The sequence below is a fragment of the Scyliorhinus torazame genome, chromosome 28 (genome assembly GCF_047496885.1).
Source record: "Scyliorhinus torazame isolate Kashiwa2021f chromosome 28, sScyTor2.1, whole genome shotgun sequence".
Lineage (NCBI taxonomy): Eukaryota > Metazoa > Chordata > Chondrichthyes > Carcharhiniformes > Scyliorhinidae > Scyliorhinus > Scyliorhinus torazame.
The window spans coordinates 8,981,762-9,524,602 of NC_092734.1; the positions used below are offsets into that span (position 1 = coordinate 8,981,762).

A 542,841-nucleotide genomic window follows, 5' to 3' on the forward strand; every position below is an offset into this window, starting at 1 on the left:
TATGTAACTATCCTCTGCTGAAAGGCGACAAGGTGGCGCAGTGGTTAGCACTGCTGCCTCACAGTGCCGAGAACCCGGGTTCGATCCCAGCCTCGGGTCACTGTCCCTGTGGAATCATAGAATCATAGAATTTACAGTGCAGAAGGAGGCCATTTGGCCCATCAAGTCTGCACTGGCCCTTGGAAAGAGCACCCCATTTAAGCCCACAGTGCCAACCTAACCCCGTAACGTTTTGGACACGAAGAACAATTTATCATGCCCTATCCACCTAACCTGCACATCTTTAGACTGTGGGAGGAAACCGGAGCACCCGGAAGAAACCCACGCAGACACGGGGAGAACGTGCAGACTCCGCACGGGCAGTAACCCAGCGGGGAATCGAACCTGGGTCCCTGGAGCTGTGAAGCAACAGTGCTAGCCACTGTGCTACCGTGCTGCCCAAACGTGGCATTTGCACATTCTCCCCGTGTCTGCGTGGGTCTGATCCCCACAACCCAAAGATGTGCAGGGTAGGTGGATTGGCCACGCTAAATTGCCTCTTAATTGGGAAAAAATAATTGGGTACCTTAAGTTAATATTCAAAAAAATTAAAAACTATCCTCCGCTGACAACAATTTTGCTCCGATAACCCTGCTGAGAAGGGCAGAATTTTAGCCTCATGCGGAATCAAGGTATGTGGGGGAAAGGGGAGTTGAGGCTGAGGATTGGCAGTGAAGGTGGAGCAGTGGAGCAGGTTCGATGTATGGCCTATTGCTGCTGTCACTTCCTGCACTCCAGACAGCATCCATTCTGACCCCACGCCTCTCAAAGACATTCCAAGCTTTGCAATTTATTCCCGAGCGCTCATCATTCGGTACACTGGCAAATTTGGTAAGCACGCAGTTCCTGCAGGAGACTTCTCAATACCTCAGGGTATCCCTTTGATTGTCAGCTGATGATTTAGGGAAACACATTTGACAGACTCTGATTTGAAACTGGTGAACTAGCAGGTGATGGGTGACACCGTCCTGTGCGACCTCGGGGGCATTTTGGAGTGAATCCTGTGCTTCGCTTTGTGAAGAAAATCAAAATGGGCTGTGATCTCACTTTATTCCATCACAGGAAGGGGACCAATTATCACCCCCCAAGTTCAGACAGAGGAGAAATAGAGGTGTCTATGTGAGCAAAAGGAAACTGACAAGGCACCCTATTCCAGTAAATCTGGAGGCGACTGATGCAAAAGGTTACAGGAGGTGATTGCTGCTTTAACATTCATTAATTTCCCTCTGTGAAGAATTCCTGCAGCCGACATGACATGTGGATGTCAACAGATCAAGTATCAAATGAATTGGCCCAGAATCCAAGACAAATGCTAAATCCTGCTGGGTTCATCATCAGCAAATCCACCTGCAAAATAACTCCAGCCTTTATCTGTGAAAGTATCGATGAGAGTGGCCCTCCGATGTCTCAGGGCCTGGACTGGCAGTGACAAACAATACTCTCTTTCCCTGGTGAATCTACCCCATCATAGACAAAATATGTGTTTCTTTAGAGTCGTGGGCATGTATTGTCAGTAATCCCATTAGCAACGTATGTAAGGTTAATTTTAAATGGATGGGGCGGTGGTGAGTGGTTGGTCACGGAGGTGGGGTTGCAGCGGGACCAGTAGAGTGACGAGCAGGGGGGACGAGCAGGGAGGTTGAGCAGGGCGATGAACAGAGCGAGGAGCAGGGGGACGAGCAGAGTGACGGGCAGAATGACGTGCATGATGGGATGATGCTTGTGGGTTCAAGAGTAACGTTCCTGTTTCCTCGTGGGCCAACAAAACGCAATGGGCGCGATGTAACAGAATTGCAACAGTGACCCGTGTCGAGCACGTTTCGCTGGGTGCTTCCCCGCCGTTTTTAAATGGCGCCCCGATCTCTTGGCCCCGACCGACGAGGCCCCTGGACGCCCGAAAGCCCCTACACACCTATAAGAGGGTTAGAGGGTCCTCAGCAGCACCCCCCCCCCCCCCGCACCACACCTCACACAGATAGGGCACCCCCGGGCCTAATGCAGGGTGCAGGCATGATGACGACCTGGCACTGCCAGTGCAGCAATCCCATGCCAGTGCCACCTGGGCACCTTGGCAATGCCAGGCCCTTGCCCAGGTGGCACTGCCAGGGTGCCAAGACAATCCCATTTGTTTTCACTAACTCAATGCGTCTTGTTCGCCCCCACTCTTAGCTTTGCTGGGACCGTCCGATCCGAAAGATCAAATTGTTGAACAGTTCCATTCAGTCCTTATGGAGGAAATAGAGCAGTTAGTGCTGCTAAAAAGAGCTCCTGATTCTGATTCTTTGTGACGTTCGCAATTATTAAGACAGACCAGCAACGAGACGAGACAAATGTGCCCGGAGCTTCGAAGCAGCCTCTCTGTTTTCACTTTCCTTCCTTGTCACAATGTGACTTGTAATCAAAAGTTTCCATCCTGCCTCGCTCTCGGCCACCTGTAGTAATGTAGAGAGTAATTTATATTTGTAATAGTTACAGCTGATGATGTCAAATTGTTCCTGAACTGGGTAAACTGGAGCACGCATTCCCCCAGAGAGTTCTACAACTCAGACATTACAGAAGAAACTGGTCACAGTGAGGGCAAATCCAACTGCTGAACTTGTCTGCTAATCTGACACGCTCCTGACCATCTCCAAAAGCCCACCCACATCCCCTCCCCCCACACAGCGTATCCTAATCATTTAAAGTGCTGTTTACCCCTCACCCTCTGTGCCTGCTGGCCTTAGAGAGGCTTTTTGTCTAATTTATGGGATGTTGGCTTCAGTTGGCTGAGCCATTCCTAGCTATGTGGAGAGGCTGAATAGACGCAGACTGCTGTCATTAGATTGACGGAGGTTGAGGGGTGGCCTGATAGAGGTCTACAAGATAGAGTGGATGGGCACGCACTCTCTCCCAGGGTGGACGGGTCAGTCACCAGGGGGCATAGGTTTAGGTCCGAGGGGCAAAGTTTAGAGGAGATGAGCGAGGCAGGTTTTTTTACTCAGAGGGTGGTGAGTGTCTGGAACGCGCTGCCTGGGGAGGTTGTGGATAAACCAGGGGCAGACGTACAATGAAACACTCTGGGTGGGGATCTCCTGTCCGCCAGCCGTGTGCGCCTCGGCAGCACGCCCTACCATCAGCGGGATTCTCTATTCCCACCGCGTGCCAATGGGTTTTCCCATTGTGGCCACCCCACGCGGTCGGGAAACCCGCGGAGAATCCCGTCCCGCAGTGTCTGTGGACACCAGTCAGAGCCTGATAACTTTGCATTTGCTGAGCCTATCATTTGAGCCTATCAGCAGGCAATGCACTGCAACATCAGCCTCTGATTGGTCGAGTCCCCTCGGAGCGGGAATACACTGGTGAACGTTTGAGGTGACTGGGAGCGAGAGAGGCAGCAGTCAAGGTGAAGATCTCCTGGCTTCACTCAAATAACCTTTTTGTGGCTGGCAAAAAAATGCCACAAGGGGGTTGGAGGGAGGGAGGGAGGGTGGTGAGTGAGCCAGCCAGCTGGTCGGGACTTGGAGTAGCCCTCGTGAACAGCGAGGGGCGACTCGACCCCCAGGAGGGCAAAAAAAAAGCCACTCTTTCAGAAAATTTCTATTAATTTAAATTCAAGGAAGATCAGTTAATATGAAGCAACACTATCAACCTGGGCACTCCACTCAAGTGGCAATAATTGCTTTGAGTTAAGAGAGGAAATAAGGAAATTAGCTTTTGAAACTGAATGAGACCCTGACATATACTGAATGGTGGAGTATGACCATAATCCCATAAGACATAGGAACAGAATTAGGCCACTCGGCCCATTGAGTCTGCTCCTCCATTCAATCATGGCTGATATTTTTCTCATCCCCATTCTCCTGCCTTCTCCCCATAACCCCTGATCCCCATTTTTTTTTCTTCAATTAATTTTTTCTAATTAAGGGGCAATTTAGCGTGGCCAATCCACCTAACCAGCACATCTTTGGGTTGTGGGAGTGAAACCCACACAGACACGGGGGGGGGGGGGGGGGGGGGGGACCGTGCAAACTCCACACGGACAGTGACCCAGGGCCGGGATTCGAACCAGGGTCCACAGCGTCGCAGTCCCAGTACTAACCACTGCGCTACATGCGCCCCTGATTGATTGATATTTATTGTCACATGTACCGAAATGCAGTGAAAAGTATTTTTCTGCGGGCAAGGGAACGTACACAGTACGTACATTGTAGACAATAGAATAATCAACAGAGCACTTTGACAATGGTACATCAACAAATAGTGATTGGTTACAGTGCGGAACAAGGGCCAAACAAGAGCAGCATAGGGTGCCATGAATAGTGTTCTTATAGGCTATTGTAATTGGCTGATAAGCTGATAAGCGAATGTATGAATCTTTATCAGCGCCGAACCTTTAATATTGACTGTGAACTGTTTTCTGTCATCCCCTTTCCCTCTTCCCCTCTCATTCTCTGTCTGGATAGATCTCCCTAAAAGTTTTATAAGGGGAAAGTAATTTGCAAATTAATTTTGATTAGGGCCTGGTCAAGTTCATTCTAAAATAAAACTGCAATGATTGCAAGCCCCTGTCCCTGTGCATTGCGCTGGTGTTTGGGTACAGCATGTGCTGAGGCACACGATCGTTCGTCACCCCGGGCCTGACACGAACTCTTGGCTCCTATGACTTTGGGGTTGGTTTCGGATTACATCGGAACAAATTAACCCTCAGTGGCCGCCCTCCCCGAAAACACCAGCCTCTTATTAACAGCTTTTTAAACAGCTTGTTGTCATGGTTACCATGTTGCAAAGCATCCTGTGTTCTCTCTGCTTCTTGCCGATACCCCCGTCGCCGAGGCTGGCAGAGCGTGGGGGAGGGGCACATTAAGAGCTTGTTGGCCTTGGGGCACGGGGGTGTCAGATCAACCAGCTGTTCAAGAACTTGGCTTGGAAAAGCTGTCATGTCACACAGTGCGTGGCATCTGGGCGCAATTTCCTGAGCGCTCTTTGTTGAAATAAATGATTTAAATCTGGAACTAAAGCTGTTAGCATGAGCTGTTGTTTGGGCTCACGAAACATATATTTGAAGCTCGTCTGTGTTGCGTCTCTTATCCGAGTCAGGGAGCAAATATCTGCGGCCTGCCACGTCCCGGAAGTCTGTCGCGTAGAATAAACAAGACGAGTGCCTCATTCTCCTCACTTTATTGAATGATGTGGGTGCACCAACGCTGAGGAAGCTCAACACCACTGTTGCCTTTTTTTACCTGCTATAAATATGGCAATCAATAAGGTTGCCCTTCTTTCTTTGGATATCGATATTATAATGCTCAGAGTCGCCAGGTATCAAATGATATCGATCAAAGAGCCAAACACCAGTTAGTTAGTTCAAGGTCAAGGGTACTTTATTTACACACACAATTAATCATGCAACATAAACACTACTAGTTAACTACACCTATCGACTATGACAACCTGTACTTAACTTCAGACACCTGGCTTCAGTCAGAGGAACAGGGGCCGTTGTTCGGATCTGTATCGATTGGGTCTGGAGAAGTAACTGCTGCTCAGCTGGGCTCATCCGCCTGGTAGCGGGCGTTGGACTTGAACTTGCTTCTGGTGGTGCTGCGATTGGAGACGGACGTTGCCGGAGCGCCAGGTCCGAGAGAGGCTGAACACATGGTGGACTCTCTCTTTATCCTTGGGGAGTTTCGCGCTCTTTTGGGCGGTCCTTCAGCTTGGACCCCACTAATTGGGTAGTTCTTGATCATTGGATTTGATTTGAGCCAATAAAGGGGCGGGTGCCTTGATGGCTGGACGTGTTCTAAGCGGTCATTGGCCCTGTTGTTGATGCTTCCTGAGTACAGGGAGTGGCACCGAAATGTCTGGGATTGTATCGGTTGCTCAAGTACCAGTCTTTTGTCTTACGGTTGGGGGTTTCGATGCTGTCTGGATTCTTCGCTCACAAATATACATTCAGGCTCTGAGCCTGTCTGAACCTTACATTGGCCATTTTTCCCATTATGCTTTGCGACCGTCCATGTTTCTCATTGAAAGTGGCCATCCCAGATTCTACACCACCCAGGAGCCTCCCTGACACCCCATTCACCATCTTAAACATTCACTCCCTCCACCAGCGACGCACAATGATAGCCACGTGTGCCATCTACAAGATGGACTGCAGAAACTCACCGAGGTTCCTTCCCCAGCAACTCCCAAACCTACGACCTCTGCTGCCTAGAAGGATAAGGGCAGCAGGCACTTGGGCACACTATCACCTGCTGCCAAGCCATTCACTATCCTCACTATCCTCATTTGGACATATATTGCCATTCCTGCAACGCTGCCGAGCCAAAATGCTGGAAATGCAGACCCAACACCACTATGGCCATACTTTATAATAATAATAATAATCTTTATTGTCACAAGTAGGCTTACATTAACACTGCAATGAAGTTACTGTGAAAATCTTCTAGTTGCCACATTCCGGCGTCTGTTCGGGTACACAGAGGGAGAATTCAGAACGTCCAATTCACCTAACAAACACATCTTTTGGGACTTGTGGGAGGAAACTGGCCTTTCCCGCCGGAGTGTTTGGCACGCCGCCAACCGGCGGGAAAGGCCTTTGGCACCACGCCAGCCGGGGCCGAAAGGACTCCGCCGGTCTACGGAAGTCCACGCATGCGCGGGAGCATCAGCGGCTGCTGACGTCAACCCCGCGCATGCGCATCGGCCATGGTGAAGGCTGTGGCCGAGGCGGAGGGAAAAGAGTGCCCCCACGGCACAGGCCCGCCCGCGGATCGGTGGGCCCCGATCACGGGCCAGGCCACTGTGGGGGCACCCCCCGGGGCCAGATCGCCCCCCCAGAACCCCGGAGCCCGCCCGTGCCGCCTTGTCCCGCCAGTAAGAGAGGAGGTTTGATTCTCGCCGGCGGGATAGGCTTTCCAGCAGCGGGACTTCGGCCCATCGCTGGCCGGAGAATCGCCGGGGAGGGGTGCCCGCCGACTGGCGCGGCGCGATTCCCGCCCCCGCCGAATATCCGGTGCCGGAGAATTCGGCAACCTGCAGGGGCGGGATTCACGCCAGCCCCCGGCGATTCTCCGACCCGGCGGGGGGTCGGAGAATCCCGCCCCACATCTTTCAGGAGTTGCGTCACAAGCTCAGTTCACCCAGTACTCCTGTGTTCACCTATCTTGGCTCCCAGTTCAAAAATGCCTCTAGTTTAAAATAAAATCTCAGCCTTGTTTTCAAATCCCACCATGGCCCTCCTGTTTTCCTATCTCTGCAATATCCACCAAAAATCGCAACTCTCCGAGAAATCTGTGTCCCCCCAGTTCCAGCCTCTTCCATGCCTCTCAATATCAATCGCTCCAGCATTGGTGACTGTGCCTTCAATTGCCAAGACCCTCAGCTCGGAAATTCCCTCCCTAAAGCTTTCCTGCTTCTCTACGTCTCACTCTTCCACAAGAATACCAGAAATAGGGGCAGGAGCCTGCTCCAACTTTCAATGTGATCTTGGCTGACCTTAGCTTTCACCTCCACTTTCCCGCTTACGCCCCATCTCCCTTAATTCCTTAAATGACTAAAATTCTGACTGACTCAGTCCGATGGAGCATCCACAAGTCTCTGCGGTCGAGAATTCCATAGATTCACATCGAGTGAAGTAAATTTTCCTCATCTCAGTCCTAAATGTCAGCCCCTTATCCTGAGTCTGGGCCCCGTGTATTAGATTCCCCGACCAGCGGGAATAGTCTCTGTGTCCCCTCCTCAAGACCCTTCAGAGTTATGTGACATCAATGAGATCGCTGCTCATTTTTCTATTTATGTACCATCTGCAAGATGCCCAAGGCTCGTCGGACAACACCTTCCCAACCCAGGACCTCTACCACCTAGAAGGACAAGGGCTGCAGATACCTGGGACCGCCCCCACCTGCAAGTTCCCCTCCAAGCCACACACCACCCTGACTTGGAAATATATCTCCGCTCCTTCACTGTGGCTGGGTCAAATTTCCGGAGCTCCCTTCCTAACAGCACTTTGGATGTACCTGCACCAGGTGGACGGCAGCGGTTGAAGAAGGCAGCTCACCATCACCTTCTCAAGGGTAATTAGGAAGGGAGAATGATTACTGGCCTAGCCAGTAATGCCCATATCTTGTGGAGAAATCAATCAATTAAACATTTTGTTCAACTTCTCACTTAAACAATGCAATGTCCTGAGGTTTCCTGGAAAGTTTCAGCCTCACTAAGACCTCACCCATCCCTCCTCAATCTGGATTTGATCCAGGCTTTGTTACTGAAGGGGAAAGGGCAGAGGCATATCCGCCACATCTGGTTCCTCTGCATTCTATTCTTCAGGGCACTGATTTTTCTGCCTGCGCATGGACTTATACCTCGTACATACTGCCCAAATCTTAATCAAATGCACCAGTTGTCAGGCTAATTCAAAGCAGCATCAGATTCACTGAATGATGCGAGCTAAGATTAAACATTAACTAAATGATTATGTTCAAGACTGCAATGAGACTTAAATCGGAGAGGAATTTTAACTGCATGGGAATAGGCCATTGCTCCATGACAGTATATATACTCTACATGCATCTCCTCCCACCTTCCCTCACCTCACACGATCACCAGGTCCTTCTAATCTTTTCTCCCTCCGGCGTTCCAGCAGCAGCCCCAGCTCGGCTGGAAATGCATCAACGCCATTCGCCTCAACTACTCCGTAAAAGATGTAAATTCTCACCACTCTCTGGGTGCAAAGCCTTTTCCCTTGTTGGAATTATAGGTGACTGTCTTATCTTTGAGGCCCCTGATTTTGGACACCCTGTCAAAGTGGTAGCAGTAAATACACTGTCAGCGGGAGTCAGTTAGCTCAATTGGCTGGAGAGTGACGTAGATTGATGCCAGTGCCATGGGTTCAATCCCCACACCAGCTTCATGGAGGTCTGTCTTGGCTCATGCCTTGGCTCATGCGTAATGCGGTCTAATGCCCCTCAATGTATTTGGGCGGCACGGTAGCACAGTGGTTAGCACTGTTGCTTCACAGCACCAGGGTCCCAGGTTCGATCCCTGCTTGGGTCACTGTCTGTGTGGAGTCTGCACGTTCTCCCCGTGTCTGCGTGAGTTTCCTCCGGGTGCTCCGGTTTTCTCCCACAAGTCCCGAAAGACGTGATGTTAGGTGAATTGGACATTCTTAATTCTCCCTCTGTGTAACCGTACAGGTGCCGGAATGTGGCGACTAGGGGCTTTTCACAGTAACTTCATTGCAGTGTTAATGTAAGCCTACTTGTGACAATAAAGATTATTATTATGATAGCCACTTAAATAGAAACAGAAAATTCTGGAAAATATCAGCAGGTCCGGCAGCACCCGTGGAGAAACAAACAGAGCCCCTCAGTGTCCAAAAGATTAGGTGGTATTACGAGGATAGGGTGTGGGTGTGGGCTTAAGTAGGTTGCTCTTTCCAAGAGCCGGTGCAGGCTTGATGGGCCAAATGGCCTCCTACTGCACTGTAAATGTTATGATTCTACTCAGACGATATCTTCAAAATCTACGTGCTACACTCCAGAGACAAGAAGATTACGGACTATGAGTACGGAAGGATAAATGTGAACTCTTCAAATCTTCTATTGAATACCTGGGGCAAAGGGACTGCACAAACCATAGAAAGCATTCTTTCTGGTTGTATCACAGCTTGGTATGGATCCTGCTCTGCCCAAGACAGCAGGAATCTACAAAAGGTTGTAAATGTAGCCCAGTCCATCATGCAAACCAGCCTCCCATCCATTGACTCTGTCTATAATTCCCGCTGCCTCGGAAAGGCAACCAGCATAATTAAGGACCCCACGCACCCCGGACATACTCTCTTCCACCTTCTTCCGTCAGGAAAAAGATACCAAAGTTTGAGGTTACGCACCAACCGACTCAAGAATAGCTTCTTCCCTGCTGCCATCAGACTTTTGAATGGACCTACCTCGTATTAAGTTGATCTTTTCTCAACACCTTGCTATAACTGTAACATTATATTCTGCAGTCTCTCCTTCCTTCCCTATGTACGGTGCATTGTTTGTACAGCATGCAAGAAACAATACTTTTCACTGTATACTAATACATGTGACAATAATAAATCAATTCAAAAATCAAATCACCTTCAAAAGTAAAAGACATAACTGAGGCACCTGCCCATTAAAACGTAAACCAACCTTGAGCGTTTTGGTCTTGTTAAACTACTTTGGAAGGTTTGTCACTAATCAAGAAACTATCCTCCAGCATTTACACAACTTATTGTGTCAAAACAGGAAATAGAAATGGGTGGATCAGTGCGAGAAGGCCTTCGTACAAGCTAAGGAGGCATTACTAATGTCAAATGTCCTGGCACAGGACATTTAAACCGGACTGGCGACGCATCACCTTATGGGGTTTCTCACATAATGCCCAATTGTAAAGAGAAGCCAATAGAGTTTACATCAAGACCCTTGAACTAAGCAGAAATAAATTATGCTCAGATAGAGAAGGAAGCCAAAGGCACATTCCATCGTATGAAACTTTAAAACGAGGTTCCATTCTCTCTCTGGTGGATGTAAGAGATCCCATGGCGCTATTCAAAGTAAAGTAAGATCAGGAGGATTCGCTTCTGTGCCCAGGACAATATGTACCCCTCACTCAACCAAAGTTGCAATATAGATTACCTGATCATTTATCTCACTGTTAGACGTGCAAACTTGCTGTGTAAACATTAACTGCTGCAGTTCTGACATTTCAACAATGACTAAATTTCAAAAAGTTTTTTTTCAGCTGTAGAATGCTTTGGGACACTTTGGGATCACGAAAGGCACTCTGTAAACTTTCAGCCTCTGAGGCAAAGTTGGTACGTCTCTGAGCCACGTTGGCATTGAGGGGAAAAGACACAAAGAACAGGAAATGCTGGAAAAACCCAGCAGGTCTGGCGGCATCAGTGTAGAGAGAGAGAGACAGAGCTAACATTTCGAGCCCAGTATGATTATTCTACAGAGCAAGCTGTGAGTCAGAGAGTGAACTCTGAAGTGTCATAAGGACTCTAAATGTTAACTCTCTTTCTCTCTCTCCACTGCTGCCCCCCACCCCCCTGACCTGCTGAGTGTTTCCCAGCGTTTTCCGTTTTTATTTCAGATTTCCAGCATCTGCAGTATTTTGCTTTGACAAATATTGTTGTTCTTTTCTTGTCAGCTCTGAATGATTTACTCAGGGTACATCGAGAAATTCATGGCATCTATTTATAATCAGTGGCCACACACTCCCGTGAAAAGATTGCTCACTCCCCATCGGATCTTTAATACCTTTGGGCAAATGACTTTCCCAGCAAAGGTTGGTTACAAAGCTATGTGCTGATTTGGGATCACCAATGTTGATATCTACACGTGTGATCTATACTTGACTGAATCGTTGAATCTTTGCCAATCTGGGAATCTCAATGCCAGGGGACTCTCTTATCTTCAAGTTCAGGGGAAGGGAAGCACTTAATAAACCTTGCAATATTTTTTTTAACTGAATGTTTCAGGCAGGTGGAACTTAAGAGTGAGGTTGATTTTTAAACCATGGCCTGCTTTATTTAATCTGATGTGATAATGGCAAAAAGTGCAATCCCTGACATTTCCAGTACCAGCCTCCCCGAACAGGCTCCCCGAATGTGGCGACTAGGGGCTTTTCACAGTAACTTCATTTTAAGCCGACTTGTGACAATAAAAGATTTTCATTTTCATTTTCATTTCATTTTCATTTCAGACTGCATTAAATCAGGTGGTCCCAACGAACCGTTTCCCTCAATGAGTCGCACTCAGAGCTCAGGAGGCCGGTGAGACTATATATGATTTCACCTGCCACTGTGCTAAATAGCTTCAGCTTGAATGATTAATTATACAGGGACAGGAGGAGGCCATTCAGCTCCTTGAACCTACGCCATCATTCAATTAATTATGGGTGATCTGCTATTTGCCAGCCTTGATTCCGTAGGCCTTATTACCCTTACACAGGTTGCTCCTGTACTAGAATGATAGAATCCCTACAGTTCAGAAGGTGGCCATTCGGCCCATCGGGTCTGCACTGACCCTCTGAAAGAGCACCGACCCAAGCCCACTCCACCGCAAACCCGCAATCCCAACTAACCCTTGGACACCAAGGGGCAGTTTAGCACGGCCAATCTACCTAACCTGCATATCTTTGGACTGTGGGAGGAAACCGGAGCACCCGGAGGAAACCCACGCAGACACGGGGAGAACGTGCAGACTCCGCACAGACAGTGACCCAAGCTGGGAATCGAACCCGGGACCCTGTCACTGTGAGGCAGCAGTGCTAACCACTGTGCCATCCTGCCCCTCAGAATGGGTTAATGGAATAGGTAAGCTAATAATTGATGTAGACGATGATGCATCATTAACATTCAGTTAGTCGTGTGCTAGGCCCTCTTTCTCTCTCTCTCCAGAGAGGGAGAGAGAGAGTCAACGATTGGAAAACACTATGCCCGAGCATCATACGTGCTCTATAATGACAGCAGGAAATGCTGGAATAACACAGCTCCTCTGGCACCATCTGTGGAGAGACTTAACGTTTCAAATCCATTCCTGTATTTCCAGCATTTCCTGTTTTATTTCAGATTTCCAGCATCTGCAGGACTTTACCTTTATACATAGTAGTGATAACAAACTAGGTTAAAGCAAACATGGCCACAGCCTATCTCGGGGAGGATAGGTCAAGCAGACCAGTCACCAAGAAGCAGGCCAGGGATCCGCAGGTCAAGGGGACTATCCAAAACATTTCCAAGCATGGGGGATTCTACTATTACACAGTCTGCCTTTTAAGTAGCAGAGCAATTGTGATTTTAGACCCATGTAGATTTGGTGCAAACTTGATCTGCCTGCTGTACATATAAAACGGAGGTGAGTGGGGGAGGGACGGGGGCGTGAAAGGTGAATTATCGCACTTCATTGAGAGGCCTAAACAGGCTCGATTGAACGATTGTTGGAACAACTTTGTGTGGAGGGTAGATGAAGATTAATATAAATATGATCGGCATCGTCCCTGACCCTTCCCAGAAACTGACGACCGAGTGCGTTAGTATTTTCTAAAAAAAAAGTTGGACAGCAGAGAGAGTGCACCGACCCAGGGTTGACACCCGTCCAAAAAGCAGTTTGGTGAGCTTCCACACAATGTTTTTCAAAAGAATGAACTATCACTCACTGCCGCGTAATTACAGAACACTTATCGTGGGGAATAAATTAATTTTGCAGTTGTAATGACTTTTTAAAAAACTGCTGAACTCATCAGACTCAGGGAAATGTGGATCCAGCCAAGATTTGTGCGTCTGTTTTTCTTTTCGCAATATAAACTTGCAATGAGTTCAACCCGCAGAAAAAACGTTCAGAATTAAAACCTTTCTCCCCTCTCCGTCTCTGACAGTCAAATTGATCGTGGGTAGCTGAAGAAGATTGAGACCAGAAGCAAGAAGGCTGGGTGCCCTCGGTGTGATGGGAGGACCCGCTCCAGTGCCAATTCTCTCATACACGATCGCCAATCTAAACTGGGCCATCGGCAGAGGAATTGAGCCACAAAACCAACTGGAAAACAGTGGGAAACTTTGACTTTTCGTCAGTAAAGTGTAACTCAATATTGCTAAACACAGGAAGAAAAGAAGAAAGAAGAAAAATGAAAATCACTTATTGTCACAAGTTGGCTTCAAATGAAGTTACTGTGAAAAGCCCCTAGTCGCCACATTCCGGCGCCTGTTCGGGGAGGCTGTTACTGGAATTGAACCGTGCTGCTGGCCTGCCTTGGTCTGCTTTCAAAGCCAGCGAGTTAGCCCTGTGCTAAACAGCCCCTTGTGAAGAGGGTAGAGTGTGCTTTTCTTTGGGAAATTGGGAAATTGAACTGTATTAATAACGTTAAGAAGGGCAGCACGGTGGCACAGTGGTTAGCACTGAGGTCCCAGGTTCGATTCTGGCTCTGTCTCTGTCCGCATGGTGTTTGCATGTTCTCCCCGTGTTTGCGTGGGTCTCGCCCCCACAACCCAAACATGTGCAGGTTAGGTGGATTGGCCACGCTAAAATTGCCCGTTAATTGGAAAAAATTAATTGGGTGCTCTAAATTTTTTTAAAAGTAACGTTAAGAACGTAAGAACGAGGGGGTAGGCAATCCAACCCCTCAAATCTGCCCTACCATTCAATGAGGTCATGACTGATCTGGTTGCGACCTTCACTCCACTTTCCCGCCTGTTCCTCATAACCTTTGACTCCCGTGTCAATCTGTCTAACTCAGCCTCGAATATATTCAAGGAGCAAGCCTCCACTGTTCCCTGGGATAGAGGTTTCCAAAGATAATTGAGGCTTTGAGAGAGGATATTCCTTCTCACCTTCGCCTTAAATGGGAGACCCCTTATTCAGAGACTGTGCTCCCCAGTTCTAGACTTCCCCAGGCAAGGTAACGTCCTCTCAACGTCTGTCAAACCCCCTCAGAATGAAGATGGGTCAGTGTTATAACACTCGGGCAGGTGACTACATCAGGACTATCAGATTCCCTGGGACGTCCACAGAATACAAGCTCCCCACTAATGAGTACGGGGCTTTCCCTTAACGGGGGATTAGATCACTAGTGTAAAAAACCCCAATTGGGTGCAGATCGGGGAGGGAGACTTTTGTGAAGTGGGGATCTTGCATATCGTAAATAAACCTGATCTTTGTTTTCCATTTCGCGGATTCTACAGTCAGCCATACCAGTAACTAACAACCATGTCTAGAGTGCACAGGTCATGGGCAGTATCCAAAGCAGTTCCAGGCAAGAGAGAATCTTCTATTATGCAGTTTTTCTTTATTGTAGTAGGGCAATTGTGATTTTAAACCCATATACGTCTGGGCGGCACGGAGACTCAGTGGTTAGCACTGCTGCCTCACAGCACCAGGGACCCAGGTTCGATTCCGTCATCGGGTGACTATCTGTGTGGAGTTTGCACGTTCTCCCCGTGTCTGCGTGGGTTTCCTCCGGGTGCTCCGGTTTCCTCCCACAGCCCAAAGATGTGCAGGTTAGGTGGACTGGCCGTGATCAATGCGTGGGGCTACAGGGATATTCCGGTTTCTGTGGCTATGACTCATCTTTCATTCTCACTCCATAGTATAAATATTTCCCACTTTCTCTGTCTGTTAGTGCTCTTTCGGAGGGTGGGTGCAGACCCGACGGGCAGGATGGTCTCCTTCTGCACCGTAGGGATTCCACTTTTATATATTTCAGAAAGATTGAAATAATAATGTTGCTTGTGTGTTCCTATTAACGGTGTAAATTGGCAGTGCAAAACATATTTGTCCCATGAAGGGATAAATATTGAGATGTGGCACTGTGGACTGAGAATGAAAAATGAGTCATAGCCACAGAAACCCAGGGAAACCCAGGTCTCCTCTATATCGGAGAGACCGAACTCAGACAGGGTGATCGCTTTGCTGAGCATCTTCGGTCTGTGCGCATTCAAGACCCTGACCTTTCCGTTGCTTGCCATTTTAACAAAAGACCCTACTCCCATGTCCACATGTCTGTTCTTGCCCTGCTGCAGTGTTCCAGTGAAGCTTATAGGTTTCATAGAATTTACAGTGCAGAAGGAGGCCATTCGGCCCATCGAGTCTGCACCGGCTCTTGGAAAGAGCACCCTACCCAAGGTCAACACCTCCACCCTATCTCCATAACCCAGCAACCCCACCCAACACTAAGGGCAATTTTGGACACTAAGGGCAATTTATCATGGCCAATCCACCTAACCTGCACATCTTTGGACTGATGTGGAGATGCCGGCGTTGGACTGGGGTGAGCACAGTACGAAGTCTTACAACACCAGGTTAAAGTCCAACAGGTTTGTTTCGATGACCACTAGCTTTCGGAGCGCTGCTCCTTCCTCAGGTGAATGAAGAAGTCTGTTCTTTGGACCATCTTTGGACTGTGGGAGGAAACCGGAGCACCCGGAGGAAACCCACGCACACACGGGGAGGATGTGCAGACTCCGCACAGACAGTGACCCAAGCTGGAATCGAACCTGGGACCCTGGAGCTGTGAAGCAATTGTGCTATCCACAAGGCTACCGGGCTGCCCAAACTGGAGGAACAACACCTCATCTTCCGGTTAGGCACGCTACAGCCTTCCGGCCTGAACATCGAATTGAACAACTTCAGATCATCAGCTCTACCCCACCTCGACCCATTTGTTTTCATACCATTTCATTTTAAATGTCTTTTACCATTTATTTATTTCTTAATATATATTTACCCCCCCCCCCCCCAACCTTATCCACCTTTCCTTCACCTTTCTCCTCTTTGCTTCCCCCTTCCCCTCCCCCCACATCTACAGTTCATCCTCTGATATTAGTTTCTCTGCTGTTTGACCTTTCACATCTTTTGTCCTCTCTGGGGACTGCCATTAGCACTATTTCCCCTTGGTTTCTGTGGCTATTAGCACCCGGTTTCCCTGGGTTTCTGTGGCTATGACTCATCTTTCATTCTCACTCCACAGTATAAATATTTCCCACTTTCTCTGTCTTTGACAAAGAGTCATCGGACTCGAAATGTTCGCTCTTTTCTCTCCCTATAGATGCTGCCAAACCTGCTGAGATTTTCCAGCATTTTCTCTTTCGTATCAGATTCTACAGTGACTACATTTCACTGTTTGAAAAAGGGATGTCCTGAAGCACTTTGGAATTTGCAAGTCTCCCTCCTCTTGTTTCTCTTGGTCTTTTTATTTTCTCTCTTTTGTTATAAACCATGAGGAATATGAAGCCAACAAATGGAAAACCTGGGGCTATGCCAGCCCATTTTAACCTGGGGCTATACCAGCCCATTTTAATCTGGGGCTATACTAGCCCATTTTAACCTAGGAATATACCACCAGCCCATTTTAACCCGGGGCTATACCAGCTAATTTTAACCTGGGGTTATACCAGTCCATTTTAACCTGGGGTTATACTAGCCCATTTTAACCTGGGGTTATACTAGCCCATTTTAACCTAGGATTATACCAGCCCATTTTAACCTAGGATTATACCAGCCCATTTTAACCTGGGGTTATACTAGCCCATTTAATTGACTCAAAAATTCCAACGTTTCATCACAGCCGAAAGGAGCAGCTTTCCCACGTCTGGGATGATGTCATTTGTTATTTCACACAGCAACAACTTGTACTGACGTGGCCCCTTGAACGTAATGAATTTTCCTTAGGTGCTTCACAGGGGTATAATAAAACTGAACATGACAAGAGGAGTTATATCTAACTTTGCTGCTGTTCCCACAATGAAACACATGTTAAATAGTGAGGATCAATGCAGGGGAATATAGGAGGGGGCAGACAGGCGGCAGATACAGGTTAATAGTGGAAACATTGAGGCATGCGTTCTGGGGGAAAGGAAGTATACTTGTACAGTATGAACCTGAAAGTGGAAAAATAGAGTGTTCTGGTTTGGGGGGCGGAGGGGGGGGGGGGGCGGTATTTATTCTCACTGCCAGTTCATCTGAGCAAAGTGCTAACCACTGTGCTACCTATACTCTCCAAAATGTACTCTCCTAAATGGGGTCAGGAGGGAATCCACCATTGGGTCCAACTGCTCTATACAAACATCAGTAGTGTAGTCTCAATTAATGGGTGAGAATTGGAAAGCACTCTGACCAACAGTGGAGTTGGGGAAAGCTGCCCTCTATCCCCTGTCCTGAATGTGTGTTGTATCAAGCCTTTTGCCGAGTCTGTCAGGGTGGGCTCTGGCGTAAGACACATGATGACAGCAGGCAGCGGAGACACTCAGGCGAAAACCTCTCTGTATACGGACGATGACACCGCCTTCTGCTCAAATCCACAGTCGGTGCATCGACTGACGAGCATCTGTGACCAGTTCCAACTGGTCTCAAATGGTGACAAGATCGAGGTCCTGTTGTTTGGGAATTGGGCCAATTGATTGTTTGTCACCTTGGCCATCAGATCAGACTGCCCGGCGTTGTTGGGGACATGGTTCAGAGGGGCCGAAACTTGTGCCTTAAAAACTGGAAGGAGCTCAGAGCTGTGGTAAAACAAAACCTGGGCATGTGAGAGCGGCGCTCCCTCTCCGCCATGGGTAAGAACTTTGTAATGAACTGTGAGGCACCTTTGGTGTTGCTGTACCTGGTCAATTCCTCACTCCATGGTAATAATGCGAACAATCTTCCATTTTATCGACAGGTGAAAGATGGACTGTCATAATATAACCAGTATATCATGGTGCAGACACACACTGATGGACACACAGTGGGACCAATCAACACACACAACACCGCAGCCAATCACCAGTGAGAGCACAAGCACGATAAAGACAGGGGGCATCAGAGTTCCCGCTCATTCGAGTTGCAGCTAGCTAGGAGGACAGAGCTCACAGCCTGTAACACAGACATTCACCATGTGCTGAGTGCATTACAAGGCAAAGGTCTTTAGTTAAAGCTAGTATCGTATTCACCCACAGTCTGAGTATGTTTAAACAGTTAATGATTCAATAAAACAGTGTTGCACTATTTCAAGTGTTGGTGACCTGTATGTGATCCAGAACACCCAACACATCATGGTACCAGGAGTTGAGGGATATTAGCACTTCCGCCAGCATTCCGTCATCCTGCAACATGGCCAACATCAGCCCGCCGCCGCCGTTCCGCATCGCCGGCAAACTCGGGGTCAACTGGAAGATTTTCAAACAGCGCTTCCAGCTCTTCCTCAAAGCCACAGACAGGGAGAGCGCCTCAGATACCAGAAAGATTGCTCTTCTCCTCTCCACGGCCAGGGACCATGCCATCCACATTTTCAACTCTCTCACCTTTGCGGATGATGAAGATAAGACGAAGTTCTAGACGGTCCTCCTCAAGTTTGACACTCACTGCAGCGTAGAGGTGAATGAAAGTTTCGAGCGCTACGTGTTCCAGCAGCGTTTGCAGGGTAATGATGAACCTTTCCAATCCTTTCTCATGCACCTCCGCATCCTTGCGCAGTCTTGCAGCTACGGGCCCACCTCCGACTCCATGATACGCGACCAGATCGTTTACGGTGTTCAGTCGGACCCCCTACGACAGCAGCTCCTCAAAGTAAAGCAACGCACCCCAGCGACTGCCATCGAGACCTGTGTCCGACATGAAAACGCCACGAGTCGGTAATCCCATATAAAAGCGGCTGAAACGGCGCAGCAAGGTCCCCACGAGGCGCAACGTGTCCAAGTGACTGAGAACCTCCAGGGCCTCAGCCTGGGTGAGGGCGGCCATTTTGCGCACTTTTCGCAGACTCCCGCGCTTGTACGCACCAAACGAGGGGACGGCGACGTGGAGGAACGTAATGCGCAGTTGCGCACCACGCATGCCCGCACCACGCATGCGCGGTGGCGCAGCGAACGTGTTGACGTCACGACGTGCGGCAACTGTGGCTCCGCCCATTTAAAGCGGCAATGCCCTGCAAAATCTCGACAATGCCTACAATGTGGCAGACTTGGCCACTATGCTGCCTTCTGCCGAGCAGCTCAGCCTGCCACTTCATATCGCTGCAGCCAGCCTTGCAGGAATGTTCGGGCAATTCAACCCACGGTCACCAAGTCCGATGCGGACCTCCCACACAGCAGTGACACCGAGGACCCGAAGGCACCTTTTCGAGTCGGTGTCGTAACGAAAAACAGGCTGTCCCCGAAGCAAAGACACCAGCCGCTGTCGGTATACAGCATCGATCCAGACGATGAGTGGTGTGCCACCCTGACGGTCAACCGGTCCCAAATACGATTCCGCCTGGACACTGGTGCCTCCGCCAATCTCATGGCGTGGTCTGACTTCCAAAGACTTCGTCTCAAACCAGCCATCCTTCCATCAGCCTGCCAGCTATTGGATTATAATGGCAACGTCATTCCTGCTAGCGGTTCGTGCCAACTTGAAGTGACGCACAGGTCACGCAAAGCCATCCTTCCTTTCGAGATCGTGGGCTTCTCGAAAGACTCCCTGCTTGGCGGACAGGCATGCAAGCTGTTGAACCTCGTTCAGAGAGTGCACTCTCTCTCTCCTGATGACATGTCTGCCTTCCGGGACGCTGACTTCAGGGCGCAACTCGACGCCATCATCGACCAGCACCGCGACGTCTTCGAAGGCATGGGTACGCTCCCATATACGTACAAGATCCTACTCAAACAGAATGCCACACCTGTGGTGCATGCACCTCGCAGAGTCCCAGCACCCCTTAAGGACCGCCTCAAGCAGCAGCTGCAGGACCTCCAGGACCAAGGAGTGATCTCCAGAGTTATGGAACCAACCGACTGGGTCAGTTCCATGGTGTGTGTAAAAAAGCCTTCTGGCGAGCTCAGAATTTGCATTGGTCCCAAGGATCTGAATCGCAATATCATGATGGAGTATTATCCAATTCCCAAGTGCGAAGAGCTTGCATGTGAGATGGCTCGCGCCAAGCTCTTCACCAAACTCGGCGCCTCGAAAGGATTCTGGCAAATCCAGCTCGACAAATCCAGCAGGAAACTGTGTACATATAACATCCCCTTTGGCAGATATTGTTACAACAGGATGCCGTTTGGGATCATATCTGCTTCAGAAGTGTTCCACAGGATCATGGAACAAATGATGGAAGGCACTGAAGGTGTTCGCGTCTATGTCGACGACATAATCATTTGGTCCACCACCCCGCAGGAGCATGTCAGTCGCCTCCAGTGCGTGTTCAAACGCATACGTGAGCAGAGCCTACGCCTCAACAGAGCCAAATGCTTATTTGGTCAGACGGAACTCAAGTTCCTAGGGGACCACATCTCCCAGTTGGGTGTGCGGCCGGATGCGGACAAGGTGGCTGCCAGTTTGACGCCCATGTGGCCTCCGATCTACCTGCCACGGATAATGCCTCGTCCAAATTCACCGCGAGACTGCGGCTGACCCCCTGCTACAGCGTGTCATGCGCCATCTAACAGACGGGTGGCTCAAGGGCCAATGCCCTCAGTTCTATAACGTCAGAAATGATCTGGCAGTAGTAGATAGTGTTCCTCTGAAACTGGGCCGCATTGCCATCCCGCATAGCATGCGCCAGCTTGTCCTGGAACAACTACACGAGGGCCATCTTGGCATGGAAAAGTGCCGCCGACGGGCCCGAGAGGCAGTGTACTGGCCCGGCATTAATGACGACATCGCCAACACAGTGCTCAACTGCCCCACTTGTCAGCGCTTCCAGCCAGCCCAACTACGTGAGACCCTACAGCCCATGAGTTGGTCACGTCCCCTTGGACCAGGGTGGGCATCGACCTGTTCCACGCGCTGGGCAGGGACTATGTCCTGATTGTAGACTACTTTTCAAACTACCCGGAGGTGGTACGAATACACAGCATCACATCGCCTGCAGTCATCCGTGCCTACAAGGACACCTTTGCTCGACACGGCATCCCACTCACTGTGATGTCGAACAATGGCCCCTGCTTCGCAAGCCAGGAATGGTCCAACTTTGCCAGGAGGTACAACTTTGTGCATGTGACATCCAGTCCCCTGTACCCCCAATCCAATGGCAAAGCGGAGAAGGGCGTCCACATAGTCAAACGGCTCCTCTGCAAGGCTGCCGATGCTGGGTCCGATTTCTACCTCGCCCTGCTGGCCTATCGCTCGGCCCCACTGTCCACTGGCCTGTCGCCAGCCCAGCTGCTCATGGGTCGCACCCTGAGGACGACGGTGCCGTCCATTCATATCCCAGACCTCGACCACGTTCCGGTCCTTCGGCGGATGCAGCTGTCTCGTGCACAGCACAAGGCGGCTCATGACTCCCATGCAGCTGATCTCCCTGCTCTGGCTCCAGATGACAATGTCCGCATCCATTTTCCGGATGGTGGCTGGTCTGCAACAGCTGTGATTCTTCGGCAGGTGGCTCCCCGCTCGTTCCTGGTTTGTCTACCGGATGGCTCCATTCTGCACCACAATCGACGTGCCCTTTGTCTCGTTCCGCGCTCGCTACGTGAACCTCCACCATTGCCACGCCCTCCCGTTGACCCTGACCTGGACTATGCAGAGATGAAATGAAAAATGAAATGAAAATCTCTTATTGTCACAAGTAGGCTTCAAATGAAGTTACTGTGAAAAGCCCCTAGTCGCCACATTCCGGCACCTGTTCGGGGAGGCTGTTACGGGAATTGAACCGTGCTGCTGGCCTGCCTTGATCCTCCCACTCTGATGCATTCCAGCCCGCTCCTCAGCCGGCGGCTCCCGACCCACCCTTGAGGCGGTCAACCAGAATTCGTCGCCCACCTCAAGAGACTTAATTTGTGAACTTTGTGGACTTTCTGATTTGTTCTGTTCTTCCGTTTAATCGTTCAAGTGGTTTCTATATAGTGTTCATCTCGTTATTCTTGTGACACACTGTTTTCTTCATCAGGCACCTTCCCATGTAAATAGCTTAGTTTTCAGGTACATAGTCCTGTAAATATTTCGCACACACGTAGCCAGGAACATTCACTATACACTATTTATTGCCACGCAGGTACATTTTTTATAAAAGGGGGGATGTCATAATATACACCAGTATATCATGGTGCAGACACACACTGATGGACCAATCAACACACACAACACTGCAGCCAATCACCAGTGAGAGCACACGCACTATAAAGACAGGGGGCGTCAGAGTTCCCGCTCATTCGAGTTGCAGCTAGCTAGGAGGACAGAGCTCACAGCCTATAACACAGACATTCACCATGTGCTGAGTGCATCGACTGGTTAGGACAAGGCAAAGGTCTTTAGTTAAAGCTAGTATCATATTCACCCACAGTCTGAGTATATTTAAACAGTTAATGATTCAATAAAATAGTGTTGCACTATTTCAAGTGTTGGTAACCTGTATGTGATCGAGAACACCCAACACATCACGGACTGTGTTCAAAGGGATGCAAACCTCTAGTTAAAGGGGGAAAAAAATATGCCTGACATCACCATAATCCTGATGGGCATTTATGTGCACAGCTGCATCAAGTTGTGTGTAGCTCCTCGGTACACAAACACCAAGTGTCACTCTGTGCTGAGGTTCTATTTGTCCCCGGTGTTGTGGAGGCTGCGTCTGGCCATGTTGTTGCCGAACACTGCAAGTAGTTAGACCTGCCGTATCCAATCCCCGCCCCCGGTAATGTTGATGCAGAAAAAACACCTTTGACCTCAGGCAGTGGTCTGCACATAATGTCCTCGAGGCCCTGCAGAAAGGGAGATTGTAAATCCCGCCAGATGATTCCCTGAGCAAAGTCATTTGGCAGAACTTTCAAACCACTCCCGCAAACAGACCTCGCCAGGGTGTCATTTACTGCTGGTTTCCACAAACGTGGACCAGTCGTAATGGCACTTGGGGGGGGGGGGGGTGGAGAGATCGGGCAGCCAGACTAAAATGCCGCGCCGATCTGCAAGGAAGATTAACTCAAGTGCGGCCTCGGCAGAGAAAAACTCTCTGAGGCCACAGTGAAGTGCTGCTGAATCAGGGGGGTATTTTCCGGTGCTCCAGGTGCCAAGGAACACCACGCTAAATGCACCCGAAACCAGACAGAGATTTTGTTTCCCCCATTTAATCGCGCATTTATTCAGAGATTCAAAACAACCCCTGTACCTTTGTGGGTGATAGTCTTCAGCGTGAACTGTACAATGTTCTTCACAGCTTACTGTCATTGGGGAATCAATTTGAAACGTGCCGAATGTAGGGAGGGGAATCAACCCAGTTCACAGGTGTGGGTGTAAGAGCAGAGACTATTAAGGCAGGGTAAAGTTTCCCCATTTCTTGCCAGTGAGCGTTCGGTTTAAATGCAGTCCCTCCTGCTCAAGAACGATTTGATTGCAGAATAGCCCAATTCAAGCTCTGAATTTGTTGCAGAACTGTTTTTTTGCCGCATTCCCCTGATTATTTCTTCAGCCAGGGTGAGGATAGTTTCCGTCAGAACCCATTGGGACCATCCCCAAACACCAGCATTTTTCACAGAGTGCAGTGGGCCAGAGGGCTTTTAGACCGATGAATGCATTTAAAAAAAAACTAATTGGAAAATCTAATGTGTTTTTAATGTAAATTCCACTCCCCCACTTCCTTTTTGATTTCTTCCCTTTTCCAACTGCTGTTTCTGCTTTTTTGCGAAACAGTATTTGACAATTAAACAATTGTCATTGATCTACTCTGATCACATAATCTCCCCCCCCCACCCCACCCCTCCCCTCAAACATTCATGAATTCAGAAAGTGCAGACTGTGCCCGAAATGACTTCATCTATTAGACTGCAGCTTTGTCAGAGCCCAGTGGACTGAGGGCTGCCTGACACTGAATAAATAACAGGAAAAGGATGCTGATCTGGAGTACAGCACTGGTCGGAGGCACTGCACAGGAAATTTCCAACAGCACCCTGGTGTTTCTGTCTACCACTTAATCACTGCAGAGGCTGACGTCGCGTGCAGAATCGAGAAATAGAAGGAACAAAACTGACTCTGGTATCAATTTTATTTCCAATGCAGTTTCTGCAGTTGAAGGTCAATTCAAGAGGGATGTTTAAGGCACTTCTCTGTTTCATCTGTGGAGCTGCCTTCCGTGCTGATCTCTTCACTCGATCCGAATGCCCAAGAGTTACAAAAATAAGAGTGTTGATTGGCCATAGATGAGCAACTGGACCATCATAATCCAGCCCCACAATCCTGATGGCTGGACCATCATACTTCCAAAGCCCCACCACCACCCCCCCACCCCCCTCCCCCCATCCCACATCTGCATTCCCTCCATCCCCCCAACCCCTATAAGATGCAATTAGACAGAGAAATCAAGGCCAGGAAGTGAAAATATGCTCTGGAATATTACTCTCCACCACCGCTCGCCCTCCCCGAGACAATGCCCCCGTTCAGGCAGTGGTATTCTCCGTTCCGGCAGCCGGCCAATGGGGTACCCTATTGTGACCACCTCACGCCATCGGGAAACCCGCTGCCGGCGAAGCGGAGTATCCCGACAACGGAGAATCCCGCAACTGATCTCTACCCCCGTCAAGAACCAGTGCAGCTCCATCTTGAAGGCAATGCAGCATCAGCGCACATCACACCAGCCAGCAACACATTGCAGAGGTCCATTACCCTCTGCGAAGAAGCGCCCAACGCCCCAGTCTCTTTCACAGTTGTCAGTGTTTAATTCCAGCCTTGAGCTTCATGGTCCACCTGTTCACACAGATTTGTCTCCGTAACACCGGGTCTTTCCTAGTTATCTTGATGTATTTTGAACCTAAATCGTCCCTAGTGAAACCATCAAAGGCTTTTGAGCTATTTGTTTCCCGTTACTTCTTGCCCAGCTCTCCTAGTCAATCCTGCAACCTGGCAAAGGGGAATGCAGAATTCTCCACCCAGACCTTGGTCACCCTTGCTGCAGAGGTCATTGCCTGCTCGGTACAATCCCTTTACTAACCCGAACCCTAACCCGAGTCAAGGGCTCTGGAAGTTACATTGTGTACTCACCGCTGGCATCTCACATAGCTGAGGAATAAATTTGAATGAATGACGTAAGCAAAAGTTAATGAAATAAAGGCTTCCGGTTTTTGCACGGAAACATCAAAGGTGCATCTTGAAGGCCCAAACGTGCTGCTCCAGGCAGAAACTGAAACCGCGCCCCAGTGTGAAACAGATGCCTCTTGATCGAGACCAGATAGAAAGTTGACAGAATTTGTCACGGAGCAGTCTCATGCCCTCAGACACACAGCAACCATCTCAGCGTCTCTGCAGGAGGCCCTTACACTCAACAATACTGAGAAACCTGCATTTCCTGAATGTGTCCAATGATCCAAGTAATGTTAGAAACACAGAAAATAGGAGGAGACCATTCGGCCCTTCCAGCCTGCTCCGCCATTCATTGTGATCATGGCTGACCATCCAACTCAGTAGCCTAATCCCGCCTCCCCCTATATCCTTCGATCCCCTTTGCCCCATGAGCTATATCTAACTGCTTCTTGAAAACAGACAATATTTTCGCCATCAACTACTTTCTGTGGTGACGGATTCCACAGGCCGACCACTCTCTGGATGAAGACATTTCTCCTCATCTCTGTCCTAAATGGTCTACCCCGTATCCTCAGACTGTGACCCCTGGTTCTGGACGCACCCACCATCGGGAACATCCTTCCTGCATCTACCCTGTCCAGTCCTGTTAGAATCTTACAGGTTTCTATGAGATCCCCCCTCATTCTTCAGCACTCCAACAAATATAATCCTAACCTCTTTATACATCAGTCCTGTCATTCCAGGAATCAGTCAGGTAAACCTTTGTTGCACTCTCTATTGCAAGAACATCCTTCCTCAGATAATTCCAGCAAGACATCCCTGCTCCTGTACTCGAATCCTCTCACTACCAAGGCCAGCACACCATTTGCCTCCTTTACTGCCTGCACGCTTACCTTCAGTGACAGGTATATGAGGTCTCGTTGCACATTCCCCTCTCCTAATTTATGGTCATTCAGATAATAATCTGCCTTCCCGTTTTGCTACCAATGTGGATAACCTCACATTTATCCAAATCCAAGTTATACTGTTCCTTTCACGGGTGTCTGCCGCTCATGTCAGTATGGCTCTTAACCCTCCCACCTCAAACACTAAATAAAATCCAGTACAGCTTGTTCTGTGAATGGTACAAGTGCCTGTATAGCGTGGGGAGGTTTGCTTTACAAAGAATTGGTTGAAGTCATTGTGAGCGGGGTAAAAGCTCGGATAGCTGTGTGCGTTTGGCTTGTTGTCAGGAGCTACCACTTTAGATTTCGCGATTCTTGTTTAAAACCTAAAAACTGCAAAACTCAAGGCATTATAAAAAAACCTTTCTCTCATTCTCTCTCTTTCTCTCATTCTCTCGCCTCCTTTATTCTCCTTGTCCCCTTCTCTCTCCGTCCTCCTTTGCTCACTTTCCTCCCGCTCCCTTTTTCGCAATCTCTCTTTGCCCTCTCTTTCTCTCTCAAGACACTCGCCGCCTTGCTCTCCTCTCGTCACCTTTCCTCTGGTGGTCTGCGCGTGTACACCGAGATTTTCACAACGAATGTTGCCTTTCGGTGTCAGGGTGTTGACCAATCAGTGTCGTTCATTTCAAACTAAAGAACAACTGAATCTAATGACATGGCAATCCCTTTTCCTGAGAAATCTCTTGACCTCGCTGATGCATTGGAATCAGAGCTGTCAGCTGCCTCTACTCCAATGCAGAGACAGTCACGCAATGGGAGCCCATTGCCAAGGTCTACGTGAAGAGTTATGAGATGGGAGAAGTGGGTGAATTTCATTGCTCCAGGCGCTGGATGGTATTCTCCTCGTACACAATGATGCTCTCATGGTTAAGGTGCTAACACCGATGTGCATTTTCATAGACAAGGACTGAAATTTATCAGAGCCTTACACCCTGCTGAATGCTCCAGGAATACATTGTGAGCCTTGTTGCAGTACGCAGTTTTATTTGTCTTGGATGCAGCACACCATTGGATACAAATTCGGGAAAAGTGGCCAAAGAACCAAAAGGGAGAGGAGGAGAATCTTGTTTCACTGAGCGAGTTGTTATGATCAGGAAACTGCTGCCTAACAGCTGGATGAAGATTCTTTTTTTTTAATAAACATTTTATTGAGGTATTTTTGGTTTTACAACAACAAAATAAACAATGTACATGAAACTATAAACATCGTGCAAAAGCCGTCTCCCTCCCTTACAGGTCCCACCTTTATTAACCCCCTACTCTAAGCTAAACTAACCCCCACCCCCCTCCCCTTCTGCTGATGATTAATTTTCCGTGAAGAAGTCGACGAACGGTTGCCTCCTCCGGGTGTACCCGAACAGTGACCCTCTTCAGGCAAACTTGATTTTCTCCAAAACGGGAAAGCTAGCCATGTCCGATAGCCAGGTCTCCCTGACTTCAGGGGCTTTGAGTCCCTCCAAGCTAGTAGTATCCGTCTCCGGGCTACCAGGGAAACAAAGGCCAGAACGTCTGCCTCTTTCTCCTCCTGGATTCCCGGATTTTCTGACACCCCGAAAATCGCCACCTCTGGACTCAGCGCCACCCTTGCTTTTAACACCGTGGACATGACATCTGCAAACCCCTGCCAAAATCCCCTAAGCTTTGGACATGCCCAGAACATGTGGACATGGTTCGCTGGCCCGCCCGCACACCTTGCACACCTATCTTCCAAAGAACCTGCTCATCTGGGCCACCGTCATGTGAGCCCGTGAACAACCTTAAACTGTACTAGGCTGAGCCTGGCACATGTTGCGGACACGTTGACTCTACTCAACGTGTCTGCCCAGAGACCATCCTCTATCTCTCCGCCCAACTCCTCTTCCCACTTGCGCTTCAGCTCCTCAGTCTGCGTCTCCTCTGACCCCATGAGTTCCCTGTAGATGTCGGAGACCTTCCCTTCTCCCACCCACACTCTGGAAACTACCCTATCCTGTATCCCCCTTGGTGGTAGGAGCGGGAAGGTTGGAACCTGCCTGCGTAGGAAGTCCCGCACCTACAGGTACCTAAACTCGTTTCCCCTCGCCAATCCAAATTTCTCCAACAGCTCCCTCAGGCTAGGAAAGCTCCCCTCTATAAACATATCCCCCATCCTCTCAATCCCTGCTCTCTGCCATCTCCGAACCCCCCCATCCATCTTTCCCGGGGCAAACCGGTGATTATTACAGATTGGAGACCACACCGATGCTCCCTCCGCTCCCACATGTTTCCTCCATTACCCCCAGACTCTCAGGGCCGCCACCACCACGGGGCTGGTGGAGTACCGTGCCAGCGGGAACGGCAGAGACACAGTTACCAACGACCCCAGACTGGTGCCCTTGCATTAAGCCGCCTCCATACGCTCCCATGCCGACCCTCCCCCCCCCACCCACTTCCTGATCATGGCTATATTCGCTGCCCAGTAGTAATTACTGAAGTTTGGCAGCGCCAGCCCGCCCTCTCCCCGACTCCCCTCAAGCATCCCCTTTTTTACTCGCGGGGTCTTGCCCGCCCATACAAAGCCCGTGATAACTTTGTTAACCCGTTTAAAAAAGGACCGCGGAATAAAGATGGGGAGACACTGGAACACAAACAGAAATCTCGGGAGGACCGTCATCTTCACCGTCTGGACCCTCCCAGCTAATGGCAACGGGAGCGCGTCCAACCTCCGAAAATCATCCTTCATTTGGTCTACTAGCCGGGCCAGATTTAATTTATGCAGCCGGTCCCATTCCCGCGCCACTTGAATGCCTAGGTACCTAAAGCTTCCCCCTACCACTCTAAACGGCAGTTCCCCCAATCGCCTCTCCTGCCCCCTCACCTGGACGGCAAACATCTCACTTTTCCCCATATTTAGTTTATACCCCAAAAACTGGCCAAATTCCACCCAAATCCTCATGATTTCTTCCGCCCCTCTGGTGGGTACGATACATCCAGGAGCAGGTTGTCTGCGTAGAACGAGACTCTGTGTTCCACTCTTCCCCCCCCAACCCCCGGACCAGCCCCTTGAAGCCCTCAGTGCCCCCCCTCCATCAGCTCCATGAACTCTTAGTTCCTTTGCCATTGCTGGCACCCTGCCCGTTTTCGAGCTTGACCGGTCCAAGCCGGGGTCCATAACTGTGTTGAAGTCCCCTCCCATGACCAACCTGTGCGAGTCCAGGTCCGGTATCTTCCCCAGCATCCTCTTTATAAACTCCACGCCATCCCAATTTGGCGCATACACATTTACTAATACCACCTGCACCCCCTCCAAATTCCCATTGACCATAATGTACCGACCTCCCACATACGAAACTTCCCGCCTCAAACACCACTCGCTTGTTGATCAGGATCGCGACCTCTTTAGTCTTCGAGTCCAGTCCCAAGTGAAAAACCTGTCTGACCCATCCCTTCCTTAATCTAATCTGGTCAGCTACTCTAAGGTGCGTCTCCTGTAGCATTACCACGTCCACCTTCAGTCCTCTCAAATGCACGAACACACGGGCCCTTTTGACTGGCCCATTTAGCCCTCTCACATTGCATGTGATCAGCCTAGTTTGGGGGCTCAGCGCCCCCCCACTTTGCTGATCAGCCATCCCCTTTCTTGGACCAGCCTCCAGCCTGCGCCCCATGCCTCCACCGGCCTGCACCACGCAGTCTCCGCCCCCCGATCTCCTCTCTGTCCCTTAGCAAAAGTCCCTCCCTCGTTAGCAGAACATTTTCTCCCACTCCCCCTCCCCCCCCCCCAGTAACAGCACAAAGTAAATTGACCCCTTTGATAAGCCTAATATCTGCTTACCCCCCACTGCGCTTCCGTGAGCTAGCACGCCCAGCTAGCTTGGTGGCCCTCGCCCCTGGCACCAGACATTCTCCCACCTATTGTTTCCTCCCCACCCTCCCCCCTCCGCTCATACACACATATTCAAATGAAAGACAATCCCAACACAATTGCCCGACAAAAAAAAAACGCTAAACAAAGAAAAGATCAAGCAAAAGATCCAGCATCTAACAAACGCACCTCTATCCCCCAACAGTGCACATGCAAACTTTAACTCACTCAGCTCTGCAGAAGGCATTACAAATAACATCCGCAGAATGAAAAACGAGAAACATTTTTAAATATGAACGTTGCAGCAAAGTTCAAAGTTCTCAGTCCGCCACCAGCCCTTTCCTTTTCGCGAAGCCCAGCGCTTCCTCAGGCGACTCGAAATAGAAATGTTGCTCCTCGTACGTGACCCAGAGACGGGCCGGATACAGCAGTCCGAACTTCACCTTTTTCTTAAAAAGGGTCGACCTTATCTGGTTGAACCCCGCTCATCTCCTGGCCACCTCCACACTCAGGACCTGATAAATCCGCAGGATACTGTTGCCCCATTTGCAGCTCCATGTCTGCTTGGCCCACTGCAAAATACATTCCTTATCCAAATACCTGTGGAATCTCACCACCATTGCTCTCGGGGGGGTCTCTCATCCGCGGCTTCCTCATGAGCGCTCTGTGAGCCCTGTCCACCTCCAAGGGTCGGGAGAATGTCCACTCCCCCAGCAGCTTCTCAAACATACCCGCTATGTATGCCCCAGCGTCCGCTCCTTCGGACCCCTCCGGGAGCCCAACGATTCTCAGGTTCTGCCGGCGGGACCTATTCTCTAGGTCCTCCACCTTCTCCGGTCTCTCAACATCCCCACCTCCAACTCCACCGCACTTTAATGTTCCTCCTGCTCAGCCAGCGCCTTCTCTACTTTCTGAATCGCCCAATCTTGGGCGTCTAATCTAAGCTCCAGCCACTCAATTGACTCTTTTATCGGGTCCAAGCAGTCCCGTTTCTGCTTAGCAAAGCCTTCCTGAATAATTTGCATCAGCTGCTCCGTTGACCACTGGGTCGACAAACCAGAGGTCCGGTCCCCCACCATGCTGTCTCCCGCTGCAGCTTCAGCCCAAGCCTTCTCTGTCTTTCTGTTTCTGCGTTTGCGAGCACTTCTAGTCCTCCTCTCCATGCAGTGATGTGGTAATTCAGTACAGAATTGCCTCTGTCATTGATTTTCCAAATCAAGTCCGGTAAAAAATTGGGGGGGAAAGGTCCTAAAGTCCGACCCGAGCGGGAGTCACCAAATGTGCGACTTACTCCTTCAGCCGCCACCGGAAGTCCGCTGGATGAAGATTCAATTGGAACTTTCAAAAGGAAATTAGATAAATAATTTAAAAGGACACATGTGGCTATAGAGAAAGTAGAGCCGAGTGTAGCCTAATCGGACAGCTCTTTCAAAGGGGTAGTATTGACATCATGGGCCAAATGGCTCACTTCAGAGCTGTATTATTCTATAATCTAATTGGTTGCTTGCAGCTGTTACCCAACTTCAATCTGATGGGGTGGATAATGTGGAGGCTGATTCGCTGTCACAGTAAAATGTGCGTTGAACACTTGGCTTGCGTGGGAGTGAGATTTCATCATTGGGAACTCACTATAAACATTTAGCTTTTAGATCATCCAACCTGTGGAATATTTTGTGAAGCTGGGAACTCGGGTGATTGACAGAGGTGCCACTAAAACTGACTGACATTCCAGAGATGATTCAGGATCCTGAAAGTTCTCAGACTTTCTGGACAAGCCTCCAGTTCAGCCTCAGGCATTTGCAGACTGTTGCTGTCTCATTTCAGCCTCTCCCCAAATTCAGTGGGCTGCGGCGGAGAATCCAGTATCGGGCAAAAAAACGGGCGCTGATCTCATTCCAATGTTCCGGTCAATTTGACCCATTTGCATCCTATCAATGGGCTGGGGACCATATTCTCCAATCTGCTGTGAATCTCTGGTCCTCTGGGCTGTGATTCATATGGGTGAGAATGGTTGCAGTTACTTCCCAGCATTGCCCTGAAGCGGTCAACCTCACGGTGGGCCAAGGGGGTAACTTTTTAAGTGAGTTACCCCCAAAGTCCATCGGAGGGCCACCCTTCCCCCAATGCAAATCGAGCCTATCCCACCCCCAAGAGATCCCTGGCAGAAACTGCCCCATTACAGAGTTAAGTGCTCTCACTTCCTCTTTTTTTCTCTGCAGAAAGCACTTAACTGTCTTTGATGTGATCCAAGAGCTGTTAATCATAGGTAGATATTTAGAAACATTGCGGTTAGTTTTACAGCAAACTACATAAAATTAATTCAGGAGTGAAGGGAGATGAGATTAAATAATCACAGCTGGGTGCATGAGGCAGATGTCAATCAGTAAAATCAATTCCACATTGGTATGAATGAGAGCCTTTCAGATCAGAGATCTGAGGGGAGTTAACCCCAGCTGATGTGGGCTTCTCTTTCCAGGAAATTACAGGTGCTGCTGCCTCTGCCTGAGCCAGCAGGTGTATTACACAGGGGAGTTTTAAAGCAGTTAATATTTTTCACTGTTTCTATGTGGACTGCTCTCTAGCTTCCAGGCAGGAGTCTCTCTTATGGGGAGGATCTCTGGTGGGGTTCACTGTAATGGGGTATCACTGGTGAGGTTCTTATGAGGGAGTCCAAAGATGTGCAGGTTAGGTGGATTGGCCATGATAAATTGCCCTTAGTGGCCAAAAAACGTTAGGAAGGGTTATTGGGTTATGGGATAGGGTGGAGGTGAGGGCTTAAGTGGATCAGTGCAGACTCGATGGGCCAAATGGCCTCCTTCTGCATTGTATGTTCTATGTTCTATGAGTCTCTCTTATGGGGGTCACTGGTGGTAATTGGGGGGTGGGAGTCTCTCTTAAATTCCGTGGTGGTGGGTGGGGGGGGGGGGGTGGAATTGCATTGCAGGAGGGGAGAGGAGCTCACTATCGGGTCGCCCACTCAAATTGGTGACCTGATAGCGGGATTCGCGAGGGAAACACTCACAATTCCCCGCAATCCCCCTCGGGAATCCCTCGCAATCCCCGCCATGCATAAACTTGCATAGCAAGGGATAGGGAATTGCCTCTGGATTCCTGCTCCCAGCAGGAGTGCAATCGGTGACGATGCAGCTACGGATGAAGAACATCGCCCCCCCCCCCCCCCCCCCAGTAAAAAAACCTGGTACGAGCAGAAAGCAGTTGGATTGTTGTTCAACCTTCCTCACTTGCCCAGGGTTTGTATGTGACTCCAGTCCCACACCAGTGCCATTGACTCTCGATCACCCTCTGCAGTGGCTTACCAAGCCACTCAGTTCAACAGCCACCTGCACCAGCTCAGGGCATCTAGGGGTGAGCAGCAAATGCTGGATTTTCACTGGAGTTTCCCACAGACACGCACGACCTATCAATCGCTGTCTCTTGTTGCTTTAAATGGTGGGTCGGACAGTAAACAGTGATGCGCCGGTCGTTCCTTGGCACGAGAGGAAGTGAAATGTTGCCGAGAATTTCGCGCAGGCCTTGGGAAGTGCAGATAGCAGACAAGCATCTGTAACTGTAGCAGATTTTTAATCCCCAGTCTCAGGGTCTGTCATCTTGCCTGTAACCCCCGACATTTTCCCAATGAAAAACGCTGCAACATTTAAATGAGTTCAACATTCTTGTGTTAACCATATAAGGTTGCTGTTTATTCCATATCCTTTGAGAGGAGAAATTAGGATTAATTTCCTTTTTAAAGAGATTTTCTTCCAACTCTTGCTGCAATTTCCATTTTTATCAGTCCCTTACACCACTGTGAGTACATTTGAAATATCCCCCTGATAACTTTCTTTGCTGTAACACACAATAACCTATAGTTCCTTCAATCTATCTTTTTTAGCTTTTGGAACGGAGCCCAGCTTCACGCTATATTTCCTCCTACACTAAAGCTTCTCATTCCTGATGTGAACACAGAGTCAAAACCTTGATACGTTTGAGCTGTAACAGAGGTTTTGTACGATTTCAGGGAAAATTCATTGGGGGGTGAAATTGCTCTTGTGGGTTTGAACAAACGGGGTGATAGTGAATTCTTATTTTACACCCGGACTGATTTTTCTTTCCTGTTAAAGTTAGTTTCCTGACTTCCCAAGACCAAATTCACCCCCAGTGACTTTAAATGAACATTCTTTTGGGAGAAGATTCATTAATTACATGGAAAATCTCAACCCGAAGATCTACATTAGTTGGAATAAGAGAAAGGCTCAGTCATTTAACCTCGCATGACGTGCTTCAAAACATTTGGCCATCACCGAGTTATTTTTGTAAATAAATTTAGAGTATCCAATTTTTTTTTCCTATAAAGGGGCAATTTAGCGTGGCCAATCCACCTACCCAGCACATCTTTTTGGGTTGTGGGGGTGAGACCCACGCAGACACGGGGAGAATGTGCAAACTCCACACGGACAGTGACCCAGAGCCGGGATCGAACCCTCAAATACTTTTTTAATGCTTCGATTGGACCTGCCTCCCCCACACTTCCAGGCATTCTTTCATGTTTATGAATTAGACTGTTCATAGCGAGGGAGCAATGTTGTCCAGAGAACCAGGGGAGCTCAATGATCTTCAAATAGTGTCATGGGCTATTTATTGTCCCACATCCCATCCTGTGGGATTGCACATCAAGTCGTGCATCATCTGCTGGAGTGTTGGCTTCAATATATCGTCTCATGTTTTGGGAATAGGAAAGAGGCCAGAATTGGAGGAGTGCCGTGATCTCAGAAGATTGTGCATCGCAGCAGTGGCTAGACATCAAAAAATACTTCATTTTAAAATTGAACCATTGCATGATCAGGAGCTGATGTAGACCAGTGAGTGTGGAGTGAGCGGTACGAGCTAGGACATGAGCAGCAGTGTTGTGAGTTTCATCCAACAGCTGCTTGTGAAGGGTTCAATAACGATACACCAGGCATGTCCATAGAACCGTAGAGTTCCTACGGTGCAGAAGGAGGCCATTCGACCTATCGGGCCTGCACATCCCTCTTAAAGGGCACCCTACCTAGGCCCACACCCCCACCCTATACCTGTATCTGCAGAACCCCACTTAACCTGCACATCTTTGGACACTAAGACGCAATTTAGCATGGCCGATCCACCTCTCCTACACATCTTTGGGGGAACCCGGAGCACCCGGAGGAAACCCACGCAGACACAGGGAGAACATGGAGACTCCGCACAGACAGTGACCCAAGCCAGAATTGAACCCGAGTCCCTGTGAGGCAACAGTGCTAACCACAGTGCCCTCTGCTGTCTCCTTAAGTATCTCAACAGTTGGATATCTTTAAGTTCCCTTCTAGTTCTAACTTTGTGTTTAAGTTATTCTTTACTTTTTGTTTTTGTTCCATACGGGAGCAACTGTTGCTTCCAAAAGCTCAAGACTGGTAACATTGTGCTAACTGTGTGACAGTGGGAACTAACAGGGAGTAAACCATCTGTCCGTAATCAATCACACTGGCTGGATTACATTAATCAATTGATAAATGAATGTTTCGTGTGATGCAATTGGTTGAACAATAATAATAACTTGCTCATACTTAGAAAAGACCAATTCTGGAAGGGTGCACAAACCATGAGTAACTACGCAAAGGTGATTCATGGCTGTAACTTGAGCTGATATGTATTGTAATGGTTACATCGAACAGTACAGGCAGGAAATGGGAGGAACCAAGATTTCTGGAGGGAACAAGTCTGGGATTTTGACATGAGAAATAGAGATGACATGTTTAAACATGTTCACCCAACTGATTCTGCTAACTAGGGACCATAGGGGTGGTCACTTGTTGCAATTCCCACTCTCCTATGCATTCCACAATGACATAGCACATATTCAAATGAGTTAAAGCCATCAATTGCCTTTCACTCGGATCAAGCGTTTGTTTTGGTGTTGTGTTTCAATGAGGTGTACGTGTGGTTTTCCAGTTCTAAATACAATTCAGTAGATACAAACGTAAGTAAAGTCGCCATAGTCCCAGATGACCACAGGCTGATTTCCCCTTTGAGGGGGAGAGATGTCTGGTGGTGGTTTAACCTGAGGGTCACCACACCTCAGGCGAGGGGCAAGGTTGAGAAGGCGGGACCTTCATGAATAGCCTCAGCCAGTACGGGAATCAAACCCACCACTGCTGGCCTCGCTCACAAACCAGCATAACCCATATCGCAAACCTGCAGAGGTCCACAGAACAAAACCTCTTTCAGATATTCACTCTGAACCCGAGTGTCTATTGTTAAGTGCCATCAATAATTAGTGTTAAGTACTGCGTCCCGCCACAATGGGAAGTTTTCATCTCTGGTAGTATCTAGCACACAATCATTTGAATTGAAATATTCATTGCTTCACGAGTTGAGTACTGTTTCCAAAATGGAAAGTCATCTCGATGACCTTGAAACATAACACTCCACTTCAATAGCCCAACAACAGCTGGTTAGTCAAATGTGACTCTCTGTCTGGTATGAGATAGTTCTTGAATCTCTGACATGAAAGGAAAAGCCTTTTTTTTGGCAAATTATTCTTTTTAAATCCTATTATGCGGCGCTGTTGTGAATTCCCAATCCCCGGCACGCAAAACAATTGAGAAATCTTGCCTGATCAAATCAAAGACTGATGATTATGGAGCAAACTAAGCAATGTGTTGCTTCCCTTTTCTAAAACGAAAACAAGGAAAAACTTTCTCCGTCAGTTTACTGCCAATTCCTGATTAACAGAGGTTTATCATTGCAAAGTGAAATCAATGGAAGTGAACTATTTGGGATTTTATATCCATTGCAATTTCAAAAATAAAGTACAAGACTGGCTTAGCCGCATGTTAAAGAAATTGCTTTCCTTGTTTGCCAGTCAGAGAAGCCATCACTGCCTCAAACACATTTTCCCCAAGATTTATTCTGATTCATTTCACTTTGACTGGTGCGACTTTTGCCCGTTGCCGGCTATGCGGAGAGAGCAGGCTGGGTTTAACTGGGTGAATGCCAACCAGCTATTGGTACCTTGCTTAAGCCAGAGATCCACCTGCACCTTTTACACAATTGAAATGAAAATGAAAATCGCTTATTGTCACAAGTAGGCTTCAAATGAAGTTACTGTGAAAAGCCCCTAGTCGCCACATTCCGGCGCCTGTTCGGGGAGGCTGGTACGGGAATTGACCCGTGCTGCTGACCTGCCTTGGTCTGCTTACAAAGCCAGCGATTTAGCCCTGTGCTAAACCAGCCCCTGGTATATTATTTTTTTTAAATAAATTTAGAGTACCCAATTATCTTTTCCATTTAAGGGGCAATTTAGCATGGCCAATCTGCCTATCCTGCACATCTTTGAGTTGTGGGGGTGAAATGAAATGAAAATCGCTTATTGTCACAAGTAGGCTTCAAATGAAGTTACTGTGAAAAGCCCCTAGTCGCCACATTCCGGCGCCTGTTCGGGGAGGCTGGTACGGGAATTGACCCGTGCTGCTGACCTGCCTTGGTCTGCTTACAAAGCCAGCGATTTAGCCCTGTGCTAAACCAGCCCCTGGTATATTATTTTTTTTAAATAAATTTAGAGTACCCAATTATCTTTTCCATTTAAGGGGCAATTTAGCATGGCCAATCTGCCTATCCTGCACATCTTTGAGTTGTGGGGGTGAAATGAAATGAAAATCGCTTATTGTCACAAGTAGGCTTCAAATGAAGTTACTGTGAAAAGCCCCTAGTCGCCACATTTCGGTGCCTGTTCGGGAAGGCTGGTACGGGAATTGAACCATGCTGCTGGCCTGCCTTGGTCTGCTTTCAAAGCCAGAAGATAAACACAATCGATGATAACGTGGAGGAAGACCGACACTCACATCCCACCACCCAGTGCTCCAGAGGGGACACATTTAACCCTTGCAAAATAAGGGCACTTTAAGCAATGTGTAAAGGGGAAAGTTCAGCAATAAACCGGCCAACTTTCCGAAGCTCTTTGCAATAATTCATGCCTGATTCTGTTCCCATCCCCCTGCCAACATCATGAGGTCCAACCTTCTTAAAGAAAATTAGTATTTTGAGCGTAGCATCATTATCATTTGTACCACGTGAGTCTGTTTTATAATCCTTCCATTCAATAATTGGCTGGTTTAGAAATTACTGACCGGCAATGTTTCTAAAATGGTTCTGTGAAAAAATAATGAGAAAGGTTTTATTTGGCAAATGGCTATGAAATGATGTAGCAATGTTTCATTGGGTCACGCTATTTAATGTGTATAATCGGGCTTATTTGGCACAGCTTTGTGATCACAGTGTTCATTTGAAAGCAGATCCTGGAAAGAATTTTGGTTTTATGGGATTCCCTCTCCAAGGGGACAGTGGAGGAAAATTCAGGGTGTCCTCGAAGCGTTCTCCCAAGAGGTGAAATATCCCCCTCCACTCATGGGAGACCCTAGTCTGCGACCATCCCGGATGGAGAAGTTCATCCGGGAAGGCAGCAAATCCAAAGAAAATGAGGACGGGGGTGACGGCAGGAAGCACAGAGGAGGGTGTGGGTGGGAACGGGAATTCCAAGAAGAGTGAAAGTTAAATCCAGGCAGTTTTTTGTTCCCCAATTAAGTGGCAATTTTGCGTGGCCAATCCACCTACCCTGCACATCTTTTTGGGTTGTGGGGGTGAGACCCGCGCAGACACGGGGAAAATGTGCAAACCAGGCAGTTTTTACAAGTTGACATTTTGGTAAAGCTAATGAATGTAGAAATCTAATTTTCATGGCGAGAAAAAATTGGAAGGGGATATTCAAGCATGAAGGGGGTAACAGAATAGGCCGAGACACAGACGGTAAGGGGGGATTGAGCCTCAGAAGGTGAAGTCTAATTGAAACTGGATAGAAGGTCAGAATTTTCGCTGAGTGCTGATCACAAAGCTGAAATGGTGAACTATGTTGGCACATTCTCAGCAAATCTGTCCCTTTTTCAAATAAAAAAGCCGGCTAAAAATTAAATTTGGCTTTAGATGTACACCAGCCATAATACAACAGGAAGGAATGAAATTGCTTGTGTTTGATCAAATGCCTTTGGGTTACAACCATTTTTGGCAGGGTGCCAAGTTTGCTTTGTCTTGAGTCTGACTGGCGACCATCTTTAACACTGCTCAAGACAGTGCTTCACACAGGGCTGGAGGCACTCAATACCGATAAGCTACGCTCACTCAGCAAGTCAAAAGAAAGACCAGGGGCGAAATTCTCCCCCAACGGCGGGATGTCCGTCGACTGGCGCCAAAGCCGGCGCCAATCAGACGGGCATCGCGCCGGCCCAAAGGTGCGGAAGGCTCCGCATCTTTGGGGGCCGAGCCCCAACATTGAGGGGCTAGGCCGACGCCGGAGGGATTTCCGCCCCGCCAGCTGGTGCGGAAATGGCGTTTGTTTCCCCGCCAGCTGGCACGGAAATGCGGTGCATGCGCGGGAGCGTCAGCGGCCGCTGTCAGTTTCCCAGCGCATGCGCGGGAGCGTCAGCGGCCGCTGTCAGTTTCCCAGCGCATGCGCGGGAGCGTCAGCGGCCGCCGACAGTTTCCCGCGCATGCGCAGTGGGGAGAGTCTCTTCTGCCTCCGCCATGGTGGAGGCCGTAGCGGAGGCGGAAGGGAAACAGTGCCCCCACGGCACAGGCCCACCCGCGGATCGGTGGGCCCCGATCGCGGGCCAGGCCACCGTGGGGGCACCCCCCCGGGGTCAGATCGCCCCGCGCCCCCCCCCAGGACCCCGGAGCCCGCCCACGCCGCCTGGTCCCGCCGGTAAATACCAGGTTTGATTTACGTCGGCGGGACAGGCAATTTCTGGGCGGGACTTCGGCCCATCCGGGCCGGAGAATCCAGCGGGGGGTCCCGCCAACCGGCGCAGCTGGATTCCCGCCCCCGCCCAATCTCCGGGAGCGGAGACTTCGGCGGGGGCGGGATTCACGGCGGCCAACGGCCATTCTCCGACCCGGCGGGGGGTCGGAGAATGACGCCCCAGAAGTCCACAGAGGAGATTTGGCCGGAAATATTTTATTGGTTGTTAAGACCGAGGAGTATACTCAAGGTGAAAGACATGCCGATTTAGTCACAGCTTGATGTCTATGAACACAAACACAATGAGGAGTAGCGAGGATTAGTGCTTCACTGGAGAATATAGCAGAAAATTAATTTAGGGTCACTTTTTACAAGGAGCTTGGGCCATGGATCAGGGGCATAATAGGTCCATTTGTAACTGAGATCCTCAAGGGTGACAAATTACGTACCAAATCGTGGAATCATAGAATTTGCAGTGCAGAAGGAGGCCATTCGGCCCATCGAATCTGCACCGGCCCTTGGAAAGAGCACCATACCCACGCCTCCACCCTATCCACGTAACCCCATCTAACCTTTTTGGACGCAAAGGGTAATTTAGCGAGGCCATTCCACCTAACCTGCATATCCTTGGACTGCGGGAGGAAACCGGAGCACCCGGAGGAATCCCACGCAGACACGGGGAGAAAGTGCACACTCCGCACAGACAGTCACCCGAGGCCGGAAATGAACCCGGGTCCCTAGAGTTGCAGTGCTAACTACTGTGCCACCGTGCCACCCATAATGTAATTGATAGAAGCATGGGTGGGACACAGAATAATATACGGCCAAGCTAAGTAAATAGTAACAATTCATGGAAATGTACATTCTGCAAATGCAGTGAATCAACTGATACTAACAGAACTTGTATAACCTGCGAGAGGATTTTGGAACAAATTCAACGGCAACGTGCAAACTGGGATTTTAATCTGGATAACTGTGATGCAGTGGGAGTGATCCTTTAGCTTGAGGTCAGAAGGCTTGGGTTTGATACCAATTTAGGCAGGCTTTGTACATGGAGTCTGGCGTGTGAGTTCTGAATATTGGATTGGTGGATTGGCCACGCTAAATTGCCCCTTAAAAAATGATTTAGGTACTCTCAATTAAAAAAAGAAAGATATGAAGGACAGGATTTTGGGGCTCCCGCAGCGAGGGGCAAAGATGCTCGCTGCATTTAGACTGGAGATGTCCCACCATTGGAATAAATATTGATGTGTCTTGCATTGTTTTTGAGCAGACATTCATATTTATTGAGTTGTTCGCACCCTCCACTGCCAGGGAACCTGTGGCGGGGGTGGAGGGGTCTCGGTCAGCGAGACTGGAAGATCACACTGGCAGGAACGGTCCGAAAACCGGCCAAAGTAAAAACTGGACTTTGCGCAAGAAGCAGCAGAACCTGGAACAGGAGCCGACCATTCATCCCATTGAGGCTCTGTCATTAATATAATCACAGCTGATCTTGGATTCAACTCCATTTTCCCGTCCACTCCCCGTATGGTTCACGGAGAGACCAATTAGCTGTCTGCAAGAAATCTGGCACTTACTTCCAAAAACGGAAAAGCACCCAACTCACTAGGACAGGCATGGTGGCGCAGCGGTTAGCACTGCTGCCTCACAGCGCCAGGGACTCAGATTCAATTCTGGCCTCGGGTGACTGTCTGTGTGGAGTTTGTACTTTCTCCCCGTGTCTGCGTGGGTTTCCTCCGGGTGCTCCGGTTTCCTCCCACAGTCCAAAGATGTGGATTGGCTATGCTCCAATTGCCCCTTTGTGTCCAAAGATGTGGAGGTCAGGTGGGGTTACAGGGATAGGGCAGGGGAGTGGGTCTAGTCAGGCTACCCTTTCAGAGAATGGGCGGCACCGGAGTACAGTGGTCTATCTTCTTTTGTTATGCTCTTGACGTAGCGTAAGCTGCTTCCTTGATGTGCACTCTGACAAAGGAAGGTTCAGACTTGGAGATAGCTTTAACACATTTATTGAACTATTAACAATTCTCCTACTTGGATTCGACGCTACTGTTAATCCTGCTATAGCTACTCAGACAGGCTAACCAGTCTGCTGCAATCCACGTGGTGGGAGTGATGTGTTTCAATCAACCCTGTGTACACACTGAGTGTCTCCATTGGAAAGAGGAAGATCATGTGTGATGTGTCCTTTTATATGGGTTGGTGTAATGCCCCCCTGTGGTAGTGTCACCTCTGTGTGTATCGTGACTGCCCATTGGTTGTGTCCTGTCTTACTGACCTATTGGTTGACTGTCTGTGTGTCATGTCTCTGGTGTTCCCGCTAGTGTCTAGCTAGGTGTAGTGTATGTACATTAACCCTTTGTGTACGAACAGTGATGTATATCACCACATATCTGTTGTTTGAAAAGCGAATAATGGTGAAGCAAAGTGGGTGCCAAGGTTTCATCTCTGGGGTTTGAATTCAGATCCAAGAACACAATTCTAGAGAGATGACAGTCTCCTTTGTCTGTTAGCTCTCAGGGTCTGGTAAGATTAGAGGATTCACCATTCAGTTTCCTGCGGGAATGAAGCCAAAGCAGTGGATGGCCTGTAGTTCAATTCCGCTCAAAGTTTCTCAAGAGAATTCATAGAATCCGTACAGCGCAGGAGGCCATTGAGCCCATCGGGTCTGCACTGACACTCAAAGAGCACCCTACCTAGGCCCAGTCCCTCGCCCTATACCTGTTATCCCACCTAACCTGCACATCTTTGGACTATGAGAGGAACCCGGAGCACCCGGAGGAAACCCACGCAGACACGGGGAGAAGATGCAAACTTCACACAGACAGTGACCCGAGGCTAGAATCGAACCCGGTAAATCCGTGTATGACGTGTTTTGGCTCATTGATTTATGGAATGACATTAATGTGGACTGGAAAACTCTTAAGTGTTTTTGCGCTCGGCGCCAAGGTCCCAGGTTCGATCCCGGCCCCGGGTCACTGTCCGTGTGGAGTTTGCACATTCTCCCTGTGTTAGCGTGGGGTTCGCCCCCACAACCCAAAGATGTGCACTGTAGGTGGATTCAGCACTCTAAATTGCCCCTTAATTGGCAAAAAAGAATTAGGTACTCTACATTTATTTTTAAAAATGTTTTTCTGTACTCTGCATCAAGCGCACCTCCTAATCCCTGAAAGCGACACAAACGTGTATAGAGTCAGAGGACGGTAGCAGGGCAGAGCACGGAAGCAACCAAGCGGGATTTGTCCCATCACCTTTCCTCACTACCACCGCACACCCACTCCAAACCCTTTCAGTGACTGTGACTGTGCGTCAATGGCATTTCTATTTCCCAAACCAGGCAGTGTGCAGCCTTCCTGAGTGAGATTGTCAATTGGTACCAAATTGTGGACAATTCTCTTCTGGCAATCTGAGCCCCGTAGGAACCCAGGCGAGGCTACCAACCCCAGTTGCAGCTTCCACAACCACGAGAGAGGGGGCTGCATTTGATCTCTGATCCCTGAGGTGCGAGGATTACACTTTAATACACCGCGCTGCTCAAATCCATCTCCTTCTGCCATCTTTATTCCTACTTTGAATAATGAGAATTTGCAATTAAATTGGTTCGCGAGCATCCCTGCTGTATCAGAAGCCAGTGTTTGTCGATTAAGGAACTCGCAATGGAGAATGAGAAAGGGAGAGTGCAGCAAATAAAAAGGCAGCCCCGGGGGTTTGGAGCTGTGATAATTATTGTCACTAGAAAAAGAACTTTTGCTCATGTGTCTGTTTCACGTGAATATTCTTCTGCCTCGATTCCACAGTCAAACATTAACAGGCCAAAGGTTGCTCTGTAAGTCATGTTACTCTAGGTTTTGTTTCAAAGGAACATTGGTTCAGAAAAGGGGGAAGACTGAAGAGATGATCCCGGATTTGATCCCTCAGCCTGATGATCAAACTAATACCAGACACATGGGGGCTGGATTCTCTGCAGCCCCGTGCCGAAATCGTGTTTGGCGCGAGGGCGCAGAATCGGCTTTAACGCGAGAATCAGGCCCGGCGCCGCTCCCGCGATTCTCCTGTCCTCGGAGAATCGCTCGCCCGCGAATCACGCCGCACGGCAAGGGGGCCATTGCCAGAGGCCCTACCAGCAATACTCCGGTCACGACCGGCCGAGTTCCCGACGGCGTGGCTCTAACGACGTCTGGCTGGTCGGGACTCACGTGCTGCGGACTCAGTCCGTGGCCGCCCTGATGGGGGAGGCAGGGGAATCCATCACCGGGGGAGGCCTTATGGGCGGCCGGAGCAGCGATCAAGCGGGTCGTATGAGGCGGTTCGGGGACGATCAGGGGGACCTTTTTTCTGAGTGCTGGTCCGGGGGCCGAGTCTGCCATGGCACTCAGCGCGGCCACTGGAGGCCATCGCTGTGCGCCTGCGCGGACTCGGAACCGGACGTGCAGGGCCCGTATCCGTAGCCAAAGCTGTGTGAAGCTCCCCGGGTCCCTGCCAGCCCTCTGCAGGTCAGTGAATTGTTCCATATTTCTTTCAGGAAAGTCTGGAGTAAAACACCAACAAGCCCACCTTCGCGACCCACGCCAGCCGACCTTCGCGACCCACGCCAGCCGACCTTCGTGACCCATGCCAGCCGACCTTCGCAACCCACGCCAGCCGACCTTCGCGACCCACGCCAGCCGACCTTCGCGACCCACGCCAGCCGACCTTCGCGACCCACGCCAGCCGACCTTCGCGACCCACGCCAGCCGACCTTCGCGACCCACGCCAGCCGACCTTCGCGACCCACGCCAGCCGACCTTCACGACCCACGCCGGCCGACCTTCGTGACCCACGCCAGCCGACCTTCACGACCCACGCCGGCCGACCTTCGTGACCCACGCCAGCCGACCTTCACGACCCATGCCGGCCGACCTTCGTGACCCACGCCAGCCGACCTTCGCGACCCACGCCAGCCGACCTTCGCAACCCACGCCGGCCGACCTTCGTGACCCACGCCAGCCGACCTTCACGACCCACACCGGCCGACCTTCGCGACCCATGCCAGCCGACCTTCGCGACCCACGCCGGCCGACCTTCGCAACCCACGCCGGCCGACCTTCGTGACCCACGCCAGCCGACCTTCACGACCCACGCCGGCCGACCTTCGTGACCCACGCCAGCCGACCTTCGCGACCCACGCCAGCCGACCTTCGCAACCCACACCGGCCGACCTTCGCGACCCACGCCAGCCGACCTTCACGACCCACGCCGGCCGACCTTCGTGACCCACGCCAGCCGACCTTCGCGACCCACGCCGGCCGACCTTCGCAACCCACGCCGGCCGACCTTCGCGACCCACGCCAGCCGACCTTCTCGACCCACGCCGGCCGACCTTCGCGACCCACGCCAGCCGACCTTCACGACCCACGCCGGCCGACCTTCGCGACCCATGCCAGCTGACCTTCACGACCCACGCCGGCCGACCTTCGCGAACCATGCCGGCTGATCTTCATGACCCGCCATTTTCACTTACCTTCATTGTGACAGATGAACCCGCTTGGTCCTCACGATCTCACTTGCTTTGTTATTCAATGTGACATTTTTGATAATGGCTTCAGCTGTTGATTTAAGATCTCACTACCTCCATTGAAAAAAATCAAGAGGTTTGTCCTCGAAATCGCCATGCTTAGACTTAAATGCCTTTGAACTTTTGAGGGTTTTAAACTGTCATTTGCCAGTACGTTCCTGCATATAACACACATGAACTTTGCATCCTGATTTCCATTGGCACAATTAATAAACCCATACCTGACTTCCGGTTGCGGTGATGCCTTGCCAGCCGCACGTTTCGGCGGCTCCAGCTCCGACGGACCTTCGGGCTCTTTTAAGAGCCCCAACGGGAATTTTTTTGGCAACGCAACCCGGTGTGGGGTGTGTGAGAAGGGAGTCCCCCCCCCCCAACGAAGGAGGAAAAAACCAGCAGCGGCGGCTGCAGCGCGAGGAATCGTCGACCAAAGGGTCAGAAAGGGAGAAGCACAAGATGGCGGCGGAGAAAGCGCAGGCGACATGGGGGCCCGAGCAGGATGAATTTTTGAGACGGTGCGTGGAGCTGCTGAAGAGGGAGGTGCTGACCCCGATGCTACAGGCAATTGAGGGGCTCAAGGAGACTTTAAAGACCCAGGAGACAGAGCTCCGCGTGGTGGAGCAGAAGGTGTCAGGTATTGAGGACGAGATCTTGGGCCTGGCGGTTAAGACACAGACGCACGAGGCACTTCATAAAAAGTGTACTGAAAGGATCGAGGCCCTAGAAAACGGAGCGCGAAGGAAGAACCTTCGGATACTGGGTCTCCCTGAGGGTGTGGAAGGAGCGGACTGTGGAGCTTATGCAAGTACGATGCTGAGCTCACTGATGGGTGCTGAGGCCTCTACGGGCCCCTTGAGGTGGAGTGGGCACATCGGATCCCGGCGAGAAGACCAAAAGCGGGAGAACCACCCAGGGCGATAATCGTGCGATTTCACCGCCTTAAGGATAGAGAAGAGGGCCTGAGATGGGCTAAAAAGGTGCGGAGTAGCAGATGGGAGAATGCAGTGGTACGGGTGTACCAGGATTGGAGTGCGGAGGTGGCGAGAAGGAGGGCGAGCTTTAACCGAGCCAAGGAGGTGTTGCATAAAAGGAAGGTGAAGTTCGGGATGCTGCAGCCGGCAAGACTATGGGTCACGTATCAGGAGAGACACCATTATTTTGAGACGGCGGAGGAAGCATGGACCTTTATCAAAGAGGAGAAATTGGATCGGAACTGAGGGACTGACGCTGCAGGAAATGTTATTGTTAATGTTATGGTTGAAGTTAATTGAGAAGTAAATTGGGAAGGGGGGAGACATTGGGAAATGTGGGCGCCGGTGAGGGGGGAAAGACGGGACATAGATGGAGAATGAGGAAGGGGAGGGGGAGGGGAAAGGGAGCTGCGCCACAAGAGGCGGGTCAGGTAAAGGGATGTTCCCGCGCCAGAAAGAATATGGCGGGAAGACAGGCGCAAGGCGGATGGGAGTTCCCCACACGGGGGGGGTCGAGGAGTGAGCAGGAGTAGCCGGGGTCAGTTGAAGTCAGCTGACTTACGGAAGTAATATGGGGGGAGCAATCACGCTAGAAAGAGATCTGGAGGGGGGGGACAACTGGGTTGCTGCTGCGGAAATCCAAAAGGAAATGGCTAAAGAGTGGGTGGACGGGGATGATATGCGACACTGGGGGAGCGAGTGGGAGCGCGGAGGCGGGATATGGGACTGGCCTAGAGAAGGTAATGGCTAGTCGACACGGGAGGAGGGCAGGTAGCCCCCTAGTGAGGCTGATCACGTGGAACGTGAGAGGCCTGAACGGACCGATAAAAAGGGCCCGAGTGCTCGCGCATTTGAAAGGACTAAGGGCAGACGTGGTTATGCTTCAAGAGACGCACCTAAAGGTGGCGGACCAAGTTAGGTTAAGGAAAGGATGGGTGGGACAGGTGTTCCACTCAGGACTAGACGCAAAGAACAGAGGGGTGGCCATTTTGGTGGGGAAACGGGTAGCATTTGAAGCAAAGAACATCGTAGCAGATAGCGGAGGTAGATATGTAATGGTGAGTGGCAGGCTGGAGGGAATGGAGGTCATGTTGGTTAATGTGTATGCCCCGAACTGGGACGATGCGGGATTTATGAGACGGATGCTGGGGCGTATACCGGACCTGGAGGTAGGAAACTTGATTTTAGGAGGGGACTTTAATACTGTGCTGGACCCGGGGCTAGATAGATCCAGCTCAAGGACCGGAAGAAGGCCGGCAGCGGCCAAGGTACTTAAGGGGTTTATGGACCAAATGGGGGGAGTGGATCCATGGTGGTTTCTTAGACCTAGGGCTAGGGAGTTCTCCTTCTTCTCCCATGTCCATAAAGTGTACTCCCAGATAGATTTTATTGTTTTGGGAAGGCCGTTGATCTCTAGGGTGGAAGAAGCTGAGTATTCTGCCATAGCGGTTTCGGACCATGCCCCACATTGGGTGGACCTGGAATTAGGAGAGGAAAGGGAGCAGAGAGCACTCTGGCGATTAGATGTGGGATTGATGGCGGATGAGGGAGTGTGTGCAAGAGTGCGGGGGTGTATTGAGAGATACCTGGAGGTCAATGACGACGGCGAGGTCCCTGTGGGAGTGGTATGGGAAGCACTAAAAGCGGTGGTCAGAGGAGAGCTGATCTCCATTGGGGCCCACAAAAGGAAAACAGAGGCCAAGGAAAGGGAAAGATTACTGGGGGACATTTTAAGGGTGGATAGGGAATTTGCAGAGACCCCGGAGGAGGGACTGTACAGGGAGAGGAGACGACTCCAGACGGAGTTTGACCTTCTGACCACCAGAAAGGCGGAGGTGCTGTGGAGGAAGGCACAGGGGAGGAGGTATGAATATGGGGAAAAGGCTAGTCGCCTGTTGGCCATTTCTCGACTACCTAGGGGAACGTTAGAGGGAAGACAGATGACCAGCAGCAGCAACCCAGGGGGGAGGGGGGGGGGAGGGGGGAGGGGGGGGGTTTAGTTTAGTTTTTGTCAAAAAATTATGGGGTTTAGTTATTTGTGTATTGTTAAAAATTTCTTTACTGTTACGTTTGCTTTGTAAGAGGGAAAAAATTGTTGTTTGGAAAAAATTTTCAATAAAATATATATTTTTTAAAATAAACCCATACCTCAAGTAATCATCTTTATGCTGCTTTGTTCCTGTTTTCAGCTTCTTCATGAGTTGTTCATCAGAGGACCTGGAGTTCACACCAACACTGCTGGCAGCTACAAAATGGAGGAATCTCTCTCAGGCCCAGAACACATTGACGTCAGTGTACAGAGCGCGTGACCTGCTGTCTGCTGCCCCTGCAGGCAGGATGACTCCAGCGATTTAAGAAACGGAATCTGCCCCTGGGTCAGCGCGCTGAAGTCAGGAGGAGGCGTTCTGCCCCACTGGCCTCCGGGCCTGCGCATTGCTGAGAGGGCACGCACACGTGGAATAGCCGGCATTCTGAAAGCCGGTCGCAGCCGGTATTTAAAAAAACCAGCTGCGCTGTTAGGCACTATTCCTGCGATCGGGGAAGCTGCGACACATGACCCTGCGACCCTCCCAACACCCGCCTGTGACTCACCCACGGTTCGCGACCCTGAGTTTGAAAAATGACAGTAGAATAATAATGCCCAGATGAATTGGTCACTCTTGAGTTCCTAATCACTTCTCTCTGCCTAATAAGGGTTCAAGCACACCCGGATCAGTTGTCTAATGTTTCCAGTTGCACTTCTTGCACTTCCCCCATCACTCCACCACTGGCAGCCGTGCCCTCAGCAACTGGGCCCTAAACTCTGGAATTCCCTCCTCAAACTGCTCCACCTCTCTCTCCTCATTTTGGCACACTCCTTCACGCCTTCCCCTTTGACCAAACCTTTGGTCACCTGACCTATTGGCTTTCACATCTAATTTTATTTGATAGTCGTCGGTTCTGGGAGTTTGTTTTACCACATTAAAGGTGCTTTGTAGTTGCAAGCTGTTGTTGTAGGGACAGCCTTTCCTGTGTTCTGGGGGGACATGGCCCATGACAGAGATGCAGAAGGTGAAAGGTTGTTCTCAGGCCAACCCCCTGCGGCAGAAATGCTTCTTGACAAGACTCCCTCAGGGCAGCACGGTGGCACGGTGGGTTAGTGCTGCTGTCTCACGGCGCCGAGGTCCCAGGTTCGATCCCAGCTCTGGGTCACTGTCTGTGTGGAGTTTGCACATTCTCCCCGTGTCTGCGTGGGTATCGCCCCCACAACCCAAAGATGTGCAGGGTAGGTGGATTGAACACGCTAAACTGCCCCTTAATTGGAAAAAATTATTTGGGTACTCTTAAATTATTTTTTTTTAAACTCCCAAGACAAGATTCCCTCAACAACCTCGCTCTAACATTAACACTGTGCCCCCTTTCCTGTGGACTTTCCCTACCTGAGGAAATAGCCTCTTTCTATTGACGCAGTCAACTCATTTCATCCTCTGTAAACACCTCAATAAGATTGCCCTTTAAGTCTTAAACTCAAGGCCTATTCTGACCTCACATTTTAACCCTTTTAATCACAGATCCTTCTGATCAGTCGGCGTTGGACACCCCCCCCCCCCCCCCCACTTCCCCCCACCCCAAGGCTAATACATCCTTCCTGAGGTGCGGTACTTAGAACTGTTATTCGAGGTGGATTCTAACCAGAGTTTTATCCGACAACTCGCACTGCCTGGTATTCCAGCTCCCTTGTGACTGAGCAATCCAAAGAATAAAGTAGTCAATTCAAGTTGCAAAGAAAATGCCATCAATACAACAGATCGCTTCCACCATGTTCTGACCCCGATGGTGTCCTCAAAGAAGTACCATGTTCTGAGGTTTATTGCGCTGCACACACAGATCACGCACAGGGCCGTTATTCCGAACTGGAATGAGGCAAGCAATTCATCCCAGTTCCCCATTTCCAGTTCCTGGCAGGCATCGAGCAGGATGGAGGCGACATTAAATCAGTCAAATAAACGAACACTTGTCCTCTGTTACCTTGACCTCTTCCCAGGCTGCAGGTTAAGTAGTTAAGGTAGGTGCCACAGCTGATCAAAGGGAAATAGAATGGGTGAGGCCAGGGGTTGATGGGGGTGGAGGGGGTGCATGGATGGGTGGGGAGGGGACAGTGATGAGGGGACTATTATGAGAATGTTTAAACAGAACGAGTTGCTGCTCCTCTTTTTCGAGTGGTTAAGATGACTTTTGTTTCCTGACAAGCTATTTTTTAATGACTTCATTACACCGTACAAAATCAGTTTGGAATTTAGACATTGCCCCAAGATACATGAAGTAAGTAGCTTCGCAACAATTTGCAGGCAAGAGCTACACAACTCTACATCCCATTTACCTTCATAATCTCTGTTTTTTACGTGCAAAGATTGCCTCTGTCACTTTGCTACCAATGAACCTGTGCTTTGCAAACACATCAATGATTTTGCTGCATCCAGATCACAGGGGAAATCTACCAGGTTAGGTCTATAACTATTAGATTTTTACTTCCTAAATGAATTGAGGGAAAGATTCACCACCTCGTGAGCTGTGACTGGATTTTCTATTCCGCTGTTTTTGTTGTCGGGGGGAGGGGGAAGTTGCTGATTTGCTGGCAACCAGTGGAAGAGTTTCAATAATGGGGCAGCCTATCACCTTAAAAGGGATTTGAATTGAAGGCGGCAATTTCCAGCTAACCCATCCGTGCACCCGTTTCCTTCAATTTTGTGAAATGAGGCATTTGGCGAGGACATCTACATGAAATAATGAAGTTCTAAAACACTGTGGAGGTGCTCAGGATCCTTCAAAAACAAGAGAACGAGATGATGATGTTGCAAACAAAGCATACAGGATGGGGGCCGGGGGGCCAGCGGGAAGATGCAAATGAATCAAAATGACCTTTTGCACTCGACTAACGGGCTGGGCACCGGATTCTCCACGCTTCCATGATTTTCCGTCCCTCTGGGCCGGGATTTACCCAGGTGTGGGTTAGTACAAGTATTTGCCAACATGGCCCTGACACGGTTGACCACGCGGTGGGCCAAGGGGGTAAGTATTTAAGGTAGGTGCCCCCAAAGTCTATCAGAGGGCCTGCCTCCCCCCAACATTGCAAATTCTGATTGGATTTGATTTATTGTCCCGTGTACCGGGATACAGTGAACGGTACTGTTCTGCTTACAGCCCAGGTAGATCGCTCCATACAAGAAAACATAGAACGTGCTATAAATAACGATTATAAAAGATGTAGGAGGAGGATCGGTAGGGGGATCTCGCAGAGAGTCACCACTCCTCCGCAGCCAACTTGGATATTTTTTATTAATTTTAAAATCCAGTTGCAGCCTATTGTTTCTTTTCCCTCTTTCCTCTTAGTCCTGCATCACGACCTTTAGCTTCTCCTTTCGCTTGTTTCTCCTCCTCCGCTCCTCCAGCCACTATTGTTGGACACCTCCGGAGCTTTTCTCCCTCTTCCTGGCTCCTCCGTTGCCCCTTCTCCAGCCCCCAGGCCCGGCCTGCTGCTGCTGGGGGAAACTGGGCCGCCTGTGTGGTGAGTGAAGATGTTGCAGGCGGCCTCACTGCCCACCCCAAACCAACTCCCCCACCCCCAGTCCCCCCCCGCCAGACTCCCACCATAGGCCCCCAGCAGACCCCTCTCCATCAGAGACCCTCCATCCATTACAGGGTGATATAGACGGTGTCGTGTTGGGTGTTCCGATGCACAAATGATCCAACACGGCTGTAGATGGTACAACTCTGTTTTATTGTCTAAACAACGGTAACAACTAACTGCTGGCTTGGGTACGTGCTTCACCAGCTAACCTGTGGACCCAGCCCTATCACTATCTTAGTGAGGCACTCAGCACATGGTGTATATCTGAGTGGCACGCTGTGAGCTCTGTGCTCTGAGCTATCTCCTGGTAGAATGAGCGGGAAGTGTGGTGTTCCCTGTTTTATAGTGCGTGTGCTCTCACTGGTGATTGGCTGCGATGTTATGTGTGTGCTGGTTGGTCCAACTGCCTGTCCATCTGTGTGTGTGTGATTGCACCATGATATGCCGATGTGGATATCATGACAACCCCCCTTTTCACAAGGATATGTGCCTACATGCTAGTAAATAGAAATGTGTACTGAGTGCGTCTGAGTATGTGTGTGCAATATTTACAACATGTACATGAGGCTAAACTACATACAGAGGAAGGTGTCAGGTGCAACAGAGCAACGAGGTTGTACCAATAACAGAACAAATGCAATCAACAAACGACGAGAGAAAACTTCTGGAACAATGAACAACAAGAAAAGAAACTCATTAACAGTACTGTAAAACAATTCAGTGAGTCCAATGTGCTAACAGGCTCATAAGTCAAGTCTATCAGGTGGGCGACGAATTTGGGTTGACCGCCTCAAGGGTGGGTCAGGATCCACCGGCTGAGGAATAGGCCTGGCCACGGGCAAGAGAGGAAGAGGCAGAGTGGCAGGAAGCTCAACGAAGTCGACATCAGGGACAACAGGAGGGCGTGGCATCGGTGCACGATCTCGTAGCGAGCGCGGAACCAGACGAAGGGCCCACCGATTACAGCGGCGAATAGAGCCATCAGGCATGCGAACCAGGAACGAGCGGGGAGCCACGCGGCGGAGAACCTCGGCAGTTGCCGACCAGTCACCCTCTGGTAGGAGTATGCGGACATTGTCTCCAGGCGCCAGGGCAGGAAGATCAGTCGCCCGAGCGTCATGTGCCACCTTCTGCTGAGCACGCTGTTGTTGCATCCTTCGCAATACTGGAGCATGGTCGAGGTCAGGAACATGAATGGATGGCACAGTGGTCCTGAGGGTGCGACCCATCAACAGCTGGGCTGGCGAGAGGCCCGTGGACAGTGGGGCCGAGCGATAGGCCAGCAGGGCTAAACAGAAGTCAGATCCGGCATCAGCAGCCTTGCAGAGGAGCCACTTCACAATGTGGACGCCCTTTTCCACCTTGCCATTCAACTGGGGATGCAAGGGACTGGACGTCACATGTGTGAAGTTGTATGAAGTGGCAAAGGAAGACCATTCTTGACTCGCAAAGCAAGGCCCGTTGTCAGACACGACGGTGAGCGGAATTCCATGGCGAGCGAAGGTTTCTTTGCATGCCCGGATGACAGCTGATGACGTCGTGTCGTGCAGGCGTATGACCTCCAGATAACTTGAGAAGTAGTCAATCAGAATGATGTAGTCCCTGCCGAGCGCATGAAAGAGGTCCACACCCACCTTCGCCCAGGGGGACGTGACCAACTCATGGGGCTGAAGGGTCTCAGGGGGTTGCACCGGCTGAAACCTCTGGCAGGTGGGGCAGTTGAGCACCATGTTGGCGATGTCGTTGCTGATGCCCGGCCAGTACACAGCCTCTCGGGCCCTCCGCCTGCACTTTTCAACCCCGAGCTGGCCTTCGTGCAATTGTTTGAGGACAAGCCGGTGCATGCTGTGTGGGATCACGATCCGGTCCAACTTCAAGAGGACATCATCAATGACGGCCAAGTCGTCCTGGACATTGTAAAATTGTGGGCACTGCCCCTTGAGCCACCCTTCCGTCATGTGGCACATCACACGTTGTAGAAGGGGGTCAGCCGCAGTCTCATGGCGTATGTGGGCCAGACGTGCCTCAGTGGCCGGCAGAGTGGCCTATGTGAAGGCTACTTGTGCGTCAAACGAACCCCTCCGAGTCGGGCAGTGTGTTAACTGCTCTGGACAGAGCATCTGCGATGATGAGACCCTTCCCCGGGGTGTAGACAAGCTGAAAGTCGTACCTCCGGAGCTTGAGCAAAATGCGCTGGAGGCAAGAGGTCATGTCGTTGAGGTCCTTCTGAATGATGCCGACCAGGGGGCGATGGTCGGTCTCCACAGTGAACTGCGGAAGACCATACACATAATCGTGAAACTTGTCGATGCCAGTCAACAGGCCCAGGCACTCCTCGATCTGAGCATAGCGCGGTTCTGTGGGGGTCATGGCCCGTGACACATAGGCGACCGGGGCCCATGATGCCGTGTCGTCCTGTTGCAGGAGTACCGCCCCAATGCCGGACTGGCTGGCGTCAGTTGAGATCTTTGTTTCCCGTGTGGTATCGAAAAACGCCAGTACCGGGGCGGTGGTGAGCTTGACCTTGAGCTCCTCCCATTCACTCTGGTGTGCGGGCAGCCACTGGAATTCCGTTGCCTTTTTAACCAGGTGGCGAAGAGCAGTCGTGTGCGAAGCAAGGTTAAGAATGAACTTCCCCAGGAAGTTGACCATCCCGAGAAAGCGCAGCACTGCCTTCTTGTCTGACGGCCGCTGCATGGCTGCGATGGCTGCCACTTTGTCGGCATCTGGCCGCACACCCGACCGGGAGATGTGGTCCCCCAAAAACTTTAGCTCAGTCTGGCCAAAAGAGCACTTGGCTCGGTTAAGGCGCAGGCCGTGATCCCGTATCCGTGCAAAGACACGCTGGAGACGACTGATGTGCTCCTGTGGTGTGGTGGACCAGATGATAACGTCGTCTACGTAGACGCGTACCCCTTCGATGCCCTCCATCATCTGTTCCATAATGCGATGGAACACTTTGGAGGCTGAAATGATGCCGAATGCCATCCTATTGTAGCAGTATCTGCCAAATGGAGTGTTGAAAGTGCACAGCTTCCTGCTGGACTGATCCAATTGAATCTGCCAAAAGCCCTTTGAGGCATCAAGCTTGGTGAATATTTTTGCCCGAGCCATTTCGCTCGTGATTTCTTCTTGTTTGGGTATGGGGTAGTGTTCCATCATAATGCTGTGATTCAAATCTTTTGGGTCGATACAGATCCGGAGCTCGCCGGAGGGCTTCTTGACGCACACCCTGGAGCTGACCCATGGCGTTGGCTCCGTGACCCGGGAAAGCACTCCTTGGTCCTGCAGGTCCTGCAGCTGCTGCTTGAGGTGGTCCTTGAGTGGTGCTGGGACCCTACGAGGTGCGTGAATGACCGGGGTGGCGTCCGGTTTGAGCCGTATTTTGTACGTGTAGGGCAGTGTGCCCATGCCCTCGAAATCCTCCTGGTTGTGCGCGAGGAGTGAGTGGAGCTGCGCCCTAAAGTCTGCATCTGAGAAATCGGATGTGCCTTCTGGAGACAGAGTGTGTACCCGCAGAACGAGGTGGAGGATCTTGCACGCCTGTGCGCCTAACAGAGAGTCCTTCGAGGATCCTATGATTTCAAATGATAATGTGGCTTTGTGTGAGTTGTGTGTAACTTCGAGCTGGCAGGACCCGTGGCCGGGATGACGTTTCCATTGTAGTCAACCAGCTGACAGTGGGATGGCAGAATCGGTGGTTTAACCTTCAAGGTCTGGAAGGCTGACCATGCGAGGAGATTGGCGGAGGCACCAGTGTCCAGGCGAAATGTGATCTGGGACCTGTTGACCATTAGGGTGGCACACCACTCATCGCCCGGATCAATGCTGTGCACTGACAGCGGCTGGTGGTTCCGACTTGGGACATCTGGTTCTTGTGGATTACCGCAACGCGGAAGGGCTCCCTGTCTTCGGTATCTCTGGTCTGCATACTGTCTGGATATGACTCAGTGTAGGGGGGCTGAATCGCCTGCACGTCCCTGCGAGGCTGGCGGAATTATTGGGAGTTGGCAGGTTGAGCTGCTCGACAGCACGCAGCATAGTGGCCCATCCTGCACAGCGAAGACATTGTCGTGCTTTGGCCGGACATTGCCGCTTTAAGTGGGCGGAGCCACAGTTGTCGCACGTTGTGACGTCATGGCGTTCGGTGCGCCACCGCGCATGCGCGGTGCGGTCCTGCATAGAGCACGCCTGCGCATCACGTCCCTCTGCGTCAACGTCCCCTCTTTTGGCATGTACAAGCGCGGGAGGACTCGGAAAGCGCGCAAAATGGCCGCCCTCGCCCGGGCCGCGGGCCGGGAAATCGATCGACTGGACCCACTCCGCCTCGTAGGACCCGTGCCGTGCCGTTTCGGCCACTTGGATTTGGGAGTACCGGCTGGTCGCGTTCTCGTGGAGGACGCAGGTCTCGATGGCAGTCGCTAGGGTGAGGCGCTTTATTTTAAGGAGCTGCTGGTGTAGGGTGTCCGAGATGACCCCAAAAACTATCTGATCCCGTATCATGTAGTCGGAGGTGGCCTCATAGCCGCAGGACTGTGCGAGGATACGGAGGTGTGTCAAATAAGATTGGAAAGGCTCATCCTTACCCTGCAGGCGCTGCTGGAAGAGGTACCTCTCGAAGCTCTCATTAACTTCCACGCTGAAGTGTTCGTCAAACTTCAGAAGCACCGTTTTATATTTTATTTTGTCCTCGCCTTCCGCGAATGCCAGGGAGTTATAGATGTGGATGGCGTATTGCCCCGCTGTGGAGAGGAGGAGGGCGATCTTCCTGGTGTCCGATGCATTCTCCCTGTCTGTGGCTTCTAGGAAGAGCTGGAAGTGCTGTTTAAACAGCTTCCAGTTTACGCCGAGATTACCAGCGATTCGGAGCGGCTGCGGCGGGCTGATGGTTTCCATGGAGCAGGATGGTGGATTTCTGAAAGGGTGCAGGTAGGTCTCACAGTCGCTGGTTAGCGTCCACTACTGGTATCATGTCGTGTTGGGTGTTCCGATGCACAAATGATCCAACACGGCTGTAGATGGTACAATTCTGTTTTATTGTCTAAACAATGGTAACAACTAACTGCTGGCTTGAGTACGTGCTTCACCAGCTAACCTGTGGACCCAGCCCTATCACTATCTTAGTGAGGCACTCAGCACATGGTGTATATCTGAGTGGCACGCTGTGAGCTCTGTGCTCTGAGCTATCTCCTGGAAGAATGAGCGGGAACTGTGGTGTTCCCTGTTTTATAGTGCGTGTGCTCTCACTGGTGATTGGCTGCGATGTTATGTGTGTGCTGGTTGGTCCAACTGCCTGTCCATCAGTGTGTGTGTGATTGCACCATGATATGCTGATGTGGATATCATGACAGACGGGATGGTCAAATGGGCAGAAAAGTGGCAAATGGAATTTAACCCTGAAAAGTGTGAGGTGTTACACTTTGGAAGGAGCAATTTGACAAGGAAGTATTCAATGAACGGCATCACACTGGGAAATTCCGAGGAACAATGAGACCTTGGCGTGTTTGTGCAGAGAACTCTGAAGGCAGAGTATAATTGAGTGGTGAAAGAGGCATATGGTCGACACCTTTATCAATCGTGGCATAGATTACAAAAGCAGGGAGATCATGTATGGAACCTGGGTGAGTTGGAGTACTGTGCGCAATTCTCGTCGCCACATTATAGGAAGGATGTGATTACACTGGAGGGGGTGCAGAGGACACTCACCAGGATGTTGCCTGGATGGAACGTTTAAGTTATAAAGGGAGGCTGGATAGGCTTGGGTTGTTTTCGCTGCAGCAGAGAAGACTGAGGGATGACCTGATCGAGGTGGACAAGGTTCTGAGAGGCATGGACAGGGTGGATAGGGAACAGCTGTTCCCCTCAGTTTAAGGATTGGTTACAAGGGGACACACATTCAAGGTGAGGGGCAAGAGGTGTTGTAGAATCCCTCAGGCCACTCGACCTCGAGTCTGCACCGACCCACATTAAGCCCTCACTTCCTCCCTATCCGACCCTCCGAAAGAGCATCCCGCCGAGGCCCATCTCCCTGCCCCATCCCTGTTACCTGGACGCTCAGGGGTAATCCACCGAACCTGCACAGCTTTAGACGCGGTGAGGAAACCGGAGCACCCGGAGGAAACCCATGCAGTCACTGGGAGAATGTGCAAACTCCACACAGTCACCCAAGGCTAGAACTGAACCCAGGTCCCTGGCTCTGTGAGGCAGCAGTGCTAACCACTGTGCCATTGTGCCGCCCCATGCTGTTTTGGAGGAATTTGAGGAAAATCATTTTTCCCCAGAGGGTGGTGACGGTCTGGAACGCACTGCCTGGGAGGATGCTAGAGGCGGGATGCCTCACATCCTTTAAAAAGTACCTGGATGAGCACTTGGCGCGTCACAACATTCAAGGCTATGGGCCAAGTGCTGGCAAATGGGGTCAGGTAGGCAGATCAGGTGTTTTACATGCTTCGGTGCAGAATCGAGGGGCCGAAGGGCCTCTTCTAGAACATAGAACACACAATACAGAAGGAGGCCATTCAGCCCATCAAGTCTGCACCGACCCACATTAAGCCCTCACTTCCTCCCTATCCCGGTAACCCAATAACCCCTCCTAATCTTTTTGGACACTAAAGGCAATTTATCATGGCCAATCCACCTAACCTGCACGTCTTTGGACTGTGGGAGGAAACCGGAGCACCCGGAGGAAACCCAAGCAGACACGGGGAGAACGTGCAGACTCTGCAAAGACAGTGACCCAGCAGGGAATTGAACCTGGGACCCTGGTGCTGTGAAGCCACAGTGCTATCCACTGTGCTACCGTTCTGCACTGTATTATCCACTGATTAATACAGCTTGATGTGTTGGATGCTCGGGATCCGTGGAACGCATACAGGTCACCAATGCTTAAAATAGTGCAACACTATTTTATTAAGTCAGAAACTGTTGAACATACTTTCACTGTGGGTTAACACGATATTAGATTGAACTAAAGACCTATGCCTTGTCCTAACCAGTCTATGCACTCAGCACATGGTGAAGATCTGTGCTGTAAGCTGTAAGCTCTGTCCTTCTAGGAGGCTGCATCCCGAATGAGCGGGAACTCTGATGCCCCCTGTCTTTATAGTGCGTGTGCTCTAACTGGTGATTGGCTGCGGTGTTGTGTGTGTTGATTGGTCTTGCTGTGTGTCCATCAGTGTGTGTGTCTGCACCATGATATAGTGGTGTATATTATGACACAGCTGTTGGGTAAAATGGCCAGTGAAAACGGTCGGGACCATAAATTAAAACATAGCTGAAGCCCTTACTGACCTGGAAGTGCTCACATGGACCAAACAGCATTTTGTTTTTCAGTTCTGTACATTCCGATGTTCCTCCGCCAGGGTTACAGAGGGTGGGGTGCATACAAAATAACTAACCATCCTTCCAGTAATCATTCCGCGCAGATTGCGAATAACAGGCACGTGGATTTGACACATTCTGTTGCAGTCATTAGCAAACAGAGCTTACAGAATAATTGTTACCTCGGCACTTAATGGAGGGATCTGGCGAAATTGCAAACAGTGTAATCAAAGCATTTGTATGTTATAACTCCCACCTGAGCCCTTGCTCTCAGGTATCAATCATGTGGGGGGGGCGCGGGGGGGAGCTGTTCTCCACGTCCAGTTTTGTGCTGGTGCTGTGGGTTTAAAATTTGACCCTGTCTGGTAATGTTGGGGCCAGCATTCTCTCCGAAGATGGGGCATTCGTGAAGTATGTTGCCCTGTCTCTCAGAGGCGTCCCTGACACTTCACATGGCACGTGTTCCTTTGGAAGTGAGTGTCTTGTCATTCTGTGCTCCAATCGGAGCATCTAACGACTGAATCACCATTGCTGCGAGGGTTTTTGAGAACCAGAGGAATTTGGCAGCCCCAGTAAAATAATCAAGGTGACAGGTCATAAGAGGTTTACAGCAGAAAGCGTGTTTTTTTTCTCCCCTCCCTTTGTTCTCTTGCGAGAGGGAAAATATTCAATCGCTTTCCATTTTGCTTCCAATCAAGAATGAAAACAAAGGAAGAATTCAGTTCAGTGCGTAAAAAAGAAAAGAAGTACCAAGGGCAGCATTTATAAATGAAATGCAATATGCTGCTCAGGCTTAGCTGCTGAAAAACACTTTGGGTATGTTTGAATGCTCTATTGAGTTTTATTTCTCCACTCTAAAAAAAAATCGTTGAATTCTGTACAATCAGTTCTCCAGCTGCATTGAAAGGTTTCCTTTGCATTCAAACCTCAGAGAAAACAGGCTCGAGGTTTAATCAACGGTATTTCGCGGTCAGCTGTGAAGCTGTGAAAATCGCCGCCAATCTCAAAGAAAGCTGTCCGCAAAGGTCCAGCCGCCTTGGCGTCGTGGATTTCCTCTTTCTTGAGAGCGCTTTGAATCCGGTGCCAGTTCGAGGGGATCCCCACCAGCGGTGATCTCGGCAAGCAAAGGTCAGCAGCCAACCCCATTCAAGGACTCCCACAGACAGCAAAACAGGAAGTTACAAGAATTTCCATTTTTAATTTAAATGTTCAGCGATCGAGAGAAATGATGATTGGGTTCAGACGGAAGATAAAATAAAGACGGATAAACCTTTTTTCACGTTTAATTTTAAAATATGGCGATTTTTAAAATTATAGTGGGGACATTCCACAAATATAAAAATAGCTTCACAGGATCAGTGAGGGTGTTTAGCAGTGGAATGATGTTAAAAACCTAGTTGCACCTCGCTCAATAACGTGCAACCATTTCAAACAGTTTTTACATCAAAGCAAATGGCATAAAATTCAAAGCTTTTATAAATTCACTGATTGCTTATGGATTGTACGCCAGGGCCCTCAACAGCGAAAGATCTGAAGAAACAGAATCACTGACGATGACTTCAGTATTTCCAAGTTATTCCGTGTGTGTGCAGTCTCGCAAAGTTGTTGATTCTTCTAAATACTCCACTGTTGGTGGTCCAGCCAATAAGGCCTGGAATTCCCTCCATAAATGTCTCCACCTCTATACCTCTCCAAATTGTGTAGGATCAGGACTTCAACTATATATAAAACCTCAACAATTTCATGGACATGAACACTGCAAGGGAGGCAAGGCGACGCAGTGGTTAGCACTGCTGCCTCACGGCACCGAAGACCCGGGTTTGATCCTAGCCCCGGGTTGCTGTCCGTGTAGAGTTTGCACATTCACCCCGTGTCTGCGTGGGTCTCACCCCCATAACCCAAAGATGCGCAGGGTAGGGGAATTGGCCACGCTAACTTGCCCCTTAATTGGAAAAAAAAGAATTGGGCACTTTAAATATTGAGGAAAATGCTGAAATATGTCAATATGTGCCACGGCTCCGGGCCATTAGCGCCTCAAGCCAGTACAGACAATCCAATTGAAAAAACTGGAACACTATCAGAGCTGATGGCTCCAGACAACAGGCGTTATACAAACAAACATCGACAACAGCAGAGGAGAAATGGACTTTATCACAGGGAGCCTGAATTGCACCTGAATGGAGTCCACTGTTCCGGATGTGGAACAACCTCGGGGTAAATGGTTTGCCTGGACCAAGACAGGGAGCAGGCTAAAAGAGGTTCTAAAGGTTCTAAGCGAATACCATCCGAGCAGGATGTCTCCAGGACACATGCTTTGATATTTTTGAGAAACTTTTGCAATTAAAAAGGCCAAGACAGTTTAGTCTGACACTGCAGTCACCAAGGAGAGTCATGAAGGGCCACCCTGGTTCACGGGCCTACAGCTTCAACCAGAAGTACCAGCCATGTGGGGAGATGTAAGAATCTGACGGATGTGAGGGGTGTTGGGGCTGAGGTTTAAAGATAGATTAAGGGTAGCAACTAAACCCTGAGAGGGTTTGAGCTGAGGTTTTGGACCGAAACGTTGGGTTTTGTCTGCGGTTTTTCAGTGGACGTGTGTATTAATCAGTCACGGCTTCGAGTGCTGTGCGGTGTCTTTACACAAGTTGAGAACTCTTGTATTAGGACATCGGGAGTGTTTTTCTGCGAAAGAAATGTGGGTGAGTCTGAAAGCCTACGTCCGTGTAATCTTGTCCTTTAATAAAATCCTAAAGTCCAGAAGCAGCACGGTAGCATTGTGGATAGCACAACTGCTTCACAGCTCTAGGGTCCCAGGTTCGATTCCGGCTTGGGTCACTGTCTGTGCGGAGTCTGCACATCCTCCCCGTGTCTGCGTGGGTTTCCTCCGGGTGCTCCGGTTTCCTCCCACAGTCCAAAGATGTGCAGGTTAGGTGGATTGGCCATGATAAATTGCCCTTAGTGTCCAAAATTGCCCTTAGTGTTGGGTGGGGTTACTGGGTTATGGGGATAGGGGGGGAAGTGTTGACCTTGGGTAGGGTGCTCTTTCCAAGAGCTGGTGCAGACTCGATGGGCCGAATGGCCTCCTTCTGCACTGTAAATTCTATGAAGTGACAGTGTGGGTAAATGGGCGTGTTACTTTTTACAATTCCTTAAAACCAACCTCTTCAACCAAGCTTCAGGTTAATATCTCTTTACGTAACTCCATGTGACATTTATTGTTATAATGCTCCTGTGTTATGTTATGTTATGTTGAAGGTAGTCGATAAGAGTGAAGTTAAAACAGCTGTTACTGTCATTACCACTGCAAATCCCAGGCCATTGGAATTATAATTTTATGGAGATGGTACTGAGTCTCAGGAACTCTCTTCCTCAAAGGGCAGTGGAAGCAGAGTCTTTGAATATTTTTAAGGCCGAGCTCGATTAGAGTCTTGACCAGCAAGAGGGTGAAAGGTTATCGGAGTAAGTGGGAATATGGAGTTGAGGTGACGATGGTTTAATTCCAGGGGAGAACAGGCTCAAAGGGCTAAATGACGATCTGCTCCTGCTCCTAGTTTATATGTTCACATTCTGGCTGACATTGCTGTTGGTGACGTGGCAAACTTCATAAAGACACAAACTAAATCTTGAAAATGATAACGAATGTCGAGCAGCAGCCAGTTCCTCACTTCATTAAAGCTGCTGTTACCAAATGAAAGCCACCTTCTCTCTATTCTCCTGAAACCAGCAATTGAATAAAGGAGGTGGTGAAAAAGGATGCTGCCTTTAATTATGGTTTGAATTGAAAGAGACTGCACAGATCTTCGTTTCATTGGGAAGCTGGTTTGTTACCAGTATTAGGGGACCCTTCAGCATGTGTATGTGTATATCTGTGTGTGCATGTGTGTGTGTGTGTGTGCATGTGTGTGTGCATGTATGTGTGTGTGTGTGTGTGTGCATGTATATGTGTGTGCATGTGTGTGTGTGTATGTATATGTGGTTGTGTGTGCATGTATATGTGTGTGTGTGTGCATGTATGTGTGTGTATGTATATGTGAGTGTTTGTGTGCATGTGTATACATGCATGCATGTGTGTGCCGTGTATGTGTTTGCAAGCCTGTGTGTGAGAGAGCGCGTGTATGTGTGCGCGTTTGTGTGTGTTTTTTCTTTATTCATTCATGGGACATGGGCATCGCTGGCCGTGCCAGCATTTATTGCCCATCCCTAATTGCCCTTGAGGGGGCAGCTAAGAGTCACCACATTGCTGTGGGTCTGGAGCCACATGTAGTCCAGGCCAGGTAAGGACGGCAGATTTCCTTCCCTAAAGGACATTAGTGAACCAGATGGGTTTTTACAACAATCAACAAGGGTTTCATGGTCATCGTTAGACCTTTAATTCCAGATTTTTATCGAATTCAAATTTCGCCATCTGCCTTGGGACCCGGGATTTGAACCCGGGTCCCGAGAGCTAGGGGCTTTTCACAGTAACTTCATTGCAGTGTTAATGTAAGCCTACTTGTGACAATAATAAAGATTACTATTATCATTATTATTATATCCATGCCCTGTATCTGCTTGTTGTGTGTTTGCCTGTCCTGTGCCTGCCTGAGCTGTATCTGCTTGTCCTGTATCTGCTTGTCCTGAATTTGCTTGTCCTGTACCTGTCTGTCCTGTGTTTGCCTGTCTTGTGTTTGCCTGTCCTGTATTTTCTAGTCCTGTATGTGCCTGTCCTGTGTCTGTCTGTCCTGTGTTTTCCTCTCCTGTATCTGCCTGTCCTGTATCTGCCTGTCCTGTGTCTGCCTGTCCTTTTTCATAGAATTTACAGAGCAGAAGGAGGCCATTCGGCCCATCGAGTCTGCACCGGCTCTTGGAAAGAGCACCTTACCCAAAATCAACACCTCCACCCTATCCCCACAACCCAGTAACCCCACCCAACACTAAGGGCCTGTCCTGTGCCTGTCCTGTGCCTACCTGTCCTGTGGTTGGCTGCCCTGTATCTGCCTGTCCTGTGCCTACCTGTCCTGTGCCTACCTGTCCTGTGCCTACCTGTCCTGTGGTTGGCTGCCCTGTATCTGTCTGTCCTGTGCCTACCTGTCCTGTGGTTGGCTGCCCTGTAACTGTGCTGAACTTTCCAATCCATGTTTCACTTTAACTTTTCACATTAAACAGGTGATGATAATTGGTAATTATTGGATTTTCTAAACATTTTAAGATGTTATTACTTAACAACCATACCACATCCCCGCCTAACGCAAGACTGAAAACCTGTTTTAAAAATTGTCTTATTGGACTTTAGCTTCACTGACTACGTCCTTGAGAAGGTGGTGGTGAGCTGCCTTCTTGAGCCACTGTAGTTCATGTGGTGTAGGCACACCCACTGCGCTGTTAGGGAGGGAGTTCCAGGATGTTACCAAGTCAGGATGGTGAGTGGCAAATCAATCTGATTAACTTTTCCCTTGCAGAGTGACCTTTTGAAATCTGTTGTCTTACTTAAGAATGCCACTGTATGTAGTGGATATTGGATATATTTAATATCAGAACATTTACCATTAAGCAGATCGATAGGATACCATTTAGGTCACTCTGTCTATACTAGCTCTCTGGAAGAATTACCCAATTACTTTCATCTGTACACACTTTGCTTCATACGCAATTGTTTGCCTGTACTGTATGTTTAAAAGGAGATTCACTTTCAAACAACTTCTCTTTTAGATCCAAACTCTGCAAACAATTCACAAGTAAAATACTGTGGATGCTGGAAAACTGAGATAAGAATAAAAAATGTTGGAAATACCCAGGATAGCTGGAAACATCCGTGAGAGAGAAAAACAGAGCTAGCATTTCATGTCGATGAACTTTCGGCAGAGCTCTGCAGATAATTGATGTTCCAAATGAAGATGGACGAATCTAAATATTGTACTGCAAGCTTCTCCAGTAACCATTGAGTCCTGTAACTTTTGTTAGTATGAGCGATTCTTGGGTGAAATCATTTCAGTTGAAGCCCTTGTGAACCAAAGCAGTGCTCCTCCCCAATTTGGACCTTGCAAATGATGAACTTAGAGCTACCAGAGACACTGAAACGGGAGGAGAAAGACACAACTGGAAGTGAATGTTGTCTGAGCTCACACACGTACCCTCACATACACCCACATACACACCCACATACAGGCATTCACACAGATATAGGGTGGAATTCTCAGACCCCCCGCTGGGTCGGAGAATCGCCGGCGGGCCAGGCGAATCGCGCCATGCCGCCCCGATGTCACGACGCGACTCCACGCCACTGGGGCGTGGTTGGCGTGGTGCCGGTCGGGGTTTGCGGCGACTCTCCGGCACGGGCCAGCGCGCTGATTCTCTGGCCCGGATGGGGCGAGCGGCCGTCAACAAGAAGCCGAGTCCCGCCAGCGCCAGTCTAATATTCTCTGAGCCGGCGGGACCTCGGGATTGATGGGTCCGGGGGCAGCCTGTGTGTGTGTGTGTGTGTGGGGGGGGGGGTTCAGACCCTGGGGGGGGGGGGGGGGTCTCCCTAGTGGCCTGGCCCGCGATCGGGGCCCACCGATCGGCAGGCTGGCCTCTCTGCTCCCCAGCATCCTTTCCTCCGCGCTGGCCCCTGTAGCCCTGCGCCATTTGGCATCGGGGCCGGCGCAAGGAAGAAGGCCCCTGCGCATGCGCTGGTCGGCACCGGGCCAGCTGCACATGCGCAGACCCCGCAGCGCCGGGTTCACGCAGGGATCGGCAGCTGGAGCAGCTTGGGCCGCTCCAGCGCTGTGCTACCCCACTGTGGCCTGGAGAATCGGGTCTCAGAAAGGGCGCCGCGCCAGAGTAAAACACTCCTGTTTTTACGCCGCCGTCGGCACGTAGCCGCCCGATGGGAGAATCCCGCCCATACTCACTCATATACAGACACAGACACTCAAATGCACATTCCCTCACACTCAGACACAGACACTCAAATGCACATATACACACTCACAGACACAGGCGTTCACACACATACTCACACACGCCTTTGTGCGCACACGCTTCACCCCCTTGCACACCCACACACACACACTCATATACACCCGCACACTGAGACACACACAAACAGACACACAAACACACAATGGGGAGGTGGGGGTGGGGCGGCACGGTGGCGCAGTGGTTAGCACTGCTGCCTCACGGCACCGAGGACCCATGTTCGATCCCGGCTCAGGGTCACTGTCCGTGTGCAGTTTGCACATTCTCCCCGTGTCTGTGTGGGTCTCACCCCCACAACTCAAAGAGGAACAAGAGGAAGTGTGAATAACAGGTCTCTCTGAGCTGTCCCTCTGTTGTACCTGCAGCCTATCCCTCTGCTTGGACATGATAAACAAATCAAAGAGCTTAACACTGGTACCAGAAGACAGCTGGATAAGTTTCACTGGATGTTAGTCAACATGACCAAATATTAGTGACCGAGATGGGTTTGTCAGTGGTCAAGATAACAACATAATTCCTCAGCCCCGGTGCAGTGTGTCTATTTGTACTGAATCAGATAGTACTTATCTCTGAGATACAGAATTATCCACTCAGTTGGGGGGCAGGGTTGCCAATTAATGTACATTAATGTAGAGATGAAGAACAAAGCCAAGGATTGCGTTTCTAGCAGCCGCAGTGAGGAGCATGGATCTGTTTTTTGCGTCTGCCTTATCGGAAAAACCAATGCACATTTTATTGAGTTCTCCTTTTATGCTTGTTTGTTTGTTGCCTTTGTGACTGCCAGAGTTGATTGTTCCAACTCTGATTAGTTCCAACCAGTTAAACCCCCGATCAGCTCCAGCTCAGTAACTACCCCTGGGCTCAGTGACTGGGTCAGAGCTTTATGGACACGAGTCATTATTAGCCACTTTGAAAGGGGATGGTCAGTTGTACATTTAACTGACCAAATGGTAAAACGATCCAATGCACAAATTGGCCATTCAGCCCATTGTCTCTGTTCCTATCCAGTCCCTCTCACTTCCCTGCTCTTTCCCCATCATCCTGCGAGTGCTTCCTGGACAAGTAAATATCCAATCCCTTCATCCATTACCCAGCCAGGCAGTGCATTCCCGATCAGGCGATCTCAGTCTGTTTCCAAAATTCTCTGGCCATTTGGATTTTCTTTTCCCGCTGGCAGCAGCCTCCCACCCCCCCCCCCCCCCCCCCCCCCCCCCCCCCCGCCACACACACACACCCCTGCCCATGGGTTTCCTGGCTGTGTGTGGTGGCTTCAATGGGAAACCCCATTGACAAGTGTGGGATTCCCTCTTCCGCCACTTGTCAGTGGGATTTCCCGTTGAAGCCATACCCACGCGCCTGTTCCGGTACACCGAGGGAGATTTCAGAATGACCAATTCACCTAAAAAGCACATCTTTCGGGACTTGTGGGAGGAAACCGGAGTACCCGGAGGAAACCCACACAGACACGGGGAGAACGTGCAGACTCCGCACAGACAGTGACCCAAGCCAGGAATCGACCCTGGGACCCTGGCATTGTGAAGCAACAGTGCTAACCACTGTGCTCCGTGCCACCCTCACTCAACACCCCCCCCCCCTTGGGGGTAGCACAATTATCTGTAACCTACTCACTTGTAAGTGAAACAGTTTAATATTTGAAGTGCTCAGATATTTCACCTTTGTAACAAGCCACTCCCTAAATTCGAATTGCTTATATATTCAATAATTTAATAATTGTTAAATTTTATAATTCATATTGTTTATACATGTTTCTGATATTTTATGAGAATTCAGCTGTCATAAGAGTAAAACCATTAACAAAATCAAATATCCCAAGGCACTTTGATCCGAATGATCAAAACTTGGGTGATGTTGGGTGACGATAGTGCACCATTAAACACATCTAATAAAGTTGTTGCAATCGGAGGTTTTGCTTCTGAAAATCGCTTATTGTCACAAGTCGGCTTCAAATGAAGTTACTGTGAAAAGCCCCTAGTCGCCACATTCCAGTGCCTGTTCAGGGATCGAACCGTGCTGCTGGCTTGCCTTAGTCTGCTTTCAAAGCCAGCAATTTAGCCCTGTGCTAAATAGCCCCAGCAATTCTATGTTTCCACGTGTTATAAGTAGAATCCATTCAGAGAACTGTAGATGTGATTTACATGCCACTATACAGTGACAATAAATTATGTGTTATTTTGATGCTTGCGAGTTATGATGCCTGCGAGAAGAGGCAGTGCTGTATGGCCAGTAAGAGATTGGGGGAGGGTTGGATGGAGGCGTCTGTTGATATCAAGTGAGATTGACACAAAAGCAGATAGCAGCCATTGAAGAGGCTGTCTCCTTATAAATCAATCTGAAATGTTCTGTCGTGAAAAGCTGCCTTAAAATGCATCACTTTATTAGTTGAGGTGCGCTGTTAAGAGGGAGAAAATGCTATTGGTGCTTCTGTGAAAGAAAACGCTTCATCTAAAATCATCCCATCAAAATCTCCTGTCTGCTGAGAAAGAAATGAAGACCAGCATTTCTATAACACCGTCCATAACCCCAGGAGGTCCCAAAGTACTTTACAGCCACCAATCTGCGTACTGCAAGCTCCCCCAAAAACCAGATCATCTGCTTTAAAGGTGTCAATTGAAGGATGAATATTGACCAAGTCGCCAGGTAGGGCTTCCTTGTTCTCACGTGCTCTCCTTCCAAATAGTGACCCAAGATCTTTGCGATGAAATGAAAGATGGGCCTCAGTTTAACAGCTCACCTGGGAAGCAGTACCTCTGACAGTGCAGCACTCCCCCTGCCACCGTATTGGATTATGAGCTTGGATTACCTGCTGAAGCACAGGCGTGGAACTTGGACATACAACTATCTGACTCAGGCAAGAGAGTTATTCACTGGGCCATGGCTAACAACGCTGCAAGGTTGCATCGGAAGCCTCCAAGGAACGAAAAAAGTCGAGGGGAGCAATCTCATCGAATTGCAACAGAGCTCCACGAGAAAGACCACGGAAATGGCGATAACAACCTCAGCGGCAGCCATTGAAACTCTGTCACATCTTCGCCGTCCTTGGCTTTCCCGAGGTATTGGTGTCCACCACATCTGAACAGCCTCTAACCACCCCAGCCTCGAATGTATTAGCAGAAAGAGCGGCACAAACATTGAAATCTGCATTGAAGATACAACCCGTTAGACCGTGACACCTCAGGTTGGTTAACGTCCTTCTCTTGTACGATATTACCCCCTACATCACCACTGGAATCAGGCTGCCAGGGCGACTGATGGGTCATCATCGCCAAGACCTCAGTTTACCGGATTTGGCAGGGAGGGAGGCTGGAGGCTCACCAATCCTCCCAAAATAAGCAGCAGGAAGCAGATTGTTTAAAACTGGCAGCATGGTCTTTGCAAGTTTGCATCTGGCCCACTGTGGATACCTGGCAAAAGGGTGTCAAAGTCTGATCCGGTCTCTTACTTGGTGGACTTGCAGAGGAGGCACGTAGACCATGTAAGGAGCAGAGAGATTATAACCCCAACTGCTGAGCAGGTGGAGCTGGCAGAACCTGAACAAAGGGAACTGGGGGGTTGCGAAGGGACTCTGCCTGCGACCCCTGAGGCAGCTGGAGGGGGGGTGCCCCCCCCTCCACCCCCCCCCCCCCCCCCCCCCCCCCCCCGCCCCTCCCTCTGGCCAAGTCCTCGAAGCAACCTCCTGCTGTTGACAATGACACCACCTCATTGGTGGAGGAACCAGTCAGGGGACCGAAGCATTCCACTCGGCCTCAGCAGTTCCCGACAGGCAAACCCAATGAAGGGTTGGTTTGGACTTCCCTTTTTTCATCTCTCAGCCTTTATTGTGCGTAGTTAACCAGAAATGGCCAATGATGTATATGTGTTACTGAGTGACTTAAAGAGAGGGTGCTCCCTTGCAGGTCACATGGCAGGCTCAGAGCCTATCATGTGTGAGCACTCAAACCTCGACCAACGGGGAAAAGGCCCAGGGCTTTGGGAGCAAGGGCCCAGGGATTGTGGACCCAGGAGCTGTAGAGTGAGGATCTGTTTACCTCTGTGCCTATATATAGTTAACCTTTCTATTGTTCTCTGTAAACCCCTTTCTTTGTACAAGGAGCCTCCACAGGGTTGTCTCAACCCACCTGCCTCTGAATGAGAAGCTCTAGATTGCATTCCTCTCCAGGACTTAATGCCAATGAAGGTGGTAAGAGTGGGAGAGACTCCTGGTCACCCATGTGATGGATAGAACGTTAGAGCCTGTACCCTCGCTACCCACAGCTGCAGGCTACAACATGCATGTAAAAGCGTAGGTTGGCACAGCAACCCAGACTCCCTGAGGGAACACGCCTTATATTTATAAAGCCTAGTTTTTAATTCTCATGCAAATGGCAGCATCTCGACACCCACCTTATCAAATCCTTTCATCGTCTTAATGATAAAGATGATCAGGGGAATAGATAGAGTAGACAGTCAGAGACTTTTTCCCCGGGTAGAACAAACCATTACAAGGGGACATAAATTTAAGGTGCATGGTGGAAAATATAGGGGGGGATGTCAGGGGTAGGTTCTTTACCCAGAGAGTAGTGGGGGTTGTCATGATGTTCAGGTAAACATCATGGTGCAAACACACACACACACTGATGGACAGATCAACGGACCAATCAACACACACGCAACATCACAGCCAATCACAAGCAAGAGCACACACACTATAAAACGGGGAACACCACAGTTCCCGCTCATTCCAGCAGGAGACAGCTCAGGGCACAGAGCTCACAGCGTGCCACTCAGACATACACCATGTGCTGAGTGCCTCTCTAAGATAGTGTCAGGGCTGGGTCCACAGGTTAAAGGGTAATGAACGAACCACAGTAACAAGTTTACAGATGTTGTTATTGATAGTAATGAAACAGAGTTGTACCATCTGCAACCGTGTTGGTTTGTGTGTGTAGCAGAGCACCCAACACGACAGGGGTATGGAATGCACTTCCTGTGGAAGTAGTTGAGTCGGAAACATTAGGGATCTTCAAACGGCTATTGGCTAGGACATGGATTCCGGTAGAATGATGGGATGTAGATTAATTTGTTCTTAAACTAGGACAAAGGTTCGGCACAACATTGTGGGCCGAAGGGCCTGTTCTGTGCTATATTTTTCTCTGTTCTATGTTCTATGATACCTCTATTAGGTACAGGGTAAGTAGATACCGACACAGAACAGTCTAGCTATAATATCACATTGGGAATGGATGTCATTTTTTCTAATTTTTTAACATATAAATTTAGAGTACCCAATTATTTTTTTTTCCAATTAAGGGGCAATTTAGTGAGGCCAATCCACCTACCCTGCACATCTTTGGGTTGTGGAGGCTAAACCCATGCAGACATGGGGATAATGTGCAAACTCCACACGGACAGTGACCCAGGGGCGGGATTCGATCCCGGGTCCTCAGTGCCATAGTCCCAGTGCTAACCACTGCGCCACATGCCACCCCAAAAGATGTCATTTTGGGATACACCTGCTGATCTTATTTTGCCAATTTGGTCATCTGTTAAGCCTCCCCGATCCAACAACCATAATAGCTTCAATACAAGCTCCTAGATCTCTCTCCATGTGCCTGAATATGCTTGCATCCTATAACGTCCTTATGTATAATGAGATTAGCAATACCTTCTTCAACAAGGTTATATGTTTTCCCACCCAGTAGTAAGAAGTGCAGAGGGGCCGATGGAAGAATAGGAAATTTAGGATAACATTCTGGTTTTATTGCTTTTTGCTCTTTATTTTTCAACTTTTCATTCAGCAGACTCGAACCCTCAGTGAAATAAGAGACCGCTCCTCCCGCATCTCCATCAGTTACGTTGCCCGATAGGCTAGCCGTCGCTTCAAGGCATCAAACAGTGCAAAAGGCCAGCATTTGATGAATCTCCTTAGATATGTGGCTGGCAAGACTTCACGGCACACATTCTAACCAGCCATCCGAGAGGTCTTAAGGAGATGTGCAATTCTTTTCGGCTGCAGCAGGACTCCAAGAGGCACTTTACACCTGATTAACAATGATTAATTGACTCTTGTAATTTTCCAATCATTACCCAATAATATGCAGCCTTCGCATAACCATGTGTAACCATTGACGGCTGCTGCAATCCCAGCGTCACAATACTTCTGAAAATGATTCAACGTAGAGACAACAGAACAATGTCGTTCATCTCTCCATCTCATTCTGACAGCATATTCATTCAGGAATTACAGGCGTCAGAAGTGATTTGTATCTATTGGTTAAACGCAAAGGTTGAAAATTACGACACAAATCACAGTCAGAATCTTGATTTACGCTGCAGCTTTCTAAGGCTGACATTCAATAGACTGGCATGAATCACCAGCGTAGCATTACTGCTTAAATATAGCACGGATACAGTGGCACAATATAACCGGCAAATTAATTTCATTCATCTCACTCTTTTAGTCACGCTGTTCAGTTTTACTACATCGAGATGTAACTGTTTCCGCTGGGAGATTGTCTGCGGGCCTGTATGGTAAAATTAGTCTTCACTACCGGCGCTCGCTCCGAGATGACACTGTAATTGAGGTCTCAATAAGAAGATAAATATCCCATTATAATTGAAGTGTACAGTGGTTCCCAACTTGAATAATGTGGGAGCGCTGGGCTATTACTAAGTGTAAGAGATGAAGGTTAGGGCACAGTTTGAGAGCAGCATTTTTCAGGTCGAGCGAGGGATTCAAGCCTCAGAAACCTTTTCCGCTCAAGAAAGCTCAGTTCAGTTGCGACAGAATGAAATTAAAGGAGAGGAGGACTGCATTCGGGCAGCACTTTTTATGACTGCTCGACACCTTCTTGTTACAGACAATGGGGCACTTTTGAAGTCCAGTCACTTTTATTTAGGAATCGAGACAGCCAATATTGTGCACAGCAAGCTCCCGCAAACAGCAATATGACAATGACCAGATGGTATGTCTTTGTGATGTTGACTGAGGGACAAGTATTGGTCAGCAGACTGGGGATAATTCCCAGGGTCTGCTTCAAAATATTGCCATGGGATCTTTTACATCCACCAGAGTGGGCAGATACAAAGCAGACATCTGTAAAACAAAAAGTAATCTCAGAAAAGCGTCACATCTTTCAAGGATTCTTTTGTCCTCATTTGGCCACAGTCCATCTGCCCAAGTTCTTTGGTGTCAATTGTATTGATCTTTCCCCCTCCGACATGTACATATTCCCCATCGATTAGGTAATCTGGTATACGAGCACAGCAGGGCTGCATTCGTTTTGACGAGCTGCGGGGCTTTGAGGCCAACATTTATTGCTAATCCCTAATTGGCACTCGAACAAGGCGGCGTGGTAGCACAGTGGCTAGCACTGTTGCTTCACACCTCCAGGGTCCCAGGTTCGATTCCCGGCTCGGGTCACTGTCTGTGCGGAGTCTGCACGTTCTCCCCGTGTCTGCGTGGGTTTCCTCCGGGTGCTCCGGTTTCCTCCCACAAGTCCTGAAAGACGTGCTGTTAGGTGAATTGGACATTCTGAATTCTCCCTCAGCGTACTCGAACAGGTGCCGGAATGTGGCGACTGGGGGCTTTTCACAGTAACTTCATTGCAGTGTTAATGTAAGCCTACTTGCGACAATAAAGATTATTAAAGATTATTATTAAATTGAAACCGGCATCAAGGAAGGCGCAACCCACATCACAAAGAGATAGTGCTGGGCGTCTTGCTCCGAGGCCAGTGTCGAGTGCCAGCTCTGCTCACCAGTGCCGGAAGCTGACGGGTCGATCGGGCCGCCAGTTTGCAAGGCAGCCCTGATCTTTCGACCCCCTCAGCCACCTCACCGGATCCCCCTACTGCACCAGCTTCCCTCTCATGGGGTCCTCAACCCCCCTCCTCACCCCACCTCTTATGGGCATGGCACCCCGGACCCGACCCCTGGCATAGCCAACCTGACACCCAGGCATCTTGGCACTATTGATCTGGTATCCTGGAAGTTCCCATGCCAGCCTGGCAGTGCCACCCAGGCACCCTGGGAGTGCCAGTGTACCAGGCTGGCAGTGTCAAGGTGCCTGGGTGCCAATGTACCCTGACCAGAGCCTGACCATCCAGGGGTCCCTATGGCCCCCACTTCAGGTGCCATTCAGTGTGGTCCACGTTTGTGTGCACCAGGGCTAAATGGCGTCATAAGAACATAAGAACTAGGAGCAGGAGTAGGCCATCTGGCCCCTCGAGCCTGCTCCGCCATTCAATGAGATCATGGCTGATCTTTTGTGGACTCAGCTCCACTTTCCGGCCCGAACACCATAACCCTTAATCCCTTTATTCTTCAAAAAACTATCTATCTTTATCTTAAAAACATTTAATGAAGGAGCCTCTACTGCTTCACTGGGCAAGAAATTCCATAGATTCACAACCCTTTGGGTGAAGAAGTTCCTCCTAAACTCAGTCCTAAATCTACTTCCCCTTATTTTGAGGCTATGCCCCCTAGTTCTGCTTTCACCCGCCAGTGGAAACAACCTGCCCGCATCTACCCTCTCGATTCCTTTCATAATCTTATATGTTTCTATAAGATCCCCCCTCATCCTTCTAAATTCCAACGAGTACAGTCCCAGTCTACTCAACCTCTCCTCGTAATCCAACCCCTTCAGCTCTGGGATTAACCTAGTGAATCTCCTCTGCACACCCTCCAGTGCCAGTACGTCATGACCAACTCTCACAGGCGAGGCTGTGAGAATACGGCGCAAGTTTAAATGAGCCTGATGGCTGACTTAAATATGCTAATCTGGATCTTTCCTCGCTGGGCGAGATCCAGATCACGGCGCCATGTGAGATTCAACGGCCTCGTCGCGTCCCCAAGTCGGGCACAACGGGACTGGTTAATTGCGCCCAAGGAATTTTTTTATTTTCTTGAGTATTGGTGCGCAGGAGGTGGAGAGTGTCTCCTCGCAGTAACTCAATGCACCGGACAAGAGGTCATTGGGAGTGAAGGCCATCGGGTAGGGGATGTGAGGTTCGAGTCTCCGTACCTGAGACTTCTGAAAACAGGGATTATGGAGAAATAACGTGCACAATCTGCTTTGAGAATTCTTCAGTGTAACATTTTCAGAAAATGCAGGGAAGTGTGCACACTGATAAAAACAGTTGGACATTGTTGGATCACCCAGTTCAAACTAAACAATGCAACTTCAGACACTCTGTACAACACCCAGCGCAGAGCCTGAAGGACACCATCGCCATGCGCGGTATTGGCGGCGTGGGGAGTAAATCAATCGAGAAGCGCGGTACTGGCCAGAGAGATTGTGTCGCGCGCCCCCCCCCCCCAACCCCCCACCAGCGACATTGCATGGACCTTATTTCCATGAATTTCCATTCATTTTAATATTATTAGCGCGCCCCCTCCGCCGAATGATTCTCTCCCCCCCCCCCCCCCTCACATAATCGCACAAATCACGTCGGCGAGGTTTACAACAGGTTGCGCCTGACGTGAGACAGTCGAGGAGACACCTCCGGGGGCGCAAAGGTAAGTATAGCCCCCCGGGGGGACGTAGAGGGACATAGCCGGGCACTTTAATGATGGTGCCCTGATCTCTTTGGAGCCGATGCTGGTTCGAAGGGGCCCCACCCTGCTAGAGTGACGGCATAAACCACGCCCTCTCACTTTCCTTTGCAAAAGTGCCTCAAGGTTCTGTGAGTGGCCCTGGAGAGATCCACGGACAATTTTATGTGAGATTCAGGACAGGGTTCGCCGACAGCCAACGCCAAAATCGCGCTCGGCGATTGGCCGGAGAATCCGTTTTTACACTGGAATCGGGGCAGCCCTGTTGTTTGGATGCTCCGCCCCCTCAAAAGCGGCGTCATCGCTGATAACACCGCGCGTCGTTGCGACGGCCTCAGGACGTCACCAGAGGCCCTCGCTCGAATGCTCCGCCCCCGATGGACCAACTTCCCGACAGCGTCGGACCCGTGTCCTCTCAGTTTTGGGGGACTTGGCGTGGCGGCTGTGAACTGTGTCCAGCGGTGCCACAGTCGGGGGTGGAGCCGTTCTGCTGGTCGTGGGGGCTTCGGGGGGGGTGGGGGGGATGGGCTGGTGGTCCGGGGGTGGCGAGGGGGTTTACAGGGCGGCACTATCTGGCAGGCCTGGTCCGCGCGCGGACGGCGCCATGTTGAACGGCGCGGTTGCCACTGTGTGTATATTCGGCCACGGACCCGGCAATTCTCCATTCCTACAGCGCAGGTCACGTGACACGGCTGCTCGCCCCCCCACCGGGCTGAGCATCAGTGTGGAGGTGGCCCCGACTTTTTCATTGTAAAACTAGACACTTCCTCCGGACACAGCCTCAAAATCGGAGAATCCAGCCCGCTGACTCTCCCCAAAGTATATTTCACACATATGAGCAAATCAATGAAAAACTGATGCCATTATAGCTTGATGCATCTCTCTGCTTCCTCTTCAAGTTTCCCTTCATATACATCACAGCGACAGAGAAATTCCCAGGTTGTTGATATTACCAGAAAATGCAAGCAGTTATTATACTCTCATGTAGTACTTAATGGTCAGCTGGATGATCTTGCGTCTGAGAATTTGATTTCATTTTCTTTGATGTTGTCTTTTGCCAGCCCGTGCTCATTAATTCAGTTTAGTCGTTGAGAGCTGCTTGTGCATTGTGACTACTCCCTCTCCTCCGGGGACATGCATGCCTCTCCTAATAGTGTTCACAGTAACCATGAATTGACTGAATATGGAATGAAAATGTCGTGGCTGATATGCATTGATTGGGCAAAAATGGAACTGGAAAATGTCGAGGATAGTATGATCGAAATTGTTCAGTGCAAGCAGCAAATTTCCAATGAGTAGGATGGTGAATAATTCTATCATAAGTTCTGGGCATCGTTTGGCTGGGCCAGCATTTATTGCCCATCCTCAGTTGCCCTTGAATAGAGTGCCTTGTTCGGCTATTTCAGACGGGCAGTTACGGGTCACCCACGTTGGATCTGGAGCCACATGTAGGCCAGACCAGATAAGGACGGCAGATTTCCTTCCCCTGAAGGACTTCGGATGGGTTTTTATAACAATTGGCAATGATTTCATGGTCAGCATTCCTGAGACTAGTTTTCAATCTCAGATCTTATGAATTGAATCTAAATCCCACCAATTGGTGTGGTGGGATTTGTCCCCCATTAGTCTGGGCTTTGGGATTATTGTCCAGTGACATTACCCTTCCTGCCACCGTTTCCCCGCTCAAAGAATAACCATCCTGGGTGGGATTCTCCGTCCCGCCAGCCAATGGGGGTTCCCATTGTGACCACCTCACGCCGTCGGGGAACCAGCGGTGGTGGGTGCATTGCCAGCGGTGTGGGGGATCCCGCTGGCGGAGAATCCCGCAGCCTTACTTTATTTTTAAATTTAGAGTGCCCAATTCATTTTATCCAATTAAGGGGCAATTTAGTGCGGCCAATTCACCTACCCTGCACATCTTTGTGTTGTGGGGGCGAAACCCACGCAAACACGGGGAGAATGTGCAAACTCCACACGGACAGTGACCCAGAGCCGGGATGGAACCTGGGACCTCGGCACCGTGAGGCAACAGGGCTAACCCACTGCGCCACCGTGCTGCCCTAGCCATACTTTTTAATGTAGGAAACTAAACTATAATTTACTTTGAGAAACTTGACTTGAAAAGGTGATCAGACACAATGGAACGTGAACCTTTGCGGCCTTGTTTTGGGGTGTGTCTGAAGCCAGGGAGGGGGATTCCCCAACATGAAAATTAATAATGATTTGGGTTCTGCCAAACTTTTTAGCTTTAAGGGGCTGAATTAACCTCTGTAATTCTTTCTATTTGTGGTGCAGGGAGCTCGCGGTAGTTATTAAATAATTCACAGCATTTAAGTGTTTATTAATGGTTGCTTCAGGCTTTGTTGTGTTTCTGACAAATTAAACAGTTTGCCTGCTGCACCAGGGTGAACATTAATGGTTGGGAAGGACTATTTTTGCGGAGCAGCGCAGAGAATTTCACTGCTGCCTGGGTCAGCTGCTGAAGCTTGATCATGGAGGTCGGTGCTATGGGGCATGGGAAAGGAGGAGAGAGAGAGGTGGAGAGTCTGAGTGGTTCTGAAAAGGTCATCTGGAGGTTAGGGGTCAGGCTGCCAGTGGTAGGGCGGAGGGAATGGGCAAGTAGAAGTGGCCAAGGTGGATGATGGGTACGGGGGTGGGGGGGGAGGGGGTGGAAGGGTATCTCAGAGGGTTGTGGGGCTGAAGGTGGCTGCAGAGACAGGGAGGTGATGAGATCATGGAGGAATGGGAAGACAAGGGTGGGAATTTTAGGTTTTCCTGGAGTGAGAGCAAATGAGTGGTCAGGGAGATCGCAGGTGAACAACATCCAGTGCAAGTTAGGACACAGGCTGCCGAGTTTAATTTAATCTTTATTAGTGTCATAAGTAGACTTACATGAACGCTGCAATGAAGTTACCGTGAAAATCCCCTAGCCGCCACACTCCGGCGCCTGTTCGGGTAGGGAAAATTCACCTAACAAGCACGTCTTTCGGGACTTGTAGGAGGAAACCGGAGCACCCGGAGGAAACCCACGCAGACACGGGGAGAACGTGCAGAGTCCGCACAGACAGTGACCCGAGCCGGGAATCGAACCCGGGACCCTGGCGCTGTGAAGCAACAGTGCTAACCACTGGGCTGCCGTGCCGCCCATAGGGATACGTTCAAGTTGAAGGTTGATGAGGCGGCACGGTGGAGCAGTGGTTAGCACTGCTCTCTCACGGCGCTGAGGTCCCAGGTTCGATCCCGGCCCCGAGTCACTGTCTCGCGTGGAGTTTCGCCCCCTCAACCCAAAGGTGTGCAGGCTAGGTGGATTGGCCACGCTAAATTGCCCCTTAATTGGAAAAAAATCTTGTGTACTCAAAATTTTTTTTTAAAAGTTTGAGTGGATGGGAAACGGGAAGCTGACCATGGGCGTAATCAAATTAATTAAACTGCATGAACCCCCTCGAAGTTTGGACATGATACAGCTGTTAATGTCGCTCCTTAAGATAGGCACTGAGAGTTACTGTCTCACATTAAACCTGCTCCAGGTGGTTGCAAAGGTCAACAGGGCACCTACTAGAGGCACCTTGGTGAAAATATTCTTCTTTTAGTCCTGACACCTGTTGTAATGAAATGCACACTGTCATTTGGTGCTGAATTGTCATATTTGGAGGATCCAAGAAAATTCTGGGCACCATTCTCGAGCGCCGCGCTGCGCCGAAGATTCGACGCAACCGTGCCACGCCACCCCGACGTCGGCGCGCGATTCTCCAAGGTGTGGAGAATCGGTGCCGGCGCGTTTGGCACGTCGCGGGCCGCTGTCCGTGGCCGGGCCGCCGATTCTCCGGCCCGGATGGGCCGAGCGGCCGCGCGGAATCGGCAGAGTCCAACCGGCGCCATTCACCCCTGGTCACTGCCGGCGGGAACTCTGTGCGAAGGATCGGGGGGCGGCCTGTGGGGCACGGAGAAGCTCTCCTTCACCGGAGGGGGGGGCCTCCAATGGGGTCTGGCCTGCAATTGGGGCTCACCGACCGGCGGGCATGCCTCTCCCCCCCCACCCCCGGGCCTTCTTTGTTCCACTTCCGGCCCCAGAACCACCACGCCATGTTGCGTCGGGGCTGTGGCGTTGAAGAAGTCCCCCGCGCATGCGTGGGTTGGCGCGGCACCCATTTGGCGCCGGGAAGGAGGCTGGAGCGGTGTGACCCGCTCCAGCGCCGTGCTGGCCCCCCAGAATTGGTTGTCCCCACGCCCGTTTCGCGCCGTGGTGAAACGCGACAGATTTTGCGACGCCGCAAACGCTTAGTCTCCATTTTGGAGAATCGCGCCCATGCATTCTGTCCTGAAGTATATATAATGAACAACTGTCCTTATCCTGTGTCAATCAGGAGCTGATTATACCTGCCCAGCCTGGGACACTCTCTCCAATGTCAAGAATCTGCATCCAGTTCTCAACTCAGATTAACGACCTGTTACTGGCTGCCTGGAAGATACTAAGTCGTCGGTTGTTTTTTGTTCGCTGATATTCTTCCACCCACCATATAAGGAGACAACTTCTGTCACGAGTAGAATGGACAAAGCTGATCTGTGACCCCCGTCATCCTCACTTCTAGAAAGAGCCATCAGCTGAGAGGATCTGTGGAGGAGTGGCTTCTCCTGCACTGTCCAGTCACCTAGGCATTAACACCACAGCTACCACCTTGCTGATTGGTTCACATATCTACAGATGAAAGTACATGAGTTGTTTCATGACCCAGTGGAAGCCCTATCACCCGGAGCCACTGAAACATGGTTGATTTGTCTGTGTCTCAATCAGCTCAGAACTGGTGTTGGCTGTTGAAAGATGCCTTATGGAGAGGAGGGGATACAGCCAGTGGAATTCTGTCGACTGTGACCGCAAAGAGGTATGCCAAAGGATGAAACATCCCTTATTACCAGAGCCATACAGCCCTGAAGATCCGAAGGTCTTCAACCCTCAAGCCTTCATGGAACAGTGGCGGGCAGGAGGCGTAACGACGTGACAAGATGAGGGCGGAGTGTAGAAAACTGAGTTTATACTATGGCCCATAATTTTCAGTCAGCAGAGAAAGTGATGGAGGGGGAAAAACGATACTATGGTAGAGATGTAAAAAGCCTGATTTTTACACAGAAGATACCATTAGAAATACATTGAAACATATAAACCAAAGGCAGAGGAAGACTATTGGTTATGTCAAGCATACACCATCCAAACATGGTTTAACCTATTACACCATCCACACAGCCTTTTCAAGCAGCCAAAGTCCAGAGGGAAACATTGTGATTTCTTTGCTGATGCACGCCCTTTAACAGCCATCAACAGGACAGCACCCTGTAGGTCCTCATCCAAAATATTCGCAAAAATGGTGAACAACAATGGTCCCAACGCAACACAATAGTCCGTACCTGCTCAGCGCGAAAGAAGTCAAATCCCTGCACATTTTATCAGAATTTCACACTACACCGGCCATGAAATGTTGGTTGTATTTTTTCTGTGAATCCTTTCTCTGAATGCGAGCGGCGCCAGCAAGGCCAGCATTTATTGCCCATCGCAGTCGCCCTTGCAAAGATGCCACCTTTTTGAGCTCATGCAATACGTGTGGGGTGAATGTGCCGGAATGTTCCGGGTCAGGGTGGCGTGTGGCTTGGAGGGGAAGGTGCGGGTGCCGGTGTTCCTGTAACATTTGCTGTCCTCGTTTTCCAAAGCGGGGGAGTTTGCAGGTTTGGAATATCCTTGTGAAGAAGCAGGTTAGACAATGACATGCCCTTCTGCACTTACCACGTGGTTGCCTGACGCAAACCTGTACTTAGCTCACTATTTTAGAATCAGTGAGCCAATGTTTGCTCTGTCTCCACGTCGACGTGCGTCAACAAACCACTTTGCCTTATTCCACTGAGTTCTTCAAGTGGTTCCCCAAAGGCAGTTTTCACATCCTCACCCCTCTCAATCCCTGTAAACTCCTCCAGCCCTATGATTGTTTGATATACCTGCGATCCTCCAATTCTGTCCATTGTGAGTCCCCAATTTTAATCGCTTCCTCATTGGCAACTGTGTCCGGAGATGCCTAGATCGTCTGGAATTCCTTCCCTAAACCTCTCCAATCCTCTCTCCTCTTCTTTGAAGACTTTGTAAAACCATCACTTTGACCCAGCATTTGGCTGCCTGTTCTGATTTGACCTCATGAAGCTCAGTGTTGAATCTTTCTTGATAACAGACCGATGAAGCACCTTCGGACATTTTGCAATGTTAAAGGCGCTTTATAGATGCAAATGTTTGTTGTTGCCATCATGTTCTTGGGAGAGTACAACAAAATCAGAGGATCTGGGGAGTTAACCATCTGTGCCCAGCCTGAACGAGGTGCTCCATGTGCAATGCTTTTCTAAGTCTTGTTCAGAGCTAGCCGTTCATTGCTGTGGAATCCCAATCCTTTAGTAAAAGAAACAAGATCTTAAACAAATATTTGTCCATCTTATGGGTCTTTGGTAACATCTGCGAGGAATAATGTTATTAAATCTTAATCATTCAGATACTAACCTCTGTATATTATTGAAAAAATACCACCAGATTTATCAAATCATAAAAAAACTATTAATGCTGAAATTGAAGTCAGGGGATTGGAGACTTTGAAATAATTGCTGAATGTATTTTTTTAAATATGTACGCCTGCAGTTTGTACTTTGCCTCTGGCTGAACCAGAGAAGACTCCAGAGAGTTTCGGGCATGCCAGTCCCATTAGCAAAGACATATAGCAATAGTCTGTCTTTGACATCGAGGTTAATTAAATATATTTTTCCATCAGTTCTTATTCAAGATTATTGATGGTGATTAGAAGTGTGACAATGTGGCAACGAAAATGTCCGAGCGGAACAGGAATATGCTCTTAAATGTTTATCTTTTGTACATGATGATTTTTAATGCAGTATTTTTCCCATGAAATAACTGTGATTAATGTGGAGAGGCTGAATTAATTGCAATTGCTTATTTTCTAACTTGGCGTTATATTGTTCAAATCTGTTTCATTCACATTATCTGATGATTTATTTATTGTAGGGCTGAATTACTGCTTTGCTGCGCTATTTACATTGCTTAATTCCAAATTACTGCCTAATTCAATTTTCAAAGCACAATAAACGCCTTTGAATTATCAGGAGTACATTGTATTCAGGGAATAATACAGTTGATTGCATTAATCATTTTAAGATGTTGCTTACATTGTTATGTTTTGCTAACTATAGCCTGGAAATAACTGCTACTGATGTTGGTAATAAATGTTACGGCAGAATTATCGAGTCTACAATTCCAGGAACAAGCCATTTAACTCAACTGGTTAATATTTTTATTCTCCCAGCAAGGCTCCTCCTTCATCTCACCCGCTCAGCATATCCTTTTAGTCCTTTTTCCTAAAGTGTTTATCTAGTTTCACTTTAAAGTGCATTTCTACTATTACTCGTGATAGCGGATTCCACGTCCTTATGAGTCTTTGGGTTCATTTAACACATTTGCGTCACTGCCTCTCTCTGCTACTCGTGGAATGTGCCTTGGTCTGGAGAGAGATGAGGTGAATTTTTTTGTCGAGGTTCATCCCGAGCAGCTCCGCGACTGTTGACAATCAACAGCTGTTGCTGGAGGAAGGTCAATTCAGCGAAAGTCACTCCTTGGTCTGCCCAAAACTTATTGGCCTTCCAGCGCAAAGGACTGTCCCCGACCGAGTGTTGCAGACTGGCACATTCCAAAGCCCAGGACTACGTGCTGAGGGACGCACTAAATCTTGGGGCACCCACCACAGAGGCACAATGGGGGAAGGTCGCCGTCTAAGACCCTTCAGCCACAGTGCACCGAGGAGAGGGGAATGCTATCAAACACCTTAGGATGTATGGTTCACAGTGAATGTATACAGTGAATATTACAAGGAACACAATGGTATAGAATCACCTCAGAGAGCACCTTGATCTATGTCGTCAACTTAAATACCTTTACACCCTTCGTGATGACCATTTTGAAATATCTGTAATGTTTCTTTGACTGTATAGAAGCACCTCAAGAGCACAACATGATGGATGTAGAGAACCTGAATATTATTGCACACTGTGTCCTGGCCATTTTGAAATGTCTGTAATGTTCGCTCAGATATTTTACGACCAAAGTATATTTTTGCTACAAAAATAAAAGCCTCTCTCTGCATCTTGCCATTTTAACACTGGTAGCCGGCATTTTTTTTTTACAGAGGTTAACATGGCAGGCAGAGGAGGCACTGAGCTTTCTCTGCTTGCTCTGGCGCCACTCGTTCCTAAGCTTGCGCGAAGTCATGAGTCAGTCAGCAGAGGAAAGGGTCATGCTGACATTTCTTCCAATGCAGTTCTCTGTGCAGCACCAGAAAATTAATGGTGAAAATTATATCGTGTCACATTCTCTTTTGGCATTTCTTCATTTTTGGCCCTATCTTATAGGTCAATTGTCCTGAGGCTGATTTTCCACCTCGTCTGTATCTGTCGCGCAGTCCACAACCGGCACCTTTTAATAGGGCTGCAAATTACTTAATGGGTATGGAAGTTTGGAGACATCGGGGGGGGGGGGGGGGGGGGGCACAAGGTTTTAATCTAATTTGGTGCTGCAGGAAAAAGGCTTTCTGCATGTTCTGCATGAGTGCTGGCTGACACTGTAAACGCTGCAGTTTGTCAACATAACCTTTCTTTAACAAAATGGTGCGTATCAGTCCCTTGATGCAGCATTGTAGCATAACCTGCCTCAACCGCTTTCATTAACGAAGCAGCAACAGAGGAGTCTCTCTCCGTAATATTTCCTTCCCCTCAACGCGCTGGGAGAACCTGCATTATTCACAAATCACTGTTCTCTAACAAGGCCCACTCCTATCGACATTGATTCACTCCCATCCTCGAGAGCAACATCTGCTTAAAGCTGCGTCTTCACCAGGTTGTAAAGCGTTGTACAGAATTTACAGGGCTGGGGGAGGCCATTCATCCCAATGGATCAATGCTGGTGTTTTTCCTTCAGGTGAGCCCCCTCCCTCTTCCTCTCATGCCATGAACATATCCTTCTATCTGTCTCAGCTGTTTATCAAGTTTCCCTTTGAATACAGCAATGCTATTCACCTCAACCCATTCCCCGCAGTTACGAGTTCCACATTCTAATGACTCTCTGGATGAAGAACTTTCTATGAATTCCCTGTTGGATTTATTAGTTGCCATCGTTTATTTATGGGATCTTGTTCTGGTCTCGCCTGCATCCCCCTAATAGTGAGCCATGTAAGACATTGTCTAAATAATATATCACTCGCCCCAGCACTCTGATGTGTCACAGCCTCTGATACTGTGCATTGCAGACATCTCACTCTATTAGTTTAACTCCTTGGGGTAGATTTTGTATCTTGAGGGCCTGGGGGACGATCGTTCACTCATTTTTCCTCCCATTGTTAGCCACTCAGTCAAGTCAGGCAAGTTCTCTGATAGACAGAAAAATGAAAATACCATCTCTTTCCTGGACACCAGTCGCCCAGCAGGCACCTAGCCTAAATCTCCATTATTCAGACATTATGCGGCACAGCACAAAACTATGAGCAGGCCCAAGAGTAAATGACTTGTCAATCTGTTTTTAGTGGTGTTGGTGAAGAGGTTGGTTTAAAGTTCAAACTACGAGAGCAGTTAGAAACGGCTTGGATCAACACCTCGACCAATTGTTAACAAATGCATTGTGCATGAAATCCCTTTGAGACTTCGCAGAGAGATGGAGTATTGGCGCAAAAAATAAACAAAAGGCTTGATTCTGGGGCAGTGCAGAACAGCATTAATGCAGGTGAATCCAACACGTCGCGCTGAAATTAATTTGTCCACTGTTAATAACCCAAATGTGTCAGAATCTCCCCGAAAATAGCCAAAGCCATTTCAGAGGAATGCGTTCCGCTATTGAGCACAACTTCATTCATAAGGCCGCTGTTTTCTCAGCAAATAGGAAGGAACTTCTTTTTAAGTAAATTTAGAGTACCCACGTAAACACGGGGGGAATGTGCAAACTCCACACGGACAGCGATCCGGAGCATGGGCCTCACCCACACAACACAAAGATGTGCAGGCCAGGTGGATTGGACACACTAAATTGCCCATTAAGTGGAAAAAATGATTGGCTACTCTAAATTTATTAAAAGAATAATGGGGGCGATCCTCCAATATGGAGCCCAAGTGTTCGCGCAGTCGTGAACGCGGTTGCGTCTCACGATGGCACGAACTGGGCCCGGATACGACCCCAGCACGGCGCTGGAGCGGTTCACACCGCTCTAGCCTCCCGCCGTGCCAACCTGCGCATGCACGGGGGACCGCTTTAGCGCGCCGGCCCCGACTCAACATGGCGCCGGTGTTCAGGGGCCGGCTGCGCCCGGGGGGGGGGGGGGGGGAGTGGGGGGGGAGACGCCTGGGGAGGGAGAGGCCGGCCCGCCGATTGGTGGGCCCCGATCGTGGGCCAGACCCCATCGGAGGCCCCCCCCCACGGTGGAGGAGCCCCCCTCCCCCCCCCCCCAAGGCCCCCTCCCCCACCCCCCCCGAGCGTTCGCGCAGAGTTCCCGCCGGCAGCGACCAGGGGTGAACGGCGCCGGCGGAACTGTCATATTGGAGCGGTCGCTTGGCCCATCCGGGCTGGAGAATTGGCGGCCCCGCCGATTCCAGTGGCGGGCGCCGCGCCAAACGCGCCGCCGCAAATGGTGCCGATTCTCCGCCCAGCGTGGGGCTCGGAGAATCGGCACCAATGTTGGTTAGTCACAGGTGTCATACAAGACAGAATACCTGCTGATGGTCATGATTATAATAGCAAGTTACTATTGGTTCATAGTTTTATTTAGTTAAAGATTTATTATCACATAGTTTTTTGTTCTAGTGGTTAGGGAGTGTGATGGTTGTCTGGGGATGGAGTGGGGTGGGGGGATTTTCCAGCGTTGACTTTAATCAAAGACCTTTTTACATTTGGCCATTTTTATTCTGCAATGGATCCTCTTGGCTTTTTTTTCTTTTCTATTCAATTTACTGACCCTTTTATATAGTCTCGCTCTGTGTCTGACCAGCTCAAACGGTCAGGACTCTTCACCAGGGGCGGCACGATAGCACAGTGGTTAGCACTGTTGCTTCACAGCGGCAGGAACCCGGACACAATTCCCAGCTTGGGTCACTGTCTGTGTGGACTCTGCACGTTCTCCCCGTGTCTGCGTGGGTTTCCTCCGGGAGCTCCGGTTTCCTCCCACAAGTCCCGAAAGATGTGCGGGTTAGGTGGATTGGTCACGCTGAATTGCCCCGTAGTGTCCAAAAGTTAGGTGGAATTGCTGGGTTATGGGGATCGGATGGAGGTGTGGGATTAGGTAGGGTGTTGTTTCAGGGGCCGGTGTAGACCCGATGCGCCGAATGGCCTCCTTCTGCACTGTAAATTCTATGATTTCTATGATCAGATTAACCATATGGAACGTTCAGGGGTTAAATGGCCCAGTAAAACATTCCAAAGTGTTTTCACATCTCAAGACCTTTAACACTAATGTTGTATTCTTTCAAGAAACACATCTTTGTGTTGACGATCAGACCAGATTACGTGAAGCATGGGTTGGCCGCGTATTTCACAACAGCTTTAACAGCAGAGCGAGGGAGACGGCAATTTTGATGAACAAAACAATACAGTTCTCCCCCTTAAATGTAATCTCGGAGACGAGGACATTATACAATAGTTCCTGGCCCGCATTTTCAAACCTTGGTGGAACGTCTGTGACCCTAACTGGGACAATAGGAAATTTATCACATCGCTTCTACCTTCCCTTCCTAATCTAGACACCCACCATCTTATTTCAGAGGGGATCTGCACTGTGTTACAGATCCAAAACTCGATCACATAAGTCCAAAGGCTTTCATCCCTCTCTGGCGTTTCCAAGGCTCCCTCGATCTCTATGACTCAAATGGATTGTGTGGACCTTGGAGTTTCCTCCAGGCAGTAGCAAGGGACTTTTCCTACTTCTCTCATGCTCACCATGCTTCCTCATGCAATGACTATTTTTTGGGGGGACTGAGCTCTTCTCACCACAGTTGAAACTGCCGCGTATTCTGCCAGTTATATCAGACTAGGCGCCCCATTCCCTTGACCTGACGCCTACATTCAAAGCTAATGGTCGGCATCCGTGGTGATGTGACACAACCCGACTATCTGAGAAGGATTTCTGTAAATCTATATCTCGCAGTATAGGTGTTTTCAACAAAACAAACAACTGATTCCACCACGCCGGCAGTATAATGGGAAACTCTCACGGCGGTTCTCCAGGGAAAGGTAATTTCCGAAAATGCATATATTATCAAACAAAGAAAAGTAAAACAACAAGAATTAATAGATTCAATTTTAGAAATAGACCGTCAATATTCCATTATCTCCACTCCTGAGTTATATGTAAACAGGCTAAAATCTTCAGACTCAATTTGACTTGTTTTCCACAAATACAGCTGTACACATGCTCCAAAATTCAAGCGGGACTTTTTCTGAATTTGGGGTCAAAGCTGGCCGCCTATTAGCGCACCAGCTCAGGCAGCAGTCTGATTAGAGTCACTGGCTCATAGAGGGTTACAGCATGGAAACAGGCCCTTCGGCCCAACTTGTCCATGCCGCCCAGTTTTTACCACTAAGCTAGTCCCAATTGCCCGCATTTGGCCCACATCCCTCTATACCCATCTTACCCATATAACTGTCTAAATGCTTTTTCAAAAGACAAAATTGTACCCGCCTCTACCACTGCCTCTGGCAGCTCGTTCCAGACACTCACCACCCTCTCTGTGAAAAAATTGCCCCTCTGAACCCTTTTGTATCTTCTCCCCCCCCCCCCCTTCCCTTCCCCCTCACCTTAAACCTATGCCCTCTAATTTTAGACTCCCCTATCTTTGGGAAAAGATGTTGACCATCAACCTTATCGATGCCCCTCATTATTTTACAGACCTCTATAAGATCACCCCTAAGCCTCTTACGCACCAGGGAAAAAGGTCCCAGTCTATCCAGCCTCTCCTTATAACTGAAATCATCAAGTCCCGGTAGCATCCTCGTAAATCTTTTCTGCACTCTTTCTAGTATTCTAATAATATCCTTTATATAATAAGGAGATTTAATAATGAGAGATGAGGAAATGGCTGAGGAACTGAACAGATTTTTTGGGTCGGTCTTCACAGTGGAAGACACAAATAACATGCCAGTGACTGATGGAAATGAGGCTATGACAGGTGAGGACCTTAAGAAGTTTGTTATCACCAAGGAGGTAGTGATGGGCAAGCTAATGGGGCTAAAGGTAGACAAGTCTCCTGGACCTGATGGAATGCATCCCAGAGTGCTAAAAGAGATGGCTAGGAAAATTGCAAATGCACTAGTGATAATTTACCAAAATTCACTAGACTCTGGGGTGGTCCCGGTGGATTGGAAATTAGCAAACGTGACACCACTGTTTAAAAAAGGAGGTAGGCAGAAAGCGGGTAATTATAGGCCAGTGAGCTTAACTTCGGTAGTAGGGAAGATGCTGGAATCTATCATCAAGGAAGAAATAGCAAGGCATCTGGATGGAAATTGTACCATAGGACAGACGCAGCATGGGTTCATAAAGGGCAGGTCGTGCCTAACTAATTTAGTGGAATTTTTTGAGGACATTAACAGTGCGGTAGATAACGGGGAGCCAATGGATGTGGTATATCTGGATTTCCAGAAAGCCTTTGACAAGATGCCACACAAAAGATTGTTGCATAAGATAAAGATGCATGGCATTAAGGGGAAAGTAGTAGCATGGAGAGAGGATTGGTTAATTAATAGAAAGCAAAGAGTGGGGATTAATGGGTGTTTCTCTGGTTGGCAATCAGTAGCTAGTGGTGTCCCTCAGGGATCAGTGTTGGGCCCACAACTGTTCACAATTTACATTGATGATTTGGAGTTGGGGACCAAGGGCAATGTGTCCAAGTTTGCAGACGACACTAAGATAAGTGGTAAAGCAAAAAGTGCAGAGGATACTGGAAGTCTGCAGAGGATACTGGAAGTCTGCAGAGGGATTTGGATAGGCTAAGTGAATGGGCTAGGGTCTGGCAGATGGAATACAATGTTGACAAATGTGAGGTTATCCATTTTGGTAGGAATAACAGCAAAAGGGATTATTATTTAAATGATAAAATATTAAAACATGCTGCTGTGCAGAGAGACCTGGGTGTGCTAGTGCATGAGTCGCAAAAAGTTGGTTTACAGGTGCAACAGGTGATTAAGAAGGCAAATTGAATTTTGTCCTTCATTGCTAGAGGGATGGAGTTTAAGACTAGGGAGGTTATGCTGCAATTGTATAAGGTGTTAGTGAGGCCACACCTGGAGTATTGTGTTCAGTTTTGGTCTCCTTACTTGAGAAAGGACGTACTGGCACTGGAGGGTGTGCAGAGGAGATTCACTAGGTTAATCCCAGAGCTGAAGGGGTTGGATTATGAGGAGAGGTTGAGTAGACTGGGACTGTACTCATTGGAATTTAGAAGGATGAGGGGGGATCTTATAGAAACATATAAGATTATGAAGGGAATAGATAGGATAGATGCGGGCAGGTTGTTTCCACTGGCGGGTGAAAACAGAACTAGGGGGCATAGCCTCAAAATAAGGGGAAGTAGATTTAGGACTGAGTTTAGGAGGAACTTCTTCACCCAAAGGGTTGTGAATCTATGGAATTCCTTGCCCAGTGAAGCAGTAGAGGCTCCTTCATTAAATGTTTTTAAGATAAAGATAGATAGTTTTTTGAAGAAAAAAGGGGTTAAGGGTTATGGTGTTCGGGCCGGAAATTGGAGCTGAGTCCACAAAAGATCAGCCATGATCTCATTGAATGGTGGAGCAGGCTCGAGGGGCCAGATGGCCTACTCCTGCTCCTAGTTCTTATGTTCTTATGTGACCAGAACTGTACCCTGTATCCCAAGTGTGGCCTTACTAGTGCCTTGCACAACTTCAGCAAGACTGCCCAACCCCAGTATTCAATGTTCTGACCATTGCTTCTCGGATTATCTCTGACTCCTCCGATAATCTTACCACTGAAAGCTCTGATATTGGGGCGTACGGCACAGTGGCGCAGTGGTTAGCACTGCTGCCTACGGCGCTGAGAACCCGGGTTCAATCCCGGCCCGGGTCACTGTCTGTGGAGTTTGCACATTGTCTGCGTGGGTTTCGCCCCCACAACCCAAAGGTGTGCAGGTTAGGTGAACTGGCCATGCTAAATTGCCCCTTAATTGGAGAAATATATAATTGGGTACTCTAAATTTATTTATTTTTTTAAAAAGAAAAAAAATCCTCTGATATTAATTTGACCGTCGCTTCCTTTTATCGTAACCTGGCAATGGTTGACTTCCTAAATAATTTGTACATCCCACCTGTAGCTGTGGACAAGAGCAGAGTCTTAGGGTGTGATTTAATGGAGAAAAAAACAGAGTACCGTTTTGGGTGTGTTTAGCGGGATATTTCTTATCTCCTGCAGCCCCTATTACAGGGTTACTGGGTGGGGGTTTCCCTATTACAGGGTCTCCGGTTGGAGGTCTCCCTATTACAGGGTCTCTGAGTGGAGGTCTCCCTATTACAGTGTTCCTGGATGGGGGTTTCCCTATTACAGGGTCTCCGGTTGGAGGTCTCCCTATTACAGGGTCTCTGAGTGGAGGTCTCCCTATTACAGTGTTCCTGGATGGGGGTTTCCCTATTACAGTGTTCCTGAGTGGGGGTTTCCCTATTGCAGGGTCTCTGGGTGGAGGTCTCCCTATTATAGGGTCCCTGGGTGGGGGGTTCCCTATTACAGTGTTCCTGGGTGGGGGTTTCCCTATTACAGGGTCTCCGGGTAGAGATCTCCCTATTACAGTGTTCCTGGGTGGGGGTTTCCCTATTACAGGGTCTCCGGGTGGAGGTCTCCCTATTACAGTGTTTCTGGGTGGGGGGGTTCCCTATTACAGTGTTCCTGGGTGGGGGTCTCCCTATTACAGGGTCTCCGGGTGGAGATCTCCCTATTACAGGGTCTCCGGGTGGAGGTCTCCCTATTATAGGGGTATCTGTGTGATGGGGTGTCTTCTAAAGGAGACGTGGGCAGACAGTGCATTGATGGGGAGGGCGTGAATTTCGGGTGGCCTTGGGCGATCTCTACCAGCATGGCCCCCTGGTGTGATGGATCTTGCGGTGGCCCCTTTGGCTCACTGCGAGGTCCACCACGTCAGGTTCACGATTGCTGTGACCCAAGTGATCAGCGCCCACCTGATTCCCTGTCCCGGGGACCGGAGATTCCCGGGTGGCCGGAGCACAGGGCCCTGGGGCCGCTGCAAATGGGTCATTAAGATCCATCTCGGCACCCAGCGCCGAACCTGATTTTCCCACAATGCCCCATCGGGGAACACCCTCCGGGTGTCCCTGAACGAAGAATGCCGCCCAATGGCTTTTCTATATTTGGAGAGGATGAAGTAGGCTATGAGAGGATACACTGAGAACTCTTTTGTAGATGGCAAACATTTGTCTCTTTCGTTAATTGCTGGTGATTGCTAATTTTACTGCTTTTGTGGTATGGTTTCTGATTGTGTGTCTGATAATGGGGGTGGGGAGGGGGGGGAGTTGCATTCTGGCACTGCATCTTTCCCTCTGTTGGAAAATCAATTAGAAGAATTCACAAAAAAAGAATAGTGGCGTAATTCGAATTGGGGATTCTCAAGAGGCCAGAATTAGAAGTTGGCACAGAAAAGGGTTTGCCGAGCTAGAGGAAGTTTATAGACATAAAGCGGAGTGAAGGTCATGCAGAGATTTGAAACCAACAACGAGAATTTTACTCTCCAGCCATTGCTCAACTGGGAGCCAGCGTAGGTCAGTGAACACTGGGGTGCTGGGTGAACGGGGCTGGCTGTGAGTTGGGACATGGCCAACATGCCTCATTTACAACTATGGAGGTCTGACAAATGAAAGAGAGCGACAGATTTTAGGGCTGCCAGCCCTGATGTTGAAACAAGTTCCTGGAGGTGTGTGAGGGGAGCCAGGGAAAGGGGTGGGGGGGGGGGGGGCAACAGGCTTGTAAATTTGAAGGGATGAGGGGGAGGGGGTGGTGGTAAGGAGCAGTTACGAGGGAGCACTCTATTGGAACCAGCGCCTACCCAGATTGGGTACCGTTTGTGTCGCCGCTAATTTGTTTTGCGTCACATTATTTTTTAATGTTCGTTCATGAGATGTGGCCAACGACTTCTTTCTCATCCCTCACTGCCCCTGTGAAGGTGGTGCTGTGCTGCCTCCTCGCACAGCTGCAGTCCGTGTAGGTACAACCACAGTGCTGTTAGGGAGTGAGTTCCTGAGGTTTTACTGTAACGGAATGGCGATATAATTATAAATCAGGATGTTGTGTGGTTTGATAGAATCATAGAATTTACAGTGCAGAATGAGGCCATTCGGCCCATCGAGTCTGCACCAGTCCTTACAAAGAGCACCCTACTGAAGCCCACGTATCTACACTATCCCCGGAACCCAGTAACCCCCACTTAAACATTTTTTGGACACTCATGGCCAATCCACCTAACCTGCACATCTTTGGACTGTGGGAGGAAACCGGAGCACCCGGAGGAAACCCACGCAGACACGGGGAGAACGTGCAGACTCCGCACAGACAGTCACCCAAGCTGGGAATCGAACCTGGGACCCTGGAGCTCTGAAGCAACTGTGCTAACCACTGTGCTACCGTGCTGCCGTTTGGAAGGGAACTTGCTGGTGGTGGAGTTCCCGTGGGTCTGCTGCCCTTGTCCTTCTAGGTGTCAGAGGGCATAGGGTTGCCCTATCAGCCTTGGTGTATCACTGCAGGGCACCATGTATAGTTTATGCCTCAGGAATGGGAAATATCGAGCCCATAACCTCCCATTCAGTTAACAGAAAGTGCAGGAGGAAACCTATCATCATGGGGGCCTGTTTGTTTGAATGCAGAACCTGCCTTTGTGCCATGCAACATGATTAAATGTTTCTATTTTTATTCAAGCGTGTATGCAGAGATGCATTTGGTTTATTTTTGAAAAAACATTTTTTTAACTAATGTTTTGATGAATGGGCTTTCGCCTAAGTAACAGAATGAAAGATAGACCAAGAAATGGCCACATGGGCAATTTCTGTTGCTGAGATTGCGTTGGTAACAGATCGCTCAACTAAAATTAACATTTTCCACATGTACTTAATGTGAATCATTCTAGGGAGTCTGAATAGATTTAATTTGTTTCTGGTAATGTAATTTTAAATCTGGTAGATATCATTTCAATCAGATTTCATTACACCGTGCCGATCGTCTATTTCTTGGTCTGCTCAAAATTTCATTGATTTTTTTCTAGTTTAAAAAGTAACTATAAATCAGAAAGACAATTGAAAAGATGAAAGTGTATTACAGCGTGAAACAAGCATACCATTTCACTCCACAAGTCATCGGCTTCAATCGGCTGTGTACAATTTACACTACTTTAGACTTTCCTCCTCTACCTGAGCACCGGAGGTAGCTGAATAACTAACTACAGGTTGAAGAATTTCAGTGACAGGGCAGCACGATGGCGCAGTGGTTAGCACTGCTGCCTCACAGTGACGAAGTCCCAGGTTCGATCCCGGCTCTGGGTCACTGTCCGTGTGGAGTTTGTGCATTCTCCCCGTGTCTGCGTGGGTTTCGCCCCCACAACCCAAAGATGTGTGGGGTAGGTGGTTATGCCATACTAAATTGCCCCTTAATTGGAAAAAATGAACTCTAAATTTTAAAAAGAAAAGAATTTCAGTAAAATGTGTGAACTTTGAATAGTTTATACTTTACTTGGTGTATACAAATTCTGGCCACTGTACGACTTTTAAAAATCGATCGGGTACTAGGAGAGGGCACAAGAAATATTCACGGGACTGATAGCAGAACCTCAAGCTCATACCTTTCAGGAAAGGACAAACAGGCTGGGATTCTTTGTTTGGGAAGAGGAGGCTGAGGGATGACCTATTTAAAAATTATCAAAGGTTTTGACAGAGTTGTTACAGTATTTCCACTTGCGGGCAAGAGAATAATAATCTTTGTTATTGTCACAAGTTGGCTTACATTAACACTGCAATGAAGTTACTGTGAAAAGCCCCTAGTCGCCACATTCCGGCGCCTGTTTGGGTACACGGAGGGAGAATTCAGAATGTCCAATTCGCCTAACAGCACGTCTTTCGGGACTTGTGGGAGGAAGCCGGAGCACCCGGAGGAAACCCACGCAGCCACGGGGAGAACGTGCAGACTCGGCACAGATGTGACCCAAGCCAGGAATCGGACCTGGGACCCTGGTGCTGTGAAGCAACAGTGCTAACCACTGTGCTACTGTGCCGCCCGATAACAGGAGGCCGTCAATTCCAAATTGCAAAAAAAACACAAATCTGGAATTCCAAAGAAACTTTTATTCAACAGGGGAATCTGAGAACGTGAACCTCGGAGAGGTGGTTCAGGAAGATCCATATGGGGGGAGTTGATAGGGAGACGAGGGAAAAAGGAACGGAATGTACTGATAGTCTTGGCTGAGGAAGGATGGGAGGAAGAGCGATTGGGTCGAATTACCTGATTCTGTGCTGTATATTCGATGGCCGGGATGCCCCCCATGGCAGAATGCACCCCACGGGATACAGCCCGCCAGCCAAAATTCCATTGACCTCCCGCAGGACCTGAAGACCCTAGCAGTGGACGGAGCTGGAGAATCACAGCCTATGTAACAGGACGTACCAACTGTAGCCATCTCAGATGATCACCTGCAAAGGACCATGGGAATGATGGCCAACCTAGGATTCAGACAGACTCAGAGTTTGTGTGTGTATTTGCAACCCAGATCGCTAGATGCGATCGAAACCCCCGCTCGTTTACATTCTAATGGCCCATTTCCCCAGAACAAAAGAACTGTACTCAGGTAACAGATACAGATACAGACTAACGGCGTCACTCCCTTTACTCAGGGAGCCCAAACAGCCAAGGTCAATGGCCGCTAAGGACATGCCCAGCCATCAAGGCACCCGCCCCTTTATTGGCCAAAATCGAAGGCAGTGATCGAAGCCTGTCGAATTACTGGGTCCAAGTTAAGGACCGCCCCAAAGAGAGCGAAATCCCAGAGGGATAAGAAGAGACACAGCCATGTGCTCGGTCTCTCTTGGATCCGGCCTGTGCCAACCCAAGTGCAGCATAACAACCAGACAGACAAGTTCAAGACCAACGATCGCTACCAGACGGATGAGCCCAGCAGAAACAGAGCCACTTCTTCCACCCAGCCACGCAAGATCCGGACAAAGGCCTTGTCCATCTGCACAGAGCCGGTTGCCCTGAAGTTAAGTATAGGTTATTTCAGTTGTTAGGTGTAGTTTAACTTGTAGTGTTTTGTCGAAGTAATCCTTGTGTGTGAATAAACTATCTTTGAACTTGAACTGACTAACTGGTTGAGTGGTCCTTTGATCGATATGCGGTAAAGCCTTGTGGTGGTATCATTTGATACCTGGCGACTCTAAAGAGCGTCATTATTAATTGGCAACATTATTGGTGACTCTGGTGCCGATTGGCAACACAACGCTTCTCCCGCCAGAAAGCAGAGGCTCAATAAGACATCAAACATCCATTTCCCCCAGTATTTATCACTGTAACCTGCTATTCCATCCATGTATATTCAGGAAGCAATCTGAAGTTGTGGGATGAAAATTTTAGTTTTAAGATATTGGTTGAAGGAAGTAAGGGTGCTTGTAGACACCAAGACCTCCAGTCAGGACATGCGTATCCAGTAGGATTTAAAGACCAGTCTTTGTGTGATTGAATTCAACTCATAGGAATTGAAAATGTTCTGTTTCACCAAGACAGAACCTTGGTAACCACCAGGATGTTCATTATGGGGATTAAATAGATAAATAAATAATCTTTATTGTCACAAGTAGGCTTACATTAACACTGCAATGAAGTTACTGTGAAAAGCCCCTAGTCGCCACATTCCAGCGCCTGTTCGGGTACACTGAGGGCGAATTCAGAATTCTCAGCTGGTACGGGAATTGAACCCGCGCTGCTGGCCTCGTGCTGCATCACAAACCAGCTGTCTAGCCCACTGAGCTAAACCATCCCCCATTGAATGTCAAGGGACAATGGTTAGATTCTTTCTCGTAGGAGATTGTCACTGCCTGGCTCCTATTTCCAGTGAAAAAGGAGGTTTTAAGTTCGGGTGCATTTGAACCAAATATTAGAGCAGCATTGAAATTCAGTGCACCACTCTGAAACCCGTGTGTGTTGCTTGCTTATCCTCCTCTCTCACTCGCCCCCTTCCAGCTTTACCTGATATTTCTTTCCTTTATGCTTGTCTTTGATATTCACCTCATCATGTCGCTCTCTTCCTCTCGCACCTTCCTTGTCTGTCTGTCTGTCTGCTGCCACCTGCTTCAATACCTTGGTCCTTTTCCTCCCCTTTTGATCTTTGGCTTTTTTTGCCAAACTCTTAAGATTCTTGCTCCTGAATTCCACCCTGTTTCCCGATAACCTGCCTGCCTGCGTTTCACGTTGTTCTCTCTCGCCGTTTGCTGCCAGTTCTCATCAACACCTCACGGTTGAGGCATCAGGATTGTGTCAGCACTGCATCCGATCAATCCTTCAGCAATTTGTGAACTCATGTAGGACAAAAATAAATCACTCTTAGGCAGTAAAAAGCTGATAAATCAGACAACCTGTGCAATTGTTTTATTAATGCCTCTCCTCTCTCTAAACCCTTGTCCAGCTCTTTGGCTACATTTGTTGTAATTATGGTAACTGTAGACCTACTCAGGGAGTGAAACAAATGGGGGAAGATTCCACACAAATGGTTCTTGATTTCCTTGTAATGAGATTTAACCCCATTATCTTTTAAAAAAATAAATTTAGAGCACCCAATTACTTTCTTTCCAATTAAGGGGCAATTTAGTGTGGCCAATCCACCTAGCTCTTCTTTGGGGTGTGGGGGTGAGACCCACGCAGACACGGGGAGAATGTGCAAACTCCACACGGGCAGCGACCCAGAGTCGGGATCGAACCCGGGTCCTCGGCGCCGTGAGGCAGCAGTGCTAACCACTGCTCCACCCTACCACCCCTAAATCCCAATATCCAATAGAAGCAAACCATCTGCAAAGTAGATATTCTGTAATCTCTCCAAGAATAATCTTTATTATTGTCACAAGTGGGCTTACATTAACACTGCAATGAAGTTACTGTGAAAATCCCCGAGGCGCCACATTCCGGCACCTGTTCGGGTACACGGAGGGAGAATTCAGAATGTCCAATTCACCTAACAGCACATCTTTCAGGACTTGTGGGAGGAAACTCGGAGCATTCTTGATTTCTCGAGGAATTAAGGGCTATGGAGAGAGAGCGGGTAAATGGAGTTGAAATCAGCCATGATTGAATGGTGGAGTGGACTCGATGGGCCGAATGGCCTTACTTCCGCTCCTATGTCTTATGGTCTTATCCGGAGGAAACCCACGCCGATACAGGGAGCACGTGCAGATTCCGCACAGTGACCAAAGCCGGGAATCAAACCTGGGAATCAGTGAAGCAACAGTGCTGACCACTGTTAACCACAATCAAACTGAGTTGGAAGATTTGTTGTGATGCCTAATGTCTAACCATTCAGCGTGCAGTGGGTTATTATTCCATGTAACCTAGTTCACTGAAGAGCATGTCGTACTGGTAGCTGGGCATCTTCCTCAGTCAAAGGCTCTGGGTTCAGGTCCCACTACAGATTTGAACATTGAAGATAGACAGACAACGCTATACAACCATGACTCGGGGGGTAGCGCTGTTAACTTTCAGTCCAAAGGTTGTTGTTTCGACTCCCACTCCACCAAAACCCAGACTGACGTTGGCTGCCTGTCCAAAATGGAAACCAGTGACACCTCCAGTGCAGTACTGTGGAAGGGCTGACTTTTGAATGAGATATGACCCCCTTTGCTCTCTCAGGTAAATCCCATGACACATTTACCGAAGACACTGACAGCAAGATGCCTCCGGATCTGAAAAAAGGTTAGAAAATTTGTTCATGTTAAAACTTGCCTTCGGCAAAAAAGCGCCTTTTCATTTTCATTTATTGAATTCAGAAATTATCCATGGAAAGGTGCTTTAAAGAAAGCCCATTCAGTCACGCGACACCTTCTCAGTTGCTTTACAAGTTTTGAGAGCGGTAACTCCTCTCCAGCAGGAACAGGCAGACCCTCAAGCAGTAATGAAAGTATTGAGCAAATGGTATCTTTCTGAGGTTATTGGGTGAGGGATGAAAATTGGCCAGGACGCTAAGGGAACTATTTGTCCTTCTTCCTATAGTGCTAAGAAATCATCAACATTCATCTGAACAGGTACACAGGACCTCAGGGGAGGTGGTGGCGCAGTGGTATTGCCACTGAGAGCTGGAGTCAATGTTCTGGGGACCCAGGTTCAAATCCCACCACGGCAGACGGTGAAATCTGAATTCAATAAAGAAAATCTGGAATTTAAAGTCTAATGATGACCATGAAACGATTATCTTAAAAATCCATCTGGTTCACTAATGTCCTTTAGGGAAGGAAATCTGCCATCCTTACCTGGTTTATTGCAAAGCGGGGTCTGCTGTATCGGTTCCATACCAGGCCAACTTTATCTGGATCTCAATCATGAATGTCCTCAGGGGGATCTCGCATTCGACGAGACTCACGGAGAGCTCCAATCCCGTAGGTGTCGTGCGGTTTATAACAGGGAGGGAGTTCCAGGATTTTGCCCCAGTGACAGTGAAGGAACTCCGATATATTTCCAAGTCAGGATGGTGAGTGACCTTTAGGGGAACCTCCAGGTGGTGGGGTTCCCAGGTATCTGCTGCCCTGGTCCTTCTAGATGGTTGCACTCACGGTTTGGGGAGGTGCAGTCTGAGAAGCCTTGGTGTATAATGTAGGAAAGGCTTATTGCACACAGCAAGACGCGCAAACAGCAATGTGGTAAATGAGCTTATTTCTAATGTTGTTGAAGGATAAATATTTGCCGGGATACTGGGGAGAACTGGCTGCTCTTCGAAATAGTGATATGGGATCTTTTATATCCACATAAGAGAGCATTCAGTTTAACAGCTCATCTGAAAGATAGCTCTCTGACAGCACAACACTCTCTCAAGGTCATGATTCTGCTCCTGGTGCAGGATATGAACCGGTAACCTTCTGGCTCAAAGGCGAGAGCGTTACCCATAGAGCCAGAACTGCTATGTGACTACATCGTTAAGACAAAAGGAAGCACGACCAGCAGGGAGACATAGTGACCTGATTAAAGACGTAAAACAACAGAATGATCTTGCCAGTCAACAAACTTTCCTTTGTTTTGTTTCTCGTGTTACTGGGGGGTGGAATGGGGGATGTGTTCAGAGAACTCTATCCGACTGTCAAGAGCTACACCCCCTCTAAACCAATTGGCTGACACATAGGGGGCACTCCTCCAGCTGTTCAAGCTGGTGGGACCTTCCCCGCATTTTCTGGCAGCGTGGAGTGGATGCAATGGGAGATTCCATTGACAGCAGCAGGACCAGAGTGTCCACCTCTGGCCAGTTCTGGGCCACCGAGAAACATGAGGCCAGAGAATCTCGCCCTTCCAGCCTACTTTGTGCAAGTGAGTTTTCACATGATATTCAACTTGCCAGGGCAAAAGAATTTGAGATTAAATCTGCGATCCAGCCAACCTAACTCCCTGAATTAAATAGCTGCATTATCTTTGTTAATTTATTTTCTTTGTCACAAAACATCTTCCAACCTGCCTTGTGCCGAATCTATTCTCACTTGACTTTCATTAGTGGTCCCCTCTGTTCCCTGTTTTGTGAATACTTCACCTCCGCTATCTATCGTTGCCACCTCATCTGTTCCATATCCTTTTCAGTTCCTCATTATTCACCCTAATTCACACTTTGCCTTCCGTGCATCCTAACCTTCCTTCCCACTCTGCATCCCACTGGCTGCGCTCCATTCCCGGGAAAACTATTCACTTTCATCAACAGTGCTGCAGCCGAAACCTGAATTGTCAAAATACATCACCTGGCCCTTTTATATCAGCTGGGCCATTCTTGGTTACCTTAGAAATGTCTCACATCTACAGGATAGCTAGACCAGTTCACCCTCCATTGTTAAATAAGGTGAATATCTGGAATATAATAGGAGAATGCTAATGACAAGTAATTGTATCTGAGGCCAGGAATACTGAGGATACGCCGATGAAAATCTATGAAATTGCAAAGGGAGAATTTCATTTCTATAGGGCCTGTCACAACCTGCTGACATCCCACTAAGCTTTACACCTAAAAAGGACCTTTGGTTTTTGCTTATTCTTTGTTATTCTTCATTAATTCAGGGAGAGGGACAAACAGGGTGGATGACCGCCAATGGGTCAGTCCATAGTCTAGTCAAAGTCCTGACATATGTCAAGTCAAGGAAGTGAATGGAGCTGTTGGGTCTCCGTTGCTGCTGCCTGTTGGGCACTGCAGTGACTGAGTAGATTATGAACCTGAATTTCGCCACTCTTATTTTAAACACTTGGACCGCATCCCCTACCCCAGTGTTCTTCAAACCTTTTTTCCGGGCACCCATTTTTACCAACTGGCCAACCTTCGGGACCCAACCCGGCCGACCTGAGCGACCCACGCCGGCCGACCTTCGCGACCCACGTCGGCCGACCTGAGCGACCCACGTCGGCCGACCTGCGCGACCCACGCCGGCCGACCTTCGCGACCCACGTCGGCCGACCTTCGCGACCCACGTCGGCCGACCTGAGCGACCCACGCCGGCCGACCCGCGCGACCCACGCCGGCCGACCCGCACGACCCACCGTTTTCTCTTACCTTGTTTGCTGCTGACAAAAATGGAGGAAATGGGTTTGGGTCCCTTTGGCCCTCGTACTCGCTCCTCCAATGGAACCTGTTGGATGAAGGTGAAGCCTTCCGGTGTCGGAAAGTGTGGAGACTCCAACTGTTCAAAGTTCTGCATTTCTTTCCTGTAAAATGTTATCAAATAAAACCCCCCCGAACTTGTAAAACAAAAGCTGCGACCGTTTAAAAAAAAAGCGGTGGATTTTACCTGTTAAAAATTGTATCCGGGCTCAACACATGGCAGATTGTTTGAAATAATTATTTCCCTGTTAGTGCAAACATGTGTGGAAGTGGACCTCGATCCTGCTTTGGGTCAAGGACGCTCTTTGGAGGAGAACACACTACAATTGTCAATCTTTTTGAATTTGTCAAGCAGCAGGATGAAATATCCGCGGAACAGCGACTAACTGGAAGATCCAGGGGACTGTAATTTCATTCAGCAGTTCAAGTGACATCATGAAACCGCACAGGTCCAGCTCTTATGGTTCGGAAATGTCAACTGCGTCCTGAGATTAGATTATAGCCTTGAAATTGAAGCCAGCTATTTCTCTCTTGCGCTCTTTTGTTTGCTTGCTGAGGGTTTTGTGTTGAGTCGAGTTCTTTTTGCTGGCATTATCAATGTGACCTGACAAATTATGCCTTGCGACATCAACAGGAGGCTGGTATTGGATTACATGTGACAGTGGGCATTGTAATAAGTGGAAAATGCACAACAGGAGGGAGTGATCACCAGCTGGTTATTTAATGGAGAGGTTTGGAACTCAATTTAACGTGAAAGTATTGATGAGTAATCATCCGTGCTCTTCAGTTGTTTGGTCAATGTGTGTTGTAGAGTTGATCATCCAGCTTTACTTTAGGGCGGCACGGTGCTTAGCACTGCTGCCTCATGGCGTTGAGGACCCAGGTTTGATCCTGGCCCCGGGTCACTGTCCGTGTGGAGTTTGCATCTTCTCCCCGTGTCTGCGTGGGTTTCCTCCAGGTGCCCCGGTTTTCTCCCCCAGTCCAAAGATGTGAGGGTTAGGTGGATTGGCCGTGATAAATGACCTCTTGAGGTCCAAAGATGTGCAGCTTTTTTAAATTTAGAGTACCCAATTTTTTTTTCCCAATTAAGGGGCAATTTCGCGTGGCCAATCCACCTACCCTGCCACATCTTTTGGTTTGTGCAGGTGAGACCCACGCAGACACGGGGAGAATGTGCAAACTCCACATGGACAGTGACCCGGGGCCAGGATCGAACTCGGGTCCTTGGCATCGTAAGGCAGCAGTGCTAACACTGTGCCACCGTGCTGCCCCAGAAATAGGTGCAGTTTCGGAGGGGTGGCAGGGATATGGCGGGGGAGTGGGTCAAGGTGGGGTGCTCTTTCAGAGGGTTGGTGCAGACTCAATGGGCAAATTGGCCTCCTTCTGCACTGTAGGGATTCTATGCTGGAGGCAGCTTCATTTGGGAATTAAATAAATATGTTAAGGGGAAAGGTTTGTAGCGGAGAAAGTATTGCGGAACAGGACGCATTGGCCAGTTTCACCAGACAGCCAGCACAGAGGCGATGGGCCATACAGTCTCCCTCTGTGCTATATGATTCCCTGGTGGGCAATTCCACACTGCAACCTCCCAGCTTTCTTCCCCGTATCGTTGCACTCTTAGCTCCCAGCCTGCTCACATCACATGGTGCTGAAGATGATAATAGATTCTGGCCCATTCCTGCAGATAACATCAGCTTCAGAATGTCAAATTCCGACATGGCATAATAATCGTAAGTTACCCAGATCAGACATAGTGCTATGAAACAGATGGACTGTCTTTGATTGCAATGACTGCCTCAGGCTGCTCTCCTTATCTCGCGGTGTATCTGTTCTTTATCTGCTTTCTTTTAGGGAGTGTATGATGTAAGTATTGTGCATTCTACAGTTTCAGAAATGTGTTTTAAATGGACAGGAATGTAACTCAGGATGCTATGACAAATCACTACTTTACTTATGGTATTATTCTGGCCTCTCTCCACATCCCTAATTTTCACTATTCTGCTATTGCAGTTACTCTTTAAAAGCTACCTCGTGGACCAATCTCTCCGTGTGGCTCAGTGTCCAATTTTGCGTGAGAACAGTCCTCTGAAGAGCCTCGAGGCATATCGCAACATAAAGGTCACAAAAGCAGAAAATGCTAAAAATAGGAAGGTCATTGAGCTGGAACATTAGCTCTGTGTTCCTCTGTTTCTCTCTCCACAGACGCTGCCAGACTTGCTGAACATTTACAGCATTTTCTGGTTTTATTTCAGAGATACAGCAACTGCAGTATTTTGCTTTTGCGAAAGTGTGGGGCATAACATGAATGGGGGTTGTTGTTAGTACTGCAGATAGCTGGGTCACTGTCTGTGTGGAGTTTGCACATTCTCCCCGTGTTTGCGTGGGTTTCGCCCCCACAACCCAAAGATGTGCAGGCTAGGTGGATTGGCCACGCTAAATTGCCCCTTAATTGGAAAAATGAATTGGTTACTCTAAATTTATATTTTAAAAAAGTCCTGCAGATAGTACTGTGGAGTTAGCACTATGGAGTTAGTGCTCCACAGCTAATACTGAACAGTTAGTACTGCACGGTTAGTACTGCACGGTTAGTACTGCAGAGTTGGTACTGCACAGTTAGTCCTGCACAGTTTTTAAAAAATAAATATAGAGGATCCAATTCATTTTTTCCAATTAAGGCACAATTTAGTGTGGCCAATCCACCTACCATGCACATCTTTTTTGGGTTGTGGAGGCGAAATCCACGCAACCACGAGGAGAATGTCCAAACTCCGCATGGACAGTGACCCAGAGCCGGGACCAAACCTGGGACCTCAGCACCGTGAGGCAACCGTGCTAACCACATGCGCCACCGTGCTGCCCTGAGCCCAGCCCAGTTAGTACAGTGGAGCCAGCACTGCACAGTTAGTCCTGCACAGTTAGTGCTGCACAGTTAGTCCTGCATAGTTAGTCCTGCACAGTTAGTACCGCAGAGTTAGTCCTGCACAGTTAGTACTGCACAGTTAGTACCGCAGAGTTAGTCATGCACGGTTAGTACTGAACAGTTAGTACTGCAGAGTTAGTCCTGCACAGTTAGTACTGCACAGTTAGTACTGCAGAGTTAGTCCTGCACAGTTAGTACTGCACAGTTAGTACTGCAGAGTTAGTCCTGCACAGTTAGTACCGCAGAGTTAGTCCTGCACAGTTAGTGCTGCACAGTTAGTACCGCAGAGTTAGTCCTGCACAGTTAGTACAGCACAGTTAGTACTGTGGAGTTAGCACTGCACAGTTAGTACTGCACAGTTAGTACTGCAGAGTTCGTCCTGCACAGTTAGTACTACAGAGTTAATCCTGCACAGTTAGTCCTGCACAGTCAGTACTGTACAGTTAGTACCGCAGAGTTAGTCCTGCACAGTTAGTACTGTACAGTTAGTACCGCAGAGTTAGTCCTGCACAGTTAGTGCAGCACAGTTAGTACTGTGGAGTTAGCACTGCACAGTTAGTACTGCACAGTTAGTACCGCAGAGTTAGTCCTGCACAGTTAGTACTGCACAGTTAGTACCGCAGAGTTAGTCCTGCACAGTTAGTGCCGCAGAGTTAGTGCTGCACAGTTAGTACCGCAGAGTTAGTCCTGCACAGTTTGTACTGCACAGTTAGTACTGCAGAGTTAGTGCTGCACAGTTAGTACTGCACAGTTAGTACCGCAGAGTTAGTCCTGCACAGTTTGTACTGCACAGTTAGTACTGCAGAGTTAGTCCTGCACAGTTAGTGCTGCAAAGTTAGTACCGCAGAGTTAGTCCTGCACAGTTAGTACTGCAGAGTTAGTCCTGCACAGTTAGTGCTGCACAGTTAGTACCGCAGAGTTAGTCCTGCACAGTTAGTACTGCAGAGTTAGTCCTGCACAGTTAGTGCTGCACAGTTAGTACCGCAGAGTTAGTCCTGCACAGTTAGTACTGCAGAGTTAGTCCTGCATAGTTAGTCCTGCACAGTTAGTACTGCAGAGTTAGTCCTGCACAGTTAGTCCTGCACAGTTAGTACTGTACAGTTAGTACTGCAGAGTTAGTCCTGCATAGTTAGTCCTGCACAGTTAGTACTGCAGAGTTAGTCCTGCACAGTTAGTCCTGCACAGTTAGTCCTGCACAGTTAGTACTGCAGAGTTAGTCCTGCATAGTTAGTCCTGCACAGTTAGTACTGCAGAGTTAGTCCTGCACAGTTAGCACTGCACAGTTAATACAGCACAGTTAGTACTGTGGGGTTAGCAGTGCACAGTTAGTCCTGCACAGTTAGTACCGCAGAGTTAGTCCTGCACAGTTGGTACTGCACAGTTAGTACCGCAGAGTTAGTCCTGCACAGTTCGTCCTGCACAGTTAGTACTGCACAGTTAGTACTGCAGAGTTAGTCCTGCACAGTTAGCACTGCACAGTTAGTACAGCACAGTTAGTACTGTGGAGTTAGCACTGCACAGTTAGCACCTCACAGTTAGTACTGCAGAGTTAGTACTGCACAGTTAGCAGTGCACAGTCAGTACTGCACGGTTAGTACTGCACAGTCAGTACTGCACGGTTAGCACTGCACGGTTAGTACTGTGGAGTTAGCCCCTCACAGTTAGTACTGCACAGTCAGTACTGCACGGTTAGCACTGCACAGTCAGTACTGCACAGTTAGCACTGCACAGTTAGCACTGCACGGTTAGTACTGCACAGTCAGCACTGCACGGTTAGTACTGCGCAGTTAGCACTGCACAGTCAGTACTGCACGGTTAGCACAGCACGGTTAGTACTGCACGGTTAGTACTGCACAGTCAGCACTGCACGGTTAGTACTGCACAGTCAGCACTGCACAGTCAGTACTGCACAGTCAGTACTGCACGGTTAGTACTGCGCAGTTAGCACTGCAAAGTCAGTACTGCACGGTTAGCACTGCACAGTCAGTACTGCACAGTTAGCACTGCACAGTCAGTACTGCACAGTCAGTACTGCACGGTTAGCACTGCACGGTTAGCACTGCACAGTTAGTACTGCACAGTCAGTACTGCACGGTTAGCACTGCACGGTTAGCACTGCACAGTTAGCACTGCACGGTTAGCACTGCACAGTTAGCACTGCACAGTTAGTACTGCACAGTCAGTACTGCACGGTTAGCACTGCACAGTCAGTACTGCACAGTTAGCACTGCACAGTCAGTACTGCACAGTTAGCACTGCACAGTCAGTACTGCACAGTCAGTACTGCACAGTTAGCACTGCACAGTCAGTACTGCACGGTTAGCACTGCACAGTCAGTACTGCACAGTCAGTACTGCACGGTTAGCACTGCACAGTCAGTACTGCACGGTTAGCACTGCACAGTTAGCACTGCACAGTCAGTACTGCACGGTTAGCACCTCACAGTTAGCACTGCACGGTTAGTACTGCACAGTTAGCACTGCACAGTCAGTACTGCATGGTTAGCACTGCACAGTCAGTACTGCACAGTCAGTACTGCACAGTTAGCACTGCACAGTTAGCACTGCACAGTCAGTACTGCACGGTTAGCACTGCACAGTCAGTACTGCACAGTCAGTACTGCACAGTCAGTACTGCACAGTTAGTACTGCACAGTTAGCACTGCACAGTCAGTACTGCACGGTTAGCACTGCACAGTCAGTACTGCACAGTCAGTACTGCACGGTTAGCACTGCACAGTCAGTACTGCACGGTTAGCACTGCACAGTCAGTACTGCACGGTTAGCACTGCACAGTCAGTACTGCACGGTTAGCACTGCACAGTCAGTACTGCACGGTTAGTACTGCACAGTCAGTACTGCATGGTTAGCACTGCACAGTCAGTACTGCACAGTCAGTACTGCACAGTTAGCACTGCACAGTCAGTACTGCACAGTCAGTACTGCACGGTTAGCACTGCACAGTCAGTACTGCACAGTTAGCACTGCACAGTCAGTACTGCACGGTTAGTACTGCACAGTTAGCACTGCACAGTCAGTACTGCACGGTTAGTACTGCACAGTTAGCACTGCACAGTCAGTACTGCACAGTTAGCACTGCACAGTCAGTACTGCACGGTTAGTACTGCACAGTTAGCACTGCACAGTCAGTACTGCACAGTTAGCACTGCACAGTCAGTACTGCACGGTTAGTACTGCACAGTCAGTACTGCACGGTTAGTACTGCACAGTCAGTACTGCACGGTTAGTACTGCACAGTCAGTACTGCACGGTTAGCACTGCACGGTTAGTACTGTGGAGTTAGCACCTCACAGTTAGCACTGCACAGTCAGTACTGCACAGTTAGCACTGCACGGTTAGCACTGCACAGTTAGCACTGCACAGTCAGTACTGCACGGTTAGCACTGCACAGTCAGTACTGCACAGTCAGTACTGCACGGTTAGTACTGCACAGTCAGTACTGCACGGTTAGTACTGCACAGTCAGTACTGCACGGTTAGCACTGCACGGTTAGTACTGTGGAGTTAGCACCTCACAGTTAGCACTGCACAGTCAGTACTGCACAGTTAGCACTGCACAGTTAGTACTGCACAGTTAGCACTGCACAGTCAGTACTGCACGGTTAGTACTGTGGAGTTAGCACCTCACAGTTAGCACTGCACAGTTAGTACTGCACAGTTTGCACTGCACAGTCAGTACTGCACAGTTAGCACTGCACGGTTAGCACTGCACAGTCAGTACTGCACAGTCGGTACTGCACAGTCAGTACTGCACGGTTAGCACTGCACAGTCAGTACTGCACAGTCAGTACTGCACGGTTAGTACTGCACAGTCAGTACTGCACGGTTAGCACTGCACGGTTAGTACTGTGGAGTTAGCACCTCACAGTTAGCACTGCACAGTCAGTACTGCACAGTTAGCACTGCACGGTTAGCACTGCACGGTTAGCACTGCACAGTTAGCACTGCACAGTCAGCACTGCACGGTTAGCACTGCACAGTCAGTACTGCACAGTCAGTACTGCACGGTTAGTACTGCACAGTCAGTACTGCACGGTTAGCACTGCACGGTTAGTACTGCACAGTTAGCACTGCACGGTTAGCACTGCACAGTTAGCACAGCACAGTCAGTACTGCACGGTTAGCACTGCACGGTTAGTACTGTGGAGTTAGCACCTCACAGTTAGCACTGCACAGTTAGTACTGCACAGTTAGCACTGCACGGTTAGCACTGCACAGTCAGTACTGCACAGTCAGTACTGCACGGTTAGTACTGCACAGTCAGTACTGCACGGTTAGCACTGCACGGTTAGTACTGTGGAGTTAGCACCTCACAGTTAGCACTGCACAGTCAGTACTGCACAGTTAGCACTGCACAGTTAGCACTGCACAGTCAGTACTGCACAGTTAGCACTGCACAGTCAGTACTGCACAGTTAGCACTGCACAGTCAGTACTGCACAGTCAGTACTGCACGGTTAGTACTGCACAGTTAGCACTGCACAGTCAGTACTGCACAGTTAGCACTGCACGGTTAGTACTGCACAGTCAGTACTGCACAGTCAGTACTGCACGGTTAGCACTGCACAGTTAGCACAGCACAGTCAGTACTGCACAGTTAGCACTGCACAGTTAGCACTGCACAGTCAGTACTGCACAGTCAGTACTGCACGGTTAGTACTGCACAGTTAGCACTGCACAGTCAGTACTGCACGGTTAGCACTGCACGGTTAGTACTGCACAGTCAGTACTGCACAGTCAGCACTGCACAGTCAGTACTGCACAGTCAGTACTGCACGGTTAGTACTGCACAGTTAGCACTGCACAGTCAGTACTGCACAGTCAGTACTGCACAGTCAGCACTGCACAGTCAGTACTGCACGGTTAGTACTGCACAGTTAGCACTGCACAGCCAGTACTGCACAGTTAGCACTGCACAGTCAGTACTGCACAGTCAGTACTGCACGGTTAGCACTGCACAGTCAGTACTGCACAGTCAGTACTGCACAGTCAGCACTGCACAGTCAGTACTGCACGGTTAGTACTGCACAGTTAGCACTGCACAGTCAGTACTGCACAGTTAGCACTGCACAGTTAGCACTGCACAGTCAGTACTGCACGGTTAGCACTGCACAGTCAGTACTGCACAGTTAGCACTGCACAGTTAGCACTGCACAGTTAGCACTGCACAGTCAGTACTGCACGGTTAGCACTGCACGGTTAGCACTGCACAGTTAGCACTGCACAGTCAGTACTGCACAGTCAGCACTGCACAGTCAGTACTGCACAGTCAGCACTGCACAGTCAGTACTGCACAGTTAGTACTGCACAGTCAGTACTGCACGGTTAGCACTGCACGGTTAGTACTGCACAGTCAGTACTGCACAGTTAGCACTGCACAGTCAGTACTGCACAGTCAGTACTGCACGGTTAGTACTGCACAGTTAGCACTGCACAGTCAGTACTGCACAGTTAGCACTGCACAGTCAGTACTGCACAGTTAGCACTGCACAGTCAGTACTGCACAGTCAGTACTGCACAGTCAGCACTGCACAGTCAGTACTGCACGGTTAGTACTGCACAGTCAGTACTGCACGGTTAGCACTGCACAGTCAGTACTGCACGGTTAGCACTGCACAGTCAGTACTGCACAGTCAGTACTGCACGGTTAGCACTGCACAGTCAGTACTGCACGGTTAGTACTGCACAGTTAGTACTGCACGGTTAGCACTGCACAGTCAGTACTGCACAGTTAGCACTGCACGGTCAGTACTGCACGGTTAGCACTGCACAGTCAGTACTGCACAGTCAGTACTGCACGGTTAGCACTGCACAGTCAGTACTGCACGGTTAGTACTGCACAGTTAGTACTGCACGGTTAGCACTGCACAGTCAGTACTGCACAGTTAGCACTGCACGGTTAGTACTGCACAGTTAGCACTGCACAGTCAGTACTGCACAGTCAGTACTGCACGGATAGCACTGCACAGTCAGTACTGCACAGTTAGCACTGCACAGTCAGTACTGCACAGTCAGTACTGCACGGTTAGCACTGCACAGTCAGTACTGCACGGTTAGTACTGCACAGTCAGTACTGCACAGTTAGCACTGCACAGTCAGTACTGCACAGTCAGTACTGCACGGTTAGTACTGCACAGTTAGCACTGCACAGTCAGTACTGCACAGTCAGTACTGCACAGTTAGCACTGCACAGTCAGTACTGCACAGTCAGTACTGCACAGTCAGTACTGCACGGTTAGTACTGCACAGTTAGCACTGCACAGTCAGTACTGCACAGTCAGTACTGCACGGTTAGCACTGCACAGTCAGTACTGCACAGTCAGTACTGCACGGTTAGCACTGCACGGTTAGTACTGCACAGTTAGCACTGCACAGTCAGTACTGCACAGTCAGTACTGCACGGTTAGCACTGCACGGTTAGTACTGCACAGTTAGCACTGCACAGTTAGCACTGCACAGTCAGTACTGCATGGTTAGCACTGCACAGTCAGTACTGCATGGTTAGCACTGCACAGTCAGTACTGCACGGTTAGCACTGCACAGTCAGTACTGCACAGTCAGTACTGCACAGTTAGCACTGCACAGTCAGCACTGCACGGTTAGCACTGCACAGTCAGTACTGCACGGTTAGCACTGCACAGTCAGTACTGCACAGTCAGTACTGCACGGTTAGTACTGCACAGTTAGCACTGCACAGTCAGTACTGCACAGTCAGTACTGCACGGTTAGTACTGCACAGTTAGCACTGCACAGTCAGTACTGCATGGTTAGCACTGCACAGTCAGTACTGCATGGTTAGCACTGCACAGTCAGTACTGCACGGTTAGCACTGCACAGTCAGTACTGCACAGTCAGTACTGCACAGTCAGTACTGCACAGTCAGTACTGCACGGTTAGCACTGCACAGTCAGTACTGCACGGTTAGCACTGCACGGTTAGCACTGCACAGTTAGCACTGCACAGTCAGTACTGCATGGTTAGCACTGCACAGTCAGTACTGCACGGTTAGCACTGCACGGTTAGCACTGCACAGTCAGTACTGCACAGTCAGTACTGCACGGTTAGCACTGCACAGTCAGTACTGCATGGTTAGCACTGCACAGTCAGTACTGCACGGTTAGCACTGCACGGTTAGCACTGCACGGTTAGCACTGCACAGTCAGTACTGCACAGTCAGTACTGCACAGTCAGTACTGCACGGTTAGCACTGCACAGTCAGTACTGCATGGTTAGCACTGCACAGTCAGTACTGCATGGTTAGCACTGCACAGTCAGTACTGCACGGTTAGCACTGCACAGTCAGTACTGCACAGTCAGCACTGCACAGTCAGTACTGCACAGTCAGTACTGCACAGTCAGTACTGCACAGTTAGCACTGCACAGTCAGTACTGCACGGTTAGCACTGCACAGTCAGTACTGCACGGTTAGCACTGCACAGTTAGCACTGCACGGTCAGTACTGCACGGTTAGCACTGCACAGTCAGTACTGCACAGTCAGTACTGCACAGTCAGTACTGCACGGTTAGCACTGCACAGTTAGCACTGCACGGTTAGCACTGCACAGTCAGTACTGCACGGTTAGCACTGCACAGTTAGCACTGCACAGTCAGTACTGCACGGTTAGCACTGCACAGTTAGCACTGCACAGTTAGCACTGCACAGTCAGTACTGCATGGTTAGCACTGCACAGTCAGTACTGCACAGTCAGTACTGCACAGTTAGCACTTCACAGTCAGTACTGCATGGTTAGCACTGCACAGTCAGTACTGCACAGTTAGCACTGCACAGTTAGCACTGCACAGTCAGTACTGCATGGTTAGCACTGCACAGTCAGTACTGCACAGTTAGCACTTCACAGTCAGTACTGCACAGTTAGTACTGCACAGTCAGCACTGCACAGTCAGTACTGCACAGTCAGTACTGCACAGTTAGCACTTCACAGTCAGTACTGCACAGTTAGCACTGCACGGTTAGCACTGCACAGTCAGTACTGCACAGTCAGCACTGCACAGTCAGTACTGCACAGTTAGCACTGCACGGTTAGTACTGCACAGTTAGCACTGCACGGTTAGCACTGCACAGTCAGTACTGCACAGTTAGTACTGCACAGTCAGTACTGCACGGTTAGCACTGCACAGTCAGTACTGCACAGTTAGCACTGCACAGTTAGCACTGCACAGTCAGTACTGCATGGTTAGCACTGCACGGTTAGCACTGCACAGTCAGTACTGCACAGTCAGTACTGCACAGTTAGCACTGCACGGTTAGCACTGCACAGTCAGTACTGCACAGTCAGTACTGCACGGTTAGCACTGCACAGTCAGTACTGCACAGTCAGTACTGCACAGTCAGTACTGCACAGTCAGCACTGCACGGTTAGCACTGCACAGTCAGTACTGCACAGTCAGTACTGCACAGTTAGCACTGCACGGTTAGCACTGCACAGTCAGTACTGCACAGTCAGTACTGCACAGTCAGTACTGCACAGTTAGCACTGCACGGTTAGCACTGCACAGTCAGTACTGCACGGTTAGCACTGCACAGTTAGCACTGCACAGTCAGTACTGCACGGTTAGCACTGCACAGTTAGCACTGCACAGTCAGTACTGCATGGTTAGCACTGCACAGTCAGTACTGCACAGTCAGTACTGCACGGTTAGCACTGCACGGTTAGCACTGCACAGTTAGCACTGCACAGTCAGTACTGCACGGTTAGCACTGCACAGTTAGCACTGCACAGTCAGTACTGCACAGTCAGTACTGCACAGTCAGTACTGCACGGTTAGCACTGCACGGTTAGCACTGCACAGTCAGTACTGCACAGTCAGTACTGCACGGTTAGCACTGCACGGTTAGCACTGCACAGTCAGTACTGCACAGTCAGTACTGCACGGTTAGCACTGCACAGTCAGTACTGCACAGTCAGTACTGCACGGTTAGCACTGCACGGTTAGCACTGCACAGTTAGCACTGCACAGTCAGTACTGCACGGTTAGCACTGCACGGTTAGCACTGCACAGTCAGTACTGCACAGTCAGTACTGCACGGTTAGCACTGCACAGTTAGCACTGCACAGTCAGTACTGCACAGTCAGTACTGCACGGTTAGCACTGCACAGTCAGTACTGCACAGTCAGCACTGCACAGTCAGTACTGCACGGTTAGCACTGCACAGTCAGTACTGCACAGTTAGCACTTCACAGTCAGTACTGCACGGTTAGCACTGCACAGTTAGCACTGCACAGTCAGTACTGCACGGTTAGTACTGCACAGTTAGCACTGCACAGTCAGTACTGCACGGTTGGCACTGCACAGTCAGTACTGCACAGTCAGTACTGCACAGTTAGCACTGCACAGTTAGCACTGCACAGTCAGTACTGCACGGTTAGCACTGCACAGTTAGCACTGCACAGTCAGTACTGCACGGTTAGCACTGCACAGTCAGTACTGCACGGTTAGCACTGCACAGTTAGCACTGCACAGTTAGCACTGCACAGTCAGTACTGCACAGTCAGTACTGCACAGTTAGCACTGCACAGTCAGTACTGCACAGTTAGCACTGCACAGTTAGCACTGCACAGTCAGTACTGCACAGTCAGTACTGCACAGTCAGTACTGCACAGTTAGCACTGCACAGTCAGTACTGCACAGTCAGTACTGCACAGTTAGCACTGCACAGTCAGTACTGCACGGTTAGCACTGCACAGTTAGCACTGCACAGTTAGCACTGCACAGTCAGTACTGCACAGTCAGCACTGCACAGTCAGCACTGCACGGTTAGTACTGCACAGTTAGCACTGCACAGTCAGTACTGCACGGTTAGCACTGCACAGTTAGCACTGCACAGTCAGTACTGCACAGTTAGCACTGCACAGTCAGTACTGCACAGTCAGTACTGCACAGTCAGCACTGCACAGTCAGCACTGCACAGTCAGCACTGCACAGTTAGCACTGCACGGTTAGCACTGCACAGTCAGTACTGCACAGTCAGCACTGCACAGTCAGCACTGCACGGTTAGTACTGCACAGTTAGCACTGCACAGTCAGTACTGCACGGTTAGCACTGCACAGTTAGCACTGCACAGTCAGTACTGCACAGTTAGCACTGCACAGTCAGTACTGCACAGTCAGTACTGCACAGTCAGCACTGCACAGTCAGCACTGCACAGTTAGCACTGCACGGTTAGCACTGCACAGTCAGTACTGCACAGTCAGTACTGCACGGTTAGCACTGCACAGTCAGCACTGCACAGTCAGTACTGCACAGTTAGCACTGCACAGTCAGTACTGCACAGTCAGTACTGCACAATCAGCACTGCACGGTTAGCACTGCACAGTCAGTACTGCACGGTTAGCACTGCACAGTCAGTACTGCACGGTTAGCACTGCACAGTCAGTACTGCACGGTTAGCACTGCACAGTCAGTACTGCACAGTTAGCACTGCACGGTTAGCACTGCACAGTCAGCACTGCACAGTCAGTACTGCACGGTTAGCACTGCACAGTTCGCACTGCACAGTCAGTACTGCACAGTCAGTACTGCACGGTTAGCACTGCACAGTCAGCACTGCACAGTCAGTACTGCACAGTTAGCACTGCACAGTCAGTACTGCACAGTCAGCACTGCACAGTTAGCACTGCACAGTCAGTACTGCACAGTCAGCACTGCACAGTTAGCACTGCACAGTCAGTACTGCACAGTCAGTACTGCACAGTCAGCACTGCACAGTTAGCACTGCACGGTTAGCACTGCACAGTCAGTACTGCACAGTCAGTACTGCACGGTTAGCACTGCACAGTCAGCACTGCACAGTCAGTACTGCACAGTTAGCACTGCACAGTCAGTACTGCACAGTCAGTACTGCACAATCAGCACTGCACGGTTAGCACTGCACAGTCAGTACTGCACGGTTAGCACTGCACAGTCAGTACTGCACAGTTAGCACTGCACAGTCAGTACTGCACAGTCAGTACTGCACAGTCAGTACTGCACAATCAGCACTGCACGGTTAGCACTGCACAGTCAGTACTGCACGGTTAGCACTGCACAGTCAGTACTGCACGGTTAGCACTGCACAGTCAGTACTGCACAGTTAGCACTGCACGGTTAGCACTGCACAGTCAGCACTGCACAGTCAGTACTGCACGGTTAGCACTGCACAGTTCGCACTGCACAGTCAGTACTGCACGGTTAGCACTGCACAGTCAGCACTGCACAGTCAGTACTGCACAGTTAGCACTGCACAGTCAGTACTGCACAGTCAGCACTGCACAGTCAGTACTGCACAGTCAGCACTGCACAGTCAGCACTGCACAGTTAGCACTGCACAGTCAGTACTGCACAGTCAGCACTGCACAGTCAGTACTGCACAGTCAGCACTGCACAGTTAGCACTGCACAGTTAGCACTGCACAGTCAGTACTGCACAGTTAGCACTGCACAGTCAGCACTGCACAGTCAGTACTGCACGGTTAGCACTGCACAGTCAGCACTGCACAGTCAGTACTGCACGGTTAGTACTGCACAGTCAGTACTGCACGGTTAGCACTGCACGGTTAGCACTGCACAGTTAGCACTGCACAGTTAGCACTGCACAGTCAGCACTGCACAGTCAGCACTGCACGGTCAGTACTGCACAGTTAGCACTGCACAGTCAGCACTGCACAGTCAGCACTGCACAGTTAGCACTGCACAGTCAGCACTGCACAGTCAGTACTGCACGGTCAGTACTGCACAGTTAGCACTGCACAGTCAGCACTGCACAGTCAGTACTGCACGGTTAGCACTGCACGGTTAGCACTGCACAGTTAGCACTGCACAGTCAGCACTGCACAGTCAGCACTGCACAGTTAGCACTGCACAGTCAGCACTGCACAGTCAGTACTGCACGGTCAGTACTGCACAGTTAGCACTGCACAGTCAGCACTGCACAGTCAGTACTGCACGGTTAGCACTGCACGGTTAGCACTGCACAGTTAGCACTGCACAGTTAGCACTGCACAGTCAGCACTGCACAGTCAGTACTGCACAGTCAGCACTGCACAGTCAGTACTGCACGGTCAGTACTGCACAGTCAGTACTGCACGGTTAGCACTGCACAGTCAGTACTGCACAGTCAGTACTGCACAGTCAGTACTGCACGGTTAGCACTGCACAGTCAGTACTGCACAGTCAGTACTGCACGGTTAGCACTGCACAGTCAGTACTGCACGGTTAGCACTGCACAGTCAGTACTGCACGGTTAGCACTGCACAGTCAGTACTGCACAGTTAGTACTGCACAGTCAGTACTGCACGGTTAGCACTGCACAGTCAGTACTGCACGGTTAGCACTGCACAGTCAGTACTGCACAGTTAGCACTGCACAGTCAGTACTGCACAGTCAGCACTGCACAGTCAGTACTGCACAGTCAGCACTGCACAGTCAGTACTGCACAGTCAGTACTGCACAGTTAGCACTGCACAGTCAGTACTGCACGGTTAGCACTGCACAGTCAGTACTGCACGGTTAGCACTGCACAGTCAGTACTGCACGGTTAGCACTGCACAGTCAGTACTGCACAGTTAGCACTGCACAGTCAGTACTGCACAGTCAGCACTGCACGGTTAGTACTGCACAGTTAGCACTGCACAGTCAGTACTGCACAGTCAGCACTGCACGGTTAGTACTGCACGGTTAGCACTGCACAGTCAGTACTGCACAGTCAGCACTGCACGGTTAGCACTGCACAGTTAGCACTGCACAGTCAGTACTGCACAGTTAGCACTGCACAGTCAGTACTGCACAGTTAGCACTGCACAGTCAGTACTGCACAGTCAGTACTGCACAGTCAGTACTGCACGGTTAGCACTGCACAGTCAGTACTGCACAGTCAGTACTGCACGGTTAGCACTGCACGGTTAGCACTGCACAGTCAGCACTGCACAGTCAGCACTGCACAGTTAGCACTGCACAGTCAGTACTGCACAGTCAGTACTGCACAGTCAGTACTGCACGGTTAGCACTGCACGGTTAGCACTGCACGGTTAGCACTGCACAGTTAGCACTGCACAGTCAGTACTGCACAGTCAGCACTGCACAGTTAGCACTGCACAGTCAGTACTGCACGGTTAGCACTGCACAGTTAGTACTGCACAGTCAGTACTGCACAGTCAGCACTGCACAGTCAGTACTGCACAGTCAGCACTGCACAGTTAGCACTGCACAGTCAGTACTGCACGGTTAGCACTGCACAGTCAGTACTGCACAGTCAGTACTGCACGGTTAGCACTGCACAGTCAGTACTGCACGGTTAGCACTGCACAGTCAGTACTGCACAGTTAGCACTGCACAGTCAGTACTGCACGGTTAGCACTGCACAGTCAGTACTGCACGGTTAGCACTGCACAGTCAGTACTGCACAGTTAGCACTGCACAGTTAGCACTGCACAGTCAGTACTGCACGGTTAGCACTGCACAGTCAGTACTGCACAGTTAGCACTGCACAGTCAGTACTGCACAGTTAGCACTGCACAGTTAGCACTGCACAGTCAGTACTGCACAGTTAGCACTGCACGGTTAGCACTGCACAGTCAGTACTGCACGGTTAGCACTGCACAGTCAGTACTGCACAGTTAGCACTGCACAGTCAGTACTGCACGGTTAGCACTGCACAGTCAGTACTGCACAGTTAGCACTGCACAGTCAGCACTGCACAGTCAGTACTGCACAGTCAGCACTGCACGGTTAGCACTGCACAGTTAGCACTGCACAGTCAGTACTGCACAGTTAGCACTGCACAGTCAGTACTGCACGGTTAGCACTGCACAGTCAGTACTGCACAGTTAGCACTGCACGGTTAGCACTGCACAGTTAGCACTGCACAGTCAGTACTGCACAGTCAGCACTGCACGGTTAGCACTGCACAGTTAGCACTGCACAGTCAGTACTGCACAGTTAGCACTGCACAGTTAGCACTGCACGGTTAGCACTGCACAGTCAGTACTGCACAGTTAGCACTGCACAGTCAGCACTGCACAGTCAGTACTGCACAGTTAGCACTGCACAGTCAGCACTGCACGGTTAGCACTGCACAGTCAGTACTGCACAGTCAGCACTGCACAGTCAGTACTGCACAGTTAGCACTGCACAGTCAGTACTGCACAGTTAGCACTGCACAGTCAGCACTGCACAGTCAGTACTGCACGGTTAGCACTGCACAGTCAGTACTGCACAGTTAGCACTGCACAGTCAGCACTGCACGGTTAGCACTGCACAGTCAGTACTGCACAGTCAGCACTGCACAGTCAGTACTGCACAGTTAGCACTGCACGGTTAGCACTGCACAGTTAGCACTGCACAGTCAGTACTGCACAGTTAGCACTGCACAGTCAGCACTGCACAGTCAGTACTGCACGGTTAGCACTGCACAGTCAGTACTGCACAGTTAGCACTGCACAGTCAGCACTGCACGGTTAGCACTGCACGGTTAGCACTGCACAGTTAGCACTGCACAGTCAGTACTGCACAGTTAGCACTGCACGGTTAGCACTGCACAGTCAGCACTGCACGGTTAGCACTGCACAGTTAGCACTGCACAGTCAGCACTGCACAGTCAGTACTGCACAGTCAGTACTGCACGGTTAGCACTGCACAGTTAGCACTGCACAGTCAGTACTGCACGGTTAGCACTGCACAGTTAGCACTGCACAGTCAGTACTGCACAGTCAGTACTGCACGGTTAGCACTGCACAGTTAGCACTGCACAGTCAGTACTGCACAGTCAGTACTGCACGGTTAGCACTGCACAGTTAGCACTGCACAGTCAGTACTGCACAGTCAGTACTGCACGGTTAGCACTGCACAGTTAGCACTGCACAGTCAGTACTGCACGGTTAGCACTGCACAGTTAGCACTGCACAGTCAGCACTGCACAGTCAGTACTGCACAGTCAGTACTGCACGGTTAGCACTGCACAGTTAGCACTGCACAGTCAGTACTGCACAGTCAGTACTGCACAGTTAGCACTGCACAGTTAGCACTGCACGGTTAGCACTGCACAGTCAGTACTGCACAGTTAGCACTGCACAGTCAGCACTGCACAGTCAGTACTGCACGGTTAGCACTGCACAGTCAGTACTGCACAGTCAGCACTGCACAGTCAGCACTGCACGGTTAGCACTGCACAGTCAGTACTGCACAGTCAGTACTGCACAGTTAGCACTGCACGGTTAGTACTGCACAGTTAGCACTGCACAGTCAGTACTGCACGGTTAGTACTGCACAGTCAGTACTGCACAGTTAGCACTGCACGGTTAGCACTGCACAGTCAGTACTGCACGGTTAGTACTGCACAGTCAGTACTGCACAGTCAGTACTGCACAGTTAGCACTGCACGGTTAGCACTGCACAGTCAGTACTGCACGGTTAGCACTGCACAGTCAGTACTGCACGGTTAGTACTGCACAGTCAGTACTGCACAGTCAGTACTGCACAGTCAGTACTGCACGGTTAGCACTGCACAGTTAGCACTGCACGGTTAGCACTGCACAGTTAGCACTGCACGGTTAGTACTGCACAGTTAGCACTGCACAGTCAGTACTGCACGGTTAGTACTGCACAGTCAGTACTGCACAGTCAGTACTGCACAGTTAGCACTGCACGGTTAGCACTGCACAGTCAGTACTGCACGGTTAGCACTGCACAGTCAGTACTGCACAGTCAGCACTGCACAGTTAGCACTGCACAGTCAGTACTGCACGGTTAGCACTGCACAGTCAGTACTGCACAGTTAGCACTGCACAGTCAGTACTGCACAGTTAGCACTGCACAGTCAGTACTGCACAGTTAGCACTGCACAGTCAGCACTGCACAGTCAGTACTGCACAGTCAGCACTGCACAGTCAGTACTGCACAGTTAGCACTGCACAGTCAGCACTGCACAGTCAGTACTGCACAGTTAGCACTGCACAGTTAGCACTGCACAGTCAGCACTGCACAGTCAGTACTGCACAGTTAGCACTGCACAGTCAGCACTGCACAGTCAGTACTGCACAGTTAGCACTGCACAGTTAGCACTGCACAGTCAGCACTGCACAGTCAGTACTGCACAGTTAGCACTGCACAGTTAGCACTGCACAGTTAGCACTGCACAGTCAGTACTGCACGGTTAGCACTGCACAGTCAGTACTGCACGGTTAGCACTGCACAGTCAGTACTGCACGGTTAGCACTGCACAGTCAGTACTGCACAGTTAGCACTGCACAGTCAGCACTGCACAGTCAGTACTGCACAGTTAGCACTGCACAGTCAGCACTGCACAGTCAGTACTGCACGGTTAGCACTGCACAGTCAGTACTGCACAGTTAGCACTGCACAGTCAGCACTGCACAGTCAGTACTGCACGGTTAGCACTGCACAGTCAGTACTGCACAGTTAGCACTGCACAGTCAGCACTGCACAGTCAGTACTGCACGGTTAGCACTGCACAGTCAGTACTGCACGGTTAGCACTGCACAGTCAGCACTGCACAGTCAGTACTGCACGGTTAGCACTGCACAGTCAGTACTGCACAGTTAGCACTGCACAGTCAGCACTGCACAGTCAGTACTGCACGGTTAGCACTGCACAGTTAGCACTGCACAGTCAGCACTGCACAGTCAGTACTGCACGGTTAGCACTGCACAGTCAGCACTGCACAGTCAGTACTGCACGGTTAGCACTGCACAGTCAGTACTGCACGGTTAGCACTGCACAGTCAGTACTGCACAGTTAGCACTGCACAGTCAGTACTGCACGGTTAGCACTGCACAGTTAGCACTGCACAGTCAGTACTGCACGGTTAGCACTGCACAGTCAGTACTGCACAGTCAGTACTGCACGGTTAGCACTGCACAGTCAGTACTGCACAGTTAGCACTGCACAGTCAGTACTGCACGGTTAGCACTGCACAGTCAGTACTGCACAGTTAGCACTGCACAGTCAGTACTGCACGGTTAGCACTGCACAGTTAGCACTGCACAGTCAGTACTGCACGGTTAGCACTGCACAGTCAGTACTGCACAGTTAGCACTGCACAGTCAGTACTGCACGGTTAGCACTGCACAGTCAGTACTGCACAGTCAGTACTGCACAGTTAGCACTGCACGGTTAGCACTGCACGGTTAGCACTGCACAGTCAGTACTGCACGGTTAGCACTGCACAGTCAGCACTGCACGGTTAGCACTGCACAGTCAGTACTGCACAGTCAGTACTGCACGGTTAGCACTGCACAGTCAGCACTGCACGGTTAGTACTGCACAGTCAGCACTGCACGGTTAGTACTGCACAGTCAGTACTGCACAGTCAGTACTGCACGGTTAGCACTGCACAGTCAGCACTGCACGGTTAGCACTGCACAGTCAGCACTGCACAGTCAGCACTGCACAGTCAGTACTGCACAGTCAGTACTGCACAGTCAGTACTGCACAGTTAGTACTGCACAGTCAGCACTGCACAGTCAGTACTGCACAGTTAGCACTGCACAGTCAGCACTGCACGGTTAGCACTGCACAGTCAGCACTGCACAGTTAGCACTGCACAGTCAGCACTGCACGGTTAGCACTGCACAGTCAGTACTGCACAGTCAGCACTGCACGGTTAGCACTGCACGGTTAGTACTGCACGGTTAGCACTGCACGGTTAGCACTGCACGGTTAGCACTGCACAGTCAGTACTGCACAGTCAGTACTGCACAGTTAGTACTGCACAGTCAGCACTGCACGGTTAGCACTGCACAGTTAGTACTGCACAGTCAGCACTGCACGGTTAGTACTGCACAGTCAGTACTGCACAGTCAGTACTGCACGGTTAGTACTGCACAGTCAGTACTGCACAGTCAGTACTGCACAGTTAGTACTGCACAGTCAGCACTGCACGGTTAGCACTGCACAGTCAGTACTGCACAGTCAGCACTGCACAGTTAGCACTGCACAGTCAGCACTGCACAGTCAGTACTGCACAGTTAGCACTGCACAGTCAGCACTGCACAGTTAGCACTGCACAGTCAGTACTGCACGGTTAGCACTGCACGGTTAGTACTGCACAGTCAGCACTGCACAGTCAGTACTGCACAGTTAGCACTGCACAGTTAGTACTGCACAGTCAGTACTGCACAGTTAGCACTGCACAGTCAGTACTGCACGGTTAGTACTGCACAGTTAGTACTGCACAGTCAGTACTGCACAGTCAGTACTGCACAGTTAGCACTGCACAGTTAGTACTGCACAGTCAGTACTGCACGGTTAGCACTGCACAGTCAGTACTGCACGGTTAGCACTGCACAGTCAGTACTGCACAGTTAGCACTGCACAGTTAGTACTGCACAGTCAGTACTGCACGGTTAGCACTGCACAGTCAGTACTGCACGGTTAGTACTGCACGGTTAGCACTGCACAGTCAGTACTGCACGGTTAGCACTGCACAGTTAGCACTGCACAGTTAGCACTGCACAGTCAGTACTGCACGGTTAGCACTGCACGGTTAGCACTGCACAGTCAGTACTGCACGGTTAGTACTGCACGGTTAGCACTGCACAGTCAGTACTGCACAGTTAGCACTGCACAGTTAGCACTGCACAGTCAGTACTGCACGGTTAGCACTGCACAGTTAGCACTGCACGGTTAGCACTGCACAGTTAGCACTGCACGGTTAGCACTGCACGGTTAGCACTGCACAGTCAGTACTGCACAGTCAGCACTGCACGGTTAGCACTGCACAGTTAGCACTGCACAGTTAGTACTGCACAGTCAGTACTGCACAGTCAGTACTGCACGGTTAGCACTGCACGGTTAGCACTGCACAGTCAGTACTGCACAGTCAGCACTGCACGGTTAGCACTGCACAGTTAGCACTGCACAGTTAGCACTGCACGGTTAGCACTGCACAGTTAGCACTGCACAGTTAGCACTGCACGGTTAGCACTGCACAGTTAGCACTGCACAGTCAGTACTGCACAGTCAGTACTGCACGGTTAGCACTGCACGGTTAGCACTGCACAGTCAGTACTGCACAGTCAGCACTGCACGGTTAGCACTGCACAGTTAGCACTGCACAGTTAGCACTGCACGGTTAGCACTGCACAGTTAGCACTGCACAGTTAGCACTGCACGGTTAGCACTGCACAGTTAGCACTGCACGGTTAGCACTGCACGGTTAGCACTGCACAGTCAGTACTGCACAGTCAGCACTGCACGGTTAGCACTGCACAGTTAGCACTGCACAGTCAGTACTGCACGGTCAGTACTGCACAGTCAGCACTGCACGGTTAGCACTGCACAGTTAGCACTGCACGGTTAGCACTGCACGGTTAGCACTGCACAGTCAGTACTGCACAGTCAGTACTGCACGGTTAGCACTGCACAGTTAGCACTGCACGGTTAGCACTGCACAGTCAGCACTGCACAGTCAGTACTGCACAGTCAGCACTGCACGGTTAGCACTGCACAGTTAGCACTGCACGGTTAGCACTGCACGGTTAGCACTGCACAGTCAGTACTGCACAGTCAGTACTGCACGGTTAGCACTGCACAGTTAGCACTGCACAGTTAGCACTGCACAGTCAGCACTGCACGGTTAGCACTGCACGGTTAGCACTGCACAGTCAGTACTGCACGGTTAGTACTGCACGGTTAGCACTGCACAGTCAGTACTGCACAGTTAGCACTGCACAGTTAGCACTGCACAGTCAGTACTGCACGGTTAGCACTGCACAGTTAGCACTGCACGGTTAGCACTGCACAGTCAGTACTGCACGGTTAGCACTGCACAGTTAGCACTGCACGGTTAGCACTGCACGGTTAGCACTGCACGGTTAGTACTGCACGGTTAGCACTGCACAGTTAGCACTGCACGGTTAGCACTGCACAGTTAGCACTGCACGGTTAGCACTGCACAGTTAGCACTGCATGGTTAGCACTGCACGGTTAGCACTGCACAGTCAGTACTGCACGGTTAGCACTGCACAGTTAGCACTGCACAGTTAGCACTGCACGGTTAGCACTGCACAGTTAGCACTGCACAGTCAGTACTGCACAGTCAGTACTGCACAGTTAGCACTGCACAGTCAGTACTGCACAGTTAGCACTGCACAGTTAGCACTGCACAGTCAGCACTGCACAGTCAGTACTGCACAGTCAGTACTGCACAGTTAGCACTGCACAGTCAGCACTGCACAGTTAGCACTGCACAGTCAGCACTGCACAGTCAGTACTGCACAGTTAGCACTGCACAGTCAGTACTGCACAGTCAGCACTGCACGGTTAGCACTGCACAGTCAGTACTGCACGGTTAGCACTGCACAGTCAGTACTGCACAGTTAGCACTGCACAGTCAGTACTGCACAGTCAGCACTGCACGGTTAGCACTGCACGGTTAGCACTGCACAGTTAGCACTGCACGGTCAGTACTGCACAGTCAGCACTGCACAGTCAGCACTGCACAGTCAGCACTGCACAGTCAGTACTGCACAGTCAGCACTGCACGGTTAGCACTGCACGGTTAGCACTGCACAGTTAGCACTGCACGGTCAGTACTGCACAGTCAGCACTGCACAGTCAGTACTGCACAGTCAGCACTGCACAGTCAGTACTGCACAGTTAGCACTGCACAGTCAGTACTGCACAGTCAGCACTGCACGGTTAGCACTGCACAGTCAGTACTGCACAGTCAGTACTGCACAGTTAGCACTGCACAGTCAGTACTGCACAGTCAGCACTGCACGGTTAGCACTGCACGGTTAGCACTGCACAGTTAGCACTGCACGGTCAGTACTGCACAGTCAGCACTGCACGGTTAGCACTGCACGGTTAGCACTGCACAGTCAGTACTGCACAGTCAGCACTGCACGGTTAGCACTGCACGGTTAGCACTGCACAGTTAGCACTGCACGGTCAGTACTGCACAGTCAGTACTGCACAGTCAGCACTGCACGGTTAGCACTGCACGGTTAGCACTGCACGGTTAGCACTGCACAGTCAGTACTGCACAGTCAGTACTGCACGGTTAGCACTGCACGGTTAGCACTGCACAGTCAGTACTGCACAGTCAGTACTGCACGGTTAGCACTGCACGGTTAGCACTGCACGGTTAGCACTGCACGGTCAGTACTGCACAGTCAGCACTGCACGGTTAGCACTGCACAGTCAGTACTGCACGGTTAGTACTGCACGGTTAGCACTGCACGGTTAGCACTGCACAGTCAGCACTGCACGGTTAGCACTGCACAGTCAGTACTGCACGGTTAGTACTGCACAGTCAGTACTGCACGGTTAGTACTGCACGGTCAGTACTGCACGGTTAGCACTGCACAGTCAGTACTGCACAGTCAGCACTGCACGGTTAGCACTGCACAGTCAGTACTGCACAGTCAGTACTGCACGGTTAGCACTGCACGGTTAGCACTGCACAGTCAGCACTGCACGGTTAGCACTGCACAGTCAGTACTGCACGGTTAGTACTGCACAGTCAGTACTGCACGGTTAGTACTGCACGGTCAGTACTGCACGGTTAGCACTGCACAGTCAGTACTGCACGGTTAGTACTGCACAGTCAGTACTGCACGGTTAGTACTGCACGGTCAGTACTGCACGGTTAGCACTGCACAGTCAGTACTGCACGGTTAGTACTGCACGGTCAGTACTGCACGGTTAGCACTGCACAGTCAGTACTGCACGGTTAGTACTGCACAGTCAGTACTGCACAGTCAGTACTGCACGGTTAGCACTGCACAGTCAGTACTGCACGGTTAGCACTGCACAGTTAGTACTGCACAGTCAGTACTGCACAGTTAGTACTGCACAGTTAGTACTGCACAGTCAGTACTGCACAGTTAGTACTGCACAGTCAGTACTGCACGGTTAGCACTGCACAGTTAGTACTGCACAGTCAGTACTGCACAGTTAGTACTGCACAGTTAGTACTGCACAGTCAGTACTGCACAGTTAGTACTGCACAGTCAGTACTGCACGGTTAGCACTGCACAGTTAGTACTGCACAGTCAGTACTGCACAGTTAGTACTGCACAGTTAGTACTGCACAGTCAGTACTGCACGGTTAGCACTGCACAGTCAGTACTGCACGGTTAGTACTGCACAGTTAGTACTGCACGGTTAGCACTGCACGGTTAGCACTGCACAGTCAGCACTGCACGGTTAGCACTGCACAGTTAGCACTGCACAGTCAGTACTGCACGGTTAGTACTGCACAGTCAGTACTGCACAGTTAGCACTGCACGGTTAGCACTGCACAGTCAGCACTGCACGGTTAGCACTGCACAGTTAGTACTGCACGGTTAGCACTGCACGGTTAGTACTGCACAGTCAGTACTGCACAGTTAGCACTGCACAGTCAGTACTGCACGGTTAGCACTGCACAGTTAGCACTGCACAGTCAGCACTGCACAGTTAGCACTGCACAGTCAGTACTGCACGGTTAGCACTGCACGGTTAGTACTGCACAGTCAGTACTGCACGGTTAGTACTGCACAGTCAGTACTGCACGGTTAGCACTGCACAGTCAGTACTGCACGGTTAGTACTGCACAGTCAGTACTGCACAGTCAGTACTGCACAGTTAGCACTGCACAGTCAGTACTGCACAGTCAGCACTGCACAGTTAGCACTGCACAGTCAGTACTGCACGGTTAGCACTGCACGGTTAGTACTGCACAGTCAGTACTGCACAGTCAGTACTGCACGGTTAGCACTGCACAGTCAGTACTGCACGGTTAGCACTGCACGGTTAGCACTGCACAGTCAGTACTGCACGGTTAGCACTGCACGGTTAGCACTGCACAGTTAGCACTGCACAGTCAGTACTGCACGGTTAGCACTGCACAGTCAGTACTGCACGGTTAGCACTGCACGGTTAGCACTGCACAGTCAGTACTGCACGGTTAGCACTGCACGGTTAGTACTGCACAGTTAGCACTGCACAGTCAGCACTGCACAGTCAGTACTGCACAGTCAGTACTGCACGGTTAGCACTGCACGGTTAGCACTGCACAGTCAGTACTGCACGGTTAGCACTGCACAGTTAGCACTGCACAGTCAGTACTGCACGGTTAGCACTGCACGGTTAGCACTGCACAGTCAGTACTGCACAGTTAGCACTGCACAGTCAGTACTGCACGGTTAGCACTGCACAGTCAGTACTGCACGGTTAGTACTGCACAGTTAGCACTGCACGGTTAGTACTGCACAGTTAGCACTGCACGGTTAGTACTGCACAGTTAGCACTGCACGGTTAGTACTGCACAGTCAGTACTGCACGGTTAGTACTGCACAGTTAGCACTGCACGGTTAGTACTGCACAGTCAGTACTGCACAGTTAGCACTGCACGGTTAGTACTGCACAGTTAGCACTGCACGGTTAGTACTGCACAGTCAGTACTGCACAGTCAGTACTGCACAGTTAGCACTGCACAGTTAGCACTGCACAGTCAGTACTGCACAGTCGGTACTGCACAGTTAGCACCTCACAGTTAGCACTGCACAGTCAGTACTGCACGGTTAGCACTGCACGGTTTGCACTGCACAGTCAGTACTGCACGGTTAGCACTGCAGTCAGTACTGCACAGTTAGCACTGCACGGTTAGCACTGCACGGTTAGCACTGCAGTCAGTACTGCACGGTTAGCACTGCACAGTCAGTACTGCACAGTTAGCACTGCACGGTTAGCACTGCACAGTCAGTACTGCACAGTTAGTACTATGGAGTTAGTACTGCTCACTTAGTACTGCACAGTCAGTACTGCACAGTTAGCACTGCACGGTTAGCACTGCACGGTTAGTACCGCACAGTTAGCACTGCACGGTTAGTACTGCACAGTTAGCTCTGCATCATTAGTACTGCATAGTTAATACTGCACAGTTAGTACTGCATAGTTATTACTGAGTTAGCCAACTTTGAAATAGCCAATAGCACTTTGCGATCCTGTCCGTCGGTGCGGTGTAACAGTGTCGCCAAAGTCAACGGGATTTTCACTGGCTCGCCGCAATGAGTCCAAAATATTCCGGAGAATGTGTTTCAAACTCTCCCAATGGTCACTGTAGAAAGTGAAGGGGCTTTTACATTCCAGGCGTGCAGGCAATGATGGAAATTCATGTCTCCCTCCCTCTGCAATAGAATTATTGTCTAATATCCAGAGAAGCTGGGGGGGGGGGGGTGAAACACTGCTCGTTCCACTGGGTTACAGGGCTGGTCCTGCTGCACAAGAACATCACAGAAGATGCTTTTCCTCCTGGGCAGCAGCAATGACAACACAAAAACCTACACTAATTAGCACCTGTAATGCAGAAAGACATCCCAATGTGCTTCACAGGAGGATGATCTGTGACACAACCATGACACCAAGCTAGGCAAGGGAATATCAAGACAGGTGATCAACAACTTGATCAATGATGTACGGCTTAAGGAGCAGCTTAAAGGGGCAGAGAGAGGCAGGGAGGACGGAGAGGATTAGGGTGTGGAACTGCAGAGTTCAGAGTCTCGGCATGGCTACCGATGGTGGAGCGATGAGAATCGGGGATTGTTTCAGAGGCCAGGATTGAAGGACCTCAGAGACCCTGGTCGAGTAGGAGGGTTGGAGGCTAGAAGACCTCATTCTTAGCAATAACTGAGGCTGAAACATGATGATTTCCCTTTAAGAGGTGATTGTACTGCTTGGTTGCGAATCTGGGGGGTTCAGAAAAAATGCAAGTTCACCTTAATTCACTGAGCAAGAAAGAATATCACTGCAATTAAAGTTCACAGCTGTTTAAAAAAAAATAATTGTTATAATTATATTGCAAATAAATATATTGTACTGAGAGCATTAATTATTTTGGAGGATTGTTTTCTTTGAATAAATCGAACCTGGGATGAAAGACCTATAATTTCAGAATAATAAATAGGAAGACTGAATGTAAGATTTTCAGGGACATTCTGAAGATGATTATAGTAATTATCCATACAGCCTGTGAAACAATGAAGCCAGGTCTATGTTGACCATTGGGTTACCTATCTCCTGTCGGTTTCTATATACGGTGTCAGGAAGCAAGGTGGGTGCCCTGTCGCTCATATCACCTTCAGATCTTTGCTGTTCCTCACATCATCATCCTCCTCTGTCAGACAGACCTTGGCTGCCTTGATGCTGTCTCCTCTCATCGTTCTTTTGCCTGAATGTCTTGTTCCCTGCACCTTGATGTGAACCTTCTTGAAAGACTGTTCGCAACAGGTCCATGTCAAATTTTGCTAATGGCTTTCCTGACTCTGAATGTGAACAGCTGGTTCACTAATACCCCAATATGGAAGAAAATCTGCCGCCCTTACCTGGTCTGGCCTATATGTGACTCCACGACCACAACAATGTGATTACTCTTAACTTATAGAATCCCAGCAGTGCAGAAGAAGGCCATTAGGCCCTTCGAGTCTGCACCAACGCTCTGAAAGAGGACCCTACTAAGATCCATACTCTCACCCTATCCCCTAACTCAATCTAACTTTTTGGGAACTGAAGGACAGTTTAGCACGGCCAACCAACCTGCACATCTTTGGACTGTGGGAGGAAACCGGAGCACCCGGAGGAAATCCACGCAGACACGAGAAAGTGTAAACTCTATACAGACAGTGAGTGACCCAAGGCTGGAATTGAACCCGGGTCCCTGGCGATGTGAGGCAGCAGTGCTAGCCACTGTGTCACCGTGCTGCCCCAAACTCCCCTCTGAATTGGCCCTTGCAACCCGCTCGACTCAAGGGAAATTCGGAATGGGCAACAAATACAAGCCTTGCCAACGATGCCCACATCCCATGAATGAATAAAGAAAGAAAAAGGTCACTCATGGTGAGACAGAATACGCAAGATAACAAAGAAATTACAATTTTCAATAGTTGGATTGGATTTATTTATTGTAACGTGTACCGAGGTACAGTGAAAAGTATTTTTCTGCGAGCCGCTCAACAGATCATTAACTACATGAAAAGAAAAGGAAATAAAAGAAAATACATAATAGGGCAACACAGGGTATACCATGTAACGACTTAACCCCGGCATTGGGTGAAGCATACAGGGGTGTAGTATTAATCAGGTCAGTCCATCAGAGGGTCATTTAGGAGTCTGGTATCAGCGGGGAAGAAGCTGTTTTTGAGTCTGTTTGTGCGTGTTCTCAGACTTTTGTATCTCCTGCCCGATGGAAGAAGTTGGAAGAGTGAGTAAGCCGGGTGGGAGGGGTCTTTGATTATGCTGCCCGCTTTCCCCAGGCAGCGGGAGGTGTAGATGGAGTCAATGGATGGGAGGCGGGTTCCCGTGATGGATTGAACTGTGTTCACAACTCTCTGAAGTTTCTTGCGGTCCTGGGCCGAGCAGTTGCCATACCAGGCTGTGATGCAGCCAGATAGGATGCTTGTGGTAGTCTGTGTAGAGGTATTACGGTACCTGGTAATGCTGGAACACCATTGGTAGATATTGTATGTTTTCTATTGGTCAAGCTGTATGGTAGCTCCGCCCTGCTAGGCGGGGTATAAGAGCCCGTGCCGCCCCAGCAGCCTTCTTTCTGTACTTGAGCTGCTGGGGGAAACACCTAGCTTATTAAAGCCTTCAGTTGGACTACAACCTCGCTTTAGTGGTCATTGATCGTGCATCAATTTAATAAGCTAGATTTAAAAGGATGGACCTACGAATGAAGGCGGAGTGTCTGCAACTCAGCCCCCATGCGGCGAACTCAGCGGTAATCTTCAACCACTGGCTGGCGTGTTTTAACGGATATCTCGGAATGACCGAAAACACACCCACGGGAGAACAGAAATTGCAAGTCCTGCACTCGAGGGTGAGCCCGGAAATTTACACCCTCATCGAGGACACGGACGACTTTGATGCAGCAATGGAGCTGCTAAAAGGACATTATATTTGCCCGGTAAACCAGGTCTACCTTCAACATCTGCTAGCAACGAGGTGGCAAATCCCTGGGGAATCGCTGGAAGAATTCTACCGTGCGCTCCTGGTGTTGGGGAGAAACTGCAGCTGCCCGCAAGTTTCGGCGAGCGACCACACAGAACCTAGCATTTTTCTCTTACTATGCCCAGTGGGTCCCCAACTATGCGGACAAGGCCCGTCCCCTGATCCAATCCACAGCTTTTCCCCTGTCGATAGAGACCCGCCAGGCCTTCAGCCGCATCAAAGCAGACATTGCAAAGGCCACGATGCACGCCATCGACAAGTCCCTCCCCTTCCAGGTTGAGAGCGGCGCGTCTGACGTAGCTCTGGCGGCCACCCTCAGCCAAGGGGGCAGACCCGTGGCCTTCTTCTCATGTACCCTCCATGCTTCCGAAATCCGGCACTCCTCAGTCGAAAAGGAGGCCCAGGCCATAGTAGAAGCTGTGCGACATTGGAGGCATTACCTGGCCGACAGGAGATTCACTCTCCTCACTGACCAACGGTCGGTTGCTTTCATGTTCGATAATGCACAGCGGGGAGGATCGAACTCTCCACCTATAACTACGAGATCTTGTATCGTCCCGGGAAGCTAAACAAGCCTCCTGATGCCCTGTCCCGCGGCACATGTGCCAATGCACAAGTGGACCGCCTCCGAGGCCTCCACGAGGACCTCTGCCACCCGGGGGTAACTCGTTTCTTCCACTTCATCAAGACCCGCAACCTGCCCTATTCCAACGAGGATTTGTGGATTGGATCAGGACAGCCACCAGGAATTGCTAAATCTGCGCGGAGTGCAAACCACACTTCTACAGGCCAGAGAAAGCGCACCTGATAAAGGCTTCCTGTCCCTTTGAACGCCTTAGCATGGACTTCAAAGGCCCCCTCCCCTCCACCGACTGCAACACGTACTTCCTGACCGTGATTGACGAGTACTCCCGGTTCCCATTCGCCATCCCCTGCCCCAACATGACCGCAACCACCGTCATCAAGGCCCTCCATAGCATCTTTACGCTGTTCGGGTTCCCTGCTTACATACTGATGAAATGAAGGAAAAATGAAATGAAAATCGCTTATTGTCACAAGTAGGCTTCAAATGAAGTTACTGTGAAAAGCCCCTAGTTGCCACATTCCGGCACCTGTTTAGGGAGGCTGTTACGGGAATTGAACCGTGCTGCTGGCCTGCTGAGGTCTGCTTTCAAAGCCTGCGATTTAGCCCTGTGCTAAACAGCCCCCTGCACAATCAATTACTATTAAAACGAGGTAGTAACATAACTGAAGGCTTTAATAGACTAGAACTGTTCCCCAGCAGCTTCGGTACAGAATGAGGGCTGCTGGGACGGCACCGGTTCTTATACCCCGTCTGTCAGGGCGGAGCTACATACAAAACAGCCAATGGTAAACTCCTAGGTTTAACCAATGGTCTTCAGCCTCTCGGGTACTGCAGTACCTGATAATACCACACATACATATGATAGGGGGGTCCTCCTTTATGAGCGACGAACTGCCTCAATCCCTGCTCAGCAAGGGCATCGCCTCAAGCAGGACGACGAGTTGCAACCTCCGGGGTAACGGACAGGTAGAGAGGGAGAACGGAACGGTCTGGAAAACCGTCCTACTTGCCCTACGGTCCAGGTATCTCCCAGTCTCCAACTGGCAGGAAGTCCTCCCGGATGCCCTCCACTCCATCCGGTTACTGCTTTGTACCACAACCAACCAAACACCTCACGAACGTCTCCTTGGCTTCCCCAGGAAGTCCTCCTCTGGGACCTCACTCCCGACCTGGCTGGCAGCTCCCGGACCCATCCTGCTCCGAAAACACGTGCGGTCGCACAAGTCGGACCCGTTGGTCGAGAGGATCCATCTTCTCCACGCTAACCCCCAGTACGCCTGCGTGGCGTACCCCGACGGCCGGCAAGATACGGTCTCCCTACGACACCTGCCGCCCGCCGGATCCCCACGCACACCCCAGCCTGAGCTGCTGGGGGAAACACTAGCTTATTAAAGCCTTCAGTTGGACTACAACCTCGCTTTAGTGGTCATTGATCGTTCAGCAATGCTTTCTATGGTGCATCTGTAAAGGTTGGTAAGGGTTAATGTGGACATGCCGAATTTCCTTAGTTTCCTGAGGAAGTTTCGGCGCTGTTGTGCTTTCTTGGTGGTAGCATCGACGTGGGTGGACCAGGACAGATTTTTGGTGATGTGCACCCCTAGGAATTTGAAACTGCTAACCATCTCCACCTCGGCCTCGCTGATGCTGACAGGGGTGTGTACAGTACTTTGCTTCCTGAAGTCAATGACCAGCTCTTTAGGTTTGCTGGCATTGAGGGAGCGATTGTTGCCACTCCACCAGGTTCTCTATCTCCCTCCTGTATTCGGACTCGTCGTTATGGGTTGCATGGTGCTGCCCACCTCCAGTGTTCCATCTGATTGGCTTTGCCTTTGCTACCTCCAGGCTCAACTATTCCGATACTCTCCTGGCCAACCTCCGACCATCCATCCTCCGGGAACGTCAGCTCACCCAAAACCTGCGCTGCCATCTCCTTAACACATACCAAGTCATCCCCATAATCCCGAAGAATCTACAGGTTCTAGATCCAGCAACACCCCAAATTATCATCCCCATCCCCACATGGCCTCACTCCTCCTTCTCCCCTACTATCTCCGCAACCTTCCCAAACGTATAACCCTCTGTGATCTCTGCATTTTAACTCTTTTTCTTTGTCCAATTAAGGGCCAATTTAGCGTGGCCAATCCAGTTACCCTGCACATCTTTGAGTTGTGGAGGTGAGACCCACGCAGTCACGGGGAGAATGTGCGAGCTCCACACAGACAGTGACCCGGAGCCGGGATCGATCCCGGGTCCTCGGCGCCTTGAGGCAGCAGTGCTAAACACACCACCATGTCGACCCCCTGCATTCTAACTCTGACCTCTTGTGCATGAGTTTTTTTTGCTTCCACTGCCTTTCCTCAGGAGACTTTACGAAATGTTAATCACTTTCTACAACAATGAGCACTTCTCACGTTAATCTTTTCTGAGCTTGTATCTAAATTCTTGTCCTTGACCCATGTATTAACTAAAATGAATGTCTTGAAGTAGCTGTTCTGTTTTGCTCGGGGAAGGAGGTGTGTGGGGTTGAATTTGCCTGTAACCTTGACAAAAGATCGATTGAAATTGCCTTTTTCCCCCAGATATTTTGGCAATTTTCCAGCAAAGTTTCAGGAGACAATGGGAGGCACCACAGAACCCCAAAGGGTCCATTCTGAAGAACGAACCTTTCAAACAGAACTCAAACCCATAAACACCTGGCCCCCTTGTCAGTTCAGAGATCATACAAGTTTTAATGAACTACTCTGACTGCTTAATATATTAAGCATTCAGTGAAATAAAGTCGCCACAGTTCCAGATGACCATAGGCTGCTTTCCCCTTTGAAGGGGAGGGCTGACTGGTGGCGATTTAACCTGAGGGTCACCACACCTCAGGCGAGGGGCAGGGTTGAGAAGGCGGGGCCTTCATGAATAATCTCAGCCGGTACGGGGATTGAGCCCACGCTGCTGGCCTCGCTCCGCATCAGTAACCATACGTCCAGCGAATTGAACTAAACCAGCCCCCATACTATTTAATATATCAGTTGGGTTGCTGTGGTCATGCATACTTTAAGCCATGTGTTACTCTCCTGGTCATATAGACAGGAAGGAACCATTCAGCTTCTTGAGTCTGTTCCACTATTCAATCAAATCACGGCTGGTCCGCACTGTAACTTTTCCCCCAGTCCAGGTCACCAGCGACCCAATCTGCAGTAGACTTTCCTTTCAAGGTTTACGTATGTCATAACCTGATTCATTAACGCCATGGTCTTGATCTGACTTGCTCTTGCGAACTGTCAAAGGGTTTGGAAATGTCGAGTAATTCACCAACATGCCCCTGAGCCGAATTCCAGAGTTACGTAACGTTACCACTACCTCCTAAAGACATCTACCACCTTCAATGGCCTTGACAAAGAAAAAAACACCAATGCATGGAAGGGGGGTCAGTTTGCAAGTGAAGTAGCATTTCCCATAATGTGCTTCAGAACAAAGCACAGTAATGGAAAACATACTGAACACTGAATTAACGTCTCCTATGACAGTACTGCCAAATACTAATAGAGATACTGTTTGCTTGTGTGCGGGTGATTGAGAACAATGGGCTGTTCCTAGACCAGTATGGCTGGGAATCCCTCATTACCTGCCTCCATATGGACATATCAAGCTGTCATTTACATTCAATATGGAACAGTTAACACCTTAGTTGCTACCATAAGCCAGAGTACAAACAGCACACTTCCTGCTCGCAGGCTGTACAGATGCTCAGCTGCAGGGAATAGAAGTCGGCAAATCCAATTAATAACCCTTCAGTTGGGAATTAAAGCCTAAACAGGACTTTCAGAGGATTTTCCCGGCATAAATATGTTGTACATTCCGATAGGTGAATGGAATACAGCAAAAGTTCCCTTTGTTCAAGATCATCTGCCTCTGCGACCCTCCTCCTCGCCATCGTTAACTCTAGACTCGTCAACCCCAGTACTCGCCTTGCCATCCGCTCACTCTCCAACCACTGTGTCCCTGAGCTCATCCAAAGCTTCGCTTCCCATAACGCAACAGGCACTATGTCCTGTTAACCCATCAAATCCCCGTGCTCGTTGACGGACATCGGTTCCTTTTTTAAGAAGTTTTATCCCCACCTGAAAATTATGAAGCCAATGGGCAGAGTGGACGGGTCAAACCCTTAATCGACCCCATTGCTCGCCCCAAAAACCAATTCTAATTCATATTGACGGCAGTTCATGGTCTCCACAAGAGAGGCACACAAGACCCAAGCTGACAAGAAAAGTATTCGCTCCTCCTCTTGGGCTCGATCTGACGCTTGATCTTAGCCAAAAGGCCGAGACGCGATTCGACATTGGTTCCTGATCTGGCAATGCCTCAAATTTAAAATTTTCCACTACAATGCTGCCATACAAAGGGCAGAAACACCATGCCGGGCCTCGTCTCCTGTTTTCCCTCTTCCATGGGTGCGCTGCCCGGTGGGTACCCGTGGCGTCAGACTACAGAGGGGCAATGCGGATTAAACCTTCACCACACTGGTTACTACTTAAACCACTTGTCTCCTTTTGCTTTCTCTTTTTTAACACAAGTTTAAATTTCAGCCACATCTCAGTTTTGTATCGTAAAATGTATTTTTAACTTCTGTTGCGACTGACACAGCTGTGTAATCGAATAATATGTTTATTAGATCTGCCTGTCATGAACTAAACCTTCAATAAAAACATTTTTAAAATATTTACAATTCTCACCCTTGTGTTCGAATCCCTCCGTGGCCTCTTCCCTCCTATCTCTATAACCTCCTGGATCCGCCAACTCTGCAAAACCCTCTGCAACCTTCCAACTCAGGTCTCTCCTTCATCCCGGCTTTTAAATGCTCCCCCATCGGCAGCTGTACCTTCAGCGGCCGAGGATTATAAACTCTGGAATTTCCTCCTCAAACATCTCCGCGTCCTCCCAAATTATTACTCTCTCTCCTCCTTCAAGATGCTCCTTAAAATCTGCCTCGTGGGCGGCACAATGGCACAGTGGTTAGCACTGCTGCCTCATGGCGCCGAGGTCCCGGGTTCGATCCCGGCTCTTGGTCACTGTCTGTGTGGAGTTTGCACATTCTCCCCGTGTCTGCGTGGGTTTCACCCCCACAACCCAAAGATGAGCGGGGTAGGTGCTAAATTACCCCTTAATTGGAATTGTTGTTTTAAAAACCTGCTTCATTGTTCATCTGGCCTAATATCTCCTTGTGTAGCTTAAGTAACAAGGGGGTCAAAGGTTATCGAGGGTAGGTGGAATGTGGAGTTGAAGCCACAATCAGATCAGCCGGGATCTTATTGAATGGCGGTGAAGGCTCGAAGGGCCGAATGGCCTACCTCCTGCTCCAAAGGTGTATGCTTGTATAAAGTTTAGTCTGTGTCATGTGAGATTTCCTTTAAGAGCTGGGTGTTTATCAAATAGCTGCAGTGATGTCAGAGTGTGGGTGGAGCTGGGCTGCCTGTCTTTCACTTTCGCTTTTGAGAAGGCAGTGTGTTTTAGTTTCGTTTTCAGAGCTGGATAGCTGCAGGCAAAGCAAACCGTTGTATAAGGATCTCTCTCTATAAGCTACAGACTGTCTTCAGCTCATTTGAGGATTTCAAAGTAATACCTGTTTCTGTAGAGAATTTAAACCTGCTGTCTTTCTGTAAAAAGGGTCTTTGAACTTATGGATGTTGTTATCATAGAATCATAGAATCATAGAAGTTTACAGCATGGAAACAGGCCTTTCGGCCCAACCAGTCCATGCCGCCCAGTTTTTACCATTAAGCTAGTCCCAGTTGCCCGCACTTGGCCCATAACCCTCTATACCCATCTTACCCATGTAACTATCTAAATGCTTTTTAAAAGACACAATTGTACCCGCCTCTACTACTACCTCTGGCAGCACATTCCAGACACTCACTACCATCTGAGTGAAGAAATTGCCCTTCTGGGCCCTTCTGAATCTCTCCCCTCTCACCTTAAACCTATGTCCTCTAGTTTTAGACTCCCCTACCTTTGGGAAAAGATGTTGACTATCTACCTTATCTCTGCCCCTCATTATTTTATAGACTTCTATAAGATCACCCCTAAGCCTCCTACGCTCCAGGGAAAAAAGTCCCAGTCTATCCAGCCTCTCCTTATAACTCAAACCATCAAGTCCCGGTAACATCCTAGTAAATCTTTTCTGCACTCTTTCTAGTTTAATAATATCCTTTCTATAATAGGGTGACCAGAACTGCACACAGTATTCCAAGTGTGGCCGTACCAATGTCTTGTACAACTTCAACAAGACGTCCCAACTCCTGTATTCAATGTTCTGACGAATGAAACCAAGCATGCCGAATGCCTTCTTCACCACCCTGTCCACCTGCGACTCCACCTTCAAGGAGCTATGAACCTGTACTCCTAGATCTCTTTGTTCTATAACTCTCCCCAACGCCATACCATTAACTGAGTAGGTCCTGGCCTGATTCGATCTGCCAAAATGCATCACCTCACATTTATCTAAATTAAACTCCATCTGCCATTCGTCGGCCCACTGGCCTAATTGATCAAGATCCCATTGCAATCCTAGATAGCCTTCTTCACTATCCACTGTGCCACCAAGCTTGGTGTCATCTGCAAACTTACTAACCATGCCTCCTAAATTCTCATCCAAATCATTAATATAAATCACAAATAACAGTGGACCCAGCACCGATCCCTGAGGCACACCACTGGTCACAGGCCTCCAGTTTGAAAAACAACCCTCTACAACCACCCTCTGTCTTCTGTCGTCCAGCCAATTTTGAATCCAATTGGCAACCTCACCCTGGATCCCGTGAGCTTTAACCTTCTGCAACAACCTACCATGCGGTACCTTGTCAAAGGCTTTGCTAAAGTCCATGTAGACAACGTCTACTGCACTACCCTCTACTACCTTCTTGGTCACCCCCTCAAAAAACTCAATCAAATTTGTGAGACACGGGGCGTCATTCTCCGACCCCCCAGAGGGTCGGAGAATGGCCGTTGGCCGCCGTGAATCCCGCCCCCGCCGGTTGCCGAAGTCTCCGAAGGGAGAAAAGTCGGCGGGGCGTTAATGCCGCCGCTGCCGCGGAGAATGTCACGGGTCTGCGCAAGGCAGCCAATTTTCGGCCTGCCGATATTCTCCCTTCCGGATGGGCCGAAGTCCCGTCGACGTGATGACCGTTCACGTCGACGTAAATTATACCTCCTTTTCATCGGCGTGACCCTGTACTCCAGGCTCATGCCGACCAGCGTGGAGGTGAGTGACGGCCTGGGGGGTTGGCCCTGGACAGGCAATGGCGTGGCCGCAGTCTGAATGCGTGAGGAGAGGTGTGTCTCGGGTTGTGTGTGTGTGTGTGCGGCGGGGGGGGGGGGGGGGGTGGTTAGAGTAGGCTGGGCTCCGGGGGAGTGCCCGTGCTGGGGAGGTGGATGGGGGGTCCGTGCCGGGGTGAGGTTGAGGGGGGTCCGTGCTGGGGTGGAGGTTGGGGGGGGGTGGTCCGTGTCGGGGTGGAGGTTGGGGGGGCGTCCGTGCTGGGGTGGAGGTTGGGGGGGGTCCGTGCCAGGGTGGAGGTTGGGGGGGGGTCCGTGCCGGGGTGGAGTTTGGGGGGGGGGGTCCGTGCCATGCCGGGGTGGAGGTTGGGGGGGTTCCGTGCCGGGGTGGAGGTTGGGGGGGGTCCGTGCCGTGCCGGTGTGGAGGTTGGGGGGGTCCGTGCCGTGCCGGGGTGGAGGTTGGGGGTTGGGGGGGGGGTCCGTGCCGGGGTGGAAGTTGGGGGGGGTCCGTGCCGTGCCGGGGTGGAGGTTGGGGGGGGGTCCGTGCCGTGCCGGGGTGGAGGTTGGGGGGGGGTCCGTGCCGGGGAGGAGGTTGGGGGGGGGGGTTCCGTGCTGGGGTGGAGGTTGGGGGGGGGTGGTCCGTGCCGGGCTGGAGGTTGGGGGGGGGGTCCGTGCCGGGGTGGCGTTTCGGGGGGGGTCCGTGCTGGGGTGGAGGTTGGTGGGGGGTGTCCGTGTCGGGGTGGAAGTTGGGGGGGGGTCCATGCCATGCCGGGGTGGAGGTTGGGGGTTGGGGGGGGATCCATGCCGGCGTGGAGGTTGGGGGGGGGTCCGTGCCGTGCCGGGGTGGAGGTTGGGGGGGGGGTCCGTGCCGTGCCGGGGTGGAGGTTGGGGGGGGGTCCGTGCCGGGGTGGAGGTTGGGGGGGTCCGTGCCGTGCCGGGGTGGAGGTTGGGGGTTGGGGGGGGTCCGTGCTGGGGTGGAGGTTGGGGGGGAGTCCGTGCTGGGGTGGAGGTTGGGGGTTGGGGGGGGGGTCCATGTCGGGGTGGAGATTGGGGAGGGGGTCCGTGCTGGGGTGGAGGTCGGGGGGGGGGTCCGTGCCAGGGTGGAGGTTGGGGGGGGGTCCGTGCTGGGGTGGAGGTTTGGGGGGGTCCGTGCCGGGGTGGAGGTTGGGGGGGGTCCGTGCCGGGGTGGAGGTTGGGGGGGGTCCGTGCCATGCCGGGGTGGAGGTTGGGGGGGGGTCCGTGCCGTGCCGGGGTGGAGGTTGGGGGTTGGGGGGTGTCCGTGCCGGGGTGGAGGTTGGGGGGGGTCCGTGCCGGGGTGGAGGTTGGGGGGGGGGGGTCCGTGCAGGGGTGGAGGTTGGGGGGGGGGGTCCGTGCCGTGCCGGTGTGAAGGTTGGGGGTTGGGGAGGGGTCCGTGCCGTGCCGGGGTGGAGGTTGGGGGGGGGGTCCGTGCCGTGCCGGGGTGGAGGTTGGGGGGGGTCCGTGCCGGGGTGGAGGTTTGGGGGGGTCCGTGCTGGGGTGGAGGTTGGGGGGGGGGGGGTCCGTGCCGGGGTGGAGGTTGGGGGGGGTCCGTGCTGGGGTGGAGGTTGGGGCGGGGGGTCCGTGCCGAGGAGGGGGATGGGAGGGCAAGTGAGTTGGTCCACCTGGCCAGGTGCCAGCCTCCAACAGTTGGACCCATGCGGTCCCTGCCACCTGGCTGGGGGTAGGAGGGGATATGGGCAATGATGACATGTCGTCGTTCCCCTCCCCCTCACCAGGCCGTCATGTTTTCAGATCATCCAGCGATGTTGGCCGCCGTGGTGGCAGCCGCTCATGTCTATGTTGCCCTGGATGAGGAGGAGGAGGAGGAGGAGCGTGCCAGAGAGGCGGCGCAGGCTTCCGCAGAGGGGCAGGCGGCAGCCGTCCAGGCTGGAGGGACACCTGACCGACAGGACGAGGAGGGGGAGGAGGACGTCGCGGCCCCACGGCAACGGAGGCACCCGAGGGCGCCCCGTGTGTACCGGCCCCGGCAGTCATACCAGGACCTCACGGACCGGGAATGCAGGAGGAGACTCCGGATGAGCCGGGAAACCGTGGCACACATCTGCCACCTGCTGGCACACCTGTCACCGCGTGGCACTGGCAGGGGACACCCTCTCCCCGTGTCCGTCAAGGTTACGGTGGCCCTGAACTTTTATGCAACGGGGTCATTCCAGGCACCGAGTGGGGACCTGTCCGGCATATCGCAGACATCGGTGCACCGGTGCATCCGGGCAGTGACAGATGCCCTATATGCCATGGCGCACCGCTACATCCGCTTCCCCGTGGACCGGGCCAGCCAAGATGCCCGGGCCATGGGCTTCTCTGCCGTGGCCGGGTTCCCCATGGTCCAGGGCACGATCGATGGGATGCACGTCGCCGTGCGGCCACCTGCAGATAACAGGGCCGTGTTCACTAATAGGAAGGGGACCTATTCGATGAACATACAGGTGGTCTGCGACCACCGCATGATGATCCTGCACGTCTGCGCCCGTCACCCAGGCAGTGTACACGACTCATTCATGTTGTCGCGGTCATCCATCCCCGGCATGTACGAGGGACGGCATCCCCGGCTGAGGGGCTGGTTGCTGGGCGACAGGGGCTACCCATTGCGATCGTGGCTGATGACGCCTATACGGAGGCCACGCAATGATGCCCATGTAGCGACAAGGGGAGTGATCGAGAGGTGCTTTGGCATGCTGAAGATGCGTTTCAGGTGCCTGGACCTCTCTGGGGGCGCCCTCCAGTATCGGTCAGATAGGGTCGGCCGCATCATTGTGGTGTGCTGCGTCCTGCACAACATAGCCCAGCAGAGGGGCGATGTGCCGCAGGCAGAGGAGGGCGGAGTGCAGGAGCAGCAGGAAGAGGCCCAGTCCTCCCCAGATGAGGGGGATGGGGGCAATGGTCAGGGCAGACGGGGTAGACACAGGCGGGTGGCTGTCCACCGTTACCGGCTGGCCCAGCGGGCACGGGACAGACTGATAGACGCCCGCTTCACTGACTAGATGGGCGTGGGAATCGGGTAGTATGGCCACAGACCGCACACCATGGCAACAGCCGACCACCCACACCCCCCACCCATCCACACACCCAGCACCCTCACCCCCCTCCCCAACCCCACCCACCCCACCCGCATGCACACCACCATCACCCATTGCCGATCCACCGGCGGCACAACGGGCCGGGCTCACACAGTTGTGGGTGGACGCGTATCTATTGCAGGCCATGGAGGATGATGACAACCCGCCCTGCGATGAGCTCCTGGCTCTACATCGTTGGACTATGTCTGACCCATGGCCACAGTACCACCATCCACCCGGACCATCCCTGCATGCGGCTGTGACACTGCAGCGCACGGTCCCGTCCTCTGCCCGGGCGGGATGTTGATGGCGGCCCAGGGGGAAGGGGGCGGACTCACCTGGGGCTGAGGTAGGACCATCCCTCACACACACACTTGCGCTCAACATACATGACACCCCCGCACACTTTGGACAGAGCACAAAGGCAGCTTCGGTAGGTGTAACATTGACTTTAATAACCAAAGGAGTTCATGCACGTGCCCTAGCCCCTAAAACTCATCTGTGCCCTGCACCCGTGCCAACTTACTCGGTGTCTAATTGTTTGGCCTTACGGGCCCTTTGACTACGTCTACGTGGTTCCCCAGACGGTACAGCAGAACTGGAGGTGGACTCCTGTGATTCCTGCCCTCTGACACTGGATCCCTTTGGCGGCCGTTTCCTGGGGCGTCCTGGCCTAGATGGGCCAGGCTGCGGCCCGGGTGACTGGGATGGCGAGCTGCCAGCCTGTCCTGCCCGTTGCCCACCCGATGCACCTGGGACGGAAGGGGGGGAGTCCGAGGTGTCGCGGTGTACCGGGACCTCCCCTACAGAGGGAGCCGGGACGGACCACACCACCTCCTCCTCCCTCGGGGTGCCCGATGGCCCCCAGGCCTCTACATGGGTGGAGGATGCGAACGGACTGGCCATCCGACGCCCCCCCCGACATCTGGCGCTGCCAGTCCTGGAGGCCCGTGCTGGTATCGACAGGGGTCTGCAGGTTTGCAGCCATGGAGCCCAGGGGGTTGGCAAACCCTGTCTGTGACAGTGCGACGCCGGCTCGCACATGGCCACTGGCGCCGATGCCCTCAGCGATGGCCTGCAGAGACTGGGCCATGGCCTGCTGAGACTGGGCCATGGCCTGCAGAGACTGTGCCATGGCCTGCTGAGACTGGGCTATGGCGTTGAGCGCCTCTGCCATCTGGCGCTGGCACTGGCTCATGGCCTCCTGTGAGAGGGCAGCCATTTCCTGGGCCACAGACGCCGCCTGCACGGAAGGCCCCAGGCCTCGCAAACCGTTCCCCATGTCTGACACCGTCGCACCCATTGCCTCCACCGCGGACGCCACCCGTGCGGTGTCGGCCTGGGTGGCACGCATGACCGGCACCACTCCCAGCTCTTGGACGCGGGTGGACTCCTCCACCTGCGACCGCAGCCGCCGCAAGCCGCCCGTCACCCTCTTCGCTCGTCTCCGGGTCGGTGGTTGCATCGGATCTATGTGTGGGTGTGGTAACTGCAGGAACCCGGGATCCATCTGGCGGCAGATGTTCGCTTGGGCTGGGCTGCCCTCCGACCGTCCGGTCCCTCTGCTGCTCCTACCTCCACCTGCTGTACCGGGACGGCTGTGTTGTGCGCACCAGTGAGTGTACCAGACGCCTCATCACTAAAGTGCCCAACCGTGGTGAGTGTTTCTGCGATGGTGGAGGGTGTTGGTGACAGCAGTGGCGTTGTGTCGTGCTCTTCGTCCCACTCTGAGTCCATGGCACTTTGGGGTGGGGGTTCGTCTCCACCCATCCACTCTGAGTCACTGTCCGGTATTTCGTCTTCCTGGGTAGTGGTGTCCTGGGTAGTGGTGTCCTGGGTAGTGGTGTCCTGGCTCGGATGTGACGGGGGCCTGTGGCTGCCCCCCTCGTCGCTGGGTGGTCGCTCCCGCACGTGACGGGGGTGTCGTCTCCCTGTTGCACCACCGTCTCCCGTGGTGTGCGAGGGGCATCCTGCGGGCGTCGCATGCTGGAGGGTCCGGGTCTCTCCGTCTCCCGTGGTCTCCGAGGGGCATCCTGCGGGCGTCGCATGCTGGAGGGTCCGGGTCTCTCCATCTCCCATGGTCTCCGAGGGGCATCCTGCGGGCGTTGCATGCTGGAGGGTGCAGGTCTCTCCGTCTCCTGTGGTCTCCGAGGGGCATCCTGCGGGCGTCGCATGCTGGAGGGTGCGGGTCTCTCCGTCTCCTGTGGTCTCCGAGGGGCATCCTGCGGGCGTCGCATGCTGGAGGGTGCGGGTCTCTCCGTCTCCTGTGGTCTCCGAGGGGCATCCTGCGGGCGTCGCATGCTGGAGGGTGCGGGTCTCTCCGTCTCCCGTGGTCTCCGATGGGCATCCTGCGGGCGGTCTGCATCTGCGGGGATGGGTGCCTGGACGTTTGGTCCTGCGATACACAATGAAGCATGCATGGTTAGACATCAGGCAGTGATCAGGTGATACGGGGGAGGGGGATATAGGGGAGGGGGGATATGGGGACGGGCTGTCGGTGGCTCACTCGCTAGTACACCCCCGACCTCTGCATCAGCAACCTCCCGGTCCTCAGGTCCGCCAGCCAGTTCCAGGGCCCTTTCCTCGTGTACGGTCAGTGGCCTCTCATCAGCGGGCCCTCCTCCAGTCCTCACATGCTCCCTATTGTTGTGTGCGCGCTTCTTCTGTGGGGGGGGGGGGGCAGGGGTAAAAGGCAACAGTGTTAGGCAGGTATATGAATGCACGCCATCGGTTGCGCGTGCATTGCAGAGGTTAAGGTTAGGGCTGGATTCACTTGGGGATATGAGGGATATGGGGGAGGGGGGATATGGGGAGGGGGATATGGGGAGGGGGGATATGGGGGAGGGGGGATATGGGGAGGGGGGATATGGGGGATATGGGGGATATGGGGGAGGGGGGGATATGGGGGATATGGGGGAGGGGGGGATATGGGGGAGCGGGGATATGGGGGATATGGGGGAGGGGGGATATGGGGAGGGGGGATATGGGGGAGGGGGGATATGGGGGAGGGGGGATATGGGGGAGGGGGGATATGGGGGAGGGGGGATATGGGGGATATGGGGGAGGGGGGATATGGGGGATATGGGGAGGGTGGATATGGGGGAGGGGGGATATGGGGGAGGGGGGATATGGGGATATGGGGGAGGGGGGATATGGGGGATATGGGGGATATGGGGAGGGGGGATATGGGGGATATGGGGAGGGGGGATATGGGGGAGGAGGGGATATGGGGGAGGGGGATATGGGGGATATGGGGGAGGGGGGATATGGGGGAGGGGGGATTTGGGGAGGGGGATATGGGGGAGGGGGGATATGGGGAGGGGGGGATATGGGGAGGGGGGGATATGGGGGAGGCTCACCCTGCCTGCTCTGATGAGGTTGTTCACCTTCTTGTGGCACTGGGTGCCTGTCCGTGGTGTCAGGGCCACAGCGGTGACGGCCTCTGCCACTTCCCTCCACAGACGCCGGCTGTGGCGTGGGGCAACTCTGCGGCCGTGCCCGGGATACAGGGCGTCCCTCCTCTGCTCCACCGCGTCCAGGAGCGCCTCCACATCGCGTGACTCGAACCTCGGGGCTGAGCGACGGCCAGCCATCCAGTCGGGTGTTGCGGTCGGGTGTACTGGTCGGGTGGGGGGGAGCAGCGCGGCCTTATGAGCTGTCACGCCGTGCAGCACGTATGACGCTGCACGGCGTGAACCACTGCGCAAGCGCGGATCCCGTTACGTCGCTGCTAGCCCATTTCGGGCCGGAGACTATCGACCCATTTTTCCGACGTGACGCAAGTTGGATTTGCGCCGTTTTTTGCGCCGATCGGCGGACTTTCCGCCGATAACGGAGAATTTCGCCCATGATTTTCCACGCACAAAGCCATGCTGACTGCCCCGAATCAGTCCTTGCCTCTCTAAATGCTTGTAGATCCTGTCTCTCAGAATACCTTCTAGCAACTTACCTACTACAGACATTAGGCTCACCGGACTATAGTTCCCAGGCTGTTCCCTGCTGCCCTTCTTAAACAAGGGCACAACATTCGCTACTCTCCAATCTTCAGGCACCTCACCTGTGGCTGCCGATGATTCAAATATCTCTGTTAGGGGACCCGCAATTTCCTCCCTAGCCTCCCACAACATCCTGGGATACATTTCATCAGGTCCCGGGGATTTATCTACCTTGATGCGCTTGAAGACTTCAAGCACCTCCTCCTCTGTAATATGCACACTTCTCAAGACATCACTATTTATTTCCCTTAGTTTCGTAACATCCATGCCTTTCTCCACCGTGAATACCGATGAGAAATATTCATTCAGGATCTCCCCCAACTCTTGTGGCTCTGCACATAGATGTCCTTGTTGATCCTTAAGAGGCCCTACTCTGTCCCTAGTTACTCTTTTTCCCTTTATGTATCTGTAGAAGCTCTTTGGATTCTCCTTTGCATTATTTGCCAAAGCAATTTCATGTCCCCTTTTTGCCCTCCTGATTTCCCTCTTAACTCTATTTCGACAATCTCTATACTCTTCAAGGGATCCACTTGATCCCAGTTGTTTATGTACGTCATATGCCTCCTTCTTCTTTTTGACCAGAGTCTCAATATCTCGAGTCATCCAGGGTTCCCTACTTCTACTAGCCTTGCCCTTCACTCTAAAGGGAATGTGCTTACCCTGAACCCTGGTTAACACATTTTTAAAAGCCTCCCATTTACCAGCCGTCCCTTTGCCTGCCAACAGTCTCCCCCAATCTACCTCTGAAAGTTCCTGTCTGATACCATCAAAATTGGCCTTGCCCCAATTAAGAATTTTAACTCTTGGGCCAGACCTATCATTCTCCATAGCTATCTTAAAACTAATGGAGTTATGGTCACTTGTCCCAAAGTGATCCCTCACTAACACCGTTGTTAGGAAAGTTATGAAGGGTTATTTATAGAATATTGTATCTGTGGGGATTTTGGTGTTGATAGTTGTTAAGATGTTTACTGTGGGTTTATAAAGTGTTAACTGGATTCAAAAATAAACATGGTTTTGTTTTAAAAGTACTTTAGATCTCCTGTTGCATCTGTAAAGTAGGCCCTTGTGCTCCCCATAACCTCAATCTATTAAAAGTTGTGGGTCAGGTGAACTCCATGATACACTTGTAAAATCTCTAAACCCTGTTACATAACATCTGACAATATTCTTGTGAAAGGTCTTTGGATGATTCACTATGGTAAAGATGCGAGATAAATGGAAATGGTCGTCGAGTGTGAAATCAGCCAGCATTGAGGCTTTTGAACACAGGGAGATGTATTTCCTGACTGCAAACGCCAACAAGTCAGACGGACTTTACTATCTGAGGTAAAAGGCTCCATGTATACCGATGGTTGAGGAGGGGAGTTACAGAGTGACTCCAGAAATGTCACCAGTGGTAACGTTAAGATATAATTTCAACATCCTATATCAACATCCTATATCAACATCCTATATATACAACATATACATCAGTGATGGCTACCACATACAGGTCCTGATGTATCAGTACAGGCTAGCCACTGAACAACAGATGTATCAGTACAGGCTAACCACTGAACACCAGATGTATCAGTACAGGCTAACCACTGAACAACAGATGTATCAGTACAGGCTAACCACTGAACAACAGATGTATCAGTACAGGCTAACCACTGAACAACAGATGTATCAGTACAGGCTAACCACTGAACAACAGATGTATCAGTACAGGCTAACCACTGAACAACAGATGTATCAGTACAGGCTAACCACTGAACAACAGATGTATCAGTACAGGCTAGCCACTGAACAACAGATGTATCAGTACAGGCTAACCACTGAACAACAGATGTATCAGTACAGGCTAACCACTGAACAACAGATGTATCAGTACAGGCTAACCACTGAACAACAGATGTATCAGTACAGGCTAACCACTGAACAACAGATGTATCAGTACAGGCACCTTGTTGGAACCACAAGTGGACTTGCGAGGAAAACCCAAAGCTGTGTGGATGTGAAGGGGTTAAGTCCAGGGGGAGGGCAAGATTGCTGGCACTATCTTTAACAAACATTAGCTTTCTAAATTATTTTCAACGTAAGTCAAATAACCATTTGGTAATGAAATGAATTGAAAGCACACAGCCTCTGTTTGCATTAACCTTACAGCCATTTTCCACTAAACTCGCTTTCTGTGAGCTGAGGGCTTAACGTAAATGTAGGTGAAATTAATATTTTGTGTCAACAAATATGTTTCCTTAGGATTGTGTTTGCTGCAGAATAAAATTCCGATCTTCCATAATTACAAACACTGCTCCTTTGTTTGGAATGAATGTCCCAATGTCCCGGAGAGGCCAATCTTTCTTACCCGACATTACTTGACTATTTCAAAGCAGAATTACACCCAATGAGCTGTGTACCAAGTGGCAAATTCAGCAAGAAAGTGGTTCAATGATTTGAACTGGTTGCTGAATGAAAGAAGAAGCCTCGAATAATCTCCATGTTTATTATGCATCTCTTCAACAAATAGTTCTTCCTGCCAGTTCATTCACGGGGCAGCAGCCAACGTCGACATGGAGAAATGTGATCCTTCAAAATGCCAGATCACGCACGGTGTTGTCCCGGTGTGGTGTCTCCTCCTTCGTGTCTGGGCTTGTGTCCTTTAGAATTTGAAGTTGTTCAGCCCCTGTTTCGCATCAGCCGACGGCATTTGGTCATTAGGACAAAATTAATAAGCGTCTGCGGATCAAAGCTTCCATTGTGCCCACATGAATTGGATAGACTTCTTGGTGCCAATGTGCTCAGTGGCTAACTCCCCTGCCTCTGAGTTAGACGGCTGTGGGGTCAAGTCCCGCACCAGAGATTGAAGCAGAAAGTCCAGGGCGACACCCCCCCCCCCCCCTCCCACCCCTGCCCGCCAGTGCTGTACTGGGGGAATGCTACACTCCAGTTCAGACACTAAGCCCCAGGCGCCCTCTGCCATATAGTTTAGGAAAAGATCATAGGAGTTCTCCCAGGCGTCCTGGCCAATTTCTGCCCCTCAATATCATCCGTAAAGCAGATTATCTGGTCATTATCACGTTGTGGTTTATGGGGGCTTGCTGAACGCAAGCTCGCTGCTGCGTATCCTACATTTCAACAGTGACTACACTGCAAAAATACTTAAATAGCTGTACACCTCATTGTAAAACCTGTTCCAGAAAGGTGGTGAAGGATAGACCTGGAACCAATCTTCACCCACTTTTAGAAGCATTTATTTGGAAAGATACACATCACAGATATGCACCTCCTCAGCCAACAGCTACACTTCCCAGTTATATTATTTTGGGTTAACCTAATAAACTAAATTAGCAAAGTAAGGGAGTAAATAAAAGATAGCTCCTTAAAGGGAAACTGCATCAAAATAAACAAAGTCACAAAGGAAACCGAAAACATCAAAACGAGTCCATCGAGTCCAAAGATGTGCAGGTTAGGTTGATTGACTGTGCCAAATTGCCCCTTGGTGGGCTGAATGGCCTCCTTCTGCACTGTAGGGATTCTATGATTCTGTAAAATGTGATTAAGGGAGTCTATAAAACACCCAGTCCTTGCGGGGACCACCGTGTAGCATGAAAGGTTCCTATTTATAGGAGCCCAAGTGAATCCCCGGTTAATACTAACTAGCTGCACATAATTCAACACAATTAATGTACAATTAACAGTGAAGTTGTGGAAGGTGCTGTATAAATTCATGTTCTTTATTCCTTTCTCTGAACGTTGATCTTTTGCTTTATTGGATTTTTCAGCCTTCTAAACTCCACACCACTGCACCATCGGACATTGATTAGAGCTCATCATGTGCTCCCTTATGCTCAATCAGGAAGGAGAGAAACTTCTGTACAGTCCACCGGGACCGGGCACATTGACACATATTTGTATTGTAGGCAATGGAAAGGTTGTGCTGGTGGCATTCTGAGTGTGAGGGGAGGAAGCAGGACTTTGTTTGTAATCTGAAATTACAGTCATGATTGAGCTGACAAGGGGGCTAGCACGGTGGGTTAGCACTGCTGCCTCACGGCGCCGAGGTCCCAGGTTCGATCCCAGCTCTGGGTCACTGTCCGTGCGGAGTTTGCACATTCTCCCAGTGTTTGCGTGGGTTTCGCCCTCGCAACCCAAAGATATGCAGGGTAGGTGGATTGGCCGTGCTAAATTGCCCCTTAATTGGAAAAAAATGAATCGGGGACACTAAATTTTTTTAAAAAATGATTGCGCTGAAATGTGGTAGTTCCAGGCGCGGTTGCTGATGACAGTGGCATTGTGTGATAGCTTGCTGCTTCTTCACCATTCTGGCTGCCTTCTCGATTACAAGACATGTGCAGCAGTAATCGTGCTACGCACGTTCTCAGCATGTCGTCAGACCTGGCGGGTCATTCACTGGCTGAAATTTAAGCTGAAGGACACAGGCGCAGCACAGCCAAAGCCAATGATGCCCACAGGTATATTGTACCTGTAACTGCACCCCCTAATCAAGAGAAATCCTTGAGTCTTTCGGGGCTGGCTGATGTTTGTGATTGTACCTGCTGTTCAGGGTTCCCATTCTAGTCCCCCCAGTCCACGACACGTCTGACTGTGACTCTTTGTCCCAGAGCCTGCAGACGTTACACCAGTTCCATTTACAATATGTCTTTAAAGTGTTCAATATCTGCTTTGATTGAGTGTACTTACAGATCTGCCCTATAAACTATGGGAAATTGTATTCCGTGGCTTAATGTCTATTCCTTTTATTTTTTTTTCTTGTTTTATGAGGTTTTAAAGTGGTGACATTTTATGACAAGAATGTAGAAGATTAGTTGGCTCCATAAGAGTTTAAAAACATTGACAAGTACTTCTTATTATGTTCTCATCCTTGTGTCATTCTGTAAAGAACGGGAGAGTGAGTGCTGGGTTATTCACAGTCAGCAGAATCTCCCCGAAGGCAGTAAATACACACACAGTAGAAGTTCTGCTGGGACAACCCACATGCCGGTCCCTGTGCGGGCCGGCCTTTACACTAGATTATTAGGAACTCCAGCTGGGCGGGCCTCCGGCCACTAGCGGAAAGCTCATTGGCTGAACTTTCCGTTCCAGCGGCTAAGAGCTGGCTGAATCGGAGAATTCGCAGGCGTTTTACGACGCCAAAATTGGTGCCGAACACTCACCAATTCGGGGACTGGTGAGGGGCTAGCAGCAGCGCGGGGTGAAACTCCCAGGTCCCGCGCCAAAAGGAGCCGGAGAATGGCCGGGTCCCTGGCCGCGCATGCACGTGGCGATGACCTGCAACGGTCGGGCCGTACAACATGGCGCCAGCCATGCGCGGGCCAGACCTGCCAAATGCGACAAAAAGGCCAACCCCTGGCCATTCCCCCACCAGCTTCCCCAGCCCTCGCGGGAAGCACCCCCGGCCAGCGGCACGGATCCCGGCCGAGTGTAGCGGTGTTGGACACAGTTCGCAGCCGCCACGTTGGGTTCCCGACCACTCAGACTGCCTTGTACCTCAGGAGGATATATTGGCCCTAGGGAGGGGGGGGGGACGACGCAGAACTGGATCAGCATTGATTCTGGGGCTAAATCGGCTTAATTATGAGGTCAGGATGTACAGAGGAGGCTTGTATTCATTTGAGAAGAAAAGTTTAAGGGGTGATCTAGTCAATGATTTTTAGGATGATTAATGATTTGATTGAACAGATGGAGACAAGCTGCTTCCTCTGGCGGAGGGAGTCTAGAACAAGGGTGCATAACCTTAAAATTAGAGCCCAGCTGTTCAAGAGTGATATCAGAAAGCACTTCCTCACACAAAAGATAGAGAGAACCTGGGGCTCTCTCCCCCAATAAGCTGTGGATACTGGCAGTCAGTTGTAAATTTCAAAACTGAAATTCATAGATTTTTGTTGAGCAAAAGCATTAATGTTTATGGAGCCAATGGAATTAAGAAGTCAGCCGCAATTCTTCGGAATGGCAGAATTCGCCAGAGGGGCTGAATGGCCTTGTTCTGTTCGCATGGCAATTCAAGGATGTGGAGCACCAATCGCGCACTGTCACTTCATGTGCCATGACAAAGGCAGATCCCCGAGCTGGCCTATTCCAGACAAACCATCTTGAATCGTTTTGGGACTGCCAATACATTACGTACGGCCGCAACGCAGGGTCAAGCCAATTTTTATGAAATGCTTGGATGTCCTCTAAGCCTCGAACCTTCAGTGCAAGTAACTCTGAGCCTTAAATTACATCGCCTCTGATCTGCTGGCCCACTGTGAAAGCAATTTACCTGGTCCCATTCACTAGCCTTCTCCCAGTGGAACCCGCTCTTCCGATAATGGCCCAAACCTTTTTCAAAAGTGATAAATCTGCCTCCACCACACTCCCAGGCAGTGCTTTCCAGATCCTATCCACTGCCTGAAAAACATGATGGGTGCGAGATTCAACAACCTCTTTCCAACACCAAGTCAGGCACACCAAGGCCACTGATTCGGACCCCATGTCATGGTAATTTGCATATTAGTAATTTATCGGGGAAACCTCAAAAGGTCAGCATATAGACCATAAGCAACCTGCTCCACCATTCTATAAGATAATGACTGATCTAGGGCGGGATTCTCCGACCCCCCTGGCGTGAATCCTGCCCCCGCCAGTTGCCGAATTCTCCGGCACCGGATATTCGGCGGGGGTAGGAATTGTGCCGCGTCGGTTGGCGGGCCCCCCCCCCGGCGATTCTCCGGCACGCGATGGGCCGAAGTCCCGCTGCTGGAATGCCTGTCCCGCCGGCGAGAATCAAACCACCTCTCTTACCGGCGGGACAAGGCGGCGCGGGCGGGCTCCGGGGTCCTGGGGGGGCGCGGGGCGATCTGGCCCCGGGAGGTGCCCCCACGGTGGCCTGGCCCGCGATCGGGCCCCAACGATCCGCGGGCGGGCCTGTGCCGTGGGGGCACTCTTTTCCTTCCGCCTTCGCCATGGTCTACACCATGGCGGAGGCGGAAGAGACCCCCTCCACTGCGCATGCGCAGGGATGCCGTGAGCGGCCGCTGACGCTCCCACGCATGCGCCGCACAGCAAAGTCATTTCCGCGCCAGCTGGCAGGGCACCAAAGGTCTTTCCCGCCAGCTGGCGGAGCGGAAATAAGTCCGGCGCGGGCCTAGCCCCTCAAGGTGAGGGCTCGGCCCCTCAAGATGCGGAGAATTCCGCCCCTTTGGGGCGGCGCGATGCCGGACGTATTCGCGCCATTTTTGGCGCTGGTCGGCGGACATCGCGCCGATTGCGGAGAATGCCGCCCCTGATATGATAATCCATTTTCCCACCTTATCCCCATTACCCTTGATTCCCTAACTGACTAAAAATCTGCCCAATCAGACAGAACATCAGTAGAAGTACACAAATAGGGAAGAATCAAAACGTATGAACAAGCTACAAGCGTTTTAAAATATATTTTTGTTCAAATAAGGAGTATGCATAATAACATCAAAATCAATCAGTAATAAAATAAAGAAAATACAATCCTCCTAATTTGAGACTTTTGCTTATTTTTGTTAAAACATTCCCTTTTTTCTCCCCACTTATCCCATCTCCCCCACTCCCCGCTCTTTGCCCATTGGTAACAAATAGATCTGTAAATCGAGACACGAATAGCTTCCATTTCGTCCAGAATTCCACATATGAGCCACGAAGAGCAAACTTAATCTTCTCAAGTTTAAGGAATTCCACAAGATCCCCCAACCATGACGATATTTTTGGCGGATCTTCGGATTTCCATTCCAATGAAATTTGTCTTCGGGCAAAGGCCACCACACCGACTCTTTCACTTCTATTATTCCTGGCAATACCGACACTCCAAAGATTTCCTCTAGAGGTCCAGGAAATATTTCCACAATTTTTGATAATGTTTTAAACACCAAGGTCCAAAACCCTACTAATCGTGGACATGAGCAGAACATGTGGACGTGGTTAGCTGGTCCTCCTTTACACTCTCACATTTATCTTCTACTTCTGTGAAGAATCTGCTCATTCTTTCCTGTGTCACATGGACCCTGTGAACTATCCTGAATTGTACGAAGCTTATTCTAGCACATGTACTGTCGACCCTGTGCATAATTTCACTCCATAGTCCCCATTCCAATTCCACATCCAACTCTTCCTCCCACCTTTGTTTTATTGCTTCAATCGGTGTTTTCTTTGTGTCCATCGGCCATCTATAAATGTTAGTAATGTTCCAAATCATCTGGCAAGAGCAATTTATCAAGGAGGTTGTTATCTGGTAGTCGAGGGAAAGAGGACAACTCCTTTTTCACCAAATACAGAAGGAGGGCAGCACGGTGGCATTGTGGATAGCACAATTGTTTCACATCTCCAGGGTCCCAGGTTCGATTCCCAGCTTGGGTCACTGTCTGTGTGGAGTTTGCATGTTCTCCCCGTGTGTGCGTGGGTTTCCTCCGGGTGCTCCGGTTTCCTCCCACAGTCCAAAGATGTGCAGGTTAGGTGGATTGGCCATGATAAATTGCCCTTAGTGTCCAAAATTGCCCTTAGTGTTGGGTGGGGTTACTGGGTTATGGAGATAGGGTGGAAGTGTGGGCTTGGGTAGGGTGCTCTTTCCAAGAGCCGTTGCAGACTCAATGGGCCGAATGGCCTCCTTCTGCACTGAAACGTCTATGATTCTGTTTGCCCAGCTCCCCCTCCATCGGTGCCATTCACCTCACCGACCTGCTGTCGGAGTGAGTTCCACATTCTCGCCACTCTCTTAAAGGAGTTTCTCCCGAGGTCCTTCACTGAATTATTTATTATTTACAAGCAATGATTTGCTTTTGAAATGGAGTCACTGCTGGTCTGACAGCAAACATGGCAGCTAATTATGTCTGCAAGAAGATCATGGCAACAGCAAAGGAATAATAAATGTTATCGAGATGCTGAGTGTCACACACCAAGATGATAAAAGATATAGAGAGAGAGAGAAAGAGAGGGTGCGTTCTGAGCTTAGACTGGGAGCAGTGGTTATACCTCCAAGGCAGGAAGGCAGCAGTTAACCATCATCCTGCTATTTTTTACGGTATCCTCGTAGCAAAATTCCCTCTCACTGCTGTGGCCATTGCCGTGTGTTTTGTTGGTCTGATATGAAATCGGTCATAAATTAAGGTTGCGTTGAATTTGAAAATACCTATTTGTGTGCGGCCATGACTTATTCAACTAAACTCAAATTATATTTAAAGTGACAGTGTGTGCTGGGTAGACCTTGATTCTGTGCGACAATAGGCTAAGTGAGCCTGCATCTGAATAATTAAACCAAAGGTCGGGTAGAGATGTGAAACCAGCTGATGATCAGTTTTAAAAGTGTCGCACTGAGTCATGATCCACAATCGGGGGTCGAGGGGGGGGGGGGGACTGCTGGTATTAAGAACCTTTTCCTTGGCATCGGTTCTCAAGTTGTGGCGTCATTGCGGAGTCACAGCGCAGCATGACTCCCGAGCTTCATTCTGAGAGCAAATCGGACTCGGATTCTGGGGCTGGATTCCCCGATTCCCAGGCTTTGTCCGGAGGGTACGTGGAAAGAATCGGCGGCGCCCCAGCACCGATCCTGCGGCCGGTGAGGGACTAGCAGCCGCGCCACGTAAAACGCACGGCCTCCACGACAAAAACGGCCGGAGAATTGCCAGTGTTAAGTAATGGGTTAAGAGACATTCCAATTAGTTGTCTCATTTATGTTATGTATCCAATAATTGACACTGATATGTAAAGGGGCTTCAGGTGGCCTTTGGGTCAGGTGATGTGAAGATAGAATTTTGTGCAGAGTCTGTTAAAGTGAAATAAAGGTCTTGGTGAAAAGGAGCAGAACCTTTGACTCTTTATACAACAGCAGCTAAACGTCTAACAGCAGGTCTGTGACCGCGAATGTGCACGGCGATGATCTGCAGCGGTCGCACCGTACAATATGGTGCTAGCCACGCGTGGACCCGACCTGCCGGAGCATGCCCCCCTGGACAACCCCTCGCCAACCGCTGGCCTCCCCCCACCAGTCCCCCCCAGCCCTCGCCGCCCCCCCCCCCCCCGCCCCCAGCCATCAGCACGGCTCCCCCCCCCCACCCCCCCCGATTGTGACGGTGCTGGACACAGTCCACAGCCGCCACGCCGGGTTCCCTCACGGCGGAGACCATGAGTCAACCGCGCGGTCGGGAACTTGGCCCATTTGGGGCGGAGCATCAGGGGAGGGCCTTCAGGTGACGTCCTGAGGTCGTCCCAGCGGCGTGCGCAGCGCGCTCCTCGATGATGCCGTTTTGAAAACAGGCAGAGCCCCCGCTTCGATTGTAAAAAGGGATTCCCCGCCCGATCGCCGATTACGAAATCAGCGTCGGGGTACAGAGAATGCCGCCATGGTTTTTACACCAGTGTGTCGATGGGTCCCAAGCCCCTTCACGTCAAGTGACAATGTAGGATGTGATGGGCTTTTATTTTTTCTCTTCTGTAATCACTTTCAGATTTTGTTTTAAGTGTTGAAAGGAGATAGCTGGGTGTGACAGACGTGAGCTATCTGACTTGAAAATCTATTGTTTTCCATGCTTGCTGCATTTTGTGCTTGTCGATTTATTTTCATTCTGTTACAGTGGACCACATTATCAAGCTGCCTTACAGCCTGGATCAGATTCTCAGTTAGGTTTTAGTGCCTTCTGATATCAATAAAACTGCACTAAAACCTGAGATTTGTGTCAGACATAGAATTTTCTCGCAATCAATTGCAGATGATATATCAATAAACCTCCATTAACAGCCACACCATCAGGAATTCATTTTCCAGAATGTCATCAGGCAGCATGGAACTCGCTGAGAGTTAATGACAGTCACTGGCAGAACACAATCTGAGGCATTCGACAAGGAACTACTCTTCTGAGTAACTCAAATAGCGGGAGTCCAGGAAAAAGGGGGAACAATCCTTAAAATGCAAGCTCAGCCAGTCAGGGGTAAACTTCTTTACACGGAGGGTGGGGGAAATCTGGCATTCTCCTGCTTTCTCTCCTGTCAAACAACACCTCCTTGACTGGCTCTTGGGCTCTGCCCGCGACAAGGGAGCAAACTGAGACGTGATGTGGTACATGTACTTAAAATCAAGTCGAGAGGGCGGGACGGTGGTGTAGTGGTTAGCACTGCTGCTTCACGGCGCCGAGGACCCGGGTTCGATCCTGGCCCCGGGTCACTGCCCGTATGGAGTTTGCACATTCTCCCTCGTGTCTGCGTGGGTCTCACTCCCACAACCCAAATATGTGCATGATAGGTGGATTGCCTACACGAAATTGCCTCTTAATTGGAAAAAAAGAATTGGGAACTTTAAATTTTTTTAAAAAATCAAGTGGAGAGAATATAGGTTGACATAGAAAAGGTGCTTTGCATTTGTGGGTGGATTCCAAACAAATAAGAGGTGAAAAAGACAGTCACTAATAAAACCAATAGGGAATTCAGGAGAAACGTGTTTATTCAGAGCTTGGTGAGAATGTGGATATAACAGGGAGTAGTTAAGGTGAATAGTTTAAATGTATTCATGGAATCCCTACAGTGCAGAAGGAAGATATTTGACCCATCGAGTCTGTACCGGCCCTCCGAAAGAGCATCCTACCCAGGCCCAGGGTGAGATGGAGCTGGGCGTAAGCTCATGTAAAACAGAAACACTGACACTCTTTCTGTGGGTATAATTCCCTGTAAACTATCACATGGTTATGTCCCAGTTTGTTATAAATTTAGAGTACCCAATTATTTTTTCCAATTAAGGGGCAATTTAGCGCGGCCAATCCACCTAACCTGCACATCTTTATGGATTGCGGGGGCGAAACCCACGCAGACACGGGGAGAACGTGCAAACTCCACACGGACAGTGACCCAGAGCTGGGAGCGAACCTGGGACCGCGGCGCCGTGAGGCAGCAGGGCTAACCCACTGCGCCACCGTGCTGCCCTTTTATGTCCCAGTTTAACGGTCTGGTTCTTCTTCACATTTACCTGTGCTGCAGAAAGGTGATGAATAATATCCTCAGACACATTGCCAGGAAAGGCCAATCGCAAAATGAGCTAAGGTTAGAACAATGCCTTGCTGTTTAAAAGTATCAGGAGACAAAATAAGTTTTCGTAATCCACGATGTCAGTGCCACACTAGCTGCTTTAGATTTGACATCTTTCTGCTCCTCGAACATGGTGGATGAATCCATGTCTTTAATTTTGTTGGGAAATGTGGCAGTTTGTTTCAACCCACTTTCACTGAACTGCAGTATCTGAATCTCTGGACAAGGAAAGTAAAGGGACCACATCCCTATCGTGTTGTGTTCTCTGCTACACAGACGAACCAACACGGTTGCGGATGGTCCAACTCAGTTTTATTACTAACAATATTTACAATGATAAACTGGTTACTGTGGTTCACTGTGGTTCATTGAACCTGTGGACCCAGCCCGAACACTATCTTGGAGAAGCACTCAGCACATGGTGGATGTCTGAGTGGCTTGCTGTGAGCTCTGTGCCCTGAGCTGTCTCCTGCTGGAATGCACGGGAAGTGTCGTGTTCCCTGTTTTGTAGTGTGTATGCTCTTGCCTGTGATTGGCTGTGGTGTTGTGTGTGTGTTGATTGGTCCGTTGATCTGTCCATCAGTATGCATGTCTGTTTGCACCATGATGTTTACCTGAATATCATGACATCCCCCATTTTGACAAGAACATGTGCCTATGTGGTTATAAATAGAGATGTGTACTGAGTGCAGCTGAATGTGTGTGTGCAATATCTACAACATGTACATGAGGCTAAACTATATACAAAGGGCGATGTCAGGTGCGACATAGCAACGAGGTTGTACCATAAACAAAAGACAGGGAAATGTTGAACGTCAAAATGAACTCCTGTAACGACAAGGAAAAATAGAAACATATTAACACAGTGGTATTATGCATCAGTGAGTTCAATGTTCAAACAGGCTCAGAAGTCCAGTCTAGTAGGTGGGCGACGAATTCGGGTTGACCGCCTGAAGGGTGGGTCAGGATCCAGCGGCTGAGGAATGGGCCTGGCCACGGGCGACGATGGAATGGGCATGGTAGCAGGCAGCTCCACAAAGTCGAAATCAGGAACAACATGAGGGCATGGTACCGGTGTAAGTTCCCGTAGCGAGCGTGGAAGTAGGCGAAGAGCCCGGCGATTGCGCCGACGAATGGATCCATCAGGCATGCGAACCAGGAACGAGCGGGGAGCCACGCGGCGGAGAACTTCGGCAGGTGCTGACCAGCCACCTTCTGGTAGGTGGATGCGGACGTCGTCTTCAGGCGCCAGGGCGGGAAGATCAGTTGCCCGTGTGTCATGTGCCATCTTCTGGCGAACGCGCTGCTGATGCATCCTGTGCAGTACCGGAGCATGGTTGGTTGTGGGGACCAGAATGGATGGCACAGTGGTCCTGAGGGCGCGACCCATCAACAGCTGGGCTGGTGAGAGGCCAGTGGCTAGTGGGGCCGAGCGATAGGCCAGCAAGGCTAGGCATAAATCCAATCCGGCAGCAGCAGCCTTGCAGAGGAGCCACTTGACGATGTGAACGCCCTTCTCGCCTTTCCATTGGACTGGGGATGCAGAGGGCTGGACGTCACGTGTGTGAAGCCATACGAAGCAGCAAAGGATGACCATTCCTGGCTGGCAAAACAGGGCCCATTGTCCGACATGACAGTAATCGGAATGCCGTGGCGAGCGAAGGTGTCTTTGCAGGCCCTTATGACAGCGGACGATGTCAAATCGTGCAGGTGTATGACCTCTGGATAGTTTGAAAAGTAATCAATGACGATTACATAGTCCCTGCCGAGCGCGTGAAAAAGGTCCACACCCACCTTCGCCCAGGGGGATGTCACCAGCTCATGGGGCTGAAGTGTCTCAGAGGGTTGCGCCGGCTGAAACCTTTGGCAGGTGGGGCAGTTGAGAACCATATTGGCAATGTCATCACTGATACCCGGCCAGTATACAGCCTCTCAGGCCCTCCGTCTGCACTTCTCGACCCCCAGATGGCCTTCGTGTAGTTGGTCGAGGACCAGCTTGTGCATGCTGTGCGGAATCACAATCCGGTCCAGCTTTAGGAGGACACCATCAATGACGGCCAAGTCGTCTCGGACATTGTAGAACTGCGGGCACTGTCCTTTGAGCCACCTCCCATCATGTGGCGCATCACACGTTGTAGAAGGGGGTCAGCCGCAGTCTCCCGGCGAATACGGGCCAGACTGGAGTCGTCGGCCGGCAGGTTTGCCGATGTGAAGGCCACCTGCACTTCAACCTGATAGACGAACCCCTCTGAGTCGGGCGGTGAGCTCACTGCTCTAGACAGGGCATCCGCAATGATAAGGTCCTTTCCCGGGGTGTAGGCCAGTTGGAAATCGTACCTCCTGAGTTTGAGTAGGATGCGCTGGAGGCGAGGGGTCATTTTGTTCAGGTCCTTATGGTTGATGCTGACCAGTGGGCGATGGTCAGTCTCAACGGTAAACTGGGGGAGACCATACACGTAGTCATGGAAAACCCAGGCTTTCCTTTTCGATCTGCACGTAGCGCTGTTCTGTAGGGGTCATGACCCGCGAGGCATAGGCGACCGGGGCCCATAACGCAGTGTCATCCCGCTGTAGGAGTACCGCCCCAATGCCGGACTGGCTGGCATCAGTCGAAATTTTAGTGTCACGAGATGTGTCGAAAAACGCCAATACCGGGGCTGTGGTGAGCTTAATTTTGAGCTCCTCCCATTCCTTCTGGTGTGCGGGAAGCCACTGGAACTCCGTGGACTTCTTGACTAGGTGGCGAAGAGCCGTCGTGTGGGAGGCAAGGTTGGGAATGAACTTCCCCAGGAAGTTGACCATGCCTAGGAAGCGTAGCACTGCTTTCTTGTCTACCAGCTGCGGCATGGCTGTAATGGCGCTCACCTTGTCTGCATCCGGACGGACCCCTGACCGGGAAATGTGGTCCCCAGAAACTTCAGCTCGGTTTGGCCGAAAGAACACTTGGCTCGGTTGAGGCGCAGGCCGTGTTCTCGTATCCGCGCAAAGACGCGCTGGAGACGATTGATGTGCTCCTGTGGTGTGGTGGACCAGATGATGACGTCGTCAACGTAGACGCGCACCCCTTCGATGCCCTCCATCATCTGTTCCATGATTCTGTGAAAGACCTCGGATGCCGAGATGATGCCAAATGGCATTCTGTTATAGCAGAACCTGCCAAAGGGAGTGTTGAAGGTGCACAGCTTCCTGCTGGACTGGTCCAGTTGGATCTGCCAAAAACCCTTTGAGGCATCCAGTTTTGTAAAGATTTTAGCCCGGGCCATTTCGCTTGTGACCTCCTCCCGTTTGGGTATGGGGTTGTGTTCCCTCATTATGTTGTTGTTGAGGTCTTTTGGATCAATGCAGATCCGGAGCTCGCCAGAGGGCTTCTTAACACACACCATGGAGCTGACCCATGGCGTGGGCTCCGTGACCCGGGATAGCACCCCTTGGTCCTGGAGATCCTGCAGCTGCTACTTGAGGCATTCTTTGAGTGGCGCTGGGACCCTGCGAGGTGCGTGAATGACCGGGGTGGCGTCCGGTTTGAGTCTTATTCTGTAGGTATAGGGCAGTGTGCCCATGCCCTCGAATGCCTCCTGGTTGTGGGCGAGGAGCGATTGAAGCTGTGCCATAAATTCTGCATCCGGGAAGTCAGATGTGCCTTCCGGAGACAGAGCGTGGACCCGCTGCACGAGGTGGAGAATCTTGCATGCACGTGCGCCTAGCAGGGAGTCCTTTGATGATCCGACTATTTTGAATGACAGTGTGGCCGTGTATGTGTTGTGTGTCACCTGGAGCTGGCAGGATCCCATGGCAGGGATAACATTGCCATTGTAGTCGACCATCTTGCAATGGGATGGCTGAATTCGTGGTCTGATCTTCATGGCGTAGAAGGCTGACCATGCTTTGAGGTCCAGATGGAATGTTATCGGTGATCGGTTGACCGTCAGGGTGGCACACCATTCATCACCCGGATTGACACTGTTCACTGGCATCGGCTGGTGGGTCCTGCCTGGAGACATCCGGTTCCTGTCAATGACCGCAAAACGGAAGGCGTCCCGGTCGTCTGTGTCACTGGTCTGGATATCCTCTGGGCACGACTCGTAGTAAGGAGGCTGAATGGTCCGCACGTCCCTGCAAGGTTGTCGGAATTGGGGAGCGATGGCAGGTTGAGCTGCTCGACAGCAGGCAGTGTAGTGGCCCATCTTGCCACAGCGGAGGCATTGTTGGTTTTTTGCCGGACATTGCCGCTTTAAATGTGCAGCTCCGCAGTTGCCGCACGTCGTGACGTCATGGCGTTCGTTGCGCCACCGCGCATACGCAGTTCGGTCTTGCGTCGGGCGCGCCTGCGCATCACGTCCCCCTGCGTCGACGTCTTTTTTGGCGCGCACAAACGCGGGAGGCCGCGGAAAGCGCGCGAAATGGCCGCCCTCGTCCGGGCCGCGGGCCGGGAGGAACTCGATCGCCTGGACCCGTTCGGCCTCGTAGGACGCCTGCCTCGCCGATCCGGCCGCGTAGGACCCCTGCCGCGCCGATTCGGCCGCTTGAAACTGGGAGTAGCGGCTGGTCGCGTTTTCGTGAAGGACGCAAGCTTCGATTGCGGAGGCTAGGGTGAGGCCTTTCATTTTGAGGAGCTGTTGGCGTAGGGTGTCCCAGGCGACCCCAAAAATGATCTGGTCCCGAATCATTGAATCAGAGGTGGTGTCGCAACCACAGGACTGCGCGAGGACACGGAGGTGTGCAAGGAAAGACCGAAAAGGCTCAACCCTACCCCGCAGTCGTGTAAACAGCTTCCAGTGGACGCCGAGGTTGCCAGCGATCTGCAACGGCTGCGGCGTGCTGACGGTGTCCATGGCGCAGGATGGCGGATTCCCGAGGACGTGTAGGTCGGTCTCACAGATACTGGGTTCCACTCGTGGTACTATGTCGTGTTGTGTTCTCTGCTACACAGACGAACCAACACGGTTGTGGATGGTACAACTCAGTTTTATTACTGACAATATTTACAATGATAAACTGGTTACTGTGGTTCGTTCATTACCCTTGAATCTGTGGACCTATCCCTAACACTATCTTGGAGTGGCACTCAGCACATGGTGAATGTCTGAGTCGCTTGCTGTGAGCTCTGTGCCCTGAGCTGTCTCCTGCTGGAATGCTCCGGAAGTGTCGTGTTCCCCGTTTTATAGTGTGTATGCTCTTGCCTGTGATTGGCTGTGGTGTTGTGCGTGTATTGATTGGTCCGTTGATCTGTCCATCAGTATGTATGTATGTTTGCACCATGATGTTTACCTGAATATCATGACAATCCCCACCCCCTGTCATGATATGCTGACATGCAGATAATGATATACAGACAGGCACAGACAGGCAGCTAATGAACACAGAGAACAGGACATGACCAATGAGCAGGCAGGACACTCAGGGGTGGTATCTCACTATGAAAGGCACGAGGCACTCAAACTCCGTCTCTTTCCACAGACAGACATCTAGAGAGTACATCAGGGTTGATAAGCAGCATCACACCCAGAACTAAACCACTGGTTTAGTTAGACTGAGTTACTACAGTTAGATTAGCAGGAGCCGAACTCATTTAAGAACTGTGTTAATAGTTCAATAAACATATTGAACCCATTACAAAGTCTGATCCTTCCTTTGTCAGAGCGCACATCAAAGAAGCAGAACACAACACCCCCTACTCTTCCTGGGCCCAGCCCTCAGAGATTCCATCCATAAACCTATGACAGCTGCAGTCAACTAGAGGCGCTGAGTTGTTGATTGTTAAAAGGCCGTTTCAGATTGTTTAACCTGGATCACTGGAGCAGGGGGTGGGGGGTAAACTCAACTTAACATCTGAACGCCTTTGACAACCATCCTCATCGTGTTCCCTGCTCTGTCTCCCCACCTGCAGCATCGCTCCCAACCATCCGACCCCCCCCCTCAACATCCACCTGACTCTCTCCCGTCAACCCCCCCTCCCCCATCCCCCCCAACCAGCCCTGCGAACAGTCAAGATTGCAGCTTGCTGATCTGCCACCACCTGCCTTATGAGATTTCATTCTCTGGGTGTGTGCCTTTAAGGGGTTCAAGTGCGACGGGGTCTGATCAGAAATTCTCCTTTTCCTTTTATTTCTAGAAACATAGATACATAGAAAATAGAAGCAGGAGGAGGCCATTCGGCCCTTCGAGCCTGCTCCACCATTGATCATGGCTGATCATCAATTTAAATACCCTGATCCTGCCTTCCCCCCATATCGCTTGACCCCTTTAACCCCAAGAGCTGTATCTAATTCTTTCTTGAAATTACACAGCATTTTAGCCGCAACTATCTGTGGTAGCGAATTCCACAGATTCACCGCTCTCTGGGTGAAGAAATTTCTCCTCACCTCAGTCCAAAAAGGTTTACCCCTTATCCTCAAACTATGACCCCTAGTTCTGGACTCACCCACCATCGGGAACGTTCTGCCTGAATCTGTCTAATCCTGTCAGAATTTTATAAGTTTCTATGAGATCCCCACTCACTCTTCCAAACTCCAACGCTGACAGCTGTCAGACGACTTGTCATAAGGAGAAGCTTCAGGCAGGCGTGCATCGCTACCAAGTTCACTGCTAGTTTAAGCAACTTCTTCTTTAGCTTGGAGAGCAGGTGGAATGAGACATGCTGTGTTGTCACATTGCGAGATAGAGTCGGCCTTACTAATCACAACCTTTCTCCGGGTATCCTTCTGGGAAGCAGAGGTGATGGTTTCATTTCTGGCTGTTAATGTGAAAGACTTTGGGGAAAACGGGTGCCAGGTTGAGGTAACAAGAGTGCGAAATCGGTCAGTTTGCACTCAGAGACAACCTGCTTCACCCCCCCATTTACAACCACTAATTCACATTTTTCAAAGTCTAAAAATCCCAGCCCCCGGAAAGCTGACATTGAGCAGGATTTTGGGGGGGAGGGGTGGAAAGTGTGGGGAAGAGATAGGAAGCAAGGCATGGCTGAAGTGGTCTTTCATAAAATCATACAATGGCACAGCAACAAAGGGGGCTAGTACGCTCATTGTGTCTATGCTGGCTGTTTGAAAGAGCTATCTAATTAATCCCACTCCCCATCCTTTCCCCACAGCCCTCAAATATAAATATTTATCCACTTCCCTTTGAAAGTTCCCAGCGAATCTGCATCCAGCTTTTAGTTAGTAAGTACCACGTCACAATGTACATTCTCCCCGTGTTTGTGTGGGTCTCACCCCCACAATCCTAAAGATGTGCAGGGTAGATGGATTGGCCACGCTAAATCGCCCTTTAATTGGGGAAAAAATTGAATTGGGCAGGTTAAATTTTTTTAAATGTACCAGAGGGCAGCACGGTGAAGCAGTGGTTAGCACTGCTGCCTCACGGCGTCGAGGTCCCAGGTTCGATCCCGTCTCTGGGTCACTGTCCGTGTGGAGTTTGCACATTCTCCCCGTGTTTGCGTGAGTTTCGTCCCCACAACACAAAGATGTGCAGGCTAGGTGGATTGGCCACGCTAAATTGCCCCTTAATTGGAAAAAATTAATTGGATAAATGAATTTTAAAAAAAAGAATTTTTAATAAAGTACCATGCCACAACAGCGCACCGTGACAATGCTGTTGAAATGGTAAAGGGTCAGTGGGAGGGCCATGTTAGTGATGTAAACTTTGAACACCCCATATGGTCTTGTCTTCAGATTGGAACTTAATGCATTGGGGATTCAGGGGCATTTATTTGATACTAGTACAGGGTAAAGTCACCTTAGTCCCAGATGACCACAGGCTGCTTTCCCCTTTGAGGGGGCAGAGCTGAATGGTGGTGGTTTAACCTGAGGGTCACCACACCTCAGGCATGGGGCAAGGTTGAGACGGCGGGACCTTCATGAATAACCTCAGCGGGAATTGAACCCACGCTGCTGTTGGCCTCGCTTTGCATCACAAACCAGCCGTCCAGCCCACTGAGCTAAACCAGCCCCCAAGTCGGAGCGTCTCACCAATTGGTCAGCAGCAGTATCTTCCAATCCCGCCGAGGTCTGCGGCATTTTGTGTGTCTCCCGCCCTGCCGCAAGGGGCTCGCCGTCGGTGAATCCGGGAGATTCTGCGAGCAGCAAGAGCTTTCCAATCCCACCCCAAAGATTTAAAAAAGAACAGCGAACAATCAGAATAAGATTGACATCATCGTGGAAGCATCTCTGTCACATCATTGAAAGCACTGTATCTAAAAATGATTATATCACTGATAATCATCACAACTACTAGATCTTTCACAGGAGAAAAGGAACTTGATAAAACCAGTTTGGAATTTTAATTGTAATGAAATGAAAATCACTTATTGTCACAAGTAGGCTTCAAAGGAAGCTACTGTGAAAAGCCCCTAGTCGCCACATTCCAGCACCTGTTCGGGGAGGCTGGTACGGGAATTGAACCGTGCTGCTGACCTGCCTTGGTCTGCTTTCAAAGCCAGCGATTTAGCCCTATGCTAAACAGCCCCTGGGCGCGATTCTCTGTTCCCGCGCCGTTTCAGAGACTCGCCTGGGTCGCCAAATTTTCCCGCGATGCCGGTCCAACGCCCTCCCGCGATTCACGGAGGCGGCCAGATCAGCACAATCGTGCTTTGCGCGGCGCGGTGCAGTGAATCGCCCGAGACAGCCAAAATGGCGATTCACCGGTAACCCCCGATTCTCAGTGCCGGATGGGCCGAAGCGGCCTGCCCAAAACGGTGGATTCTCCGGCACCGTCCACACCTGGTCGCTGCCGGCGGGAACAGCGCGCGAACGCTGGGGGAGGGGGGGGGCGGCGGCCTGCGGGGGGGGGAGGGGGGATCCTGCACCGGGGGGGCCTCAAATGGGGTCTGGCCCGCGATCGGTGCCCAACGATCGTCGGGCCGACCTCTCTGAAGGAGGACCTCCTTTCTTCCGCAGCCCCGCAAGATCCATCAGACATCTTCTTGCGGGGCGGACTCGGGGAGGACGGCAACCACGCATGCGCGGGTGACGCCAGTTATGCGGCGCCAAGGCCTGGTGCGCGTAAATGACGCGGCGCCGCTCCTAGCCCATTTTCGGGCCCTGAATCGGTCGGGATAGGGCCGTTTCAAGCAGTCGGGAACCTCGACGGCGTTCACGACGGCACGAACACTCTGTCTCCATTTCAGAGAATCGCGCCCCCTGTCTCCCAGTCACCAGTTAGGTAAATAACAACTGTAAGGTTAATTGACATATAACTACAGCAGCATCGTGACTGCAAGTCCGCCTCCAGGATTAAAATGATACAGAAATCCAAGCTTGTTCATGTGATCACCCACCCTGGTCCCTGATTAGTTACCCAGGTTACCCACTCGGCAGTTTACCCCATGAAGGGGAAAAACATCACATCTCTCCCTGTCTAAGTTCTTTTATATATTGACAATAATTAAGTTACTTAGTCCTCGATAATTAAACACATGCAATCAGTCCACATAAATGGAGTCTTTTAGGGTGGCACGGTGGCGCAGTGGTTAGCACTGCTGCCACACGGCGCTGAGGACCCGGGTTCGAGCCCAGCCCCGGGTAACTGTCCATGTGGAGTTTGCAAATTCTCCCCCTGTCTGCGTGGGTGCCATCCCCACAACCCAAAGATGTGCAGGGTAGATGGATTGTCCACGCTAAATTGCCCCTTAATTGGAAATTAAATAAATGAATAAATAAATAGATTGAGTCTTTCAGGTGGTTTCTGATTCCAAGTGGGGCAGTGTCACTCCCCTGTCGGGGGAGCTTCCACTGGGGTGCTCTGAAACCACTACACCCGGCACCCCCTCAGGTACATAGTTAAATAAACCTTGGTTCTTTTACCGCTGAAGTTACTAAAAGTAGCATTTGCAAAGGGTCAATAATGTCACCAAATTTGGTTGAAACCACTCATGGTAATTCACTGTTCTTAAGAATGACATTATTCAGATGTGGGGCGAAATTCTCCCCAAACGGCGCGATGTCCGCCGACTGGCGCCCAAAACGGTGCCAATCAGACGGGCATCGCGCTGCCCCAAAGGTGCGGAATGCTCCGCATCTTTGGGGGCCGAGCCCCAACATTGAGGGGCTAGGCCGGCGCCGGAGGGATTTCCGCCCCACCAGCTGGTGGAAACGGCCTTTGTTGCCCCGCCAGCTGGCGCGGAAATGACATGTCGGGGCGGCGCATGCGCGGGAGCGTCAGCGGCCGCTGACAGTTTCCCGCGCATACGCAGTGGGGAGAGTCTCTTCCGCCTCCGCCATGGTGGAGACCGTTGCGGAGGCGGAAGGGAAAGAGTGCCCCCACGGCACAGGCCCGCCCGCGGATCTATTTTCTAAGGATCTGTATCCCTCTGCTCCCTGCCCATTCATGTATCTGTCCAGATACATCTTAAATGACGCTATCGTGCCCGCCTCTACCACCTCCGCCGGCAATACGTTCCAGGCACCCACCACCCTCTGCGTAAAGAACTTTCCACGCATATCTCCCTTAAACTTTTCCCCTCTCACCTTGAACTCGTGACCCCTAGTAATTGAGTCCTTGTGCATCTATGCGATACCCCAGATCGGTGACCTCAGTGGCTTGAAAAGTACATCTTTCCACCTTCAGGCATACTCCAGCCTCTTGAACTCTCTCTAACACCTCCTTTAAATTAATTAGGTCCTCAGCTTCTGATGATCCAGTTATCAAAACATCATCCGGTAGACTACAACTCATGGCCAACCTTGCAATAGACTTTCCATCGTTCTCTGGAAAATAGCACATGCTGACAACACTCCAAAACGTAGGTGAAATGAAAAAATGAAAAATAAAAATCACTTATTGTCTTCAAATGAAGTTACTGTGAAAAGCCCCTAGTCGCCACATTCCGGCGCCTGTTCGGGGAGGCTGTTACGGGGAGGTGCACATCCTAAAACAAAGCTTCTCTCCGGAATTTCTTCCAAACCTCAGTTATATTTATCATAACATTATCTCGGGAAGCCTTACCCATCTCAAGTTACTGATATAATAATAATCTTTATTAGTGTCGCAAGTAGGCTTACATTAACACTGCAATGAAGTTACTGTGAAAATTCCCTAGTCGCCACACTCCGCGTCTGTTCGGGTACACAGACGGAGAATTCAGAATGTCCAATTCACCTAACAAGCACGTCTTTGGGGACTTGTGGGAGGAAACCAGAGCACCCGGAGGAAACCCACGCCGACACGGGGATAACATGCAGACTCCGCACAGACAGTCACCCAAGCCGGGAATCGAACTCGGGTCCCTGCTGCTGTGAAGCAGCAGTGCTAACTATTGTGCTACCCTGCCAGCTTTGCATAAGACTGACCTCCAGCCAACTTTGCGTACAAGTCTTCAATCTTGGGGATGAAGCACCAATCTAATTTGTTAAACTGATCAACTGTTAATTTGTCGCCTCAACAGATATGGACAGTCTTGTCAGGCTTTATCACAGGGACTATGAGTGCTGCCCGCTTCATAAATAATCCAGACAAGATTTAATATTTCCCTTTTTGCTTCCTTTATGACTAAAACCATCTGAATTGGTGTAAAAAAAAAAGCACCAAGCTCAGCTCTCAATGTATTTAAACCACCAGAAAAGATTGATGCCAAGTAAAGAATGTTGACCAGGACAATGTGAGAACTCCTTTCTCATTATCAAATTGTTCTACAAGATTGGTTAATATCTGCCCAAGTTACGGGAACAGGGAGCTGAGGCCTCAACTTAACATCTGAGCCCAAGAGTAGCATCTCTGACAACCAAATGTTTCCAAAGTATTGCACTGCCATAATTGTACACATAACCCAAAGTGGAGCTTATACCGACAACCCCACTTCTGTATGAGGCCTATAAAAAACTAAGGGTAGGCATTGATAAATGGATCCAGTCCCCTCGGTGCTCACCTGCCCTGGAAATCTCTCTAAGATCTTAATTAAGCCCCAAGTGCCCTACACCTGTGTTTCTTAACAATATAATTAACATATCATTGACATATATGTCAGCCAAGGAATGTTCACTATGTTCGCTAAAATCAAACCATAGTTAAACAAAATGGTTAAATTCCTGTTACGACCAGCAGTTTATTCAGCGACGTTCCTTCACCCTCTTCTATTGCGCCAAGGTCTCGGACCTAATCTTGCATTTCACTGCAAAAGCTTCTATTTTCAATAATGCAGACACAAAACTTAATAAAACTTCACACTTGATAATGTCAAGCTTGACACATTCAAAATAAAACTGTATTTGGAGAAAACAGCTTGCTTGTGTAAGTCCTGAAATACATATCTCTCACGTAATCTTTCATTGTGAGGCAGCTTCACTCTTGTTCTTGTTGTTCATGTTTGGAAATAATAATGGGAAGTTGCGAGGACTATTTCCCCAGGAAATGATTCCAAAGTCACCGGCTGTGAGTTACAATGAGCTGTGTGAATTGGCCACACTAAATTGCCCCTGAGTGTCCAGAGATGTGTAGGTTAGGTTGGGGGTTCTTCGGATAGGGCAGGGGATTGAGTGGAGAGTCCTTCGGGGGGTTGGCGCAGACTCGATGGGTCGAGTGGCCGCCTTCTGCGCTGTAGGGATTGTATGATTCAATGAGTGTACCTTTTATATTCGGAACCACTGCCCAGAGTCTCCAACCTTCTGTTGTGAAAGAAATTACACCGGTAACAATCACACAAAACCGGCCGCACTCCAGTCTCACACTTAGTTCAACTTCATTAACCTTTCAATGACCTAATTTACCCATTCGCCTGCTGAAGAATAAGCCTAACAAAAGCAAGGGTTGTGTGGGCAATTGGTGTTAACTGTGGCTCAGTCAGTGACACTCCTGTCTCGGAGTCAACAGGTTGTGTGTTCAAGATCCACTCCAGGCTGAAACTGCAGGGCCGTACCAAGGGGTGCTACACCAGCTGCTCTGTGTTGGGTGGAGCAGTAAACTGAGGCCCCAACTGCCCTCTCAGGTGGTTGCAAAAGGGGCTGGTTTAGCACATTGGGCTAAATCGCTGGCTTTTAAAGCAGACCAAGGCATGCCAGCAGCGCGGGTTCAATTCCCGTACCAGCCTCCCCGAACAGGTGCCGGAATGTGGTGACTAGGGGCTTTTCACAGTAACTTCATTTGAAGCCTACTTGTGACAATAAGCGATTTTCATTACATTTCATTTCAAGGGCACAATTTGAAAGGGAGTTACTCATCTATTAACCATCAGATACAAAATATGTTCTGGCCGCCGCTGTTTGTGGGAGCTCGCTCCGTGCAGATTAGCTGTGGCGTTTCCCACATCACAACAGTGTCCACAGTTCAAAACTCATCAAGAGCAAAGTACTGCGGATGTTGGAAATCCAAAATGAGAACAGAAAGATGTTGGATATACTCAGCCTGTCTGGCAGCAGCTGTAATCAGAGTTAAATGGCCGGGATTCTCCCTTCCGGGAACTAAGTCCCCACGCCGGCGGTAAAACCGGCGCCAACGACTCCGGCATCAACGGGGCCCCAAGGTGAGGAATTCTCACCTGTCTCGGGGGTTAGGTGGACGCCGGAGGGGTTGGCGCCGCTGCGGCCGGCGGCGAAGGGACTGTGCGAGTTCGCGCATGCGCGGAACCGCCGGCGTGATTCCGCGCATGCGCGGGGGGTTCTCTTCTCCGTGCCGGCCATGGCGGAGCCTTACAGGGGTCCAGCACGGAAGGAGGAAGTGCCCCCATGGAACAGGCGGCGGGCCCCGATCACGAACCAGGCCACCGTGCCCCCCCCCCCCCCCCCCCCCCCCCCCCCACTGGCAGTGTCTGGAAGTTTAATCTTCAGTGCCTGGAGATTCCAGGGCAATCCTGGAGTCATGTCCTCCTAACACTCTCTCCCTCATATGTTTTCCCAGCTTCCCTTCATTGCGCCTGTATTATTCACCTCAACTGGGAATAAACAACTGTAGCTATGAGGATAGATTGGAGAAGGCCAAGGGGAGACTTGATTGAGGTATTCAAGATCCTGAGGGGCATGGGCAGGATAGGCAGTGAGAAATTGTTCCCTATCAAGAGAGCATCAAGAACTAGTGGACAGAGATTTTAAGAAGTGGGCAACAGGGGCGGCACGGTGGCGCAGTGGTTAGCACTGCTGCCTCACGGCACCGAGGTCCCAGGTTTGATCCCGGCTCTGGGTCACTGTCCGTGTGGAGTTTGCACATTCTCCCCGTGTTTGCGTGGGTTTCACCCCACAACCCAAAGATGTGCAGAGTAGGTGGATTGGCCACGCTAAATTGCCCCGCAATTGGAAAAAATGAATTGGACACTCTAAATTTTTTTTAAAAGGTAAAAGAAAGAAGTGGGAAACAGGAGTAGAAGTGATTTGAGGAGAAATGTTTTCATCCAGACGGTGATTGGAATCTGGAACAAACGTTTTGGAAGTTGTGGTGAGAAGTTTTGGAAGTTGTGGTGGAGATAGGTTCGAACGTGGTATCCGAAACTGAACCGATTGTCATCTGAAAAGAAAGAATGTGTACGGTTATGGGGATAAGGCAATGCAGTGGGACTGGGTGGAATGCTCTTTCGGGGAACCAGTGCAGACTCGATGGGCCGAATGGCCTCCTTCTGCACTGTAAAGATTTGTGAATCAACCACGCAATGTGGTCGTGAGTTCCACATTCTCACCACCCTCTGGCTCAAGAGGTTTCTTCTCCTATTGGATTTCATTAGTGACTGCTGACATTGGGGATAATGTCATTGAATGACATGTCCCTGCTGTTTTAGAATCATAGAATTTACAGTGCAGAAGGAGGCCATTTGGCCCATCGAGTCTGCACCGACGCTTGGAAAGAGCACCCCACCCAAGCCCACACCTCCACCCCATGCCCGCAACCCAGTAACCCCACCTAACCTTTTTGGACACCAATGGGCAATTTAGCACGGCCAATCCACCTAACCTGTACATCTTTGGACTGTGGGAGGAAACCGGAGCACCCGGAGGAAACCCGCGCAGACACGGGGAGAACGTGCAAACTCCACACAGACAATGACCCGAGGCACGAATTCAACCCAGATCCCTGGCGCTGTGAATCAGCGGTGCTAACCACTACAGTGCCGCCCTGTAGTGGACAGATTAACACACTTAAAATAAACGGGTTAGCCTGTTGAGTAAACTGATGGACAGTGAGACGTATTCAGTGTTTGTGTTGTAAAAGCACCAACAGTAATTGTTAAAGCTTGAGGAGGACCTCTCCACGCCTCTGTGTGAGAGTCAAGGCATTTACTTTTCCTCATATTTGCAAAGAAATAGATGTGCCTCAGTCAGGAGAAGGCTCCGGAAGTGAGTGAGTGGTATTTCTGGCTGAGGGGACACGGGCTGGGTGTTAGATTCTTGATGATGAAGGGATTAAGTCGAACCTTTGCCTGACATTTCTCTCTGAAGATCATTACCCAGGTGAGTGCACAACAGGAGCCATTGCCAGCACTCATTCAAAAGGTCAACTGCTTGGCAAGTTGAGAATCTCATTTAGATCCTATTTGGCAGTTTAGCGAATTAATTGCCCAAACAAACTCCAAATGTGCCACCTGATAGTTCAGTAAAGCTGTTTGGAACCGGGGTGGACTGGATTTAATTCAACAACAACTAATGTTTATATAGCACCTTTAACATACCAAAATGTCTTAAGGTGCCGCACGAGATCACTATAAAAATTAAAATGCTACTGGGGAGATCTGAGACATTTGAGATATTAGGGCCGAGATCATCAAGAGCTCAGGCAAAAAGGTTGCTTCCGGAACATCTTAAACAAGGGGAGAGAGAGGTAGCAAGGTGTGGGGCGACAATTCAAGAACTCAGGACCCATGAAACTGAAGATGAGGTGGCGAAATCGAAGATACTCAAGAGGCCTTAATTGGAGGAGTGCGGAGCCTTTGGATGGTTGTGGGGGCTGGGAAAGTCGACAGATAGGGAGGGATGAGGTTACAGAAACATAGGCGAGGATTTCAAAAATCAGGACGTTGCTTTACTGGGACCCAATATCGGTCAAGACGTTTCACTGGTTAGTGAAGGCAATGTCAGGCCGCTGTCAGTATTTCCTCAGAGATCATGGGCGGACTTACTTTGAAAGCTTTGCATGTCACCGTGCCAACACAGAGAGTTTATGCCACAGCCCGCAAACAGCAGTGTAGCAGAATCCTCCCCAATGTATCATTTTTATTTATTTTGACCCCAAATGTTGGGTTTTACCCCAAAACAGACTATTAATAAGGAAATGAAAAACAATGAGATTAACTGCCCAGGAATTTCTGATTCGATGAGCGCATGGCATTAAAAGATTAAATTAATAAACCAGGCTGCACAAACGTGACTTGTCTTCCCTCCAGGTTAGAGTATTGAGGGGACGATTCAGGTAAAGTGTTTGGATGATACACGTGTAGGATCTCTCTGCTGTTCTTCAGTAGGCAGTTGCTTTAGAACCAGAAGGTCATGTGAGCTCAAGTCCGGCTCCCAAGGCTTGAGCACAGAACCTCGGCTGAATTGGTGCAGTAGGGAGTACCACCTTTGGGAGGAGATGTTAAAAGAGGGCCTGTGACCACGGCACAATTTCAAAGAAAAAAAAAATATTTTTTTCAAAACGTCTATCACAGTGGCGTCTCGGCCATTCCCGAAAGAGGTAAGAGTTTTCTCATCACGAGAACACAACTACTAAACTGCGACCCTTCCATCACACAAGGTGCTTATCTCTCCAGCCGCCAGCTATTGTCTTGTTTATCTGACCCATTGTTTTTAACCCATTGTGCCCTTCCTCAGCAGGCATACCCTGGCTTACAAAACTCAACTTCTTTTTTAAATTTAGAGTACCCAATTCATTTTTTCCAATTAAGGGGCAATTTAGCGTGTTCAATCCACCTACCCTGCACATGTTTGGGTTGTGGGGGTGAAACCCACGCAAACACGGGGAGAATGTGCAAACTCCACACAGACAGTGACCCAGAGCCGGGATGGAACCTGGGACCTCGGCGCCGTGAGACTGCAGTGCTAACCACTGCGCCACCGTGCTGCCCACAAAACTCACAACTTTTAACAGCACAAGGAAAAAAACATCAGCTGTCCTGAGCGACAGTTTTCACACATGGGGATGCAGTAAATGCCTAACAGTCAAGCTACTGACTTGTATGGCTGCCAATGTGTGGCCCAGCCCCATGTGTGCAATAGTAGATTCATCCAGCAGTATCTCTGGCTGGGTTTAATTGCTGCTTTAAAAATCCCGACAGCTGGAATCATAATGCAATTGAATATCCAATAAAAAATAACCCCAAATGCCATCCATTAATCTCTAACTGGGGTTGATCAGAATTGCCTGAGGATTATTTTCGCCTCTCGCTACTGACTCCCCATAACATCACCGAGAGAGACTTTTACAGAGGTTGTCAGCTTATGACAATTTGTTGGGTTCCGGGCAGACTGGTGAGCTGCAGTTAAAGGATGGAGTTCACCTCAACAACCGGCAGGTAAAAGATTTGCTGAAACTTTCGCTGGCTTCACAGTGTGCTGGGTCCTCACTGGGAGGATAGGCTGATGGCAATCAGTTACACCCTGCGGTCTGTAAACGTGAATGATCAAAGAGCTAACAAAGTTGAAAAAAAATAAAACATGATGCGACAGCCGCTCGTCACAAAGGCTTCATTCATTTTGAACAAGAGCGATTGAGTTGAAATTTCCTTTGAACTCGGCGTACACTCCTGTCTCTGATTTACTTATCTGGTTAAGTCATGGCCCAGTTAGTCAGAGCTACTTTTTTTAGCTGAAAACAAGGCACTAATGGTGAGCGAGTGTCCGATTTCGAGAGAGCATGCTATTTCGGATTCTTGGCAAGACTCTGAGATGAAGCAGAGGCAGAGAATGCAGCATTGGTCACTGGCTCGACAGATTTCCTCCTCGTGGCCTGGGAGCAGTTTGGGGTGGAACCAGTTACACTTACACATTATAAAAAGGCCTCTCTCTCTGCCTCTCTCTCTCTCACTCTCTCTCTCTCTCTCTCTCTGAATGACCAGTGTGATCTGACTTTGCAAGATGCTTTGCTAAGGACAATGCATCACCATCAGCTACTTACTGATAGGTATAACCTGCAAAATAACAATCCCACCTTTGATTTATTGGACTGTTGATGCCACACATGTAGAAGTGCTCAGTTACAATTTTGGCCCTATTTTGCAGCGTTCTGTTTTGCACAACATGCACAGTGTACGCTGTTAATGACCTGCTGGAAGAAGCTGTACGATTTTATTTATAGACATTAGGGGATCGGCGTTGCTTTATTGGAGGCCTTCCCAGGAATCTCAAACTCTGACATAGCTATAAGGCAGAAAACACTGAAAGTTCTGCTCTATAAAATAGGGCAGAGACACAATTGTCATGTCCTAGACAACGCAAACTGTTGTGATGTAGAGTTAAGCTATCGTCGTAACTCTGTTTTACGTGTATTTATCAGTGTTACAAAATGGAATATTTTTAAAAATAAATTTAGAGTACCAATTCATTTTTTTTTCCAATTAGGGGAAATTTAGCGTGGCCAATCCACCTACCCTGCACATCTTTTGGGTTGTGGGGGTGAGACCCACGCAGACGCGGGGAGAATGTGCAAACTTCACACGGACAGTGACCCAGGGCCGGGTTTGAACCCGGATCCTTGGCGGCGTGAGGCTGCGGTGCTAGCCACTGTGCCGCCATGCTACCCACAGAATGAAACTGTTGTCCATTACTCATACCCAATTGTAGCATAAATATTTCCCACGTGGTGGACTGGCCTCAGAATAAACTTCCCCCGCGACTATAATAAAATGATTACAATTCAGGCAGCACGGTGGCGCAGTGGTTAGCACTGCTGCCTCACGGCGTCGAGGACCCGAGTTCGATTCCGGCCCCAGGTCACTGTCCGTGCGGAGTTTGCACATTCTCAAAGAATTGGGTACTCTAAATTATTTATTTGATTAAATGATTACAATTCAACTACTATCAGTGGAGATGGATGAGGAAAAAAGGGGACTGAACATTATGGAGAAATCGACAATTTGTCTGTTTCACATGAGGAACAGGAACGATGAAGGAGATGCTAATTCCGGACATCCGGAGCAGTCAGGAAAGAACTCCATCAGCAGTGCTATAGGGTGCCTATGAATAAGGGGGCTCTGGATTAACCAATGCTAGGTTCTTTGTGCCAGTTACTGAAGGAGGAATCTCCATCCTCTCCCGTGCTGGTTACTGATGTTGGAGTGGCAGGGCTGAGGGAAGGATTCCCCACAACCTGAGTTACATTTCATGGCTGGTCTGCCAAGCACACAGAGATGTATTGGGTTTTAAATTCATCCTGTGTTGCAGTGTAAAGCAGGCTAGAACTCAACCAGATAGCACCATAGCTCTGATGAAGACATTGGGCAGGATTCTCTGACCCCCACCCCCCTCCGGCCCGGTCTGAGAATCCCCGGGAAATCCCGCCCCGCCGCCCCGCCGCTGGTTGCCCATTCTCCGACGCCATTTTTCGGGTGGGGGCTGGATTCCCGCCATGCCAGTCGGGGGCCGTTGGAAGCGCCCCCCCCCCCCCCCCCCCGGCGATTCTCCGGGCCCCGATGGGCCGAGCGGCCCCGGGGGGGCGGGGGGGCATGGTGGCCTGGTTCGTGAATGGTGACGGGAGAGCCACGTGACAAAAACCTTCAAGAATACATCCAACCAGAGTTGGCAACTCAATCCTCAAAGTGACACCACATCAATTTGCCTTGGGCACTGGTCTCTAGAGGGTTACTAAGTGCTGAGGGAAGCACAGTATAGCAAGCTCGAGGGACTGAAAAGGGTTAATCTGAGGTGATTTTTAAGGAAGAAATTAAACTCTGTTCAACAATGGAACAAGATCAAGTCACTGAAGGTAAGCGTGCAGGTGCAGCAGGCGGTAAAGAAGGCAAATGGTATGTTGGCCTTCGTAGCAAGAGGATTCGAGTACAGGAGCAGGGATGTCTTGCTGCAATTGTACAGGGCCTTGGTGAGGCCACACCTGGAGTATTGTGAGAAGTTTTGGTCTCCTTACCTGAGGAAGGATGTTCTTGCTCTAGAGGGAGTGCAGAGAAGGTTGACCAGATGGCCAACGCACAAGGCTGACACTGCCAGGGTGCCCAGCAGTGCCAGGACACCATCCTGCCCAAAGGGCATGTAACTGGGGGCCTCCAAACTCCTGTGGAGACCAGTAACAAATGGCACTCGCCAGAGGTCTACAAGGCCAGGGAGATAGATCCCACGCCTCAAGTACCTCGGGAAAATGCACATTAAAGTGAGATTATTTGTCTCGCTCTGATATGCAGATTTGCCAAAAAGTCATCCCGCCCCCAATGGGCGGGATTCACATTGCAACGTCTCACGCAGATCGTAACGTCTCACGCAATTGCGTTAGATCACACGAGGTGTTGCGAGCCGGGTAGATCCCAGAAGTGGGGAATCCCGGCTTCTTTTAGCCACACTGCACCGCGATGACTGATTTTTGCGCCTATATGTTTTCAAGAAGCAGTTGGACATCGCACTTGAGAGAATCAAAGGATACGGGGGGGAAAAGCGGGATTAGGCTATTGAGTTGGGTGACCAGCCATGATCGTAATGAATGGCGGAGCAGGCTCGAAGGGCCGAATGGCCTCCTCCTGCTCCAATTTGCTATGTTACTGCATTTATGTCCTCCACGATTTAAAACAAAATAAAAGTACTCTTTGCTGCGCAGAGTTGTGTCAGCCCGTGAATCTCAAGGAGCTAAAAGAACTAAAAATGCGGTCAAAATTGCAGAAATACTGCTGTGCGGATCTCCCAGAGCAATCTGGGAGTGGGCATAAATCAGTCACACAGAGAGGCTGCAGTCGACGCTTTGATTCTGTAAAATGTACCCAGTCACCAGTTACACAAAGCCTGGAATGTCAGCCGCCCCGGCTGCATGTGCCCCTGTGGCAGAGGACAGCAATAGGTTACCAAAGCTCTTAGGGTCTAATTTGCCAGTTGATTTATTGCCTGGCATTTTTTCAGCATGTTTTCTGCTGTTGTTATTTTTATCCACCGCACATCATGCTGTGTTGGGCTGTTTGCATCAGTTAAGGGCCTTTCGAAAGCTTATTGTGCGGGAGAGATTTCTCCCCCCCCCCCCCCCCCCCCCTCCCCCCTCCCCCCCCCATTTGAACATTTGCTCTAAACCTGCATGTTTCTGCTGTCCTTGCTGATACATCACTGTTGAAAGGAATGCTGCCATCTGTGCACCATTCCTCACAAGATCACAACCCCTGGGGCAGGTAGAGATCCTGCATCCTTAGGATGAAAATGACGAGGTTGTGGCGAGAGTGTGCCACCAGGGACTGGTTTGGGGCCAAGGCAGATTGCAAATGCAGCCTTCCTCCCCTGACTGCTGACACTCGCGCCGCTCCTGAGGCAGGCTGTCTCCGGAAGAGGGAGGAGTCTTTTAACAGGCGCCAGGGGGAATGAGGTAGGACAGGGGGTGGGGGGCGTGGTTGGGGTGGGGGTGGGGGGTGTGGTGGGGGTGGGGGTGGGGGGTGTGGTGGGGGGGGGGGCAGTGGAGGGGGGGGGAGGGGGAGATTTTCCTCTCTCGGGTCCAGGTTGCGATGTGAACCCAGGTCGCAGCGCTGACCTGCCCCAAGAATCCTCTCATCAGTGAAAATGTTCCTTCACCTTCAGGTGGAGGGTTTGGTTTTTAACCACAGGTAAGCTGTCTTTCAAAAAAGCAGTTCTTTGAAAGATTTGATTGATGTATAGGTACCATGGCACATTAAGATATGGGGCGTCATTCTCCGACCCCCCAGAGGGTCGGAGAATGGCCGTTGGCCGCCGTGAATCCCGCCCCCGCCCCTGCAGAAGTCTCCGAAGGGAGAAAAGTCGGCGGGGCGTTAATGTCGCCGCTGCCGCGGAGAATGTCACGGGTCCGCGCAAGGCAGCCGATTTTCGGCCTGCCGATATTCTCCCTTCCGGATGGGCCGAAGTCCCGTCGACGTGATGACCGTTCACGTCGACGTGAATCAAACCTCCTTTTCATCGGCGTGACCCTGTGCTCCAGGGTCACGCCGACCAGCGTGGAGGTGAGTGACGGCCTGGGGGGTTGGCTCTGGGCAGGCGATGGCGTGGCCGCAGTCTGAATGCGTGAGGAGAGGTGTTTCTCGGCTTGTGTGTGTGTGTGTGCGGCGGGGGATGGTTAGAGTAGGCTGGGCTCTGGGGGAGTGCCGGGAGGGGGTCCGTGCCGGGGAAGGGGATGGGGGGGGTCCGTGCCGGGGTGGAGGTTGGGGGGGGGGTCCGTGCCGGGGAGGGGGATGGGGTGGTCCGTGCCGGGGTGGAGGTTGGGGGGGGGTCCATGCCGGGGAGGGGGATGGGGGTGTCCGTGCTGGGGTGGAGGTTGGGGGGGAGGGGTCCGTGCCGGGGTGGAGGTTGGGGGGGGGGGGGTCCGTGCCGGGGTGGTGGTTGGGGGGGGTGTCCGTGCCGGGGAGGGGGTGTCCGTGCCGGGGTGGAGGTTGGGGGGGGGGTCCGTGCCGGGGAGGGGGATGGGGGTGTCCGTGCCGGGGTGGAGGTTGGGGGGGTGTCCGTGCCGGGGAGGGGGATGGGGGTGTCCATGCCGGGGTGGAGGTTGGGGGGGGGTCCGTGCCGGGGTGGAGGTTGGGGGGGGGTCCGTGCCGGGGTGGAGGTTGGGGGGGGGTCCGTGCCGGGGTGGAGGTTGGGGTGGGGTCCGTGCCGGGGTGGAGGTTTGGGGGGGGGTCCGTGCCGGGGAGGGGGATGGGGGGGTCCGTACCGTGGTGGAGGTTGGGGGGGGGTCCGTGCCGGGGTGGAGGTTGGGGGGCGGTCCTTGCCGGGGAGGGGGGATGGGGGTGTCCGTGCCGGGGTGGAGGTTGTGGGGGTGGTCCGTGCCGGGGAGGGGGATGGGGGGGTCCGTGCCGGGGTAGAGGTTGGGGGGGGGGGTCCGTGCCGGGGTGGATGTTGGGGGGGGGTCCGTGCCGGGGAGGGGGATGGGGGTGTCCATGCCGGGGTTGAGGTTGGGGGGGGGGTCCGTGCCGGGGTGGAGGTTGGGGGGGGGGTCCTTGCCGGGGAGGGGGATGGGGGTGTCCGTGCCGGGGTGGAGGTTGTGGGGGTGGTCCGTGCCGGGGAGGGGGATGGGGGGGTCCGTGCCGGGGTAGAGGTTGGGGGGGGGGGGTCCGTGCCGGGGTGGATGTTGGGGGGGGGTCCGTGCCGGGGAGGGGGGATGGGGGTGGTCCCGTGCCGGGGTGGAGGTTGGGGGGTGTTCCGTGCCCGGGGAGGGGGATGGGGGTGTCGTCCGTGCCGGGGTGGAGGTTGGGGGGGGGGGGTCCGTGCCAGGGTGGAGGTTGGGGGGGGGGGGGTCCCCTGCTGGGGAGGGGGATGGGGAGGGCAAGTGAGTTGGTCCACCTGGCCAGGTGCCAGCCTCCAACAGTTGGGACCCATGCGGTCCATGCCACCTGGCTGGGGGGAGGAGGGGGATATGGGCAATGATGACATGTCGTCGTTCCCCTCCCCCCACCAGGCCATCATGTTTTCAGATCATCCAGCGATGTTGGCCGCCGTGGCGGCAGCCCGCTCATGTCTATGTTGCCCTGGATGAGGGAGGAGGAGGAGGAGCGTGCCAGAGAGGCGGCGCAGGGCTGCTGCAGAGGGGCAGGCGGCAGCCTCCCAGGCTGGAGGGGACACCCGACCGACAGGACGAGGAGGGGGAGGAGGACGTCGCGGCCCCACGGGCAACGGAGGCACCCTAGGGCGCCCCGTGTGTACCGGCCCCAGGCAGTCATACCAGGACCTCACGGACCGGGAATGCAGGAGGAGACTCCGGATGAGCCGGGAAAAACCGTGGCACACATCTGCCACCTGCTGGCACACCTGTCACCGCGTGGCACTGGCGGGGGAACACCTTCTCCCCGTGTCCGTCAAGGTTACGGTGGCCCTGAACCTTTATTGCAACGGGGTCATTCCAGGCACCGAGTGGGGGACCTGTCCGGCATATCGCAGACATCGGTGCACCCGGTGCATCCGGGGCAGTGACAGATGCCCCCTATATGCCATGGCGCACAGCTACATCCGCTTCCCCGTGGACCGGGCCAGCCAAGATGCCCGGGCCGTGGGGCTTCTCTGCCGTGGCCAGGTTCCCCATGGTCCAGGGTGCGATCGATGGGATGCACGTCGCCGTGCGGCCCACCTGCAGATAACAGGGCCGTGTTCACTAATAGGAAGGAGACCGATTCGATGAAACTTACAGGTGGTCTGCGACCACCGCATGATGATCCTGCACGTCTGCGCCCGTCACCCAGGCAGTGTACTCGACTCATTCGTGTGTTGTCGCGGTCATCCATCCCCGGCATGTACGAGGGGACGCCATCCCCGGCTGAGGGGCTGGTTGCTGGGCGACAGGGGCTACCCATTGCGATCGTGGCTGATGACGCCTATACGGAGGCCACGCAATGAGGCGGAGAACCGCTACAATGATGCCCATGTAGCGACAAGGGGAGTGATAGAGAGGTGCTTTGGCGGGGGGGAAAAAGAGGGGGGGAAAGATGAGTTTTATGTTATTAAACCCTGCGATGCGGTAACTTTTCTCTCTTCCACAGGTGGTGGTGGAGGGAGGAAGGGGAGGTGGAGGAGATGGGGCGTTGGCCATTGGGGGCGGGGCCAAAAGGGAAGCGCGGGCTTTGTTCCCGCGCTATGATAATCATGGCGGGAATAGGGAAGCAGGAAGGAGGGGGGCGTTGCACGGTGCGAGCCGAGGTCACGGAGGGAAGCCGAGGTCGGCCAGAGTTTGCTGACTTCTGGGAGCAACTACGCTAGTGGGGGATCTAGCAGGGGGGGGGGGGGGGGGAGTTACTGGGTTGCTGCTGCTGGGGAGAAGGGGGGATCCGGAATGCGGTGGGGTGGGGCGGGGGGGGCACCGCCTGGGGGGGGACACAGCTGCGTGGGGAACCGGATGAGGAGCTGGAAAAAGGGGATGGCTAATCGACAAGGGGGGGGGGGGGTAAAAAGCCCCCCAACCCGGTTGATCACGTGGAATGTGAGAGGGCTGAATGGGCCGATAAAGAGGGCATGAGTACTCGCACACCTTAAGAAACTTAAGGCAGATGTGGTTATGTTACAAGAGACGCACTTGAAACTTATAGACCAGGTTAGACTACGCAAAGGATGGGTGGGGCAGGCGTTTCATTCGGGGCTAGATGCGAAAAACAGGGGGGTGGCTATACTAGTGGGGAAGCGGGTTATGTTTGAGGCAAAGACCATAGTGGCGGATAGCGGGGGCAGATACGTGATGGTGAGTGGCAAATTACAGGGGGAGGCGGTGGTCTTGGTAAACGTATATGCCCCGAACTGGGATGATGCCAATTTTATGAGGTGCATGCTAGGACGCATCCCGGACCTAGAGGTGGGAAAGTTGGTAATGGGGGGAGATTTTAATACAGTGCTGGAGCCAGGGCTGGACAGGTTGAGATCCAGGACTGGAAGGAGGCCGGCTGCAGCCAAGGTGCTTAAAGATTTTATGGAGCAGATGGGAGGAGTAGACCCGTGGAGATTTAGTAGACCTAGGAGTAAGGAGTTTTCGTTTTTCTCCCACGTCCACAAAGTTTATTCGCGAATAGACTTTTTTGTTTTGGGAAGGGCGTTGATCCCGAAGGTGAGGGGGACGGAGTATACGGCTATAGCCATTTCGGATCATGCTCCACATTGGGTAGACTTGGAGATAGGGGAGGAAACAGAAGGGCGTCCACCCTGGAGAATGGACATGGGACTAATGGCAGATGAAGGGGTGTGTCTAAGGGTGAGGGGGTGCATTGAAAAATACTTGGAACTCAATGATAATGGGGAGGTCCAGGTTGGAGTGGTCTGGGAGGCGCTGAAGGCAGTGGTTAGAGGGGAGCTGATATCAATAAGGGCACATAAAGGAAAGCAGGAGAGTAGGGAATGGGAGCGGTTGCTGCAAGAACTTCTGAGGGTGGACAGGCAATATGCAGAGGCACCGGAGGAGGGACTGTACAGGGAAAGGCAAAGGTTACACGTAGAATTTGACTTGCTGACAACGGGTACTGCAGAAGCACAGTGGAGGAAGGCACAGGGTGTACAGTATGAGTATGGGGAGAAGGCGAGCAGGTTGCTGGCCCATCAATTGAGGAAAAGGGGAGCAGCGAGGGAAATAGGGGGAGTGAGGGATGAGGAAGGAGAGATAGAGCGGGGAGCGGAGAGAGTGAATGGAGTGTTCAAGGCATTCTATAAAAGATTATACGAAGCTTGGCCCCCGGGTGGGAAGCAGAGAATGATGTACTTCCTGGACCGGCTGGAATTTCCTAAGGTGGAGGGGCAGGAGAGGGTGGGACTGGGAGCACAGATCGAGATAGAGGAAGTAGTGAAAGGAATTAGGAGTATGCAGGCGGGGAAGGCTCCGGGACCGGATGGATTTCCAGTCGAATTTTATAGGAAATATGTGGACTTACTGGCCCCGATACTGATGAGAACCTTTAATGAGGCGAAGGAAAGGGGACAGTTGCCCCCGACTATGTCGGAGGCAACGATATCGCTTCTCCTAAAGAAGGAAAAAGACCCGCTGCAATGCGGGTCCTATAGACCTATTTCCCTCCTAAATGTAGACGCTAAGATTCTGGCCAAGGTAATGGCAATGAGGATAGAGGATTGTGTCCCGGGGGTAGTCCATGAGGACCAAACTGGGTTTGTGAAGGGGAGACAGCTGAATACGAATATACGGAGGCTGCTAGGGGTAATGATGATGCCCCCACCAGAGGGGGAAGCGGAGATAGTGGTGGCGATGGATGCCGAGAAAGCATTTGATAGAGTGGAGTGGGATTATTTGTGGGAGGTGTTGAGGAGATTTGGCTTTGGAGATGAGTATATTAGATGGGTACAGCTGCTGTATAGGGCCCCGATGGCGAGCGTGGTCACGAATGGACGGGGGGTCTGCGTATTTTCGGCTCCATAGAGGGACGAGGCAGGGATGTCCTCTGTCTCCATTATTGTTTGCACTGGCGATGGAGCCCCTGGCAATAGCATTGAGGGGTTCCAGGAAGTGGAGGGGAGTACTCGGGAGGAGAGGAACACCGCGTATCTCTTTACGCGGACGATTTATTGGTGTATGTGGCGGACCCGGCGGAGGGGATGTCAGAGATAATGCGGATACTTGGGGAGTTTGGAGAATTTTCAGGATATAAGCTGAACATGGGGAAAAGTGAGCTGTTTGTGGTGCATCCAGGGGAGCAGAGCAGAGAAATAGAGGACTTACCGCTGAGGAAGGTAACAAGGGACTTTCGCTACGTGGGGATCCAGATAGCCAAGAATTGGGGTACATTGCATAGGTTAAACTTAACGCGGTTGGTGGAACAGATGGAGGAGGACTTCAAGAGATGGGACATGGTATCCCTGTCACTGGCAGGGAGGGTACAAGCGGTTAAAATGGTGGTCCTCCCGAGATTCCTCTTTGTGTTTCAGTGCCTCCCGGTGGTGATCACGAAGGCTTTTTTCAAAAGGATTGAGAAGAGTATCATGAGTTTTGTGTGGGCCGGGAAGACCCCGAGAGTGAGGAAGGGATTTTTGCAGCGTAGTAGGGATAGGGGGGGGCTGGCGCTACCGAGCCTGAGTGAGTACTACTGGGCCGCCAACATCTCAATGGTATGTAAGTGGATGGGAGAAGAGGAGGGAGCGGCGTGGAAGAGATTGGAGAGGGCGTCCTGCAGGGGGACTAGCCTATAAGCTATGGTGACGGCCCCATTGCCGTTCTCACCGAAGAAATACACCACAAGCCCGGTGGTGGTGGCTACTCTGAAAATTTGGGGGCAATGGAGACGGCATAGGGGAAAGACGGGAGCCTCGGTGCGGTCCCCGATAAGAAATAACCATAGGTTTGCTCCGGGGAGAATGGATGGGGGATTTGGAACATGGCAAAGAGCAGGAGTAACACAATTGAGAGATCTGTTTGTAGATGGGACGTTTGCAAGTCTGGGAGCGCTGACCAAAAAATATGGGTTGCCCCAAGGGAATGCATTCCGGCATATGCAACTGAGGGCTTTTACGAGGCAACAGGTGAGGGAATTCCCGCAGCTCCCGACGCAGGAGGTGCAGGACAGAGTGATCTCAAAGACATGGGTGGGGGACGGTAAGGTGTCAGACATATATAGGGAGATGAGAGACGAGGGGGAGATTATGGTAGACGAGCTGAAAGGGAAATGGGAAGAAGAGCTGGGGGAGGAGATTGAGGAGGGGCTGTGGGCTGATGCCCTAAGTAGGGTAAACTCATCGTCCTCGTGTGCCAGGCTAAGCCTGATACAATTTAAGGTGTTACACAGGGCGCATATGACTGGAACATGGCTTAGCAAATTTTTTGGAGTAGAGGATAGGTGTGCGAGGTGCTTGAAAAGCCCAGCGAATCACACCCACATGTTCTGGTCATGTCCGGCACTACAGGGGTTTTGGGTGGGGGTGACAAAGGTGCTTTCGAAGGTAGTGGGTGTCCAGGTCGAACCAAGCTGGGGTTTGGCTATATTTGGGGTTGCAGAAGAGCCGGGAGTGCAGGAGGCGAGAGAGGCTGATGTTTTGGCCTTTGCGTCCATAGTAGCCCGGCGCAGGATACTGTTGATGTGGAAGGAAGCCAAGCCCCCGGGTGTGGAGACCTGGATAAATGACATGGCAGGGGGGGGGGGGGGGGGGGGAGGAACCAGAGGGATTCTCAGGGATGTTAATATATATGTATGATATGTATAGGTTGTTGTTTTTTATAAAATATTTTATTGAACATTTTTGGTCAACCATCACAGTACATTGTGTATCCTTTACACAATAATATAACAGTATAAATAACAATGACCTGTTTTATAAACAAAGAATAAATAATATATAACAAAAACGAAAACTAAAAGGCAACTGCCTTGTCTCAGATAAACACTCTCCAAAAATATGATTTAACAGTCCAATATACAATTATTTATAGCAACGACCTATACATATTATACATATATATTAACAACCCTGAGAGTCCTTCTGGTTCCCCCCCCCCCCCCTCCCCCCCCCCCCCCCCCAGGGCTGCTGCTGCTGCCTTCTTCTTTTCCATTCCCTCTATCTTTCTGTGAGGTATTCGACGAACGGTTGCCACCGCCTGGTGAACCCTTGAGCCGATCGATCCCCTTAGGGCGAACTTAATCCGTTCCAGCTTTATAAACCCTGCCATGTCATTTATCCAGGTCTCCACCCCCGGGGGCTTGGCTTCCTTCCACATCAACAGTATCCTGCACCGGGCTACTAGGGACGCAAAGGCCAAAACATCGGCCTCTCTCGCCTCCTGCACTCCCGGCTCTTGTGCAACCCCAAATATAGCCAACCCCCAGCTTGGTTCGACCTGGACCCCCACTACTTTCGAAAGCACCTTTGTCACCCCCACCCAGAACCCCTGTAGTGCCGGACATGACCAAAACATGTGGGTGTGATTCGCTGGGCTTCTCGAGCATCTCGCACACCTATCCTCTACCCCCAAAAATTTACTGAGCCGTGCTCCAGTCATATGCGCCCTGTGTAACACCTTAAATTGAATCAGGCTTAGCCTGGCACACGAGGACGATGAGTTTACCCTACTCAGGGCATCCGCCCACAGCCCCTCCTCAATCTCCTCCCCCAGCTCTTCTTCCCATTTCCCTTTCAGCTCATCTACCATAATCTCCCCCTCGTCCCTCATTTCCCTATATATATCTGACACCTTACCGTCCCCCACCCATGTCTTTGAGATCACTCTGTCCTGCACCTCATGCGCGGGAGCTGCGGGAATTCCCTCACCTGTTGCCTCGCAAAAGCCCTCAGTTGCATATACCGGAATGCATTCCCTTGGGGCAACCCATATTTCTCGGTCAGCGCTCCCAGACTTGCGAACTTCCCATCCACAAACAGATCTTTCAGTTGCGTTACTCCTGCTCTTTGCCATATTCCAAATCCCCCATCCATTCTCCCCGGGGCAAACCTATGGTTATTTCTTATCGGGGACCCTACCAAGGCTCCCGTCTTTCCCCTATGCCGTCTCCACTGTCCCCAAATTTTCAAAGTCGCCACCACCACCGGGCTTGTGGTGTATTTCTTCGGTGAGAACGGCAATGGGGCCGTCACCATAGCTTGTAGGCTAGTCCCCCTACAGGACGCCCTCTCCAATCTCTTCCACGCCGCTCCCTCCTCTTCTCCCATCCACTTACTCACCATTGAGATATTGGCGGCCCAGTAGTACTCACTTAGGCTCGGTAGTGCCAGCCCCCCCCCTATCCCTACTACGCTGTAAGAATCCCTTCCTCACTCTCGGGGTCTTCCCGGCCCACACAAAACTCATGATACTCTTTTCGATCCTTTTGAAAAAAGCCTTCGTGATCACCACTGGAAGGCACTGAAACACAAAGAGGAATCTCGGGAGGACTACCATTTTAACCGCCTGCACCCTCCCTGCCAGTGACAGGGATACCATGTCCCATCTCTTGAAGTCCTCCTCCATTTGTTCCACCAATCGCGTTAAATTTAACCTATGCAATGTACCCCAATTCTTGGCTATCTGGATCCCCAAGTAACAAAAGTCCCTTGTTACCTTCCTCAGCGGAAAGTCCTCTATTTCTCTGCTCTGCTCCCCTGGATGCACCACAAACAACTCACTTTTCTCCATGTTCAGTTTATATCCTGAGAATTCTCCAAACTCCCGAAGTGTCCGCATTATCTCTGGCATCCCCTCCGCCGGGTCCGCTACATATAACAACAAATCATCCGCATACAGAGATACCCGGTGTTCTTCTCCTCCTCTAAGTACTCCCCTCCACTTCTTAGAACCCCTCAATGCTATTGCCAGGGGCTCAATCGCCAGTGCAAACAATAATGGGGATAGAGGGCATCCCTGCCTTGTCCCTCTATGGAGCCGAAAGTATGCAGATCCCCGTCCATTCGTGACCACACTCGCCACTGGGGCCCTATACAACAGCTGCACCCATCCAACATACTCATCTCCAAAACCAAATCTCCTCAGCACCTCCCACAAATAATCCCACTCCACTCTATCAAATGCTTTCTCGGCATCCATCGCCACCACTATCTCCGATTCCCCCTCTGGTGGGGGCATCATCATTACCCCTAGCAGCCTCCGTATATTCGTATTCAGCTGTCTCCCCTTCACAAACCCAGTTTGGTCCTCATGGACCACCCTCGGGACACAATCCTCTATCCTCATTGCCATTACCTTGGCCAGAATCTTAGCGTCTACATTTAGGAGGGAAATAGGTCTATAGGACCCGCATTGCAGCGGGTCCTTTTCCTTCTTTAGGAGAAGCGATATCGTTGCCTCAGACATAGTCGGGGGCAGCTGTCCCCTTTCCTTTGCCTCATTAAAGGTCCTCATCAGTAGCGGGGCGAGCAAGTCCACATATTTCCTGTAAAATTCAACTGGGAATCCATCCGGTCCCGGAGCCTTCCCCGCCTGCATGCTCCTAATTCCTTTCACTACTTCCTCTATTTCAATCTGTGCTCCCAGTCCCACCCTTTCCTGCTCCTCCACCTTGGGAAATTCCAGCCGGTCCAGAAAGCCCATCATTCTCTCCCTCCCATCTGGGGGTTGAGCTTCGTATAATTTTTTATAAAATGCCTTGAACACTCCATTCACTCTCTCTGCTCCCCGCTCCATCTCTCCTTCCTCATCCCTCACTCCCCCTATTTCCCTCGCTGCTCCCCTTTTCCTCAATTGGTGGGCCAGCAACCTGCTCGCCTTCTCCCCATATTCGTACTGTACACCCTGTGCCTTCCTCCACTGTGCCTCTGCAGTACTCGTTGTCAGCAAGTCAAATTCTACGTGTAGCCTTTGCCTTTCCCTGTACAGTCCCTCCTCCGGTGCTTCCGCATATTGCCTGTCCACCCTCAAAAGTTCTTGCAGCAACCGCTCCCGTTCCCTACTCTCCTGCATTCCTTTATGTGCCCTTATTGATATCAGCTCCCCTCTAACCACTGCCTTCAGCCCCTCCCAGACCACTCCCACCTGGACCTCCCCATTATCAATGAGTTCCAAGTACTTTTCAATGCACCCCCTCACCCTTAGACACACCCCCTCATCTGCCATTAGTCCCATGTCCATTCTCCAGGGTGGGCGCCCTTCTGTTTCCTTCCCTATCTCCAAGTCCACCCAATGTGGAGCGTGATCCGAAATGGCTATTGCCGTATACTCCGTTCCCCTCACCTTCGGGATCAACGCCCTTCCCAAAACAAAAAAGTCTATTCGCGAATAGACTTTGTGGACATAGGAGAAAAACGAAAACTCCTTACTCCTAGGTCTGCTAAATCTCCACGGGTCTACTCCTCCCATCTGCTCCATAAAATCTTTAAGCACCTTGGCTGCTGCCGGCCTCCTTCCAGTCCTGGACCTCGACCTATCCAGCCCTGGTTCCAACACCGTATTGAAATCTCCCCCCATTACCAACTTTCCCACCTCTAGGTCCGGGATGTGTCCTAGCATACGCCTCATAAAATTGGCATCATCCCAGTTCGGGGCATATACGTTTACCAAAACCACCGTCTCCCCCTGTAGTTTGCCACTCACCATCACGTATCTGCCCCCGCTATCCGCCACTATAGTCTTTGCCTCAAACATTACCCGCTTCCCCACTAATATAGCCACCCCCCTGTTTTTCGCATCTAGCCCCGAATGGAACACCTGCCCCACCCAACCTTTGCGTAGTCTCACCTGGTCTATTAGTTTCAAGTGCGTTTCCTGTAACATAACCACGTCTGCCTTAAGTTTCTTAAGGTGTGTGAGTACCCGTGCCCTCTTTATCGGCCCGTTCAGCCCTCTCACGTTCCACGTGATCAGCCGGGTTGGGGGGCTTTTTACCCCCCGCCCTTATCGATTAGCCATCCCCTTTTTCCAGCTCCTCACCCGGTTCCCACGCAGCTGTGTCCCCCCCAGGCGGTGTTCCTCCGCCCATCCCACCCCATGCCAGCCCCCCCCTCTCCCCAGCAGCAGCAGCCCAATAATTCCCCCCTCCCACCCCCCCCGCTAGATCCCCCACTAGCGTAGTTACACCCCCCATGTTGCTCCCAGAAGTCAGCAAACTCTGGCCGACCTCGGCTTCCCCCCGTGACCTCGGCTCGCACCGTGCGACGCCCCCTCCTTCCTGCTTCCCTATTCCCGCCATGATTATCATAGCGCGGGAACCGAGCCCACTCTTCCTCCTTGGCCCCGCCCCCAATGGCCAACGCCCCATCTCCTCCACCTCCTTTCCTCCCCACACCACCTCCTGTGGAAGAGAGAAAAGTTACCACATCGCAGGATTAATAACATAAAACTCCTCCTTCCCCCCTTTTTACCCCCCTCTTCGCCCCCCATACTCGCCCCACCACTTTGTTTCAAACGTTCTTTTTTTTAAAAAAAATAACCCGCTCATTCCAATTTTTCTTCCACGATAAAAGTCCACGCCTCATCCGCAGTCTCAAAGTAGTGGTACCTCCATTGATATGTGACCCACAGTCTTGCCGGTGGCAGCATTCCGAATTTTATCTTCTTTTTGTGAAGCACCGCCTTGGCCCGATTAAAGCTCGTCCTCCTTCTCGCCACCTCCGCACTCCAGTCTTGGTAAACGCGGATCACCGCGTTCTCCCACTTACTGCTCCGAGTTTTCTTTGCCCTTCTAAGGACCATCTCTTTGTCCTTAAAACGGAGGAATCTCACCACTATGGCTCTAGGAATTTCTCCTGCTCACGGTCCTCGCACCATCACTCGGTATGCTCCCTCCACCTCCAGCGGACCCGCCGGGGCCTCCGCTCCCATTAACGAGTGCAGCATCGTGCTCACATATGCCCCGACGTCCGCTCCCTCCGCACCTTCAGGAAGACCAAGAATCCTTAGGTTGTTCCTCCTCGCGTTGTTCTCCAGTACCTCCAGCCTTTCCACACACCGTTTATGGTGTGCCTCGTGCATCTCCGTCTTCACCACCAGGCCCTGTATGTCGTCCTCATTCTCGGCAGCCTTTGCCTTCACGACCCGAAGCTCCCGCTCCTGGGTCTTTTGCTCCTCCTTTAGCCCTTCGATCGCCTGTAATATCGGGGCCAACAGCTCCTTCTTCATTTCCTTTTTGAGTTCTTCCACGCAGCGTTTCAAAAACTCGTGTTGTTCAGGGCCCCATATTAAACTGCAACCTTCCGACGCCATCTTGGTTTTTGCTTGCCTTCCTTGCCGCTGCTCTAAAGGATCCACCGCAATCCGGCCACCTTCCTCTCCTTTTTTCATCCGTATCCAGGGGGGATTCCCTTCTGGTTCACCGCACAGTACTTTTAGCCGTTAAAATTGCCGTTGGGGCTCTTATTAAGAGCCCAAAAGTCCGTTTCACCGGGAGCTGCCGAAACGTGCGACTCAGCTGGTCATCGCCGCACCCGGAAGTCGTATAGGTTGTTGTTATAGATACTTGTATATTGGACTGTTAAAACATATTTTTGGAGAATATTTATCTGGGACAAGGCAGTTGCCATTTAGTTTTGTTTTTGTTTTTGTTTATATATTATTTATTTCTTGTTTATAAAACTGGCCATTGTTATTTATATTGTGATATTACTGTGTAAAGGATACACAATGTACTGTGATGGTTGGCCAAAACTTTTCAATAAAATATTTTTTTAAAAAAAACAGTTGTGCTGTCAGTAAGGAAATGTGGCATATTTCAGCGGTGTGCAACAGGTTGGGTTTTTATGCCGATAAAATGAAACAAAGCTTGTTTTTGAAGCCAAAACGCAGAACTCACCTGATGAGCAGAGTTCCGAGCCCCGAACCCCGTGCTGCTGTGCTCCACTGCATTCAGCAAACCCAAGGTCTGTGTATTCCCCATGGGGCTGGTTTTGCACTGGGCTAAATCGCTGGCTTTGAAAGCAGACCAAGGCAGGCCAGCAGCACGGTTCAATTCCTGTACCAGCCTTCCTGAACAGGTGCTGGAATGTGGCGACTAGGGACTTTTCACAGTAACTTCATTTGAAGCCTACTTGTGACAATAAGCGAGTTTCTTTTTTTTTCATTTCCCAACCTACCCTTTGACGTCCCTCGTGGGGTATGCAAGTTCTACTTCTAGCAGGAGCATTGATCATCCATTGCCAGGAACTAACTCTGCTTCTGTGTATTTCTGTTTGAAAGAAAATCAAATTCAGTATTTGCATTGATTTCAGTGGGGTTCAAGTTAGTTTAGTGGAAGTGTCTGCATTGACAATTCCTCCGCGTGTCAGGAGGAAATGTATGTGGCGCTGCCTGTTCTTTTTGTACAATTCAATTATCTGTGAGTGTAAGTGTCTGCCTGGGAATATAATCGACCCACAACAAACTGATGAAATCCCCAACAGATTTTAAAGGTATGTTATAAAAAATTAATGGCTTCAAAATTATTGTCTGCAATATATTTTTTAAACTCAGTGGTCCACATTTACATCTTCTGATAGCGAGGAAAAGCACCACTGAGCGTTTCATCGAAGATGAATGTATTATGAATCAAAAACTGGAAATATTGCAAGTGCACAAGTCAGTCAGCAGCTGCGGAGGGAATAGGATTACTTAATATCTGCCGTTTCTCCGTCTGAAAACGTTCGGATATTCCCTGGGTTTTACAAAGGCATGTTCCGCAAGCACGGGGCAACTATTTACGGGAAAGAGGTTATCAAAGCTTGTGCTGTAAATCAATGTCTAAATTCAAGTTCTCCCCTGCATAACAATATGGGCAGATTCAGTGTGAATCTTTAGTATCAGTTTGGACATCACAGATTCTTAATGGGCACGCTCCGTTTTCTTTGCCCAGATGAATCATTTCAGTTTAATGATTAATCTGCTTGCCTGAGTGAGGCGGCCAATAGGATTTATCCAAGAGAGTGACAACGTCAAATGTTGTTTTGTAGATGAAGCCATTAAAAAAAGGCTTTTGTTAATCTTTGGGTTGTTGCGGCAGCACGGTGGGTTAGCACTGCTGCCTCACGGCGCCGAGGTCCCAGGTTCGATCCCGGCCCCGGTTCACTCTCCGTGTGGAGTTTGCACATTCTCCCCGTGTCTGCGTGGGTTTCGCCCCCACAACCCAAAGATGCGCAGGGGAGGTGGATTGGCCACGCTAAATTGCCCCTTAATCGGAAAAAATGAATTGGGTACTCTAAATTTCAACAACAACAAAATCTTTGGGTTGTTAATTGTCATTGCCCGAGTAATGCCGTGACAGTGGGCAGGGTTGGGGGGGGGGAATATGGGGAGGGAATGGGGGAAGGGAAGGGGGAAGGGAATGGGGGAAGGGGGGAGAGAAGACGGGGAATGGGGGCGAGGGGGGAATGGTGGCCCTCTGTCTGACTCCAGATCCCTATCAATGTCGTTGATTCTACACTGTCTCTCTGAAATGGCCGAGTCAGCCATTCAGTTCAAAGGCAATTGGGGATGGGCGCCAAATGTTCGCCCTTGTCAGCGAAGCCTACACCCCATGAATGAATAAATAAACAAAAAACTGCAAGGAATGAGGATCTGTGGGAAACTGTTGTGAACATTGAGGAGGGGCAAGAACCCCCTGTATGGGCAGTGAATGTGTTGGTGACGACTCAGTCTGCGTTTTCTGCTCGATAAAGGGAGTGAGTCAATGCACCTTTCCTTATTTTGTCCAACTTTCCCAATCCACCTACCCTGCCCATCTTTGCGTTGTGGAGTTGAGACTCGCGCAGTCACGGGGGGAATGTGCAAACTCCACACGGCCAGTGACCCGGGGCCGAGGTCGAAGCCGGATCATCGGCGGCGTCAGGCAGCAGTGCTAACCACTGCGCCGCCGAGCCGCCCTCAACGCGCCTTGTCTTGAATGCCAATGTAGATTTTGGCTTTGCCTGTTAATGTACAACAGGTGTCATCATGTCAGTTTTAAATCTTTCACCAATTTGAGAGTGACTCAAAATAAAATCAGAGAAAGGTGTAAAGCAGGTCGCCAATTCGTGAGTGCCCATTTTACACTTACACACACTATCACCTGGTGTGAAAAACTGGCTTCCATCAGCGTTAACAGGTAGGCGGCCACCTTCGCTGATTGTTGGACATTGGTATGTGCTCTCAGCACATGGCATGGGGCTGTATCTACTGCAGCAATAAACCTTCTGGCCTGAATTAAATTCTCTGTCCAATCATACACAAATTCAAACATCAGCCGAATCGCTCCGGTTATTGAGGTAAACAGGGAACATTGGCCGGAATTCTCCGGCCGTTCTCTGGCGGCAGGACTCTCTGGTCCCAACTAACACACGGCTGGGAGGCCGGAAAATCCTGCCCCTTAGGGCTGAGGGAATGGTGTTGTTGCTCACAGTGTGTCTTTAACCCATACGCGGTGGACAAATGACTGTGAGGCGACTTTGTTTTAAATCAATAATAATCTTTATTCACACTTGCACAAAATGTTAGCATCAACCACACTATCAGTCTATGTTATACTACAGACTGCTAGAGTGCAATACCAAACCTTGACTTACCTTTGAGTGACTGACAAGCAGTTATTGGCCTTTATCCGTGAGTTTGTTTCTGCCGTCCTCGATGCTTGGTCCTCGGTCTGCTCCGATACTCTGGCTCTGCTCTTCCTCCTCGTGGAGGTGTGATGGTCCTCCTTGTGGAGGTGTGATGGTCCTCCTCGTGGAGGTTTGATGGTCCACCTCGTGGAGGTATGATGGTCCATCTCGTGGAGGTGTGATGGTCCTCCTCGTGGAGATGTGATGGTCCACCTCATGGAGATGAGATGGTCCATCTCATGGAGGTGTGATGGTCCTCCTCGTGGAGGTGCAATGGTCCACCTCGTGGAGGTGTGATAGTCCTCCTCGTGGAGGTGTGATGGTCCTCCTCGTGGAGGTGTGATGGTCCACCTCGTGGAGGTGTGATGGTCCATCTCATGGAGGTGTGATGGTCCTCCTTGTGGAGGTGTGATGGTCCTCCACGTGGAGGTGCGATGGTCCATCTCGTGGAGGTGTGATGGTCCATCTCGTGGAGGTGTGATGGTCCTCCTCGTGGAGGTGCGATGGTCCACCTCGTGGAGGTGTGACAGTCCTCCTCGTGGAGGTATGATGGTCCTCCTCGTGGAGGTGTGATGGTCCACCTCATGGAGGTGTAATGGTCCACCTCGTGGAGGTGTGATGATCCATCTTGTGGTGGTGTGATGGTCCTCCTTGTGGAGGTGTGATGGTCCTCCTCGTGGAGGTGCGATGGTCCATCTCGTGGAGGTGTGATGGTCCATCTCGTGGAGGTGTGATGGTCCTCCTCGTGGAGGTGTGATGGTCCACCTTCTGGAGGTGTGATGGTCCATCTCGTGGAGGTGTGATGGTCCTCCTCGTGGAGGTGTGATGGTCCTCCTCGTGGAGGTGTGATGGTCCACCTCGTGGAGGTGTGATGGTCCATCTCGTGGAAGTGTGATGGTCCTCCTCGTGGCGGTGTGATGGTCCACCTCGTGGAGGTGTGATGGTCCACCTCATGGAGGTGTGATAGTCCTCCTCGTGGAGGTGTGATGGTCCACCTCATGGAGGTGTGATGGTCCTCCTCGTGGAGGTGTGATGGTCCTCCTCGTGGAGGTGTGATAGTCCTCCTCGTGGAGGTGTGATGGTCTACCTCGTGGAGGTGTGATGGTCCACCTCGTGGAGGTGTGATAGTCCACCTCGTGGAGGTGTGATGGTCCTCCTCGTGGAGGTGTGATAGTCCTCCTCGTGGCGGTGTGATGGTCCACCTCGTGGAGGTGTGATGGTCCTCCTCGTGGAGGTGTGATAGTCCTCCTCGTGGAGGTGCGATGGTCCACTTCGTGAAGGTGTGATGGTCTTCCTCATGGAGGTGTGATGGTCCTCCTTGTGGAGGTGTGATGGTCCTCCTCGTGGAGGTGTGATGGTCCACCTCGTGGAGGTGTGATGGTCCTCCTTGTGGAGGTGTGATGGTCCACCTCGTGGAGGTGTGATGGTCCTCCTCGTGGAGGTGTGATGGTCCTCCTCGTGGAGGTGTGATGGTCCACCTCCTGGAGATGTGATGGTCCTCCTCGTGGAGGTGTGATGGTCCTCCTCGTGGAGGTGCGATGGTCCTCCTCGTGGTGGCCAGTGAAGATCACCGTTGTTGCGTTCCTGTTGCGCGCTGCTGCAGACCGAGATTCTGAGGTGGTGCAGCACTTTTTAACCTTCCTGGATTTCGCACCCATTCGAGCAGTCCCTGGGTCATTACCAATCAATTGATCAGGGCTCGATCACCCTTATTGATCATGTCCAATCAGTGGCCGCCACACCGATTTTGGGGTGTGCACGTACCGGCCATGCCTGCAGATGTTAGGGGCATGTAGACTTTCGAAGCAAGGAGTTCAGGTGCCGCTATGCCTGGTAAACAAGCGTGATTGACAGTGTATTTCTGTTGTCCCTGGGATGGCCTGGAGATGGCCTTTTCCCAGTGTGTTGCGATGTCTGCGCTGCAGCTTGCTCATCAATGTTTATTCAAACTGCAGCCTGCTTGTCCTTTACTTGGCTAAATTTCCCAGCATGCTCAGGTGACCATTTGGCCACAGTGTAGAGGAACTTTAATTACGGGCCTGGCTCTTTCGCATTCCTAGCCAACATCCTCACATTTCACTGCTGATAAAAGGCTTGACTGATGGAAATCATAGAAACAGGAGAGGCCCATAGAGCCCCTTGTACCTGCTCCACCATTCAATTTAATCCTGTTGCTCTGACCCTCAAATCCATTTTCTCACTTTGCTGCATTAGCCCTGACATCGCTACCATTACCGATACTCCATCGGCCTGCTGGGGGCGGATGTAAATGATCCCCATGACACTATTTTGCAGAAGCACAGGGTTATTGCCCCCAGGTGTCCTGGCCAATCTTTACCTCTCAACTAACATCACAAATATAGATAAACTGATCCTTTCACATTGTTGATTATGGGAGCTTGCTGTGCGCAGGCGGGTTGCCACATTTCTCTCATTACAACATTACTACACTGAAGAAGCAGTGACTGCGCTAAAGTGCTTCATTAACTTGAGGAACTTTGTTAGCCAATGGCCATAAACAGTGCCGTATAAATGTGAGCCTTTATTTCCGAACAGAAATCTATCCATCTAACTTCTGAGACTGGTTCAACAACGCCACGGCCAATTGAGAGGGAAGAAAAGTCCAAACATTTGGGAGAAATGTTTGCAAGTTGTTTCAAAACCTGATTTCAAACTCTCACAGCGCCAGGGTTCGATTCCGACTTCAGGTCACTGTCTGTGTGGAGTCTGCACGTCCTCCCCGTGTCTGCGTGGGTTTCCTCCGGGTGCTCCGGTTTCCTCCCACAGTCCAAAGGTGTGCAGGTTAGGTGGATTAACCATGCTGAATTGCCCCTGAGGGTCCCAAGGTTAAGTGGGGCTACGGGGGTAGGGCGAGGAATTGGGCCCAAGTAGAGTGGTCTTTCGGAGGGTCGGTGCTGACCCGATGGGCCGATTGGTCTCCTTCTGCACTGTAGCTGTTCTATGATTCTATGATTAATGCCCACCGTACTTCAAAAGTAATGCACCCTGTGAAACACTTTGGAATCAGTTCGGCGATACAACAAGGCAGAGTCGGTTTCATAAATTTGAGGGCTTCTGGCAGGAGGATGCATTATCCAATCAACCATGGAGGCCTTCATAATCACGCACAAGTCCCATTCTCTCCTCAGTAGGAAACCATGCACTATGCTTTTCATTCGGTGTGGGAATTCCCAATTGCCATGGTCACACTGGCAACCGCAACTGCCCCGATGTCAAGAGGGCTAGAATACAAGACCAGGGATGTACTTCTGAGGCTGTATAAGGCTCTGGTCAGACCCCATTTGGAGGTATTGTGAGCAGTTTTGGGCCCCGTATCTAAGGAAGGATGTGTTGGGGCCTTGGAAAGGTCCAGAGGAGGTTCCCTGGAATGATCCCTGGAATGAAGAACTTGGCGCATGAGGAACGGTTGAGGACTCTGGGTCTGTACTCGTTGGAGTTTAGAAGGATGCGAGGGAATCTTATTGAAACTTACAGGATACTGCGAGGCCTGGCCAGAGTGGACGTGGAGAGGATGTTTCCACTTGTAGGAAAAACTAGAACCAGAGGACACCATCTCAGACTAAAGGGACGATCCTTTAAAACAGAGATGAGGAGGAATTTCTTCAGCCAGAGGGTGGTGAATCTGTGGAACTCTTTGCCGCAGAAGGCTGTGGAGGCCAATTCACTGAGTGTCTTTAAAACAGAGTTAGATAATGAGGGGATTATGGGGAAAAGGCAGGAGAATGGGGATGAGAAAATATCAGCCATGGTTGAATGGCGGAGCAGAATGGCGGGCCAAGTGGTCTAATTTTGCTCCAATGTCTTATGGTCTCATGTGAAGGCAAGTCTTTCAGTCTTGACCAGGGGCAACAACTTAGTGTCGGAATTTTGGATTGTTTCACCCTAACGTGTGAACATTTATGCTGCTTACCATCTGTATTAGCAGTGAGCACTTTTCTTTAATTTCATTTACAGGTAACTAGCACCACAGAGAGTGAATGTACATCAAGTTGGAATTTCCTGATTTACCCATATCAAATCATATAGTTATGCTAATCTTGGCCCTTATTATTTGATGAACTGGTGGTTTTTTAAATTAGGGCTCATGCCAGCATTTCAGACCTTTGTTCGATGAAAGCTCTGCGGATCAATTCTTGAGATCAAGGAAAGTTATGATAAAAATGTCGTGTTGGGTGTTCTGGTCTACAAACAGGTCAACACGGCTGGAGAAGGTGTAACTCTATTTTATTAACAACTCAACTGTAATAACATACTGTAAGCTTGGGTACGTGCATTACCAGCTAATCTGTGGACCCTGTCCTATCACTATCTAGGTGAGGCACTCAGCACATGGTGAATGTCTGTGTTGCAGGCTGTGAGCTCTGTGCTCTGAGCTGGCTGCTGCTAGAATGAGCGAGAACTCTGGTGTCCCCTGTCTTTATAGTGCATGTGCTATCACTGGTGATTGGCTGCGATGTTGTGTATGCTGGTTGGCCCTCCTGTATGTCCATCAGTGTGTCAGTGTGTGTGTGATTGCACCATGCTGATGTATATCATGACATCCCCCCTTTTCGCAAAGAATATGTGCCTACATGAGAATAAATAAAGTGTAGTGAGTGTGTCTGATCATGTGTGTGCATTATTTACATCAATATGTACATGTGGCTATGCTATAGACACGGGAAGGTGCCAGGTGCAGAGGAAAACTATGTTACACCAAGAACTAAACAAATGCTATTAACAAACGATGAAAAAACTCTTAAACAGTACGGCAGAACAAGTCAATGAGTCCAATAGTGCAAGGTTTATAAATCAAGTCTTTGGGGTGGGCGACGAATTTAGGTTGACCGCCTCAAGGGTGGTTCAGGATCCACTGGCTGAGGAAATGTGTGCGGACATGATCTCCAGGCGCCAGGGCAGGAAGATCAGTCGTCTGAGCATCATGAGCTGCTTGTGTTGCTCACACTCTTGTTGCATTCGCGGAAGTACCGGAGCATGGTCGAGGTCTGGGACGTGAATGGACAGCACAGTGGTCCTGAGGGTGCGACTCATAAGCAGTTGGGCCGGCGATAGGCCCGTGGACAGTGGGGCCGAGCGATAGGCCAGCAAGGCAAGGCAGAAGTCAGATCCTGCATCAGCAGCCTTGCAGAGGAGCCTTTTTAGAATGTGGACGCCCTTCTCTGCTTTGCCATTTGACTGAGGATGCAGGGGACTGGACGTCACGTGTGCAACGTTGTATGCACTAGCGAAGGAAGACCATTCCTGACTCGCGAAGCAGCGGCCATTGTCTGACATCATGGTGAGCGGAATGCCGTGGCGAGCAAAGGTCCGGATGACAGCCGATGACGTGGTGTCGTGCAGGCGGATGACCTCAGGATAGCTGGAAAAGTAGTCAATCAGAATGATGTAGTCCCTGCCGAGCGCATGGAACAGGTCCAGGCCCACCTTCGACCAGGGGGACGTGACCAACTCATGGGGCTGAAGGGTCTCACGGGGTTGTGCTGGCTGGAACCGCTGACAGGTGGGGCAATTGAGCACAGTGTTGGCAATGTCCTCATTTATTCCCGGCCAGTATACAGCCTCTCGGGCCCTCCATCGGCACTTCTCAACGCCGAGATGGCGTTCGTGCAGCTGGTTTAAAACAAGCCGATGCATGCTGTGTGGAATCACAATGCGGTCCAGCTTCAGGAGGACACCATCCACGACTGCCAAGTCGTCCCGAATGTTGTAAAACTGTGGGCATTGTCCCTTGAGCCACTCGTCTGTCATGTGGTGCATCACACGTTGCAGAAGGGGGTCAGCCGCAGTCTTACAGCGAATGTGGGCAAGGCGTTCGTCAGTGGCCGGCAGATTGGCAGAAGTGAAGGCTACATGTGCGTCGACTTGGTCAACGAACTCCTCTGGGTCGGACGGAGTGTCGACTGCCCTGGAGAGAGCGTCTGCTATGATCAGGTCCTTACCCGGGGCGTATACAAGTTGGAAGTCGTACCTCCGGAGTTTGAGCAGAATGCGCTGGGGGCGAGGGGTCATGTCATTAAGGTCCTTTTGGATGATGCCAACCAACGGGCGATGGTCGGTCTCCACAGTGAACTGGGGAAGGCCATACACATAGTCGTGGAACTTGTCAACGCAGTCAACAGGCCTAGGCACTCCTTCTCAATTTGCGCATAGCGCTGCTCTGTGGGGGTCATGGCCCGTGACGCATAGGCGACAGGGGCCCATGATGAGGCGTCATCCCGTTGCAGGAGGACCGCCCCAATGCCGGATTGGCTGGCGTCAGTCGAGATCTTCGTCTCCCGTGCAGGATCGTAGAACGCCAGTACCGGGGCGGTGGTGAACTTGACCTTGAGCTCCTCCCATTCACGCTGGTGGGTGGGAAGCCGCTGGAATTCAGTTGTCCCTCTGACAAGGTGCCGGAGAGCTGTGGTGTGGGAAGCGAGGTTAGGGATGAATTTTCCCAGGAAGTTGACCATTCCTAGGAAGCGTAGCACCGCCTTCTTGTCTGTCGGCTTCTGCATGGCCGTGATGGCTGCCACCTTGTCGTCATCCGGCCGCACCCCCAACCGGGAGATGTGGTCCCCCAGGAACTTCAGCTCAGTTTGGCCAAAAGAACATTTGGCTCTGTTAAGGCGCAGGCCCTGGTCCCGTATCCGCTGAAAGACGCGTTGGAGGCGACTGATATGCTCCTGCGGTGTGGTAGACCAAATAATGATATCGTCCACATGGACGCGCACGCCATCGATGCCCTCCATCATCTGTTCCATGATGCGATGGAAAACTTCAGAGGCCAATATGATTCCAAATGGCATCCTGTTGTAGCAGTATCTGCCAAATGGAGTGTTGAAGGTACACAGCTTCCTGCTGGACTGGTCCAATTGAATCTGCCAGAAGCCCTTTGAGGCATCCAGCTTGGTGAATATTTTTGCCCGAGCCATCTCGCACGTGATCTCCTCATGTTTGGGTATGGGGTAGTGTTCCCTCATTATGTTGCGATTTAAGTCTTTCGGGTCTATACAGATCCAGAGCTCGCCGGGAAGGCTTCTTGACGCACACCATGGAGCTGACCTATGGAGTTGGCTCCGTCACCCGGGAAAGCACTCCTTGGCCCTAAAGGTCCTGCAGCTGCTGCTTGAGGCGGTCCTTGAGGGGTGCTGGGACCCTGCGAGGTGCATGAACTACCGGGGTGGCATCCTGTTTGAGCAGGATTTTGTATGTGTCGGGCAGTGTACCCATGCCCTCGAAAGCATCCTGGTTGTGAGAGAGGATTGAGTTTAGTTGCGCCCTGAAGTCCGCATCTTGGAAGTCAGACGTGCCTTCTGGAGAGAGAGAGTGTACTCGCTGAACAAGATGGAGGAGTTTGCACGCCTGTGCGCCTAGCAGAGAGTCCTTTGAAGAGCCCACGATCTAGGGGTAGGATGGCTTTACGCGAGTTGTGCGTCACTTCGAGTTGGCACGACCCCGTGGCGGGGATGACGTTGCCATTATAGTCGACCAGTTGACAGATGGATGGAAGAATTGTTGGTTTGACCCTCAGGGTTTGAAATGCTGACCATGTGAGGAGATTTGCGGAAGCACCAGTGTCCAGGCGGAATGTGATCTGGGATCGGTTGACCTTCAGGGTGGCACACCACTCGTTCGACTCGGGGACAACTTGTTCTTGTTGATGACAGCAACGCGGAAGGGCTCCCTGTCCTCAGTGTCACTGGTCTGTGTGATGTCGGGATCGGACTCGGTGAATGTGGGTAGAATTGCCCGAACATTTCTGCGAGGCTGGTTAAACTGTTGCGAGTTGGCAGGCTGAGGTGCTCGACAACAGGCAGCATAGTGGCCAAGCCTGCCACAGCGTAGGCATTGTCGCGCTTTGGCCGGACATTGCCGCTTTAAATGGGCGGAGCCACAGTTGCCACACGTCATGACGTCAGTGCGTTCGTTGCGCCACCGCGCATGCGTGGTGCGGTCTTGCGTAGTGCGCGCCTGCGCATCGCGTTCCTCCACGTCAACGTCCCCTCTTTTGGCGTGTACAAGCGCGCGAGGCCTCGGAAAGCGCGTGAAACGGCCGCCCTCCTCCGGGCCGCGGGCCGGGAGGTACTCGATCGTCTGGACCCGCACCGCCTCGTGGGGCCCCTGCCGCGCCGTTTCAGCCGCCTGGATGTGTGAGTACCGGCTGGTGGCGTTCTCATGCAGGACGCAGGTCTCGATGGCCGTCGCCAGGGTGAGTTGCTTGATTTTAAGGAGCTGCTGGCGCAGGGTGTCCGACATGACCACGAAAACTATCTGGTCGCGTATCATGGAGCCAGAGGTGGGGCCATAGCCACAGGACTGCGCGAGGATGCGGAGGTGCGTTAAATAAGACTGTAAAGGCTCGTCCTTACCCTGCAGGCGCTGCTGGAACAGGTACCTTTCGAAGCTTTCATTAACTTCAACGCTGAAGTGTTCATCAAATTTTAGGAGCACCGTCTTGTATTTGGATTTGGCCTCGCCGTCCGCGAATGTGAGGGAGTTAAAGATGTGGATGGCGTGTTGCCCTGCCGTGGAGAGAAGAAGGGCAATCTTCCTGGTGTCCGATGCATTCTCCCTGTCTGTGTCCTCTAGGAAGAACTGGAAGCGCTGTTTAAAAAGCTTCCAATTCACCCCGAGATTGCCAGCGATGCGTAGCGGCGGCGGCGGGTTGATGTTCTCCATGCTGCAGGATGGCGGATTGCTGATAAGTTGCAGGTAGGTCTCACATGGGCTAGTATGCGTCCACTCCTGGAACCATGTCGTGTTGGGTGTTCTGGTCTACAAACAGGTCAACACGGCTGGAGAAGGTGTAACTCTATTTTATTAACAACTCAACTGTAATAACATACTGTAAGCTTGGGTACGTGCATTACCAGCTTATCTGTGGACCCTGTCCTATCACTATCTAGGTGATGCACTCAGCACATGGTGAATGTCTGAGAGGCAGGCTGTGAGCTCTGTGCTCTGAGCTGGCTGCTGCTAGAATGAGCAGGAACTCTGGTGTCCCCTGTCTTTATAGTGCATGTGCTCTCACTGGTGATTGGCTGCGATGTTGTGTATGGTGGTTGGTCCTACTGTATGTCCATCAGTGTGTCAGTGTGTGTGTGATTGCACCATGATATGCTGATGTGTATCATGACAAAAAACAAACTAAACAACAATAACATGTTTAAGGGACATTTAACAGCATCGGGAACAAATTGGATTTAGATTGGAACTTTTGCATGGTCAAGTGTCTCAAGGTGCTTCTTCGCAAGAGTGCTAGCAAACAAAGTCTGACTGCGAGCCTCGTAAGGAGAGTGACCAAAAACTTGGTCAAACGGGCAGGTTTTAAGTGGCACCTTAAAGGATTAGAGGTAGAGAGGCAATTTGGTAGAGAGGGTAATGGAGGGAGTCCCACTACTTAAGGCCCAAGCAGCTGAAGGCATGGCCATTAATTCCTGAGCAACGAAGAGCAGGGATGAGCAAGAGACCAGAATGAGAGATCAATATTCCAACTCCCGATTGCTAGTGTTGGAAAATATGTCTGTTTTTTGTTTAATTTAGAATACCCAATTCATTTTTTCTAATTAAGGGACAATTTAGCGTGGCCAATCCACCTACCCTGCACATCTTTGGGTTGTGGGGGTGAAACCCACGCAAACACAGGGAGAATGTGCAAACCCCACACGGACAGTGACCCAGAGCCGGGATCGAACCTGGGACCTCGGCGCCGTGAGGCAGCAGTGCTAACCACTGCGCCAACGTGCTGCCTGGGGAAAATATGTGTGTTTGGGTTGTAACGGTATTTCCTGTGTATTTCCTCTTTCTTTTTTTTTAAATCTAGAGTATCCAATTAAGAGGTAATTTAGCGTGACCAATCCACCTACCCTGCACATCTTTGGGTTGTGGGGGTGAGGCCCACGCAGACACGGGGAGAATGTGCAAACTCCACACGGACAGTGACCCAGTGCTGGGAATTGAACCCGGGTCGTCAGCGCCGTAGGCAGCAGTGCTAACCACTGCGCCACCGTGCTGCCCCTTATTGCCTCTTTCATTTGTTTTGCTGTTATTTTTAAACCATGGATGATTAATGGACGTGCATCTTCAAGTCAAGCAGCAGAGGAATGAGGAATTGAACAGTTTAGGAGAGAACACTCTGATAGTCTCTACTAGTTTGAGTAGAGGGCCTCAGACCTGTCGGCACCAGAGACAGAGATGGGGTGGAATTTGGTTTGATTGGAATTGGCCAAAAGACTGTGCCCTGCCTGATAACAGATGGTGATTGGATCTTATCCCAGTGGAACTTTCCAGCCGTTTATGCCAGCAGGATCGTCCAGTCCAGTGACTGCGCTCCCACACCCTGGGTTTCCTGGCAGTGAAGGGGGCATTCAACAGGAAACCCCATTGACAATGGCTGGACCAGAGGACCCCGCTGCCGGCCAATGACTGGCCACCTCCCGCAGGCGGATTGCTTGGTAAATTCCGCCCAATACCTTTGCCAAAGTAACGAGAGTAAACATTTCAACATGATATTCTATACACTGCGACGGAAGACAGGATGTAGGTTGATAAATCATTCATGCCATGGTCACCACAGTTCCTGAAACCATCAGCAGTGCTATATCAAGTGATGTTCGATATTGAAACCAATGTCTTATAACCCATGCATCACTCAAGTTGAAAGGTTCAGCATAATTCACATTGAATGATGAATTGCAGCCATTGTATCATTTTCAACCTGTCCTTCCCAAACCGTTAAAAAAAACATGTTCCCAAATCTTGGTGCTATGCCCTTTATTATTTTGAACCCAACCTCACTCCTCGGCCGAAACAACACCGGGCTCGAGACAGGGGCAGCATCATGAAGCCATGACGTTTCTGTGGATTAAGCTCCTTGTTCTGGCAATGCAAACGCAGTTGCCAAGAATGTAAAATCCCTTAAGCCATCAAATTTCTGATTGAACTGTGGGATCTGATGGAACTATAGACACGGGCATCCTGATAGAAATGCTAAGAGGGACCAGTGACGGAGCAACCTCTCCTGAGATAAGTACCTGTGAAAGTGCCTTCTAATTAAGGAGCACTCAAAGTTACAGATGGCACCATTTTAACAGAGAGTTCACCAGTTGTGTCATCTCATTCCTCACCTCCCTGGCATAATGACGTTTGAAGTTGCTTTTATTTTAAGATGAATAAAACATCAGTATGGCAGCGTGATCAGTCAAACCCACATGTGACTGCAGATAGCTGCTTGTGATACTGTTGTGAGGCATTCTTCCCCCCTCTAATATCAGCCTGGGGTGGAATCTATTGTACGAGTATTTCAAGCAGCCACAAACGCGAAAATACATTTTTGCATGCATGTAGCACCCAGGTGATCCCAAAGCACTTTAAGTCCTACTCACATTCCACACCAGGGCTGGAGCACGAACATCAAGGTTGGCGCCCTGGTGCAGTACTGAGGGAATGCTGCAGTCACCCAGGTCTTACCCGCCTACACAGGTGGGTAGAGAAGATCCCACGGCGCTGTTTCGAAGGAGAGCAGGAGCGTTAACACTGGCGCCTTGGTCGACATTTACCCCTCAATCAGCATCACAACGCGAGCAAGATTATTTGGTCGTTATGGCGTTGCTGCTTGCTGGAGCCACTGTCTGCAAGATGGCTGCCGCGCTACAGCGGTGACATTTCACTGGCTGTAAAGAGCTTTGAGATATCCGGTGGTCGTTGAAAGTATTATATAAATACAAGAGCAGGATTTTCCAGCCCTTCCCGCTTGCAGGATGTACAGTCCCTCCGAAGACGATCCCCCCCCCCCCTCCCCCCCCCCCCTCCCCCTCAACACCACCCCAGCAGGTTCCCTGGGGGCGGGACGGCCGAGTCACACCAAACGGCGTAGACATCAGCGGGACGAGAAGATTCCACCTGTCATAATATACACCAGTATATCATAGTGCAGACACACACACACACACTGATGGACATGCAGTGGGACCAATCAGCATGCACAACACCGCAGCCAATCACCAGTGAGAGCACATGCACTGTAAAGAAAGGGGACAGGAGAGTTCCCGCTCTTTCTAGTAGTAGCCAGCTTGGAGCACAGAGCTCACAGCCTGCAACACAGACATTCACCATGTGCTGAGTGCATCACCTGGTTAGGACTAGGCAAGGGTCAACAGTAAAAGCTGGTATTGCATTTACCCACAGTTCAAGTATGTTAATATAGTTAACCTTATAATAAAATAGAGTTGCACCACTTCCAGTGTTGGTGACCTGATTGTGATCCAGAACACCCAACACATCACCCCCGCAGCCGATGGTGAGCTACACCCACCGCTGGAAAAAACGCCGCGGGCAGCCGGAATATCCCACCCCAAGGAATTTGTTTTTCTTTCTCTACGGGGAGTGGAATATCTTTTGAAGTGATGTCACTGCTGTAACGTAGGAAACACAAAAGCCAATTTGCGCACAGCAATATCCCCCTCCGCAAGCAGCAACGAGACAATGAACCGGCAATCTATTTTTAACAACGTGATTTGAGAGACAAATATCACAGAAGGCGGTGGTGTCTGAAACGAGCTGCCAGAGGCGGGTACAATTTTGTCTTTTAAAAAGCATTTAGACACTTATATGGGAACGCTGGGTAGGGAGGGTTATGGGCCAAATGCAGGCAAGTGGGACTGGCTCAGTGGTAAAAACTGGGCGGCATGGACAAGTTGGGCTGAAGGGCCTGTTCCATGCTGTAAACCTCTATGACTCTATGACTTTAACAACAAACACGCAGAACAGTGTAAGAGGGGAAACAGATGCCCAGCAAGGACACATTGGGTCCCTTTGAATCCCTGAAGTCAAACAATCATGTGAGCTGCTACAGGAGGCGATGGAGGAAGTCCATCATCTCTGATTGCCATTGACACGATTGCTCAATGGTGCTGAGGCACGAAGAACATTCACTGCTGAACATAAAGATTGATTTCCTGGTCAAGAACCTCAATCAAAGATTGGTGCTCGCAGAGGGATTCCTGGTTGAGGAATCAAGATCCCGCAATCCCTGAATCTTCATCTATCTGATATGAACTCTTGTAGCTAAAGAGTTAATGTTACAAATATGTACTTCTGACAGGTGGCCTTCTCTGCCAGGAATTCTGCCTGTGCTTCCTAATGACATTCCCATAAGCATTGATGGGTAGGAGCTCAGAGGGAAGGGGCAGGATGTGTAACTGCACTCTCCATGCTTGGCTCGATGCTGGGAACATTACCTCTGAAACCTCCCGAATGCAAAGATGTTCATTCTGTAAGTCATTGGAAATGAATGGGCTGCGTCGAGATTTTTTTAATACCTTGCATTGAAGGAATTTTCAAAAAGCAGTTGGGATAGGGCAGACAGATGGGACAAATTGAAATGCTCTCTGCTTATTAAAATGGTAACCGAGCTGACATGATTAAATCAGTTGCACAAAGCTTCCTCGTGTATGGCACAGGGAGTGAGGCCATAAAGGTCAGTGCTGACAAAAGAGTAAGAATATGTAGTGCCCACAATTAGTTCATTTGAGATATCCGAGAGATCAAGATACATCAATCATTCAATTAGTCAGGGATAGGATGTAAGGAAGGCGTTGATGAGATATACTGAGGGAAACAGGTCACCTTCTAGATGTTATGCGTCAAGAAAAAGAAGATAGATTGCACCATCCATTTCAAATGGCCCAGTCCAGGAAAAGAAATGAAATCATGGGAGTTACGGTTTGACAATGTCAATGGTTCTCTTTCAAAAAATGGTTCTCGGCAATAAGTTTAGATCATAAATCTGGCACGTCGTCATCACAGCTATCAATCCTCCTAGACAGAGGACAGACAGGAGTGGGCAGTGGGATGGTGGTAATGTCAAAGCCCAGGCCAATGCTCTGGCAGAATGGGTTCAAATCCCACCATGGCAGCAACTGGGATGGAAATTCAATTAATCAATCTGGAATTGAAACCTAGGGCAGATCGTCCATCCATTCACACCAGCGGGATTCTCCGTCCATTCACACCAGCGGGATTCTCCATCCTTTCACGGTAGCGGGGCAGAGAATCCGGGCACTAGTCTCAGTAATGGTGAACACGGAGCTATCAATCATCAATTGTTATAAAAATCCATCTGGTTCACTAATGTCCTTTAGGGAAGGAAATCTGCCCTCCTCACCCGGTCTGGCCTACGTCTGACTCCAGACCAACAGCAAGGTGGTTAACACTGAACTGCCTCTCTGAAATGGCCCAGCAAGCCACTTTGTTCCAGGGCAGACAATTATTGGGGATAACAAATGCTGACCTCGCCAGCATCGCCCACATCCCAGAAGAGAATTAATAAAAGAAAAACTTAAAACTTGGGAGATGGATGATTCATAGAATCCCTACAATGCAGAAGGAGGCCATTCGGCCCATTGAGTCTGCACTAACCCTCTGAAGTAGCACTGTACCTAGGCCTGCTCCCCGATCTTACCCCCCTAACTCTGTAACCATACATAATTTTTTGGACACTAAGGGGCAATTGATCATGGCCAATCTACCTAACCTGCACATCTTTGGACTGTGGGAGGAAACCGGAGCACCCGGAGGAAACCCACGCAGACACGGGGAGAACGTGCAGACTCCGCACAGATAGTCATTCAAGACTGGAATTGAACCTGGGTCCCTGGTGCTAATGTGCTAACCACTGTGCCCCCATGTCACCCAATGTAACAGGTACCCCCCGTGGCTTACTTCTAGCACACGTGCCTCTCGGTTAGACTGGGTTCGAGACCCATTCCATAGACTTGAGAAGAACATAGGCCAATGTTGCAGTCCCAGCACTGAGGGAGTGCTGTACTGTCACTCACTTTTCGGATGAGCTATTAAACCAAAACTCCATCTGCCCTCTTCGGGCAATGTAACAGATCCTGTTGAGCTACTTTGAGGAAGAGAGAGGGGAGTTCTCTCTGGTCCCCTGATCTCCCAACATCACTGAAACTTCTCATCCTGTCATTATCTCAAGCTGTTTTATTGCAGTTTGGCATGCTTTAATTGGCCGCCACATTCCCTACAACAGAGACTACACTTCAAAAGGTGCTTAATTGGTTATGAAAAGGTTTGGGACACTGAAGTCATGAACACTATATCAAGCTGTGATGAACGGTTACTGTAACATTGTACACTTGTCATCATGTAAGGTGATGTCCCCTTTAAGACCGGGCTTGGAACCCTGGGGAACTCCGCCTCCGGCTCCGCCCATCTGGGGCCGCCTTGTGGGCAGTGCAGCAGTTAGCACACATCTCGGCACTAGCCTAGTTCTTAGTTTATTTAAGCCTTCTTTGCTGCTTACATTCTCAGCGTCGTTATTGAGGGTACCACCCAAGGCAAATCATTCTGCCTTTGACATCCTCCCAGTCAATGTACACCCTCAGCTTCTTGCCAGGAGAATGAAGAGCAGTTCCGTGTCTTCCACGTGAAGAACCTGGATTTAAAGGCAGTCGGAGAACAGGCAGCGTATTTCCCATTAGATGCGCCGGTGGATAAAACCAAAGTGCCAATGGCTGTGAGGAAGTTCTGAACTGTTTAATTTAAGCAATTTCTACACGACCACCGGTTCCACGATTTGGGAGACTGCGGGGGGGGGGGCGGGGGGGGGGGGGGGCGGGTGGGGGGGGGCGGGGTGGTGCCGGGGTCCCGCCAGGTGTTGGAGACTGCTCAGAAAATGTGAATGGTCGAATGTTCAGGTGATTACATCTCACAGGACACAGGAGATTTGTAGGAGAGGAATGAAGCCAGGGGCCTGCAACACAACAGCTGGCGGACGGGATTATTATATCTGTCATTATTTAACAATAACTTTGCTCTGGCAGCCTAACACGTGACTCGTCCAGTTTCAGATGGCCTTTTGACATGCAGCTTGTGTCAGAGCTCATTAAAATCTTCCCTTGCATCTGCCGATCTGTGCTTCTCATTCTTCTGCTGTACGGAATCTATACAGAAAATAAGCAGTGAGATTTTTTTGCATCCTGCTGTGCCCAGTTCTAAAGACCCAGCAGGTGTCCTCTCCAAGCACTGACTGCTCGACCAAAATGCAGGCCTCTGAGCTTTCTTTCCTTATTACCACCAGGAAATTGCATCCAGCAGAAACGCGGTGACTGATGTCCCGACACCCATCCTGACGGGAGAGAGGGTTGCGAGATTATGGTAACCTGTTTCGAATCACAGACATTTTCAAAATTTGGGCGCAGGCCCGGAAAGAAATTCAGCCTCGCCCGTCCAAATTCACCTCACTCAAGCTCACCTGAGTACGTCTGCCTGAAGGGAGGAAGGAAGGACATCCGACGCCCATCCCACTCCCATTCAACGACAGCGGCTTGTCTTTGTTCATCTTGTTTTGCAGAATAAATCTTCCCAAGAGAGAACAGAGCAAGTATTCGTACATCTCTGCACTAACCGTGTGTCAGCCATGTCTCCGTTGATACTCCTCTGAGTCAGATGGTCCCGAGTTCAAAACCTGAGCACAGAAGTCTTCGCCTACGTTCTACAATGTAGTACTGAGGGAGTGGTGCACTCTTACAGGTGTTGTCTTTAAGATGAGGATCCAAACTGAGGCCCCATCTGCCCTCTCAGAGGGCATAAAGCTCAAAGGAGAGCAGGTGGGTTGTCCCTGATGTCCTGGTCAATACTTATCCCTCAACCAACATCATAAAGAAACAGATAATCTGGCTAGCAGAAAGTAGTTATCTCTCTTTGATGTGGTCCAGGAGCTGTCAATCATAGCTTGATGTTTATAAACATTGCGGTTAGTTTCACAGCTGACTACTTCAAACTGACTCTAGCGTGAAGTAAGGTGAATGGAACAATGCAGACAGCTGGGTGTGTACGGAAGCTGCCAATCACAGTCCAGTAAAATCAGTATCGCAGTGAAATGAATGAAAGGCTTGCAGATCAAAGATCTGAGGGGGTTTAAACCCAGCTGACTGGTTTTCTCTTTCCAGGAATGGACAGCTGCTGCTTCTTCTGCCTGAGTCAGCAGGTGTATTGCCCAGGTGAGTTTTAAAGCAGTGGTCATTTTCACCGACTCTATCTGGACTGCTCGCTAGCTTCCAGACAGGGGTCTCTTTTTTGGGGGGGTCTCTGGTGGGGTCTCTTTAATAAGAGGATTTCTTCAAGTAGGGGTCGCTGGTAGGAATCTCTTTAACTCGGGAGTCTCTGGTCGGGGGGAGCAGTTGGGGGAGTCAGGTCACCCCTATACTGAGGGGGGTGCCCAGGAAACCTCAGAGGGAGCTGAATTGTGTTGGGGAGAGGGGGCTGAGCCGCCAGACTTCACTATCAGGCCACCCGCTGAAAATGGCGGCCCTATGGCGGTACTGTATTGGAACTCGCTTCTTGATCTGAGTTCCCAGCATGAACACAAATCAGGTACAATTCGGCTCCGGCAGGAGAATATAATCTCCCACACAGAGGATCCTGCGTGGCACCCTTTGAGATCTGAACACTAAATGGTGAATTTGAAACGGAGTAAGAAAGAGACTTCAGGGAAACTCTAATGGTGGAAGGACTGGTTGATAAAATTGTTAGAAATGTAATTGGTCAGAACTTGCGGGCAATTAATGATGCAGAGGGTCATGGTGGACTTAGCAGATGTTGGCTAGGGTCCCTTCCATCTTAGCTTTCTCCATTTGAAAGGAAAGTTCTGACAATGATTAACATATTTCACCTTGGCTCCCTTCTGTAAATTAACCATTAAATATCTGAACTGCGGAATGATTTGAAATGGACAAAGTTGGTGAAAGACGAAACCTCATGGGTTGCTGGTCCAGATTGTCACACATAGAAACATAGCAAATAGGAGCAGGGGGAGGCCATTCGGCCCTTCGAGCCTGCTCCGCCATTCATTATCATCCTGTCTGATCATCCAACTCAATAGCCTAATCCCGCCTTCCCCGCATATCCTTTGATCCCCTTTGCCCTAAGTGCTATATCTTTTTTAAATTTTTTAAAAGATGTTTAGAGTACCTAATTCTTTTTTTTTTCAATTATCCCTGCTGCTGGACTCAAATCTTCTCATTGGGAAGGAAACATTCCATTCACCTTCTTTACCACCTGCTGTACCTGTATGCTTTCCTTCAGTGACTGGTGTACGAGGACACCCAGGTCTCGTTGCACAGTCCCCTTTCCTAATTTATGGCCAATCAGATAATAGTCATATAATACAGTGATACCCTACTGGCGGGAAGCCAGTGCGGAGACCAGCAGCGTCAGGCTTGACTGTTGTGCTAAACAACTTACTGACTCTCCCTCCGTTCCAAGTGAATAATAGTTACTTCTGTGAGGTGTTCAGGCCTGCGAGAACCATCTTGCAGTTGTGGTTTCTGTGCATCTGCTGCCTTTGTCCTTTGTAAGAAGTCTTACAACACCAGGTTAAAGTCCAACAGGTTTGTTTCAAATCACTAGCTTTCGGAGCGCTGCTCCTTCCTCAGGTGAATGAAGAGGTAGGTTTCAGAGACATTTATATAGACAAAGTCAAAGATGCAAGATGATGCTTTGAATGCAAGGATTAGCAGGTAATTAAGACTTTACAGGGCCATAGAGCCAGGTTAAAGAGGTGTGAATTGTCTCAAGCCAGGACAGTTGGTAGGATTTTGCAGGCCAGATGGTGGGGGATGAATGTAATGCGACATGAATCCAAGGTTCCAGTTGAGGCCGCACTCATGTGTGTGGAACTTGGCTATAAGCTTCTGCTCGGCGATTCTGCGCTGTCGCGCGTCCTAAAGGCCGCCTTGGAGAACGCTTACCCAAAGATCAGATGCTGAATGCCCTTGACTGCTGAAGTGTTTCCCGACTGGAAGGGAACATTCCAGCCTGGCGATTGTCGTGCGATGTTCGTTCATCCATTGTCGCAGCGTCTGCATGGTCTCGCCAATGTACCACGCTTCGGGACATCCTTTCCTGCAGCGTATGAGGTAGACAACGTTGGCCGAGTTGCACGAGTATGTACGGCATACCTGGTGGGTGGTGTTCTCACGTGTAATGGTGGTATCCATGTCGATGATCTGGCACGTCTTGCAGAGATTGCCATGGCAGGGTTGGTGTCGTGGTCATTGTTCTGAAGGCTGGGTAGTTTGCTGCAAACAATGGTTTGTTTGAGGTTGCGCGGTTGTTTGAAGACAAGTATTTGGGGGGGTGTGGGGATGACCTTGGCAAGATATTCGTCTTCATTGATGACGTGTTGAAGGCTGTGAAGAAGATGTCGTAGTTTCTCCGCTCCGGGGAAGTACTGGACAATGAAGGGTACTCTATACGGCCTCAACCGGGACCTTGGATTCATGTCGCATTACATTCACCCCCCCATCATCTGGCCTGGGCTTGTGAAATCCTCCCAACTATCCCGGCTTGAGACAATTCACACCTCTTTAACCTGGCTCTCTGGCTCTGTAAAGTCTTAATTACCTGCTAATGCTTGCATTCAAAGTATCATCTTGCATCTTTGACTTTGTCTTTATAAATGTTTCTGGAACCCACCTCTTCATTCACCTGAGGAAGGAGCAGTGCTCCAAAAGCTAGTGATTTGAAACAAACCTGTTGGACTTTAAGACTTCTTACTGTGCTCACCCCAGTCCAACGCCGGCATCTCCACATCATGGCTACCTTTGTCCTTTGTGGCTGAGGAGTCAGAAGGTACTGTCAGAGAAACATTGTAAAGTGAGGAGAATAGCGTAGAACTTCAAAGGGACGCAGACAAGTTGGTGGAGTGGACAGATTGGTAGCAGATGAAGTTCAATGCGGAACAATGTGAGGTGATGCATGTTGGTAGGAAGGACATGGAGAGAAAATATAAAATAAAGGGTGCAATTCTTAAATGGCTGCAGGACCAGAGGGTCCTGGGTGTATCTGTGCAGAGGTCATTGCAGGTAGCAGGACAGGCAGAGAGAGCGGTTAATAAAGCATATAGTATCCTGGACTTTATTGTCGGAACATACTGAGAACAGGAGCAAGGAGGTTCTGCTGAACCAATACAGGACACTAGTTAGACCTCAGCTGGAATATTGTGTGGAATTCTGGACACCACACTATAGGAAGGATGTGAGCGCTTTGAAGAGAGCGCTGAAGAGGTTTACAAAATAGTTCCAGGGAGGGAAGCCTCAGTTGTGAGGAGAGGTTGGGATTGTTCTCCTTGGAGAGACAAAGACTAAGAGGAGATTTGATGGAGATGTTCAAAATCATTAGGGTAGACAGAGTAGACAGGGGGAAACTGGGCCCCCTCGACAAAGGATGGCGAACGAGAGGGCGCAGATTGAAAATGATTTGCAGAAGAAGCTAATGTGATGTGGGGGGGAAAGGTTTTTCACACAATGAGTGGTTGGGGTCGGAATGCACGGCCTGGAAGTGTGGTGGATGTGGGTTCAATGAAGGCGCGCAGGAGGGGCACCGGATGGTTATTTGAATAGATCCAATGTGCGAGGTAGTACGGGGAAAAGGCAGGGAAATGGCACCAAGTCATGATGCTAGTTTGGAGAGCTGGTGCAGACGCAATGGGCCGAATGGCCTCCTACCGCGGAACAATTCTGGGGCTTTGTGAGTGCAGCAGTGCGTCCTATGGATTGTACAACACACGGCATCACGCAAGGTGATGGTCTTGTTAACTTTAAATGAATACTTCCAGGAAACACCCACATTACTAGAAAAAAAATGTGTTCTTTTTAAGAGATGTCAGGTAGGAAAACATCGGAATTTAAAATAACCCCATTGTCTGTTTTCAGACTGAAGTCAGTGTGACTGAACTTCATTTCAATTTGCCAAATGTATAATTTCTCCATTACCCCAGGCGATCATCATTCATAGATCAGCATTTCAAACCAGGAAGAGCCAAGTGTGAACAGTCAAGGGACATGAAACTAGTGCTGGGATCCCAGAGGCCTGGTTGTTACCATAGTAACGCAAACACAATACAAGCCTGGAGCTGCTTTACATCTCTATCCTCTCCCTCATTACAGGAGGTGTTATTGTCGTTCTCTTTCATCCGTCCATCTTCGCTTTCGCCATTTGAGAAGACAGTGATCAAAAAATCTCACCTTGATTAACTTGTGACGATATTAAATATTTTAACCGTGGAATGATTTGAATGTTGGAGATGCAAACCACCCCTAGATCTGGCAGCTGTGCACCCCGTTTCCTTCAAGCCTGTCATATTATTTAGCAACCTCAATACTGGTTGGAAAAAATTGCCCCCTTTTCCCGTTCAATTCCCCTCTCCGGGCCGGCCTCCCATCTTCCACCTTGCAAGGTAAACCAGAGCTCATCCAAAACTCTGCTCCCTGAATCCCACCTCGCAACATGTCTTTCCCATCACCCCCGTTCTCATTGACCTACCTTGCCTCTCTAGCCTTGCCCTTCCCTATCTCCTACAGCCCTATAGCTCTCCATGTTCTCTGTACTCCTCCAACTCTGGCCTCTCTGCCTCGCGCTCTCTCTCCCTCTTCCTTGAAGACGCTCCTTAAAACCAACCACTCAGACCGAGCTTTGGGTCGCCTGTCCGAATATCTCCCGGTGTGGCTCGGTGGATTTTGTGCTCAGGTTTCTGGATTGGTTCTCGAACCAACAACTTTATCCCTCAGAGGTGAGTATGAACTGGCTGAGGCTGAATTATACTGCTCCTCGATTACTACACCCTACCTCCTTAACCAGTTGTAAGCCAGGTAACGGAAGATCCCAACAATTTGTTGACAGATGCGTATTATTGGTGATCAAAGTGCTGTGAGTTTACCTTTGTCATTTTTAGTGTGATAGTACGAACTTCAGTATTGCTGAAAAAAGATAGGTTTGTTGAATCTTTCATCTAACACTCATCAGGACAATCATTGAATACCAATATCAGGGGAAACAACAAATGTATACTGTATGTGAAGAGAGTGCTGATTGGTTGGCAAGTAAACTCTGATTGGTAGAGGCGTTGCTATGAAGAATGCATCAGTTGATGTGACTGACAGTTAACTGCCATGCAAGGCAGCATTCCCGGAAACACAAAAGGGTAGCATGCCGTTACGGCAAGTAATTAGGAAGACTAATGGAATGTTGGCCTTTATTGCAAGGGGTAGGGAGCATAAAAGTAGGGAAGTCTTGCTACAACTCACCCCCACAAACCCAAAGATGTGCAGGGTAGGTAGACTGGCCACACTAAATTGCCCCTTAATGGGGAAAAAAAAGAATTGGGCATTCTAAATTTATCTTAAAAAAATAATTCTTTGCTGAGGCAACGAGGAAGTTAAACAAAAGAGAACCAGTGGACGTGATCAATTTGGATTTCCAGAAGGCCTTTGACAAGGTGCCACACAGGAGGCTGCTAAATAAGATAAGAACCCATGGTGTTAGGGGCAAGGTACAGAGGGTGGGGATAAAGGTATCTTTTTCAGGGTGGCAGCCGGTGACTGGTGGTATTCTGCAGGGGTCAGCGTTGGGACCACAGCGATTCACAATATATATTAACGATCTGGAAAAAGGAACTGAGGGCATTGTTCTTAAGTTTGGAGACGGGTAGTGTGGAGGAAGGGAAGAGGCTACAGAAGGACTTGGACAGGTTAGGAGAGCTGGGTAAAGAAGTGGCAGTTGGAATACAATGTGGAAACGTGTCAGGTTATGCACTTTGGTAGGAAGAATGGAGGCATAGACTATTTTCTAAATGGGGAAAGGCTTCGGAAACTGAAGCACGGAAGGGTCTTAGGAGTCCAGGTCAGGATGCTCTTCGGTTAATGTGCAGGTTCAGTCTGCAGTTAGAAAAGCAAATGCAATGATAACATTCAATTCGAGAGGGTTGGAATACAAGACCAGGGATGTACTTCTGAGGCTGTACAAGGCTCTGGTTGGACCCCATTTGGAATATTGTGGGCCTTTTTGTGCCCCGTAACTAAAGGAGGATGTGCTGGCCTTGAAGGGGGTCCAGAGGAGTTTTACAAGAATGATCCCGGGAATGAAGGGCTTGGCATACGAGCGTTGCCACAGAAGGCTGTGGTGGCCAAATCACTGAGTGACTTCAAGCCAGAGATAGATAGGTTCTTGATTAATAAGGGGACCAGGGGTTATGGGGAGAAGGCAGGAGAATGGGGATGAGAAAATATCAGCCATGATCGAATGACAGGGCAGACTCGATGGGCCGAGTGGCCTATTTCAGCTCCTATTTCTTATGGTCTTATGATAGGCTGTTTCTCTCTTTGTCAGAATCCAAAGGGCCTCCTCAAGAATGTCACCAGTGAGTGTCAATGGAAATAGAATATCAAAGCCTTATTCAACAAAAAGGACAAGAGATATTAATCATCACTCTTTCTAACAAAGACTTGCTTTGTATCTATATTTCTTTTTAAAGGCATTTTGTTGACGTTTAGTCTCACTGACAACAACATCCCAAAAATGAGCGCAGCATTTTCCCTCCTCCTTACGGAGTCTAAAATCCAGCTTCCAGGGAGGATTCAAAAACATTGCAATCTGGTGGATCTCCTGTGGCAGTGAGTGGTTCAGGGCAGGACTGTGAGTTTGAGCTGCTCACTTGTCTGTGTCGTTTTAGGCCATTTCCCTCCCTGTTATAAAGTAGAATATTATAGATGTTGCAGAGCTCCCAGGCTCTGTTACCAGACAACTGCCACTGCAGATTTCTTGTTCCACATCAGAGGAACCCAGTGTAAAATGACCTTTTTTTCTCTGCCTAGAACAGTTATCGGTCTGTAACAAAGTGTGACATTTGCGCAGGGGGCGGGGGCGGGGGTGGGGGGCTGCCTCGCACATGCAAGATATACAGGTTGATATTCTGAACATTCGCAAGTTTGCTGTGGTCTGAATCCATGTTCAAAATGCAACACGACTTACCCCAGTCGCCAAACTTTGGCCCTGCTGCGCATTTCCTCAGGGATCTTCTGAGCCCAGTCTTCACAGAAATGGGCAACACAGTGTCCCTTGGGGAACTCCATTGTGTAGGGTTGGGGTAGGATGGGACATGTCCCCTTTTTTATGGCATTAGCTGGTGACGTGGGGCCAGGATCGAACCTCGGCACCGTGAAGCAACAGTGCCAACCACTCTGCCACCGTGCCTCCCAATACCCCTGCTAACTAGCAATGAGTGAAGGTTTTTATGCTAGCAGTGATACAAGGAGAACATTAAACCTGTGCTGAACTATATTAACACAGAACTGGGTTTGCCTTATGCCTAACACAAAAGAGGGTCAATGTACAAAGCACGGTGGCACAGTGGTTAGCACTGCTGCTTCACAGCACCAGGGATCCAGGTTCAATTCCAACCTTGGGAGACTGTCTGTGTGGAGGTTGCACTTTCTCCCCGTGTCAGCGTGGGTTTCCTCCACTTACTCCAGTTTCCTCCCACAGTCCAAAGATGTGCAGGTTAGGTGGGGTTATAGGGGTAGGGTGGGGGAGTGGGCCTATGTGGGGTATTCTTTCAGAGGGTTGGTGCAGACTCAAAGGGCTGAATGGCCTCCTTCTGCACTGTAGGGATTCTATGGTTCTTTAAATTAATGCACAGATTGTGCACCGTTCGATAGTTATCTTTGAATTATTAGAGAATGATTCTGTGATTAAATAATTATTGAGTTTTGTGCCTAGCATTTCCAAAAATACCAGAGAATTCAGTCGTACATTTTTTTAATGTTCATTCATTGCATCACTGGCTTGGCCAACATTTATTACCCATTACTAATTACCCATGAGAAGGTGATGCTGAACTGCGTTCTCGAATCACAGCTATGTATATGGTATTGGTACACCCACCGTGCTGCCAGGAAGCGAGTTCCAGGATTTTGATCCAGCGACAGTGAAGGGACGGTGATATAATTCCAAGTCAGGACGGTGAGAGACTTGAAGGGGAACTTGCAGGCGGCCGAGGTCGCGGATTTGGAAGGTGCTGTCGATAGAGCCTTGGTGAGTTGGTGCAGGGAATCCTGTAGATGGTGCACACGGCTGCCACTGGAGGGAGTGAATGTCGAAGGGGGTGGATGGGGTGCCAATCAAGCGGGCCGCTTTGACCTAGATGTCAAGCTCCTTGCACGTCATTCGAGCTGCACTCATCCAGGCAAGTGGAGAGTGTTCCATCGCACTCCTGACGTGCGCCTTGTAGGAACCCAAACGGAGCCACTATTGAGCAGTAAGCGCCGCTTGCTTGCACCGTCAGCCACACCTTTCAACACTTTGCTGATGGTCGAGCGTAGACCCAGGGGCAGTAATTGGCCAGGTTGGTTTTATCCTGCTTTTATCAACTTTTCTGTGACTTAAATACCCTGCAATACACTCACTCCCATAGCACCATTCAGTGTGCAATTCTTAAAGTTATTTTGTGTCAGACAGAATGAGTGCATCAGCAAATATTTTATGCATCTCAGATTTAGTTTCAGTTCTGAGCAGCGTTGGACGGTCACAGTCAATGAAGAGGCAAATCTTTGGAAGTGATTACCTTGATCCTGCACGTTCAAAACAAATGGGATGCTGTTTGAGTCAGCCTGTTCACATCTTCAGGGAAAATTCCTCTACTCATGCAGCAATGGGCCAATGAGAGAAGAGTCCCTGAAAATCTGTGTTTCCAGGGAAATCATAAAAATTCTTTTGGATAAAGAGAGCCTTTGTGATTTCACTGGATCCGATTTCCCATTTGTTCTGTGTCTACAGGCAAGAGGCAATGTCTTGGATAGTTCTCCGTTGAGTTCCGACACCATTCCGCTGCTTCAAAGGAAAGAGACTCCTTGCAGAAAGGCTCAGCATTAATTTATCAGCTTTGCTAACAATGTTTGAGGGGCAGTGCTTATTATAAAGCCATTTACTTTTGTGTGCTGCTCCTTAATAGCACTGGAGGTAGGGAAACAATAGTGCAGAAGGATTTAGTACATGAATTGTGATGAAAAGTGATTAAGTGGCGCTGTAGTTTACATGGTAGCCTTTTATCCATGGGACCCAGGTTCCAAACCATCATCGCTCGATGCTATGGTGAGAATCTCGACTGCCTTGTCACTTCGAAGATTGGAGCAAACTCGAGTTGGTTCATCAGGGGCTGGAGTCCATTCCTGCAGACCCTGCTGTCTTTTATCTCCAAATGGCGGCTGCCCTTAAGTGCTCAGTCTGGGGCAGCACGGTGGCGCAGTGGGTTAGCCCTGCTGCCTCACGGCGCCAAGGTCCCAGGTTCGATCCCAGCTCTGGGTCACTGTCCGTGTGGAGTTTGCACATTCTCCCCGTGTCTGCGTGGGTCTCACCCCCACAACCCAAAGATGTGCAGGCTAGGTGGATTGGCCACGCTAAATTGCCCCTTAATTGGAAAAAAATGAATTGGGTACTCTAAATTTTTTTTTTTAAGTACTCAGTCTGGGAAGTGGAATCATGGGACTGGCTTCAGCAAAGTTGTTCTTGTAAGGTTGGGATTTGACAGGAAGATTTATTCTTTTCTTCTTCAGGAAGCATCAGAAGTGACACTAGGTACTGGAAAATATTCCGTTCCTCAGCACTGTTAGTCATCACAAAATAATTCACTTTTCACCAAAAACAAACAATAGGGTAATAGTTTAGTCAAATGCGAAGTGTAGGGAATCATAGAGTGATACAGCATGGAGGGAGGCTATTCAGCCAATCGTGCTCATGCTAGCCCTTTGAACGAGCTATCCAAGTCGCCATCCACTGCTACTCTATACCTTCTCCCAAAACCCTGCAAATTTTCTCTTTCGGGTCGTTACCTAATTCTTTTCTGAAAGTTGTTATCTTTTCAAGCTGCGCATTCCTGACCTTAACTCACGGCATAAGACGGTAACTCTGGTTCTTTGCAGGTCATCTTAATTCAGTGACCCTTCTGCCAGCGGAAACAATTCTTCCTTATTGGCGCTATCAAAAGCCTTCATGATTTTGAACATCTCTATCAGATCTCCCACTAACTTTCTCTACTTTAAGGAGGAACTATTGATGTGATTTCCCTTTTATTTCGGCTGTTCTATTGCTAAGGTCCCCTCTGTGACTCTCTTCTGAGACTCAGATATAGCCAATCATCCCCAGCAGCTGGCAGCAGCCTGGTGGCACAGTTCCCGCAGTCTGAATGGTTCTTTTCACTCACAAGTTTTGTGCAGTTTGCCTTTAAGTCAACCATCCTCCGACATTGGAAGTGACTCCAAATACTTCCAATGCCTTCAAATTAAGGAGGCATCAGTTTAATCTTTGCTTTACTGTTTGTTTCCAGCAGGAAGTCATTCGTTTCCTGTGCAAAGCACACAGGAGTTATCCCGATGGTTGAATTGGATCATGTGGGAATCTGGTTATGTGGTAATGCGGGTTTTGTTTATCACTGAGCCTCCTGGTGACGGCAAAGGCTGTGGCACAGCTGTGTGTTTGTGTAGCTGTTCACTTCACTCCATCATTTCATATGGAGCAAGAGGCAGATACAGCGCTTTGCGGTACTGGCGCGCTCTGTGCCAGGACAGGGCACACGCTCTGCTCAGCTGGGGAACAGAACACAGGCAGCAGGGGTGAGGAAGCGAGGGGCGGGGTTGAAAGAGTTGAGGGAAGGCCCGGGCAGTGGGAGAATGAGCTTTCAGAGTGATAGTGGAACCTCAAATCTCAAACCTCAAGTACGTGACGGTGCAAAGGGAGCTGGGTGGATACGAATGGTGACAGACACATTAATATCAGACACTATTTCCATTTGGATTGGATTTGTTTATTGTCACATGTACCGAGGTACAGTGAAAAGTATTTTTCTGCGAGCAGCTCAAACAGATCATTAAGTACATGAAAAGAAAAGAAAAATAATAGGGCAACGCAAGATACACAATGTAAATACATAGACACTGGCATCGGGTGAAGCATACAGGGGTGTAGTGTTAATCAGGCGAGTCGATAAGACGGTTGTTTAGGAGTCTGGGGCGGGTTTTAGGGCAGACCAGGTGCTGTGGGAGCTCTCCGGCTCTGGCTCGCTGGTCATCGCCAGGTTGGCTGTGAGGCACCGGCTGAGCAGATCTTTCTTCTCAGGGCCTTGATTCCATCGACAGCGAGCCTCCTGCGGCCGGGTTTGGGGCCAGATTGATGGAGATGGTCGAGCGGATTAGCCGGTGGTCAGTTCAGCAGTCGTCGGCTCCAGTCGTGGTGCGGACATCTTTGCGGTCCCTCACTCGGATGATGATGTCGTCTGTGAGGTGCCAGTGCTTCTAGCCATGAGGTCTTGTGCTTGTCTCTCTGGCAGAACAGGGTGTTCGTTATGACCAGGTTCTAGGCATTTTGTCAGGAGGAGGATTCCGTTGGTGTTTGCTGTCCCTACGTCTCCCCTGCCTAACACACCTTTCCAAAGGTTTGCATCCTTCCCGTCTCTCGCAGTGAAGTCGCCGAGGAGAATCAGCTGGTCTCCCTTAGGGATGCAGGACAGACATTGGCCGAGGCTGGAGTAGAATGTCTCTTTTGTCTCATCCGTTGCATCTAAGGTTGGGGCAAAGGCTGTGATGTGCTATTTCTGGGCCAGAGTGAGCCGTAGGGTCTTAAGCCATTTGCTCACCCTGCAGAGGGTGAGTTGAGACATCTGCCCAACTCATTTTTTACGGTGAGGACGACCTCGTAGAGATGGCGTTTTTCTTCTGGTTTGCCTTTCCAGATGAAGGTATATCTGCCACCTATCCGCCGTCCTATCGCCACCAGCTGTCCATCATGTCTATCAAAAGAGCATCGTCAATTGATTCCTCCACACAACATTATCTAACATAATTCAAAGATAGGAAGGAAAGTAAGTTGTGAAGAAGACATAAGGAGTCTTCAAGAAGACTCAGACTGGTTAAGTGAGTGAGCAAAGATTTGGTAGATGGAGAATTACATGGGAAAATATGAACTTGTCCACTTTGACAGGAGGAATAGAAAAGCCCCGTATTATCTAACTGGAAATAAATTGCAGAACCCTGATATGCAGAGGGATTGGGTGTTCTGGTACATGAATCACAAACCATTGGTGTGCAGATACAGCAAGTAATTAGCAAAACAAACGGAGGTAATTCATTGCAAGGAGGATTAAATGTAAATGTAGGGATGTTTTTCTACAGTTGCACAGGGTATTGGTGGTAGGGGAGGGTGGAGGAGGGGGGCAGCCTAAGCCTCTCCTCCCCCCCCGCCGTTAAATTGCGGCAAGATCAGGGCGGGCGTGGGCCCGGTGGGGAAGGCCATCCGAAAAATCTTACGGCCACACCCCGCCTGCAAATGGACCAGCGGGGGCAGATAAAATTCTGGCCCAGCAGTTAATAGAATGGGTGGAACTATTTAATTTGCGCAGTGGATGAAGCGTTCCATGTCTGGAATACGCTCTGCGCTGAGGCAGCTGATTGAGACTTGAGTCAGCAATCAAACCCTCGCAATGGGTCTCATTATTTCCCCATCGTCCTCCAACAACCCAGGTGGAGGGGGGGGGGGTTGGTATATCGTCTTGATTTTCACTTCTTATCAATATGCACTAACTCTCGGGGCAGCACGGCGGCGCAGTGGTTAGCACTCCTGCCTCGTGGCGCCGGGGTCCCAGGTTCGATCCCGGCTCTGGGTCACTGTCCGTGTGGAGTTTGCACATTCCCCCTGTGTCTGCGTGGGTTTCGCCCCCACGACCCAAAGATGTGCAGGTTAGGTGGATTGGCCACGCTAAATTGCCCCTTAATTGGAAAAATGAATTGGGTACTCTAAATTTATATATTTAAAAAAATATGCACTAACCCTCAGCAATAAATGCACTCGTGCATTTCACAGCGACCTGCAGTTCCCCCCCCCCCCCCCCCAAAGTCAAAAAAGACTGGTAGCATCCGGGGTCCCATGTGCAGAATGTGGACTGGAGTTAAGGGACCACGAGACAACTGGTGCCCGTGGAAGCAGAATGCAGCAAGGGGTCAGCGACTCCGGGAGGGGGGGAAATTGGCAGAATATCTCAAATCCAATTTCAAAAGTGGAAGCTCGCCCTGCACAGACTGCACCATTTTATGTCAATACGGTTGTTTTAATCCAGTCTTGGACTTGCCTGGGAACGGGGGCGAGTTGTATTAATTGGGGTCAATACACATCACTGGAGTCAGAATTCATTAGGAGTTGGGCTCCAGACTGTCTACATGGTTCGATTGATCAGACTAAGGCTGACTCAACTGATCTGAGACCAGCTCCTGAACTCAATATACACCAGGATCAGTCAGCAAACAACTGGAGAAGCGCAGCACACGATAGGAATACAATGATTGACATTTCATCCTCCGAAATGACTTGTGCTGAGCGGTCACATTCGGGAACGGCTAAAACGCCTTTGACTTTTCAGTTGGGGGCTGGGACATATTTTTGTGTAATGAAGGACGAATCTAATTAAAATGTCATCATTATACATCAGATGAACTGCGTGTCAGGTTGAGAAAACCTGCTTATAGAACAGCAAATTGGTGTTATAAAGGGTGACAGTTGTGAGCAAACTCTACACAGCTATTGAGGCTATGATAACGGAACCTAAGGGCGAACAACATTAATTATACCACCAACAATTCAAAGCCGGGGGCAGCTCGGTGGCACAATGGGTTAGCGCTCCTGCCTCACGGCGCCGAGGTCCCAGGTTCGATCCCGGCTCTGGGTCACTGTCCGTGCGGAGTTTGCACATTCTCCCCGTGTTTGCGTGGGTTTCGCCCCCCACAACCCAAAAAGATGTGTAGGGTAGGTGGATTGGCCACGCTAAATCGCCTCTTAATTGGGAAAAAAAAGAATTAGGTACGTTAAATTTTTTTTTTAAAACAACAATTCAAAACAAGGCGCAGTGGTTAGCACTGCTGCCCCATGGAGCCGAGGACCCGGGTTCGATCCCGGCTCCGGGTCACTGTCTGTGCGGAGTTTGCACATTCTCCCCGCGTCTGCGTGGGTTTCACCCCCACAACCCAAAGGTGGATTGATCATGCTACATCGCCTCTTAATTGGAAAAAAAGAATTGAGTACTTCAAATTTATAAAACAATTCAAAACCAAACACACTTATTCCATTTCATCACTGACTGGAAAAGAATAGGGTTTGTCAATAAGGCTGCAGTGTAATTGTTCAGATAGTTTTCTTCAACTTCACTCTGGTCTTGGCAGTGGGAACACACAGTTTGGACAACATGGAGAGAGTATTGACAACCTCAATGAAAGATTTCTCCTTTAACTTCTCTCAACTCCTGCAAATTAAAGGTGTGGCTATGGAAATCTGCATGGGTCCGAGTTATACCTGTCTTTATGTGGGGTATGTGGACAATTCCTTGCTCCAGACCTTCCCACGCCACTCCCACAACTCGTCACGCCCAACTTGGTGAGGGGGTGAGGTCGTTTAATCTCGCGAGGTTCGTGACACTCGGAATGCCTTGCGATATCTAATGAGATTTGGCTCATTGAAGTATGTCTACGTCGGATCCTCCCGAGGCCCGGGCACTAATGCCCTAGCCTGGGAGACCTCACCATGGTGCCATTTAGCACTGATCCACACAAACCTGGGTGGGTCTCCCAGGGCACTGGAGGCCCCGGGTGGTCGGCCCCTGGGCAGGATGGTACCCTGTCATTCCCACTGGCACCTGGGCACCTTGGCACTGCTAGCCTGGCACCGTAGCACTGCCACCTGGCACTGCCTTGCCTGGCAGGGTCACTGCCAAGGTGCCAGGTTGGCAATGCCAAGGTGCCCAAATGCCAGGTTGTCTGTGCCAGGGATCAGAACTGAGGGTGTCCTGCCCTTAAGGGGTTGGGTGGGGCGTGGGGGGGCTCAAGGATTCCCTAAGAGGTAGTTTGGGGCAGTGGGCGGTGCGGAGGCTGCGATGGGAATGCCGAGGTGGGTCGAAATAGCGCCCCAGTCCCGGGGACACCTCCCTCGTTAGTTCAAGAAATGAAGTAAGTGTGGCCACGGCAGGGCGTTCGCTAACTGCTCAGCTCCGAAACCTGCGGTCCCACCTGTGATAGTGCCCGAGAGAGAATCAAACACTTGCCAGTGGCACCCAAAAGGATATGAATGAAGTGCGTTTGTTGCTCCCTCAATCCAGGTGTTTGGCAGGTCTGGCTCTGCAATGCAATCAAGCTGCCCCAGGAGCTGCAACAACAAACATCAAATTGCCAATCTCACGAGGGTGAGGCCGGGCGGATCATTGATATGGGAGGAATGAAAAGAGGCAGTGGGATATTTCACTCAATGACAAGGAGAGGTTTAGTGCTTTGATGAGCACCGGGACACTCAAGCAGACTTCATAAACTTGGTTTGCTCCTACATTTGAGTTCCACAACAACGTTGCTTGTCAATATAAAAGCAAATTACAGCGGTTGCTGGAATCTGAAACAAAAAGAGAAAATGCTGGACAATCTCAGCAGGTCGGACAGTCTCTGTGGAGAGAGAAGGGAGCTAACATTTCGAGTCTGGATGACTCTTTGTCAAAGCCAGGGAGAACTAGAAATAGGGTCAGGTTTATGCTTAGTGGGGGAGTGGCGTGGAGCGGTGGGGCTGGATAAGGGGCCAGCGATAGGTGATGCCGTGGACAGAAGATAAAAAGGATGTAAATGTGGGTGATTAAGGCTAAGAAGGCGCATAAAGAGATTAGAATGCGTGAATAGCAGAACAAAGGTGATCAGTGTGTCAAAGGGGGCAGTTGGTCCAAGTGCACAGGGGGCTAGGGGAGGGGGAGGGGGGGGACAATGGTGAGGGAAAAGGAGATCAATGGAAGAAATGAAAATAAATTGATGGAAATAAAATTGGGGTGAAGGTGGAGGAGAGAGTTCACAGTCTGAAGTTGTTGAACTCAATGTTCAGTCCGGAAGGCTGTAACGTGCCTAATCGGAAGTTGAGGTGCTGTTCCTCCAGTTTGCGCTGGGCTTCACTGGAACGTTGCAGCAGGGCAAGGACGGACATGTGGGCGTGAGAGCAGGACGGGGAGTTGAAGTGGCAGCGACAGGAAGGTGTGGGTCCTGTTTGTGGACCGACAGAAGGTGTCTGCAAAGCGATCACCCAGTCTGTGTTTAATCTCTCCAGAGTAGAGTAGGCCGCACTGGGAGCAGCGAATGCAATAGACCAGATTGAAGGCGGTGCTCGTGAAGCGCTGCCTCACCTGAAAAGAGTGTTTAGGGCCTGAGATGGTGAGCGGGAAGGAGGTAAAGGGGCAGGTGTTACACATTCTGCGATTGCATGTGCTGTAGGAAGAGGGTGAGGTGTTGGAGGTGATGGAAGAGTGGACCAGGGTATCCCAGAGGGAACATTCCCTGCGAAATGCTGACGGGGGAGTGAGGGGAAGATGTGTTGACGATGGAATCATGCTGGAGTTGGCAGAACTGGCGGAGGATGATTCTTCGAATGCGGAGGCTGGTGAGGTGAAAAGTGAGGACAAGAGTTCTGGGAGGGAGGCGAGGGGGTGAGGGCAGGGGTGTGGGAGGTGGGTCAGACACAGTTGAGAGCCCTGTCAACCACAGTGGGGGGTAAACCACGATTAAGTTACAATGAAGACACGTTAGCAACACCGTTTTGGAAAGTGGCATCATCGGAACAGATGCGACTGAGTCGAAGGAACTGGGAGAATGGGATGGAGTCCTTATAGGATGTGGGGTGTGAAGAGCTGTAGTCGAGGTAGCTGTGGGAGTCAGTGGGTTTGTAATGGATATTAATGGACAGTCTATACCCAGACATTGAAATAGAGAGGTCAAGGAAGGGAAGGGACATGTCAGAGATGGATCATGTGAAAGTGATAGAGGGCTGGAAATTGGAAGCGAAATTAATACATTTTTCCAGGTCCACACGGGAACATGAAGCGGCTCCGAAACATACATCATACAACATTCCTTGTCATACTGTTGGTGTTTACTCCAGCTTTGGATTTAACTTCTCGGACAGTGTTTGCCATTAACATTCTGTCCGCTCTGCATTAACATTTTCTTTTACAAATCCAGAAGTCATCAGTTGTGACTCAGTGGATATGCCACTCTCGCTGAGAGTTAGTAGGCTGTGGGTTCTAACCCCATCCCCGGGCCTGAGGACATAACCTGAGCTGACACTTCAGTATGTTACCAGCACTGTCCAAACATCATCCTTCAGGTGGGACAGTTCATCGCGTGAACTACGTGGTGAGGGAGTGTTATTCGGATTGGATTTGTTTATTGTCACGTGTACCGAGGTCCAGTGAAAAGTATTTTTCTGCGAGCAGCTCAACAGATCATTTAGTACATGAAAGAAAAAGAAAATAAAAAGAAACTACATAAAAGGGCAACACAAAGACCACAATGTAAATACATAAACACCAGCATCGGGTGAAGCATACAGGGGTGTAGTATTAATCAGGTCAGTCAATAAGAGGGTTGTTTAGGAGTTTGGTAACAGCGGGGAAGAAGCTGTTTTTGAATCTGTTCGTGCATGTTCTCAGACTTCTGTATCTCCTGCCCAATGGAAGAAGTTGGAAGAGTGCGTAAGCCGGGTGAGAGGGGTCTTTGATGATGCTACCCGCTTTCCCCAGGCTTTTTGCAGCAATGGGTTTGTGGGATTAACTTTTTTCAATGCAAATTTATGGAACGTTTGTCAGTAGGAACCATTTCAGCACAACCTAACGATCCATGCTTAAATGAAACATGATTAAGTTCCTTAGCAGTTGCTGCTCGCGCAACGGAACATTCAAGGAATTGTAATAAGTTGTGATTGTAACAAGCCTCTGAACCTTGGTCTCCCTCCTCCTTCAAAATGTCTCAAAATACCCAGCTTTTGGGTATATCTCCATTTGGGGCTCAGTGTCAAATTGTGAAGGTCTATGGGATGTTTCTACTACATTAAGGGTGCTGTAAAAATGCAGCTTGTTGTTGTTGTGGATGAAGTAGCAGTGAATTGCACACAGGAAGATGCCACCAAACTAAAGGTACGGCTAACAGGGTTTCTTTTCATTGCTGGCTGGGAAGATGTGAAGCCTTCCCTCCTCCTCTTCAAATGGTGCCGGGGAGGAGATAGACAGGGGGCTGACTTAACTTTGCCTCTGAATGTCAGCGCCTTCAGCAGTACAGTGCTCCCTCGTGACTGCAGCAGAGTAGATTATGGGCTCACCTTCTCAGGCGCTGAAACCTTATGCAGGGCTGGGAGTGCTGCTCATTGAACAAGACCGAAACCTAATTAAGAAAATAAACAAGGAAATGATCAGAAAGCAAGAAAACAAGGTGATAAAAGTAAATGGAGGAGCGAGTGGGAAAGATGGAGAAGAAATCACATGGATAAGAGAGGCACAGAGAGTCAGTGGGCCGGATAAATGAAAAGGGGAGACAATTAGGAGATGATTCATCGCCAAGACAAAAATAAACTCGAAGGTAAATTTTTAAAGCGATTTGAACGAACGTTCAACATCTCTCCCAATTGTCATTTCCAGTAAGTTCAAAGGGGAGAAATGTGGAATGAGATGCCAATAACACAATCGCCTGTTCTACCCAACTGGACAAAGTCAAGAACTTCCCCTTGCTCGACAAGGAACTGTGCAGAGTCTGCACGTTCTCCCCGGGTGCTCCGGTTTCCTCCCACGGTCCAAAGATGTGCAGGTTAGGTGGATTGGCCATGCTAAATTGCCCTTAGTGTCCAAAATTGCCCTTAGTGTTGGGTGGGGTTACTGGGTTATGGGGATAGGGTGGAGGTGTGGGCTTGGGTAGGGTGCTCTTTCCAAGAGCCGGTGCAGTCTCGATGGGCCGAATGGCCTCCTTCTGCACTGTAAATTCTATGAAAACACTATCTATCGATATCAGGCTGGAAGCAAACGTAACGGCAAAAAGGATAGATAAGGGTGTGAAGTACAGAGTCGCAGAAGGAAAATGTGGAGCGAGTGGAAGTGGGAATGTAGGATGGCAGGGAGAAGGGCGAAGACTAGCACGGGGTGATGGAGGTTTGTGGAGGGAGACACGGGCCGGTTCTGCATTGCAACTTCTTCACATAATTCGCGTGGAATCAGCCAGCCTGTGCAAAAGGCCACCGAATCTGTTGTGTCATGGTCGCAGCGTGAAGGAATAAAAGTGTCTGCACGGGTGTATATATTCGTCAGCTGCACTACTTTAGAAAGTCACTTTTTTTGTGCTTTTCAAAATGGACAATTGCTGAGCTGACAAGGTGGCTCCAGCTGGACATACGATGGCTTCTGGAAGTTACTGAGTCACTTCAAAGCGAACAAATGCTAACACCTCAAAGGTCCTGGAATGTAACACACCTTACGTCACACAAACATTCCAGCCAAGCTAACTGAAGGCCCCAGCAGCTGGTTTATCTGCTCCGTCCAGCTTCAAAGACAACCGCTCGCAGGTCCCGACCTCCAATAACGGTGCTAATGGCCTAAGCTTAACTGTTCTAGCACAATGGTTTCAACAAGGGGGCCTTATTTAGTCAACCAGAAACCAGTGTCTCCAATAACAAGAAGAATCCTGACCCCAATTGAAGAGCTCAAGATTCTGGCCTTGGGGATACATGCTTTTGGTCCCCCAGCGAGGAAGATGGGTGACAGATATGTCACATGACCTCCCCCAAGCAGCACCTTCATATTATCCTGTGGGACCGAAATCCATCATGAACAGGATTCCAGGCAACAGCCAACCATCCAGCTGCGGATATCAGAAAGATCTCTAGCCCCCGGCAAAACCGCCAACTGCTGGAACCTTGGAACTCAAGAGTAACTCACTCTGCGGGCCTTCTCCCATCATGGGCGTCTCGCTCTGGAAAGGCAGATCACCCCATAATCAGACAAACCCCCCTCTGAACGAACATTCCAGTTGACATCTCTGATCCTGGACTCTGGACACGTGTAAACCCCAAACTAGTGTTTTATTGTGGTCATGCCCGGAAGCCTCTTCTTTTTCCCTCCTCCTTGGTTTATTGTGTGAGTGCAAAGGGACGTTGCGGAACCTCTCGCTCTCTCGCGCGCGTTTGGGTGCAAAAATAAGTTGTTCATAGAGGATTGGAACATTCCAAATGTAATGGTTGGGGAGAGCACCCCCCCCCCACCCATTTATAAAGGGGGAAATCAGAATTTTTAAAAACACTTCGCTGATTACGGATGGGTAGAGAGAGGGGCAGTCAGAGTGGTTTAAATTCACCCAGCCCATAACATATTGTATGTTGTCTCATGAAATGTCTGGAGCTTGTATGGTTCAACAATAACTGTTTATTAATAACACATAGCTATATAATAATCATAGAATAATAGAATTTACAGTGCAGAAGGAGGCCATTCGGTCCATTGAGTCTGAACCGGTCCTTACAAAGAGCACCCTACTGAAGCCCACGTATCTACCCTATCCCCGTAACCCAGTAACCCCCACTTAACATTTTGTTTGGACACTAAGGGCAATTTAGCATGGTCAATCCACCTAACCCGCACATCTTTGGACTGTGGGAGGAAACCGGAGCGCCCGGAGGAAACCCTCGCAGACACGGGGAGAACGTGCAGACTCCACGCAGACAGTGACCAAAGCCGGGAATTGAACCTGGGACCCTGGACCTGTGAAGCAACAGGGCTACCCACTGTGCCCCATCTATAAAGGATACAGTCCTGACCAGGTGCTATCGCCACATCGACCTTTGCAGACTCGCTAACTACTCACTCTAACCAGTCCCGTATGACTCTCTACATCAGAATGTGTGTGGTACTGCTCCCAGTACCACATTAACCCTCACAGTCCCAAACTCTCGTGATTTACCCCCAAATTCCACGTACCTTTGTGGTTTCTTGTATGCTGGTTCAAGAAACATCACTCCACCTGCCCACAAAAAAACAACCCCACTCCTGAATCGAAATTCTGAGTTGGACCTCAGAATTACTTGCGGCTGGAGGGGAAACGGGACTATCATCGTCTTCTGCGGGAAAGACGAAAATGTGGGGGTGAGGGGGAAATCAACAAAAGGAAAAGTAAACACAGTCAAAAATAAAAAATGTTAACTCTTTCAATCTCCCAACAAACATGGCCATTCAGAATACAATATTGAGTGTGTGTGTGTGTGCGAGGCTTATGGTCATATTCATTCAAAGTGCTATGAAATGAAATGAAAATCGCTTATTGTCACAAGTAGGCTTCAAATGAAGTTACTGTGAAAAGCCCCTAGTCGCCACATTCCGGCGCTTGTTCGGGGAGGCTGGTACGGGAATTGAACCGTGCTGCTGGCCTGCCTTGGTCTGCTTTCAAAGACAGCGATTTAGCCCACTGTGCTAAACCAGCCAGCATCTTTTCGAATGAGAAGATCAGTTTTAGTTGTCCAGATGCACCATAGAGATTTATGTCCCATGCTCTGGCTGTAATTCTGTCGCAGGTATTAAAATAGACGTGTCTAATTGCCAAATTATTGCATCACTGGGTCCCCAGCAGCGTCAGTTTTTAGTGCAGTCTGAGCAATTGCCCCTGATTTCAATTCATCCACAGCCTTCCTGAATCTCTCTAACTTCACCCCCTCCTGTGGCTTCTCCTGTCAGCTCCTCAAAGATGTCTTGGCTCAGTCTTCTGGCAGAATGTGTCAGTCCCCTGGAGGCGATCTCCCCACATCCCCTACACCTCTCCCTTGGAGCCGTTTGCACTCAGTGCCACGGCATTGCTCTGAGGCAGTCTGCCTGACATCCTTCATCTCTGCCACACATGCTAAATCTGCAAACGGCCTAAACCTTTCCACTGAGCAATGTCTGTTTTTACCTTAGCCTGTCGCAGGCTGCCAAAGAAAGCAGAGACGCTCACTGAAACAGCGCCGTCACTTCTCAAACCCCACTTCGCTAAGGGTAAAGGGTTAGCAGAACAAACTGCGTTTAAATAGCACCTTGAACACATCTCGAGGCAGGTAAACTGGGGCAATATGAACTGACACGGGGCCACATCAGGAGATACAGGAATTGAAGACCAACTGTGCAAGAAAATAAAGTAATGCATTCATATGAACATACGAACATGCGAAATAGGAGCAGGATTGGCCACCCGGCCCATCGAGTCTGTTATCCCATTCAATAAGATCGTAGCAGGTCTGTAGCAGGTCTGATTTTAACTTCAAACCCACATTCCTGCCCCCCCCCCCCCCAATAACCTTTCACCCCTTTGTTAATCAAGAATCTATTGAACTCTGCCTTAAAAATATTCAAAGTTTCTGCTCCCACTGCCTTTGGAGGAAGAGAGTTCCAGAGACTCAGATCCTCGGAGAGACAGAAATTTTCCTCATCTCTGTCTTAAATCAGCGATGGCTTATTTTTAAACAGTGACCCCCCAGTTCTAGAATCTCTGACAAGAGGAAACGTCCTCTCCACGCCCACCCTGTCAATGCCCCTCAGCGTCTCAAAGGTTTCAATCAAGTCGCCTCTTACTCACCTAAACTCTAACAGAGTGTGGGAGCGTACGCATGGCTATAGAGTCGGTAACGCAGTGTCAATTGTGCACAGTAAGATCCCATTATCAACATTATGAGCCATGAGCAGCAGAGGAAGGTTTGGAGGAGCGTGTTAGAGACAGGGAGAGGGGCAAAGTGATTTTGGGAGAGAATTCTAGATCATAAGGTCCAGGCAGTGGAAGGAATGCCCGTCAAAGAGTGGGGGAAAGGAAATCAGGGACATACAAGAGGCGAGAGACACGAAACAAAAGCCGGATTTCATACATCACCTGGAGCAGTAGTTTTAGTGCCAGTGGATTATATGCCTGCAAGGTGGTTTGAACAACAAAAACAAGATTGATACAATGCAGAAACAAAGAATAAATGATAGGCAGCTGCTGTAAATCACCAGCTCAACTTGGAAAACTAAACAGGATTGCCCTTCCCTGCGGCCTACTTGTTGACACTAGCAGTGCCAGCTTGGGTCAAGACGTTTGCAGAACCCAACAAGGTCAGACCGCCAACGTTCACCCCAAAACTACTTCATTGGCACATCTGTATCGTTTCCCCCAGTGGAGCCATCGCCTGAAGGTTGAATGACATCCTCCGGTCATCTGTCCAAACCACGACATTCCCCCAGGGTGGAAGGTCTCGGAGTAGAGAAGGGTGACATCTTGCCCAAGATGCACGTTGCGCCACCGAGTTAGGATTGTAGTCCCCTGGGTTCCAATAAGCAGTCCTCAACAGATTGTAAACTGCACACTGCCAGGCGAGGTTGGATGAGAGATTCTGCACAACTCACAGATGTAATCCAAGCCTTTCACAATCCCACCTGAGAGTCAATAGGTACACGGTCAAACCCCACTCCAGCCAGTCCTGCTGGGTGGAAACGGGAGCTCCGGCTCGAAATACTGGCGCAACATCCATCCTGATGATCAATGGGTGTGAGTGACCCCCAAGATTCTCATTGTATGGGCTTGTGGGAGCCTGTAAGACTTCCGCACCTGCCGTGTTCAATTGTTCTGAGTTTGATGATGTGCGGCTGGTAACTGATCTCTGCTCACTGTGCTTGATCGGTTAAGTGAGGTTCTGGACTGAGAACAAAGTGAAGAAAGGCTGTCAGAGCTACTGGAAGCGGAGCTGGGATAAGCGTGAGTGCAGACATTTTGTGATTGTAGATTGGTGCCTTAAACTTGTAAAACATTACTGGCCCTGAATTATTGATAGTTATTACACCCCTAGCAAATTAATTATTGAGGTAACATTGAAGGAAACTGCTGCGTTGTGGTTGCGGAGTAAAATGTCAGTCTGACACTCTCCCATGGGGACACCATTCAAGCTTCGAGCATTGTGGTAACGGGAGAGGGACAGGCTGGTTACTGAGCTGAAACTCGGGCAAACAGGGAGATGGAAACCACTTCACAAATCACCAAGTGTCCAGGGAATGGATCAGGAGAAGTGTTGCACACACACAGGCTGCTTTCGGTTCTAATCTTCCGCCTACCTCCCTTATCACTTGACCAGAGGCGAAAAACCGACATTGTCCATAAACTGAACCTCTGACAGGTACCATTCCCACTGTCTCTCACTGCCACAGGGATGCAATCACCTATAAATGTGCGTTATTTAACTTGCATGGAGAGATGGCGCAGTCACTGGGCTAGTAATCCAGAGACCCTCGGGTTCAAATCCCACCACAGCAGCCAGTACAATTTAAATTCAATTTATAAACTCTGGAATTGAAAAGCTAGTCTCAATGATGGCGACCATGAAACCCTTGTCGATTGTTATAAAAACCCATCTGGTTCACTGATGTCCTTTAGGGAAGGAAATCTGCCGTCCTTACCCGGTCTGGCCTACATGTGACTCCAGACCCACAGCAATGTGTTTGGCTCCGAATTGCCCCTCCGAAATGGCCAAGCGAGACATGCAGTTCAAGGGGCAATTAGGGATGGGCAACAAGTTCTGGCCACTCCCCTTACCTGCAAGGTAAGGAAGAATTAAAAGAAAACCTCACCAGACTCCAGTGACCCAACAGCACTCCATTCTTAGCATCCTATCGGGCTGCATCACATCCTGGTATGGCAACTGCTCGGCCCAAATCAGTAAGAAACTACAGAGAGTCGTGAACACATGCCAGTCATAGAATCATCGAATTTACAGTGCAGAAGGAGGCCATTCAGCCCATCGAGTCTGCACCGGCCCTTGGAAAGAGCACCCTACCCAAGCCCACACCTCGACCCTACCCCCGTAACCCAGTAACCCCACTTAACCTTCACACGAACCTGCCTCCCATCCATTGACTCTGTCTGCACCTCCCTCTGCCTGGGGAAAGCGGGCAGCATAATCAAAGACCCCTCCACCCGGGTTATTCGCTCTTCCAACCTCTTCCATCGGTCAGAAGATACAAAAGCCTGAGAACACGCACTAACAGATTCAAAAACAGCTTCTTCCCCGCTGTTACCAGACTCTTAAATGACCCTCTTATGGACTGAACTCTGATCTCTCCACACATCTTCTCTGCTGAGTAGTACTACGCTCCTGTATGCTTCACCCGATGCCTGTGTCTATGTATTTACATTGTGTGTATATCGTATGTCCTGTGTTTTCCATGTATGGAGCGATCTGCCTGGACTGCACGCAGAACAATACTTTTAACTGTACCTCGGTACACGTGACAATAAATTAAATCTAAATCTAAATCCTATGGATTGCTTCCTCAGTAAACGGAGGTTAATTAGCTCCGTTGGCTGGGTGGGTTGAGTGTGGATGCAGAATGATGCCAACAGCACAGAGTTCAATCTCTGTATCAACTGCGGCAGAACATGCAGGTTTCCTGTTTGCCTTGCCCCAGACAAGTCATGATGTGGAGATGCTGGCGTTGGACTGGGGTGAGCACAGGAAGAAGTCTTACAACACCAGGTTAAAGTCCAAACAATACAGGTGCAGCTCAAGCTCTATAAAGCCAGTTGCCTTCCCCTAAGAGAGAGAGCGATGCCTAAGGTCCCTCCTAGACTAATTACCTCGTGGGTAAGGGAGCCTTCCTTCTGCATGCTGCCTACAATCTGTTGAGAGAAAGATTCTCTGGCCCCAGAAGTGCGAGTGGGTTTGGCCCCCTCACCATGAACACGGTATGAAGGTTCACCACCAATCTGATCATTGGGAAAGTTTGATTGAAGCAAAATGCGTAGTTTTAAAGGCAACTCCATATCATTTGTGTCTGGCAGGTGAACGTTTTACACCCTGCATGCTGGCTGCTTCCAATGCATTATTGTCAAGAGAGACAGTGACGAACATAAAGAGATCTGTAGCATTTTAGAAGTTTATCCTTTCATCTTTTTTGAGATCCTCAGCCTGTGTCTATGGCACTTATTTGTTTTACTCTCTCATTTTTAAAAACAAAAATTAAATCATTAAAAAAAAAATACCCTTTGCATTGCATTACCTTGCAGGTAAGGGGAGTGGGATTATGACGGGAGGGCCCCCTCCTCCCTCTCCACTCCCTCCCCACTTCACATCAATGTATTCGGAATAATCTTTGTCTAACTGAATGACTGGAAGTTGCTGTGGGTCCGGATACTCGGCTGCGAGCTCCCCCTTGTGTCGGGCCCAGTATTGCAGCCTTGCTGCTGCTCTCTCTGGGGTTGTGTGGGACACTGTGGTCACTCACACTGTGGTCACTCTGTCTCTGGCCAGGGCTAAAGAGGAGGGGGGGGGGGGCGGGAATAAAGAGACCAGAACCGGCTCCCATCACTGAAAAAGAACAATTCCAGAATTCCCCAAACTATATATACATTTGTTTTTAGTCCTAATCATGGGTACATTTAGTCACCCCTAAAGAAATTGCAATTGATGCTCAAGCTTTAATCTAAATGTTTAATTGCAGGAATATTTGACCGATTCTAATTACTTCTGGCGTGTTTCCTGCATCCGCCTGGCGATTTAAAGCGGCGATTCATTTGGCTTTTTAAATGCATTTTAAATCAAATTTTTAAAGAACGTTTTCTCAATGATTTATTTTCCAAAAGAATTCATTTTTGAAATAAGTTTAGAGTACCCAATTATTTTTTTTCCTCCCAACGAAGGGGCAATTTAGCGTGGCCAATTGATCGACCCTGCACATCTTTCTGGGTTTGTCTGTATGTGTGTGTGTGGGGGGGGGGGGGGGGGGGTGAGCCCCACGCAGGCACGGGGAGAATGTGCAAATTCCAGACTTTTCAAAACTTCGGGCAAAGTTTAGAAACGTCGTCAAGACACTGGGGCGTGGGGGGGGGGGGGGGGGGGGGGTCTCCGGGTCCAACTTTGGACAGTAAAAAGCTGCAGTGTTTCTACAAGAGTTTGGGTGATGTGTGTCCCTTCGCCTTGGCCACAGAGGCAGTGCAGAAGCTGCAGTTTGGAGTTAACTCCAGCTGTCTGTGAGAGTCGGGCTGTCTCCCTCCCCAGGCTATGCCAGTGACAAGTTGCCCTCACCCCCCCCCCCCCCCCCCACCCCGGGGCCGGTATCTCCACTGGAACCTATGTGGCGCCAGCCCACTCACCCTTATCACGTCGTCAGACAATAAAACTGAACTATATCCACACATCAAGGCCGGCCGTGTCTGCACAGAAAAACAGTGGTCGTTAAAACACACACACTTGGCGAGTGAGTGCAGATTGCAGCTGGTTAATCCTCCCCGTCTCCAGCTTTATCCCCATCCCAGTCAAATGGTGCGTTTGAAAAATGCCCCTTTGTGTGGGTCCCCTCTGTGGGCGCAGTCTCACCCCCCCCCCCCCCCCCACCACCTTTGCCCAGGTACCAGAGCCCATTCCTGTGAAAGGGGCATGTGGGCTGGGCAGGTTAGCTCTGCCTCTCTCTGTCCACACACAGGCTGCCAGACCTGCTGAGTTTACCCAGTGGTTCTGTCCTTTAACATTTTAAGCTGGATCCGTGTGACTGGGAGGAATGGGCAAAGCTTGCGTGTGGCACAGTGTACAGGGCGCGCACTCGGGCACGTTTCGGGCTGAGATAGCGAGATTTATGTGTGTGTATGTGTGTGTCTGCATAATAAGAATAATAATCTTCATTATTGTCACAAGTAGGCTTACATTAACACTGCAATGAAGTTGCTGTGAAAAGCCCCTAGTCGCCGCATTCCGGCGCCTGTTCAGGTACACAGAGGGAGAATTCAGAATGTCCAATTCATCTAACAGCACGTATGTGTATGTATATATGTATGTGTATGCATATGTGTAAGTAGGTGTGTGTGCATGTATGTATGTATGCATATGTGTCTGTATGTGTGTGTATGTATATGTGTGTGCATGTTTATGTGTGCATAAATGCATTTATGTGTGTGTATATATATGCGTGCATCTGTATATAGATGTATATATGTGTATGTATATATGTGTGTGTATAGGTACGTATATACGTGTGTATGTACATATATATGTATGTATATGTGTGTGTATGTACATGTATATGTATGTGTGTGTATATATGTACATATGTGTGTGTGTGCATGTACATATATGTATATGTGTGTGTATGTCCATATATATGTGTATATATATGTGTATATGTATGTGTGTGTATATGTACATGTGTATGTATGTGTATGTATACATGTGTGTATATTGTACATATATGTGTGTATATATGTGTGAATATATATATGTGTGTATGTTACTGCTACATTGACATGGGGGTCCGATTGTTTATTGGAGCTCCCAGACCTGGGACAGCAGCAGCCACTTGTCTGCGCAACAAATGAGGGAAGTTTTCAGGTGACAGCATCTTTTTCTGTAGTTGGAGCTGTATCAACATCCGCAATCCGGACCGTCCCATTCCCTTCTCCTGGTCGGGATTTTAGCCGTGGCGGAGTTTCCGCTCAGGCACCTAACGTACCGCCTGGTGCAGACTGCAAAAAGAAAAGAATAGTTTATTCATGAATGTGTTGATTCTAACAGAATCATTGTCCGTCTGCATTTTGTTCCGGTTTGAAACACGAATCTGGATTGAGTTCAGGGAAGAGCGGGCGGTGTTAGCGCCGGGGGGAGGGGAGCGGGGGGGGTGCAATTTAAGATTCAGTGAGTTCTCCCGAGAATTTGAATGAAGTGATTGAACTGACAAGGTTGTTCCAAGTTGATTATGCCAAACTTTTAACTGGTGCTGTTTGCTCCAGTTCCTCTCCCCCCTCTCCTTATTTATACGCCCCCCTCCTTCAGGGTCAACGTTTCAACTCAATTAATTCAGCTATCATTCGGCTGGGGGGGGGGGGGGGGGGGGAGCAACTTGTGATTCTAAAATGATCCGGAATGAATTTTAGTCCATTTTGTGTTTTCTGGACTAAGTAAAATCGAGGAATTAAAAGAAAAGACTGCTCAAGGCAAATTTCTCAAAACACTTCTATTTCTAATTGGGGCAAAGATGACCCCCCTCTCCTCCAAATATTGATCAGGTAGGGAGGGAGATAGTTGCGTTGAGAATTGTTTGCAATGGTTATCTGCTGCCAGAGGCTGCTTTCAAATTAATTGTGGGGAATCCGGGGTCAGGTTTCATGTGTTTATTAATAACAAAGAGTTTACAATCTATTTTATCAGTCCGCCCTGCTTCCCCATCGATCACAATGAGGAGAAACTTCTCCTTGACAGCTCTGATGGTGGGGGGGAAGAGGGTCTGAGGCTTTACTGGGGTTCCCTCGAACAGCAGATACCGGATTCTGGCAGTGGAGTGGGACTGGCTTGGCACACAGGGAGGGAGGGGTTTTATTGTGTGTGTGTGAGAGAGAGGAGAGGAGGGACGGGAATATGGTGGAAAGTGCCAGGTTTTGCGAATGAGCCGAGGGGGGTTGGTGCATGATGCTGCAGACGGAGTATCGGCTATTGGCGGAGCTCAGAGCGGCGCTTGTCCCCTGTTTACACCTCCAGGTTTGAGTGAGTTGCATGTTGTGCTGTGTGTGGGGTGTATGTGTGTGTGGCGCTGGGAGAGAGACACACACACAGGGAGACACACACACAGGGACACACACACACACATAGACTAAATGGAGAGCCTCCCAGAATGGATGAGAAAACGCAACTTGGGATTTCAAAGTGACCTGCAGCAACTGACAGCCTTCTCCCTCCACAGCACTTTCCCCTCGCCTCTTCCAGCTCTGCAAGGAATTCAAGGGATCGTATTGTACCGTTGCAAACATCACCCCTTCTCAGTTTATTCTGCATCGCAAATGAAGATGTTGGAGTGAGTGAGCGAGCGAGGCGCCGGAGAGAAGAGGAGAGAGAGAGAGAGAGTGAGACAGTGTTTGGAGCCCTTTTCGAACATTTTCTTGGCTCTCCCTGTTCGTGCTTCGCCCCGACACTTGGCCTTTGAGGGAGAGGAGGAGAGGATTGGAGAGGAGAGGAGAGGATTGGAGAGGAGAGGAGTGGGGATTGGATTGGAGAGGAGAGCAGGGGGGCATAAGTCTCCCGCAGCCCGGCTCCAACATGTTGCCTTCGCGGACAGGGGCAGTGCCCACTCTGGGAGTACACATGGTCTGGGTGGCACTGTGGACGGTCACTCTCTGCCAGGCAGGTAAGAAGCTTGATTCCCCGGGCACGGTGGGCGAGGGAGGGTCCGGCAGCAGCTCTGCAATGTGAAGTTTGCCAGTCGGGGCCGGGTGGTTTGTGTCTGTACAAGTTCAGACTGTCCGGGTTGAGCTGCAATGTGCCCCCCAGCCTGACACTGGCCCAGCCCTAAACCCCACACTCCATCACTGCCAGGAGCCTTTCCAGAGACCCCCGCCCCAACTCTACCCCCCCCCCCCCCAACTCTATCCCCCCAACTCTATCCCCCAAACTCTACCCCCCAAACTCTACCCCCCCCCAACTCCTCTCCCCAAACTCTACCGCCCCAACTCTATCCCCCCAAACTCTACCCCCCAACTCTACCCCCACAACTCCAACCCCCAAACTCTACCCCCCAACTCTACCTGCCCAACTCTACCCCCCCACTCTACCCCCCAAACTCTACCCCCCCCAACTCTACCCCCACAACTCTACCCCCCCAACTCTACCCCCCAACTCCAATCCCCAAACTCTAACCCCCCAACTCTACCTGCCCAACTCTACTCCCCCAACTCTACCCCCCCAACTCTACCCCCCACAACTCTACCCCCAAAACTCTACCCCCCAACTCCAGCCCCACAACTCTACCCGCCCCAACTCTACCCCCACAACTCTACCCGCCCAACTCTACCCCCAAACTCTACCACCCCCAACTCTACCCCCCCCAACTCTACCCCCCCCAACTCCAGCCCCACAACTCTACCCCGCCCAACTCTACCACCCCAACTCTACCCCCACAACTCTACCCGCCCAACTCTACCACCCCAACTCTACCCCCACAACTCTACCCGCCCAACTCTACCCCCAAATGCTACCCACCCCCCAACTCTACCCCACAACTCTAACCCCTCCCCCCAACTCTACCCCCTCAACTCTACCCCCCCCCAACTCTACCCCCAAACTCTACCCCCCACAACTCCTCCCCCAAACTCTACCCCCCCAACTCTACCCACCCAACTCTACCCCCACAACTCCTCCCCCCAAACTCTACCCCCCCAACTCTACCCACCCCAACTCTATCCCCCCCCAACTCTACCCCTCAACTCTACCCCCTCCCCCCCAACTCTACCCCCTTCCCTCAATCCTTCCCAACACTATCCCCCTCCCTCACTTCCCCCAACTCTACCCCCACCTTCACTCCCCCCAACTCTATCCCCTCCCTCACTCACCTCAACTCTCCCCCCTCCCTCACTCCCCCCAACTCTACACCTCCCTCACTCCCCCAACTCTACCCCCTCCCCTCGCTCCCCCAACTCTACCCCCCACTGCCCTCCCCAACTTAGCCCCTTACCACTCTACCGCCTCCCCCTTTCCCTCCCTTGCCCAGCTCTGCCCCAACCCTCCCACAACTCTATACCCTACCACCACCCAGCTCTACCCCTCCATCCCCCCCAACCCTAACCCCTCCCTCCCCCCAACTCTAGCCCCTCCCTCCCCAGCTCTAATCCCTCCCTTCCCAACTCTAGCCCCTCCCTCCCCTGCTCTAACCCCTACCTTCCCAACTCTAGCCCCACCCTCCCCCAAATCTAGCCCCTCCCTCCCCAACTCTAGCCCCCTCCCTCCCCTGCTCTAACCCTCCTCCAGCTCTACCACTCCATCGCCCAGCTCTACCACTCCCCTCCCACTCACAACTCTATCCCCTACAACCCTTCCCAACTCAACCTCCTCCACCTCCCAACTCTACCCCCCTCCCTCCCCCAACTTGGCCCTTCCCCCAAAACTACCTCCTCCTGCCCTCCCCAACTCTATCCACTCCCTCCCCAATACTCTATCCCATCCCTCTCTCCAGCAACTCTACCACCTCCCTCCCTCCCCAGTACACTACCCCCTCGCCACCCAACACTCTTACCCCCTCCGCCTCCCACCCCAATTCTACCCTCTCCCCCTCGCTAACATACTACCTTCCCCAAACTCTATCCCCTTCCTTCCCCAGCTCTATCCCATCCCTCTTTCCCCAACTCTACCCTTCTCTACTTCCCCCCAACTCTACCCTGTCTAGCCCAGCCTGACACTGTCCCTTCCCTCCCCCACCTTCTATCTCCTCCCTCCCCCAAACTCTACTCCCTCCCCCAACTATTCCCTCCACCAACTCTAGCCCTTCCTGCCCTCCCCAATCTATCCCCTCTCTCCCCACCACTCAACACCCTTCCTCCCCCCAACTCTATCCACTCCCTCCTTCAACTCTATTCTCTCCCTCTGACAATGCGCTACCGACTCTCTCCCCCAACTCTAACCCATCACTTCCTCCCCCTCCCATCCCCAACTCTGCCACTTCCTCCCTCAACTCTGCCCCGTCCTCCCTCAACTCTGCCCCTCCCTTCCTCAACTCTGCCCCTCCCTCCCTAACACTCTACCTCCTCCTTCCCTAACAGTCTACCCCTCCCTCCCTCTCTCCTCAACTCTACCCCTGCCCACCCACCCCAACACTCTTCCCACTCCCTCCCTCAAACTCTACCCCCTCACCCAAATCTACCCCTTCCCTCCCTCTCCCAACTCTACCCATTCTGGCCCTCCTCCCAACTCTACCCCATCACTCCCCCAACTCTATCCAATCCCTCTTTCCTGCAAATCTACCCCCTTCCTCTCACAACTCTATCCCCTCCCTCCTCTACCCCTTCGCTCCTCCCTACTCTACCCCCTCCCTCTTCCTAAATCTACCTCCTACCAACACAACCCCACCCCTCCCCAACCCTACCCCCCATCCTCCCAACTCCCAAACCCTAGCCCACACCTCCCCAACTCTGCCCTCTTTATCCTCCCATTCCTACCCCTTCCCTCCTCCCAAATCTACCCCACCGTCCGCCAACTCTAATCCCTCCTCCCCTCCCCCAACTCCATCCTGCTTCCGCCAACTCTAACCCTTCTCTCCCTCACTCCGCCAAACTGTTAACCCCTCCCCCCAACTCTATCCCCTCCCCATCTTAACCCCACCACCCATCTCGCACCCTCCCCCAGCTCACCCTGCATCCATTGCCCGCCCCTCAACTCCATCTCCTTCCTGTTTACTTTTACCCCCTCCCCCTCAACCCTACCCCCTCCCCTTCACTTCCCCTTCCCATCCGACACTCCGGCCCCCTCTTATTCGGCATTGGCAGAGTTGGTGGTAAATTAGACCAGGAGTGTTGTAGAGTGGGCAGGAACTGATAGGGAGAGCTGAGCCCAACGAGGGTCTGGAGCACAGAGAGATCCCTGTTTGCCTGTCTGTGAATATTTCTGGCATTAGACTCAGTAATTCACCAGTTCCTTGTCAGCTCGGCAGGGTTTCTGCCCCCCTCTGCTGTGTGAAATCTCAGTTTCTGTACTTTCTTTATGGAGTGGGTCAGTCTGGGAGGCAGATTGCGGGAACAATGCTACCCTTCTGCACCGGGTGTATCTATGAAACTTAGTTCCCTCTGCGGCTTGCCTCTGATTTCTTGCTGGTCGTAATTGTCTCCTTCAGGTCAACTTACAATTGTTACTTTGCTGACAGTGTGTAAAATGGGATCTTTTAAAGGTTCTGCTGATTAAACCCATCTGCTCCTGAATTTAATTAAGAGGTTTTTTTGTAGCCCAGCTGGAAGTCGCCTGAAATAATCCCAACTTCCTTCTAATATTATTTAAGGTGAACAACAGACACATCAATAGCAGTTTCCAACTTTAAATGAAAAAGTCTCTTCAGTGAATATAAATAATCAAGATTATGGACAAGAAAGACTGAAAATTCCTCTCCGAATCTCTTAAAAAATATGAACATGGCACAGATACACAGTCATCCTGTCCATTCACTGAATAAAACTGGTTAATAGGTAGAATGTTTCATGGGATTTTTTGCCACATCTGGGACAGAAGGAGTCGGAGTGTTAATAGCAAAATAGAGTCAGATTTGTTTAATAGATCCGCCCGTATCCTGTACTGAAACACATAATCTGATTTGATTATAAAGAGTTCAATCCAATCAACGACAAACATTAAACCATCGGAAAATATAGTCAGAAAAATTAACTGGACTGTTGCTAAATCAGAAATTGTCAGTAATCCTAATCCATTTTCGATCCCATCTACACATTTTATCGTGCACCCACACTGCTGCCCCCCCCCCCCCCCCACCCAACACACACACACACACACAACACTCTCACATAGACACACAACCTCAACCCCCCCCTCCCTCATGCACCCACACCCTTGCTCGCAAACACTCTCCCATGCCCTCGCACACACACACACACACTCCTGACATTCACTCACAGACGCCCTGCCCTCATCAACCCTTCTCATTCTTCCCGGAGAATCAGGAATTAGGGATATGTCGGGTGGAACGTGTTTCCAAGGAGTCAGGGTTGATATCATTGCATTTTCTCGGTTAGTTACGAACGGCGGATCTTGTCCCGGCAATGCTTGGCTACTTAACCTGGTGGAGCGGATAATCTTCCATTTCTCACTTTTAAAATGTGCTCATTTCACACTGCAAGAACTTTTTGTCTTTGGAATGTTTTTGAAACAAGGTTGATTCATCCCCTAAGACCCATAAGAGATTTCATATTATCGGGTAGTTTTGCCTATTCTCCTCTTGAGGTTAACCTTCTCCTGTTTCACTGCACACTATCAGTCAGATTACTAAAGTCTGTGACCTGGGTTGAGATAGAGACAGTACTGGAGCAGAGTCTGGAAACTTAGTGTGCGTTTAATTGTGTTTTTTAACACTTGCATTGGAGCAAATTCAAGTTGAGAAACTGAGCATTTTCTCATTGAATTGTTTTGTTTGATACAGGTTTCGCTTCACTGTCAAAATATTTCTCAGTGTGTCTTATTATGAACTAATTTTAGTTTTGAAACTGTATTTGTAGTTCTCTTCACTGTCAAATATTAAATGTATGGGTTTTGGACATTTGGGGCGATACGGTGGTTAGCACTGCTGCCTCACAGGGACCGGGTTCGATTCCCGGCCTTGGGTCACTGTCTGTGCGGAGTCTGCACGTTCCCCCCGTGTCTGCGTGGGTTTCCTCCGGGTGCTCTGGTTTCCTCCCACAGTCTAAAGATGTGCAGGTTAGGTGGATTGGTTGTGCCATCCCACTCTTAACTTTCCAATCAATCTCTCCCCCCCCCCCCCCCCCAACATACTCGAAGGAGAAAGGGATGGTGATTGGGTTTTAGGGTAGAGGGATCGGAGGAGGCACGTGAGGAGCATCAACACTGACCTGGACTATTTGGAGCAGTTGGCCTGATCCTGTACATTCTCTAATTCCATTCATGCAATATGCAAGCACACAACTTGAACTTTTTAATGCTTGATCTGGTAAACGGTGACTCTCAAATTTAATCTCAATTTTTTTTCGATTATGGTTTTTGTTTGATATAATCCTTGGGTAAGATCGATGTGTGTACCCGTATTTTATATACTACTATCTCTTTTGTTCCTCAGTTCCACCTGGGCAGCTGTATCAGTAATCTACATAACAGTGTGGGTTGCAATTCCCTTTTTAAGTGTTCCTTACTCAGTCACGAGTCTGCGGGTAGGTATTCACAGAAGACTAGAACAATGGTTAATGGGAGGGTTTCACAAACTACTCTTAATGTTTTATGAAATATACATTCAGAAGCTAATGGCACATTTCACTCCGAGCTGGACTGTGTAATGATGCGGGACTGCACAGGCAAAGTAAACAGGAGGAGCCAATCTGTGATTAGTTAGTCATAAAATGTCTTTAACCGAGCCTGCCGGGTGCAATAAACATGTAAGCAGACTGTCGACTGGAGCCTTGAGACGCTCGCTGCCAGCCAGGGGTCAGAATAGTTTGGTGCGAATGTCTGTTGCGAATTGCACGGGCACTTTTCAGTCTGACTCAAATGGGCTCCCAGTTCACGTTCCCTTCCCAATGCGCGCCAGTCCGCCTGAAACTATTGTCAGTTTGGGAAAACGTCAGCTTAATTGATAACAGATACTTTAATGCTGACTTCCTGAAAAGAACGAGCGGAACTGTTGAGTTTCCACCACCAGGTGGCCTTTTGTGGCTTGTGGAATACCATTGGCCGAGGGTGCTCCCTAGTGACACCTAGAGGTGTTTGAAAAACCTCAAGGGTTTTGCACCCTCCCTCCCCGTGAATATAAAGGAGCCGCATTGGGAATTGTAACCCACCCCCAGAAAACGGGTGGATTTGGATTGGAGGGGGTGCTAGAATGGTAAAATGACTCCTGAGAGTTTTAATGCAGGTGGGGTAGGAATGAGGGCACCCCATCCACTCTCAAGAGGCCAGCTGACTATTTAAATATTCTAATCAGGATATGGGCCTCATATTTAACCAACATTTTAAATGAAAGCCCGAGGCCTGGTTGAATTTGTCAGGCCTCAGGAAACGCAGAGGATACGGAGAACAGGGGCTGGTTTAGCTCACTGGGCTAAATCGGTGGCTTTTAAAGCAGACCAAGGCAGGCCAGCAGCACGGTTCAATTCCTGTACCAGTCTCCCCGAACAGGTGCCGGAATGTGGCGACTAGGGGCTTTTCACAGTAACTTCATTGAAGCCTACTCGTGACAATAAGCAATTTTCATTTCATTTCATTTTCAGAACCTCCGACACTGGGAGGTGACTGCCTGCCTGCTTCACCAACCACCCATAATCAGGCAATCCCACCCCCCGACTCACAAGGACATAAGTAGTAGGATGAGGTTATTTGGCTCCTCGGTCCTGCTCCGACATTCCAAACCGTCACTGCTGATCCACCTTCCCACACGATTCCCACATTCCCCCATTCCTCTTGTACCCACAAGTCTCTACCTCTGTCTTCAGTGTACTCAATGACTGAGAGCTCACAGCTCCCTGAGATAGAGAATTCCAAAGATTCACAGCTCACTGAGTGGAGAGATTTAACACAGAACGAACATAGAATCCCTACAGTTCAGGAGGAAGCCTTTCGGCCCATCGGGTCTGCACGGACCCTCTGAAAGAGCACCTTACCTAGGCACACTCCCCCACCCAATCCCCAGAACCCTACCTAACCCGCACATCTTTGGACTGTGGAAGGAAACCGGAGCACCCGGCGGAAACCCACGCAGACACATAGAATCCCTACAGTGCAGAAGGAGGCCATTCTGCCCATTGAGTCTGCATCGACCCTCTGAAAGAGCACTGCACCCAAGCTCACTCCCCTGCCCTATCCCAATCACCCCTTAACCTAACTTCAACATCGTTTTTGGACGAAGGGCTGCTCTCCGAAAGCTAGTGACTCCAAATAAACCTGTTGGACTTTAACCTGGTGTTGTAAGACTTCTTACTGTGCCCACCCCAGTCCAACGCCGGCATCTCCTCATCTTTTTTGGACACTAAGGGACAATTTAGTATGGCCAATCCACCTATACTGCACATCTTTGGACTATGGGAAGAAACCGGAGCACCCGGAGAAAACCCACGCAGACACGGGGAGAAAGTGTAAATTCCACACAGTCACCCGAGGCCGAATCGAAACCGGGTCCCTGGCGCTGTGAGGCAGCCGTGCTAACCGCTGTGTCACCCAACAGATCTCCTCCTCTCACGCTGAGGCATATGTTATAAGGGGCTGGTTTAGCACAGTGGGCTAAACAGCAGAACAAGACCAGCAGCGCGGGTTCAATTCCCGTACCGGCCTCCCCGAACTTTCCTGGCTCCTCACGCCAACCTTCAAGTCCATAAATTCAGCCTCTTCCCAGTGCCCGCCCCCTCCGCCTCAATCGGCCCCATCTGCCCTCCCCTCCTCCCTGGTGCCGAAGGCCAATCTACCTGGCAGCCTCTCAATCTGGCTGGCCGCAGCGAAATGACCAAGGCAAAAAAGAAGCTCGGTGATCAGGGCCTGTTTTTCAAAATTCGATAGAGCTGACGGAAACCTTTCTGGAAGTTTCCCCAAGTCAGACCAGCCCGCCCACTCCCTCCCCGCTCTCTGAAATAATAATATCTAGCCCAGAGGTTTTAATGTAGCTCTTGCGCTAATGGAGCAAGCACAATAAGGAGACCATTATAAGCGACTCTTAAGAACTGAAGAGGGTCAAAAGACTGCAGAGGGAGCTGCTTTAGCCGTCCATAGCTACAATGTAAATGATTTACAAAGAGCGTGCTTCACAAAGTCACAACACACTTCTTCCAACCCCCTTGCAAGTGAAATGGGACTTGGGAATAGAGGAGTTTATTTTCTCCTGGTCACCATTGTGCAGGAAGTAAACTGTATCGAGTGGCTGTAATGGCATCGGAGAATAGCAGTTTGGAAAAAGGGACGATTATTATTTTTGAGCGCAAATGGTTGAGATGTTTATGACCTCATGAATGTCACTATATTCAGGATGCGTTTGAGTTTGTGTGTGGTGGGGTTCCAATGCCCCTAAACCAAGAACAACCCCCCTTCTCCTGGGACAGCTCTGCACCTGCGTATTCCCTGCAAACCACAATTTCTTTGTTAAAGAGGTGGGTAAGTCAGTTGAATACACAAACAGTGAGCACTTCTTTCACAAAGGATTTGCAGGGCAGCCATTGGGATCCGCTGATCTATGCTGGCGGCATTTATGCTCCACTAGAGCCTCTTCTTAAGTTTCTTCGCCTCATCGTATCTGCGTGGCCTTCATCTCTTACCTCCCTCGCATACTGACCGAGTTCCCCCTTAAATGTATCCATGCTATCCTATTCACCTCCGCCACTCTCTATGACAGCGAGTTCCATATTCCCACCAATCTCTGGGTAAATAAGTTAATAAATAAAAATTAATAACATTCAATTCTTTTCATACCCATTTTCGCCCTAGATGAAAATCATAAAATGCGATCAGCTGAACATGAAGAGCAAACGCGAATCTTAAAAGATATAACAGGGCATAAATCCCTATTTCCTACTTGATATATGAGTGGCTATCTATTATTGATGCTTCCTTGTTGTGATCACCCCTACATTTGCCTGTGCTGCTGTGTATTGTGAGTTATAGAGGTGCTTTATCCACGAAATCGCCTTCATGTGGTTTGCTTTGGAAGATAGCGCAGTGACTGTACAAAGTCACACTCCGCGCAATTGGAGGTTTCAATCCCTTTTGGTTTTATCCTCGTGTAAGTACCACCCGACAGAGAGCCGTCAGCCCCCCTCAATGCAATGGTCACAGTTTTGCTCCTTAGATGTTTTTTTGTGGCATGCAGTGTTATTTTGCAATGGATTGAAATGCTGCTTTGAGAGTTTTAACAGAATTTCCTGATTCCCAACTCCCTCTCTTGCCAACACCCTTCGTTCAACCTGTTCTTTACACTTCCCTGTTTCTTTCTCTCTCCCTTTCTCCTCTCTCTCTCTGTGCTAAAGGTGCCCACTCTCGCTGGGGTGGAGGTCGGCGGCGGGGAGGTGCAGAAACATCTGCTAACATTGGTAACCTGCCACCACCTTGTCCCAAGGCCATGGTGTACCTGAGTCAAGCCATTACATGTCGGCCAGCTGCTCACTTACCCTGAGTCTTGTGCAGAGCAGGGTTTCTCCTGGCTTCTCCCATTTGCTCCCCATGCCAATATTTATCCCTCAAACAGAGCAGAGTACCAGACTGTGCTCCTATTTCTGGATGGCCAGATTCTGTGCTGTAAATCCTATGGAACTATGTGTAAACCAATCCTCAGAACCATGAACCAATGCCATTATTGGTCCTTTAACATGGTCGGTTACATCTGTTCCAGGCCTTGCTTTTCATTTCTCTTTGTAGCTACCATCAGTGACAGTGGCAGCGGAAGTTTTGAAATGGACACAGCTAGATGATGGTATAGGGTGGGGGATACTTTGAGTATTCCAGGGAGACCAGTTAGTTCAATATAAAGAAAGACTTGCATTTCTATCGCACTTTTCACAGCCTCAAGATGTCCCTAGGTGCTTTCCAGCCACTGAAGTTTTTTTTTGAAGTGTAGTCAGAAACTTGGCAGCCAACTTGCGCACAGTAAGCCGCCTCACACAGCAATGCCAGAATGACCCCATCATCTGTTTTCAGTGCTGTTGGATGAGGGAAACATTGTTTTCATAGAATTTATTTCATAGAGTCCCCTCGGTGCAGAAGGAGGCCATTCGGCCCATCGGCTTTACACTGACCCAAGAAAGAGCACCCCACCTAGGCCCACACCCCTGCCCCATCCTAACCTGCACAGCTTTGGACACTAGAGAGGCAATTTATCACGGCCAATCCCCCTAACCTGCACATGTTTGGACTTGTGGGAGGAAACCGGAGCACCCGGAGGAAACCCACGCCGACACGGGGAGAACGTGCAGACGCCGCACAGACAGTCACCCGAGGCTGGAATTGAATCCGGGTCCCTGGCACTGTGAGGCCGCAGTGCTAACCACTGTGCTACCGTGCCGCCTGTGAGAAGGAAGCTGGAAAAAATGTTTTTCAATATGGTGCCATGGGACTGTTTATGCCTACTGGAAAGGGCATACATGGCCATTTCAGGGCAACATCTCTGGCAGTGTAGCACCTCGCTCAGTACTGCACTGGAGTGTCAGTGTAGAGTATTATGCTGGCGTCTCTGGTGTGGGACCTACGCCCACCTCCTTCTGAGTCAGGCTTATTATTGTCTAGTAGATCATTAAAATGTAACATCTGTTAGCATATGGCCCTTTTGTCCTGGAGCTAATTCAACAAGTTATCCGAAAACATGCTGTCCTTTTACCCATGGTTTTACCCCGCCTGCTTTCTCGTGTGTCTTTATCTCTTTCTGATCAAGGAGGGTTTGGTTTCCTCGTGTGTTCACGACGACTTTGGTGTCCTTGGCGTCTCATTCTCCCCTCCCCATTCGCATTCCTTTCGTCGTGGGCTGTTGAATAAACAGACGATAGCTTTGTGTACGTGCTGGGCCTCTTGGAAGCTTCCAGCCCTCCATTGTGAGTGAGGGCGGGCGGGGACAGATTTCATTGAGATGCTCTGGTAATTATGAGGGAGTGGTCAGTGAACACAGGGAATGGATAATTGACCTAATGGGCAGGGGGGTGGGAACTGTTAACTGCTCGGCCTTTTCACAAGTTGTGCTGAATGACCTACTGTGCAATGCTTTTAAAGTCCATTTATTTTACTTGTTACCAAATTACAGCGCTGATAATCTGTCACAAGTGTGAGTTATTTTATTCCTGCAGCTTTGCGCTAATAAAAGATGGCCTAAAAATTCAACGGGGCAACTTGTAATAACATTTTTAAAAGTTAATGTGACAGGGGCTTGTTTGAGTTCAGATCTATAAAGAGCCCATTGTAAGCTCTGACCCTTTAAACTATTAAGTAAAGTGGAGAGGTCTGTGATTCTTCCAAACTGGAAGATTGGCTGTTTTCAATGATTGCGTCCCATAGCTAAAATCAGCAGCGGGGAAAATCCTCAGGTCTCATTTTACCAGTCAGCGCCCACTGGAACTCCTCCAGGGAATTGGGCGGAAAACTGGCAGGGAAGCGAAGTGATGTGGCATGGGAAGCTGTGTCCCTAAAGCTTGAATGTTAAAACCAGTTTTAAAACAAAGAAAGACTTGCTTCTCTGTTGCGCCTCCCACAGCCTCCGGGTGCCTCAGGGTGCTCTGCAGCCAATGGAGTATTCTTTTGTTTGAGCACAGCTACTGTTGTGATGTACGAAATGCAGCAACCAGATTACACACAGCAAGATCCCACGACAGTAGCCAACGTGATATTGATTACGGATTAATGGCGCAGGGGAGCTCTCCTGCTCTTCAGAATTGCACCGCGGCGTTTTGGGGCCTACTGAAGAGGTCAGGCGGGGCACATGTTTCATCTGAAAGACAGTGGGCCCGATCGAACAGTCTCGTTCGCGCCCAACCCGGGACGCGATCAGGCCGTTAAACACGCGAGGGGCCTCTCGCAAGATCTATGAGGCTCGGGACACCTCACAAGATCTAACGGTATCGCGCAAGATGTTGCATCTGGATTTTGCCCTCACTGGACAGATCCAAATTTGCATATTTAAGTGACCAGTTAGCCTCATTTGAATATGTCCGCGCTGGCGTATCCCTTAGGCCCCAGATTGAATGCTCGTACCTGGGAGACCTCGATGTGCCACCGTTTAGCATTATATGTTCATACGTTCGTACGATAGAAGAGCGGAACTTGGCCATTTGGCCCATCGAGTCTGATCCACCATTCTATCATGGTTGAATGTTCCTCATCCGTTCCTCCTCATTGGTTTCCACAAACATGGACCAGGCACTTGGGGGGGGGGGGGTTCTCCCAGCCAATCGGAGGCCCCGGGTGGTCGGGCTCTGGGCAGCGTGGTACCCTGGCACCCCTGATGCCACTGGCACCTTGGCACTGCCACACATGCACCCTGACAGTGCCACCTTGGCACTTCCATGGTGCCCACGTGGCACTACTGGGGTGCCCGTGCCAGGGATGGGGCCCTTGTGAGTTGCGATAGACCCCCGAATCGGTAAGTTGGGGCTTTGGAGGGTATGGAGGCCACGGTGGGGAGTCCAAGGGGATTTGAGAGATCGGGGTGGCATTTAAAAATGGCACCCCGATCTCTTCCTGCATTGACGTGCTGAGGCATGAAACAAACCCAGAGTCACTTTCAATAGCGGGGTCGTTCTCGGTGCTGCAGGCTCTGCTATTTGCACCCTAAACGGGACTCTTTTCCCCGTTAAATCGGACCAGCACTTCAGACAATGCAGCAGTGCCTCTGCACTGGGCTGGAGTGTCAGCCTAGACCTCTGTGACTTGGGATCCAAGTGTGCCACCCACTGGCTCCAAGGCAGACTCCACAAGCAGAGAATCCCAAATTCTTCAGATTTGAAGCCAGGTGACTGAAAGGGATAGAGGCCTGAATTTTACACCGGTCAGGCCCACGCCGTCAACGGGCTTCCGGCCGCGCTGATTTCATGCTGGCCGTCCAGGTAACGGGCAGACAGCGCGAACCGTGCGCCGGTAGACGCTGAGCACTGCCGGGTGGATGGGAGTAGGGCAGCCGCTGAGAAAAGGGGGGGGGACTGGCGGTTCCGATGTGCCCCTGAGGGGGCCAGCCGCTGCGGGGCTGTCTCAGAGAGCGGCTGACCTGCAAAAATAATAAATAGATCACGATGCAAAGAGTGTGTTGGCAGCAACTTCGAACACAAACCTCAGTCACCGGACATCTTCTTTAAGGTTTTATTTCAACCGGGAGAGTTCATTCCCCCCACCCCCCCCAGGATGGGGGTTGCGGCTAAACTTACCCATCAACCTGCTCTCCGAGCGTAAAGCAGGTGGGACAGGGGAAATTGCATCCAATTGGCCCCGTGATGGACTTAATTTGTCAGCTTGATTGTCGGCGGGCAGGCATCCGACTCTCGTGTACACCCGCCAAACAAAATATTACGCGAATGCGCGCTGAAGCCTGGACACGGGCACATCTTTTCGCCCGATTGCCCCTGCTTGGGCAACCTAAATTTCTGGCCATAGGCACATAACCAAATAATAGACAGAAGGAAAACCCCGTTCACGGTTTCAGGATAGAACCATCATAGAAAGAAGGAGCTGACGGCTGATGTCAGATAGATATATTTCTGATTTTAAAAACGGGTTAAAGGGATATGGGGAAAGGGGTAGGGGGGTGGATTTGAGACCAGGGAGAGATCAGCCATGATCCGATTGAATGTCGGAGCAGGCGCGAGGTGCTGAATTGCCGACTAATTCCCATGTTCCCTTGTTCCGATGTCTCACCAATTTGGGACCATCGCTGGGGAAAAGCTACAAACCATTTGCAGCCACAGCCCGTCCAGACCCAGTTATATACCTCGCCCCTCCCTTTCTCTGTGATCTCCTCCAACCCCACAACACAGCGTTCCCAACGCTCCTCTCGTTCTGGCCCCGTGTGCGTCCCCAGTCACAATCACTCCGTCACTGGAGGCCGTGCCTTTAGTTCCTAGGCCCCCCCAAACTCTGGAAATTCCTCCCGAACCCTCTCCATCCATCTGCCCTTCTTTAAGACACTTTCTAAAACCTAACTCTTTGGCCGAACCGTCTGACCTAATATCTCCTGGTGTGGCTCAGTGTCATATCTTGTTTTATAAAGGTCTTGTGAAGCCACCTTGTGATGTTTCATCACCTCAAAGGTGCTACGTAAATGTGAATTGTTGTTGTAGTCCTCCGCATGAACTTTGCCCCAATCTATCCACTCCATGCTTCCCTATTAACAGATCCGACTATTATTTCTCTCCCTTGTACTTGTCTATTAATCTATACTGTTTTCCTCAACCTGTCCATGAGTTGGAAAATTCCATATTCCTGCCACTCTGAGGAAAGTGGTTTCTCCTGAATTCTTCACTGGATTATTTATAGCCCCTAGTTTTGGACTTGCTAACAAGCGGAAACAACTTCTTTATACCTACCCCATCAAACATTTTACACTGTTTTAAAGACCATCAGGTCACCTCTCAGTCTTTTCTTTTCGCGGGAAAAGAGCCCAGACTTTTCAGATCAGCCAGGCCCTTTCAGCTCTGGGATCGGCCTTGCGAATCTTACCTTTCGCACCTTCTCTGGTGCCTCTTGCAGGCTTGTTGTGGAGCGGAGACTGGAGCTGAGAACAGTGCCCCCGAGTCTGGGGAGTTAGGAAGGGTGAGTCATCCGCAGGCGGAGTTAACACCGAGGCAGCGAGGGATGGTCTATGTCACTACCTGCTCGAAATTGTGCAACTTAAAGGCAACTTTCTTCGTGCAAAATGTGAACAATTGATTTTCCCGGCTTGATGGAGGAGGTGAGAATTTATTCAGGATTCACTGAGAGAGTTGAGTGGCCTCAGTTCCCTTGGTTTATGGTTCCCTAACTGGGGGACATAGGTTTCGGGTCAACGGGAGGAGACTGAGGAGATTTGACGGAAACTTCTTTCACCCAGAGGATGGTGGGAGATCTTAAATTCCCTTCTCGAAAGGGTGGTAGAGGCAGAAACCCCCATAACAATTACAGAGAGCTTGGACAGGCACTTGAGGAATGTCTCAGCCTGAAAGGCTACAGACCAGGATCTGGAAAGTGAGATTTGGTTGGACGGCTACATGCCAACCAGCCTAGACTCAGCGGATGGCCTCATCCTGTACATTTCTGTGACGTGATACGGATGGCTACATTTTTGCACTTGGGATGGTTTTTCCTTAAGTGCTGCACAAGGTGCTTTCCTGCGCAGTCGCAAAGGGACATTTAATTAGACAGCAGAGGATCTGTTCAGAGATTTTTGCTGCCACTTGCCAAGGCTCTAGGAGGCTCTGTGGAAATGCTGGACTGCTTGAGGACTTTCCATTTTTCTTCCCAGCCAAGCGATTTTCCTCATTGCTTAGACAAAGGTAAGGACAGCTGAGTCCAAACTCGGAATGAAATGAAATACAGTCATTGTGATACCTGCCTCGCCAATGCATTTTGACACTCAAATCTAGATGGACCTGGCGGTACTTTGCATCACCAGATGATGAAGTAACATGTTTACAACTGTGAAGTGGCTTCAATGCATCTTTCACGGGAATTGTACAATGAAAGATCTTGCAGGTAATGAAAGTATTTGCATCTCATTTCACAGTGCCTTCCTGCTTCACTCCCTTCCCACCCTCCTTTCATCTCTCTCTGCCCACTCTTCTCTTTGGCCAAATTGAGTTCTGTGCCTTGCTCGTGCTGATCACCCGAGGGATTCTTTGCAAGCTCTGTCTAAAGATAGGCCAGTTTGCAGAGGTCTGCAGGTATATTTACAGCGGCTCACCTCGTACGATGATTCAAAATCAGAACCTCCCTTTGTCACTCAATTCCCCAAATTGGATCATCTCAGCTGGCGTTGATCTTGAATTTTTGCCGACTTGTATATATTTCAACTCATAGATATAAACTGGCCCCAAACTTAGTTTTTACTTCTGGCAAAGCCAACGTTTATTGTTCATCTCTAATTGTCCTTGGGAAGGTGGCGATGAATTGCTTTCTTGGAGTTGCTGCAATCCAGAGGCACATTTTAAGGAGCTAGAGTAGGCCATTTGGCCCATCGAGTCTGCTCTGCTATTCAATTTGATCATAGTTTAAAAAAAAATTTAGATCACCCAATTATTTTTTCCAATTAAGCGGCAATTTAGCGTGGCCAATCCGCCTACTCTGCACATTTTTGGGTTGTGGGGGCGAAATTCACGCAGGCACGGGGAGAATTTGCAAACTCCACACGGACAATGACCCAGAGCCGGGATCGAACCTGGGACCTAAGCACAATGAGGCATCTGTGCTAACCACTAGGCCACCGTGCTGCCCCCAATTCGATCATAATTGATCATCAATCTCAACCCCACCTTTGCAGTCTCCTCTCGGTCATCAGCAAAGTGATGGAAGTTGTCAACTACAGTGAGAACAAGCGACACTTACTCGGCAATAACCTGCTCACTGACGCTCAGTTTAGGTTCTGCCAGGCTCCTGACCTCATTACAGTTTTGGTTCAAACATGGACTCTCAGCAGAGAGTGACTGCCCTGACATCAAGGCAGCATTTGACCAAGTGTGTCATCAAGGAACCCTAACAAAACCGGAGTCAATACAAATCATGGGGAAAACTCTCCAGTGATTGGAGTCATACCGAGCACAAAGGAACATAATTGTGGTTCCAGGACATCACTGCAGGATTTCTTAGGGTAGCGTCCGAGGCCCAAACATCTTCAGCTGCTTCATCAATGATATTCCTTCCACCATAAGACCAGACGCGGGGATGTTCACAGATAACTACATAATGTTCAGCACCATTTGCAACTCCACAGATGCTGAAACAGTCCATGTCCAAAAGCGGCAGGGCCTGGACAATGTCTGGACTGGACTGACAAGTGGCAAGTTACATTCCTGCCACACAAGTGCCAGGCAGTGAACATCTCCAATAATTGAGAATCCAATCATTGCCCCTTAACATTCAATGGCATTGCCATCGCTGAATCAGCCATTATCAACATCCTGGGGTTACCATTGACCAGAAACTGAACTGGACCAGCCATATAAATGCTGTGGTTGCAAGAGCAGGTCAAAGGCTACGAATCCTTCAGTGAGCAACTCACCTCCTGACTCCCCAAAACCTGTCCACCATCCACAAGGCACAAGTCAGGAGTGTAATGGAATACTCTCCACTTGCCTGGATGAGCGCAGCTCCAACAACACCCAAGAAGCTCAACACCATCCAGGACAAAGCAGCCCGCTTGTTTGGCACCCCCTCCACAAACACTCACTCCCTCCATCACTGATGCACTGTGGCAGCCGTGTGTACCATCTACAAGATGCACTGCAGGACTTCACCAAGGTTCCTTAGGCAGCACCTTCCAAACCCACGGCCACTGCCATCTAGATGAGCACGAGCAGCAGATACCTGGGAACCTCACCGACTGGAGGTTCCCCTCCAAGTTACTCTCCATCCTAACTTGGAAATATATCGCCGTTCCTTCACTGTCGCTGGGACAAAGTCCTGGAACTCCCTCCCTAACAGCACTGTGGGTGTACCTACATGACAGGGACTGCAGCGGTTCAAGATGGCAGCTCACCACCACCTTCTGAGGGGCAACTAGGGATGGGCAATAAACACTGGCAGGGGACTTCATTTGGAAGACAAGCTCAATTCCAAAGAGGTGACTTTTTGAAGAACATTTATTTTTAAAAATAAATTTGGAAAACCCAATTATTTTTTTTTCCGATTGAGGGGCAGTTTAGTGTGGCCAATCCACCTAACCTTGGGCTGTGGGGGGTGAGACCCACGCAGACACGGGGAGAGAAGCAAATTACTGCGGATGCTGGAATCTGAAACGAAAGAGAAAACGCTGGAAAATCTCAGCAAGTCTGGCAGCATCTGTAGGGAGAGAAAAGAGCTAACGTTTCGAGTCCGATGACTCTTTGTCAAAGCTAAAGCTTCATCTGAAGTTGTTGAATTCGATGTTTAGGCCGGGAGGCTGCAGCGTGCCTAACCGGAAGATGAGATGTTGTTTCTCCAGTTTGCGTTGAGCTTCACTGGAACATTGCAGCAGGCCAAGAACAGTCATGTGGGCATGGGAGCAGGGTCTTTTGTTAAAATGGCAAGCAACAGGAAGGTCAGGATCCTGAATGCGCACAGACCGAAGATGCTCAGCCAAGCGATCACCCAGTCTGCGTTTGGTCTCTCCGATATAGAGGAGACCACATTGGGAGCAGCGAATGCAGTAGACCAAATTGGAAGAGATGCAAGTGAAACGCGGGGAGAGTGTGCCAACTCCACACAGACAGTTAAAGAACATTCATCAGATGTTAATACATGCACACGGTGTTCCCAACATTGTTGTCCATCAGGAAGCTCGAGCTGTCTTTATCTAGCCAGGAGAACAAAATTCCAACAATTGGATAAACTGCCAAGAAATGAGATTTTTTTTTTGTTCGTCGCCAAATAAGGTGCCCCCTCCCGCTCCCATCTTGCTGCGAGCTGGGATGGAAAATTCCACCCAGTACAATGTAGTGCTGGCTGGAAGGGGTTCCTTGGTCGCCTTTACAGAGAAGCAGAATTTACATTTTGCGATTGTTGCCTCTCCTGCCCACGTTCACAGATTGATTTTAAAATAAAGCATCCCACAACGGAGCCCTGTGCATTTATTTCGGTTCCTGAGCACAGAGCCTGCTCCTGGCCCAGAGGGTCTTGAGTTTACAGCCCAGCTGTAAATCCGAGATTGGTAGCTGCAGTGTAACTTAATTCTTTGGGTAAATCACAACTGTAAATCTCATCGACACGCAGTCACTGAGGACTTGCCCCCCCCCCCCCTTCAAGTAAGAGATTTCTGTCATTTTGGAATCTCGTTAGCGTCAGATCTATGATTCTATGATTTGGTACTAAAAAAGTCAATTGCGTTCTCGTCCAGAGCATCTCCTGGCATTTTCAGCGCAGACCCTGGGGTAACATTTGACTGGCTGTAGAAAACCTTCAAGAACAGTTTGTCCGGACAAAGCTCGACCTTCTCAAACAGCCCAGAAACCACCCATCAATCGGCTCATATCACATTTCAGTGCTTTAGAAAGATCTCTTGCTCTCGCTCCCTCTCTCTCGCTCTTTGAACTGTTAATTTGGTGGTGGTGGTGGGCAGCACTGCAGTCTCACGGCGCCGAGGTCCCGGGTTCGATCCCGGCTCTGGGTCACTGTCCGTGTGGAGTTTGCACATTCCCCCCGTGTTTGCGTGGGTTTCGCTCCCACAACCCAAAGATGTGCAGGGTAGGTGGACTGGCCACGCTAAATTGCCCCTTAATTGGAAAAAATGAATCGGGGACACTAAATTTAAAAAAAAAATTGGTGGGGGGGGCGGGGTGGGGAATGTGCTACTCGCATCCAGCGAATGTTTTGATAAATCTGCTGACAGTTTTTAGCAAGTGGCAGGTGGGGGCTGGGTCGTGAGACCCCGTGAAGAAGTTGGTTTACATTGTGATGGCGGAGGACAGTTTCCTTGGCCCTGTGTCAATGGCTGTCTGGGAGGCAGGGAAGGATATGAAATAGAAACGCACTGCAGGGCACTCGATTGTTGTCCGGTGTTGCTGGCAGACTGGGCAGATTCTCTTGGCCCAGGCGTGTTGCTGGGAGCACAGTGTCTTCACTGCCTCCTGCAGCAGAGCTGACTGACAAGGCAGGGAGACGAGACGGGGAGCTGGGAGCTTTGGGCAGCGTGCGTGCTGTTTACGCTCAATAATCTGCTGTAAGGCGTGACGCCACAGTGCATGTAAGCTGCTTTGCTTCAGGTCAGATGGTGGTAACAGCTGCAGTCTTATACAGGACCAGGCCTGTCGGGCAATCATCCTCCCACCCGTAACCACAAAGGTTACCACATTAAAAAAACCCTAAATGTCTGTTATCAGCAAATCTCTACTGCTCCATTCTCCGTTCAAACAACTAAACCAGCCTTGTGCACACCAGCTAGCTGCTTATTGGGCAGATCCTGTAGCAAATCAGAATATGCAGTCAATAATATAAGCACAGTAAGAAGTCTTCCAACACCAGGTTAAAGTCCAACAGATTTGGTTCAAACACTAGCTTTCGGAGCACTGCTCCTTCCTCAGGTGAATGAAGAGAAACATATATATAGACAAAGTCAAAAATGCAAGACCATGCTTTGAATGCGAGCATTTGCAGGTGATTAAATCTTTACAGATCCAGACATAGGGGTAACCCCAGGTTAAAGGGGTGTGAATTGTCTCAAGCCAGGACAGTTGGTAGGATTTCAACTGTTGGTAGGATAATATAAGCAGGGATGATTTAGGTTGACACAGGAGTTCCTGCTCAAAATCTAGACGAGGAACGCTAAAAACGCCTCACCTGCAAAGTTTTTGGATTCATGTTACTGTGAAGCTCCGAAGTCTTCCCATGGTAGGGTTACCGGGTATAGGGCGGGGGCGGGGGAGGGGGGAGGTGAACCCTAGGTGCAGACTTCAATGGGCCGAATGGCCTCCTTTATGCACTGCAGGAATCCTATGGTTCTATTTCCAGATACTGAGTGACCCGGTCCAAGTTTCGGGATCTATCCACCAATGAAGGAGCATCGTTAAGGTGGCTTCTTTGCAAGACTCTGGATTCGTGAAGTTCAGCTGAGGGAAACCAGGAAAATGAGGAAAAGCTGGGATACATGGGCAGGGTAGCCAAGGCCAAGTTTGAGACATTCAATGGTTGAATCACTTGTCTTTTACCTTCATCACCTGCGAAGAAGGAAAGAATTTGCACTGTACAGAGTCTCTCATAACCTCACCATTCCAAAATACTTCACCGCCAGTGTAGCCTCTGTTGTAATGCAGCAAACACAGGGACCAATTTGTACACAGTCTTCCACAAACAGGAATATGATAATGATTGGATCATTGGTCTTCTGGGCCATAGTCCAAGAAGCAATATTGGACGCGACATGGGTGAACTTCCCTGTCCTCCCACATGATAATGGCGGCCGGATTAATTCTGTTAATCTGGAAGGGCAGTCGGAACATTGATAAAAACTCATTCAAAATACCAATCAGGGGAGTCGGCCAGGATCTCTATTTTCAAGTCCTGCACAGAGGGTGACTTGAACCCACAAGCTTCTGAGCCAGAGGTAAGAGTGCTCGCCAGGTAGATTCCTCAATGAGCCTGCCCCCGTGCAGCTAACCATTCTCTGTATTTCGGCAATACTTTTAAAAAACGTTGTTCCGCTACCATGCACCATGTCAAATAAAGAGAGCCTGCTCCAGTTCTGCTCTGATCCATCTGGAGTTGTTCGCAAGACGGCGTTATAACAAGAGAAATCGCAATGTTCTCAGTTTCTTTGTGTCCTCTCATTGAAACGAGCTCCTCACCCAAGCTCCCCATCGAATGGTAGCCAAAGTTCAGGACCCAGTGAGGTGACCTGCATTCACATAAACTGGTAGTGTGCCAGTTTTATTATTGCTGCTCATCATCTAAGTTATGGATCCAGTCACCACTGCACTAAAGTGACTTTGCTGGCTATTACTCCACATCTTTAATCTGCTTAAGTGCATTATGTTATCATTATGTTGATAATGTTATCAGTAAGGCATGATTAATAGCGATAGGTGGATAAGAAGGTTTTTATATTTGTGCATAATGACAGTGATTTTCAGGAATAAAAAATGAAAATCGCTTATTGTCACAAGCAGGCTTCAAATTAAGTTACTGTGAAAAGCCCCTAGTCGCCACATTCCGGCGCCTGTTCAGGGAGGCTGGTACGGAAATTGAACCGTGCTGCTGGCCTGCCTTGGTCTGCTTTCAAAGCCAGCGATTTAGCCCAGTGTGCTAAACCAGCCCCTGGTTGTAGCCCCTGGAGAGTAATGTACAAGTGCCAGGTCCTTTCCTAATGATACATTTTTCTGGAGCTAGGGACCCAGGCTCATTTAAACGATAGGAAGCGGTGAGCACAGGGAGACCAGCGCTCACCCACGTGCCATTTGCAAGTTAGGTGGAAAAAGTGAGGCTTCTTTCTGATCTCTCTGAACAACAATGTGGACTTATTCTTAAATTGTGATCAGTCTTGTGCTGGGGAGCCACATCGATTGGGAGTGTCACAAACCCACCTCACATGGGGGAGGGTCATCTGTCGGAGAGGATTTTAGGCACAGGGAGTGATTCCCATCTGAGCCCTTCTCCTCGACGAGAAAGGGCGAGCAGAGCTGAACCAGGGAATGGGAAAACTAACTCGGGGTTGTCCCAGTGATGTAGGAACCAAAAATGCTGGATAAACCCAGCGTTCATGGAGAAACAAACAGCTACGGACTGGAAAACTTAACTCTGGGCGGGATTTTCCAGCCACAAGATCGGAAATTCCCACCCGAGGACAACGGACCCTTTAAATGGTCCGTCAAATTGTCCCGTTTCGGAACGGAAGACCTACCCCTCTGTTTCTCTCTCCACAGACGCTGCCAGACCTGCTGAGTTCATCCAGCGTTTTCTGTTTTATTTCAGATTTCCAGCACCCGCAGTATTTTGCTTCCATTTGTTTCGGTGGTGTGTTGGCAATCGTTAGAATTTCAGAGGAGCAGCAACGGAGAGAGTTTTGTTGGTGCTGCAGGAGGTCACCGATGTAGACCCGTGCCCAAAGTTAAAGCTGCGCGACTGTGCAATCTTTCGTGCGGTGCACCTTTGTGCCTCCATGAAACAATTTAAAGAAGGAGTTTGCATTTGCGGCGCTCTTTCACAACATTGGGATGTCCAAAATCTCTTTGACGTGATGTAGTGCTCGTTGGCCGCTGGCGTTCTCTGTTCCTCCTCCCACCATCTGTGGGTCCCCCGGCGTCGTGGGGTGACTTCAATGGAAGATCCCATCGACAGCAGCGGGAACAGAGAATCCCGCCGCCAGCGAATGGCGCACCCCCTGCAAGGAACACGCGGCTCGGGGTCAGAGAGTCCATCCCATAGAGTGTAGTCACTGCTGTAAAATAGCTCGGTTTGCACACAGCAGGGTCCTCCTGATGCTCCTGAAGGTGAAGAAGGCAACTGAGATGGTGGAAGCTTGTGAAGAATGATTGCCTTTTGCAACTTGCGGTCTGATTCCAAAAATCAATTAGACTCAAGAGCTTTTCTATGTTTGCTACTCAGAACAGGCACTGAGCTTTCCAGATATCTTACAGGGATCGGCATGCATGTTTACTCGTAAGTTACTAATTAATTAATGCCCTCTTCCTCAATCTCGGCCCGTTTCAACAACAACAACTTGCATTCAGAAACTCTGTTCCACCATCCTGGGGCATCCAATGTGTATTTGCAGCCATTGAATTAACCATTAAAATGTGGGGAAAACACTCCAAGGGGTTTCACAAAAGGTGCAAATGCACAAAACTGGATACTGAGACCCAAATGGAAACATAAAGAGGGATGACAAGGAGCTGAGTCAAAGAGGTGACCTTTAAGGAGAGCGTGGAAAGCAGAGAGGTGAGTAGAGAGACGGGAGGGGGCTAGGGAGGGAGTTTTGTGGAGTTCTGACAGTTCAGCCTCCAATGCTGGGGCAAAGGGGAGAGGGGCGTCCCCAAGAAATTAGAATGGGAGGAGTGGAGACTGGTGGGTGCCGATGTTTGGCGTTGTAAGACTTTACAGAGGTAGAAAGGATGGAATCCATGAAGAATTTAAAATATGAGGATGAGTATATTAAATTGGAAGCTATGCAGGAACTGGGATTGGGAGAGGATGAAACTTGAGGATCTTTTTTCTTTATTCTTTCACGGGATGGGGGCGTCGCTGGGCCAGCATTTGTTGCCCGTCCCTAATTGCCCTTTCAATGAGATACTCGCTCGACCAGTTCAGGGGGCAGTTAAGAGTCATCCACGTTGCTGTAGGTCTGGAGTGGCTTTTAGTCCAGACCAGGTAAGGACGGCAGATTTCCTCCCCTAAAGGACATCAGTGAATCAGGTGGGTTTTTACAACACTGGATGATAGTTTCAGATCACCATTACTGAGACGAGCTTTTCTTTATATCTGAGATTTATTAATTAGGGGCTGGTTTAGCTCACTGGGCTAAATCGCTGGCTTTTTAAAAAAAAAGCAGACCAAGGCAGGCCAGCAGCACGGTTCAATTCCCGTACCAGCCTCCCCGAACAGGCGCCGGAATGTGGCGACTAGGGGCTTTTCACAGTAACTTCATTTGAAGCCTACTTGTGACAATAAGCAATTTTCATTTCATTTCATTTCATTTTCAATTGAATTTTTTATTACACCAGCTGCCATATGGACGGAAGAGTTTTGATGACAGTCACATGGCAATGCTGAACTTGAACATTAAAAAAAAAAAATTTAGAGTACCCAATTCATTTTTTCCAATTAAGGGGCAATTTATCGTGGCCAATCCACCTACCCTGCACATCTTTGGGTTGTGGGGGCGAAACCCACGCAGACAAGGGGAGAATGTGCAAACTCCACACGGACAGTGACCCAGAGCCGGGATCGAACCTGGGACCTCGGCACCGTGAGGCAGCAGGGCTAACCCACTGCGCCACCGTGCTGCCCTCTGAACTGGAATATTACGGAAAAAAAAGAGAGACACGGGGCGGGATTCTCCGACCCCCCGCCGGGTCGGAGAATTGCCAGGAGGGCGGTGTGAATCCTGCCCCACTGCTCCGATGCCAGCTGCCAAATTCTCCGGCGCCGTTTTTTGGGCGGGGATCGTGCCCCCCCCCCCCCCCCCCTCGGCAATTCTCGTTTTCGGCCAGTCCCGCCGGCGTGAAATAGACAAGGTCCACACCGGTGGGACCTGGATCTGAAAGCGGTTAGCGGGGTCCTCGGGGGGTGCGCAGGGGGATTCAGCCCGGGGGGGGGTGCCCCACGGTGGCCTGGCCCGCGATTGGGGCCACCGATCTGCGGGCGGGCCTGTGCCATGAGGGCACTCTTTCCCTCCGCGCTGGTCTCTGTAAGGCTCCCCGATGGCCGGCGTGGAGAAGAAACCCCCTGTGCATGTGCAGGAAACACGCCAGCTGTCCCGCGCATGTGCCAACACGCGCTGGCTGACAGAGGTCCTTCGTTGCCAGTTGGCGCAGCGCCAACCCCTCCAGCGCTGGCCTAGCCCCCGGAAGTGCGGAGGATTTCACAACTTCCTGGCGGCCCGACGCCGGAGTGGTTCCGCCCTCTTTGGCGCCGGTACGGGCCGCCCCGCTGATTCCGGGAGAATCCCCGCCATGATGTCAAAGCTTTTGATCTTACACTTACCAGGACAAATGCAAGAATACCAAATTTCAAGCAGTCACACTTTATGTCACAGTAGAAATCTGTTCTGGTTGGTTGGCAAATCAACTCTAATTGGCCAAGGCGCAGCCATGGAGAAAACAAGGGGGACCTATAGAAATTCGGCATTCTTGTGTTTGTTCTGATGAGTGCAAGATCAAAAGTTTCGACAACATGGGCGGGATTCTCCAACCCCCCGCTGGGTGGGAGAATCGCCGGGTGTCGGCGTGAATCCCACCCCCTCCGTCCTCCCAATTCTCCCGCCCCCCAAAAACCAGCCCGTCGTGAGACGCGCCATCCGCCTCGGAGAATGGCGGGGTCCGGCGCGACTCAATGACCACCGGGGCCGCCCGAATTCTCTGGCCCGCAATGGGCCGAAAGCCCGCCCTCCTGTAGCCGGTCCCGCCGGCGTAAATCAGAGTAGGTCCCTTACCGGCGGGACCTGGCAGCGCAGGCGGGCTCCGGGGTTCCTGGGGGGTCGCGGGGAGATCTTGCCCCGGGAGGTGCCCCCACGGTGGCCTGGACCGCGGTCGGGGCCCAACGTTCCGCAGGCGGGCCTGTGCTGTGGGGGCACTCTATTCCTTCCGCATCGGCTGTTGTGGTCCTCCGCGTAGGCCGATGCGGAAGTGAATCCCTGTGCGCATGCGCGGGGATGACACCAGCAGGCGCTGGCACTCCCGCGCATGTGCCGACTCGCGACGGCCGGCGGAGACCCTTCGGCGCCTGTTGGCGTGGCGCCAAGCCCCTATCCCGCTGGCTGGCGGGCCACCAACCACTCCGGGGCGGGCCTAGCCCCTGAGATCCTCCACACCTTTTGGGGCAGTGGACGCCGAAGTGGTTCAAGCAACTCCGGCCCGCCGGGACCCCCCGCCCCACCGGGTACGGGAGAATCCCGCCCCACGTCTCTCAGCCAAATTCACATTTTGGATGAGCTGAAGTTTATGAAAGGTCAACGATAAGGGTCAGTGGACTAAATCAGTCACATGGTCCCACTCGCAGATGAACTAAGACAGGACAGGCGATGTCCTGGAGGTGAAAGCCTGCAGCTTTGTGACAGAGCAGGTCTCTCGTCACCTCCTTATTCTGGGAGAGTTTGTCGGGATGTGCTGTGTGTCAATGTCGGTGCCTTGGAGGAGTACACGGTAAGAGGATATTTGCAGATGGAGGCTGGATTCTCCATCGACGGGATCCTCCATTTAGCCGGCAGCGCGCTTACGCCCGGGGATTTCCAGACGGCATGGGGGTTCCCACAATGGGAAACCCCATTGGCCGGCTGCCCGGATGGAGGATGTGGGGCGGGACAGAGAATCCGGCCTGGTATCTTTGTCATCATGGAAGTGTCATTCTGCTCCCAAGCCCAGATTAACTTGGGTCAATTTAGTGTGTGCTGTTCGAGCACACACTCCACCTAACCTTATCCCATCGTCCCACCTAACCTGGACTCCCCAGCATGACAGTGCCCATTTACTCCTAGATGCCCTGTCTACAAGGTGTGCCAATGAATGCAATTAAAAGTAAAAAGAAAAAAGAAAATTACAGCACAGGAACAAGCCCTTCGGCCCTCCCAGCCTGCGCCGATCCAGATCCTTTATCTAAACCTGTCTTCTATTTTCCAAGGATCTACTTCCCTCTGTTCCCCGCCCGTTCATATATCTGTCCAAATGCATCTTAAATGATGCTATCGTGCCCGCCTCTACCACCTCCGCTGGCATGGCGTTCCAGGCACCCACCACCCTCTGCGTAAAAAGATTTCCCCGCACATCTCCCTTAAACTTTCCCCCTCTCACCTTGAAATCGTGACCCCTTGTAACTGACACCCCCACTCTTGGAAAAAGCTTGTTGCTATCCACCCTGTCCATACCTCTCATAATTTTGTAGACCCCAATCAGGTCCCCCTCAACCTCCGTCTTTCCAACAAAAATAATCCTAATCTACTCAACCTTTCTTCATAGCTAGCACCCTCCATACCAGGCAACATCCTGGTGAACCTCCTCTGCACCCTCTCTAAAGCATCCACATCCTTCTAGTAATGTGGCGACCCGAACTGCACGCAGTATTCCTAAATGTGGCCGAACCAAAGTCCTATACAACTGTAACATGACCTGCTGACTCTTGTACTCAATACCCCTTCCGATGAAGGAAAGCATGCTGTATGCCTTCTTGACCACCCTATCGACCTGCGTTGCCACCTTCAGGGTACAATGGACCTGAACTCCCAGATCTCTCTGTACATCAATTTTCCCCAGGACTCTTCCATTGACCGTATAGTCCACTCTTGAATTAGATCTTCCAAAATGCATCGCCTCGCATTTGCCTGGATTGAACGCCATGTGCCATTTCTCTGCCCAACTCTCCAATCTATCTATATTTTGCTGTATTCTCTGACAGTCCTCCTCGCTATCTGCAACTCCACCAATCTTAGTACCATCTGCAAACTTGCTAATCAGACCACCTATACCTTCGTCCAGATCACTTATGTATATCACAAACAACAGTGGTCCGAGCACGGATCCCTGTGGAACACCACTAGTCACCTTTCTCCATTTTGAAACACTCCCTTCCACCACTACTCCCTGTCTCCTGTTGCCCAGCCAGTTCTTTATCCATCTAGCTAGTACACCCTGAACCCCATACGACTTCACTTTTTCCATCAACCTGCCATGGGAAACTTTATCAAACGCCTTACTGAAGTCCATGTATATGACATCTACAGCCCTTCCCTCATCAATTAACGTTGTCACTTCCTCAAAGAATTCTATTAGGTTTGTAAGACATGACCTTCCCTGCCTATCACTGATAAGTCTATTTTCTTCCAAATGTGAATAGATCCTATCCCTCAGTATCTTCTCCAACAGTTTGCCTACCACTGACGCCAAGCAAGTAAGTAATAGAACTGTCACGCCTCACTTCCTGTGGAGCCACGGTGATTGATGATGTTGTTTATGCACGAGTGTTTACGCTACTTTGTTCCTGAACCTTGATGAAAACACTTGCACGATTGTCCACTAATATTGCCTGTAATCTTTTCTAGCTAATCACGTTGTGTCATCTGCAAAAGCCACCATTTGTTTTTTTTGAAAAATATTTTTATTGGCATTTTGCACTTATCCAAACTCTGCAGAATAATACAGAAACAACCAGTATAATTAATCAGCTGGCATCACAGGCTGTCCCCACAGCCACACCAGTGGCCCCAGTTCGATCCTTTTCTTTATTTACAAAGGTGTGTACTCAGGTTTTATTTTAATGTTCTAATCGGGGTTTGCTTAGTGATCGAAGGTCGTCCTTTGTGTGCCACAAGTCAAGATTTAGTGTAACCCAGTGTTTGACAAACTTCAAAATAAAGGTGCTTGTAAACCGTTTATGTTCTCCTGCTGCAAAGGTGTGCATCAGCCGTGGCTCCCACTCACCTCTGGACCACAAGGTTCTGGGTTCAAGTCCCACCTCACTGCTTGGGCACAAAGGCTGACACTCTAGTGCAATTCCGCAGGAGCAATGCAATGTCAGAGGCACCCGACCAGTCAATAAGATGGTGGCTGATCTGATTGTGACCTCAACGCCACATTCCTGTCTGCCCCCATGGGCCAATCTTGAAGACAAGCAGGGGCATTCAACCCAAAGTCCAGGCTAATATTTTCGCCCTCAATCAACATCGCAAAAAAAATATATGGGCGGCACGGTGGCACAGTGGTTAGCACTGCTGCCTCACAGCTCCAGGGTGCTGGGCTCAATTCCTGCCAAGGGCGACCATCTGTGCGGAGTCTGCACCTTCTCCCCGTGTGTGCGTAGGTTTCTTCCAGGTGCTCCGGTTTCCTCCCCCAGTCCAAGGATGCGCAGGTTAGTTGGATTGGTCTTGCTAAATTGCTCCTTGGTGTCCAAAAGGTTAGGTGGGGTTACTGGGTGGGGTAGCGTGGAGGTGTGAGCTTAAATGGGGTGCTATTTCCGGGGGGGCCAGTACAGACTCGATGGGCCAAATAGCCTCCTTCTGCATTGTAAATTCTATGATCACATTGCCGTTTGTGGATTCTTGCTGTGTGAAGATTAGCTTCTGCGTTCCTGCATTGCAACAATGACTACGGGGCTCAAGGACGTCATTGGCTGTAAAGTGCTTTGTGATATCTGGTTGTTGTGAAAGGTGCTATACAAATGCGAGTCTATCTTCTTCTGTAAGTTAAGGCAGGTGCTCAGTGTGTCAGATATTCTTCTTCCAGGACTTTACCTTCAGCCATTTCTTTTAAAATACCGCATTTCCTACCCCCAGCTCTTAGTTAATCTGCAGCCAGCTGCAGAAAGCGTCAAAGCCAGGCTGAGCTTGGGATCTTTCTAATTCCACTCCTGTCAGTTAGTCAGATGGTGTGTGTGACTGTCAAATGCACTCACAAGGCAGCAACGAGTTGAAGACCAATGCAGATTTCCAGTATGCAGTGGGTGCACAGGGTCCGAGGGAAAGTAGCTCAATGTCCACCACTGAATCCAAATTCCGTACTGTCCTTGCGAGTAAGTCCTTAACAGTGCTGGAGATGGGGAGGGTGTTCCAGGGACTTTGGGGGATGGGGTGGGGTCGGTTAGCTCAGTTGGCTGGGAGGCAGGTTCGTGATGTGGAGTGACGGCAACAGCGCAGGTTCAATTCCCCCACTGCCTGAGCTTATCCCTGTTTTCTCAACCTTCTCAGCCTCGAGCGTGGTGACCATCGGGTTGAATCACCACCAGTCAACTCTCCCTCACAAGGAGGAAACAGCCCATCTTCACTCCAGGGACTGCACAGAAAGTCGGTTTGACGCAGGGTCCCTGTGACAAGTCACAATGGTTATTTTTCCCCCCCTCATTTCCTCAAGTATTGGCTAACCAAGGGCAGCACGGTGGCCCAGTGGGTTAGCACTGCGGCCTCACGGTGCCGAGGTCCCAGGTTCAATCCCGGCTCTGGGTCACTGTCCGTGTGGAGTTTGCACATTCTCCCCGTGTCTGCGTGGGTTTCGCCCCCCCCACAACCCAAAGATGTGCAGGGTAGGTGGATTGGCCCGGCTAAATTGCCCCTTAATTGGCAAAAATGAATTGGGTACTCTAAATTTATTTTTTTTAAAGTATTGGATAATCATCTCTTGGGTCCTCCAGGCAAATGTGGGAGGAAAAAAAAATGATTGGAGCTTTGAAAAGAAAACCAAATTATGTGGTTTTCATTTTATTTGAACTCTTTTAATTGTGGAAATGGGAACAATTCGATTGGGTGGGGCTATTGGAAAGAAGTTCATGTGATAAAACCTTCAGGATTACGTCCAACCCGGGTTGGCAACCCTATTGTAGCGTGATTTACTGCTGGGATATTCAAGGCAGTAAAAATGCCAGCGTGTGAGCGAAAACAAATGACCTCATTATTAGGCAATAAAACATCCCCAACATATGTCTTGTCTATCTGCCTATCCGGAAAAGAAAGGAATTTTATTTATACAGTCCCCTCTGGATGTCCCAGAGCCCTTCCCGATCAATTACGTCTTGCTAATCACCAACAACGGACTCTAAATGTAGCCAGATCGCGGAAGAGATTCTGCCACGTTTTTCCGGTTAGATCTCACCTTCCAATGAGATCTCGTCTTCCAGAAGCTAATGAAGAGACACTTACTTTGCAGCACCGGAGAACATCTTCCACAAACCCCTTTCCAAATCCTTCCTTCCTGTCGGTGAGCTATAACTCGAGGGGAGGGGTGGGGGGGGCGGCTGGGGGCTCTGTTAGTGTTATATGAGGATATTCAGAATTTTAACAGCACGTTTTTCAATTGTATGACATTTCACAGCACAGAAGGAAGCCGCTTCACCCATCATGTCCATGCTGTCGTGTTGGGTGTTCCGCTATACAACGAACCAACACGGTTGTAGATGGTACAACTCTGTTTTATTATTCTTGATAACATCTTCTGTATACTTCTGGCTGTGGTTCGTACTTCACCAGTTAACCTGTGGACCCAGCCCTAGCACTATCTTAGAGAGGCACTCAGCACATGGTGTATGTCTGAGTGGCGCGCTGTGAGCTCTGTGCTCTGAGCTATCTCCTGCTGGAATGAGCGGGAACTGTGGTGTTCCCGGTTTTATAGTGCTTGGCTGTGATGTTGCGTGTGTGTTGATTGGTCCGTCGATCTGTCCATCAGTGTGTGTGTGTGATTGCACCATGATATGTTTATCTGAATATCATGACACATGCCAACTGATAGTTGGGAACCTCATCGCACCTTCAACCCTTAGCTTGTAGGCCTGTAGGTTGGTACACTTCAAGTGCAGATCCAAGTATTGTTTAAATGCGATGGGGCTTTCTTTCAGACAGTGAGTTCCAGACCTCCACCACACTCTCTTCCTCAGATCCCCTCTAATCCTTCCACCAATTGCTTTAAAAGTGGTGTCGTTAAGTTCGGGACCTCTCTGCCAATTTAAATATGCACGTCCCCCCCTCTCGAGGCCCCTCATAAATTTATACATCTCCATTAAACCTCCCCTGAAGGAGACTCTTGACGGGGGTAAGAATTTCCACACAGCCTCTTGGTTTACACATTACACCAAGGTGAGCGCTGGTGCTTTGTGTTGGGAAACTGATGCACGTGTGACCGCTTGGCCCTGTTATAGCTTCTGGGTTGTTGTAGAGTAAAGGAGTTCTGCTTCTGCACGAAACACCTTTATTTCTTTGATCCAACTTGGCACACAAATCTCCACCAACAATAGTGCCACCTGTAACCCCTTTATATATCAGTGACTTCTGTTGGATGATTGACATCAAATTAGTATTTAATTGGAAGGTCTGTTAACGCATTCCTGACAGTTCCCCTTTCCTTGAAGGAAAGAAACTATTTTGAATAATATTGGTTTTCTCAGAAAATCCAAGAAACACACACACACTCTTCATTCAGTGCCCAACTGTTGATGACCTGACCACGCTGAGACATTCTATTGATTTGCGCACCTGGCTTCAACGCTACATTGACTTTGACTGAATTCCCAGCAGCCTCGTTGAGGGAGTGGCACCTCTGACCCACATCTGTCGACGCCCCTTCTCATTTTCTTCCACAAAGGAAGCGAAAAAGCCCACCAATCCCAGAAAGTGCAGCACAATGAGTATTCAAAGTGTTCAATACTTTATTAGGTACATTGGCTTGATTACCATGAGCATAAGTGCTCCCCGGAGGCACAAGATTGGTTTGTCGACATCATCAGGACTGCAGTTTCGCTAATGTTGAATACATTCCAGTGGTACTCAAAAGCATGACAGATGGTAATGGAGTGGTAGGGTGGTTCCTGTGTGCGATGTAGCTTTAATACAAGTGAGTCACGCATTCCTTCTGGAAACAAAGCACTGTTTTCTTTTTGCAAAAGCGGCCGAATGCTACAACGCTCTGTGACCAGGACTCAACAGAAAGGCCAGCATGTTCAATTGAAGGGTTAACTTGTTTTCAGTTGCCCCCACCCCCTCACACACCCTGAGGCAGGTGCTGGGAGGACATTTCTTGGTGCATACATGAGTTCAAGTCTTTTGAACTGTTGGTTTCCGGGGCGAGCAGTCAGTGAGATAGAGAGAGCTTTCCAGTAGACCCCCCAGGGGAGGGGAGCTAATCTGGAGGTGCTACCTTTTCAGACGGCTGGTTCCAGCTTTAGGCACCTGGGGGTCTCAAGTAGCCGGGGATTGGGACCGTCTCCGTAGACTATACAAGCTTGGTAGGTCGGGTCAAGACCCATCTGCAAAGGTGGGATTATCTTCCCCTGTCTTTGGCGGGCAGGATCCAGTCAATTTAGATGAACATTTTGCCAAGATTTTTGTTTTTGTCCCAGTATTTGCCGTTTTTTCTGGTTAAATCCTTTTTTTGGGAGTTGAAAAGTTGATTACATCTTTTATACGGGCGGGCAAGGCCGTGAGGTCATAGAGCAGTCCTTCAAAGGGATGGACACTCATTTGGTTTGGCATTGCCGAACCTGATGTTTTATTACTGGGCAGCCAATGCGGAGAAGGTGTTAGGTTGGTGTGGTGACCAGGGAGTCATGTGCAGATCGAAGTTGTGTGGCGGGTCTGATCCGCGAGCATTAGCGACGGACTCGCACCCGTTGTCACCGACAAAGTATTTGGCAAATCCAGTGCTTGTCCCCACCTTGAAGATATGGAGACAATTCCAACAGAATTCTAAATTGGGGTCAGTGTCAAAGCTGGCTCCCCTTTGTGTGAAGGGAGGCTGTAAGATTGGATGTCACTTCCGGGCGGTGGGAGGAGAAGGGGTTGGAGAGAATGGCTGTTCTGTTCCTGGAGGGGGCGGTTTGCCAGTTCAGAGGAACCGACGGAGAAGTTTGGGCTCTCGCAACCAGACTTATTTAGATATTGTTGAGAGTGTCGCCCCCTCTTTGTGTCACTCTCGTCAGTGCTACATACCCTCAAGTCCTTCATTCCCTGAATACACCATTCTCTCAGTTCCGCTCACTCTCAGTGCTCCCTCACAGGAAATGTTCACACACCCCATTGCTCAGACCTCGATGCTTGTAGTTGATGTGATATAAATAGCAAAGAGTGGAATTTCACCTGAACTTTTAAGTTCAGGGGTGACCGTTTAATTGCAGACTCTGTGGATTTTGGGTGATGTCTGAGATAGCTGTGTGCATACAGGTGCCTGAATTCTGCTGGCGTGATCCCAATAACCATTGTGCCAATGACAGATGCAAGCAATAATCTGTATTGTTAAAGCTACATTAAATTGAATCAGTTCAGGGCAGTAGGCATGGCCAACTCGCAAATGGAAAGCATTTACCATTGAGGTAATGATCATGTAAATAAGTAAGCAAATTGAGGGATATGGGAGTAGAGTGGGAGAGCGGAGTTGGGGTTGAGGAGTAGCCATGGACATTTGGAATGGAGGAGTATGCTCGAGGAGCTGGATTGCCTACTCCTCATATTCCTCATGTTTTATAATTGTTCATCACCTGTGCGACTGGATATATAGGACGGATCTCTCCCGTCCCGCCCGCGGCGGGTTTGGTGTCAGGCGGGAATGGAGAATCCAGCGGGAGCGGATCAGTCGGAAACTTGGAGAATCCAGTGGGAGCGGAAAAGTCGGAAACTTACTGGCGTAAAAACAGTTTGCGAATTCCCCCAATGGTGACTCAGTTCTCCCGCTGCCTGGTGGTGTGAATGCTATTTGCACTCATTTGTATCTCATGAATGCTCATTAAAACCCCCATCAGGCCTTCCGATCTTCCGTCCCGCCGGCGCCAAACCCGATTGATAAAAGAGTGGCGTGCACAAGGTGGACTTCTGGTCGCTTGAGACCTCGAGGCGAGTGCAACATACATAGCCCACCTGTCGTAGCGCTGCTCTCAGTGCGCTGAACACCACTCTGCCTGAGCAGGCCGCTTCGTGTCCTCCAACACCATAACAAACTGGTCTTTAGGAATAACACTGTGCTGTGGAACTCATGTACTCTCCATTCAATGGGCCAATGTTTCACCCGGTGTGGGGTGTGAGGTGAGTGGAGGGACTGTCGAAGACAAGGGTAGTAATGTGGATTGAGGGTTCTGCGAGGGTGGGGGGGGGGGGGTTTGCGAGAAGGGCGAGGGGACAGGGCGGAAATGTCCACCACAGCAACAGCTGTCCCCTGAACATCTGCAGGGGTGGTTGCTGAGGAATAAGGGTTACTCACTTTAACAGTGGCTGATGACTCTGATGCATCACCCTCAGGCTTGTGACAAACGCAGGTACAAGGCAGCTCACAGCTTCATACCCTCCCTCGCAGAGCAGACCATAGGACTACTGAAGATGCAATTCAGATGCCTGGACTGTTCGGTGGCTCTCTGCAATACACACCAGAGAGGGATTCCTGCAGGATCACAGCTTACTGTCCCGTCACAATCCAGCTGTGCAGAAAGGTGAGCCTTTCCCAGAAGGAGCAGAGGGTGGAGTGTGAGCAACGTGACAGATGGATGGTGGTGATGTGAAAATGTCCATGAGACAATATATATTTTTCAAAAGTTAGAGTACCCAATTCTTTTTTTCCAATTAAGAGGCAATTTAGCGTGGCCAATCCACCTCTCTGCACATCTTTAGGTTGTGGGGACGAAACCCACGCAAACACGGGGAGAATGTGCAAACTCCACGCGGACAGTGACCCAGAGCCGGGATCGAACCCGGGACCTCGGCACCGTGACGCATCAGGGCTAACCCGCTGCGCCACCGTGCTGCCCCCATGAGACAATATATATCTCCCAATTGATTTATAGAATTTACAGTGCAGAAGGCGGCCATTCAGCCCATCAAGTCTGCACCTCCATCCTATCCCCGTAACCCCAACTAACCTTTTGGACACTAAGGGCAGTTTTCCCCTGGGCATTCTCTCACCCCCCCCCCCCCCCCCCCCCCCCCCCCAGCTTCAGCTAGGCAAATTCTCCAGCCTTGTTTTAACTGCCACTGCCCCCATGTTCAGCACCTTGTAGAACACAATGTGATCCAACAACGAAACCACCCAGGTTTGCAGACAGGCAGGCTCCAGCACATGTCACGTGACTCCTTTCGTGTAACCTACTTTTAAAGGTACAGCCAGAAATATGATAATCTTAAAGGTGAAAAATATTGTCCCGCAGCATAGTAATCCTACAACCCCCACACTTTCAACAATCAACCGAGTTCTGACACAAGCGTTAAAATGTGGGATTTCGATAAGAATGTCCCCCTAATCTCAAGCAGGTTACATGGGTTCATGGAACATGACAGAGGAGTAATGGGCCATGTGAGTGGACAATGTATTTTCATAAAGTGTATCCAATTACCTCAGTCCCTCTTTGTAGAAAATATTGCTCAGTAGTAACCGTATTGGGTGGGTCCTAATCCCTCGGTTGATGTCATTCTCATGAAGCCATACTCCTGACGTGCCTCCTCTGCTGAGATCCAGGAACATAAACACATTACTTAGTGAGCAGCTGAAAGCCATGGTAGATTTAGAAGTGAAAGAAAGAGGAACTTTGCTGTTTCACAGTACGATGCGCTGGGGCGTTGAACTGGGACGCGCGTTAAATGCTCAAATCTGTCACACCGAGCACTGTCTTATGACTGGGGGAGGGTTCTTTAAAAAAACCCAGAGCAGTTGCATCTCATTCCGAAGATGATTCCTCCGGTCTCTGCCTGTTGGATTTTTTAGTTTATGTCATAAACAGGGACACATGGGCGTGATTCTCCGCCAGCGGGATGCTCCGTTTAGCCGGCGCCCAGGGGCTTCCCGACGGCGTGGGGCTGCCCCACAATGGGAAACCTCATTGACCGGCCGGCATAACGGAGAATCCCGCCAGCCGGTCGGGGCAGAAATGTGGCGGGGCGGGCGGAGAATCTCGCCCCTGACGTTTGATGAGTGACGAGCTTGAAAAATGGAGGCAGGGTAGTTATATATATATATATATTTATTAAGACTTTTAACACAATTTTTCACCCTTACAAACAAACCCCCGTAACAAAAAGAAAGAAAGCGCACGTAGCAAGACATGAACATGGTAAATCGATATGTTACAGAGCTTTGTACATTGGATTCCTCTCGTACATGTCAGTTTTCCAGATCCTTCATGTATTTTCTTGCTCAAATCCCCCCCAAACAAGCCCCCCTCCCCCCTCCCTCCCTCCTCCCCCCCCCACAAAAGATATCCCCCCCCCCCCCCGGGTTGCTGCTGCTGCTGACTGACCTTCCTCTAACGCTCCGCGAGATAGTCTAGGAACGGTTGCCACTGCCTGTAGAACCCCTGCGCAGACCCTCTCAAGGCAAACTTTATCCTCTCTAATTTAATAAACCCTGCCATATCATTTATCCAGGCCTCCACACTGGGGGGCTTCGCTTCCTTCTACAATAGCAAGATCCTTCGCCGGGCTACTAGGGATGCAAAGGCCAGAATGCCGGCCTCTTTCGCCTCCTGCACTCCCGGCTCGTCCACTACTCCAAATAGTGCTAGCCCCCAGCTTGGCTTGACCCGGACTTTCACCACCTTAGATACTGTTCCCGCCACTCCCCTCCAGAACCCCTCCAGTGCCGGGCATGACCAAAACATATGTACATGGTTTGCCGGACTTCCTGAGCACCTCCCACATCTGTTGGAGGCAGGGTAGTTAAAAGCCATGGTGACATTCTTATTTAAGACAAGACCTCATCTTCTTCATCTGTCTGTACCCATTCATCATCTCGTAGCAGAAAGGGAAATGGGCAAAAATGATGTACTCTGCTGTGGATTCAAACACTGCTGTTATACTTAAGCTCCTTGCTGCAAAGAAAGACTGGCATTTAGAGTGGCCTCACACCATTCCCAAAGCGTATCAGAAATACTTTTAAAGTAAAGCATTTGGGCAACCAATTTGCACACAGCATGCTCCCACCAGCAGCAGCATGATAACTGACCTCGTTCAGTGATGTTGCCTGAGAAGTAACGATTGACCAATTCCACCAGGGAGCACTCTCCTGCTCCTCAGAACAGAACCACAGGCGCGCCTATATTCAACAATTCCTCAAGACTCTCGAGTGAGACTTGAACCCACAAAGAACAAAGAAAAGTACAGCACTGGAACAGGCCCTTCGGCCCCCCCAAGCCTGCGCCGACCATGCTGCCCATCTAAACTAAAATCTTCTACACTTCCGGCGTCCGTATCTCTCTAGTCCCATCCTATTCATGTATTTGTCAAGATGCTCCTTAAATGTCCCTATCGTCCCTGCTTCCACCACCTCCTCCGGCAGCGCGTTCCAGGCACCCACTACCCTCTGTGTAAAAAACTTGCCTCGTACATCTACTCTAAACCTTGCCCATCGCACCTTAAAGCTATGCCCTCTAGTAACTGATCCCTCTACCCTGGGAAAAAGTCTCTGACTATCCACTCGGTCTATGCCCCTCATAATTTTGTAGACCTCTATCAGGTTGCCCCTCTAGGTGGGTGTGGGGCACCACCAAGTCCTTTGGGTTTTAAGCTAGCACTTGTAGCACTCTGGCGGACAATATAGTAGATTATTGTCTAAGTTTATGGTAGGGCATAGTAGGCTATGTAATCCTAGTTTGGGGTCTAACTGTTGTGGCATCTCAACCTCCTTCGTTCCAGTGAGAACAAACCAAGTTTATTCAACCTCTCCTCATAGCCAATGCCCTCCATACCAGGCAACATCCTGGCAAATTTCTTCTGCACCCTCTCTAAAGCCTCCAGATCCTTCTGGTAGTGTGGCGACCAGAATTGAACACTTCCAAGTGTGGTCTAACTAAGATTCTAAAATTGTCACGAATTATCTGACTCAGGTGAGAGGGCTGACACTGAATCACGTAGTATTATACACTGAACCATGTTGTTAGGTTGTATTTGTTTCCTATTAGTTTTACCCAAGTGGTTGATATAAAAAGAATTATCATAGAATTTACAGTGCAGTGAATTTCAATCCAGACCATTTTGGCCAGAATTCTCTGAGGGTTGCGATTCAATTTTCCCACCAGCAGCACAATCCCGCCAAATGGTTCCATGGTGGTCATAGTGGGAAGCTCCATTGACAGTCGGCCAGCAAACGGCGCACGGCCGAGAAACACACGGCTGGCGGAGCGGAGAATCCCGCCCATTCTCTTCTCACTCCGGCCTGTGTGTGAGACTCTTCGGATTAGTTCCGTTTCTCTACTGCATAAAAACCAGAAACACACACACACACAGCCTCTGAATAGTACAGCATCTGAATATTGCTGAAAAGGGAAACATGCTGCTGAAGTTTCTCATCTGGCACTCATCGGGATAAATGCAAGAAAGCCAAATTTCAAACAGTCACAATCACTTCTATTGCAAAACTTTAGAAGTTATTCCGCGAGTGGGGAGCACTTGATGAACAATTCTAACTGCGCCAGCAGCTGCACTAACAACTAATTTAAGATAATTGTTTGAGATTGTGATGTGGTTCATTTATGCTTGCCAGAAGCGAAACATACATTCATTCGCAGGGGCACCTTTTCTGCAAGCAAGAGGAATATGTTCAAGTCCAGCTTTTTTAAAAAATTACCCAGGAGCTTATGGTTCCCCATTACTTTCTCCATGGTATCCGTGGCCAATCAGAGTCGGCTTGCCAACCAATCAGCACCCTTTCCTGTTGCAGTATAAATTGTTGTGACCGTTTGAAATTTGGCAATGTTGAGTTTTTAAAAAATTAATTCAGCGTGCCCAATTCATTTTTTCCAATTAAGGGGCAATTTAGCATGGCCAAACCACCTACCCTGCACATCTTTGGGTCATGGGGGCGAAACCCATGCAGACACGGGGAGAATGTGCAAACTCCACCCCGAAAAGTGACCCAGAGCTGGGATTGAACCTGGGTCCTTGGCGCCGTGAGGCAGCAGTGTTAACCACTGCGCCGCCGTGCTGCCCTGGCAATGTTGAGTTAATCGTGATGAGTGCAGGACAAAACGTTTGAACAACGTGTCTCTCCTTTCATAAATATACAACCTGAAATGTGATATTCGTTTCAGGAGAGTGTGTCAAATTCCATTTAAATGAATGGGTTGACACCGGTGTCACAGTGACTGGCAAAGAGAGTCTGTTGGGAATTGATGGTATTAAGTATCAGCCGCTCACATGTACTGTAACTGAGCCCGCATCAGTGGGGTGAAATCTCCAGCGGCGGGATTCCCCGATCCGCAGGCAGCTCGCCAACGCCCGTGGGTTTCCCTGAAGCGTGGGGTGGTAACAATGGGATATCCCATTGGCCGGTGGCGGGAACGGTGAATCCCCCGGCCGGTGATGGCGCGCAGCCGAGGAACACGCGGCTGGGAAGGCGGAGAATCCACCCCAGTATTTTTGAATACATCAGGTAGAATCTTCAGCCGGGATACTCCCAATTCCTCAGGGCAAACTCCGGGGCAATGAGTTGAAGGGGCATTTATATAAACTTCCCCCACTGTTTCCATCGAGCTTGTGCCAAAATGAGATCAAGGGGCTGGGAGAACCCGCGCACTAAGTCCAGGAGTGTGGTTAATTTGTGCCGTCTGCTCCAGCACAGGGATGTGTCCACCGAGCCCGTTTGTCAATATTGCAAAGTGATACAGGACGATTTAAAAATGAGCAAAGACTCGAGGCGAAGGCACTTAGAAATTGGATCGTGTGTCTGATCTGGTTTCTGGACATGCGTGAAAGAGGTTTGTGTGTGTGTGTGTGTGTGAAGGATTGTTCCTTCACTTATAACACGGAGCCTCTGCTCAGTTCAGTTGAGCATTTCTGAAGGTGCTGCCCCTTTGTCTCCAGCCTTAGTGATATAATCACTGTGATATCGGTGGGAGCTTCCTGTGTGCCAATTGATGCTGTGTTTCCTACGTTACAATAGTGACTCAACTTTGAAATTACTTCATTGGTTTAAACCACTTTGGGACTTCCTGAAATTGTTACAAATGCTACATAAATGCCAAGTAAACTATCTGGCTGCGTCACAGCCTGGTATGGCAACTGCTCGGCCCAAGACCGCAAGAAACTTCAGAGAGTCGTGTACAGAGCCCAGACCATCACACAAAGCTGCCTCCCATCCATTGACTCCATCTATACCTCCCGCTGCCTGGGGAAAGTGGGCAGCATAATCAAAGACCGTCCTACCCGGCTTACTCACTCTTCCAACTTCTTCCATTGGGCAGGAGATACAAAAGTCTGGGAACACGCACGAACAGACTCAAAAACAGCTCCCCCACTGTTACCAGACTCCTAATTGACCCTCTTATGGACTGACCTGATTAACACTACACCCCTGTGTGCTTCGCCCGATGCCCGATGTGTTATGTAGTTACATTGTGTACCTTGTGTTGCCCTATTATGTATTTTCTTTTCTTTTCATGTACTTAATGATCTGTTGAGCTGCTCACCGAACAGCACTTTTCACTGTACCTCGGTACACGTGACAATAAACAAAATCCAAATCCAAGTTGTTAATTTCTTACTTTCTGTATGGAGGCTGCTAGAGGTGCCCCCCCCCCCCCCCCCCCCCCCCTGAGGCCAGCAACAATTTTCAGTTTCAGTAAACAGAGAGTGTTCATTATGTAGTGTTGACTTATTTGTCTTAATTTCTGTGATGAAGTGAATTAACATCCTGGGGGTTACCATTGACCAGAAACTGAACTGGACTTGTCATATAAATGCCAGAGCAGCTCGGAGGCTGGGATTCCTGCGGCGATACAATTCACCTCCCGACTCCAAAATACTGTCCATGTGCCTGAATGAGTGCCGCTCTAACAATATTCAAGAAAATTGACATTATTCAGGACACAGCAGCCCCGCTTGATTGCTCCCCCTTCCACAAACTTTCAAACCCTCCACCACCGATGAACAGCGGCAGCCGTGTGCACCATCTACATGATGCCCTGCAGTAACTCACCAAGGTTCCTCAGACAGCACCGTCCAAACCCGCGACCACTACCATCTAGAAGGACAAGAGCAGCAGATACCTGGGAGCCCCACCACCTGGAGGTTCCCCTCCAAGTCTCTCACCACCCTGACTTGGAAACATATCGCCGCTCCTTCACTGTCGCTGGGGCAACATCCTGGAACTCCCTCCCTAACAGCACAGTGGGTGTACCTACACCTGAAGGACTGCAGCGTTTCAAGAAGGCAGCTCACCCCCACCTTCTCAAGGGCAATTAGGGATGGACAATAAATGCTGACCTAGCCAGCGACGCCCACATCCTATAAATAATTTTTTAAAATGTGAGACTGGGATCAGCCAAATAGCTCGATATTTAGAGTTAAATAATTTAATGTAACACTACCTCAAAAATAAAATCATCCTTCATTTGAAGCCACCACATTTAAAAATTAAAAATAACAATGGCGCAATGTTTGTTAACTAACACATTTAGTGGTGCGGTGACAGATGAGAATTGGCAGCTGCATTTGCTGCATTTCTCTTTACTCAGACTGTCTTTCTCTGTAGCCTGAGGATGTTGGTTGGTTGCAGTGTCCAAGAGAGTCCGTATCTACGAGGACAGTAGGAAGACTTGAGCGCGGAGTCAAAAAGATTTTGGAGGGGGCGGGGGGGGGGGGGGGGGGGGGGGGGGGGGGGCGAGTGGGGGCTGTTGAAACCTGTGACAAGGACATCAGTCTAGTTAATGTCGCAGTGCAGGACAATATTTATCTGTATCGTGTGAGTGGGAAGCTAAAGATGCAATGAGCATTAGAATTGTAGCCGCCCATTCTGCTGGTGCATTTCCCAGTGAGCATCACTGCTACAATTCTTCCTTCTCGGAGGAACAGTTTGCTTTCATCTGGAACCCATTACGTTCACTCACTGCAGTCTCAGGTTGTTCACTTGGGGAACCCACACCATGTGGGTGCAGGTTAATCTGCATATAGATTGGGCAAATCAAATTAGTCACAATACCAGCTGGAGGGAATTCCTGGAGTGTTTACGGGACGGCTTTCTGGAGCAATACATTGAGGAACCAACTAGAGAACAGGCCATCCTGGACTGGGTACCGTGTAATGAGAACAGAATCATTGGCAATCTGGCTGTGCGAGACCCCTTGGGGATGAGCGACCACAATATGATAGAATTTTTCATCAAGGTGGAGAGTGAAGTTGGTTGATTCTGAGACTAGGGTTCTGAATCGTAATAAAGGAAACTATGATGATATGAGGCGTGAGCTGGCTTTGATCGATTGAGAAACATGACTTAAAGGGATGACAGTGGATAGGCAATGGGAAACATTCAAGGAACGCATGGTGGAACTGCAACAATTGTTCATTCCTGTCTGGCACAAAGGTAAAATGGAAAAGGTGGCCAATCCATGGCTTACAAGGGAAATTAGAGATCGTATTCGATCCAAGGTAGTAGCATAGAAATTGGCCAAGAGAAACAACAGGTGTGAGGATTGGGAGCAGTTTAAAACTCAGCAAAGAACAACCATGGGATTGGTTAAGAAGGGGACGAAATAACGGGAATCATTGACAATCTAGTTGTGTGAGACCCCTTGGGGATGAGCGACCATAACATAAAAATTGATTGTAATTATTTCTATAGGTACATGAAGAGAAAAGGATTGGTGAAGGTAAATGTAGATTCCTTACATTCAGAAACAGGGGAATTTATAACAGGGGAACAAAGAAATGGCGGACCAACTAAATACATACTTTGGTTCTGGTCTTCACAAATGAGGACACAAATAACATACCAGAAATGCTGGGGAGCACGGGGTTTAATGAGAGCGAGTAACTGAAGGAGATCAATATTAGTAGAGAAATGGTATTGCGTAAATTAATGGGATTGACGGCTGATAAATTCTCAGGGCACTTAGAAAATAGTGGCAGAATCGGCCAGAGTCAGCATGGAATGATGAAAGGCAAATCAAGCTTGACAAATTTACTGGAATTCTTTGAGGATGTAACTTGTAGAATTGATGAAGGGGAGTGAGTGGATGTGGTTTATTTGGACTCTCAGAAGGCTTTTGACAAAGTCCCACATAAGAGGTGAGTGTGTGAAGTTAAAGTGCATGGGATTGGGGGTTAGAGTATTGAGATGGATAGAAAACTGTTTGGCAGACAGGAAACAAAGAGGAGGAATTTCATGGGATCTCAATAAGAAAGAGGCAGGCAGTGACTAGTGGGAACCGCAGGGACCGCTGCTCAGACCCCAGATATTCACAATATTGGGCGCGATTTGACGGCGTCTGCGCTGGTTAAACCTTTAGGAGAGGCTGACATCGGGATCTGAGCTGGGCGCCAATCAGTCCACGATCTAACTGACCCCCTCCTGTTGGTGGGTTCTGAATCCCGCCTGGATGTGGCGAGATGCCAATTAACGGGATGGGTGACCTACCTAATGACCTCCTGGAAACTAACCGGCTCCCCAGCGAGAGGTAATGCAGGCACCGTTTAACATCTGCCACACAAACGTGGGCCGGGTATAATGGCACCTGGGGGGGGGGGTCGCCAGGCCATTGGGGACCGCTTGGTGGTCAGAAAAAGGGCAGGGTAGCACCCTATCTCTCCCTCTGGCACTTGGGCACCTTGGCACTGCCAGGTTGACACCTCAATACACTACCCTAATCCCATGAACTTCCGAGTGTAGAAATTTCAGGGAGTCCCCGGGAGTGTATCAGTATTTACAGGAGGGTCCTCGGGGAGTGTGTCGGTATTTGCAGGGGGATCACCGAGTGTGTGTCAGTATTTACAGGAGGTCCCCGGGAATGTGTCAGTATTTACAGGAGGGGCTCCGGGGAGTGTGTCAGTATTGACAGGGGGTTCCCGGGGAGTGTGTCAGTATTGACAGGGGGTCCCCGGGGAGTGTGTCAGTATTTACAGGGGGTCCCCGGGGTGTGTGTCAGTATTTACAGGAGGGACCCCGGGTGTGTGTCAGTATTTACAGGAGGGGCCCCGAGGAGTGTGTCAGTATTTACAGGAGGGTTTTCCGGGGAGTGTGTCAGTATTTACAGGGGGTCCCCGGGAATGAGTCAGTATTTACAGGGGGTCTCCGGGGAGTGTGTCAGTATTTACAGGAGGGTTTTCCGGGGAGTGTGTCAGTATTTACAGGAGGGTTTTCCGGGGAGTGTGTCAGTATTTACAGGGGGTCCCTGGGGAGTGTGTCAGTATTTACAGGAGGGTTTCCCGGGGAGTGTGTCAGCATTTACAGGAGGATTTCCCGGGGAGTGTGTCAGTATTTACAGGAGGAACCCCAGGAGTGTGTCAGTATTTACAGGAGGGGCTCCAGGGAATGTGTCAGTATTTACAGGAGGTCCCCGGGAATGTGTCAGTATTCACAGGGGGTCCCTGGGGAGTGTGTCAGTATTTACAGGGGGTCCCCGGGGAGTGTGTCAGTATTTACAGGAGGGTTTTCCGGTGGAGTGTGTCAGTATTTACAGGGGGTCCCTGGGGAGTGTGTCAGTATTTAGAGGAGGTCCCCGGGAATGTGTCAGTATTTACAGGGGGTCCCTGGGGAGTGTGTCAGTATTTACAGGGGGTCCCCGGGGAGTGTGTCAGTATTCACAGGAGGGTTTTCCGGGGAGTGTGTCAGTATTTACAGGAGGGTTTTCCGGGGAGTGTGTCAGTATTTACAGGGGGTCCCTGGGGAGTGTGTCAGTATTTACAGGAGGGTTTCCCGGGGAGTGTGTCAGTATTTACAGGAGGATTTCCCGGGGAGTGTGTCAGTGTTTATAGGGGGTTCCTGGGGAGTGTGTCAGTATTTACCGGGGGTCCCCAGGGAGTGTGTCAGTACTTACAGGAGGGTTCTCGGGGAGTGTGTCAGCATTTACAGGGGGGTCCCCAGCGAGTGTGTTAGTATTTACTGGGGGGTCTCCGGGGAGTGTGTCAGTATTTACAGGGGGGTCCCCAGGGAGTGTGTCAGTATTTACAGGGGGTGGGGAGTGTGTCAGTATTTACAGGGGGTCCCGGGGAGTGCGTCAGTATTTACAGGAGGGGCCCCGGGAGTGTGTCAGTATTTTCAAGAGGGTCCCCGGGGAGTGTGTCAGTATTTACAGGGGGTCCCTGGGGAGTGTGTCAGTATTTACAGGGGGTCTCCGGGGAGTGTGTCAGTATTTACAGGGTGTCCCTGGGGAGTGTGTCAGTATTTATAGGGGGATCCCCTGGGAGTGTGTCAGTATTTACAGGGGGTCTCCGGGGAGTGTGTCAGTATTTACAGGGGGTCCCCGGGGAGTGTGTCAGTATTTACAGGAGGGTTCTCGGGGAGTGTGTCAGTATTTACAGGGGGATCTCCTGAGTGTGTTGGTATTTGCGTGGGATCGCAAGGAGTGATTTTGGCGAGGGGGTTAATTGTAAGTCAGGCACTGATTGTGTGTCAACGTGGCATTTAATAAAAATTGAGTCTATTTGGAGAAATAACTTTTTGTTTTCATCCCACAGTGTGTAAAGTGCTCATCCATCTGATTAACGTGAATTACCTGGGATCTAGATTAGGTCCCATTCATTTTTCACTGCTTCACCGAGTGTCCTCCTCTCCCACATTGTACTTCTTACTAACCTGTCTATCAAACGTAAAAACAATTTCAGTTTAATTATCACAGCGTGCCTTCAATCCTCAGCAGCACTGGCCTAAAATGGCTAAATGTTCTTCTGGATTTCCTAACTTATTAACTGCTAACGTGTTGTCTGGAATCGAATTCAGCCGCAGACCCAAAACCCGGAATCCCGGCCCAGAATCCCGGCCCGGACCCTCGTATATTTTTAGAGAAGGGGTTCAGTGGCAGAGATTGAAAGTTAGAGATCTTGCATTCAATCTGCACCTTCCGCACCCCCCGCCCCCCCCAGAACATTTGCAAACAGTTCACCAAATAGTCAAGGGTGGCGAAGGCACCTCAAACCGCTCTCTGATGTCAGTTAGCAGTTAAGAGGATGAAGAGCATGGATGTACAAATGTAGATTGGGGGGGGGGGGGTGGGGGGGGGGGGGAGGCAGGGGGTGAGAAAGAGAGATAATGTAAGACTGGTTTTATTCAAAACAATCCGTCCGTCAAAGTCACCTTCTCATTGAGACATCAGAAACCCATTAACACAGTTCTGGCCTGATACAAGTGTTAGAATAAAGATTTCCCTGAGCTGCAGTAAATGCAAATCAAAGATTAGTGCATTAATCTTGAATTCCACCATTGTGCCTTTCTCGGTATACTCCCTATATTCCTGCTCTTAATCTCGGAAGAACACAAGATTACCCAATTCATTATTTTCCAATTAAGGGGCAATTTAGCGTGTCCAATCCACCTAGCCTGCACATCTTTTGGGTTGTGGGGGCGAAACCCACGCAGACACGGGGAGAATGTGCAAACTCCACACGGCCAGTGACCCAGAGCCGGGATCGAACCTGGGACCCCGGTGCCGTGAAGCAGCAGGGCTAGCCCACTGCACCACTGTGCTGACCCGAACACAACAATTTTAAGACAAGGCAGACAATCAGTCTTTATCATAGAATTTATAGTGCAGAAGGAGGCCATTCGGCCCATCACGTCGGCACCGGCCCTTGGAAAGAGCACCCTACATAAGCCAAGGCCTCCACCCTATCCCCTTAACCCAGTAACCCCACCTAACCTTCACATCTTTGGACTGTGGGAGGAAACTGGAGCACCCGGAGGAAACCCACGCAGACACGGGGAGAACGTGCAAACTCCACACAGACAGTGACCTAAGACCGGACATGAACCCAAGAGCTGTGAGGCAGCACTGCTAGCGATTGTGCCCCCATGCCGTCTTAAACTGCAGACATAATAAAGGCCTTGTCTTAGCCTGCCTTAAACAACCTCAAGTTGTCCCAAGTGCTTTCTAATTGCTTTTTAAAAAAGGTATGGTCACTCACAATTTGCTCACAGAAAGCTCACAAGCAGCAATAATGATTAGATGACCTGCTTTTTAGTGAGGTTATCTGAGGGATGGACATTGGCCATAATACCTGGCAAAACTCCCCCGCCGCCGGATCTTTGACATCCACCAGGGAGGGGAGATGGGACCCTGGGTAGGCATGGCTAGTCTTATCGGCTTTCTTACTGTCAGCAGTACACACTGTTAACACGGGCTTCCAGGGATGTTCTGAATAATGGGTATCAGCGTCTTCACTGAAGTTTTCATTTGGCTAACACTGCAGAGTTATAATTCACTGGGAGACCACAGGCAGAAGAGATTCCTAACGATGGCCAGCCTGCAAAATGAATTGGCTGAGAACGAGAACCGTGTTATTAAATTTAATAAACAATACTAGTGACATTGAATGACTGCCACTGTGGACAGAAACCTCGCGCAAAGTCTGCACAGGGAACTAGTTATGACCCGCCAAGGCCTACCTACGGGGTAGAAGCAATTAGCCTCCCCCCGTGAGCCTCGTTGAGTGCAAGCTCCCCCCCCCCACATTGAGGGACAGGGAGCCTGTGGGACTATAATATACAGGTCGGCGAGGGTTGGAACCCATATCTCAGACCCGGCTGGGATCTGGAGAGTATCATGCATATTATTACCTCATCATAAATCTAGTTTCTCTGAGCCACTCGCCTCGGACTCCTCCATGGTTACTAAGGAAGTGTAAAACAGGAGACACCAGTGCTGCCGCATAGCTGAATTATCATCTCACATTTGCCATCCTGATCCATTGAATCGGCACAGGGGCTGAACTGCAACCCACAGATCCTCAGTCTAAATAAGGTTACAGAAAGCCTTGGGAAACATTCCCGTCAGCACAAACTTGCCTGGAGCTGATCCAGCCTCTGAAACATTTAGCCAAAGGCTTGCCCAGCTTCAAGGGGCCAGGTCGACATCCCAGTTAATCCCCGTAGTCGCGGCTGGGCAGGGCCCAATGCAAGCGGAAGGCTCATTGGTATTGATCGCCCCGCCCAGGGGATTACGACCGTGTCCTTTCGTGTTTTAAGATTTCGCTGAGAGCTGATGAGGGGTGCGATTTAACCAAAACATTTCCAAGTGTCATTTTGGGTGTTTGGTGGGATGTGGCCTGTCGGCGATTTGGTCGAGATCCACACGGCATTCACCCACACTTAGGGCGCGATTTAAGGGAAATTAAACAGAGGACCGGATCCTTCCGCCCCGCCCGCCGCAAGTTTGCCACGGGCGGGACAAGGTCCATTCATCTCGGGCGGGAAATTCCGGTCGCCGGGCAGGCATGGCTGGAGAATCCCGCCCAGAGTCTCGTTTTGGACACGTTTAGTGGAGTGTTTCCCAGTTCTTGTCGCATTGAGAACGGCCCCGCTTTTAAATGGGATTCAATGAGGCAGCGCTTCAGAGCCCCGATCTGTGGACCTCCCCATCCAGCCTCGGGAACCCCCAACACCCCAACTTACCAATGAGGGTGTCCTCAATCCCCCCGCAGCCCACCTCTTAAGGGCAGGGCGCCCCAAGCACGAACCCCGGCGTGGGCAAGATGCCACCTGAGCACCTCGCTGCTGCCAGCCTGACACACTGGCCGTGCCCAGCCAGACTGGTGGTGCTGCCAGGGTGCCAGGTTAGCAGTGCCACAGTGTCTGGGCGTAATCGGTGTGCCAGGGTCCCACCCTGCCCAGAGCCCGACCACCCAGGTGCCCCCGATCGCCTGGGAGACACCCCAAACGTCGGTACGCACACCAGTGCTAACCGAGGCCCGTTCAGGGTCTCCGAGGCGAGGCGTTAGATTCCGCCCCCTGGGTAATCCTGGCGCAGACACATTCAAGTGAGGGCAGGATCCAGATTGCACCGCCTCGCAAGATCTCATTAGATCTCACGCGGCGTGACAAGGCCAGTAAATCTCACAAGAGGCTTCCTTCATGCAGCGGGATATTTTCTGAGAGAACACATAGGTGCTTTGATTTTGTGGCTTAGCTGAAAGACGACAACGTTGACAGTGCAGCGCACCCTCGGTACTGTCCTGCATCTGGATTTGAACTTATTATTCAGAGGCAAGAATGCTCCTCACTGGCCACATCTGACTTCATGGAAAAGTGCAGAGCACAATTTTGTTTTTGCTCATCTAAAATAAAGAGGATATTTTAAAAATAGGTGACAGTTTATCATCTGTTAAGTTTCTAACAGTGTATCTCATGTAACAAACCATCAAGACCAAGTTTTGTCTTTTCATGTAATTCAGTCGACATTCGGCCCCTTTTGCATAATAAATTTATTATTTATAGTCATATAAAACATGCAGCCATTCGATAAGTGGAATTGGATATCAGGCTGGGAAACCGGGAGACGTAACAGAGGCACTTCAGCACCCTCTGTGGCAGGAGGATGTAATGACAGGCTGATTCCAATTCAGCACAGGGAAAGAAGGACAAGTAGGGATAAGGGACGCGATTCTCCGCTCCCGCGCCGGTTGGGAGAATCGCCTGGGTCGCCAAATTTTCCCGTGACGCCGGTCCGACGCCCTCCCGCGATTCTCCCAAGCGGGGAGAACAGCCCCGTCGAGTTCCGCGCGGCGCAGGCCGGAGAATCGCCCGAGACAGCCAAAATGGCGATTCTCCGGCACCCCTGCTATTCTCAGGCCCGGATGGGCCGAGCGGCCTGTCCAAAACGGCGGGTCCCCCCCCCCCCCCCGCCCCCCCGGCGCCATCCACACCTGGTCGCTGCCGGCGGGAACAGTGCGGGGGGCGGCCTGCGGGGGGGCGAGGGGGGGATCCTGCACCGGGGGGGGGGGGCCTCAAATGGGATCTGCCCCGCGATCGGTGCCCACCGATCGTCGGGCCGTCCTCTCTGAAGGAGGACCTCCTTTCTTCCGCAGCCCCGCAAGATCCGTCAGACATCTTCTTGCGGGGCGGACTCAGAGAGGACGGCAACCATGCATGCGCGGGTGACGCCAGTTATGCGGCGCCGGCCGCGTCATCTATGCGGCGCCGCCTTTACGCGGCGCCAAGGCCTGGCGCGCATAAATAACGTGGCGCCGCTCCTAGCCCCTCCCTTTCTGGAGACCATCTACAGAGCCTTTGGTTGCACCAGGAAACAGAAACATTCATCGGGTTCTGGGCAATTTCTGTTCTGGACAGAGCTGTTCAAACTGCTGATGGGGCAAGTCAAATTAACTTGAATCCGCAGCAGTCGCTGAGCGTGCAGCCTCACGGCCGTGTTCAAACCCTGCCCGTCGGTGCTAAGCAAATCCTTTAATGGTCCAATTACAGGTGCGCCAAATAATTGCCTTTCCTCTCAACGCCAGACTGCTTCTTACAGGCTCAATAATCCATTCATTTCGCCCCCTTTGTGGGGTTACAACTGGCTGTGATAACAAAGAATTAACTTGCAATTTATAGGGTGCCAATCATGACCTTGAGGCGTCCCAGAACACTACGGCCAATAAATGTGCAATGGCAGCCACTGTTACGATTTACACGCCCTGGCAGCCAATTCACACACAGCAAGGCCCCACAAGTTGAGGCACGAGAAGGTCATTTTTCTTTTAGCCGTACCGGCTGATGAATAAGCCTCGGTCTAGGACGTCGGGAGGTGTCTTTGGATGTCAGGAAAGAGTGGCTTGCTTTTATGAATTGCCTTATCAAACCTTACAGATGTTGAGGGGAGAAACCTCTGGGCAAATATTTAGTTTTTTTAATGCAGGATGGTTGACAGATTTAAATCCAGCTGCACAGCGAGAGAAAAACACGCACTGAGGTTTGGCCTGATTTCATCCTGTATTTTACAAGGGAAAAGTCTCCCTCTGTGCTTGGATTTAATGAATACTCCTCGGGAAATAGGAGCACAGTGTGTTCTCAAATGTTTTACACAAACTAAACATTTCTACCGTTTGCAGATTTTATTCAAAGCGACTGAATGAGCTATTCATCTCTTGTGGTTGTGAATTCATTACTTATCTTCCGGCTCACATCCCATAGATCTCCACGTATGTCTGTTTAGATTTATGTTGGGCCTTAAATATCCCAAACGCACTCCTAAAAGGTTTGAGGAAAAATATGGAAATTGAACCCCCCAAAAAAGATACAAGGATGAGTGGGTCTTGATCAGTGAGAGAAGGCCAATAAGAAGCCTCTTCAAGGGCGCGAGTTCCAGAGCGTGGGGTCAGGGGGCAGTTTGGGGATGAAGGCACAGCCACCAATGGTGTGAAATGGGGAGATGGGCAAGAGGAGGAAGAGCTCAGAGGGGGGGCGGTGTTGTCTGATTGGAGCAGGTTCTGGAGACAGAGCGGGACAAACCTGTGGAGATATTCTGTCATGAGGATGAGAAATCAGGGGCGGGATCCTCGCTTTCGCCGGCAGCGCGCACACGCCCGCAGATTTTCCAACGGTGTGGGGGTGGCCACAATGGGAAACCCCATTGGTCGGCTGCCGGGAAGGGGGATCCCGCTGCCGGCCAATGGGGTGCGCCGCGCCAGAAAATGGGTCTGGCGGGATGGAGAATCCCGCCCCTGAACTTTGACACTAGCGCCATCAAGACCACAAAACAGAATGCGTGGTGGATTGGTGCTGGTTGAATAAAGAATGATCAGAACCTGAGGGGAGCTCTCTTTCTTTGCATCGAACAAATGATGGGATCATTTGCATCTTCCTGACAAGGCATTCCCATACCAGCCTCCCCAAACAGGCGCCGGAATGTGGCGACTAGGGGCTTTTCACAGTAACTTCATTGAAGCCCACTCGTGACAATAAGCGATTTTCATTTCATTTTCATTTTCATTTCGTCTGATCCAAAAGGCTCCCTCCGCATTGCGCTGGAGTGTCGGATCTTTACACTCCTGTCTCTGGAGAGGGTCTTGAACCATTGACCGCTTGACAAGTAGATGAGTGCGCTGCCCACTGAACCAAGGTTGACAGCCTCAATAAAGCCCAGGCCTTGAGTTTGGATTGTGGCCTTGCAAGGATTTGCGATAGCTTAGCCCTTTTAACTTCTCTGTGATTGGTCAGTGAGTGAGGGAGGAGCATCTGTTCGTGGATGGATCACAAGGGATGACATTCGGGCAAGGCGATTACCGATTTTGACACTGTCACAGCATCCTTTATGGAAGAATTCTCTTCACTGTGGGAGGAAGACTGTTAGAGCATCACTTGGGGGAGCTAATAATATCCATCATATTTATGTGTTTATGTTGCCTTCCAATCCAGACTCATTGCGGGGGGGGGGGGGGGGGGGGGATTTTCCGTCCTGTTTCTCCAGCGGTATCAACGGTCAAGCTGTCGGTGAACCCGTCTTGGGAATGGATTCAATGGAAGATTCCAGTGACAACAGTGGGACCAGAAGATCCGACCAATGGAGGGCCACCTCCAGCTGCCGATAAACACCCCCCCCCCCCCCACTCCAGTCTCTACTTTCCTTTGTGGGGCTTGTTGTATTTGAGACTGTAATGACTTAGGCCAGGTCTTTGAGAGTAGCCAATTAGAATACGAGTTCCCTGATTAGTGGCCCAATCAGGGAACCCCTTTATGTGTACCTAACAGGGAGTGTCAGATCCTCTGCACCCCCGGTGTAGACAGCCGACTGAATGGTCATGGTTGGTCAGCTGTTGGGTTTGTAAATAAAAGGAATTCTGGTGACGGGATTTCTGCCTCCGTGGACTTATTACAAAGACTGAGATAAGGAGGACTCTCTTCTTGTCGGGATATGCAGACATGCACATAATGAGATACAAACAGGCAGCTAATGAATACAGAGAACAGGACATAACCAATCAGCAGGTGTACATATCATATAACTCCTACAGCACATGGCGAAGAGCTAGTCTGGTTCAGTCAAACAGATTAATCTCACTAGGTTAGCAGAGTCGAACTCACAGAGGATTGAGCTAACTGTGTGACAGGTTCAATAAATCAGATTGAACTAACTTCAAGGTGTGGAGTATCTCTCAGGTAAAGCTGCACCCAGTTGCAGCCCGTGTTATCTTACTGTGCTTAACACGACACGTCTCTCTGAGGGTCGTTAGGCTGTGGCATTCTCTGCCCCCAGGGGAGGTGTGGGGGCTGAGTGAGACAGATTTCTGATTAACTAGAGAGTTGAGGGTTTGTTGTGGGGGGGGGGGGGGGGCAGGAAAGTGGAGTTACCAATCAACCGTGGTCCTGCTGACTGGCAGAGCAAGCTCAGGGCTGAATGGTTGACCTATGCTATTTCTTACGTTCTCGCCACCTCTTCCTCGACAAGCCCAAACAAACCAAAAGGCAGAACTCTAATGGGGGTGGCCTCTGTCTTCTGTGACATGTGCTGCTTCCTGTGCAAGCTGACTGGCTACTGCATGTGACGTTGCATCACTTCCTGTGATGGCATGACTATTTACATAAATGCATATGTTAATGAGCAGACGTTACATCTCATGCAAGCGAACTCTCACAGCAGGGTCAGTTTATGCTGGTTGGACCAGACCAAGGCTCCCCTCCCTGCAAACTGACCTTGTTGTTGTCCTACCAACTGTCCTGGCTTGGTACAATTCACACCTCTTTAACCTGGGGTTACCCCATCTCTGGATCTGTAAAGATTTAATCACCTGCTAATGCTCGCATTCCAAGCATTGTTTGGCATCTTTGAATTTGTCTATATATGTGTTTCTGGAATAGACCTCTTCATTCACCTGAGGAAGGAGCAGCGCTCCGAAAGCTAGTGACATCGAAACAAACCTGTTGGACTTTAACCTGGTGTTGTAAGACTTCGTACTGTGCTCACCCCAGTCCAACGCCGGCATCTCCACATCATTGTTGTTGTTGGAAGTGGTTTAATTCCCTTTGAAGGAGGGGGAGGGGCGTAGGTCACATGCCTTCACCTTTCAGCGCGGGGTCCTATAATCCCATAACTGCTGACGACAGAAAGGAGCGAGGGGTGGGGTGCGGGCTGCTGAGAGGACACAGGTATTTAGCCCCGCCCCCCCCCCCCCTCCCGTGGGGCCCAATCGGCATCCAAGTTCGCCATCCAGGTATGGTTGCCAACTGTGATTAAATGTAATTCCTGGAGCATACATCACAATATTCGTCCCCAATCTTTTTCAATGTCCTGACTATTTTTCTCCAGGGTCGCACACAGCAGTGGTCTTCGCAGGTTGGTCTTCAATTCCTGAAGACTCCAGGCCAATCCCTGGAGCGTTGGCAACCCCGCATCCAGGGCATGCCTACATTGGAAGTAGGAGAAACAGGGAGAGGCACCCGGGAGCCAAAGGCGGCGGAGAGGCGAATACCCAGTGAGAGTAGCACCCACCCAAGTCGGGGGAGGGAGAGGAAATTCGGTTGAGTAATTGAGAAAATAAAGTTTCCACTGCAAAAAGAAATGGTCCCACCAAATTAAACAGCCTTCCTCGGCTGAGGGTTTATCCCGGGGATTTAGCATGAATGCACCTTGTATTTTTGGAAGAAAAATGTCTTCCTCTGTGCAGAGATCTAATAAATAGTTGCTCAGTGTGTTATCAAATATTTTAGGTGAACTGAAAGCTTTTAACTCGGGGCTTCCCGTTTTTCTTTATTGAAAGCTGTTGAATGAGCCATTCATCTCTTTCAGTTGGGAATACATTAGGCCGCTTGTGTTCAGCCTTGCTGATGTTCCCTTTGCTAGTTCCAGTCCAGCGCACAGCCTTTTCAGCAGCTTTATAGCTTCCAGTTACGGGAAACCGAGCTGGCTTGCTTTCTGGATATTTAAACTAAACTACGGCAGCTGCTAATGGACCTTGATTGGGCCACGTGGAGAGTCGGCCCGTTTGCACCGATGGCCGTCGCGCAGCTTACACAAGGGTTACGCACGTCACCCTTCTCTGCGGTGAATTTTAGACTGGATCCGCAGCCAGCCATGAGGAGACACAAAGCGCAGCCGTCACGGCATTTCAAAGCGACAGCCGAGTGGTGCCAGTTACTTCCCTTGGTCACACGATGTGGCGGCATGATAGCGCAGTGGTTAGCACTGTTGCTTCACAACGCCAGGGTCCCAGGTTCGATTCCCGGCTCGGGTCACTGTCTGTGCGGAGTCTGCACGTTCTGCCCTTGTCTGAGCGAGTTTCCTCCGGGTGCTCCGGTTTCCTCCCACAAGTCCCGAAAGACGTGATGTTAGGTGAATTGGACATTCTTAATTCTCCCTCTGTGTACCCGAACAGGCGCCGGAGTGTGGCAACTAGGGGATTTTCACAGTAACTTCATTGCAGTGTTAATGTAAGCCTACTTGTGACAATAAAAATTATTATTATCATTGTGTGCTGGACCGGCACAGCAGGAGTATATTGGACAGAATTGGAGAGCTCACCTCTTCAGCAGTGCATCGTACGGAGGGGGCACCTCATTTTTTAAAAATGACAAATACGGGGCGCAATTCTCCACTCCCACGCCAGTTGGGAGAATCGCCTGGGTTGCCAAAAGTTCCGGGGACGCCGGTCCGACGCCCTCCCGCGATTCTCCCAAGCGGCGGGAACGGCCCGGTCGAGTTTCGCGGGCCGCAGGCCGGAGAATCGCCGGAGACACCCAAAATGGCGATTCTCCGGCACCCCCGCTATTCTGAGGCCCAGATGGGCCGAGCGGCCAGGCCAAAACGGCGGGTTCCCCCCCGGCGCCGTCCACACCTGGTCGCTGCAGTCGTGGGCGGTGCGTGAACGCTGGGGGGGCGGCCTGTGTGGGGGGGCGAGGGGGGATCCTGCACCGGGCTTCACCTGGAATGTGGGGTGGCCCGCGATCGGTGCCCACCGATCGTCGGGCCGTCCTCTCTGAAGGAGGACCTTCTTCCTTCCGCGGCCCCGCAAGATCCGTCCCCCATCTTCTTGCGGGGCGGACTTAGAGAGGACGGCAAACACGCATGCGCGGATGACGCCCGTTATGCGGCGCCGGCCGCGTCATCGATGCGGCGCCGCTTTTACGCGGGCGACAAGGCCTGGCGCGGGTAGATGACGCGGCCCCGATCCTGGCTCATTGTCAGGGCCTGAATCGGTCGGGACCGGGGTCGTTCCGCGCCGTCGTGAACCTCGACGGCGTTCACGACGGCGCGGCCACTTCGGCGTGGGAGTGGAGAATCACGCCCGAGATCTTTGTACGATTCTTCGTAACTTGCCTCATTTTCCTCACTGCTCGCCGCCCCGATGACCTAAAGTTTAAAAATCGGGTGCGTGAAATGAAATGACAGATGTCCCGTGACGCGTGATTTGACTGAAGCGCCGTAAACAACACGGGAAAGTGCAAAATAAAATTAACAGCAGGGGGTAATTTATTCACCTCTGCAATTTAAACCCCAGTCGGGCGCACAGCCAATGAATGAAACCTCTTATCAAAACAAAAAGACGGGAAATTCCCGCCCCTCGTGTCCTGGCCAATGGGTATCCCTCAACCAGCATCACTATTTTTTAATAAACAAGGTTATTAATCACATTGCACTTTGTGGGATCCTGCTGTGCATATTCGGAGGTCCTGTGCGCATATAGGCGCCATAAAAATGCATTTCTTTCTTTTATTTCAGATCAGGGATTTTAATTCAGTTGTTCTCTTTTTAACAAAAAGGTTGGAAAGAGATGACTTGTCTCTAATCTTGGGGTTTATTTTGATCCCTTTGATGAATGGGTTCTAATGAATCGTCACAGGCCTGAAACCGGATTCCCCGGTCCATCAATCGCGTGTTTCTCAATGGCGTGCCGTTCGCTGGTGACCAGATTCTCTCTTCCCGCTGTTTGTCAATGGTGTTTCCCATTAAAGGCCCCCCGCCCCGCCCCACACCCCCAGGGAACCCACTGGGGGGGGAGCGCGCTTCCAGCGGGGAAAGAAAATCCCAGCAGCCAGGGAATTCCGGACAATTGAATGTGGAGTGAGTAACCCCGAACCTCTTTGGATTGTGGGGGAAAACCCAGTCGATGATGTCACCCAGCAAGATGTCTCCTCGCAGCGCAAGTGGCATTTGTGTAACAATGTGTAAACCACCGTCAGCTATCACAGGCCACAATCCCCGACTGCAGTGTTAGTTAAATATGTTATGACTAATCAGTGAAAGTTGCAAAGAGAAGGAGCAGAGATGTGGGACGTGATTCTCCGTTCCCGCCAGCCCATTTTCCGGTGCGCACGCCCCCGCCGGCAGGGGGATTCTCCGTTCCCGCAGCCGGCCAATGGGGCTTCCCATTGTGGACACCCCACACCGTCGGGAAGCCCGTGGGCGTGAGTATGCTGCTGGCGAAGAGGAGGATCCCACCGCTGGAGAATCCCACAGCCGTTGTTTGATAACCCTCACATTCTTCCTTTTCCTCCCGGGTTACTGTTCAGTATTCTGGAGAGTAATCCTCAGTTCTTGGGCCATTCCTGGAGTGCAGCTGCTGCCTGTACTGTTAAAGCACTTTAGGAGTGTCATTGCTGGTGTAATATCGGAAATGTGGAAGACACACCTTCACACGGCAAGCTCTCAGAAATAGGCACATGATAATAACCAAATAATGTGATTTCAGTGCTGTTCCTGAAGGAATTAATATTGGTCAGGACACCAGTGAGAGCTTCCCTGTCCTTCAAATAGTGTACGCGTGATCTTATATATCCACCTGAGAGAGAGAGAGAGCAGGTGGAGTCTTGGCGTACTGTCCCAAACAAAATCTTAGCTGTTCTCCCTCAATTGGTGTACAGGTGGGGGTTCTTTATTACAATCAGACAAAGCCCCACATCCACACGGGCTAACGGCTATGATAAACCTTTCTTGACCCCCGCCGCACCCTCCCCCGCCCCCATACTTCCCTGCGTATCGGAATCCTTCAGCACCATCCTGTGACCTCCTGAACACACTGAATCAATTCATGCGCCAACGCGATCATATTTCTGTATTTTTGCCTGAATTCTTGCTTTCGAGATGGTTGATTCCTTTGACCATCGAGAATCCCTCCTCTGCCTTGTTAATAGTTAACGGTGAAGTGCCGGAGATTTGCACAAGGTTTAATGTTACACCCCATTGCTGCTTTGTGTGAGAAAATTTGAGTTGTTTGGAGGTACGGTAGCTTTCTCTTCCCTCTTTCCTTTGACAAGGGGCACACACTAAATTGAGAGACAAGGGAAGATGGAGAAAGAAGGAAAATAATCTCATTGATCTTTTGATAGCATGTTTTAACAGCTTGCAGCCTGTTAGAGAAGTATAATCCGGGAGAAAAACAGAAACAGTTATCAGGATCTCTCAACGGGATTGAGCTAATTTCCTTTGAAACATAGCTCTTCATATGAAACCCTCGCAGTTTGTCTCCACCCCCACCCAGCACAGTGACCCTCCCTACCCTTGTAACACGGTCCCACCACCCCTTGTTAAATGCTCCCTGTGTAAGAGGACCTCTCACAATGTTGCTGAACGTGTACACAAAATGCCTTTAGATTATTCCTGCCCTAACTACCTCCTGGCGATCTCCCACATTCTATTCTCGATAAACTTGAGGTCATCCAAAGATCCACTGCTCCTGTCTTATCTGGTGCCAAGTCCTCTGCCCCTATCACCCCTGTGCTCACATTGGCTCCTAATCAAGCAACGCCGCGTAAAATAATTCTCATCCTTATTTTCAAATTCCTTTATTGCCTCGCATATTCCTATTGCTGTGATCTTCTCCAGCTCCATAACCCTACATAATCTATGCACTCCTTGGTGACCGTGCCTCCAGTTGCTTAGGCCCCAAGCACTGGGATTCACTCTCTACATGTCTCTCCCTTACACACTCTCTGTCTCTCCCTTACGCACTCTCTGTCTCTCCCTTACACACTCTCTGTCTCTCCCTTACACACTCTCTGTCTTTACCTTACACACCCTCTGTCTCTTCTTTACACACTCTCTGTCTCTCCCTTACACACTCTCTGTCTCTTCCTTACACACTCTCTGTTTCTCCCTTACACACTCTCTGTCTCTCCCTTACACACTCTCTGTCTCTCCCTTACACACTCCCTGTCTCTCCCTTACACACTCTCTGTCTCTCCCTTACACACTCTGTCTCTCCCTTACACACTCTGTCTCTTCCTTACACACTCTGTCTCTCCCTTACACACTCTCTGTCTCTTCCTTGCACACTCTCTGTCTCTCCCTTACACACTCTCTGACTCTTCCTTACACACTCTCTGTCTCTTCCTTACACACTCTCTGACTCTTCCTTACACACTCTCTGTCTCTTCCTTACACATTCTCTGTCTCTACCTTACACACTCTCTGTCTCTACCTTACACACTCTATCTCTACCTTACACACTCGCTGTCTCTACCTTACCCATTCTCTGCCTCTCCCTTACACACTCTCGGTCTCTCCCTTACGCACTCTCTGTCTCTCCCTTACACACTCTCTGTCTCTCCCTTACACACTCTCTGTCTCTACCTTACACACCCACGACTCTTCCTTACTCACTCTCTGTCTCTTCCTTACACATTCTCTGTCTCTACCTTACACACTCTCTGTCTCTACCTTGCACACTCTATCTCTACCTTACACACTCGCTGTCTCTACCTTACCCATTCTCTGCCTCTACCTTACACACTCTCGGTCTCTGCCTTACACACTCTGTGCCTCGACCTTACACACTCTGTCTCTCCCTTACACACTCTCTGTCTCTCCCTTACACACTCTATCTCTACCTTTCACACTCTCTGTCGCTACCTTACACACTCTCTGTCTCTACCTTACACACTCTCTATCTCTCCCTTACACACTCTCTGTCTCTCCCTTGCACACTCTCTGTCTCTACCTTACACACTCTCTGTCTCTACCTTACACACTCTCTATCTCTCCCTTACACACTGTCTGTCTCTCCCTTGCACACTCTCTGTCTCTACCTTACACACTCTCTGTCTTTACCTTACACACACTCTGTCTCGACCTTACACACTCTCTCTACCTTACACACTCTCTGTCTCTACCTTACACACTCTCTGTCTCGACCTCACACACTCTCTCTACCTTACACACTCTCTGTCTCTACCTTACACACTCTCGGTCTCTACCTTACACACTCTCGGTCTCTACCTTACACACTCTCGGTCTCTACCTTACACACTCTCTGTCTCTATCTTACACACTCTCTGTCTCTATCTTACACACTCTCTGTCTCTATCTTACACACTCTCTGTCTCTCCCTGACACACATTCTGTCTCTATCTTACACACTCCCTGGGCGGAATTCTCCCCCAACGGCGCAATGTCTCCGACTGGCGCCAAAAACGGCAGCAATCAGACGGGCATCGCGCCCCCAAAGATGCTCTGCATCTTTGGGGGCCGAGCCCCAACATTGAGGGACTAGGCCGGCGCCGGAGGGATTTCCGCCCCGCCAGCTGGCGCGGAAATGCGGCGCATGCGCGGGAGCGTCAGCGGCCGCCGACAGTTTCCCGCGCATGCGCAGTGGGGAGAGTCTCTTCCGCCTCCGCCATGGTGGAGGCCGTGGCGGAGGCGGAAGGGAAAGAGTGCCCCCACGGCACAGGCCCGCCCGCGGATCGGTGGGCCCCGATCGCGGGCCAGGCCACCGTGGGGGCACCCCCCGGGGTCAGATCGCCCCGCGCCCCCAGGACCCCGGAGCCCGCCCACGCCGCCTGGTCCCGCCGGTAAATACCAGGTTTAATTTACGCCGGCGGGACAGGCAATTTCTGGGCGGGACTTCAGCCCATCCGGGCCGGAGAATTGAGCGGGGGGTCCCGCCAACTGGCGCGGCCCGATTCCCGCCCCCGCCCAATCTCCGGTACCGGAGACTTCGGCGGGGGCGGGGGCGGGAATCACGGCGGCCAACGGCCATTCTCCGACCCGGCGGGGGGTCGGAGAATGACGCCCCCTGTCTCTACCTTACACACTCACTGTCGCTCCCTTACACACTCGCTGTCTCTATCTTACACACTCGCTGTCTCTACCTTACACACTCTGTCTCTCCCTGACACACTCGCTGTCTCTATCTTACACACTCGCTGTCTCTATCTTACACACCCGCTGTCTCTACCTTACACACTCCCTGTCTCTACCTTACACACTCCCCGTCTCTACCTTACACACTCTCTGTCTCTCCCTGACACACTCTCTGTCTCTATCTTACTCGCTGTCTCTACCGTACACATTCTCTGTCTCTCCCTTACACACTCTCTGCCGCTATCTTACACACTCGCTGTCTCTATCTTACACACTCGCTGTCTCTATCTTACACACTCGCTGTCTCTATCTTACACACTCGCTGTCTCTACACACTCCCTGCCTTTACCTTACACACTCTCTGTCTCTCCCTGACACACTCTCTGTCTCTATCTTACACACTCACTGTCTCTATCCTACACACTCTGTCTCTACCTTACACATTCTGTCTCTCCCTGACACACTCGCTGTCTCTATCTTACACACTCGCTGTCTCTACCATACACACTCGCTGTCTCTATCCTACACACTCGCTGTCTCTATCTTACACACTCACTGTCTCTATCTTACACAACTCGCCATCTGTCTCCTGTGTTCCTCCTTTCAGCCAACTGTTTAAAAACCTCCCTCCTTGCCCAAGCTTTTGGTCACCTGACCACATCCCTCGTTTTGTTCAATATCGCTGCGGCGACCCCACCCTGTATTGTTCCCTCACGTTCGAGGAGTAATAGTGTGGCCATTGTGTCTGTCTGTAATCTGACGCCTGCACATTATTGAGCGATGGTTCGAGCTCCAAGCCAGGATCCAACCTGGCTTTTCAAATGCTGAAACAATTTTCCCCTGAACCTTAGTGGAATGGAAAGGTCAGCTAATGGGTGTAATTACCTAAACTAGGCCTGTTCCAAATGTTAGCACAAATCACTTATGTAAATGTTACAGCAGCCTGATCAATAGGAGGCAGCAATAGGAGCTGTGATTAATCGCTTTATGAGGCTTATATACAACCTGCTTCGCCCTCAGTAATAACTCATTTTTAAATGCTGGACATTCAGCACTTAACAAAGGAAACTGATTCTGTCCCTCTTTCTCCTCAGTGTACATGCACATAAACTTGTTTACAAGTGGACTTTTAGGATAGGCAGAGCAATAGGTCTATCATAGAACCAAAACGCACCCCGATCACCAAGAGGGCAGGCAGTGAGAAATACAAGCACAGTTCCGACTTACTGCCCTGGGTTTTCTCGGGCCTGCATTCTCAGGCTACGGGGCTGCGCTTGCAGCAGCGTCAGCCTGGCTTTTCACCGCAAGGATTGAAGTAGAGGATCTGCAGGACCTGGAGCACCTCGGGACCTCTCTCTACACACCGCCCCCCGCCTCCCACTCAGAAGTTGTGCTGGGCAAGTCCTGAGAATGAGATACTTGCTCACCTCTTAGAAACTCCTCCAATGTGTGGAAAAGGAAATATAGAGAGTAGAAGGCTTAAAAATTAGGTTCAAACTGTAACTCATACCAGAGTGTTACAGCTCTTGACATTTCTACTTATTATTTTGCACCGGCCCCAGCTGCCTTCCCGTATGAGTGCAAAAGATCCCACAGCTCTGTTTCAGGGCGCAAGAGGGTACTCTCTCAGTCTCTCAGCCAAATTAGATCACTCGACAAACCCTCAAGGGAGCAGGCAAGAACAAAGAACAAAGAAAAGTACAGCACACGAACAGGCCCTTCGGCCCCCCAAGCCCGTGCCGACCATGGTGCCCGACTAAACTAAAATCTCCTACACTTCCGGGGCCCGTATCCCTCTATTCCCATCCTATTCACATATTTGTCAAGACACCCCTTAAACCACTTCTGGCAGCGAGTTCCAGGCACCCACTGCCCTCTGTGTAAAACACCTCCCTCACACATCTCTAAAATTTACCCCTCGCACCTTAAACCTATGCTCCCTAGTAATTGACTCTTCCACCCTGGGAAAAAGCTTCTGACATCCACTCTGTCTATGCCCCTCATAATTTAGCAGACATCTTTCAGGTCGCCCCTCAACGTCCCGTCGTTCCAGTGGGAACAAACCGAGTTTATCCAACCTCTCCTCATAGCTAATGCCCTCCATACCAGGCAACATCCTGGTAAATCTCTTCTGCACCCTCCCTAAAGCCTCCACGTCCTTCTGGTAGTGTGGCGACCAGATTAGAACACTATACTCCAAGTGTGGCCTAAGGTTCTATACAGCTGCAACATGACTTGCCAAAGTAGAGTTGAGGCCACAATCAGGTCTCGGGGCTGCCAGCCCCCCTGCAAATGTCGGGACCCTCCCGGAATCAGCAAATGAAGTCTTCTGGGAGATTGTTAAACCCCAACATCAGTGATGAAGGGGGCAGGCGCAGAGACCGTGCGTGCCACCTGTGTACGTTTGGTGCGCGCCACACTTATCGCAGGAACCTGATGCTGGGGAGCAAGTGCAGGGCCTGGGCTGCACCCTGGGTGTTTCCCAGCGCTCAGACACTCCAGCTGGTCGCTGGTTGGACATCGCCGTACCGCTTCCCAGAGGGCAATGTAATAGCTCTGCGGCTCTCATTGGTGACAGCAGCTCTCTAGCCTTGGGCAAAAGTAGCTGGGAATTTATAGATAAGATCCTCGTTTACACAGAATGGCCCAAAACCAGGGAAGGGGGGCTTAACATTAGTGGGCAGCACGTTAGCATGGTGGATAGCACAATTGTTTCACAGCTCCAGGGTCCCAGGTTTGATTCCCGGCTTGGGTCACTGTCTGTGCGGAGTCTGCACGTTCTCCCCGTGTGTGCGTGGGTTTCCTCCGGGTGCTCCAGTTTCCTCCCACAGTCCAAAGATGTACAAGTTAGGTGGATTGGCCATGATAAATTGCCCTTAGTGCCCAAAATTGCCCTTAGTGTTGGGTGGGATTACTGGGTTATGGGGATAGGGTGGCGGTGTTGACCTTGGGTAGGGTGCTCTTTCCAAGAGCCGGTGCAGACTCGATGGGCTGAATGGCCTCCTTCTGCACTGTAAATTGTATGATTCTATGTTTAAAATAGCATATACTTCATTGTGTTAATTTCTTTAGGCAGGGAGGTATTTAGGACGGAGGTGACCCCCTGGAATTGGGTTGGCAATTTCAAGCAGTTACCAGAACTGCTCTCTCCTCACCGCGGGCTTCCTGCCACCCCGCCGAGGTTCCCCGGAATCTGCCCAGCCAGAGTTTGCAACCCTAATCCAGACCAGCCACAGTCTTATCGAGTGGCGCAGCAGGCATGAGGGGGCTGAGTGGCCTATTTCTGCTCCTGAATCTCGGGATCAGTAATTCAGATTATCTGTCCCTTTGTTCGAGTGCAGTTTGTGGGATCCTGCTGTGCACAAATCGACTGCCACATCTCCCGCCACCACAACAGTGACTACGTTTGAAAAGGACTTTTCCAGCCAGCGTTGCGGCACTCTGTGATTGTTCGAGACTCTACTGCGTTGTTCTCTGCCTTGCTCTCACCAGATGGCTTCGATGTGTAGTGTTGATCAGAGAGAACAATGAGTCTTGTAAACTAACAAAACTATTTATGTAACACTACAATTGGATTCAATACTTATCCCTAAGAAACTAACAGTTGATTAAACACACATAAACTATACTCATCTAACATCTAACTCACTAATTCATTAACTAATCTCTGCCACCTACTCCAACCTTCTATGCCACAAGGCTCAATGTCATCCCTTATATACTTCTAGGATTGCTCCTTGTAGTAGCTGTCTGTACACATTTCATTAACCCTTATATTACCTTTATGTATGATAATATCACATCTACCATGGTGAGACTTACCTTTATTTAATACTAATAATCTTTATTGTCACAAGTAGGCTTCCATTAACACTGTAATGAAGTTACTGTGAAAATCCCCCAGTCGCCACATTCCGGCGCCTGTTCGGGTACACTGAGGGAGAATTCAGAATGCCCAATTCATCCAACAAGCACGTCTTTCGGGACTTGTGGGAGGAAACCGGAGCGCACGGAGGAAACCCACGCAGACACGGGGAGAACGTGCAGACTCCGCACAGACAGTGACCCAAGCCGGGAAACGAACCTGGGACCCTGGCGCTGTGAAGTAACAGTGCTAACCACTGTGCTACCGTGCTGCCCATGACATCTTGAATGACGGTCGCTGCGAACAGGGTTTAAATGACTGTGGGTGACACCACAGGTGATTTTAGGAGTGAATTCTTAAAATGCAGGATGCAAACAGGTTCATATTTTTAAATGATTGCACTGAGAATCACGTTTCTGAGTAACTAATCAATTCTTTTCCTTTCTGTTAGGTAAGTCTATCGTGCTTCACCTTCCCGACGTGCTATAGTGATGAGATAAGAAGGGAGTAGGAGGAGGTGGACTGAGCTGAATCCCTCAGAGGCGGTGTTAATGACAAGATTCTCACAGCCCCGTGGTAATATTGGCTTATTTTCTTCAGCACCTAGTTGTCTATTGGAGTGTGGGGCTCCAATCTCTGTTTATTTTGCACCAGCCGTGCTTCTACCAGGTAATGTGTTCTGCCAGGTTGATTTTGCCAGCCTGGTTTACCAGCTTTCAGGTGTGTTAGTTTATGTGCAGACACTCACTCACTGACCTGCGTTTGCCTGGGATTCAACTAGATCAATGATTGGGCTTTGAGTTGCTCAATCTTGACGGGACATTTACCCCTGGCAGTTTCATCACAAAAACTCCTGCCCTCCACCTATCCCACGCCAATGAAACCATCTTCTCTCCCTGTCTGCGATATTTTTTCGTTAACAAATTGTAGGGAGTTGCAATCTATATTAAACCCCAGAGTAAGAATATTCTTGTCGAATAACCTTGTTGGTGAAAAAGGACAATCGCTAATTTAGAATGCAAAGCAACAAGATGAATATTTTATTCAGTCTCCACCAAGTCAAGGTGTGGCATGATGCACGTGTTTAATGCTAGTCGATGTATCTTACCCTGGACCCTGGGTCTACTCCTATTTGGTCCTTTGAGCCTGGTCTTACAACGTTGTTTGAGATTTTAACTTGCTCAACTTAACTCGACTTGCATACAAATCGATTGCAGCTTTAAAACCTCAATTCTAGTGGATCCTTTCTCGCTCCATCTCTCCCCCATCTCTACGCCAACCCCCTCCCCCAGGAATCTAACCTAAACTCATACCCTTTCCGCTGGAGACCCAACTTCAGGCCATTCTTCCAGTCAATCAGTATTACAGTCTTGGGTTCTGTTTGCTGCTAATGCTAGACTCAATGGAACCCAAATGTGCAAATGTGCCTTACCAATAATTCTCCATGTTTTTTTTCCTAAAGCTACATTACAGTATTTTGGTTTGCACATTCTCTCCGTGTCTGCGTGGGTTTCGCCCCCACAACCCAAAGATGTGCAGGGTAGGTGGATTGGCCACGCTAAATTGCCCCTTAATTGGAAAAAAAATAATTGGTACTCTAAATTTATTTTAAAGAATTACAGTATTTTGACACTTAAAGAAATGTCACCTTAAAGACTTTCTTAACAACATTCCAATAATACAAACAAATTAAAACTTTTCATCCCAAGCTTATGTGCAGAACAATTTTACAACTTGGATTCAAGTTCAGGAAGAGGCCATTTGCCCATTGAGCGCGCACCGACCCTTTGAAAGACCACCCTACCTAGGCCCGCTCCCCTTCCCTGTACCCTCACCCTAAGGAGCAATTTGGCGTGGCCAATCCACCTAACCTGCACGTCTTTGGACTGTGGGAGGAAACCGGAGAACCCGGAGGAAACCCACGCAGACACGGGGAGAAAGTGCAAACTCCACGCAGACAGTGACCCAGCGGGGAATCTAACCCGGGTCCCTGGCGCTGCGAGGCAGCCGTGCTAACCGCTGTGCCACCCGAACAATTCCTGGAATCTCCAGGGCCAATCCTGGAGTGTTGGCAACCTGAAGCTGCCTTGACGGCCTCCCAGAAAGTTTACTTTAGGCTGCATCCCTTGGGGGGTGGGGGCTAGTAGACTGGCTTTCACTCTCTGTACTAATTCAAGTATAGAAAAGTTGCCCAGGTCATTTACTGGGGCGGCTCTTTGCTTCTATTGGCAGGGCAGAGGACAGCTGGAGGGCAGTGATGAGGAAGTCACTAACAATACCAAATTAGTCACTCCCTAAATCCTAGATGAACCCCTTCGCATCACAACAGACTCAATACGAAAGCTCTTCAGTCAACACTAAGGAAGGGTAAATATGGGGGCCGCACGATGGCGCAGTGGGTTAGCCCTGCTGCCTCACGGCGCCGAGGACCCAGGTTCGATCCCGGCCCCGAATCACTGTCCGTGTGGAGTTTGCACATTCTCCCCGTATTTGCATGGGTCTCACCCCCACAACCCAAAAATGTGCAGGGTAGGTGGATTGGCCACGCTAAATTGCCCCTTAATTGGAAAAAACTCTAAATTTCTAAAAGAAAAAAAAATGAAAATGAATGAAATGAAAATCGCTGATTGTCACAAGTAGGCTTCAACTGAAGTTATTTGAAAAGCCCCTAGTCGCCACATTCCGGCGCCTGTTTGGGGAGGCTGGTACAGGAATTGAACCGTGCTGCTGGCCTGCCTTGGTCTGCTTTCAAAGCCAGCGATTTAGCCCTGTGCTAAACCAGCCCCTTAAGGGTAAATATAATCCACAATTTAGATTCAATAAATCAGTTCACACCTGGATAGAGGAATGGGATGTGGTCCAAAGAAAAACAACTAGGTTTTATAATCACATTAAACTATCCAGACATGTTTTAGGATTGCAATTACAGTGTGTAAATCAGAGGAAGGTAAACGTATTAAATTGGCATAATTGCAAGCACGCAGTTAAAAATAGTCTTCGCCTCTCGATGTTTCCGTCTCTCCTATAAATTCATTCTGTCATATTCTAGGGCAGCACGGTGGCACAGTGGTTAACACAGCTGCCTTACTACGCCGAGGTCCCAGGTTCGATCCCGGCTCTGGGTCACTGTCCGTGTGGAGTTTGCACATTCTCCCCGTGTTTGCGTGGGTTTCGCTCCCACAACCCAAAGATGTGCAGGTTAGGGGGATTGGCTGCGCTAAATTGCCCCTTAATTGGAAAAAATTAATTGGGCACTCTAAATTTATAATAAATTTTTAAAAATAAAACCTCTATTGTCTATTCCCACCGGGTTCCCATCCCCACTTGTGAGCAGGTCCCACAGACCGGGCCTCCTGAACATGAAAATGAGTTTGAGACGCTGGAGAAGGTGAAGATTCACAAGGATGGTTCCAGAGATGGGTTGTTCTCCCTCTCGGGAAAGGCGGAACACCATGTGGTTCTTTTCTCAGAAGGCTGAGAGGTGACCCGAATGGTGGTCTTCAAAATTATTGAGGAGATCAATATGGTAGATGAAGCGAAGATGCTTCCACTTGGGGAGAAGTCCAAACTAGAGGCCGCAAATATAAAATGGGGGTGATGGTGTGTTGAAGTTCACTTGGAATCTGGGTTGCTTTGACAATGTGCACTTTTACACGCGTGTTCTGTGGCTATGGATACTGAAGGTAGCAGCTCCAACGCTCTTTCTGTCTCATGGCTGACCAGGAATCCCTCCCACTCTTGCCATCGGGCGTGTGGTGGAAGGATGTTGCAGGTTGATAGTCACCTCGATAAAAGCAAGTTACTGTGGATGCTGGAATCTGAAACAAAAACACAAACTACTGGACAATCTCAGCAGGTCTGACAGCATCTGTGGAGAGAGAAGGGAGCTAACGTTTCGAGTCTGGATGACTCTTTGTTGTTGATATTCACCTTCCTTGACCGCTAGGTCCTGGGGTGGAATTTGAACCCGCAGCTTCTGAATCAGAGGCAGGGACTCTATCAACAGCACCGTAAGACCTACTCCCAAATTTAGGCTGGCTACTAATAGTCCAGTAAAGAACTCAGGGAAACATCTCCAGATGAATGTGCAGATTACTATAGTTGAAGTAAAAAGCATAGATATACTTAAGGGAAAGCTAGTTCCGATCATGATGGAGAAAGGTTATATTTAGGCTGACATGTAAGTCAATCGAGTAGGCGGCCGATTGGAGCAGAACAGACTCGTCTGAAAATGCTGGGCTGAGTTGTTTGTTGCTCAGATGGAAGTACTGGGCGGGATTCTCCCGTACCCAGCGGGGCGGGGGCTCCCGGCGGGACGGAGTGGCGTGGACCACGTCGGCGTCGGGCCGCCCCAAAGGTGCGGAATCCTCCGCACCTTCAGGGGCTAGGCCCGCCCCGGAATGGTTGGCGCCCCACCAGCCGGCGGGACAGGGGCCTGGCGCCACGTCAACCAGCGCCGAAGGGCCTCAGCCGGCCGGCGCATGCACGGGAGCGCCAGCGCGTGCTGGCATCATCCCCGCGCATGCGCACATGGAGTCACTCCCGCACCGGGAATGGCGGATGACCACGGCATCCGGTGCGGAAGGAATATAGTGCCCAGACGGCACAGGCCCGCCCGTGGATCGGTGGGCCCCGACCGCGGGCCAGGCCACCGTGGGGGCACCTCCTGGGGCCAGATCCCCCCCGCGACTCCCCATGAACCCCGGAGCCCACCCGCGCCGCCAGGTCCCACCGGTAAAGGACCAACTTCAATTTACGCCGGCAGGACTGGCATAGAACGGGCGGGAGTTCGTCCCATCGCGGGCCGGAGAATCCAGACAGCCCCGGGGCCCATTGAGTCGCGCTCGACCCCTCCATTCTCCGTGGTGGGCGCGCAACTCACGCCACGCCGGTTTTTGGGGCCGGGAGAATTGGGAGGACGGTGGGAGCGGGATTCACGCAGACCCCCGGCGGTTCGCCCACCCGGCAGAGGGTCGGAGAATCCCGCCCACTGTGTAATATTAAACTCTGGGGCGAAATTCTCCGGTATCGGCGCGATGTCTGCCGACCGGCGCCAAAAACAGTGCAAATCAGTCGGGCATCCCGCCGCCCCAAAGGTGCGGAATCCTCCGCATCTTGGGGGGCCGAGCCCCAACCTTGAGGGGCTAGGCCCGCGCCGGACTAATTTCCGCCCCGCCAGCTGGCGGAAAAGGCCTTTGGTGCCCCGCCAGCTGGTGCGGAAATGACATCTCCGGGCGGCGCATGCACGGGAGCGTTAGCGGCCGCTCACGGCATCCACACGCATGCGCAGTGGAGGGAGTCTCTTCCGCCTCCGCCATGGTGGAGACCGTGGCGAAGGCGGAAGGGAAAGAGTGCCCCCACGGCACAGGCCCACCCACGGATCGGTGGGCCCGATCGCGGGCCAGGCCACCGTGGGGGCACCCCCCGGGGCCAGATCGCCCCGCGCCCCCCCCAGGACCCCGGAGCCCGCCCGCGCCGCCTTGTCCCGCCGGCGGGACAGGCATTCTAGCAGCGGGACTTTGGCCCATTCGGGCCGGAGAATCGTGGGGGGGGGGGCAATCGGCGCGGCGCGATTCCCGCCCCCGCCGAATCTCCGGTGCCAGAGAATTCGGCAACCGGTGGGGCGGGATTCACGCCAGCCCCCGGCGATTCTGCGCCCCGCAGGGGGGGTCGAAGAATCTCGCTCATTGTTTCTCATGGCTCTATAAGAATTTTAAAAATAATCAAACTAAATCTTTTTAGTCTAATTAAGCTTAATCTAGGCATGGTCACTCTGAATCTTGAAGGTCACAATTCTGGTCTGCTAGGGGCACCAAAGTTCTCTGAGGGGACCTAAAAAGATGTTACGCCCCTAATTAACATATGAATGTTAATCCCTGTAAATTCTGATAAACTCCTCAGAGACCCTCCCGGAAAATACTGATACACCTCCCCGGAGACCCCCTGTAAATACTGACACCCCCCCTGGAGACCCCCTGTAAATACTGACACACTCCCCGGAGACCCCCTGTAAATACTGACACCCCCCCTGGAGACGCCCTGTAAATACTGACACTCTCCCCGGGGACTCTCTGTAAATACTGACACTCTCCCCGGGGACTCTCTGTAAATACTGTCACACTCCCCGGGAACCCCCCTGTAAATACTGACACACTTCCCGGGAACCCCCCTGTAAATACTGACACCCCCCCTGGAAACGCCCTGTAAATACTGACACACTCCCCAGAGACCCCCTGTAAATACTGACACCCCCCTGGAGACCCCCTGTAAATACTGACACACTCCCCGGAGACCCCCTGTAAATACTGACACACTCCCCGGAGACCCCCTGTAAATACTGACACACTCCCCGGGAACCCCCCTGTAAATACTGACACACTCCCCGGGAACACCCTGTAAATACTGACACACTCCCCGGGGACCCCCTGTAAATACTGACACACTCCCCGGGGACCCCCTGTAAATACTGACACACTCCCCGGGAACACCCTGTAAATACTGACACACTCCCCGGGACCCCCTGTAAATACTGACACACTCCCCGGGGACCCCCTGTAAATACTGACACACTCCCCGGGAACACCCTGTAAATACTGACACACTCCCCGGGGACTCTCTGTAAATACTGACACACTCCCCGGGAACCCCTGTAAATACTGACACACTCCCCGGGAACACCCTGTAAATACTGACACACTCCCCGGGGACTCTCTGTAAATACTGACACACTCCCCGGGAACCCCCCTGTAAATACTGACACACTCCCCGGGGACTCTCTGTAAATACTGACACACTCCCCGGGAACCCCCCTGTAAATACTGACACACTCCCCGGGAACACCCTGTAAATACTGACACACTCCCGGAGGCCCCTTAAATACTAACATACTCCCCTGAGACTCCCCTGTAAATACTAACATACTCACGGGAGACCCTCTGTTCATACTGACACTCTCCCCTGAGACCCCCCCCCCACCCTGTAAATACTGACACACTTCCCCGGGGATCTCTCAATGCTGTCACCCAGGGCACTCCAAAGTGTTTTGCAGAGAATAAATAATTTTTGAAGCGTGGTTGCTTTTGTAGTGTCGGAAACTCATCGATCAATTTGCGCGCAGCAAGCTCCCACAAACAGCAATGTGCTGATGGTCTTGGCCAAGGGGGTGATTATTGGCCGGGACATAGGAAAGCCCCTCCCCGCTCGCCTTTGAAATTGTGCCTCGCAGTCTCCTGCAAACACCTGAGAGCAGACAAGGGCCCCTGACCGTGTGACACTCACTCAGCACTGCTCTGCAGCTGGCCTTTGTGCTGGAGTCTCTCTGACTTTGAGACGAGAGCACCGAGCATTGCCCAAGATGTTAAAGCTAGGATTACAGAACAGATTACAGTGGGGTAACATGACTCCCACCCAAATCACTTGGCCCCTCCTCGAGAAGTCAGTCATATGATATCAGCAACAATAAAGCAGCAATGAATCTCCACAGTGACAAGTTAAGCATTTCCCACCAGCCGACACAGACTCCCAAGGCTTCCGAATTGCTGATTGCAAAAAACCTTTATCTGATCAGGATCGCTTTCAGTCCGGCTTTCGCTGCATCTTTGCCAAGGCTTTTAAGGCTTAATTTATCCGACCTGTGGACTGGAGGCAGGAGCAATGGAATCGAAGGACTGATAGACGACTGTCTGCCGCAGAGTAATGTGAGGTCGTGCTGGGGACAGTATGCACCCGGCAGATCGCACGCCATTGAGACCGCTAGCTGTGCGCCATCCCGGGGTGGGACGGGGCAGTTGGAGATGGCTCGAGGCGCAGTTATGGATCTGACGGACATTTGCATGGCTGTTAAGCTGCCCAGGGCTAAGTCAGGTTATATTTGATATTGTACATACAAGGGGACCCTGGGCACAATGCTGAGAGCTGGGTGTTTTCTCATTACAGGCATCCAGAGTCGAGGGGGAAAACATCACTAAACGACAGCTTGGATTACCGTTAAGGGTGGAGTGTGTCAATGCCAGGCCCTGCGGGTGGAGAGAGAGAGCGAATAAAGAGGGGGAGGGAGTTGTGGGTGGAGGTGACTGGGATATAATGGGTTGCATGCGGGTTAGCACTGTTGCTTCACAGCACCAGGGACTCGGGTTCAATCCCCGGCTTGGGTCACTGTCTGTGTGGAGTCTGCACGTTCTCCCCGTGTCTGCGTGGGTTTCCTCCGGGTGCTCCGGTTTCCTCCCACACGTCCCGAAAGACGTGCTTGTTAGGTGAATTGGACATTCTGAATTCTCCCTCCGTGTACCCGAACAGGCGCCGGAGTGTGGCGACTAGGGGCTTTTCACAGTAACCTCATTGCAGTGCTAATGTAAACCTACTTGTGACAATAAGGATTATTATTATTATAAGGGCTATCTAATCAATTTTGATAGAGAAAGCATCTTTCCCATTATTACAGACTGTTGATGCTTCAGGACTTACACAGAGGAGAGTCTGGGGTAGAGAATCTGACCCGGTTTCACATCCCGAGCGAGTTTCGAATCACACGTGTCACAGGAACAACACCAGAACTCCAAGCAGCTTGTGGGCTGTGCACTTTTCTGACATCTAATTTGCACCGCTGTTTTCTCCAGTTCACTCAACGACAACCTGTTTTGGGCTGAATGAGATTTCCTTTCTATTCAGCTGCACGGATTCCCTGTTGACTTGAAACCGCAAATTGCTGTTTTATCGAGATGGTAGTTATCAGTGGAAGAGGCCACGCTGTTCATTGGAAACTGAAAGACGGGTAGTTGGGGTGGGAGGGACACATTTGTAATTCAGTTCGTTACCTTGGGGTGACTAACGGTAAATAACATTGGTGCCACACAAGTTCCACGTTTTAAAATTAGGGCTCGCCCTTTGAGGACAGAGATGAGAATGTATTCCTCTCAGAGGCCTGTGCGACCTTGGAGCTCAGTACGTCAGAAGGTGGTGGGGGCGAGGTCCCTGAATATTTTTATGGGGGAGGTAGATGGATTCTGGTCAGGCAACGGGATCGAAGGTTATCGGGGTAGATGGGGAATGTGGAACTCAAAACACAAATAGATCAGCCGTGATGGTATTGAATGGCGCAGAATGATCCGTCTGCTCCTTTCTCGCGTGTTCGTATGTTTGTATGTGCCCAGACAATTACTGTCTCCAACAAGAGAGAGAATCTAAACTTCCCCACATGACATTCAGTGGCATTATCACCATTGAGTGCCCCACTATCGTCATCCTGGACATTATCATTGACCAGAAAATGAACTGGACGCACCATATAAATACTGTGGCTACAAGAGCAGGTTACAGGTTAGGAATTCTATGGTGAGTTACTCACCTCCTGACTCCTCAAGGCCTGTTGACCATCCACAAGTCAAAGGTCAGGAATGCTGTCCACTTGCCTGGGTGAGTGCAGCTCCAACAACACTCAAGAGGGGCAAGAACACCCAGGACCCAGCAGTCCCGCTGGAGAGGCCGTCATCCAGCACGTTAAACATTCACTCCGTCCATTACCGATGCACAGTGGCAGCTGTGTGTACCATCTACAAGATGCACTGCAGCAGCTCCCCTAGGCCCCTTCAACAGCACCAACATCTCCCAAACCCCTAGACCCGACCATAGAATCATAGAATTTACAGTGCAGAAGGAGGCCATTCTGCCCATCGAGTCTGCACCGGCCCTTACAAAGAGAGCCCTACTGAAGCCCACGTATCTACCCTAGCCCCGTAACCCAGTAACCTCCACTTAATATTTTTTGGACACTAAGGGCAATTTAGCACGGCCAATCCACCTCACCCGCACATCTTTGGACTGTGGGAGGAAACCAGAGCACCCAGAGGAAACCCACGCAGACACGGGGAGAACGTGCAAACTCCGCACAGACAGTGACCCAGCCGGGAATCGATCCTGGGACCCTGGAGCTGTAAAGCAACTGTGCTAACCACTATGCTATCGTGCTACCATCTAGAAGAACAAAGGAAAGCACATACACCTGGGAACACCACCACCTGCAAATTTCCCCCCAAGCCACACCACATCCTGACTTAGAAATGTATCAGCCGTTCCTTCACTGTCGCTGGGTCAGAATCCTGGAACGTCCTCTCTAACAGCACTGTGGATGTACCTGCTTGTCCTTTTTGTAAGCCCAGGCCTAGATGGCGGCCCTAGCTGTACGCTGTGCTACGTCAGTGGAAACCATTTCACAGCACTGTGGTATAAACACACCCTCCATGTCACCACGGGCTTTGAGTTAATGATCACTGAGAACAGTTTGTGATTGCTACTATGTCAGCAGAAAGCCGGCTCCTTCATAATTGTGTGTCACAGCGGAGGTGAAATGATAGAAATGAATTATAGGCTGGTAGCTTCAAATTGGAAAAGAATCCTATGTATTAACTACAAGCTATTGCAAACACAGTGTTTTCTTGCTAAATAATGTGCATGCTTTTCATGTTTGACACCGAGGTGTATTTTGATTGAGTCTGATGCCTTTCAGGTAGTTATATTACTAACCTTACAATCATTTTTTAGATAATTATGTTTTTGAAAGGTGTTCAGCGCAATGATGTTGTAACAGAATGACAGGGATGAATTGCAGTTTCAGAGCATCAGAAGCTATCTCTGTCGTTTGATAATGAGGATCCCCTTGTTCATTGAAATCCCAAGATTTCTAAATTTGTTACCTGTAAAGCGGCAGTGTTGACGATACTTTGTCACTGTGCTGTGGCAGCCGGAGGAAACATCACAGCAATGGCGACACATGATTGGCAGGAGTGCTGAGTCAGAGCAGGTTCATTAATAATACAGCGTTTCCAAGTTGCCAGGGAGGCACACAGCAGAATCTCACTCGAATGGTCCTCAGAACACGCGAGAGCTTCACAACAGTTCCACTTGTGGTTTTGACTTTGCAAGCTCAGCTCCAGTGGAGGGCGCCCCGCTTTTTGTGGCTGTCAGATTGTTTGCAGCCCCCCTGCCCCGTGTGTAGTGAACCTCTTCCGATTCATAGTTTTCATTCCCACGTAACCCTGACTTTACTCATCCTTAATAGGGAAACCACACCCCAGTTAGGCACCTCAAGGTGGTTTACTCACACAGGCAGGCTGAAAGTTTCCCTACGCCCATTAGCAACTAAAGATCGACCAAAGTTTTACATTGCCCCATGAAATGGAAGGGTGGGATTACCTCCGGGTTCCTGACCACACAACGATTTTACTCTGGAACAGGGGCGGTGGCACAGTGGCTAGCACCACTGCCTCGCAGCTCCAGAGATCTTGGTTCAATTCCGGCCTCGGGTGACTGTCTGTGCGGAGTCTGCACGTTCTCCCCGTGTGTGCGTGGGTTTCCTCCGGGTGCTCCGGTTTCCTCCCACAGCCCAAAGATGTGCAGGTTAGATGGATTGGCCTTGCTAAATTGCCCCTTACTGTCCAAAAGGTTAGGTGGGGGTTTCTGGGTTATGGGGATGGGGCCGGGACGTGGACCTAGGTAGGGTGCTCTTTCCAAGGGTTGGTGCAGTCTCGATGGGCCTCCTTCTGCACTGGAGAGATTCTATGGTTTTATGATTCAGGCAAGGCCTCAGACGGGAAGACCGCCCTTGCCCCAATTGAGGCCCTTAAATGGCCACATGATGGCCACTGAAGTATCGTTTCCTGCCCAGCCCCAGTTATTAGGCTGGTGGGAAGATTGAACCTCGGTGTGGGAATCCCAAAATGCAACTGAGTTACATCTTGGGCGGCAGGGTGTCCTCTGGACCTCCAACCCCCTTCCCCAGCCTTTCCCCTGAGATCCCAATCCTCCCCCGTGCATCCCCCCCACCCCCCCCAGACCTAACCAATCCTCCCCGCCCGGAGACCCCTTGAACCTACCTGGACCTCTGGTTCCCGGGCGTAGTTTCCAACATCTTCTTGAATTCCCTCTTCCGCCAGCAGCGTTGTTGCTACAGGGACTCGAGATTGGCCGGCAGCTCTCCGAGTGGGATCTCTTCCCAAATGATGGGTGGGAATCCTGCCTGCAGCCGATCAATCCTTAATGGAGAGTAAATTGTGTGTGGGACAGTCGGGAGTCGGTAGGGGACAAGAACCCTCCATCCAAACTATTCAACCCATAGGTATGAGTTGTGCATATAAAATGGATGAAGGACTTGCATTTATATAGCACCCTTCATGACCACCACTCGAGAGGGCAGCACGGTGGCGCAGTGGTTAGCCCTGCTGCCTCACGGCGCCGAGGTCCCAGGTTCGATCCCAGCTCTGGGTCACTGTCCATGTGGAGTTTGCACATTCTTCCTGTGTCTGTGTGGGTTTCGTCCCCACAACCCAAAGATGTGCAGGCTAGGTGGATTGGCCATTCTAAATTGGCCCTTAATTGGAAAAAATGAATTGGGTACTCTAAATTTATTTTGAAAATGTTTTTAAATGACCACCAGTCGTCGCAAAACAGTTTGCCATTCATGAAGGACTCTTTGAAGTGTTGTCACTGTTATATTTGTGCACAGCATTCTCCCACAAAGAGCTTTGCAATCATGACCAAGTAATCTTCTTTGGTGATGTTGGTTAAGTGATAAATATTGGCCAAGACACTGGAGAGAACTTCTCTGCTCATTGAATAATGGCACGAGCGAGCAAATGGGGCCTCAGCCTAACGCCTCATCCAAAAGGTGCATCTCCGACAGTGCAGCACCCGTAAGGGTGAGGGCTATACCATGTCGCGCACACTGCGTTATTCTGTTCAATGCAATTAATTATTATTTTAAAATTCTGGAATTGAGAGCTAGCCTCAGTAATGGCGATCTTGAAAAGCCCCATCTAGTTCACCAATGTCCTTGAGGGAAGGAAATCTGCTGTCCTTACCCGGTCTGGCCTACATGTGACTCCAGACCCTCAGCGATGTGGTTGAGTCTTATCTACCTTCTGAAATGACGGAGCAAGCCACTCAGTTGTAACAAACGCTACAGAAAACGATAACTATAAACCTCAGCGCACCAGCTCTCTCACTGAGCTCTTGACAGGATGCTGATGGTGTAGTTACACTTGTTGGTGCAGGATGCAGACCTGCCTCCTTCATTGTGGACTAATTCCTGTTCAGCGAGATGTCACCCGGTTTGCACCTTCCTGCCTCCCTGTTCCCATTATTGTTTCATTAATAACCGCATTGAAAAGCTTGATTGGCGCAGCACCTCACACATCTGCAATACAGGATGTGCAGCTTGACCCGCAAGGTCACGATCCCCCCCCCCCCCCAAAACCTCCAGTTGTCCGTCTGTCTCACGTGGCGGGATTTTCCTGTTGAATATTTCCCACCCTGTGGCGTGCTTGGGAAAACATGTCGCCTCAGCCGGTGGATCACATCACACCGGCTGAAGGAACGTCGCCCTATTGTCTTGTAAATAATGGTCTTTTGTCTCGATATTGCTTGTTTCACACCTTTCACCACCTCAGGATGTCCCAGATTGCTTTACAGCCAAAGATATATTCTTGTAGTGTAGTCTCTGTACTTCATTCAGAGGCTTGTTACTCTTTGGAAACCTCTACTCCAGGGAGCTGTGGGTGCTCAGTTCCTGAGTATATCCAAGACTGAGACAGATTTTCGGACACTGAGGGAATCAGTGGACAGGCCGAAAGAGTGGAGTTGAGCTGAAAGATTAGCCGTGATCTTATTGAATGAAGGACCAAACAGGAGGTCGGGTCCCGCTCCAGTTTCTTACGCAGTAACCAATATGCCCACAACAAAGGTCCCAATGAGACTAACGAGCAGATCATTTTCTTGTTCAATGTTGGGTGAGGGATAGATTTTAGTCGGGACAAGGGGAGAGCTCCCTGCTCCTCTTTGAGTAGTGCCAATGGAGCCTTTTTGTCTACCTGGGCGAGGTTTCATGTTTCATAATAAAGCCAGTACATAATAAAGACAGGGTGGCACTGCTGCCTCACAGCGCCAGGGACCCGGGTTCGATTCCGGCTTGGGTCACTGTCTGTGCGGAGTCTGCACGTTCTCCCCGTGTCTGCGTGGGTTTCCTCCGGGAGCTCCGGTTTCCTCCCACAAGTCCCGAAAGACGTGCTTGTTAGGTGAATGGGACATTCTGAATCCTCCCTCAGTGTACCCGAACAGGCGCCGGAATGTGGCCACTAGGGGCTTTTCCCAGTAACCTCACTGCAGTGTCTCAGCCTACTTGTGACAATAAAGATTATTAATTGAATTTCTGCACTGTAGAGATTGTGTGAAACATCCAACAGCCCAGTACTCTCTCAATACACTGCGAGGACCAGCCGAGGTTGTATATTCAATCCTCTAGAATGTAAGACTTGAACCCACGACTCTGTCTGACAAATCAGACTGCTGCCAACTTCACTCTCCGAGCGGCTGGCCCAGGCGCCTTGTTGGGTGTAGCTCAGTGACTCAGTGAGGCACCCGGAGGGCTGGGTGTAATTGCTCCTGCAAAACGAAGGATCTGAATGTGCAACCGAATCAGAACCCAGCACAAATGAAAGAGAGTGCCGCAGGTTCACAGAGCGATCCCGTCGAATCAGAACACAAAAGGTAGTTTAGGTTTCAATGCGTTATCCCTTGGGGGATAGCGCACTGAGAGCGGCTCCACTGCTCGAATCACTTGGTTGGGTTGGTGGCGGGGGAACGGGTCTGGGTATGAATGAGTTTGTGGCCGTGTTAATTTTTCATTCAGGCAGGTGATGGTGGAAATGTGGCTGGGTTCTGGGCCGCAGTGTTACTCACCTGATGTATTCTGGGAAGCCATCGGGACATTGATGTACATTACAACAGTAATTACACTTCAAGAGTATTTCATTGGTGGTGTAGTGCTTTGGGCCAGTGTGAGATTGTGACAGGCGCTATCTGAATGCGGTTCTATCCGTGCGCAATTTATGATTCCAACAGTTTCACCACTGGCATGGACCTGGGAGAAAAGCTCCCGTCTGGTTTCTGGATGGGGGTTTGCCCAGCTACACCCCATTTGTATTGTTGCAGGGGGCAACATGGAAACCAATTCTCAGGCTACAGTCTTATTTTCAGACCAAATCCCTCCGTTTTCTCAACCCTCCCTGTCTCTGAAATCCCCTTCAACCCTCCCACATCTCTGCCCTCCTCTGACTTCTCCGATTGCCATCGCTCCACTGTGGGCGACTGTGCCCTCGACTGCCTCAGCCCCAACTCTCGAACTCCCTCCCCAAACCGCCCCTTCTCTCTGCCTTGCATCCAGGGAAATATGTTATGCGTGCGTTGGTGCTTTCCAGCAACAGTACCAAGCGCTTGCTCAACGCAAGCATGCGTCCGCCATATTTCACCACGCTGTAGTTCAACTGGAACCAGTAACATCACCAGCTGCCGGGAACCCCTTCAATTAAAACCACCCCGGGGGTCTCTTTTAACCAGACTGAAGAGGGCTTATCTGCCGTAATACCAACTAAAGTTGTTCCTGTGGTGGAGGAAGGGTCTGCAGATTCTCTCTGGATGAGTTTTCATAGAATACCTACAGTGCAGAAGGAGGCCATTCGGCCCATCGAGTCTGCACCGGCCCATGGAAAGAGCACCCTATCTAAGCCCACACCTCCACCCTATCCCCGTTACCCAGCAACCCCACCGAACCTTTTGGTCACTAAGGGGCACTTTAACATGGCCAATCCATCTAACCTGCACATCTTTGGACTGTGGGAGGAAACCGGAGCACCCGGAGGAAACCCACGCAGACACGGGGAGAACGTGCAGACTCCGCACAGGGCAGTCACCCGAGGCCGGAATTGAACCCGGGTCCCTGGAGCTGTGAGGCAACAGTGCTAACCGCTGTGCCACCGTTCCCAGCATTCCCGCCCCTGATGTTCTTCCCTGCCTGTACGGGACTCGTCATCTACATTAGAATTTACAATCCCTGCGAATAACAGCTCTGAAATGACTGCTGCTGGCATTAGCCAATGTGTGTTGAACACATTACTGTAAAATTCCCCTGCCTTTGTTATTTTAACAAGAGGCATTAATCTGTTGATTTTAATTGGGTCAGCAGCTCCATTAAAAACAGCAGTTTTGCATATCATGCAATCAAATTAAGTATTCATTCACTCATATTAACAGGAGGCCCTCTGTAGGCTCCTGTGTAAATACTCTGACTCGTGTTTACTCACAACTAGCTGTGTGTAAAGCAGGGGAACTTCAGTTCCAGGAATGGTTACCTATTGCTCCAAACCATGCCCAGGAGCAAGCTGGTACTGGGGCAGCTCTGGCAGCGGAGAAGAAGGAGAGGCGACCCTGGTGGATCAGCAGTCTGATGGGTTAATACTTGTCCCTTTGGGGATTTGCCAGTTAGCTCATTAATGTGTGATTCAGATTACCATCAGTCCCGGGAGACTGATCACACTGCAGTACATAGGGAATAGGCTGCTGACTACAGACCCTAGCTTGCACGCCAGCTACTGAATGAGATCTGTCGGGACACATTAGAACCAACCTCATTAATTAGCCGAGTCAGGAAGGTGTCAACTGGTTGGAAAACGGACGGGGAATTTTATATTTTAAAACCAGATCTTAGCTTTGCCTGTAACATTTCATCATAGAATTTACCGTGCAGAAGGAGGCTCTTTGGCCCATTGAGTCTGCACCGGCCCTCGGAAAGAGCACCCCACTTAAGCCTATCCCATCCCCGTAACCCAGTAACCTCACCTAACCTTCTTTGGACACTAAGGACAATTTATCACGGCCAATCTACCTAACCTGCACATCTTTGGACTGTGGGAGGAAACCGGAGCACCCGGAGGAAACCCACACAGACGCGGGGAGAGCGTGCAGACTCCGCACAGACAGTGGGATCCTGGAGCTGTGAAGCAACTGTGCTAACCACTGTGCAGTAAAAAAAACAACCAGTTGCATTTTTGTGATACGCAGAGGGGCAGCTTAAGGTTTCTCTTTTAGGAGAGCTCCTGTGTTTATTTTTCTTTCGTTTTCCAGTTTTACCCCAGCTCCCCTCATTGGCTTGGGTCATGGTCCCACCAGGGCACAGTGACCACGTGTCATGTTTGAGATTCAGCAGGACAGCACGGTGGCGCAGTGGTTAGCACTGCTGCCTCACGGCGCCGAGGGCCCGGGTGCGATCCCGGCCCTGGCTCACTGTCTGTGTGGAGTTTGCACATTCTCCCCGTGTCTGCGTGGGTCTCTCCCCCACAACCCAAAGATGTGCAGGGTAGGTGGACTGGCCACGCTAAATTGCCCCTTAATTGGGGGAAAAAAATAATTGGGTGCTCTAAATTTATAAAAAGAAAAAAAAATGTTTGAGATTCAGTGGTGAGTTTCGGGTGGCTATTCAACTGCGAGGGCATTGAGATCAATACTATCTTCAGACATGGCACTTGCCAGCCAGTGGTGTGCGAGGACCGGGGGGGGGGGGGGGGGGGGTGCAGTGATCAGGAGTGGAGAATCTGGCCATTCCCCCCAACCCAGCCCCACCCCAACTCAGTCCTTCGCTCAGGAGACTGAAATCCTTGGAAACGCCACAAACGTTAACCTGACATAGATGCCCCGACAAATCTTCTTAAACTGTGTTACTCAGTGACTCCTTCGGACCCCATCGTACAGGTAGTGCCCGGGGTTTATTGATGCTCATTGAACGAAGTGAGCATTTATCCAGTGCCTTTCACAAGGTGACACATTTTAGCAGCCAATTTGAAATGCTTTTGCAATGTGGCCACTGTCATGCTGTAGCAAATGAAGCTACCAATCTGTGTCCCGCCAAACTCCCAGAATCGGAGGCGCACAGAGAGCGTTGTGGAGGCAGAAGAAGAGAGAGAGAGAGATAGTGGGGGCGGGTAGGGAGGGAGGCTATGGAGGGATTTGAAAGCACAAAGTTGGTGATTTTAAATCTGAGGCGGTGCAGGAACAAGAGCATAATGTAAGTCAGTGAGCACAGGGGGGTAATGGATAAATGGGACTTGAAGTGAATGAGGATACAGGAAACCAGAGGTTTGGGACGTGACCTTTCTGGTCTTGTGCCCAAGTGTATATTGTCGATGTAATTGAGTACATGCTGGAGAACAGAGTAGATTATATTCTTTTTTTTGATAGAAAATTCAAAGCCTTCTCTCTGTGACACTGAAGTCAAAAGAAATCACCGACTTAATACTCTGATTGCAATTCAGCGCTGGCTGTAGGGCTTTCCTGTGTGATAGTGCAGACTTGCAGTGCTGCCAACTGTATCTCTGAAAGGCCACAGCTTAAAACTCCAATTCCAAGTCCAGGCCCTTACACATCCCGATTTTCATTGTTCCACCATTGAAAACAGCACTGCCTGGGCCTCCACTCTGAAATTCCCTCCCTAAAACTCTCCACCTTGTTTTGTTGAGGTTTCCCGCACTGTATGAATGACTTGGAGACAGTCAATATTTAGTTTGCCCCCAAACTATTTACAAGCTGCAAGGCCTCATGGTACATTCATTGGACACAAGAACAAAGAAAAGTACCGCACAGGAACAGGCCCTTCGGCCCTCCAAGCCTGCGCCGATCATGCTGCCTGTCTAAACTAAAATCTTCTACACTTCCGGGATCTGTATCCCTCTATTTCCATCCTATTCATGTATTTGTCAAGATGCCCCTTAAACGTCACTATCGTCCCTGATTCCACCACCTCCTCCGGCAGCGAGTTCCAGGCACCCACTACCCTCTGTGTAAAAAACTTACCTCGTACATCTCTTCTAAACCTTGCCCCTCGCACCTTAAACCTATGTCCCCAGGTAATTGACCCCTCTACCCTGGGAAAAAGCCTCTGACTATCCACTCTGTCTATGCCCCTCATAATTTTGCACACCTCTATCAGGTCGCCCCTCAACCTCCTTCGTTCCAGCGACAACAAACCAAGTTTATTCAACCTCTCCTCATATCTAATGCCCTCCATACCAGGCAACATCCTGGTAAATCTCTTCTGCACCCTCTCTAAAGCCTCCACATCCTTCTGGTAGTGTGGCGACCAGAATTGAACACTACACCCCAAGTGTGGCCTAACTAAGGTTCTATACAGCTGCAACATGACTTGCCAATTTTTATACTCAGGTATGCGAAGGATGTAGGTTGCTGCTGTCGAGAGCATGGCAGGGGTGGCGAGAACAGGGTAAATGGGCTGGCAGCTGGACGGGCAAGAGGGCACCTTCCTTCTGGGGCTAGATCCCGTCTCTGCAGTTAGGCCTCAAGATTTTATCACACATTTCCTGCGTTGACAAGCACCTGTGAATTTACCAAAAGAATTGGCTTTCCTGCTGTCATCTTTTGACAGGGCATGGGAACTATTAATAGTTTTGAATGATGCATCATAAATTTAAGTGCAAAAACTAGACTAGTGTGCCAAACTATCATCATGCAGTGTAAAATATTAAGATCTGTGTCAAAATAACTGTCAAGCTCGCCAGAGACTTTTTGCACAGAGTAGCGGTATTAGGGATAAGAAATGCACACTTATTTACGGAGTTTCAGGCCTGTGATGGATGACTGGTGCACTCAGTAATGAAGTCTGCATCTCGACAACTTAGTCCCCAAAGCCAGACAGATGATGTGATTATTGTGATTATTGACTTAACGTTATTAACCAGGAGTTGTCATGTTGAATACTAAATATAGTATTGTGTGCGGACAGTACAGATAATGGGGTCATGGGTCACCCTTGACTCCAATGCGGACAGCAGTCAGCAGCCTGTTGTGGAATTTACTGCTGGTGGCGGGTGGCGCCAGAGCGGAGGAAAGCGTCGATCGTTAAAAGTTACCGATCTTCTTATCAGCACTGTGACGGAGGAATGTGATCTGGGGTTATCCGCTGAAGGAGCTGCCCTGTGTTTCGGTATTTGCTCAGTTTCAGCTATCAATAAAGCACAGAGCTCGAAGGAAAGTCTTGGGGGTTCGCCTGAAGAATCATTCCACAAAGAGCTTCACGTTTGACGAATTAGCTTGGGAGTGCAGTTAGTGTTGTCCTGTTGGGCAAGTGTGGCAACCATTTTATGCAGAGCAAGACAGCAACACGCCCCTCCCCTCCCCCCGAGTCAAGAGGTACCTTCTTTGGCCGGCCCTGTGTCTACTTTTCCATTAGAGCTCGCTGGGAGCCAGGCAAAATATAAAATACCCTCAAAGGTCCCGGGGGCAACCTTGAGCGCACTTGATTGCTTCCATGTATTTTTAAAAACATAGACTACCCAATTCTTTTTTTCCAATTAAGGGACAATTTAGCGTGGCCAATCAACCTATCCTGCGCATCGTTTTGGGTTGTGGGGGTGAGGCCCACACAGACACGGGGAGAATGTGCAAACTCCACACAGACAGTGACCCAGGGCCGGGATTGAACCCGGGTCCTTGGCGCCGTGAGGCAGCGGTGCTAACCACTGTGCCGCCCTGCTGCCCCTGGCTGCATGTTGCAAAGCAGAAGCTGACACAGAATGACCATCGCAAGAATGAGCATCCATTCCGTGTGGTTACAATCACTGTCTCAGCCAGACCTGCTCACTAATACTTTCTCGAGGAGAGAAGGACAATGAATGCTGGCTTTGCCAACTATGCTCATTGGGCAGCACAGTGGTTAGCACAGTCGCTTCACAGCTCCAGGATCCCAGGTTTGATCCCTGGCTTGGGTCACTGTCTGTGTGGAGTCTGCACGTTCTCCCCGTGTGCTCCGGTTTCCTCCCACAGTCCAAAGATGTGCAGGTTAGGTGGATTGGCTGTGCTAAATTGCCCTTAGTGTCCAAAAATATGCATGTTAGGTGGGGTTACAGGGGGAATGGGCTTGGGTAAGGTGCTCTTTCAGAGGGTCGGTGCAGACTCGATGGGCCGAATGGCCTCCTTCTGCACTGGAGGGATTCAATGGTAAGAAGACACAGAAATGAATTTGGAATTCTTTGTGAACCTTGTTTGGTTAAACAACAACTCTCATTGAGAACTACCAAAACTAACATTCTTTCTAATTAAAATGACTCTTAGTCCAGTCCAGCGCCGGTTAGGTGGATTGGCCGTGATAAATTGCCCCTTGGTGTCCAAAGGTTAGGTGGAGTTACGGGGTTAGGTGGGGGAGTGTTCCTAGCTAGGGTGCTCTTTCAGAGGGCCTGTGCAGCTTCGATGGGCTGAATGGGCTCCTTCTGCACCGTAGTGATTTTATGATTCTATGGTTATCACATTGTTGTTTGTGGGAGCTTGCTGTGCGCTAATTAGCTGCTGTGTTTCCTACGTTACAACAGTGACCAAGCTTCAAAAAGTATTTCACTGGCTGTTAAACATTTTGGAATGTCCGGCGCTCACGAAATGTGTGATATAAACGCACATCTTTCCTTTTAGCTCTTGTCCTAGCATTTGGATTGACAAAGATCACAAGGCAATGAAAGGGCCTCCAAGGGTTGAATTCTCCAGGGAGTCAGTGACATTGGCACTTACGTCTTGCAGTCAACATTGGCGCACGCGGCCTGGAGAGATGTTGCTGGTTGGTGTCACTCGGAGTGTAAACGCAACCTGATTTCAAACCGTTCATGGTACATGGGGCTCCTTGAAATGCCCAGACACTACTTAGCATTCATTTCAATGATGAAACAAGAAGGCAGCTCACTACCACTTTCTCAAGGGCAGCTAGCGATGGGCAATAAATGACACCCACATCCTGTGGAAGAATTAACAAAATTAAAGCTTTCAAAGAAAGTTTTTCAAAGAATTATTGCCCCAACCATTTTCCCCTGGGTATTCGCGCTGACGTCAAGACATTGCAAACCGGGGCCGTTCCTGGCTGCAAACACGACTGTGGCAGGAGTTAGGAGCCGGAACTTCAGTTCATCTGCCTTCAGATGTCACTGCTAGGGGCAGAAAGTTTCGCAACCGAGTAAATTTGTTGCTGGCTACGTGTTTGGAGGGGAGGGGAAGGCGGAATTGATTTCAGGGCCTCGAAATCCATTTGAAGCTTGTGTCACTGGGTGGAAAAACAATCGATCCTTTCCAAATCGATGCGAGCAGTTTTGCTGCCAATTACTGTGCAGTGGCAGGTAGCACTGTGCAATGCAGGGAAGGCCTCTGTGCCCTCGTGTTAAGTGGAGCCTTAATTGCACACACTTCATTCAGGAGCTGATTTGGAATATTTCTACTTGTTTTCTGGTTTTTAAAATAATGGAAACCATTGTTCGCAACGTGTGTAGGCAACTTTCTCCAAACCTGTATCACAATGGCAGGATTTAAACTGTTCAGCATTAGTGGGGATAATGGAATTACTATCTTTAATAGTTCAGTTGCTGAGGCTCCGCTGTCGATCGTTAGCGATCAGGTTGCAATAGCTTTATTCCTTCCCATGTGCTCCACGCTCATTTTCATATTCACTCTATGCTTACTTCTCTTGTTGCCAACTCTGGTTGGATCTTTTCCTGGAGATTTCATCACATGGTCTTCAAACCCATCACCCGTCGCCCACTCCCCCCCTATCCGCGACCAGCCAGTAAACCACCCTGATTGGATGGCTCCCGACTATCGTTCTAATCGCCTTATTCCTGGAGACTCTGGGGCAACCCTGGAGGGTTGGCAACCCGTGAGAACATACCATATACCCAGAGCAGAACCACACTGATCCTGATCTCAAACCAGAGACCAGTGTGTGAGGGAGCGATGGCCTGATACCAAAACTGCAGGCGTTCACTGTGGACGTGTTAGACTTGTAGCTCACGATGTAGAATCCATAGAATCCCTACAGAAGTAGGCCATTCAGCCCATCAAGCCTGCAAAGACCCTCCAACCTATCCAGTGCCCCTGCGCATTGCAGCACCACACCTGTTAAGTCGGAGTTCGTTGTGTGGACGAAGGGATTGTTTCCATCTACACAGATGTAATCGCTTCTCTGATAGGGCATACCTGGGGAAAGACAATCAAAGGGTTGTTTTTAAAAAAAAGTGTTTTCTTTCATATGTCTTTCAACACTTTAGTTTCTCGGTTCCAAAACAATATTGAGGATGGGGTCGGTAGGACTGGTTGGGCTGGTTGTAACATCGCAGGCTGGAATCTCCAGGGGCCTAACCACAGTTGGCAACCTTCACAGATGCCTGGAAGAGAGCGTGACTGGCTGAGGAGAGCTTTTTGTCCTCCGTCATCGAGCTGAGCGTTATCCCGTCGTAAGAAACCAAACCGTGGCCCTGGGTGAACAAATGCGGCATGTACTCTGCGTGGAATAATTCCCCACCGAGAATGCAAATCAAGTAAATCTGAAGTTTGGTGCCGTTAACTCTGTTAAGCATGAGAATGAGCTGCAACTTGAGTGAATGTGAATGTCTCCCTCTGATGAACTGGAATTTGACCCAGACTGGCTGGGTGCCTGTACATGTCTGTATTGTATGTACATCCCTCACATCCTCCAGGCAGTAATTTGCAGCCTGTATCACAGCAACAGAAGGCGACCATTCAGCCCTCCAAGGTTCACTGGTATCATGGCTGATCTGTACCTCAGCTCCGTCAACCTCCATCTTGATTCTTTATTCCTTCACCGTACCTGTTAAAAATCAATAGAGCTCCGCTTTGGCATCTGATCCCAAGTCTAAAAGGTTTTTTGGGGGGAGGAAGAAGGTTTCAGATTTCCACTCTTAAGTGCTTCCTGACATAATTCGAGAGAAGCTTCACTCTGATTTTAAGATTATGTCCCTTTGTTCTGGACAGCCCACTCCTCCTCCATCCCCCACAAGCATCAGATCCTTAAATCAGCTTAATCCCGCCACTCCGATCACCCCCTAGCGCTCGATACTCGAGGTAATACAGGTTTCACCTGTTGAGTCTGGCCTCATAATTCAGCTCTTACGAGCATTGGAGATGGTACAAAAAGCTGTGGTCAGAGCTTTGTGGGAAAACACTTCAGTTCTGTCCCCCAGGTGGCGTTGGTCTGCGGAAGTGTTGAACGAGGGGCCTATCATATGAAGAGAGACTTCAAGGGTTGGGCCTGTACTCCTCACAGTTTAGAAGAATGAGAGGTGGATCCTATTGAAGCGTATCGGACGCTGAGACTTCACGGGGTGGTTACCGGGGAGGGTGTTTCCTCTCATAGGAGAGACCGAGTCTGGAACTCTCCGTCCGTTCACCGGGATACTCTTTTCCCATGGGCAGCGCACCCCTCCACCCGCGGCTTTCCCAGCAGTATGGGATGGCTTCAATGGGAAATCCCATTGCAGGGAGGAGAGAATCCCATCGCCAGTAAACGGAGTGCCGCCGGGAAACACATGGCTGGGGGAGGAGAGAATCCCGCCCAGAGTCCCTTCCTGGTGGTTTAGTGAGGGTGTCCTGTGGACTGCTGGGTCAGAATGGTCCCTGGCCAGTGAGTCACTTCACCTCATCTCAGGCGGCATTAAGAAGCATGGCTTCGTGGGTGGCACTCTTGCCCCACCGCCAGGAGGACTGTGGGTTCAAGTTCCACTCCATCGACCTGAGCACAAAATGCAGGGCGATGCTCCCGTGTGGTACTGATGGTGCTGAATTTCGGATGCAATATTAAATTGAGGCTCTGTGTGTCCTCTCAGGTGGATATAAACAACCTCAGGATATTTCGATGAAGAAACGCAGGAGAGGTTTCCCCAGTATCCTGGCCAATATTTATCCCTGAAGCAAAACACTACAACAGATTAGTTGGCCACTATCACAGTAAGGTCAATGTTCTGGGGCGAAATTCGCCAGAAACGGCTCGATGTACGCCGACAGGCGCCCAAAATGGCGCAAATCAGACGGGCATCGCGCCGCCCCAAAGGTGCGGAATGCTCCGCATCTTTGGGGGCCGAGGCCCAACATTGAGGGGCTAGGTCGGCGCTGGACGAATTTCCGCCCCGCCAGCTGGCGGAAAAGGCCTTTGGTGCCCCGCCAGCTGGAGCGGAAATGACATCTCCGGGCGGCGCATGCGCGGGAGCATTAGCGGTCGCTGACAGCTTCCCACGCATGCGCAGTGGAGGGAGTCTCTTCCGCCTCCGCCATGGTGGAGACCGTGGCGGAGGCGGAAGGGAAAGAGTGCCCCCACGGCACAGGCCCGCCCGCGGATCGGTGGGCCCCGATCGCGGGCCAGGCCACCGTGGGGGCATCCCCCGGGGCCAGATCGCCCCCCGCCCCCACCCCCCCCAGGACCCCGGAGCCCGCCCGCGCCGCCTTGTCCCGCCGGCGGGACAGGCATTTTAGCGGCGGGACTTCGGCCCATCCGGGCCGGAGAATCGAGCGGGGGGGCCCGCCAACCGGCGCGGCGCGATTCCCGCCCCCGCCCAATCTCTGGTGCTGGAGACTTTGGCAACCAGCGGGGGCGGGATTCACGCCAGCCCCCGGCGATTCTGCGACCCGGCGGGGGCTCGGAGAATCTCGCCCCTCATCTCTTTATCTCACTCCCCTCCTTTAAGACTCTACTTAAATCCATATCTATTTGGCCAAGCTATTGATCATCTGATCTAATATCTCCTTATGTGGTGCAGTGTCTTACTTCGTGTTCTGAGGGTCCTGAGCTCTTTCATTTCATTAAAGGTGCTATATGAATGTAACTTGTTGCTGCTGTTTGTGGGATCTTCCTCTGCACAGGTTACCTGCCGGGTTTCTTGCATTGCAGCTGGAACAGCACGTTGGGTGCATTTCATTGGCAGCAAAGCCCTTTGGAAAGTCCAGAGTTTATGAAAGGTATTTCAATTGGTCTGTGCGCGCTTGCGCTGGGGAAAGGACAGAATCAGGTTCCCATTTCGAATCAACACTCAATGAAGTGCAGCGCAGCTGGCCAAGTACCCGGGATTGAGGCTGCAGTTCACCTTGCGGTCGAGGAGCGTGCCGACTTTCACGGTCCCGGCTTACGGTCGCCAGGGCGAGCGACTGGATGGGAAATGCGCAGTGGCTGGACGCCCTGAGTCAGGAGCTGACGGGTCTTCCGATTGGAAGGGGAATGGCTTTTAAGGAAAACGCACTGACTACTCCTAGTTCATCAATGCTGCATCCGGTTTTCGTAACATTCACCCCACTTTACCACTCCCAAAATGAGTGTGGTTTCCAAAAGGTTGCTCCTTGTCTCCAAACCCAACTTTTGTTCCTGATGTCCTGGTCATACAGTCTGAGGCAGTGGAGTGGTTGTTTTGGTTAACACATGAAGGAGGCACGGTGGCGTAATGGTTAGCACTGCTGCCTATGGCGCTGAGGACCTGGGTTCGATCCCGGCTCTGGGTCACTGTCCGCGTGGAGTTTGCACATTCTCCCGTGTCTGCGTGGATTTCACCCCAACAACCCAAAGATGTGCAGGTTAGGTGGATTGGCCACGCTAAATTACCCCTTAACTGGAAAAGAAAATTGGGTACTCTAAATTTATTTTTTAAAAACACACTAAGGAGCCCTTCAAACTGTGTCTTTAAGTCCTATATGTATATATTTAAGTCCTATATGTATATATTTCCGTAATACTATACGTAAACACGACACATATATATGCATAATCGCACATGCATCTAGAGTAACAGCATCCCCGAACAGGCGCCGGAATGTGGCGACTAGGGGCTTTTCACAGTAACTTCATTTGAAGCCTACTTGTGACAATAAGCGATTTTCATTTCATTTCATTTTCATTTCATACTCACACATATATACATATTTAGTCATACATATATGTGTAAACATATTTTATATGTATATATTTCTCTTCAGTGTTCTTTCCCAGTTCTGATTCTGCTCAAAGACATTGAAAAAGCAATCAGAAAGTTAACCTACGAGAGAGAGAGAGAGATGGTGAGAGCAGCGAATATGATTTTCACTTGAGGCATTTTCCTGTTCCCACTGGTGCTATATATTTTCATGAGTTGATGTTCCATCCTGTTGTTTATTTGGCAGGTGAGCTGTGGGTGTGCTGACTTGAGATTAGCTCGGGGTGGTATTAAAGGCATTACAATTTTCCTTAACCCCTACCCCTCCCCTCCCTCAGGTAAGGGAAGGGACATTAGAGATCTGCATCTACTTGAAGCACAAATTTAATTTCGAAATTCCCAGATACCAGAGTATTGTTGCCAAGTATAATTCTTGTATGTCTTCCTTGGCAACAGGCTACAGTATCTTCTGGGCGATGTCTTAATGCAATTAAAAAAAAGGCAAACACAACAACTTTCTTTGGAATCGAGCCAAACAATTGATTTTAAGTGAAGACCTGAAGTAAAATCCGAGCGCATCTCCAGATACGAGACAAGGCCCGAAGGGATTGAGCCAACCCTAGCCCGCCTTAAATTTACCTTGTTAAATCACATAATTACCTCATGTTACGTCACTGTCACTGGGCTGCGATGAGCTCAACCGATCTTTGAGTCACCATTTCTTTTTTAAATAAAACTTTTTCTGAGTTACCAAGCCAGGGCTCAGAGTGTGGGTCAGGGGCGAACCCCTAATCCAGCTCCTCGCCTGCTCCAAAAACCAATTCGAATTGAATCCAATTCATGGTCCCCACAAGAGAGACATACCAGATCTGAGCCAAAAGGCTCAATCTACACTACACTTGATCTTAGCCAAAAGGCCGAGAAGCGATCGATTCACCATTTCAAAGCATGCTTGAGTGAAGTGATGATGATTGCGGGGGAGACAGAAAGAATTCTCATCTGCTCCAAATGAAATGCCCCCCTCATAACGAGTGTGAGGTTCAGTAATGTGGAACAGCACTTTTTCAACAGGTGAAGGAAGATACGATTGAAGTGGATTCCGCTTCCGTTCCAGTCAATATTTTTCCGTTTCTTTAGCTTTCAGCTCTAAAAAGAAGTCATCCTTTTTGAAATATTCATTGTCATCAGCGCTGAGCCAACCTTCAGATCACACATGGCAGTAAATTAATACTCCGGTCACAAGGTGAGGAAAGGAAGGTGGGAGGCAGATGGGGGAAGGTCTGTAAAAAATATCAAGGAACCCTGGTTACTATTCATTCAGGACCTTCAGTCTTCATGCTCTCTCTTGTAGGGAATGACGATTTGAATGTTTTCTCTCAAAGGGACTGTAGTGCAAAGGGATGGAAGTTCATCAAATCTCTTGTTGAAATCAAGATTTGTTACAGAAGGAGGCCATTTGGCTGTCGTATTGCTACCAGCTCTCCAAATAAGCAATTCACCTAGTGTCATTCTCCCACCTTCTCATAACCCTGCACATTTTTTCCATTTCAAGGAACTACCTAATTGCCTTTTAATTCCTCAATTGAACCTGCCTCCACCATGCTCTCAGACGGTGCATTCCAGATCCTAACCACTCGCTGTGTGAACCTGCCTCCACCATGCTCTCAGACAGAACATTCCTGATCCTAACCATTTGCTGTGTGATAAAGTATCTTCTCAATTACTTCTTTTGCCAATTACTTTAAATCTGTGTCCTCTCATTCTTGATTTTTCCAAGGGCCGGTACAGACTTGATGGGCCGAATGGCCTCCTCCTGAACTGTAAATTCAACGATTCTATATTCTATAAATGGGAACCCGTTCTCCCTATCTACTCTGTCCAGACCCCCTATGATTTTGACCTCAATCCAATCGCCTCTCACCTTTCCCCTTGGAAAACAGTCCTAGCTTCTCCAATCTATCTTTATAACTGAAGTTACTCATCCTCCCGCAGTGTGGCACCCAGGACTGAGCACAACACTTAGTTGAGGCTGAAGCAGTGTTTTAAATAGCTTAACATAACTTCCTTGCTCTTGCACTCTATACCACTGTTAATAAACCCTAGGATGCGCATTATTACCCACATGCTCAATCTGCCACCTTCAATGACTTACGCACATCTACACTCATGTCCCCCTGTACCTGCAGCCTCCTTAGAGTCGGACCCATATTTAAATTGTTGCTCCATCCTTCATCCCTGGTTCTTCCCACCAAAATGAATTGTTTCCCATCCCTCTGTATTGAACTTCAACTGCCACTTGTCTGCCCTTTCCACCAACTTGTACGCTGTCCACCTCACGGTTCACAATGCTTTCTAAAACTTCATCCAGAGTGTCAAGACCCCATTTCGAGTATCACCTTCGGCCCTGGGCATCAGGTCTCAGGAAGGGTAGATTGGCCTCGAAGGGGATGCAGCGGAACAATACTAGCCCTGAAGGGGATAAGTTACGAGGGGCAGGTTTCATAAAGTAGCCCCTTGTAGTGCCTTAAAAATAAAAGTTTCAGGAATGATCACACTGAGGTGTTTAAGATGATCAATAGGGTTGACTCCTAACTGTCCTCTCCAATGGCCCAGCAAGCCCCTCAGCTCAAGGGCAATTAGGGATGGGCGACAAATGCTGGCTTTCCGGCGATGCCCACATCCTGGGAAAGAATAAATGGGAAAAAAGATGATTTCAGGGCAGGTGGAGAAAATCTCAAATTTCAGCTTGCAGGATTTTTGCAAATTTAAGGGTTTAAAAAGATATGGAGCCAAGGCAGGTTGGCGGATATCGGCTACCTAACTTAGCCAGGACCTAACTTAGTGGCGGAACAGGTTCCGGGGGGGAGTGAATGACCTCCTCCTGCATCTGTATATAAAAATAAAGTTTCTTCCTGATAAAAAGGTGCTGCTGATGCAACGACCAAAGGGAATATCAATTTTGGATGCGAAAAATAATTTAAAACTTACTTTTGGATAATTTGTTTTTAAAATGCCAAATTTAGAAGTTTGAAATATGAATAAGTTTGTGCAATTAAGTTAAAGGTGGCGATTGGCCTGTCCCTCAGAAAGTTTGGAGTTCATGTCACACTCCAGAACTTTTAAGAAAATTGTAACAGTTTTCTCAACAATGGTTTGAACGCAGCGAGCTCACTGTCAGTAATTGCCCTAAGCCCGTGAGCTGAAGGACATTTCCGTGCAGTACTGATGGGAGTTCCGCACTGTCGGCATGCGCCATCTTTCGAGGGACACGTTAAGCCCAGGGCCAGTCTGCTGCCTCAGGCGGACGCCAAAGATCCCGTGGCACTGTCTGGCGACGAGTCGTTTCATCCAGTGTCGATGAAAAAAAAACATCTGGTCACCATTGCAATGCTGTTTGTGGGATCTTCTTGTGCGTAAATTGGCTGCTACGCTTTCTACATTACAGCAGTGACTGCACTGACAAAGGACTTTGTAAAGTGCTTTGGGGTGTGCTAAGCGAGGCTCTATACAAATGTAAGTCGTCTGTTTTATGAAGCAGATTCCCCTGCCGCTAGTGCGCCTGTAAGTCTGCGCGTAGAAAACAAACAGGTGTCACATGACTGGTCAAGTGTCGCTGTACAACCACTTGCAAATGCCCCTCAGGTCTACCCATCTGTTGCTGCGGAAGGTGCATCTTTGTTCTGTGTCTGCGGGAGGCCCAGTCAAGCAGGTGCTGTGTGAACCAGATGTTGTTTACTCAGTCTAATGGAACCCAGGCTATTGGGCAGCTGGCCATGTGTGTTACCAGTAGACTTTCTGACTAGCTACACTTTACTGATAAGACCTCCTGATAATAGTAATCTCCTCAAAACTTGAGACAGCAGATTGCGGCCGTTGTCATAGTTGCACAATCGCTAAAAGCTTTTTGTTGTCAAGCGTTTCAGGTGAAGGGTTGGAGAGGGGGGGGGTTGGCCGCTTCTGAAAGGCTTGGTCTGTTAATGGCTTATGTTAACCTCCAAACTGCTCGTCAATCTTCCTTGTGGCAAGGACCCCGGGCAGATTAGGCTGCCAAGAACACAACAGTCTGTTTATGCTTTCAAAGGGCCATTGTCTCTCTGGTTAATTTAGCAGAGACAGGATTTAAAAAAAAATCAAAATGCAGAGGCCACCCGACATCCCCATTACTTGAGAGCCTTCAGAGTTGGGAGGTACCTGAACTGATGTGTCCAACCCTACATCCCACCTCCTCGAATAGAGTGAGTTTCTTGCTTTAGAATTCTTTCAAAGATGCTTGAATGCTCCTTTCCAATAAGATTGCAGGGTAAAGAACAAAAGAAAGGCCTTGCGTTTCTACCGCTACTTGCTGGTCAGGCATCCCTGTTGTATGTTTTAGGTGCAGAGGTGATTCTGGTCTCTATGTAACAGGTTTTTTTTCACAGTGTTGAACTGTCACAGCTCCAGCTTCCAGAAACTTCTACAGTCCCCACGCCCAGGCTTAACGGATCAAGCACATTGAGCATCAATAATAAACAGGCTTACATAATCAAACCCAGAACAATTGGACACGACAATCCCAAAGACGTCACTGCTGTGATGAGGGAAACGCAGCGGCCTATTTGTACAAACAGTGTGGGACAGAGGAGCAGGAAACCTGGTTTAGTGATGTTAGGTGACGGATAAGCATTGGTTCAGAGCAGCAGGTAGAGCTCCCCTGGTCACTTACGAAGCAGTGCTGTGCGATCTTTCAGAGGACAGCCAAGGTTTAAAGTCTTAACCGAAAGCTGGCACGTCCGACGTGTGCAAAGGTGCTAGACTGGAGCTTTAGAGGGATGGTAAGGGAGTGGCAGGCATTCGAGGTCTCACAGGTCGACGGTTGTCAATTCTGGTCGGACCTCTTCCTTGGCTTTTGTTTCGGTGCAACATCGTGGGCCGAAGGGCCTGTACTGCGCTGTATCGTTCTATGTTCTATGACATCTCAACACCCACACCTCTTGGTCAAGCAGGTATTTTCCTCCTCTTCCTCCAATCCTTTTATATTGAGTTAATCTTATCGATCTAGCGTGGCGACTGTTTTCATTCAGTTGGCATCCAGCTGAAGTAGGAAGGTGATTTCATAGATGATTCCAGAAGGTGGGGCTAGGTTCTTGAGGATTATGGACAAAAAGTGGGGATATGGGATGAATCATTGCTGTTCTGTGCTGTACTGTTCTATGTTCTATCCCTTCAAAGAGCCAACACGGAGGTGATGGGCCGGATGGCCTCTTCTCCTGCTGTAACTTGCCACAATTTGAGGAGATGCAAGTGTTCCAAGAGAATGAAAGCACGCGAGCGATTCTCCTGGGCGCTACTCGTGGCAGTGTCCTGGAAACCTCTAGGGCAGGCCTGGAGGTTTGGCCATCCTACACAGGCCCGATGGCCAGTATGTTCTCGATCATGAGCAACCCGCTTTACACATCGCAGTGCTCCCAGCCACTAAAATCAGTTCAACCAGCGAAAGCCTTATTTACTGAATGCTGGCCACCCCGTTGCTGCACAGGGTAAAGACAACAATCACCAAATCGAGGGGAAATTAAAGCATGGCTGAATCGAGCCATTGATACCGGTGGATCATTAGGAGCGTGCGTAAAGCTCTTTCAATAACCATGCACCCCACGGAGCCTGTGTACATTCAGTGCTTCATAATGGAGTGCGCCCTGCTGATTGAATGGGTGGATTCTATAGGCTTAACCCTGGGTTCAGTCTTGGCCGTACAAACATGCTTTTGTTGTTGGGTTGGATGGGCCTCAAGTTGGAGTGCTTATTTGTTTCGCTGAATGAAGGGTACATCAACATTTTAGTCCCTCAGAGACACATCTGTTCTGTCAGAACGGGTTACTTAGCCATTTCTTCCAGGGAAGGCCAGCGACTCGGTAATGAAACCAGGAAAAGAAACACGGGGATTGCTTTTGTCCCCCAAATTCACTTGTGCATTTCCCCAGCGTGGCTTTTGTGCTTTCGACTACGGAGGCAGCCGGCTTTCTGAATTGGCTGTCGCGTGGTTACAAACGGGGACCATGTCACGGCGAGTGACGATAATCACCTCCACTGGTGAGGCAGGCTGGGGAACCCGTGCTATTAAAATGATGACAGGAAGCTCACCATCGTAACTCCTACTCCTGATTTTACCTCTTGGGTGTGAGTGTTTTGCCTTTTAAACAATTATCTTGTTTTATTTGTTTACGGGATGTGGGCTTCGCTGGCTAGGCCAGCATTTATTGTCCATCTCTGTTGCCCTTCAGAAGGTGGTGGTGAGTCGCCTTCTTGAACCGCTGCAGTCCCTGAGGTGTAGGTACACCCAGAGTGCTGTTGGGGAGGGAGGTCCAGGATTTTGCCCCAGCGACAGTGAAGGAACTGCCAATGTATTTCCAAGTCAGGGTGGTGAGTGACTTGGAGGGGAACTTGCAGGTGGTGGTGTTCCCCTGTGTCTGCTGCCCTTGTCCTTCTAGATGGTAGTGGTCATGGGTTTGGAAGGCGCACCCATCCAGGCAACTGAAGAGTATTCCATCACACAGCTGACCTCTCCGAACGTCCGATCTGTATGCAAAAGAAAAGAAAATCTCTCACATAGGTGCGATGAAGAATGTGGCTCAGCAATCTGTTAGCACTTTGTGAATGAAGCCTTTGCCCCCTTCCAAACCACCTACACAGCGAGCTGTTTTAAAGCTCAACTTTCGGCCCATTGAAAATGATTTCAATCCTTTTGATGCTGGTCCAGTTTAAATTGTCCCTTTACTGAAGAGTAATTGTTTTTAAAAAGAGCCACCTGTTTAGGCCGAGTCGTGGACACAGCCCTACAAGCCTGCTCCAAGATTTTACAAGCTCATCCCTGATTTTCTGTATCAAATCCACTCTCCCCACCCATCCCCCATCGCTAAATATCCAAAACGAACCGACTTTCAAACCTTCCAACTGACCAAGTGGGATTTGAGCTCGTTCTGTTTGATTATTCATTCATCATTCTTCCAGTTTCGGAAATAGTATGAGATTAATTTCACCTTATCATTTTAACTATTTAGGGCAAATATAAATGTCACTAAGATTGATACAGATTGAGAGAACGTTAGTGGTATGTTAATTATATCATTAAGAAAGACAGGTAAAGGGCATTTTTTATTTAACGACTTTGAGCACTTATAAAGAGAGATTGCTGGGCTACTGAATTAGTTGGTAGGAGGCAGACATATGTGATGTTGCACACTGTAAATATAGGAACAGGGAGTGAGCAGCAGAGGTAGAAGATGCCTGGTCACGATTGCCCAGTTGGCGGGCAGGGTCCGACAGGCTCAGTGGATCCCGAGTGCTTCCTTCCTGGCTGTCATTTTGTCGTCCCCAAGCTGATTGAGCATTTAGAATTGCGAGTGGGGGCGAAGAGTCAGCAGACATGGGAGGGGATGATATTCGGGGTGGCACAGTGCTTAGCACTGCTGCCTCCCAGCGCCAGGGACCCGGGTTCAATTCCGACCTCGGGTGACTGTGTGGAGCTTACACGTTCTCCCCGTGTCTGCGTGGGTTTCCTCCGGGTGCTCCGGTTTCCTCCCACGGTCCAAAGATGTGCAGGTTAGGTGGATTGGCCGCGCACAACTTTCCCGAAGTGTCCAAAGATAGGGCAGGGGATTGGGACTATGTAGGGTGCTCTTTCGGAGGGTCGATGCAGAATCGATGGGCCGATTGGCTTCCTTCTGCACTGTAGAGATTCTATGTTTCGGTGATTTGAGAAGGGGTTTGATTTTGGTCAGCTGCTTAATGCACTTTGTAAGAAACAGTTTCTTCTTGATGTTAAATTGAATTCCTCGCCTTGCAGGTTCCCGGGATTTATGGTGCGAAATCCACTTTTCCGTGGCCCACAGCCCAGGGAGCCGTCCTGTCTGACATTTATTTTCCTTTTGTGTGAGACACACACAGAGCTACAGGTCTACATGATGCAACTTGAAAAAGGGTTACGTGTCACAATGTAATTCCATCCTACTCACTGCCAGAGTTAACAGCAGTGTCATCAAACCCTTCTTCAGGGTAAACAGAGCCCTGTGTCGCATGCACCTCGGCAACATGATTAGGTTGCACAGTGTGTCACAACTGTTTCTTCTGCCTGATTTTAATTGGTCCTCGGAGAACGCTCCCCAATTGAGTTAAGCGCAGATCGCTCCTGCAATCTCCCGAGATTGCTCCAATCCTGCTAACATGACTTTTTGCTTATGTTTCTGTCTCGTTGTAGCTGCTGGAATCTGAGTAAGGGAATCAAATGCAATGAATCAGATCATTCTTTTATGAAGAGAAGCCCTGCATTTGTATAGTGTCTTTCTCGGCCACCCAGTTTCTCCACGCCTCGCGGTCGGCGAAGTCCTTTACTGAAGTGCAGCGACTGTTGTAATGTAGGAAATACGGCTGCCAATTTGCACACAGCAAGCTCCCCAAAATAGCGATGCGATAATGACCAGATAATCTGTTTCATTGGCTGTAGATTCAGTGATGGATATTGACCAGGATGTCGGGGAGAACCCCCACCCCCCACTCTCACCCCCTCCCGACTCCACCCGCTCATCGAAATACTGCCGCGGCATCTTTTGCACCCACCGAGAAGATGGGTGAGGCCTTGGTTTAACGTTTCACCTGGAAGACAGTGCCTCCGGCAGTGCAGCACTCCCTCAGTGCTGCACTGGAGTCTCAGTGGAGATTTTTGTGCTGAAGTCCCGAAATAAGTGTCGAATATGTTCACACTTGGTGAGGTGTCTGCACCTTGAACCCCAGTTTCTCATCTCATGCTGGTCCCTCCCACCTGCCTGCCTGGAAGCCAAGCAAATGCTACCAATCTGCTCTCTCCAAAAGGGCAGATTGTCAGCTCGCAAAAGCAGAGAAATCGAGGGGCGCGCCATGTGAACATTGCAGGGGCAGAGTCAAACCCCAACTCGCCCGATGAAAGTGGTCCCCTGGGCGAGGCTGGTACCTTGGAACATGGGTCGAGCGCAGTTGGTGGGGAAAGTGAGTCCAGGATGTTGATCCGGCACACCCTCCCACAATTCCAGGAGCCTCTCAAAGCAATACACTGCCCAGGCCCGCAACCAAGGGCAAAGCTTGTGTCAGCATGATTTTCTATCCAAAACTCCCTTCCTGATGAATGGTCTTCCTCACCTTTGTTGAGATCAAATGTGTCTGGACTCCTGGCAGAATATGGTTTAAAATAATGTAAAGCGAGTGGCAGCAAGGGAAGATCATGGGCGAGGGAAGACCATGGGCGAGGGAAGACCATACATAAGGAGGACCAGGGGTGAGGCAAGATCATGTGCGAGGGAATACCATGCACGAGGGAGGACCATGGAGGGGGGGGGCAGACCTGGAATCATGGGCGTTCAAGCTCATGCGAAGAGTTTTTTTTTAGTTCATTCGCGAGTTGTGGGCTCCGCTGGCTAAGCCAACATTTATTGCCCATCCCTAATTGCCCTCGAGTCGGTGGTGGTGAGCTGCCTTCATGAGCCGCTGTAGTTCATGTGGCGTAGGTACACCCACAGTGCTATCAGGCATGGAGTACCAGGATTTTGACCCAGTGACAGTGAAGGAACGGTGATATATTTCCAAGTCAGGAAGAGGGAACGTCCAGGTGATGGTGTTCCCATGTCTACTGACTTTGTCCTTTTGGTGGCAGAGGTCAGGAGGGTGGGTGAGGTCCTGCAGTGCATCTTGTAGATAGTAGCCACCATCTCCCCATTGCTGAAATTTGATTGAGGGATTGGAGATACGGTGGAATAGCAGAAAGGCCCAAGATAAGCTATCGGGTCGAGTGTGCTATAAATACAGTTGAACATTTGAATGGATCTTATGGCCTGGTGTTTGCTATAAAGGATGTATCAAACGCTGCCTCACTATCTGCCCTCCACACTGGGATCTAACCTGTATTATTGCTTAAATCTTTCTCAATGGCAATACTGCATAAACACGAAATGAAATGAAAATTGCTTATTGTCACAAATAGGCTACAAATGAAGTTACTGTGAAAAGCCCCTAGTCGCCACATTCCAGCGCCTGTTCGGGGAGGCTGGTACGGGAATCGAACCGTGCTGCTGGCCTGCCTTGGTCTGCTTTCAAAGCCAGCGATTTAGCCCTGTGCTAAACCAGCCCCTATTTTAGATATCTGTCTGTTCAGTGATCGGAAGACTTGAATCAGTAAGCTGCATACAACCTGTTAATAGACTTTAGATTTAATTTAAGCCGCTTCGCTCGCACAACGTGATTTTGACACTGATTTTCCAATCAGCTCCCTCCAGCACATCAATAATGAGGTGATTGTATGCTAATTTCTCTTTTAATATGCCATCCGAAATAGCTCGGTGAACATTGACTCTGCTATTTAAAGCTGTCCTTTGTGGTAATGAGAGCAAATCCGTTCAAAAAGTTGTGTTTTTAAATTGGGGTGTTAATAGAGAGCACTTTGAAGCAACAGGTTTAACTGCACGCCGTGATACCAGAGGGGCCGACTTTCAGAGCTTTGCTCTTGTCTGCGGGCCTGAGCAGTGCATTGCTTTGAGAAGCTCCTGGAGATGTGGGCGGGTGTGCCAGATCAACATCCGGCTCTCACTTTCCCCACCAGCTGTGCTCGACCCATTTTCCAAGGTACCAGCCTTGCCCAGGGGCAGCTCTCACCCGGCAAGTTGGGATTTGACTCTGCCCCTCTGCAATGTTCACATGGTGCGCCTCCTGATTTCTCCGCTTTTGTTCGGGCAGGCATCGGGTGAGGTCTTCAGGTGCAATGGGCAACGTCCCTGTCCCTGGGCAAGAAGCTGCAGGTCCCAAGTCCACTCCCGGCCATTGTAGGTCTGTTCGTAACAGGACCCAACGGATTGATTATCGATCTGTAAATCCTTCTGATTTGCCTGTGGCAGGCAGTAAGAACAGGAGAGTCTCCAGATCAAGAATGCTACAGCAAACGACCGCAGTACCTTGTCAGGCATAACCATGGGCCTCCATGTGGAAGACCAATGATCTCTTTGGGCAAGATAGCTGAAGACAGAGAGAGCAAGAGAGGGAGAGAGAGAGATAGGGAAGATGTTTCCAGGTACAAGTGAGAATATAAAATACCTAGGGGACCTAAATATGAGAAAATCACGAGTAAGTCCTATCAGGAATTCAGGAGAATTTTCCTTATCCAGTCAGTGGTGTGAATGTAGAATCTGCTACCTGCATCGATGTGAATTCAGCAGAAAGCCTAACTGGGACTTGAAAGGATGGGAAGAGATTTTATTCGTCAAAGAAAATGTCGCTAAGTTTTAGGATCTTAAAAGCTGCCAAAATGGCTGCAACGCCCTGATCAGCTGGATGGAAGTATTAACAGGTTTTAACTTGTCTATTCAGCCAAGCAGTGGAGAGGTGATCAGGAGTTACAAAATGAATCCGCTTCATAACAACAGGCGCAGTATTACAACCCATCATTAGTGGCACAGAGTCATTAAAGGTTGCCCCTTGACCTCAGGTCAGGCTGTTAGAAAAGCCAATGAGGCTATCCTCTGTGGGTGCATCGAGATGATATATATCGTTAATAAAATGGTGTCACCCGTGAGGGACATGAGATAGGTTTGGCATTTTTCTCTTCAGGAAGCGCGTGCAGAGTTTTGTAAGAGCAACTTGCAGTGAAATGGATTCCCAGATGGAAGGGCAATCAAGAGAATTGCGTTCAACATTTCCAGAAAGGGCGTGCTTATTTTACTCAGAGTGGCATGCTTTTTATTCCTGAAGAGCGAGAATTGCTGCTATCGAAGCAGCCAGGCGGAAATGCAAATTCCTGGACGTAGCGGTTTAGTCTTCACAGTTCCCCATCCTTAACGTCAATGCATCGTACAGGTTTCAGTGTCTGATGTTCAGATAACAGTCATTATCTGACAATGTCGCGATTGAGGCAACCAGCTAGCCGCAGGTTGTGCAGGCTGGAATAGAGCTGTCGGGAACGGCTGTGCTTTTAATCTGATTGATCCCTTCGCCCTCACTTGTGGGTTGCAGTAAAGTCTAATGCATTTTCCGTTCTGTTTCCACCTTTGAATGCCAATGTTCCCTGTGTACGGGTCGAGAACCTTGTTATTATACAATGCGTTACACAGAATAATGGGCACCTATAATAATAATTACAAGGCAGTAACTTAATCAGTGAGTTCCTTGGTAATAACACAGAGGCTGAACTGCTTTATAATCAGCACCTAAAGGCTCACAGTTAGGTTAAAGCTTTGAAATTACTCCAGCCGACCCGCTGTCTGCACTTCAGGCAGCCTTTTGTTTCGTGTGGCTGTCTGTGTCAGAGACCCACTATGTTTAGTGCGTTTGATGCTTGATAATCTTCACTACAGAGGGCGAAAGATGATACTGTAATTCTAGTGAGAAGTAATCAGTTCTTCACTATTGGAGGATGCTGCTCTATTAGATTGTGTTTGTGTAGAATAATATCGAGCGCAGGAACAGGAGAAGGCCATTCAGTCCATCAATTCTGTTCTACCATTCAATTAAATCACGGTTGATGCGTATTTTAGCTCTGCCTGTCCACATTGATTCTATAATCTTTAATACTCTTGCCCAACAAAAACTGTTGAGGAGCATATTGACGAGGGAATGCCTGTCTGATTATGCTCGGGCAGAAGCAAAATACAGCAAATTGGAAGTCTGAAATAATAACAGAAAATGCAGGAAATATTCCTTTTATCGCATCTAAAATTCCAGATGATCGCTCTCAGAAGAATGGTCAGTGATTAATGCCTTTATGGGTCACACCACTCAGGAACATCTCACATCACCTCAAACATTTTAGTTTGTGCGCAAGTGTAAGATAGGCGTTATCGAGTTTGCAATCCATGTCACATCTCTCCCCATTTGGATCTTAAGTGCCAGCAAATATCCCAATGGCAGAAAATCAAAATCTACCCCTTTGACTTTGGAATCGAAGCCGGGTAACACTGAGATTAATACCCATTCAATCTGGTGCTGTTGCTGTTGGTTAAGAAAGAGGTTTGCCTGAGAAACTAAGAGAACCCGCTGTTTCGCTGAATCAGCACCGGACCTTGAAATGCCAACCTGGAGTGCGGAAGGATGTTACAAGTTACAGAGGGACATAGATAAGCTGCAGCGCTGGGCTGAGAGGTGGCAAATGGAGTTTAATGCAGTAAAGTGTGTGATGATTCATTTTGGAAGGAATAACAGGAAGACAGAGTACTGGGCTAATGGTAAGATTCTTGGCAGTGTGGATGAGCAGAGAGATCTCGGTGTCCATGTACATAGATCCCTGAAAGTTGCCACTCAGGTTGAGAGGGTTGGTAAGAAGGTGTACGGTGTGTTAGCTTTTATTGGTAGAGGGATTGAGTTTCGGAGCCATGAGGTCATGTTGCAGCTGTACAAAACTCTGGTGCGGCCTCATTTGGAGTATTGCGTGCAATTCTGGTCGCCGCATTATAGGAAGGATGTGGAAGCATTGGAAAGGGTGCAGAGGAGATTTACCAGAATGTTGCCTGGTATGGAGGGAAAATCTTATGAGGAAAGGCTCAGGGACTTGAGGCTGTTTTCATTAGAGAGAAGAAGGTTAAGAGGTGACTTAATTGAGGCATACAAGATGATCAGAGGATTGGACAGTGAGAGCCTTTTTCCTCGGATGGTGATGTCTAACACGAGGGGACGTAGCTTTAAATTGAGGGGAGATAGATATAGGACAGATGTCAGAGGTAGGTTCTTTACTCAGAGAGTAGTAAGGGCATGGAATGTCCTGCCTGCAACAGTACTGGACTCGCCAACACTAAGGGCATTCAAATGGTCATTGGATAGACATATGGACGATAAGGGAATAGTGTAGATGAGCTTTAGAGTGGTTTCACAGGTCGGCGCAACATCGAGGGCCGAAGGGCCTGTACTGCGCTGTAATGTTCTATGTTCTATGGAGTGGTAGGGAAGGCCTCAGTTTAGTTTGATACCACATTTAAAGGCAATACTGTGAACAGTAAAGATTACAAGTGCCGCAGTGTTGAACAGTGAAGGTTACAACTACCGCAGTGTCCCCTCAGCTTCAGTGATAAACTAGTCCGCAAGCATCTGTATCAAGCACATTAATCAAGATTTGCGGTTTACTAAGTTGGTCTTTTTGATGGGACGAACCCAAGGCAAGTCAGCCCTTGTATTCACATAGTGCCTTCCACAACCTCAGCCCCGTGCCCCAAGGTGTAGCCGCTGTTGTAAATATAGGAAACTTGACAATCAATTTATGTACAGCAAGGTCCCACAGACATGTGATGACGGCCTCATCGCCTGCCTTTTAACGCCATTGGCATAGCCACTGGGGAAAGCATCCCTTTTCCTCGGGTAATACTGAGGGATCTTTTTATGTATCCCTCCTAGAGTAGATTTGGCTTAATATCTGAGCTGAAAGAAGCTCTTCCGACAGTGCAGCACTCCCTCAGTACAGCACAGCCCGGATTTTGGGCCCAGGTCCCTAGAGTGGAGCTTCAACGCACTACCGTCTGGCTTGAGAGCATGTGTGCTGCCCACTGACCTATGGCCAACCCTGACCTATGGCTGAGGTTGCCCTTCCTGGGAGACTCAGCTCTGTTCTTGGCACAGATTTCCATCTGTTACCGATATCCGCCATTTCCAGTTCCTCACGGGCCACCTCCTAATTTCACCTTGTCCCCATTCAGCATCCCTGCAGATTTTCTCAGAGTGATTCCACATCATTACAAAAGTTTGCGCAGGGTTGACAAGGTCAGATTGCATCAAGTAGGGAGATGTGGAGATTAACACCAGCATGAAATGAAATGAGCAGAACCGGGGTAATGATCTTTTCAATAGCTGCATCAAGCAGGAAGAGCGAAGCTTTTTGTTTGATAACCTCTAAAATTGAAAGGGAGTGTTGGATCACAGATTGGAGATGTAATGACCTGTTTTACAGCACCAAATGTTTGTGATTTTTGTTCCTTTCTCTCCCACATTCCTGTCATCGCCAGGATCCGCCTCGATTGGGGAGTAGACAAGATGCTAGCTTGGCCATTGAACCAATCATCAGAAGGTGCCTGACCACTTGATTACTTAAGATATCTTTTAAATTTCCTCTCCTTTCCCATCAGAACGTATCTTACCTCTGCTTGCTCTTCAGGCAAAATCTCGCTGAGGAATCAGGGGCCTTGCCTACCAGCTGGAGAGCCAATGAGAGGCCCACAGCCCCTTTTATTTGGGAAGACCAACGAGCCACAAGCTAACCAGGCAGTGTCAAGGCCAGCGGCGGGTCTTCCCCCTGGAATCCAGAACCTGGTGGTGGAGATCCCGCCTATTGACAGCTGCCAGCCAATCAGTAGCTGCTGTGCTCAACAGCGCCACACAGAAGGTGGTGGCTGCTGCCAGCAAAACACCTACAGGAGTCCCAGGAACACAGTGCCACCCAGATCGCGTGGTGGGGATGCTGTGGGCAGAGGTACAGAGGGAGGCTGGCAACATAGGAAGGAGGCTGGTTGTGCACTATGGCCCCCTTCTCTCCTCCCTTCCCCGATATCCAGTCCCTTGATCAGGCGCCGAGTGCCTCCAATCGAAGAAGCCCCTCCTGCAGGTGACAAGCTGACGACACGGTTGTAGGTGTTGTGGTGACAGGCCCGCCCTGCAGCTGGGCGGGAAAGTCGATCAGAACTTAATCCTGGTGGAGGCCGTACACCCACCCCCTCCCTGAATTACAGGCCCCTCCCGCCCCCATGCTCGGCACCAGCGAGAGCACAAGATTCTGCCCATCTGCTCTTGTCACGTCAAGCCTGGCGCTCCACGTTTTACAGAAATAATGTTTTCCAGAAATGCCCATAACACCAGCCCTTAATCCTGCACATGTATTTAGACAAGTTGCTGGAGTGGGACTCGAACTCTTTACCATCGGAATCGGAGGCAAGAGAGCTCTCCACTGCATCCCGGCTGATAACACTGGTGAGTCATCATTCCCTTAACACACTCAGCATCCCAGAGTCCTCCGTGGAGGTGAATGTGTGCAAATATTTCCAGTCTTCTGCCGTCACGAGTATATTTACTCTCCTGTACAAGGCAACACCACGTCTAGCAGGAGCCTTTGGTACTTGGAAGGACAGAGCGCGCTAACCGTGATATTCTGCTGTAATGACTTTATATTACCATCGCTGACTTTAACGCTGATTGGAAGGACAGTCTATTGATTGGCCACTGCAAAGCTGCATTGAATTTTTCAGTTTCTGTTGCTTGCAGTTCACTCATTTTTCACTTGCATGTTGCAGGTGCAAGTAACTCTCTCGGATATTGATTCCTGTTCCATAGGGGGGGGGAAAAATCCGTGGGAGGGATGAAGGTCAAATCCGCTCGGGCTGTGGGAGACGGTGCGCTGGTTCCGCCAATATCTCTGGGACAATTGATTTTGATTGCTTGTGCTTTGATCACTGCGATCAAGCACATTTATTATGAGCGACATTTATTGGGCAGCCATAAAATTAGTACATAATCTCTTGAATTTAATAAGCACAAGAGTCTCATTTTGTCAGCAATTCACAACTCCCATTTATGTCAGTCTCCGCTCATTAAACCTGTGTTGATATTAATTTTCACCGCGAGATTCTGCAAAGACTTGCTCCGTGCACCGACTGGTCTCATTTGGCTCGCAGCCTGCGCGCTGCCCCTGCCCCGATACCTCTGCCGGTGAGAGTCGTTGTTTGTCCAGCAATGGAAACGTTGATTTTGTCACGCTCGGTTAGGTCAGGGTAGGTGTTGGTGCCCAGCTTAGATTTGCGTTATAGGCCTTTGCCGCTGTTGGAGACACGTATGGCACAACAATCTGCCAACTTTGTTTGATCTGAGAAATTACGTGGTCCTTGAATCCAAATTGGCCGAGAATTTTGAATCATCTAACGGCTTTCACAATGTAATGGTGCGTTGCCTTTTCAGTGTAGTGGCTGATATACAGGCAAGTGTAACAGCCGTTTTACTCACTGCTGATTCCCACAGCTAGCCCAAAGGTGAATTATCATTGGTGAGATTGGTTTAGGGTAAAAACTGGTCAGGACAAGTCCTCCCTCTCATTAAAGGAGCATTAACAAAATCGGTGGTGAAATAGCAAGCAGAGATTTTTTTCAGGAAATATTTCATACGAGAAACAGTACTTTAAGCACCCGCTCCCTCCCTCAGTGGCTGCAGTCCTGAGCTCCCAACAGATCGCACTGCAGCCACTTGTCGTGACACCCGTCAATGGAAGATGCTCCTGAGTCTGTGACCTCCACATCCCGAAGGGCGGCAAGAACGTGAGAACGTCATCAACTCCCATGTCATGCGCACCGCCCTGAGTTGGAAATGTATCATCCATTTCTTCGTGGTCGCAGGGTCAAAATCCTGGAACTTCCGCCCTGACAGCACTGGGGTTGTACGTACAAGATGTGGGCTGCAGTGGTCCAGAAGGCAGCTCACCACAATCTTCCAAAGGGAAGTTAACGATGGAAGATAAAAGAGCCTTGCCGGCATCAAAACCATCCCAAGAACAATTTTTTTTAAAATTCCTACGATACCACTGAAAGGTCAGCCTAGATTATGCGCAGAAAGGTGGCTTGAATTCATGACTTTAGGAATTACCAATGATAGTGCCATCCTCATGATGAAGCTGGCACGTGGACACTCTTTGTGCTCGGATTGGGATTGACCGAACTTTCAGGAACTCACTGGCTGTTCAGCTGGCATGAGGACTTGCTCCATCTCTTTCACCCACACCCCCGATCACATATTGCAGTAAAGCTCCCTTCTTCCTCCTCGTGCTGTTGGTGCAAGAGAACATCCCATAACCTCTCCCTGCCCGGATTGTCGGTAGCCGCTGCTACTGCCTGAGCACACCGTGGACCACACGCAGGTCCACTTCAGCTGGTGTGGTTAGAATCATAAACCACAGAAAGAGACCATTCGGCCCATTCTTCCAGCTCTTCAGAAGATCAATCCACTTGGTTGCCCCTTCCCCTGCTCCTCCCTCTTATGGCTGTAAATACTTGCAGCAGACACAGGACCAGCTCTCTCGGCTTATCACTCCCACAGACAGACGGTGAGGTGGATGAACTGGCCATCTTAGCAATGGGGAGGGAGGTGGTAAATCACGAGTCTTAATTGTCCCGTAGTAACAGATCAACTCCAGGGCCACTGGTTCGTGGGGATTGAAGGTGCCAGAACACATTTCTGTTGTATAACCTTCAACATTTGAGAGGCCTGCAGAATATAAAGTGGATGATAACGGGTGGCAGCGATCTTTTGTGAGGGGACAGAAGATCAAACTGGACTGAGCAGTCACGGTGGTAATGCTGAGCGAGGGAAACACAGGAGATCGGAGAATAAAACAAAGGGGATATATTCCCGCATCAACACTTGGACAACAACAACCTGAATTTATATAGCATCTTTCACATAGTAGAACACAGTAGTATTCTAGTACAGGGCGACACGGCGGCACAGTGGTTAGCACTACTTACTCACAGCGGCAGGGACTCGGGTTTGATTCCCCGCTGGGTCACTGTCTGTGCGGAGTTTGCACGTTCTCCCCGTGTCTGCGTGGATTTCCCCCGGGTGCTCCAGTTTCCTCCCACAGTCCAAAGAAATTTCTTCACCTACGGTATGAGTGGTATGCCTATGGAATTCACTACCTCAGAAAGCAGTATAGGCTAAAACATTGTATGCTTTCAGGAAGGTGTTAGATGTACCTCTTGGGGCTAAAGGGATCAAAGGCTATGGGGGGAAAGGAGGAACAGGCTATTGAATGGATGATCAGCTGTGACCATAATGAATGGCAAAGTAGGCTCGACGGGCTGAATGGCCTCCTCCTGCTCTTTTTTTCTATGCTTCCATGTTATGTACCTCATTAATCAACCCTGTCAGAAGGAGCCAGCTAGGTATGGCTCAATCTGCTCTGCATCATGCACAATCATTTCCTACAATGTCCAGGGACCCTCCGAGTTCGAGTTCTTTTCCAAGGTCAACTACCATAAGACACAGCCAACTCTGTGTTCCCGTTCTGCTCCCCCCTTTCCTTCCATCCCCCTCCCTACACTTCCAAGTGGAACAAGCTGCAGCCTTCCGTCGATTATATATTTCTTATTTCTCTGACAACAATCATGTCCGTGATAATATGCTGAACTTAGCATCTGCTTGGAGGTAATTAATAATGTCTGATTTCTCAGAGCAGCATATGGTGTGAGAGACGGATTGCGCGCACACACACACACACAAACACACAAAACATAAATACAAAGCTGGAAAAAGCAAACAGCTGCCAGGAGCTGGCTAAGCTGCATTGTGGGAGCCTGCGAATGTTTCCTCCTCGGTGAAAACGTGAACCTCTCGTCAAAAATGAGGCCATGAGCAACATCGCAGCCGCAACGTCAATAGAAATACTCTGCAGCGGTTGAGGGAGGGGTGTACAGCTAGGGGGGCATCGCTTATTAAATGGAAGTGATGTAGCAGAGAGAACAAGAGAAAGTGCATCCTACAGAGGATTGTGAGGCGGACAAGAGTTAGTGTTTGCAGTTGAGGCAGAGCAGGTTGGGTCACTGGCTGGAGTATCCGGGGATGAGCAGGTCCTGGGCAGGTAGAGTTCAGACGGGTGGGTGATAAATATCAACTTGCGCTGAGTAAGCGGAGGAACGCGTATCCTGATTCCTTTGTGGAGCACCCCAAGATGGTTCACAGGTGGGCGTCGGACCCAAACACAATTGGCCAGAAAAGTTAAGGGAGGTGAGATTAAACTGCCGGCGAAGAACTGGATTGGAACTTGGTTTCGGGCGGTAAGGAGCGATGTGGTGAAGCAAAGGGTTTGGATACAGATTAGCAGAGAGCTGAAGTCCGACATCCTCTACTAATTCTTGGCACACTATATTTCCCATATTGGAAAGTCTTGCATTTATATAGCAATTTTCACAATCACAGAATGTTCTAATGGCTTTACAGCCGATGGAATATATTATGGGCCAGGACTTAGTAACTCCAAAGTGTATTATGAAGTTCACCTGACCTATAACCTTTATGTTGAATTTGGCTAGGATTACCACAAAAGCCTTCACTTCAGCTGTGATTCATCAGACTTCCTAGACACATTAATCCAAACATGGTTTATTCTAAGAATGTAGTTAATATATATATATATACATATATAAACACAGCAAGAATTTTTATTAATTAAAAACATCTATGTATAACACTTAATGAATTCCCCCTTAACTGTTCCAATTCAATAACAAAATCCAATAAACCAAAAAAAAACTCTTTAAGTGCGTGGTCCAGCACACTGTATTCTCACTTGACTGGGACTGGTCCTTTTCCTGAGATTCTGATCCAGTTTCAAATAACAGATTCACGCTCCTTCCAGAAAACAACTATATCTTTGAAGTTAGCCACAACTAATGTGCTTTTTACTGGAACAGCTCTTTTCTCTTTCTGCAGTCCACAGCAATCAAACTGAAACTGAAACCCTGTCTCACCTCACAGCCACAGCCCAAGGTGCTACAAGTCACATAATAAGAGACTAAACCTTTCTTAAAGGGACACTTACATGACAGGTATATTTGTGAAGCGTATTCACCATTATAATGCAGGAAAGGCAGCAACCAATTGGCACACAGTCAGCTCCCAGCTCCCACAAACAGCGGTGAAGTAATGACCAGTCAATCCCTTGTTATTTGTTGGCTGAGAGAGAAATATTGGCCAGGATAGCGGGGAAGCATTGCTCAGTTCTTTGACGTGGTGGCACAAGCTCTTTCACACACTCACCAGAGAGTAAACGGGGACTCGGTTTAACGTTTCAGCTGCAGGTTTGTAGGAGAATGTTAGGTTCAGCATTTGCTCAGCTCAGAGATCTCTCTGAATTAATTAGCCTGGAGGTGGGGAAATGAGCTCGGGGGAAGCGAGGTTACAGTCTGGCCAAACGCACCTGCGAGACTCTGCAGAATTCAACTCCTTTCCAGCCTGGTTGTTAGGTTACGGACTCAGCTTTGAGAAACTACAATGGCGGCGGTCTTTATTTACCCATTGTAAGTCCTTACTTCAGGTGCCAGGCAGGCCGGTTGGCCTGATTCGGCTGGATGGATAGCATGTGGATCAGCAAGGACAAGGTTCAATCCCCAGTCTGGCTGAGATTGGTGCCTGTCTACCCATAGCAAAAGCTCAGCGAATAATGGCCTTGGGGCAGAGCGCTGGAAAGTCATCCTTGCTCTGCTTAATAGCGTGACTATGTTCTATCACAATTTCAGTAGGTTGAAGCAATTCTATCCTTGCTAGCATAAAGACTGACAGGCCCTGATGAAAGTGAATCTTATCCCTTGCCTGTGGGGATAATATGCTGCGCCTATTACCAGGTAAGGTCAGAAGCAGTACAAGCTGATTTGGCAATTCCCCGAGAGGATTCTCCAGGCTGCACGGTCTGCTGTGCATTGGTAATATTCACCCCCTCATAGATTCCTCTGAGGACCAGGGTTCCTTATCATTTGTGCTTCTTGTTGGACACAAAGGGAATTTTTGGGGGGAATCAATTGATATGGGAGTGATGTGGGGCAGTGGAATTGGGGCAGATGATGGATCAGCCATGAACTTACGGAACAGCGGAGTAAGCTCAAGAGGCGAAATGTTTTTCTCCTGCTCCGTTCTCCTGCGGTCTTATTTCTGTGGACCTTGGCGGGGGGGGGGGGTATTTGGCAGCATCTCATTTCCGTGAGGAAGCCCTGAATCAGTGTCCAGACTAGAAGCAGCCATCACATTCCAGACTTCCCAATCCAGGTGATACACATTGTGCAAAACACTAGCAAATTAGATGATTGATGCAGGTAGGGCAGTGGATGTTGTCTACATGGCCTTTGACAAGGTCCCTCATGGTAGACTAGTACAAAAGGTGAAGTCACACGGGATCAGGGGTGAGCTGGCAAGGTGGATACAGAACTGGCTAGGTCAGAGAAGGCAGAGAGTAGCATTGGAAGGATGCTTTTCTAATTGGAGGGCTGTGACTAGTGGTGTTCCGCAGGGATCAGTGCTGGGACCTTTGCTGTTCGTAGTATATATAAATGATTTGGAGGAAAATGTAACTGGTCTGATTAGTAAGTTTGCAGACGACACAAAGGTTGGTGGAATTGCGGATAGCGATGAGGATTGTCAGAGGATACAGCAGGATTTAGATTGTTTGGAGACTTGGGTGGAGAGATGGCAGCTGGAGTTTAATCCAGACAAATGTGAGGTAATGCATTTTGGAAGGTCTAATGCAGGTAGGGAATATACAGTGAATGGTAGAACCCTCAAGAGTATTGAAAGTCAGAGAGATCTAGGTGTACAGATCCACAGGTCACTGAAAGGGCAACACAGGTGGAGCAGGTAGTCAAGAAGGCATACGGCATGCTTGCCTTCATTGGCCGGGGCATTGAGTATAAGAATTGGCAAGTCATGTTGCAGCTGTATAGAACCTTAGTTAGGCCACACTTGGAGTAGTGTTCAATTCTAGTCGCCACACTACCAGAAGGATGTGCAGGCTTTAGAGAGGGTGCAGAAGAGATTTACCAGAATGATGCCTGGTATGGAGGGCATTAGCTATGAGGAGCGGTTGAATAAACCTGGTTTGTTCTCACTGGAACGACGGAGGTTGAGGGGCGACCTGATAGAGGTCTACAAAATTATGAGCGGCATAGACAGAGTGGACAGTCAGAGGCTTTTCCCCAGGGTAGAAGGGTCAATTACTACGGGGCTTAGGCTTAAGGTGCGAGGGGCAATGTTTAGAGTAGTTGTACGAGGCAAGTATTTTACACAGAGGGTAGTGGGTGCCTGGAACTCGCTGCCGGAGGAGGTGGGGAAGCAGGGACGATAGTGACATTTAAGGGGCATCTTGACAAATACATGAATAGGATGGGAATAGAGGGATACGGACCTAGGAAGTGTAGAAGATTGTAGTTTAGTCGGGCAGCACGGTCGGCACGGGCTTGGAGGGCCGAAGGGCCTGTTCCTGTGCTGTACTTGTCTTTGTTCTTTATTCTTAAACCGCAACTCTGTCTTTTAAAAGAAAAACATCTTGGGAATTAGTCCTGTGTTTCACACATCCTAACATTTAAAATTTTGGGATTAAGATAGTAACGGAATGCAGATGCCCCCCCCCCCCCCCCCCCGCGCCTCGTTCTTTCTCTCCAATCAAAATTTGGTTGCCTTATTGTAGTCCCTCCTCTTTCCCCAAGCCCAATGTATCCTTTTCTTTCATCGTGTCAACCCCACTTGAACGATGTGCAAGGAGCCCCATTTCGGTGCAAGTTGTCAAAGTACTCTGTGAAGTGTCATTAACACCCAGTTACTCTCATGGAGTTGCCATTTCTAGCTGGTCCCAAGAAGGTGAAACTCTTCTTCAGCCTTGACTACAGAAAGAAGCAATGGGAACGCAGGGAGCTTGTGGAGGTTTGACGGTGAAGTCAGGAGATACATGGAGCATGCCGAGGGTCTGCTAACCAGAGTAAAAGCTGCAAATTATTTCTGTGCAGCTGATTTGGATGATAATGGTATAGTGTAGGTTAGATGGCTTTTGTTTCGGTGCAACATCGTGGGCCGAAGGGCCTGTACTGCGCTGTATTGTTCTATGTTCTATGTTCTATATATTGCAATCCTCACCACTTTTGACCAAGCTCCTTGCTCCATTCAACTGATAGACATTTTATCTTTAAATCAAAGACTAACTAACTACCACCCCCAACTTTAGCTGCTGACTGTGATTAATTCCTTAAAATGAGATATGAACAAACCTGCCAATTCTTGTATAAACCCCTCCTCATTCCCTCTTAAGCTAAATTTAACCTTCTCGAGGCTCAAAAACTCCATTACGTCTCCCAGCCATATTGAGACTCAGGGTGGAGCAGCTGACCTCCACCCCAATGGGATCCGCCTCCTCACCATCAGCGAGGCAAATAAGACATCTACCCCCCACCCCTAACTGGAGCTCCGTCAAGTCCGACACCCCGAATATGGCCCGCAGGGGAGGTCCATCCTTACAAAATTGATGTGTGACAATCACAAGTGGCTGTAATCCATATTTAATTAGGCGTTGGTTTGAGTTTCAGGGCTGCCTGAAGCTAAATCACGTGAATCACTTGATATGGTACAGCCATCTTAAACAGCTTTGGGTGGCCACTTATAAAAATAAACCTTTAAATCTTCCTGTCTGTATTGGGAATGACAGACTGCCCAACCTTGAGTGTGCCAAACACTACATTCACAACGAATTTCAGATAACCAGGTGAGCTCGTAATGTGGCTCATTTATACTTACTCCAAGTGACACATGTCCATATGTGACGACCCATTCTCTACAAACAAAAGCCTGGTGCCTTTTCTGGATTATGAGTTTTGTGAGCCTCTATTTCTACTATTGTTTTCCATGGCAATAATGTGCCCAATCTCAGAGTTGACTTGCCAACCTACCAGCACCGCTTTCTCCTGTAGTATAGATTGTTGTGATTGTTTGAAATTTGGTCTTCTTTGCGTTTGTCCTGATGAGTGTGAGACAAATAGAAATAGCTTCAGCAACACACCCCTCTTTTCAGCAATATTTGAGCTCTGCACTATCACGGTTCCTTTGCTTGTGGGGAAGGGATGCTATGGGGTGGGTTTTTGCAACGATCCATTGACATTGGCTGGTCGATCTCAGACAGTTAAGTTGCAAAGTATATATTTATAGACCAATGATACATTTGGTGTCATCTTCAATTCAGCCCCATTCTGGCAACCTGTCGTGGGTTAATGATGTTCCCTTTGTGATTGGCAGGCTGCCTGCCTCCTGTTGGTCTCAGGGAAGCCTCGCAGAAGTGGTAAAAGGGATATTTTTATTGCGAGATAATATCAGTTACAAATTTTGATTAAAATACAGAGTGACATGCTGGCAGTTTGCAATGAGGACTGCACCAGTAGCTACTGTGACAGCTGTCTCTCTGAGTCACGCAGACTGTTAGGAAATGGCCAGACAACCAGACACTCAACATTGAACTCTCATGTTGACTGGCAAGTTGACTTTATAGCATTAATCTTTCCTGCAAAAGAACTAGAGGAACCCACCTCTTGCTTCTTCTCACACGCCGCAGAACAAGATGTTTTAAGAGGAACCAAATTTTGATTCATATTCTCAGGCAAATCCCCACTCCTCTCATCTGAGCCCTTGTGACATCGACATTGGGAATGTCTAGTTTCCAAATGTGGGCATGGATGCTGGAATCGTTCCGGGGAGTAGGACTGTCCTGTGAAAAGAAATTGGAGAAACCCAGACGTGTCTTCCCTAGAGTTTTGAAGAATGAGAGGTGATCTCATTGAAAACTACAAAATACTTAAAGGAGCAGAAAAGGTAGATGCAGGTCAGATGTTTCCCCCTTGGTTGAGGGGTCTAGGACCAGGGGGCACAATTTCAAAATAAGGGGGACGCCACTTCCGAGCGAGATGAGGAGAAATTCCTTTACAGAGGGTTGTAAACCTTTGGAATTCTCTACCCCAGTGGGCTGAGGAAGCTCGGGCATTGCGTATGTTTAAATCAGAGATTGATCGATTTCTGATTAACAATACGTAAAGGGTTATGGGGATAGTGGCCGTAAAAGGCATTGAAGTGTCCAATCAGCGATGGTCATATTGAATAGCGGAGCAGGCTCGATGGGCTGAATGGCCTCCTCTTGTTCCTATGTTCCAATGTTCTTATGTTCCAAAAGGGATGGCTTTGAATCTACACAGCACCTGCCACGACCTCAGAACATCCCAAAGCATATTGCAGCCAGTGACCGACCTTTGAAGAATAAATGATAGAAATACATTTTTCAATATTTAGTACCATTTCTCCAAGAGTTAGGACAGACCATTCCCAGGGCTTATCGTCAATATTTTCAGGGATGCCTCAGATTGTTAATATTTTTAGGGAGCCCTCGGGAACATGTCAGGATTTGTAAACAGTTGCTGGAGTGTGCTTTTCCCTGGGGCATCTGTAAGCATTTATAACAGGCAGGTGCTATATTTCCTGGAGGTTCCTGCGAGTGGGGTTGCGGGATGGTCCCTACAGTGCTTCTGTCTGGGCTTGAGGTCCTATATGTAGACGCATTTGAAAACTCCACGTGTCCAAACTTCTGTCGCAGGGCAGAGCCCCTGTTTCTTGCGCTTCCCTTTTCAGTTGGCCTAAGAGCCTCCTATTTTCAACTTGATCACTACGGCCGGGGAAAATACGTTGTTTTCTGTTGCCTTCCATCGTGTGTGCTTCATCGAAACGCAGGTCCTCTGCCAGAAAGATCCTCCGCCTGGAAGCAGACATTGCCCCTCGAGGGTAGAGCTCTTCCACCACCATCTCCGCCCAAAATTCACTGGATCCGCCAGCGTTGGCGATGACTGGTAATTCTGAACACTGGACCCTCATCCGGGCCTGGGGGAGACTCTCAAAAGGGCAGGGACAACCCCCTCAGGTCTAAAATGACCCAGCATGTTAATAATATCCAGGCCAACCTTTACTGCAACATTCCAAATTCACGCTGAAGAAGCACAGTCATCTGTTTAGATTAATTTCACTAGTCATTTCCCCCACCTCCTCTTGTAAAAAAAAAATTATTCCATTATTAGGTGGATTGGCCGTGATAAATTGCCCTCAGCGTCCAAAATTGCCCTTAGTGTTGGGTGGGGTTACTGGGTTATGGGAATCGGGTGGAGGTGTTGACCTTGGGTAGGGTGCTCTTTCCAAGAGCCGGTGCAGTCTCGATGGGCCGAATGGCCTCCTTCTGCACTGTAAATTCTATGTTAATTATAAATACCTCATTCCGTTCTGTTTTAAATGGTGTTCGAGTCACTGGCTTAATAACCACTTGCGGTAAAGGAGTCAAATGTTCTAATAGCCATCTGCTTGAAAACAAAATCATTTACCTGTAATAATCCTGACTGTGTTCTTTTATTACCAGTTCACTAAACTGGGAAAACAATCCTTCACTAATTGTCCTCTCAAAACAGTACATAGTTTTGAAAACCCCTCATCAACCCCGATTAATCTTTTCTGTTTCGGGAAATTAAAGCACGTTTTTGAAGCCTTGTTCATAACCACAGGCTCGAATTTGTGGTATCATTCTAGTGTTCTACCCTTTCTAAAGCTGTAACCTCCTTCCTGTAATGAAACGCACTGGAATAAAGACGTGCTCCCAACCACAACCCGGCCAACACTTTGCTCAATAAGATATGACTTGCACTTCTGTAGCCTTTTTCGTGACCTGAGAGTATCTCAAAGGACTTTGAAGACAATGGAGTACTTTTCAAGTGTTAGTCCTTTTTGTCGAGGTCCCACTAAAAAGCAATGGGTTGATGGCCAGGCAACCTGCCTTGTGTGATTTTGGTTGAGAGACAATATTGGCAAGGACACTGGGGAGAACTTTCCTGTTGTGAAGTTTTTGGGATGGATGCAAATTCAGCCAGGGACATATAGAATTTGAACTGCACAAGCTGTTAAACATGGATCCTTTATTATCTCCTCTGAGCAGACTTCCTCTGTTGGTGCATGTGTGTCTAGTCATCTGCTGTAGACAAAATGCAAAGTGCAATTTTCAATAGACTACACCCGCTCTTCTTCAAGTAGTTCCAATGAAACTCCAATGCCACCGGAATCAGCAAACAGAGCCTTGGTTTAACACTTCACCTGAAAGACAGCAATAGTGCAGCACTCCTCCGTGTCACCTCAATTACATGTTCAAGCGTGGATAAATTCAACATCGTTTCCTTGCTTTTGTATTCTCATTTTCCCCCTCATTTTCCGTCTTCTATGCTTGAGGATTTGGTGAAATAGGAAATGAAAGAAGTAATGAGGCAGATGGCCAGACACTCTCTAACCATGATCCACCAACCTGAAAAAAACATCCACTCACTCATATATCATGTTTTCTACCCATGCGGACAAATTGGCCCATAGAATAAAACCTTCCCTTCCATCCAACCTCACCTGCACAATGCAATGTCATGGTGCATCACACCGACACCCCCATCGAAAACCATGTGATGTCCCACAGGAAACAAAAATATGAATTAATAAACCTGAGCCAATTTGAGGGAGTGATTGGAAAATCTGAAAAATCCTTCTCCAACTCATCAAGCTGATTGAAGCAAGTCATGAAGGCCCATGTCCATGCCCCTGTCTTGAGCTCAGGCTCTGATGCTTTGGGACTGCTGCTTGAGAAAGTCGATTTGGGTGCTCTGGAGGAGAATCTGGCACACTTTCAACCACAAATATTCCTCAAAGCAAGGAGATAACGAATACCAGAGAGAGTGCCTTTCAAATTTCCAGGGTGTCTTCAAAGTATTTGGCAGCTAACAAAATACTTTTGAAGTACAGTCACTGTTTTAATCTAAACAGAACGGGGCGATTAATCCCTTACCTGAATGTTTTGCTTTAGGGTGGGGAGATGATATTCTTTTATTTGGATTATCTTCCATGTCAGATTTTTACGTTTTGCATGACTTTTAGCTGCAGACAATTTGTTTGATCCATTGATGTTCATGACGAATTGATGTCAACTTTGGAGCAAAGGATTTGCTTCAGTTATTGGTGAAGTTTTCCAAGGCTGTTCTTCCGCCTCACCCTCTTAACACGTTCTGGATTTTCCTCCCAGTAAATAGAACGAGGTGCTGGCTTGTACATGGTGTCTTAATTATTTCGAACTTCGATTTCTGTGACAGGAATCTTCCCTCAACGTTGTACTGTTTCTTTTTTCTGATTTATGGGATGTGGGGGTTGCTGGCTGGGCCAGCATTTGTTGTCCGTCCCTAATTGCCCCTTGAACTGAGAGGCTTGCTCAGCTATTTCAGAGGGACGTTGCTGGAGGTCTGGTGTCACGTGTAGGCCAGACCGGGTAAGGATGGCAGATTTCCTTCCCTAAAGGACATTAGTGAAGCAGATGAGTTTTTAGAACAATCAACAATGGTTTTGTGATCAGCATTAGATTTTTTTTTTGTCGTTTCATCATTTTCAAAAATTCATCTCTGGTTAAAGCTTTCAGCCTCATCTGAAAAAGAGCCAGTTTGATGACCAATCCCGTTGCCTCATTGTCGGAGATGCCCTGTGTCCCTTATTTATGTTGCAGTTATTGGATGAGGAGGGAACATTAAATGGCCGTTATCCCCTTAATTAATTCCCTGCCTTGATTTCCTTCAGTAATGCCTGACTCAGCTTCCAGGGTTGGGTACCTTGGAGAGGTAGGATGGCCTTGTAGGAAATAGTTAACCACATACCGTAACGTAGTGACATCGGCTGCAGCTCTCTGATCACGGGCTAATTTCAATGACTCACAGTCAAATTAAGTCCGAAGTCTCATTTACAGTATATATGTAGGCAGCAGTCTTCCCGACCAGAATGGAGATGATCATTTGCTGTAAGTGACAGGGATTGCTGTTATATGGATAATACATTATGACATTTACCTCCACATGTTGCAACTTACTGGAGAAAACACCCTGCTTTTGTCTGTAGACTTTCTTAAAAATAGATTTTGCAAGATGTGGGCGTCGCTGGTTAGGCCAGTATTTATTGTCCATCCCTAGTTGCCCCTCAGAAGGTGGGGGTGAGCTGCATTCTTGAACCGCTGCAGTCCCTGAGGTGGAGGTAGACCCACAGTGCTATTAGGGAGGGAGTTCCAGGATTTTGCCCCAGCAACAGTGAAGGAACGGTGGTATATTTCCAAGTCAGGGTGGTGAGTGACTTGGAGGGGAACCGCCAGGTGGTGGTGTTCCCAGGAATCTGCTGCCCTTGTCCTTCTAGATGGTAGAGGTTGTGGGTTTGAAAGGTGCTGTCTCAGGAGCCTTTGTGAGTTCCTGCAGTGCATCTTATAGATGGTACACACAGCTGCCACTGCTCGTCGGTGGTGGAGGGAGTGAATGTTTGGAAGGGGCGCCAATCAAATGGGCTGCTTTGTCCTGGATGATGTTGAGCTTCTTGAATGTTATTGGAGCTGCACTCATCCAAGTGGGGAGTATTCCAAGACTTGTGCCTTGTATGTAGTGGTCAGGCTTTGGGGAGTCAAGAGTTGAGTCACTCACCATAAGGTCCCCAGCCTTTGACCTGCTCTGGTAGCCACAGTATTAATATAGCTAGTCCAGTTCTGATCAATGGTAATCACCAGAATGTTGATTGTGGGGGATTCAGTCACGGTAATGCCATTGATTGTCAAGGGCAATGGTTAGATCCTCTCTTGTAGGAGGAGATGGTCATTGCCTGGGACATGTGTGGTGAGAATGTTACTTGCCACTTGTCAGCCCAAGCCTGGACATTGTCCAGGTCTTGCTGCATTTGGACATGGACTGCTCCTGTGTCTGAGGAGTTGCGAATGATGCTGAACATTGTGCAGTCATCAGTGAACACCCCCACATCTGACCCTATGTTAGTAGGAAGGTCATTGATGAATAGCTGAAGATGATTGGGCCTTGGACGTTACCCTGAGAAACATCTGCAGTGATGTCCAGGGACTGAGATGACTGACCCCCAACCACCATCTTCCTTTGTGCTCGGTATGACTCCAGCCAGCGGAGAGTTTTCTCCCTGACTCCCATTGGCTCCAGTTTAGCTAGGGCTCCTTGATGCCACACTCGGTCAAATTCTGCCTTGATGTCAGGGGCAGTCATGCTCACCTCACCTCTGGCATTCAGCTCTTTTGTCCATGTTTGAACCAAGGCTGTAATGAAGTCAGGAGCTGAGTGACCCCGGTGGAACTCAAACTGAGCGTCCGTGAGCAGGTTATTGCTGAGTAAGTGCCGCTTGATAGCACTGCTGATGTCTCCTTCCATCACTTTACTGATGATTGAGAGTAGACTGACAGGGTGGTAATTGGCTGGTTGGATTTGTCCTGCTTCTTGTGCACAGGACCCACATGGGTAATTTTCCACATTTCCGGGTAGATGCCAGTGTTGTAGCTGTGCTGGAACAACTTGGCCAGGGACACAACAGGTTCTGTCGCACAAGTCTTTAGTACTATTGGCGGAATATTTTCAGGGCCCAAAGCCTTTGCAGTATCCAGTGCCATCAGCCGTTTCTTGACATCGTGGAGTGAATCGTATTGGCTGAAGACTGACATCTGTGACCTCTGGGGACTGGGGACCTCTGGAAGAGACCGAGATGGATCATCCACTCGGCACTCCTGGCTGAGGATAATTACGCATGCTTCAGTCTTGTCTTCTGTGCTGAAGTGCTGGGCTCCTCCATCATTGAAGATGGCAATATTTGCCGTAGTTTTGGCCACAAGTGTCATTTGCTGTTGTTAGCGGCCCTTTGCAAATAGACTCTGTAGACTGTTACAGTGCTTTGTTTAAGCCAGCATTTCCCAGTTGGGACGAATGCTTTTATGTTTCTCGTTCTGTGATATTTCTACGCAATGCATAGGCTGCAGAGAAGGGTCTAACAGCTACTGGGGTCATTGATGATTGCCTGCTCATAGGGCACAGGTAGCATTGATCCATTTGAAAAACTCGCTGTCATGTGGAGTTGGAGATCGATGTCCCCGGCTTTGTCCTGAAATTAGCCACAGGTCACTTCTCTGGATTTTGTTCTTTGTGTTTCTCCAGCAGGTAACATTATTTGGTATTGTACAGGGCTAGATTGCAATGCTGGGCCCACTCCATTTTGCACAGGTGGCATGGGGCATTGTCAAACTGTGACTGTTTATATTCAGCAAACAGACCTAAACTGCAAACACAGCTAAACTTGCATCGGTGGAGGATTATAGAGCCGGGCCCTCAGCGCCAGGATCCTAGTAGCTGTTAAATGGCCAGGCTTGTAACCTGAATAAGAGAAAGCGCAGATGAAAGGGACCTTTGAAGGATTGCATAAAGTCATGCAAGGCTGGCACCCAGCTGCAAGAAGCTTTATTACAGTCATTGGCATTCCCTCCTGGCAGAGCCCATGGCATATGTAGTATCCCTGCTCATCAATAGCAACAGCTGTTCTTGATTTTACCTCATGGGCCTCTGTCAAACACCCATAAATAATTCTGTACAGTGAGAATTAAACTCATTTGACTGCTGCCTGTTATTTTGTGACCTGGCCTTCAAAGGAAGTGAATATTCCTTCAACATGACTCCTGTTGACAGAGACGACATACTGGGTAACCAACTGGGCAGGGCAGACTGTGAGGAAAATAAGTCCTGCAGCAGACACTGTAGCCCGGCCTCTCGCAAATGTGCAGCAAAGTAGGTGTTGTTGCTGTTGAGATTGGGTTGGTTTGATTTTTCTCCTGTGTTCAATTACTGTTGTACGACAACATTAGCTAGCTGTTGAGCTTGCTGTAAAGTATTTAGTGAGTCAGCTCATTGTGCAGAACTTGAACATTGCTGAAAAGAGACATGCTGCTGAAGCTTTTCATCTTGTACGCATCAGGACAAATACAAGAATGCCAAATTTCAAATGATCACAACAGTTTATACTACACCCAATAGAGGCAACCTGCATTCATACACAGGAATCCATTCTTCGCAAAGAAAAGGAATTTGCTCAAACCCTTGTTCTTAATTTGAATTAGCCGGGATTTGGGGTAGCCTGTAGTCGTTTTCCCCATGGCGATGCCTCGGTCAATCAAAAGCAACTTGGGCCAACCAATCAAAACCCCCCTCCCCTGCAGTATAAATAGTTGCGATTGTTTGAAATTTGGCATTCTTGCATTTGTCCAAGATGAAAAACTTCAGCAAAACATCTCCCTCTTCAGAGACGTGTAAAGTATTTTGTGTCGCCAGTTCTCCCACGTTCTACCCGTTCTAATTATGGTGTCATCCTGTCTCCCAGCTGTATGACTAGAATGCACATCTTCCAAACTCATTTCTTGTCTTGGTCACTTGGCTGTTAACACAAAAAGCCATAAAACTATCTCGCAGCTTTGTAACATTTCCATAAATAATCAAACCACCGTACGTTTTGGAGTATACAGGCTATTATGTCTGTAAATGCAGCAGGCATTGTATGCACAGGAAGACTCCACGAACAGCACTGGGATGCACGACCCAGTTAATGAATTTGTGCAGGTGTTGGGTGAGGAAGGCATGTTGGTAATCCCCCTGCTCTCACTTCAGTAATCCCTTGAAATCCTGAACATCCAACTGATGAGGGAAAGGGGGGCTCACTTAGTGAACATTTCTCCCTAAGGACAATGCACTGCTCCTTTGGTGCAACACGGAAATATCAGCTTAGGTTATGTGTTCAAAGTCCAGACCTGAGACTTAATCCCACTGCTTATTACTGAGGAGATGAGAAATGCCACAAAATCAATCAAGCTGGCACGTGTCACAGCTTTGTTTAATAATATAGCTACGAAGCCAGAGTTAATGTTTTGTGTCACTGGATACTGCAGGTAAATTGAGCCGGTGTTAAGTATAGATGGCAGCAGGAGTGAAACAAAGGTGACTGTGCTTCGGGATGGGAGGGGGTGCGAGAGGGGCTGGAGGAAATGGGGGAGGGTCAGCAGGTGGGAGAGTCATTGGGGGTATTGGAAGAGGGGCAGGAAGGGGATGGCATGGCTCAGAGGTTGGAGGGGCTGGAGGGAGATCATAGGAATCGGGGGGATGGGGGAGGGCTGTTGGGGCTAGGGGGGAGGGTGATTGATTGGAGAGAGATAGTCAAGGGGTGGGGGGGGGGGGGGGGGGAGTTGTTTCCACTCCTTACCATCCTCATTAAATGGCGTGGTAGCTGGCAGCCAAATTTGCCATCAGCAGCCGACCCCTTCCCCAGGTACCTGTCATTCTGTACATCCACTTGTCAGCACTGAACCACTTTGATGTGATCATTTATTTATTAAAGATATTTCCACAGGAACTCTCATTTAAACTTGTTAACAATGAGCTGATGCCTCAGGGCAGTGAGCAGATGCAATGTAGAACAGGAGACCGAATCGGCACAGTGCTGGTCAACACAATGTAATCCAACCTTTCAGAGCTCAGCCTGGCCGCCAGTTCAGCTTTGCAGAGTTACGAGGAGGCTGGGTGTTGGACTGTGTGTTGGTAGGGATCGGGTCGTCCGTGCTTCCATTCCTACAGCAACAAATAATCTTCCAGAAGATAGCTCCAGGTGAAGGAGGTTAATCTGACCCGTGTCGAGCAGGGAAAGAAACCATTCAGACCATTGAGTTCACAGGGGTTCTGCTATTGGAGCCACTGTGGAGCACATGCAATGCTGAGATCCTGGTGGACAGCGCGTACAGTGAGGTGGTCACACTGCACATAAAGAGTGCACAGGCAGAGAGGGAATGGGTTACCTCCAGACAATAAAAGCATTAGGCAGGTAGTGCAGGGGCCCCCGGGTCCATTTCCCTCTCTGTGACAGGCATTCTGTTTTGGACACTGTTGGGGGAGGTGGTTTCTCGGGGGAATGCAGCAAGATCCAAGTCCATGGCACCTCGAGTGGTTCAGCTGCACAGGGGAGGAGGAGTAAAAACAGTGGGAGAGCATTAGTGATGGCGGGTTTTTATCGTAAGGGGAACGAATAGGCGTGGATGTGACGGCAAGATGGTATGTTGCCTCCCTGGTGCCAGGGTCATGGATGCCACTGAGCGGCTGCAGGATATTCTGAAGGGGGAGGGTGCACAGCCACCAGTTCTGGTCCATATTCATACCTACAAAGTTGGCAAGAAGACGGATGAGGCCCTGAAAGATGAATATAGGGGGCTAGGAAATAAATTACAAAGCAGGACCTCAAAGATCATGGGCTCAGAATTACTCCCAGTGCCACCTGCTGGTGAGAGCAGGAATCGGAGATTAGAAGATATGAATGAATGGCTGGAGAGATGGTGTAAGATAAATTCCTGGGGTGGGATTCTCCGATATCGGCGCAATGTCCGCCGATCGGCGCCAAAAACGGTGCGAATCAGTCCGGCATCGTGCCGCCCCAAAGGTGCGGAAGTCTTCGCATCTTGAGCGGCCGAGCCCTCACCTTGAGGGGCTAGGCCCACGCCGGACTGATTTCCGCCCCGCCGGCTGGCGGGAAAGGCCTTTGGTGCCCCGCCAGCTGGCGCGAAACTGACTTTGCTGGGCGGCACATGCGCGGGAGCATCAGCGGCCGCTCACGGCATCCCCGCGCATGCGCAGTGGAGGGGGGTCTCTTCCGCCTCCGCCATAGTGGAGCTGATGGCGAAGGCGGAAGGAAAAGAGTGCCCCACGGCACAGGCCCGCCCGGGAATCGGTGGGCCCCGGTCGCGGGCCAGGCCACTGTGGGGGCATCCCCCAGTGCCAGATCGCCCCGCGCACCCCCCCAGGACCCCGGAGCCCGCCCGCGCCGCCTTGTCCGGCCGGTAAGAGAGGTGGTTTGATTCTCGCCGGCGGGACAGGCATTCCAGCAGGGGGACTTCGGCCCATCGCGGCCGGAGAATCGGCGGGGGGGGGGGGCCCGCCAACCGGCGCGGCGCGATTCCCACCCCCGCCGAATATCCGGTGCCGGAGAATTCGGCAACCGGCGGGGGCGGGATTCACGCCAGCCTCCGGCGATTCTCCGACCCGGCGGGGGCTCGGAGAATCCCGCCTCTGGAGTGTGTACAAGACGGTTTTTAGATCAACATGCTGAGGAATCAACAAGGGAACATGCTCTCCTAGATTTGATGTTATACAAGTAGAAGGGGTTAATTAATAAACCTGCTTGTGTGGGGTGCTTCAGGAAACAGTGACCATAACATAGTAGAATTCTTCATTAGGATGGAAAGTGAAGATGTCTGATTTGAAACTGGGATCCTAAATCTGAACAAAGGAAACTACAAAGGCCCGAGGTTTGAGTTGGTTAAGATAGATTGGGGAATTTCATTAAAAGGCACGGCTAATATTTAAGGATGAATATATGCATTGCAACAGTTATTCTTTCCTTTCTAGCGCAAAAACACGGCCCAATCGTGGCTTACAAAAGAAACTAAGGATTGTACTAGATCCAAAGAGGGGTCTGATAAGGTTGCTAGAAAAAATAGGAAGCGCGAGGGTTGGGAGCATTTCAATATTCAGCAATGGAGGACAAAGAGATCGAATGAGATGAGGAAAATAGAGTATGAGGGTAAATTTGCGAGTAACACAAAAGCGGACTGTAAAAGCTTATATCAGTATATAAATGAAAAGGATTAGTGAAGATAATTGTAGGTCCCTCACAGTCTGAAACAGGAGAATTTATAATAGAGTACAAGGAAGTGGCAGAGAAATTAAACAACTACTTTAGTTCTGTATTCACAGAGCAGACACAAACAACTTTCCAGAAATGTGAAGGAACCAAGGGGCTAGTGAGAAGGAGGAAATAAGGAAATTAATCTTGCTCGAAAAATGCTGGCGAAGTTAATGGGACTGAAAGCCGATAAATCTCCAGGCCCTGATAATCCCAGAGTGCTCAAGGAGGTGGCCATGGCAATAGTGGATGTGTAGGTTGTTAGCTTCCAAAGTTCTGTAGATTCTGGAACAGAATCTCTGGCAAATATAAACCCAATATTTTATGAAGGATGCAGGGAAATACAGACCGGTTAGCCTAATGTCAGCAGTGGGGGAAATGTTAAAGTCAATTACAAACGATACTATAACAGGACATTTAGAAAATATCAACGGGATTAGACAAAGTTAACATGGATTGCTGATCGCTTCTCTGCCTTTTGATTAGCGTGAGGTCAGGTGCAATGCCTGGATCTGGTATGTCGCTCTTGTGGGGACAATGAATTGGATTCAATTTGAATTGGTTTTTGGAGCAGGCAAGGGGCTGGATTAGGGGTTTGCCCCTGACCCACACTCTGAGCTCTGGCTTTGTAACTCTGATAAAGTAATAAAGAAAAATGACATGGATTGCTGAAAGGGAGTCATGTTTGACAAACCTACAGGAGTTTTTTAGGGATGTAACTAGTGGAATAAATAAGGGAGAACCAGTGGATGTGATGTATTTAGATTTTCAGAAAGCTTTTGATAAAGTCCCACATAAGAGGTCAGTGTGCAAAGTTAAATCACATGGGACTGATGGTAAGATATTGGCATGGGATGAGAATTATTTCACAGACAGGGAACAAGTGAGTAGAAATAAATGGGTCTTTTTTGAAGTGACGGGCGGTAAATAGTGGGGTCCCGCAGGGCCCAACTTGGCCCCAGCTATTCACAGTGTACATTAATGATTTGGATGAAGGAACCAAATGTAATATTTCCAAGTTTGCTGACGACACAAAACTTGGTGGGAATGTGAGTGATGAAGAGGAAGTTAAGAGGCATCAGGGTGATTTAGATAATTGAGTGAGTGGGCAAATACTTGGCAGATGCAGTATAACGTGGATAAATATGATGTTATCCACTTCAGAGGGAGAAACAGATTGGCAGAGTATTATTTAAATGGCGATAAATTGGGAATTGTTGACGTGCAAAGGGACCTGGGTGGCCTTGTACACCAATCACTGAAAGCAAGCATGCAGGTACAGCAATTAGTTATTAAGGCAAATGTTAGGTTGGCTTTTGTTGCAAGAGGACTTGAGAACAGTCGCAAGGATGTCTTCCTGCAGCTGAACAGAGCCTTGAAGAGAACACAGCTGGAGTATTGAATGCAGTTTTGACTTCCTTACCTGAGAAAGGATATACTTGCCCTGAAGTGAGTGCAGTGAAGGTTCACCAGACTGATTCCTGGGAAGGCAGGATTCTCGTACAACAAGAGATTGGGTCGACTGGGCCTGTATTAGAAAAATGAGCGGGGTTCTCATTAAAACATATGGAATTCTGACGGCTGAACAGACTGAATGCAGGGATGTTGTTTCCTCTGGCTGGGAGCGGGTGTCTAGAACAGGGGGTCACAGTCCAGGATACAGGGTTGGCCATTTGGGACTGAGATGAGGAGACATTCCTTCATTCAAAGGGTGCTGAACCTGTGGAATATTCTACCACAGAAAGTTTTTTTTTGACTACCCAATTATTTTTTTCCAATTAAGGGGCAATTTATCGTGGCCAATCCACCTACCCTGCACATCTTTGGGTTGTGGGGGTGAACCCCACGCAGACACGGGGAGAATGTGCAAACTCCACACGGACAGTGACCCAGAGCCGGGATTCGAACCCGGGTCCTCAGCGCCGTGAGGCAGCAGTGCTAACCACTGTGCCACGCGCTTCCCCCTGCTGAAGAAGGTTTTTAAAAAATACATTTAGAGTGCCCAATTCATTTTTTCCAATTAAGGGGCAATTTAGTGCGGCCAATCCACCTACCCTGCACATCTTTGGGTTGTGAGGGTGAAACCCACGCAAACACGGGGAGAATGTGCAAACTCCACACGGCCAGTGACCCAGAGCCGGGATCGAACCTGGGACCTCAGCGCCGTGAGGCAGCAGGGCTAACCCACTGCGCCACCGTGCGCTGAACGAGGTTTAACACTGCCTCCCCAAACCTCTCCACTTCCCTCGCTCTCTTTCACACACAGCCCTTGAAACTTTCAATCATACCACCAACGCTTTGCAGCCTCCATTCCCAAGGTGCTTCGCAGGAGTGTTGTTGGACAAAATCCGATGCCGACTCACCCGAGGGGACATCAAGGCCGAGGGCCAAAGAGGTAGACTTTCAGGAGCATTGGAAAGGAGGAGGGAGAGGTTGTGAGGCAGAGAGGTCTAGGGAGCTCCGGGCCGAGGAGACCGAAGGCACGGCCGCCATTGATGGGGGCGATTAAAATCGGGGATGCTCAGAGCTCGAAGGAATGTAGGGATCTTGGTCGGAACCCAAGGAGGTTGGAGGAGGAGGAGTGAGGCTATGGAGCCATATTGAAATGGAGGCATTGCATAACTGGGAGTCAGTGTGGGTCAGTGAGTGGTGGTGCGATGGGTGAATGGAACTTGTTGTTTAAGAGCTTTTCAGAGGGCAGGAAGTTGAAGGCGAGCCAGCTGCCCTAAAATCTCTTTCCTCGGCACGGTTTCATTCATGGGATATGGCTGGGGGCTATTGGTACACTGGAATTTATTGACCATCCCTAATTGGTTTGAACTGAGTTGGTTTGCAAGGCCATTTAAGAGTCACCCACATTGCTGTGGGTCTGGAGTCACGTGTAGGCCGGACCAGGTGAGGACGGCAGATTTCCTTCCCTGAAGGACATTAGTGAACCAAATATTTTTTTTTTTAATGACAATTTTTAGTTCCAGATTTTAATTGAATTCAAACTTCACCATCTGCCATGGTGGGATTCAAACCCAGGTACGCAAAGCATTACCCCAGGTCTCTGCATTACTAGCTCAGTGACAACACCACTAGACCACTACCTTCCCTCAATTAATTCTTTGCTTGATTGTGCTAGTGTGAAGAATGCTTTACAGAGTTCAAGGTGCAAGTGGTGTGAAGGAGCACACAATTTTTTGTTGTCTGTATCTCCTTCTGCCCTCAGGAATTAACTCAGACACAGTGGAAAAGGCACAGTTGTCAGTGTGTTAACCATTGGCTTCCAGTTCCCCATTCTATCGAAACATAGGAAACAGGAGCAAGAGTAGGCATTTGGACCTTTGAACCTGCTCCCACACTCAATATGATCATGGTTGATCCTCTATCTCAGCAAATTAATCTCGCTCCAGCTCTCTTCCCAGACCCCTCGACACGTTTAGAGTCTAGAAATCTATCTATTTCCTTCTTAAATAAATTCAGTGACTTGGCCTCCGCAGCTTTCTGTGGTAGGGGCTGGTTTAGCACCGGGCTAAATCGCTGGCTTTGAATGCAGACCAAGGCAGGCCAACAGCACGGTTCAATTCCCGTACCAGCCTCCCCGAACAGGTGCCGGAATGTGGCGACGAGGGGCTTTTCACAGTAACTTCACTTGAAGCCTACTTGTGACAATAAGTGATTTTCATTTCATTTCATTTCATAGAAGGGCAGCACGGCGGCGCAGTGGTTAGCACTGCTGCCTCACGAAGCTGAGGACCCGGGTTCGATCCCGGCCCCGGGTCACTGTCCGTGTGGAGTTTGCACATTCTCCCCGTGCCTGCATGGGTTTCACCCCCACAACCCAAAGTTGTGCAGGGTAGGTGGGTTGAACAGGCTAAATTGCCCCTTGATTGGAAAAAAAATAATTGGGTGCTCTAAAAATCCTTGTTCAGCCTGTGTCTCTCAGGGCTGCTATTCCACACACGCTGCACTCACCGTTACCGCTAATCCAAAGAGTTGATCAGTAACGTTTGCAACACCATTGAAAACTTTACCCAAAGCTTAAAAGTCCACAGCCCTTACTCCGCGCCCCCCACCAATTCCAGGGAGTGGGAAAATAAATAACAGGATTGAAACATTTTGTGCAAACATTTATTGCTTTCAGATGTGGGCTGCACACGTGGAGAAATGGGATGTAAAATAAATGCTGCGATGTCCCTCCTCCACTTCTTGTTTCAAAATCCCCGACTCAAATGTTGCAACAGAAATGAAGCAAGAAAGCCCACTCTTCCTTCCACTGGGCAATTGCCATCGTAGAAACTTGTTCCTCGAGTTCTAAGCCTGAGGTTGGATCGGAGCTTCATGTGATGACACGCATTTCCTTCCACAGCCCAGCGTTGTAAGCAGGTTGTGTTGCCAAGGAATTCGTGCCTCTGTGCTGCACGGGAATATACGGATCATTACATTCGTAACTCGCCGGATTCCCTCGACTTGCCCCATTTGCATTTTTTTCTCCAACCGATCTGCAGCGCCAAGGAATGTGACTCGTAGCCAAAATCAGGTTGCACTTTATTCTCCAATTTATTTTCCATCAGGGCCCTACATTCAGGATGGGAAAGAGAGAGCTGGGCTAGGCTGGAAAGGTGGGAGCAATACGCCGATGGATCAGTGATCCCATCGCTGATGCTATTTATTCGTAAGCGTCAACCCCAGCAACGGGGGGGTGTGCGCACACGCAGGGTTACACGTTTTTCTTTATTTTTATAAATTCAGTGTACCCGATTCATTTTTTCCGATTAAGGGGCAATTTAGCGTGGCCAATCCACCTACCCTGCACATCTTTGGGTAGTGGGGGCGAAACCCACGCAGACACTGGGAGAATGTGCAAACTCCACACGGACAGTGACCCAGAGCCGAGATCGAACCTGGGACCTCGGCGCCGTGAGGCAGCAGTGCTACCCACTGTGCCACCGTGCTGCCCTTACAAATCTTTCTCGATGTTGAGAGTTAAAGCACTGGTCCCCTTGCCTGCAATGGATTAAAGTGCAGCACAAGAAGAGGGTGCGCCCCAGTAAATCTTCCAAGCCTTTATCCTCGATGTGTTGCTCTTTCATCATCATGTTACAGTTAAAGGAGCTTTTTAATTAAGCCCTCAGTGTTCTGCCACAAGGCCGTCAGATGTTTCCGATGCCTTTAAAGTTGGCGCCCTCTAATTTTCATTTCTCCAGGTTTTCGTTTCCCCCTGCTGTGCCTGACTGCCTGATTCTCATTATCTCGCTCTGTGTGTTTCACTGTCTTGTGTTTAAGAAAACGGTTTGGCGATTTTTAAAAGAACGAAAGGAGAGCAGGGTTGTTCGTACCTGCAAAGCGGCAGATGTTTCTCTGTCCTTTTGAATGTGCTTTTTCTGTGTCCCAAGTGAGTCGCTAACTTACAGAGATGAGGAGCTAATATGTGAGTGCGCTAGTGGGTGTTGTGTTATCATGATCGGCTGGGTAATGACATTGAATCTTTGCTTGCTGTGCATGTTCTGTGACCTCGGTACAGCACAGCGAGGCGAATCGCAGGAAGACGTTTAGTTAAGGAGTAAATATTTTCAAAGGCACCAGAGAGAAAGCTCCTGCCTGCCTCTGAAAACAGAATCTATTGTATTCCCACCCAGGGGCTCCACTTAATGTCGAACCCACAAGATAACGGGGTGCATTCTCTGCCTCGAGACACCGGAAAGATGAATCGCGATCGGGCAGGGAGTCGGGAGTCCGGCCAAAATCTTTCGGGACTTGTGGGAGGAAACCGGAGCACATGGGGGAAACCCACGCAGACATGGGGAGAACATGCAGATTCCGCACAGACAGTGACCCAAGCCGGGAATCGAACCTGGGACCCTGGCGCTGTGAAGCAACAGTGATAACCACTGTGCTACTGGGCCGCCCTGTTTGTGCGCAGGTCTCTGGGTGATAGTTGAACTGAGAATTTTCAGGCACCGATGTGGAGCGCTGCCAACTGAGACACGGCCACAAAGGGTGCCAGGGTGGAAAGGGGGCGAAGGGAAGCAGAATAGTTCTCCCTTTCTCTTTCAGGCTGATGTACACGGATGTTAGGGGAGAGCATTTCTGTTTGTAATCAACCCTTGCACGTCAGTGTAGATTCAACTTAGATTCCCGTACCAGCCTCCCTGAACAGACGCCGGAATGTGGCGACTGGGGGCTTTTCACAGTAACTTCATTTGAAGCCTACTTGTGACAATAAACGATTTTCATTTCATTTCATTTCATTTCAACTTTCCTCCTCCCCGTATGGAGGTGAGTGGGTGGGGGGATGAGGTGGACTGGGTGGTGGGCGATAGCACTGCTGGTTAATTCTGGCCTTCATAATCAGACTGAAGCCTAAGGATGGAGATGGGTGCAAGGGCCGATTGCCGTGGACCATAGAACCCTAGGGCAGGGTTCTCCAGCCATGTCCGCCTGGCGAATGGAGAATCCTGCCCGATGTCAATGGACTCTTCCATTATCCGCGTCTCGCCCGTGGTGATCTTGTGGCAGGCGGGGCGGAAGAATCCAGTCCTTCAAATTTACAGTGCAGAAGGAGGCCATTCGGCCCATCGAGTCTGCAGCGTCGCTTGGAAAAAGCACCCTACCTATCCCCACGCCTCCACCCTATCCCAGTAACCCCGCCTATCCTTTTGGACACTAAGGGGGAATTTATCACGGCCAATCCACCTAACCTGCACATCTTTGGACTGTGGTAGGGAACCGGAGCACCCGGAGGAAACCCACGCAGACACGGGGCGAACGTGCAGACTCCACACAGATCACAAAGGGGACAATCTTCCGGAATATTGCTCACTGTATTCAGGGGAGAGACAAACCTCTAGTTTAACCTGCACACAGCACAACACAGAGCAATTGCTCAGCACAGCTATTGAGGTTGATTAATTACCCCTTTCAAACCTTTCCAAAAACTCTGGGTGCCACTCGTTAAGTGGCTACTTCCTTCTCGCCTTGGGTAGAATATGCAAAGTAGCAGCAGCACGATGAAAAGTTAAAGGATATTGAAATTCAACCTAAATTAGAATGAATGCCCATTTAATTGACGATTGCAGCAGCTGCTTCAGATTAACCTGTAGCAGGCTACAACCAGCTGTACTGGGCAGGAGCAGAATGCCGTGAGTGTTATTTACCCAGCAAAGGGTTAATCATTTAATTTTGAGCGAAGGCTATTGATTGCACCGTGATCTTACATGGACAGATGAAGAAATAAGCTCCTCATTACCAAGCATCCCAATGAATGCATATTTTATTAATTATCAAAAGCAATCATCTCCTGCCATTTGTAAATGGCATCCTTCATTGTTGACCCACCTTTTGACATTTTCTTTCACAGCCTTTCCTCCTGAATCTAGACTGGTGAGCGGTTCCGAAGGAGCTGGAGTTCTTCGGAACTCTTGTCCTTTGCGGGACACTCGGAACCACGACTCTCATTTTGCGAACAAGGTAGAGGCAGGGAGGTTTAGTGGGGGATTTCCAGAGACGAGGATCTGTGCAGCCAGAGGCATGGCCACCAATGGGTGAGATGTATCATGGCACACCGGGAGTGTCGCAGCGGGGGAGGGCAGGGTTAGAGGGGCGCTGAGGTCTTAGGGGATATACAGCGGGGGGGGGGGGGGGGAGTTGAAGTCATGGAAGGATTGAACGGGAGGATGAGAATATTAAAATGGGGACATTGGTGAACAGGGAACAGTGAACAGGCAACGTGTGATGAAGTTGAAATGTGAGCGGGTGCAGGGAATCGCAATCAGGTCAGCGAAGCCCCAGAATTGATCCTGGAACTTTGCTGAGTTAGTTAATCTATTCTGGGATAATTTGCAATGGTCAGCCATTAACAGTTGCAATTCACTCACTCTGAATGAGAAGGGGATCAGGCTCGATTGCGATGCCCCCTGTAGTTGGAACAGCTCTGCTAAAGTTTTGCGCATCAATGTGGCCTTTTTGGTGCACTGGGGTAGTGTGATGTCAAACGGCCCAAGGAGCATGGTCCAATGCTTTCAGGAAACGGTGGGTGTGGAGTAACAGTGGGAGCGAGGGGAGCGAATGAACAACATTGAGGGAAATGAGAGTTTGGTTGATGGCGCGTTTACCTCTGGTGATTCAGTTTTGCAATGAGTTCCCGGCCAAGGAGCACTGGGGGCAGGGGGAAAACTGAAGATTGCAAATCAAGCCAGACCACCCCTCTCACATTTTCTGATGGGCTGATCACTGGCCAGCGAGGGGAATGCCTCCTGAGCCTACGGGTAAATGTGGAGGAGAAGCTGGAGTGAACCAGGATGAGGCAGTGAAGTGGCATTGATCGAATTTCACACACCAGAGGTTTTCACAAAAAGCTGCTTTACTCGTTCCCCAGGAGCACTCAGCTGTTTGTATCTATAAGTAATATTTGCATACTTAACAATATCTCCCCTGCCATCTGTTAACCTATCTCTGTTGGCCTGTCAACATATATCTAAATATTTTTGGTAACATTATCCTCAAAAGTTACTGCAGGTAGGTGATGAAAGTTGATCTTATTTGCAATACCAGTTCAACTCTTAATCGATTGTCTCGGAGTACGCACTAAGGGCTATTGACTGGGCAGCTAAATTTAATTTTGAAAGACAAGGTTATGAGTCAGGCAAACTGAAATACTGCCAACATGTTCATATCCTTCTCTCCTCACAGACAAGGCTGTGTACCATTTGAGAATTACACAGATGAAGTCATCTAGCTCATGCCTGAGCACTGTATCATAAGAAATGGGTAGCAGTGACCTCGTTAGAGCTGAGTTAGAAAGAAAGCGTTGCCCACGGAGGTCCCCTATCAAACGTGTGTGGCATTTTATAGCCTTGTGTTTCTCTCCGCTATAAGTGTCGGGAAACACACGGCTAAATGCGCTCGCTATGGAACTTTGTTCCCATTTGGTAAAATCGCGCCCCCTACATCTTTGCTATTGGGGATGCATGAAATCTCTGCCCAACATTTTTGTGAAGGTAACTTTTGCCAAGCTCAGCACATGCTCAATTCTTTAGGAACAGGAGGAGGCCATTCAGCCCTTTGAGCTGGTGAGATCCTCATTGATCTTTACCTTAACTCCATCCAGCTGGCATGGCTCTATAACCTTGTATACCCGGGCCTAATGAAGATTTGATCAATCTCCGATTAAACATGACTGTAGGGATCTTTGTATATGTTAATACATGATTTGTTCATGTGCAGTCAGTACAGCCAGATAATCACTAGATGGCAACACTAAAGGAACTATATAAGGAGTTTCCCGCTCTTTCTGTAGGTTAGTGTGTGTGTCGTGCAGCTAGAGTAAAGACGTGACAGGTCAGAGTGTAGTCTTTATCATAATTGTTAGTTTAATCTAATCTTAGTTAATTATATTGCTAATCAACGAATTAAAGTGAAAGAACTCACAAGTATATTTTATTACTCAATAAATAATTTTGTCATCAACTGGAAGACTTTGCGTGTTTATCATCAAGTTAAATACAATTCGGCAAGACAAATGAGTAATATTTATATTACATTTCTGTAATATAAGAGTGACTAATTGTGCCAATATCGGCTCTTCTTTGACGGGTAGAGCTCCTTTAAGTGCGTCATTCCTAACTTCTGAATGGCCTGCGTCATAGAATCAAGCCCCGCACTGAATGCACAGCACCTGGACTGATGCTTGGGCGCAATACTGGGGGGAGTGCTGTACCGGTGGAGGCTAATCGGAGGCTCTGCCTAACAGGTCAAATATCTGAAGCACAGGCTCTCTTCCTGTTGTCCTGGCCAAAAGAGCGGGGGATAGACTGAGCGGTCTCTCTCTGTGCTGTCGTTGCGAATGATTCCGAGACTCTGGAACTGACACAAAACTGATCTGATTAACCGACCATTGATCGCATTCACTGTCGGTGCACAAATGGCCTTTGGCTGCCTCCAGAATAAGGACACAGCCTCCACTTCAGGAGAAGCTAATTGGTCTTGAAGCACCGTGGAACAGCGTGGTGTGTTTGTTTGTGTGTAAGACTAAGCTCCCACCAATAACCTAAACGTTTGTTGCTGTGCGTTTCCCTTGGTAAGAGTTACGGGTGTGCTGATACGCTGCTAATTCAGCCAAGCTGTGCAGAACACTGGAATCAACAGGCAGGAAGTCAGTTCTCAAAACATTTTAATTGGACTGCCATGAAACTTCAACCTATGTTATTGTCCAACCACAGAATTGGGGGTGCTGGGAAAGGCACCGTATAATCACGGGTTTAATTCTATTTTGAACAGGCTGACATTTTCACTGCAACAGTGACGATGCTGCACGACACAATTTACTTCCTCACAATGCCTTATCTTATTAACCATGTATGGTGCAGCGCAAAGCAATCTCCCAGAGCCTGCCCAGAATGAAACGCTAAATCGCCGATTGAATGGACGCTGTACGTCAGGGACGGAGGCACTCAGCATTACAATTGATATTAATATGGAAGTTGGTTGGGGAAAGTTACATCAGAGGATAGACAAGTTCTCCTTCTGTGGGGGGTATTTGCAATTAAAAAGACAGCTGCTGGCACTGGGACTGCGGCACTGAGGTCCCGGGTTCGAATCCCGGCCCGGGGTCACTGTCCATGTGGAGTTTGCACATTCTCCCCGTGTCTGTGTGGGTCTCACCCCCACAACCCAAAGATGTGCTGGTTAAGTGGATTGGCCACGGTAAATTGCCCCTTAATTGGAAAAGAAAACTACTTGGCTACTCTAAATTTTTTAAAATTAGCTGCAACCTTCCTGTGTCACTGAGGGAGAAATACCGCTGCAGCCTCCGCTGTTGTGCTTTTCCGACGGTCTCATTCACTCCGATGAGGTGGATAATTCACTCAGATCGTCCACTCACAGCCATACAAACGTACAAATTGGGAGCAGGCCACTCGGCCTCTCGAGGAAACCGGAGTACCCGAAGGAAACCCACACAGACATGGGGAGAAGGTGCAGATTCCGCACAGACAGTCACCCAAGCGGGAATCGAACCCGCTTCCCTGGCGCTGTGAAGCAACAGTGCTAACCACTGTGCTACCCTGTCACCCAGTTAAGAGCCAACCACATTGCTGTGGGTCTGGAGTCACATGTAGGCCAGACCGTGCAAGGACGGCAGATTTCCTTCCCTAAAGGGACATTAATGGGTTTTGATGCCAATCAATTCGCGGTGACTAAGGCTAAGTGGCGAATTCTCCACCGACGAGATTCTCCGTTCCGCCCCCACCATTGGCCAGCCGCGGGAACGGAGAATCCCGCTGCCCACGACAGAGCAAGAAACACGTGGCGGGCGAGATGGAAAGAGAAATTTGGACATTCTGAATTCTCCCTCTGTGTACCCGAACAGGCGCCGAAATGTAGCGACTGGGGGATTTTCACAGTAACTTCATTGCAGTGTTAATGTAAGCCTACTTGTGACACTAATAAAGATTATTATTCAAAAATGATATAAAATCCATTCAAATCAATTCAAAGTGTGTTCACCCCACTGATTCCTGAGGGGTTGTCTTAGAACATAGAACAATACAGCGCAGTACAGGCCCTTCGGCCCACGATGTTGCACCGAAACAAAAGCCATCTAACCTGCACTATGCCATTATCATCCATATGTTTATCCAATAAACTTTTAAATGCCCTCAATGTTGGCGAGTTCACTACTGTAGCAGGTAGGGCATTCCACGGCCTCACTACTCTTTGCGTAAAGAACCTACCTCTGACCTCTGTCCTATATCTATTACCCCTCAGTTTAAAGTTATGTCCCCTCGTGCCAGCCATATCCATCTGCGGGAGAAGGCTCTCACTGTCCACCCTATCCAACCCCCTGATCATTTTGTATGCATCTTATGAAGAACAGGTTGATCCTATGCCCGGTGGAGTTTGGAAGAATGGGAGGTGATCTTATTATAGTATGTGAGATCCTACAGGGTCTCGACAACATAGATGCTGAGAGGGTGTGGTGGAGCCTAGAATGAGGGGACATGGTTTAAAAACTGTGAGTGTCCCCATTAAGTCTGAGAGGTGGATCAGTCGATCGTCAGTGTTTGGAATAGCAATGGGGGCTGGGTCATTGAATATATTCAAGGCATGAGTTAGGCAGATTTTTGATCGAAAAAGGGTTGAAAGTTATCGAATCATTAGAATCACTACAGTGCAGAAGGAGGCCATTCAGCCCATCGAGTCTGCACCAATCCTCTGAAAGAATACCCTATCTAGGCCCCCCCCCCCCACCCTAACCCTATAGCCACAACTAACCTTTTTGAACACTAAGGTGCAATTTATCACGGCCTATCCACCTAACCTGCACAGCTTTGGGCTGTGGGGGGAAAACCGGAGCACCCGGAGGAAACCCACGCAGACACGGGGAGAACGTGGAGACTCCGCACAGACAGTCACCCGAGGCCGGAATAGAAGCCGGGTCTCTGGCGCCGTGAGACAACAGTGCTAACCACTGTGCCGCCGTGCCGCCCATACTGGGGGACAGGCAGGAAGGTGGAGTTCAGGCCACAACCAGATTGGCCGTGATCTTGTTGAATGGCAGAGCAGTCTCGAGGGGCCGAATGGCCCGTTGCTGCTCCTAAATGTTGTGTTCTTGCGGAGAGGATTGGGCGCAAATCAATAAAGATGACAACAAGGAGTGCCTATCGAGACACGACAATAAATGAAGGATTGTTGTTCGTGTAAACAAGAGATGATCTGGCTCCTTAACGCTTCTTCATAATCCACCAATAGTGTGACTCAGAGTGACAGACCGGTGTATTAGCCCTTTTAAATAATACAGACACCTGAGCGATTTGAGCACGGAACATTGTTGTTTGTGTACGTGGTGTTGTGTGTGCATTGAGGCTGTTAATATTATTTACGATGCTCATAAACATAGCTTGTATCTTTGGAGATATTGTTTATCTGACTTCAAGACAGGGCAGTAAATTGTCTTGATAGCTGAAAATGACTTTTGCTTCATTGCAACGGTGCCTATCCGTGTTTGTTGTGTGTGCTGGGCTCTGTCAGAACGGCCATTTGTGTTCACCCAGAAATACCTGACTCTTAAACAGCAGGATCAAAAAAAATTAACGTCATTAAAATGGTCCGTGATCACTGGGGATTCCCGCATCACTGATGCTGCAGGCATCACAGCTCTGGTTCATGCAGGAGTCACTCGGAATTCAATAAATTAGGACCATAGGAAAATACTTGTGTATTAAAACGAGAACCAGCGGTACAATGACAGATTTTTAACGGTATAGTGTTGGAGTGTGGAGCAGAGCACCAAATGGTCACAGGTAACCTGCCACCTCGAAGACGAGTATATCTTTATCGGCGGCATGGTAGCACAGTGGTTAGCACGGCTGCCTCAGAGCGCCAGGGGCCCGGGTTCGATTCCCGGCTTGGGTCACTGTCTGTGCGGAGTCTGCACGTTCTCCCCGTGTCTGCGTGGGTTTCCTCCCACAGTCCAAATATGTGCAGGTTAGGTGGATTGGTCCGGCTAAATTGTCCCTGAGCATCCAAAAAGGTTAGGTGGGGTGACGGGATAGGGTGGGGGCGTGGGCCTAGGTGCAGTCTCTTTGGAGAGGGTCGGTGCAGACTTGATGGGCTGAATGGCCTTTTTCTGCGCTGTAGGGATTCTGTAAGCAACGCTGCACCTGACAGCCCAGGTGTGATTTCACCAAACCCTATCGACAGACCCTTTACGGCCTGTTGGTGGGGGCTGGGGAGCCATTCAAAAGTCCATTCAATTTGGCGGCACCAGGAAATCCGGCTGCCAGGAGCAGCTGTAAAATTCTGCCGCGTATTTGCCGCGAGACTGCCTTCGCTTTGTATTCCGAGTTCCTTGTGATAAAGGCGAACACTGTAACATCCTAAATGCCCGCAGTGCCTGTCTGTCCTATTCAGTATTCAGAGTGGCTCTGAAAATACACCGTGGATATTAACGTGATTGTACAAACTAAACTTGTCTGAAATTCCAGTTTTCACTCTTTATGCCATTGTGTTGGGACATTTATTTGAAACTGGTTCATGTCTCCATAAAATATAGAGATAAACAGGCTAAACATTCCTGCCCCACTATCGCACAGCACCATTTCAGATATCGCAGGCTACCAGTGGAAATGATGCCCCTGCTGTTGGGAGGTCAGAAGATGCTCGTGTTTTTCTTTGTGAGCAATCCCTGCAGGGGAATCAACTGCATTAATAAAGCCATTCCAGGTGGAAGGAGAAAAGGGAATTGAGGAATTTTAGGATGAGGAGTGGTAAATGATTCCTCATTCTTTTGTGAGCTACAGTTAGGGCGGAATTCACTCCTGTGCTGCCCGTGGTGTCTGCAGCAGCCACCCTCCCCTTCCCAGCCCACAGGATATTGATGAGATGCAATCTGATGGGCAGAATGTGAGGGACAGATTGTGTGACTCGAGGGGATTGACAAGTACAACATTGCAGGGAAAGGTCATTTTACAAGATGGAAAAAAATACAGCAGCACACTCTTCATTTTCCATCGATCCTGACTGCTCAGCTTAGCGTCTCTGCAAGGTATGATGGAGCCAGCCCTCACACACACACACACCCTCACACACACCCTCACACACACACACACCCTCACACACACACACTCAACCCCTCCATCACCCCACACACTCCCTCACCCCACACACTCCCTCACACACACACACTCAACCCCTCCCTCACCCCAAACACTCACCCTCACACACACACACACTCAACCCCTCCCTCACCCCACACACTCCCTCACCCCACACACTCACCCTCACACACACACACACTCAACCCCTCCCTCACCCCACACACTCCCTCACCCCACACACTCCCTCACACACACACACTCAACCCCTCCCTCACCCCATACACTCACCCTCACACACACACACTCAACCCCTCCCTCACCCCACACACACACCCTCACACACACACAGACACACCCTCACCCCACAAACTCACCGTCACACACACACACACTCAACCCCTCCCTCACCCGACACACTCCCTCACCCCACACACTCACCCTCACACACACTCAACCCCTCCCTCACCCCACACACTCACCCTCACACACACAGACACACTCAGCCCCTCCCTCACCCCACACACTCCTTTACCCCACACACTCACCCTCACACACACACTGACCCTCACACACACACACTCAACCCCTCCCTCATCCCACACACTCCCTCACCCCACACACTCACCCTCACACACACACTCAACCCCTCCCTCACCCCACACACTCCCTCACACACACACACTCAACCCCTCCCTCACCCCACACACTCCCTCACCCCACACACACACCCTCACACACACGCTCAACCCCTCCCTCACCCCACCCACTCACCCTCACACACACACACACTCAACCCCTCCCTCACCCCACACACTCCCTCACCCCACACACTCACCCTCACACACACACACTCAACCCCTCCCTCACCCCACACACTCCCACAACCCACACACTCGCCCTCACACACACACTCACCCTCACACACACACACACTCAACCCCTCCCTCACCCCACACACGCCCTCACCCCACACACTCGCCCTCACACACACTCACCCTCACACACACACACACACACTCAACCCCTCCCTCATCCCACACACTCACGCTCACACACACACTCAACCCCTCCCTCACCCCACACACTCCCCTCACCCCACACATTCACCCTCATACACACACACACATTCACCCCCTCCCTCACCCCACACACACACCCTCACACACACACAGACACACCCTCACCCCACACACTCACCCTCACACACACACACTCAACCCCTCCCTCACCCGACACACTCCCTCACCCCACACACTCACCCTCACACACACACAACCCTTCCCTCACCCCACACACTCACCCTCACACACACATTCAACCCCTCCCTCACCCCACACACTCCATCACCCCACACACTCACCCTCACACACACACACACACTCAACCCCTCCCTCACCCCACACACTCCCTCACTCCACACACTCACCCTCACACACACACACACTCAACCCCTCCCTCACCCCACACACTCCCTCACCCCACACACACACCCTCACACACACACCCTCACCCCACACACAACCCCTTACACCCTCCCACGCCCCACACACACCCTCACCCACCCCCTCACCCCACACACTCCCTCACACACAAACACTCCCTCACCACACACACACACCCTGACACACACACACCCTCACACACACACACCCTCACCCTACACACACTCTCACCCCCTCCCTCACCCCACACACACTCCCTCACCACACACACACACACCCTCACACACACACACCCTCACACACACACACCCTCACCCTACACGCACTCTCACCCCCTCCCTCACCCCACACACACTCCCTCACCCCACACACACATTCCCTCACCCCACACACACACTCAGCCCCTCCCTCACCCCACACTCCCTCACCCCACACACACACTCCCTCACCCCACCCACACACTCAATCCCTCCCTCACCCCACACACTCCCTCACACCCTCACCCCACACACCCTCACTCCACACACACACACCCTCACACCTCCCTCGCATCACACACACACTCACCCCCTCCCTCACCCCACACACTCCCTCACCGCCTCCCTCACCACACACACTCCCTCACTCCACACACACCCTCACACACACACACACTCCCTCACCACACACACACACACCCTCACCACACACACAAACACCCTCACCCCACACACACTCAACCCCTCCCTAACCCTACACACCCTCACCCCCTCCCTCACCCCACACACTCCCTCACCCCCTCCATCACCCCATACACTCCCTCACCCCCTCCCTCACCCCACACACTCCCTCATCCCCTCCCTCACCCCACACACTCCCTCACCCCCTCCCTCACCCCACACACTCGCTCACTCCACATACACCCCCCCACGCACACACACTCCCTCACCCCACACACTCCCTCACCCACTCTCTCACTCCACACACACCATCACACACACACACACTCCCTCACCCCCTCCCTCACCCCACACACACACGCAACCCCTCCCTCACCCCACACACTCCCTCACCCCACACACACTACCTCACTCCACACACATACCCTCATACACGCACACACCCTTATCCCACACACACACCCTCACCACACACACACTAAACCCCACACACACTCCCTCACCTCACACACACACCCTCACCCCACACACACTCCCTCACCCCCTCCCTCACCACTCACACACACGCTCACCCCACACACGCCCTCACCCCACACACACTCCCTCACCCCACACACACACACCCTCACCCCCTCCCTCACCCCACACACACCCTCACCCCACACACACTCCCTCACACCACAGACACTCCCTCACCCCTTCCCTCACCCCACACACACTCCCTCACCCCCCACACACTACCTCACCCCACACAGACACCCTTACCCCACAGGCACCCCCTCACCCCACACACATTCCCTCACCCCCTCCCTCACCCCGCACACACTCAATCACCCCACACACACTGATTCACCACACACACACTCCCTCACCCCCTCCCGCACACACTCAATCACCCCACACACACTCTCTCACCGCGCACACACTCCCTCACCCCCTCCCTCACCCCACACACACTCCCTCACCCCACACACACTCCCTCACCCCACACAGACACCCTTACCCCACAGACAACTCCCTCACCCCACACACATTCCCTCACCGCACACACACTCCCTCACCCCATCCCTCACCCCGCACACTCTCCCTCACCCCACACACTCACCCTCACACACACACACACTCGCCCCACACACACTCCCATCTCTACCCTGTCGAGTCCAGTCAGGATTTTATAAGTTTCAATGAGGTCACCTCTCTACCTGTGGACAATTTAGATCCAATTTCCTCAGTCTCTCATTAAACAATCCTGTCATCCCAGGTATTCGCCTGGTGACCCTCCGTTGCACTCCGTGTATGGGAGGATATCCTCCCTCCGATAACGAGACCAAAACTGCACAAAACTCCAGGTGCGGTCTCACCATGGCTCTGAGGACAATTGCAGCAAAACATGTTCATGCCTGTACTCAAATCCTCTTATAGTAAGTACCAACTAAACCATTTAACGTCCTAATTGCTCACTGCATCTGTGTGTTGGCCTTTATTGACTCACGCTCTTTGGCCACCATTTCAACCTTTGCAAAGAGGACATTTCAATGTCCCAACACCGTATACCGACAGATCTTTAGTGAGACGACGCTTGCTCAGTTGTGTAATTTTAATTAAAACTCCGCAGACGCTGGGGAAACTGGCGCTCTCCCTCCCAGCGTGTGTCCTTACAGCAGCTAGCAAGGGCACTGAAACCCAACCCTCCCTGGCTTGACAACTAAAACTAAAATACAGGTTTGCCAGATCGATAGGAGGCTGGGTCTGTGTGAAGCAGGGTCAGTGACTCTCTCCTCCTCTCTGCTCACTTTTGCACCGTTGCGTTCAATTCTTCGCTGTGCGGTGAAACGGTGTCAGGATAATCGCTTGCTGCTACGGGAGCTCAAGCTCCGTTAACAAACCTGGGAACCATTCTGTCTTTGCCCTGGCGTGGAAAACATTCACCGAAACGAAAAGTTGACCACCTTTATGTTATTCTAAACTAGGTTTCTTTCTACATTGGGGCCTGTGGGCTTGAGGAGTCTTCAGCACGCATGAGCTCATCATATTTCGGTAAAACGACAGCCAAGCATTGCGAAACAGTATCTTGAGAATTCAGTATTTGCTGACTCATACACACAGTGTTCCATTGCTGTGCAACAATATGCCTGTTTTCTGCAGTGGTAGTTTTGCTTCAGACAGACACGCACACACAGACACTCACGCACTCTCTCACTCACACGCACTCTCCTGCGCGCTCACTTATTCTCACTCACTTTCTCACTCACTCATTCTCAGGCACATTCGCTCTCACTCATTCATTTTCTCACTCAGTCCCAGCCACACACTCTCTTTCCCTCACTTTCTCTCGTTCACACTCACTCGTTCTCTCGCCCGCAGTTACTTTTGTCACTCACACGCCTCCACTCTCGCACTCACTCTCGCACCGTCACTCTCTCACACCCACCCCCCCCCCCCACCACCGCCTCACAGTGGCAGCCGTGTGTACCACCTGCACGATGCACTGCAGCAACTCACCGTGCTGCTTTGACAGCACCTTCCTGATCTCTACCACCTGGAAGGACAAGAGCAGCAGAGACCTGGGAACACCCCCACCTGGAGGTTCCCCTCCAAGTCACACACCACCCCGATTGGGAAATATATCACTGTTTATTCACTGTCGCTCGGCCAAACATCCTCCCTAACAGCACAGTGGGTGTACCTACACCACAGGGACTCCAGCGATCCCACGGATGGCGAGTGTGAGCTCAGGATCCCGGCCACAAATTCTCACATTCATTCGCGCATTCTCTCACACGTTGTCTCACACGCTGAATCACACACGCTCACTCTCACACGCTCACTCTCTCACACGCTCACTCTCACATGCTCACTCACTCTCACACGCTCACTCTCACACGCTCACTTTCGCACATTCACTCTTCTTACAAGCTCACTCTACACATTGTCTCACATGCTGAATCACACACGTTCACTCTCACACGCTCGCTCACTCTCACACGCTCACTCTCACATGCTCACTCTCACACGCTCCCTCTCTCACACGCTCACTCTCTCACACGCTCACTCTCTCACAGGCTCGCTCACTCTCACACGCTCACTCTCTCACACGCTCACTCTCTCAACACGCTCACTCTCACATGCTCACTCTCACACGCTCACTCTCTCAACACGCTCACTCTCTCACACGCTCGCTCACTCTCACACACTCACTCTCTCACTCTCTCAACACGCTCACTCTCTCACACACTCACTCTCTCACACGCTCACTCTCTCACACGCTCGCTCACTCTCACACACTCTCTCACACGCTCACTCTCTCAACACGCTCACTCTCTCACACACTCACTCTCTCACACGCTTACTCTCACACGCTCACTCTCTCACACGCTCACTCTCTCACCTGTTCACACACACACACAAACAGTGCAATGAAATTTATCCCATACTTTTCCCAATGCTGATATATTCCCAGGAATGCAATTTCTTTTCTCAGAACCTACGAATTCCACTATTAAATCAGATCGATACGAAGCTGTAAACCGCTACAATGAATGTAACCAGAACAGGAAAACATTATACATTCTCCCAGTGTGGCAGCATCCTGTCTCACCTTTCAGTCGGGATCAGTGTGGGAATGAGAAATGGGAATATGAAGAGGTAAATATTCCATGAATACATAACAGTCAGAATACTGCAGCCATGACCCTGCCAAACAGGTCACGGAGAAGGCAGTGGGTTGTCAGCTTTGAGAGAGACATTGTCGGACTCATGCCAGAGAAAATCCAATAATGCTGAAAAATAAAAAGCATCAACTGGAAAGGCTGGAAAGTGTCAGCAGGCAGGCCCTGTGGGGACAGCAAGTGAACCAACAATTGGGGTTGATTCTCTCATCAGAAACAGGGGGCTGGGTTATCCGTCCCGGCAGCGGGCCAATGGGCAACCGCACGCCTTCGGGAAATCCGCCGGTGTGAGTGGGTTACTAACGGAGGGTCCCGCCGACAGAGAATCCAGCTGAGGGTATTTAAATAAAGGGCAGTGAGGGGAAAAGGAGGCGAAACACACGCACACACGCAGAAGAGATCTGTGTCCACATCCATCGCCTTTCATCAGGTGGTCGCAGGGCATGTTAAAGCACTCTGGATATGTTTGAAGTGTGCCCACTATTGCAATATAGGAAACTCAGTAACCAACTTTTGATTTGGTTTGGAGTGGATTTGGGTTCTCACTTGGACAATTTAAACAATTGTGCTTTTAGAAAAACACAAGGCAGAAAGTCATATTGTTCAAGAGAACTAATGCGACTAAGATTCTTTGCTGCTATATCAGATTGTCACAGATATTGAGCTGATTATCAAAATTCACCAAGTGGACTGACTGGCAGCGTTTTCCGATTGTCCACGCATCAGGAATTCCCACCATGGAAAACTGATTTCTGGATGAGCAAGTGTTGAGAGTCATCATCCAACTGGTAATCTAATTGGTGCGATGAAAAGTATTGTCCTGTGTACAGTCCAGGCAGATCGTTCCATACATGAAAAACACAGGACATGCACAAATACACAATGTAAATACACAGACACAGGCATCGGGTGAAGCATACAGAGTGTAGTACTGCTCAGCAGAGAAGATGCTTGAAGAGATCAGATCAGTCCATAAGAGGGCCGTTAAGGAGTCTTGTAACAGCCGGGAAGAAGCTGGTTTTGAATCTGTTTGTGCGTGTTCTCAGACTTTTGTATCCCCTGCCCGATGGAAGAGTTTGGAGGAGAGAATTAGCCGGGTGGGAGGGGTCTTAGATTATGCTGCCCGCTTTCCCCAGGCAGCGGGAGGTGTAGATGGAGTCAATAGATGGGAGGCGGGTCCCCGTGATGGACTGGGCTGTGTTCACGGCTCTCTGTAGTTTCTTGCGGTCCTGGGCCGAGCAGTTGCCATGCCAGGCTGTGATGCAGCCCGATAGGATGCTTTCTATGGTGCATCTGTAAAGATTGGTAAGAGTCAATGTGGACATGCCGAATTTCCTTAGTTTCCTGAGGAAGTATAGGCGCTGTTGTGCTTTCTTGGTCGTAGCGTTGACGTGGGTGGAACAGGTCAGATTGTTGCACAGCAAGTTCCGCAAGCAACCTTTTGATAATGGCCCATTAATCTGCTTTCGCTAGACACACAGAAAATGCTGGAAATGCTCTGTGGAGAGAGGAACAGTGTTAAACGTTTCAGATCCATTCCCTTTCTCCAGAGCTGGGAAAAGAATTATCAACATCCTTTTTGTTTTTATTCCAGCATCTGCAGTATTTTGCTTTCGAATGTTTTTTCGATGTTTGGATAACACTCCTCTTCAAATTGGCGTCCTGGGAATTCTCTCCGTGTCTCCCGAGACAGAAGATTGTGCCTCGGTTTGACATCTCACCCAAAATCCCTACTGAACCTGGGAGAGAGCCCTATTCCCTTAATGCTGACACTATGGAGTGTCAACAGAGAGTTTGCACTTAAGTCCCTGCAGTGGGATTCGAGCCCACAGCCTTGGGACTCGGAAACCAGACTCCTGCTGCAGTGACAGGAGACATTAAAGACATTTGAGTAACACACAGAATATAGGGCGGCATGGTAGCACCGTGGTTAGCACTGCTGCCTCACAGCTCCAGGATCCCGGGTTCAATTCCAGCCTCGGGTGACTGTGCGGAGTTTGCACGTTCTCCCCGTGTGTGCGCGGGTTTCCTCCGGGTGCTCCGGTTTCCTCCCACAGTCCAGAGATGCGCAGGTTAGGTGGATTGGCCATGCTAAATTTCCTCTAGTGTCCAAAAGGTTGGGTGGGGGTTACTGGGTTACGGGGATAGGGTGGAGGCGTGAGCTTCAGTCGGGTGCTCTTTCCAAGGGCCGGTGCAAACTCGATGGCCTCCTTCTGCACTGTAAATTCTATGATTCTATAGGAAGGGTTGAGGTGGTGGGGGAAGGCGGTAGGTGTGCCAACAGGCCAAGGTAGCAGAATTGGACCAGGAGCCAGGGGGAAGAACGAGCAGGCCAACACCCAGCTGGCACACCAACCTACCAGCCTTGTGTTCCTCTGAAGTTTCCCCAGCCCAAGAACGAAACCATCTTCCCTCTCCCCCACCGTCAAAACATCTAACATTTCCATCTCGGCTTGACAACTCCTCCTGGACATAGATAAGCTGCAGCGCTGGGCTGAGAGGTGGCAAATGGAGTTTAATGCAGAAAGTTGTGAGGTGATTCATTTTGGAAGGAATAACAGGAAGACAGAGTACTGGGCTAATGGTAAGATTCTTGGCAGTGTGGATGAGCAGAGAGATCTCGTTGTCCATGTACATTGATCCCTGAAAGTTGCCACCCAGGTTGAGAGGGTTGTTAAGAAGGCGTACGGTGTGTTAGCTTTTATTGGTAGAGGGATTGAGTTTCGGAGCCATGAGGTCATGTTGCAGCTGTACAACACTCTGGTGTGGCCTCATTTGGAGTATTGCGTGCAATTCTGGTCGCCGCATTATAGGAAGGATGTGGAAGCATTGGAAAGGGTGCAGAGCAGATTTACCAGAATGTTGCCTGGTATGGAGGGAAGATCTTATGAGGAAAGGCTGAGGGACTTGAGGCTGTTTTCGTTAGAGAGAAGAAGATTAAGAGGTGACTTAATTGAGGCATACAAGATGATCAGAGGATTGGATAGGGTGGACAGTGACAGCCTTTTTCCTCGGATGCTGATGTCTAGCACGAGGGGACATAGCTTTAAATTGAGGAGATAGATATAAGACAGATGTCAGAGGTAGGTTCTTTACTCAGAGAGTAGTAAGGGCGTGGAATGCCCTGCCTGCAACAGCAGTGGACTCGCCAACACCTAGGACATTCAAATGGTCATTGGATATACATATGGACAATAAGGGAATAGTGTAGATGGGCTTTAGAGTGGTTTCACAGGTCGACACAACAGTGAGGGCTGAAGGGCCTGTACTGCGCTGTAAGGTTCTATGGATTGCCCTCCGGGAGTTAAGCGAATACCATGCAATTCTCACCTCACATCACTGACACCTTTTGCAACAAGAAGCTAAAGTCTGAAGTTATTAAAGTGAATAAGAATGGGCCCTTTCCTCCTGAAGTGTAAATTGTTGTCCTGAAATGTGCTATTCTTGTTTGCATCCTGACCAGCGCGACATAAAATCTGCAACAGCTTTACTCGATTTTTCCAGCAATACTCGAGTGAATGTTTCAGGCCAGGGGCTTGCAACGTGATGAATAGAAAGATGTGGTGAAGTCCCTTGACCTTGGGTTGAGCTACTTGGGAACAATGTGGAAGGTCACAGTCAGAGGGGGAGCTCTGGGGAGGGTGGGGTGTGAAGATGAAATTTGATTTCTCCAGCCACACTAAACCCGTGACCTTCATTGTCAACAGCTTAATCCCAGAAATCGATTCTCAAAAGACTGTAAAGGTCCCAAACAATTAAAGTGCGTTTTGACTTTGAATGGGTGAGAGAGATTGGAGGTTTATGTGTGGCAATTGATACATCCGCTGTGCATCCGTAGACAGCACTTAATACAGCCAGCCATCTCTGTGAAACCATCTCTCAGAGACAGGGGAGAGGGAAGCATGCTCTGTGTAATTTCTTTGCTCAAGAACCCTGAAAAAAAAGATACAGTCCCAGGGAGTGAATTTCCAAAGTGTGACTAAAAGGCAGCAGAGATTCCTGGACTGGCCATATTCTCTCATGAGAACCTGTACGGGCGTGGGGAGTAGAAATCCTTTCAAAATAACCCCACTGTGTGCTCTCGTTGAATTCAGTGTTTGCATTAATTGCTTCAGAGGGCGATTAGCGTACATCAAAGACTTTCATGCTTTGAGATGCTCCTTGAGAAATACAGATAGCAGAAATTCCCTCGATGATGATGTTATTTCAAGGTTGGCATCTGCGTGTCACGAGGGCGACTTGAGCTGTTTAAGGTCACCCATTGTGCAACAGTTGCAAAGAATTGATCGATGTAGCTGCTTGCTAAGTACTGTCGTATTTCTGGACACCATCGAATGTTCAATATTCCCACCATTAACCTTTGCAGCACCGATACTCCCTCCGAAAAATATTATTCTCTGGACACAGGTGCCTGGATGGTGGGTCTCCTCCTTAACCCATTGCAGTACACATTAGGATGGGAATTCTGGGATATCGGCCGGGGTTGGTGATTGAACAGATTAATATTTTAACGGCAAAGTGTTTGATTTAAAAAGTTCTGCATCTGTAGTAATTCCTTGGTTAGACCACACTTTGAGTACTGGATGAGGTTCCGATTTTAAAATGGAAAACGCGGTATAGAGGGTGCATAGAAGATTGGTACTGTGATGCCGGATTCATGGGTACATATATCAGGAAAGGATTGACTGGAGCGACATGTGGGTACAGTGGTTAGCACTGGGACTGCGGCGCTGAGAACCTGGGTTCGAATCCCGGCCTTGGGTCACTGTCCGTGTGGAGTTTGCACATTCTCCCCGTGTCTGCGTGGGTTTCACCCCCACAACCCAAAGATGTGCAGGGTAGGTGGATTGGCCACGCTAAATTGCCCCTTGATTGGAAAATAAAAATAATTGGGTACTCTAAATTTATTTTAAAAAAGGAAAGGATTGACAGGCTTGATCTCTCTGGAAAAGACCAGGCCGAGGGGGTGACCTAATCAGGGTCTTTAAAATGATGAATGGTTTTGGGTGGCACAGTTTGGGTGGATTGGCCACGTTAGACTGTCCCTTAGTGTGCAGGTTAGGTGGGGTTATGGGGTTACGGGGATAGGGCAAGGGAGTGGGTCTGGGTAGGGTGCTCTTTCAGAGGGTCAGTGCTGACTCGATGGGCCAAATGGGCACCTTCTACTCTGTAGGGATTTTATGGTTCTATGGTTTTGATGGAGGGGATAGAGACAATATTTCCTCTTTGGGGAAGAGCAGAACTAGAAGCCGTCAATATAAAATAGTCCCCAAGAAATCCAGTCGAAAATCAGAAGAAACATCTTTACCCAAAATATCCTCACCTTTATTCTTCCTTATCTTCTCAACGTCCTTGTTACCTCCTCCCTCCTGTTGGCTGCTCTTACCTTGAGCTTTAAATCTCTCAACATGTTTCTTGCCTCCTTCCCTCACTCACTCTCTCTCTCTTTCTGTCTTCCTTTCGATCCAGCCACAATGGCTTCTTCTCTCCCTTGTTCTTCATAGATCAAGACTGAAATCAAGACTCATCGCACGCTCATCCAACAAGGTTTATTCCTCTCCAGAAGTTTCAAATGGCAGACTTCCGCACCGACCTCACTCCTGCTTTGCTTCACCTTGCAACCTGCGAGGCTTTGGAATTCCGAGGTTAGCGTCACCTGATCCCACCACCCTGAGAGTTCAATGCCGGCCTGGGGCCTTCAGAAAATTGCCCCTTGGCGAGTGGGGGGGGGGATTGGGCCTAGGTAGAGGGCCAATGCAGAATCGATGGGCCAATTGGCCTCCTTCTACACTTTCGGGATTCTATGAGGATTCAATGAGAAGGAAACACTGACAGTGAAGGGTTGGGGGGTGGGAGGAGCGAGAATCTTCTAAATTCCTGATGATAACGATGGGGGGGGGGGGGTCATGTGAAGATGAGCTTGTTGGGGTGGGCAATGTTGGGAGAAAGCCCATTGGATGCAGGCAGTCTTGGATTAAGTCCAAATCAAAATTGGCAAACCCTCAGCTTCCTGACCTACCCACTTCCCATTTTCTAACTGAATGAAGCCCTGTATTTCTGAGCTCCCCAATGCGCAAATAGGGCCCAGGCGGCTGAAAAAGAAATTGGATTATCCTCCGCCTAATGACACAAAACTGGAATGTAGCTCTGTTCTTTCAAGACTTGCTTGAATTGACTTGTGTCACTGGATTAACTGCTTTTCCGTGGCAGGGTTACATGCTTTGACAGTAAGAGAATCAAATATTTACAGGCTTGAGCGCCCTGTATAAACTGAGCATTGATGTGATGGTGGCCTCCCGTTTAGTCCTGCACTGAAGGACATTCAATTTTGGTATAAATATGATACGGACATAAACACAGCAGAGCCAGACAGGCCGGTTCCATGACCCAATCTAATTTTGTTCAGCTTGCTATGTAAACAAAGGTCTAACTTTACAGCCGCAACTCTGAGAATACACAGGAAGCCATGGAAGTTTAAGATAAATAGGAATAATTTACAGCGCAGTCAGACATTTCTAAATAAATGTTATGTACATATATATATATCTGTGCTTGTATCTGTATGCACACTATCTGGCTAAATTCCAGTTATTCCAGGGCAAGTAGTGAGTGGGACATTGCTTGGATTTCATTTGCTTAAGTGCGTCAGTCTGTCTGCAGCAAAAGGCATTAAAGGAGATGACAAGGAAACAATTGGGCCTCAGTAATTGAGACAGCTCATGATCAATAGAAACAGGAGGAGGCCATTCAGCCCCTCAAACCTACTCATTCAGTTAGATCACACCAAGGTTCCATTCGCAATGCTGCAAAAAACGACTTCATGAGTACTCAGTTGCTGGAAGCTCTTAATGTTTCAGAGGTCATCAGTGGGACTTTCCGACCGCCCCCCCCCCACCGCCCGGGGTCGGTGAATCCCCGGGTGGCGGCGCAAATCCCGCCCCGACGCCGGCTGCGGTATTCTCCGGCGCCGTTTTTCGGGTGGGGGCGGGATTCATGCCACACCGGTCGGGGGCCGTTGGCAGCGGCCCCCCCAGCAATTCTCCAGACCCCGATGGGCCGAGCGGCCGTCCGCTTTTGGCCAGTCCCGCTGGCGGTGAATCACTCAACTCACGTACCGGCGGGACTTGGCAGGTAAGTTGGCGGGGACGGTCCTCGGGGGGGGCGCGGGGGGGAACCGACCCCAGGGGGGCCCCCAAGGTGGCCTGGCCCGCGATCGAGGCCCACCGATCTGCGGGTGGGCCTGTCCCGTGGGGCGCTTCTTCTTCTGCGCCGGTGTTTCCGCGCATGCGAGAGATCATGCAGGCCCTTTGGCGCATGCACAAACTCGCGCAGTCCCTTCAGCGCCGGTTGGAGCTGCGGCAACCCCTCCGCCGTCCACCTAGCCCCCGGAAGTGCGGAGAATTGCGCACTTTCGGGGGCTGTTGACGCCAGAGTGGTTCGCGCCGGTTTTCCTGCCGGCGTGGGGACTTGGTCCCCGGAAAGGAGAATCCCGCCCATGTTTCTAAATCGCATTCTTTCTTGTTTACCTTAATATTGGAAATACCTGGGCTGGGATTCTCCACCCCGCCAGCCGTGTTTTCCAGCGCGGCACCCCCCCCCCCCACCCCTATTCTGTCGGGAAACCCGCAGGCGTGGGTGCGTTGCCGGCAAAGAGGAGGATCCCGCCCATGGAGAATCCTGCAGCCGGGCTGTTTTCTGGAAGACTCCACATTCTTGCTGTAGCCCCGGGAAGTTTTGGGAGGAGTTGAGGGCACAGTGACCCTCCAGAACTCCAGCCTTCAAAAGTTACAAACTCTCTTCAAAGGGTGGTGTGGTGATATGCGTCACTGTATATACACAAGGGATTAATGTAAATACACTACAATTAAGTAAACACTAGAGGGAGCACCAGAGACATCATGACATGCAGACATACAGCTAATGAACACATAGAATAGGACACAACCAATGGGCAGTCAATACACTCAGAGGTGACACTACCACAAGGGGGCATTACACAACCCATATATAAGGACAGGGCACACATGCTCTGTCTCTTTCCACAGGCGACACTTAGAGAGTAGGACAGGGGCAGATCAGAAGCATCACACCCACCATGTGGCTTAGAACAGACTGGTTAGTTAGACTGAGTCACTATAGCAAGATTAGCAGGAGAGCCGAACTCATAGAGAACTGTGCTAATGGTTCAATAAATCACACTGAACTTACTTCAAGGTCTGGAGTATCTTTTGGTCAAAGCTGCATCGAGTTGCAGCCTGTGTTATCCCAGAGTACATAACACAACAGGTGGCACACGTTCTGTGTTTCCAGCACAGCCTCTTCTGTTAAGGTTCTCAGGTGAGGGTGAGCGAGAGATCAGCCATTTTCCCTCTGCGTCTGTTTTGAGTTGCCCTCTGTCCAGAACCCCGCTGCCAGCAGCGCACACCTCGTCCTGCTCGCTGCTCAGTGGGATTTGATGTTTTCTGAACAAGGTGTGACGAGGGCACGCAGAAGTATAAATTATTCACAGACCAGTTGGGAAAGTGCATCGATGGTTTCCATCACGACAAACATTTCAGTTCTGGTCTGAACCTCTTGGAAAAGTAGAGGTACCATAATTACTTGAATATGAGTCACGCCAACTTGCCACCATACTTCAGTACAGCAAGGTAAATAATTATTAATGACTCACATAATGGTAGTTTTGTTTATTTTATATTAAGCCATGGCCTCTATTAAGAGTAATTACCGTATTTTCTGGCGCTAACGTGTGTCAGATGTTGCTTTTCCCCTGTATTTGTGGAAATGGCGTTGCTGCTTTGACAGCAGAACGGGTTGGGGGTTCAGGAGGGTAAGGAGGAGTTGGCAGTGCCAGGGCACTGTATTGTGCCATGCCACCAGTTCACCTTCACCACAGCTGGTTTTTCACCAGCTCAGGGGCAGACAAGGTCCGCAAAGGGTCCAGCTGGCTCAGCAGAAACCTCTTCAGCCCAAAGACTGGTTACAACGTGGAACTCACTCCCTCGTGGGATAGCTGACTGGATCGGGTAGTTTCCATCTCCAGACCAGCGCACGAGGGAGGAATGAGTAGAAGGGTGCAGCGATAGATTCAGCTGAATTTAGGTGGGAGGAGGCTTTTTAATAGTAATAATCTTTATTGTCACAAGTCGCCTTACATTAACACCGCAATGAAGTTACTGTGAAATGCCCCTAGTCGCCGCATTCTGGCGCCTGTTCGGGTACACAGAGGGAGAATTCAGAATGTCCAATTCGTCGAACAAGCCCGTCTTTCGGGACTTGTGGGAGGAATCCGGAGCGCCCGGAGGAAACCCACGCAGACACGAGGAGAACGTGCAGTCTCTGCACAGATAGTGACCCAGCCGGGAATCAAACCTGGGACCCTGGAGCTGTGAAGCCACAGTGCTAACCACAGTGCTACCGTGCTGCTCGTGTGGAACAGATAAAACAGCAGTTTTACTTTTATATGTGTTCATGGGGCATGGGTGTCGCTGGCTGTGCCAGCATTTATTGCCCATCCCTAATTGCCCTTGAGGGGGGAGGTTAAGAGTCAACAAGATTGCTGTGGGTCTGGAGTCACATGTAGGCCAGACCGGGTAAGGACGGCAGATTCTGTAGGGAGGACTGTAAATTCTATGAAATTCTATTTCCTTCCCTAAAGGACATTAGTGAACCAGATGGGTTTTTACAACAACTGATGATAGTTTCATGATCACCATTACTTTTCTTTTAATTTAGAGGACCCAATTCATTTTTTATCCCAATTAAGGGGCGATTTAGCGTGGCCAATCCACCTAGCTTGCACATCTTTTAGGTTGTGGGGGCGAAACCCACGCAAACACGGGGAGAGTGTGCAGACTCCACACGGACAGTGACCCAGAGCCGGGATCGAACCTGGGACCTCGGCGCCGTGAGGTCGCAGTGCTAACCCACTGCGCCACCGTGCTGCCCTATGAAATGAAAAAATGAAAATCGCTTATTGTCACAAGTAGGCTTCAAATGAAGTTGCTGTGAAAAGCCCCTAGTCGCCACATTCCGGCGCCTGTTCGGGGAGGCTGGTACGGGAATGGTATGATCACCATTACTGAGATTAGCTTTCATATTCCAGAATTTATTTTTGTTGTCCAATTTAAATGTAAAAAAAGCCTTGAGAGTATCATAGTCGGGAAAGAATACAGTGAACTGGGTTCAATTGGGTCTGCCCAAGCAGGTGCAGAGATACGTTCTAAAACCAATACGGGAAAAGTCGACAGACACAGTAAGGTGGTAACAGTTGAAGGGTAAATTGTTGGTAAGCCTTTGAAAATTTAACACGGCAGCAATGGGCGATGGGTAGAAGTGCCCCCCCCCCCTATCTGTTCCTTAATAGGAGCTTAACACGGTAATCACTCTTAAGAGATTCCCACTGCACAGGAAAGTTCAAACTTTACAGATCGCTCACCGTATTGGAAACAGAACAACGGTTCACCATCAGGCAGTTTGAAGATGAGGATAATTCTCCAAGTAAAAATGAGGAAACGAAGAAGAATCCATCGGAAGACCTTCAGCAAGAGAAAATCAGTGAAAAATGTTGTTTGACACATTTAGGCCCTTAACCATTGGTTCAGCTGCTCCCCTGCAATTTTCCATTACCAGCCTCGCAATTCCCGTACCAGCCTCCCCGAACAGGCGCCGGAATGTGGCGACTAGGGGCTTTTCACAGTAACTTCATTTGAAGCCTACTTGTGACAATAAGCGATTTTCATTTCATTGGCCCTATTTTTTTGGTGTGACTGCATCGAGAGTTGCTATCAAGTAGTTTTATCATCCGGTCTTCCTTTGTCAACTTGTTTGGATTGAATGATGTGCGGGCGCGCTGCTCGCTGTTGAACCTCTGACCTGGAGAAATAGAGGAGTTTGTCACATTGGCACATAGAGATGTCGGGTAGCTCAGTGGGTAACACTCTCATCTCAGGATCAGCAGGTGCTTGTGAGTTCAAACCCCACTCCAGACACTTGAGTCCGTAATCCAGGCTAGCACTGAGGGAAGGCTGCGCTGTCAGAGGAGCTGTCTTATTGGATGGGATGTTAATTCATGCTCTCATAAAAGATTGGGCAGTGCTGTTTTGAAGAAGAGCAGGGGCATTCTCCCTGGTGTCCAAGCCAACATTCGTCCCTCAACCAGCATCAACAATAAAACAGATTACCTGCTCATACATCCCATCGGCTGTTTGTTAATTTTATTTTAGTCATTTAGGAATGCGGGCGTTGCTGGTTAGGCCAGCATTGATTGCCCATCCCTAGTTGCCCTTGAGAAGGTGGTGGTGAGCTGCCTTCTTGAACAACTGCTGCCCTGAGGTATAGGTACACCCACCGTGCTGTTAGGGAGGGAGTTCTAGGATGAACCCTTCAAGCACTTTAAAAATATTTAATTGGTTGTGGAACATTTTGGGACCTCTTAAGGCACGGTAGAAATGCAAGCCCGTGTCTTTCCAACCCTCAAAATGAATTGTTGGTAGTTCATTGATAAGCATGGTGCTGATTAAATGGAGAGAGCTTGTGTGTGGCATGAATTAACGATGAGGCTTTCTCCTTTTACTGGACATGTCAGATGTCGAGAAACTCCAGACCAGTCAATATTCCGAGATCCGTTGGCAGAACTTTTCCCGTCTTTAGGTTGAAGGATCAATTAATTCTTTCTTCGTCTGTTGATGAGGTATAATCCGTTTGATAAGGAAGCTGACATCACATTCAGGCCCAAGTCACATTGAAAGGGCATTGCTCTCATTAGCCTCTGAAATTATGGGATGGCCCTGTGAAATTAACACAGGGTTCCGACCAGAATATCTTTCAATTTCTCCAAAATATATTTCAGGAGTTTTTGATCCACACAGAGTGGTAATATCAGTTCCAGCACAGAGGGAGATCATTTCACCCATTGTTCCTGTCCTAACATTTCAGTGGAACTATCCAATCAGTCCACCTCCCCCGTTCTTTCCCCATCCCCTTCGGGTGTCCAGTTCTCCATTTGAAAGTCACTGTTGAATCTGCTTCCTCCTCTCTTTCAGGCAGCACCTTCCAGATCACAGTAACTCACTGTGAAATTAAATGCTTCCTCTTGTGGTGTGTCCTTTGTGTGAACTGTGTCCTTTGGTTACTGACTCTTCTGTCGGTCAAAACCGTTTCTCCTGACTTACTTAGTCAATGCTCGCCGCGATTATGACCATCTCTTGGTGATTCTCCCCCTCAATCCAGATCGCCAGGTTCGGATGAATCTCGCAGGACCACTCAAGCATCCACTGCCACCCTGCCCCTGCCGAGGTTCCCGGGTGGTCCAGCCAGGCTGGCAGGGGCACTGTCGGGGGTCTGGGCCTGAGGGGGGGGGGCCATGCCCATGAAATGGGGGGGGCGAGTGAGGGGGGTATGAAGGGGACACCAGGACAGGCGCAATGAGGTCGTTAAATCGCATTTTCACTTGTTGTGGAGATCTAATATAAGACGGTCATAAAATAAATCCAAGAAATAATCCAGGAGAAACGCTCTTACCCAGAGTGCAGTTAGAACATGGAACTCACTACCACATGTGGATGTTGACTCATAGAATCTAACAATTTACAGTGCATTCGGCCCATCGAGTCTGCACCGGCCCTTGGAAAGGGCACTCTACCTAAGCCCACACCTCCACCCTATCCCCATAACACAGTGACCCCACCCAACCTTTTTTGGACACTAAGGGTCAATTTTAGCATGGCCAATCCACCAAACCTGCACATCTTTGGACTTGTGGGAGGAAACCGGAGCACCCGGAGGAAACCCACGCAGACACGGGGAGAACGTGCAGACTCCGCACAGCCAGTGACCCAGCGGGGAATCGAACCTGGGACCCTGGCGCTGTGAAGCAAAGTGCTAACGACTGTGCTACCGTGCTGCCCCACACTGTGCTACTGTGCCATTGAGGTAAACTACACTTGATATGTTACAGGGTAGGATTGATAAACATCCAAGGGTATAAAGAATAGAAGGATCGATTGCTCGGGTGAGATGAACAGGGATATGAGGAAGCTCAACTGGAGTATAACGGAACTGTTGGACTGAATGGCCTGTTTTCCTGTGTTGTGTGGGTGGGGGGAATGACTAGCTGCTCCTCGCCCCTGTGTTGTGTGGGTGGGGGGAATGACTAGCTGCTCCTCGCCCCTGTGTTGTGTGGGTGGGGGGAATGACTAGCTGCTCCTCGCCCCACAGACAGTGAATTTCAAATTGCGCCGCGGAACAATCTTTTCAATTTCGCTTCGTATCTCGTGTCTGTGTGTACACGGTCCCCTCAAATAATCCTCTCGACGCTTGTTTTTTTTTTTAATGACATTTCCTCCTAACTCTGCCTTGTTGGGTCTTTCATCGTGTGGAACCATCCTTTCAAACTCCAGGTTCCGCAGACCACCCAAAAGCAAATGCTTGTGGGAAAAGTTCTGTCAAAGGAGCCACACATCTCGCACGTGAACTCCCTCCAGCAACAGTCTGATATTTTTGTGCAGCTTTGCACTGCCGACTGTATTTTGTGGCTCTGGAGGGGAGGGTGGGGGGGGGCAAGTCATCTTGCCATTCATGATTTACGACTTGGAAGTGTGACATGGGTTTATTAACGAGGCAGTTCTCTGAATAATAAATGGTGCCTTTCTTGCGCGTTAACCTGACGCATTCCTGCAGTCGTTTTGCTGGGAACACAAAGAGTTCTTGTTCATGTGAGCACACGCCACGGTGCAAAATTAAAAACTGTGTGCGACCGCTTAACGTGTAAAGTAATTGCATTTCGCGGTGCCTCAGTGCGTCGTCAGACAGCCTATCTCTCTGCTCTTCTCCCCGCCAGATATTGACACACTCTAGGGACCTTGGAGTTCTTAACTTCTGAAAAACAGTATCAGATAGTCAGGGGTACAACCTGACCAAATTGCAGACAAGACATGTTTCCCGTTAAGATGCACGTTTCCCCGAGTCGAGTCAGGAAATGCTGAAGGGATCCAGAAACCCGATGACAGCGTGCCAGAACGTTCAAACTCCCAGCCACCCAGTTTGAGCAAAGACAAAGGATGGCTCGCATTCACTTAGCGCCTTTCACAATGTCGGAACATTGCAAAGCGCTTTGCAGCCAAGGCAGTACTTTTTCTGAAGTGTGGTTGCTGTTCTATTGTAGGAAGGGCAGCAGACCAATGTGCGCACAGCGAGATCCCACAAACAGCGATGTGATAATGAGCGGATACCAGCACAGCAGCACAGTGGTTAGCACAGTTGCTTCACAGCGCCACGTCCCAGGTTCGATTCCCGGCTTGGGTCACTGTCTGTGCGGAGTCTGCACGTTCTCCCCGTGTCTGCGTGGGTTTCCTCCGGGTGCTCCGGTTTCCTCCCACAGTCCAAAGATGTGCAGGTTAGGTGGATTGGCTGTGATTTGCCTTTCGTGTCCAAAAAGGATTAGGTGGGGTTACTGGGCTACGGGGATAGGGTTGAGGTGTGGGTTTAGGCAGGGGGGGGGGGGGGGTTGCTGCTAGGGAGCCTCCTCTGCTCTCCTGAAAAATAGTAGGTGGAATACCCGGCCTCCGCCTGGGAGGGCAAACGTCTTCAGTTTCACGCCTCATCCAACCCCAAAAAACGGGTGCATTAAAATCAAACGGCGATGGCCAGATTTCGATGTATCTTAGGGTGGACATGTTGATTTTGGGAGATTCTGCTAGATGGCAGTCTGGTTTGCTTGGGTCGGAGGTGCCCAGCGTAAGCCAAAAGCAGCTCACGTGCAAAGTGCTTTGCGAATTCCCAGTTGGCCAAAGCCCTCATTAAATGCAACTAGTAAAAGAGGAGCGTACAAAACTGTCCAATATTCCTAATGTTCTTAAAGGAAATGGCGGGGGTCTATTTCAAATTGGACCTGACTGCATGGAAAACCCAGTTGAGTTCCCAGCTTGGATATTTTTTTGTCCGCAGGTCAATCCAACCTGTCTGTTTATTTCAGTTTGCCCTGGTACAAGCCAAGAGTTTGATGTGGTTGGAATATTGTTCTTCACCAATAGCCAAGACATCTGGCTGTGGTGGAAAACCACAGGTCCTCGTGTGCTTTTTGTTAAAAAAAAACTTTGCCTTCCCTCACGGGCCAAACAAATAGCAACAGGGCCTGGAGCCCTGGAAAGGCTCAGTGCAGCGCAGTTATCTCCAGAAGCTGTTCAGAGCACCTTATTGAAACCCGTGAGTTGGCCTTCAGACCCCAGAGCTGTGTGCTCTGTTTCACAGAGACATGGCTCACCCCCGCCTCACCGGACTGTGCCATACAACCTGAAGGCTTCTCAATTCACCGGGTGGACCGCACGGCATCATCAGGCAAAGTGAAGGGTGGAGGGGTTTGCCTCCTCATCAACTCCTCCTGGTGCTTGGATGTGGCGACTCTGGCGACCTACTGCTCCCCAGACCTGGAACACCTGACCGCGAAGTGCCGCCCATATTATCTTCCACGGGAGTTCACTTCAGCCGTCATCACAGCGGTCTACATCCCACCCCAGGCAGAAGTGAGGAAGGCGCTGGGCGAACTATACACAGTAATAAACAACTACGAAACAGAACACCCAGAGGCCTTGTTCATCATGGCCGGAGACTTCAACAAGGCCAACCTCAAGAGTGTACTGCCAAAATTCCACCAGCACATCTCCTGTCCCACCAGGGGCGACAACACTCTTGACCACTGCTACTCGAAAATCAAGGGCGCCTACCGTTCCATCCCCCGACCGCACATGGGGAAATCAGACCATAAGACGGTGCTCCTTCTCCCGGCATACAAGCAGAAACACAAGCGGGAGAATCCAGCTAAGAAGGTTGTGCAGTGCTGGTCCGAGGAGACAGAAGAGCTCTTACGTCACTGCTTAGAGACAGTGGACTGGTCCATATTTAAGAACTCAGCGACCAACTTAAATGAGTATGCCACCACCGTCACAGACTTCATCAGCAAATGTGTGGACGACTGCGTGCCAAAGAAAGCAGTACGTGCGTTTCCCAACCAGAAACCATGGCTCAATCGCGAGATTGACTCCCTACTGAAGGACAGATCTGAGGCGTTCAAGGCAGATGACCCTGAGCTATACAAGGAATCCAGGTACGACCTCCGCAAAGCCATCAGAGATGCCAAGAGAGAATATCAAACCAAGCTAGAGTCACAGACAGACTCTCGGCGGTTGTGGCAAGGACTAAACAACATAACGGGCTACAAAGCAAAGCCGAACAGAATCTCTGGCAGCAGCGCACCCCTCCCCGATGAACTCAATGCATTCTATGCTCGGTTCGAGCAGGTAACCAACAATCCGCTGTCGAGTGCCCCAGCAGCCCATAATTCACCCATACCCACCATCACAGCTTCCAAAGTCAGATTGGCCTTCCTGAAAGTGAACCCTCGGAAGGCGACGGGCCCGGACAGGATCCCTGGCCATGCACTCAGAGCCTGCGTGGACCAGCTGGCAGAGGTATTGGTGGACATCTTTAACCTGTCCCTACTCCACTCCGAGGTCCCCACCTGCTTCAAGAAGACCACCATCATACCGGTACCAAAGAAGAACCAGGTAACGTGCCTCAATGACTACCGACCAGTGGCACTGACTCCAATCGTAATGAAGTGCTTCGAGAGGTTGATCATGAAGCGCATCACCTCCATACTCCCAGAATGCCTTGATCCACTGCAATTCGCAGACCGCTGCAACCGGTCCACATCAGATACCATTACCCTGGCCCTACACTCATCCCTAGAGCATCTCGAAAACAAGGACTCCTACATCAGACTCCTATTTATTGACTACAGCTCTGCCTTCAACACCATAATCCCAGCCAAGCCCATATCAAAGCTCCAAAACCTAGGACTTGGCTCCCCACTCTGCAACTGGATCCTCGATTTTCTGACCCACAGACCACAATCAGTAAGAATGAACAATAACACCTCCTCCACAATAGTCCTCTACACCGGGGCCCCGCAAGGCTGCGTACTTAGCCCCCTACTCTACTCCCTGTACACACACGACTGCGTGGCAAAACTTGCTTCCAACTCCATCTACAAGTTTGCTGACGATACGACCATAGTGGGCCGGATCTTGAATAACGACGAGTCAGAATACAGGCGGGAGATAGAGAATCTAGTGGAGTGGTGTAGCGACAACAATCTCTCCCTCAATGCCAGCAAAACTAAAGAGCTGGTAAGTGACTTTAGGAAGCAAAGTATTGTACACACCCCTGTCAGCATCAACAGGGCCAAGGTGGAGATGATTAGCAGTTTCAAATTCTTAGGGGTGCACATCTCCAAAAATCTGTCCTGGTCCACCCACGTCGACGCTACCACCAAGAAAGCACAACAGCGCCTATACTTCCTCAGGAAACTAAGGAAAATTGGCATGTCCACATTAACCCTTACCAACTTTTACAGATGCACGGTAGAAAGCATCCTATCGGGCTGCATCGCAGCCTGGTATGGCAACTGCTCGGCCCAGGACCGCAAGAAACTTCAGAGAGTCGTGAACAACACGAAGTCTGAGAACACGCACGAACAGACTCAAAATCAGCTTCTTCCCCACTGTCACCAGACTCCTAAATGACCCTCTTATGGACTGACCTCATTAACACTACACCCTGTATGCTTCATCCGATGCCAGTGCTTTTGTAGTTACATTGTATATGTTGTGTTGCCCTATTATGTATTTTCTTTTATTTACTTTTCTTCTCATGTACTTAATGATCTGTTGAGCTGCTCGCAGAAAAATACTTTTCACTGTACCCCGGTACACGTGACAATAAGCAAATCCAATCCAATCCAATCCAACTGGGTACCTTTCTCACCCCGGGGCTCGTTCAAGCTGCACCCCATGGACTTGTGCGTCTTAGCTGGGCTGCACACTCGGGGTGTGTCTTTCAGGTGACCCTCTCTCCTCCTGTGGTGGTTATAAAAGCTGAGAACAAGAAGGGGGAGGGGAGTTATCCCCTGTGCCCTGGTCAATTTTTATCCCTCAATCAACGCCACTGAAGCAGATGATCCGAGCATTCTCTCGTTAACGAGATGTGATGGACTGGCAATAGCTGGGAGACCTATTGCACAGGAATCAGCTAACTTCTCAAACGTCACCGTCAATGGATTTGCCAAAGGATTTGCTTCAGGGCACTCAGAAAGCTGTGATACTGCCTGTGATTGCACTACTCCCATTTGCTATCATTGTACATTAGTAAATATTGTATTGTTAATGCTTGACCTGTTTCTAATTCCCTACTGCCTTGCATTCAGTAGCTCTGTGGCAGCATTATCCGGCTAGACAGCAGAAACAGCGTCCCCACAAAGTGCAACGGTTTTGACCATATTTGAGTATATTATAGACTGACAGCTGTTGTTGCTGTATAAATACGTAATGCAGGTGTATGAAGAGCATTCCTCTGCTGCTTAAGCAAGGTGGTAACCTGTGTAAAGCCTCGTTACAATAACGGGGAGAGGAATTTGACGCGTGCGAGTTAAGCATTGACACACTGGAATCAACGCGAACCTTAGTATGCCGAAAGAGTGTGCAATGATTCCCTTTACACGGGAGAATACGTGTGACAAAACTCTACCAGTGAGAGACGGAATGTAGTCTGATGGAATGCAAATTGTGTTACTCCACACTGATTTACAGATACACTTAAAGCGAATCTCTGAGTAGTTATATATAATGCCAGAAAGCTGTTTTTGCATTCAAAGATTATTGTTCTTTGGAGTAAGGATCTGCAGCTCAGGAACAAGCGATAAATAATCAAAAACCCCTCTTCAGCTAAAACGCTTCACAGATAGCGTTTTGAGTGCTCTCTCGGTTCCACCAATGACATCTGTATAGTGCCTCAGGAACATCTCAAGGGGCGAGATTTCTGACCCCCCGCCGGGTCGGAGAATCACCGGGGGCTGGCGTGAATCCCGCCCCCGCCGGTTGCCGAATTCTCCGGCACCGGATATTCGGCGGGGGCGGGAATCGCGCCGCGCCAGTTGGCGGGCCTCCCCCCCCCCCGCGATTCTCCGGCCCGGATGGGCCGAAGTCCCGCTGCTAGGATGCCTGTCCCGCCAGCGTGGATTAAACCACCTCTCTTGCCAGCGGGACAAGGCGGAGCGGGCAGGCTCCGGAGAATTTCGCCCAAGGTGCTTCACAGAGGCTTAATCAGGAACAAAAATTAAAATATCACCGCAGAAGGAGCCACATTAGCTGTGTTGGTTTAAAGCTTGGTCAAAAAGCTAAATTTGTTACGGAATTTCAAATAAGAAGAAATGGTGAGGAGGAATGTTTAGGAGATGTTGGGCGCGGGTTAACTAAACAGGAACGAAGTCTCACAGCGAGATTGTTTAGCCGCGTGTTTCCCGGCACTCGCAGCACCGAGAAACGCAAGGCTAAAACGCGACTCGCGTTTGATAAGGGGCCTCAAAGGGGAACGCGTGGCCAAGGCCGCACATAGCCCCATTTTGTACCCTGAGGGCAACGCTCACCGGAACCCCTCAGTGACAATGGCGTCCCGACCTCCGAGGCCCCTGAAGCGACCCCCGAACCACCAACCCCCCATGCACTATTGCAGATTCCACGCCTGCATAGCGCATCCCAAGGGGGAGGGGGGGGGGGGGAAATGCCATCTTGGCAGTGTTCGCCTGGAAGCCTGGCACTGCCCCTGCCAGCTGGCATCCAAGTGGTACTACCAGGGTGTCAGGCTGGCAGTCCCTAGGTGGTACCAACCATGCCAGGGTACCACCCTTCCGACATGGGCATGCACCTGGGGACCTCTGAGATACCCCCCACAAGTGCCGTTCCGTCTGGTCCCCGTTAGTGGAGACCGGTACTGAACGGCGCTCCCCCGAGGTTTTCAGAGTCGAAGGAGATTGATCCCAACGCCTTGTGTAACTCCGGAATCCGCACATTAAAATGAGGCTAGCTGTCTCACTTTAACATGCAGATTGTCTCAAAAACAGCTGGGATTCGCATCATCGCAAGGCTCGCGAGATCATGACATCGCCGCTCACCTGGACTTTCATGCTTGTTCTTTCCGAGGGCTTTTATGCTGGGCAGAATAAGCCATGATGGACCTGTACTTTCTCTCGATTATGTTGCAGGCAAATGTGGTTTTGTTATTCATGGCTTGTTCAGGGTTAGTGGCCTTCAGTGTTCAGCAGGTTTTGAACAAGAGCTATCCTTGAGGGAAACAGCAAGTCAGCCATTTACAACAGTAACAACTAGCTCTTATTCCTCCCATCCTCCCGTTTTACTTGAGGTCAGCACAGTGCTGATTTCATAAATCCTAGAATCCCTACAGAGCAGTAAAAGGGCATTCGGCCCATCGAGCCTGCCCGGACCCTCTGAAGAAGGCCCAAACCCCACACCATCCCCATAACCCCATCTAAAGGGCCTATTTAGCATGGCCAATCCACCTAACCTGCACATCTTTGGACTGTGGGGGGAAACTGGAGCACCCGGAGGAAACCCACGCACACACGGGGAGAACGAGGTCGGAATTGATCCCGGGTCCCAGGCGTTGTGAGGCAGCAGTGCTAACCACTGTGCCGCCGTGCCGCCCCGCTCCATCTCCTCCTGTCCACTCACTTATTACTCTCCCAGTCCCCATGTGTTTTTAGTCCCTCATCACCACATCTTTCCTACTCGCCTTAGGCCTTCCTATTCCACTTCTTCCTGCCAGTCCCAACTTCCCATCACTCGCTTCACCTCCCTCTCCATGCAACAGATGTCCGACCATACCATCGCAATCTATTCTCAGGTATTTTCTTCAACGGTCCTACAATCTTCACTGGACCCCCACCCCTCCCATGTGTTAAGTAATGGGTTAAGAGACATTGCAATTAGTTGTCTCATTTATGTTAAGTATCCATTAATTGACACTGATATGTAAAGGGGCTTCAGGTGGCCTCTGCGAGGTGGTGTGTTGTTAAGAGTTTTGTGCAGAGGCTGTGGAAGTTAAATAAATGGTGTTTGGTAAAATGGAACAAGAACTTTAGACTCTTCATATCACAGTAACTAAAATGTCTAACAATTGGTAGCAGAGGATGGTTGCTGTGCAAATGTGAAGGGTTGAAAGATACACCTTTTCTAGATCAAACCAAGGAGTGAGTGAGAAAAGAAAAAAAAGGGGGGGATTTATGGCTGAACCAAGGATAAAGATGGCTGGATATGACTATCCTCCCTTATTTTCTGAAAGGGAATCGTACGACCAATGGAGAAGTGCAGTAGTTATGTGGACTAAAGTAACTGCTTCGGGAAAGAGAAAACAAGGTTAAGGAATTTAAAAGTTCCACAGGTTTCAGGTTTGGGGATGATAATACTCTGAGGTCGCTGAAAAGAGTGGTGATCCCTTGCAATATTGCCGGAGTGGATCGTTTCATTAGCACGGATGTTGTATCAAGTGAGATACCTTTGCTTCTGAGCAGACCGTCGATGAAGAAAGCACACATGAAACTGGATATGGAACAGGATAAGGCAACAGTTTTTGGAAAGACGGTGGACTTACAATTTACACAGTCGGGACACTATTGTATTCCATTACTGACAAATAATTTTTCAAGTAGAGTGGTTAAGGATGTGTTAATGGCAGTTGAAAATGGGACTTTAGCTGATAAAAAGCTTGTGGTATTAAAACTGCATAGGCAATTTGCACATCCGTCTCCTCGGAGGCTGAAAAATTTATTAAAGGATGCAGGGGTAAGGGATGACGACTATACTAAACTGATAGAACAGGTTAGTGACCGCTGATAATTTTGTAGGAAGTACAGAAGGACACCAGCACGACCAATAGTAACCCTACCTTTGGCCAGGGATTTTAACGACATTGTGGCCATCGACCTAAAGATCTGAGATAAAGCAAATAATATATTTATTTTGCATTTTGTAGATTTAGCAACCAGATTTAGCCAATCAACAATTGTACGAAGTAAAGAAAAGAGAGTAATTCTAGATCAAATCGTGGAAAAATGGATAGGGACAGGAATGGGTCCACCGGCAAAATTCCTTACGGACAATGGGGGAGAATTTGCTAATGATGAGTTTCGGGATATGTGTGAAAACATGAATATCAGAGTTATGAATACGGCTGCAGAAAGGCCATTTAGTAATGGTGTCTGTGAAATAAATCATGCTGTCATCGATGACATGCTTCGGAAAACTTTGGCAGATCGACCAAATTGCAGGCTAAATTCAGCTTTAGCATGGGCAGTACATGCAAAGAATTCATTGCAGATGGTTGGGGGCTATAGTCCTTATCAATTAGTGTTTGGTAGAAATCCTAAAATTCCGTCCATTTTGGATGACCAGCCTCCAGCTTGGGAGGGGACTACAATTAGCTCTGGTTTGGCTGAACATTTAAGTGCATTACATAGCAGTAGAAAAGCTTTTTTGGAAGCAGAAGTCTCTGAAAGAATTCGCAGAGCTTTAAGACATAACGTATGGCCATCAGATGCCGTTTTTCAGCAAGGAGGCATGGTATACTATAAGAGAGACAATTCTAATGAATGGAAAGGCCCAGGGAAGATCATAGGCATAGATGGCAAAACAATTATTTTGCAACATGGTAATCAAACTGTTAGGGTACATTCATCAAGGATAATGGGTACAGATTACAAATTTTCAAATTTAGACAGAGCAGACAGACATGACGAGGAACCAGAGTCATCTGGTACGCATGTGTTACAGAACTATGAGGACCAATTATCTGATATAGACAGGGTTTCTGTGGAGGAACACAACACTTCTGGTGAATTAAAACAGGCCATTTTTCTGAAAGGGCAACTGCCAAAAGTTGGTACAAAAGTGACATACTTGCCTGAAGGGTCTAGTCAATGGAAGGATGCAACTGTTATTAGTAGAGCAGGGAGGGCCACTGGAAAGTATAAATATTGGTTGAATGTACAGCATTCAGGGGAAGGAATCAAGACAATGGATTGGGAAAACGAAGTTCAGAAATGGAGGGCACAGAAACACAGTGCCAGTTCAGATAGTACATCGGATAGTGAACAGGTCCGCAGGAAAAGGTCGAGAACTATTGAAAGGACATCCCACAGCAGAAGGGAAAGATCAAGCAGTAGCAGTACAGAACGAGATACCAGGCGGGAGAGGGGACGTTGTTTGTCAAGATCTCGGAACATGAGTAAGACTACAAATACTAATAGAATAGCCCACATGTACGTGAGATTTTGGTGGCTTCAAATAAATTATATGAAAAAGTTATTAAAGAAGCTAAACAGCAAGAATTGCATATTTGGAGTGAATTTGGGGTATACACGGAAGTACCAGATAGGGGACAAAGAGCTCTATCCCACAGATGGATTTGCACAGAAATGGTTCTTCTGGATGGAACTTATAAGACAAAGGCCAGGCTTGTGACAAGGAGATTTGAAGAAAACTTAGAAGATCAGGATTTAAGGGTAGATTCACCGACAGCAGGAAAGGTTATTTTAAAGATCTTCTTGGCTCGATTAGCCACAAAGGCATGGAAATGCAAATCTATAGATATAAAAGCTGCCTTTTTGCAGGGGCATCAGCTCCAGAGAGACATTTTTCTCCGTCCTCCTAAAGAAGCAGCTAACACAGAAGGGGTACTCTGGAAGTTGAACAAATGTGTATATGGATTAAATGATGCATCTAGAGGTGATTAAGAAGGCAAATGGAATTTTATCCTTCATTGCTAGAGGGATGGAGTTTAAGACTGGGGAGGTTCTGCTGCAATTGTATAAGGTGTTAGTGAGGCCACACCTGGAGTATTGTGTTCAGTTTTGGTCTCCTTACTTGAGAAAGGACGTACTGGCACTGGAGGGTGTGCAGAGGAGATTCACTAGGTTAATCCCAGAGCTGAAGGGGTTGGATTATGAGGAGAGGTTGAGTAGACTGGGACTGTACTCATTGGAATTTAGAAGGATGAGGGGGGATCTTATAGAAACATATAAGATTATGAAGGGAATAGATAGGATAGATGCGGGCAGGTTGTTTCCACTGGCGGGTGAAAACAGAACTAGGGGGCATAGCCTCAAAATAAGGGGAAGTAGATTTAGGACTGAGTTTAGGAGGAACTTCTTCACCCAAAGGGTTGTGAATCTATGGAATTCCTTGCCCAGTGAAGCAGTAGAGGCTCCTTCATTAAATGTTTTTAAGATAAAGATAGATAGTTTTTTGAAGAAAAAAGGGATTAAGGGTTATGGTGTTTTGGCCGGAAATTGGAGCTGAGTCCACAAAAGATCAGTCATGATCTCATTGAATGGTGGAGCAGGCTAGAGGGGCCAGATGGCCTACTCCTGCTCCTAGTTCTTATGTTCTTATGTTCTAGAGTGTTATTTTTCGGTAAGGTCAGTTTTGTTAAAGTTAGGCTGTTGCCAGTTGAAAGCAGATCCTGCAATGTTTTACTTGCACTATAAAGGAAATCTTTCTGGCATTTTTATGATGCCTGTCGATGATTCTTTGTGGGGTGGGACTAGTGATTTTGAAGCTATTGTAATCTCTGGTTTGAGGAAAGAATTCAGGGTTGGAAGTCAGGCTTCCGGTGCATTTAAATATATTGGACAGACTAAGTTTGGGGCAACTTTTTGTCAGCAATCTTATTTGGAAAGCATCACCCCAATAGCAATTAGTTGTGGCCGAGTTTCACAAAAGGACGCAATGGTTTCAAAGATAGAAAAAGAGCAACTGCAAAGTTTAATTGGGCAACTGAACTGGTTAGGTAGACAGACTAGACCGGACGTGAGTTTTGATGTCTTAGAGTTGAGTACAAAAATGAATGATCCTAAAGTGGAAGACATAATAAGAGCAAATAAAGCATTGGCCAAACTAAAAATGCAGGAGTGTGTTTTGAAGTTCCCGGTTTTAGGTGACCTTAAGCACTTGAAACTCATAGTTTATAGCGATGCGTCCTACGCAAATTTATGTGATGGGTTTTCAAGCGCAGGAGGTTTTATAATTTTCCTTTTGGGGAACAATGGTAAATGTTGCCCGCTTGTGTGGGAAACAAAGAAAATGAGGAGAGTGGTAAAAAGCACTTTTGCTGCTGAGATGTTAAGCCTTGTAGAGGCGGTGGATATGGCCTTTTATATAAGTATGATATTGACAGAGATTTGGGGATTAGGGGATTTGGGTAATATACCTATTGACTGTCACATTGACAATAAATCCCTGTGGGAAAATGTGCACTCTACAAAAAGTGTCAATGAAAAGAGGTTACGGATAGACATCGCAAGTTTGAAGCAGATGTTGAACAGAGGGGAAACAACAAAATTAAATGGGTCGACAGGAGCTATCAACTGTCAGACTGTTTTACGAAAAGAGGGGCGAGTTCACAGAAACTTTTGGATATTGTGAATGAAGGCGCTTGTTTCTGTGACTTTTTTTTTCTCTTTCTCGTCCAAACAAAAAAAAAGGAGAGGGGGGAAAATCATGTGTGTGTTTTTGAATTTCTTGAAATTTTGTTTTCACCTAATTATTTTTTTTCTCCAAGGAAGGGGAGACTGTTAAGTAATGGGTTAAGAGACATTGCAATTAGTTGTCTCATTTATGTTAAGTATCCATTAATTGACACTGATATGTAAAGGGGTTTCAGGTGGCCTCTGTGAGGTGGTGTGTTGTTAAGAGTTTTGTGCAGAGGCTGCGGAAGTGAAATAAATGGTGTTTGGTGAAAAGGAACAAGAACTTTAGACTCTTCATATCACAGTAACTAAAACGGCTAACACCATGCGCCAGTTCCTGATTTTGTCCTTTCATGGTGCGAGAGACTAGAACTAGGGGGCGCAGTTTGAAAATAAGGAACCTAAGGCAGAGCGAGAAAGATTCTTGATTAACAAGGAGGTGAAAGGTTATCGGGGATGGGCAAGAATGTGGGGTTTAGGGTGCAATCAGATCAGCCATGATCTAATTGAATGGGGGAACACGCTCGATGACTGAATGGCCTCCTCCAGCTCCTAATTTGTGAGTTTGTATGTCCACACATCCATTCCAGCAACACATCCCATTAATATCCAGTCATCGTTCCTCTCTTCTTGATGTTGCCCAAGTTCCTGCGCAATATATAACAAGGCCGGCTCACCACTGGTACAACTTAAGTTATGTTTATGCTAACCTGTGACGCTTAACCTTCTCTGTAACAAAAGCAGCATGTTTTCCAATTTGTTTCCTTCTATCTTTCATTAGTGTTTCAATACAGTCTGTTTCCCAAATGGGTTTTGGCCCCTTACAATTCTCTCTTGAACCTTTTTGACTGAATGTTCTGTTGACTGCACATTTGCCATTCATGTTCAAATCCTCCTGCTCTTTCACCCGGTATTCACCCTGCTAGCCCAGGCTTTCAAATCCATTTCTTTAGCCGTCGACCGGTTCTGGGGTGATTCCTGTTCCCAATCCAATGGGCAGGTCGAATTGATTGGCCGGGCAGGTTGGATGAGCTGAATCGCTCACTTTCCAAGCCAATAATGATCATTCTAACGGGAAGCCGGGAAGGCGTTTAATGAATAAACCAGCTGTCGAGCAACAAAGTGTGCTTTCTGTTTCCAAGCTCCACAGTTAAGGGGGTGGTCTGAGATGTTCTATTCTAGTCTTGGATGTCACAGGTTTAGCACAGTGGGCTAAACAGCTGGCTTGCAATGCAGAGCCGGTTCAATTCCTGTCCCGGCCTCCCCGGACAGGCGCCGGTATGTGGCGACTAGGGGCTTTTCACAGTAACTTCATTGAAGCCTACTTGTGACAATAAGTTAGTATTTATTATTACAACCAGAGTAAAATCGTCCTATTGGTGAATGGGTGCCCACATTCAATGGCATGGGGGTGAGGAACCTTGCAGGATGGAAGAATTGATTGATTTATTGTCACATGTACCGAAGTACAGTGAAGTGTTTTTCTGCGGCCGAGGGAACGTACACTATGCACATAGTAGACAAAAAGAATAATCGACAAAGTACATCGACAAATAGTGATTGTTACAGTGCGCAACAAGGGCCAAACAAAGCAAATACAAGAGCAGCATAGAGCGTCGTGAATAGTGTTCCGAAAGGGAACAGATCAGCCCGAGGAAGAGTCGTTGAGGAGTCTAGTAGCTGTGGGGAAGAAGCTGTTCTTATGTCTGGATGTGCAGGTCCTCAGACTTCTGTACTTTCTGCCTGATGGAAGGGTCTGGAAGAGGGCAAAGCCTGGGTGGGAGGGGTCTCTGATAATGCTGTCTGCCTTCCTGAGGCAACGAGAGGTGTAGAAAGAATCAATGTGGGGGTGGCAGCTTGTGTGATGCGTTGGGCTGAGTTCACCACACTGTGAGTTTCTTGCGATCTTGAACCGAGCAGTTGCCATACCAGGCTGTGATGCAGCCGGATAGGATGCTCTCTATCGCACATCTGTAGAAGTTTGTGAGAGTCGATGCAAACATGCTGAAAAGACATGTTGGCGGGGCAGAGGAGAGAGCATCTGAGGAGAGGAATTTGCAATTTAGCCGATCCTTCTCGACCTTTGTGTTTACATAAGGGAGTGGTAAGAGCCCTCATTTTCTTTACGCAGAAAGATGAGCAGCATAGCTGAGAGGAGAGTATATGAGTGGGACGGAACGCTCCAGCCCCATATGTTACGGGTAATGAAAGAGTAAATAGCTTTGGGGAGAAGGAGAGAGAGGAAATGTGAAACCGAGCTGGATGAGAGGGAGAAGGCCTGGACCGAGAACACCTCTTTGGGCTGTGGATGCTGCCTGCTTAGCAAGTCTCCAAGGTGCAGAAAGATCCATTTTTAAACACAGTAACAAATCTTGTGTCAGTGAGCAGAGGAATGGCTGACTGTAAATATTGAGGGTATAGAAGGGCAGCTGGTCAGATTGGCATGCTGCTAAACTAAACAATTCTTTATTATCTGACCTGAAAGATAGCAAACACATTAAGCTGCACAAAATACATTGCACACTTGTTATGACACCAGGCTGATTGATTAAGTGCTGGAGTTCTCTGTAACTAGTGTCATTATCTCAGCTTAATGGACAGCCTTTGGTTCCTGTGTGACTAATCTGCAGTGCTGTATATTAAATGCCACACAGTTAAAGCTTCCTTAAATACTCATCAGTAATCTCCACCTTCCTCCTTGTAACTCATAGGTCCTGAACACAGCGATGTGCTTCCCGAGTCCTTCCCCTCGTCGCCAGCAGAGCCTCTGCCGCGATTCCTGGCGGAGCCGGATGATGCCTACATAGTCAAGAACAAGCCGGTGGTGATGGCCTGCACAGCCACCCCGGCAACACAGATCTACTTCAAGTGCAATGGCGACTGGGTGCACCAGAAGGACCACGTGACGGAGGAGAACGTGGATCAGATCACAGGTAAACGCGCAAAGCCATTCCGGCCTTTTGGATGCTGCTCTCAAATCTTGGGTCAAGAAGGGGTGAGGTGGGCTGAAGCCCTCGTCCAGACTGAGGCCATGCCACCTCGCGGGCGACCTAAAAAAGCCCCTGTTTGGAAGAGCAGGGCAGGAGGTTCTCCTCAGTGTCCCGGACAATCTGAATCAGGAGGTTCAAATCGCACTCCAGGCCTTCGATGACCATGGAAGGTGTATTCAGAACAGATACAGGTTGCTAATCAGCCTCTGAATGCATGCCGATAGCAGGTGGTAAAAGCAGGAGAGATTCCTGGCCAGCTATAAGCGAACTGCCCAGGAAGAACAAGCTACAGGAAATGGGCATGTGTGCTTTATTTATCTCATGTGTCACTAGACAAGGGAAGCCTTCTAAACCGAAGATAAGTTATTGGTTTATGGAGGGAGGGGTGGGGGGGGGAGGGGAGTAGAGGAATGGGATTAAATGGATCTGTCAATAAAAGAGAGACAGCAGAGGGCCTTATTCTGTGTGTCATCAATCCTAAGGGCGTGACTCTCCCAAAAGGAACAAAGTCCCCTAGCGAGCACATTTAACCGTGTGTTTCCCGGCACACGCAGGGGCCTGCGCAGGGAAAGCGCGGCCAAGGACGCTCATTGTCCATTTTGCACAGTGGGGAACTCCCCATTGTAGCCATTTTTAAACGGCGACTCGATCTCCGAGACCCGCGAACCAATCCCCGACCTGCCCCCCCCCGCCCCAAATGGTAAGGGGGGGGGGTGTGAAGGGGCAGAAAGTTAGGAGTTGAACCCGTAATGCAACCAGTTATTTTGAGTCTGAAGTACCTTCTAATCTCAGACGGTCCCCAACCACATTTAAGGAACATGCCGTCAAACCAAGAAGAACAGCAGGAGGCTCATGTGGAGAGTAAATACTGAGAGAACAAATTGGGCCGAATGGCCTCTTATTTGTGCCCCTGGAAATTCTTTGGAAATTCTGAACTCCTGCTGAGGATATGGGGCGAAATTCTCCGGTATCGGCACGATGTCCGCTGACCGGCGCCCAAAATGGCGCAAATCAGTCAGGCATCGCGCCGCCCTAAAGGTGCGGAATACTCCGCATCTTGGGGGGCCGAACCCCAACCAACCTTAAGGGGCTAGGCCCGCGCCGGAATAATTTCCGCCCCGCCAGCTGGCGGAAAAGGCCTTTGGTGCCCTGCCAGCTGGCGCGGAAATGACATCTCCGGGCGGCGCATGCGCTGGCCGCTCACGGCATCCCCCCGCATGCGCTGTGAAGGGAGTTTCTTCCGCCTCCGCCATGGTGAAGACCGCGGCGAAGGCGGAAGGAAAAGAATGCCCCCCACGGCACAGGCCCGCCCGCGGATCGGTGGGCCCCGATCGCGGGCCAGGCCACCGTGGGGGCACCCCTGGGGCCAGATCGCCCCGCGCCCCCCCCAGGACCCCGGAGAATCGCCGGGGGCTGGCGCGAATCCCGCCAGATGCCGAATTCTCCGGCACAGGAGACTTACGCCAGTTGGCGGCCCCCCCCCCCCCCCCCCCCCCCCCCCCCACCCCCCCCGCGATTCTCCGGCCCGGATGGGCCGCAGTCCCTGCTGCTAGAATGCCTGTCCCGCCGGCGTAGATTAAACCACCTACCTTACCAGCAGGACAAGGCGGCGCGGGCGGGCTCCGGGGGTCCTGGGGGGGAAGCAGGGCGATCTGGCCCCGGGGGTGCCCCCACGTTGGCCTGGCCCACGATCGGGGGCCCACCGATCCGCGGGCGGGCCTGTGCCGTGGGGGCACTCTTTTCCTTCCGCCTTCGCCATGGTCTCCACCATGGCGGAGGCGGAAGAGACTCCCTCCACAGCGCATGCGCGGGGATGCCGTGAGCGGCCGCTAACGCTCCCGCGCATGTGCCGCCCGGAGATGTCATTTCCGCGCCAGCTGGCGGGGCACCAAAGGCCTTTTCCGCCAGCTGGCAGGGCGGAAATTTGTCCGACATCGACCTAGCCCCTTAGGGTTGGGGCTAGGCCCCCCAAGATGCGGAGGATTCCGCACCTTTGGGGCGGCGCGATGCCCGCCAGATTTGCGCCGTTTTGGGCGCCGGTCGGCGGACATCGCGCCGATACCGGTGAATTTCGCCCGTGATGTTGAACTCGAGAGGCGTTGGACACTGAAGACGCTGCTGTGAAGGAAGGAAATGCAGAATAAAGAAATGCTGAAGATTAGCATCGCAGTGAGCAATGAGAGTTGATTAAGTGGAATAAGCTGACTGGGGCAACGGTTCGATGTCCTGTAGGAGGCAGCGGCTGGGTTGAAAAAAGTTGTCCATGCCATTGTGTTCTTTATGCCACTGCAGTTGCCCACCTCCTGCACACCCACCCCGATTTGCCATTGGTGCGCCAACAAGGTCACCGGAATACCGAGGGAAAGCACTCCAAATGGGACTATCCCTGGAAACTCTCCCTGCCCAGAACACTCACCCTCTGTACCTCACCACCATGGGTGAGATTCAGCAGATTCAACAGTCTAGACGGAACTGTACGACAGTGGCTAGAGTACAGAATGCCGACTTCCCTTTCCGTCTCTTGCCCAGGGGGCACTATATATCTAAAACCATTCTCGGCACAGACTGTGTCTCATTTTGTATATATTGGTTTGAACAGGGAGAAACAGTGGTATCCATAACATGAACAGGAGACATCCTAAATTGCTGCTAAATACTAATGTCTGTTTATATTACAAGGAGTACTCTTCAGACTTTGAACAGACACCATAATTATGATTTGAGAACACTGTCTCCATAATGTCTGTTCTTGCAATAGTGCTGGTAGCATGTTGCTGCTGAGAGCCATTGTTATGCTATGTACATATGTTTTCTCTTTAGCTCTGCTTACTTGCTTCCTGCTTGCTTAACAAGGCAGACAAAATGTCCTGTCTTTACAAGCCTTTATCAGCTTTTGTGCCAATTATCTATCCTCTTCCAACAGTAGCGTAGAGGATAAGGAAGACTGTTTCCCTGTGTTTATGGCTTGGTGTTTAATCGTGAGTATTTGATGCTAGCTCTTCAATGACAGCTACGGACCCTTTCCCCATATCCTTTGCTGGCCATTCTTCACAGATACTAACCTGACTCACTTTAGATGACATCTTTGTCTTATGGCTCTGTGGGTCAGTAAATGTTGTGGCAAAGGGAAAATTTCAAACTGCACTAGGATAGTCACCCAGACTCGAAACATTAACTCACTTCTCTCTTCACAGAGGCTGTCAGACCTGCTGAGATTGTCCAGCATTTTCTGTTTTTGTTCCAGGATTCCAGCACCCGCTATAATTTGCTTTAATGCGCTAGGAGTGAGATGAGGATATGTGAAAAAACAGGTTCAAACGAAACAAAAAAACAGTTGAGAACTATCGTCAGGACGTTCTGCAGATGAAGCGATCAATGTGCACAAAGTTAGGCCTGGAGGCGGGGCGGCACAGTGGCGCAGTGGTTAGCACTGTTGACTCACGGCACCGAGGACCTGGGTTCGCTCCTGCCCCGGGTCACTATCCGTGTGGAGTTTGATCATTCTCCCAGTCTCATTCTCCCAGTGAGCTAAAATGTTCATGTCCTGATACCTGAGTACACCAAAAAAAAAACACTTCAGACAGAGGAGCAGGAGTAATTCATGTGACCACTCAAGCCTGCCAGGCCATTCAATAAGATCATGGCTGAACTTAGAACTCAACTTTCCTGCCCAATCTTCAACTCCCCTGATCCTCTTTGATCTAAACAAAAACCTATCTAGTTGTACGAATCTATCCATCAGTTTTCTTCCATTGGGAGGAAAAAAGATTTACACTGGCCGTATCAAAGTGTTTCACAGCCAGTGTGTACCTTTAAAGTGTGTTCAGTATTCTAATGTAGGAAACTTGGTGGCCACTTGACGCACGGCAAGATCCCACAAACAGCAATGTGACAGTGACCAGGTCATAATTTTTTTTTTTTGGTGTGATGTTAATCGTGGGGTGGGAGATAATCATTGATCAGGGACACCAGGGACAACTCTTCTACTCTTCTTCAAACGTCCTGATAACGGCATTTAGAGGGAGTCACGGTGTCACAGTGGTTAGCACTGCTGCCTCACGGCGGCAAGGAACCGGGTTCGATCCTGGCCCCGGGTCGCAGTCCGTGTGGAGTTTGCACATTCCCGCCGTGTCTGCGCGGGTCTCACCCCCACAACCCAAAGATGTGCAGGGTAGGTGGATTGGCCACGCTAAATTGTCCCTTAATTGGAGGGAACTCTAAATTTTGAAATGAAATTTTTAGAAAACTGCATTTAGCACATGGATTCATAAAATCGTAGAATAAAACAGCACAGGAGGTGGCCCATGAAAGATTATTGAAAGAGTTAGCCAATCACTCCCACTCTCCCGCCCTTTCCCATTTAACCCGGCAGATGTTTCCCCTTCATGCAGTTGAATCTGTTTTCTCCGCCATTTCAGACAGTGCATTCCAGACCGTAGCATTGATTTGCGACCCAGAGCTTGGAAGTTACACATTGCAGGAAAGCAATCTTGTCATTAAAATATAGATTTCAAACGGTTAAGGCGAATGCCATTTTGTGGACGCTCCACTATCTGTTACTTATATTAATTTTTGCCCATGGAGACCCTACCCTGAAGCTCCTTTTTGACGGAAAGCCGAATAGTTCTGACATCTTGAACAATGGCCAAGAACATAACGAGCAGAGTCAGTGAGTTTGGGGAGTTTGTAACCTTTCCTTGGATTACTGACTCAGAAAGTGGGGAAAGTAATCGGAGGACTTTCGATCCCCGGAATTGTTGGCAGACAGAGATCAACCCCCTGAAAAACAAGGATTCAGGGGAGACAAGATGTGGCAATGATGTCACTGGGATAATAATCCAGAGGCCCCAGGCTAATTCTCTGGGGACATGGGTTCAAATCCCACCACAGCAGCTGGTGGAATTTAAATTCAGGTAATAAATCTGCGGTTGTAAACTCGTCTCAGTAATGGCGACTATTATCGATTGTCGTAAAAACCCATCTGTTTTACAATCTACCATCCTTACCCGGTCTGGTCTACATGTGACTCCAGGTCCATAGCAATGTGGTTGACAGGGGCGGCACGGCGGCACAGTGGTTAGCACTGGTGCCTCACAGCACCAGGGACCCGGGTTCGATTCCGGCCTTGGGTACCTGTCTTTGTGGAATTTGCGCGTTCTCCCCGTTTCTGCGTGGGTTTCCTCCGGGTGCTCCAGTTTCCCCCACAGTCCAAAGATGTGCAGGTTAGATAGATTGACCATGACAAATTGCCCTTAGTGACCAAAAGGTTAGGTGGGGGTGTGGGGTTACGCGGATAGGGCAGGGGAGTGGGCCTAGACAGGGTGCTCTTTCAGAGGGCCGGTGCAGACTCGATGGGCCGAATGGCGCCCTACACTGTAGGGATTCTATGACTCTTAACTGCCCTCGGAAATGGCCTAGCAAGCCACTCAGTTCGAGGGCTATGGCCATGAAAAAATATATAAATAGTAAAAGGGTTTTATGAAGAAACCAAGGGTTTGAAGTTACAGTCAGTGATGATATATACACACTTAACAAAAACTAGCATTGATGGGGCACCTGTATTGTCGTCAAGAAGGAGCACACAAATGTAATATACCGAGTCAAAGGATGAGGCGACCAAATGCTTTGTCAGCAAGGTCTTAAGTGAGGTAGAGATGTTTGGAGATAAAAATCCAGAGCTTAGGACCGAGACAGAACCATTTATTTGCTGAAAATGCAACGGAGAATTTGGAATGACCTTGTACGGTACAAAAGGGCACGGTGAGGATCTTTCTGCCCTTAAGTCCTGGCTTGAGGGGAGGGACTTATTCACAGAACCAAAGCTGGTTACTTATGCCACTGTATACGGGCAGCATGTATTAGAGTAAATCTAAAATACATTAAGAGACCATGGGCTTTGGGATGGGTTTCTGTGTTGCTGCGCTGAGTAAATAAAGTTAGTTATTTGATACGTCTGATGGTTTCTGCTGAAACTGCACACCAGAGAACAGATGTAATTTCCTAGCTGCCTGCCCAGGGCCCACCGTTAGTTAATTTGGGGTTACAGTTGCTTGGATTTTCGCACCATCTCGCACGCTGATGTTACATCAGATTGAATCGGCTGGCAGCATCCTGAATCGGAAGGTTGTAGGTTCAAATCCCAGTTTGGGATTCAGGTACTTAATTTAGGGCTCATACATCCATGCAGTGCTATGTTTGGGCTGCTTCGTTGAAGATGTGTTTCAGAGAACACATTAAATCAGGGCCCTCTTTGTTGGTTCAGGTGTATGGGTTAACGGGAGGGGGATGTCCCCCAGGCCAACATCCCTCACTGACCCAGTACCACTTCAAAAAGAAAATCATCTCACTGTTGCTAGTGGTACCTTGCTGTCTGCATAATAACAACCACTTTTGACTCGAAACTTGTCGTCTCTGGAGACAAGCTTCTGACCACATATCTACGTCATTGCTAAGACTGTCGATTTCCACCTTTGTAACTGCCTTGGTTGGCTCACCTGCTGTTGAAAGCCTTATTCATGCTTTTGGTTTGGAAGACTTCTGGTGCCACTCCCACACTCTCTTCATTGACGCCCACATCCCACAGTTCAGAAACCTGAGTTTGTCAAAAGCTCAGCTGTCCGTGTCCTTATTTGCACTTGTCCCTTTCACCTGCCACCCCTGTGCTCGCTGACCTACATTGGTTCCCGGTTGAGCAACACCTTGATATTCAAATTCTCATCCTTGTTCTCAAATCCCAAATTCTCAAATGCCACCCCTCCCCAATGGCTTTGCTCCTCCCTATCTATGTCATCTCCTCCAACCCTACAGCTCTCTGAGATGCCTCTAATCCTGGCCTTTGCAGCATACACAATTTTAATTGTCGCACCTTTGGCCATGTCTCCAGTTGCCTGGGCTCTTAAACTCTGCAATTCGCTCCCTGAATATCTCTGCCTCCCCGCCTGCATCTCTTCTTTTAAACTGCTCCTTAAAACCTATGTCTTTGATCAAGGTTTTGAACATCTGCCCTACTATAAGACTATAAGACATAGGATGGAATTAGGCCGCTCGGCCCATCGAGTCTGCTCCGCCATTAAATTATGGCTGATATTTTTCTCATCCTAATTCTCCTGCCTTCTCCCATAACCCCTGATCCCCGCATTAATCAAGAACCTATCTATCTCTGTCTTAAAGACACTCAGTGATTTGGCCTCCACAGCCTTCTGTGGCAAAGAGTTCCACAGATTCACCACCCTCTGGCTGAAGAAATTCCGCCTCATCTCTGTTTTAAAGGATTATCCCTTTAGTCTGAGATTGTGTCCTCTGGTTCTAGGTTTTCGTACGTGGAAACATCCTCTCCACATCCACTCTATCCAGGCCTCGCAGTAATCTGTAAATTTCAATAAGATTCCCCCCCACATCCTTCTAAACTCCAACGAATACAGACCCAGAGTCCTCAACCGTTCCTCATACGACAAGCTCTTCATTCCAGGGATCATTCTTGTGAACCTCCTCTGGACCCTTTCCAAGGCCAGCACATCCTTCCTTAGATACGGGGCCCAAAACTGCTCACAATACTCCAAATGGGGTTTGACCAGAGCCTTATACAGCCTCAAAAGTACATCCCTGGTCTTGTATTCTAGCCCTCTTGACATGAATGCTAACATTGTATTTGCCTTCCTAACTGCCGACTGAACCTGCACGTTAACCTTAAGAGTACTATCGATGTGGTTCGCTGTGAAATTGGGCTTTACAACAGTCCTGCAAGGTGCTTTGGGATTTTATTATTAACCCTCCTGATAGAAACATAGGAATTAGGAGCAGAAGTGGGCACTTCAGCTCTTCGAGCTTGCTCCGTCATTCAATCAGATCATGGCTGACCTCTTCCTGATCTCAAATCCACCTCCCTCCTGTTGCCCATATTCCTTCAACCCTTTTTAAAATCAGAAATATACCTATCTCCTTCTTGAAACCATTTAATGACTCAGACTCCCCCCGCACTATGGGGCAGCGAGTTCCACAAATGCATCACCCTCTGCGAGAGAAGTAGTTCCTCCTCATCTCAGTTCTAAATCTACCGCCTCTCAACCTAGATCTGTGTCCTCTCGTTAGAAATTGCCCCACAAGTGGGGACATTTGGTCTCTGTTTACTTTATCAATCATTTTTAGTGTTTTATACACCTCGATCAGATCTCCTGCCATCCTTCTAAACTCCAAACTGGTTAATCTTTCCTCACACGTCAATTCTTCTGTCTCCGGAATCAATCTGGTGAATCAATCCAATGCCTTTTCTGCCTCGCCACATTGCGCTGCTCAGTGACTTTTCAGAATGCTTGATTTTTGAGGACACTAGAGTGAGTTTGAAGTATATTTCAGACTGTTCTCTTTGTATGGTAATCAGGTTGGGAAGGTCAATTGACACATTTTCTCTTTCAAGTACAAACATCTCATTCTCTTCTGAGAGTTATTATTGGAACTGCTTCCACTGCCTTTCCAGGGTGTGAATTCCAGATCCCTAGCACACCGCATAAACCAAAATCTGGGCAGTGGGTTAGCACTGCTGCCTCACCCCGCTGAGGTCCCAGGTTCGATCCTGGATCTGGGTCACTGTCCGTGTGGAGTTTGCACATTCTCCCCGTGTTTGCGTGGGTTTCGCCCCCACAACCCAAAGATGTGCAGGGTAGGTGGATTGGCCACGCTAAATTGCCCCATAATTGGAAAAAATGAATTGGGTACTCTAAATTTAAAAATAAATAAATAAGTAAACCAAAATCTCACACCACGTGCGGTATTCTTGCTAGTCTCCATAAATCAGTGTCCTCTGGTTGCCGATTTGTGACATGTTCTTGCCGTACACCCTCTCTGAGGGTGGATTTCCGGGTGCACCCATTGGGCTTTGCCGAAGCCAGTGAGTGTCTGATTGGCTCGTCGCATATTCCACGGCAGGGGACCCACCACACCAGGGCCGGTAGATGTTTCGGAACCTGAGAGGTTGGTGGGACTCGGTTCAATTGGCCAAATGGTGGTATTCTGCACAGAAACAGGCGGTGATTGGGCCCTCCCTGAAGGGGATGCTTTTCAGAGAGCCAGGGGAATCTGGTGAGCTCTCCCTCATGCATAAATTAGCATGGTGACGGAGAGAATCTCCTGGGCGCCTCTCCTAGCGCCGGGGGAGGGCAGTAGCGATTCTCTGCTGGCGGGAGCATTTAGTCTCCAGAAGGGAGAACCATGGCCATACTATCGATATGCACACGCAGATCTGCCATATCCACTTGAACTGTGAAAATCTCCCAACGGTACAGTCCCTTCCTTCTTCCAAGATGCATTGTGACAGAGAGTAAGTCGATGTGTGAAGCAGGTGAAGCCATGACAATTACTAGCCCTGATAACAGGAGTGGGTTGAGGTATTACATCACACTCAATCGTAGTGGCATAGCTGTGATTTAATTTTTTTTTCTCGATGGCATATTGGTATCCATTAACCTAATGATTGTAATAGACAACGGACTGACACAACACGCCACATCTCATGTTCTGGCAATCTCGACATGGCAAAGAGCTTCCGCTCTATATTCTGAAACTGAGGAGAGCAGTCCATTCTCTTAATTCCTGACCAAGCACCAATTGAACATTTTATTCCTAACAATTAGAATTTAATGGCCTTAAAAGGGCATGGATCCACCTTAGAGTATTTCATTGTGATTTAGAAGGTACAGCACTCCTGCCCTTGTGAAACACCACCTCACCCCCTTCCAATGTCACGGGCGAGCTGCTTATGTCTCAATATAGTTGCCTGCACTTGTGTGAACCTCTTATGAACGGGACCTTTCTGTGCCGGAAATAGTTGGTCATTCGGTCCACTGCGGGATCTTGCTGCACCGAGAATGGCCGACACATAGCAACATTTCAAAAATGGCCCATCTGTGTCTGAAGTGTTGGGGCGAGGGGAGGAGGAGGAGAAGGGGGGGCGGGATTGTGAGAGAGGCGGGATATTTACGGGCTGGAAATCAAACGGGAGAGGCGAGCAGATTGTCGAATTGGTTGGTTGGCCAATAGGAACCTAAGAGAACAAGAAATGCGCGATTGGAAAGGAGGGCAGTTTTAAGACAAAAGGTTGAGATTTGTTCTGCGAGCGAATGGGCCGTTACGCTATTGGGCTCTGTGTTAATTTGCCTCTTTCCTTGCACAGGGCTGGTGGTCCGGGAAGTTCACATTGAAGTGTCCAGGCAGCAGGTGGAAGAACTCTTTGGTTTGGAAGACTTCTGGTGCCAATGCGTTGCCTGGAGTGCCTCAGGCACGACTAAGAGCAGGAGAGCCTATGTCCGCATCGCCTGTGGGTATACCTGCTTTTCACACACATCTCACTATTTCAAATAGGCACCTTGACATGCGCTTGGAAAAAAAGATTCTGTGGCATCTCTCCTTGTCTTTGCAAGTTATACAACCTCAGTTTTTTGTGCCCCCCCCCCCCCCGCTTCTTCTGGCCCAGTTTCACACAAAAAGGGGTCGGGATCATGGGAGACATTCCTAACCAACCAAACCTCAGGTGTAATTCCGGATATTGTCGCAATTGTCAGCGGTTCATTCAAATTGAGGGACAGGTGAGGCTGGGAGACCTTTGCTGCCAGCACCATTATTATCACCAACTGGCCGGCCCATTTGTACTTAGGTTTCGTTGAAACAATCAGAAAAGGTGCGCACGTCCTGGGGGCGGTTGTAAGGCCCACCCCAGCTGAGGAGAGCCCAGTCAAGGTGAACTGGATTTTGAACCGGCAACGTGCCTTTCTCCTGTCTAGTTCTGAGCCGGGAATCTCTGGCCTGCCCACTGTGGATTTCCCACTGAATCCACCCCCACACCACTGGGAAACCCACGGCAGGGAATGCACTGTCGACGGAACAATGGGATCCCACTGAGTCATTACATAGACCATATGGCAGGAAAATAGGCCATTCGGCCAACCAGCCCATGCTGGCATTTATGCTCCAGAGGAGCCTCCTTCCATCTTTTCTCATCTAAATCTATCATCAGAATTCTCTATCCCCTTCTCCCATTATTTGCCTGTCCGACATCCCCTTAAATGCATCGATACTATTCACTTCAACCACGCCCTGTGGTAGTAAGTTCCATATTCTCACCATCTCTGGGTAAAGTCATTCTTCCGAATTCCCTATTGGATTTCTGGTGAGCATCTGATATTGAAGGCCTCCCATTGTGCCCTCCCCAGAAGAGGAATTAACAATTCCCATTTTGAATACTTAGTACAAAGTGAGCGATGCTGAAACTAAACAGAAAACGTTCTCCCCAGAGCTAGATGCTAAAATGTGATTTACATTCACCTGCTCCGAATTTCCCAGTGTCCTACAAGAGAAATAGGAGCTGGACTAATTCAGCCCCTTGAGCCTGTCCCAGCATTCAGTAAGATTATGGCAGACCTGCGTCACCTGCGTCCCACACGAACACCCACCCCTTAATTCACTTACGCCCCCAAAAAAATCCATTGACCTATATTTTATACTGGATAACCAAGTATCTGGAGCTCTCTGGGGTGATGTTCCTTGGAAAACAATGATTCACAAAGGATGTTGCAAGTCACAAGGGCTGTGAAATGTAATCATGATGTTGTGTTTGGCTGAAGCCCTCATTAATTTGACAGATGGTGTGACCTTACTTATTGTGTAACTATTCTTTTTATATTTGATCCCGGCTAGGCCAGCATTTGCTGCCCATCCCTAATTATCGTTGAGAAGGTGGTGGTGAGCTGCCTTCTTGAACCGCTGCAGTCCACGCGGTATAGGTACACCCTCTGTGCTGTGAGGGAGGGAGTTCCAGGATTGTGACCCAGCATCAATTGCCATTCGTAGATGAAGATTCCACACTTCCACCACCCTTTGTGTCTCGAAGTATTTCTGACTTTCACTGCTGAAAGAACTGGTTCTAACTTTTAGACTCCTAGACTCCGCAATTGGCTCCTTCCATTGGAAATAATTTCGCTCTCTCCGTCCTATCTGTTCCTGTTAATCACCTTGAAAACTTTGATCAAACCACCCCTTAACCTTCCAAATTCCTCGGAATGCAGTCCTATTTTCTTTAATCTCCCCTTGTAGTTTGACCTCTCTGTCAAATCGACACTGCCTTATCTCTAAGACCAGAAAATCCTTTTGAAGGTTTGGTAACCACAGGACTCCACAGTACAGATGTTGACAGAGCATCTACTGGTCCTCAATGATAATTTCCATCCTCACAGAACATTTGTGAACTCATTCCTGTTTAAAATTAATTTTAGACTTTGAATTTACAGTGCAGAAGGAGGCCATTTGGCCCATCGAGTCTGCACCGGCCCTTGGAAAGAGCACCCTTCTTCAGCCCATGCCTTCACCCTAACCCCGTGACACTACCTAACCTTTCGGACACTAAGGGGCAATTTAGCATGGTCAATCCACCTAACCTGTATATCATTTGACAGTGGGAGGAAACCGGAGCACCCGGAGGAAACCCACGCAGACACGGGGAGAACGTGCAGACTCCGCACAGACAGTCACCCGAGGCTGGAATTGAACCTTGGAGCTGCGAGGCAGCGGTGCTACAATTGTGCCACCGTGCCGCCTGTATGAGAGAGGTTTTTCCAATTACTCGCTCTCCAGTGCAAAAGGAAAATGACCAAAATGTTACTGTTTTATTCATTCATGGGAGGTGGATGTCAGTGACTGGGCCAATGCATCACTAATGGCCCTTGGACTGAGTGTCTCGCTCGGCCATTTCAGAGGAGCATTTAAGAGTCAACCACATTGCTGTGGGTCTGGAGTCTCATGAAGGCCAGACCGGGTAACGACGGCAGATTTCCTTCCCTCAAGGACATTCGTGAGCCAGATGGGTTTTTACGACAATCGGCAATGGTTCCATGGTCACCATTAGACTTTTAATTCCACCATCTTCTGTGATGGAGTGAGAACCCAGGTCCCCAGAGCAATACCCTGGTTCTCTCTGGATTGCTAGTCCAGTGACAATACCACTGCGACACTGCAAAGACCAATACATCCTTCTGAAGGTGTGGTGATCGCAAGACTCCACAGTGGAAATATTGACAGACCATCCACTGGGCCTCAATGACCTAATATACCCTCAATCCATAAATGAAATTACAGCAGTATATAATACTACACAAGAGCAGAATGCCAGGGAGTGATTAGAAAGCTGCAATTAATCTAATTTCAGGCTTCACCTGACAGTGATAAACCATTTGCTCATATGCTGCTGGTGACATCGGCCGAACCTCTCAACCAGATTAGTGGGCAGTAATCACTCCCAGGTGTTCCCTATATTCCCGATGACTCAGACCAGCTCTTACAGTCACAGCGCTGTCCTCCGCACTCTGGGATACATTTCAACGCACTGAAATAAACACTCAGCTCAGAACCCAATGAAGGTTTCTTTGATAGGACCCAAGGTCTGTGTGTTCAACTGATTTGATTCCTGAACGGGAGTGCAATGGGAGATCCAAAATCTTCGCTCCGTACCAAAAGGACAATGGAAAATTAAGAGCCCTCAAGCATGTTTTGCGAGATGTAAAATAAGGCAACATTTTAAAAAACCTGTGAAAATCATGCTCTCTGTCATTCCTTTCCTGTATCCCCACCTCTTCTCAGTCAAACACCCCCAGTTATTTGACAGTTGTAAACGCTCGGGGGCCCTTTAAGACAGACTACGTTTAGGGCGGCATGTGGCGCAGTAGATAGCACTGGGACTGCGGCGCTGAGGACCCGGGTTCGAATCCCGGCCCTGGGTCACTGTCCGTGTGGAGTTTGCACATTCTCCCCGTGTCTGTGTGGGTTTGACCCCCACAACCCAAAGATGTACAGGGTAGGTGGATTGGCCACACTAAATTGGAAAAAATTAAATAAATAATTGGGTACTCTAAATTTATTTAAAAAAAAGACAGACTGCGGTTTGCGCTGGCACGATTATTTCACCCCAGGTCAGAGGTGAGATAGCTGGTCTCAGCCAGGCGGGGGTGGGGGGGGGATTGTAAAATTGGCCAACCTTCTCGGCTGGGTGGGATTGCTGGGGGGGGGGGGGTGGTGGTGGTGGTTAGAATAAGCAGGTGTCCTTGCAGTCAACCCATTTCCAGAATGCACACATCTGTGAATCGCTGCGTGAGGGACAAGGCGGCGATGGCGTCTGCAGTCGAATTGCCGGCTAACTTCTCACGGTCATGAGGCGCGGCCACTTGGGTGAGGTGGCAGAGCAAGGCTGTCTGCCATAAACCCTGTTCGAACAGAGGCCGCAATCGGAAGGAAGACCGTGCTACTGATGGCTATAAAGACCCTTTATTGTCCACACAGGCCTGACCTGTGAACCTTGGAACTGCGAGGCAGCGGTGCTACAATTGTGCCACCGTGCCGCCTGTATGAGAGAGGTTTTTCCAATTACTCGCTCTCCAGTGCAAAAGGAGATGCCATGTCTCTGTTGCTGTTCACAGAATTGCTATTGCACAGCGCCAGGGTCCCGGGTTCGATTCCCCGCTGGGTCACTGTCTGTGCGGAGCCTGCACGTTCTCCCCGTGTCTGCGTGGGTTTCCTCCGGGTGCTCCGGTTTCCTCCCCACAAAGTCCCGAAAGACGTGGGGCAGGATTCTCCGACCCCCCGCTGCGTGGGAGAATCGCCGGGGGTCGGCGTGAATCCCGCCCCCGCCGTCCTCCCAATTCTCCCGCCCCCCCCAAAAACCGGCCCGGCGTGAGTCGCGCCGCCCGCCTTGGAGAATGGTGGGGTCCGGCGCGACTCAATGTGCGCCAGGGCCACCCGAGTTCTCCGGCCCGCGATGGGCTGAAGTCTCGCCCGTCTGTAGCCGGTCCCACCGGCGTAAATTAGAGTAGGTCCCTGACCGGCGACACCTGGTGGCACGGACGGGCTCCGGGGTTCCTGGGGGGGTCGTGGGGGATCTGACCCCGGGAGGTGCTGCTATGGTAGCCTGGCCCACGGCCGGGGCCCACCGATCCGCGGGCGGGCCTGTGCCGTGGGGGCACTCTGTTGTTCCGCACCGGAGGCTGTGGTCTTCCTCCATTCCCGGTGCGGAAGCAAATCCCTCTGCGCATGCACGGGGATGAAGCCAGCACGCGCTGGCGCTCCCGCGCATGCGCCGACTCGCGCCGGCCGGCGGAGGCCCTTCGCCGCCAGTTTGCGTGGCGCCAAGACCCTATCCCGCCGGCCGGCAGAGCGCCAACCACTCCGGGGCGGACCTAGCCCCTGAAGGTGCGGAGCCCGGTGCCAGAGTGGTTCACGCCACTCCGTCCCGCCGGGACCCCCCGCCCCGCCGGGACCCCCCGCCCCGCCGGGACCCCCCGCCCCGCCGGGTAGGGGAGAATCCCGCCCATGATGTTAGGTGAATTGGACATTCTGAATTCTCCCTCTGTGCACCCGAACAGGCGCCGGAGTGTGGCGACTAGGGGCTTTTCACAGTAACTTCATTGCAGTGTTAATGTAAGCCTACTTGTGACACGAATAAAGATTATTATTATTATAAAGATAATTCTCAAACTTTGCACCTGATACTCGGTTCCATTTGCATGCTGGGGATGGTAGATTAAGTGGGCCTGGGGTCGCATGCCTCTTTTGTCTGTGTTTGTCCCATAATGACTGTTGGTGTTTTGCAAATTGTCTTCTTCAGCACTCTGAGATGAATGGCATCTGTCCCTGGGGGTTTGTGCATCTATTTTAAAATCAATTCCCCTGTCTAAGATGTTCATCTTTTGTATAACAAAGTCATTGATTATGCCTTGCTGGGAGAATCTACATGTCGTCCCTGGTGGATACTCCGACGAAGCGTCCGTTTAGATCGTTTACTGTTTTCTGCCTGTCCCCGATTACTGGCAATTTCTTTCTTTTCTGTCTTGCACCTTCCTCAGCCTGCATGCTTGCTGATTATTCTTCGCTGTTCTGCTCAACCTCTGCTCGCTTTCTTCATTCAATGTCCTCTTTGCCTCTCTAATTACCTCTTTTAATGTGCTTCTCCAAACCGCCAGCTCAGACAAGATGCGCAAGATGATAAGCAAGTGAGATGGAGGGAGAAGCGTTCCGGACAAATCCTGCAGAGTGGAGGCCACGGGATAGCTATAAGGAATTACACGTTTTAGACAATCGGACACGATGGTGTCCCCAGTACTTCGAGGTAGTGACAACCCAAGTGCATTTTTGGGGGAGTTTTCTAACGCGGCCCATCTCTGCTTCCAGAAGATTTTTTTTTTGTTGAAGGTGTGCGTGGAAGATTCTTAATTAAACTTAAACTTGTGGGGATTCAGTCTAAACCCTGTGAGTGAATTTAGAACAAAAACTGCTCGAACGCGAGGAAGCAGTGTACTGCTGCCTATGGACGAGTTATGTTCAAAGAGTGGGGATGGGGGTGGGCTTCAGGTTTCGGTACTGGGGGACAGCACCGTGCCTAATTGGCCAAAATCTGTAATTCTTTACAGTTACCCATTTTAAAAAATATATAATTTGAGAGTACCCAATTATTTTTTCCAATTAAGGGGCAATTTAGCATGGCCAATCCATCTACCCTGCACATTTTTTGGTTAGTGGGGGTGAAACCCACGCAGACACGGGGAGAATGTGCAAACTCCACACGGACAGTGACCCGGGGCCGGGATCGAACCCGGGTCCTCGGCGGTGTGAGGCAGCAGTGCTAACCACAGCGCCACCGTGCTGCCCCTCAGTTATCCAATTGTGCCGAGCTCCTTTCTCCCAGCAGGATTTGTACAGGCCATTTCCCCCTCTTTATCTCAATTTTAATTTGTCTTCCGCTTTGCTTATCATCTTGTGTGTCTAGTCTGAGCTTGCATTTCGGAGAATGTATTTACGCCGCAAACTCAGGATAACATTATTAGAGGTGATCCATTTGCCTTTCAATGATGTGATGTTGAACAACCTTTTCCAGTCTGTTCCTTCCAACATTGATTATAAATTCAATGGTGTTCAAAGAGCGAGCTTCAAGTGTAGAGACTCATCTATCAGAGTCGCGGTCTGCATCATTTGCACCGATGCCGCTAAAACAAAACAGAGGGCCTGACCGCTGCTGTAGGATCTTGCTGTGTGGCAGTTGGTTGTCATTTTGTTTTACCCTTGAAGGAATAAAGAATTGATATCGTACTTTCCAGGACCACCAGAAGGCCAATGGGTGATTTGGGAAGTGTATCAGTTGTAACATATGAAACTCAGCAGCCAAATATGTGCACAGCAAGCTCCCACCAACAGCAACATGATGACGATCAGATCATCTATTTTTTTGTGCGGTTGATTGAGGGATACATAAGTACTGGCTCGGACACCAGGAGAATCTCCCCTGACCTTCTTCAAAGTTGTGCCATGGGATCTTTTGCATCCCTTCCGAAAGGGAAAATAAGGCCTCAATTTAAGGTCTGACCTGAGAGTGCAGCACTCGATGATCAATTGGTTCTTTCAACAAGGGCTAAAGGTCACTTTTAACTCAACTGCACCCCCCCCCCCCCCATATGCCCCTGGACAACACCTGGACTTTGACAGGTTCCTGACGCAGAGTGGAAAGGCATAGACCTTGGCGCGGGTGGGGGGGAGAGGGGGGGGGGGGGTGACACACTGTTAATGCATCACCTCGATTGTATGAAAAGATTGGTTGTTTTTGTGAGGTGCTCCAGTCCGGCGCGGTTTCAATTTGACTTTCTGTTGTTCTACCCAGACCTGAGGAAGAACTTTGAGCAGGAGCCACTGGGAACAGACGTGCCTCTGGAACACGGGCTTCTGCTGCAGTGCCGGCCGCCAGATGGGGTTCCACCAGCCGAGGTACAGTCCCCACTCCCGTAGAGTAACGACAGACCCCCGACAATCAGGCTGCGTCAGGCCTTTACCAGCAAGTTGTGGGCTTGCGCAGCCTGCTCTCCGTATTTGGAAAAAGGATATTGAGACATTGGAGAAAGTGTAAAAATGATTCACTCACAAGAATTGATGCAAAAACCTATTAGAAAAGAAGTGAAGTGATTAGGATTTTTCTCTCTTGAAGAGGTCAGGCTGGATGGGGGGAGGGTGGGGGGAGGGGTGCAGGGGGTTGATCTGATATGGGCTACGAACAGGTTTGATAATGAAGAGCTTGTCATATGAGGAGCAGTTGAGGACTTTGGGTCCGTACTCGTTAGGAGTTTAGAAGGATGAAGGGGGGATCTTATTGATCAGGATGCTGCGAGGCCTGGATAGAGTGGACGTGGAGAGGATGTTTCCACTAGTAGGAAAAACTAGAAGCAAATTGACACACAGCTCAGACTGAAGGGACGATCCTTTAAAACTGAGATGAGGAGGAATTTATTCAGCCAGAGGGTGGTGAATCTGTGGAACTCTTTGCCGCAGAAGGTTGTGGAGGCCAAATCACTGAGCGTCTTTCAGACAGAGATAGATAGGTTCCTGATTAATACGGGGATCAGGGGTTATGGGGAGAAGGCAGGAGAATGGGGATGAGAAACATATATCAGCCATGATTGAATGTTGGAGCAGACTTGATGGGCCGAATGGCCTAATTCTGCTCCTTTGTCTTGTGGTCTTATGATCTTACGATAAGGTAGACATCAAGAAACCATTTTGACATGCAAGTGAACCCAAAATCAGAGGTCATAAATATAATCCAGTCGCTAAAACATCGTAATAGGCAATTCAGGAGAAGTTTCTGGATGTGTTGAGAATGTGGAAATCGTCACCACATGGAATAGCTGAGGCTCATCATCAGATTTAAAAGGAATCTGAAGCACAGAAGGGAGAAATGAATATAATGATGTGCGGTGAGGTGAGACAGAATAGGGCGCGAGATGCCTCCTTTGGAGCATGAACTCCGGCATAGACCCTGTGGGGCCAAATAATGGCCAAAATCACCAAGCAAGGGGCTGAATGATTTTGACGCTGGGCCACTAGCGTTGAAGCACTAAGTGTTCCCCCATCGGTCTCGTTTTCATACCCGTGGTTAAAATATAGACCCGTGTGTCCATGCAAGAGGAGAATTGACAGTTGGTGGTGAGGTCGAATGTGTCAAATCCCTTTTTTCGCTGTTTTGGCACAGGGTGCTACTCATTCAGAATGAGCCGGTTTGTAAATCCAGATTCAACTTTGCTCTCGTTTCATCGCATCCATCATGAGAGGGAAGAACAGACCACAGAGCGGTCGCATGGTTGCACTGATATCGAAGCTCTGGCGACGGCAGTGTCTATGCAAGTCGCATTTGTTTCGGGATGCGTGGCCAGTTTCTCCTCCCCACCCCTTGCACCAAAGTAGGGTCCCATCCGTAAAAGGACATCTTTAGTTCCGTGCTGCTGGTGGGGGTGCGGGGGGGGCTCCTCGGGAAGCTGAGCTCCGCTTGTGCCAATTACGAGGTCCAACCAGGTTTCAGAGCCTAACGCTAAAAAACATACGCTGTCACAAAGAACAAAGAAAAGTGCAGCACAGGAACAGGCCCTTCGGCCCTCCAAGCCTGCGCCGACCATGCTGCCCGTCTAAACTAAAATCTTCTACACTTCCGGGGTCCGTATCCCTCTATCCCATCCTATTCATGTATTTGTCAAGACGCCCTTTAAACGTCCCTACCGTCCCTGCTTCCACCCCCCCTCCGGCAGCGAGTTCCAGGCACCCACTACCCTCTGTGTAAAAAACTTGCCTCGTACATCTACTCTAAACCTTGCCACTCGCACCTTAAACCTATGCCCCCTAGTAATTGACCCCTCTACCCCGGGGAAAAGCCTCTGACTATCCACTCTGTCTATGCCCCTCATAATTTTGTAGACCTCTATCAAGTCGCCCCTCAACCTCCGACGTTCCAGTAAGAACAAACCGAGTTTATTCAACCGCTCCTCATACCTAATGCCCTCCATACCAGGCAACATCCTGGTAAATCTCTTCTGCGCCTTCTCTAAAGCCTCCACATCCTTCTGGTAGTGTGGCGACCAGAATTGAACACTATACTCCAAGTGTGGCTGAACTAAGGTTCTATACAGCTGCAACATGACTTGCCAATTTTTATACTCAATGCCCCGGCCAATGAAGGCAAACATGCCGTATGCCTTCTTTTTTAAATTAAAAAAAAATAAATTTAGAGTACCCAATTCATTTTTTTCCTGAGGGTCAATTTAGCGTGGCCAATCCACCTATCCTGCACATCTTTGGGTTGTGGGAGCGAAACCCACGCAAACACGGGGAGAATGTGCAAACTCCACACGGACAGTGACCCAGAGTCGGGATCGAACCTGGGACCTCGGTGCCATGAGGCAGCAATGCTAACCACTGTGCCACCGTGCTGCCCTTTGTATGCCTTCTTGACTACCTTCTCCATCTGTGTTGCCCCTTTCAGTGACCTGTGGACCTGTACACCTAGATCTCTCTGACTGTCAATACTCTTGAGGGTTCTACCATTCACTGTGTATTCCCTACCTGTATTGGACCTTCCAAAATGCATTACCTCACATTTGTCCGGATTAAACTCCAGCTGCCATCTCTCCGCCCAATTCTCCAAACAATCTAAATCCTGCTGTATCCTCTGACAATCCTCATCGCTATCCGCAATTCCACCAACCATTTCCTCCAAATCATTTATATATACTACAAACAGCAAAGGTCCCAGCACTGATCCCTGCGGAACACCACTAGTCATAGCCCTCCAATTAGAAAAGCATCCTTCCAATGCTACTCTCTGCCTTCTCTGACCTAGCCAGTTCTGTATCCACTAGCTCACCCCTGATCCCGTGTGACTTCACCTTTTGTACTAGTCTACCATGAGGGACCTTGTGAAGTCCATGTAGACAACATCCACTGCCCTACCTGCATCAATCATCTAACTTGCTAGTGTTTTGCACAATGTGTATCACCTGGATTGGGAAGTCTGGAATGTGATGGATGCTTCTAGTCTGGACACTGATTCAGGGCTTCCTCACGGAAATGAGATGCTGCCAAATACCCCCCCCCCCCCCCCCCCGCCAAGGTCCACAGAAATAAGACCGCAGGAGAACGGAGCAGGAGAAAAACATTTCGCCTCTCGAGCTTACTCCGCTGTTCCGTAAGTTCATGGCTGATCCATCATCTGCCCCAATTCCACTGCCCCACATCACTCCCATATCAATTGATTCCCCCCAAAAATTCCCTTTGTGTCCAACAAGAAGCACAAATGATAAGGAACCCTGGTCCTCAGAGGAATCTATGAGGGGGTGAATATTACCAATGCACAGCGGACCGTGCAGCCTGGAGAATCCTCTCGGGGAAATGCCAAATCAGCTTGTACTGCTTCTGACCTTACCTGGTAATAGGCGCAGCATATTATCCCCGCAGGCAAGGGATAAGATTCACTTTCATCAGGGCCTGTCAGTCTTTATGCTAGCAAGGATAGAATTGCTTCAACCTACTGAAATTGTGATAGAACATAGTCACGCTATTAAGCAGAGCAAGGATGACTTTCCAGCGCTCTGCCCCAAGGCCATTATTCGCTGAGCTTTTGCTATGGGTAGACAGGCACCGATCTCAGCCAGACTGGGGATTGAACCTTGTCCTTGCTGATCCACATGCTATCCATCCAGCCGAATCAGGCCAACCGGCACCTGAAGTAAGGACTTACAATGGGTAAATAAAGACCGCCGCCATTGTAGTTTCTCAAAGCTGAGTCCGTAACCTAACAACCAGGCTGGAAAGGAGTTGAATTCTGCAGAGTCTCGCAGGTGCGTTTGGCCAGACTGTAACCTCGCTTCCCCCGAGCTCATTTCCCCACCTCCAGGCTAATTAATTCAGAGAGATCTCTGAGCTGAGCAAATGCTGAACCTAACATTCTCCTACAAACCTGCAGCTGAAACATTAATCCGAGTCCCCGTTTACTCTCTGGTGAGTGTGTGAAAGAGCTTGTGCCACTGTAGCACCGTCAATATGACGCGAGGCAGGTTGAGGTAATGTCAATTGAAGGCTTTATTAAGCAGAACTTTATCCCCAGCAGCGTGGTTACAGAATGCAACTGCTGAGGGAAATGGAGGGAAAAACTGGGTTCTTATACCGGCATTTCTGGGTGGAGTCCAGTAGGTGGCAGATCCTATCAGGACCTGGCATCCCTCCACCAATAGCCTGTCGACAGGCGGTGTACCGTATTACCCCTAATACATACCACCACAGCCACCACGTCAAAGAACTGAGCAATGCTTCCCCGCTATCCTGGCCAATATTTCCAGATTAAACTCCATCTGCTCCCTCTCCGCCCAAGTCTCCAAACGATCTAACCTTTGACAAAGAGTCATTCAGACTCAAAACGTTAGCTCCCTGCTCTCTCCACAGATGTCCAGCATTTTCTGCTTTTGTTTCAGATTCCACCGTCTGCAATAATTTGCTTTTATGAATCGTGAATCACTTTGGTGCGTCACAGGCTCTGGTATGACCTGTATTGAACCAGCTCCCTCTCCGTTTGAGAAACCATTCAAAACTTCTATTCCCATTACGATTAAACATTTTGCGAATGAATCCCGAGGCTACTGTGAGGTTAGAATGTCATTGGGCAGTAACATTCGAAAGGTAAATTCCAAAGAGACAAGACCTTTATGCATGAGAAAGAATATGTTGAATGGGTCCAGTTTTATTAACGCACATTTTAATAAGAGCCAATGTAGCGAGAGAAGATTAAAGGGGATAAAAACCTCTTGAGGTCAGGGCGATTAATCAGTGAACACTTGTAACTTTGTGAAAAGAAACAAATTAATTAGAAATGCATTAAACCTAATGAAAATAAAATTCTGCTTACTGTGCTTCCTTCTCTGCCTCTGGATTAAGTGATTATTTGCCCTTCACAGATTAAGTTGCAATGCTTCACTGGGTTTCTTCAGGATCTGTGGAACAGGCAACCAGCGGCTAATATCATTTGCTAAACACAGCCCTGAAATGATACCTTTAAATCTTATCGATTAAGTAATGTTGAACGGAAAAGTCAAGAGAGGAAAGGGCGATTGAGATGAATCTATTCGGCACATCGCAACATGGGTAAAATGTCACACGGGTAAAATACGGTCTCGGATCATTGGCGTTGGGGAGGTATCAATATGCTCCGAGGTCTTATAAAAGCAAAAATGACAAACTGTTTGTAATATATCTGAGTGTGTTTTATATGTTGTGGAGTTTTCTGTATTGTTTGGAATATTTTTTTTTAAATGCTCTGAGGTCAGAGTGAGCAGCAAATATACAAGTGATCATAAAACGAGCACAAAGCTTTCTTCACCTCGTGATTTATGATTGTACTTGACCCTTTTTTTTTTGCATGTCCCTCCCTCTTACCCCCTTCGAAAGCCAGGGGAAACCCAGGCTCCCCTTTGCTCCTGAGCATGCACTCACTCCCAAGTTTTCTGTGTTCATCAGTGGGTGAACACGTCTCTCACTAACGGCTGCAAGAGTGCTCGTTATGCAAATCTTCCTCTGGTTAGCTAGAAAGCTTTTTGGATTAAACGCCCACCATTTCCACTCATCAGCGTGCGGGCTTTCGCTGTGTAGACGTGGCTGCAATTTACACCATTAAATATTTCTTGCTGACCAGGTGGCAGAGGTCCAGGGAGCACGAAAGGAAAGATTGGCTCGCAAAGCTGCTGCCGTTTAATCGCAATGCCTCCTTGTCTTATTCAGGTGGAATGGCTGAAGAATGATGATATTATCAATCCAGTCAAAGACTCCAACTTCCTCCTCACGATTGACCATAACCTGATCATCAAACAAGCTCGCCTCTCCGATACAGCAAATTACACGTGTGTGGCCAAGAACATTGTTGCCAAGCGACGTAGCACCACTGCCACCGTGGTTGTATACGGTAAGCCAGGGACCTTGCCACTCGAAAGCTCCTTTAAGCACCCCTGTCTGATGCACTGAGCGTCAAGAACCACAAAGGCATGTGAGACTTTAACCAAGGCTTTAATACACTACATAGGAAGCTTACCCGACACAGACGACCCCAGACAAAATGGGTCAGGTCTCAGAAGCTGGGTCTTATACCTAACTCCCGGGGGAGTGGCCAAGGCGGAGCTCTCCGTGGCCAGGTCAGGTTACATACAGGTGACCGAACCTCTACAGAGCTACAGTACAATACACAGTACAATGCACAGGATTACAGGGCCACGTTACACACAACTATTATATAACTATGTACAATGCTAGGGAAGTACAGTGGTGTATCACCACACTGTCCCACCTTGTTGTGTCCCGTGTTAACATGCTGCTGTCGCCGAGGCACTGAAAGATCTAACAACGGGTCTAATAGCAGCAGGCAAACAAGCTAAGGACCGGCATCTCCATTCATCGCGTGGGGCAAATACTCCAGGCAAGTGTCGGGTGTATTCCTGTATCGAGAGCAGTATCTTTACTGCTGAAAAGGAAGCTGCGTTCATTTTTTTGATCTGCTCTCTGCAGCCTTGGCATCCGAGCTAGTGCAGTCTCAAGAGTCTTGTAAAAACTCTTTAACACTCCTGATTGCTCCTGGCCTAGAAATAACCTCTAAGCCCTTAGCCTATTAACAGGGGAGAGGAGGTAAAGGAACGGCACTGCACGCCACATATGTCTGCCTTTCGCTGCCTTCTCTTCCAGCACAAAATGGAACAACATCACCTTTAAAATGGGGCACAAAGACATTTCATTAAAATGTTGCTCCTGTAATATCACACCCAGCAATTTTCAAGCTTATAAGTTTAATGGTGCCAGTATAATTGTGCCTTGTTCCTTCACGGTGCTTAACCTGTGATACAAATTTCATTTGGACGTTTTTATCTGCGTTTTTTTTTTCCAATTAAGGGGCAATTTAGCATGGCCAATCCACCTAACCTGCACATCTTTGGGTTGTGGGGGTGAATGTGCAAACTCCACAAGGACAGTGACCCTGAGCCGGGATTCGAACCCGGGTCCTCAGTGCCGCAGTCCCAGTGCTAACCACTGCGCCACGTTCCGCCCTTATCTGCGGTTTTTGATGGCAGGTTTAAGGATTTGTACTGCACCATTCTTGCCGAAGGCAAGGCTGGGAATGCAGGGGTTCAGGGGGCAGTAAAGGGCAGGGCAAAGAGGAGGAAGCAACTCAACTGAACAGATGTTGTTAGTCTCACCAGGAATGAATTGGTGAAACCTTCGAGGTGAAGGTGGGTCAAGGGGGTTTTCGGAGCGAGTTGACGGTGAAGTAAGTAGCTGAGGATTACTTCCACTCTCAGGGAAGATCCTGGGGTGGTAGGTAGATGGGTGCACCAGACTCGATCTGATATCCACAAAGCTGGGATCCATAAATACAAGATAGATGTTAATAAATCTAGTAGGGAAATAAGAAGAAATCTCTGAGAGTGGTTAGCATGTGGAACTTGCTACCACAGCAAGAGCTCGAGGTGAATAGCTTAGCGCGCTTTCCTTGCCAGAAGAAATGAGATGAGTAGATGAGAGAAAAGGAATAGAAAGATGTGTTGAAAGGCTGAGATGAGGTCGGGGGAAATGGGAACACACTCGTGTGGAATATAAATGGCACGACAGACTAGATTGGCCAAATGGCCTATGTCTGTCCTGTGTAGTCTATCTAATTAGATAATTGAATGACCAACCTCAGAAAGAAGCTGGTGAAATAATTGCCGGCTTTACATTCTCATTTTTAATCGGGAGGATGGGCTGTTTTCTGGAGCTGTTTCTACTGATTAATCATCTTTTGTCCAATTTCTCCCCCCCCCCCCCCCCCCCCCCCCCCCCCCCCCCCCCAGTAAATGGTGGCTGGTCCACCTGGACAGAATGGTCTTCGTGTAACAATCGGTGTGGGCAAGGCTGGCAGAAGCGGACAAGAACCTGCACTAACCCAGCACCACTCAACAGCGGGGCCTTTTGCGAAGGGCAAACTTTCCAGAAGGTTGGCTGCACCACGATGTGCCCAGGTGAGTTGGGAGTACGCGGCGATGGCTTGCGACCGTCCTGCCAGTGTTCACAGCAGCCGGTATTACTGGCATGCCGTTAGCATTGACAATTGTTAGGGGGCGGCCCGGTGAAGCAGTGGGTTAGCGCTGCGGCCTCACGGCGCCGAGGTCCCGGGTTCGATCCCGGCCCCGGGTCACTGTCCGTGTGGAGTTTGCACATTCTCCCCGTGTCTGCGTGGGTCTCGCTCCCACAACCCAAAAAAATGTGCAGGGTAGGTGGATTGGCCACGCTAAATTATCCCTTAATTGCAAAAAAAAAGAATTGGATACTCTAAATTCATTTTGATAATTATTCGCCATCTCCTTTCTGCAATATAATGGTTCTGTTAGGAAACAGTGGCTTTTCCTTATTCTTCCACGGAATGTGAGTCACTGGTAAGGCCACCATTTATTGCCCATCCCTAAATGCTTTTGAGAAGGTGGTGGTGAGCTGCCTTCTGGAGAGCCGCTGCAGTCCGTGTGCTGCAGGCACCCCCACAATGCCGTTGGAGAGAGAGTGTCAGAGGTCGTGGGTGCCTCAGGAACCTTGGCGAGTTGCAGCGGCGCATCTTGTAGATGGTACACACGGCGGCCACAGTGCTGGTGGTGGAGACATGAATGTTTAAAGTGGCGGATGGGTTGCGAATCAAGTGGGTGCTTTGTCCTGAGTGGTGTCAAGCGTCTTGAGTGTTTCATAGATTCGGAGACGTTTACAGCACAGAAGGAGGCCATTTGGTTCATCGCTTCCTTGCCGGTCAACAAAGATCCGTCTGCACTAATCCCATTTTCTCGTGCTTGGCCCATAGCCCTGAAGGTTATGGCAACGCAAGTGAATATCTCAATATTTCGTAAATGCTACAAGTGCTTTTGACCCAACCACCCTTTCAGGCAGAGCTCCAGACTCCCACCACCCCTGAAAGGTTTCTCCTCGGCTCCCCTCTTGGCCTTCAATCTCTTACCTTAAATCTATGCCCCCTGGCTACTGACCCCATTACTGATGGAAAAAACTGCCTTCCTATCCATCCTACCCATGTCCCTCATCATCTTATCCACCTTTCTCCACCTTCACTGCTCCAAGGAACACAGTCCCGGCCTATCCAATCTTTCCTCATCGCTTCGACCCTCCAGCCCAGGCAGCATCCTGGTGAATCTCCTCTGCACCCTCTCCAGTGCAATCACATCCTTCCTATAGTGTGGCGACCAGAACTGCACTCACCCAGACAAGTCGAGAATATTCCACCGCAGTCCTGGCATGTGCCTTGTGGACAGGCTCTGGGGAGTCAGGAGGATTATCACTCGCTGGGGAACACTCAGCCTACAACCGGCTCGTGTCGCCATGGTATTTATGTGGTTAGTCCAGCTACGTTCCTGGTCGATGACACCATCATCATCCCTCCCTCCACCTGCCACCCCCACCTTTTTTCCCACCATTTTCAATATTTTTACATCTGATGAAGAGAAATGTTCAAAGATGGTTTGATATCCCAATGGTTATTCTCTCCAGAGTCGCACACAGCAGTGAACTGAAGCTTGATCTTCAATCCCTAGAGTCTCCGGGAGGGTTGGCAACCCGAGAGGTGTCTGAGAATGTGACGACATGGCCCCTGACACTGTTCCTCTTCCATAGCAAATCTTTTCCCTTTAAATTCTCTTCCCCCTTCCCCCAGACCGTTTTGCCAGTTCGGTGGACTGGCCATGATCGATGCTCAGGGTTACGGGGATAGGGTGGGGGTGTGGGCCTTGTCAGTGCGCTCCTTCGGAGGGTCGGTGCAGACTCGATGGGCTGAATGGCCTCCTTCTGCACTGTGGGGATTCTATGATTCTTTCCTGATGGTTTAGACTCTCAATTCTCATATCATCCTTGTAAATCTTTACATGCACTTCCTCCAGGATCTCTATATCCTTTTTGAGAATGTGGAACTCACTGCTTCAGGGTTGAAGTTAATGGCAGAGATTTACTGTAGGGGTGGCTTGCCTAGTACTCCAGGTAGAAAGGAATTGGGGATTATGCTGATGGAATTCGACAAAGAGACGCGTTATGGAACACAGACACCAGCATAGACCCGTTTGGCCGAATCGCCTATTTCCGTGCTGTAAACGTAATGCAATTCTGTGCAGGTTGTACATGATCCGACTCCAACAAGTCTGTATCTGACCGTGCCCACCACTCACTCCTCTTCTATCCCTTCTGGTGAAATGCAGTTGACGGCGGCTGGACGGATTGGAGCAAATGGTCAGCTTGCAGTACCGAGTGCACCCACTGGAGGAGCCGCGAGTGCACAGAACCCTCACCCAGAAACGGAGGCAAGGATTGCATTGGCTTGGTGTTGGAGTCCAAAAACTGCACAGATGGCCTCTGTATGCAGAGTAAGTCTTTGGGTTGGGAGGGGTGGGTGAGGGGGGGGGGGGGGGGGTTCTGATGGATTTCTCCACAGAGGCGGGCCTGAGCAGCAGCAACGAGCTGTGCTTGCAATGTTTTCAAGCTGCAACGCTACACTGATTAACTTGTCACTTCCTATTTGAGCTGCACATAAACGCTTTGTGACTGTCAGCAGAAATACTCCCATCTAAAAGTAAGAGAAGTGCCGCATCACCTCGACTTTATCTTGGTCGCAGTGACCTGGACTCCTGTAAACTGCAATGGGTGAAGGATTCTGTTCTGGTATAAGGGTGTTTTTTATTCTCTTATCTTTCCGTCTCACGCTCCTTTTCTTTGTAGCCATCTGGGATGGCCACTTACAAAGGAAACATGGATACTTGCAAAGACTCAAGGGAAATATGGCCAATGCAGGATTCAGGCAAACTCAGAGCCTGAATGTATATTTGCTGACAGAGAACCAGACAGTATGGAAACCCCGAGCCGATTTGCATTCTAATGACCCATTTCCCCAGGACAAAGGACTTGTGCTCAGGTATCAGATCCAGACTTATCGGCGCCACTCCCTTCACTCAGGAAGTCCAAACAGCCAAGGTCAATGACCGCTCAGGACACGCCCAGCCATCAAGGCACCTGCCCCTTTATTGGCTCAAATCGAAGGCAGTGATCGAAGCCTGTCGAATTATTGGGTCCAAAGCGAAGGACGGCCCCAAAAGAGCGCAAAACCCCAAAGGATAGAGAGAGACACTGCCACGTGTTCCATCTCTTTTGGCCCTGGCACACCAGCACTCTTCGGCCCGGCCTATACCTGAAGCCAACTGCAGCACCACCACCAGAAGCACGTTCAAGATCAACGATCGCTACCAGACGGATGAGCCCAGCAGAACCGAAGTTACTTCTCCAGACCCAGCCACACCAGATCCGAACAAAGGCCTTGTTCCTCTGCCAAAGCCGGGTTTTTAACCTGGCCAGGCCATAAGCTCAAGGGATGTTTGCGCCGCCCAGGCTTCACCCTCATTTGAGCGAACCTGAACCCACAACCTTGTGACCCAGAGGCAGCTGGGCCAGACCCGGCGGGGGGAAGAAAAACTGCCTCACTGAAACCAAGTTCATTCTCTGTGACGTGCGCTGCTAGTTCTTTATCCCGACATAAGTAGCCGAATCGTTGGCCAGCCCTGTGCACTCCGAAGGAAAGTCTGAAAAGACCACAGTTGCCCACTTGTCAGGTCAAATCAGCTCGGGTTTCTGGCACTGCCAGAAAGATAACCCCTCTGGACGTATTTGCTGTGATTTGTCGAGCCGAACCCCTCAAGTGTCTTGCTTTCCGAATCATGACACAGAAAGCTAAAGGAGTCTTGACGTGTTCAATGGACCTGTAGCCACATATCAGCTCTGGGGAGCAGCCTTGTCCCACTTCACACTGGCACACGCAAGGACACATTCCATTCACAGTCCTCGCCTCAAAGGTTTGCCTTGTGCGGCTGACTGCCGCTCAGAAGCTCTGCAAAGGATTCTTTACTTCATCACTCTCTTGACGGCCAGGAGAGATGGCCACAAGCAAATGCAAGAGAACCTGCAACTTGTCATTGTTCAGGTGAAGGGGTCGGACGTCTTCCCTTTATATTAGAAATAAAGGCCATGTCCACTTGTGTGTTTCTGCCTCACGTGGGCAGATTTTCGAATACGTTTCCAGTATTTTCAGATGAATTTGACTGAAGGTCCATGACATCGCCCACATTTCCGGACATCGCTAAAATGTTGAGTCGGGCAGCACGACGGCGCGGTTGTTAGCACTGCTGCGTCACGGCGCCGAGGTCCCGGGTTCGATCCCGGCCCCAGGTCACTGTCCGTGTGGAGTTTGCACATTCTCCCCATGTTTGTGTGGGTTTCACTCCCACGTCGAAAGATGTGCAGGGTAGGGGAATTGGCCACGATAAATTGCTCCTTAATTGGAGAAGAATAATTGGGTACTCTAAATTTATAACTAAAAAAGAGTTGATGTCAGGGAAGGTTGTTGACTTGACTTTGCCTAACATACCTGTTACTATCACCTGTAACGTAAACGTTTGTACATTGCTTCATCCTGCGGCGTGAGGCTAACCTCACGTTAGTGATTGCAGACAGAAGAAGGAGTGGTCTTAATGTCTGCAATGAGAGTTATACACGTGTCTAAGGATTTACTCCCCCAGCAATAAAATACACCTCGCTTTATGACAGTATTTTCGTGACCCACCATTTTGTTACCTCCACATGATTATTCTGCATCAAATCACAAAATGGTTGCTAACAATTTCCTCTGGGTGAACCTTTCTGTACCAAGTATTAACAGTATTTGAGCGCACTCGCGTGTTTTATTTATTTATTTGCCTTAATTTTTCATTTTTTGAGTACATTTCTAACAATTTCATTTCATTTTCCTTCCATGTTCATTTTACTTTTGTTTCTTTTGAACAGATGGAAAGATATTAAATGAACCAAAACATTCCAGTAAGTTGCCATTTCATTATTTGAAATTCATTTCTGTTTTTCTTGGTCATGTACGATCCTCATTGACAGCGAATTCTGGGCTCGCACACTCCATCGTGAATGTAGATTCAGCGCCGTTTTGAGCTCTGTATGGCGGAATGTGGAAGTCCGTGAAAGAGAGAGAGAGTTTGATTTACCCAATTGTGTGTTTCTGTGCTCAACTGTAAATATACCCCTGATCTCTGCTTCCTAGCGATCAGTCAATGTTGCAGCGTGAGCTGGATCAATCTCCACGTCTGTTGTAACCTTCTGTGGGGTATTGATCATGAAATTAGGCTAATTTTCTTTCTCCCTTGAACTTTTAGTGGAAACTCATTAACCCATTTTTGAAATATGTCTTTGTACGTCCAATAAAATAATGTTGAAAGGAGATTGAAGCAATCGCAATGCGTAGGGAGTAACAGAGTGATTTCAGAATGCTGTGAAGTGGCAGCTTTCCAATCACAATTATCCACAATTTATTACCCATGTTATGTGGGCTTGACCATGCTGTCGTGGCTCTCGGTGCAATTTCCCCATTTTAAAGCTAATAATAATAATCTTTATTAGTGTCACAAGTTGGCTTACATTAGCACTGCAACAAAGTTACTGTGAAAAGCCCCTAGTCCCCACACGCCGGCGCCTGTTCAGGTACACAGAGGGAGAATTTAGAATGTCCAATTCACCCATCAAGCACGTCTTTAGGGACTTAAGCTCGTGGCACGCGCACGCCCACGGCTGCACAGCTGGGCCATTGGAACTAGGGGCCAGAAATATATAAGATGGTGACTAACAAGTCCAAGAGAGAGAATCGTTTTCATCCAGCAGGTGGTGAGAATGGGGAACTCACTTCCACAAGGAGCAGTTGAGGGGAAGGCGTTGAGTCATTTCAGGGGAAGCTGGTTAAGCGTGGAAGAGAGGAAGGGATTGGAGGCTGTTCTGATGAAGATGAGGTAAGAGGGGTGAAAGCAGCAACCATATGCACCAGCATTGGCTAGATGGATCGAATGGCCTGTGCCGCAAATAATGTAGAGTCAGTGGGATATTTTGTAACTTAAGGGAAATTGGCTTCGTCTGGATTCATTATTTCCAATTAAGGGGCAATTTAGCGCGTTCAATCCACCTACCTCGAACATCTTTGGGTTGTGGGGGCGAAACCCACGCAAACACGGGGAGAATGTGCAAACTCCACACGGACAGTGACCCAGAGCCGGGATCGAACATTTCTAATAATTTCATTTCATTTTCCTTCCATGTTGATTTCACTTTTATATCTTTTGAACAGATGGAAAGATATTAAATGAACCAAAACATTCCAGTAAGTTGCCATTTCATTATTTGAAATTCATTTCTGTTTTTCTTGGTCATGTACGATCCTCATTGACAGCAAATTCTGGGCTCGCACACTCCATCGTGAATGTAGATTCAGCGCCGTTTTGAGCTCTGTATGGCGGAATGTGGAAGTCCGTGAAAGAGAGAGAGAGTTTGATTTACCCAATTTTGTGTTTCTGTGCTCAACTGTAAATATACCCCTGATCTCTGCTTCCTAGCGATCAGTCAATGTTGCAGCGTGAGCTGGATCAATCTCCACGTCTGTTGTAACCTTCTGTGGGGTATTGATCATGAAATTAGGCTAATTTGTTTTCTCCCTTGAACTTTTAGTGGAAACTCATTAACCCATTTTTGAAATATGTCTTTGTACGTCCAATAAACTACTGTTGAAAAGAGATTGAAGCACCGTGCTGCCCGGGGAAAATATGTGTGTTTGGGTTGTAACGGTATTTCCTGTGTATTTCCTCTTTCTTTTTTAAAAAATCTAGAGTATCCAATTATTTTTTCCAATTAAGGGGCAATTTAGCGTGGCCAATCCACATACTCTGCACATCTTTGGGTTGTGGGGGCGAAACCCACGCAAACACGGGGAGAATGTGCAAACTCCACACGGACAGTGACCCAGAGCCGGGATCGAACCTGGGACCTCGGCGCTGTAAGGCAGCAGTGCTAACCACTGTGCCACCGTGCTGCCCTGGTGGGAGGCTTGTTAAACGCACTCCCCCCCCAAAAAAGGGTAGGTGTTAGCTCCACGAATAATTGTAAAACTGCGATGGATCAAATTTTTGCTAGCCAAGGTGAAAAATGTCACGACAACAAAGCAATTAATGGGGTTAAGGTACAGATCAGCCATGATCTCACTGAATTGCAAAACAGATTCAAGGGGCTGAATTGTCACCTTCTTGTTCCTATGACCTAAATTACAGCCTTGACCTCTTGATCTTTCTTGAACTCAACAGCAATGGGCGCTGATGTTGCCTTGTACGCCAGTCTGGTGGTGGCTGTGTTCATTTTTCTGGTTACAGTGCTGGTGGTTGGCATTATTGTGTACAAGAGGAGCTGCCGGGACTTTGACACCGACATTACCGACTCCTCCGCCGCTCTTACTGGAGGATTCCAACCCGTCAACGTCAAGACTGCTCGGCACGGTGAGTCCCCCAGCACCTGTTTGTCGCTGGATTGGTCCGATGAAGGGAGCTGTGCTGTGTTTGTATTAGACAGGCCAGGGTGCTTCACGGGTAATGAGGGGTGAGATTGTTTGGGGGGGGGGGGGGGGGGGGGTGCAGACTGAAGCTGGAAAGAAAGGAAGGAAAGACTTGCAATTGTATATTGTATCACATAGTTCACCACATGAAGATACCCCCTTAGCCGAAGAAAGATGTTGTAATGTAGGAAATGCAACAGCCAGTTGCGCACAGCAAGATCCCACAATCGATAATGACCTTGTTAATTGTTGATTGAGGAATAAATATGTTCCAGAGCACCAGGGGGAACTCTTCAAAATGGAACTGGCTCAAAACCATTGTGAAATGAAAATCGCTTCTTTTCACAAGCAGGCTTCAAATGAAGTTACTGTGAAAAGTCCCTGCTCGCCACATTCCGGCGCCTGTTCGGGGAGGCTGCTTATCTGCAAACAATCAAAGCCGGACGTGACAGTCCAAACTATGGCAATGCTTTCATCCTGTTTAATGAGAGTGACAACCATGGCAAAGCTTTATTACTATGAGTGCTGACATTGGCAGGGGATGTACTGAATCTATTGGAGCACCGTTCAGCTGTTTTGATTAGATGCCAAGGGAAACGCAATTTCGAACAATAGCTAAAGTTACAACCATTTATTAAACTGATTGATTTTCACAAGAACCAATGCAAAGGCAGGAAATGAAAAACGTTTGATATTTGACAAGGCAGTTTGTTCACTGTGAGACTGACATCAGATTGGAACGGTTTGCTACAATGCTTTAGAGCGGTCTGTACTCAACATTAATCACAGAATGATGCAGCACTGAAGGAGGCCATTCAGCCCCTCACAACTGTGCTCACTCTTCCCCATAGTTCTTCAAATATTTCTCCGACAAGTTTTTATCCAATTTCTTTTTGGAAGTTATTATTCAATCTTCTCCCAGTCGTTGCTGTAAAGGAGCCAATGCAGTAGCCAATTATGACACAGCAAGATTCCACAAACTGCAATGTAATAATGAACTGGTAATCTGCTATTCTTTTAGTTTTCTGAGGGATAATTATGGACACTGTGGAGAACTGCCCAGCTGTTCCTAGAAACAGTGCATTGAGATCTTTTACCTGCCCAGGGACCCGGGTTCAATTCCGGCCTTGGGTTACTGTCCGTGTGGAGTTTGCACTTTCTCCCCGTGTCTGCGTGGGTTTCCTCCGGTTTCCTCCCACAGTCCAAAGATGTGCAGGTGGATTGGCTGTGCTAAAATTGCCCCTTTGTGTTCAGGTGGGGTTACAGGGATAGGGTCGGGGCCTGGGCCTGGGTAGGGTACTCTTTCCAAAGGTTGGTGCAGACTCAATGGGCCGAAAAGCCTCCTTCTGTACCGTAGAGATTCTATGATTCCATGAAAGAGAATATAAGACCTCAGTTCAGTGTCTCATTTGAAAGACAATACACCCACCAGTACAGCACGCCCTTGGCACTACACTGGGAGCGTCAGCCGAGATTTTGTACTCAAGTCTCTGGAGTGTGGCACGAACCCACAGCCTTTTGACTCAGAGATATGCGTGCTACTCACAATGATGCAGGAAATCAGAGCAACATTTCACACATCACTGGTTAGGCCCTCCGTAGAGCATTGCGTCTAACACCACATGCCAAGGACTCGGAGCGAATTTTAAAGACCTGGACTTAAAACATTGTGGCTAAAGCAACCTTTGTAGGAGCAAATTTGAGTGCCCGTTAATATCCACCATCCAGGTAACGTGTCATCGAGGTCCTCTGACACTATCACATGGCTGAATATGTGTTCCACTGCTGAAAACTCCTGAGTCCCACCTCCTATGGCCACTATCCTTTGACGGACACACATGAAAGTAAATGTCTGATGGAATTAAGGAGAAAAGCCACCATTCCACAAATTAGATACAGACCACAGATAATAGACAGCAGGATAGCCCCATCCCTCAGTTTATAGAACTCGTAAGTAGAATGTAAATGATCAAAACATTCTCTTCTTTTCTTAATTTAGAGTAGCCAATTATTTTTCTTTTCCAATTAAGGGTCAATTTAGCGTGGCCAATCCACCTACCCTGCATACGTTTGGGTTGTGGGGTGAGACCCGCGCAGACACGGGGAGAGCGTGCAAACTCCACACGGACAGTGACCCAGGGCCGGGATTCGAACCCGCGTCCTCAGCGCCGCAGTCCCAGTGCTAACCACTGCGCCACACGCCGCCCCTAATCATCAAAAATTTAATTAACTTAACCTGACAGCGTATGTTCTCTGGACTTTGAAATTCAGAGTACAGTGGATCCTTTCATTTTTATTCTGTAAATTAAGAAGAGGTGTATTTTGACACCTGCTACAATTATTTGTCTACTGAAATATTCAGAATCGTGCAATCCTTTCATTATTTTATTCTTTATTTTTATGCTAATGATGCTCAGTAACGGTGCTATGAATTATGTGAACTTGTTTTATTTATATCGTCACCACAATTCGGCACCTGTTTCTTCAATAAACCAATTACCTATCTATCTATCCACCTGAGCTACCAGATGGGACTGCAGTTCGAGTTCAAACCGAAACAATGCTATCTCTAAAACAGGAGGATTTGCTTCAATTACGTGCAGAACTTAAACCCAGAGCTATCTAACATTCAGTGAGTGTGCTACTTACTGAGTCAAATTCATACAGCCAAAGCTTATTACTTAAGATTTAGCGTATCATTAAGGAATGCATTGAATAATGTAGCTGCACCTTTACAGGGATCACTCAAGAAAAGCAGTACCAACTTAGACTGCACACAGATGACCTCCAATTACTTACATTTGCATGATTCGTAATGAGAGAGATGTGTTGCCGAAACTTTTCATAGAATCATAGGATACTGTGCAGAAGGAGGCCATTTGGCCCATCGAGTCCTTCGAAGGACTACCCTACCTAATCCCAATCCATTGTCCTTTTCCTGTAACCCCACCCTACGGGGCAATTTAGCATGGCCAACCCACCTAACCTGCACATCTTTGAGCTGTGGGAGGAAACCGGAGCACCCGGAGGAAACCCACGCAGACACGGGGAGAAAGTGCAAATCCACGCAGACAGTCACCCAAGATCAGAATCGAACCCGGCTCCCTGGTGCTGTGCGGAAGCTGTGCTAACCACTGTGCCATCGTGCCGCCCCTAAAATCATCTCACGCTCATCAGGACAAACACAAGAATGTCAAATTTCAAAACTATCACAGCAATTTATCCTGCAGGAGCAAAGGGTACTGATTGGTGGGTACTGATTGGTTGGCACTGATTGGCCGGGGTGTTCCAATGGAGAAAGCAGCAGGGAACCATAGGCTTCCCAAACTCCTGGGTCACTCGATAAAAGGTATAATTTGACATGTTTCTTTTGTTTGCAGAGAATGGGTCCCTGTGTACGAATGTGTATTGCTTTTGGCACGTTCAACTGAGCCAAGTTACGAGTTCAACTGGTTATCTTGAATTGATTGGTTGGTGCAATCGCAATTGTTCAGCACGTTCCGCACAATCGCAGAATGACATCTAACAGCGGAAGCTTTGTTTGGGGTTTTGCAAGCACAGCCGGTTGAGTGCAGTCTGGACTCTGCCTTTTACAAATTATTGAAGGAACCTGCTGTGTGATTTGATCAGCCAATCTTTGGGACATACGGGCTATGTGCCTGGCATCTTATCACAGCAGCACTGGAATTCACGCACAATGTTGCTCAATCATGTGGTCGGCAGAATCTCTTTCTGGATTGATGGCAGCATCCCTATTTAATGGACTGTCGCTGCTCTCCGGCACACAGCAGCATCTGTACTCAGTTGTGTGCCTTGCCTCCCGTGTGATCGCCCTGATTGGAATTACAGTTATGAAATGCAGGCTGTGAAAAGGATTGCACAGATTATAAACTTTGGTCCCAGTTCTTAGTTTAGGAATATTAATACAGGCACGTCATTCAGTGGTCCGTTAGCTGAGCATTAATTAAGTATGCCACGTTGAGTGTTTACAATGTCACTGTGGTGAGGAGGGACGATATTGAGTGAGCGCTTTTGTAACGCACACACACATACCACACCCACACATACGTGCCCCAGTCAGACTGAAACACCCTATCAAGGCATGACTGGTGTCGACATGCCCTGCTCCACTCTCAAGACTCATTGATCTGCCAATATATGTCAATATACTAGGTGCTAAGCGCAGTACGGTGGCACAGTGGTTAGCATTGCTGCCTCACGGCGCTGAGAACCTGGGTTCGAATCCCGGCCCTGGGTCACTGTCCGTGTGGAGTTTGCACATTCTCCCCGTGTCTGCGTGGGTTTAGCATCACTGGCTTTGAAAGCAGACCAAGGCAGGCCAGCAGCACGGTTCAATTCCCCTACCAGCCTCCCCGAACAGGCGCCGGAGTGTGGTGACTGGGGGCTTTTCACAGTAACTTCATTTGAAGCCTACTTGTGACAATAAGCGATTTTCATTTCATTTCACCCCCACAACCCAAAGATGTGCAGGATAGGCAGATTGGCCATGCTAAATTGCCCCTTAAATGGAAAAAATAATTGGGTACTCTAAATTTATTTAAAAAAAATAATATACCAGGGGCTGGTTTAGCACAGGGCTAAATCGCTGGCTTTGTAAGCAGACCCAGGCAGGCCAGCAGCACAGTTCAATTCCCGTACCAGCCTCCCTGAACAGGCGCCAGAATGTGGCGACTAGGGGCTTTTCACAGTAACTTCATTTGAAGCCTGCTTGTGACAATAAGCGATTTTCATTTCATTTCATTTCAAGCATTGTGCCTTCATGTACATTGGTGTCACATCAGATCCTTCCCCCTGCTCGCCTCCATTTTTCTTACTCCCTATAGTCTGCTGAAAGCTGGGCTGCGATTGTGGAATCACCAAAGGGAGTTATTGTTCACATTGTAGCTGGGCCAGTCTTTTGTCAGAGCTATCTAATTCATCCCACCCTCCCCTGCTCTTTCCCCCATCGCCCTGCAGATTCCCCCTTTTCAAGCATATATTCAATTCTCTTTTGCCTCAGTCAGCACAGTCCCAGGTCAGAACACCCTGCTGAGTAAAAGCAATTCTCCTCATCTTCCCCCCGGTTCATTTATTTGCCAGCAAGGTACGTTTGGAATGTCGCCTCTGTAACAATGTAGGAAAACCCGGCGATCAGTTTTGCGCACAGCAAGCTCCCCCAGGCAGCAATGAGTTAATAACCAGCTCCGCTGTTCTGTCAAGATGTCGGTTGCGAGGTCAATGTTGGGCCCAGGACACCGGGGGTGAGCTCCTCCTGAAACAATGCTGTGGGACCTTTATTACCCAGGGGAGAGGGCAGATGGTTTTAACAATAATAACAATCTTTATTAGTGTCACAAGTAAGCTTACATTAAGACTGCAATGAAGTTACTGTGAAAATCCCCCAGTCGCAACACTCAGCCGCCTGTTCGGGTACACAGAGGGAGAATTCGGAATGTCCAATTCACCCAACAGCACGTCTTTTGGGACTTGCGTGGGGAAACCGGAGCACCCGGAGGAAACCCACGCAGACACAGGGAAGAACGTGCAGACTTCACACAGACAGTGACCCAAGCCAGGAATCGAAACTGGGACTCTGGCGCTGTGAAGCAACTGTGCTAACCACTGTGCTGCCTAACCTCACCAGGTACCCGCTGCTTCCATTTTTCTATCCTTTAGAAATGTCCCCTCTGGTTACCTGGTACTTGGCACATGCACGGGAGAGGACAGTGCTGCTAAAGGAACAGTTACTCACCTCCATGGGATTGTTCTAATATTGACACGGCTAATAGGTGCTGTCTGGAGAATAACTGCCTTAGAAAGGTTTAGTATCTTGGATAAAGAGTACTGCTGGGAGAAGGAATCTGAGTGCAGAGGTGAAATCTGCACTTGTTGTAATTAATGAGGAGCAGACATTCCTTGCCAACTAAGAATCGTTGCAACACTCCCAACATATTTTGCTTGATAGGGTTATAACAAAATTTAGATTGTTTCGAAGTTGGGAAGAGGCAGAACGTCTTTGCATAATTAGAGGATATAGGGGAGGCAGTGGTGTTGTGATCCAGAGACCCAGAGCAAGGTGACCCAGAGCAAGGTGATCCAGAGACCCAGAGCAAGGTGATAGAGAGACCCAGAGCAAGGAGATCCAGAGCAAGGTGATCCAGAGACCCAGAGCAAGGTGACCCAGAGCAAGGTGATCCAGAGACCCAGAGCAAGGTGATAGAGAGACTCAGAGCAAGGTGATCCAGAGACCCAGAGCAAGGTGATCCAGAGACCCAGAGCAAGGTGATCCAGAGACCCAGAGCAAGGTGATCCAGAGACCCAGAGCAAGGTGATCCAGAGACCCAGAGCAAGGAGATCCAGAGACCCAGAGCAAGGTGATCCAGAGACCCAGAGCAAGGTGATCCAGAGACCCAGAGCAAGGTGATCCAGAGACCCAGAGCAAGGTGATAGAGAGACCCAGAGCAAGGTGATCCAGAGACCCAGAGCAAGGTGATCCAGAGACCCAGAGCAAGGTGATAGAGAGACCCAGAGCAAGGTGATCCAGAGACCCAGAGCAAGGTGATCCAGAGACCCAGAGCAAGGTGATCCAGAGACCCAGAGCAAGGTGATCCAGAGACCCAGAGCAAGGTGATCCAGAGACCCAGAGCAAGGTGATCCAGAGACCCAGAGCAAGGTGATCCAGAGACCCAGAGCAAGGTGATCCAGAGACCCAGAGCAAGGTGATCCAGAGACCCAGAGCAAGGTGATCCAGAGACCCAGAGCAAGGTGAACCAGAGACCCAGAGCAAGGTGATCCAGAGACCCAGAGCAAGGTGATCCAGAGACCCAGAGCAAGGTGATCCAGAGACCCAGAGCAAGGTGATAGAGAGACCCAGAGCAAGGTGATCCAGAGACCCAGAGCAAGGTGATCCAGAGACCCAGAGCAAGGTGATAGAGAGACCCAGAGCAAGGTGATCCAGAGACCCAGAGCAAGGTGATCCAGAGACCCAGAGCAAGGTGATCCAGAGACCCAGAGCAAGGTGATCCAGAGACCCAGAGCAAGGTGATCCAGAGACCCAGAGCAAGGTGATCCAGAGACCCAGAGCAAGGTGATCCAGAGACCCAGAGCAAGGTGATCCAGAGACCCAGAGCAAGGTGAACCAGAGACCCAGAGCAAGGTGATCCAGAGACCCAGAGCAAGGTGATCCAGAGACCCAGAGCAAGGTGATCCAGAGACCCAGAGCAAGGTGATCCAGAGACCCAGAGCAAGGTGATCCAGAGACCCAGAGCAAGATCTGAGGACCCAGGTTCAAATCCCGCCAGGATAGATGGTGAAATTTGAATTCAATAAAAATCTGGAATTAAAAACCTAACGATGACCATTGTCGCTTGTCGTAAAAACCCACCTGGTTCACTAATGTTTTAGGAAAGGAAATCTACCGTCCTTGCCCGGTCTGGCCTACATGTGACTCCAGACCCACAGCAATGTGGTTGACTCCCGTGGCTCACGTCACTGCAAAATGAAATCCTAGAAAATACAGTTAAATTTGTTGATTTCAGTGCTGTTTTTGCACAGTTCGTAGCAGCTTAGCACAGTCCACTTTTGCACTTGGCAGTGAGGGTGCATTGAAATCAAAAAGAGATAATCAATGTTAAATCCAACATGGAATTCAGGAGAAGCCCCGTTCATTCTTTGAGTGCACTGAGAGTGTGGAATACCTGTGTTGAATAGCCATTTAAGCGGAAGCTGGATTAACACATGAGGGAGAAAGGAATAGAAGGATTTGGTGATCGGTACGGTAAGAAGGGAGAGAGGTGTGGGATAGTCCTGCTGGGGAGAACGGGTATCGGTTGATCAGGGCTGCGAATTTGATGTTCATTCTATTTAAATCTGAGTGCATTTGTGTTTCTTCCTTTATTCCAGACAACTCGCAGTTGCTGAACTCGTCGATACAACCAGACCTAACAGCAAGTGCGGGCTCATACAGAGGGCCCATGTACACTCTTCAAGACACTGCCGACAAGATCGCCATGACAAACTCTCCGCTCTTGGACCCGTTACCCAGCCTGAAGATCAAGGTGTACAATTCCTCCACCGCGGCCTCTGTGCTGGTGGGCGGGGTGGAGCCGCCGGGCAAGGGCTCGCCGGGGACGTATCCAGGGGGCAACATGAGGGACAACATGAATATCATGAACATGAGGAACAAAGTGATCAGCTCGCAGCACCTGGGCACCATGCCCAGGGACCCTGGATACAGTGCCAGTGGGACCTTCGGCTGCCTGGGTGGACGGCTGATGGTGCCCAACTCAGGTTTGTGACCGATCTGCGCTTGGGGCACGGGCTACCACAACAGCTGACATTTATGCAGCACCTTTGAAATCATGGGGAAGTCCCACGTCGATTCACTGGAGTGCAATCGGACCCTACCGGCCAAGCCAAATCAGGAGATGTCAGAACGAGCCATTAAAATGTTTAGGCCAGTGAGAAAGGGTTTAAGGAGCGTCTTCAGGAAGCAGATGACCAACAGAGGAGGAATTCCAGAGCTTCGGCCTGGGTAGCTGACGGTCACCGGTGGTGGATGGACTCACACTGGGAGGTGCACACATGGCCGGATTTGGAGGAGTATGGAGGGGTGAATGGTGGCTGCAGAGTTGGGGAGGAGAGAGGCAACTGCGGGATTTGAAGACGCAACTGAGAATTTTAATGTTGAGGCGTTGGCAGACCGAGAGCCATGGTAGGCCCCCTACAGCGGCTGAGGCCTATCTAATGATTTCTAAAGTTTGGAACCGAGATTGCAGAGGACACAGCCGTTAGCTACAGCCCCTTTGTGTACCTCCACTCTATATGACCTCAACACGTGTCAGATTTCAACTATAACATAATAAGGGACATGACAGATCCAGTAATGGATATGTGTCAGTGACTACAGGCAGTAAATCTAATCAGGGCTTCACATGCAAGCAGAATAATAGAGGGAGGAATAGATTTTGAGGAACAATGATGTAAACTGGTAACGTTCCCACTGGTAGAAAGAAGTTCAGAGGTGATGCAATAGTTTTTGGGATTCCAAAGGGAATAGATAATTTCACCATAAGATATAAGACATAGGAGCAGAATTAAGCCACTCGGCCCATTGAGTCTGCTCCGCCATTCAATCATGGCTGATATGTTTTCATCCCCATTCTCCTGCCTTTTCCCCATAACCCCTGGCCCCCTTATTAATCAAGAACCTATCTATCTCTGTCTTAAAGACATTCAGTGATTTGGCCTCCACAGCCTTCTGCAGCAAAGTGTTCCACAGATTCACCACCCTCTGGCTGAAGAAATACCTCCTCATCTCTGTTTTAAAGGATCGTCCCTTTAGTCTGAGATTGTGCCCTTTGGTTCTAGTTTTTCGTACTAGTGGAAACATCCTCTCCACGTCCACTCTACCCGGGCCTCGCAGTATCCTGTAAGTTTCAATAAGATCCTCCCTCATCCTTCTAAACTCCAATGAGTACAGACCCAGAGTCCTCAACCGTTCCTCATGCGCCAAGTTCTTCATTCCAGGGATCATTCTTGTGAACCTCCTCTGGACCCTTTCCAAGGCCAGCACATCCTTCCTTAGATACAGGGCCCAAAACTGCTCACAATATTCTCCAAATGAGAAGATATTCCAACTTGTCCAGGATAGAACAACCAGAGGACATGATCTGCACCTGAATCAGAGGGGAAAATCCAAAACTAACCCATGCAAACAATCTTTCAGTGACTGAGCGGTCGGCCTGTGGAGCAGGGTCCGTCGGGAGAACGTGGAAGACGTTAGTACTGATTGATTCAAATGTAAATTAGGTAACTTTCTATCAGAGAGTGTGTATGAGTAATTTGAGGCACATCATGTGGTAAGTGTATCATCCCCGGGAGGAAAAGGTGACGGTGGACTGATGGTTCCCAGAACTCCCCATCACTGGGGAGTGGTTTTACCCGCCTCGTGTCTGGGTCTGTTGTAGACGAGTTGATGGAGGTGGATTGTGATGATTAATCAACAAAGGCCCATTGTCAATGTGTCACGTCACCCCCAGAATGGTGAACAATTAGCTGGACTGTGACCCATTTCACCTGGTAAATTTCCAATATGGAGCAATCCCCAGACAGATGGGATAAAAGAGGGAGCAGCGGGATGGATAGGGAATTGCTGAAGTGATGGAGAGCTGCGAGTTATAGTGATTACCGTTTTGGACTGGAGGGAGGTGTCTCCCAGGGTTCAGCACGACCAACGCTGCTGTTATTGATTTGACATTGCCGACTCGGATTTGGGAGCCCAGGACACAAAGTTGAAATTTGCAGAGGCCTCAAAACCTCTAAAGTGCTGTGAACAGTGAAGGAGGTAGTCATGGATTTCAGAAGGGCAGGGACAACGAGATGGGGTGGGTGAGATTCAACTCAACAATGAAGCAGGTGATAAATCCTACAAGAACGATTGGGGAGAGAGAATTAATACAAGCCGAATGATCGAAAGGTTTATAAATCCCACCTTGACGGGAAATCATAACCTGAAAATCAGTCCAGGGTGTTTTATTCATTGTTTGGTCTGGGGGCAGCACCGTGGCGCAGTGGGTTAGCACTGCTGCCTCACGGCGCAGAGGTCCCAGGTTCAATCCCGGCTCTGGGTCACTGTCCGTGTGGAGTTTGCACATTCTCCCCGTGTCTGCGTGGGTTTCGCCCCCACAGCCCAAAGATGTGCAGGGTAGGTGGATTGGCCATGCTAAATTGCCCCTAAATTTTTTTTATTTAATTAATTAATTGTTTGATCTATCATAAAGTTTCTGGGTGGGTTTCTGGTCAGTTTCATTGCAGGATCATGCTGATTTAGATGAAAACGTTGGGAGGGGGCATGAACCCAGCATAGACTGGATGGGCGGAATGGTCTGTTGGACTTGGCCACCCAACTCCCACATGCAAGGGGACTTTTTTTTTGCGATGATCTCCAATGGGGAGAGGTTTCTACCAAGTTTAGTCTTGTCTTTTTCTCATCTGTCCTCTTTCCGAGGGTCGGCCGCACTCAAAACAATATTCTTTCTAATTTTCTAATCTCCGCTGCGCTCACTGCCGGTCCCATAAAGATGCCAGACCACGTTCTGATATCCTCCATCCACGCCTTCTGGAGTCTGCCTTGTGCATCTTGTTTTCCCGATGTTTCACCTGGCATTTCCTCTTTTTCCAAACCCTCCCCTCCTGTTTGCGCCGCATGTTCAAAGGTTCAGAACTATCCCCAATCCGAGCATCCCCAAGAGCCAGCTGGGTTTGGCTGTTGCAGTCCTGTGTCTGGACATCCATGGGCCAGTGTAGAGGCTTCATGCTGAGTGAATACACCTTTGTAACCCAGTGCCAAATCAAAGTCTCAAAAGTTGAGATAATTCAACCCCTGCTGTGCGAAATCTTGGGTTATCTTCCCCAAGGTAGCAGCAGCCATGTGATGTCCTGGGGCTAGGGTAAGGGCAGAGAACGTCTGAATCTTAAGATGATAGTTTATCCTTGAATTGTCTCCAAGCCTATGGAGGTATATTTCCTTATCGGTGATGCTGTTTCATGTTCCCACACTAAACTCGTTTCTGCACTTTGAATAAATTTGCTAAATCTTGTCTAAAAATATAACACAATGGAATGGCGTGCTAAACACATTAACCTACAAATTCACCTTGAGCAGTCACAAACGCTGCCCAGCTGCCATTGAAACCCTGTCAAATCTATGGTCCAATTTGATTGTGTACTTTCCTGATAAGAAAATTCACTCGTTTTATTTGATTATAAACCATTGACTCTCCGTCAATTAGATTAGAAGAGGAAGTAGAGAGGGCCTGAAATAAATGCTGGGGTGAGAGATCACGTGAGGGAAGATGCGGCAAATTGAAGGGAAAGGACAAGGCAAGAGAGCAAGGTAGCGATGAGGATAACGGGAATCAGAGCGCGGCAGGAAGGGACAGAGTATAAAAGCTTAAAAATGTACCATACCAGCAGATCAGACCAGAGTTTGCAAAAGTAGCAAAAAGATCAAAATAAAGACTCTGAACGCCCGTCGCAATTGCAACAAACAGAGGAATTGTCAGCTCAGATAGAAATAAATATGCACAATCCCATTTCAGAGATGTGGTTGCAAGGTGACCAAGACTGGAAGCTGAATATTCGAGAGTACTTTACATTTTGGAAGGGCAGGAACCTAGAAAAAAGTGGTGGGATTATTCTGGTAATTAAGGATGGCATTGGTCAAATAATGACCAATGGGTTTGTTCTGAAAAGATGTAGCGTCAGTTTGGGTAGAAATAAGAAATAACAACGGGTAAATGTCAGTTGTGAGAGTAGTATATAAGCCTCCAAACAATAACCACACTGGAGGATGGGGGTATGCAAGAAAGAATAATTGGGCTTGTATGAAAAACACTGCAATTATGGGTGATTTAAATCTAAACATGGATTGGATAAATCAGATCAGTAAAGGCAGCCAAGAAGACGAGTTCATTGAGTGTTTACATGGAGCTGCCAGAGGGTGGGACCTCCTCTCCACTGGGTAGGGGGCGGGGCGGGGGGGGGGGGGGGGGGGAGTCTCATGGGGCCCTCATTTAGGAACCCCACAATATTTCATGGCTGTAGGGCATGTTGGCTTGCAGCATATCAGTTGCATGTTAACTCTACTTCTGGGCCAGGGCTGATAGAGGCCCCAACCATCATGCCTCTCTCCCTGCATTATTCCACTGCGTACGGTTTTGGTCTCTTTACTCGAGGAAGGATATAACAGCATTAGAAGCAGTTCGGAGAATGTTCACCCACTGATTCCTGGAATGAAGGACGTACTTTATGAAAAATGATTGGCTGGGTTGAGCCTGAATCCGTTGGGAGTTTTGAAGAATGAGAGGTGATCTTATCGAAACATATAAGATGCTGAGGGGACTCGACAGGGCGGACCTCTGCGCGAGAGACTAGAACTAGGGGACACAATTTAAAAATAAGAGATCTCCCATTGAAGACGGAGATGGAGAAATTTTTATCTCGGAGGGTTGTGGAATTCCCTTCCCCAAAGAGCAATGGAGGCAGGATCAGTGAATATTGAATAGGGAGATGGATTCTTGACTGACAAGGAAGTCAAAGTTTACCCGGGGTAGACAGGAGACTGGAGTTGAGGCCACGATCAGATCAGTCATGATCGGACTGAATGGTAGAACGGGCTCGAGGAGCTGAACCATCTACCCCTGCCCCTAATTTGTATGTTTGTAAGTAGATTACCATTGTGTAACTCCTGTTTTTCATCGAACGTGACGCTACCTTCAAAGGCAATGTATAAATGTCGGCTGTCGTTGTTGTTGTTGGTATTTATAATGTTCTCTTTCCAGGGCCGCCGGGAGCCCGACACATGTTACTCTTAATTCAGCAAATGGGCAGCCATTTTATGCACAAGATAATCTGAGGGAGGAATGTTGTCCAAGGCTGCCTCTAGGTCAGCAGGTGGTGCAGCAAGTTCCACTCCGGAGACTTCAGCCCGTAACCCAAGCTGAGGCTCACGGTGAAGGAGTGCTGCACTGTCGGAGGTGCCAAATTTCGAATGAAATGTCAAACCAGGTTCCCCCTCATCAACGGATGTAAAAATTCTCATGGAAAACTGGGAAGTCTTCCTGGTATTCCGGTGGACATTTCTCCCTCACTACATCACTAAAGCGGACTGGATGCCCGATTTTATGGGAGCATTCTGTGCGCAAATTGGTCGTCATGTTTCCCTACATTACAACAGTGATTACGCGCCAAAAGAGTTTGAAAGCTGTTCGAGTCAAAAAGCTATACAAATGCAAACCTTTCTTTTATTGCCTACTGATTTCACAATGGGAGTCGTGCACACTGAACCAGGCTGGTAACAGACCATCTGTTCCCCCCCCCCCCCCCCCCCAACAGGTTTTAGAACCCAAATGTAGGCCTCTTCCCTGTCCCCCTCCCCATTTCAAATGAGACGGGCCTAATAGCTTAAGACCCAATTTGGAGTTCGGGTCCCCAGTCAGTAAGTCTGCCATCTCGGCATGAACCTCTGCGGTAGGAACAAAAGCAGCCTGTCCGGATAACCTACGCACCGAAGGATGAAGCTGCTGTTGGAGGTCGTGACAGAGCTTGTTTCCGTGCCAGAGTGTTGATTAGACTTGTTCTCGGGAATTCCTGTCAGTCGCAATCAAATCGCGCCTGACTGGAGTAATTCAGGTGTGTTCGAATGGCCTGCGCCTGGGAAAGGGTGGACAGGCTTTGATGCATGACTGAAATCTCACTGATAGATTTAGCAAAATGATGTCCTCGGGTAACATGACCCTTCCATTTAGGAACGGCTGACCCCGGGCCGTCAGTAAACTCTGGGTCGCAGGCAGCTGCTGGTACAATGTGCTGGGCTGAGGAAATACCTCAGTGTAACTACAGTACTGAGGTAACTCTAAACCTCCCAGCAACACCTAACCATGCTCATGTCAGGTCAACAGGTAGCTCCCTCTCGTTCATATAGCCACCCAGCGACTTATTTCCTACCTCTTCCCGTCTTCGTTCAGACAAGGGGAGACACCCAGCTGGGCTTGGAGCCAAGATCAATTATGGTGTTCCTGAGCAAACCAACATTTTTATTTTCCAGTTCATTATCATTTCCTGTTTTCCATGCTGAGTGAGATGCAATCTTCTGTTCCTGAGCTAACATCTTTATGTATTAAAACAAACCCCAAAGCAGAAAATGCCAACAATAACACGAGATATGAAATTAATATTTATGATAAATGTCACCTGCCAGTTCCATTAACTGGAAACCAACCTTGCATTTCTGTTGTACTGTCAAAAAGGCTTTCATTACTCTTGGCGTTAGCAATCACTAAATGTCAAGATTACTGGAGATTAAGAACCTTCCCAGCAGTTTTGATGCATATTTTTGTAAAGCCCTGCAGAAAACTCTGAGCAATAATTACTCTCAAAGGCACTGTTGACCCCCCGCCCCCCCCCCCATCCCCCGTGACTATATAGAGTTTGTGCCGATATTCTACCCAGCTATTACCTTGATATTGAAAATTATTCCTTCCATATGACCTTATCTAATTTGTCTGTTTGTCTCCTATCTGTAGAAACCCTTGAATCCCACACCCCTTTCATTTGGCCATGTCGCAGGCAGATCACTGAATCAAGAATACTTAAAGTCCATTTTGAAACACTGAAGAGAAATCTTGCATTTATATAGCATCTTTCATAGCCTCAGGATGACTCGACCTGCTTTGTGCGTGTAATTTTGAAGTGCGCTGTTGTAATGTAGTAACCATGACGGCCACCTTCTGCACAGCAAGCTCCCATAAAGAGCAATAAGACAAACCACCAGATAATTGCTTACTTTCGGTTGAGGGATAATTATTGGTCGAAAAGACACTGTGGGCTTCGTACATGCACTTAAGAGGGCAGATGGGACGCGGTTCAACATCCCTACTGAAAGATGGTATCTCTGACAGTGCAGCACTCCCTCATGATTGACCCTCTGACAGTGCAGCACTCCCTCAGTACTGACCCTCTGACAGTGCAGCACTCCCTCAGTACTGACCCTCTGACAGTGCGGCACTCCCTCAGTACTGACCCTCTGATAGTGCGGCACTCCCAAAGTACTGACCCTCTGACAGGGCGGTACTCCCTCAGGACTGACCCTCTGACAGTGCAGCACTCTCCAGTACTGACAGTCTGACAGTGCAGCACTCCCTCAGTATTGACCCTCTGACAGTGCAGCACTCCCTCAGTACTGACCCTCTGACAGTGCAGCACTCCCTCAGTACTGACTCTCTGACAATGCAGCACTCCCTCAGTACTGACCCCATGACGGTGCAGCACTCCCTCAGTACTGACCCTCTGACAGTGCGGCTCTCCCTCAGTACTGACCTTCTGACAGTGTGGCACTCCCTCATGACTGACCCTCTGACAGTGCAGCACTCCCTTAGTACTGACCCTCTGACAGTGCAGCACTCTCTCAGTACTGACCCTCTGACAGTGCAGCGCTCCCTCAGTACTGACCCTCTGACAGTGCGGCACTCCCTCAGTACTGACCCTCTGACAGTGAGGAACTCCCTCAGTACTGACCCTCTGACAGTGCGGCACTCCCTCAGTACTGACCCTCTGACAGTGCAGTACTCCCTCAGTACTGACCCTCTGACAGTGCAGCACTCTCTCAGTACTGACCCTCTGACAGTGCAGCGCTCCCTCAGTACTGACCCTCTGACAGTGCGGCACTCCCTCAGTCAGTACTGACCCTCTGACAGTGCAGCACTCCCTCAGTACTGACCCTCTGACAGTGCGGCACTCCCTCAGTACTGACCCTCTGACAGTGCAGCACTCCCTCAGTACTGACCCTCTGACAGTGCAGCACTCCCTCAGCACTGACCCTCTGACAGTGCAGCACTCCCTCAGTACTGACCCTCTGACAGTGCGGCACTCCCTCAGTACTGCACTGGGAGTGTCAGCCTGGATCATGTGCTCGAGTACCTGAAGTAGGATTTGAACCCACGAACACCTAGGTCGAAATTCTCTGGCCGTCCGCGGGTGAGGGGATTCTCTGATCCTGCCGGCAACGCTTCCCCCACAGCGGCGAGGTGTGGCTTCAATTCGCATTGACCGCGGTGGGTGCAGAGCATCCGACTGGCACTGAACACCGTACCACCTCCTGCCACCGAGAAACACGCGGCTATGAGGCCGGAGAATCACGCCCCTCGCTTCAAGGACGGGAGTGCTGCCCACTTACACTGTGCAGCAGAATATTCTCTGAGCTTCGTTAACTTCTCTTCCGTTGCCAATCTTTGCTTTCTTGTTCCAAACAGGTGTCAGTTTATTGGTGCCAAAGGGTTCAATTCCGCAGGGCAAGTTCTACGAAATGTACCTGATAATAAACAAGAGGGAAAATACGTTGTAAGTAACACGCTCCCCGACGTGAATCTATGCTGCACTTAAGTCTTGTTTTATAAATTTGGCGTACCCAATTCATTTTATTTCAAATGAAGTGGCAATTTAACGTGGCCAGCCTACCTACGCTTCACATCTCTGGGTTGTGGTGGTGAGACCCAAACAGACACGGGGAGAATGTGCAAACTCCGCACGGACAGTCTCATGGGGGCAGCACGGTAGCGCAGAGTGGTTAGCATGGTTGCCTCACGGCGCCGAGGTCCCTGGTTCGATCCCGGCTCTGGGTCACTGTCCGTGTGGAGTTTGCACATTCTCCCCGTGTTTGCGTGGGTTTCGCCCCCACAACCCAAAAGATGTGCAGGGTAGGTGGATTGACCACGCTAAATTGCCCCTTAATTAGAAAAATGAATTGGGTACTCTAAATTTGGGAAAAAAAAAAAAGAATTAATGGAGAGAAAATAGCGAGCAAACGTGCTCCTAACACAACAACTTTGTAACATTATTTCGAAATATTTATTCAAGATAATAATACTCAACCCCCATTTTAACAAAATATTCAATTCACTTAGCATAAAACAGCAACGTACCTAATAGTTAACCCGCTGAAAGTATTATGAGAGAGAAACTTGATGCAAGACTTTAAATTTTGTTGTCCGAGAATCATAGTCGACAAAAATTTTTGCTGTGCTGTTCGGTACACTGCAGAAATGTAGGGGTGAATCCTGCAACCATCAGGGAGCTTCAAGTGTCCGGAGGCCACATCAATGTGGGTGTAGATCTCTGTGTACTCTTTAGGGCCCAGCTGATGTTCCAGGAGCTTCAAATAATTAAACTTACTCCACAATTGTGCCGGGAACTTGAAAGGATCTTGTAACGAAAACACAGCAACTATCGGACCTCACGTTTCTTCGGTGACTTACAACCTCCGTGTACATCTTTCCTTGAATAAACCCAGGATCATTTTCCTTAGCCTGAAAACTCTTCACTGGAATAAGTTTTTGATCCCCCGTCCTACGGGGCCACTCCCTGTCTTCCTCAAAGAGAACAGTGGGCACAGTGAGGGTGTGAAGAGCTGGATGCTGTGCAATCTTCACACCTGCTCCGATGGCACCTTAATGTAGCACTTAGCAAGAGTTTGCACTTACAATAGGAAATTGCGCATCGCCTGAAATTCCTCGAACGTGTCTCCGATAAATCTTTACAGGAGCAGCCTCCATCCGATGGAAATGCAGGATGGAAAGGATGGACTGGCAGGAGGTCAACCAAAAAGGAATGATTCCATTGCAATTTCCAATTCCTTACTTGGCAGAAATAGGACGGAGCGTTTATTAACATGCAGAATAATCCCCAAAATATCTTCACCTGCTCATCACCAGAACACAGCACATTGTGGCAGACGTGTGGCAGGTGAAGTCACAGCATACTGTCTAAGACCTACATGAGACAATTCCTCCAGAGTTGACAGCCCTGGCATTTAAGAAATGAGATCGCGTCGTAAAAGGAGATAATGTAGCATCTGTCATGGCTTGCAGACTTCCAAAGTAATTCTTCCTGCCACTGAAGTACATTTAAAAAAAAATTTAGAGTACCCAATTCATTTTTTCCAATTAAGGGGCAATTTAGTGTGGCCAATCCACCTACCCTGCACATCTTTGGGTTGTGGGGGTGAGACCGGCGCAGACACGGGGAGAATGTGCAAACTCCACACGGACAATGACCCAGAGCCGGGATCGAACCTGGGACCTCGGCGCCGTGAGGCAGCAGGGCTAACCCACCGCGCCACCGTGCTGCCCCACTGAAGTACTTTTGAAATATAATCGCTGTTGTGACATAGGAAACGCAGCAGCCAATCTGCGCACAGCAAGCTCCCAAATCAGCAATGTTATAATCACCAGATTTTACCGTCCCATTGATTGAAGAATAAATCTTGGTCAGGACACTTGGGTGAACTCTCCTCCTGTTCTTCAAAGCTATGCCATGCCTTGGGACCTTCTACGTGCAAAAGCTGGTGGGGTTTCAGTTTAACAAGCCCTCTGAAAGGCTGCACCTCTGATAGTGCAGCATTCTCTAAGTACTTCCCCAGAGCATCCGACTAGTTCTTCCTGTTCAACTGTCTGGAGTGGAATTTGACCCCATAATTTAGCGTGGCCAATTCACCTGCCCTGCACATCTTTTTGGGTTGTGGGGGTGTGACCCACGAAGACACGGGGAGAATGTGCAACCTCCACATGGACAGTGACCCGGGGCCGGGATTCGAACCCGGATCCTTGGCGCCGTGAGGCAGCAGTGCTAGCCTCTGTGCCGCCCCTGTTCCACATCTTAACGCTCAGCGCATCTCACCTGTCTCATGCTCGGGGTGAGATGTACACTGTGCCCGGGAGTAAACACGCAGCATTTGTAAATACAGCTACATTGGCACATTTCAGCAGGAAGTTTGTCAGAGAATTTTCCACGGTTTCTTTTGGAAAAATGACATTGCTGCCCCCTTGTGACAACAACCACGATAAAGATAGCTCCCTGTTTTGAGTTAATGTCAGCTATTCGCGGACTGCTGTGGAACACATCTGTGCAATGCTCCAGCGTCCAATATTTTAGCAGAAGTGTTACCCGACTTGAAACAAAATGTTGGTGCCTGTGGTACAGAAAAAGAACACGTTCAGCCCAACTAATCTACCCTGGATTTTATACTCCACCTGAGTTCCTTCTCAGCGCACACTTCCAGTACATCTTTCTACTCACTGTTCACTCATCTATTGTGGTCCAGCTTCCTTTTGGAGGGCGTCTAAGCTATCTGCCTCAATCATTTTGTGTGGTAATGAGTTCCACGTTATAGCCACTCGCTCCTGATTTCTTTATTGGGTTTACTCGTAGCTTTATCTTGTATCGGAGGCTCCTGGTTGTGTTGAAATCAGGTTAATTTGATCATCAGCTGGGGTCACCGGCAGGTGAATTTTATTTAGCTAACCTATTTCAAGGGCGGCATAACACTGGGTGGGGAGGGATGTGGGAGGGGGGGGGGGGGTGGATCGGGGGCTTGTTGGTTGTCGCGGTGACTGATTGACGGGCATTCTCTTATTTTTCTTTCCCAAAGACCCCCATCCGAAGGTTCACAGACGGTCCTGAGTCCCATGGTGACCTGCGGCCCAACAGGCATGCTGTTGTGTAGGCCCGTTGTCCTCAGTATGCCGCACTGCGCGGAGGTCTGCGAGTCAGACTGGACCATTAAATTCAAGACACAGACCCACCAGGCAGCCTGGGAGGTAAGAACACAAGAAGCAACGAGCACGCCCACTCACCGACCAGCAGAATACTCCAGTCTATTTTTTCCCAATTCATTCAGCGTTGGAACAGTTTATTGTCAAGGAATTCTGGCCTCTTGCACCCAATTTTATGTCTCCACTATTGGTGACCATGCCTTCAGATCCCTAAGCTAGCTCAGCCTCTCTCTCTGGCTCTCCTCCTTTAGAAAGCTTCTTAAAATCTGCATCTTTGACCAAACGATCGGTCACCTATCCGAATATCTCCTGATGTGGCTAGATATCAAATTCTGTTTGATAACACTCCTGCAAAGGACCTTGGAAACATGCTAAAGGTGCTATCTTCACACAAGATGTTGTTATTGATGGCATTTATATTGTTCTCTTTCCAAGTCTGACAAATCCTTCCGCATGCTTTAAGTTGCTCTTGACGTTGAGATAAGAGCAGCCATTTCCTGCCGAGAAACGACGGTGTGAACTCTGCTGGTAGATGAGGGAGGAATGTTGGCCGAGGCAATTTTGTTGTTGTTGTTCTCACCTGAACCGAACTGTTTTTCTCTCTCTCTCTCTTCTCTCTCTTCAGGAGGTGGTGACGTTGGAGGAGGAGAATTTAAACACCCCGTGCTACTGTCAGCTTGACCCCCAGTCCTGCCACATTTTGCTGGATCAGTTGGGCACGTACGCTCTCGTTGGGGAGTCCGTCTCCAGGTCAGCCATTAAAAGACTCCAGCTCGCCATATTTGCACCCACCTCATGTACATCTCTGGAGTACTGCCTTAAAGTGTACTGTGTGGACGACACTCCAGATGCTTTGAAGGTACCTGTTACGTTGTAAGCTTCTCCATGTCCATTCTTAGCTTTCGGTGTGTTTCTTTTTTACAGTGGCCTCCCCATTATTAGATTCTTTTTAAAGAGTGATGCAAGAAGGATTATTTGAAGGATTTAAAAACTTACAGATTCAACATTGATTTTGGTAACTTCGAATCGCAACAGCCCACCTGCTGTTTCATCCAGCCGGCCCTGGTGATGTTTTCGCTGTTGCCATTTACACCTCCATTGGTTTGATTCCTTTGTTTCTTTACTTGTCCCAGTATCACCCCTTTTTGTCTTCCACCATCATCCCTTTTGTCGTTAAATCACACCTGCTTCCATTTTCTTTGGACCGAGGACGATTTGCTTCAGGTTCGATGGGTTCTGAGATTGGTTGATGAATCCCAATGCACAATCCACAGACCGTGCGACATGTGGGGCAGGTGGTGCTCAGGGGGTTGGGCGGATGGGTCGTTTGGGGGGGTTTTGCGCTCCCTCCGGCACCTCAAATTCACCTCTGCACGTTTCCCACAAAGTCTCCCGATGTGTTTGGTGCCTTCCTGAATGTCTTTGCCTTTTTAGTCAAGCCTGGGTCTCCCATGAGTCAATCTGGAAGTTTGACCTCTGCTGAGATTCTTTGAGTGCATCCCCACGGATTTTCCATTGTCCTACTGGGAATCCCTGCTGCGGCCAAGTTTCCTTTTGCTCTTTCCTCCTACCCCACCTGCTCTATTCTCAGGCCCCTTGCTTAGTTAGAAATGGTTAAATCCCTAACTTCACTTACTTGTAACAGCAGGTTAACTCAGTCTTGATACCTCCTCAGATGCTGCCTAGCCTACATTTTGTTCTTACTTCGGACTTCCAGCATCCACAGCATTATCCTTCTCATCTTTACTATCGGGATCTGGCACCCGGGTGGCAATGAAGAAAAGTCCCATGTAGTCCCTTGATCTGAGTGGCTTGGAGGGGCTGCCAGCTAACGCTTTGATTGGGTTACACAGGGTAGATGTGGACAGAATGTTTCCGCTTGTACACGGTAGTTAGTCATAAATCCAATCGGGAGATAAAGGGGGATTTCTTCACTCAGCGAGTATTTTTTAAATTTGTCCGATTGTGTCTCCGTGCAGGAGGTTCTGGAGCTGGAAAGGACTCTGGGTGGATACCTGCTGGAGGAACCCAAAAGCCTGCTGTTCAAGGACAGTTACCACAACCTCCGGCTCTCCATCCACGATATCCCTCACTCACTGTGGAGAAGCAAATTGCTTGCCAAATATCAGGTAGGGGCCGAGTTGTCAGGTCTTCTCCAGGTACCATTCACAAAGAATATCGAAGGCACATTTCATTCTTTGCAATTTGGCCTGTTCCATCAAAACCGAAAGCAGCAAAGTCTTTACCATGTACAGCAGCTGAACCGGAAGTATTTGTCTTGCATTATTATCTACTTGACCATCTACAGCTCAGAAGGAGGCCATTCAGCCCTATCGTGCCTGTGATAGCTCTTCAAAAGCTTAACCACACACGCTTGGCGATAGAATCATAGAAACCCGTATCACGGAAGCATGAAGGGGCATGACAGCTTCAGGGCAAAGCCTACAGTAGTTTTACTACTATCCCACTGGGAATTGGTGGCTGAATGGTTCTTGAACCTTCAGATCAGACAAGTCCCCCTGTATAATCTGTTGAGTTCGACTCCTGGTCTGTGTCGAGCTAGTTGACCTCTGTGGGTGGGGTCAAAGGTCTCCATGGCTGCCTGGCTGTCCTTGAAAATGCCTGATTGCGATGCCTCTCTTGGCTGACTAACTTACCACTCGTCCGCTGCCTGGGGTCATGAACAACGAGGAGGTGCTGTGTGATGTCTGCATTGAGGCAAATTTCAACAACGGCCTTCAGAAGAGAGGAGAGGGTGAATTGGGGACAGTTTTGTTTCAGAGGCTTCTAGTGCCTTCCACCCTACCATTCTTGATTAATAAGGGGATAAGGGGTTATGGGGAGAAGGCAGGAGAATGAGGATGAGAAAATATCAGCCATGATTGAATGGCGGAGCAGAATCGATGGGCTGAGTGGCCTAATTCTGCTCCTATGTCTTATGGTCTTATTCCTATTTAACCTGGTGAGATTTTGGCACTGAAATATAAATGATTTCTTCCCAGACTGGTCGGATCCAATGTTTAATATCAGTGGAGGCAGCACGGCGGCGCAGTGGTTAGCACTGCTGCCTCACAGCGCCAGGGTTCTGGGTTCAATTCCGGCCTTGGGTAATTGTGTGGAGTCTGCACATTCTTCCCGTGTCTGCGTTCCGGCTGCTCCGGTTTCCTTCCACAGTCCAAAGGTGTGCAGGTTAGATGGATTGGCCATGGTATGTGCAGGTTAGGTGAGGTTACGGGGATAGGGCAGGGAAGTGGGCCGAGGTAGAGTGCTCTTGCAGAGGGTCAGTGCAGACTCAATGGTCTCCTTCTGCACTGTAGGGAGTCCTATGATTTGAGTCTTATTGGTCTCTGCCAGTCAGAAAAACCACTGCACAGCAGGTTGCTATGGAAACGTGCCAGCAATGCAAGTGCATGGAATGAACATACTTTTGATTGTTTTTTGTGAGTGTCTGCTGTACACAGAGACCAAGAGGCTCAATGCCACAGGGGACATCAGCCAGAATGTACATATTCATATTGACCTTTTTCAGTTGTCACACGTGAAGTTCTTTTACTGCTGTTAATTCCTGAGGTATTGTTTGAAAAGTCCAACTTGCTGTGTTATTTTGTACCTTGAAGCAGCTTTGGGATGAAGCGAGGGTTCCACCTGGAGCTACCTGGTTGCATAGTGCGGATCTCACCGGACTATTAACCCAGACACCTGGACAGGTGACCTGAGGGAAGGTGTTCCCATTCCACCAGAGCAACTGGGGAATTACAATTCAACTCATGAAATAATTCAGGAATTAAAAATCTAGTCTCAATGATGAGGTCCAGGAAGCAAACAGATTGTTGTAAAAAAAACAATCTTTAGGGAGGGGAATCTGCCATTGCTACCCGGTCTGTCCAACATGTGACTCCAGACCCACAGCAATGTGGCTGCCTCCAAACCGCCCTCGGAAAAGGCCCAGTAAACCCCCCAGTGAACTCAAGAAGGCGACTCACCAACACCCAGCGAACCCGCTGTAAGTACTGACACGCTCCCCAGGGAACCTCCTGTAAATACAAACACACTCCCCGGAGACCTCCCTGTAAATACTGACACATGTCTTATATTTAATGAACGGATTAGATGAAAATGATCAAATGTTGTTTTCTGCCTCTCCCCCTTTCTCTTTGCTCCTCTCTCTCCCTCTCTCCCCGTCTCTCTCTCACTCTCTCTCTGCTCCTCTCTATGTCTGTCTCTCTCTCTCTCTCTCTGCTTCTCTCTCTCTCCCTCTTGAATCTTTCCAGGAAATCCCATTTTACCATATCTGGAGTGGTACTCAGAGAGCGTTGCACTGCACCTTCTCGCTGGAGAGGCACAGCCTGGCATCGACTGAATTTTCCTGTAAAATCTGCGTCAGACAGGTGGAGGGAGAGGGACAGATATTCCAGCTACACACGACCATTGAAGAGGTAAGAACTGTGGGGAGCAATAAATGGTTGGAATATACGCTCACAAACCTTCCATATAAACCTTCCCTCTGTTATTGAGAATAAATGAACTATACCGATACTGTAAAAGCATTAAAGAGGGAAGAGGTACGAGATATTGAGAGATGAGTTGGTGTTAATTCTACCTGTATCTATATTACATAGAATTTACTGCTAGAAATAAGCCATTCGGCCCAACAAGGCTGCACCAATATTTATGTACCACACGAACCTCCTCCTGCCCTACTCCATCTCAGCCTACCACCATATCCTTCTGTTCCGTTCTTCCTCCTGTGTTTATCCAGCTTCTCCTTAAATGAAGCTATGCTATTTTCCTCAACCATTCCAGAAAGAATTGAGTTCCACATTCCCACCCTCTCTGGGTAAAGGCCTCCTGCGTTCCCGTTGGATTTCTCTTTAGCTATCCCAGTGAAAGCAATTCCTATGTCTATTCTATCAAACCCCTTCATATTTTTGAAGACTTCTATCAGGTCACTCATCCGTTTTCTCTTTTTCAAAACTCTATAAACTATTCCGACCTGTAAACATCTCAGATCTGGTATCATTCTAGTACTTTTTTTGTTTTGCACCTTCTCCACAGCCCCTATATCCTGGGTTTGATTTAACAGAAATTAAATAGAGTGCCGTGTCGGGCGGGGTTAGCCTGATGGTTCCCCGGCTATTGAACGGGACTCTGCTTCATTTCTGGGCCTTGGTGAGGAACGACCCACCTAGTCCGCACTTAGGCTCACTTCCTGCGCTAACCAGCTCCACGATTGCCCCCCCCCCCCGGTCTCTAGGCCCTCCCACTCCCACCAAATATCCGGTGGTGGGGAATTCGGCAACCAGCGGGGGCGGGATTCACGCCAGCCCCCTGCGATTCTCCGACCCGGCGGGGGGTCAGAGAATCTCGCCCCAGTACTTTGTTTGCGTTTTTTAAATGGTCTTATCACTATGGGTAGCTATTTTCACAATTTGTGTAGCTGTATCCCAAGGGATCACTTTTTGGAGCAAAGACCCATGGCACCTTTTAGAATCTTTCTGGGTGCAACTGATAGCGACACGAGAAGCAGGTTTGTGGAGGTGTCAAATATGAACAGAAAATTCAGCAAACACTCAGAACTAGAAAACATTAGCGTGGTAGCAGGCCTTAAGCAAGTAGGGCAACAGGGAAATGAAGTGACGACAATAGAGGGAAGAACAAAAGGGAAAGATTAAATGATAGAGGGATCACGTTGGAAGGCAAAAGGTGGGGACCAACGAAGAAACAAAAGATGTGTCTACTGGAGGTGTAAACGGCAACAGCAGAGTCATTACCAGCAATGGGTTTGCAAAAGAAATGGGAGCAGGATTTATGATCTGAAATCAAGGAAGATGTGGAGTGCCTCAGTGAAGAGAGGGGGTGCTGTCTCAGGCTTCCAGTAAGCCAGTTGGAACAGTGTCAGGAACCAAGGACAGAGATGCCAGTGAGGGCGAGGTGGAGGATTGAAATAATGAAGCCACAGAATCCGGTGGGGGTCATACTTGACATGGCCTTCTGTTCTCTAATCTCAATGGACTGGTGGACGCTCTCTTTCAAAACGCATTAATTTCACTAGAAATTGAAGAGAAGAGACCTCACATCAACACTGTGGACCAAGCAAGTCCTGAATGTTAATATTTATATTTATTTTATTTGCATTGTAATCTTAGCTGTCCAAATTGGTATGAACATAATAATAAATATCCATTACTTTCCTTAACAGAATGCCAAATGTGTTAGCCCGTTTCACACACAGGTTGGCAGCAACATAACCACCCAGGTGGGCCCTTATGCCTTTAAGATTCCATATTCCATCAGGCAGAAAATCTGCACTAATTTGGACGCACCAAATACCCGGGGCAATGACTGGAGGCTCCTGGCCCAGAAGCTGGGGGTTGACAGGTGAGCAGAGATTTGCGATACCGCCTCTCATCAGGCAGAATGAATTGAAATAATTTGGTTCATGTGCGAGCGATGTGGCTGCCATGAATCAAAATAGAACTTCTACCCGCGCACACCGCTATTTGTGTATATGGACTGAACATTGACGCCATTGTGGCAGCCAAGGAGTTGCAGGTGGGTGGAACTTGAGGTTCCAATTTACTCATAATCTACTGCAGTGTCTGAGCTCTTCATAATATCAGGAGAAATAGGAGCAGGAGAAGGCCATTCAGCCCCTCAAGTCTACCGCACCAATTCCGTAAGATCATGTCTGATCTGATCGCAGCCCCAACTCCATTCTCCTGCCTGTCCACCTTAGCTCTCATAGATCAGGGGCTGGATTCCCCATTTCAGGGACTATGTCCCCACGCCAGAAATAGTCGCGTCAAAAGGTCATGGATTCACAACCTTGCAGGGGGCTAGCAGGCAGCTGTTGTGGAGCTCGCAGCTCCAGCTGCCAATACGCCCCCCGTTGGGGTGTGGCGAATCCGGCGTTGGAGTGTGGCGATACCGGCGTTGGGGTGTGGCGATTCCGGCGTTGGGGTGTGGCGATTCCGGCATTGGGGTGTGGCGATTCCGTCATTGGGGTGTGGCGAATCCGCGTTGGGGTGTGGCGATTCCGGCGTTGGGGTGGGGCGAATCCGGCGTTGGGGTGTGGCGATTCCGGCATTGGGGTGTGGTGCCGGCGTTGGGGTGTGGCGATTCCGGCGTTGGGGTGTGGCGATTCCGGCGTTGGGGTGTGGCGATTCCGGCGTTGGGGTGTGGCGATTCCGGCGTTGGGGTGTGGTGCCGGCGTTGGGGTGTGGCGATTCCGGCGTTGGGGTGTGGCGATTCCGGCGTTGGGGTGTGGCGATTCCGGCGTTGGGGTGTGGCGATTCCGGCGTTGGGGTGTGGCGATTCCGGCGTTGGGGTGTGGCGATTCCGGCGTTGGGGTGTGGCGAATCCGGCGTTGGGGTGTGGCGATTCCGGCGTTGGGGTGTGGTTCCGGCGTTGGGGTGTGGCGATTCCGGCGTTGGGGTGTGGCGATTCCGGCGTTGGGGTGTGGCGAATCCGGCGTTGGGGTGTGGCGACTCCGGCGTTGGGGTGTGGCAAATCCGGCGTTGGGGTGTGGCGATTCCGGCGTATGGGTGTGGCGAATCCGGCGTTGGGGTGTGGCGATTCTGGCTTTGGGGTGTGGCGATTCCGGCGTTGGGGTGTGGTTCCGGTGTTGGGGTGTGGATCCGGCATTGGGGTGTGGCGATTCCGGCGTTGGGGTGTGGTTCCGGCGTTGGGGTGTGGTTCCGGCGTTGGGGTGTGGTTCCGGCGTTGGGGTGTGGCGATACCGGCGTTGGGGTGTGGTTCCGGCGTTGGGGTGTGGTTCCGGCGTTGGGGTGTGGTTCCGGCGTTGGGGTGTGGCGATACCGGCGTTGGGGTGTGGCGAATCCGGCGTTGGGGTGTGGCGAATCCGGCGTTGGGGTGTGGCGATTCCGGCGTTGGGGTGTGGCGAATCCGGCGTTGGGGTGTGGCGATTCTGGCGTTGGGGTGTGGCGAATCCGGCGTTGGGGTGTGGTTCCGGCGTTGGGGTGTGGCGATTCCGGCATTGGGGTGTGGCGATTCTGGCGTTGGGGTGTGGCGAATCCGGCGTTGGGGTGTGGCGATTCTGGCGTTGGGGTGTGGCGAATCCGGCGTTGGGGTGTGGTTCCGGCATTGGGGTGTGGTTCCGGCGTTGGGGTGTGGCGATTCCGGCGTTGGGGTGTGGCGATTCCGGCGTTGGGGTGTGGCGATTCCGGCGTTGGGGTGTGGCGAATCCGGCGTTGGGGTGTGGCGATTCCGGCGTTGGGGTGTGGCGACTCCGGCGTTGGGGTGTGGCGAATCCGGCGTTGGGGTGTGGCGATTCCGGCGTATGGGTGTGGCGAATCCGGCGTTGGGGTGTGGCGATTCTGGCTTTGGGGTGTGGCGATTCCGGCGTTGGGGTGTGGTTCCGGTGTTGGGGTGTGGTTCCGGCATTGGGGTGTGGCGATTCCGGCGTTGGGGTGTGGTTCCGGCGTTGGGGTGTGGTTCCGGCGTTGGGGTGTGGTTCCGGCGTTGGGGTGTGGCGATACCGGCGTTGGGGTGTGGCGAATCCGGCGTTGGGGTGTGGCGAATCCGGCGTTGGGGTGTGGCGATTCCGGCGTTGGGGTGTGGCGAATCCGGCGTTGGGGTGTGGCGATTCTGGCGTTGGGGTGTGGCGAATCCGGCGTTGGGGTGTGGTTCCGGCGTTGGGGTGTGGCGATTCCGGCGTTGGGGTGTGGCAATTCTGGCGTTGGGGTGTGGCGAATCCGGCGTTGGGGTGTGGCGATTCTGGCGTTGGGGTGTGGCGAATCCGGCGTTGGGGTGTGGTTCCGGCATTGGGGTGTGGTTCCGGCGTCGGGGTGTGGCGATTCCGGCGTTGGGGTGTGGCGATTCCGGCGTTGGGGTGTGGCGAATCCGGCGTTGGGGTGTGGCGAATCCGGCGTTGGGGTGTGGCGAATCCGGCGTTGGGGTGTGGCGATTCCGGCGTTGGGGTGTGGCGAATCCGGCGTTGGGGTGTGGCGATTCTGGCGTTGGGGTGTGGCGCTTCCGGCGTTGGGGTGTGGTTCCGGCGTTGGGGTGTGGTTCCGGCGTTGGGGTGTGGCGATACCGGCGTTGGGGTGTGGCAATTCCGGCGTTGGGGTGTGGCGATTCCGGCGTTGGGGTGTGGCGAATCCGGCGTTGGGGTGTGGCGATTCCGGCGTTGGGGTGTGGTGCCGGCGTTGGGGTGTGGCGATTCCGGCGTTGGGGTGTGGCGATTCCGGCGTTGGGGTGTGGCGATTCCGGCGTTGGGGTGTGGCGATACCGGCGTTGGGGTGTGGCGATTCCGGCGTTGGGGTGTGGCGATTCCGGCGTTGGGGTGTGGCGATTCCGGCGTTGGGGTGTGGCGATACCGGCGTTGGGGTGTGGCGATTCCGGCGTTGGGGTGTGGCGATTCCGGCGTTGGGGTGTGGTTCCGGCGTTGGGGTGTGGCGATTCCGGCGTTGGGGTGTGGCGATTCCGGCGTTGGGGTGTGGCGATTCCGGCGTTGCGGTGTGGCGAATCCGACGTTGGGGTGTGGCGATTCCGGCGTTGGGGTGTGGCGATTCCGGCGTTGGGGTGTGGCGATTCCGGCGTTGGGGTGTGGCGATTCCGGCGTTGGGGTGTGGCGATTCCGGCGTTGCGGTGTGGCGAATCCGGCGTTGGGGTGTGGCGATTCCGGCGTTGGGGTGTGGCGAATCCGGCGTTGGGGTGTGGTTCCGGCGTTGGGGTGTGGTTCCGGCGTTGGGGTGTGGCGATTCCGGCGTTGGGGTGTGGCGATTCCGGCGTTGGGGTGTGGCGATTCCGGCGTTGGGGTGTGGTTCCGGCGTTGGGGTGTGGCGATTCCGGCGTTGGGGTGTGGCGATTCTGGCGTTGGGGTGTGGCGATTCCGGCGTTGGGGTGTGGCGATTCCGGCGTTGGGGTGTGGCGATTCCGGCGTTGGGGTGTGGCGATTCCGGCGTTGGGGTGTGGCGATTCCGGCGTTGGGGTGTGGCGATTCCGGCGTTGGGGTGTGGCGATTCCGGCGTTGGGGTGTGGCGAATCCGACGTTGGGGTGTGGCGAATCCGGCCCCACAAATCGAACTGAGACCCCAATCGCTTTGTTCCAGGAATTAGCCTCGTGAACCTTGTCTGAACTGCCTCCAATGTTTCCCTTAAGTAAGGAGACCAAAATTGCACACAATACTCGAGGTGTGAACTCATCAATGCCCTGTACAGGCCTCCCTATTTTTGTACTCCACCTCCCTTGCACTAAAGGCCAACATTCGATTTGCCATCCTTCTTGACTGAAGCTACAGCAAAGTCTACCGATAAAAACAGGATTAAATCTCCAGCAGAATGCAGTCAGTGAAGGATAGTAATATTGCAGACGTGAGTAAAATCTATCTCAGTCACTTGGAGCAATGCAGCTTGATTGATGGATGAACATCTAACTCCCCGATTCTGTTGGGAATAGAGGTGCTTCTGGATGCGGCCTTCAATTTATTAATCTTGTCACATTTGAATATGTGCAAAAAATAGACACCTCAGAAAACAAGCCAGCCATTTCATTCCCACCTGCAACCAGAAATTTATTGCACTGTCAGTGTGAGTTTAGAGATAGCATTTATTAATTTTGTTCCCCTCTCTCTCATGCTTAGGTATCTCACATATTTTGCTACAAAACTCAGTCCCACTGGGGTCATCCTGGACTTGTGGGAGGCTCAACACCAAGATGACGGAGACATCAATTCCCTCGCTGGCGTTCTCGAGGAGATGGGCAAGAGTGACGTGATGGTAGTCATGACAACAGAAGAATGCTGAAACCTGGATAACCTTCGCCACATAGTGATGGAACCCTTGCATCTATGGGAACTGAAATCAGCTTCTTGCTCATTGGGGCACCCAGCAAATTCGGAACTTGGCATTTTTGTACACAAGAGCTGAAGGTGTCACATTCAATCTCGACAAACCCTTCTCTCCTCTCGAGAGCTTTGGGCAGCTTGTAAAAGGTTAACAGTTTCTTAGGAAACGCATTTAATTGATTATCCATATCTTTGGATGCTTTTTTTTTTGCTCCTAGTGTGAAACTTTGTATAAAACCCAAGGATTTGTTTACATTCACGGCCAATGTAGACTTCACTCAGATCCGAGTACACAAATTGTACAAATGAGTAGAGAAGGAATCCAACTGAGCTGCTCACAACTGTTTACGAAGAAGAAGAGAATGAATTATAGATGCAGGCAGCCGTCACTGGGCCATGTTGTCCTCTCTCATTTTATTTTTACGTAGCCAGCAAAAAGTCTCTGTCCAGTCTTGGAAGAACGCTTTGCAAGGTGCCGTATCTGTGCTGGTTTCTCCCAAGTCATGATCGCAGAACACGTCTTAAGAGTGATTTCCAAAGCTTTTCTCTCTTTTTGATACAAGCTCAGAGGTTCCTGCCGAGGATGTCCATGACCAAACACTTAATGGGCTTGTACAAGATCCTCTGTCCACTATTGTAGTGGTGGCATTTGAAATAAGTGGGTTAATACACGCAGAGGAATGAGGTGCAAAGGGTCAGTGGGCACTCAGCCAGCCATACCAACCACAATCATTACTAGGCTAGCATCCGCCGTTTCTGAATACCATGCAGAGTTTTATGAATCCAGTGCAGGTACACCTGATCTACTGCCCTCTGCTCTTTCACCCCCCTCCACCCCATCACTCCATTGAGATACACAAGGAAAATTCCTACCCAATCTTCGCCAAGTTGAGGCCACGGGTTAAGGTGGTTTGAGACTTGACGCAAAGCAATAGTGATTTATCGGAGGAACCGATCATCCCCAGGAGAATTATTTCCGGCTGATGACCTTGCAGTGCTCCCACAGATAAAATAGCCAAACCCACATAGACCAATCCAGGATGTGGATGCTCAACATGAAGTCCAACGTTTGATTTGAATGAATATGGAAGAGACGTTACGATGTTACGGTGCTTTTTATATTTCGAAGCACATTTTCAGCATTATATTCTTAAACTTAATTCAGCTTTGGTTTCTTGGATTCTTTTTTTTAATGCTCAATGTTAATCGGGGCCATGTATGAAAAGCAGACAAAAGGCACATGGAAGCATTGTGACACACCACCGTCATTCAACACGTGTCCCCTATCCCTCCATAACAGAAGCTTCATTCTGTGTTGTAATGTTCTCCGCGGTCCACGCCTTACTTCCTCCCCAGCTCCGTCCACCTCACTCACAGAGCCGTACAAAGCCTCAAAACAACGTCACCGACGAAGCCTGTTGGGACCTCGAAACTTTGCTCTTTGAACCCTCATTAACACAAACATTGACAGCTGGAAGAAGTGTGAAAGCCATTCTGGAACCCTGAGATTGGTGTCCGAAGGTAGCTGTGGACCGAATGAGATGAGAGTTTCTTCCTCATGCTAGACGTCTTAAGGAAGTGCTCACTGGGAGAATGCTACTCAAATGTTGGGATCTTTATTTTTCACAGGAACTCTCAGATGGCAAAACCTTCCACGGTTTCATTCTTCATTTGATTCCCAGTTTGAGGCTTAGTATCCAATGATGTCTTATTCCAAACTTGCCTTTAAATAAAACACCTTTGTTTATTGCCATATCACGTTGAGATACTCGATAATACCGGTCAAATGACTTTGAGAGGTGGTTGAATTATCATTTCCATTGGAAGCATCTTTATTTGACTAAAAGGTCGGGCCAACCTGAAAAATAAATGAATATTAGTTGAATGTGGGAGTGTGTGATGCATTTCTGATGCGCTGTTAGTGTCAACGAGATTATGAAATCTCCAAAACTACACCATCAAAAGTGACACTAATATTAGTTATTTGTAAATGTTGTTGAAATGTTTTAAGTATTTGGTAAAGTTATTTATTTTTAAGACATTCTTGAACAAATGCATTTTAAATCCATCGTTGTGTAATTTTAATTTTTAAGTGATTGTTTCAGAAACTGAATCATTGGATGTGAATTGTCATCCTCTGTCTGGCTAGAGCCTTTGTGGGTCCTCAGCTGAATAAATTGGACTGTTACAAAGAACCCTATTTGCAGTTCCGTGGTTGCCAACCCTCCAGCATTGCCCTGGAGTGTCCAGGAATTGACGTTTGATCTTCAGAGCACCTCTGCAATTAACGCCCAAGGAAAGAGTCATGGGGGCATTAAAAACGTCTTTACAATCTTTTTCAGCATCTTGCGTTTCATTAGTTATAAAATATCAGCTACGGCAGGAGGGGGTTATGGGGAAAGGCTGTTTGCCTGGGCAAGGGGCGGCAAGAACATGGTTGTCGAAAATCTCCAGGGACATATCCAGCCGGAGTTGGCAACCCCAGTTCCCTAGAGCTTTTATGAAAGAGAGGTCAGCTCCCTCCTATCTCCAGCATGACCCAATAACCAGCAACGTCGCACACTCCTCATTAATTGTTTTAATCAAACAATGTCAAGGTAGTCTTGAGCTGTTAAAAGAAATCAAAATTTCTTTTCAGGTGACATATAGTTTTTATAAAATTATATTTGACCAATCTATGATGGCTCCTGGTGTCCATTTCTACCTTGATTTAATTACGATTTTGGACATGGATGAAGAATAATCCTGCTTATTGCTGAGAGGGAGGTTGGCACTAACTTTTAGATTGCTGTGGCCAGCGTTTTTCAGTATTCATTGATTTTTAAAAAGGCTAAAGGTGTTTTAGCGAACAGTTAATCCTCTTTTTTTCCCCTCGTGTAAAGGGGTCCATTACACCAAACGGTTAGCAAAATAGTGCTTTAATTTCTCTCGTTCACTCCAAGTGCTATGCAAGTTCATAGAGTTAATTCATTTTCAGTCGTATCGTGATGCTTCAGTTTTTTAATGTACATCTTTCATATATGTATAGAAAGTGCTAGAATCTATTGCTCTGTTTCTCTTTTCATGTATCTGTTCATTCTGTAAACTACAGATTGTAAATAAGTTTAGCATTCCTATTGTAACAAATTAATTTTTATGCAATAAATTATATTTCCTAGTTTAAAGGGTCAAACATTGCATTTTTCTTTGGAGCCCTCAAGAGTCGACAATGGCCACTCGTAACGTCCATGGAAACCTTTTTACCCAATTCCGCTCCCCTATAGGGGTTGGTTTAGCACAGTGGGCTAAACAGCTGGCTTGTAATGCAGACCAAGGCCAGCAGCGCGGGTTCAATTCCCGTACCGGTCTCCCCGAACAGGCGCCCAAATGTGGTGACTAGGGGCTTTTCACAGTACCTTCATTGAAGCCTACTTGTGAGTTGCTGCAATGAGCGCGGTAAATGCTCAGAAATCCAACAACAATTTTTTTCTCTTTTTATGTTCTTGTGACAATAAGTGATTTTTATTATTATTATTTGAACGCATTTGCCATGGTTTTTTAAAAATATGTTTATTAAGAATTTTTAACAAAATTTTCAACCATACAACCCCCCCCCCCCCGCCGTAACACAATAGAAAGAAAGCTCGCATAGCAAGACATGAACATGGCAAGTCAATATGATACAGAACTTTGTACATTGGATTCCTCCCGTACATATCAGTTTCCCGGATCATTCATGTATTTTCTTGCTCAAATGCCCCCGTCATATGCGCTCTGTGAACTACCTTAAACTGTATCAGGCTAAACCTTGCCATGATCTTTTCCGCAGTAGGGGTAATAAATGTTATGGAACCAAGGTAGGTGATGGACTTCCAGGTACTGATCGACCATGACTTTGTTGAATAGAGGAATAAGCTTAAGAGGCTGGAAGACCTCCTGTGCTGCCTAATTAACGGGTTAGCACCTCTGTTGCAGTGAGGGGATCGAGATGCAAGTGTCTTAAATATTTTTGACAATTGGTGCTGTCAAGCCGCAAGCAACGGCCGGCCGACCACACAAATGAATAACGTGGGGCGGGATTTTCCGTCGGCCGACACCAAAATCGGGAAAGAAAAGTGATTGGACAGAGAATGAGGCCAAATTCGTGGCCGGTGCCGAGGGCCCGCCAGAATGCCACGGTCCGGTGCCTCGACAGCACCATCAATGCGTTCTACTCCGCATGTGTAGTAAACGCCATTCGCATTTCATTAGCGGGCCTGACCCGGTATTCTCCAAGGCCTCCGCAATGTTCCACCATCACTCCCCATTGGGCAGAATTTGCTGAATCCTTTGCCGAGTGTGCTGGGAATTACACCGACAGCAAATTTAAGGTTATCATTGGGATCGCAGTATCGTTCACTGGCCAGGAATTAATGACCGGTCTTCTGCAGGCAACAAGAATATGTCCAGTTTTTGCACTTTAAATTAAACACGTCTGAGGATGTGATTTAATGTTGGCACCTCTGTTGCCGCTCCCTATTTGCTGGTGGCCTGCTGCAGTCCCTGTGGTGATGGAGCTCGTGCGCTGGCGTTAGTGAAACTAACTGGATTCTGCCCCAGCAATGACAAATAAGTGGCCTATATATCTCCCAATCAGGATGGTCAACTGGAAGTAAAACTTAGACGGTATTGTAAACTCCCCTGGCCTCTTTGGCGTTCTGGATGTTTGAAGGCCATGAGGCTGGTCTGGCTTATTGAAGTAACAATGGTGCGTTGCTGAAATGCGCACTGTAAATGCTCAGAAATACAACAACATTTTTTCTCTTTTTATGTTTGAGCTCCGTCCTTGGATAAAATCTCACCATGAAGTGTTGTCCTGTCTCATTCCACACAAAGGCTGGGGTCCAAAGTGGGTCACCTTTCAGCCTGGGCTTTCCTCTCTCCCAAACTAGTGTGTGGATAGATATTTGGGCAGGGAGGCAGATGAGGAGGAGTAGGTAAGTGTGTGTGTGTCTGTCCCAGTCTCAGGGTTCTCACACACTCACATACTCTCCCACACTCACTAACACACTCTCTCACACTTACTAACATACTCGCACACTCACTAACACACACTCACACTTACTAACACATTCACACTTACTAACACACTCTCACACTTACTAACACATTCACACTTACTAACACACTCTCATACTCTCACACTCTAACACACTTACTAACATTCTCACACTGACTAACACACTCTCACACTTACTAACACACTCTCTCACACTTACGGACACTCTCACCACTCACTAACACACTCCCCCCCTGATGATTTGAAGATTTTATTACAGATTAGGAGTTCAGGATGAATGTGAAGGTGACGAGACACGCTTTGTCTTGGCCCTGTCTAACACCAGAGCTGCTTTGGACCTTGCTATCGGTACAACCACCATTCTTCGTGGTATCCCTGGCCTGCTTGGCCGTCTTGAGACCTATAGCCCGCTATTGAGCCGGTACCTGCGCAGGATGACAAGAACCCAACCCAATGGGGCACTATCTCACACAGAATGCACCCTGACTACCAAACCAAATGGCCGCATGGACTCGAGGTCTCAATCAGATGGCTCCTATATTACAGAACTTCAACCGGGGGGCGGGGACCCAACACATGTTAGCGGGCAGGCCCGTTGAGGTTTGATGCAGCCACTTGAGAGGGGCCATGCTGGCACGGAATTAAGCTCCAAGTTGGGTCGGGCCTCAATGTCTTGAACCTTGTGCACATCCCCTCCCCGAGTCACAAGTGCAATCATTCAGATGAAACATGGAACTGGAAATCTGTCTGATTTCTCAGGTGGGTGTGAAAGATCCCACGGCACAATTCCGAAGAAAAGGAAGCGGAGCTCTCCCAAAGTCCTGGTTAGCCTTCAGCCGCTGTCAAAATCGATCCTTTGGTCACGCATTACATTGCAGTTTGTGGGCGGTTGCTGTGCGCGAATTCGCTGTCAGGCTTCCTGCATTGCAACAGTGAGTTCACTTAATATTTTCATCCTTCTCCCTCACGGCGCCGAGGTCCCAGGTTCCATCCCGGCTCTGGGTCACTGTCCGTCTGGAGTTTGCACATTCTCCCCGTGTTTGCGTGGGTTTCGCCCCCACAACCCAAAGATGTGCAGGGTAGGTGGATTGGCCGCGCTAAATTGCCCCTTAATTGGAAAAAATGAATTGGGAACTCTAAATGTATTTTAAAATATATATATTTTCATCCTTATTCTTTCAAATCCCTCCCCGGTCTCACGCCCTCCCCATCTCTGAAATCTCCTCCAGCCCCGCAGCCCTCCACAATCTCTGTGCTTCTGCAGCCTGACCTTTCACCTATTTCTGATGTTCATCACTCCACCATCGGTGGTCAGGCCTCTAGCTGCCTGCCTGGTTCCTACGCCCTGTAATTGACTCACTAAACATCTCTCTTCCCCTTTATAATGCAACTTAAAACCTATTTCTTCGCCATCTCTCCTAAGGTCTCCCTGCATGGCTTACTACCAAATTCTGTTTGGAAACATTCCTGTGAAGCATCGTGGGACATTTGCTACATGAGGATGTTATATAGACACATACGTAGAAAATAGGAGCAGGAGGAGGCCATTCGGTCCTTCGAGCCTGCTCCGCATTCACTATGATCATGGCTGATCATCAAGTTCAATACCCCCCCTCCCCCCCCAGATCCTTTCGCCCCTTTAACCACAAGAGCTGTATCTAATTCCTTCTTGAAATTACACAACGTTTTGGCCTCAACTACTTTCTGTGGGAGTGAATGCCACAGATTCACCGTTCTCTGGGTGAAGACATTTCTCCTCACCTCAGCCCTAAAGGGTTTACCCCTTACCCTTAAACTATGACCCCCTAGTTCTGGACTCCCCCACCGTTGGGAACATTCTTTCTGAATCTACCTTGTCTAATCCTGTTAGAATTTTATAAGTTTCTATGAGATCCCCTCTCACTCTTCCAAACTCCAATGAAAATAATTCCTAAGTGATTCAATCTCTCCTTGTACGTCAGTCCCACCATCCCAGGAATCAGTCTGGTAAACCTTCGCTGCTCTCCCTCCCGAGCAAGAACATCCTTCCTCAGATAAGGACACCAAAACTGCCCACAATACTCCAGGCGTTGCCTTGCCAATGCCCTACACAATTGTAGCAAAACATCCCTATTCCTAGACACTGATCCTCTCACTATGAAGGCCAACATACCATTTGCCTTATCTACTGCCTGCTGTACCAGCGACTAATGCATGAGGACACCAAGGTCTCGCTGAGTATCTGCCTCTCTCAATTTACACCCATTCAAATAATAATCCGCCTTCCTATTTTTTGCTACCAAAGTGGATAACCTTGCATTTATCCACATTATACTGCACCTGCCATGCATGTGCCCACTCACTCAGCCTTTCCAACTCCCGCTGAGGCATCTCTGCATATAAGTGCAAGGCGTTGTGGTAACAGTTCCCAGAATCTGTTCCAAGTCAAATGGGAGCCGGGATCCACGTAAAACCTTTCAAAGGAGAATTGGGAACCTGGCTTCACTGAAGTGCAAGATGGTCAACATCTTGTCAACACCCTTAGTATTGGGTGGGGTTACTGGGTTATGGGGATAGGGTGGAGGTGTGGGCTTGGGTAGGGTGCTCTTTCAAAGAGCTGGTGCAGACTCGATGGGCCAAATGGCCTCCTTCTGCACTGTAAATTCTGTAAATTCTATGATCTGACCCAATATGCAGTAAAGCTCTGATGTGCTTATTTACCCAAATCATAACCAAATATCCGGAAGCAGTGTTCCCTGGTGCTCCACCACAACTTATCTGCAAAGAAACACATTTTCAGCATGGAACCCATTTTTACAGCTCTGACCTTTATTTAAAAATACGATTAGAATCTAATAACCTGTACAGCAGTCCTTCCTTTTGCCTGTTTGACTGTAATGGGGGAAAACATCATTCCGTTCTGCAACTTGCAGACAATAGGAGCATAGAAACGAGTGAAGAGATTACCTTTGGCTCACTGTATATAGGTTTTTTAAAAATTACTGCCTTTAAACACATTCTTTTCTCATCTCTGGAGCCTGATTACACCACTTAATGTACATTACACCACTTAATGTACATTGCCTGAGCGTATTTACTTGAAACCATTAGCTCTCTGGTCTTCACCTGCCCAGTTCTCAGTCCTGTTAGTTTCAGAGACTTCGGAATAACAGTTGCAGGTGGGGTCGGGAATGGGTGCAGGTGCAATTTATAAATCGCGGCCCAGGAGGCAGTCGCTGGATCCCAACACCTCCAGGACACTCTACAATTTTCAAAATGAGGGCAGGGTGGGGGGGAGGAAACAGGAACCCTGCTTGCCTCCGATTCACAGCCCATTAGGCTCCCATTGGGAGCTTGTTAATGGACTGGAAGGGTCGGGAATGTAATTTTCTTTCAAGATTCCAGCAAACCCGGACTGTCTGGTGCACATTAGCAATCAGCTTCACTTTGGGGTGAAGGGAAAACTTCTGAAATTTTCGGACCCTCAGGTACCTTATTTAAGATTGTACATGTTACCTTCGTTTTGTTTGGTTGGGCTCCATCTCATGCCTTTGCACACCTGGCTCCCCGAGGAGCCGCCTTCTCTGTTCAGCAAGGCAGCAGCAGGATTCAACTTGGCTGCCACCTGCTTTTGCCACTGACTCCATCAGGCAGATCCCACTTACTGGAGATGGTCAGTACCAGTGATTAGGAACCAAACTTGCCTCTTGGCCAATTAGGCCATTTAGATTCAAAAATAGCAGTGCAGCTCAGGGTAGGGTCAGGACATAGAGTTCACATGGACACCGGTCTCTCATCTGGACCTTCACCTTTACCAGCAACTGTCTGAGACTAAACCACACCGTTCACAGTGTCATGTATGGCCCTGGGGTGAGCTTCCAACATTTCTACCTTAGCATTGCCAGATTCTGCGCCTGTCTCAGTTCATGTTTTGAAACCACCAGTGAGAACAGAACATACCGGGTCCAATATCATAATGTGGAGAAGCCGGCGTTGGCCTGGGGGGGGCACAGTACAAAGTCTTACAACATCAGGTGAGTCACCTGAGGAAGGAGCTGCGCTCCGAAAGCTAGTGACTCCAAATAAACCTGTTGGACTTTAACCTGTTGTTGCAAGACTTCTTACTAAATCAATATCATCACCCATTGGTGTAGTAATGTATGATGCAAAGATCATCCAACATCAATCTCAAAACTAAAAGGTTTGCAGCAAGGCAAAATATATAAAAAGGGACTCTGCTGAGAATCTACTTGGATTGATGAATAGTTCTCAAACCCTGTTTGACTTCCTGCTCATATGTATATGGACAGACCATTTTCTTGCACCTTCTGTCAATATTAGTTGAATTACCTCTGGCTTCTGAACCTATGCTGTTAAGATAAACCTCCTCTGATCAACTAAGGATTGGATTTGCGACAAAGTGGTTTTAAGTAGGAAGTTGACATTGAAATAGCAAAGTTGGATGTGTATACCAGTGCATGGACCAGCAGATGAAAGATATCACGCTGACGATATTAAATATATCTTCATTTTTTGGGGGCACGAAAGATGTTGCCTGGATTATGAGAATGTGCATGTCAGGATGGGGTCTCTTGCCTGGTGACTGTGTCCCATTTTTGCACATAATAGATTAATGTGGAAGTCAGTCGTATCCACTTTTCTTTAAGTTTCAGGGAAGGTTTGTTATTTGTACCAAACCCGATGAAATGCGGCGACGAACAGTAGCCCTTAATTCATGGCTTTTCTGGACAGCTCTGGAGCTCTCCCCTTGAGGACATGAATTCCCTGCCTGTGAGATTTCTGAATTGGAGAAGGTAATCTAAGGCAAGGCCAATCAGAGTCAACTCGCAAACCAATCAGCACCCTTTACTCCTGTCGTGTAAATTGCTGTGATTGTTTGAAATTTGGCATTCTTGCATTTGGCCTGATAAGTGCAAGGTGAAAAACTTCAACAACCAATCCTTCTTTTTGGCAAATTACAAAAGTGTTATAGAGTCACTGGAGAAAGGTTCAGAAGGATAATACTAGAACTGAGAGGTTTTCTTTAAGTCCTTTCATGGGCTTTGGGCATCGCTGGCTAGTCCAACATTTCCCCTAATTGCCCTTCTTAAAGTTGCCACGAGGGGCTTTTCACAGTAACTTCTTTGCAGTGTTAATGTAAGCCTACTTGTGACACTAGTAAAGATTATCATTGTGATGTCAGATGAGGGATGAATATTCACCGAGAAACCTATAGTAACTCAGAGGAAAGCAAGTCATCAACAAAGATGGATTTATTTATATATTTACAATAGTCGACGTAATGCAGCCTCTCACTCCCAGTGTAATCCTAGCTGGGAGGGCCTATCTCACCAGGCCCTGATCTGGGCCTGCTTTAATACTTTGCTCATATCGGGCCCCGGGTGGTACGCCTCCATCCCCTACCTGGGGAGTTTGTAGTACACGAGTCCCACAGGGAGATCAGGGGTGATTTCCCCGTGGTTCTTGTGACAATACTGGAGATAACTGCCCTGCTTCCCTTCGAAATAGTGCCATGGAATCCTTTACACCCACTTGAGAGGGCAGCTGGGGCTTCGGCTGCACTTCCCACCTGAAAGGGGGTGCTTCCAGCAGAGCAGCCCTCCCTCAGCCCTGGCTCTGGGCCCCAGCTATCTGGAATTTGTGCTCAAGTGTCTGGAGTGGGCCTTGAACCCACAAACGTCTGTGTCAGGGAAGAGAGTGCTACCCGTTGAGCCCCAGGGTATTTAGGGTAATGGCATTTTAAGTGGGCAGCAGTTGACTTTAAGCTCTGTCTGTGTTTCAGTGCAATCTTTAACCATTTCAATAGAGCTGACAATGCAAGTACTATTTACATGCCCTTTGTAGAAGTCAATATTTTTCCTGCTTCTTTGACTGTGGTAAAGACTCAACAAGAGTTTGTTATGGTAAAATGACAAGCCTTTATATACGAAAAGACCACATGCAGTTTTGGCTGAAACTTGAGGTTGGAGAGCAGTTACTACCACTGCTGATTCCTTCCCATGTCCATGCTTTCACAGAGAATCAGCTCAGTATTTATACATTATCATTATCAAGATTGCGTGACTACAGCTTAGTCAGGAATTCGATCGGAAGTAGAAACGTAAGCAATGTCATGAAACAGGCATGACCTGTTGATCTTCTCGGACTCTTTGTCTCATCCCTCATACTATTATCTTGTCCTTTGATAGAACATAAAAAGGTCGGAGGAGACTCATCCATTCCTTATCTTGTCTTATTCATACCGCCCTGGGTTATGACAAGTTAGCCTTATCAGAAATTACAGAGGTCAGGCATTTTGGAATAGCTTGACCTTCTCTGATCTTATTCATGCTTTAGGTTATGCGGAGTCAGCCTTATTGGTCTTACAGGGGTCTGGTATATTGGAATGGCTAGATCAGCATTTCCTACACAGGGGTCTGGTACATTGAAGTGGCTCGGTCAGCTTTTCTTACATTGTACCGAATAGTTGACCAGTTTTCCCATCATGCCGTGACTTAATTCGTACAACATCACACCCTCTGTGTGTTTGGTCACTGCTCATCATGATCTTAATAGAGTGTGAGACTCCAGGGATAGAAATCAGGGAGAAATCTGATGATCTCAGAGAATGGCCCTACGCTAATTTGAAAACCTTTCCACAGCCAATTCCCGATGAGAATTGTGCATTTGGGCCTGTCCTGATCGGAGGAGATATTAAGATCTTTCCCAATCTGATGCTGGAAGTGATCCCTTTGTGCTGGATGGGGATTCACGACTATCTTTGACTGCATTGAATGAGAATTATTTTCATTTGCAGACTGTATGAGTGTTTCTCCGATTTTACCAACGACCTCTGCACCCCCAACCCCGTACAGCAATTCGCTGTCCAAACGCTTCCCTGAAAATTGTGCTCCCCACTTAAAAGGGAAATTCGGTGTGTGTTTGAGCAACTGTTTAATCTTGTCCCGAGTTGTTTATGTATTGGCATAATGTGCTGTGCTAACTGTGTGTTTAAGGAAACTAGACATTGGGTTACAACTGGAACAGGTGGGAAATGTCGAGGGAGAGGTGCACAATCTCAAAATGAGAGTTAGGTCGTGTGGGAGAGGGCAAGTACTTTTCACACGAATAGAGCCAGAAATGCGGAATTCCCTCCCACAAAAAGCACAGATGCTCGCTCAATTCATGTTAAATTTTACATTGTGTAATGATTATTACTAGACAAGGACATGAAGCCAACGAGGTGAAGTTACAGTGTAGCTGAGAATGGGTGAGGCCAGAGGGGAAATCAGCCATCTTTCCTCCATCTGGTATCTAGGGCAGCAAGGTAGCACAGTGGTTAGCACTGTTGCTTCACAGCTCCAGGGTCCTGGGTTCGATTCCCGGCTTGGGTGACTGTCTGTGCGGAGTCTGCACGTTCTCCCCGTGTCTGCGTGGGTTTCCTCCGGGTGCTCCGGTTTCCTCCCACAAGTCCCGAAAGACGTGCTGTTAGGTAATTTGGACATTCTGAATTCTCCCTCTGTGTACCCGAACAGGTGCCGGAATGTGGCGACTCGTGGTTTTTCACAGTAACTTCATTGCAGTGTTAATGCAAACCTACTTGTGACAATAAAGATTATTATTATCTGTCGTTAATTCTGCAAAGCTTGTACAACACATGATGGGCAAAATCACGATGACTGAAAACTGTCAATGGTCTTAGAACACGCACCAGCCTCCCCGAACAGGCGCCGGAATGTGGCGACTAGGGGCTTTTCACAGTAACTTCATTGAAAGCCTACTCGTGACAATAAGCGATTTTCATTTCATTTCATTTCACTGCTTACAACTGAAAGAATAAGAAGGCCATATCTTGACAAATATATGAATAGGATGGGAATAGAAGGATACGGACCCAGGAAGTGTAGAAGATTGTAGTTTAGTCGGGCAGTATGGTCGGCACGGGCTTGGAGGGCCGAAGGGCCTGTTCCTGTGCTGTACATTTCTTTGTTCTTTGTTCTTTGTTGCCATAAGGTTCTATTTATATTTGACTATAGTATAACCGGGATTTGTGAGATGAACCTGGCTCTGGAATCTCTCAGTAATACCATTTGCGCTTTGATTTGTGATGAAGCAGTACCTAAACACACAGGGTCATGGTGTGTTGTAGATCACCCAGCGAGTCCACGGTGCTGTGGCAACACATGTTTTTTACACGCACCTTGTAGTCGGGAACTGTGGATAGTGATGCTAGAGGCTCCAATGTCCTTTCCATCTCATGACAGACCAGGAATCTCTCCCGCTCTTACCACCACCCGCCATTGTTGGACAGATTTCCACATTGACACTCAACCAGATTGGTCACGTTCTGAACACACCTTCCGTGGCCATCAAGTCCCGGGGTGGGACTCGAACCGAGAGCTTCTGGCTCAGAATCAGGGAATGCTACCCATTGAACCACAAGACCACCATCAAACACGCAGAGGGTGTGTACCAATTAAATGGTACTTGTATTTGCATATCTATGGTCAAGACATGTTTCCCATTGGATGAAAGCTTGTGCAATGAGTGGTGTTCAGCAGGCAAAACAGCGGCAACATCCCATAAACAGCAAAGAGATGAATGATCAGTCAAGCAGCGAGGGGGGGAAGTTGATGGTAACACTGGCTAGGATATTACTGGAGCTGCTTTTCTGCTCCTCAAATGGGACCAGGAGATCTTGAGAAAGCAGACCGGCCCACAGTTTAATATTGGAGTAAACGCAGCTGCTCAGAACGTTGTGCATTCCCTCAGTGTTGTGATGGAGCATTACCCTGTTCACCATGTCCGAACCCCTGACCGCATTCCTCCCTCATCCCATGGCCCCCTCAGCCAGGACTAAGGGATCTACCAAACTGAGCTCGGCTGACGCTGCCTGTGAAAAAGACGATTGTAGGCAACAGATTTTGTCAGGGATTGTGCCACGGGATCAGCGAGCTATTTCTGACCCCGTGCAGTTGAGGCTGCTTAGACATTAACTGACAAGGCAGACAGAGTGATTGCACACCAGAGATTTGCAGCCACTCATTAAACAAAACCTTTGACATGCGCAGGAGGCTTTAGAAAGGCAAGTTGGTATATAAGTGCTGATGGGAGAATGTGGTCTTGCTTGACGTCGCATCCAAACCTTACTACCTCTATTAGTAAGGGATAGGTAAGTAGCTATTTATATGTCTGCTGGAGAATTGACTTTGCAAAGTGCATCTCTGAATAGCACTCAACAGTTGTGACTCCCTTTAAGTCAGTGTTTTGATGCATAAATCCCTTTGTTTTTTCTTTGTAAACTTTGATAGTTTATCCTTCTGTCCAGCGCTTCCCAATTTTCTTTATTGTTTAGTGAGCTAAAAACCCCTTAGGAACGGGTTTACACTAATACGGGGTCTGACCTTCTTTCCCACCCTGCCCTTCTCATTCCATTCGACCCCCTGAACCCCTGCTGCACCGATCTCCCCCCCCCCCTATTACCATGAGGTACACTTCAGTGAGCTTCCGAGAGCGTGCTGCACTGTCAGGGGTGCCAATTGTACACTCAGACCTTAATCCCCCCACCCCGGGTCTGGTCCCAGATTACTATTGACAGAAGTGAGACACCTGAGGAAGGAGCTGTGCTCCGAAAGCTAGTGATTCGAAACAAACCTGTTGGACTTTAACCTGGTGTTGTAAGACTTCTTACTGTGCTCACCCCAGTCCAACGCCGGCATCTCCACATCATGACTATTGACAGAAGAGTGACGTTTGCTGGGCAAGGGCAAGCCCCCCCGCCCCCTCCCCCCCCCCCCACCCCATGCCGCCAAAAATGCAGCTTTAGTCGTTTCATGCGATTCCTCTTTGAGGGATCTTGCTGTGTATTTGATGACAGCCGATTTCCAAGATAACAATCGCTGTAATTTACAGGAGATGAATATGATGCAGTTTCAAACGGAGACACGGGAACAGAGAGATTTGGAGGTTCACGTAAGTAAATGGCAATAACCAGAGGCCATAGATGTACGGTAAGAGGTTGAAGGCCAAGAGGGGAGTTGAGGAGAATCCTTTTGACCCGGGGTGGGGGGGTGGGGGAGTCTGGAACTCACTGCCTGAACGGGTGGTTGATTCAGAGACTCTCGTAGCATTGACAAAGTCTTTAGATATTCACTTGCGCTGCCGTAACCTCCAGTGCTATGGGGCCGTGCGCTGGGAAATGGGATTAGTGCAGTCAGAAACCAGGGGCTGGTTTAGCACAGGGCTAAATCGCTGGCTCTGAAAGCAGCCCAAGGCAGGCCAGCAGCACGGTTCAATTCCCATACCAGCCTCCCCGAACAGGCACCGGAATGTGGCAACTAGGGGCTTTTCACAGTAACTTCATTTGAAGCCTACTTGTGACAATAAACGATTTTCATTTCATTTCATTTTCAGATCATGGATGACTGGAATGGACACGATGGGCCGAATGCCCTTCATCTGTGCTGTAAACGCCTACGAATCTGTGAAAAGTCTTTAATGCTGGAAAGACTAGTCTGTGAGGCTGGCTAAAATAATATATGGATACCTGACTTTATAAATAGAGACAGGAGCACAAAGGGTTATGTAGAATCCGTGTAAATTACTGGTTCGGAGAATTCGGAGGAGATGTACCAGGGATGAGAGACTGGAGCAGCTTGGAGTGTTCTCCTTCAAACAGCGGAGGATAAGCTGAGAATAAACAGCGATGTCCCAAATAATTAATGGTTTTACCTGAGCCAATGGGAGGACAGGTGGGAACCAGAGGTTTTAAGCTAATTGGGAAAAAGAACTTGGGCGGGATTCTCCTTTTTCTGGTGCGGAGCACCCCCCGCCAGCAGCCGGATCCTCCATCCCACCAGCCGACCAATGGGGTTTCCCATTGTGGGCACCCCCCACGCCGTCGGGAAATCCGCGGGGAGTGCGCTGCCGGCGAAACGGAGGACCCCGGTGACCGAGAATCCAGCTGGTTGAGAGTTTCTTTTGACTTGGCAAGTTACGAATGCAACGCTTGATAAAAAAGCAAAAATCTTACACGGTTGGGCGAAGGAGCAAGGAGGGCAGTTGGAGCAATTAGATAACTCTTTCAATGGCCTCCTGGGATTGGAATATGTTTCTGAGAGATGTGAAAGTTGACATGCCTTTCAAGGCCTTTCATGAACCTGAACGGGCCCATTGTAATGTTATTAAGCCACGCAAACACATTAGAGCTCCACTTATTTTAGACTGTGATCTGACACTCACCACAAGGCGAGCATCCTTGATGACATAGTCAACAGTGAGCTCATAATGGGAGGTTACTATACTGCCCCTTGTTTGGGGTAATCTGAAATTTAGAATTACTGGCATTATTCAAAGCAAAGTTTTAGTCAAAAATGAAGACTGACAGACTTACTCACCTACGCAGCACTGATGGACTCTGTGTTATCTCGTGAATATTAACGAGCCCATACTAAATTATGCATTTGCACAGGAAACCATTAGGTTCACTGGCAGCAGGGTGGATTCCTTAAATGGGCAATTGAGAAGATTTTAGCTTTGTCTCCTATTGCGAACACACCAGCTCTTATCAGACCCTCGCGCTCAGTACAAATGTCAGCCTTCTACATGTCAAAGCCCAACAAAGAAGGAAAAGTTGTAAAAGGTCATGTTTGATTTTGAGTCAGTTGTATTCTTTAACATTTTCATGTGTTGTTCCGAAGCTCAATGCCAAGCTATATTAATGATATGACCCTGAGAAAGTATTCCAGATCATTTTGTAGATTGATGTTGGAATGACGATCTGCAAGTCGTCTCGTCCAATCAGGAGAATATAATCGGATAAAACCAAGACGGATATTATTAAGTTGATTGAGGGAATATGATTGGATTGGATTTGTTTATTGTCACGTGTACCAAGGTACAGTGAAAAGTATTTTTCTGCGAGCAGCTCAACAGATCATTAAATACATGGGAAGAAAAGGGAATAAAAGAAAATACATAATAGGGCAACACAACATATACAATATAACTACATAAGCACTGGCATCGGATGAAGCATACAGGGTGTAGTGTTAATGAGGTCAGTCCATAAGAGGGTCATTTAGGAGTCTGGTGACTGTGGGGAAGAAGCTGTTTTTGAGTCTGTTCGTGCGTGTTCTCAGACTTCTGTATCTCCTGCCCGATGGAAGAAGTTGGAAGAGTGAGTAAGCCGGGTGGGAGGGGTCTTTGATAATGCTGCCCGCTTTCCCCAGGCAGCGGGAGGTGTAGATGGAGCCAATGGATGGGAGGCAGGTTCGTGTGATGGACTGGGCGGTGTTCACGACTCTCTGAAGTTTCTTGCGGTCCTGGGCCGAGCAGTTGCCATACCAGGCTGTGATGCAGCCTGACAGAATGCTTTCTATGGTGCATCTGTAAAGGTTGGTAAGGGTGAATGTGGACATGCCGAATTTCCTTAGTTTCCTGAGGAAGTATAGGCGCTGTTGTGCTTTCTTGGTGGTAGCGTCGACGTGGGTGGACCAGGACAGATTTTTGGAGATGTGCATCCCTAGGAATTTGAAACTGCTAACAATCTCCACCTCGGCCCCGTTGATGCTGACAGGGGTGTGTACAGTACTTTGCTTCCTGAAGTCAATGACCAGCTCTTTAGTTTTGCTGACATTGAGGGAGAGATTGTTGTCACTACACCACTCCACTAGGTTCTCTATCTCCCGCCTGTATTCGGACTCGTCGTTATTCGAGATCCGGCCCACTATGGTCGTATCGTCAGCAAACTTGTACATGGAGTTGGAACCAAGTTTTGCCACGCAGTCGTGTGTGTACAGGGAGTAGAGTAGGGGGCTAAGTACGCAGCCTTGCGGGGCCCCGGTGTTGAGGACTATTGTGGAGGAGGTGTTGTTGTTCATTCTTACTGATTGTGGTCTGTTGGTCAGAAAGTCGAGGATCCAGTTGCAGAGTGGGGAGCCAAGTCCTAGGCTTTGGAGCTTTGATATGAGCTTGGCTGGGATTATGGTGTTGAAGGCAGAGCTGTAGTCAATAAATAGGAGTCTGATGTAGGAGTCCTTGTTGTCGAGATGCTCTAGGGATGAGTGTAGGGCCAGGGTAATGGCGTCTCATGTGGACCGGTTGCAGCGGTATGCGAATTGCAGTGGATCAAGGCGTTCTGGGAGTATGGAGGTGATGCGCTTCATGATCAATCTCTCGAATCACTTCATGAACACTGAAGTCAGGGCCACTGGACGGTAGTCATTGAGGCAAGTTGCCTGGTTCTTCTTTGGTACCGGTATGATGGTGGTCTTCTTGAAGCAGGTGGGGACCTTGGAGTGCAGTAGGGACAGGTTCAAGATGTCCACCAATACCTCTGCCAACTGATCCGCGCAGGCTCTGAGTGCACGACCAGGGATCCCGTCTGGGCCCGTCGCCTTCCGAGGGTTCACTTTCAGGAAGGCCAATCTGACTTCGGAAGCTGTGATGGTGGGTATGGGTGAATTATGGGCTGCTGGAGCACTCGACAGCGGATTGGTGGTTACCTGCTCGAACCGAGCACAGAATGCATTGAGTTAATCGGGGAGGGGTGCGCTGCTGCCAGAGATACTGTTCGGCTTCGCTTTGTAGCCCGTTATGTTGTTTAGTCCTTGCCACAACCGCCGAGAGTCTGTCTGTGACTCTAGCTTGGTTTGATATTCTCTCTTGGCATGTCGGATGGCTTTGCGAAGGTCGTACCTGGATTTCTTGTATAGGTCAGGGTCGTCTGCCTTGAACGCCTCAGATCTGTCCTTCAGTAGGGAGTCAATCTCGCGACTGAGCCATGGTTTCCGGTTGGGGAACGCACGTACTGCTTTCTTTGGCACACAGTCGTCCACACATTTGCTGATGAAGTCTGTGACGGTGGTGGCATACTCATTTAAGTTGGTCGCTGAGTTCTTAAATATGGACCAATGTGACCAAATATGAAGTTGAGGCTTGGAGCTCAGGTGTAGAACAACTATGAAATGATAGAACAATGAAGCAGGTTCGAGGGAGATCGGATCTCCTCCTGTTGCTGGGTAAGGCATTTCCCCCCAAAATGAAAAATGAAAAACAAATGAAAAAACTGCACACCTTCTTGTTACTTATGGCACAAAATCCCATTGCATAAGGTGTGAAAGGTGTATTCCCTTCCAGCTGAATTGATTTATAATAATAATAATCTTCATTGTTGTCACAAGTAGACTTACATTAACACTGCAATGACGTTACTGTGAAAATCCCCTAGTCGCCACACTCCGGCGCCTGTCCGGGTACACAGAGGGAGAATACAGAATGTCCAATTCACCTAACAAGCACATCTTTCGGGACTTTGTGGGGAGGGAACCGGAGCACCCGGAGGAAACCCCACGCAGACACGGGGAGAACGTGCAGACTCCGCACAGACAGTGACCCAAGCCGGGATTTGAACCGGGGTGTCCCGACGCTGTGAAGCAACAGTGCTAACCACTGTGCTACTGTGCTCTCTAAGATCTGGTCACTCATCACCATGGCCTTGAAAGTCTCCGTGAAGAAACTCAACCTCAATCAAAATTGGGCCCCCGCGTGATTTTGGACAACTCTATCAAATCTGCTCTTAGCCTTCGTCTCTCAGAGGAGAACAGCCCCAAATCTTCCAGTCTATCCTCATAGCTGAAGTCCCTCATCCCCGGTTTATGGGGAGAATTCCCCAATATATTATGCCAAATTATTTTCCATTTGCTCCAATAATATAAAATGGCATTCCAAACCATTCTTGTAAACCTCTTCTGCACGCACTCCAATGCATTCACATTCCTCTCGTAGGCTGGCACCCAGAATTGTGCACAATCTAACTTGTGCATAACTTCATTGCAGTGTTAATGCACGCCTGCTTGTGACAATAACGATTATTAAAGTTCAGCATAACCTCTATGTTCTTGCACCGTATACCCCCATTAACAAAGCCCAGGATACTGTATGCTTTACTTTACTTTGTTTCCACGACTTGTCTCCTGCATGTTGCCTGATCACCGTGAAACAGTTTGCAGTCTCTCGGTACATTGAAGGAGCTTTCTTGTTGCCTGTCTCTCGAGTATGGCACAAAAATCAGATGTGATTCAACAAACAGATGGTGAAAGGAAAATAAAAACACATTTATCTAGCACCGTTCACATCCCCGGCGTGACCCAGAACATCTCATGGCTAAGGAAATACTTTTGAAGTGTAGTCACTGTCGTTAGGTAGGCACCCACTCTCCAGGCAGTATGATCATAGAATCATAGAATTTACAGGGCTGAAGGAGGCCATTCGGCCCATCGAGTCTGCACCGGCTCTTTGAAAGAGCACCCTACCCAAGCCCACACCCCCACCCTATCCCCATAACCCAGTAACCCCACCCAACACTAAGGGCAACTTTGGACACTAAGGGCAATTTATCATGGCCAATCCACCTAACCTGCACATCTTTGGACTGTGGGAGGAAACCGGAGCACCCGGAGGAAACCCACGCACACACAGGGAGAACGTGCAGACTCTGCACAGACAGTGACCCAAGCCGGGAATCGAACCTGGGACCCTGGTGCTGTGAAGAAATTGTGCTAACCACTGAGCTACCGTGCTGCCCATATGCTTGTATCATATATGATTTATGATACAGTAAACATGCTAACGTCAGAATCAAATTCTGTCAGAACAGATGTGCATCGTCTAAACAATTTAACATTGCCATCTGCCACAGATTGGGTTCCCGTAGCGAGAGAAAGAGAAGTTGGTGATCAGTCTTCTGTCATTCTCCAATAGCTCTGATGGAGCTCTGTCCCTTGTGTTGTTGGGTCATTCTTCCTTATGAAGTTCACCTGATCTATAACTTTTATGTTGAATTTGGCTAGGATGAGCACAAGAGCCTTCACTTCAGGTGTGATTCATCAGACTTCCTATGTGCTTTTATCAAGACAAAGTTTATTATAAGAATGTAGTTAACATATATAAAACGCTTATCAAGAATTTGTTATTAATTACAAACATGAAAAAACACTCAACAGCTACAGTAATCTATGTATAACTCTTAATGAATCCCCCTTAGCTGTTCCAATTCAATACAACATCCAATAAACCAAAACCCCTTACAAGGGCGTGGCTAGCACACTGTAGTTTCACTTGAATGGGACTGGTCCTTTCCCAGAGATTCTAGTCCAGCCTCTAACCAGCAGGTTCAAAACTCCTTCCAGAAAGCAACTCTATCTTTAAAGTTACCACGGCATTTTGCCGCACCCAATGTGCTTTAAGTTCACTGGAACAGCTTTAAAATAAAAACAGAAAAAACAGGGGAATTTCCTGCAGACCAAACCAACAAACCAAAACTGTAACCAAAACACTAAAACCCCCTCTCACCTGACAGCCACAGCCCAGCTCCACCCACAGAATGACATCACTGCAGCCGTGCTACACACCATGTGATAAAACAAAACCTTTCTTAATGGGACAGTCACATGACATACTTGTTATCCAAAAGCATTGTGGGTTATTTGCCTTTTAATCTTCAAGGTAGCTTAACTAGCTGGGAACCAATGCTTTTGTCCACTTTGGCAATTCTGGAGAGGTGTGACAATATTCAGGAGTGTTTGCTGTTTGTTCTCTGTGCAGTTCACAAGATCAAAAGCCACGTTTCCGAGGAGGACGCATAGTGTTCCTCCGCTGTTGCAATCAAAGTCAACGGAAATGGGCGGCACGGTGGAGCTAGTGGTCAGCACTGCTGCCTCACGGCGCCGAGGACCCGGGTTCGATCCTGGCCCGGGTCACTGCCCATGTGGAGTTTGCACATTCTCCCCGTGTCTGCGTGGGTCTCACCCCCACAACCCAAAAGATGTGTAGGGATGGGCCAAATGTGTTATGTACATTGGCGAGACCATGCAGACGCTGCGACAACGAATGAATGGACATCGCGCAACAATCACCAGGCAGGAATGTTCCCTTCCAGTCGGGGAACACTTCAGCAGTCAAGGGCATTCAGCCTCTGATCTCCGGGTAAGCGTTCTCCAAGGCGGCCTTCAGGACGCGCGACAACGCAGAATTGCCGAGCAGAAACTTATAGCCAAGTTCCGCACACATGAGTGCGGCCTCAACCGGGACCTGGGATTCATGTCGCATTACATTCACCCCCCACCATCTGGCCTGCGAAATCCTACCAACTGTCCTGGCTTGAGACAATTCACACCTCTTTAACCTGGGGTTACCCCATCTCTGGATCTGTAAAGATTTAATCACCTGCTAATGCTCGCATTCCAAGCATTGTTTGGCATCTTTGAATTTGTCTATATATGTGTTTCTGGAACATACCTCTTCATTCACCTGAGGAAGGAGCAGCGCTCCGAAAGCTAGTGACATCGAAACAAACCTGTTGGACTTTAACCTGGTGTTGTAAGACTTTGTACTGTGCACAGAGAACAAACAGCAAACACTCCTGAATATTGCCCCACATTGGGGGCAGCACGGTGGTGCAGTGGTTAGCACTGCTGCCTCACGGTGCCGAGGACCCGGGTTCGATCCCAGCCACGTCACTGTCCATGTGGAGTTTGCACATTCTCCCCGCATCTGCGTGGGTCTCACCCCTACAACCCAAAAAGATGTGCAGGGCAGGTGGATTGGCCATGCTAAATTGCCTCCTAATTGGAAAAAGAATTGGGTACTCTAAATCTTTTTAAAAGAGTGAACCACATTGTTGTGGGTCTGGAGTCACATGTAGGTCAGACCAGATTTCCTTCCCTAAAGGGCATTAGTGAACCAGATGGGTTTTTACAACAATTGACAAGGGTTTCATGGTCATCATTAGACTTTTAATTCCAGAGTTTTTATTGAATTCAGATTTCACCACCTGCCGTGGTTGGATTCAAACCCAGGGGCCCAGAGCATTACTCTGACTTTGGATTGCTAGTCCAACGTCAATACCACCGTGCCAGCGCCTCCCATTTCCAGGACGTTGCATGGAGAAACAAGTTCACTGAGGAAATTGAAAACGAAGGAGGCGGAATAAATATAATTATTGGCTGAGGGAAAAGAATGTGTGCGGGGAGTTAAGACTAATTGATTAGTTCTTTCGAAGACACAGGGCCAAAAGACCTCCTTCTGTGCTGTAAGATTAGGTGAGCTGAATGTCTGATGCTGAGGGTGGTTCAGTGTGTAAACGTATATCAATGGGAGCGAGACCCAGAGGCCAGGGGGAAACCCATTTTCACACACGACCTCTGCTTTGTTAGGCACTCCCAAATGAAAAGTTGCCGATAAATTGACCTTGAGCGATGTCTGGCTTGGAAAGATCGAAAACAAACCCGGATCCTCCTCAACCTGAATTTCCAAAATCCACCATGAAGCATTTTGTTTTCTAACGGGGCAATTTAGCATGGCCAATGCACCTAACCTGCGCATCGTTGGACTGTGGGAGGAAACCGGAGCACCCGGAGGAAACCCACGCACACACGGGAAGAACGTGCAGACTCCGCACAGACAGTGACCCGAGGCCGGAATCGAACCCGGGTCCCTGGCGCTGTGAGGCAGCCGTTATACATCATGAAACAATGAGAGTGGAAAAGGGTTTGGGGAAATGACTGGTCAGATTTTAAGTTGGGTATTCGTGAAAATAACTCATTTTTGAAAGAGAGCGATATTGAACTCAAAGCGTGAACTCTGGGACATCCTCTCTTCACAGAAGCTGCCAGACCTGTTGAGAATTTCCAGCTCTTTCTGTTTTTATCCTACTGTGAACGAGCAGCAAAAAAAAAAACATCTTACCCACCTAATGATTCTGGAAATGAAAATTTGCGGAGGGCTGGGTGGTGAGGGGGGGGGGGGGGAGTTGGTGACATGTTAAATACAAGTTTTCAGCAAAGCAACAATAACAACCTTGTCAAAATACAAACAAAGTGGAGACTGATTTCCAGAAAATACTGTTTTTCTTTACACCAATCGGCAACACTTAAAACCTTTACGACTAAGTTAATCCAGTTATCAGGCTGCACATTAGACAGCCTCTAGACAGCGCAGGCTTTCAGCTGTCAGCACAGCTGAGATCCCCTTTCACGGGCAGAGCTCACTGTGTTACAGTATCTTTGTGCGAGCAAGTAACGTTGTAGCTCTTCCCATTGCCATTAGCTGGCAAGGAGGCTCGGGACCAATTACCGGACAGGTGACAGCTCGGCATCAGAACGTGGAAAGAGACTTGTAAAGAAGAGTCTAGCCGCGTTTTATTTTCTTCTCCTGCGTCGCAGGGGAGGTTGATGTGCAACAATTGAGCAGGAACAAAACTGCTCTGAAATGATCATGGCTGAATCAATGACTGAAATGTTAATCCCGAAGCCATGATATTTCTGGAGCTATGTCTGGATAATTGGGCACTTCAATTATTTGCTGTGACTGTTGGTAATTCCTACCCATACTCCGCAATGTAATTCTGCTTTCTAAAAACTTCTCCTCGGCGGGGCATGGGTGACATTAGCAAGCCCAGTTCCTGTGATCTCTGACCCTTGGTACTGAATCATTCCTAATTTATACTGAGAGGAGAAACCTACAGAATAATATGGCCACTGACACTAAGTACACACCATCATTATTCACCCAGGAACAGCTGAAACCGAAACCCTATGGCAAGAACAGTTCAAATTATTTTCCTGAGAAACAAAATTTACTAGCTTGGCTTTGTTAACCAGCTCCCACACATCTTCTACCTTCCTGGTCTCTAATTTAAATGTTACCTATTTCCCTCTGTCTCTGGTACACCCTTGCGAGCCCTTGCTCAGACACTAACACCAGACTCAAAACATTTGGGCGACATGGTGGCACAGTGGTTAGCACAGTTGCTTCACAGCTCCAGGGTCCCAGGTTCGATTCCCACCTTGGGTGACTGTCTGTGCGGAGTCTGCACGTTCTCCCCCGTGTCTGTGTGGGTTTCCTCCGGGTGCTCCGGTTTCCTCCCACAGTCCAGAGACGTGCAGGTTAGGTAGATTGACCGTGCTAAATTGCCCTTAATGTCCGAAAAGGTTAGATGGGGTTACTGGGTTACGGGGATAGGGTGGAGGCGTGGGCTTAGGTCGAGTGATCTTTCCATGGGGGGCTAGGGCAGACTCGTTGTGCCAAATGGCCTCTTTCTGCACTGTAAATTCTATGTCTATGTCTATGAATTTAACCCATAGATCTACAATCTGCCCTAAATGAGACATGGAAGCATTGAACCTTACAGGTTAGAAGAAGGTCAATCAGCCTGACCTACCTGTGCCCGCACTTTGAAGGAATTGTCCAAAATAGACCGGCCCCCTGAAATTTCCTTGTAATCCTGCAAGTTAGGCCCCTTCCAGTCCATGTCGAATTGCTTTGAGAAAGTTCCTGTGGGACGTGATTCCACCAAACTTTCAGATCGCAACTCTCTGTATGAAATCATTTCTCCTCATTTCTCTTTTCATTCTTTAAACAATTATTTTAAATCTACGACCCCTGGTAACCCACTCACTTGAGAAAGGAATCAGTTTCCCCCTTCGCGCTCCATCTAAACCTCTCATAATTTGGAACATCTCTCTTAAATATCCTCTTTGTCCTCTCTACTCTCATGAGAACCATCCCCACTTCTCATCTCTGTTATCAGTCTGGTAAACCTCCTCTGCACCCTCTCCAAAGTCTTTGTTGCCTGTCCCAAAGTGTCGAATGGGTCAATAGACCACAACACATCATATACAAAGCCCAAAATGGATTTGTACCTGTTTTTTTTACAAATTTAGAGTACCCAGTTTTTTTTTCCAATTAAGGGGCAATTTAGCGTGGCCAATCCACCTAGCCTGCACATCTTTGGGTTGTGGGGGCGAAACCCACGCAGACACGGGGAGAATGTGCAAACTCCACACGGACAGTGACCCGGGGCCAGGATCGAATCTGAGTCCTCGGCGCCTTGAGGCAGTGGTGCTAACCACTGCGCCACCGTGCTGCCTCTATGGATATGTACCTGTAATGTGGAAATGGATTGGTGCAACCAAAATTATCTCACATTGGTTAGGCCACAGAGTATTGTGTGCAGGTCTGGAATCCATATTATAGGAGGGATGTGATCGCACTGGAAAGAGTGCAGAGGAGATTTACCAGGATGTTGGCCTGGGCTGGAGAGTTTTAACCAGGAAGAGAGATGAAATGAAAATCGTTTATTGTCACAAGTAGGCTTCAAATGAAGTTACTGTGAAAAGCCCCTAGTCGCCACATTCCGGCGCCTGTTCGGGGAGGCTGTTACGGGAATTGAACCGTGCTGCTGGCCTGCCTTGGTCTGCTTTCAAAGCCAGCGATTTAGCCCTGTGCTAAACAGATTGGACAGACTGGGATGGTTTTCCTTGAAGCAGAGGAGAATGAAGGAGAACATGATTGCGATGTATAAAATTATGAGGGGCAGAGATAAAGTAGACAGGAAGAAACCTTTCCCCCTGGTGGAGGGATCAATGACCAGGGGGAATAGATTTACGGTTAGGGGAAGGAGATTGAGATTTTTTACCCAGAGGGTGGTGGGAGTCTGGAACTCGCTGACTGAAAGGGTGGCGGAGGCAGAGACCCTCAGAACATTGAAGAAGCATTTTGATGTGCACGGGCGATGTCAAAACATACAAGGCAATAGACCAAGTGCTGGAAAATGGGGTTAGAATAGTTATGCGGTTGTTTTTGGCTGGTGCAGACGTGATGGGCCGAATGGTCTTTTCTGTGCTGTATATCTCTGTGACTCTACGCTGGCCACAGAGCTCAGGGGACCAATGGAAGGCAAAGTGAGAGTGGATTCTGGGAGGGCATTATATACCTTTTGCTCCCATCAGTTAATTCAGCTATGCCAGCAGAAGGCACAACCGCAAGGTCTTCAGTATGGAGCAACGCAACAGAGAGGTGGCTCTAGATAAAATATGTGGTGCGACTGAAGGCTACCCACCTACCAGCAGCAGGCAACCAACTGAGGTAGGATTGAAGTCAACTATCCAGAGCCTTCGGGGGATTGATGTCTGCCAAGAGGTGACCTCCCTGTGGCAGACTGAGGCAGTCACCCGCTCCGGGGTGTTTTTGACATCCCCACCTCCCCCATCCCCTACAACGGTGTCCTGGCAGCTGAGGCAAATTCTTTTGAGCTCAAAAGATTATAAAGTACAGAGAGGGTGACCGGAGAAGAGAGGGTGACTAGAGAGGTGGACCCCCACCCCCCCCTGACCATCCCCCCCCCCCCACCCCGGCCCTCTCCCTTGTCTGCAGTGACAGGCCTCCCAGTGGCCTCTGGTTTTGAGAGCCCTGTGACATTATGTAGAATGTCTAGTATATAAAGGGTTAATGTACTATCATAATTGACCACTCGATGGAGCTAGATGCAGAACTATATAAAGTATTGACTCTCAGGCTTCTGGGAGGGGGCTGAAGAGAGTGCAGAGGAGAGATCTAGTGAGTGCACAGTTATCGATAGAGTGTAGAGACTAGTGTTAGTTGGGTGTAGATTGTAGATTATTGTTTACTATAGGAGTAAATGGTTGAGCTTTAATAAGTAGTGTAATAAACTTTAGCTTTGTTATTGAACTTAGCTTCTGTGGTCTTTGTGGGCACTACGACACCCATCCTGATAACAAGCATCACAAAGAAAACCCCAAGCCCGACCACCAGCCCTCATCGGACAGTGACCCCGCCCTCTGGCCGAGCAAAATTGGTGTTGGTTGACTGCTCCTGCCAGAGTGCAGGGTCGCGACCTCCAGTTTTACCTGGTGTTGTGGGTCCCGCCCCAAAATGCAAAGTTCTGCCCCTGGTCTGTGCTGCATTCGCCAACCTTAGTTTCAGCTCAGTGGAGGAAGGCTAATCTTTCGTTCTCGGTTTCCGAGAAATGGGGCAGGGTGGGGGAGAGTAAGTCTTCCGAAAGAAACTCACCGGCGGCAGGTATGAGTTGAAATATTGCAATTTACAGGAACGACAGCAAAAAAAACTTCAGCAATGGTGTAGTCAATGTAAATTGCTCTTGTAATGCGCCTGTGAAGGAAGCAGGATTGAACTGTGATATTTCTATAGTTGTCCAAATGGACTAAATGACAGGATGTGATCCTGAGACATGTCTACACTAATACCTGCTGGTTCTTCACAGAAAGTTTAACAAAATCAGCCAAAGGCAAGGCTTTGCTCTGGTACATAGCAACTGGTTTTGGCTTTGTAACTGTGTGAAGTTAACACAAAAGGAATGCAGCTGTCATCAGGGACTGGGCCTTTCATGCTCTGAAGCTTAAGTGGTCCCTGTTTTTTTCTCCTCCCAAGTGCAATCATCTGCAGGCCTCGCTGTAATTACAGGATGGCAATTTATCTCCACTGTCGCTGGCAGTTCCAGAAGCTCCTTTCAATCTCACTTTGCCCCGCTAAAAGGCTCTACTCCGGGAGAAAGAGACCTGCATAATGTTAAGTAGGCTCCATTCAGAGCAGACCGCATTATCTCTCTCCGCGCCCCCCCCCCCCCCCACCCCCCCCCCCCCCCACCCCCGCCACCTACGCCCCGAGCTGCAATAAAGCCATTTACGATCTCAAAGAAAAAGAAATTTCAGTAATTATCAATTCTGCCGGATCCTTGGAGTGACATCAAGCAGCAATCTCTGGGCCATTCCAATCGACAGTGGGTGCTGAGTTTAAGCTCCGTTACCATTTTCAAATGATGAAAGTATTGTTCTACGGTGTCACGTCAGGCCAGGTGGGTGACATTCAATCCATTTCACCCACCAAGATTGAAAAATATCAAAGGTGAAGTTTGCAGTCCGCAGTTCAAATTTGATCCCTTCCTTGTTCCTTTTCCAGGCCATGATGGGGAGAGGCCGGTGTTGGATTGGGGTGAGGTTCACCCGAGGAAGGAGCTGCACTCCGAAAGCTAGTGATTCGAAACAAACCTGTTGGACTTTTAACCTGGTGTTGTGAGATTTCTTACTGTGCTTACCCTTTTCCAGGTGTCACTGTAGTCACGTATTAAAGGAGAATTATAATAAAGGGAACGTACATTCCTTTAACTCTGCCGACAAAACTACCTCACAGTAATTTTGAGTTTGCCATAGAATCGCTGTGGTGCACAAAGAGGCCATTCGGCCCATCGAGCCTGCAATGACCCTCTGAAAGAGCAGCCAACCCAGGCCCACTCCCCCCGCCCTTTCCCCATAGCCCCACGCATTGACCACGGCCGATCCACCTAACCCACACATCTTTGGACTGTGGGAGGAAACCGGAGTACCCGGAGGAAACCCACGCAGACAAGGGAAGACGGTGCAAACTCCGCACGGTCAGTGACCCAGAGCCGGGATTGAACCTGGGACCTCGGCGCCGTGAGGCAGCAGTGCTAACCACTGCACCACTGTGCCGCCCCTGAGGCAGCAGTGCTAACCATGTTAACTTTGGTTTCCCACATTCAATGGATGGTCACGGAACCGTAGAAAGCTACAGTACAGAGGCAGACCATTTGGCCCATTGTGTGTACTTGTCTCTTTGACGGAGAAACCAGTCTCACTCCTCCATTCAGATAGGCCAAGTGACCCTTGATGCTGTGGTCTAGGCATCGTGTTATCTCGTGCTTGCGTTGGGTTTTTAATGCAGCAAGCATGCCAAAGGCGTTTACAGCATGCTTACGTCAGGCCAAATGTCACTTACGACACACAAAGAGGCCATTTGGTCCATCAAGCCCATGCTGCACTATAGAAGGAAGGAAGGACTTGGACTTATAAAGAACCTTTCACAACCCGGACATTTCCCAAAGCACTTTGCTGAAAAAGGATGTATTTTTGAAGTGCCTTCGCTGTTATAATGTATTAAACTCAGCAGCCAATTTGCACGCAGCAAGCTCCCAGAAGCAGTGGTGTGATAATGACTAATGTGATGCTGGTTATTCAGTCTGTTATTAGTCCCATTATGGAAAAATTTCTCATCAGAGAAGCACAAATTATACGGTGAGTTTAAAAGTTGCATCTTGTACTTCGTGACTGGTACCACTGAGTCTGCTTTGGCAGGCGTACATCGTTCATCGTACAAGTTTAGCCCGTGTTTGCTGAGCAGCTGCTGTTCCCTGTGATTTACATCTCAACAAAGTAAAATGCACATTGTCTCCTCTCAATATTGACACTGCTGCAGGCTGCTCACGTTCCCTGTTAGCTTCAGAAATCTTCCAGTCCAAAGTTCTGCATCGAGTCACAGCCATTAGCATTTATCACGCATTAGGATTGTATGGACAGTTGCCGTCTTTCACTAAATTATTGTGGGCCACTGTCACATTTGAGAAGCGGGACTATGAATTATTCCATTGACCAACAAATCGATCAACCTTATTTTTAATCTTGTATTTTGTACAGTTCTGCAGGTGTATCGAAACGCCTTTAGAAATTGTACTTTGCAAACTGCTTTAACATACTTTGTTCCTTTGTTCTGCACTTTACCTCTCCATTTTCCAATAATTTGAACTCAGCAATGTCAAAATACAAATGCAGTGGCCTTGACTCTGCAGGATTCCATTTTGTCACAATAAGTTATTTCTAAACCTGTGATAACCCTCACGAGGACCCCAGGGCGAAGTCGCTGATTGATACCACAGAGGGCTTCATACAGTTTGAGTTCCCGTTTGAGCGGGCAGAGGCCCCTCTAAGCTGGGCTCAACAACGGGGCCGTAAATACCAACACCCTGACCCAGACCGGCAGATCCTGATAGTCCTGGGGCTGGGACATTTGTTTTGTAGCCCGCAAGGACTGCGGATTTATTGGTGTCGGAGATCAAACCTGCTTTGCCTTTTAACCTGCGTCTCCTGGAATTATTACACTGGCGACGAGGAACAAGTGTGCGATTCCGAGCGGCCTTCTTCAAACTTCAGAAGACAACTTCGGTAAGGAGAAAAAACAAACCCGGAAATGTATTTCTCTGAAAGACTTGAGCCGTATGCTGCAAACTTAGAGGACTGGGGCCAGTGTACCGAGCGCATGCACTATTTCTTTCACGCCAATGGCATTGAAGGGGATGAGAGGCGAAAGGAACCCTCGCAACAGCATGCGGGCACGTGACGTTTAGCATCATCAGAGGCTTAATCGAACCAGCAAACCCCCCCCCCCCCCGACACTAAAATGCTCAACGAGCTTGTGGGCCTGATGAGAAGCCTTTGAACCCAAAGCTGTCCATAATCCTCCAACGCTATCGATTTGACCCAACTGGTGGACCCCGAGGGAATCCATTACGGAATTGTTTGCTAGATTGTGCAAGTTGGCACAGTACTGCGAAATTGGCTCGTCCCTAAAAGGGATGCTGCACGCTAGGCTAGTGTGTAGGATTAACAATATTACAATCCAAAGAATGTTAAAGAGGCCATCGAAAGAGCTTTGTCCCTGTTGGACGCCAAGAACGTGACGCAAGACCGTCAAGGGATACAGATCGCAGTGCCATCAGGTTCGGGGGAGCGTCCACGCCTAGAGAAGCCGGGGTACCCGGGGAAGGCACCCTCATACCTCGCCCACCATCAACCCAACACTCTAACGTTTCAAAAACGGCCGGAATACCCCAGAAGCACCCGGGAAACCTCCCCGGCGGATCGGAAATGTCAGCCGCAGGGCTGCTGTCGGAGCTATCGAAGGGCACGGCCCAGGCAAGGCTGCCACAATCAGCAGCACCCGTGCCACCCAGGCCAGAAGCCGAGCAGGTCTACCAGCCCGCAGAGGATGAAACGATGCCTTCGTCTCTACTCAGGTCGGCCCGATCAGGACAAGGCTGCTTTTCAATGGTCATTCCTCAGAGATGGAGGTGGATACGAGAGCTGCCATCTCCGTCATTGGTGAACAGACATGCAAGCAGCTCTGAACGGGAATTCTGCTGTTAAACCTAAGCGATACCACGGCCAGACAAGCCGCGTATACGGGATAACCTTTGAGGATTATAGGGACCACCACGGGCCCGGAAGCTTCAGGACAAAAGTCACCACGACTCCCACTCAAAGTCATGGAAGGATCAGGACCCACCGCGTGAGTAGGGATTGGCTCCAGAAGATCCGACTGGAAATTTTAAAATTAGGGATTGGTGGATTGTACGAGGTTATTAACAAATATCCCAAAGTATTCCATGAGGGTCTCAGTAAAACAAAAGGAGCGAGGGCCTAGATTTGTGTGGATCCCGATGCCTTACCAAAATATTTCCGGGCTCGGCCAGTCCCATACTCTTTGCTCGTGAAGTTAGAGACGGGAACCGAGCAGTTGGAAAGCCTCGGGATAATACGGCCAGCGGAGTTCGCAGAGTGGGCTGCGGCATCGATCCCCGTCGTCAAGCCTGACAAGTCAGTCTGCCTTTGCGGAGATTATAAACTCACAAAGCCTCATAACTGGATCGCTAACCCGTGCCGTGGACAGGGGATTTGACAGCCAAACTAGCTATTGGTCGAGCCTTCATGAAACTGGAGACGAGCCATGTTTACCTCCAGCCCGAACTAGGTGAAACATCCCCAAAAAAGACGTCACCATTAACGCCATAAGGGCCTGGATGAATACACACTCCTGCCCTGCGGAGGGAGTCTCGTTGGCACGTGCCATCTTTCAGCATGTCATGGAAAATATTCTCCAAGGGCTGCCTGGGGTGGCAGTATATTGTGACAATGTATTAATCACAGGGGACATGCTCCAACCTTGGAGGAGGTCTTGAGACGATTTTTCAACACAGACAACCGCCTGAAGAGAGAGAAATGTGTATTCCAGGCACCTCGAGTACTGGGCAGATAGGAAAGGCCTACACCCCACGGAGGTTATAGTCAAGGCCAGCAATGGTGTGGCGATGAGGGGGGGGTGAAGGTGGTGTGGGGGCGGGGGTGATGTGGGGGTGAGGATGGGGGTGGGAGAGGTGATGGGGTGAGTGTGATGTCGGGGTGAGGGTGATGTGGGGTGAAGGTGGAGGTGAGGGTGGTGGGTGAGGATGGTGTGAGAGTGATGTGAGGGTGGTGTGGGTGAGGGTGATGATGGGGTGAGGGTGGAGGTGCGGGTGAGGGTGGTGTGGGGTGGTGTGGGGGTGAGGGTGATGTGGGGTGAAGGTGAGGGTGGGGGGCGAGGGTGGTGTGGGGGTGGAGGTGACGATGGGGTGAGGGTGGAGGTGAGGGTGGGGGTGGTGTGGGGGTGCTGTGGGGGTGAGGGTGAGGGTGGTGATGGGGTGAGGGTGAGGGTGGGGGTGAGGGTGGTGTGGGGGTGAGGGTGGTGTGCGGGTGTTGTGGGGTGAGGGTGGTGTGGGGGTGAGGGTGGGGATGAGGGTGGTGTGGAGGTGAGGGTGAAGGTGGTGCGGGGGTGAGGGTGGAGGTGAGGGTGGGGGGTGAGGGTGGAGGTGAGGGTGGGGGGTGAGGGTGATGATGGGGTGCGGGTGATGATGGGGTGAGGGTGGAGGTGAGGGTGAGCGTGGTGAGGGAGGTATGGGGTGGTGTGGGGGTGAGGGTGATGTGGGGTGAGGGTGGAGGTGAGTGTCATGTTGGGTGTTCCGATGCACAAATGATCCAACACGACTGTAGATGGTACAACTCTGTTTTATTGTCTTAAACAGTAACAACTACTAACTGCTGGCTGAGGTTCGTACTTCACCAGCTAACCTGTGGACCCAGCCCTATCACTATCTTAGTGAGGCACTCAGCACATGGTGTATGTCTGAGTGGCACGCTGTGAGCTCTGTGCTCTGAGCTGTCTCCTGGTAGAGTGAGCGGGAACTGTGGTGTTCCCTGTTTTATAGTGCGTGTGCTCTCACTGGTGATTGGCTGCGATGTTATGTGTGTGTTGGTTGGTCCAACTACCTGTCCATCAGTGTGTGTGTGATTGCACCATGATATGCTGATGTGGATATCATGACATCCCCCCCTTTCACAAAGGATATGTGCCTACATGCTAATAAATAGAAATGTGTACTGAGGGCGGCTGAGTATGTGTGTGCAATATTTACAACATGTACATGAGGCTAAACTATATACAGAGGAAGGTGTCAGGTGCAACAGAACAACGAGGTTGTACCAATAACAGAACAAATGCAAACGACGAGAGAGAACTTCTGGAACGACAAGAAAGAAACACGTTAACAGTACTGTAAAACAATTCAGTGAGTCCAATGTGCTAACAGGCTCAGAAGTCAAGTCTATCAGGTGGGCGACGAATTCGGGTTGACCGTTAGGGTGGCACACCACTCATCGCCCGGATCAATGCTGTGCTGGCAGCGGCTGGTGGTCCCGACTTGGGGACATCCGGTTCTTGTGGATTACCGCAACGCGGAAGGGTATCACTGGTCTGCATACTGTCAGGATATGACTCAGTGTATGGTGGCTGAATAGCCCGCACGTCCCTGCGAGGCTGGCGGAATACAATTTACAGTGCAGAAGGAGGTCATTCAGCCCATTGAGTCCGCACCGGCTCTTGGAAAGAGCACCCTACCCAAGGTCAACACCTCCACCCTATCCCCATAACCCAGTAACCCCACCCAACACTAAGGGCAATTTTGGACACTAAGGGCAATTTATCATGGCCAATCCACCTAACCTGCACATCTTTGGACTGTGGGAGGAAACCGGAGCACCCGGAGGAAACCCACACACACACGGGGAGGATGTGCAGACTCCGCACAGACAGTGACCCAAGCCGGAAGCGAACCTGGGACCCTGGAGCTGTGAAGCAATTGTGCTCTCCACAAATGCTACCGTGCTGCCCCGAATTGTTGAGAGTTGGCAGGTTGGGCTGCTCGACAGCAGGCAGCGTAGTGGCCCATCCTGCACAGCGGAGGCATTGTTGCACTTTGGCCGGACATTGCCGCTTTAAGTGGGCAGAGCCACAATTGCCGCACGTCGTGACGTCATGGCGTTTGTTGCGCCACCGCGCATGCGTGGTGCGGTCTTGCGTAGAGCGTGGCTGCGCATCGCGTCCCTCTGTGTCAACGTCCCCTCTTTTGGCGCGTACAAGCGCGGGAGGACTCGGAAAGCGCGCGAAATGGCCGCCCTCGCCCGGGCCACAGGCCGGGACGAAATCGATCGACTGGACCCGCTCCGCCTCGTAGGACCTCTGCCGTGCCGTTTCGGCCGCCTGGATTTGGGTGTACCGGCTGGTCGCGTTCTCGTGGAGGACGCAGGTCTCGATGGCAGTCGCGAGGGCGAGGCGCTTTATTTTAAGGAGCTGCTGGCATAGGGTGTCCGAGATGACCCCAAAAACTATCTGGTCCCGAATCATGGACTCGGAGATGGCCTCATAGCCGCAGGACTGCGCGAGGATATGGAGGTGTGTCAAGTAAGATTGAAAAGGCTCATCCTTACCCTGCAGGCGCTGCTGGAAGAGGTACCTCTCGAAGCTCTCATTGACTTCCACGCTGAAGTGTTCCTCGAATTTTAGAAGCAACGTCTTGTATTTTGTCTTGTCTTCGCCTTCTGCGAATGCCAGGGAGTTGTAGATGTGGATGGCATGTTGCCCTGCCGTGGAGAGGAGGAGGGCGATCTTCCTGGTATCCGATGCATTCTCCCTGTCTGTGGCTTCGAGGAAGAGCTGGAAGCGCTGTTTAAACAGCTTCCAGTTTACGCCGAGATTACCAGCGATTCGGAACGGCTGCAGCGGGCTGATGGTTTCCATGGAGCAGGATGGCGGATTTCTGAAAGGGTGCAGGTAGGTCTCACAGTCGCTGGTTAGCTTGCACTACTGGTATCATGTCGTGTTGGGTGTTCTGCTGCACAAATGATCCAACACGGCTGTAGTTGGTACAACTCTGTTTTATTGTCTAAACAACGGTAACAACTAACTGCTGGCTTGGGTACGTGCTTCACCAGCTAACCTGTGGACCCAGCCCTATCACTATCTTAGTGAGGCACTCAGCACATGGTGTATGTCTGAGTGGCGCGCTGTGAGCTCTGTGCTCTGAGCTATCTCCTGGTAGAATGAGCGGGAACTGTGGTGTTCCCTGTTTTATAGTGGGTGTGCTCTCACTGGTGATTGGCTGCGATGTTGTGTGTGTGCTGGTTGGTCCAACTGCCTGTCCATCAGTGTGTGTGCGATATGCTGATGTGGATATCATGACAGTGAGGGTGAGGGTGGTGTGGGGTGGTGTTGAGGGGGGATTGACACACGTGTCACGGGAACCGCAACTCAGCAGGGTCTCACGTCCTGCCCACGGCCAAACTCCACCCCGGCGACCTCCCTTTGCTCCGGGCCGACGACCACGTCCAGGGCCCTTTGCTCTGCCTCGGTGAGGGGCCACAGGTCCGGTGGTCCCCCGCCAGGATTCTCCCGCTCCCGGCGGTTATGGGCGGCATTTTCCTGGAAATGGTGAGGGGGCAACAGAAATGCACAATGTTAGACAGTCCGACTGACGCAGCCAGCCCGGGGGGTGGCGTCGGTGTCCAAGGCTCCCAGCCATCACGACCAGTACGGGCACAGGCATGTGGTGCAGGGTGGGGGTTCTGCCACAATGCAGGTTGGGGGGATAGGGTTACAGGTGTGTGGGATGCGGGTTAGTGCCAAGGGCACGGTGCTGCCTGTTCACCCTGGCTGCCTTCAGGAGGCCATCCAGCGCTGCTGACCTGTCTGGATGGAGTTGCCCTCGGTGCCCTCTGCCACCTCCGCCCAGGCGCGATGAACAGCGGCAGCTGGCAGCCTCCTTCCCGGGCCGGGGTACAGGGTCGTCCGCCTCTCCTCCACCATGTCCAGGAGGGTCTCCAGCTTGGTGTCGGTGAATCCCGGGGCCGCGCATCCTGCTGAGACCTTGTTGGCTGGGAGGGTGTGCGTGGGGAGTGTAATGTGTGTGTGCGGCTGGGAGGGTGTGCGTGGGGAGTGTAATGTGTATGTGCGGCTGGGAGGGTGTGCGTGGGGAGTGTAATGTGTGTGTGCGGCTGGGAGGGTGTGCGTGGGGAGTGTAATGTGTATGTGCGGCTGGGAGGGTGTGCGTGGGGAGTGTAATGTGTATGTGCGGCTGGGAGGGTGTGCGTGGGGAGTGTAATGTGTATGTGCGGCTGGGAGGGTGTGCGTGGGGAGTGTAATGTGTATGTGCGGCTGGGATGGTGTGCGTGGGGAGTGTAATGTGTATGTGCGGCTGGGATGGTGTGCGTGGGGAGTGTAATGTGTGTGTGCGGCTGGGATGGTGTGCGAGGGGAGTAATGTGTATGTGCGGCTGGGATGGTGTGCGTGGGAGTGTAATGTGTATGTGCGGCTGGGAGGGTGTGCGTGGGGAGTGTAATGTGTATGTGCGGCTGGGATGGTGTGCGTGGGGAGTGTAATGTGTATGTGCGGCTGGGAGGGTGTGCGTGGGGAGTGTAATGTGTATGTGCGGCTGGGAGGGTGTGCGTGGGGAGTGTAATGTGTGTGTGCGGCTGGGATGGTGTGCGTGGGGAGTGTAATGTGTATGTGCGGCTGGGATGGTGTGCGTGGGGAGTGTAACGTGCGTGTGCGGCTGGGAGGGTGTGCGTGGGGAGTGTAATGTGCATGTGCGGCTGGGAGGGTGTGCGTGTGGAGTGTAATATGTATGTGCGGCTGGGAGGGTGTGCGTGGGGAGTGTAATGTGTATGTGCGGCTGGGATGGTGTGCGTGGGGAGTGTAATGTGTATGTGCGGCTGGGATGGTGTGCGTGGGGAGTGTAATGTGTGTGTGCGGCTGGGAGGGTGTGCGTGGGGAGTGTAATGTGTATGTGCGGCTGGGATGGTGTGCGTGGGGAGTGTAATGTGTATGTGCGGCTGGGAGGGTGTGCGTGGGGAGTGTAATGTGTATGTGCGGCTGGGATGGTGTGTGTGGGGAGTGTAATGTGTGTGTGTGGCTGGGATGGTGTGCGTGGGGAGTGTAATGTGTATGTGCGGCTAGGATGGTGTGCGTGGGGAGTGTAATGTGTATGTGCGGCTGGGAGGGTGTGCGTGGGGAGTGTAATGTGTATGTGCGGCTGGGATGGTGTGCGTGGGGAGTGTAATGCGTGTGTGCGGCTGGGATGGTGTGCGTGGGGAGTGTAATGTGTGTGTGCGGCTGGGCTGGTGTGCGTGGGGAGTGTAATGTGTGTGTGCGGCTGGGAGGGTGTGCGTGGGGAGTGTAATGTGTATGTGCGGCTGGGAGGGTGTGCGTGGGGAGTGTAATGTGTATGTGCGGCTGGGAGGGTGTGCGTGGGGAGTGTAATGTGTATGTGCGGCTGGGATGGTGTTCGTGGGGAGTGTATGTGTGTGTGCGGCTGGGATGGTGTGCGTGGGGAGTGTAATGTGTATGTGCGGCTGGGATGGTGTGCGTGGGGAGTGTATGTGTGTGTGCGGCTGGGATGGTGTGCGTGGGGAGTGTAATGTGTATGTGCGGCTGGAATGGTGTGCGTGGGGAGTGTAATGTGTGTGTGCGGCTGGGATGGTGTGCGTGGGGAGTGTATGTGTGTGTGCGGCTGGGATGGTGTGCGTGGGGAGTGTAATGTGTATGTGCGGCTGGGATGGTGTGCGTGGGGAGTGTATGTGTGTGTGCGGCTGGGATGGTGTGCGTGGGGAGTGTAATGTGTATGTGCGGCTGGGATGGCGTGCGTGGGGAGTGTATGTGTGTGTGCGGCTGGGATGGTGTGCGTGGGGAGTGTAATGTGTATGTGCGGCTGGGATGAGTGTGTGTGGGGAGTGTATGTGTGTGTGCGGCTGGGATGGTGTGCGTGGGGAGTGTAATGTGTATGTGCGGCTGGGAGGGTGTGCGTGGGGAGTGTAATGTGTATGTGCGGCTGGGAGGGTGTGCGTGGGGAGTGTATGTGTGTGTGCGGCTGGGGTGGTGTGCGTGGGGAGTGTAATGTGTGTGTGCGGCTGGGATGGTGTGCGTGGGGAGTGTAATGTGTATGTGCGGCTGGGATGGTGTGCGTGGGGAGTGTATGTGTGTGTGCGGCTGGGATGGTGTGCGTGGGGAGTGTAATGTGTATGTGCGGCTGCAGCTTGTCAGCCTCCCGAGTGTCAGTCACGGACCCGGCGAATCCGGCACCGTTTCTCATTGGAATCGATTGTGTTCCACGTGGTACCACGCGAGCCCCTCAACGGTCCGGGTGCAGTGCAGCTTTGCTGACGTGGAAGTCCACTTAGTCTCAGGAAAGGAGGATGCCGCCCTACATTCTTTAAACGCTGGCCAATTAAGTTGTTCTTTGATGATATTATGTTCAAGGTGCCCGTGATTGTGACAGGAAACGCCCGCAAATAATGGAATCTGGACTAACGAATGTCATTTTGCAGGCAGGTTGCACAGTGGGTGTTGGCTCAAGTCAAAACTGAAACACTCGCCACTTTGTGGAGGTGATTGTAACTGCACGAAACCTCACTGGAGGGTCGGGATCCCACCAAGGCAGGAAATCGGTTGAGCTCAATGTTTTCACCCCACATTCTGTGGTTTAAACTGTCTCTCTGCACAGACATAATTTAATATTAATTACGGGCAGAGAGACTCTGCAAGGATTAGGATGAATCCACATCTTCCATCACACTGACATAATGATGAAGTTCCAAGTGTATGGATGTTGTGTCGCACACGTGATATTGTGTTCAGGGACTCGCTGGGATCAGGCTACTGGCTGGCTGCAAGCAGAGAGCGATATAGAATCACAGAATGGATGGTGGGTTTTTGAGAACCAGTCTCTGCTTGACACTGACTGCGTCAAAGTTGTTTTGTTTAACGTAGTTATCGATTTGGGGCGTGATTTAACTAAATCGGAACAAGGTCCGTAGCGAGCGCGTTTATCTGCGTGTTTTCCGCCGCTCGCACCGCTGAGAAGCACAACGCTATTAAACGGCACTCGGGATCGATGGGGGAGCCTAAGCGGGAACACGCGGCCGAGGCCCCGTTTACTGCACTGAGGAGCTCCGCTCGCCAGAACAGCTCAGTGCAGGGAGAGACCGGGGGCCCCCGACATGAGACTTGTCTCGCGCTAATATGCAGAATTGCCACAAAGTGATCCTGCCCACAATGGGCAGGATTTACATCGCAACTTCTCGCGAGATTGTGTTGGATGTCGCGAGGCGTTGTGAGCCGGGTAGATCCTGGGGGCGGGGGTCTCCCGACTTCTATTGACCACGCTGCGCCGTGGCGGTGCTCCATCACTAGGGATTTATTCAGCTGGTTCCTCTTTGCATCCCCCCCCCCCCCACCCCACCCACCTTACCTCCTCTTCCCTCCCTCCCCTGTGACCCTTAATGGAACTGGTGTCCATTGCCACCTGATGTGGTCCCATCACCCCCACTGCCCAGATGTGGTCCCACCACCACCTCCACTGTCCTGATGTGGTCCGCCAAATGTGGTCCCACCCCCCACCATGGCCCAGATGTGGCCCCACCACCGCCCAGATGTGGTCCCACCACCGCCCAGATGTGGTCCCACCACCGCCCAGATGTGGTCCCACCACCGCCCAGATGTGGTCCCGCCACCGCCCAGATGTGGTCCCGCCACTGCCCAGATGTGGTCCCACCACCGCCCAGATGTGGTCCCACCACCACCCAGATGTGGTCCCACCACAGCCCAGATGTGGTCCCACCATGGCCCAGATGTGGTCCCACCACGGCCGAGATGTGTTCCCACCACGGCCCAGATGTGGTCCCACCACGGCCCAGATGTGGTCCCACCACGGCCCAGATGTGGTCCCACCACGGCCCAGATGTGGTCCCGCCACCGCCCAGATGTGGTCCCACCACGGCCCAGATGTGGTCCCGCCACCGCCCAGATGTGGTCCCACCACGGCCCAGATGTGGTCCCATGCCTTATCTTGTTACCCAAGGAAACCAGAAAAACTGAGAGTTACACATTTTGGCTGAACCGACTTCACATTTTAAAAAAATGTTGGATTCTCCCATCGCCTCGACAGCTGAGTGTTCAGCAAGGAGGCCAATTGTTCACTGTGTAGTTTTCTTATCTTCTCATATGTGATGTTGAGCCAGATCTTGATTTGCCAATCGAATAGTAAACTGTAAAGTCGCCACAGTCCCAGATGACCATAGGCTGCTTTCCCCTTTGAGGGGGGAGGGGAGGGGGAGCTGACTGGGGGTGATTTAACCCGAGGGTCACAACACCTCAGGCGAGGGGCGAGTTGAGAAGGCGGGGCCTTCACGGATGACCTCAGCCGGTCCGGGAATTGAACCCCCATTTGCCGGCCTCGCTCCGCATCACCAACCAGCCGTCCAGCCAACTGTGGGAGCTGGAAGGGGAGCTGGGGCAAGGTCACCTGTCCTGTCACCCTCCTCGAACAGAGGTGTCTCCACTGGGGGCCGCCACCGCGGTACAGTGGGGTCCGACTCACGAACCCGGAGACACGACTTCAGAACCCGTTTGTCTCTGAGGTTGGAGGCTTTTCTGACAGGTGGGTCGCTTGTGTTTAATGTGGCTAAAGAAATAAAACTGGAATGAACCAGGTGAGGTACACGGTGCAGCAGCACCTCCACCCAAATCCCAGGCGTCAGGTGCAGGCAAAGTGCACATTTTGTGTCCACAGCAAAGAAAGACGGGAGGAGGTAACATAATGTGGAGCAATACTGCCCCCTGTGGGCAAGATACAGAATTATACAGACCAGAATACGATTGAAAAATATTAGGATTCAAATGGCATTTAAGTCTTAATTTTTCCTTATGCTGTTCAGCTCTATTGTCATGTTTACATTATTGGGGGCAGCACGGTGGCGGAGTGGGTTAGCCCTGCTGCCTCACAGCGCCGAGGTCCCGGGTTCAATCCCGGCTCTGGGTCACTGTCTGTGTGGAGTTTGCACATTCTCCCCGTGTCTGCGTGGGTTTCGCCCCCACAACCCAAAAGATGTGCAGGATAGGTGAATTGGCCACGCTAAATTGCCCCTTAATTGGAAAAAAATAATTGGATACTCTAAATTTATAAAAATAAAAATAAGAATGTTTACATTATTGAGACAGTGGTCTCAAAACCAGGACTAGTAGCCAGGACTTTAAATTCAACCACAGCAGTTCAAAAAATTAATTGCGTTTTTAGAAAGCCCAGAAATGTTTTTAAAGTATCAGTTTTTAAACTAAAGATTCAGCTGTCGGATCGCTGTAAAAAATCCAACCAGGTCAGTACACTTTGAAAGTACTTACTTGGCGGTAAAACACTTCGGGACATCCAGAGGTTGTGAAAGGTTCTATATAAATGCAAGCCTTTCTTTCTTCCTTTTGGAAAGTGCATGCGAAATGAAATGAAAATTGTTTATTGTCACAAGTAGGCTTCAAATTAAGTTACTGTGAAAAGCCCCTAGTCGCCACATTCCGGCGCCTGTTCGGGGTGCATGTGTGTTCTTGATTGGAATGAGCCTATATTCTCTGGGGTTTTGCAGAATGGGGGGGGGGGGGGGGGCTGTTGGTGCGGTGTGGGATTTCATCGAATTGCAAAATAATTCTTAGAGAGTTTGACGAGGGTAAATGCTGAGAGGCTGTTTTTCCAGTGGGAGAATCAAGGAATAGGGCTCCTTGTCTCAGGGTATGTCCAGGCCATTTAGGGGTTAGGTGGATTGGTCATGCTAAATTGCCCTTAATGTCCAAAAAATGTTAAGTGGGGGTTACTGGGTTAGGGGATAGGGGAGATACGTGGGCTTCAGTAGGGCGCTCTTTGTAGGGGCCAGTGCAGACTTGATGGACCGAATGGCCTCCTTCTGCACTGTAAATTCTATGATTCTATGATTCTTTGATCTTGGCAGAGCAGACTCGAGGAGCTATATGGCCTTCTCCTGCTCATATCTCCTATGTTCCTTCTAATGAAATCCGCTATCCTAGTCTGCTGCTTTGGCCAATGTGTTTCTAAGTGGCCATTCGGTTGCATCACCATAAAAAGCAACAGGGCGCACACGGGTACAGCAGCGGCTTGAGGAGATGGCGGTCCACCACATCACCATCATTGCCAACTTTGCCAGCGGCACCCAGACCTCAACAGTAATTCAGGATGCGACCTCAGGATGCGACCTCAGGCCTAACCTGCGTGCCATCCGTGTAACAATAAACGAGGGGATCTTTACATGCATGTGATAGGTTTTCTGACCATTCCTAGCTTGTTGCCAGCAGTCTGCGGTGAGCTTCCAGCAGACTCCAGCTTCAGCGACCTTCCGCGAGCGGTGCTGATGAATAGAATTGGATCCAGAATTACTGATTACTCACTCACTCCGAGACTGACACATGTTTGGCTTTTTAAAACGTCTTGTTGACACTCGACAAATGTGGTACTATTAACTGTTACACACAATGTCAATTAAACCACTCTGCCTTTCTCCTGGTCAAATAGAAAAATTGATAAGTAATTACCTTGTTTCTGGCAGGCGGGCACCTCTTGTCAGCTTTTATTTAAGCACCGACCAAAATGTATTACTTAATTCAATCAAGGAGCAGTCTCTGAATGATAGCCTGTTTGATGAAGGGCTCCCAGTTGCTGAGAGGCTCTACTTTTTGTGTGTGTGTGATCTGCTAATGGGCCTAATTTATGCCAATTCGATCCCAGGTCTTTCCTCGGCGACTGGAATTGGAGACTTCGGAAGCCATCAACTTCATCAAAGTCGACCTTGTTTGTTTTACCTTTCACCCTGCCGCTGTGCAGAAGCCAAACTCTCCAGCAGTAAAAGGGAGCTAATGATCGCGCCGCAGACAGCAATCAAGTCTGCAAAAGGAGCTCTAAATCTGGTTAGGCCCAGAGAACGCAGCCAGGAGCCAGCTGTAAGGTAAAGGACGCTCATCACAAATCGGATTTCAAAACGGAATTCTCCTCCTTAGAGCTGCGAAAATGAACCCTCTTTTCTTTTTTGGAGCAGCCAAGTTTTAAAAAATAGATTTAGAGTACCCAATTAATTTTTGCCAATTAAGGGGCAATTTAGCGTGGCCAATCCACCTACCCTGCACATCTTTGGGTTGTGGGGGTGAAACCCACACAGTCACGGGGAGAATGTGCAAACCCCACACGGACAGTGACCCGGGGCCGGGATCGAACCTGGGATCCTGGCGCCGTGGGGCAGTAGTGCTAACCACTGCACCACCATGCCGCCCTGCAAAGCCAATTCTGACCTTTTGTCCAACCCTGATTTCTATCGTTCCATCAGTGGTGGCTGTGCGTTCAGCTGTCTGGGCCGGAAGCTTTGGACTTCCCTCCCTCAACCTCTCTGCCTCTCTTGCTAAGCTCTATCCTTTAGAATTCTCCATTAAACCAAACTTCTTAACCTAGTCCCCTGCTCTCATACCTCCTTATGTGGCTCAGTGTCAGAACCTACTTGATAACGCTCCTGTGAAATGCTTTTGGACATATCACTACATTAAAGGCCTTATATAAATGCAAGCTGTTGTTGACAAGCTTCTAGACAGGAGATTATTGGGGTAGATGAAGGGGTGTGGAGTGATGGATGGTTAGCAAACTGGATTGTAATAAGGAAGGCTGAAACCAGAGAGTAAGGATTGAGGGTGGATCCTCACGTCGTTAGGGGTGTCTAATAATAATAATAATAACAGCTTATTGTCACAAGTAGGCTTCAATGAAGTTACTGTGAAAAGTCCCTAGTCGCCACATTCCGGCGCCTGTTCAGGGAGGCCGGTACGGGAATTGAACCCGCGCTGTTGGCATTGTTCTGCATTGCAAGCCAGCTATTTAGCCCACTGTGCTAAACCAGCCCCAGTGTCCGCAATGGTGTCCGCAAGAGTTCAGTTCAGGGATTTTAAATAAAAAATAATAATGAATTTACAGGATGTGGGCTTCGCTGGTCAGGCCCAGCATTTATTGCCCATCCCGAGTTGCCCTTCAGAAGGTGGTGGTGAGCTGCTTTCTTGAACCGCTGCAGTCCCTGAGGTGTAGGTACACCCACCGTGCTGTTAGGGAGGGAGTTCCAGGATTTTGCTCCAGTGACAGTGAAGGAATTTCCAAGTCAGGGTGGTGAGTGACTTGGAGGGGAACCTCCAGGTGGTGGGGTTCCCAGGAATCTGCTGCTCTTGTCCTTCTAGATGGTTCTAGTTCACTGTGTATCAGTGATTTGCATATAGGTTGAGAGCAAGTGCGGCCGACATCACAGACCGACTCATAGAATGGTTATGTTGAAGATGAAAATGTCACCACAGTCCCAGAGGACCACAGACTCTGCTCTCCGCTTTGAGAGCTGACTGGTGGTGATTTAACCTGAGCGTCACCACACCTCGGGCGAGGGGCAAGGTTGAGAAGTCATGAATTCTTCACGAATAACCGCAACCGGTAGGGGAATTGAACCCACGCGGCTGGTCTCGCTCTGCATCACGGACCAGCTGTCCAACCAACTGAGCTAAATCGGCCCGCAATACATAGCAGAATGAGGCCATTCATGCTGGCTCACCCAGTGCTATCCCCCTACCTTTCCCCATCGCTCTGCGGATTTCCTCTCTTCAGGTAACCATCCAATTGCCTTTTGAAAGCCTCGATTGAATCTGCCTCCCCCACACGCTCAGGCAGTGCATTCCAGATCCAAGCTAAAATTCATCACCTTCTGCCAGGCTCCTGGATTTACATTAGTATGAAGTGGCCCCATTTCAATTTACACAAAAGTTCCCATGGTGGGGTTATGGGGATAGGGTGGGGGAGTAGACCTAGCTAGGGTGCTCTTTCAGAGGGTCGCTGCAGACCTGATGGGCCAAAGGGCCTCCGTTTGCCCTGTCGGAATTCTGTGGTCGTAACCACTCACTGAGTGAAAATGTTATCCTTGTGTCACCTTCGGGTTTTTTTGCCAATTGCCTTAAATTGGTATCCTTGGATTCTTGACCCCTGCACCAATGGGAACTGTGGTGATATGCATCACTGTAGATACACAAGGGGCTAATGTAGATACACTAGGACTGAGTAAACACTAGAGGGAGCACCAGAGACATCATGCCACACAGACATTCAACCAATAGGTCAGTAAGATAGGACACGACCAATGGGCAGTCAAGACACACCCAGACGTGACACTACCACAAGGGGGCTACCCATATAAAAGGACAGGGCACACATGCTCTTTCTCTTTCCATAGGCGACACTCAGAGAGACAGGGGCAGATCAGAGCATCACACCCACCGCATGGATTAGAGCAGACTGGTTAGTTAGATTGAGTTACTATAGTAAGATCAGCAGGAGAGTCGAACTCAAGTAGGAGAATTTTTAACAGTTCAATAAATGTGTTAAATCTATCTCCAAGTCTGAACCTTCCTTTGTCAGAGTGTACATCAAGGAAGCAGCTTATGCTACATGAAGAAACATAACACGACAGCTTGGTCCTCCCTATCTACTCTGCCCACACCCCTCGTGAATTTGAACACCTCGATCGAGTCTCCCCACAAACCTCTCTGAGGAGAACAATCCCACGTAACTGAAGCGTCTTATCTGTGCAATGATTCCTACTGAGCTTCCCTGCACCCTATCTAACGTCTTCACACCCTCCTTACCATGTGCTGCCCACAATTAGAGAGAATGGTCCATTTGAGGCTGAGCCACTGACTTGCAAAGGTTCGCCACAACTTCCTCAATTCCCGACCCTTCATGCCTCGATTTATGAAGCCCAGGATCTCTGATGTCTTATTAGTCACTTTCGCAACCTGCCCTGTAAACTGCAATGATTTGTGCACATACCACCCCGGGGCCCCCCACCCCTACTCCCATACCTTGTAGAGAATTGTACCGTTTATTTCGTATCATCTCACAGGATAGACAATTAATTATTTTTGGAAGGCAGCTGAAAAGGAAGATTGATAAAATGGACGAGGAAGTTCCCAGATGGAATTTGATATCAGTAAGTGCGAGATAATGCCACACAGACCAGCAGTAATTAAATTCTGAACAGATACATTTTGAGTGCTGCGGAAGGGCAAGAAGGATTTGAAGCGGGCAGGTTCACAGGAAATTAAAGGCCGCCTGAAAAAGCTGCGAAAATGTGGAATTCCACTGTTATTTTTTTAAATCACGGAGGTATGCAATCTTAAAACCAGCTGGTAGCGATGATTGGAGAAAATGTAATAAACCTTTGGGTTATTTTCTCTAGCGGGTGAGCCAGTCACGAGAGTGCAGGGATGTGAAATAATTGACAAAATTGCGAATAAGGAAACGAGGATTCACTTCCCTGTTTCGAAAGTCAAGCTAACCTGAAGTTTAGAGCACAGATCAGGAACCTCAACTCCAGGCAGGCTTCAGAGATTTTGTACATGCACATGGGCAGTTTGGCATTTTTACGTTCTGTGGACCCAGCCTAACTGTGCGTAAGGAAAAACAGTGCGAAAAACAGGATCAGGAGAACTTGAGGAGTAGTGTCCCAGGCAAGAGGCAGGGAGAGATCCCAAAGGGAAGAGGGAACATTGTAAGAGTCCTTCCTCTTTAGTTCACCTGATGAAGGAGCTGCGCTCCGAAAGCTAGTGATTTGAAACAAACCTGTTGGACTTTAACCTGGTGTTGTAAGACTTCTTACTGTGCTCACCCCAGTCCAACGCCGGCAGCTCCACATCATTTTGTTCCTTTGTTCGGCCATGGGCCCAGAATTAGAATGTGCCTTTAAGCAGAAGACTCGAGATTGAAGAAGTGTGCTGGTCCAGGACACCGTGTCGACAGGTTTTGCATTTGGAGAGGAGAAGCCAGACTCCTCGGCACCGAGTGCATCTTTGGAACCAGCTTTGGAGGGTGTCGGATCGATTGGTGGGTTGGCAGCCGGTAGGTTGGCCAGGGATGGTGTTCTACCTGACAGCGGTCAGTGATTGGCTCCTGGGTGAGCCTTCAAAAGACAATTGGACGTGCTCTTGGAGAGCACTGATTTGCAAGGTTATGGAGGAGAGGCTGGGAATGAATTGGAAAGTTTATTTAAGTAAGCTTGCACAGGCATGGTGGTAGGAATTGCCTGCTCCAGTGCTGTCACATTCTATGATTCTTCAACCCTAATATTTATCAGGAGACGAGGGGGTGGGGGAAGAGAGTGGTATATGTGTTGACCGGGATTTTGTACACCTGCCATAATGTTGCCCTATGTGGCTCAGTGTCAGATTTATCTGTCAGTGCTCCTGTGAAGCATTTTGGGACTTTTCATAATGAATGGCGGAGCAGGCTTGGAGGCCCTCCTTCTATATATGTTTCTATGTAATATAGAAAAAGATGAGATGTCACAGGATGTTACGCTTGCAGCTTCCTAAGAGTGAGCAAAAATGCTTAGGAGGTTTCTGATAGGCCCCTCAGGAACTGTCTTAAAAAACAGAAATAAAAGCAACTGAGACTATAATTACATTGCAACACGTGAAAAAACGTTCCCTCGTCCCACCCTCTTGGACTCCTTTCATCTCTTATCCTCTCATTGCCCCACTCTCCTCCTCTCCCCTCTTCCGCTCCTTTCTCTCCATCCGCTTTCCTTCTCCCCGTTCTCCCACCTTCTTCTTCCCGTTTCCCGCTGCTCTTCTTCCTCCCCCCACTTCCTCGTCCCCGTACTCTTTATTTGGCCTGTTTAAATATTTCCCCTGCTTTGAAAATGGAAGCTGACTTTTGCCGTCAGTGCGTAGTGACAGTGCACAGCCACTTGAGGACGTTGAGGGGGTCACAGTACTGTTGATATACGGTCCTTGTTGCAATGTTGCTGGTGAGTACAGACTCTGCAGAAGGGGCTGAGTTCCACAGTTGATGTTTCCCAGCACAGAGTTTCCCAGCAAAGCCTGGGACCCTGGGCACAGAGGCTAGGTGACAAATTTGCAACCTGCACAATTTTCCACCCCGCGTTTGAGACCTGTATGCGTTTGTGTCTATTATATAGAAACCTATGCTTTCAGTGGGAGCTGCAAGAAGTTAAGTGAAGGCCATTCGGTCTTTTCAGCGCGTTCCCTCCCTTGGATGGTGGGCAGTTCATGATATTTTTTTAAATATAAATTTAGAGTACCCAATTCATTTTTTCCAATTAAGGGGCAATTTAGTGTGGCCAATCCACCTAGCCTGCGCATCTTTGGGTTGTGGGGGCAAAACCCACGCAAACACGGGGAGAATGTGCAAACTGCACACGGACAGTGACCCAGAGCCGGGATCGAACCTGGGACCTCAGCGCCGTGAGGCAGCAATGCTAACCACTGCGCCACCGTGCTGCCCCAGTTCATGATATTAACAGTTAATGAGACAATTAAACACGGACAGAATGCCTAAAGAGCCCCGGAGGTGACCTTCTTCCAGCTACGTTGCTTATTCAGCTTGGACCAGTGAGGTTGTGGGTTGCCGTGCCAACCATCCCACCTTGTCTGTGACAACCTCGTAGCTTACAACGCTGAAGGACTGTGCGGGTCCAGAGATCTTCAATTCTTAAATCCGTCTGGCATTTTCTTTGATTTGATTTATTATTGTCACATGTATTAGTATACAGTGAAAAGTGTTGTTTCTTGTATGCTGTACAAACAATGCACCGTACATAGGGAAGGAAGGAGAGACTGCAGAATATAATGTTACAGTTATAGCAAGGTGTAGAGAAAAGATAATCTTAATACGAGGTAGGTCCATTCAAAAGTCTGATGGCAGTAGGGAAGAAGCTGTTCTTGAGTCGGTTGGTACGTGACCTCAAACTTTGGTATCTTTTTCCTGACGGAAGAAGATGGAAGAGAGTGTGTCCGGGGTACGTGGGGTCCTTAATTATGCTGGCTGCCTTTCTGAGGCAGCGAGAATTATCGATAGAGTCAATGGATGGGAGGCTGGTTTGCGTGATGGACTGGGCTACATTCACAACCTTTTGTAGTTTCCTGCGGTCTTGGGCAGAGCAGGCTCCATACCAGGCTGTGATACAACCAGAAAGAATGCTTTCTATGGCGCATCTGTAAATGCTGGTGAGAGTCGTAGCTGACATGCCAAATATCCTTAGTCTTCTGAGAGAGTGGAGTCGTTGGTGGGCTTTCTGAACTATAGTGTCGGCATGGGGGGACCAGGACAGGCTGTTGGTGATCTGTACACCGACAAACTTGAAGCTTTCGACCCTTTCTACTTGGTTCCCATTGATGTAGACAGGGGCATGTTCTCCACTACGCTTCCTGAAGTCGATGACAATCTCCTTCGTTTTGTTGACATTGAGGGAGAGATTATTGTCGTCGCACCAGTTCACCAGATTCTCTATCTCATTCCTGTACTCTGTCTCGTCATTGTTTGAAATCCGACCCACTATGGTGGTGTCATCAGCAAATTTGAAAATCGAGTTGGAGGGGAATTTGGCCACACAGTCATAGGTGTATAAGGAGTATAGTAGGGGGCTGAGGACACAGCCTCGTGGGGCACCAGTGTTGAGGATGATCGTGGAGGTGGTATTGTTGCCTATCCTTACTGATTGTGGTCTGTGGGTTAGAAAGTTCAGGGTCCAGTCGCAGAGGGAGGAGCCGAGGCCAAGGCCACGGGGTTTGGAGATGAGTTTCGCAGGAATGATGGTGTTGAAGGCTGAGCTGTAGCCGATAAATAGGAGTCTGACATAGGTGTCTTTGTTATCTCGGTGTTCCAGGGTAGAGTGCAGGGCCATGGAGATGGCGTCTGCTGTGGACCTGCTGCAGAGGTAGGCGAACTGTAGTGGATCGAGGCAATCCAGGAGGCTGGAGTTGATTCGTGCCATGACTAACCTTTCGAAGCACTTCAAGAGGGAGGGTTTCAAATTCCTGGGACATTGGGACCGGTTCTGGGGGAGGTGGGACCTGTACAAATCGGACGGTCTGCACCTGGGTGGGACCGGAACCAATGTTCTCGGGGGTGTGTTTCCTAGTGCAGTTGGGGAGGGTTTAAACTAATGTGGCAGGGGGATGGGAACCGATGTAGGAAGTCAGTGGGGACGGAAACAAAAGGCAGGAAGGGAGAGTGTGTAAAGCATGACCAGAGAAAGCAGGGCAGAGAGCAAGGAAAGTCTACATTAAACTGCATTTATTTCAATGCAATGGGCCTGACGGGCAAAGCGGATGAACTCAGGGCATGGATGGGCACATGGGACTTGGATATTATATCTATGACTGAAACATGGCTAAGGGAGGGGCAGGACTGGCAGCTCAATGTTCCTGGGTACAGATGCTATAGAAAGGATAGAACAGGAGGTAAGAGAGGAGGGGGAGTGGCGTTTTTGATTAGGGAGAATATCACGGCAGTACTTAGAGGGGATATATCCGAGGGTTCGCCCACTGAGTCTATATGGGTGGAACTGAAAAATAAGAAGGGAGAGATCACCTTGATAGGACTGTACTACAGGCCCCCAAATTGTCAGCAGGAAATTGAGGAGCAAATATGTCAGGAGGTTACAGATAGCTTCAAGAAAAATAGGGTGGTAATAGTAGGGGACTTTAACTTTCCCAACATTGACTGGGACAGCCATAGCATTAGGGGCTTGGATGGAGGGAAATTTGTTGAGTGTATTCAGGAGGAATTTCTCATTCAGTATGTGGATGGACCGACTAGAGAGGGGGCAAAACTTGACCTCGTCTTGGGAAATAAGGAAGGGCAAGTGACAGAAGTGTTAGTGAGGGATCACTTTGGGACAAGTGACCATAACTCCATTAGTTTTAAGATAGCTATGGAGAATGATAGGTCTGGCCCAAGAGTTAAAATTCTTAATTGGGGCAAGGCCAATTTTGATGGTATCAGGCAGGAACTTTCAGAGGTAGATTGGGGGAGACTGTTGGCAGGCAAAGGGACGGCTGGTAAATGGGAGGCTTTAAAAAATGAGTTAACCAGGGTTCAGGGTAAGCACATTCCCTTTAGAGTGAAGGGCAAGGCTGGTAGAAGTAGGGAACCCTGGATGACTCGAGATATTGAGACTCTGGTCAAAAAGAAGAAGGAGGCATATGACATACATAAACAACTGGGATCAAGTGGATCCCTTAAAGAGTATAGAGATTGTCGAAATAGAGTTAAGAGGGAAATCAGGAGGGCAAAAAGGGGACATGAAATTGCTTTGGCAAATAATGCAAAGGAGAATCCAAAGAGCTTCTACAGATACATAAAGGGAAAAAGAGTAACTAGGGACAGAGTAGGGCCTATTAAGGATCAACAAGGACATCTATGTGCAGAGCCACAAGAGTTGGGTGAGATCCTGAATGAATATTTCTCATCGGTATTCACGGTGGAGAAAGGCATGGATGTTAGGAAACTAAGGGAAATAAATAGTGATGTCTTGAGAAGTGTGCATATTACAGAGGAGGAGGTGCTGGAAGTCTTAAAGCGCATCAAGGTAGATATATTCCTGGGACCTGATGAAATGTATCCCAGGATGTTGTGGGAGGCTAGGGAGGAAATTGCGGGTCCCCTAACAGAGATATTTGAATCATCGGCAGCCACAGGTGAGGTGCCTGATGATTGGAGAGTAGCGAATGTCCTTTAGAGAGGCAAGGACTGATTCGGGGCAGTCAGCATGGCTATGTGCATGGAAAATCATGTCTCACAAATTTGATTGAGTTTTTTGAGGGGGTGACCAAGAAGGTAGATGAGGGCAGTGCAATAGACGTTGTCTACATGGACTTTAGCAAAGCCTTTGACAAGGTACCGCATGGTAGGTTGTTGCAGAAGGTTAAAGCTCACGGGATCCAGGGTGAGGTTGCCAATTGGATTCAAAATTGGCTGGACGACAGAAGACTGGTGGTTGTAGAGGGTTGTTTTTCAAACTGGAGGCCTGTGACCAGTGGTGTGCTTCAGGGATCGGTGCTGGGTCCACTGTTATTTGTGATTTATATTAATGATTTGGATGAGAATTTAGGAGGCATGGTTAGTAAGTTTGCAGATGACACCAAGATTGGTGGCACAGTGGATAGTGAAGAAGGTTACCTAGGATTGCAACGGGATCTTGATCAATTAGGCCAGTGGGCCGACGAATGGCAGATGGAGTTTAATTTAGATAAATGTGAGGTGATGCATTTTGGCAGATCGAATCAGGCCAGGACCTACTCAGTTAATGGTATGGCGTTGGGGAGAGTTATAGAACAAAGAGATCTAGGAGTACAGGTTCATGGCTCCTTGAAGGTGGAGTCGCACGTGGACAGGGTGGTGAAGAAGGCATTCGGCATGCTTGGTTTCATTGGTCAGAACATTGAATACAGGAGTTGGGACGTCTTGTTGAAGTTGTACAAGACATTGGTACGGCCACACTTGGAATACTGTGTGCAGTTCTGGTCACCCTATTATAGAAAGGATATTATTAAACTAGAAAGAGTGCAGAAAAGATTTACTAGGATGTTACCGGGACTTAATGGTTTGAGTTATAAGGCTGGATAGACTGGGACTTTTTTCCCTGGAGCGTAGGAGGCTTAGGGGTGATCTTATAGAGGTCTATAAAATAATGAGGGGCATAGATAAGGTAGATAGTCAACATCTTTTCCCAAAGGTAGGGGAGTCTAAAACTAGAGGGCATAGGTTTAAGGTGAGAGGGGAGAGATTCAGAAGGGCCCAGAGGGGCAATTTCTTCACTCAGAGGGTAGTGAGTGTCTGGAATGGGCTGCCAGAGGTAGTAGTAGAGGCGGGTACAATTGTGTCTTTTAAAAAGCATTTAGATAGTTACATGGGTAAGATGGGTATAGAGGGTTATGGGCCAAGTGCGGGCAACTGGGACTAGCTTAATGGTAAAAACTGGGCGGCATGGACTGGTTGGGCCGAAGGGCCTGTTTCCATGCTGTAAACTTCTATGATTCTATGATTCTATGATGACGGATGTCAGAGCCACTGGACAATAGTCATTAAGGCACGCTGCTTGACTTTTTTTTGATACAGGGATGATAGTCGTCTTCTTGAAGCAGATAGGGACCTCAGATTGTTGTCAAGAGAGGTTGAAGATGTCTGCGAATACCCCCGTCAGCTGATCCACGCAAGACCTGAGTGCTCGTCCGGGTACCCCCTCCGGGCCAGCGGCTTTCCGTGGGTTGACATTCGAGAAGGCTGTTCTGATGTCTGCAGTGGTGATCTCAGGTACAAGTTCATCTGGGGTTGAGGGCTCGCTCTCGCTGACCTCTTGTTCAAAGCGGGCATCGAATGCATTGAGCTCCTCAGGGAGTGGTGTATTGGAGCCGGCGATTTTACATGCTTTCATCTTGTAGCCCGTTATGTCTTGCAGATCTTGCCATAGACGGCGGGGGTCCGTGTGGCGAGCCTGGGACTAGAGTTCGGTCCGGTTCTGTCTTTTGGCATCTTTGATGGATTTATTTAGATCATATCTGGCTTTCTTGTAGAGGTCAGGGTCGCCTGACTTGAATGCCTCAGACCGAGACTTCAGCGAGCAGTGGATATCCCTGTTCATCCAGGGTTTCCGGTTGGGAAACACGCGGATTTGCTTCTTTGGCACACAGTCTTCTACACACTTACTAATGAAGTCAGTTACTGGAGTGGCGTACTCGTTCAGGCAGGTCGCAGAGTTTTTAAATACTGACCAGTCCACTGACTCTAAGCAGCTCCGTAGGAGATCATCCGATTCCTCAGACCAACAATGCACGACTTTCTTTGACGGATTCTCCCGTTTCAGTTTTTGCTTCTAAGCCGGGAGCAGGCGCACAGCCTTGTGGTCAGATTTGCCAAAGTGTGGGTGGGTGATAGAGCGGTCGGCATGTTTGATATTTGTGTAGCAGTGCCCAGGATGTTTGGGCCTCTGGTGGAACAGGTGACGTGTTGGTGGTAACTTGGTAGTAAGCTATTGAGCTTGGCCTGATTGAAGTCCCCAGCTACAATGAACAAGGCCTCGGGATGTTTCGTTTCAAGGCTATTTGTGATGGTGAATATTTCGTCCAGCACGATTTTCACGTTCACATGGGGTGGGTTGTAAACTGCCGTCAGGATAAAGGCGCTGAACTCCCGCGGAAGGTAGGAGGGGCGGCATTTTAGCGTCAGTATTCTAGGTCCGGGGAGCAGAAACTCACCAGTGTTGCTACATCTAGGCACCAGGAGGTGTTGATTAGGAGGCAGACCCCACCTCCCCTTGCCTTGCCTGAGGCCGCCGTACGGTCCAGTCGGTGGATTGAGAAGCCCTCTGGTTGTAGGGCACAGTCCGGTGAAGCAGGAATGAGCCATGTCTCCGTGAAACAGAGCACACAGCAGTCCCTTAGTTCTCTTTGAAAAGTGAGTCTGGCAGTAAGTTCGTCCAGCTTGTTTTCTGGAGATTGGACATTAGCTGGGAGTAAGCTGGGCAGAGGGGCTTTGGGGCTGCGTTGTTTCACTCCCACCTGCAGACCTGCACGGTTTCCACGCTTCCTGGAGTGACGCTTCTTTTCGAGCCTGGGAGACGGTGAGATTATGCAGTGTTAAGGGAATAGTTGTGTCCACTGAGGTTATTCGCTCTGGTCAGTGTGTGGATGGAGGATTTGTTGCCTTGCTTGCGGTTCCTGCGTCGGTAGTGGGTCTGCGCGGTCGAGCGTCCCGGGTCGCTGTCGGGCTGCGGTTTGTCTTCACAGGTTGGTGGATGTCCAGACCACGCTCCGGCGTGGATGGGGTGAAGGCCGGTAAGTGGATGACGTCTCTGGGATCACGGGTGCGGATGAGGCGATGGCCGGGTCCATGTGTTGGGGTCCGCAGGGTCCTTTCCAGATCGCGATCTTCCTTCAGAGGACGAAGGATCTCTAGACCTGCAAGTAAATTTAAAAGAACAGTGTTAGCGATTGTTAGGCTGTGGGAGTTGATTTTTAGGAGTGTGGGGCGACTGAAGAGGGGGGGAGTGGAAGGAGTGCTTGGGGCCTGCGGGGGGTCGCAGCACTCCGGGTCAGTGGGGTTGGGAGCTGGGGGGGGGGGGGGGGTGGCGGGGGAGCTGCAGCTGCTGCGATGCTGGTCTGGTCGTTGAAGAGCAGCAGAGTGGAGGTCTCGGCTTCTAGGGCGTTTTCCTGGTCTCTGGCAGCCGCTGTAGGGGAATCCCCAGGCCGGGGACTGCAGTTCCGGCAGCTGCTCATACGTGGTCGGCTGGTCCAGGTCGATTTCAGGCCGTCAGTTTCAGTCCTAAAGATCGCTAAATCTGTAAGTAATTGAATGAGAACATTGGGCAAAATTCTCCGGAAACGGCGCGATGTCCACCGACTGGCGCCTAAAACGGCGCAAATCAGACGGGCATCGCGCCGCCCCAAAGGTGCGGAATGCTCCGCATCTTTGGGGGCCGAGCCCCAACCTTAAGGGGCTAGGTCGGCGCCGGTCGAATTTCCGCCCCGCCAGCTGGCGGAAAAGGCCTTTGGTGCCCCGCCAGCTGGCGCGGAAATGACATCTCCGGGCGGCGCATGCGCGGGAGCGTTAGTGGCCGCTGACGGCATTCCTGCGCATGCGCAGTGGAGGGAGTCTCTTTCGCCTCCGCCATGGTGGAGACCGTGGCGAAGGCAGAAGGGAAAGAGTGCCCCCACGGCACAGGCCCGCCCGCGGATCGGTGGGCCCCGATCGCGGGCCAGGCCACCGTGGGCCAGGCCATCGCCCCGCGCCCCCCCCAGGACCCCGGAGCCCGCCCGCGCCGCCTTGTCCCGCCGGTAAGGTAGGTGGTTTAATCTACGCCGGCGGGACAGGCATTTTAGCGGGCCGGAGAATCGCGGGGGGGGGGGGGTCGGCAACCGGCGCGGCGCGATTCCCGCCCCCGCCGAATCTCCGGTGCCGGAGACTTCGGCAACCGGCGGGGGCGGGATTCACGCCAGCCCCCGGCGATTCTCCGACCCGGCGGGGGGTCGGAGAATCTCGCCCATTGTTAGAGAGTTTAAAACAGTTACAATGAAGTTTTAGAAGCATAGAACGAGAGTAAAAGATAGATTGGATTACGACCCTGAGCGGTGTATGTGCATGGGTTTCTCGCCCGGCTGAAATCACCCCTTTATTTTTAAATTTCGAGTACCCAATTCATTTTTTCCAATTAAGGGTCAATTTAGTGTGGCCAGTCCACCTACACTGCACATCTTTGGGTTGTGGGGGCGAAACCCACGCAAACACGGGGAGAATGTGCAAACTCCACACGGACAGTGACCCAGAGCCGAGATCGAACCTGGGACCTCAGCGGCGTGAGGCCGCAGTGCTAACCACTGAGCCACCGTGCTGCCCGAAATCGCCCCTTTTTCACCGATACACGACATTGTCAAATTCTCTACCATTAACACCCTTGAGGGTGGAATTGGATCCAGAGATTTATAGCAGCAACCAGTATACACTGACAATAGGAATTTGCTGAGTAAAGTGTGTGCGTGCGTGTGCGTTAGTTCTCCCTTGTCAATAATCTTTGTTCTCATGATTCAGTTGCTGCTATTCCAGTGCAGCAATTGTGCAACATGGTTGGTGAAGGTTTGTGCTGAAGGCTGCTCGCCTGCTGAATGACTCTCCAGTCATGGTCACACGGAGGGCGGGAAGTGCAGTGAGGTGTGAGAAACAGGCAGAGGGGGAAGAGAAATGACACGTGAATCAATCAGTGTCAGGTCGTTACATCTGTGGCTTAATTACAGCGAAGCCTCAGTTAGTATTGAAGCAAACCCCTAGTGTTGGCTCAGGGTATTGTGAGCTTGACGTCAGCATTGAAACAACTCTCACTGCAGCCCCACCTGCCGTTCCAAAAGAAATCTCTGCTCAAATGAACACACACCGCATTGTACCGGCTTCCAGTCATTTTTAGCCTCCTGTGTTTGAAGGTGCTGGATGCCAATCAATGTAAATGAGGTGGGTGTATACACCAAAGATGTCAATGTTTGGGGACGATGCTTCTTCAGAAGGTGCTACAATATACGTTCACCCTTACCTCACCGAAACGATTAGAAAAATGAATACATGCCAATGGAGTGCAGCCGGAATCCAGGTCTTCTCCCAGCCACCTCTAGACTCTCCCAGGCATGAAGAGTGGCACGGTAGCGCAGTGGTTAGCACTGTTGCTTCACAGCGCCAGGGTCCCGGGTTCGATTCCCGGCTTGGGTCACTGTCGGTGCAGAGTCTGCACGTTCTCCCCGTGTCTGCGTGGGTTTCCTCCGGGTGCTCCGGTTTCCTCCCACAGTCCAAAGATGCGCAGGTTAGGTGGATTGGCCATGATCAATTGCCCCTTCGTGTCCAAAATGGTTGGGTGGGGTTGCTGGGCTATGAGGATAGGGTGGAGGTGTGCGCTTGGGTAGGGTGCTCTTTCCAGGGGCCGGTGCAGACTCGATGGGATGAATGGCCTCCTTCTTTACTGTAGGGATTCTATGATTCTACAGCGCCTGTGTCTTGGGTTTGATTCCCAGCTTGGGTCACTGTCTGTGCGGAGTCTGCATGTTCTCCCCGTGTCTGCGTGGGTTTCCTCCGGGTGCTCCGGTTTCCTCCCACGAATCCCGAAAGACGTGCTTGTTGAGTGAATTCTCCCTCTGTGTACCCGACGGCACCGGAATGTGGCGATTAGGGGATTTGCACAGTAACTTCATTGCAGTGTTAATGTCAGCCTACTTGTGACACTAATAAAGATTATTATTAAGGTGCAGTAGTGCTCCAGTTCTGTATGCAATATTTCCCGTTCACCAGTTGGGTAGATAACAACTGCAGCGTTTATTTACATATGAATACATGGCAGAGGTTGGCAGCCTCGTGACTGGCAGTCAGCTCCCAGGATCGAACAGACCCCGCGACTGCTAGGGTGATCCCCCACCCTGGTCCCTGATTAGTTACCAGGGTCACATGACCCTCTTGGCAGACCGCCCCATGACCGCACAGAGCGATCTCTTTCAGATGAGGAGGCCATTCAGCCCCTTGAGTCTGTCCTGCCATTCAACGCGATGCTGCTTGATCTGCATCTCCTCCCTCACCACCCCCGTATCCTACTCTCACACCCTGGCCTGACAAAAATCTGTCGATCTCAGTTCTGACATTTCACCCGACGCTCCAACATGCCCCCTGATTAGATAATGTTGGAAGTTAATGATTTGCAGCTCGGGATGACCTCAGACACTTCAGGAAATGAATCTGGCTCCTGCATCCCCATTCGCTGACCTCAAAATCCCCCATTTATTCTGAACAGTGTTTGGCGTACTTCAGGGTGATGTTCCCAACTCAGACTCGCCGCCAACCTCTCCGGGCAGTTAGGGTTGGGCAGCCAATGCCAGCCCCGCCAGAGACGCCAACATCCCGTGAAAGAATTAAAGAAAGGGCTACTTGCTAAGATTTGTGGCGATGTAGTTCATTGATTCAAGCTGGTCTTGATGTGAGCAGGTTCGAGTTGGCAGGTGGGGAAGTGTTTTGCCATATTTCTGCTCGATGCGATGGGATTCTTTCTAAGTGCAAATGTTAACAGAAAGGTTGCCATTTAAATAAAGCTTTTCACATCCTCAGGAT

The 542,841-nt window shown here is 49.7% G+C and overlaps 1 protein-coding gene and 1 non-coding gene across 4 annotated transcripts; one reads left to right on the top strand and one right to left on the bottom strand.

The window, feature by feature from the left end:
• The first annotated feature begins 242,242 nt into the window (after nucleotides 1-242,242).
• On the top strand, nucleotides 242,243-486,897 carry unc5b (unc-5 netrin receptor B). 3 transcript variants are annotated; one of them, XM_072491422.1, is made up of 19 exons: nucleotides 242,243-243,004; nucleotides 308,598-308,722; nucleotides 419,235-419,456; nucleotides 429,679-429,822; nucleotides 437,194-437,297; nucleotides 443,121-443,301; nucleotides 445,214-445,381; nucleotides 447,602-447,766; nucleotides 450,231-450,263; nucleotides 451,567-451,599; nucleotides 452,573-452,761; nucleotides 460,720-461,106; nucleotides 469,629-469,716; nucleotides 472,802-472,970; nucleotides 473,551-473,784; nucleotides 474,905-475,054; nucleotides 477,197-477,361; nucleotides 479,125-479,303; nucleotides 483,530-486,897. In XM_072491422.1, exons 2-19 carry the CDS (start codon nucleotides 308,698-308,700, stop codon nucleotides 483,690-483,692), a joined length of 2,799 nt encoding a protein of 932 aa, XP_072347523.1. In that variant the 5' UTR covers nucleotides 242,243-243,004; nucleotides 308,598-308,697; the 3' UTR covers nucleotides 483,693-486,897. The 3 variants fall into 3 exon arrangements, with proteins under 3 accessions (XP_072347523.1, XP_072347521.1, XP_072347524.1); XM_072491420.1 differs by lacking the exon at nucleotides 308,598-308,722 and having other exon boundaries at nucleotides 242,244-243,004; XM_072491423.1 differs by lacking the exons at nucleotides 308,598-308,722; nucleotides 450,231-450,263; nucleotides 451,567-451,599 and having other exon boundaries at nucleotides 242,244-243,004.
• LOC140403713 (U2 spliceosomal RNA) lies at nucleotides 335,433-335,627 on the bottom strand. The gene has a single exon (XR_011938395.1). It is a non-coding gene; the product is annotated as a U2 spliceosomal RNA (small nuclear RNA).
• Nucleotides 486,898-542,841: the final 55,944 nt, after the last annotated feature.

Coding starts and splice junctions, on each gene's coding strand:
- unc5b (XM_072491420.1), top strand. CDS start 242,917: ATGTTGCCTTCGCGGACAGGGGCAGTGCCCACTCTGGGAGTACACATG. Junction 437,298..443,120: donor ATGGGGTTCCACCAGCCGAG/GTACAGTCCCCA, acceptor TGTCTTATTCAG/GTGGAATGGCTGAAGAATGA. Junction 445,382..447,601: donor CTGCACCACGATGTGCCCAG/GTGAGTTGGGAG, acceptor GGTGAAATGCAG/TTGACGGCGGCTGGACGGAT.